This window comes from Giraffa tippelskirchi, chromosome 2 (assembly GCF_054371585.1).
Source record: "Giraffa tippelskirchi isolate mGirTip1 chromosome 2, T2T-mGirTip1v1.2.pri, whole genome shotgun sequence".
Taxonomy (NCBI): Eukaryota; Metazoa; Chordata; class Mammalia; order Artiodactyla; family Giraffidae; genus Giraffa; species Giraffa tippelskirchi.
The window spans coordinates 67,262,034-67,789,192 of record NC_137276.1 but is presented as its reverse complement, the minus strand read 5'-3'; the positions used below and the strand labels follow the sequence as shown (position 1 = coordinate 67,789,192).

The 527,159-nt window shown below is 38.7% G+C and overlaps 7 protein-coding genes, 2 long non-coding RNA genes, 3 other non-coding genes and 2 pseudogenes across 46 annotated transcripts; 10 read left to right on the top strand and 4 right to left on the bottom strand.

The window, feature by feature from the left end:
• Window positions 1–3,720: 3,720 nt before the first annotated feature.
• SLC25A16 (solute carrier family 25 member 16) lies at window positions 3,721–32,970 on the bottom strand. Of its 3 annotated transcripts, none has more exons than XM_081568821.1 (9): window positions 32,741–32,970; window positions 26,678–26,770; window positions 21,623–21,756; window positions 20,561–20,624; window positions 15,696–15,817; window positions 15,384–15,450; window positions 10,936–11,098; window positions 6,801–6,869; window positions 3,721–5,332 (listed from the first exon to the last, which is right to left on the bottom strand). In XM_081568821.1, the coding sequence occupies exons 1-9, from the start codon at window positions 32,865–32,867 to the stop codon at window positions 5,227–5,229; spliced, it is 945 nt and encodes a 314-aa protein (XP_081424947.1). In that variant the 5' UTR covers window positions 32,868–32,970; the 3' UTR covers window positions 3,721–5,226. The 3 variants fall into 3 exon arrangements, with proteins under 3 accessions (XP_081424947.1, XP_081424946.1, XP_081424948.1); XM_081568820.1 differs by having other exon boundaries at window positions 3,721–5,304; XM_081568822.1 differs by lacking the exon at window positions 21,623–21,756 and having other exon boundaries at window positions 3,721–5,304.
• A 9,057-nt stretch (window positions 32,971–42,027) lies between these two features.
• On the bottom strand, window positions 42,028–44,369 carry LOC145539544 (protein-cysteine N-palmitoyltransferase HHAT-like protein pseudogene; annotated as a pseudogene).
• Window positions 44,370–54,137: 9,768 nt separating this feature from the next.
• On the top strand, window positions 54,138–183,819 carry TET1 (tet methylcytosine dioxygenase 1). Of its 2 annotated transcripts, XM_081568768.1 has the most exons (13): window positions 54,138–54,581; window positions 64,754–66,780; window positions 96,844–96,897; window positions 137,295–139,617; window positions 142,603–142,693; window positions 143,239–143,332; window positions 162,783–162,994; window positions 166,420–166,570; window positions 166,929–167,015; window positions 170,335–170,424; window positions 172,315–172,452; window positions 175,427–175,775; window positions 178,736–183,819. In XM_081568768.1, the coding sequence occupies exons 2-13, from the start codon at window positions 64,876–64,878 to the stop codon at window positions 179,746–179,748; spliced, it is 6,507 nt and encodes a 2,168-aa protein (XP_081424894.1). In that variant the 5' UTR covers window positions 54,138–54,581; window positions 64,754–64,875; the 3' UTR covers window positions 179,749–183,819. The 2 variants fall into 2 exon arrangements, with proteins under 2 accessions (XP_081424894.1, XP_081424903.1); XM_081568777.1 differs by lacking the exons at window positions 54,138–54,581; window positions 64,754–66,780; window positions 137,295–139,617 and adding an exon at window positions 96,328–96,623.
• On the top strand, window positions 90,837–90,970 carry LOC145540039 (small nucleolar RNA SNORA36 family). The gene has a single exon (XR_014078165.1). It is a non-coding gene; the product is annotated as a small nucleolar RNA SNORA36 family (small nucleolar RNA).
• Window positions 131,898–133,299, top strand: LOC145537894 (cyclin-A2-like; annotated as a pseudogene).
• On the top strand, window positions 147,446–154,496 carry LOC145539127 (uncharacterized). The gene is made up of 2 exons (XR_014077585.1): window positions 147,446–148,961; window positions 153,912–154,496. It is a non-coding gene; the product is annotated as an uncharacterized LOC145539127 (long non-coding RNA).
• Window positions 183,820–190,293: 6,474 nt separating the features above from the next.
• CCAR1 (cell division cycle and apoptosis regulator 1) lies at window positions 190,294–234,513 on the top strand. Of its 19 annotated transcripts, none has more exons than XM_081568792.1 (25): window positions 190,294–190,413; window positions 192,130–192,253; window positions 202,090–202,262; window positions 202,667–202,711; window positions 204,688–204,720; window positions 207,132–207,325; window positions 208,383–208,497; window positions 208,600–208,792; window positions 210,764–210,893; window positions 211,168–211,329; window positions 213,637–213,862; window positions 214,456–214,569; window positions 215,100–215,266; window positions 216,007–216,217; window positions 217,036–217,119; window positions 218,565–218,750; window positions 223,098–223,289; window positions 225,057–225,296; window positions 225,654–225,765; window positions 230,641–230,720; window positions 231,312–231,458; window positions 232,128–232,248; window positions 232,487–232,672; window positions 233,383–233,588; window positions 234,167–234,513. In XM_081568792.1, exons 1-25 carry the CDS (start codon window positions 190,393–190,395, stop codon window positions 234,224–234,226), a joined length of 3,522 nt encoding a protein of 1,173 aa, XP_081424918.1. In that variant the 5' UTR covers window positions 190,294–190,392; the 3' UTR covers window positions 234,227–234,513. The 19 variants fall into 19 exon arrangements, with proteins under 19 accessions (XP_081424918.1, XP_081424938.1, XP_081424933.1 ...); XM_081568812.1 differs by lacking the exon at window positions 190,294–190,413 and adding an exon at window positions 190,648–190,792; XM_081568807.1 differs by lacking the exon at window positions 190,294–190,413 and adding an exon at window positions 190,883–190,926.
• Window positions 190,883–194,483, bottom strand: LOC145537895 (uncharacterized). Its single transcript, XR_014076474.1, has 2 exons — window positions 193,995–194,483; window positions 190,883–193,876 (listed from the first exon to the last, which is right to left on the bottom strand). It is a non-coding gene; the product is annotated as an uncharacterized LOC145537895 (long non-coding RNA).
• LOC145540070 (small nucleolar RNA SNORD98) lies at window positions 214,904–214,968 on the top strand. The gene has a single exon (XR_014078197.1). It is a non-coding gene; the product is annotated as a small nucleolar RNA SNORD98 (small nucleolar RNA).
• Window positions 234,514–252,607: 18,094 nt separating the features above from the next.
• On the top strand, window positions 252,608–304,474 carry STOX1 (storkhead box 1). 3 transcript variants are annotated; one of them, XM_081568676.1, is made up of 4 exons: window positions 252,608–252,982; window positions 297,060–297,212; window positions 299,280–301,626; window positions 304,100–304,474. In XM_081568676.1, exons 1-4 carry the CDS (start codon window positions 252,673–252,675, stop codon window positions 304,245–304,247), a joined length of 2,958 nt encoding a protein of 985 aa, XP_081424802.1. In that variant the 5' UTR covers window positions 252,608–252,672; the 3' UTR covers window positions 304,248–304,474. The 3 variants fall into 3 exon arrangements, with proteins under 3 accessions (XP_081424802.1, XP_081424809.1, XP_081424815.1); XM_081568683.1 differs by having other exon boundaries at window positions 252,610–252,982; window positions 299,280–299,476; window positions 304,100–304,197; XM_081568689.1 differs by lacking the exon at window positions 299,280–301,626 and having other exon boundaries at window positions 252,610–252,982; window positions 304,100–304,219.
• Window positions 304,475–311,059: 6,585 nt separating this feature from the next.
• Window positions 311,060–345,896, top strand: DDX50 (DExD-box helicase 50). 7 transcript variants are annotated; one of them, XM_081568719.1, is made up of 16 exons: window positions 311,060–311,277; window positions 314,375–314,486; window positions 314,833–315,129; window positions 317,891–317,966; window positions 318,333–318,511; window positions 320,753–320,870; window positions 320,992–321,177; window positions 321,658–321,803; window positions 326,633–326,782; window positions 331,460–331,621; window positions 332,871–332,990; window positions 333,700–333,773; window positions 333,996–334,155; window positions 336,389–336,523; window positions 337,581–337,625; window positions 345,402–345,896. In XM_081568719.1, exons 3-16 carry the CDS (start codon window positions 314,941–314,943, stop codon window positions 345,678–345,680), a joined length of 2,019 nt encoding a protein of 672 aa, XP_081424845.1. In that variant the 5' UTR covers window positions 311,060–311,277; window positions 314,375–314,486; window positions 314,833–314,940; the 3' UTR covers window positions 345,681–345,896. The 7 variants fall into 7 exon arrangements, with proteins under 7 accessions (XP_081424845.1, XP_081424861.1, XP_081424878.1 ...); XM_081568735.1 differs by having other exon boundaries at window positions 311,060–311,722; XM_081568752.1 differs by having other exon boundaries at window positions 311,060–313,187; window positions 314,433–314,486.
• An 8,819-nt stretch (window positions 345,897–354,715) lies between these two features.
• Window positions 354,716–379,418, top strand: DDX21 (DExD-box helicase 21). 5 transcript variants are annotated; one of them, XM_081568611.1, is made up of 15 exons: window positions 354,716–354,886; window positions 356,817–357,260; window positions 358,740–358,815; window positions 359,567–359,745; window positions 360,848–360,965; window positions 365,060–365,245; window positions 366,258–366,403; window positions 367,116–367,265; window positions 367,717–367,878; window positions 369,096–369,215; window positions 370,358–370,431; window positions 372,955–373,114; window positions 373,863–373,997; window positions 376,079–376,123; window positions 376,661–379,418. In XM_081568611.1, the coding sequence occupies exons 2-15, from the start codon at window positions 356,880–356,882 to the stop codon at window positions 376,928–376,930; spliced, it is 2,202 nt and encodes a 733-aa protein (XP_081424737.1). In that variant the 5' UTR covers window positions 354,716–354,886; window positions 356,817–356,879; the 3' UTR covers window positions 376,931–379,418. The 5 variants fall into 5 exon arrangements, with proteins under 5 accessions (XP_081424737.1, XP_081424727.1, XP_081424748.1 ...); XM_081568601.1 differs by having other exon boundaries at window positions 354,716–354,894; XM_081568622.1 differs by lacking the exon at window positions 367,717–367,878 and having other exon boundaries at window positions 354,716–354,894.
• A 5,612-nt stretch (window positions 379,419–385,030) lies between these two features.
• On the top strand, window positions 385,031–439,600 carry KIFBP (kinesin family binding protein). Of its 2 annotated transcripts, XM_081568653.1 has the most exons (8): window positions 385,031–385,504; window positions 390,910–391,008; window positions 422,215–422,294; window positions 422,562–422,745; window positions 425,327–425,411; window positions 433,749–433,864; window positions 437,434–437,577; window positions 438,174–439,600. In XM_081568653.1, exons 1-8 carry the CDS (start codon window positions 385,079–385,081, stop codon window positions 439,047–439,049), a joined length of 2,010 nt encoding a protein of 669 aa, XP_081424779.1. In that variant the 5' UTR covers window positions 385,031–385,078; the 3' UTR covers window positions 439,050–439,600. The 2 variants fall into 2 exon arrangements, with proteins under 2 accessions (XP_081424779.1, XP_081424790.1); XM_081568664.1 differs by lacking the exon at window positions 437,434–437,577.
• Window positions 439,601–508,102: 68,502 nt separating this feature from the next.
• Window positions 508,103–508,206, bottom strand: LOC145539989 (U6 spliceosomal RNA). Its single transcript, XR_014078126.1, has one exon. It is a non-coding gene; the product is annotated as a U6 spliceosomal RNA (small nuclear RNA).
• Between the last annotated feature and the right edge of the window lie 18,953 nt (window positions 508,207–527,159).

The window sequence follows — 527,159 nt, the reverse complement described above, 5'->3', positions numbered from 1 at the left end:
TAATCTATATCAAGACTGATTTATTCAGTTTTCATCTATGCTTTTCATTTTCTGTGACCTAAGAAATCTTTGCCAACTCCTAGGGAGTAAAGATATTCTCCTTTGTTTTCTTCTTGAAATTCACCATTTTATTCATTTAGGTCTATGATCCATCCCAAATTAATTTTTGTGTGTGGTATGAGGTAGAGAATGAGTCTTGTTTCTCCCCCATTCCACTTCCCCCCAACCATGTGCATATCCAGTTTTCCCAGTAGCACCTGCTGAAAAGACTTCTCATTGCCCACTGGACTGTTCTGGCACCTTGTTGAAGAAAAAAATCAAATTAACTGCAGGTCCATTTTTGGCTCTCAATTCTGTTCTTCTGATGTTTGTCAATCCTTGTGTCTGCACCTCATTGTCATGATTACTACAGGTGTATAGTAAGTCATACAGACAGGTACTTTGTTCTTTTAAAGATTGCTTTGGACATTCTAGGTCCTTTAAATTTTTATACAGACTTTAGAATGAGTTTGTATAAAAACTGAATTGTACAAAAATTTGTACACAGTTTGTATAAAAATTGTGAATTTCTACAAAGAGCCTATTGGAAGTATGATTGAGATTGCATTAGACTTAAAAATCAATTTGAGAATTCATTTCTTTAAAATACGGAGACCTCTAACTCATAAACCTGGTTTATCTCTCCATTTATATAGATTTTCTTTAATGTCTCTCAGCTACATCTTGTAATTATCAATGTAAAACTCTTGTATATTAATATTTTATTAAATTTAAATATTTTATATTTTTATGCTATTTTAAATGAGATTGTTTTTCAATTGCTTCCTACTAGTATATAAAAATACAGTTTTTAAAATTTACCTTATATCCTGAGACCTTGCTAGTCATTGCGAGAAGTTGATAGTAGTAGATTCATTAAGACTTTCTATGTAAATAATCATGTCATCTACAAATAGAGGAAGTTCTACTTCTTCCTCTGATCTTTCTTTCTAACTTCCTTTACTTAAGTGAAATGAAGTGCTCAGTCGTGTCCAACTCTTTGCAACCCCATGGACTGTAGTCTACCCAGGCTCCTGAGTCCATGGAACTTTCCAGGCAAGAATACTGGAGTGGGTTGCCATTTCCTTCTCCATCATTTACTTAAGTTCACTGGTTAAACAGAAGTTCTGACACTGGGCATCTTTGCCTTCTATTGATCTCAGGGAGAAAACATTTAATATTTCACCATTAAATATGATGCTAGCTGTAGGTTTTCCATGAATACCTGCTATGATTATCTATATAAAAAAATCATTTTTAAAATTTATTTAATCTTTTGCCCAAGCCATGCAGCATGTGGGATCTTGGGTCCCCAACCAGGGATGGAACTCATGCCCCCTGCATTGGCAGCATGGAGTCTTAACCACTGAACCGCCAAATGACCATTTTTTTAGCATATGAATTTTCATTTTGGGCAGGATTTTGTGAGGAAAGCTTTTCTTTGTCCATGAAGCATCATCAGGAAGCTGAGCGATCAACTTTGAAGAGGCCTTACTCAAATGGCTGGCAAGTTGAGGCTAGCCTCTACGTGGACTGCCTAGCTTCCTCACAACATGCTGTGAGTAGCAGCAAACAGGGTTGGAGTAGACACAAGGCAGATGGATTTATTTAGGGCTGTATAAGATATGGTAATGATTTTGTCTTCTATTCTAAATGCAATGGGAAGCCCTGGAAGGTTTTCAGCAGGGGAATAAAATTGCCTGATTATGGGTTTTTGTTGTTGTTGTTGTTTTAAGGGATTTATGTTTATTTCTTTATGGAGGCTCTGAATCTTCATTGCTGCACACAGGCTTTCTATAGTTGCGGCAAGCGGAGGATACTCTCTAGTTGCGGTGCATGGGCTTCTCATTGCAGTGGCTTCTCTTGTTGCAGAGCACGAGCTCGAGGTGCTCAAGGAATTTCAGTAGTTGCAGCTCATGGGCTCACAGTTGTGGCTCACAGGCCCCAGAGCACAGGCTCAGTTACTTGTGGCTTAGTTGTCCCATGGCATGTGGGATCCTCCTGGACCAGGACTGAACCCACGTCCCATGAAATGGCGGGCAGGCTCTTCACCACTGAGCTACCAGGGAAGCCCCCGCCTGATTATATTTTTACAAAGATCACTCTACTTTATCAGCAATTATTTGTACTTAGAAACAGAAATTAACAAAATAAAAAACAGACAATGGAGAAAATTCAAAAGATTGATAAGACTCCAGCTAAACCAATAACTAAAAAGAACATAAATCACCAATCTCAAGAATGGGGAAAACAACAAAGGCACTTTCCAAAAACTGTAATCATTCTATTAGTTGATTTGTATTTCTTGACATATTAGAGTTTTACCTGAATAGGAAGGATACTGGTGTGTTGAAGGATACTAGCATCATGTCTAGTAGACTAAGCTGCAGATTCAGACTGGCTGAATCTGAATTGTAGATCCACCACTTATTGTGTGAACCTGGACAAGTTACTTGATCTCCCTGGGTCTCAATCATCCCAACTGTAAAAAAGGAGTATTTAATAGTACCGTTCTTATCAGTATTGTTGCAGAAACAGAGTTAAGGCATCAGAAGTGCTTAAAATAAGGAACGGAACACAGTAAATCCTCAGGTAATACACATGACTCATTATTTGTCATTGATTCCTAGTGCCTAACAGTGTCTGATATTCAAAGAATTGATCTGAGGAAGTGTTTAAGTATATCGTTGCTATATAAGTATGTCAGATATCATCGGCCCAATTCTGCAAGGTAATGAATTACTCATATAATATAGGTTTTATTATTTGCCATTTATCCTGGCTCAAATTAGCACCAAGACATCTCTGTGGGGAAAAAAATAAAAAGCTTTCTAAATTGTTCTTTCTCTACACTAGTAGTGCCTCATTTCTTCCTACTAGAACATTTTCTCCAAAAATAGGGACCAAACCTTCATTTAGCTCATCAGGAAACATCACTGAACAACTATTATGGTGCCATACACCGTGCTCCTTAAAAGGAGATGAAGGGATGACTCTGCCCATGAGAGAACCAACTAGGAGAACACATAAGTAAACATGCAGTAACCAAAAAGTGTGGTACATACCCTGCCAGTGTAATACCCAGAGACAGATGCTATTGGGAATCCAAACCAGACTGTAAGGACAGCTGAGAGATGTCTCAAGGCATGCTCACAAAATGCTGACATAATCCCTGGCACACAATGGGTGCTGAATAAATGAATGTGGAGTACCCTGGGGAAAATGGGATAAGACATTACTATATATATATATGTGTGTGTGTGTGTGTGTACATATATATATATATATCTCACCACTAAACTTTCAATCTCCACACAGGCCACCATTAAGAGCTAGGAAGGGTACATCACTCATCAATCCCTAGACAAAAATCACTGTCCCATTCCATAGACCAGAGGGCTGTACCCATCAAAAGGCAAGAAAAGAATTACAATGGCAATCAAAACAGACATAGTCGATCTTCAAATGCAAGATAATCTATCAAGATTCACTTTGAGTTATCAATCTTAAATAAATTAGATATAAATACTGTCATTATTTTAACTATCCTTCCATTCTGACTGCTTATGTTTATTTATGCTTCAATAGTGTGAATAGTTAAAAGAGAGGAGTAATTGTTAAAATATGAATAAAATTTATTTTTAATAACCTAGGTACTCTGTAACAGACATAGAATGCAAATTTTTATTTAAAAAAATATTTGCAATCCTCCTTTATTGATAACATAACTGAGATACTTATTTTATACATTTAAATTATCTTGAGATTTGATAGCAATATTCAGCTACAGTGTAGCCCACAAATGAAAATATACAAAATAGTTTTAGGAACACATGTACACCTGTGGGTATACTTATAAATCATACAAAGATAAACATTTATTGTAAAATAAAGACTCTGAAAATGAAACCAGTTCATATAATTTCACCAAGATATGACAAATCTTTATGCAAAAAAATAAAAATTGAAACAGAAATAACACTTTCAACTTAGTTTTCTAATGCCTTAAAAATCATATTAATTCTACAAGTTGCTATTTTGGAGGACAGAACTATAAGTGTTCCTCTCTCATTTTTTGCCATGCTTACAATAAAACATAAAAAAAGTACTCTGAACATAATAAATGGAATTCTTACATTTTAAACCATTTTACTATAAAGGATAGCAATTCAGATCATGTTTACATTTCTACTTAAGTTTATATTGCACTAAAATTATTTTATGTGGAAGAACTAGTTGATGTGTCATAACATAATACCTTGGAAACATTCTTCAACATTCACATCTATATTAATGGATATTTCACAGTCCACTTAAATAAATTTTCTAACATACACCAAATCATCTAACAAAAACAAATCTATAATGCTAATTTGTTTTGAGAGCAAATATATTCAATATTTATTATTACTGCCTTTGGGAAATACAGTGAAATTTAAAAACATACTTAAATCACTCAGAAACTGGTAATAACATTTGAGCAAGACCTGAAAATTCTTGACTTACTGATGAGTGTCTACATGGCTACTTTTTGAATACAATATTTATCAAAAATGCAGAGAAAAAGTGTTTGTCCTTTTATCCAGTGGAGCAGAATTATGAGAAGAGACATATTATGAATAATACTTCAATGCTGGCTTCTAACCTATGTTTCATATAACTTAAAGTTTCAGTTCTCATCATTCTGCTGTAATATAACCAAGCCTGTTTATCATAATAACAAAAACCAATGTTACAGTCTTTGAAAATCATGATTACAATTAAAAGCTTGGAATAGCATAATAAAACTAATGGCAACCTCTTGAATTCATTTCAAGTTAGTTCTACTTTCAAATAACACTTTAAAATGGTTTCCAATAACCTTACTGATTAACCAGCATCAGCTTAGGAACTTTTTTTTTTGCAATGTTCTAAAATATAACTACTGGCATCAAAAAGTATAGTAAGCACTTTTGATTTGTGATGAATAGAAAAATCAAGTACTAAAATACCAGTGGTTCCTGCGACAGGGTAAATATCCCCTTTCAAGTAATGTTCTCCCCCAAATTAAATTAACATTTTATTTTTCCCTCTGAGAGTTTATTAAGGAAAAGAAATCATGATTTTTTTTAATTGAGGTGAAAAAACTGCTTCATAAGTTCATATGTTGTAAAAGCCACTGCCTGAGAAGGAACGCAGCGAATGTAATTAAGAGATAAACCACGATATAATCCTTTTCGAATTCCATGGTGTCCATAGACATACTTCATAGTCTCCCGCATGGTACTGAAAGAGAACGATAAAATGATGACACCTTTATGCCCAGTCACGAAGAGACAACCTCAGAATCATAACAGCATTTTTTTAAAAGAAGCTAAAATTCCATCTTGAGTAACTTTTGGAAAGCAAGTGTTAAAACAAGCTAAAAATTCACAATAAAACAGCAATTCATTCCGAACAAGTGCAAAGCATTAAGCATAGAATTTTGGGGTTCATTAATACAATATATTTTGTTTGTATTATGTCTGTGACATTTACTAGCAACACAATTTCATAATAATATTTGAAATACTGACATAGTCTTTTTAAAGGATATATGAATAGTTGCTCTTTAAGCTCTCATTTCTGCTCAAGTTGTATGCTATAATGAGCATACGTTATAGAACTAAAGCTTGAAGGACCGTCTTTCAGATTTCAGCAATAAAGACTTTCTTGTTTCAGTGTTCTTTCCTTTCAAACCAACATTTTGGGCTTTGTTTTTCTCTTTCAATATGCAATGTGGACTGAAATCTTCAAAACAATCTTTTGGGTGAATAAAGGCAACTCAAGTTCCTGAATAAATATTCTGTTCTTTCCCTGAGGGACAACACATCACCAAACAGAATGATTTGAAAGTTATAAATTATAGAAAATTCTATAGTGCTATGCTACACAATAGTGTTAGCCACTAGACATATGTGGCTACTGAGAACATGAAACTCAGTGGTAAATCCAAAACTGCGATGTGCCGTGAGTGTAAGATACCCCTTGGATTTCAAATATGTAGTATTTTTTTAAGGGATTAAAAATATAAATAAATAAATAAAAAGGATGTAAAATAAGATGACAAAGTGATCAATTTTAGATATATTGGTTTAAATGAAATATTTTAAAACAATTTCATCTGTTTCTTTTTATACTTTTTAAATGTAGTTACCAAAAAAATTTAAATTACATATGAGATTCACATTATATTTCTATTTAACAGAGCTGCTCTAAAATGATTTTTTTTTTAGCTTCATGCCTTTCTGGATTTTAGTTCCCCAATCAGGGGTTGAACCTAGGCCCCCACAGTGAAACTCTGAGTCCTAACCACTGGACTGCTAGGGAATTCCCTAAAATAAAATTTTAATAGGAGGATTGAAAGTGAAAGTGTTAGTTGCTCAGTCATGTCCTATCTTTGCGACCCCATGGACTGTAGCCTGCCAGGCTTCTCTGTCCATGGAATTCTCCAGGCAAGAATACTGGAGTGGTAGCCATTTCTGTCTCCAGAGGATTTTCCCAACCCAGGGACTGAACCCGAGTCTCCTGCATTGCAGGCAAATTCTTTACCATCTGAGCCACCAGGGAAACCCAATAGGAGGATGAGGACCTGATTAAATTCTTATAAAGTTAACCAAAGTACACTATGGGAGATAAAATTAAATCTCTAGACTACTTGTGAGATCACAGTCCTATCTCCCTACTTATTTTACACATTACATTTCCTAAAGAAATTGAACAATGATAAATGCAGAACTTACAGGCACTTTTCAAATTCTGGAAGAACAGTTCCTAACTGCATTCGCCGACGTGTTACATCAAATGGATAGCTACAAGAAGAAAAAGACAGAAGGACTTAAAAACGATTTTTAATTTTCTACTCAGCAATTATTGAATACAAAGTCCTATGTATGCTAGGAAATAATGTGTTCCTATTCTCTGATTGTTTTGTCTAACCTGGGAGTCAGGATATAGGCACATGAATAAAACCAAATAACAAAACCGAAGTCTCTTTGCCCTTTGCAGAAGTGGTTCTCTTGGGTTTGGTGATTCTTCTCTTTCATCACCCAATGTCAAGTTCTATTTACTCCCCAAAGCAAAATGAAATGCCACTTCCTGAAGAAATAAACTGAGTACTTTCCGTTGTTGTAACCCTAAGACAGTGTTTCTTAATTTTGTCACTATTGCCATTTGGGTTGGATAATTCTTAGTTGTGGGGGCTGTCTTGTGCAGTAGGATGTGTAGGTACATCTCTGGCTTCTGCCCAACAGCTGCCAGTAGCACACCCCCAACTGTAACAACCAAAAATGTCTCCAGACATTACTAAACACACACTAGAGGCAAAACCACCCCTATTTAAGAATCACTACCCTAGGAGTATTCAGCAAGCGCCATTGTATACAGTAGGCCAACAAAAATTCTCCTTAAGGGCTAAAATTAACAATACAGATAATTGTATTTAGAGGACAGAGGTAATGTTATGTGGAAAGATTGCCTGGTTCTGTAACTCTGTATGGTGGGACAAATGTTAACTAGACTTACTGTCATGATCATTTTGCCATATACACAAATATCAAATCATTATATTATATACCAGAAAGTAATATAATATGTCAATTATACTTCAACTTACAAATTTTTAGATTGTCTAAAATGAAATATACAAAAGTAATCTCTTTGGAGTAGGACCCAGATGATTTTATTTTTTATATTTTTAGGGCTAATATTGACTACTTAGGTCCTGTGCTAAGCAAGGTAAAGTATATTATCTCATCCCATCTTTACATAATTGCGTGAGGTAGGTACTCTTATCTCAATGTTCAGAAAATTGAGTCTTAGAGACATTTTCCCTGCCATAAAACTGCTTTCTACTTTCCTATTCAAAGCTCTCATTCACATATACATATAAAAGTGAAAGTTGCTCAGTCATGTCCAACTCTTTGCGATCCCATGGACTATACACTCCATGGAATTCTCTAGGCCAGAATATTGGAGGGGGTAGCCTTTCCCTTCTCCAGGGGATCTTCCCAACCCAGGGATCGAGCCCAGGTCTCCCATATTGCAGGTGGATTCTTTACCAGCTGAGCCACACATGTTATAAATACATATATAATATATACATAGTGATATATGACAAAAATAAGTATATATTTCTATACACATTTAAATTTACTATGCAACAGTCATAATTAAAAAACCACCTACATATCAACCAAACAGCTTAAGAAATAACATTAGTAATAGATGAAGTGCTCTATACATCTCAATAGCAGCTCCATGAATTACCAATCTTTTTTTTTTTTGACCCTGCCTCAAGGCTTGCAGGATCTTGGTTTCCCAACCAGGGAACAAACCTGTGCCCCCTGCAGTGAAAGTGCAGACTTCTAACTACTGGATCCCCAGGGAATTCCCCTCCATGAATTATCTTTAAAAAAAAAAAATTATTTATTTATTTGGCTGTGCCGGATCTTAGTTGCAGCACGTGGGATCTTCAATCTTTGTTGCAGGATCTTTAGTTGGGACACGCGAACTCTCAGTTGCAGCACATGGGATCTAGTTTCCTGATCATAGATCAAACCTGGGCACCTTCCAGAGCAGTCCCACGAACTATCTTTTAATGGGAGGTGGAGATATGAAAAAATTTTGTGGGGAATAAAGGGACCAAAACCTCAACCCGAACAATTCAGTCTCTAAGCAGAAAAAGATGTGTCTGGGTAGAAGAAATTGATTAATAGGGAGAAAGTAAGAAGACAGTGTACAAGGATCAGAATGAGGGAAGTAACAATGGGAAAGAAAGAAAACAGCATTCCAGGCAATGTTCTTATGTAAAAAAATTGCAAAACTGTTTGGATATGTACAATGTGAAAAATGATTTCAAGGTATTATCAGGACTATAAGATTAATGGTTATCAATAACAATAGGAAAGTTGGGGGTTAAGGACAGACACGAAAAAGAAAACAAGAAAGTAGTATATGAATTATGGAGTTTGCACTGATGACATAAGTCCAGGTAGAAACATCCAAGAGGTTACCAGAAGGAACCGGTATGAAGATTTCAATAGAATTAGTTATCTGTACAGAGGTGACTTTTGAATCCTTAAAGATAGATGAGCTACTCTAGATATTTACCGGAGAAGGCAATGGCACCCCACTCCAGTACTCTTGCCTGGAAAATCCCACGGATGGAGAAGCCTGGTAGGCTGCAGTCCATGGGGTAGCTAAGAGTCGGACACGACTGAGCGACTTCACTTTCACTTTTCACTTTCATGCATTGGAGAAGGAAATGGCAACCCACTCCAGTGTTCTTGCCTGGAGAATCCCAGGGACGGGGGAGCCTGGTGGGCTGCCGTCTATGGGGTCGCACAGAGTCGGACACGACTGAGGTGACTTAGCAGCTTAGCAGATATTTACAGGAAGAGCAAGGGACTAAAGTCTGACAAGGCCCTAACAGTGTCAGCACAGATAGGTAGGAGGAGGAAAACAGGAATCAGCAAGAGACCTGAAAAGGGAAAGGTGGGAGGATGATGGCCAAGAGAGGGCACTGTTTACAAAAACCAAGGAAACAGAACAATTAGAAAGAGGATAAAGGAACTGAGAAGAGCCACTGGATCTTTAAGAGTCAATGCGTGTAGAATACAAAGAGAAGGGGAAAAGAGAAGAAAGATTTTAAGGCTCTAAATTGGAAGTAAATAATAAAGAAAAGGGCAGTAAAACCAAGAAGAGAACACAGAATAGCTAGAGGTGAGCGAAATGAACAAAGTTCCACAGCTACATTTCTAAAAGTAGAACTTTTTTCTTTACCTTCAACCTAGTCTGCTTCTACAAAGTATACTGAATCTGCCTTCACAAAAGTAATCCTTAATTGTAAAATTCAATGAACACCTTACCTTTCAGTACTTGTCTTACTTTGACTTTTCTTTTTTCCATTGGATACTATTTTTTTTGTATGACTCTAGTACTTCCTGTTGTCTTTCTGTTTTTCAGGATACTCCTCCATCACAGAAATCTTTCCTTCTCCCTGTGTCTGAAATGTTCCTGCCTCATAGTATTCTAACCTCATTTTATTTTATCTATCCAATCTCTCTTGGTCTACAGAGATTCTTCAAAGCCTCCTTTCCATTACACTTCCCACCTAATTTATCTATGTCCCTAACTGGTTATTGTTTAGTCGCTAAGCCATGTCTGACTCTTTTGTGACCCATGGACTGTAACCCGTCAGGCTTCTCTGTCCATGGGATTTCCCAGGCAAGAATACTGGAGTAGGTTGCCATTTCTTTCTCCAGGGGACCTTCCTGACCCAGGGATGGAACCTGCATCTCCTGCTTGGCATTCTTTACCACTGAGCTCCCTGGGAAGTCCCATGTCCCTAATACAACTTATATTAATATAGAATTCCCTTGATTGCTACTGTCTCAATAAGAGTATAAGCTTCTTGAGGCAACAATTTTGTTATTACATCAGTGAAAATCCCAATGCTTAGCATAGTTTCTGGCACAAAGCAGGTCTTTAAGATTTACTGCAAGAAAAGTTGTGCCTACACACACACATATGGACACATACACGATAAATGGCTCAAATTTCAGCAACCTCATATGGGCAAATTCATAAGAAAACATGGCTGAAGACTATACTCAGTGTTTCTTTCTAGTTTTCCTTTCCCTTTCTTTTAAAATCCACAGAAATTGAGTAGGTTCAAACCAATTTGGTCAATTTGGCACAAAGTTATTTATAATAGGCTTTAAGGGCAGGCACATTGGAAAGATGTATTAAATTAATATTTATATTTTTCAAGGGATCCTGTTTTTAATAATCTATTAGAAAAAAATAAAATAACTAACCAATGCTAAAAATCAGGCTTGGATAAACGTATTTGACTTAAGTTGATTAGAAACTTACGATATTGTCTGTGCTATTGCTCCAGCAACACCACCACAAAGTAAGTTTATGTGAGTTTTCAAAACTAAGACATTAGGATTGTCTGATGAAGGTCTGCCAAGAAGGGTGGGAGCATAGGAAAGCCCAACACTCTTTAAGGTACCAAAAGTAAAAAATGAAACACCTGAAAGACAAAATATAAATTCACCATGATGCTTAACAGAATGTAAGCTGTGAGAAGACACCATTCTTACATAATAGCCAATTAACTCAAGGAACTAACTATGCATTTCCTGATTTCCAATATTTGGCTTAATCTAAGATGAAAAGATTTAATTAATGTTTATAAATAACCTAAAGACAACAAAATTACCACCTATAAAAAATTATAGCATTGGTTTTTCACACACTAGTATAATGTTCAATTCACTGAATAAAGGTAGTAGTTGAGTATAATGCCACCTTATACATGAATAGAATTAAACAGTTTTACAAGATTTCACAGAAGTAAAAGTTAAATTAATGATTAGTAATTTTAAGTAAATATAACATATTTATAATAATGATGATAATGTAAGGAAGAGGCAACAAATTTAGAAGTGATAAAGCATTATTTCATTCAGTGTTTAATTTTGTCTTCAAGGAATAGCTATGACAATAAGTGACTCAGAAGACATATGGAATCTAATTAATACTGAGTTAAGTTATTGATAATGTGCAATTGGTACTGACTGAATATGTACATGATTTATTTTATAATAGAAACGTTAAAAGTCATGTTAAAAAAATAAAAAGCAAAATTCAAGCATTCCTATCAACTAAACATTACTCAAGATATCTTGATAGCCACTAAATTTTAAAAACATATTTAAAAAGGTACTTAATGCTTAAGAACAAATAAGCCCTAACAAAAATTCAGTCTAGGATAATAATTCAATATATGCATTTATTCTTTATATAAAATTCTTAGAACTTGTAGTATTTAATAATGATATACAAATTTAGAATACTCATACACTTTTATATTTGGGAAATCTATTCGCCAAACTTAAACACAGGTATCTTAACTACAAAATAAGGTCACAACAAGGAAATTCATAGCAAATTAAACACAAGTAGGAAAAAAATTGAAATACCTAAATTATGTAGAATGGTATTCAGTGAAATATGACAAAATTTTTTTAAATGTGAATAGTACTCAGAAATATGAAAAAGACTTGGGAAACTGGAAAAATTAAGAAACAAAATTATGTAATACAATAACTATGTAAAAAATGTTTCAAAAATAAAACTAAGAACAAAAAATTAGAAAGAGAAGAAAATATAGTAAAAAAACTAAAGCGTTCTGATTCCAGCATAATGGCAATGAAGGTATTCCAAGAGTCTTCATCATTACAGAACAACTATATCCATTGCTGGGCTTACAGAAAGGGATTCCTAGTTTCTAGGAATCCCTAGCAGCACCACCTTCCAAAACATAATCTGAGGTCCTCTTGGGAGTTGTGGCCCATGACAGAAGTGGAGTGACTCTACATTTTGATACCAACAGTCAAGCCATTGAGACAGATCCTGCTGCTGGGCCTTGAGAAGATGGAATCACTGGGTCAGAAACTCAAATTAAGATCAAGTAACATGTTGGACTTCCCTGGTGGTCCAGTGGTGAAGACTCCGCACTTCCAGTGCAGAGGCCATGGGTTCAATCCCTGGGTGGGGAACTAAGATCCCACATGCCATGTGATGTAGCCAAAAAAAACAAAGGTAATAGAAACTCATAGCTAAAGACCACCCGAGAAAAAAAAACCCACAGGAAATAACAAACTAAATAAACAAAGACCACCAAGCATAGGAGGAGGCAAATAAACTTCTATATTTATAAAAATTTGGGGAGTAAGGATTCAGGAAAATAAGCAAACAAGATAAGAAAGGAATAAAAAGAAACATAAAAAGAAAAACAACAAGTGGAAATCAATAGCAAGGTAAAGAAACAAGTCCAAATATATCAATAATCACAATAACCATTAAGTAGACTAACTGGCAATTAAAGATTTTAGTGACTAGATTAAAAAAAGAATTCAGCTATATGATGATTACAAAATAAATACCTAAAACAAAAACATGCAAAAGTAGAAAATGAAAGGATGAAGAAAGATAACTCAGGCAAATATTAACTTGGATCTAGGTGAAAAAATTATGAATTCAGGGAATTTGAACAATGACAATATACTAGATAACATTAAGAAAGTTTCATAATGGTAAGACAAATACCATATGATAGCACTTCTATGTGGAATCTAAAATATGACATAAATGAACCTATCTAAGAAACAAAATCAGAGACACAGAGACTGGTGATTGCCAAGGGAGAGGGGGTTGGGGGAAGGAAGGCTGGGGTTAGCAATTTCAAGCTTTTATATATAGAACGGATAAACAAGGTCCTACTGTATAGTACAGAGAACTATATTCAATTCCTATGATAACCCACAATGGAAAAGAATATATTTTTAAAAAAGAATGTAAAAAAATGTTTCATAATAATCTGTGGTTATACTTATTAAAAAAAAAAGCATAGAGCTGAATACTGGAAATATTGTGGGTTCCAGAGGATGGAAATGAGGAAATATTCTTCAACTCATTCTATGAGACCTATGTAACCACGATACCCAAACCACACAAGGATGTTACAAGAAGAGAAAATTACAAGTGAATTTGCTTTAAAAAAATTTGAGGGTAAAAGGTGAAGAGAGTAAGGAACCTGAATAGATGAAAAAAGATATATCATCAGGTGACCACTATGAAGCTAGATGGGTACATGGTGGTTCATTATACTATTGCCAGTTTTTGATTATGTTTGAAATTTTCCAATTTTAAGTAAAAACAAATGAATAAAATAACAAACTCAAAGGATGAAACTAAAGCAGGTAGTTAAGGGGAAAAAAATCCAAAGGCCAAAAATTAATGAAGTAAGCACACAATTGAAGAATAAATCCAAGAGAAAAGAGATAATGCATGAACAAGAATCCATGAAATTGAAAATAAAGAGAGACTAGATAAGAGAAAGAAAGCCAAAATTGATTCTTTATAAAATCCGGTAACTGATAAAAGAAATAAAAAAAAAACATAACTACAGATAGAGCAGATGTGAAAAAAATATGAAGAAATAGGGAAAACCTTTTGCCAAGAAAGTTGAAAACAAACACAAAACAGTCAAGTTCAAAATGGTAAAGAAAGGTATGAATTACCAAAAATCACTCACAGAGACAGAAAACCTAAATGGTCATATAACCTATACAGTCATATAACCATTCAAGAAATTAAACCAGTGTTTAAAAATCATTTCACAATAAAAACTTTCAAGAAACAGATAATTCTAATTATTTCATACAAATTGTTCTTGAGGATGGAAATGAGGAAATACTCTTCAACTCATTCTATGAGACCTATGTAACCATGATACCCAAACCACACAAGGATGTTACAAGAGAAAATTACAAACTAATCTCACATCTCACTCATAAATATAGATGTAAAACTTCTAAAAACAATTAGTGAATGGAATCCAATAGGATATAAAAAGATCACTGTATCATAACCAATTTGGGCTGACATTAGAACATCTATTAAAGTCATTCATCAAATTAATAGATTAAATGAAAAAACATCACTTCAGTAAATGCAGAAAAGGGTGTCTGATAAGATTCAACACCAGTTCAGATAAAAATTCTTACCATACTACCTCAACCTCATAAATAGTACATTAGGCTAAATAAATACTAGAAACATTTCCTTTAAAATTCAGTAATGAGCCAAAATGCCAACTATCACCCCTTTTATTCACTGTAGATCCTTAGCTAGTACAGCAAGATAAACATAAATAGACAAATAATGATTTGAATTGAAGTGAGAAAAATGATGTTATTTGCACAGGATGTGGTGGTCCACACAGGAAATCCAAAGCACTTACAAGTAACATGGTAACTGGCTATAATACCAACAAGTAGAATGGCTAGCTGTAAAATCATATAAAAATTAAATCAAGCAATAAACTGAAAACATAATGTTTCTAAAAGACACAACAAAGCTTATAAGGTGTCTATAAATATATCTAACAAAAAATGTCCAAGCTCTGTATGCAATTTCATTCAGAATTCCAACAAAGACTTTTGTACAACATCAAAAAATGATTCTAAAATACATGTGGAATAGCAAGATATCCAGTCCTTATGTTACTCAGAAAAAAGAAACATAAGGTTAAGGAACTTGTCCTACCAAATATAAGGATTTATTATAAAACTACACTCTATTATTGTTTTAAGAAGTAACATTTCCGATCACTGGGAAAAGAAAAAATTCCTTAGAAAGGAAAAAAAGCAATTCTGGACAGATTAGGGGCTTAAATAATAAATGCTCAACTTTAAAATCATTCCTACAACAAAATGAAAAACCAAGATATTGCCAAATTTAAAACATACCTGCATATGGAGCCATTCCTAATATAGTAGGCATCAAGCCTCTGTAAAATCCAAGGAAACCACCTTCCTTTTGCATGAAGAAAAATTAGAAGTAAAATTACATTGAGCTCATTATGATAAATGCAAAAGAACAAAAGCATACATTATAACGGAAATATTACCCTGGACTCACACTAAAACACAGATATGTTTTCTTAATTATTATTAATATTAATAATTATAAGTAAAACAAAAACTACTTAGATAACATTAAAAATAATTGCTTAAGTATAAAAGGGCATGTTATAGATAAGAAAAGTAAAAAAGAAATACCTTTGCATAAATTGTTTTGAATGCATGGATAATTCCTGTATAAGTGTGTTCCCCTTTCACCTGGAATGCTAGGCGTACTCTAACCATGTCAAGAGGGTAAGTACAGATAACTGCTGTCATACCTGAAAAGAAAGTAGAAACTTAAAATGTGTAAGAATCATTTTATATATATATATATATATATATCTTTCCTATCATTAGTAATGTCTCAAATTATATAGTAATGATGAAAAACCAATGAAATCAAACGTAATATTACTGACGGAATTATATAATAATATCATCAGTTGAAAAACATCTTTTCAAATTCTTCCCACTGTGAAGTTAAAATGTTAGCACCAAAAGAGTACAGTGTTAGTGGATCATGAGTATTTTAAAAATTCTATTCCTTGTCAGGTAAGATATCAGAAAAGAAAGACTGACTATCTCCATAGCAGTAGGCAGGACATTTGACTTTTTACTTATTTTTTCTAATCCTAAAATGGAGAGATGCTTAACTTACCTAAAGAATTCTTTCAAAAACAAAATAAGGGCACTTTCTTAAAAAACTTCAAAGCATAATCAGTATCTTCTTTTTAAAATTTAAGTAAGGGGAAATCCCTGGTGGTCCAGTGGTTAGGACTCCATGCTCTCACTGCCAAGGGCCTGGATTCAATCCCTGATCAGTGAACTAAGATACCCTGTGGCATGACAGGAAAAAAAAAATCTGAAAAATAAATAATATTTAGATAAATTTGTTACTGACTAAACATAATAAGGGGCTTCCCTGATAGCTCAGCTGGTAAAGAATTCGCCTGCAATGTGGCAGACCTGGGTTCAATCCCTAGGTTGGGAAGATCCCCTGGAGAAGGGAAAGGCTACCCACTCCAGTATTCTGGCCTGGAGAATTCCATGGACTGTAGTAAGACATGACTGAGTGACCTTCACTTTAAACATAATAAAAATATAATATCCAAGGTAATAGAAACAATTTGTTTTAGGGGTAAAATCTCTTGATAAGCTAATTTAGTTATTAAGTCCTAGATTTTTATCAACATATGATTTATAAAAAATTCCACAAACTAACAAGCTGAGTTTTTATTTTTATTTTTTATTGCAGTATAGTCAATGTATGAGTTACTTTTTAAATTAAAAATAGTCTTCTATTTTTGTAAAGCACCAAAGACTTGACCAAATCCACACAGTTTCTGTATCACAGAAAAGACTTTGAGACTAAATTTTCTGGTTCATATCACAACATATATTGCCTTCCCTATAATTACGTTTTCTCAAACATTTACTTAATAATTTCTAACATTTAAATTTTTAGTTCAGAAATTCAAGCAGTCAGGGCTTCTCTGGTGGCTTAGTGGTAAAGAAGCCGCCAGAATGCAGGAGACACAGGTTTGATCCCTGATCCAGGAAAATTCCCACATGCTATGAAGCGACGAAGCCTGTGCCCCACAACTACTGACCCCAGACTCTAGAGCCCACACTCCATAACAAGAGAATCCACCGCAACTAAAGAGTAGCCCCTATTCGCAGTAACTAGAGAAAAACTCCTGCAGCAACGAAGACCCAGAACAGCCATAAATAAAATTATTTTTAAAAAAAGAAGAATTCCAGCAGTCCAGTTGTTGGAAATGTCAATCCTTCATTTCAGTCAATTTGATTTTAAGCTCTCCATCTGAGCTGTTTGTTTTCAAGCTATTCATTTCCCAACTATTTAATTTGTTTTTTTTCATCTATTGGTATTCAAACTAGTCATATCTGGCAGTCCAGGCAGTGACTTTTCTAAATGGCCTCTTTTAAGCCTGAGTCTAAACTAATACAGTGCAAATGTGATGTTCCCAAAACAAGGTTTGGCAGTAATACCACGTTTAATTCACAGCAAATATCTTATTATCCATATATTTAAAAAAACTACATATTTTGCAGTATGGCTTAATTTTTTGCAGCTTGTGCTAAATATTTTGCAAGGGAAATTTTTCAAAATAAAATGAAGAGAGATTTTTTATAAACAAGTTTTATGTTTATCGAAATGGTTCATATTAAGGAGTTTAACAACTATAGAAAAGAATCAAAAAACTGACCATTTTTTAAGGCTTGATCATGGTGACACAATTTGGTTAAACATCAGATTTTGCTAGGATTTATTTATCCAAATCATCACTATTCATTTTATTTTTTAAACTTCTGTAAACTTTTACAACTCCTGTATTTTTTTTCTGCTTCCTATCTGGATCACTTCTGTCTTGCCTCTCACATTTGCTCTCCCAGACTCCATTTATTTCTTCTTTCCTCTTATACGCCCCAAGCCCATTGTCTTCTTACTGGTTTCAAGTGGCTTAACATGAAATAAATGGATTAACAAAGTGACCGAAATAGTAAACTCTGTAGAAAATGAGGTCATCCAGAAATTTGTAAAGGTAAAGGAGGTATTAGCTTAAAAGCTATGACTATAAGTCAGGCTGAGGAACTGCCATAACATAACTGTACCTCAGAGAATGGTAAAAACAATGCCTATGATTACTATAATACTCAACTGATGATCTAGTTTTACAATTTTTCAGCCAGTTGATTTCAGCATGTTTTTATATGGTGTGTTTCTTTTGAATTTTAGCAATTAATCAAATCTTCCTAAAGAAAAACAAAATCTTTTAGCCAGGATGTTTAAAAATTACAAAATTTTTTTTTGGTGGGGGGTAGTGTGCAGGGGTTGTTGTCTGATATTTCTAAAAGCAACTCAATGATTTAAATGTAATTTTAAACTTTAGAATTTAGCAAGAAAATTTTTAGTAATTTTGTACTCTGATAAATCTTGAAAATTCCTGAAGATTTTAAATGTTTATTTATCCTTGGAATAAGTGGGAGGTGAGAACTATTCTTCTGATAATCATATTTTTCCCTTCACTCTAAGTATAAAATTATGAAGCCCTAAATAGAGAAAAGATATGACATCTTACATTGTTCAAACAAAAAACAATACTGCGCTGTAAAGTAAGTTTGAGGTTATTCAACTAAGTTCTGATTCACTTCATGATGACTATGTCAATGCTTTTTTAAAATACCACGTTGGACTTCAGTGGTGGTCCAGTGGTAAAGACTATCCACTTCCACTGCAGGGGGTGAGGGATCCATCCCTGGTCAGGGATCTAAGACTCCACATGCCCTGGAACAGCCAAAATAATAACAATAATAAATTAGAATTAAAACATAATTGAGGGGCTTTCTTGGTGGCTCACGGGTAAAGAATCCACCTGCCAATGCAACAGACATGGGTTCAATCCCCAGCCTGGGAAGACTGCACATGCTGCGAAGCAACTAAGCCCATGCATGCACCACAACTCCTGAGCCCTCTTGCCCTACAGCCCATGCTCCACAACAAGAGAAGCCACCACAATCAGAAGCCTGCACACCACAACTAGAGAAAAGACTGTGCAGCAACAAAGACCTAGCACAGCCAAAAATAAATAAATAAAATTATTTTAAATAATTTATAACTGAAGTTCCTTTGGTTTATTATTACTTTCAGTATATAATGAAATTTTGACGTTAAGATGCCTTTCATTTCAGAAAAATGAAGCTGAAAACACCAAATGAACATGCTATTCAATCAATAATCAAGTGTCATGAAAAGAAAATGATACAAATCTTCAGGATTTAACTCATAATCCTACTTCATCTTTCCTACAACCCTGAAAGAAAGAATTTGACCAGTCACTAATAAAATTTAAGAGACAAAAAATTTTAAAAGTGATGCAAGAAATGATAAATTTTAAGATTTGAAAACTTTATTAAAATTTTCCTTCTGTAAAATGAAAGATAATCATAGCACTTTCTTCATAGTATTGTTCTTTGAACTACATGTCAAGTGCCCAAAGATTACAAGTCAAGTGCAAGTACTCAAGTCCGTGACCAGTACAAAGAAAGTGTACATTTTAGCACTGTCATGCCAGTGTGAAATACCAGTTGACAGACAGCTGTTGCTCCAGCTCCCAAGATCTCCCCCCATCATGCCTGTGATAGTCCTCTCCCATAACCAGAACTCCCACCACCACCACATACCATTTCCTGATCCAGTCATGAAAATGTTAATTGGAGGCTTTCAAAACCCGTCCTATTTTTTAGCATCTCTACAGTTGTTTTGCTGAACATTTTGAATACTACTCCTGGTTATTTTTTTCTACTTACTGATCTTGGGTCAGCCTATTAGAAGTAAAAAAGAGCTAAGTAAACATTGGATAAGGCAAAACTATGGATAAGGTAGGTCAGGTTGCACACTATAAATCTAGGTCCAAAAAAATCAAAATCCTATAAACCTTGTGAAATCCCCCAAAATTTAAGATTTTGATATATCACCTTCCTATGGTCTTAAATAATGGCACATTCTTACCTTAAAATACAATACAGTTATTTAGAAAAGTAAGAAAGATCTATGTACTGATACAGGAAAGAGTCTTGAAATAATTGTAAAAGAAAAGTTCTAATCCTATATAATAGTATTGGAAAAAAGCATAACATAAGAAACTGCTATTAATAATATGACTGCTTCCAGGGAGTAGAACTATTTTCATTGTATAGGAATATGTATTACTATAGCCATTATAATTTTAAAAAAATTTCTGAAAGAAAAAAATACACATTTCCAGAAGTAGATCTGTCAAAGGGAACATATGTTTCACATAGTTTTAAGTGTAGACTACTCCTTACCATCTCCTACTGTAAAAGCCTCTGAGTTGGGATATAAATGATTTCTGGCATAATTGAGCATAGGAAGATAACAAATGTGTACTACGTGATCAATGTCACACATACCACCTAAAGCAAATTTAGTATTTAAATAGGAAATTAATTTGAAGAAATAAAATATCCCCACTCCTTACCTGCCATGGATCCAGCCATTAATCTGTGCACATGACCGGAAACTCCCAGTTTTGTAGTAATTAGCTAGAAACCAAAAGCAACAGATTAAATGCGATATTTCTTAAATGCTGCCAACTTCACTGTTTAATGATAAAGACTGTTTTCAAAAGGGTTATAGAACTAGCTTTAAAAAAAAAAAGGAAATTAGTACTGAATGTGAGTGAAATGAGCACAATTATATAAAGCTGAGCAGTGTTATATCACATCAAAAGGAGGTCAGTTATTTCCTCTGTCACAACCTCTGTCGCAAGAGTTGGACACGACTTAGCAACTAAACAACAATTTCCTCTGTAGCATCTGGTCTGATTATGCACTTTTACAGAAACAATATTGCCAAATATACTATACTACACACTGATGACCACAAATACTTAAAGTGTGAATGGGAGTAGTAGGAATAAAATGTAAATGAAGCATTTATTGAAGTCTTGATATAATAGCATTGACTCTATCTGTCTGACTAGGTTAGAATGTTGTTCCCAATCTCTACTGCTTACTTTTCATTTTAAGATACCCTGTGATATGTAATGCATTTAATCCCTTTCTACATTAAGATGTTTGAGAGGATAAACTTTCAGTCAGGCAGAGAAGAGAAACTTAGTGAGTACGATGGGAAAAGGTGTTAACTTTTAATGTCACTTAAAAACAGACTTTCACAATATGGTTTCACTATTTTATTTATTAGGAAAATCCAAAATCTCAATATTCCTCTCCTACAACTGAGAAACGAAAAGCACAAAAAGCTATTAATATTTTATGGATTTACTGTTATCCATTTGGCTCTTCTTCATAAGTCTGAACATAAACAATCTAGTCAAAAATGACTAACAATTCTGGAGCAGATAACTCCAAATTCAAGTTATATTTAAAAATTTCAATTATCAGAAGTCTTATTCCTTCAAAAAGGCATTACTTTACCCATTCATCCAAAGTAACGTTAAAGGCCAAAGCAAATGCCTTGACAACTAAGTATGCTATTCAAAGATATAAAAGAGGAAAAAAAAAGATAAAAGTTCAAGTACCGTTTTATATTGCTCAAATGCCATAAACTGGATTGCACCATAGGGAAAAATTCGAATCATCATTGCACCATTCCCTTTATACAATCCAAGGTATCCCTCCTTTTTGGGAACAGCACGCAATGTAGAAAATACTCCTATTTTTAGAAAGATTTTTAGAAGAAAAATACTATTACAACAGAGAAAACTACCTAAATCCAAATTTTCATGACAATCACAGATAAAAATTACTATGCCATCATTCATGATATAATTTTGCTTGACAAATTACATGAATAGTAATTTCTGTATAACACTTAAAGCTACTTGAAATACATCATATGTCCAAATAATACAAACATTCCTCATGTAAACATGTCGAACACAACTGAATGACTAAGCACAGCATGTAAACATGTCAAACATAGCAAGAACAGCTACAAGTTATAGTAAACTATTAATTAAATTTATAATAACCAAAAAAATTAATAGAAATTATATTCAAAGTCCAGATATTGCAATGCAGATGACCAGTTATCTAGAAGGATGAAGGAAGGTTTCCTAGACTAACCTGGATACAAGCAAGCAGGAAACTGCTAATAAAAGAAACAAAAAAAACCTACCAATTAAAAAACTATTTACACAAGTACACAGCATCACCTATGATATATTCTTACCATAAATAAAAAATGAACCTATATTCAATCAAAGTCTAGATTTAACCATCACTTTACAGAAAATACAGGTGATATAAGAAGACACCAAATAATATGGGACACTGATGGTCCAGTGGTTAGTTAATTCATTAGTTAATTAATTAATTTTTAAAAAATAACATGGGACATAGTCAACCAAATTCAGAATATGGAAGATTCTATAGGACAAATAACCCAGCTTTCTTTCCCCATAAATAAACAGGAAAAAAGTAAAGAAGTATAGGAAAATGTTATAGGCCACAAGTAATATATCAACCAATTTTAACACTGTAACATATTGATGTCATATGAATCTTCATTAAACACACAAACTATAAAAACAAAAAGAAAATTGACAAGACTTTCATGGAAATCTGAATATTTAATGAAAATTATATAATATTAATAAATTATTATTATTAGTTTGGGGGTAGTCTTTCTAGTCTAGAGATGTATGCTGAGACAATTATGAATGGAATAATATCTGGAGCTTAACTTAAAATATGTCAGTGGGGAGAGGGAATGGTATAAGAAATGAAATTGATCATTGCTAATTGTTGCTAATTGTTGAAGCAGAGCGATGGGAACCTGCGTCTCATTATATCATTCTCTCTACTTCTGTATGTTTGAAAGTTTCCATAATAAAAAGTAAAAAAAAACAAAAAAAAACTATATTCAGGGCAAATTTTTATCAATAGTATACTTCAATTAGGAGTACAAATAAACAAAAGACTAAGTTCTGGTCTGACATATTATTATTCCAATAATACCAATCATTAATCCTATTTGTAGTACAGACTTCTACATTCCATTATTAAACTATTTAAATTATATCATTAAACTATTTAAGTTCAACTTTCTTTCTGAATTTTCCAAACAAAAATTTTATAAAATATGAAGGTAAATCACTGGGCTGATTTCAAAGTTTAGAATTCAAGAAACCTTTTGATGTCTTCCCAGAAATTAAAACTGGTAGGTACTTATTAACATCCAAGAAAAGATAAACCCAAAAGCATTTTTAATAAACAGATATCTAAGTGGACTGATTATTAAAAAAATTCTATTTATATATATAAACATATATACATATAATACATAAAGTTCTTCCAAAATATATGAATAATAAAACTAAATATATTCAGACACCACCCCTAAGTTCTATCAAAAACACCTTTTTGCTGGAAGACAAGACTAACATTAAGCTCAGTTTAATGATACTCAAATGTGTTTTTAACAATTTAGGGTAATTAAATTTAGAACAATGGCCACAGAGCAGGAACAGGAAGGCTGACAATCAGGGTGAAGTATGGAGGAGGTTTCAGCTGTATTGATAATGATTACTTCTGAAGTTCTGTGTGGCTCCAAATATGTTTATTAAATTATTCTCTAAAACTCTTTGTTACAAATATTTAAAGAGAAATAATTAGTAGAAGTGAAATAGATAAAGTACTTTCAAAAAAAGGAAACCAGGAGACAAAGAGCAAGGGAGGGAGGCTGGGGAGGACACAAGAAAAGCACAATGAACAGAAAACATAAATCTATAATTGAAAAGAAATCTAAATTATATAAATTCTTCTGTTAAAAGCCAAAGACTCTCAAATTCTGTTAAAAGGCCAAGTTTAGCCATATGCTTTTCACAAAAATCTCACCTAGGGAAAAAAAAAAACACCAGATGTTGAATGTTTTCAAAAGGCATTTAAATATCCCTTGAGATAATTACACTGTTTTTTCTCCTTCAACCTATAGTCTGTACTATTATTACTTTGGGAAATTGAGATTTTTCTTTATGGTATAACACTGAACCAATTTTTTGCATGTGTTGTAAGAATATTTGGAAAGAGTATATATTCTCTGTAGGGTGCAAAGTCTTCTGTGTCTATGTTATATCAAGCTTGTGTGTTATTTAGATCCTTTTCTGTATTCTTCTTATTTTTATCAAGCTAGAATTGCAAGGAACATTTGGTAAAATATAAGCATAGACTTGTGTGTATACACATAAGCTCTGAAGGGAAATGGAAGAAAATTGTAAAAATGCTTAATTCTAATGAAGAGATAAAGAGGGAGAAAGATGTTTGCTTTTATACTTAATGAATTATACACTTGTGAAATATTATACATCAAAAAATAAAAATAAAATGTAAAGATAACAAAATTAAGAGGATTTTTAAATAAGCCTATTATGATTCAACTCCCTATTTTTATATCACATTGGTTATAAAAAGTTAAATGGAGGTCAAAGATTTTCAATATGTTACAGGAAAAAAATTCCTTACACTCATTGCAAATTGGGGAGAAGAAATTCTAATTACAACTCTTGTTTTTCATTTGGTCAGAATAATTTTGATTCAAAATTAAAAGTAGTTTTTGATGCCTTGGAAGTGATGCTATACACTTTTTAAAAGAAGCTAAAGTGTAAGTGTTATTCAATAGCATATCTTTTCCATCTTTGTGAAAAATCATGTTTGCTTTTAAATTTAAGCAAAGCTTAAAAACTACCTTATGCATGTAAAAAGGGAGGCATCTAGAATAAAATGCCCAACATTTTTCAAATAAATTAAAAAGCCACTAATACTTTTTTTGGGGGGGTTGTATATTTCAAAGATACATGAAAGTACACCAATATGTTCATTGCTGCATGCCAGGAATTCTATTTCAAATTTTGAATGCCTTGTAGGGTACACCGCAACCCATGGCATGCAACCCTGTAGAGCGTGAAATCTAATGTGAATATGTAACCTAATGATTACAAATCAGGAAACAAAACAACATACATCAGCATGGGGAGAAGTTTAAAGGAATAAAACAATACTGCTCAGACATTCATATGTTGGGTCATTGTTAAAGACCACCAGATACTGAGTGATATAACTCCTTTCATCCTCAATTTAGACAACAAAAGAAAATCATTTCCTTCCTTTCCAGTTTTATATATAGTCTCTCAATAATTTCAAAGATCTGATTCTTTCTATACCCGAGTGAGCAGTACACTGTAAAGATAATAAATTCATTTCTGGACACAGAGATATTAGCAATTTTTTTCTTTCAATTTAAAGAGCAGATTTACTTACTGACAATAAAATGAGCCACAATAAGTAAAAATAAAATCACATTTTAAAAACCAAATTGTTAAAATAACTGAATTATTCACTCTGTTAAATATCCTTCTTATAAAATGATGAATAGATCATGCAGAGCATACATCATTGAAGCATAAAACTGTAAAAGCAATGGAGTGTCATGAGTTAGTTGCCTTGACTTAACTTTTTTCCTCGTGTCTGTCCACATTAATTGTTTTGTTTTAAATCTTTTGCCCTCTAATTTAAAAGTTAATATATGTTCAATATGTATTACAAATAAGCTTAGAGGAAAAAAAATCACCTATAATCTCACCATTGAAAATTAAGCATTTAATGTTCATATTTCTCCTTCTAGCATTTTTCTCTAAACACACATTTACTTAGATAAAATGCAATGTCATTAAATCATTTGCAATATTTTTTCATTTAACTATTACGAACATCCTTCCTAGTCAGTTAATATTCTTTTATAATTTTTATGATTGCAAAAGAGTCTATAATATGGACTTATTTATTTAAATAATACTTATTATTTAACTTAACCAATTCTCTATTATTAAACATTTTGGTTGGCTCTTATTTTTTAAACCAACAGAAATAATACTTTGATTCTTGTATAATACCTCTTTGAGCATATTTCTGATTACTTTCTTAATACAACTTCCTAGAACTAGAATTGCAAAGCCAAAGAGTACCTATCTTTTCAAGACTTTGATGCATATTATCAAAATGCCCTCCAAAAAAACCTATAAAAAATTCTTATTCCCACCAATGATATGTTATTAGAGTGTCCAAGTTAATTATAATAGCTGATTTTTATTATAAAAAATAAATCAGTTGAGTTGTAAGGAACAACTAAGGACTTGATATTTCTTTAACAATGCAAGTTTATCAATATATGCTAACTGCACTGGATTCTGTTTGTCCTAAGGTATCTACAACACACACTTAAGCGTTCAAAGGAACAATCTAATCTGTATCACTAACTGTATTTTTTTTTTAATCAAGCGAAGCTGTTACGTGTGTCAGTTAAGGACGTGATTTGTTAATCTCAATAAACAAATATGTAGTATTTACTTCAATGATTCATAGATTTTAATTCAGAGTACATTAGTACCCTAAAATGATAACTAAATAACCACTATCACAAATGAAAATATTAAAATGGTAACAGCTACATCCCCTGTAAATTTGCCTCCAAACTTGAGCTCCCTTTTGTGTCCTCTTTCTACTATAATTCACAACTAGAAACCAAGCCAGCAAATGGACAACATTTTCATTTTTATCTTCAGCATCTGTCAACTCACCCAAGTGTCTGTAATGGTGGTTGTGAGCTTGTAACAAAACCTTTACTCGATCCAAGGGAGCAACTGTTGTTTTGGCACAGCATCCAGCAATACCTATAAAATTTGAAAAGATCAGGAAGACATGGCATACCATTTCTTTCCAAATAGAAATCATGATTAAATTTATTTGGCTAATAAACAAATAATAAATAAATAAATTCGGCTAATAAATAAAAAATAAATTAATTCGGACACAACTGAACTGATGCGAAGAACTGACTCATTGAAGAGTCTGATGCTGGGAAAGATTGAAGGCTGGAGGACAAGGGGAAGACAGAGGATGAGATGGTTGGATGGCATCACCGACTCAATGGACATGAGTTTGAGTAAACTCTGGGAGTTGGTGATGGACAGGGAAGCCTGGTGTGCTGCAGTCCATGGGGTCGCAAAGAGTCGGGCACGACTGAGCAACTGAACTGAACTGATTCAGCTAGCCAACTCGTTAATCTCTCATTTGATCTCCACAAGTAGAACTGCCCAGAAGCAGAGACATGAAGATGATTGGCTCCCATTCTCTATAACTTAATAATTGAGCATGTCAGGCTTGAAAATAAGTTTAAAGAGTGTAAATCTGCCCCCTAATTGCTGATGAACACTGGAATCTTGTTAAATGTGGAGACGGGACAGACACTTGGAGGTATTTACACAGCTACAAGACTCTGTTTGAAACAACGTCTTCTTCTGGATGACTTCTCATTGAAATAACCAAATTTTACCCATAAAATTCAGTTATCCATTACAGCACAAGAAGTTTATTCTTACAATTTACCCAGATTATAGTACTTTTGTTACAGAAGCATGAACAGACTAAGACATTTTTGTGAAGTACCTTACATGTAATAAGCACTCAACCAAATGAGTTATTACTATTATAAAAAGGTAGACAAAAAAGTCCTTGGTGTCTTTTCTATGATCATGTTCAGCTCTTCATCACTGCATATTTGTTAAGAAAGATGCGAGAGTACTGCAACTTTGTGGGTCCTTTCACTACTGCATTCAGTCATCCAGCAATTATGTATTTTGTCCCTACCACATGCCACTGTGTAGACATGTGGATGACAGTAAAGTACATACTTGGGCTTTAACATAAATCAGAATCCAGTTCAGCCCTACTAGCTTGGCATGCTTTTAAGGTGATAATACATAAAGACTTTTTGCTGTATACAGTTTGTGTTCCCTGAAATTCCAAATCGAGAAAGGAGAACATCAAGGGTGTATATTGTCACCCTGCTTATTTAACTTATATGCAGAGTACATTATGCATAATGCCAGGCTGGATGAAGCACAAGCTGGAATCAAGATTGCCAGGAGAAATATCAATAACCTCAGATACGCAGATGACACCACCCTTATGGCAGAAAGTGAAGAAGAACTAAAGAGCCTTTGATGAAAGTGAAAGAGGAGAGTGAAAAAGTTGGCTTAAAACTCAACACTCAGAAAACGAAGATCATGGTATCCGGCCCCATCACTTCATGGCAAATAGATGGGAAACAATGGGAACAGTGAGAGTCTTTATTTTGGGGAGCTCCAAAATCACTGCAGATGGTGACTGCAGCCATGAAATTAAAAGATGCTTGAACCTTGGAAGAAAAGTTATGGCCAAACTAGACAGCATATTAAAAAGCAGAGATATTACTTTGGCGACAAAGTCCGTCTAGTCAAAGCTATGGTTTTTCAAGTTGTCATGTATGGATGTGAGAGTTGGACTATAAAGCAAGCTGAGTGCCAAAGAATTGATGCTTTAGAACTGTGGTGTTGGAGAAGACTCTTGAGAGTCCCTTGGACTGCAAGGAAATCCAACCAATCAATCCTAAAGGAAGCCAGTCCTGAATGTTCATTGGAAGGACTGATGCTAAAGCTGAAACTCCAATACTTTGGCCACCTGATGCAAAGAACCGACTCATTTGAAAAGACCCTGATGCTGGGAAAGATTGAGGGTGGGAGGAGAAGGGAACAACAGAAGATGAGATGGTTGGATGGAATCACCAATATGATGAACATGAGTTTGAGTAGGTTCTGGGAGTTGATGATGGACAGGGAAGCCTGGTGTGCTGCAATCCATGGGGTCACAAAGAGTCAGACATGAATGAGCGACTAAACTGAACTGAACTGAAAATTAGTATGTTGAAAACTAATTCCTAGTGATGGTATTTAGAGGTGGGAGGTGGTATTAGAGGAGGTAATTAGGACACTCATGAATGGAATTAATGCCCTTATAACAGAGGCCCCAAAGAGACTTCCCTGGTGATCCAGTGGTTAAGGCTCTGTGCTCCCTCTAAGAGAAGCAGAGGTTCCATCCCAGGTCAAGGAACTAGGATCCCACATGAACCATCCCCCCAAAAAAGAGGCCTCAGAGATATCGTTGGCCCATTGCACCATGTAAAAACACAATGAGAAGGTGACAGCTATGAAGAAGCAGGGTCCCCCAGATAGCTGCTGGCACCATGACCTTGGAATTCCTGGTTTCAAGAACTTGGAGAAAGAAGTTTATTCTTATGAGTTACCCAGATTATAGTATATTTGTTATAGAAGCCTGAACAGACTAAGACACTTTTGTGAAGTACCTTATATGTAGCAAGCACTCAACCAAATTCGTTTTTACTATTATAAAAAGGTGGACAAAAAAGTCCTTGGTGTCTTTTCTATGATTATGTTCATCATCGCATATTTGTTAAGAAAGATAAAAGAGTACTGGAACTTCGTGAGTTGCTTCACTACTACATCCCCAGAGACTAGTTCAGGGGCTGGCATTCAACAGGTATTCAATACCCATTTACTCAGCGAATGAATGAATGCAGTCTTACTTTACAAAATGTTTTAAAATGTAAGACAAAATCATTTAAAATCCACACACATTTACTTAATAGCTCAGCATGTAACTGGTGCTAAAATCCATATTCTGAGATATCCAGAAATAAGTTGCCTATTTGTACTCAAATATTAAAATCCACAGGTAAGTTTCTATATCAAGCTTCTCTTATCTGAACTAATGGAAATAACAGTCATGGTCACTCAAAACTGAGGATAAACTAAAAATAATTTGCATTGGGGTATATTTGGTTTCAGAATAGTTTGTTATCTTCCCAGTCATTATGAATTAACCATACAAAAATTATTTAGAATCTGCTGAATAAGTAGTTTCTTCTATAATATCTTGCTCATCATATTACTTTATGGCTCGATTAATCATTACAAAAATCCACTGAGTTAGGTCAAGTAGCCTTTATCTTTATTTTAAGCAACTAAACTTGAGATATTTGCCAAAGACCATTGCTAATCATCACTAAAAAAAACAAGTATGCTTTCCTTTGTACGAGTTACTAGGTTAAGAGATTCAACTGCAGGCACTGTGCCTAGGCTTTTACAGGTACTTTTTATTTAATCATTACAATTACATTCTGAGGTAAGTACTCCTTTTTTAATATTTATTTATTTGGCTGTCCCACACAGGGGATCTTCATTGCAGCATGCGAACTCTCAGTCCCAGTACATGGATCTTAGTTCCATGATCCACAGAAAGGTCACCCAAATCAAAAAAATGGAACATTACCAGTCTTCCGAAGGTCCCTCTCTGATACTCAAATCACTATTTGTTGCTTCTCAGAGACAACCAATTGTCCTCTGAGTTCCAACAATATGGATTTAGCTTTGGCTGTTTCTGAGCTTTATACAAATAAAATCACACAGTATGTAGTGCGTGTATCTGGCTTCCTCCTGTTCACTATTACACTTGTGAGATTCATACACATTGTTGGTGTGGCAGGAATTTACTCATTTTCAGTGTTATTAGTATTTCACTCTATGCTGCTGCTGCTGCTGCTGCGAAATCGCTTCAGTCATGTCCAACTCTGTGCGACCCCATAGACGGCAGCCCACCAGGCTCCCTCATCCCTGGGATTCTCCAGGCAAGAACACTGGAGTGGTTTGCCATTTCCTTCTCCAATGTGTGAAAGTGAAGTCACTCAGTCGTGTCCGACTCTTAGCAACCCCACGGACTGCAGCCTACCAGGCTCCTCTGTCCATGGGATTTTCCAGGCAAGAGTACTCTATGATAATACCATATTTCAGTTACATATTCTAACACTGATGGACATTTGGATTGCTTCTGCTTTAGGGATATTATGAATATCAAAGATAAGAACATAAATACATATGTTGGGTATATACCTCAGAGTGGAACTGTTGGATCGTAGCTGGATCAACTGCGGGTATACAAATGTTCATAGATAACCATACAGCCAGTTCTCCAAAGTGACTGTACCAATTTGCAATACCATCAGTAGCATATGAGAGTCCTAGTTGCTAACCTGGCCTACATGTTACCAAGACTCTACTCCAGTGTCAACATCACAAAATATAACATGTCCAAAACTGAATTCCTGATCTTCCCCCATGACCATCATGAAAGCTGTTCCAACAAGGGGCTTCCTGTTTCAACTTCATCCTTTCAGGTGTTCAGACCAAAATAAGTCCCCCTTGACTTCTCTTCTTTACCCTATCTCTAACCTGTCAGAAAACCATTTATTCTTTTCATATTCAGATTATCATAATTTTTCACCACCTCCCCTGCTACTAACCTGATTCAAGCACCCATCATCTAACATCTGAATTATTGCAATAACCACCAAACTGGCCCCCATCTCCTGTATTTACATCCCTACAGTTATTCTCCACAGAGCAGCCAAAGTGATCCTTTGGAAACATGTCATATCATGTCACTTCTCTACTACAGACCTGTAATGGCTCCTTACTTCACTCCAGTAAAAGTCAGAATCTTTACAATGGTTTGCAAGACCCTTCACTTCCTGTCCCCTTTAACTTTCTAACCTCCTTCCCTCACCAATACCACTTGGCTCCAGTTGCACAGGTCTCACTGCTGTTCTTTGAATAAGGCCCTCCTTGACTTCGAAGATTTTGCTTTAGCTTTTCTCTCCACCTGGAATGCTCCACCTTAGCAATCAACTTGCTAAATTCCTTCCCCTTTTCAACTTTGCTTGTGTCATTCTCCACAAATTATCCTATTTAATACTGTACTAGTTAGCTTCTCCATTTCTTTGCCCCATTATCCTTTTTACTTCTTCCCATTTCATTCGTCATTTCTAATATACCATACAACTTATTTTTTCATGTTGTTCATTGTCTTTCTCACCACAAGTCCCCAGCCAATGTAAACTGTAGGATATTTATTTTGTTCCCTGATGTACACTGAGCCTGTAACAGAAACAGAGCAGGCACTCAAATATTTCCTTGTATAATGACCTTTTTATCAGCAGAACAAAATAATTCTTAATACTACTGCAATGTACACATATCTTTCTACAAGTGCTTATAATGCGGAATTTTAAAAAGTCCCAGCCTTAAATAATTAAGTGATGACAACCCAGTCAATTAAGAGAGGATAGAGACTGAAACATCTCTTTATGGGAAAGTAGAAGAAATTTCTGAGAGATAACATGAAAACTTCCGGCCCCAGAGTCACACCAACAGTAGGGTTGCACCAGCTACATGTCAAGTAGCTCTTGCACAGTTTGCTAGAACCACCGGAACCAGTTTTGGTTGTAGACAGTTTTACACAATTTCCCTGTCATTCTTAAACAGCTGTCTTCCAGTATTTGCTTTTTTTTTTTTTTTTTTGCTTTCTTTTAAGCAAACAGCAAAATCCAATTCTACACTCTATCGTGCGTAGTCTCTATAAAAGAAAGGAGTGCCCAGCATGTTTTACTGAAACCCTGGGGTCCTTTACGGGGCTCCCGTCTTTTCCCTGCTATCCAACCTTGAAGAATGGGTGCCTGGTTATGCCCTTCCACATCCCCAGCCTATCCTCGAGGCCGTTTCTCCCCAGAATCCTGCTGTCACTAGTCCAGTGATTATTAGAAAGAGATTACAGCAGGTCGGGCGAACACCTGGCTGGGCTTTGGAGCAGCCAGAGTCCAAGAATGTCATCTCGGCCGCTTACACCCGATCTGTTCCGGATCCCGCCCTGGCCACTCCGCGCGCGGCCAGGTCCCCCAGGGGGACACCCACCTCCAGCCAGGAAGGAGCGCAGCCAGTAGAAGTCTCGGCGGGCGGCGGGCCCTCCGGCTCCTGCCGCCTGCGGCATCGCGGGAGGTGGCTCGGCTGCTGCCAGGGTCGCCGCCGCCGCCGCCGCCATGAGAACCAGGGCCGCGTCGGGAGCTTTGGTCGTCAATTTACAACCCAAGGGCCCTAGCCCTGGACGGAGCAGGGAGTGACAGGGCACCGACCGCCGCGCGGGCGGGGCGGAATACCACGGGCAGCACCGCGCGGCGCGGGCTGATGGCGTATACCAGGGGCGGGGCCTGGGTCAGGGCCCACTGCGGGAGTCGCCTCGGCAGGACGCCTCCCCTTCACCCAGCTTCACCCCACATCCCTACTTCTAGCTTCGCTTTTCAGGCCTCTTCTGTTACAGACAGAAGAAGGGAAGCATGTCCAGGGGAGAAGATCCTTTCCAAACCCGCCGCCTCAGAAAGCTCTCTCCCGTCCTGTAACCATCCACCGGGCTGCCTTCTGACCTCCCTAAAATGAACCTTTTTCAGAACCAAATTTTAGTTCTTCACGCCTTCCAGGAACTTATGAAATTGTACTCACATTGCACACTCTTTCTCATCAAATCAGTTCTGCTTTCTCTGAACTTTTTAATGAGCCTCAGTTTCTGCCTCCCTAACCCCCTACTAAGCTTCAATTCCATTCCCATCAGCTCTGCCAAAGAAATAATTGCTAAAGCAAGATCTTCTTTCTTTGGGGCCTAGGAATTACACAAATACTTCTGCTTTGCCAGGACTTTCTGAATCTGTGCTTTCTGCTTAGCTCTGGATTTCCGCCCTTTTCCTCACCAACTGCTAAACTCCCAGGAACTTCCAAGTTTTTTCTCCCTGGTCCCACTGCATTATAGACTGTCTTTTTAAACCACTCCTTACCCGCACTATTCTCTTGCTGAGCATCCCTCATCAACTCCAAGTTGACCAAAATTTATTCCTATTAACTGTGACCAAAGTTGTTCTGAACTTTTATCCTCTCAGAAATTATCTATTAAGATATTTGTTAGTATCTATGCCAACCTTTCCTATTTTTGACACTGGTCCCCCATTTCTCTTTCCATGGATATGCCTCTGCAGTCTTTCTAGCCAACGTTTATCACTAATGAAGAGTTCAGATTTCAAACTTGTTTTTTCTCATCTTCCTAATACTCAATTTCCACCAGAAAATACTATCATTATTTATAATTTGCCTATCTAATGTGAAGAATTTAAAGTCCCTGAAAGTGTGGATGAAGTTGCAGAACATTGTGATTGTAATTAATGATATTGAATTGTACACTTAAAAATGGTTAAAATGGTAAATTTTTTGTGAAGTATGTTTTATTACAATTAAAATGTACAAGAAAAACTTCCATAGGATTTTTTTATACATCAAAAAAGAGAAAGGTCTATGCTTTCTTATTAAATAACTAGCAAAATTGTCTGGTTCCTAGTCCTAACATGTATTTTTTTCCCGTCCTGTAAGCTGTACTGGTATCTCTTATCATTTATTTCCATTTCAAATGAAATGTACCTTATAGATTTAAATTATCACATAACGGCCTTCAACTCCAAAACTGAGTCCAGGTCCAAGATGGAAAGTTTATACACACGGTAACTGACAAGTCTAGTGACTTTAAATAGCCAATTATTTCTTCTCTACTCAGCTGGCTACTCTGTTAAACTACTCAACCTACAGGTGTTACTACGAACAACTCTCAGAGATCTTACCCAACCTTAGAGTTTTAAATTATTCTTGCCTGGAAAATCCCATGGACAGAGGAGCCTGGTGGACTAGTCCATGAGATCTCAAGAGTTGGACACTACTTAGTGACTAACCTACCACCATAAGAGTTTTAAATAGCATTTATAGGTTGATGGGGCTTCCCTTGTGATTCAGCTGGTAAAGAATCCACCTGCAATGTGGGACACCTGGGTTCAATCCCCGGGTTGGGAAGATACCTGGAGAAGGAAATGGCAACCCACTCCTGTACTTTTGCCTGGAGAAATCCATGGACAGAGGAGCGGGACAGGCTGTAGTCCACGGAATCACAAAGAGTCGGGCATGACTGTGTAACTAACTTTCACTTTTCATAGGTTGATGACTCCTAATCTCCAGCCCTTCCCACTCACTCTCCAACTGTATTGAGTCATATTTCCCATTTCACCACTTGTTTATATAATTGGCATCTATTTGCCATTGGTGGTGGTTTAACACTAAGTCATGTCCAACTCTTGCGACCCCATGGACTGTAGCCCGCCAGGCTCCTCTGTCTATGGGATTTCCCAGGCTAGAATACTGATGTGTGTTGCCCTTTCCTTCTCCAGGGGATCTTCCTGACCCAGGGATCCAACCCAGGTCTTCTGCATTGTAGGTGATCTCTTGCATTGCAGGCAGGTTCTTTACTGGCTGAGCCACCAGGGAAGCCCATCTATTTGCCATATCTAAAACTAAATTCCTCATCTTTCTTTGCAAACATGCTACACCTGCAACCTTTCCTCATTTCATTAAATCACAACTCCATCGTCAGTCCACAAAGCTTGACTAATTTCCTAATTAATCTCCCTACTTTCTCTTGCTTCCTACTGTCTATTCCCAAGATGGCAATCAAATCAGTTTTTTAAAACCTAAAGCAAATCTTGTCACATCTTATCCCAAAACACTTTGATGGCTTCCTATATCACTTTGGGAATTCCTACAATGGTTTACTGTTATATCTCTGACCTCAATGCCTAGTACTTCCTTCAGTTACACTGGCTTCTTTGTTCCTCATAAATACCTGGCATGCTTCTCCCAGGGCTTTGCACAACCTGTTCTTTCTACCTGTACTTCTTTTCCCCTAGATATTCCATGTAACTTCCTCCAATCTCCTGCTTCAGATTTTACACATATGTAAGCTTGTCAAGCTCCAGGTCTTGTTTTTGCTGACTGTATACAGCTTCTCCATCTTTGGCTACCTCTGTTTCATCCACTATGCTGAAGCCTTTGACTGTGTGGGTCATAACAAACTGTAGAAAGTTTTTAAAGAGATAGAAATACCAGACCATCTTACCTGTCTTCTGAGAAAATGTGTGCCAGTGTTGGAGAAGACTCTTGAGAGTCCCTTAGACTGCAAGGAGATCCAACCAGTCCATCCTAAGGGAGATCAGTCCTGGGTGTTCATTGGAAGGACTGATATTGAAGCCGAAACTCCAATACTTTGGCCCCCTCATGCGAACAGCTGACTCATTGGAAAAGACCCTGATGCTGGGAAAGATTGAGGGCAGGAGAAGAAGGGGACGACAGAGGATGAGATGGTTGGATGGCATCACCGACTCAATGGACATGGGTTTGGGTGGACTCTAGGAGTTGGTGATGGACAGGGAGGTCTGACGTGCTGCCCGGTTCATGGGGTCGCAAAGAGTCGGACACGACTGAGCGACTAAACTGAACTGAACAAGAAGCAACAGTTAGAACCCTGTATGGAAATGATCGGTTGAGGATTGAGAAAGAAGTATGACAGGGCTGTCTGTTGTCACCCTGTTTATTTAACCTATACGCTGAGCACATCATAAGAAACACCAGGCTGAATGAGTTGCAAAGGGGAAATTAAGACAGGCATGAGAAACATCAGCAACCTCAGAAATGCAGATGATACCACTCCAAAGGCAGAAAGTGAAGAGAAACTAAAGAACCTCTCCATGAGGGTGAGGGAGGAGAGTGGAAAATTCAGCTTAAAACTAACTATTAGTAAGACTAAGATTATGACATCTGGCCCCATTACGTCATGGCAAATTGAAGGGGAAAGGTGGAAGCAGTAACAGATTTTCTCTTCTTGGACTCTAAAATCACTGCAGATGGTGACTGCATGATGACCATGAAGTCAGAAGACAATTGCTTCTTGGCAGGAAAGCTATGACAAACCTATACAGTGTGTTGAAAAGCAGAGACATCACTCTCCCAACAAAACTGCATATAGTCAAGGCAATGGTCTTCCCAGTAGTCAGGTACAGTTGTGAGAGATGGACAGTAAAGAAGGCAGAGCACCAAAGAATTGATGCCTTCAAATTGTGATGCTGGAGAAGCCTCCTGAGAATCCCTTGGACAGCAAGGAGATAAACCAGTCAATCTTAAAGGAAATTGACCCTGAATATTCATTGGAAGGACTGGTGTTGAAGCTAAGTAAGTAAGTGAAGTCGCTCAGTTGTGTCCGACTCTTTGGGACCCTATGGACTGTAGCCTACCAGGCTCCTCTGTCCATGGGATTTTCCAGGCAAGAGTACTGGAATGGGTTGCCATTTCCTTCTCCAGAGGATCTTCCCGACCCAGGGATTGAACCTGGGTCTCCCGCATTGTAGGCAGAGGCTTTACTATCTGAGCCACCAAGGAAGTTGGAAGACTGATGCTGAAGCTAAAGCTCCAGTATTTGGTTGCCTGATGCAAACAGCCAACTCATTGGAAAAGTCCATAATTCTGGGGAAAATTGAGGGCAGAAGGAAAAGAGGGCATCAGAGCATGAGATGGCTGAATGGCATCACTGATGCAATGGACATGAACTTGGGCAAACTCTGGGAGATGGTGAGGGACAGAGAGGCCTGGTGTGCTGCAGTCCATTGGGTCTCAAAGAGTTGGACATGACTGGGAGACTGAACAGCAAGCTTCTCAAGGAGGCTTTTCCTGACTGTAATATTTAAAATTACTACCCACTTCACCCTCACCTCTACCCAAACTCATTCTCTCTCTCTCTCTCTCTTTTCTTTTTTAAGAGGAAAAGGAAAGAGTGGCATTATTACTTTTCCAAGTAAAGGGGGAACATAGTAGGCTAGTGCCTCAAGAACTGTGCCCCCATCCCTGGTGAGAATATGCATCAGTTGCTCAGTCATGTCCAACTCTTAGTGACCCTATGCTGTAGCCTGCCAGGCTCCTTTGTCCATGGGGATTCTCCAGGCAAGAATACTGGAGTGGGTTGCTATGCCCTTCTCAAGGGGACCTTCCCAGCCCAGGGATCAAACCAGGGTCTCCTATATTGCAGGAGGATCCTTTAGTTTTTGAGCCACCATGGAAGCCTAGGTAGAGGTTATATAGTGAGGCAAGGGTACATGATAATGATCAAGGCAGTAACAGTCTTCATTCCTTCTTCTGCAAAGTTTCAAAAGGGTGAGGTTGCTGACAAGATTAGGGTGTGTGCCGTAGTGGTTGGATCTCCTTAATCTTGATGAGCCTCTCTGGTCCCTTTCATCTTGTCTCAGGTGGTTTCCTGGCTGCTTCTCCTTTGATTCCCAACTGTTCTGCCCTTAGGTACTCAGAGAAGGTCATGGAGGCTGGAGTCTTGCTCTGGGGTGATCAAAGAGAGTTCGCTGGGTACAGGCAGCCCATTGGAGCAGGGGTGATGGAAAACTGCAGGATGAGGGGCTCTTGAGGGTCCTTGAAAGCCTTCTTCAAAGCTGTGCTGCTTCCCTGAGGTGTGGGGGAGTGGAGCGTGCAGAGGTCACTATGGTGGTAACCCAGTGACTTCTGGAAGGTAGGTGCCTGGGCTGGAAGCCCAGCTCTGTGGCTTATTTGATAAATATACCCTCCTCCCCTGAGCTTGAAGCCCCTTCATAACCTGAGGCAGTTCTCCCCTCCCATGCCCATCACCCCAGGAGTAAGATATGCTCTGTGGGCCTCAGCAAGGCAGCACCAGGAACTCGGTCTTAGGTGCTCACCCTGAGGCCAGGAGCCAAAAGCCAAGAACCAAGTCTCCTGGGGCCTGAGAGGGAGACAGAAGGGGCAGGGAGGAGATAGGGAGAGAACCAGTGACTCTTGTACCTGTTTTACAGGTGAGGACACTGGGCCCTGAGGGGCAGTGATCCAGCAGGGCTGCCCCAGGACCAAGGTGACTAGATATTTTCAAGCACTGAGTATCTGCACATGGCCTTCTTGCTAAATTGAATCACTGATGTGGCCCTCCTGCTTTAGAACTGATCCTCCCAGTTTGGGGTCCTTCAGCCTGGTCAGTGGCCTGAAGGTGGCACTGAACCCTGGGGGTCTGATCTCATGACCAGGGCCCCTGTGCAGAGAAAGGAGGAGGGGGAGAGAAAAGAGGGAGGGAGGAGGAAAACGGAAGAAGAGAAGGGAACAGAAGCTCATTGTCTCTTTTGTCTTCTTTTTTCTCTCCTTTAGTTTTTTTTCATGGTACCTATCAGTGCTTATTAAATATATATATATATTGGATTCCCCTCTTAACTCAGCTGGTAAAGAATTGCCTGCAATACAGGAGACCCCAGTTCAATTCTTAGGTCAGGAAGATCCCCTGGAGAAGGGAATGGCAACCCATTCCAGTATTCTTGCCTGGAGAATCCCTTGGATAGAGGAGCCTGGCAGGCTACAGTCCATGGAGTTGCAAAGAGTCAGACATGACTGAGCGACTAACACTTTCACTTTCTTCCAGAGCACTGCTGGTTTTTCCAGCAGTCATGTAAGGATGTGAGAGTTGAGCCATAAAAAAGGCTGATCTCCCAAAAACTGATACTTTCAAACTGCGGTGCTGGAGAAGACTCTTGAGAGTCCCTTGAACAGCAAGGAAATCAAACCAGTCGACCCTAAAGGAAATCATCCCTGAATATTCATTGGAAGGACTGATTCTGAAGCTAAAGCTCCAATACTTTGGCCACCTGATGCGAAGAGCCAATTCACTGGAAAAGACCCTGATGCTGGGAAAGATTGAGGGCAAGAGGAGAAGGAAGCAACAGAGGATAAGATGGTTGGATGGTATCTCTGACTCAATGGACATGAGTTTGAGCTAACTCAGGGAGATAGTGAAATACAGGGAAGCCTGGCGTGCTGTAGTTCATGGGGTCTCAGAGAGCCGGACACGACTTTGCAACCGAACAACAATAAGAGCCCAGGCACAGTAATTGTGGTGCATGGGCTTAGCTACTCTGCAACATGTAGGATCTTCCTGGACCAGGGATTAAACCTGTGTCTGCTACACTGAGCTATTAGGGACTTCCCTGGTGGCTCAGACTGTAAAAGCGTCTGCCTACAATGCAGGAGATCCAGGTTCAATCCCTGGGTCGGGAAGATTCCCTGGAGAAGGAAATGACAACCCACTCCCATACTCTTGCCTGGAAAATCCCATGGACCAAGGATCCTGGTAGGCTACAGTCCATGGGGTCGCAAAGAGTCAGACACAACTGAACAACTTAACTTCACTTCCGCTAATTTGGCAAGTGAATTCTTTACCACTGAGCCACCAGGGAAGCCTGTAAAATGTTTTTATTATCAGTCTCCCCCCACTAGCATGTGAGCTCCATGAAGGTAGGAATTATCTGTTTTGTTTGGTTGCTATGTCTTTTGACACTGAATAGATAGTAAATAATGGCGGCTCTACTTAAAGACCAACCTTTTCTATGACTTTCACTTCTAGAATATCTAGCATCTAGTGGCCAGAGGCTAAAGAAATGGAGAAAAACTAATCCTTTCCCTAGATTAATGTGCTATTTCATGGGATGAATATGAACCTAATAGTAAAATAAATATACACAAATAAAAAGTAAGGATAAAGAAGAAAGACCGATCATATTTGTCACAGGTCACCCAGGAAGGATATGCAGATGACGCCACCCTTATGGCAGAAAGCAAAGAAGAACTAAAGAACCTCCTGATGAAAGTGAAAGAGGAGAGTGAAAAAGTTGGCTTAAAACTCAACATTCAGAAAACGAAGATCATGGCATCTGGTCCCATCACTTCATGGCAAATAGATGGGGAAACAGTCGAAACAGTGACAGACTTTATTTGGGGGGGCTCCAAAATCACTGCAGATGGTGACTGCAGCCATGAAATAAAAAGACGCTTACTCCTTAGAAGAAAAGTTATAACCAACCTAGACAGCATATTAAAAAACAGAGACATTACTTTGCCAACAAAGGTCTGTCTAGTCAAAGCTATGGTTTTTCCAGTAGTCATGTATGGATGTGAGAGTTGGACTATAAAGAAAGCTGAGCGCCAAAGAATTGATGCTTTTGAACTGTGGTGTTGGAGAAGACTCTTGAGAGTCTCTTGGACTGCAAGGAGATCCAACCAGTCCATCATAAAGGAAATCAGTCCTGAATATTCATTGGAAGGACTGATGCTGAAACTCCAATACTTTGGCCACCTGATGCGAAGAACTGACTCATTTGAAAAGACCCTGATACTGGGAAAGATTGAAGGCAGGAGGAGAAGGGGACGACAGAAGATGAGATGGTTGGATAGCATCACCGACTTAATGGGCATGAGTTTGAGTGGACTCTGAGAGTTGGTGATGGAGAGGGAGGCCTGGTGTGCTGCAGCCCATGGTGTCGCAAAGAGTTGGACAAGACTGAGTGACAGAACTGAACTGAACCTGGGAAGGAGGTAATTGAACTAACTGTCCTTTGACACAGCTAAACATCGGCCAGGGCAAACACACACACCTATATAAACACAGGTTGTATACACACACACATAAGGAAGCTCAACTTGTTCAAAAAACAAATAATTATCCAGTTTTCCTGCTTTAAGATCCTTCACCCCTTCTCCATGACTCCCCAACATTTGTATGGCAGACCACTGACCAACAACGTTAGAGAAATAAGTCAAAGTTATATCACGAACAGTTTCAATCTTGGGCTAAAAAGTTTAGACTTAATTCAGTGGTTAATGAGAAACTGATAACAACTATGTTTTAGAAGAATTAATCTGGAAAAGATGAACATGATGATTGGGAAGACAGACACTGACAGATACGACAGTAAAAAAGTGAGATAGGAAGCCTTTGCAATCATCCAGACAAGAGAGTTGGTGAGAGCATGAAAACACGATCAGAAAGAAAATAAATGGAAGACATAGAACCTTTTGAGCTTGCCAAGAAATTAGATATGGAAGGCAAGGCATAGGATAAGTCAAAACTGCTTCAGGTTTTGCTAGGGAGGTTAAGAGACTTGATGGAGAATTAACAGAAGAGGGAAAACAGAAAGAGGGACAGGTTTAAGGCACAGAAAGGGAATAGGAATTATGGCACAAACAGTAAAGATGAAAGTATACAAAATACCAAAGGCCAAATGTTTGGCAAAGGTTTTTTTAAAAATATGGATAATACGTGAATATCATATAGAGTGAATATAGCAATAACTACCTAAAAAGTCTTCTTTGAAAGCTTCACTCAACCCCACATATACCCCAACATTTCATGAAAGAGGGAGAAATCAATGTTCCATTTTTTTCTTTATTTTTTTAGAGATGGAAAAGTCTTATATTCTATCAGTCAGGCCCATTGACCGAGCCTGGACCTGGAATCAGGAATAGCTGAGCAGGACCTCTCCTTCTTCCCCTCCCTCTTCCTCTGGCTTCTCTTTGTCCTTCTTATGCTCCTCCTCCTGTGCCAGGGTTTGTTCTGGCTCCTTCCCCAGTTGGACACCACAGTAGGTGACAAATAGGACAGCTAGCATGATCTTTGGGAACCCTGTGGGTAGCAGGCACTGGGCGACCAGCTCTGTGAACTCAAGATTCTTCAGGCTTACATGGTTGTGCATGATGATGGCTCAGAAGTGCATGGCCCCAAAGATAGCTTGGAGCCTGCAGAACATCCACTCTAAAAGTGAGGCTTCGGTTCAGATTAGAGGCCCCTACTCTGCCAGCTTCTGTACCCAGAGTTCAAAGATGAGGCCAAAGCAGTTAAGGCATGACCACAGGTAGACAATATCATAAGACAGAGCCACAGAGTGGTGATGGCAAATGTGCCCACAGTGGCTGCCAGCTCTGGGATCACTGCAGAGTGCTCCCCACCAATGTGGTCATATACATACTTGCAGAGCCAGTCATTGATGCCAAGGTCAAAGTGCATCTCCTCAAAAATGTAGAGCACTGTGATATGCTGGGGAGGCTGGCGGGGGTTCAAGGGGTCGAGGTGCACCATGGTGTTGACAGCGCTGAAGAGGATGGCCACCTTCACCCAGTCATACACCAAATTTGAGTAGGTTAAGCCAGCTGCGGACAGGGGGTCATCCCTGCCCACTCCCCACCCCAACCCAAGCTTCCCAAAATCCAAGAGAGACCCCTATTTTTTTTGGCTGCGCTGGGTCTTCCTTGTGGGGCACAGGCTCTTCCTTGCTGCAGGGGGAGCTTTCTCTAGTTGTGGTGAGCAGGGTTACTCTCTAGCTGCAGTGCGCAAGCTTCTCATTGAAGTAGCTTCTCTTGTTGTGGAGCATGGGGTCTAAAGCTTCCAGAGGAGGCCCCATTTTAACAAACATTGTCATGAACCTTAGCTGTCTTTTTAAGTCTTCCGTTAAGTAGTCTCTTTAGACCATAGATCATTAACTTTTATTTAGTTATTTTTACCAGGTATAAGCATCATATATCAGAGATGCCTTATAACTTAAATAACTTTGGAGTCATATATAATTTATCCATGGATAAGATAGTTGGATAGCATCACTGACTCAAAGGACATGAGTTTGAGCAAACTCCAGGAGATAGTGAAGGACAGGGAAGCCTGATGTGCTGTAGTCCACGGAGTCACAAATGACTTAGCGACTGAACTGTATAATTTATCCATATATAACATATAATCTGGGCTTCCCTGGTGTCTTAGCAGTAAAGAATTCGCCTGCAATGCAGGAGCCAAAGGAGATCTGGGTTCTATCCCTGGGTCGGAAAGATACCCTGGAAGAGGGCGTGGCAACCCACTCCAGTATTCTTGCCTGAAAAATACCATGGACAGAGTAGACTGGTGGGCTCCAGTCCAAAGGGTCGCGAAGAGTTAGACATGACTGAAGCGACTTGGCACTCATGCAACATGATCTTTGCGTGATTACTAGAATGTATCCATAAACAAAATTTAAAATATTTTAGATGCTATACAACTTCACATGAAATTAAACATCCACATTTTCTTTTATTGTATATAAAGTATAGCATTTTAGTATATTAGAAGGAATACCATAATAATTTCTGAAAGGATACACGAGAAATTGTCAGCAGAGATTACCTCTGTAGAGTGGAATGCATGAAGGATGGGGGGGTTACACCTTTCATTTCATTGTACAATATTTTATATGGTTTGATTTTTTTGTTTTCTTTTGGCCGCTCCTCGTGACAAGTGGGATCTTATTTCACCAACCAGGGATAGACCAGGGATTGAATCCATGCCCTCTGCAGTGGAAGCACAGAGTCTTAACCACTGGACCACCAGGGACCTGAAAGCAGGAATTTTAGGAAACAGTGTCTTTTTTTAAATTATGGCATTAGTGATCAGATATTCAAAAAATGATAAGTAACATTTTCTAATTGCCTTTGTCTACAGCCCACCAAAGCTGTACATTAAATTTCTAACACAGTATAGTGAAAACAAACAGAAACATGACTGTCTGCTTCTCTACTTAACAGGTAAATGATCTTAAAGGCAATAAAAGCCTGAGCTTCAGTTTTTAATCTATAAAATATGAGTGATACTTCCCCTGAGATATGATGTCAATATCAAATAAGATCATTTCAGCAAAGGACCTACCACAGTGCTCAGCACTTAGTATGCGCTATATTCCTTTCATTTCCTTAGTATGTGCACCCCTAGACCTGCAGAACAGATCATTATTCATCCAACCAATGCATACTTACTGTCCACCTACTGTATGCCAGCCATTATGTTAGGTGGTCAAGCTATAAAAATAAGATAAAATTCCTACAAAGACTTTTGTAAGAGAGCAAGCAGTTCCAAAAAAAGTATATACAAAAAGTATAATTTGTCAGTATCTATCCAATATTAGGGATGTGCAAGAAGTACTATAAGGTACAAAGAGGAGAGAGGCCAGGTCTATTGGGATGGGGTGGTGGGAGGAACATTAGAAAAATCTAGAGACTTGAACTGAGCCTTGAAAAATGAGTAAGAATTTTCTGAGTATTTCAGAAGACAAACTACATTATCTCAATGTAGTTACAATTAGATATAGCAACGAACTAGAAATTAAAGAACTGACCTCATTTATTTTTATTGTTGTCAACAGGTATTTCTTATACAGGTGCTAGGAGTCAGAGATACAACAGTAAATAAAAACTTGGTCCCTACACTTCAGGGAGTTTATATTCTAGTGGGAAAGGGAGAGCTTAATCAAAAAACCAGAGAAATTTATGTAAAATTGAAACTGGGATAAGTACTTCTGAGAAAAGGCTTAGTGCATGATGATATAAGAGCATAAAAGGAGGAATGACCTAAACAAGTTTAGAGAAGCCTTCTTTAAGGAAGTAATGATTGAACCCAAACTTTCTGTCCCATAATTGAGGACCTAAGATCATGCATGCCCCATGGCATGGCCAAAAAACAGGCGTTCCAGAAAAAAGAATCAGAGCTAATGGTAGAAGAGTTTGGGGTCTTCAAGGGTCTAATCACAACTTCAAAGGCATTACCATACTATGCCCCTCCAGGGTTCAGGCAGGTCACTTATATTGACAAATGTGTAAGATAATAGCTGCTGCTGCTGCTAAGTCACCTCAGTCATGTCCGACTCTGTACGACCCCATAGACAGCAGCTCCCCCGTCCCTAGGATTCTCCAGACAAGAACACTGGAGTGGGTTGCCATTTCCTTCTCCAATGCACGAAAGTGAAAAGTGAAAGTGAAGTCGCTCAGTCATGCCCAACTCCTAGCGACCCCATGGACTGCAGCCTACCAGGCTCCTCCGTCCATGGGATTTTCCAGGCAAGAGTACTGGAATGGGTTGCCATTTCCTTCTCCGGTAAGATAATAGAGGGAGCTGCTAAACTGAAGAACTGTAAAGTGCTTGCTTTGCCTAAAATAAAACATATCTGCAAATGAAATTCACTGGTTTACAAGAACAGAATTATTGGTTTGCAGTTGTAGAATAAAGCCATTGAGGCTGGAGTAGGAAAAACTAGGATATTTGTGATATAAGATGAGGTAGAGAAATAGGTCAAGTCTTATAGCCACTGGCAGCCTTGTAGCCACTTTAGGAGTCTTGGCATTATCCCTAAAGCAACATGAAGCCAGTGTTAAGCTGTGTTTAACATGGTGAGGTATATTTCAAAATGGTCATTCTGCCTGTGGCTTAGATAATGAAATAGGACAAAAGTGGGTGTGAGTACACTATTGCAAAACATGGCAATTGGTCTAGAGTAAAGGCTATGGGAATGGACAGAAGTGGATGAATTTGAGACATACTGAAGTGATGAAAGGGATAGAACTTGGTGATGGATTCAGTAAAAGGGAGGAAAGGGAGATGTCAAAGCTAATTCCTAGGTTACTGGTTACATGACTGGATGGATTCACTGAGGCAAGGATCACTGGAAGAGGATCAGTTTGCTGTTGCTCTAGGGCAAAGTGAAAGGACAGGGGAGAGAATGAGTTGCTTGGTAGCAACATATTGAGTATGCAGAGGCCTCAGAGACCTCCAAGAGGAGATACTGAAGAGGTGAATATATGGAGCAGCCTGGGCTGAAAATATAATATTAGTTAAGTCTAAGCTAAAGAGAGAGAGAACCTAGAACTCAGCCTTGTGCGTGTCCACGCATGCTAAGTCACTTCAGTCGTGTCTGACTCTTTGCAACCCTATGGACTGTAGCCCTCCAGGTTCCTCTGTCCCTGGGATTCTCCAAAGAATACTGCAGTGGTTTGCCATTCTCTCCTCCAGGGGATCTTCCCAACCCAGGGATCAAACCCAGATATCCTGCATTGCAGGCAGTTCTTTACTGTCTGAGCCACCAAGGATGCCCCAGCCTTGAGTAACTGCAATACCTAATGGCCAGTTGGAAAATGATGAGCTGGTAAAGAAGATGGAGGAGTAGCTAGATACACGGTAGAGGCAGGGTAGGGTGGGGGTTGGAAGTGTGTATAGAAGTCAGTGGTAAGGAGTGTTTTAAGAATAATGTAATATTGGAAATGTTGAGTGTAAAAAGTCTGTGAAGGATCTAAGTCAAAATTGTCTGGAGCTCAAAAATGGGATTCAGGCTAGAGAGAGAAACTTGGAAGTCTGGGGCATTTACGTGGCAACTTAAAGCCATGTTTGTTTAGAAAGTATAGTATAATGTGTAAAGATGATATTCAATCAACAGTAGCAATTATATTATTCACACACTGGAGCAATATAATAACACTGATGGATTTACTTAGTGTTTTTCACTGAGAAGATAACATGGGATATATTATCCAGTTGCTTCTGTCAGTCAATATTTGGCCTGTCAGGAATATTTATTGAGGGTATTATAGTATCAGTTTCTCTAAAGAGATAAGACACAAAAGAAATAGAAAATATGAGTCTACTCTGAAGCTTTCACATAGTTGGGGAAACTAAATGTGGACATACATAATACTAATGAACAGTGTCAAAATCACATTATCTGTGAGTATAAATTAATGAAGTTCAACACTATTCTTTATGAATGCTGAGGAGGGGAGGTAATTCAGAGGTTATGTATATTTGATAGGGTTATTTCTTGTTTAATTTTTTTAATTTTAATTTTTAATCTAATTTAATTTTTTGGCCAGGCCACTCACAGATTGTAGGATCTTAGTTCCCTCGTCAGGGATCCAACCCAGGCCCCAACAGTGAGAGCACAGAGTTATAACCACTGGACCACCAGGGAATTCCCTAGTAGGATTGTTCAAGAACAGTTTTCTAGGGTTTTTGGTGGCCTAGTGGCTAAAACTCTGTGCTCCCAATATATGGGGCCTATGTTCCATCCCTGATCAGGGAACTAGATCCCACATACCGCAACTAAGAGTTCACATGCCACAACCCAAACAAACAAAGAAAAAAAGCCACAACAAAGGTCCAAGATCCTGCATGCCACAAGTAAGACTCAGCTCATTCAAATAAACTGATTAATTAATCAATTTTTTAAAAAGAATAATTTTCTAGAGGAACAGAGTTGTCAGTGGATTTAAAATAATAGAAGTCTACAGATGGTGAAGGCTTTAGAAAGCTTTAAGGCAATGATAGATATTTTTGAAATGCATCTTGTATCTAAGAAGAGGGGATGGGAAAGGGACCTACAGAGTCCCTGTTTTGTGTGAGCCTGTGGCAAGCACTTTACATTTTCTGTCATGTGTAAGGTATTGTTACAATGTGAAGATTACCAAGAAATTAGCCTCATTTGTGCAAACATATAGAATTATATGGGCTTCCCAGGTGGCACTAGTGGTAAAAAACCTGCTTGCCAATGCAGGAGACACAAAGACTCAGATTCGATCCCTGGATCGGGAAGATCTCGTGGAGGAGGGTATGGTAATCCACTCCCATGTTCTTACCTGGAGAATCCCTTGGGTAGAGGCTATAGTCCATAGGGTTGCAAAGAGTCTGATACAACTGAAATGACTTAGCACGCACACATGGAATTACATAATTCCAGTCACAGAGTTTAGATAGTTTAGATAGGACCTCTGAGAGTCATTTAACAAATATTGGATGTCTGCTTTGTTTTACATCCTAAATCACTATGTTGTGGACCAGGAACTAGCATTGGATATAGAAAAGGAAGAGAAGTCCTTTGAGAGGTGTACAGTTTAGTAACTGGGGTGGCATGAGTGAGAAGTACTATGACAGATATGGGACTGTTGCAGAAGCAGTGTCGAGAGAGCCCCGAAGCTCCTAATTCTGCCTGTTATTATGTGAGGTTTCACAGACAAGGGGCTCTGTGAGCTGGGTTTTGAGGGATGAAGGTAAGTGTTGCAGCCTGGCAAGAATGAGAGTAATATAGAGGAAAGAGAGGAGAGAACAGGAGGGAGAAGGACATTCCAGGCAGACCTGTATCTGTCCCAACTTTTCTGTCCCCTCTATTCACAATGCTAGAAAAAGTACTTTTGTTTAGAAGAGACTTGCCAAATTATCGACAGCTTTAAGTGAATTCTCAGAAGGGAGGAAGAAAACATTTGGAAATAATTCAGTCAGGTGGCTTTAATGTGCCTGCTAGGTAGAAGTCACCACGTGTGATGTAATGAGGAACAAGTATCAGAACAGAGCAGGTCCCAGCATGTCTCAGGTGAAAATGCAAAGAAAGAGATGAGGAACACAGCACATGGCTTCAGGGGCTAGAGATAATGGACTGCAGCCACAGAGCAAAACATTTAAGGGCTGGAGAGTCAGCTTTGGAAGTCGGCTAGACCAGGAGATCCAAAGTGTTTGCAATGCCAAGAGAGCTCTGAAGAAGGAAGTATCCAGAGGAAGAAGATGGTGAAGGCATTTTGGTCGGACTTCTAGGAGAAGAACCAGGATGGCCTATAGGTGTCACAAAATTCCAGGGATGAGAAATTTCAAAATGTAGGGTGGTGGCAGGGGTGGGGGTGGGGGGATGAAAAAAGGGAATGAAGCTGTGTTGTGAATGTAATTTCAGGAGAGTAACTCATTGGACTCAGAAACAAGTAGCTGTTATAGGAACAGGAAACAGCATGAAATAGAATTTGTCATGGAGAGAAATAGAGCTAAAGATAGACGGGAGGGCAAGACCAAGCAAAAGCATGTCCTAAGTATGATAAACATGGAAGATCTCTGGACGGTAGACAAGAAGGTACAGTGAAGAAGAGCCTGAAGACACTAAAAAGAAGGGCTCATTAATGTAGTAATGCTCCAATAAAGTAGCATGGAGACTAGGCTGAAGGGCACAAGAAAATGGACAGCCATGTAACACGGAAAAAACTTCAGGTAAGGAAGGAAACAGCACTGTTCAGGAAGGGAGGGAGAGGTAATTAAGAAATCGATTGTAGAGCTTCCCTGGTGGCTCAGTGGTGAAGAATCTGCCTGCCAATGCAGTAGACAAAGGTTTGATCCCTGGTCAGGGAAGATCCTACATGCTATGGAGCAACTAAGCCCCCACGCCACAACTATCAAGCCTGTGCTTTAGAGTCCAGGAGCCACAACTACTGAGCTCCTGCACTGCAACTACTGAAGCCTGCATGCTCTAGAGCCTGAGCTTCACAACAAGAGAAGCTACCACAGTGAGAAGCCCATGCACCACAACTAGAGAGTAGCTCCCACTTGCCACAATTAGAGAAAAGCCCATGCAACAATGAAGACCCATCACAGCCAAATAAATAATTAAAATGATATATATATGAAAAAGAAATCTATTGTGGTTATCATTTTGTAATAGATAGAAATATTGAATCACTGTGTTGTGGACCAGAAACTAACAGACTGTTGTAGATCAATTACACTTCAAAAATAAATAAGCAAACAAAGATACTCATATAAAAAAAGATCAGATTTATGGCTAGCAGAGGCAGAGAGTGGGGGGAAATGGAATTGGATGAAGATAGTCAAAAGGTACAAAAACTTCCAATTATAAAATAAATAAGCACTAGGGATATAATGTACAACACAATGTAACACTGCTATATGTCATATGTAAAGTTTCAGAGAGTAAATTGTAAGAGTTTTCATCACAAGGAAAAAAATTTTCTTTCATTTTGTATCTACATGAGATAAAGCTTATTCACTAAATTTATCGTGGTAATCATTTCATGATGTATATAAATCAAACCATTATGTTGTACACCTTAAAGGTATACAGTGCTATATGTCATATCTCAATAAAACTGGAAGAAGTAAAAAAGAAATCAAGAGCCTCTCTTGACAGCCTGGGCTGTGGACAGCTTTGGAGGTTAAGAAATTAAAGGCTTAGAACAGGTATCATGGCAGCAAGAGACTCAAAAGCTCCCAAAATAGTGATTGCTGATAAATAAAGATCTAATGCAGATTTAGGTCTTACGATGTCAAAGCTGGCTAAGGCTCTCACAGGATTCTGCTATTTGCAAACAGTAGAGAAAATGGATGATGTGGATGCAGAAGTCAAATCAGGATCCTTCCAGGAGAGGTTAAGTTCTGGAGAGGTTAAGAGGATGAATGAATTAGAGGGTTGGAAAGTTTATTGTTAAAGTTGCTGGACAAGGCATAAATGGGGGAAATGGCTGAATTTTGTCATAGAAGTAGGGAAGGAGTTTTTACCAAAACAGACTGAGCTTGACCATACTCAGATAGTTTTTGATTTGGGATTTTTGTTTTTAATTAAAAAAAAATTTTTTGGGCCACGACTCACGGTATGTAGGATCTTTGTTCCCCAACCCAGGATAGAACCAGCGCCCCCTGTAATAGGAGCTCAGAGTTTTAATTATTGTATTGTCAGGAAAGTCCAAAGGATATGGTTCTTTTGGAAGCTGACTATATTATAAAAGATCTTGTTTCATTATCGTAACTAGAATATATCTTCATTCTCTATAGTTACTGTGAAGGAATGCTAATTTTTCCACTTCCTTCCAAAACAAATTTGGCAAACCTAAATTTTTCTCTCCCTCAGAATATCAATTTGATTTCCTCTACCACCTTCTCAACTGAGGTGTCTTTTGGTTTGTACCTACCACATGTTATATGTACCCTATGTTTTCTTGACAATCTTTGATACAGTTTAGAAACTTGAGTGAGAATAAGGTTTTAGGTCTGCATCTGCCAGTAAACTGACAAGTAAATGCCAATTCCTATAGACCTGCTCCATGAAAATTCTCTGAGAATTCCCTTGGGTCTTTTCAACTCTAGATTTTCCTTGCTTTCTTGGACTTCTAGCAGAATTGACAGCGTTACATCTTTTTCGATGCTGAGCTATTAGCATAGGTTTATCTTGCCCATCCTCCCCTGCTTTTCCAGGACCTCTAGGACTGTAGTTAGTGTCCCACACCACCAAGGGACTATTAACTCTTTCCTAGCTACTATTATATCATTATATCATTTATCTATCAATCCATCCACCCCTGTTCTCCTTATAGAGAATAGTAAGTCTGTCTTTCTCAGTTGTTTGCACAATTTTTACTTTTATGGATGTATGAGTTCTCCATCAGCAGTTAGTTCTGCCAAATTTAAAAAAATTGCCAATAGAAAAAAAAAACCTTTTTTTTTTTTTTGCCAATAGAGGACATTGCTGAAGTTAGTCAGTAAGCAGGGCAACTAAGCTGAAATTACAGTTATGTATTTAGGAAGTTACATCACCAAAGTCCAAATACATACCTTATTCTCACTTCTCTCTCCTAGAGAAGTTTTTGGAAATAAGACTGGAATTCTTGCTTTGTTACTAAGAATGGGTAAGGATAGTAGGAAATTGCTTGAACATTTATTCTTTGATATTGAGGTCTGTAAAGAATTGTACTTTCTTTTCTTCTCCTTGGGTAGATACTTCATGTTATTGTTTACTTTCCCACAATTTACTCAACCTTTTAATTTCTGTTATAATTATCAGATCCCTTTTCTAACAGATTCAAATGAACCAGATGTTGCTAGGGCTGTTTTAAGTCTCAGATACCAAGGTGACTTTCATTGTCATCTACATGCTGATAACTTTCAAATTTGTTTTTCCAAGCTAAACCTCTTTTCCAAACTCAAAATTGTCTCAGACTTGGTCATTGGGAGCTATCTATCTGGTTTTTTCCTTTGTTTTTAATGGACTCTTACTCAGTTTCTGATTTTTTAATTTAATTTAATTTTTTGGACATGGCATGTGGAATTTTAGTTCCCTGACCAGGGATCAAATGTGCATTCCCTGCAGTGGAGTCTTAACCACTGGACCACCAGGGAAGTTCCAGTTTCCAATTTTCTACCATTGTGAAATACAGTGAAATTATTTTGTCACCACAGATACAAACCCACCTTCAGGGCCTTTGCATTTGCTCCTTCCTAAGCATACAATCTCCCCCAGCTTCCTCCCCAGTCTCTTTCAGATCTATTCCATGAGCTGATTGCTGGATTTAAAATTTCAGCTTTCCCCAGGCTTCAGTATCCCCTACCCTCCTTCTCCCCCCTACCCCCCACTATGTGTATTCTACTTTCTAGCTTTTATTCTCCTTGCCCCCACTGCATTAAATGCAAGCAGCACTGGAGAAGAAGTTTCAGTTTGCTTCCTGAGGTTTCCCCAAAGTATGAAACTGTGCCTGGCACATAGTATGGACTCAAATAATGTTTATGAAATGAAGAGAATAAGCATTGCCTTGGACATTTCTCTGTATCTTTGTGTGATTTTTCCATTTCAATAGCTTTTTTTCTTTTTCTTTTTTTAATAATTTATTTGGCTGCAACATGTGGGATATTTGATCTTTGTAGTAGCACAGGGAATCTAGTTCCCTGACCAGGGATCGAACCCTAGCCCCCTGCAATGGGAGCTCGGAGTCTTAGCCACTGGACCAGCAGGGAAGCCCCTCAATACCTTTTTAAGTAAATCATTTCAATTAATTGACAAAAGCCAGGATATTGCTAGTTCATGATAGCCTTTCTCCCTTCGTTCTTTAAGAAAATTAAGTTTTGAGTCAAACTCTCCCAACATTCTTTTCATTTCGGTCCTAGGAGATTGTTTCTGACAAGATACTGACAATTAGGCTTTCAGAAACACTGAGAAGAGTGGGATTTTTGCAAATAAGTTTTATTTTGAAAACCACGTTTCTTTCTCCAATCAAGGTATTTATCTGACTGTAGCCCTGAAAATACTGCAGTGGAGCCATTAGTTTGTTCTGCTTGCAAACCTGAAATGTGTGTTCCTCCTGAGTAGGAAGCAAATTGCATTAAACTCTGTATGCCCAGCTCCTAGCTCAAGAATAAATTTGAATGAATCAATCAGTGAGAAAGGTTGAAAGTTTAGGAATCTTTCTCAAAAGAACAATCTGGTTATGTTTATTAAAGCAGGTATAACAAAGAATAAAAATTATGTGCAGGATAAGGACAGAATGGTGTGGAAGGCAACAGAAGTCGTCTTTTTCCTTCCATTGAAATTTGACTTGGGAGGAATGATTTCTATGTTCCTTACCATTGTGACTCCATTAAAGATCTAGATTCCCATGTCTGTTTAGTAACTGTCTGCTGGAAGAAGCAACAGCCCATTAGACACTTAGGGAGAAATTCCAATGCCCCAGTCTTAGTTTTGGTATATTGCCACTGGTTATTCCTCCTAATGATGAAAACTTATTTATTCCTGTGTCTTCATTTCTTCATCCATAAAGTGAATACCGCCAACGTACAAAGGCAAATAACTAACAAAAATGTTATGATGACCCTTGTAGACATCAAGCTCCGAGTCAAGGGAACACAGCCCTTCTCTGGCTTCTCTCTAAGGTGCTGAGGGCAGTTTTCCATTGCTTGCGACCCAGATATTGCTCAATGGTGGCATCTCTGACCTTGTATCCGCGTTAATGTATCTATAAACATTCAATTCATAGACCCCAAAACTTTTCTCTCAGCCCGAGAGTACCTCGTAAAAAAAAAAAATGTCATGAAGAAGATCTTGATAACGTTTTCCCTCTCCAATACTCTCCTTTGACCTTTAAAAATAAAAAAGGTTGGGAGAGAAGAGGGCCAAGGGGAGGGGTAAGGGTCCAGAGAGGAATCCAGCTCCATTTTGGGAAAATCCAGCTCGCGTTTTGCCTCTCGCTCAGCAGAGCAGGGTCCAGGGAAGGCAGAGCCCCAGCTTCACTCCCTGAGGTCTGTCCTGGGGAGACAGTGCTGCTCCGGGGGGCTGACCTGGCGGGGAGTGGCAGCGCAGTCCGCTCCCGCGCCGCTTTGTGCGCGCAGCCGCTGGGCCCTCTGCTCCCGGGTCTGCCCCCCCGGACGCCCCCCTGCCCCGCCCCAGTCATGCAACTCTACCTGCCTCTGCGCTGTGGACCTTTGGGAAGCAGTCGCCCACCCCGGGGGCTCGGGCCCTGACCCTGCCAAGCAGCCGGTAGGTGTCCTCCCGGGGCCCTCCCGCGCCCCTCGCGCCCGCCGGGGCCCCTGACTCCGAAGTTGTGGGGACGATCCCAAGTTAGAAAGTTTCCCCGAGGGCTGGTGCAGGCTTGGAGCCGGGGGAACGCGCGCAGTCTTCGGAGCCTGAGGGGGCCAGTGGTGAGTTGGGAGAGGGGCAGAGGGCAGGGGTCTAGGGAGCCACACGCGGAGGCCGGAAGGGGTTGCGAGGGGCAGTGCATGGCTGGGGCTGGACGTGGGCCGGGATTCCGTGTCCGCGGGGCCGCGGGGTCGCAGGGATGGGCCCGCTCCCCGCGGCGACCCCCCACCCAAGGCCGCTTGGGGCGCTTTTGTTGCGGGTGGTAAACAATGCCCCCGGCCGGAGGATGCGGCCGCCGGCCCCGAGGCCGGGCTGGGACGCCGGGTGGGAAGAGCCGAGCACCTTGGGCTATGACACCGGGCTCCGCTCGAAACGGGAGGATTGGGGGAGGGCAAGTGTGGCTTCGGGAGCCGGGGGAATCCCCGACTGTGCCCGTGATTGATGCCCCTCAGAGGAGAAACGGAGGTCCGAGCGCCTCGGGCTGAGAAGAGCGAAGAGTTAAGGCAAGTTTCGGGTGTGGAACCCGGGCTGTCCCACGCTCAACGGTACCCTCAAAAGAAGTTTTCTTCCTCCCCCATGCTAATACAGGGGACCAGTTCGTTGGGAGAATATTTGGCACTTGCCTTCCCTGAGCTTTTCGGGGAGGAGGCTTCAGGGAGGAAACTTTTGGAGTGGAGGTAGTAGAAGGGGCTTGCCAGAGGTTGACCCGGAGTTCTGCGGATCGGGGAGGAAGGGAGTAGGAAATAGAATAGTGTTCTGTCAAAATGGCCTTCTAAAAACCCTTACGGGCGCCACTCGGTCGCCGAAAGCTCCGGCTTGCCGTCGCATCACTAGCACGGAATTATGGAGTGGGGCCCTAGGGTGGGAGATGCGTGGAGCTGGGTGCCGGGACACTTCGGACAGCACGTGAGGGGCCAGGTCTGGGGGTGCCAGGGACCGCCGCCACTTCACGTGTCGGGAAGAGACTGGGCTAGGTCTCTCTCCCTCTCCTCCTCATCCCCTCTCCTCTCTTCCTTCCCTCCCTCTCACCCACACTCCCAAAGCGATTCAGCTACTAAGGGCTGTGCGCAGTCTCTACAAAAAGCGGTCGGGAAGTTGCTGGCCGGTCACAGTACACCTCCCACTGTATTGAGGGACACAAATTGGGCATTTCTGACCCAATAAAAATTAATGTATCAACGAGAGAATAGATATTACTTGAACTGGGAGTCTTTCCCCAGCCCCAACTCGCCCATTGCTTCTTCCTCTACTCCCCAGCTCCACTCTTGAGCACAAAATGAGCTGCATAATACAGTAGTGATCAGTTTATAAATACATGTTTGAAAAGTGTTTCAAGACTTTGAGCGAGGAGTCGATTAGGTGCACAGTCTAGTGCCGGCGGAGTGCGCTGAGCGCTGCACCCAGACGTGTTAAGGCGGCGCTACAAGGCAGCAACCTCAGGTCCGCCCTGAACTGAAAAGTGCCCATCCTTTCCACCTCCCCCTCTCCTCAATGTTATAAAGTAAAATAAAAATGTCAGCCTCTTTAGGCCTCATTCAGGATGCCAAAATGAATTTGGAAAATGTGCTTGTGAACCGGTTAGGGCGAGAGCTTTTTAAGACATATTAGGAATTTATGCGTACAATTAAACAAGGCGGGTATGCAGATAAGGAGAGGTTTGGGGATTAGTCAGCGTTGTTTCTAAGAACTAACCTCAGGTAACGTTAATTTTGAGAGGATTTCCTGATTTTACTGGTTTGCGTTGGTAACACAGGTTGAAACCGAAGTGCCTTCACTCCCCAGTTAAGAGATCTTAATTAGCTCGGTTGTCAATGTACGACAGTGTTTAAAACTACGTTATGATTTCAATTAAACTTCAGAGTCAAGTATGAGAGTTACTTGTATCCACTGCCCCTATCTCTTCGCAAAGACTAGTAGCTCATATTAAGAACTCCTGGATCACTGCTTACCATTTAACTGAGGGTTAACTATGGCTCCCAGCTCTGATCTTCTAGAATTGATGGCTTGGAGGTTTGGATCACCTCTGTCCCTGCCCTTTGTTTCTCTTCCTCCTCCAGTCTTCTTTATCTTGTTTGTCCTTCCCCTCCCCCACCTTCTTCTTTGCCTCTATTTTTTCCTTCCCTGTACTCTTTAAGTTTCTCTTTTCCCACCCCTCCATCTTTCTAACTTTAGTCTTGTGTTTTGATCCAGTTGTCGTTTTATATTCTAGCTTTATTGCTACATGTTTCTTCCCCCTTCCTCTAGTTTTTTGCTTTTTTTTTTTTTTTTTGCATTTTCTTCCTTTTGCATTTTCCTCTTCTTCTCAACATGTTTTATGCTTTCTTGTTATTGGCGGGGTCATTCTCTTTCCATTTTAACTTATCCCTTCCCTTTCTGTGGCCCTTTTCGGCTTTTTTTTCCCCCTTGCTCTCTGCAGGGCAGCAAGGGTGTTTTACATATGGAAGGAGCTTTTGACTAAATCTGCTGGCATTCTGGTGAGTTTCCCTCCACAGTCTTTCCATGTGCGGAGAGCTCTCACACTTCCTGTGGTAGAAAACTATCTAGGAACTACAAGCAGCCCGCCCACCTTCTCTTCCTTCAGAACTTAGTTACTGGAGGAAACTAAGGGAGGTGGTGCCCTTTAAAAAGAAACGCTTTTTTTTAAGTCTTGTATTTCTCAGTCAAGTGCAGTAGCCTTTAAATTCTAAGAAGCTGAATGGAGTGACTATGAAATCAGTTTCTTTCGAAACTAGCTCTATGTATGCAAATCCTCACCACTTTTTTGGCCACTGCTGATGCTGGGAAGGATTGCAGCATAATTTTAAATTGACATGTGGGCTGGATGGTTACATCAGTTCAGCCACTTCCTGCCCAGGGGACTGGGAGATCTAGAAGGAGGAGGGATGTAGGTGGGAGAAGATTTTTCTATCACAGTACAGTCAATATTGTCCTTTACAGACAACTGATGCAGTTTAGGAAGACAGCTTTTAAGTTTTTAGGCAAGGTGATTGCATCAGAAATTGTTTTTGCCCCCCCTCCCCCTTTTTAAGGCTCTTTAGATAAAGACTACTTAGTAAACTCAAATAATACTGAGGCAGAAGTCTAATCCTGTTTATTGACCAATTTGGTTAGCTATGTTTAAATTATGTGTGAATAATTAGCAGATACATACATAGGCCCTGGGACCTGATCTAGCCTCTTCTCCACTTTCTCTGTAACCTTCGATTTTCTATTTTGGGCTAGAATCTCTTTTCATGTTTCAAATTAGAAGTTGGCCCTTATCTCCTGGGCAGTAATGTTTAGATCTCATGTACTACTCCAGTCCCTTATGTCACAAGGACACTTTAGAGGGGAAAAATTATTATGGGTTGGGGATCTTGATGCCCTCTGGTGAAAATACTAGTTAACCAAGTGATGCTTTGCATCCCACAGTTGTTGGAAATTTTGCTTGTTTGTTTCACTTTGCTTTGTTTTCTCCTCCAGGAAAATAAGAGCTCACCAGATAGTATCAATCAATTGTATGTAGGCCCCCTCTGGGACCTACTATATATGTTTGATAACAAGGACATTATTCTCTTATTTTCTATTCCAATCATGTTATCCTGTAGCTACCTCCATGCACTCAGACTATTGAATATACTTTAGAGTAAAATAAAACTGATTTTTGAGAAATACTGAAATGTCAGTTTTCATCAGAAATGAAAAATGGAAGTGGAATTAGTATTCAATTGTAAATGTATTTTTTTATGACTTAAATACTTTATAAAAAATAAAGCACCCAAAAAAGGAAATAAAGTATTTAATAATATTTATAAATTAATCAGGAAAATAAGATGTGTAGAAAATTCCATATTTAAATATGAATCTATATAATAGAATGGGTTCCCTCCCTTCCCCCCACCCTTCAAATTTCAGAAAAAGCTTATTGCCTCTCCTCTCAGAGTTCAGCCCTGGGGATAATTTAGTTTATCACAAAAGGGGGTTACATTTCATCAGTGGAGCCAAGGGTGATAAAATTAAGATCTTGTGGGAGTCCTTATTTTGTTTCTGATTGTTTCTTTGGCTGAGTGGTACCCAGTGGTTTCTTTCCTACAGTTGGGTTTTTAGGGGTCATTGGCCTCTTTCAGGATGTCATGAAAAGGCTGTTAGCATTTAAAGAGGCCACATCTTTCCAATCCATGTTGCTCATACCTTTTCCATTTCCTTGACAGGCTCTTTTTCAGGAGATAAGGTTTGAATGGTAAACATTATCTTAATTACAAGTCTGAATTTCTAAAGCACTTCCATTAAAAAATATAAAAGAATATATGAGACAGAGATCAAGTTATAAACTACTTTCAAAAGCAGATCCCATGACACCCTCTGGCATATCCAGATTACTTGCCTCAGTATAAAAATTTTAATTTTTATGACTGATTGCAGTACTTAGATTATATGCTCCTAATAATTTTTAGCCATGTAATCCTAATATAAGACATAAAGCATGCTTATACTGATATTGTTGAATTTCTAGTGAATGGTATGGGTTGCTTTTTGTTATCTGAAAAAACATCCTTATAAAGATTGCCGACTTTCTGGAGATTAGAATTGGAATGTCTTTGTTTTCTAAAAATGGTGGTGTGAAAACCAGTGGTCTTTGGAGAAAATATCCTACAGCTTTTCACAGCAAAAGAGCTAGTGTAGCCAAACTTTTTTTTTTTTTTTAAAAGAGGAAAAGCAGTAAGCTTAGATACCAAGAATTCAAGTGGATTTGTATTTAGCCTAGTATTTGTATTTAGCACAGATTTATCAAAATGCTGTTTTTCTTGTGGTTAATGTTATCACTAATGTCTATTTTAAAAATCTTTCTTAAAGGCTCAATGCTTTGACTCTAAATGTTGTGGTCTGAGATCTTTGTTATAGTGTGTGGCCTACAATATGTTAGGTGAAGACAGAACAAAAGAATTAGGTTTTGTTTTACAGGATATGGCAGACTAAGGATTAAATTGGTTCTATAATAATGATAACTACTATTAAACTTATTCCCCCCTCCTTTTTTGTATGTTGGAGCATAGGCAGACTTTTTTTTAAGCTCTCATTTATAAAACATTTATTATATGCCAGCTCTGTGCTAAACCTTTACATATATCATCTCATTTTACTCTCGTAGTAACCCAGTAAAGTCAGTACTATTATGCTTTTGTTTCCTCCTATACCCCAAGGTATGTGGAATCTTATTTTCCTGACCAGGAATCAAACCCATGACCCCTGCATTGAAAGTGTGCAGTCTTAACCACTGGACCACTAGGAAAGTTCTTATTATGCTTCTTATTCTAATATACGTAAGTAAACTGAAGAATAGAGAGACCAAGGAATTTGTCAAAATCACGTGGCTGATAATGTTTCTGATATAGAAATTGAACCCACATCTATTTTCAAAGTCTTTGTTCTTACCTCAGATATCAAAAGGATGAAACCATTACCACTAGGTTTTCCCCAGAGAAGCCCATTGGTCCCCCAAAACAACCTCGTTTCAAACACAGGAAACTTGACTCCTGTTAAATAGTTTGCTGAAGGACACAGCTGGTGATCACAGCTTGAAATTGAAGGTTTTCTAATGCAACACCATCTCTAGCTACAAAACCAAATAGTGTATCCCAGGATTACCTGGATCAAAAAAGTACAACCAAAACAAAACCAAAATTTGAGGATGGTAGAGGACTGTCAAATTTTTACTGTACCAAGTAATAATTTTAAAAGAAAAGAAAAAGCCCATCTCCACCTTTTCACAAGAAAAGGACTTTTATTACTTTAAAAAATTTTTATTTTGGCCATGCAACCAGCAGAATCTTCTCTCCCAGACTAGGGATGCAACCTCTTCCCTTTGCAATGGAAGTACATAGTCCTAACCACTGGACCACCAGGGAATTCTCTACTTTTTAAATAAATTTTATTTATTTAAGAATGTGCTGGGTCTTCATTGCTGTTTGGCCTTTTCTCTAGTTGTAGGAAGGGGGACTACTCTCTAGCTGTGGTGCTGGGGCTTCTCCTTGTTGTGGCTTCTCTTGTCAGGGAGCCCAGGCTCTAGAGTGAGCAGTCTTCAGTAGCTGCTGCTCATGGGTTCAGTAGTTGTGGCTCTTGGGCCCTAGATCACAGGCTCAATAGGCATGTGGGATCCTAACAGACCAGGATCAAACCCGTGTCTCCTGCATTGGCAGGCAGACTCTCCACCACTGAGATACCAGGGAAGCACTCTATATATTTAGGAAGGAAACTGTAATGAGAGAAAAAGGAAGACATTAATTAAATTAATTCAGACTGATGAAAAACTTTACATGCCTTTTTTTACTTCTTTATTTTTAAAATTGAAGTATAGTTGATTTGGGTTTCCCTGGTGGCTTAGATAGGAAAGAATCTGCCTGCAATGCATGAGACCCGGGTTCAGTCCTTGGGTGGGGGAAGATCCCCTGGAGAAGGAAATGGCAACCCACTCAAGTATTATTGCCTGCAGAATTCCATGGACAGAGGAGCCTGGTAGGCTACAGTCCATAGGGTCACAGAGTCGGGACACGACGAAGAGACCAACACTTTCACTTTTTCACTGGTTGATTTACAATGTTGTGTTAGTTTCAGCTGTACTCAGCCTCTTTTTTTTTTCTTATTTTGCCACAGACTGATGATCACTTGGTTCAGTTCAGTTCAGTCACTCAGTCATGTCCGACTTTTTGCGACCCCATGAACCGCAGCACACCAGGCCTCCCTGTTCATCACCAACTCCCGGAATTTACCCAAATTCAGGTCCACTGAGTCGGTGATACGATCCAACCATCTCATCCTCTGTCTGGGGATCCTCTGTTGTCCCCTTCTCCTCCCGCCCTCAATCTTTCCCAGCATCAGGGTCTTTTCTAATGAGTCAGCTCTTTGCATCAGGTGGCCAAAGTATTGGAGTTTCAGCTTCAGCATCAGTCCTTCCAATGAACACCCAGGCCTGGATTTCCTTTAGGATGGACTGGTTGAATCTCCTTGCAGTGCAAGGGACTCTCAACAGTCTTCTCCAACACCACAGTTCAAAAGCATCAATTCTTTGGTGCTCAGCCTTCTTTATAGTCCAACTCTCACATCCATACATGACTACTGGAAAAACCATAGCCTTGACTAGATGGACCTTTGTTGACAAAGTAATGTCTCTGCTTTTTAATATGTTGTCTAGGTTGGTCATAACTTTCCTTCCAAATAGTAAGCGTCTTTTAATTTCATGGCTGCAATCACCATCTGCAGTGATTTTGGAGCCCCCAAAAATAAAGTCAGCCACTGATTCCACTGTTTCCCCATCTATTTGCCATGAAGTGATGGGATCGCTTGGTTACAGACCACCTTTTGATAACTATTCTCCTACACCATATTTTCTTGCAAATCCATCAATCCAACTGCTAAAGAATCCTCACCCAGTTTGTTGTCACACTTTTGATTCCATGACTGAGATTGATATATTATTGATATAATTAATAATTATTTAATATTATTGATACAATATTTGTTATGGTGAGCTTTGTTCTTCCTCATAGCTTGGTCTTATTTGGGGTCAGGGTTAGGCCATTTGAGGAGACAAAAGTGCAGTTTGATTATGGCTCTTGGCCAGTCCCCTTTCATTTTCACCTCTTTTCTGAACTTTCAAATAATAGTTGCTTGTTTTATTGTTCTTTATTGTTTGCATTATCTCTTTTTCTCTTTATTTCCAATTTCCTTGCTTAGATATTTGGCATGAAAATTTTGGGACCCTTGGTAGAAGGGCTTTAGAACCAGCAATCTTTGTTTCTTTGGATTTTTAATATTTATCTCCTTATTTGGCTGCACCGGGTCTTAGTTGCAGCATGTGGGATCTAGCTCTCTGACCAGGGATCAAATGTTGGTCCCCTTGCATTGACAGTGCAGAGTCTTAGCTACTGGACCACCAAGGAGAACCTAGAACCATCAGTCTTTGGATTAAGTTGGATGAAGGAGGAAAGAGGGGCATCATTTCTGGGTGTGGACAGTCTCCAGGACAATGCCTTCTTTACACTGAGGAGGTACTCAGATATTTGTGGACCCATGAGTTTTATTTGTAACCTAATCTGGTGATACCAACTCCCCAGATTTTATGCTGTTTTTGTGTGCATGTATAAAACTCAAAATTTGTAGATTCTTTAAATTAAATTTATTTATTTTTAAATGAATATTTTTAATGATAAAAAGTACAATTCACAAAGATAAATGTCATAAACCATTAGACACTTAACAAAGAAACAAAGATAAATAAAGCAAAAATCAGAAGAAAAACAAGGGAAAATAAATATATATATAATCATAGTGAGACATATTAACATTTCTCTGAGAATATTTTTATCAAGTGTAGAAAAAATAAGAAGAGGAGCATCTTGAACGATATCGTTAATAATTTAAGTATAATAGATTTCTATTTGTATTAATCTTATATCCTACACAAGTATATTTAAAATTTTGTATCTCATATGTTGCTGTTAGATGTCCATAGAACATTTAGAAAAACTGGCAAAAATATAAACATTACTAAATTTCAAAAAGTAGAATTCTTTTTTCATGGTTCAGTTATATGTATACACATATTATTTTTGAAGTTATTTTCTATTACAGATTATTATATGATACTGGCTATAGTTCCCTATGCCTATACAGTAAACTTTTGTTGCTTGCTGCATGTCTATTCTTTTAAATTAGAAATCTAGCATTCTATTTATACTAAGTCAAAAAACTGGACTCAAAATGTTATAAATTTTTTAGTTCGGCAAAAATTCATAAGTTTTCTAAAAGATATATATTATATATATGATTTATATATATATTTATACAAGAGCTTTTCTACTATACTTGATAAAGGATTGAAAAAGAATATTAAAAAAAAAGGAGAGATGGAGAAATTGGAAAACATAAACCAAGTGAAATGGGAGCTGCTGCTGCTTGTGCTGCTAAGTCACTTCAGTCATGTCCGACTCTGTGCGACCCCATAGACGGCAGCCCACCAGGCTCCCCCATCCCTGGGATTCTCCAGGGAAGAACGCTGGAGTGGGTTGCGATTGCCTTCTCCAATGCATGAAAGTGAAAAGTGAAAGTGAAGTCGCTCAGTCGTGTCCGACTCTTTGCGACCCCATGGACTGCAGCCTACCAGACTTCCCCGTCCATGGATTTTCCAGGCAAGAGTACTGGAGTGGGTTGCCATTGGAGCACTGAATATGAAATAGAAAAAGTGAAACAAACTAGATAAAAGATCCTCATATAGTCAATTTGTTTTTTAAACATGGCTGCTTATTAGAAACATATCTGAAAAATTTAGGTTGTTAATTGAAATATGTTATTAATACTCTTGGATCTCCAAGGAGTAGGGTTTCTTGGATAATGGAAGCCTCTTCTTCCTCTGGCTTTAGCAGCTTTACTGTCCAACAGATAATACCCTGCTTGGGTAGTGATGGGCTGAGAAAAGGGTGTAAGAGATAACTTTTGGGGAATTCCCTGGTGGTCCAGTAGTTAGGATTTCATGCTTTCACTGCTGTGGCCCTGGTTCCTTCCCTTGCCACCTGGTTGAGGAACTAAGAGAGAGAGAGGTAACTTTTAAGTATTCACATCTGTAAAGATTAGGTTTGAGCTTTAAACTACTTGTAACTACAATAGTTGTGGCTTCTAATTTAAAGAAACCCCCATGCTGAGCTTATTCAAAGAATTTCATTAACTTAATTGTCACAGAAATTAAAGGAGCTTTATTTGTGAATCCAAGGTTTAAAGGGTACTTTAATATGTTTTTGTCTATTATACTTTTGTTTTGTAGTAAATATTCTCAGTTCCTTAATTTTAATTAATAATTGCTAGTGAATATTCCATTTCTTTTTTAAACATGTTTTTGGTTGTTCTGGGTCTTTGTTGCTACTCACAAGCTCTCTCTAGTTTCAGCAAGCAGGGGCTACTCTTCTTGAAGTGCACAGACTTCTCATTGTGGTGGCTTCTTTTATTTTGGGTCATGGGCTCTAGGCACATGGGCTCAATAGATGCAGAATCAATAGGATTCTAGAATTCAGGCTCAGGAGTTGTGGTACATGGGATTAGTTGCTCCAAAGCATGTGGAATCTTACCAGACCAGGGATCAAACCTGTGTCACCTGCATTGGCAACCAGATTCTTATCCACTGTACCACCAGGGAAGTTCCAATATTCTATTTCAAATGAGAGAATGCATAGAAAAAAGACTCATTGCCAATGTTTTTTTATTTCAGACCAAAACCTCGTGCAACTGGGCACAACCATGGTGCATGCAGATTCTCCTCTGAAGTGAGACTTTCCAAAGGACCAATGACTCTGTCCCTCGTGCCCTTTCAGATTTTCCTACTTCGTAGCTATGTCTCGATCTCGCCACGCAAGACCTTCCAAATTAGTCAGGAGGGAAGATCTAAACAAAAAGAAAAACAACCAACTGAAGAAGGGATCTAAGCCAGCCAACAAAAATGTGGAGACTGTCAAGACTGTGAGCCCTGGAAAATTGAAGCAATTCGTGCAAGAAAGAGATGTTAAGAAAAAAACAGAACCCAAACTGACTGTGCCAGTCAGAAGCCTTCTGACAAGAGCTGGAGCAGCACGAATGAATTTGGATAGGACCGAGGTTCTTTTTCAGAACCCAGAGTCCTTAACTTGCAATGGGTTTACAATGGCTCTGCGAAGCACCTCTCTTAGCAGACGACTCTCCCAACCCCCAGTGGTCATAGCCAGACCCAAGAAAGTTCCACCACCTAAGAATATAGGAAAGCAACATGAGTGTGATTATAAGGTACTTACAGACATGGAAGTAAAGCACTCAGAAAATGATTCAGTCCCAATGCAAGACCCCCCAATCCCCCCTGATATAGAGAAGCTAATTGGTATACAAAATGCCTCTTTCATTAAAGATGAGAGCCAAGAGACAACCCAGTCTTGGTCCCAAGGTGTTGAGGATTCCAAAATAATTTGCTCTACTCCTAGTGACCCTGCAGCAGAGATTCTTTCTGGGTCACTGGAAGGGACATGTGGTGGAGAAGGACTATTCTCTAGAGAGACATTGAATGATATCAGTGATTCCCCTAGAACATTTGCTCAGGACACTGTCTGTGTTCCTTTGCTCCAAAGAGCAGCCCTCAAGGTTACCTCTGAAGGAAGCCCCAGCATTCAGTTAGAAGATTTGGGTTCACGAGTAGAATCTCTTAAGCTGTCTGATTCTTACCTGGATCCCATCAAAAGTGAACATGATTGCTGCCCCACCTCCAGCTTTAATAAGGTTGTACCTGCATTGGACCTTAGAAACTGTTTGTCTATTGGTGGGTCGATATATCCTACCTCATTAATAAAACTCCTCTTGGCAGGTTCAGAACAAGAAACCCTTGGTGCTAAACCAGATCATCAAGAGGTACTCAAATCTACCCCAGATCAACAGGAAATTCCTGATACCACCCCAGTCCTAGGAAAGGCCTTTAGTGCTGTCCCACATCAATGGGAAGTTCCTGGTGCTAACCCAGTTCATGGAGAGCCTTTGGTTGAGACCCCAGATGCACCAGAGATTCCTGGTGCTATTCCAGTCCAAGGAGAGGTCTTTGGTGCTATCTTAAATCAGCAAGTCCTTGGTATGGGTGGTGGTACTGCCTCAGACCCACCTATCTTTCTTCCTGCCCCTCTTAACCCAGTTGCTACCTGTAATGCTCTCCCAACATGGCCCGAGCCCCAGGGCACTGTTTCATCTGGGCTTGAGGTCCCGGGCACTATACAGATTTTGCCTTCGGGCTCAGGTCATACTCCTCAACCATCATCAAACTCAGAGATAATTTTGGTACCTCCTGTAATACCTATGAACAATATAGAAAATGAGAAGAAGGTTCATATAAGCTTTCTACCAGCTCACACTCAGGGGTTCACATTGGTCCCTGAGAGAGGACTCCAGCCGGCTCCACAGGGCATTGCCCAACTCTCCCTGGTGAGTCTCAGCACATTGGGAGGAGGGAGCTCCCAGATCAGCGCCACCAGCATGGTTGACGTCAACACCACAGTGGTGTCTAGGCCAGTGCCACTTGCTAGTACCTCTTCTCCTTCCTACACAACTCTGCTACCTACCTTGGAAAAGAAGAAACGAAAGCGATGTGGGGTCTGTGAGCCCTGCCAGCAGAAGACCAACTGTGGTGAATGTACTTACTGTAAGAATAGAAAGAACAGCCATCAGATCTGTAAGAAGAGGAAATGTGAGGAACTGAAAAAGAAACCATCCGTCATTGTGTCTTTGGAGGTAAGCAAATTCCCAAAGGGCTGGGGACACCTGTGAGACTTGGTAGAGTGATCTGTGGAGACTATTTTTTAAAATAAAAAAAAAAATTTTAATTTATTCTGTTTTGTTGTGCTGGGTATTCGTTGCCACATGCAGGCTTTTTCTAGTTGCTGTGAGCAGGGACTCTAGAGTGCACCAGCTTCAGCAGTTGTGGTGCTTAGCCTTAATTGCTGCATGGCATGTGGAGTCTTCCCAGACCAGGGATCAAACCCTTGTCACCTCCACTGGCAAGTGGATTCTCAACCACTGGACCACCAGGGAAATCCATGTGGAGATAGTTTGCTTCAGTATTACATTCTTTTGCTTTGGTAAAATGTTGGTTTAAGTTATCTATAGGAATTTGAGGACCAACGTGAAGCATGTCTTGCACACTGAGTGATACATTAGCTTATTTTTAGAATTTGTCTCAGAAAGCTAGAACATAAAGTTTTTCCATCATAGGTTTTGATGGAGAATAGGGAAATTGTATGAAGTGTGGTTTTGGAAAGATTTCCACTGTGCCTTATTTTAGTGTGTCTTATTTTGAAAGCTACATTTTTAAAAACTAGGAGTGGAACAAAGTCACTAAATGCCTTGCATCCTGAGGAACCAGAGGAAATAAACTTCTTTTCTTTTGAGAGAATAAAAATGTCTCTATTATCTTGAAACTTTGCCTTGTAGGTATAACAATAATAGAGTTTTTGCTTCAACTTTTGGCAGGTGATTTCCTCTTGGTCTACATATCTCACAGGATTGTTGGGATTCAATGGTAATCAAAAATTGAAAATGGTTTGTAAAGTCCAAAGTGATATATACATAAAAACACTCAGTATACAGTTATGAAACTAAGGTAGTCGAAGTATTCATTGCCTTAGACTTTGTTTAAAGGAATTTTATGGAGCTTGGTTAATACTCAAACTTGCTTAAATTAAAATACCTGTCAACTATGGTGTTTTATGATTTTTAGATTACTCACTTGAAATTTTTTGAGTCTACTATGAATACAGGTATAGTAGAATAGATTAAAATATTATGAACTTTAATTCAGTCAACATTTTCTATTTCATTCCGGACTTAAATTATCTGTTCAAAAATGCAGACTTCCTGTTTGACTAAGTAATTATAAACAAGAGATCAGACATTTAAACCCTTGTGTATCAATGAAATTTAAAGTGTTTTGTTTTAAATGTTTATTTATTTATTATTTATTTGGCTGTGATGGGTCTTAGTTGTGGCAAGCAGCATCTTTAGCTGCAGCATGCAAACACTTAGTTATGTCAGGTGAGATCTAGTTCTCTGACCAGAGATCGAACCTGGACCCCCTGTATTGAGAGTGAGGAGTCTTAGCTACTGGACCACCAGGGAAGTCCCACATTTAAGGTGTTTTTTAAATACTTTGTTATTACAAACCTTACTGCAATGAATGATCTTTACTCCTCACTTCACACATGTGGGAGCAGATCAAAATGTAGCCAGTAACTTAATAACTTACAAACTTATCTCTAAAACACTTAGTAGCAATATTTTTGTAACAGAAGGATCTCACTGGTAAGCTCCTGATTTGTAACATTGCCAAATGACATTGTTGCCAAAGGTACTCTATCTTTAATAGGTGTAAACACATTTGCTCTTTTCTAAACTTGCTCCTCTTCTGCCATTACACATTTGGTTCAATGGTTTACCATCTACATGGTCATTCCAAATGGAAAATTCGATCATCCCTAATGGCCTTTCCCTCATTCTTCTAGTTATCTCTTGTCTACAAGATATGAGCACTCCTGTCTCTCCATTTTCTTTGCTCCAGCTGTTGAGGCATTTGTCTCTTACTGGGACAATTTCAGCTTTCTCTTTATTATTGGCAAGTTTTTATGGCACTTCTATTCTGGGATGAGCATACCAGCCAGCTGGGAAGTCAGGATGTTGAACAACAAGCTCTCCTTAGGTACAACTCAAGGTTTCTTTCTATAACCCTGTTTCTCCTAGATAAATCCAATTAGTGCTTTTCTGTATATAGGATTCATCTTACCCAAAACAATGGAAAATAGGTGAAGCCTACATTCCTTAGCATGGAATATGAGATCTTTAGGGTCTTGACATGACTGACCTCTTTTGTCTTGTTTGCTTGTTTGATGTCACTTCTTACATTATACTTGAACTCGCAGCTGTATCCAGAAGCAGAGCTTCCCCAAGCTCACTGTGCATGGTCCAGTCCCCATGTTCATGCTCATGGTACATATTCTTCCTTTTCCCTGCCTGACAAGACTCCACCCCTTCACTCATCCTTCCCTGTGCAGCACCTGTATCTGTGCAGGGAAAAGTTCCAGGGAACTTTGTTTTTCTTGTGCATTCTAGCCTAGTTACAGTGATAGGTGCTAAGTAAATACTTGTTAATTGAATGAAAAAAATATATTTGTAACTCAAATAATCAGGTTTAGAAATTTAGATGGTGTGTGGTTTATTTCTGTAAACTTGCTCTGGCAAGCAAGTGTGGCCAGTATGGTCAAGGTCTGTCAGGGTGGGAAATACTGGTATTTGTTAAGGAGTGAATGTATATATTGGCTATTGCTCACACTCTCCTAAGCACCACATTCTTTATTTCTAAAAAACATAAAAAACTTTTCAGTTCAGTCACTCAGTCGTGTCCGACTCTTTGCGACCCCATGGACTGCAGCACGCCAGGCCTCCCTGTCCATCACAAACTCCCAGAGCTTGCTTAAACTCATGTGCATTGAGTCAGTGATGCCATCCAACCATCTCATCCTCTGTCATCCCCTTCTCCTGCCTTCAGTCTTTCCCAGGGTTTTTTCCAATGAGTCAGTTCTTTGCATCAGGTGGTCCAATATTGGAGCTTCAGCTTCAGCATCAGTCTTTCCAGTGACTATTCAAGACTGATTTCCTTTAGGATTGACTGGTTTGATTTCCTTGCAGTCCAAAGGATTCTCAAGAGTCTTCTCCATACCATAGTTCAAAAGCATCAGTTCTTCGGTGCTCAGCTTTCTTTACAGTCCAACTCTCACATCCATACATGACTACTGGAAAAACCATAGCTTTGACTATACAGGCCTTTGTTGGCAAAGTAATGTCTCTGCTTTGTGACATGCTGTCTAGCTTTGTCATAGCTTTTCTTCCAAGGAGCAAGCATCTTATAATTTCGTGGCTGCAGGCACCATCTGCAGTGATTTTGGAGCCCAAGAAAAGAAAGTCTGTCACTGTTTCCATTTCCACTGTTTTCCCATCTATTTGCCATGAAGTAATGGGACCGGATGCCATGATCTTAGTGTTTTGAATGCTGTTTTAAGCCAACTATTTGCCAATAAAATTGACTTTGGCAGTATTTTCTCACAAATCATTAACAATGCTATTTTGCTCCCACAATCAAACCTCTCTCTTTCCCACTCGAGTGCTCTTTCCGACTACTGGCCTTTAGCAGGTCCGTAGCATGAATGGCAGGATGTTTTATGTGACCCACGCAGCAAGCGGTAAGACACCTTTCAAGAGAAGATGAGGGACTATGAACTTGAAAATCTATGAAAAAGGCAGCTCTTGCTAAAGCTACGCATCACCAAAATCTCATTATTATCCGACCAGTAGTTTCAGCTAACTTCTCAAAACAGATTTTGTACCTTTGCTTCATAAAGAAGCCACCCATGAAAGCACAGCACTCTCTCTCCTTGGAATTTAGGCTCGTGGTCCTGCTTCAGAGTCATTTATAAGTGATTCACCGCTGCCTCCTCCTTCTCCCCCAACTACCTAGACACCACCAACTCTATATCCTGGGTAGGATTTGCTAGCACCTGCAGACCACCCAGCACTACAACCCATGCAACCGCTGGTCCAGCTGAGGGCTGCCCACCCATGATCTTCATTTTTTGAATGTTGAGTTTTAAGCCAGCTTTTTCACTTTCCTTGTTCACTTTCATCAAAAGGCTCTTTAGTTCTTCTTCACTTTCTGCCATAAGGGTGGTGTCATCTGCGTATCTGAGGTTATTGATATTTCTCCTGGCAATCTTGATTCCAGCTTGTGCTTCATCCAGCCCGGCATTTTGCATGATGTACTCTGCATATAAGTTAAATAAGCAGGGTGACAGTATACAGCCTTGATGTACTCCTTTCCCAATTTGGAACCAGTCCATTGTTCCATGTGCGGTTCTATTGCTTCTTGACCTGCATAAAAAACTTTAACTTTGCATAATTCAGATTTATAGAAATATGTTTATAGAAATATTACAGTACTGAACATTTAGTTTATCTTTCAGCCAAATGATAACATTTTCTGAAACTGGAGGATGACAGCTTTACAGTGTTGTGTGGTTTCTGCTGTGCATCAACCTGAATCAGCTATAAATAAACATCTATTTCCTCCCTCTTGAGCCTCTCTAACACCCACCTGTTATTACACCCCTCTAGGACATCACAGAGAGCACTGAGCTGAGCTCCCTGTGTTGTACAGCAGCTTCCCACTAGCTATCTGTTTTACACATTTTATTGTTTTAGCACTTTATTATATTACTTTAATTTTTTTAAAAAATAATTTTTATTGGAGTATAGTTGATTTAAAATGTTGTGTTAGTTTCTGGTGTATAGTAAAGTGAATCAGGTATACATCTCTCTACCCTTTTTTTTTTTTAACTTTTTAAAAATTTAATTAATTTTTTGGCTTGCCCCACGTAGCATGTGAGTTCTCATTTCCCCAAACAGGGATCCAACCCATCTGTTTTGCAGTGAAAGCACAGTCTCAACTACTGGGCCACCAGGGAAGTCCTTCCATTCTTTTTTAGATTCTTTTCCCATTTAGGTCATTAAAGAGTACTGAAAAGAGTTCCCGTGCTCTCTCTTTTTGTCTCCTCCATGGTGGTGGTTTAGTCGCTAAGTCATGTCCGACTCCTGTGACCCCATGTACTGTAGCCTGCCAGGCTCCTCTATCCATGGGATTCTCTAGGCAAGAACACGGAGTGGGTTGCCATTTCGTTCTCTAGGGGATCTTCCTGACCCAGGAATCAAACCTAGGTCTCCTGCATTGTAGACAAATGATTTACCAACTGAGCTATGAGGGAAGCCCTGTCTCTTCCAGATATGTCTCCTCCATATATAAAAATAGTTTTTCTGAATTAATTGAGACTAAGTTTTTCATAGACATTATATTCCTTTATCCTGACATACTAGAGAATAGATTTCCTGAAAACAAGTATATTCTCAGGTATTATTACCAAAATTATGAAATTAACTATGAACCATTGTTATTATCTAACCCACAGACTTTATTTGGCCTATAAGAAAATATCCTTTTGGCCTCTGTTAATTTGTAGTAATTCCTTAGACTTATAAAACAACTTTACTGAGGTATAATTGACATATAATAAACTGCACATATTCAAAGTATACAATTTGATAAGTATGATGTATATACATTGTGTGACCATTACCACAGTCAAAATCCATCACTCCCCAAAATTCCTTCATAGTCTCTACACCCCTACCTGCACCCCTTTTCCTCAGGCAAACATCTTTCCATCATTATACATTTGTTTGTATTTTCCAGGGTTTGATATAAATGGAATAATATAAAACAATGTTTTGGGGGGGAGTTAGAATATTTTTTTGCAATATTTTATGATATTGCTACTTTTACAAAGTGCAGATTACTTATTTTGTCCCTCACTTTGGTTTTGTCTAATGCTTCCTCATGATTTCATCTGGATTATGCATTTTTGTCTGAATACCTTCTTATAAAAGGGGCATGATGTCCTTTGTCCCACTATTTATGATCTTAATTTTTATCACTTAGTTAAAGGTAGTGTCTCCATGGTATAATCAGTATTTTTCACTTTGTATTTAATAAATATCTTGCAGGGACATTGAGGCTTGTAAATATAGAGCTATCCCTCAAACTTTCACTCTTCAGTTTTAGCACTTACTGCTGATTTTTGCCTGATAGTTGTCAAAAGTTGATTCTGTTTCCATCATTTCTTCTAAATCTATTAATTAACTTTAAACTCCAAGGAAGAGCTTTATCTTCTTATTTATATATTTATTGCAGTGTGAACTTGTAGATTTTTGTTATATTCAGTAGATTATACTTCTTTATTATCATTACTTATTTTGATGCTCAAATTTCCCCAAATATGGCCAGGGAGCAACTTCAACCATTGTTTGAATAATTATTTTCTGGCACAAATGTTCCAAGATTTTCTATTTAATATCCTGCCCCAGATGAAATGACAGCTATCCAAGAAAACTTGGTTCTTTTTGGTAGAGAATGGTAATTAGAAACCAAGATCTTGGTGACAGAAATGATTGCTGTTACTGAAATGTCAGTGGTATGTTCAAAAGTTAGACTATGCATTTGTTGAATTAGTTTTGTTCAATTAGTGTTTCTTTCTCTCACACACACTACCTTCACCTTTCAACATGGTTATATTGTTCCTTTTGAAATACAATTTTAATTAATTTATTTCTGTTCATATCTTATTTCAAAGTTTCCCTATATTAGATGATATTCACATATCATCTCTTGCTTTACATATCATACTCACATATCATCACTTGTTCTCTCTTGGTTCTCCCCTTCCCCAAAATATCACCTTTTTCCAGACAAAGCTGATTCTGAAGATGTATTGTGTTGTCCTTATACTGAACTCTCACACTAAGATAGGCCTACTCATCCAACAGTGTATGGAGAGGCAGAGAAGAAAATAGGAAACACTTCTCTGAGGGAAGTTCATTCTAACAGAGCAAGGAACAGTTGTACACTCTTGTTTATGGTCTCCTTTTCTTAATATTATGTTTATGAGACTCATCAATAGTCTTGCTTATAGTTATTCATCCTCATTGTAGTGTTGTTTTCCATTGTATGTATATATCACAATACAGAAATTCTGTGGTTAATATCATGTATTAACAATATATTCTATTATTTTGTCATATGTCATACTGCCTATCCATTCTATTGTTGATGGGCAGTGGAATGTTACAGTATAGAACCGAACAAGAGATCAAACATTGTAATGCTACTATGGACATTTTTTTTTATGTTATTTATTTTTGGCAATGCCAGGTCTTTGTTGCAGTGCACTGGCTTCTCTTTGCAGTGGTTTTTCTTGTTGCAGAGCACAGGCTCTAGGGCGCTTGGGCTTCAGTAGTTATGACGCATGGGCTTAGTTACTCCATGGCATGTGGGGATCTTCCTGGATCAGGGCTCAAACCCATGTCCCCTGCATTGGCAGGCGGATTCTTTACCACTGAGCCACCAGGGAAGCCCCTACTATGGACATTTTTATGAAAGTCTTTTGGTGAATATATGGATGCATTCTATTGACTACATTCCTAGGAGTGGAATTGCTTTGTCATAAAATATGCATATGTTTAACTTTCATCGATACTACCAAACTGCTGTGGTTAATCCAATTAAGACTCCTTACAGTAGTGTAGGAGAGTTCCACTTGCTCCTTATCCAACAGTTGGTATTTTCTGTCTTATTTTGTTTTAATAATTTCATTGGCTATATAGTGGCATCACTACACAGCATTTCCTCAATGACTAATGAAATCGAGCTCTTTTTTTTTTTTTATTGCCTCGCTGTGCAGTTTGCAGGACCTTAGTTCCCCGACCCTACCCCCTGCAGTGGAAACATGGAGTCTTAACCACTGGAATACCAGGAAAGTCCTACTTTTATTCATTTTTAAACTGGCTTTTTATACTAATTCATTAGTTTATTATATTTCGTTGAAACAAATTCTTTGTTGAATAAATAATTGCAGATATCTTTATCTATTTTATGACAATGTTTCACTTAATTGTGCTTCTTATTTTTTGGCCACACTTCAAGACTTGCAGGACCTTAGTTCCCCAACCAGGGATCCAACCCAGGCTGGCAGTCAAAGCCCAGAGTCTCAACCATTGGACCACAAGGGAACTCCTTGTGCTTTTTAACGAACAGAGATTCTTTTCTTTTTTTCTAAAAACTATTTATATATTTGGTTGCACCAGGTCTGAGTTGCAGCATGTGGATTCTAGCTCCCTGTTGTTCAGTCACTCAGTCGTGTCCAACTCTTTGCAACCCCATGGGCTGCAGCACACCAGGCTTCCCTGTCTTTCACCATCTCCTGGAGCTTGCTCAAACTCATGTCCATTGAGTCGGTGATGCCATTCTCATCCTCTGTCTTCCCCTTCTCCTCCTGCCTTCAAACTTTCCCAGCATCAGGGTCTTGTCTAATGAGTCGGTTCTTTGCATCAAGTGGCCAAAGTATTGGAACTTCCTTTTCAGTATCAGGCCTTCCAATGAATATTTAGGATTGATATCCATTAGGATTGATTAGTTTAATTTGCTTGCTAGTTCCCTGACTGGGAATCAAACCTGGGCCCCCTGAATTCAGAGCTTGGAGTCTTAGCCACTGGACCACCAGGGAAGTCCTGAATGAACAGAAATTCTTATCTTTAATGTAGTCCAGTTTACCAATCTTCTCCTTTATGGTAACTTTTTAATAACTTTTTATTTCCTGTTTAAGAAAATTTCATCTATTTTTTGCAAATTCCAAGGTCATGAAGTTGTTCTCTTTTGTTTTCTTCTTTAAAAGCTACTTTTTTAAACCATTCACATTTAGCTGTATGAAGATATGGAATTGCCTTTTGCATAGTGTGTGAGAGATAGGAGTCAAGATACATTCTTCTTCAACTGGGTATCTACTTGACCAGCACCATTACTGAAATGACTGTACTTTCCCCACTACAGCATCAACTTTGTCACAAATCAGGTGATTGGTTAGTTCTGAATCTGTTTATAGACTGTTTTCATTGGCCTTTTTTTCTATCTTTGTATCTAAACTTGCATCATTATTAGGCTTGACTGCTAGTCTTGCTGACTGGTAATATAAGTCCTTCAGTATTGTTTTTTCAATATTTATTTAGGCTATTTTGTTGTTGTTCTTTCATGACTTTTTTTTCTTTTTGGAGGACCGGGCACGGTGGGCTTGTTGGATCTTAATTCCCAGACCAGAAATCCAACCTGCCCTCGGCAGTGAGAGTTCAGAGTTCTAATCACTGGACCACCAGGGAATATCCAAATTTTTGAATCCACTTGTAAATTTCCACCAAAAGCCACGCTGAAATTTTTATTGTGTTTTTGTTGAATCTATATATCAGTTTGGAGAGACTGACATTTTTTACAATATTGAATCTTCCAGTTCATGACCATAGTATATTTATGTCTTACTTTATTTCAATATTTTATAGTTTCCAATATAGAGCTATTTAATTTGTTTTATTTTTAACCATTTGATACCAGACTTTTGATACTTTACATGCTTATCAGTGATTGAAGCCCATTTACTTTGATAGCTAAAAATATTGTTAAGCAAATATATTTCATATGTTTGTTTGTTCCTCACATCAGAATTATTTTACTTATTATTGAGGTTTGGAGTGAGAGAGAGAAAATACATTTATAGTTTTTAAATATTAATATCTTTATTAGTGCTTATATGAAATAAATATGCATTTTAAAAACAGAATTATATTTTCTTCTAAAATATACTTAACCCTCAAAGGTATATACCAGTTCTCAAGACGTTAACTAATAATGTCTGGGAGAAATAAAAGCAATTTTGATTTACTTTTTTTGATCAGAAATTGCATTTTTGCCTCACAATGATTTATTTTAATTATACAACAAGGTGACTAGATAGTCTTCCCAGTGATATCTTTGGCCAAGAGATAAAGTGTTATTCTTCTACCTAATTTTGTTCAGTCTACTGTTCTCCATATTAAGAAATACGGATAATTAAAACCACTAACTTTGTAACTCATAGTTATCTAGGAATTTGCCCTTGGCTAGGTATTCCTTATATGTATTTGTGATTTAGCATATTGACACATATGCATTATTCTATTTATTGAATAGTGAAAGAAGTTTACAAGTAGCAGCGTGCTTTTTAGTATCAGACCTTTATTGTTCAGTTGCTAAGTTGTGTCTGAAGCTTTGTGACTCCATGGACTGCAGCATGCCAGGCTTCTCTGTCCTTCACTGTCTTCCAGAGTTTGCTCGAGTTCATGTCTGTTGAGTTGGTGATGTTATCTCAGCCTTTGTTGCCCTCTTCTCCTCCTATCTTCAATTTCCCCCAGTATCAGGGTCTTTTCCAATGAGTCTGCTCTTCCTATCAGGTTGCCAAAGTACTGGATCTTCAGCTTCAGCCTCAGTCCTTCCAGTGACTATTCTGGGTTGATGTCCTTTAGGATTGACTGGTTTGATCTTGCTGTCCAAGAGACTCTCAAGTGTCTTCTCCAGCACCACAATTTGAAAGCATTAATTCTTCTGCACTCAGCCTTCTTTATGATCCAGCTCTCATATCCGTATGTGACTATTGGAAAAACCATAGCTTTGACTATACAGACCTTTGTCGGCAAAGCAATGTCTCTGCTTTTTAATATGCTGTCTAGGTTGGTCATAACTTTTCTTCCAAGGAGCAAGCAACTTTTAGTTTCATGGCTGCAGTTACCATCCACAGTGATTTTGGAGCCCAAGAAAAGAAAATCTATCACTATTTGCCAAATCCATCTATTTGCCGTGAGGTAATGGGACTGGATGCCATGATCTTCATTTTTTGAATGTTGAGTTTTAAGCCAGCTTTTTCACTCTCCTCTTTCACTTTCATCAAGAGGCTCTTTAGTTCTTCACTTTCTGCCATAAGGATGGTGTCATCTGCATAGCTGAGGTTATTGATATTTCTCCTGGCAATATTGATTCCAGCTTGTGCTTCATTCAGCCAGCATTTCACATGATGTACTCTGCATAGAAGTTAAATAAGCAGGGTGACAGTATACAGCCTTGACATACTCCTTTCCCAACTTTGTACTGGTCCATTTTTCCATGTCTGGTTCTAACCATTGCTTCTTGACCTGCATACAGGTTTCTCAGGAGGCAGGTAAGGTGGTATTGTATTACCATCTCTTTAAGAATTTTACATAGTTTGTCGTGATCCACACAGTCAAAGGCTTTAGTGTAGTCAATGAAGCAGAGATAGATGTTTTTCTGGAATTCACTTGCTTTCTCTCTGATCCAGTGGATGCTGGCAATTTAATCTCTGGTTCTCTGCCTTTTCTAAATCCAGCTTGAACATCTGGAAGTTCTCAGTTCACATACTGCTGAAGCCTAGCTTGAAAGATTTTGAGCATTACCTTCTTACCATGTGAAGTGAGCACATTTGTATGGTAGTTTGAACATTCTTTGGCATTGTCTTTCTTTGGGATTGGAATGAAAACTGACCTTTTAATTACATGAATTGAATAATTGAATGACTAAGCACTTTGTGAATTGGTTGCCAAGGTGAAATAGTCTCAATATTTATTCCAGTTTTTTTGGGGTGGTTTTGTGTGTGTGTTTGTGTGTGTGCATGGTTGTTGTTTTTTTTGCCACACCAGGCAGCTTGTGGGATCTTCGTTCCCAGACCAGGGATTGAACCCTGGCTACCATGGTGAAAGCTCTATGTTTTAACCACTGGACTGCCAGGAATTCCCTACTCCAGTTAATATTGATTTCCCCCCCAAATATTAAAGGGTTATTATATGCTTGGTTAGATTAATAGCTACTAGATAACACCATGAATGTGCTATTTGTTACCATGCCACCTTCTTAGCTAACAGAAAGTACACCTGGAAAAATAGCAATACCTATATGGGTTGTACTTGAAAAGCTAAAAGTTAATAGTATTATATGACGCAAATGGAACAGGTAACTGTTCACTATCCAATGGATAGTGTGCTAATAGTCTGGTTCTGGAGATGTCTCTTCGGAATTGGTTGACATACTTGTTTAATTTTATTTTATCCATGTTAGTAGGAGTGGATTGGGACAGGCCTCTCCTGGCCTCTGCTTTTCTTACTGTTTTCAAACAGCCGGATTTCATTTTGGCATGTGTTATATATGGCATATGGAACAAATTTTTGCTACCAAGTTTTGCAATTGAGGGCAGATGTTATATGTCCTTAAATATGCCTTTAAGGAATCTCTTTGGATCACTGCTGAGTCTTCAGTAGCGTACCTCACCACAGAGCTGACTATAGGAAAAGGAGCCTTTGGTGTTTAGGAACCTTGCATGTTTAGAATCTGTATGTATACACATAATCTGAATCACTCTGCTGTACACCAGAAACTAACACTACATTGTATATCAAGTATACTTCAGTTAAAAAAAAAAAAGCATGTCAACAAAACCATGCTGATCCTGACTGATTCAGATCAGTGTATGCTAATTTCTGGTATCTTGTCAATATGGTTCAAATCTTATCTTGCCATTTTGTATAGACCATCTTATCCAGAAAAAAAATGTGAAACTGACTCAACACCTTCATCTAATATCCATATTATCCAAGTTATACTATCACTTCCTAGTGAGCATTGTAGTTTGTTACGTTTATTTTGCTATAGAGCTTGTCTCCTCAGCTCCTTCTGGTCAGCTTCTTGATTTTTTTTTTTTTTTTTATTCCAGAGTAGTTTGTCTCAAGAGTTGATTGTTTCAAAGCTTCAAAAGTCATTCTCTTTATAAAGCAGGCTGTCATTGTGATACTATAATTGATGTGGCACAAGTAAAACCAGGAATCACATATTTTTACATTGTGTGCGTGTGTGCTAAGTGGCTTCAGTCATGTCCAACTCTTCGCGACCCCATGAACTGTAGCCTGCCAGGCTCCTCTGTCCATGATTCTCCAGGCAAGAATACTGGAGTGGATTGCTCTGCACTCCTCCACAGTATCTTCCTGACACAGGGACTGAACTAGCATCTCTTGTATCTCATGTATTGGCAGACGGGTTCTTTACCACTAAGTGACACCTGGGAATCAAATATTTTTGCATTAACTTCATATTAAAATAAAACACAACTAACAAATGAATCAAATTAATCTAAGCAATTCAAATCATTACCATGAAAATGAGACTAGGTGCTCAAGTCATGATTATCCAGAAAGTCTCTGCTAATTAGCATCAGCTCATGTCTGCAACAAGAGTAAGCAATAAGAGAAATCTTGTTCTTTTCTGATTTATTTATGTCCCATTAATACTGATTGAACCCAGATCTCCCACATTGCTGTGGTTTCTTTACCATCTGAGCCATCAGGGAAGCCCAAGAATACTGGAGTGGGTAGCCCATCCCTTCTCTAGGGGATCTTCCTGACACAAGAATCGAACTGGGATTTTCTGCATTGCAGGAGGATTCTTTACCAGCTTAGCTACCAGGGAAGCTTTAAAAAGAAGGGGATCATGAGAAAGCAATGATTAGAGGTGAGATGTTTGCTTCTAAAGCCAAAGCCCAGGCTAGGAAAGGTGCCAACACATAATAGGTGCTCAACAAATGTTTGTTGAACAAATGATTCAATGAATGAATGAAATCTCATAAAAAATGTAAGATTCAGCCTATGTCACATACTAGTGTCTCAAAAAACAAGTGCACTGTAAACCATCATATTCCATATATACTTAATATATCATCTTAACAACTAGTACTCCAAAATATTTTGGGGTTTATCCTATATATGTCATTTTCAAGTACCAAAGATATTAGGATCATGGCATATCTATAATAGAAATTTAAAAAGAAGACTTGAGAAAAACGTTTTAGGAAAGTAAACAGTGCTTTAAAAATATGTTTAAAAAAGCAGCTGCTTGTGTTGTTTAAAATTACAGCCATGTCCATTTGTAGTTTGAGTTATACGAAGATGCAAAGTTTAGACAACTCAAAATTCTAAAGGAAAAAAGACCATGAAAACTCAAAATTACGTTTTTCTAATTGTAAATGGAATTTCGGAAAACAATTCTAGAAGGATACATACCAACCAAACCAAATGTTGGAACCATTTATCTCTGAAGACTGGATTTTTTGGATGTAGGAGGGATGTATTAAAAAATATGTGACTTTAAATTTTTGACTAAATTTTTCTAAAATGGTTTGAGTTTCTACATAAAGAACTTATGTTTTATTTAAAAAGGAATAAAACATACTAAATCAAAGTGATGTAATTTGCGTTTAGAAGAGGCAGTCCAGTGGTTAGAACTAATGATTTCACTGCGGAGGGTGCAGTTTCAGCCCCTGGTTCTGGGAACTAAGATCCTACCAGCCATGCAGCAAAAAAGAAAGAAGAAAGAAACAAATATGAAAAGATAAACTTTAATTCTATTATTTAGAGGCAACCGCTATGAGTATATAGTATTTTTTCTACATTTGAAAAATACCATTGTTTTAAAATTTTTTTCTTTTTGTTTCACTGGAAAGGAAAGATGATGCTCAGTTTGAAATGTTAAAGGTATACAGATTGCTTTGTTACAATAAAGCTAAATATGTACACACACACAGAAAAAATAAATAACATCGTTAAAGTTGATTGGGGCAAAATTTTTTCTCCTTTTTGTTTTTACTTGGTACATCATCAGCATTTCCCTTGTAAGTAAAAATCTGTAAAGGTTTTAAAAATATGTGTATAATATTTCTTTGGGATAATGAACATAACCCACTAAATCATTTTTCATTACTGGATGAATTATTTTATATTTAGTGAACTTTTTTATCTTGGTTCCCGCTTCAAATTGTATTCTTGACACTGGAATCTACTAGTCCTTTACATCAAGCTAGAAGTATTAGCGTAACTGAAATTTTGGTATTTTGTTAATGATTTATGATTTATTATTGCCTAAATAGAGAAACCTTTTGGGGCTTCCCTGGTGACTCAGATGGTAAAGAATCTGCTTGCAATGTGGGAGACCTGGGTTCAATCCCTGAGTTGGGAAGATCCCCTGGAGAAGGAAATGGCAATCCACTCCAATATTCTTGCCTGATGAATCCCAAGGACAGAGGAGCCTGGCAAGCTAAAGTCCATGGGGTGGCAAAGAGTCTGACACAACTGAGCGACTAACGTACACACACAACAGTTTCTTAAACCTTTATCACCTTTGGAAACCTGAAATTTGTAGTACAGGGGGTTTTTTTGTTTGTTTGTTTTTGGAAAATCAAGTCCATTTCCTGCTCAAAAAATGAGAAACTAAAGTTTCTGTTACATTCTTTTTGGTAAATACATCTTCATGCCCTCTCAAAGATGGAGCTTGAGCCAGCATTTCAGCATACCTCCCAACTAATGACTGGATACTAGCCAGATCAGATTAGGTACTTGGTGTATTTTTAGCTAAACAAAATTTTAAAATTTATTATTATATTATTGCTTTAGTCCTGCTAAACTTTCCACATGTTTTTGGTTACTAGACAAGAATTCCTAAGACTGATTTGATCCTAATTAATGATCACAACACTTGTCTTTCATATAATGTTTCAAAAATGATAAAGTTAGAACTACAGCAGAGGTTTTTAATCTGGATGGACTTCAGTGCTCTGTGATTCCATCCCCTCAAAATTATATGCTTTCTACGTGTTTTTCTGGAAAGATGATCTTTAACTTTCTTTAGATTTCACAGAAATGTAAATCATGTTTCCTACCCCCAAAATAAAAACAAGTAAGAGAATCACACTAATCTTTTAAGGCTTGGAAGGAATGAAATTGACAACTGTTACTACGATTAAATTATTCTAAGAGTTCTGATGTTCCTCCATTGTGAGAATGGATCTATTTGTAACATTGTGATAGTCAGATCGTGAAGCAGGAATGTCCTGAGGAGCATAGCTGAGGTCTGCAAAGGGTCTGGAAGAGTCCCTGCTACATATGGATGCTTAAACGTGGTGGTTATTGTTTTATCCTTGTGGAGATTTGCCTATTAATGTCATTACTTTCACCCATTTCCCTCTTGCTGTTTGACTCAGGTTTTTTAGAGGAAAGTAGCTAAAGTCTGCAGAAGTAGCCAGTACATGCCATTTCACAGTATCTGCAAATGCATTTTTCCTGCTAGAAGATTAAGATGCATTATGAATGAATTGATTTCACCATTCCCATGTGATACAGAATTATAGTTATGGTTTCCAGCAAGACAATGATGCCACAGTTATTTTCTTGTCCTTGTATAATGAAAGGGTTTTGGTGTTTCTGCTGTATTCTAGACATTCACACTACACAGCTTATTTTCATATCATATTTCATATGGAACACCATTTTGTGGTGAGTTTTCTGTTAAAGTGCAAAAGTAGTTTCAAGGCAGGAGGAAGTAGGAGGTTAAGACAGTGGAAGCCCACAGTTGATTCAAGTCATGGACTTTTTTTTTTTTTGGAGTATAGTTGCTTTACATTGCTATGTCAATTTCTGCTGTGTAGCAAAGTAATCAGCCATATGTAAATATATGTCTGCTCTTTTTGGAATTTCCTTCCCATATAGGTCACCACAGAGCATTGAATAGAGTTCCCTGTGACATACAGTAGGTTCTCATTACTTACCTGTTTTATACATAGTGGTGCATATATATCAGTCTGAATCTCTCAATTCACCCCCCACCCCTGACTCCTTTCCCCCACTTGGTGTCTATATGTTTTTCTCTATGTCTATGTCTTTATTTCTGTTTTGCAAATAAGATCTTCTGTACCATTGTTCTAGTTTCCACATATATATGTGAATATGTATTTGTTTTTCTCTTTCTGACCTACTACATTCTGTGTGACACTCTCTAGGTCCACCCACCTCACACCATTTTGTTCCTTTTTATAGCTGAGTAATATTCCCTTATACATATGTACCACATCTTCTTTACCCCTTCCTCTATTGGTGGACATTTAGGTTGCTTCCATGCAAGCCATAGACTTTTGGAGGGAGCTCATCCAGTTTAGGTTTAGAGAGAAAAGTGTGTGTGTGTTTGTGTGTGTGTGTGTGTTAGTTTCCTCCGTTCTTGACAGAGTATGTAACTTGTTTAGGAGTTGATACAGAATTGCAGGGAGATTTGTCTACTAGGCAACATAAAATTAAATTACATTCTTTATTCACCTAATTTCATTTTCTAGGGACATTTCTGGTGTTATATATATATATTTAAATATATATTTATTTATATAATATTTTGTATTTTTTATCTATTTTTGGCCACATGAGTTTCAAGATCTTAGTTCCCCAACCAGAAATTGAACCCATCCCCTCTGCCATGGAAGTTTGGTGTCCTAACCACTGGACCACCAAGGAATTCCTGGTCTTTAGTATATTTACAAGATTGTGCAACCATTACCACAATCTGTTTCTTGAATGTGTTCATCACCCCAAAAAAGAAACCCAGTATAATTAAGCAATGACTCCTCCTTCTTCCTCTGTCAGCTCCTGGTAACCACTAATCTGCTTTTTGTCTTTATGAATTTGTCTATTCTGGGTATTTCATATAAATGGAATCATACAATATTTGGTCTTTTGTATCTGGCTTCTTTCACTTTAGCCTAATGTTTTCAAGTTTTCTCCTTGTCATTGCATTTATCAGTACTTTCATGGCTGAATATTTTTTTATTGCATGAATAAGCCACATTTTGTATAAACATTCATCAGTTGATGGACTTCTGGGTTGTTTCTACTTTTTAGCTATTATGAATAATGTATTTATGAACAAATGTGTACAGGTTTTTGTGTGAACATATTTTTCACACAAAAATATGTGTGGAAAGGCTAGGAAAATCTCTGAGTTGAAGAGGCTAGGGATCTCTGTGGAGCTGTGTATATTCTGAGGAGTGTAACTGTTGGGTCCTATGGCAACTCTTTATTGCCAAACTGTTTTCCAAAGCAGCCATATCATTTTAGATTCAACCAGCAATGTATGAGGGTTCTAATTTCTCCACATCCTCATCAAAGCTTATTATCTGACTTTTTTGTTATTGCTTTTCTAGTGGGTGTGAAGTGATACTCCAGGATGGTTTTGGTTTGCATTTCTCTCATTAATGATGTCAAGCATCCTTTCTTGTGTTTATTGACCACTTGTGTATCTTTGGAGAAGTGTCTATTTCAAGTCTGTCCATTTGGGCTGCTACAACAAAATACTGCAGCCTGGGTGGCTTATAAACAACAGAAATGTATTGCTCATAGCTCTGGTGAAGGCCCACTTCCTGGTTTATAACTGCTGCCTTCTCACTGTGTCCTCACTTGGTGAAAGAGGCTGGGGACCTCTCTGGAGCTTCCTTTAGAATGTGATAATCTCATTCAATTCAACTGGCATAACTTAAGTGTCTTCCAAAGGCCCAACTTTCGAATTCATTCCATTAGGCATTAGGATTAAAACAAATTAATTTGGGGGGGCACAAAAATTGCGTGGTGCTTGTCGTTTGATACGCATCGAGCAAATGTTCGTCGAATTGAATGATACTAGTCACGATTGTGAAACTGGTGTGGAGTAAAGTTGACATCCAAAGGGGTTAATAAAAACTATTATGTATTGAGTACATACTAAGTGCCTGGAACTGTATTAAGAACTGAAATGCTCGTTGTCTCATTTCATCTTTACAATAGTCCGATGAAATGTACGTTCTTCCCCCAATGTATCAAATAAGACAATGAGGCTTAGATAGGCCAAGTAACTTGTCTAAGACTACACAGTTGATCTTGGATTAGAGCCCTTGGCTCATATCCTAAGGGTTCATTTTAACCACCACGTCCTTGAGCAAGGGCAACAACCAAAATGTGAAGAACCTGGAGGGTCCAGAGAAGTGGGACCAAAATGTGGACTGGTTGAAGATAGTCATGCTAAGTTTATTGCTGCTATCTTAGACTTGTGAAACTTCGAAAGAGATGTTGTATAAGAATCTTATAGGATCATTTTAACAAGGAGCTACTGTATAGCACAGGGAATTATATTCAATATCATGTGATAGCCTATAATGAAAAAGAAAAAATATATATAAAAAACTGAATCACTTTGATATATACCAGGAACTAGCACAACATTGTAAGTCGACTATACTTCAATAAAAATTTGAACAAAAGAATTTTATAAGCTCATTTTACAAAAATATAATTTTTTGACAGGAATCAAATATTTAAACCCTTTGAGTTTGCCAATCCCACTGCTTCTGTATTTTAATTTCAAGGTTACAGTCTTTTTAACCATCTTTCTAGCTCTTTTTTTTCCATTTTTAGTTTCTGCTTAAGAAACTTTTACCCTCCCTGGACCTCATTCCCTTCTAAATCCTGGTCTATTAATTAATTCTACACTATCATGATAATTTTTCACTCTTCTATGCCTCCATGCAAATGTTTTTATGTTTTGTGTGTTTTTTCTTTGTCTTAAGCAGTTGTTCCAAATTACCGGTTCTGTTATAACTGGAAGTGACAGTTGCACATTCTCTTCCCCACCACCCACCACCCCAGCACAGAATCTTAGTGTCCTGAGCAAGGATTGATCCCAGGCCACAGCGGTGAAAATACGCCAAATCCCAACCACTTGACTGCCAGGGGACTCTCTCATTTTCTTTTAAACTAATAAATGTAAGATTAGGTTATATTCTATGGTGAAATTAGCATGCCCTAACTCTATCAGAAATCTTGTTAGTATTAGACTTATCTGGGAGAGGTTCCAATGTCCTGAAATACTGTTTGCTTGAATATCTCCATTTTTATATTAAATGAGTTTTTATTGCTCAATACCTTGTTTATTTGTACTTGTTTTCTTAATTAATGACAGACATTGTTCTCTGTTGCTGCAGTGGAACACCTGGAAGTCAGCTGCCATACCACAAGCTTTTTCATAGCCATTATAGCATTTAACCCTAATGTCAGCTTTGTCCCTCATGGGGACAAAGTCTATGGGAGGCTGACTTGCTCAAGGTCACACAGTTTATAAGCATCATTGGGATCTGGATCCCACTGGAGGATGAGATGGTTAGATAGTATCACTGACTCAATGGACATGTATTTGAGCAAACTCTGGGAGATGGTGAAGGACAGGGGAGTCTGGCGTGCTGCAGTCCATGTGGTCGCAGAGTTGGACACAACTGAGCAAATTATATTACATAAAATAAATTATATTTTATGTGTAATATAACATCTTAAGGTGAACAGGGGGCCTGAAGGAAAGAATACTTTTGTTTCAAAAAAATCTAAAGTAATTTCTTTCATCACATGCATAGCTACAATTAGGGAATTTTAGGTATACTGGTCATCCCCCCCACCAAGTCACTAAGGCTTCATTATGATTATTAGCAAAAGTTGCCCTATAAAAATATGGGTATATATTTCATAAAGTTAGAAATAATCACAGCATTGGCGAATGCAGTTTGACTTACTCTCAAGTGATGTGCATGAAAGAATTGTTGTTATGAGCAAGGAAAATATCAATTCACAGCTTATAAATATCTAGCAAAAACATCAAGGACCATTTATTTTAAACAGCAAGATCTACTGTGCCTTTTGAATAAGTATTTTGAAATCAGATTAATCAAACAAATTTGGGGGGAAATTGCATTTTCTCAACTGGTTATTAAGAGTATCTATGGAAACGCCATTATAATCAGTTAGGTTAAAACATTCCTGATAATCATAGGCAAGTTTTTCATTTAAACTTGCACAGTTAACACAGGTAGAGGTTTGTGATCCATACCTGTTATCTAAGGTGCACTGTAGTGAAAACTAACCTTTTTGTTTTCCTGTTATGACAAATATGTCTCCTTCTGATCCCACAAGGTATTCCTGAAGGGCTTTACGTTGCAAAAGCTCAAAAGGATCTCCTCAGACAGTGAAATGGTACTCGCAATTAGAAGAAATATCTCTATTAAGAATATTGAGAATCATTTATTTTAAACAAGACCTGATGTGTCCAATGAATAAGTATTTGGCTATCAAGAAAGTCAAACAAACTTCAGAAAAAGATTAATTTTAGGCATTCTATAACTGTAGATATTATGGGCTCCATGGCAAGTTTTCTGTGTTTTCTCTCTACCTGAGTTAAGTTCAATGGAAAAGTTATTCATTGAGTCAGAGATTCCACAGGTGTTAAGTAGTGCCTCTAATATAGTTGGTGTTCTCTGTTCTATTTCTGGAATGAACAAAGGAAGGACTTCCCTTTCTCCAACCTTTAGAAGCATCTGTCTAGTACAACCAGTTACCCAGCTGAAAGAGTGACATTTCTAGGCAGACAAATCTTTCTTCTCCACATATTGTGTGGAACTATAGTCAATTAGATAAAAAACTAAAGACATTAACCCTTCTGGAGTAACTGGCCTCATCTCAACAAAAACCTACATACACTTATTTTCAAAATATTGCTTTTCTTTGATTAGGAGACTTAGTTATATGTGGGAATTTTAAACAGGTAAAATACAAGGGTTTCAGATCTGGGGTAAACCAGTCATTTCTCCTTGTGCATCCTCAGCCACTCAGTTGTGTCCACCTCTTTGTAACCCCTTGAACTGTAGCCCAACAGGGTCCTCTGTCTACAGAATTTTCCAGGCAAATACGGGAGTGGGTTGCCATTTTCTCCTCCAGGGATCTTGCCCACTTAGGGCTTGAACTCATGTCTCCTGAATTGACAGGGGTATTCTTTATCACTGAGCCACCTGAGAAGCCCTTAGTTCTCTTGAAAAGGTAGCTGATATTTGTGATGAACAACTAACAGGAGTATCATTGTTGGCTTTTGAAGGGACCAATAATGGAAAGTTGAAGGTTGAAATAGAAACATTTCAAACCCAAATGGTATAGAATTAAAGGTTGATTACATCTCTTCATATGTATGCTTAATGACCAGCCGAAGATGGAGAAGCTCTAAACAGTCAGCAAAATCAAGACTGGGAGACTCAGATCAGGAACTCCTTATTGCAAAATTCAGACTTAAATTAAAGAATGTAGGGAAAACCACTAGGCCATTCAGGTATGACCTAAATCAAATCCCTTACGATTATACAGTAGAAGTGACAAATAGATTCAAGGGATTTATTTTATTTTTTTTTTAAATGGGGAAAATATTGTATTAGCAAGATATGTGACAAATGTTCAGCATGTTCAATAATAAGCCTATAGAAATTAACAATAAAAAACAAAAAAACAAGTATCTATGAAATGCTTAATACCTTTTTCTGAAATGTTCTGAAATTAAAAGTCATGACAGAGTACATAATGTACATAATGTCTATGTCATAGCAAGTTGATTAGATAATACTAATACATTATTTATCAGCACACATTAGGCATGTGTGCTCAGTCATGTCCAACTCTTTGCGAACACATGGACTGTAGCCAGCCAGGCTCCTCTGTCCATGGAATTTTCCAGACAAGGATACTGGAGTGGGTTGCCATTTCTTTCTCCAGGGGATCTTCCTGACCCAGGGATCTAACCCACATCTCTTGTGCTTCCTGCACTGGCAGGCAGATTCTTTACCAGCTGAGCCACCAGGGAAGCCCAGCATACATTAAAGATAGATGCATTAAGGAACAATAGAACTCACTTTCATTGAGCTCATGATTTTTTTGTTTTTGCTATTACTTAATTTTTTAAATTGAAGTATAATCCTTTTACAATGTTGTATTCATTTCTGCTGTACAATGAAGTGAACCCACTATACCTACACAAATATCCCCTCCCTCTTGGACCTTCCTCCACTCCACCCCCATCCCACCCATCTAGGTCATCACAGAGCACTGAGCTGAGCCTCCTGTGCTTTATAGCAGGTTCCCACTAGCTATCTATTTTACACATGGTAGTGTATATATGTCAAGGAACAAAACTGGGTCATTTATAGAGATGTGGATGGACGTAGAGTCTCTACAGAGTGAAGAAAGTCAGAAAGAAAAAAACAAATATTGTATATTAACACATATATGCAAAATCTAGAAGATTAGTAGAGATGAGCTCATTATTTCTGTCAAACAGGCTGAGTGATGTATGGAAACTATCAAATTTAATGTAGAGAATTTTCCTTGCTTGGATTTTGTTTTAATAAAATATGGTTTGCAAAATGGTACATTATTTGTTTACAGTAAGTTTAGCTTATTGCAAGAAGGATGATCTAGAATAAGTGGTCGTGCTGGTTTCCTATGTAATCCAATTCATGTTATAAATAGACCACTGTGTAAAAAAAGAATTAATAGGTGAAGGGTATAAACTTTTACTTAGGAGATGAATATGGAATTGCTGCTGCTGCTGCTGCTAAGTCGCTTCAGTCGTGTCCGACTCTGTGTGACCCCATAGACGGCAGCCCATCAGGCTCCGCCGTCCCTGGGATTCTCCAGGCAAGAATACTGGAGTGGGTTGCCATTTCCTTCTCCAGTGCATGAAAGGGAAAAGTGAAAGTGAAGTCGCTCAGCCATGTCCGACTCTTAGCGACCCCATGGACTGTAGCCTACCAGGCCCCTCGGTCCATGGGCTTTTCCAGGCAAGAGTACTGGAGTGGGGTGCCATTGCCTTCTCCAGATTCAAGGGATTTAGATCTGATAAACAGAGTGCCTAAAGAACTGTGGACGGGGTTTCGTAACATTGTACAGGAGAGTTGGATGCGATCGAGCAACTGAACAACAACAAAGATGCCCAAATAGTAGTGTATCTATTTACATACATTTCTCCCCATACTGTGACTGTCAATAGCCACAGTGCTCCCAGTGTCCTTGAACATGTTGTTACCTTCATCTGGGGCACACACCTTTCTTCTCTCCTTCTATGTTTAACCAACTTCTTACCTATCCTTTGGTCTCAGTGGAAATAAATGTCACTTCCTCTGGGGAGACTTCTCTAGTCTTGTATAACTTTCTGGGCTCATCTCCATTCTATACTACTTTATAATTATCTATTTATGTCTCTCCTGAGATGGTACATTCTGAGGGGCTGGAGGGCAAGCCCAGAACATGTCTACATATTGAGAGTGCCCAACAGTTGTTTTAAAAACAACACTATTCTATGGGGAAATTTCCTTGTAAAAACATGAATTAACAAACGAGCTTGATTTTCCTAAATTTAGGAGACACCTAGTTCTGACTTTTAAAAAAAAACAAGTTGTATGTGTGTAAATGCTTTGAGCTTTTCAGTGAAACAAAATATTTTTAAGATTTTTCTGTTATATAAAAAACTGAGGGTACAATGCTCTCTCGAGTCAACTTTCAGCTCTCTTGCATGATGTAGGGAAGGAGCCCAAAGGTACAGAACTTCCTTTAAAAACAAAGAAACAAAAAAAGATTTCCAGAGTGTTGAGTTCAGTTCAGGGCAGCTTCCCTGTTCTGTTAATTAAACTTCGGGACATTGAAACACAGGCTAGGAGGGATGAGTGGATGGAAAGCATTATTCTATTCATATACCGGCTAGCCTACAGATACACTGCAAAAAACAAATAAATAAATAATATTAATTATAAAATATAGGACAGACTAGCAATAATAAGAAGGAAACTTCAACATATCATCATTCACAAAGGGGGAAATTTTTTTCTAAATCACAGCATCTTTTGTGATTTGATTTCGACAAAAAAAGAACATATGGATCTAGACTGTAATAGAGAGAGTAGGATTGTCAGTTTTAAGTTAGTATGAAGAATTGTTGGGAAGAAATTGGGGCAAGGTGATATTTCAGCCCCACTTAGTCTCGGGCATTATGGTTCACCTCATTGTCAACTGCCCTTGCTTGGCAACTGCAGAAGATCATTTTTTGTTCACTTGTTCCTTAGTTCTAGCTATTGAAGAGCAGTTATTTTTACCAGCACTAAGCAGGACTGCTAGAGAGAATGGGATTGGATACTAGGCAGACCTGGCCCCTTAGAGAAGAAAAGGGCTACTGTAGATAAGCCTCAGAGAAGGAACTAGGGGAGGAAAGCACAGGGAAAGACTGTGCCAGGGGATTGACTCAATAATCCAGGAAGATCTCCAGTGTTAGCTGTTCAGGTTCTTCTATTGCACATGAAATAAAATCAAACTGATTTTAAGATCTCCATTAGAATTGTTAAATATGAGCTGCTCTTTTTTTATTCTTGTTGATTGAAAATTTACAAAAGATGGTACTTGGAACATCTTACCAAGGTTTTGCTGCAAAAGCCATGAGTCTCCAACAGTACATAAGAAATATAAAATGATTTCATGGGAGATGAGACAATGGCTTATATTAGAAGGATTTTGTGCTGCACAAGTGTCAATGTTGAGGAACAGTGAATAACTCTTGAGATTAATTTAGAAGACTCCTCCTAGGCAGTATTTGTATGTCTAGTTTCTTGTGGGTGCAGAATTGCTTATGTTTAGAAATAGACATAGGATTTTGAAATTATTCATAGATTTATCTCTGAGGGCACAAAATACATTTTTAAAAAGTACACCTGATGTAATGTTAATTTAAAATACTAATTAATATTTTTTTAATTATTTAATTTATTTGTTTAGCTACGCTGGGTCTTCATTGCTGTGTGGGCTTTTCTCTACTTGCCATGCACAGGCTTCTCATTGAAGTGGCTTCTCCTGTTGTGGAGCAGGAGCTCTAGGGCACAAGGGCTTCAGTACTTGCAGCTCCCAGGCTCTGGAGCACAAGCTCAGTAGTTGAGGCACATGGGCTTAGTTGCTCCATGGCATGTGGGATCCTCCTGGACTAGGGATTGAACCTGTGTCTCCTGCATTGGCAGGAGGGTTCTTTACCACTGAGCCCACCAGGGAAGCCCCTAAAATACTAACCTTCTTGAGCTGCTGTTCTATGCTAGAAATGATGCATCTGAGGGTTCTTTTTTTTTTTAATATGATTGATTTTAAAAAATAGTTTATTTACAGTATTAGTTTCAGGTGTACAACATAATGATTCAATATTCTTGCACTGAAGGTTATAGTTTCAAAGACAGTTCCTTTAAGGTTATTTTGAGATATTTATAAATGTCTATTGTTGAGTACTGAAAATGAGAAGTTATAGAGAGAGCTGTGTAAGATGGTTAGATTCAGGCTCAAGTTCTAACTTGCTATGTAACCTGAATCAAGCAATTTCACTTCTCTGGGTCTTACCTCTTAGATTTACCTATGACCTAAATTTTCTCTGATTTTGTTTATTTATTTGGCTGTGTTGAGTCTTAGTTGCTGTATATGTGGTCTTCACTGAGGCGCACACGGCCTCTTTAGTTGTGGTGCACAGGCTTAGCTCCCCCCTGGCATGTGGGAACCTGTGTCCTCTGCATTGCAAGGCAGATGCTTAACCACTGGACCACCGTGAAAGTCCCTGATATTCTTTTTTTGTCTCTGTAATCATGTGATTTTTGGGGGGTGGGGGAGAGGGGTTTAAATATTTATTATTTGGCTGCTCCAGGCCTTAATTGCAGCATACAAGATCTAGTTCCCAGACCAGAGATTGAATCCAGGCACCCGGCATTGAGAGCACAGAGTTTTATCCACTGGACTACAAGGGAAGTTCCAATTATGTGATTTTTTTTAAGAGAAAAGAGATAGAACTATTTTGTAATATTTGAGAGAACCTAGTACACTTGAGTTAATTACAAAATTAAATATCAACTCATGCAAAGAGTTCCTTGTGATTAGGGTTAGGTTGGAATAAACAAATATACTTAAGTAACAAAAATAAGTTCTGAATAAGTAGGACTACCACATCATGTTTCTTAGTTTCTGAATTTATCATTCAATAAGATCTAGTTGTATGCATTTTGCTCTGAATAATAAGAGAGTGGAAATGGCTCTCTTGACTTCCACTTTCTCTGCTAGTAATTTCTGATTATTTTCTCCACCAAAGCTCACTATCACCTAAGCCTTGAGCTGAGATGGATAAATCGCTAAGTGTAGGATTTAGAACAGATGGTCACAATCAATAGAGGCTACCAATGTATTCTGTATTTAAACAAGTACAGATTTTCATGGTGTAGTATCTATTGGATATTAGCTGTGATCGCTCCCATTAACACTCATTAGCTGGGATGAAATTTGGCTTTATTTATTAATTCATTTTACAGAACACTGCACATAGACCTTCGATGTTTGTTTTGCTTAGGTTACCAAGTGCAGTATTATGCAGTTTCATGAGTATCCCATGCAGAGAAAATGCCTGCCCATGGGGCTTTTAAAGAAAAATGAACTTCTCACCAGTGCAAATATTTAGTAGACCTAACACCCTGATCCTGATTTTATTTTATTTTCTTGAGGCAAAGATAAAGGTTCACACAGGTAATGAAATTATTTAAAATATATAATTATGGGAATTCCCTGGTAACACAGTGGTTAGGACTCTGTGTTTTCACTGCCCAGGTTCAATCCCTGGTCAGGGAACTAAGATCCCATAAGCCATATATATGGTGAGGGAAAAAAAAAAATACATATATATATATATATATATATATATACCTTAATATATCATGGCCACTTTACTAAACAGTGAGCAATCAACCTGGGAAAATGTTCATGCTTTTAAAAATTTTTATTCAGGTATTCAAGGGGTGAGACATAATCTTTAATTGAAATGGAAAACACTTTAAGGAACGTAGGGCTATCCTTGCATGTATTGTTGATGGGAATGTAACATGGCAAAAAAAAAAAAAAAAGTGGCTTGGCTGCAGAAAATAGTTTGGTGTTTCCTCACCCAAAAATTAATCAAAATTTTCATATGATCCACCATTTCTACTCCTAGATATATACTCAAAAGAACTGAGAGCAGGGACTCAAACAGATACTTGCATACCCAGTGGTATTCACAACAGAACAAATATTGCTTGATACTCCTTATATGAGGTACCTAGAGCAGGCAAATGTATAGAGACAAAGTAGAACAGAAAGTTAACAGAAGTTAGGGAGTGGGGAGTAACTTCATGTGTACAGAGTTTCTGCTTGGGATGATGAAAAAGTTCTGGAAATGGAAAGTGGTGATACTTGCATAATATTGTGAATATACTTAATGCTACTAAATTATACACTTTAAAACGGTAAAAATGTAAATTTTTTTGTTTTCTATATTTTACCACACACACACAAGCCTCCAAAGAGAAAGAAACATAGGGCTAAAAGGTTTTGCACCCATTTTCAGATCCTGTTGTATTTGGTCCTGTTTTTGACCCATTTCATGTTTGCTTCATTCCCCACAGAGAGCTTTCTAGTGTGGGCTCAGTGTGCTTGAAGTTGCCGTGGTGAACGGGGTTAGGTTACAAGCCACTGGTTTTGCTTGCTTCTTACATTTGTTAAAATTTTTGAGGGTGGATGGGTCGGGGAGAGGTAGTTTAAAGAGGGAAAACAATGCATGTTGGATTTCCCATTCCAACAAGAAAAGCATGCTTTTGTGGCAAACCAAAAGGCTAGGAATCAAGGGTGATGAAATACAGGCTTTCCGGCCCTCACTCTGTTCCTGATTTCTGGTTGTGGGAATCTGTTCTGAATCCAACTGCAAGTGGAAAACCCATCTTTGGCTGAGCAGCCAGAGAGGCCCTCCTGCCAATCCCCCAAATGTGCTGCTGAGACTTTGGCCCTGTGAGGATGGAGCTGAAGCTGTCTTCCCAAGATCTGTGCAGCTGTCAAGGTGGCTGTGATGGCACTGTGACTGGCCTCTGCAGTGAATTTTGGCAGTGACCTTGAGACCTGCCAGCTCAAACAGCTGTCCTGGTTCTTTGTCTATTGCCATTATTACTTGTCCAGGGGGCTGAAGGGAGGGGCTAGACTCCTCTGGCTCTGTCATTCCCAGAGTCTGGCAAGTTCCAACTGTGGTGCCTTGCTCTCCCAGTGCCTGCCACCCTGGAGGGGTGGGGGTGGGCCGAGGGCGGGGGGAGTCCAGGTGTGCTGAGTGTGGGTGGATGCTTGTGCTGAGTGTGGGTGGATGCTTGTGCTGAGTGTGGGTGGATGCTTGTTCCACCTCTGGCTCAGCTCCCAGTCCCTGGAAACCAAGTGGCCGTGTCTGATCATCAGCCTGTGCACAGACAGGCTCCACGTGGGGACCTGCTTGGCAGCTTTGCGGAGAGATGCTCGGTGACAGTTGAAGATCTTGGAAGGTAGAGGAGCCAAAGGTGCTTCTTACGTCCCAAAAGTATGAGTCCACTTTCTGGAAGCGACGAATTTCTTGGGGGAAATGAAGGTCATCAGAAACGTCCAGAGCAAGAGAGAGAAAGCTTTTTGAAATCGCCAGCCACTCAGAGTGGCAAGTGTATTCTGAAAACTCCTCCCCCTTTCCTTGTCCTCATCCTGTCCTTTTCCTTTTAAGCGGCTTTATTATTATTTTTTAATCTGCCTTTGTCATTGGACATTTATTGACAGAAATCAAATTGCTGTGTTTCTGGGCAAAGCGCCGGCTGCAGAGAGGTGTGGTTCCCGAGGAATGAGACACGCAGCCCAACAGCTGAGCCTACAGTGTCCTCACATAACCTCTCTGCCTTAAATATCGCCAATATTTAGCCTTGCCTTATAAAGTAAAAATGCACAATACCTTCCAGAGTTTCAGCAAGCCCAAATGCCCCCCTCAGCTCAGTTATATCTCCTGTATATTGGAGGCAGGGCCATGCACCCCACCCCCTAACCCCCCCGCGCAGACCTGCCCTCGGAGCCGCCAAGAGGTTACTAATCAGGGAGACTCCGCCATCGATCCGATGGTGGAGACCTGGGAGATTTGTGTGCATTGTTTTTGCTGAAGCCTCCTGTGATTTCGGCGCGACCAGATCCTCTGCAGCGAACTCCATGTCGCAGCTTGTGGCTGCCTGTGTCCTGTGGTGAGAGCGGAGCCGCACAGGAGATCCTTTGTCTAGGAAGGCTAGGCAGAGAAGATCACTTTGGAGTTGCTAAGCTCTGCATTGCCATTGGCTGCACTCTTTGTGGGGCTGTTTTTGCAAAAGGCATGCCCAGCACGTCTACAGTGCTGGCAGGCCAGGGCTGCCTTTAAACACCATGATAATAATACCAAAAAGCAGTTTGCAGAACTGTTCCACTGTAGAGGCTTCCTCTGCAGAAGCAAGCAAGATGGCTACCTCGTGGGCTTCGCTGTGAAGAATGCAGAGGCTAATTAAGACAGACTTTAAGGGGAAAAAAGGGTATTTCCCTACTTCATCTTTATGCAAGGCTTTTTTTCAGTGACTTTTAAAGTATACATTTTACATAAGCTCTTTAGGTTCTGCCTAGCAAACATGTTGATGATTTTAGATGGGATAAGTAGTTTTATAGAGAAATAGCCAAAAAAATTTGGGGGGGGGTGGGAGCTAATTTTTTTTTTCTCTTAAACGGAGGCTCATTTTGCAATTTGATTTTTTTTAGGTTGTAAAGGAAAACAAGAGGCCCCAGAGGGAAAAGAAGCCCAAAGTTTTAAAGGTAATCAGCTATTGATTAAATCATTTATTTTTTTCCATTTCATATAGTATTTTTCTGTCACTGAGGGGTAAATTTGGAATACAGTGGATGTGAGTTCTCCCAGATTTTCAGTAGATAAATGAATTTTCACTCAACTAAAGTGTTTTCTCTCTCTTTCTCTTTCTTTCTCTCTTTTTATATGCTACATAATATGCATATTAGCATCCTTTATTTTCAACTCCACACAAGTCTGCAGAAGGAAAACTTTATATGCAAAGTGTAGTAAATAAAATTTGTGGCTTTTTTTGTAGCTCTCTTTGTAGCATCTGCATTTGTGGTGTTGCACCAGTGTGTAAACTTAAGCTCTTAAGGAGAAAGACACTATTTAAAGTTGACAGCTATGATCCATTGTAGTTTTAATAGACCTTCCATTAGACACTATTTTAAAATATGTGATTTTTCTAAAGGAAAAGATGCTTAGCGATTTTATTTCAATTTAAAATGTGTAAGCCATTGAGATTTTACAGCCAAATTACAATTGCTTAATCCCAATTTCTCATTATATCATCTTTAATTTTGGCATTCATGAAGCTGTAGGAATGAGTATGTTTCCTTTATTTTCTGTAATTTGCCTAATGAGTATTTAGTAGTTACCTAATTCAGTTATAAGCTAACAGTCTGTGTTATGAGCTTTGTCTGGTATTTAGCAGGGTTAATTTAAAATCATATACATTACTAAAAGTTCAAGGCTAGCTTTAGTCTAGCAAATAGGTGCTTATGTGTTAAAGGTTTCAGGTAGTATGTTGCTATTCTGAATGTAAGTATCTTGAGCAGCCTTTTTAATTCAAGAAGCTATATTAAGCAATAAAATCACTGGTCTTTAAAATTATATTGTGTATATATAATTAAAAATATCTTATCCTAATCTTAGTTTTTCTTTTGCAAATAAAGTGTTGGCACTCAAAGAGGAAGAACATGTTTGAACTATGGATGTGACACATTTTTTTTCTCATCTGTTTCCTCAGTTGTGTACCTTGAAAATGCTATTGACATGCAGAACCAAACCTTGCGTTGCTCTCTAATTTGTCTGACCACTTCAAGTTTCTGTTTCCTGTGTGTACACAGCATTGCCATGTACATTTTTCATCAACCAACAAGTATTTATTTAATATTTACCACACAGTCAGTTGTGTGCTAGGCACTGTGAAATGAATGAAATTTCTTGGCACAAATTCTCACTGGGCTTAGACAAATAGAATACTGGTTATTTTCAAGGTAAATTAAACCTTTCTCTGTTTTTCTTCTGCATATTGATCCACCTGCCTCCTTTTAATTTTTTCTCCCCCCCAAATTATTAGAGGAATATCATTAAAATCCCTAAATGTATATCTTATTCTCTTTTCACACTTGCTGTATTGGGTATATCCATCTTAGGTATTTTGTCTTAAAATCCTCAAGTGAGAAATAGTTTTAGTCTTGCTGTTATAAATGGCTCTCAGATTTGTGTGTGTGTGGGGGGGTGAGGTGGGGAGGCAGGTTGAGGGTGGGTGGGAAGGGGGCATAGAAGAAAAGGAAGGAAACTGCATGGGCAAACTAATATGGTCTAACCCTGGTAGCTAAGTCATTACCTCCCTTTGCTATGAGGTAGAACTGGGCCTTGGGAATACTCCTGAATTCTGTTTATTTTGTTAGTCTGTGGGTGTCCTGTTACCTGAAATAAATTTCAGAAGTAAATATACTGTGTATTGCTTTTTTGAATCGTGGTAATGAACTCTGACTTTTAAAAAGAAATAAGTGCCTGTGCGTGGCTGATATTCATGTGCCACAACAAGCAGAACCAAATTGTTGCTCACTTCCTCTGTAGTTATCAGTTGTTGTACAAGAATAAGGAAATGCTCTAAAAAGAAAAAATTTATGATTTTCTGATGTTGACATTTTAAAATGTTTTCTTTAATTTTCTGTTAGGCATACTTTTTTGTTCTTCTCCAAAGAAAGCTTTGTTTCTCTGCACCACAGAAGAATTGCTAAGATACTTTCAGATATCAGCTTGATATGTGTAAAATACAGTTGAGCAAGTGTAGAATTTTGGTTTGTTTTTTTTTTGTAATGGCAAATTTTTTAATGTCTGTAAGTGTGCCTCACCCTCCCATTCCTGTTTTGATTTGATAGCCTCTCCAAATTGGATGTACCAGAGAAAACATGACACTTTTTCCCAGCAGAGTTCGAAAGCCTTTAAGGCCCTGGTCCACTGGACTCAGAAATGATTGCAGGTGCAGTCTTTCCACAGCAGGCCTTGGGCCTCTCTGCTCAAGGTAAAAAGCCAGCCCATTCTACAGGGCTCCCAAGGTATTCTGTTCTTCTGCGGCCTGGCGCTGGGAGCTGTGCCACTAGAAATAGTGGTAGGCTTGGACACTGCAGAAGCAGCCCCCGTATACACTGAGGACCATCATGGAGGTGAAGAAGGTCTTGCAGCCAATGTCAGTTGCTTAGCAGTTGACATGTTGTTCCCTGGATGCTGCCGCTCCCTCCTGTCCAACTGAGGCCTCCAGCCTACCTCGACCTCCTAGCGCAGCTGGAAGCAGCACCCAGACTGGACCAGTTCAAGCGTAGAATATTATGTAACACTAAAGGAGATGTTAAGAAAACTAAATCTGCATTTTGGGAGGGAGAGTGGAGTAAAAGTAAAACTTTCCATTTAGGATTTTATGGGTGAGGACTTACCATTACAGTTAGCTGCTACTCGGGGATCAGTGATGGGAGTCTTCAGGTTACAGTTTTGCTTTTGGCCTTATGCCTGAGTTCTACTCTTCTTCCTTGGACTCTGGCCTCTAGAGTCTTCACATCTCTGCAGTCCCTTGTTCTTGGTCAGGGTGGCTGCTACCTATAAATATCCTGACTGATTTTCATCCTCATAATCTATTAGGAAGTAGTTGGATAAATGAAGAGTCTGACTAAGGAAACCAGGAAGATTGTCTCATCCTACGGTGAACCTGCTAACTAAATTCTGAATCCAGTTATGGGTTAAAATTGCCTGTTGCATCTCACACCTCTCATCTTTAAACAATCTATTTGAATTGGTAATCTGTATTCATGCTGTTATAATCCAATATTTAGAATTATAAATAGTGGTCTTACATTCCTGACTAAAGAGAGCATTTTCCTCTAGCTGAAAGCACAGTTTCTGTCCAAAATACTCTCATGGCCAGAATGGGTATCAAATGACTGGGGGGTGAGGTTGGGGTGCTCAGCACAAACTCCTTCCCTACTGGTACTGGAGGGCCACATTTCAGCCTTAACTCACTGGAGTTACTTTTATATATGATAGCTTATTAGCTGTGCTTTAATTGTTCACTTGATTCTTGAGAAAGGTAAATGTATGAGATGATTTCAGGCTGTGTTTCATGAATGTGTACTTATGAGTGGCATGGTTTGGAACTCTTCTTGGCAGAAACCTTTATGTAAATAATCATTACTTTATGTTTTGGGATAGAAGGATATATACCCTTAGAGAAAGTCAATTCAAGGTAACATCACTTTGGTTAGGTTGTCAGTCATTGTCTCTGGAGAAAATCAGATTGCACAGTTGGAAATATTGGGGAGAATTTAAGAAAGGGATTTTTTTTTTTTTAAAGAGTTAGGGCAGGATTCAGAAAAAATCTAGGGATGACAAAGTGTCCTAGGTCTAAGGACAGCAGACACATTGCCACTCCTAGGCCTGAAGGGATAAGGGCTTGGGAGCAGAAAGTCAGGTAGAATAGCTGTCTCTAAATAGAACAGGACTATTCTATTGTGTGGCCTATGGTAATGGGATCTTTCTTCAGCAAGAAAGTCATGGGGAGGTGGGTATGGAAATAAATACTCTGCCCTCCAGTTTCTTACTGCTTTCATTGGTTTATCCCAACCAGAACCCAAAAGGAGAAAGGGAGCCTACTAATGAGATATATCTTGGTCAGCCTCCTGTGTCATATAAGAGGGTGTAGAAGATGGAGTGGGGACCTGAAGGGACAAACAAAACATATTCAGCATCACTAAATGACCACAGGGACAGTATGGTAGGGTCAAAAGAGAACCATGATTATGTAAGGAAGTAACACTGACAGGTTTGGGTAAAGTTTATATAAGAACTCTATACTATTTTTGCAACTTATCTGAAAATCTAAAATCATGTCAGCATAAAAAGTGTGGGTATCCCTGAGAGTGAACTGCATTTATACATTCTGTAATTTCTTGACTGGTAAGAAACATTTTCTAGCTATTTGGTTACAAAATACCATCAAAGTATTATATTTTGAACAAATACAAAGAAATATCAGGGGATATTAAACCAGGAAATTGTCTACAAATGATTTAGAAAAGAAGAAAAAAAAGAAAGCTAAGTGATCTTCCTGCCCGCTACTGTGCTGGCAGCCCTGCTCTTCACTGTTTCCTTCCTTCCTTGATGATGCTGATAAAAGAAGTGGTTGGGGGGGTAGGGGGGTATGGAATGAGGGGAAATAAGACACTTCTCACTAAGAGAAGGACAAGATAATGACATGTAGCTATACTGATTAGTCTTTTTGAAACATGTTTTAAAAGGAGAATCAAATCATAAATGAATCACGTTTCATATGTGATCTTGATTTACATGACAGTGATATTCAAAATATTTAGTACCATCATTGCCTGGCACACAGTTAATTCTCAATGAGTCTTCTTTCTTGAAAAACAGTATTATTAACATTCAGTCAATACTTTTTTAGCCCACACTAAATGCTGGGCTACAATGGTGTCTAAGTCTAAAGTGATCTCTGCCCTCAAGGAGATTGAGAGCAAAAAAAAAAAAAAAAGACAAATTAATAAATTACCAATTGTGGTATATACTTTGAGGGAAAAAAACAAACCAAAAAAATTTCCAAAATAGAGCAAAACACCCCCTAGGGAAATTTACTTGGTACCTTTGAAAACTATTTCCTTCATTTGTAAATTGTTACATACACTAGGGAGGGTTCAAAAGTACCAAATTAGATACAATTGAGTTACCTTGTTTATCTTAAAAACTCATTAAGCTACTAGAAATGAAAGATAACAGGGTTACTAAAGATTTGTCTCTGCACACTTATCTACAACTTTGTTTCAGTTGGTTAAATCGTTGGTAAAGTGATAAACTTTTCTTAAGCCTAGTTATAAAGTAACTTTCCATGACTTATAGCAGCAACATGCTGCAAATTTTAGTGACATCCTATAATGATCTTGATGGTTACTGGGGGCAGGGGGAGGCATAGTGATAGTTTTTTTGTGTTTTGTTTTTGTTTTAAATCTTTTGGCCACACCACATGGCATGTGAAATCTTAGTTCTCTGACCGGGGAACTGAACCCTTACCCTGTGCAGTTGAAGCTCAGAATTCTAACTACTAGACCACTGGGAAGTCCTATGATAGTCTTACATAGTCCCAGGTAAGGAATCCCAGACGTCTGAATATAACAGACCATCACAGGGAGAAAATTCAGAGTGAGTGGTAAGAGTATCCACAAAGGGATATCAGCTTTAAAAACAACAACAAAAGAAAACCCCACAAACATATATATTGGAAGAAGATAATCTTAGCATATAAGGTGATCATATGAAACTTAAGAATGTAGCTTTTATGATTCAACAACACATGGTCCTTATTTTCCTCCTTATGTCATGTGCTGGCAAAAACTATCAAAGACGTGTGCTCATTCATCAATGTTTATTCACACGCTCAAAAGCACACATGGGGCTTCTGGTTTGCATATCCAGAAATTGTAACATAGCATTTTGCCCAAGAATGATGAGACTGATTTCAGGGCTGAATTCTCACTAAGCCAGCTCACACACAGTCAAATCATTCATTTATCACTGGAACATGAACATTTCCAGTGATTCAAGACTCATGTCCATTTTGTAATTTCTAGGAATGATCCCAAACAGAATGAGAGTGAATAGAAGCCAAGTAGGGTAAATAGGCTTGAAGAAAATTTCATTCAGGCTACAAAAAAAGTCTGTTGAATTTTTCTGAGCTCAGAAAAGAACATATGCTTTGTGTCTTGAATCCTTATGTTCATCTGATAATGTGTTTGTGTTTTGATAGTGCTAGATTCATACTGTTTTCTGATGTCTGCATTCTTTACTGTGTAGCTCTCCATGTATTGGCTAGAATATCATCTCAACAGATAGGTAAAAAGTGCCAAAATAGGAACTGTTAGTTAAAATTTTGCTAAAACCTTACTAGTGTCTGAAATCATCTTCAAGTTGTGATTAATTTGATAATGGAATGTCATTCAGTATGTCATAAAGTGTGTCATAAAGATATGTTTTTAAAGATGTGATGGCAAGATTTGCCCACCATAGTGGCTTATTCAAGAGAAAGAAGATTACAGTGTCATTCTTTAACCTGTTCTTGTGCTTCATAGTTTTAAATACTAACTTTTATTCCTTTTTGAACTAAAAACAGGACTTTGTGCACTTGAAAAATTTTAAGGGAAGAGATGGTACAGTTTTATTATGTCTATAATTTAGTGATATATGAATTTGATTAAAGCATAGGTTCTTTTCATGGTTTTAGAGAACCAGATGTTAAATAATAAACTTATTTTAGGAAATTAGTCATTTTTAAGTAACAAACCTATTTATTTTAAACATTATATTGTGTGTTGTTTAATTTTAAATTTAGTACACAAAAATACACATAGGATCATAAGATTGTTACAGACATAAGCAAATTATTTAATACATGTTACATTGCTTAGGATAGCTGGTCACATAGAAATTTCTCAATTAGTGGTATTATTATTAAATCTAAAACTATAATTTATCCTACTAAAAATATTAAGTGAGCCTTCAAGAAAATGTGTATTTTTTTTACCAATGTATTCACTTTCTTTATATCCCCCAAAGCCTTTCCTTTCTTTTTGAAAATGTCATTTCTGCTTTTTGTAATGAGAAGTATCAGAAAGAAGACTTTAAACCTTGAAAATATGAAATTTATCTTACCCCTTTTTTATGTGTATATATTTTATAGAATCAATAATTCTATAATAAAGACTAGACTATCGTCAGTATGAAAAATAATCTCACAGTTGATTAGTTTCTATTATAGAATTCAGCTGCACAATGGAGATAAACATAGAGAATAGACTTATAGACACGGTGTGGGTGGGGGGAGACGGAGGGATGTATGGAGAGAGTAACATGGAAACATACATTATCATCTGTAATACAGCCAGTGGGAATTTGCCCTATGACTCAGGGAAGGTTCTGTAACAATTTAAAGGGGTGGGATGGGGAGGGAGGTGGTGAGAGGTTCAAGAGGGAGGGCACATATATATACTTATGATTGATTTATGTTGATGTTTGGCAGAAGCCAACACAATACTGTAAAGCAATTATCCATCAATTAAAAATAAATAAATTAAAAAAAACTCAGCTGCAAAGAAAAATGTGGACTAGGATGAGCACTTGAAACAGGATATAAATTATAGTGTTGTTTGCAAGTTATGTACCTGAAGCATGATTTCTTCTAGATAAGAATCACATGAGAACATTCTCACACAATTATTACAAAGTTTAAATATCTTAAATATCTGAATATAATTTTTTTTTGGAAAAATATTTTTATTCATACTTATCTTGTGTATTCATTCTACTTTAGAAAGGAGGAGAATCTATTAACTGTTTATTCCACTTCTTGAAATAAGTTTAACTAATGTTATTTTAGATGTAACTTCTCTGATAATAGAAAACACAAATCTGAAATTTTCTTGAGTATTTATTTTTTTATTTTTTGCCACTTGGCTTCTGGGATCTCAGTTCCACTACTAAGATGTATTAGTTCCACTACTACAGTACAGTTCTACTACAGTAGTTCCACTACTAAGGATGGAACCTGTGCTCCCTGCATTGGAAGCATGGAGATGTAACCACTGGACTTCCAGAGAAGTCCCTGAGTATTTAAATTTTGATATGATAAGTTATTTAGTGCTTTTGATTACCTTTCATTTTAAAATTTAAACTGTGTGTTTTTTTGTGGTATCAGCCGTACCCAAAGGAAGGTGGTTGACTGAGGAAAAGTTAATTGAACTCTCTGAGAACTGCTTTCATTATCTTTAAAGGGGGAGCAATAACTAATCCACAGCATTGTTTAGCAGATTACATTATTTTAATTTTACTAAATTTATCCCATACAGAGTGGATGTTCATTAAATGATAGCTATCAACATCATGACTGTTTTTGTTATGACTGTTAATATAAAATAAAATCCTTTATAGAATATTGATGTGTTTAGATTTTTAGTTGCTTTTATTATTTTTTAAGCTAGATTGTAAACCTCTTAAGTTTAGAGCAGCATTCAACTTTGTGTTCTGCAGTCTTAGTGTAATATCTTCTACCTACAATTCAGTAAGTGTTGGTTTAATGAATGATTGAATTAATGCATTTTATGGCCTAACTTTATTCAGTTAGGTCTGAACTGCTGAAATTATTATAGTGACATCTAAGCATGTAAGGGAAACTACTTTCTGAAATCATCAGGTCAGTCTTGGATAGTATTGATAATGAATTGCTATGGAAATCAGGATATATATATATATTTTTTTAATTTGATTAATTCTTGAAATTTTATTTGGAAAAAATCGAACCTGCAAAAAAGATGAAAGAATAACACATTGTGCGTCAGTACTCTTTCTTTCTTTTTTTTGCTGAACCATGTGACATTTTACCTAAATACTGCAACATGCCTTGCCTTAACAACAATACACTGATCATACTGAAGACCTTTAATGGTTCAGAAGATACTGTCCCTTTAAAAATCTTCTCAATTGTTCTTCCCCTCCTCCCAAATCCTTTTTAGCTGTTTACTCCTGATCCAGCCTGTAATCTTAGATCATGTCTTGGATTTGGTTGTCTCGCCTCTTTGCACTCCTTTATCTCCACTTCCTACCATTGTGTGTGTGTGTGTTTCTTCATTGGTGATTTTGAACACTACTTCTCTTTCTTTATATTTTTGTAAAATGTTTTGATTTGAAGATCAAGTCATCTGGGTAAATTACAATAAATTTCAAGTTTCAGATAGGTTATCCAATCTACATTAACTATTGAGGCCTTTGTTGGAGATTGTCCAATGCTTCCTGGATTGGATCCTAAATTCTTAATTAGAGGAGATTAGCAGATTGGAAAATTAAATGTGGTTGGCTAAACTCAGAGATTAAATTGACTTGCCACATCTATACCAAGTGGTAGCAGGGAGTGGAAGAGAAGGGATTATTGGCTCACTGAAATAAAGACATGAAAAAAAAAAATGAAGTGGCAGTATATATAGAGCCATGGGGAAGCACTTGTAAAAGTACTATTATTGGCTTGAAGTCAGGGTATTGATGAAAGTTATAAAACTCTGAATGTTATTTGCAGATTAAAATAAAAGGAAGCTATTTCAAAACAATGATTTTTGTCACTCTACACATTTGAAATCTAGTTTATGTCTCACTTAATGGATAGTATAATATAGCTGCAGTGTAGGTTAGAACATTTCATCAGAAGTTTAATCTAGCTATCCAGGGTTTATTTAAAGCCTCTGATATTTGATCACTTCATTAAAACAAATTGGAACCATCAGAAAGCTGAGTTACCTGGGCCACATTTTCTAAGATACTGTGCATCATGACATACCATAGTTACATAAGGGACAGTCTAACTTCTGCTCAGTATAATTTCTAGTGAAAAATTGTCTGTCAAGACTAACTTATGTGGTGTCCATGGCCGGAATAAAAGACAATCTAAACAATGTATTTTCTATTTTGATTTTCAATGAAGAAAGTTCAGTAGTATTTGTTGGTCAAACCATGTAATATGCTCAATGCCAAAATGAGAAAGCATCTCATCTTCCTACCTCATTCTTGTTAGCTTCATTAAAATTTAAAAAATACCTTGACATAATTTCAAACAACAGAAAGCTGTAAGAATACTATAAAGTATTCTCATATACTATTCACCTAGTTTACTCATGTTAACATTTTATCTTATTTGCTTTATGTCTTCTCATGTAGATTTTCCCTCTTGAATTATTTGAGAGTAATTTCACATGTAAGGTCTCTTTACCCTAAATACTAAAGTGTGTATTTCTTATAAACAAGGACCTCTTCTTGCATAGCTTTAGTACAATGATCAAAATTGGGAATTAACATTGATACAATACTATTACCATCTGCTGATCAAAATTCACTGTCTGTCCTTAATGTAGTGCATATCAAAAGATAATTTCAGATTATGAATTACATTCAGTTGTTCTGTCTCTTTAGTCTTGTCAGTCTGATATTTTCAAAGAGTATACCTCAGTTAGAATGCCCCTTAATTTGGGTTTACTTGATGTTTGCTCAAATGCAGTACTTGGATGCAATCTCAAAAACAACAGAATGATCTCTGTTCATTTCCAAGGCAAACTATTCAATATCACAGTAATCCAAGTTTCTGCTCTGACCAGTAATGCTGAAGAAGTAGAAGTTGAAAAGTTCTATGAAGACCTACAAGACCTTTTAGAACTAACACCCCCCAAAAGATGTCTTTTCATTATAGGGGACGGAAGTGCAAAAGTAGGAAGTCAAGAAATACCTGGAGTAACAGGCAAATTTGGCCTTGGAGTACAGAATGAAGCAGGGCAAAGGCTAATACAGTTTTGCCAAGAGAATGCATTGGTCATAGCAAACATCCTCTTCCAACAACACAAGAGAAGATCCTACACATAGACATCACCAGATGGTCAACACCAAAATCAGATTGATTATATTCTTTGCAGCCAAAGATGGAGAAGCTGTACATAGTCAGCAAAAACAAGACTGGGAGCTGACTGTGGCTCAGATCATGAACTCCTTATTTGGCAATAGCCGAATTCACTTAAATTAAAGAAAGTAGGAAAACCACTAGACCATTCAGATATGACCTAAATCAAAGCCCTTATGATTATACAGTGGAAGTGACAAATAGATTCAAGGGATTAGATCTGATAGACAGAGTGCCTGAAGAACTATGGACAGAGGTTCATGACATTGTACAGGAGGCAGTGATCAAGACCATCCCCAAGAAAAAGACATGCAAAAAGGCAAACTGGTTGTCTGAGAAAGCCTTAAAATTAGCTGTGAAAAGAAGAGAAGAGAAAGGCAAAGGAGAAAAGGAAAGATATACCCATTTGAATGCAGAGTTCCAAAGAATAGTAAGGAGAGATAAGAAAGCCTTCCTCAGTGAGCAATACAAAGAAATAGAGGAAAACAATATAATGGGAAAGCCTAGAGAGCTCTTCAAGAAAATTAGAGATACTAAGCAAACATCTCATGCAAAGATGGGTACAATAAAGAACAGAAATGGTATGGACCTAACAGAAGCAGAAGATATTAAGAAGAGGTGACAAGAATACACAGAACTATACCAAAAAGATCTTCATGACTGAGATAACCATGATGGTGTGATCACTTAGCTAGAGCCACACATCCTGGAATGTGAAGTCAAGTGGGCCTTAGGAAGCAACACTACAAACAAAGCTAGTGGAGGTGATGGAATTCCAGTGGAGCTAAAAGATTATACTGTGAAAGTGCTGCACTCAATATACCAACAAGTTTGGAAAACTCAGCAGTGGCCACAGGACTGGAAAAGGTCCGTTTTCATTCCAATCCCAAAGAAAGGCAATGTAAAAGAATGCTCAAACTACTGCACAGTTGCACTCATCTCACACGCTAGCAAAGTAATGCTCAAAATTCTCCAGACCAGGCTTCAACAGTAAGTGAACTGTGAACTTCCAGAAGTTCAAGCTGTATTTAGAAAAGGCAGAGGAACCAGACATCAAATTGCCAACATCTGTTGGATCATCGAAAAAGCAAGAGAGTTCCAGAAAAACTTCTACTTCTGCTTTGTTGACTATGCCAAAGCCTTTGACTGTAGATCACAACAAACTGTGGAAAACTCTTAAAGAGATGGGCATACCAGACAATCTGACTTGCCTCCTGAGAAATCTGCATGCAGGTCAAGAAGCAACAGTTAGAATTGGACATGGAACAACTGATTGGTTCCAGATCAGGAAAGGAGTACGTCAAGGCTGTATATTGTCACCCTGCTTATGTAACTTATATGCAGAGTATGTCATGTAAAATTCTGGGCTGAATGAAGCACAAGCTGGAATCAAGATTGCTGGGAGAAATATCAATAACCTCAGCTATTCGGATGATACCACACTTATGGCAGAAAGTGAAGATGAACTAAAGAGCCTCTTGATGAAAGTGAAAGAGGAGAGTCAAAAAGTTGGCTTAAAGCTCAACATTCAGAGAACTAAGATCATGGCATCTGATCCTATCACTTCATAGCAAATAGATGGGGAATCAATGGAAACTGTGAAAGAGACTTTATTTTTGGGGGCTCCAAAATCACTGCAGATGGTGACTGCAGCCATGAGATTAAAAGACGCTTGCTCCTTGGAAGAAAAGTGATGACAAAGCTAGACAGCATATCACAAAGCAGAGACATCACTTTGCCAACAAAGGTCCATCTAGTTAAAGTTTTGTTTTTTTCCAATAGTCATGTATGGATGTGAGAGCTGGACTATAAAGAAAGCTGAGTGCCGAAGAATTAATGCTTTTGAACTGTGGTGTTGGAGAAGACTCTTGAGAGTCCCTTGGACAGCAAGGAGATCCAACCAGTCCATCCTAAAGGAAATCAGTCCTGAATATTCATTGGAAGGACTGATCCTGAAGCTGAAACTCCATTACTTTGGCCACTTGATGCAATGAACTAACTCATTGGAAAAGACCCTGATGCTGGGAAAGAGTGAAGGTGGGAGGAGAAGGGGACGACAGAGGATGAGATGGTTGGATGGCATCACCGACTCAATGGATGTGAGTTTGAGTAAGCTCCGGGAGTTGGTGATGAACAGGGAAACCTGGTGTACTGCAGTCCATGCGGTCGCAAAGAGTCGGACACGACTGAGTGACTGAACTGAACTGAACTGATGTTCGCTCATGATTAGATTCAGATTATGCATTTTTAAAAGAATGCCACAGAAGTGAGTTAGTGGTGTTTTGGTTTTTATTGTTGTTGTTGGTTGTTTTCGTTTTGTTTTTGTCTGTGCTGGGCCTTCATTGTGGTACATATATGGGCTCAGGCTCAAACCTGCATTCCCTGCATTGGAAGGCAGATTCTTTTTTTTTTTAATTTATTTATTTTTAATTGGAGCATAATTGCTTTACAATGTTGTGTTGATTTTTGCCATACATCAGCATGGAAGGCAGATTCTTAACCAGTGGAACACCAGCAAAGTTCTTTTTTTTCCTGTGTTTTTCAGTGAATCACATCTGGAAGCACATGATGTCAGTTTGTTCCATTACTGTGTTCTTAACATTGATCTCTTGGTTAAGGTGGCATCTGCCAGGTTTCTCCTAAATTACCCTTTTTCCTTTTGTAATAAATTTCTCCTGTAGAGATGCTTTAAGACTGTGTAAGCATTCTCTTACTTCTTGGTTTTTAGCATCCTTTCATGTTTCTTGTCTGATATAATTATGATGGACTTCATTTTAAGCTGAACATTTTATTTTGTATTTTGTTATCTTTAAGTCGTCTTAACTTTTCTTTGGACATAGAAATGGAACATATTTTAAGTTTTGGAGGTTACATGAAGGTAGCTTTTCAATAATAATGAAAAATGCCTGTGACTATTTAATGTCCTGTTGCACAGTGTAACCAAATGTTTCATTTTGGTTGAGAAAGTTGGATTCAGGTCACTATATGATCAAATGTGGGTATAGTAAGTATCTGGGATGTTGAAAAATGCAAGTGAGAAGATGATGAGGCTAACTATGCTTAGGGTTGGAAGAGAATGTGACTCAGACTTCATTCCTTCTTTATCTTGCCCTTTCCACTCTAATCTTCCACATAACCCTATCTTACAAAAAACTCAATACAAAAGAAAGAACTCAGAGGAACTCAGTGGAGACAAAGTAAAATAGAAGATAACCGGTCAATCAGTAACAGCTTACTCCCTCAATCTAGGACAAAGTAGCATTAAAGACCAAAAAAAAAAAAAAAAGATTTGTTTATGAGCTAGATAGGAAATAAATTACATTAATCATCTTTCAGGGTGTGTATAAATTACAAAACTTACAAAATTAACTCCAGGTGACATTTATATATTATCAGAATAGCAGCAAAAGTATTCTAGCACCCTAGGTACAATTAATGATCTGAGACAAATATTAAAGTGTAGTCAAAATTTTGTTGAGGAAGAAAATACAAACATCAGTATGATTTAAAAGGAAATCCAATGAACTCATTTAAACTAGTTTTAGATTACAAAAAAAAAGAATAATCTTGAAGGAAATTCAAACAAATGTATGAAGAAGCAGAGGACAGGCTCCCCTCAATCTGTGGGGGACCCAAGCAGAGGACAAGGTCTCCTCAGTCTGCGGGGGATGTGAGCAGAGAACAGGCCCCCCACAGACACGAGCAAAGGATAGGCCCCTTCAGTCTGTGGGGGACTCGAGCAGGGGACAGGCCCCCCTCAACCTGCCGGGAACGCAAGCAGAGGGCAGGCCCCCCGCAGACACCAACAGAGGACAGGCCCCCCTCAATCTGCGAGGGACTCTAGCAGAGGACAGGAACCCCTCAGTCTGCAGGGGACTCGAGCAGGGGACAGGCCCCCCTCAACCTGTGGGGAACATGAGCAGAGGACAGGCCCCCCAACAGTCTACAGGGAACTCTTATCAGAGGACAGGGCCCCCTCAATCTGCAGGGGACCTAAGCAGAGCACAGGCCTCTGGGTCCTGGGGCTGCATGCCAGGTCTGGTGCTCCATTCTACCCCTGTTTCTCAGCTACTGCCCCTACAGCTGAGAGACCACACCTTGCTTATGACGTGGTTGTGGGCATACAAGGTCTGTCACATGCTTTTCAACCATCTCCCTGGTTTCAGGACTCCGAGATACTAGAGACGCCCTGAAGTCCAGCCACACTACAGCTGTCATCTCTGCGTCCAGCTGACCCCACTTGGATGAGGTCTCTGGGCCCCTGGCCACCCCCTGGGACTTTATAGCCTGCCAGCAATCTCCAGCCTCTGCAGGTTCAAAGCCTCAGCCCTCTGGGTCCCTAGGCCCAGCATGGGCCATACTCACCTCCCATGCCGGGAGTGGCTGGGATCTCGTGAAACATCCTGCCGGTTCTGAGTCAGGTGACTGGAAGAGAGAGGCTGCAGCCACTAGAGGGGTGACCTGGGGAAGAGAACATACAACACAAGCTCTTAAAAAAAGCCCCAGCATGTCTTCGCACTGGAATAAATTTGGAGGAACAGAAAAAAAAAAAAAAAGAAATGTATGAAGACAATGAAAAATGTTCTTTACATTCATGGTCCCTCCCTTCTCTAATTCTCCTTACTCTCACATCTGAAGGGTAGATCCTCTTAGCAGTTTTGTGGGTATTAAATAACAGCCTTATTTATTTATTTGGCTGTGCCAGATCTTAGCTGCAGCATGTAGACTCTAGTTGTGGCATGCGGGATCTAGTTCCCTGACCAGGGATCAAACCCAGGCCTCCTGCATTGGGATCATGAGGTTTTAATCACTGGACCTCTAGCTTCCCTGGTAGCTCAGGTGGTAGAGAATCTGCCTGTAGTTCAGGAGACCCAGGTTCGATACCTGCATTGGGAAGATCCCCTGAGGAATGGAATGGCGACCCACTTCAGTATTCTTCCCTGGAGAATTCCATGGACTGAGAAGCCTGGCAGGCTACAGTTCATGGGATTGCATGAGTGAGGGAATAAAACTTTGACTTTCAGTGGGAAAGTCCCTAGCCTTATTTTTTGAAATGTATTTTATATACAGTAGAATAACTGGGTCTTAAAAATATTACTCAACCTGTTTTGATGAATGCACAGTAAGACATCCATCTTTTCTATCATCCTAGCACCTCTTCCTAGTCAATCTGCTCCCCCTCCAAGCAACTACTGGGTTTATTTCTATCACCGTAGGTTGATTTTGCCTCTTCTGTAATTTTTTCACATATGGAATTTTAACTTTATAAGTGGTTTCTTTCATTTAACATAATGCTTTCAAGATTCATCCATGTTGTAGCATGTACCCTTCCTCCTTTCCTGCATAATATTCCATGGTATGTATGCAGCACATTTTACTTAGCCAGTCACCAGCTGAGGTCCATTTGAGTTATTTACAGTTTTTGGCTCTTCTGAACAATGCTGATATGTGCATTCACTACAAGTTTGTGTGTAGACATGTTCTCATTTCTCATGGATACATACCTAGGAATTGAATTGCTCAGTCATGTTAATTCCATGTTTAACTCTTAGAGGAACTGCCAGTGTATGAGAGATCCAATTTCTCTACACTTAGGCCGATGCATTCTTATGCAAGGACTTTTTTTTAGGTGTGAACATATATTTTCATTTATATTGCATAAGTAGAATTTGAATTGATTGTAGGGTAGGTGTATGTTTAATATTTTAAGACTCTTCCACTGAAATTATGAGAAGATTAATTTGTCTGCATTTTCTCCAACATTTGGTGTGTCAGTTGTTTTATTTAGTCATTCTAGTTATAGCTATGTTCTTGTCAGTTGTTACCCATTAAATGGCTCTATAATAACTGCTTTAATTATAGCAATGTATTCATTTTAAACATTTTATTATTTATTTATTTTTGGTGCACTGGGTCTTTGTTGCTGCATTTGGGCTATTTTCTAGTTGTGGTTCAAGGGCTTCTCCTTTGTGGCTTCTTTTGTTGGGGAGAATGGGCTCTAGGTGCACGAGTTCAGTAGTTGCAGTGTGCAGGCTTAGTTGCCCCCCGAGGCATGTGGAATCTTCCTGGATCAGGGATTGAGCCTATGTCCCCTGCATTGGGAGGCAGATTCCTAGCCTCTGGACCACCAGGAAAGTCTTGCTGTAATTTATTTTTGAATAATAGTCTATATATTACCTAAAACAGTAGCATTATCAAATTACAATAGCATTTTCAGGAAAATATTATTGTTCAGGAGAAATAATTGGCTTCTGCTTTTTCATCATTATAATTATTGCTAAAGTAAACATATTTGATTGAACACAGATTTTTTAAGATGTTATATAATGTATGAACAGTTCATATAACATTAAGCCTATAATAGCAATATGAAAAAAATAAAGTTAAAGGTGACGTAAGTTTTTTTTGTAAGAGTTTGTGTTTAGTTTTGTTAACTGTAGAGAGGAGACAATTTATCCTGTAGCTTTGCTATTTATTGGCCTTTAATCTTTAGATTAAAACACAGATAGAACATAGAAAAGAGGAATTGAAGTTCAGGATGTTTCCTGAGAGCATAAAAACCTCATGCTTGGTCTAAAAAGAGTTCAAATTTCTAATTAAAGTAGATTACATCAGATAATACTGACATTAGTTGTAAATAAGAGCACTTACAAATAACATCAGTAAGATTAATGATGTTATGGGGAACAAAAGAGGTTCCTGGAAGTTTAAAATAAAGGAGAAAAAAATTTAGTAAGTTGTCAGCTTCACAAAGGAAGAAATATAAATGTTCAAGAAATAATTTTTAAATGGTCAGCTTCCATAGTAAGTTGAAAAGCATACATTATTCTATCTTTTTTTCTTTCCATATGAATTTGGAAAGCTAAAAGCACATGACTAGAAAATATGGAAAATTTGACTTAAAATGGGACAATCTAGGCACTCTGTGAGAAAATACATTGGTACTATCTTCCTTCTTCCCAGGTGCTGAAATGGTAAAGAATCCGCCGGCCAATGCAGGAGACGTGGGTTTGATCCTTCAGTTGGCAAGATCCCCTAGAGTAGGAAATGGCAAGCCACTTCAGTCTCCTTGCTTGGAAAATTCCATGGATAGAGAAGCCTGGCAGGCTACAGTCATGGGTTCTCAAAGAGTCAGACACTGAACCACTGAGCACTACCACTATCTTTCTGGAGAGCAATTTGGATAGTCTTGATAGTGTATGATAGAGCCTCTTGATGAAGGTGAAGGAGGAGAGTGAAAAAGTTGGCTTAAAGCTCAACGTTCAGAAAACTAACATCATGGCATCTGGTCCCATCACTCCATGGGAAATAGATGGGGAAACAGTGGAAACAGTGTCAGACTTTACTTTTTTGGGCTCCAGAATCACTGCTGATGGTGACTGCAGCCATGAAATTAAAAGACGCTTACTACTTGGAAGGAAGGTTATGGCCAACCTAGATAGCATGTTTAAAAGCAGAGACATTACTTTGCCAACAAAAGTCCGTCTAGTCAAGACTATGGTTTTTCCAGTGGTCATGTATGGATGTGAGAGTTGGACGGTGAAGAAAGCTGAGCGCTGCAGAATTGATGCTTTTGAACTGTGGTGTTGGAGAAGACTCTTGAGAGTCCCTTGGACTGCAAGGAGATCCAATCAATCCATCCTAAAAGAGATCAATCCTGGGTGTTCATTGGAAGGTCTGATGTTGAAGCTGAAGCTCCAATACTTTGGCCACCTCATGCGAAGGGTTGACTCATTGGAAAAGACCCTAATGCTGGGTAGGATTGGGGGCGGGAGGAGAAGGGGACGACAAAGGATGAGATGGTTGGATGGCATCACCAACTCGATGAACATGGGTTTGGGTAGACTCCGGGAGTTGGTGATGGACAGAGAGGCCTGGCGTGCTGCAATTCATGGGGTCGCAGAGAGTCGGACACGACTGAGCGACTGAACTGAACTGATAGTGTATGGCTACTTCAGTCTAAAGAAAGGGCTGATAGCCCTTTGTTTTATTCTATGGAGTATAATCCAACACTGATATATAACTGAAGGGTTAAGGGAGACTTGCCATATCAGGTTCCCAGGATAAAGTAGGACTGATGGATGAAGGGTGGGATGAAACAGCATACTGGACAGTTTCTTGTTACTGTGAGCACTTAAGCAGAGGTTGGTGGATTGCTTGATAGAGGTATTGCAGACAGTTCGTGCTTGGCCTCACTAGTTGGACTCCGTGCCCTTGAAAGTCTCTTCTAACCTTGAGATCCTCTCAGCAGCTTAAGCAGAAAACACAGATGGCCACTTCATAACTTACTTAGCCACTAAGCTTGTGTAGTAAGGGTTTTATATCAGAGCATGGTTAGCCTCTAGTGTATCTGTCCCATAATTAGTAAAACCCAGCCGGCACCGCAGGCAAAGGGTAAGATGTATAGAACTTCAATGTAAATAATCTAAAAATGCCAGACGTGAAAGATTCCACTATTTTTATGTTGCTGGGTTCTCACTTCTTAGATCTAAATATAATGATGTGTAAGTTTAGTTCAAGGTGAATTTTTCTTGGAATGTGTAAAGGAGATTATTGCATTTGCTGGTATCCTTGTGTTTCCTAGTACCAAGTATATTGTTTTATGATATGTTGCCTACTGCCACTGCAAATCCTTTTTTATCACTTCTTCAGAATTTCAGCTTTGGATTTATTCCTGCCAGACATTTCCATATTTTTCAGATTAATTCTACACTTGTCTTTATTTCCATGATAATTCCATGAAGCAATATAATGGTTTTAACAAACTTATTTTTCTTGTTTTCTGTTTATTTATTTTACTATACAAAAACATCAAACTTTATTTTTTTTAAAAATTGATTTTTTCCACCCTGCATTGAGATATAATTGACATATAACACTATGTAAGGTTAAGGTGTGTAATGTGATAATTTGATATATGTGTGTGTTGTGAAACAATTATCACACTTTTATGTTCTTTTGGAATCAGTGAAATTTTCTTCCCTTTTAGTAGTTTGTAGCATTAGTCTCATTTATTACTGGCTAAAATTTTGCTCTTTGCTGTGTTTTTAAATTAATTGTTAGTTAAAAGGTCTTAAATATCATTTGAATCTCTACTAGACAAGTATTGCTTGTCCCTGGCAAAAGTCCTTTGTTTACCATATTTAATCCAGTCTTTAGTCCTTCTGATTGCTCATCCCCAAGCTGATTTGTCTGAATCACTTTTGCAAGTAGAACACCAAGAGACCTTGTTGGAATTGCTTCATTATCAATGTCCAAATGTATAACATCTGCTGAGGTTTCTTCCTGCCTGGAGCCTTGTGTTCTCAAAACTCCCATTAGTTTCCATGGATGTCATCTCATTTGTTAGCAAGCATCAAATTGGTTTAAGAACAGACCACTAAAGGCTAGTGGGCAGCTTTCCAGAGAGGTAAATTTAGGGTCAGGCTGTGACTTTGTAATCCTTAAAAGAGAGGTGAGAAAAATTCAGCAGTAACAAAAAACCATCATTGTTCACAGACTAGGAAATCATTTTCTGGTGCCCTTTTTGTTTACTTTTATTAAAAGCCTTATATTTGGTTGTCACTCTTTACAACCATACTTAGTGGATGATATTAAAACTTAAGAATTTCCCATTTCATTGTGTAACACCAGTCTTTTGGAAACTGTAAAATTCAGAATCTTTTTTCTGATTTATGATTTTATTCCTGTGTTCCTTTTCCTTTAATTGATTTATATTCTATGTTTAAGATGTTTATGGGGATTTAAAAAGTAATGGAGTTGTAGATTTCAATTTGCCTGTTTATAATTGTTAAAGAAATACTTAAAAGGAAAGGGGAAAATGCAGTGCCTTCCTCTATATGATTAAATGACTTCTAAATTATTATTATTATGTTTTGTAATGTCTACATTTCCTTGTAATGCCTTCATTTTCATCTTCATTTTCATTTTTGTTTGCCCTATGAAGTACTTGAAACAATGCTGGCAGTGCCAGTGCTGATGTTTTATTTCAAATAATATATGTCCAAGCAGACCCTTAAGTATCTTGTCCTTTAATTGTAAATTTATTTGTTGTGGACTATGAGCTTCCTCCAACTTACCCAGATGGACAGTTTTAACATTTGTCTCATATTCTTTCAAATCACTTTTGTTACATATAAAAGCATACATATGTATGTATGCATAGAGTATGTATACATAGAGTATGTCCATATGTATGGATACATAGAGTATGTATGGACTAAGAGCCTCCTTCAACTTACCCAGATGTACAGCATTAACATTTGTCTCATATTCTTTCAAATCACTTTTGTTACATATAAAAGCATGTATATGTATGTATGCATAGAGTATGTATACATAGAGTATGTCCATATGTATGGATACATAGAGTATGTATGGACTAAGAGCCTCCTACAACTTACCCAGATGGACAGTATTAACATTTCTCTCATACTCTTTCAAGTCACTTTTGTTACATATAAAAGCATACATACAGAGAGTGGTATCATACTCTAACATTTTGCCATATGCTTTTTAAATTTCAGTTCTGAAATAATACATGCAGAGCTCATGTAAGACATTTGTTTAGTTCAGAATTATTACAAGAACAGTCAATCACCAGGCAAGTGGTTAAGAAATAGAATATTGCCAATACTGCAACCATCTGTGCATATCCTTCTACCATCTCATTATCTTCCCAACCCCCAAGAGGAAATTTCTTTCCTGCCCTTAGGATAATCATTTCTTTACTCGTCTATATAAAGTTTTGTCATTCCTGTATGCATCTTCAATACTATAGTTCTTAAGGGTAAATTTCTACAGGATAAATACCTAGGAGGGAGATGAGCATGTAGTTAAAAGAAAATTTTTTCTCTTGAATAAAATTATTTTTTTCTCACTACAAGAATGTTTCCCCAGTCACTAATTCCATAGCAAATAATAAACATTTAGTTTCTGTTCCTATAACTACACTAGCATTAATTATGATTTTATAAAAATTAGGTTGTATTATATTACTTCTTTGAGGCTTCATTCTTGTAAGATTAAATTTATGTACTTCTTGTTGGATCAGAGTAAGTAGATTTCTATCATGATTTTAATAAAATGAGAAATATGGATTAAGAGTACTATTTAAAGACATAAGGGGAATCAGTCATAAAATCAAAATAGTGTGTCTTTAAATTAATAGAGTAAAAGAAAAGAAAAATAACCCATTTAACAAATATAGACCCAACCTAAAAGAAATGCCACAGACTGAATAAATAAAACAAAATCTAAATGATCTATTGTTGACAAGACACAATCCTAAAAGCAATGTCAGTGGAAATGCAAAGGACGGGCAAAAGATTTTCCAGAAAAGTGTAAACAAAAATAATGTACTTCAGGTGTAAATTGAAATTTTTTGATAGTTATTTTCCTCTAAATTTAAACTTGAACCAAGAGCAACAAGTTTATTACCTCTAGATATTATCAGTCCTTATTCTTTATAGTCTGACATTTTTAGTGATTACATTGTTTTCATTTTTTAAATTATTACTGAGTTTTTTTTCATCCTTAATGAGGTATAATTGACAAATAAAAGGAATTTCCTGGCAGTCCAGTGGTTAGGACTCTGAGCTTTCACTGCTGAGGGCGTAGATTGAGTCCCTGGTCAGGAAACTAGTAAGATCCCACAGATTACCTAGTGTAGCTTCTCCCCCTCCACCACTACAAAAAATTTGACAAATAGATTTGCAAGCTATTTAAAGTGTACAATGTGAAGAGAATTCCCTCCATTGAGTTAATTAGCATGGAGTTATCTTTCCCTTTCTCATAGATTTACCTTTCCTTTTCATTTTTCTTACTGAAAACATGTAAATCCTACTCTCTTGTTGTTGTTCTTTTAATTACTAAGTCGTTCTGTTTCTTTTAAGACTCCATGGACCGTAGCCCACCAGGCTCATCTGTCCATGGGATTTCCTAGGCAAGAATACTGGAGTGGGTTGCCATTTCCTTCTCCAGGGGATCTTCCCAACCCAGGGATTGAACCCAAGTCTCCTGCATTGGCAGGCAGATTCTTTACCACTGAGCCACCTGGAAAGCCTTCTATTCTCTTAGCAAATTTCAGTTATATAATACAATGTTATCAACTCTAGTTACTAAATTATACATTAGGACCTCAGACCTTATTCATTGTATAACTGAAAACTTATACCCTTTTACCAACCTCTCTCTGTTTCTCTCATGCCCCAGCTCCTGGCAATCAATTTTTACTCTGTTTCTGTGAGTTTGATCTTTTATTTTTAGATTTCATATATATATATATATATATATATATATATATATATAAGTGATACCATGCAATATTTATCTTTCTCTGTGTAACATATTTCTCTTAGCATAATGCCCATTAGGTTCATCCATGTTGTTGCAAATGATAGGATTTCCTTCCTTTTAAAGGCAATAAAATCCCATTGTGTATATATACCATATTTTTTGCATGTATTACTCATTAATCAGTGGACAGACAGTTAGGTTGTTTCCTTACCTTGACTATTTTGAATAGTGCTACTACTTCATTTGAGGTACTATCTCACTGTGGTTTTGATTTGTATTTTTTTAACTGATGAATAATGATTAGCTTCTTTTCATGTACCTACTGGCCACCTGTTTGTCTTCTTGCGGAAAATATCCATTTAAGTCCTTAATTTTTATTTATTTATTATTAGGATGAAACAGTTTTTCATAGAAAGTTTATTGATACTGAAATTTCCTGGATGTGGTTTTCTGAATTTTTATTTCTATTTTTTATGTAATTAGAATTTTTACAACCTTTATTATAAAGGTAGCAGATGGTTGGAATCTACACTTACATAGATACTTCTCCCTAACCCTTTCCACGTACACACACAGAGGACTATATCATATGTAATTTTTCAGCTGCCCTTTTTAATGCTAGGTTTTGAAATTTTGTCATTGCAATACAGACTATTTTAGTGAATACCTAGAATTCCATTGCACAGACATATCATACCGTACTTTATTCACCCAGTCCTGTATCCTTCTGAAACATTTGTTGTTATGATGCGACTCAAACAAGCTTTACATAAATATTCTCCAAACTTTTTTTTTTCAATCTTTTTTCGGCCACACCACAGTGGGATCTTAATTCCCCACCTCTATTCGAGCCCATGCACCAAGCAGCAGAAGTGCAGGGTCTTAACTATTGGACCACTAGGAAAGTCTCACATAAATATTCTCATATTAGTAAAGAACTACTATTCAAACTGCTGCACAATTGTGCTCATTTCACTGCTAGCAAGGTAAGGCTCAAAATCCTCCAAGCTAGGCTTCAACAGTATGTGAACCAAGAAATCCCAGATGTACAAGCTTGATTTAGAAAAGGCAGAGGAACCAGAGATCAAATTGCCAACATCTGTTGGATCATAGTAAAAGCAAGAGAATTCCAGAAAAACATCTACTTTTGCTTCCTTGACTATGCTAAAGCCTCTGACTGTGGATCACAACTAACTGGAAAATTCTTAAAGAGGTGGGAGTACCAGACCACCTTACCTGCCTCCTGAGAAACTTGTATGCAGGTCAAGAAGCAACACTTAGAACCAGATCTGGAACAATGGTCCAAATCGGGAAAGGAGTACATCAGGGCTGTATATTGTCACTCTGCTTATTTAACTTATATGCAGAGTACATCATGTGAAATGCTGGGCTGGATGAAGCAAAAACTGGAATCAAGATTGCCGGGAGAAATATCAATAACCTCAGATATACTGATGACACCACTCTTATGGCAGAAAGCAAAGAAGTAAAGAGCCTCTTGATGAAAGTGAAAGAGGAGTGAAAAAGCTGGCTTTAAATTCAACATTCAAAAAACTAAGATCATGGCATACGATCCCATCACTTCATGGCAAATAGAAGGGGAAATAATGGAAACAGTGGCAGACTTTATTTTTTGGAGCTTCAAAATCACTGCAGATGGTGACTGCACCCATGAAATTAAAAGATGGTTGCTACTTGGAAGAAAAGCTATGACCAACCTAGACGGCATATTAAAAAGCACAGACATTATTTTGCTGACAAAGTTCTGTATGGTCAAAGTTATGGTTTTTCCAGTAGTCATGTATGGATGTGAGAGTTGGACCATAAAGAAGGCTGAGCACCAACAAATTGATGCTTTTAAACTGTGGTGTTGGAGAAGACTCTTGAGAGTCCCTTGGATTGCAAGGAGATCAAAGGAGCCAATGCTAAAGGAAATCAACCCTGAATATTCACTAGAAGGACTGTTGCTGAAGCTGAAGCTCCAATACTTTGGCCACCTGATTTGAAGAGCAGTCATTGGAAAAAGACCCTGATGCTGGGAAAGGTTGCAGGCAGGAGGAGAAGGGGACAACAGAGGATGAGATGGTTGGATGGGATCACCGACTCAGTGGACATGGTTGAGGAAACTCCAGGAGATAATGAAGGAGAGGGAAGCCTGTCTTGCTACAGTCCATGGGGTCTCAAAGAGTCAGACACGATGGAGTGACTGAACAGCAACAAAACAAATAAGTGCAATCAATTGATGTGTTAAACATGTGTGCAGAGATAGTAAAGAACGGAGTGTTCAGTTTTATCTGAGTGCATTAGTCCCTCAGTCATGTCCAACTCTTTGCAACCCCATGGACTGTACCCTGCCAGGCTCCTCTGTCCATGGGATTCTCCAGGCAAGAATACTGGCATGGGTTGCCGTTTCCTTCTCCAGGGGATCTTCCCAACTAGGGGTTGAACCTGGGTCTCCTGCATTGTACACAAATTCTTTACCATCTGAGCCACCAGGGAAGCCCCTTTTATCTGAGTGAGGCAGGAGGATAAGAAGTGATTGATTCAGAAAAAAAAAGAAATATTTGATCCGGGATTTCCTTGGCAGTCCAGTGGTTAATCTGGGCTTCCACTGCAGGGGGAAAGTGTTTCATCCCTGTCTGAGAGATCAGATCCCTCGTGACTTCTGATGTGGCCAAAATAAAAAATAAAAACACCACCATCAACAGCAACAAGAAAACATATAAAAAGCTGGGGAATTAAGAAAGACTTGATTCCATAGTGTCACATTTCCTCTAGTTCTTTATTAGAGGCAAATTGGAAGACCAAAGAGCTTTCTATGTTAAGTTGCTACTTGAAGATAGACAGGGCTGCTTAAAATAGCCTAGAGGAAGCAAGGCTGGGGGTTGGGCTGGGTTGGGATGTATTGTTGGTTTAAGAGACATTCTGTAAAATACGGCCCAAAGCTAGGAACTTGGAGGCCTTGTTTGCTGGACTGAAAAACGTGAATTTTGCTCTGGGGAATCTTGGTTCCTTCTTTCCTTTACCAACCTGTTCTTTGAGTCTTTATGGGCTTTTTAGCTTCAGATCTAAGGGAACCAGGCAGGGGTTAGTTTAGAATAGGTGGTTTCTAGAACCCCCTTGGGTGATGTTGTTGTTTAGCCCGGGTGCAGTGTGGAATACAGCCTAAAGCAATGAGATTTGCATTTCAAATGAATTCCATAAATAACTGCATTGTCTAATGATTTGAAATTTGGGTAGGACAACTGAGAAACCAATTTTTATTTTATTTTAATTTTAAAATTTAAAATACAACTTTATCTTGGTACCACTACATTTTCCTTCAGTCATTGAATATTTAGCATTGAATTGCGATTCATTAAGTATAAAATATACACTAAATTTCATAGGTTTTATGTAGAAAGGTAAACTATCTGACAATTTTCATATTAATTCCATGCTGAAATAATATGCTTGCTATGGTGACTTAAGTAGAAATATATTAAATTTTATTTTACCTGCTTCTTTTTACCTAAAGAAAATACCTCCTAAAAGCTTTGAAGTGATTTCTGTAGTTCACATTGCATTTACATTGGACAGTGCTTCCTTAGAACAGCATGAAGGTTTGGCAGTGTTATATTCTGCAAGCCAATTCAAATTCTGAGATTAATCCACTCAGGGTAGTTTAGGTTCTGACAATGTTTGCTATCTAACACTCATTAAAATGTGAGCTCCATAGGAACTGGTCCCTTTTCTCTACTTTTGATGGATACATGTCTTGTTATTAATCTTTATAAGCATTTTGAATGCATGTACTGAGGCAGAGAAGTAGGAATGGGGAACACAGGGATAAATGGAAAGGTCTACTCAACTTAATGGCTTCTCAGAAGACTCATGGGTCATTAGATGGATTTGGGGGTTAAAGCAGGCCCAAAGAATGAGGTAATTCCTTAAATTTTAGACATGAAAGTTTTAATCACTCAGTCCTGTCCGACACTCTGCGACCCCATTGACTGTAGCCCACCAAACTCCTATGTCCATGGAATTCTCCAGGCAATAACACTGGAGTTGCCAGCCATACCATTCTCCAGGGCATCTTCCTGACCAAGGGTTAGAATTTGTGTCTCCTATATTGCAGGCAAATTCCTTACCATCTGAGCCATCAGGGAAACCCTTTTAGACATGGTTCAGTTGTAATTGCCAGGTGAAGATGTCCAGTTAGTGGATAAATGAATTTCACATTCAGGAGAAATATCTTTTCTTGATGTGAGAATCAACAGCAGGCAATCATAGACTGAAGGGCAAGTGTGCCAATAAATGGGGCGAATGGAGAGGAGACAAAGGGAAACACTATCCTTAATATGTGGGCAAAGAAGCCAATCAGGGAGACTGAAATGATGGACTCAGAACTGAAAGGAAGATCTTAAGTGAGCAATTGGACTACAGTGGTGAATCTTAGATAGTTTCAATGGGGTAGTGGGAGCAGAAGCCTTATTATAATGGGTTGAAGGTACATGATAGGGTGATTGCAGTTTGGATGACATTCTTTGTGAACAGGGCAGTGAGGTAGGGTGGGAGCTAAACATTTCTGGAGGCTTTTGTTTTCTCAAGACAAAAGATTTCAGTTTGTCATAGGCTGTGGGGAAGAAGGTAGCTGGGAAAGATTTACAGATCTTTAATTCCAGAATGCTCTCTGATTTTTCTGTTAGGAATGTATAAATACCTCTGTGCATACCATCACCAGCTAAGTGCTGAATAAATAGTGAGTATTCTTGGAGATTATGGGATTATTCTTACAAAGTCTAGACTGAAATAGACATATTTTCTTCAAAGGAAAATGTTGGAGGAAGGAAGCAGAGACCCAAGGCATTTAGGCCATGAGTGTGAATGTGTGTGCATGGCTAGTTGTATCTGACTCTGGGACCCCAAAGAGTAGCCCGCCAGGCTCCTCTGTCCATGGCATTTTCCAGGCAAGAATACTGGAGTGGATTGCCATTTCCTTCTTCAGGGGATCTTCCTGACCCAGGGATTGAACCCGTGTCTCCTGCATTGGCAGCAGGGTTCTTTACCACTGTGCCACCACTGTGCACGCATGCACATGGGTGATGTGGAAAGCAGCAAAAACTAAAACCTTTCTTGCTTCCTCATAGGATCATGAATTAGCTAGTTATCTGATGGCCTTCTGGAGGGAGTTAGGTGAGGCAAGGTCTTTGAATATTATCTTTGATCATGAGGGAACATTCTAGGTGGAGTGACTTGACAGGGGTTAAACCCTAGTGGAAAACAGGGTTACTAATCTCCTGAAATCTTGAGGACAATTTAAGTGCCATTAACAAACAAACCCAAAAAAGTGCATGTAAACTGCATTTGGAAAAACTCGTGTGGTTGGATTAAATAATCTGCAACTTGCTTGTTCTTCTTTTGTTTTTAAAATTAATATGGCAATTCATATTATGGTATTACTTAATACCAAGAAGTTTTCACTGTATCTTTTTCTCCTAATTATATGAAACTAATAAATTTGAAGAAAAAGTTATACTAGAAAGTAAAACATACGAGGGTTATTCTGAAGAGGATTTATAGGCCAAGGAGTATTTGTGGGAGAAATAGACGGTGACCTCCAACTGCTTCCTTAAGAACTAGCCTCTAAATTGGGTCCCAGTTTCACTCCTTTCCTTAATAATTTGTGAGAACCCTGTGTGAAAAGTGAAAGTGTTAGTCTCTCAGTTTAACTAACTGTTTGACTCTTTGACTCCATGGACTGTAGCCTTCCAGGCTCCTCTGTCCATGGAATTCTCCAGGCAAGAATACTGGAGTGGATTGCTATTCCCTTCTCCAGGGGATGGATCTTCCTGGCCCAGGCACTGAACCCTGGTTTCCTGCAAAGCAGGCAGATTCTTGACTATCTGAGACACCAGGGAAGCCCTGTGTGAAACCTATGTGCATATACTGAATTTGGAGATTAAGTTATGATAGTTTATATAAAGAGCAATGCTGTTCTGCTACAACTCACAGACAGACGAATAGATGTAGTATGTACTGTGCTATACAGTAGTTATTTATCTTTTTTAAATTATTTTTTAAATCCTGAGAAATTATTGTTTTTTAATTTAAGTATAGTTGTTTTGAACTGTGAAGTTTGAGAATACTCTTGAGAGCCCTTTGGACTGCAAGGAGATCAAACCAGTCAATCCAAAAGGAAATCAATAGTGAATATTCATTGGAAGAACTGATGCTGAAACTGAAGCTTCAATACTTTGGCCACCTGATGCGAAGAGCTGACTCATTAGAAAAGACCCTGATTCTGGGAAAGAGTGAAGGCAGGAGGAGAAGGGGACGACAGAGGATGAGATGGTTGGATGGCATTACTGACTCAACAAACATGAGTTTGAGCAAGCTCCTGAATATGATGAAGGACAGGGAAGCCTGGTGTGCTGCAGTCCATGGGGTCGCAAAGAGCTGGACAACAACAACAATAGTTGATTTACAATATCATGTTAGTTTTAGATGCAATTCTTTTTTAGATTCTTTTCCCTTATAGGTTGTTATAAATTATTGAGTATAGTTCCCTGTGCTATACAATAGGTCCTTGTTGGTTATCTATTTTATATATAGTAGTGTGTATAAGTTGAGTTATTGTAAGCAAATTGAGGTGCAAAGGGGATCTATAGAGCTTTATGCCATGTGGTTGGTAAGCAATAGAAAGGGGAGTTAACAGTTTCATTCTGGGAAAGCTCACATTATTAAAAATATATGAAACAGTTAAGGTATGTAAAAAAGTGTACAGAATAATGCACTGAACATCAGAGTTGGTTTTTAATTTTAAGCTTGGATAGGGTTGCTCACGAAAAGTGTGAAGAACAAAAAGGCAGTGGATTTAGAATCTTCTAAGGAACAGGCTTAGAGGGGCACACCTACAGCCAGAGGACAGATATTTGAGAGTCAGGCTCCAGGGGAGACCTAGATTTTAGTTTCATTGGAGAATCCCCTTGGGGATCTACAAAACAGTAGAGTAGGTGTGTAATAGTTAAGGAATGTTTGGATTTGGCAGTTCAGAAGTCATTTATAACCTTGAGGGGTAACCGCTGAAGATACTTGAATGAGGAGGCAATTTAGTGGGTTGATAGCTTGAGGCAGATTTGGAGTCTGGGTTTTTGTTTTTTTTTTTTGTCTTTTGTTGTTTTCACATGAATTAACATATTTATTATATGCTTGCAATGTTACAAATGGTGGACCTTCCGTTACTTCAATCAAACTATAGCATGATGGAAGTGGTGCTGTAGGTTCGGCAATTACCTGCCACATTTTCAGGAACCACAGAACCAGATCCCCAAAGCTTGTCTCTTCATTTTGTTTTTGCCACCAGAAAAGCAAGTGTACTTGGTGGGCTGGCTGATTTCAATTTTCTTCATTATTTTCCTGAGGGAGGTACCATAATGGGCTCTTATTGACGGACAGTCCTGGCCTTGGTGCTTTTAGCCCTGCCACCAGAGAGGGGGGTTTTATCTTTCTTTTTTTTTTTCTGTCTTACATACTTTTTTTTTTTGCTATGCCTCCAGGCATGTGGAAACTTTGTTTCCTGACGAGGGGTTGAACTTGAGCCCTGTGGACTGCCAGGGAAGTTCTGGGGTTTTATCTTTTTGACTAGGAATAAATTATACTAGCTCTTAGCTTCTGAGGAGGTGGTCTAAGACAAGGTCATCTATGACTAGAGAAGTTTAGCTCTTAGGTTAGTTTTATACTTTTGGAACTCATTTGCAATTAACTTGGTTTTTGACTGAATAGAAGTTGTCCCTCCCTTTAGTTAAGTCTCCTTCTTTGCCCCACCCCCAAGTAAAGGATTTACTGTGAATTCTAAAACCCTGTGGCCAAATGAGGGTGGAGTTTTGGGGGGTAAGAATGAAAACTTTAGGAAAGCTTTTGAATCTGGCTTCTGGATCTGAAGGAGAGAATTGAGAAACATCTGTAGTTTCTTCCATGGCTCCTATTCGGCACAAGCTTGGAAAAACCATCAGGCCCTGTGGCACCAAGGTAGGACAGGTTGGGGTGTATATTCTCCAAGTCTCTATGCTCCCCCTCTTCTGGCTGACCCAGCCCTGCCTATCTGTGGCCTTTGAAACCCCTCACTGGGTAGCTGTAGGCAAATTGGAGAAACAGGTAAGAGGCAAAACTAAAAGAATGTTAGGGTTGCAAATCTTGGTAGGGCAGGTATTCCTTTTTTATGCCTAAAAAAGGAAAAGGGGAAATTAATGGCTGGGATTCTAGGGTAGATAATTTGACTGCTCTAGTAAAATAAAGTAGATCCCCTTTGAAGGAGGATATTTTTGATGTATGTGTGTGTGTTAAATGCTTATTTTAGAATTTCCTTAGGTGGATCTTTGGTGAGTCATTGGTTCATCTTTACTTTTGACTTAAATCTGATTTTGTTAGCAAGCCGCTGTGGTGAGCATTGTTTGGTGGTAGGTTGGAGAGCAGGGCTGACCTCTGTGTGTCTTTTTCATGCTGTATTTTAAAGGGAATGTGAGAGGGGAAAATACAGTATCAAGAATGATTGTGTCTTCTTAAAGTCAAAATTAATGGAGGCCTCAGCAGTTTTCCCTCAGATTTTTCTTCACATGCTCAGTTTTCAGGTTGAGAAAGCAGCTTTGGAAGATATCACTTCTGATTAGGGATAAATACACTGTGGCTGCTCCTGCTGCTCCACTTGTTACTTTTTTTTTTTTTTTTACACTTGTTACTTTTTAAAATTACTTTTTCCTCCAAGGGGGTGAAAAAAATTGGTTCTTGGTGAGGGAGGGGTTGAAAAAACTTAAGATATCACAATGAGGTCACCATATGTAAACAGATACACACTATATCTATGAATTTACGATCTTCTGGGGAGGTATTAAGATCTTCTGGGGAGGTATTAAGATCTTCTAGGGAGGAATATTAGGGAAAAAATGTTTTAAAAGACTTCTGCAGTAAGGGGTGGAAAAAAAAATGAAAAGTAGGTTAAGAAACAAACTGGTCTACCTGTATAGTAAAAGTCATAGTCTTGTTAGACCAAAGCTCTGAAAATGCTTTGAAAGTTTTTATTTTTTCATGTAGTCTGGGTACCTGGTTCTGGATGTAGGAGATGCAGCACGTATGGAATGTGAGCGTGTGTTGGGAGGGGCTACAATCAGATCCTGTTCAAAGGGCAGGGTCAGAATTTTCAGAATAGAAGGCCTCTTTCCTCAGTACGATTTGAGCTCCAGCAAGAGTGTCCTGAGGATAGGAATGTGGAAAAATGAGAACATGACAGTAGCTTGGGAACTATTGGATCCAGATCTCATCTAAGGAGTTCAACATTCCTGTTAGTTCAGAGTGTCTGCAACCTGTAATCTTGGGATGTGTATAGAATGGAAGACAGACAACTAGGGGACTTTGAAATCATTTACTGTCTTTTAAACTGTACCCTTGGGTCTTTTTGGAGTAGTAGAAGACAAGAATGGAACTGGGGGTGAGGGGCTGGGGTAGGAGGAGAAGAGATACAAACACAGGTAGGTAGTTATTTGGGTTTTGCTGTAACAGACAGCTTCCAAAAAACCCAAAGGAAATTTTTTGCCAACCCAATAATTTGCACTTCAAGATGGATGTTCAAGAAACACACTCTACTTAGGCAGACTAAGTGCCAATAAAATCATCATTAAAAAATTGTACCCACTGGGGCCTATTTCAAGTAGTTGGATTCACACTCTCAGTGATGTCATGGAAACAGCTCCTTCCAGCTTATTAGGTGTGTGCATTTCTTCCCAACTCTTGCTTAGTTGGTCACTTTGATAGTGAATTGGCCTCACAAAAATTGGCCAACCCTACAAAATAGGGCTTCCTCCCCACCACTTCCCAAGCTGATTATTAAATGTTTATCAAAATACCACTGAGTAGAATTTCTAAAAGACAAATGTTGACTGTTGTATGTAGCCTTCCTAAAATATCTTAAACAAGTATTATCAAAAAATATGTACTCTGCACTCTTCTTTATGCTCCAATTTGTTTGTAATTTGATACTACATAAACTATTCTGCATTTAGATTTATTTCACTTACTATACCTAGAAGTCTTTGCATAGAGTGTTTTGTCAATTTTGGTTTACTTTTAAGGGAAATATATTAAAAAGTCAAAATAGCTTTTAATCATATCTGGCCTAAATAAACCTTTACTGTTTCCTCACTATAAAGTATTGCTCCTAAACTCTTTCTATTCACCATTAGTTTCTTTTGTATTCTTCCAGAGTAACTTTATGCAAATATGAATGTGTATATTATTTCTTTTTATACAAAATGTATTTCACATATAATCTTTTCCTGTTAGCTATGGAATTTTTTAATCCTTTTTTATGGTTGCAAAGCATTATATAGCTATATCACAATTGAATTAGCCTGCTACAGATGGACATTAGAATCTTTTCAGCTGTTTGTTTAAATACACAAAGCTGTCAAAACATGTAGTTATATGCAAGTATAACTGGGATCAATTTCAAACTGCTGTATTAAAGTTGCACTCAATTTTGATAATTATTGCCAAATCGCCTTCCATAGGGATTGCACCATTTTGTACTTTCACCAGCAATATGTGAGTTTATTTCCCCACAGCTTGCCCAAGGGTCTAGGTGGTCAAACTTTTTGACTGCTATTCTAATAAATGAAAAATGTTGTCTGTCATTTTAATTTGCATTTCTTTTAATGTTGAGCATCTTTCCACAGTGCCTATGTCAGGGTTGTATGAAGATTAAATGAGTTATTGCAAGTAATGAGTATATTAGAATACAGCTAATGGCTTTTGAATTATAATGGTTGTGATGAAATTGTACTCTCTCTTAGTGATAGCTCATTGTCACTTTGCTCTTGAGTCAGTTATTATCTGACATAGTTATCTCACTAAATTACCATCACAATCATATATGATCTCTTAAAAAAAGAAAACTATAGTTTAGGTTAAGTAGCATATCCTGGGTTGTACAATTCCTAAGGATTGCTCTCTTTCCTTCCCCGTGTTAGTATTCAAGATTAAATAGTAAAGGCAAATAAGTTGGTTTCTTTTCAACACTTCTTTCTAAAAACAAACCTGTATATACTCTATTTAGATTTTATCTATTTAAATAAGTTGATTTTATGTATTTTTTAAATTGAGGAATAGTTTATTTAAAATAATAGTTTCAGGTATACGACATAAGATTCAAAATTTTTGTATAGATTATATACTTCATTTAAAGTTACTATAAAATATTGGTTACAAAAGAAGAAAAAAATACAAAAAATATTGGTTACATTCCCTCTGCTGTATACTAGGTCCTTTTAACTTATTTATTTTATACATAGTAATTGATACTTCTTAATTCTCTACCCCAACTTGACCTTCCCCCCATTCTTCTCCCCACTAGTAACCACTAGTTCTCTATATCTATGATTCTGTTTCTGTTTTGTTAAATTCATTCATTTTATCTTTTAGATTCCAGATATAAGTGATATCATATAGTATTTGTCTGTCTGACTTATTTCACTAAGCATAATATTCTCCAAGTTCATCCATGTTTTTGTAAATGGCAAAATTTCATCCCTTTTTATGGCTGAGTACCTTTCAGTTTATATAATAAACCAACATCTTTATCCATTTATCTGTTGATGGACATGCAGGTTATGTCTATATCTTGGCTATTTACATAATTTCTGCTATACATTTGAACTGCAAGAACGGGCTGCTTCAGCAGGCTGCTTGCTTCATTTCCGAGGCGTCCTTGTCCCTCCAGGCCTGGCAGTACTTGCCTCCGCCTTTAGCAACCTCGTTGGTCCTACACTGTCCCCCTGGGTGGGCGGGCAGGCTGGCTCAGGCTGGCTCAGGCTGGCTCAGGCTGCCATGGGCAGGTACGTTTGGAGAGTTCCTCAGGGGTTCTGCGGAATGCAGTGCAAGCTGCTTGGCGCAGGGCTGAACCACCGCGCCCCGGGAGCAGTGATGGTGGGCAGCTCCGCGCCCCGGCCTCTGGCCCGCTAGGCGGGCTCAGCGCTAACACTGCAGCGAATAGCGTTCCAGGAGGACGAGGAGACAATCAGCCCTGAGAAGGAGGTGCCCACCCAGCAGTCCCCGACCGGGTGGGCTGGTGGTGCCAAAGGCCGGAAACTCGCGGGATCCAGTACCCCAGAGGCCCAACACCTGACGGGTTGCACCTCTTAAGGATCTTCCTCTAAATGATGAGCATATCACTGTTTCTCCCTGCAAACTCAACAGTAAACAGCCTGCCTTTACCATTCATGTGGATGAAGCAGAAGAATGCAAAAGAGGCCAACTGAATCTAAAAAAGCAGAAAGTGAAGATGTCTTGGCTGTTACTTTACCAGGACCAAGAAAACCACTGGTACCTCTTGATTACCCAATGGATGATAGTTTGGAGTTACCACATACTATGGACACATCAATTGCATTGGAAGACGAAAAGCCAGGGAGTGTTAATGAAGTACCAGATTACCATGAGGACGTCCACACATACCTTAGGGAAATGGAGGTTAAATGTAAGCCTAACATGGGTTACATGGAGAAACAACCAGACGTTACTAACAGTATGAAGGCTATCTTCGCAGACTGGTTAGTTAAGGTAGGAGAAGAATATAAACTACAAAATGAGACCCTTCATTTGGCTGTGAACTACCTTGATAGGTTTCTTTCATCCATGTCTGTGTTGAGAGGAAACTTCAACTTGTAGGCACTGTTGCTATGCTGTTAGCCTCAAAGTTTGAAGAAGTAGACCCCCCAGAAGTAGCAGAATTTGTATACATTACAGATGACACTTATACCAAGAAACAAGTTCTGAGAATGGAGCACCTAGTCTTGAAAGTCCTTGCTTTTGACTTAGCTGTACCAACAATAAATCAGTTTCTTACCCAGTACTTTCGGCATCAGCAGCCTGCAAAAGGCAAAGTTGAAAGTTTAGCAGTGCTTTTGCAAGAGTGAAGTTTGATAGATGCTGCTGCTACTGCTGCTGCTAAGTCGCTGCAGTCGTGTCCGACTCTGTGCTACCCCATGGATGGCAGCCCACCAGGCTCTCCCGTCCCTGGGATTCTCCAGGCAAGAACACTGGAGTGGGTTTGATAGACGCTGACTCATATCTAAAATATTTGCCATCGGTTATCACTGCCGTGGTCTTTCATTTAGCAGTCTACACAGTCATGAGACAAAGCTGGCCTGAATCAGAATAAAAGACTGGACATTTGCTGCAAATTCCAAAGCCTTGTCTCATGGACTTCCACCAGACCTACCTCAGAGCACCACAGCATGCACAACAGTCAATAAGAGAAAAGTACAAAAATTCGAAGTTTCATGGTGTTTCTCTCCTCAACTCACCAGAGACACTAAATGTGTAACAGTGAAAGACTGCCTTTGTTTTCTAAGATGTAAAGCACTCAAAGTATATGGTATACAGATTTTATCTTAGATTTTAATTTTACAATCATTTCTGAATACAGAAGTTATGGTCAAGTACAAATTATGGTATTTATTACTTTTTAAATGGTTATTCTTTGTATATCTTTTGTGCATGTAATTATCTTAGATATTTGGCTAATTTTAAGTGGTTTCTATTAAAGTATTAATGATGCCAGCTGTCAGGATATAATAAATTGATTTGAAAAAAAATAATTCTACTATAAACATTGGGGGTGTATGTATCTTTTTGAATTACTGTCTTCATTTTCTTTAGATAAATACCTAGGAGTGGAATTGCTGGATCATGTGGTAATTCTATTTTTACTTTGTTGAGGAACCTCAATACTGTTCACAGTGGCTGCACCAATCAATATATACTCCTACCAACAATGTGTAAGGGTTCCCTTTTCTCCACGTCTTCACCAACAGTTCAGTTCCTATTTGTGGTCTTCTTGATGATAGCCATTCTGATGTGAAGTGATATCTCATTGTGGTTTTGATTTGCATTTCTCTGATTAGTGATGCTGAACATCTTTTGATGTGATATCTTTTAGCCATCTTTTATTTCTTCTTTCTGTCTGATTGCCATGTCTAGGACTACCAATACTATGGTGAATAAGAGTAGTAAGAGCGAGTATCCTTATCTTGTTCCTGATCTTACAGGATATGCTTTCAGCTTTTCACCGTTGTATATGATGTTAGCTGTGGGCTTATGGCTTATTATAATGGCCTTTATTATGTTGAGGTATGTTCCCTCTATATCCACTTTGTGATGAATACATTATTTGGAAGTACTTTTTGTTTTACCATGCCAGCAAAGCTTGTCAGATGTTAGTTCCCTGACCAGGGATTGAACCTGGGCCAAGGCAGTCAAAGTGCTGAGGCCTAAGCACTGGACTGCCAGGGAATTCCTGTTTGTATATTTTAAATTAAAAGAGATGTTTTGATTTATCACATGTTATCACATCACATGTTATCACATGTTATTTTGGGTTAATGATATATTATGAATATCTTACCATGCAATCACTAGATTGATACATAGAGTAATGACTGCACATTAATTCACAGTGTGAATATATGAGGGCTTATTTAATACTTTCTCTAAATGTTATATTGCATTATGATTTGGTTACATTTTATTTTTGCAATTTGAATTGCATTTATTTTCATTTTCTTCTAGTAAGAGGTTGGATAGATTTTGATCGTTTTGATTTCCACCTAAGTGAATTACTTATGCCTGTTCTTTCCTCAGTATTCTATTGAGTCATTTTCCATTTTAATTTCTCAGAAATATTTTTTTCATTAAGAATAGTAACTATATATCTTGTATTTTTCCAGTCTGTCACTTGATTTTTTTTTAATTGCAATATAAAAATTTTTCAATAAAATTTTCACTTTAATTTCGACAGTATTTCTCCTACCTTTGTAAGTAGCTATGCATATCAGGAAGTAAATACAGTTTACATCATTATTCAGTACATGGACACAAAACCATACATAAAAGATTTTTATGATAATACTTATCTTTACTAAACATAGTATACTTATTTCTCTTTAATATTCTATTAAAAAGCATTTGTTACAAAGCATGAAATTGGTATTGGGACTCAGGTTGTGATCAGTGATTTAAAAAGCATATTATGGTGTCTTTGTCTTTAAGAGTGTTAATATTATATGTAGTCAAAGGATTCTGTCTTTTTTATGGCTTGCCACTTCTTGCTCTTACTTTGGAAGATTTTTCCTACTTTCTAAATTTTCTTCTATTGAAATTATTAATATATCTGAAATTTTTGTTGCATATTATAAGGATCAAACTTCTTTCTTGTCATTATTAAGAAATTGATAATTTTCTCTGCTGCTTACAAATGCCAGCATTTTAACAATAATATTAAATATTATTGAACTTATTCTCTTAATTTGTTTATTTACCTGGAATGCTTAACTTATTATTCCTTTTAATATTAAACTTTTATATATTGCTTTTTAAAAAAATTGGCTATCTTATTTATTTTTACAAAGTTGTTATGTGTATGTAATACACTAATAGGATAATGTATATATGATACTGCATTTTTATTAATAAATTTTGACACATTAAACATAGCTTATGTAACCTATACCCTGACAGGAAATTAGATATGGCCCTTCTGAACTCTGAATCTTTTTTTCTTTTTAGTTAATACTCTTGGTTTTTCTATTAGAGTCAATTATATCATCATTTATTCAATACTTTTATATTTAGATTTTACTGTCTTTCAGGCATTGACTAAAATATCCAGCACCATGTTAAATATAAAGATTGTTTTCTGTTTGCTCCTGACAGAAATGTCCCCTCTTGTGTCATCCTGTGGCATAACTTTGGATGAGCACCATGCGACAGGAGGGATCTTAGTTTTCTGACCAGGGATCAAACGTGTGCCCCCTTGCATTGAGAGTGCAGAGTCTTAACCACTGGACTGCCAGGGAAATCCTTGTTTCAAGGTTTACAAAAAATAGGGATTAGAGAGGGAAATACTGATTCCTTAATGAGTTCAGTGTTTCTCTTAGAAGCAATGACAGTGTTTGGGAATTAGAGGTGATTGTTGCACAATATTGTGAATACAATCACAGAATTTTACAGAATTAAATGGTAAAATGATGAATTTTATCTTATGGGAAGTTCATCTCAAAAAAATTTTAAAAAGGGTTGTCACTACCCACTCACCAGAATGGTTAATGTGTTAAGACAGAAAATGCTAAGTTTTGATAAGAATGTGAACTAATTGTTAATAAAAATGGAAACATTAATTCTTGTGGGAGTATATATCGATAACCACTGTAGAAAATTCTTTGGCCTATCTCCTAAAGCTGAAGGTGCATGCACATATATTAATACACACACCAAATGATCAGCACTTCCCTCCACCTCATGTATATATAAGTTCACCAAAAGATAACAGTAATATGTTATAGTGTACTTTGTTGTAGCCAAAAACTAAAAATGAATGTCCATCTACAGTAGAACAGAAAAATACATTGTATATTCAGTCAATGAATTACTGTATAGCGGGAGGAATCAATGGATTACAATTATACTTTACAACATGGATGACTACTACAAATATAATTTTGAGTAAAAGAAAGTCAGTTGTATAAAGTATGGAAATAAGCAAAAGAAATCTAAGATGTTAAATCAGAGGTTACCCTTTGGTTTTGGAGTGATGATGATAAGTTTTTTAAAATGAATTTTTAAATTTTTAATCAAAATATAGTTGATTTGCAGTGTTATTGCTGTACAGCAAAGTGTTTGTTATATGTATATAAATTCTTTTTTATATTCTTTTCCATTATGGTTTATCATAGGATATTAAATATACTGTGTGTGGTAATGTAAGACTTGTTTATTAGATGTAAATTTCTAGGTGGGATTTGGGTACATGGCAGTTTTGTGAAAATTCAGCAAGCTATATAAGTGTTTATGATTTATATATTTTTTTAATTTGTTTATTTTAGTTGAAGGATAATTACTTTACAGTATTGTTTGTTTCTACCAAACATCAACATGAATCAGCCATAGATTTACCTATGATGATGTTTGATTTTTTTGTATGTGTTTGTCTCATTACAATTTGCATTAAAATAGTAGGTATTGCTCATTGAATGACATCAATTGTGAAAATATTTTACAATTTATTTTTAATTGTGAAAAATTTTTATTTTAGAAAAAATGAATATACCAAAATATTAACAGGCATGGGATTATGAAGGTTTCTACCTCTCTTTTTTCTTTTCCCCTTATTGATTTTTTATAACTTATTGGAAAATATAAAAAGTGAAAATAAAATATTTTCAGGGACTTCACATTTAGTTGCTTTTAAATTGTAAAGTTCTTAAGACTCTTCCTCAGATATTGGAGTAGATTATATTAGTAATTTCTGTGTTTATTTTATAGGCAGATTTTGACAACAAACTGGTAAATGGCCCCAAGTCAGAATCCATGGAATACAGTAGTTGTGGTCATGAGGAAGAACAGAGATTGGAATTGAATTCATGTTCCTTAGAAAATGTAACTAAAAATGAAGAAAGTATGACGGGTATTGAAGTGGAGAATTGGACACAAAACAAGAAATCACACTTAACTGATCATGTCAAAGGAGAATTTAGTACAATTAAAACAGAAGTTGAAAATTTGAAAAACTCTGAAGATGACAGGAAAAAAATTCTACTTACTGACCTCCTTGAACCTCAAAAATTGTTTGCACAAACTGTAAGAAATGGCATTAAAAATGTACACTATTTACCAAATGAAACTAATTTGTCTTTTAAAAAAATCAACATTGAAGAACTTGGCAAGGCATTTGAAAACAATCCTTATAAATTCCTGAAAGACACTGCAAACCATAACAATGTCATGAGCGCCATTGCTACTAGTGCGAGCTGTGATCATCTCAAGGGGAAGAGTAATGTTTTGGTTATTCAGAAGCCTGGCTTTAATTGTAAGTCTTTCCCAGATCCTGTGAACTGCAACTTAAATAGTCATACTAGTATACACAATGAAAGTGATCAACCAAAATCCCTAGAAATTATAGCAAATAGAGAACTAAAAGAAAGATCAACACTTCAACCAAGTCTCCTATCCCTAATGAAAGATAGGAGATTAACACTAGAACAAGTAGTGGCCATAGAAGCTCTCACACAACTTTCAGAAGCCCCATCAGAAAATTCCTCACCATCAAAGTCAGAGAAGGATGAAGAAACAGAACAGAGAACAGCTAGTTTGCTTAACAGCTGTAAAGCTCTTCTGTATTCTGTGAGAAAAGACCTCCAAGACCCAAACTTAAAAGGGGAGCCACAGAGCCTTCATCACTGTCCGTCGTTGGAAAAGCAAAACTCATGCAACACTGTAGTGTTCAATGGCCAAAATATCATTTCTAAGTCACACAACAGCTCACCTAGTGACCAAGCATCCACGAAGGCACAGGAAAATTCAACAGTCACAAATTCAATATCACTTTTTATACCAAATTCAAATTCATCTAAAACTGATACCAATAAAAATATTGCTCAAGGTAGGATTACTCTTGACAGTTCTAGGCATTTGCAGCAGTTGACCACAATAACTAACAAATCAGAGTATTGTAACCAGGCACTGGACAGCAGCATCAAGTTGGATTCAAAGGATGATTCATCATGTCAAGATTCAGTTCATAGTAAAATAGAAGAAGATGTTGCCACACAGTTAACACAACTTGCATCAATGATTAAATTCAATTATGTGAAACCAGAGGATAAAAAATTTGAAAGCACACCAACAAGCCTTGTTGCATATAATGTACAGCAAAAGTATAACCAGGAGATGGGCACAACACCACAGAAACCACCTTCCAGTGTACAAAATAATCAAGGCTCATCAGTAACAAAGCAAAAGAACACAATGCAGAAAAAGACAAAATCTACTCCATCAAGAGATAGACGGAAAAAAAAGCACATGGTCATAAGTTGTCAAGAAAATGACCGGAAAAAGCAGGAACAGTTGTCATATGAGTATAGTAAATTACATGACATTTGGATAGCATCTAAATTTCAAAGATTTGGTCAATTTGGTCCACATGATTTTCCCATTCTATTGGGAAAAATTCCTCCCCTAACTAAAGTATGGAAACCACTGACTCAAACAAGTTCAGCATTAGAACACAAAAAATTATTTCCTCCACTCACTCAGATCAAATTTGAGAGATATTATCCTGAATTAGCACAGGAAAAGATGAAGGTTGAACCCTTGGATTCTATCCCCATAATCCAGTTAAAAACAGAATCCAATGAGCAGGCGTTTACAGAAAATGCATATACTCAGGTACAGCCAACAGTGAATGTCAATCAGAAAGCTCATCCTTTACTCCAGCCAGCCTCTCCAACCAACCAGTGTGCTAATGTCCTGGATGGCAGTGACCAAAGACAGTTCCAAGAGGATGTTAAAGACCAACTCATGCATCAGAGACTGCCAACATTTCCTGGTATCTCTCATGAGACCCCTTTACCAGACCCAGCACAAATTCTCAGGAACCTAAATGTAGTGTGTTCAGGTGGAATTACAGTGGTTTCTACCAAAAGTGAAGAGGACGTCTGTTCATCTAGTGTTGGAACATCAGAATTTTCCCCAATAAACACTGCACAGAAAAGTTTTAATGATTATGCGATGAACTTCTTTACCAATCCTACAAAAACCCTGGTGTCCACAACGAAAGATTCTGAATTACCTACTTGCGACTGTGTTGGTAAGTGCATGCATGTGTGTTTCATTTTTTTCTTGCCTTAATTACCTCAAGTCATGATCAAATAAAGTTTGATTTATGTTTTTATATGCGACATTTTGGCCCCATTCATATTCTAGCTAGGATCGACAAAGTAATTCTATACCCATTTTTCTGTGGGACCTTTATTGATGCGGCTTAGATAAATGGGAAATGCAACTGGTAATTCAGAAACTTTCTTAAGTGGAAAATTTTATTTCGCTCAAGCTAGATGTCTCTCAAGTTGTTTATTGTGCACATCATAAGAATGAATTCCCTTAATACTTTATCACAGTTTATTCTTCCTATATTCAGAAAAATTTCAACCCTTAGGCCTTTTGTTTAAAAACATGTATTTTTAAATTGTACATTTTAAACATGTGTACAGAGAACATAAAATATATGTATAACTTAAATACCCATAAGAAAAGTATCTGTGTAATTGTTAACCCAATCAAGAAGAAAATGATTCATTAGTACATTCCAGAATGGGTAGTTAAAGGATTGATTGGAAGAATAAAGTAAGTATATCATTCTGATATACTTTTTTAACCACAATAGAAAAAATAGTGAAGTATAACAATTACTTTCAGTTCTTGATTATTCAAAGTGCATTTAATATTCTGAAATGAATCCTTCCATTTTGCTGCCCATCATTCAGCACTATTTTGACAGCCTACCTCATGCCAGGCACCAAAGATAAGCTTCTCTCAGAGTAAAGAGCCTTTTAGAAGGGTCTGACAGTCTGGAGGGGTGACAGTGCTGTCTAAGTTGGGTTGAATTGAGAAAGAGAGATTCTCAGACCAAGGACAGAAGAGTGTGGTAATGATAATGGCTCCAATTCCAAATCTTTTCCTGCAAGTCTCATAACTGCTGCATCCTCGACTTGTTAGGTTAACAAAAACCCACCAAAGGGAAGGCTCATTATCCCCATTTTACCAGTGAAGAGATTGAATCAGAGAAGTTCATAGCTAGTAAATGATTAAATTGGAATTCAAAGACAGGCAGTCCCAACTCCAGAGGCTGTATTTGTAACTTCCATCCTCTGTTGCATCAAAAATCTGAAAAAGAGACCTTTTTTTTTTTTTTCTTTAATAAGTCATTAAACATGGAAAAGAAGTCTTTAAAATGCCATAAATTTGTATAGACCTGAGCTAGTCCAATTTAACCCTATACATAGTTTTGATAAGATGATTAGCTAGTTTGAAAACTCTTTCCTTATACATACTATCTTGTAACATTGTAGGAACTGAGACAGCCAGGCTTTCAAAGTTTATTCAGTATCTGCAGTGGACCTGGAACTGGGAAATAATACATTGTCAGTTACATATTTTCCTATAATTGTTCCATTTGAGATTATTTTGTTCATTGTGTAGAGATGGGAATTTAAAAAGAAAAACAAAAGAGCAGACGCAGAAACCATCCCAAGTGAGGGTAAAGTATCCTAATCATATCCAAAGGTAAAGGATTTCTAAGTGTTATGTCCTAGCAAAACTAGAGTAGTTAGTGTTCCTCAAATTTATTGGCATTTTAGGTGGGGTAATTCTTTGCTATCTGTGTATTTGTTATCTGTTGCTTTATCTGTTGTAGGCTGTTTAGTGGCATCCCTGGCCTCTTCTCACCAGCTAGCAATAACACACACACATACATGCATACAGTTGTCACAACTCAAAATATTGCTAAATATCCCCTTTGGCAAAACCATCCCCGATTAAGAAACATTGTTCTAGATTGTTGTGTTGTTTAGTCGCTAAGTCATGTCCAACTCTTTTGCAACCCCATGGACTGTAGCCTGTTAAGCTCCTCTGTCCATGGGATTTCCCAGGCAAGAATACTGGAGTGGGTTGCTGCTTCCTTATTCAGGGGGTCTTCACGACCTAGGCATCGACCTAGGCATCAAACCCGTGTCTCCTCTATTGGCAGGCAGATTCTTTACTGCTGAGACACTTGGGAAGTCCTGCTCTAGATCACCAAAAATTAAAAATTATTCACTGCTATCTTTCTTAAGTAGCCACAAAATTAATCCGATGTTGTATTAGATATCCAATTAAAATGGTAAGTAATAACCTTTTGGTGTAGGTAGACATGCATTCCCCATTGATTCTAGTTAGACATGATTCTCAGAGGCCAAATTAAAAATAACATTTTCCAAGAAGTACTTAATTCATACTCAGAAAAACTCAAATGGTACAGAAATATGGTGCAAATATCTCTTTCTAGAGGAAAACAGCTGTTACAGTTTTTCTATTGAGTTAATATTATTAGTGATTTTAATTTTTACAAAATTTTTTTGTAAAAAAAATTTCACAAGTTTTACAAAATTTAAGGCTTTTAAAACATACTACTTTTGCAGCTTGCTTTTTAACTTGGATTTTTCAATGTCTGTAAATGCTATTGGAATATTGTATCATATTCCATTGTATAAATAGCCCCAAATTTAAATTATTACTTAATTGAAAGATTCGGTGTTTCTCTCTTTTGACATTACATATTATTGTAACAATGAAGATTCTTGTGTACACGTGCATTATAAATAACTATGCATGTGTGTAGTAAAATAAATTAGCAGTGCAATTGTTGGGCTCAATTTTTTTGAGGGGGGCTCAATTTTAATAGGATTCTGAGGCAAAGCTTTTAAGATGTATTGCTCTAGGATAACTTAATTTCATACCTCAATTTTTATAGATCTTTTTTTAAAGCAGAAGATTTGAGAATAAATGTTAACCACAACTTAAAATATGTTTTTTCCTCCTCTGATTCTTAGAGAAAGAATGGATTAATTAGGAGCAGAAAAAAGGGATAAGTTACACTCCAGGGCCTATTGTCCTAGTTTTTAATTACTAAAGCTTACCAAAATCTTGTCAAGATTCATTGTTCTGAATTAAAAAAAAAAAAAAGTAAAAATAGCTCTTCCGCGCCCCTGTGCAATTCTGTAAAGCTTTGGGTCTAATAATCTTGTTCCTTCCACAGATCGAGTTATACAAAAAGACAAAGGCCCATATTATACACACCTTGGGGCAGGACCCAGTGTTGCTGCTGTCAGGGAAATCATGGAGAATAGGTGAGGAAATATGCTTCCCTGTTAAAATCATTCATTATTGGGGACCTAACTCAATGCAGAGATATGATCTCCGGGAACAAACAGGAGGTGAATGGAAAACCTTCAGGAATATGAGTTGGATGTTTCTTAGGGCCCAGGAAAAGCCCAGTGTCCTGGTGTCCCTGCCAAGTCATTCATCACACGAGCCATTGGGAACTCAATAAAGACCCTCACGAAGCAAGGCTGTCTTTGTTAAATGCAGACATTCTTATTTTTATATTATTGTATAATCGTAGAAATAGTTAAAATTACCTTTGTCAACACTACACTCACATTGGTTTTGCTTGTCTTGGAGCCAGGCCATTTTTTTAAAAAGAGTGATGCTTAAGGATAAGTAAATAGAACTGGACAACAAAAATATCTGGCACACACAAGTAAATTTTTAACAAAGTTATTATTATGAGGAGTGTTTGATTTTTGTGCTTCTGTAAATCTTTAATCTTATACCCATGAAGATGTTAAAAGTTTATTTCAATGATTTTCCCTTCACTGTGTTTCATACTTAGGTATGGTCAAAAAGGAAATGCAATAAGGATAGAAATAGTAGTGTACACGGGGAAAGAAGGAAAAAGCTCTAATGGGTGTCCAGTTGCTAAGTGGGTAAGTATTTTGTACTTATACATTTTCCAAAATGGATTTATTCTACATAAAAACTAAGTCAGTTAATGTTTTCCATGAAAACATGAACTAGGAAAATACCCACCTCCCTTATTCTCAGGGAAATAAGGAAGCTTTCTGTCTTAGCCTGGGCTTTTTATGTTAATGAACAAAAGGGTATGGCATTCTCAGTCTGGATGTAGGGATCTAGAGTCATCCTTACCAGTTTTTTTTTTTATTTTTTTGTTATTGTTGTTACTGTTTAGAGAGTGTCGAGTGTGCTTATAATTAGACAGCATAAATAAATAGTAAATAAATATATATGTGTGTGTTTTACTTGCTCAGTCATGTCTGACTCATTGCAACCCCATGGACTGTAGCTTGCTAGGCTTCTCTGTCCATGGAAATCTCCGGGCAAGAATTCTGGAATGGGTTACCATTCCCTTTTCCAGGGGATCTTCCCAACCCAGGGACTGAACCCAGGTCTCCTGCATTGCAGGTGGATTCTTTACTATCTGAGCCACCAGGGAAGCCCAAGAACACTGGAGTGGGTAGCCTATCCCTTCTCCAGGGGATCTTCCCAACCCAGGAATCGAACCAGGGTCTCCTGCATTGCAGCCGGATTCTTTACCAGCTGAGCTACCAGGAAAGCCCATTTGTTTCATGGGCCACCTTAATGAAGGTCATGCAATATTGAAGGCAAAATCAAACATTTTACAACATATTTCCAAAATTATTTCTATAACTACTTTGAGTTTTCTAAAACTGTGGTGCTATCAGAGGTAAGAACTAGATTTAGCTTCTTTTGGAAGTTCTCAACAGAGAAACAGTATCATTACCTGCCTAGCCGAATGTATGTTTTCAGGAGGATGTACACATTCACAAGTATATTGACCAATTTCTTTGGAAATTTGCACTAAAGGATCATTTGAGATCCTGTCCTATCATTTGCAATGACAACTATCATGATGATAATAAATAATAACAGTAACCACTACCTTTCATTAAATATCAGGCACCATGTTAAGTACTTGACATACATTGCCTCATTAATCCCCACAGAGGGACTCGTAAGATTTTGGAAAAGGAAAAGTCATCATTTTTATGCCCATTTCAGAAGAAGAACAAAAAACATTAAAAAAAAAAAAAGAGGGTTTGAACCTGGCTACTCCTGAAGTAAGACAATTGGCGCACCTTCATCTATTCTAGCAAACTGTATGTCTATTTGTTTTGTTTTTGTTTTTGATCTGGCATGTGGGATCTTAGTTCCCTGACCAAGGATCGAACTTATGCTCCGTACAGTGGGAGCACAGGGAATCCTAACCAATGCACTGCCAAGGAAATCCCATCTTGGTTATTTTTCAACCAACTTCTGGAAGGTGACAGCAGTGATGAGCACAAGAACTGGGCATGAACACTAAATGTGTTAGAATACTTTCAGTTTCTTCAGTCTATTTGGAGTGCATAGTCTTGTCAAAATAGCAAGTGATTCTCCATACATAATAACACTAACCCAGACAGCGATGTAAATCTCTGTAGCACCCCTGAAGGCTCCCTTTGCCTGCTCCCCGTTGGTAACTCCATGTATAATAACCACTATTTTAACCTCCATGTCTATAAAGATCTTTTAGGTAATTTCTATATAATTAGAACCACACAGAATGTACTCTTTTGTATCTGTCTCCTTTCCCTCATCATCTAGAGAACATGGGTTCAATAGTTGGAGATACAGAAATCATGTGAAACTATGAATTGTCTTGATAATAGAAGATATGTGTTAGGATGGGGAGAAGACAGGAGCCTGCATCTCTGATACCAGTAGAACTGCTGTACGATCTAGTTTCCTGATCAGGGACTGAACCTGGGTCCCCTGTTTTGGGAGCTCGGAATCAGCCTCTGGGCCACCAGGGAAGTCCCATCCTCAGGCTTCTTAAACCTGGATTTCTCTAATATAAGAGAATTTTTTTTTCACTTCTTTAAAACCTGTTAGGAAGTTTTCTGGTTTGTGCAATATAATCGAGTCCCAAATAAGATACCTTCCTTTAATTTGCTCAGTGTGTGTGAATTTGGAAGATAAATAGAATTTTAGGATGAGAAAGGTAAGTGAAGGAACTTGTGTTTATTGAGAACTTTTCATTGGCAGGCTCTGAGCTAGATACTGGGAATACAAATGTGAATTAAAGTTTATCAGTCATTTCATTGTGTAGATGGGAAGAAACTGGCCCTGAGTCATATCAGCTATCACAAACACATTTTGGACTAAAGTTCGCTTACTCTGTAGTAACGTGAATGTTTCCTGGAGTCATCTTGCTTCTCAAGAACTAACATTTCCTGAAATGCACCCTAGAAGCGTAGAATTCTCCCTAAAGTTTCCTTCATGTTCGTTTTTGAGGTGACACTTGGAATGGGGTGGTGTCAGTGCTTGTGAAGTACTGTTTCCCAAGGATCAACTTCTTCTCTTGCTGTGTACACTCTTATCAGCTCAGCTGTGAAAGTTACGTGGTTTCTCAATTTCCACAACATAAACCCAAACAAGTCAATCACCACATGTAAGAGTTTTGGTGAAGATAAACTAAACACTGTTTAGTGATCTTTATTTTTATATTTTATTCACTCTTGAAAAAGTTGTTGTTTCAAAACATTTTAAAGTAAGGAATAATACACATTGTCCACTTTTTTCTATTGGGTTATTTGGCTTCTATTGATTTTTATAGAAGGTTCTTTAGAAAATTAACCATTTGTGATAAGTTGCAAATATATTTGTTGTTGTTTTTTAATTTTGGGTATCTTAGTTCCCCGATGAGCGATGAAACTCACGCCCCTTTCAGTGGAAGCATAGTCTTAACCACTGAACAGCCAAGGAAGTCCCTCTTTGTCATATTTTTTTAACATTCTGGTTTTTTAAATGAGATGACAATTCATCGAAAAAGCAAGAGAGTTCCAGAAAAACATCTATTTCTGCTTTATTGACTACGCCAAAGCCTTTGACTGTGTGGATCACAATAAACTGTGGAAAATTCTGAAAGAGATGGGAATACCAGGCCATCTGACCTGTCTCTTGAGAAACCTGTATGCAGGTCAGGAAGCAACAGTTAGACCTGGACATGGAACAACAGACTGGTTCCAAATAGGAAAAGGAGTACGTCAAGGCTGTATATTATCACCCTGCTTATTTAACTTATATGCAGAGTACATCATGAGAAACACTGGGCTGGAAGAAACACAAGCTGGAATCAAGATTGCCGGGAGAAATATCAATAACCTCAGATATGCGGATGACACCACCCTTATGGCAGAGAGTGAAGAAGAACTAAAGAGCCTCTTGATGAAGGTGAAGGAGGAGAGTGAAAAAGTTGGCTTAAAGCTCAACGTTCAGAAAACTAAGATCATGGCATCTGGTCCCATCACTCCATGGGAAATAGATGGGGAAACAGTGGAAACAGTGTCAGACTTTATTTTTTTGGGCTCCAGAATCACTGCTGATGGTGACTGCAGCCATGAAATTAAAAGACGCTTACTCCTTGGAAGGAAGGTTATGGCCAACCTAGATAGCATATTTAAAAGCAGAGACATTATTTTGCCAACAAAAGTCCGTCTAGTCAAGGCTATGGTTTTTCCAGTGGTCATGTATGGATGTGAGAGTTGGACGGTGAAGAAAGCTGAGCGCTGCAGAATTGATGCTTTTGAACTGTGGTGTTGGAGAAGACTCTTGAGAGTTCCTTGGACTGCAAGGAGATCCTATCAATCCATCCTAAAAGAGATCAATCCTGGGTGTTCATTGGAAGGTCTGATGTTGAAGCTGAAACTCCAATACTTTGGCCACCTCATGCGAAGGGTTGACTCATTGGAAAAGACCCTAATGCTGGGTAGGATTGGGGGCGGGAGGAGAAGGGGACGACAGAGGATGAGATGGTTGGATGGCATCACCGACTCAATGAACATGGGTTTGGGTAGACTCCGGGAGTTGGTGATGGACAGAGAGGCCTGGTATGCTGCAATTCATGGGGTCGCAGAGAGTCGGACACGACTGAGCGACTGAACTGAACTGAACTGAATTAGAAAATCTTTACAACTTCTAGCTTATAAATATTTTTCAAATTTTCTTTTTATAGTATTTGAATGGTTTCATTTTTCTTTTTTATTTCATTTTCATACACTTACCTATTTTATTCCTCTTGTATGTAAAATGTTAGCCACGACTTATATTTTTTCAACTGACTACCCAGTTAAACAACACTACTTACATAAATAATTGTTCATCTTCTTCCTATTGTTATATTTGTTCATATTTAGATTTTGTATTCTACCACATCGTTATATTTCTCCTGCATGATAATCAACTTACTCTGATTATTTGGGTTTAAAAATGTATTTTATATCTGATAGAGCTAATCCTTCAGCAATTTCCTGACTCCTGCCTTGTTTATTTTTCCATATGAGTTTATAATCACCAGTGTCTTTATAATAATAAATTTCTTTTGATATTTTGATTGAAATCACTGGAGAGAGAATTTGGAGAATTTACATTTTTGATGTTTAGTCTTCTTATCCTACATGCTATCCTTTTCTGTTTGTTGATGCCTTTCTTTGTCCTTCTGTATTGTTTTTTTCCCATAGTTTACATGTTTCCTGCTTTTCATTTTATTTCTCTTGTGTATCTCAGGTGTACAATCATATAATATATAATGACAAATTTATATTCCCCTTTAAAATTTAAACTAGTAAATTCTTTTTTTCATTTAATACAGTTATTCTAATAAAGTAATTCCAAATTTAAATTTCTTTAAATATGGTCTACTTATCTTTTTTCCTCTCTTTAGTAGAGACCTTCCAGAGTTTTCTCCTTAAGGGTCATCAGGGAAGGCCTCTTTTGGAGAGAACTTTTAAGTTGAGAACTGAGTGACAAGAAGGAGCCTTGTATGCAAAGAATACCGCTAAGAGCACAAGGAAGAACATTCCTAGGCAGAGAAAAAAAGCAAGTACAAAGGTCGAGGAAGAGAGTACATTTTTTAATAATCAGAAACCTAGTGAAGTAAAGGAGGTAGAGAATGGAAATTAGTGAATGTAAAATGTTGGCAGAAGCAAGAGCCTAAGTGGTTTTATTAGGATATCATGAGTTTTAGTCCATGAATATGAAATCTTTGAAGTATTTTAACTTGGGATATGTTAAAATCCCTATGACTTCCCTCATGTTTCAGTTTCAAGAATCTACCTGCAATGCAGGAGTTGCAGGAGACCTGGGTTTGATCCGTGAGTTGGGAAGATCCCCTGGTGGAGAGCATGGCAATGCAATCCAGTATTCTTTTTTTTTTAACTCTTTATTTATTTGGCCACGCCAAGTCTTAGTTGGGGCATCTGGGATCTAGTTCTCTAACCAGATACTGAACCCGAGCCCCCTGATTTGGGAGCACGGAGTCTTAGTCACTGGTCCACCAGGGAAGTCCCCACTCCAGTATTCTTGCCTGCAGAATCCCATGGCCAGAGGAGCCTGGTGGGCTACAAGTCCCTGGGATCGCAAAGAGTGGGACACAACTGAATAGACTGAGCATGCACGCGTACACACACACGTTATCTATATGGTTTATGTTTTGTAAAGAGCAATCTGAGGAGAAGGAAATGGCAACCCACTCCAGTATTCTTGCCTGGAGAATCCCATGGACAGAGGAGCCTGGTAGGCTACAGTCCACGGGGTCGAAAAGTCAGACACAACTTCACTTTCACTTTCACTTTTAAGCTTATTTAATTATTCTTGATGAGCTCTATTGTTGGTGCTTTACAGATTACTCAGATTTAGCAGCTTTGAACAACAAACATTTATTATCTCACCAATTTTTGTGAGTCAGAAATCTGTCTGTGGGTAACTTAGGAGGGTGCTTCCAGAAGAGGTCTTTATCATTTCAGAACTTGACTGGAGAGTCTACTTCCCATGTCATTTGCAGGAGACTTTAGTTACTTTTTTTATTTGGATATGTTGGGTCTTAGTTGTGGCACTTGGGATATTCATTTATGTGGAATATTTCGTTGGCAGCGCTCGGACTCTCTAGTTGTGGCACGAGGGCTTAGTTGTCCCATAGCATGTGGGATCTTAGTTCCCTGACCTTTGATGGAACCCAGGTCTCCTGTACTGCGAGGCGGATTCTTTTTTTTTTTCCCCCAAACTTTGAACTTTTTATTTTGTATTGGCATATAGCTGATTAACAATGTTGTGCTAGTTTCAGGTGAACAGTGAAGGGACTCAGCCATATCTATGTGTGTATTCATTCTCCCCCAAACCCCTCTCCCTTCTAGGCTGGCGCATGACATTGAGCAGAGTTCCATGTGTTATGCAATAGGTGGCTAGAGGATTCTTAACCTCTGGATTGCCAGGGAAGTCCCAAGACTCACTTTCTTATCATAGGACTTCTAAAGTGTTTTCTCAGTCATAACAGCTTATTTTTCCCCAGGGTAAGTCAATCAAAATATAACAAGGAAGCCACAGTGTCATTTATGACATTAACCTTGGAAGTTGCTACATAGCTGACCCTTATTTAGTGTAGGAGGGGACTATGCAGGGACCAAAATATTAGGTGGTGGTGATGACTGGGGGCATCTTGGAGACAGGCTATTCATAAAATTCAGTATCTCTTCTTCACTAAAAATACCAATATGGTAAGTGAAAGTGTTAGTTACTCACTTGTGTCTGACTCTTTGCAACCCCATCAACTGTAGCCCGCCAGGCTCCTCTGTTCATGGAATTCTCCAGGCAAGAATACTGGAGTGGATAACCATTCCCTTCTCCAGGGTATCTTCCCAACCCAGGAATAGAACCCAAGTCTCCCTCTTTGCAAGCAGATTCTTTATCTTCTGAGCTATCAGGGAAACCCGCATCAATATGTTAAAGATACTACATTGACATTGTAAAACGTAACTATCTTCCTTAGCTCTAGCTTCTCTAAAGGCAAAAAAACGTTAACTTGTAGATCTTAATTCACAAAATACTGCTGTTAAACATCAACATTCTTCATTATGGAATATTTCAAGAAAAAAAGTCATAAAGTTAGAGTTTACATATAATTATAAATTGAATACTCATCAAGCTACTACCTGGAGAAGGAAATGGCAAGCCATTTTCCAATATTCTTGTCTGAAAAATCCCGTGGACAGAGGAGCCTGGTGGGCTACAGTTCATAGGGTCGCAAAGAGTCGGACACAACTGAGCAACTGAGCACACAAGCTACTACCTAGGTGAAAAATACAACATTGCTAGGTTCTCAGAGACCCTAAGAACCACCTCCCCATCTTACATATTTCCTTTTGGTATGGTTACTGTTCTTTTGTGTTTTGCCCCTACATATTACCTTGCACATTTGTAGAAATAAGTGGTAGGGATTGGTTCCCAATATTTGACACTGATAATTTACATAGGTTTGTTAATCTTTATCTGTTTGATATTTCTGACTCTTTTACTCATTTGCCTTTAAGTAACAAAGCATGAGGAGGAGGAAATGGCAACCCACTCCAACTCTAGTATTATTGCTTGGGAAATCCCATGGACAGAGGAACCTGGTAGGCTACAGTCTATGGGATCTCAAGAGTCAGACAAGACTTAGCAACTAAACCACCACCACCAGCAAGGCGTGAATGTATACTAATGGCAGCTGGCTTCCCCTTGACTAAGTGATCCAAAAGAGCAAGGTGGCTGGGTTAAGTGGTAGGATTTTGAATGATTCTTCTTTCTTTCATACCTTCTCTGGCATAACAGTAATTACACTGATAGAATTTTTAGGTTGCATTGCAGAATTTAAATATTGTATTGTTTTAAACTTACTTTTCATCCTGCATAGTTTACATTTGTCCTGTATTTGATATTAAACATTAACCTAAATCAAGCATTTTGTGATTTGATGTATAATTCCTCATGTGTGTGTGCAGACTTATGTGTGGTAATATTGGTTGAATTCTTTTTTAGATATTTGTTTGTTTATTTTTTATTTGGTTTCACTGGTCTTAGTTGCAGCATGTGGCATCTAGTTCACCGACCAGGGATTCAACCCAGGCACCCTGCATTGGGGGCATGGAGTTTTAGCCACTGAATCACCAGGGAAGTCCTTAGTGGTTGAATTCTATCCTAGTTTTATCGTGCTGCATTTGCCTTCTCTTCTTGAAGGGAGTTCTTAGGGTTAGGTCACACACAGAAAGCCTAACAACATTCTAACTGGGCAGCAGAACTTTCTAAGCCAGTCTCACTATGTTTTGCCTTTGTTCTTAAAACAGTTTTAATCTTTTCTTCAAAATCTTTCTTCTTTACCAGGTGGTCTTTAACACTTTCCCATAATTGTTAATTTTTGACAGACATTTCTAACTCTTCCTGTTGTCATTTTGTGTCTTGGCAGGGAGTAGTTATATCTTGTTATCAGTAAATTGTGGTGGAAAGGGCGATATAGTTTCTTTAATAAACTAAGCTCTGTTACCTCCCTTTACTACAGATGACTCCAATGCTGAGAAATTCACACCAGGCCCAAGGTGATCGGTTGCCCTACTCAGGATTGTTATTAGTCTTTAGAGCACGTGTGACAATGTGTACAACTGAATGTTTTATTGCCTACTTGGGTGTGAAGTGACCAGAGTTTTTAGAGTGTTTTGTAAATGAAGTTGATGTATCTAAAGGTTTTAAAACCATCTTGCCTTGATTTATACACATATCTTAAAAGACTTCCCTTTTTATGAATTCCTTTCTTCTAAGATTTTGAGTCTTACCTGCCTTCATTGTCTTCAAGCTTCACCATAGTGTTGCTTATGTCTGTGCCCAGATCAGGCACTCTATGTGTATCACCATGTCACAATAATAAATGGGCAGTCATGGGCTGGCTACTTGTCTGCAAAATTTTGCTAATGTGAAAAAATCATTTAATACTTCAGTGATTAAAATTGGGCAAAAACCAGAGAGGTTGGTACTGACTTACCTTTTCACTGTTCTTCTTTTTTTGTTATAAAACATTTTTCTTCACTACTGATTACCAATGTACTATTAGAACTACTTTTATGTTTGCTTACTTGCTTATAGTAAGATCAAATTGCCAACGTCTGTTGGATCAAAGAAAAAGCAAGAGAGTTCCAGAAAAACATCTACTTCTGCTTTATTGACTTCGCCAAAGCCTTTGACTATGTGGATCACAACATACTGTGGAAAACTCTTAAAGAGATGTGAATACCAGACCACCATACCTGCTTCCTGAGAAATCTGTATGTAGGTCAAGAAGCAACAGTTAGAACCAGACCTGAAACAACGGACTGGTTCAAAATCGGGAAAGGAGTACGTCAAGGCTGTGTATTGTGACCCTGCTTATTTAATTTATATACAGAGTACATCATTCGAAATGCTTGGCTGAATGAAGCACAAGCTGGAATCAAGATTGCTGGGAGAAATATCAATAACCTCAGATACGTAGGTGACACCTCCCCTATGGCAGAAAGCAAAGAAGAAGTAAAGAGCCTTTTAATGAAAATGAAAAAGAGTGAAAAACTTGGCTTAAAACTCAACATGCAGAAAACTAAGATCATGTCACCTGGTCCCATCACTTCATGGCAGATAGATAGGGAAACAATGGAAACAGTGATTGACTTTATTTTGGGGGGCTCCAAAATTACTGCAGATGGTGACTGCAGCCATGAAATTAAAAGTTGGTTGCTCCTTGAAAGAAAAGCTATGATCAACCTAGACAGCATATTAAAAAGCAGAGACATTACTTTGGCAACAAAGTCCATCTAGTCAAAACTATGGTTTTTCCAGTAGTCATGTATGGATGTGAAAGTTGGACTGTAAAGAAAGCTGAGCACCAAAGAATTGATGCTTTTGAACTGTGGTGTTGGAGAAGACTCTTGAGAGTCCCTTGGACTGCAAGGAGACCAAACCAGTCTTTCCTAAAGGAAATCAGTCCTGAATATTCATTGGAAGAACTAATGTTGAATCTGAAACTCCAATACTTTGGCCACCTGATGTGAAGAATTGACTCATTTGAAAAGACCCTGAGGCTGGGAAAGATTAAAGGTGGGAGGGGAAGGGGACGACAGAGGATGAGATGGTTGGATGGCATCACTGACTCGATGGACGTGAGTTTGAGCAAGCTCTGGGAGTTGGTGATGGACAGGGAAGGCTGGCATGCTGCAGACCATGGGGTCACAAAGAGTGGGACATAGCTGAGTGACTGAACTGAACTAACTGAGTTGCTTATAGAGTTCATTTTTTAAGGAAAGTTTTTATTAAACTATAAAATACACAAAGAAAACTACACAAATCGTAAGTGTGCAGGCCACTGAAGTTTTACAAAGTCAAACCATCCAGATTTAGAAATAAATCATCACACCAACCCCATAACACCCCTCATGCATCCAGTTACCACCACCCCTCCAAAAATGGGGCTGGAGTTCATTAGCTATAATATATAGGACATATTTAAATTATTATTTTTTTTAACTTTTTATTTTGTGTTGGGGCTTCCCTGCTAGCTCAGACTTTAAAGAATCTGCCTGCAATGCAACAGACCTGGTTTCAATCCCTGGGTTGGGAAGATCCCTAGGAGAAGGGAATGGCAACCAACTCCAGTATTCTTGTCTGGAGAATTCCATGGACAGAGGAGTCTGGTGGGCTGCAGTCCATGGGATCACAAAGAGTAGAACACAACTGAGCAACTAAGCATAGCCCATAGCCAATTTACAATGTTGTGGTAGTTACAGATGAACAGCGAAGGGAAGGAAGCGAAGAAAGATTTAAATGATCTTAATCAGTGGATGGTTTTGGATTCTGAGAGGTAGGGGTGGCCTCCATCATTTTCTATTGAAAATTTAACTCTAATTTTCTCTCATGGTTACAGATAAACTCAAAAAGTGATCTCTCTTGGGTATTGTAAGCCACACTTGACATAAATGTTGCTCCTAGCTTTAACTATAGTCTATTCTTCTCTGGAGTGCAGATTTTTCTTGAAGCTAATGCAGGAACCTAGTTACCTTCGCATCTTTACTGCTACAGTTAATATTACAAGGACTGTTTAATTTCCTTTTTTTAAATTTTAAAATAAAAATAGGGGGACATATGTATTCTTATCGCTGATTCACATTGTTGTATGCTGGAAGCCAACATAATGTTGTAAGGCAATTATCCTCCAATTAAAATTTTTAAAAAATTTAAAAAGAACAATAAAATAAAAGTAAAATTCAATTCAATGTTAATTTGTATCCATGTAGAAAATTAAAACTCCATATTAAATTAAATTTCAAAACAATTTTAAATTTTAAAACACATCTTAGTTTTCCCCTTTAGAGATAATGATTTTTAGCAATTTTGAGTATACCCAAATGAAGAGTTAGGATGTTAAAAATTGGGTACCTGCTGAAGCATGTTAAGCAGAAGTGTGAAATCAATATATTAATAATTCTACAACTTCCTAAATTTGAAGAATGTTTGATTAAGTGAACATAGGATTTTTTTTTTTAGCAGAAACTCCTTATGAGATTTTGCTTCTCTGCATACTGAAATTGAATATATAGCTCAATTTTTCAGGAGTGGTTTGAAGTCACTATTAGAAATGATTTTTTTTTAAAAGGCATCAATGAACTTGTTTAATGTTAGAAAAGAATAGCTGGAAATGGATAAATTTTTCCCAATTTTTAAAAAAAATTTTAATTGGAGGATAATTGTTATACAAGGTTGTGTTGGTTTCCACCATCACCAAATTCTTAATTTATGATAAAGAATAAATATTTTTCTTATTGTTGAAAGATTTAAATAGAAAAAATATATTAATCTCCTGGTGAAAATCTATTTTGTCATTGTTAAATAGCAATTAAAAATATCTACCTTGACTAAATTTGCATTTTAACTAGTAAAATTAGGTTTCTTCATATGTTTATTAGCCATTTTTATTTCTTCTATGAATTCACTCTTCATAGCCTTTTCTTGTTGAGGTTATTTTTTGTATCTTTGTAAATAACACTTTATTATATATTTGCTGTTGTCTCATACTAGATTTTCTTTTAGCTTTAGTGATCTGACTGTTATCTTAGTATGAAAGTGAAAGTGCTAGCTGCTCAGTTATGTCCTATTCTTTTGGCCTGTAGTCTGCCCGGCTACTCTGTCCATGGAGTTCTTAGTTAAGAATGCTGGAGTGGTAGCCATTCACTTCTCCAGGGAATCTTCCCAACCCAGGGATCGAACCCAGGTCTCCTGCATTTCGGGCAGATTCTTCACCCTCTGAGCAACCAGGGAAGACCTATTTTATAGGTGCTTGAAATACTTAACAGGTCAAACTTACATCACTTAATATGTGCCTTAGATATTTTTCATCTTGCTGTGGAAACTTTTTCCACCCTAATACTATAAAAATAGTGTCTCCCGTATTCTTATAATTTTATGTATTGATTTAGCATTTGGTTTAAAAAAATTTTTTTTTTTTTTTTATTTGGTTGCACCTCACTGCGTGCAGAATCTTAGTTCCCAGACCAGAGATTGAACTTGTGTACTCTGCAGTGGAAACTTGGAGTCCTAACCAGTGGACCATCAGGGAACTTGCCCCAGTTTTCTGTTGTTGGTCATTGACCCGTTAGGGAAGACCATCCCTAGGCTGGTACTACGTTTTTTGCTATAGTTTTGCAGGAAAGTTTTAAATTTAAAAGGACGTTTATCTTTCATGTGTAAAAAGTCTTTCATGACTTAATGTTCATTTATTCTTTCATATGAACTTTTAGAAACTATATGTAGAATGGGGAATAGATTGGTGACTAAAATAAAATTTTCTAATGTCTGACCTTCCATCTAGGAACAACTTAATTAAGATTTACTTACATGTATTTCCCTTAAGAAAATCCTCACAGCTATATTTAATTTAATGTTTAATTTAAGCTGTAAATCAAATTTCTATTTGATTATTACTGGTATATATTAAACCTTTGAGTCTTCAAAATTTATAAGTAGCCACCTGTGTTATTCTCTTTAAAAATCCAGTAAAGTTTTACTTGTCTTGAGTTTTCTAGAAGGACTGAAATCTATAAAAAGTAATTGTCTCCCAATTATAAAACTTGTTTTTAAAGTATGTTTTAAAAATTACCTTTAATTCTAGTTTTCAGAAACAATAGTTTGATCAGCCTTTGTTCACACATCTTCAGGTACCAGTAAATGTAGTAATTCTGACCCAACAAACACAATGCTGTGTTTCCAAAAGAACAGTTATATAATTATTAGTCTATACTGTAAGATAAATTAATGATTATAATGGAAGATAATTAAATGCCAATGTACTATTCATCAACATTATGATTATTTTATTGTTTGTGAAAAGCAAGAGTATGTATATCTAGAATTCTCTGGATTTTGGAGTCAGAGGTATAAAAAACTACTTAAGTAATTCCATTACCCGTGTAAATGTACTATGGCTAGAAGTCAAGTTTGACTGCTATGTAGAAACTGCCCTCCATTTTTGAGATTCTTTCCATATTTCTTTTCTTCTGTGTCTTAAGAATATAAAAAAATTGTTACCTACAGCTGCTTCCTCATAACTTTGTTTCTCAGAACAGTCTTCTCTCTCCAGAGTGGCTTTAAACCCACTAGATGGTCAGAGGTTATTTAGAATATCTGAGATTATCATTCTTGATCATGGTCTATCATACCTCAAGAGTTCTCATTTTAGAATTTAAATAGGTCATCCCATCCAGACCAAGTTATCAGAAGTAATTTAGAATGTACATTTCAGAGCTGTACTTAGATAGGCTGTTGAAGCAGAACAATTGATAATCCAGAATAAGGGGACTCCATCATAGAAATGCTAGGAAATCTTTTCCTAATGAGCATCAGACTGATCTTTTATCGCCACTTTGGAGATATTCAGTACTATCCCAATGATTACTACTGATATTTAACTGCCAAAGAAAGTCTAGATGCTCAAAACCTTTCTGAAGCAGTTCAAACTATTGGTTCTACTCCCTCTTCTGGGAAGTTTCGCCTGGTTTCTAGGGGAAAAACAGGTTTCCCCCATCACTCTTCACCAACTCAAGTCAGGCTGTCGATATATAATATACCCTCTTAGGTGATCTTGTTCATGACTACATGTGGCATCATCTATGTGCTAGTTAATCCTCTATCACTTGCCTGCTTGAGAATGGCTTTTAGAGGGAGCAGAGAGGGAGGAAATCAAGAGCAACTTTTGGTGGGTACAGGAAGGACTTTAAAGAGCTGTTGATCTTTGAGCTACATCTTAAAAATTGAACAAGAAGTTATCTCAGAAATTGAACCAATTATGTATACTAATTTAATGAAGGGAGTTTTATAATCACAGGGTCCATTTGATATGGCTTAAGTGGCAGAATTCTTCCTTAAATAACACCTTTACTTTGTAGACTGGTTTTCCAAAAATCTTTGAATTGCCATTGTATTGGCTTGGTCAAAAAGTTCTTTCAGGTTTTTCCATGTGATCTTACAGATAAACCTGAGTGGTTTTTTTTTTTTTTTTCTTTTGGCCAATCCAATACTAGCTTATTTCTGGTGGCAAACTATTTTTTCAGTTTTTTTAGGAAGGGTAATATCCATGAGGGCTTTCCAGGTGGTGCAGTGGTAAAGAATCCGCCTGCCAATACAGGAGATTCAAGAGATGCTGGCTCGATCCCTGGGTCAGGAAGATCCCCTGGAGTAGGAAATGGCTACCACTGCAGTATTCAGTATGGGGTATGTTTTTAGCACAAGTATTAAAAGAATGTATGATGTTTCATAAGATATAACAATTGCATGTCTGTCATGTAATATAAGAATATTAAAAAGTGACAGGACAGTAGTCATGAACATTACATTAGTCAGATTTTGGACACATCATTTACCATCTAAAGTGATTCTGGGGACTCCCCTGGAGGTCCAGTCATTAAGATTCCATGCTTCCGGGACTCCCTGGTGGTCTAGTGGCTAAGACTCCAGGCTTCCAGTGCAGAGGCGCCTGGGTTCAATCCCTGGTCATGGAACTAGATCCCACATGCTACAACTAAGGCCTGGCACTGCCAAATAAATAAAAAAAAGAAGATTCCATGCTTCCAATGCAGGTGGCACAGGATTCCATCCCTAGGCGGGGAACTAAGATCCCACATGGTGCTTTGCCATGGTAAATAAACAAAATAAAATAAAAAAGTAAAGTGAATCTGTTGTGAGACCCTGGCTTCAACCACTTACCAATTAATATTTTGTTCCAGTTACCAAAAAATGTGATTTTTGCCAAATGTTTTAAAATTTGCACTGTTTGTATCACTTAAAATCTGTTTCTGAAATGAGAGTTTCTGTCTTATAAATAGCATAACTTGTTTTTGAAATTTTTATAAAATTCAACCACATTGGGTTTTTGTGGTTTTTAACCATTCGTTCAACAAATATTTAATGAGAGTCTTCCATGAGCTGAGTTCTGTTCTCAGGAGCCAAGTATGCATTAAAAAAGCAAAGAAACTTAGTGGCCAATATTTATTAGATCCTAGGTCTGTGCTACTATAGAAAGGTTAAGAAGCTTGCTACAGTGTCATGAGCCAGTAAGTGACTAAGCAGTTTCTGGTTTTTGTTTTAAATTTAGATTAAGGTACACTATTTTAGTATAACATACATGCAGAAGACTTCAGAAATTCTTTGATCACAAGTTTTCTAAAGTGGAGACACTTGTGTAACCAGCAGTCAATATTACTTGCTCCTCTGAATCACTCTCCTGCCCTCTACTGTTATTGACTAATCCTATCTAATTTGAACCTTATGTAAATGCAGTCTTACAGTATGTAGTCTAATGCATACGTTGGCTATCTCATAGCATTATAATTGTGAGACTAAGCAATGTTTTTTATAAATGTTGATCATTCTCGTCTCATAGAGCTGTTCTCTGGTGATTAATGTTTGGATTGTTATCAGTTTGAGGTAGTCATGAGTAGTGGTGCTGTCTTTGGGAAATACAAAAATATATTTCTGTTTGTTTTATACCTAGAAGTGGAATTGCTAGGAGATGGTGGGGGGTTGCATATGTGCAGCTTGGGTCAATACAGTTTCCCAAAATGGTTATCTGTTTTTGCATTCTCACGAATAATCTACAAGTTGCTCTACATCTTTCTCAACACGACATTTTCTTTTTCATTTCTTTCCTTCCTTTTTTAAACAAAAAAAATTGTGGTAAAATAGCAATAATAAAAAATTTACCATCTTAACCGTTTTTGAGTGTTGTATATTCACATTGTTTTGAAACAGATCTCCCGAACATTTTCTTGCTAATAAGAAATTTTATCCCCATTAAACAATTCTCTGTTTTTCTATCACTCTTGCCCTTAACACCATTCTAGTTTATGTTTCTATGAATTTGACTACTTAAATACTCATAAAATGTTTGTTTTTTCATGATGGTTTTATTTCATTTTGAATTATGTCCTCAAGGTTCATTCATTTGCAGTGTGTGACAAGATTTCCTTCCTTGTTGTGTCTATTCGTTTGTGTGCATATACAATATTTTGTCTATCCTTTCATCTATTGATGACCATTTGGGTCACTTTTACCTCAGGGCTCTTGTGAATAGTGATGAAATGGACATGGGAATGCAAAGATTTGTTTCAGGCTTTATTTTCATTTCTTTCTGGTATATATTCAGAAGTGGGATTATTGGGTCATATGATTGCTGGTTCTATTTTTAATTTTTTGAGGAACTTCATACTGTTTTGCATGGCAGTTAAACCATTTTAAAACCCCATTCACATATGTAGTGCTTTTGAATTCTTTTATTTTGCTAGATGACTAATAATGTTGAGCATATTTTCATATGCTCATCATCTGTTTGGATGTTGTCTTGTGTTTGTTCAACTTTCTTGGCCAATTTTCTGTTTTGCTTTTCTTACTCATTTGAGGAAGTTCTTTATATATTTTGGGTAAGACTAGTTTGTTGTCTGTATATATTGCAGATATGTCTCCCATTGTATTGATTGCTTTTATGCTTTCTTAATCTTTTATTAGTTAATATTTATGATAAACAGGAGTTCTTAATATATTCCAATTTCTTAACATTTTCCTTTAGAATTATTAAATTTGGTGATATGTTTTAAAATATTATACCCACTCCAAGGTCATGAAGGTATTTTCTTCTAAAAACTTAATGTTTTGTCTTTTACAGTTAGATCTACAGTATAATTTGTTACTAGTGTGAATTAGGCATCAAGATTCATTTTTCCCCCCATATGGATGTCTGTCCACTACAATTTATGGAAAAGATTACTTTTTGCATCAGACTGCAGTGTCATTTGTCATAGTCAAGTGACCACATATATATGGCTCTCCTGTATTCTGTTTTATTCCATTGATCTTATCTGTCATTGTACCAATACTAAACTGTCTTAATTATCGTATCTTTGCAATCAGTCTTATTACCTGATTAATCATTTTTTCTGTCTTTGTTCCTTTTTTTTCCACTTCTTGGTCCTTTGCATTTCCATATAAACTTTGCAAACCTTTGTCCATTTCCATGCCCAAACAAAACTAATTCTAGTAGGGCTTTGATTGGAATTGTATCAAATCTAGTAACAAACTTTGGGGAGATTAACGTCATTATAATAATCACTATTCCATAAAAATAGTATATCCATTTATTTAGGTCTTCTTTGATTTCTTTCAATAGTATTTCTATAATTTTCAAACGTCTCATACAAGTTTAATATTTGTCTTACTCTGATTAGACTACTATGAGAAAATATCAGAATGGATGGCTTATAAACAGCAAATTCATTTCTCACAGTTCTGTGGTTTTTAAGTTGAGGAGCAGGGTGCCAGCATGATTGGTGGGTCCTTTTTCTCCCTGTGTCTTCACATGGTAGAAGGAGCTAAAGAGACAAAGGAGTCTCTTTTATAAGAACAGTGATCCCATTAGTGAGGGCTTCCTTCTCATGACCTAGTCATCTCCATCTCCCAAAGGCTCTATTAATACCACTGTTTGGATTTATGATTCATTATATGAATTTTGGGTAAACATAAATATCCATAACATAGTGATACTTAAGCAGTTTATTGAAACTTTTAGAGACTCAATATGCTTAATTTTCTTTCATTCACTGAAAGAGCTATGGAAGATCTAGAAAAGGCACAAATACAATGAATAAATAGCATTTTAGCATTTCCTACACAAAGACTCTATAACTTTGTTGGTTTGAAAGCATGAAGATTATCTGCTGTGATTTTGTTTGATACAATATCATTTTGCATTTGAGCTTACTTGGAAGCAAATGTATTTTTTGGCTGTAAAAGGACATAAAAACATAGAAAAAAATTTTAATGTAAATAATTGTGTTTAGGGGGAAGGTCCTAAAGCCAACTCTACTCAAGGGATGCCTTGGTAGCAATGATTGTTAACCATCTGGAGTGACAGAAGAAAGTGATATTGGGTAACTAACATCTTAAGAAGTTTCATCTCAAGTTTTTGTAATATTATAGCAACAAAATTGGAATATTAATTATGCTATTGGGTGCTCTTTTGTCATCACAGGGGTGGGCAGTTTTATCATTTACTGATTACATACTGATTGATCTAATTAGTCTTTCTGTAATTTGTGATATATGGAAGGAGCTTTAAGCATAGTAATTAAATGTAATTAACAAAAATAAATACTAGGACCACTGGACAGTATTTTAAATACTTAGGAATCTTTTTAGCAACCCATGTATATGATGCAGTGTAAGATAAATGGTTAAATATTCAAAATTACTTATAATTTGCATTCTCTGTCAGCTGGAACATCTTAATCCTAAAATGGGTATGATAACTATCTGTGGCAGCATGGAAAAAAATTGCAGGAATATTGCTTTATGTATGTATGAATTGTTTTTTATATGGCAAAACTATTTGCCCAAGGCGAATGTCCATAATTTTTCTCAGATGCTAAATATCAGTGCTCAGAGTTTATTTTTAATGTTGGGAGTACTAGGTTATTTCCATTTAGCTAGATTTGTCCTGTTGTGGCAATTATGGAAGAGCAGATGAGTTAATTAGGCTCTTTTCCATGGGATTCTCTGTTGTCTGTTTTGCAATACTGTGTCAACAGTGAAATAAAACACAAACTGTTTGCACAGATTTCTGTTCAGCCTGTTGTTTGTTAGTCAAGTAACCTTGGAAACCCTGTGATGAGTTGTATGGAGCTGCTGCTGCTGCTAAGTCGCTTCAGTCGTGTCCGACTCTGTGCGACCCCATGGACTGAAGCCTACCAGGCTCCTCCGTCCATGGGATTTTCCAGGCAAGAATACTGGAGTGGGTTGCCATTGCCTTCTCCCAGTTGTATGGAGGCAGCTAGTCTAACAACTAAAGGCCTTATAGGCATCAATTCTTTAAGAAATAGTAAGTTTAAAAAACTAGAATGTAGTGATGAAGAACTTTAAAAACAATATCCACTGCATTTGACATTAGGTTTCTTATTTTCCATAAATGTATACATTCTGTTTTGGCAGGTTTTAAGAAGAAGCAGCGACGAAGAGAAAGTTCTTTGTCTGGTTCGACAACGTAGAGGCCACCACTGTCCAACAGCTGTGATGGTGGTGCTCATCATGGTATGGGATGGCATTCCTCTCCCAATGGCTGACAAATTGTACTCGCAGCTTACCGAGAGTCTCAAGTCATACAATGGTCATCCCACAGACCGAAGATGCACGCTCAATGAAAAGTAATCAAATCTGTTTTGTACTGTTTAACATCAGTTTTATATCTTGTTAAATTGACTACCAAATAATAGACATATATATATTATAGGTGAGGACAGAATTGTAGGTATTATGCAACTGAAAAGAATGAACATTGCTTAAAAGAGAGGCTATTTCATAGTGAATTAAGGCCATTTTAGGATATTCTCCTTAATTCTTTCCTTGTTTCCGCTTTTGATACCTGATCCTTCTCAGCCCTGGAGTCAGAAAGAGAGAGATTTTTCTATAAAGGATCAGCTCCTCCATAGGAATTGTACCATTTTCCATTTTCTCTAGCAATGTAAGAGAATATCCATTTTTCTATAGCTTTCGTTGTAGTCAAACTTGAATTTTGCCCATTTAATAGGGGATAAACGTCTTCAATTTCTTTTGATTTGCATTTTTCATATTATGACTGAATATTTTTTCATACGATTAAGAGCATCTGCCATTTGTTTTTTAGTTTTTTAATTTCATTGAAGTATGGTTGATTCACAGTATGTGTTAATTTCAACTGTACAGCAAATTTTCTTAGTTATCTATGTTCAGTTCAGTTCAGTCGCTCAGTCGTGTCCAACTCTTTGTAACACCATAGACTGCAGCATGCCAGTACCCCCTGTCTTTCACCAACTCCTGGAGTTTACTCAAAACTCATGTCCATTGAGTCGGTGATGCCATCCAACCATCTCATCCTCTGCTGTTCCCTTCTCCTCCCACCTTCAATCTTTCCCAGGATCAGAGTCTTTTCAAATGAGTCAGTTCTTCGCATGAGGTGGCCAAAGTATTGGAGTTTCAGCTTCAGCATCAGTCCTTCCAATGAATATTCAGGAATGATTTCCTTTAGGATTGACAGGTTAGATCTCCTTGCAGTCCCAGGGACTTTTTTTAATGTAACTTATTATATCTCTTTTCCCTTACTTTGTCTGAATTTTTAGTGATATTTAAGACCATTTTTCTTTCACACAAGCTCTAGAATAATTCACCCATGTTTTCTTTTATTTCTTGTTGAAATCAGAAATTTTTAGAACAGAAATCATTTAAGATTTATGCTGGACAGAAGTAAGAAGAGGAGATCCATTTCTATTCTTTTTCCCATTTATCACAACCCTACTTGCTAAAGAGTTCTTCTTTTCCCCTTGACTTGAAATACTAACTTTATACAAAAATCAAATCTTCTCTCTTATGAACTCTGTAAATTATAGAGGCATTATACATTTTAATATTTAGTAAGACTAGCTCACCATTCTTGTTTCTTCAAGGCTTTTTAAAACAGTTTCTGCTTTCAAATGAACTTCATAATCAATTTGTCTAGTTTTAAGATAAATCTAATGGTATTTTTAATGGGATTACATTAACTTAGAATAAACTGACATTATTCTGATGTTGAATCTTACAATCCCTTTAAAAGATTTTTCTTTTCCATTTGTTCAAGTGTTTGTGTTCTTCAACAGTGTTTTGTATAGTTTTCCTTAAAAAGTTCTTTTTTTAAAAAAAGAAATGTCATTATACAAAATATAAAATATCCCCTCTCTAACCTCCTCACAGGATTGTTTGTGTATCTTCCAGAGTATTTTTTTTATGCTTAAAATCATTTCATTATACTTTTTATTATTTGTCTAATGCCAATAAATATGTATACATAATTTTAATATCTCTATTTTATTATGTGGTTTCATAATAATAATAATAATACCTCTAATATAAAGAAACTGTTGTAAATTGTGTACATATAAGCTTATTTTTCCCAATAATTCATAAATAAGTTGTATACTATTTCATTCAATGTAGATCCAGCTATTTTTTTAAATTTATATATACAGAAATGATGCAAGAATACTTCAATGAACTCTTATATACCCCTTACCTTACCTATTTGTAGAATCACTATTTCTGATTCCATAAATAATCACACAATACACATAAGCTTACATGTCATTATCATTACTGCTTTTTTCTATATTTTCTTCTGGATAATTTGTGAAGTAGTTGCAAACTTTTACTTCTAAATAATATTTCAGAGAATGAGGACATTCCCAGTACAATTATCAAAACCAGGCTACTTCACTTGGATAAAATGCTATTTTCTAATTAAAATTTCATCTACTTTTCTATAATGTACTGCATACTAATTTTCTCCCACCCAGGATTTGATGGAATAAGTTATTTTGTCTTTTGTGTTCCTTAGTACTTTTATCTGTCTTTTTTCAGTGTTTCATAGCACTGTGTTTTGAAAGGGACAAGCTAATTTTGCAAACTGTTGCTCAATTTTTGATTGTCTTCCTGATTCAATTCAATTTAGGAATTATTGGCAAGAATACTACACTCAGTTCATAATATTAGGAGCTATTTTAAAGTCTTTTTGTCTCATCATCGGTGATGTTGACTAGTTAGGAGAAAATTTTAGTTCTCATAGTTAATAGCTAAACTACATTCTCAGTTCAGGAAGATCCCCTGAAGAAGAAATTTTAGGTCTCATAGTTAATAGCCAAACTACAGTCTCAGTTCTGGAAGATCCCCTGGAGAAGATCCCCAGGGAAGCCGGTATTCTTGTGCTTCCCTGGTGATTCAGACGGAAAGAATCCACCTGCAATGCAGGAGACCTGGGTTTGATCCCTGGGTTGGGACCATCTCCTGGAATAAAGCATGACAACCCACTCCAGTATTCTTGCCTAGAGAATCCTCATGGACAGGGGAGCCTGGTGGCCTGCAGTCCATGGGGTCACAAAGATTTGGGCATGACTAAGCGACTAAACACAGTACCTTTTTCTACTTTTTTGACTTCTTTGAAATTCTGCAATTTAAAGTTTCTCTTCTTTGATACTCTTTGCATCTTATTTTTCTTTTCAAGTAATTGTAATCCTTTGCCCCCTTTAAAGTATGTTTTATCTTAGTGAAAGTTAGAATAATTGAACTATTCCTCCTTCATATTTGGCATTTTCCTGACTTTCACAACTAAATATAGTTTTGATTTCAAAGTTCTACATTCTTTTATTTATTGTTTTTCAAAACTGTACTTTTTAATTGCTTGTATTTTTAAGTCCAATGAGGTGCTATAATTTTCAACTTCTGATAGGAAACTGATCTATGATTAAAATCCAGGCCCTTTATTTTCTTCCCTTGGATAGCTCTAAAGCAAACAAGGTTATATATATTTCAGATCTGTATGGTTTCTTGCCTTTTATTGGATTTACAATCTTGAACAAACATTTTAATTGAGGCTTTAGTTACATTCAAGTATTATTAGCCTTGTGTTGTTAACACTACCTTAGATAAAATAAGTAATGAAATAGGTGTGTTAAAATAATTTCATTATCCATCCATGCTTCTATATATATATGAACCTAAAATGTTCTGTTTGAGGTATTATCCTACTTTATCAGTTCATTCCCTTTCAATTATCATCTTACAGTCGTACCTGTACATGTCAAGGAATTGATCCAGAGACTTGTGGAGCATCCTTCTCTTTTGGCTGTTCATGGAGTATGTATTTCAATGGCTGCAAATTTGGTAGAAGCCCAAGTCCTAGAAGATTTAGAATTGATCCAAGTTCTCCCTTACACGTAAGTGTCCTTTTTACTTATGAATTACACTTATTAATATATAAGTACATTTCTTTAAAAAATTTTTAAATTGTAAAAAAATTAATATTAGAATGTAGTGACAAAATAGTAACTATATGTGTGTGTGTGTATATATATATATATATATATATAAGAAAATAGTTTAAAATTCTAAATAATGTAGGTAAAATCTTTAATTATCAACCCAAATTCCGATTGTCCCTGACTCCCTCCTTCCCTCACCCTAAAGAGAATCACTGTTAGAAAAAACCTAGAATTTTATACCCAGCCAAAGTAGGAACAATGAATAAAGCTATTTGCCAACATTTCAAAGACTCAGTAAGTTTACTACCCACAGCACTACTATGAAAGAATTACTAAAGGACGTAATCCAGAAAGAAGATATATGAAACCGGAACCAATCTGTCCGGAACACGAGGCCATGGTGAGCAAAGAAATTAGTCAACCTTATTGTTAAGTTTAAATTAAATAAGTTGAGTACTTACATTTTTTAATTGAAATAACAACTTATAAGTATAATTCAATATTCTTCTCAAATCAGGGGTGGGTAGGCAATGGGAGGGGGTGGGGCACCTATATAAATTAAGTGTGGCAATGTTTTATGATTTGTTTGGAGTGGGGAGAATTTAGATAGTGATTAACTCCAAGATCAGTGTTTTTCAAGCTTTGTGCTGTGATCAAGAGTATAAAAACATTTTATACTACAAGTAACTATTTGGAAAAATATATCTTCAAAGGAATAGGTAAAACTATCACAAAATAACATTTAGCTTTATTACATATAACCAAGATAATATTTAAATATTAAAAAGTTAATATCTGATAGTTATTGCTGAGGATCACTATGATGTGGCAAAACATTTTTTAAATAAAATTTCATTTCTTTAAATTCTACTTTTGACCTACCAACTGAATTCTTAGCCCACTAAAGAGTCATGACCCACAGCTTGGAAAATACTGCTCTAAATATTGTCAGAAAAACATATTTGAGAAGTGTATATTTAAAAATTTTTAGACGAATACAAATATAATTTATAACCTTTGAACTAGTTGTGGGAAAAAATCCATTCATCAGTCAGCAAGGTTAGTTTAAAAAATCTAACTGAGATATAAGATAATATCTAATTGAGATATAAGATAAATAGGAAACACACAAAAAAAGCAGCAGGAATTAATCTAATTGTATCTATAATACAAGGAATATAACATCTTTCAGGAAGCTCAGAATAAGTAAATAATCCCTTTAAAGAGTAATCAAAATTATTTGTTTTCTCTAGAGTTTCTATCTATTGTAATAAAAGAGGGAAATCACTCTAGAGAGTCTTTTGGCAATAAAATACCTTAGAAGAAATCTAACAAAAAGTTGATCAGAACTTTAGGGAGAAAACTGTACTAAAGGACATGTAAAATACCTGATAATGCGAAGGTAGCATGTTCAAAGGTCAGAATATTGGATAATGAGATGTGAATTCTTCCTTAAAATAAACCTTAAAATAAAAGTTAATTTTTTTCTAAATAATTATCTGATGAAGCTGCTATATTCTATAACACTCATATAATAAATGAATGATCAGTTTTTGCTTATGGTTATTATTAACAATGAGTAGTGTTTATGTAGTTTTTATAATACAGGAAGAAGCATTCCTCTTTTCAGGAACTGAGAAAAGACCAGTGTGAAGCTCAGCAGGCTAGGGAAAGTGAGGTGCATATAGTGGCCTTTAAGAATATGGGAAGGTCATTGAAGAATGTTAAAGCAGAGAGTAATATAATGATACCTTTTTTTTAAATGGGATGTCTCTGTCTGCTCTGTGGACTGGAGTTGGGCAAGAGTTCATTTAGCAAGATAGGCTAGCTATGAGAATAGTCCAAAGGGATAGTAGTGACTTAGAATATCGTTGTGAGAGAAGAAATGATAAATAGTAGTTCTGGACAGGTTATTAAAACTAGGTGCTGTTCCTTGACAAAGGGTGTGGTGAAACAAGACTAGGTTTATAGAAGACAGATTATCGATTCAGTTTGGATGCATTGACTTGGAGATTCTTAAGAGAAATCCAAATGAGGCTGTCTGGTCATTAATAAGAACCTCAGGGTTAATATGTGATCCAGGTGGTAGTTGTAGGCATTGATGTGGAGATGACAGCCCAAGAGATAAGGTGAGAAGGGTAGAGGGATGTAGGGCATGAGCCCCATTATATAAAGATCTAATAAGAGGTTTCCAATACACCCACTCATTCTAATGAAACAGTTAGAAAGTAAGGGTTTTTATAATATGGGTAAAGAACCTGCATTCACTAATAATCATCTATTTAAGTTTTAATTTTTTCTATTTACCTGCTTTATTTCATTTGTGTACAAGAAATGTTACTTCATAAGATAAAAAATTGCCCAATCTGACTAGTGGCACTGAATGATTCATAACATTCTTCTAGCAGTAAAACACAATTTACTCTACCCAATATCTCAAGTGTGATAAAATATAATAAAGTCTTTTAAATAGGCACTTAAATAGTAATTCTGAAGTTTTCCTCAAATTGTGTGTCAGTATAGCCAGGAAGGGTTTTTTTTTGTTGTTAGTGGTCTGACCTCCCTGACTATATTTATTAAGCTACATTGAATAACAGTTATATAAGTAGACAGATGAATAGAAGAGAGCAATTTAGATATAGAACCTAAGTATATGGAGTTTCTTTTCAATGAACACACCAACTGAAATAAGTAGGAAACTAAAAGGATTATCACTGGTGCTTTGCAGCTACCAAGACTGAGTCTTGTTATAAAGCACTCAAGAATTAACTTCCTATGTCTACATTGCTATGTGGCTTTGGTTTTTATAATAGTTTGCTGCATACCAGAGGTGAACTGATCCACAAGAAGGTTTTCCTTCCTGATCTACCAGATCACAAATGAGACAGAAACCTTCAAACCTCTGAAGTCCTTCATTGCTGTCAGTTCTTCATCTTGTCTTTTGTGACTGGTCATTTATCAATCTGATTTGATTTAGGATACAATCATCTCTGAAAAACTATCACAATGTTTTTCCAACTATTGTTACTAAAGGTTCCTTTCTTTCCTCCATACCTCATACTGTCATCAGTGGCATTTTTACTACTCTTCTCATGACAGTTTTCCTTTCAAAAAGTCTTATATTTTTCTACTATCATTAGATCCCAGAATCTTGATAAAGTGTTAAGGCTTCTCCACAGTTCTATCAAATCTTCCTCAGTTTGTAGACATTACTGTGTAGAAAAGAGAACACTGGATTTAGACAGCCTATTGCCTACTTATTATATTTGAAGCTCTTAGCACGGGGATCTGATACACAGTATGTGCCTTATATGTGTTGCTCTCCCATCTCTGTTATAGAAACTTGTTTCACTGTGAGAATTCTTCCCCATCTCCACTTGCCACCAGGAAAGTTGTCTTGATTTACTTCAAGTGCCCTCTACTATTGAATAAATATAAAATATGGTTCTTGTTTTGACATGAGCAGCTTAGTAACTTACCTCTAACACCAGTTAGATTTCTCATTAGCTGATAACATAGACTTCTAATTTCAAAAGACTAAATCAAAGCATAACAATGACTAATAATTTAGATTTTATGGTAGCAATCATGTCATTTTTTATGGTAGCTTATCAGGGTAAGTATCAACTGTGTACCAACAATGAACATATCAGCAATGAGGTATATTCATTTTCATATGTTATATAAATTCAACTTTTATGGACTGTCTTTTCCTATAGGAAAAAAACCTTGAAGATAATTTACAGAGTTTGGCTACAGAATTAGCTCCAATTTATAAGCAGTATGCTCCAGTTGCTTATCAAAACCAGGTATGTTTTGCGACCTTATGTAGAGCTTTTAAACATGGTTGAAATTTACGTCTAAACAATGTCCTTGTTAACAGAAATTGTTTTTCAAATTTTACCTCAAAGTAGATCTTTTATTGAGAGTTTTAAAAATTGTCCAGTGTTTTTTTAAAACAGTATTATGGCAATTGAGGACTTCCCTGATGACTCAGATGGTAAAGTGTCTACCTGCAAAGAAAGAGATCCGGGTTTGATCCATGGTTTGAGAAGATCCCTTGGAGAAGGAAATGGCAACCCACTCCAGTACTCTTGCCTAGAAAATCCCATGGCCAGAGGAATCTGGTAGGCTACGGTCCTTGGGGTCGCAAAGAATAGGAAAAGACTGAGGGACTTCACTTTCACTTTCTTTTCATGGCGACTGAATTAAATATCCACAATGAGATTTAATTCAATTGGAAAGTGGGGGAGACCAGGAGATATTGGCCAAGGGGTACAAACTCCCAGTAATAAGATAAATAAGACCTGGTGCACAGCTTGTTGGATATATTTAATAACATTGTATTATACTTAAAAGTTTTAATTATGTCTTAAATGTTACCTCTACCCACCAAAAAATTGTAATTATGTTTAATTAACCTTATTGTGGTAATCATTTTGTAACATATACATGTATCTAGTGATCACATTGTATACCTTAATCTTACATATGTTATGTATGTCAGTAATATCTCAATAAAACTGAGGTGGGAAAACACATTTTTTAAGGAAAAGAAAAAGATAACCATACATTGGGAGAAAATAATGGTAAATCATATAGCAAAGTAGAAAATAAGTGTAAAATACCTTTTAAACGTAACCAGGGAATTCCCTGGTGGTCCAGTGGTTAGGATTCCTCACTTTTAGTGCTGAGGGTGAAGGTTCTATCTCTGGTCAGGGAAATAAGATCCTGCAAACAGAGCAACTAGGCCAAAAACAAACAAAAATGAAAAACATAACCAGGGGTGCATATTTTTTAAATATATGATAAAAATTAAAATATGTATTTGTATTATCATGAATAACAAGGTCTCTGTTACATTCCACTTTATTTTTCATTTTATTTATTTATTGGCTTTTTTATTTATTTAACTAGGCCGGGTCCTGGTTGCAGCACATAGGATCTTCGTTCTTAGTTGTAGCATGTAGGATGTAGTTCCCTGACCAGGGATCAAACCTGGTCTCCCTGCACTGGTAGCCTAGAGTCTTAGCCACTGAACCACCAGGGTGTTTCTCTTTCATTTTAAACAGTTACAAATTGACTTTCTTGGTTTTTTTTTTTTTTCACTTTTTTTAAATTTTAAATTAGTTTATTTATCTATTTTTTAACTTGACAATATTGTATTTGTTTTGCCATACATTGACATGAATCCACCATGAGTGTACATGTTTTCCCCTTCCAGAACTCCCCTCCCACCTCCCTCCCCACCCCATCCCTCCGGGTCATCCCGGTGCACCAGCCCCAAGTGCCCTGTATCATGCATCGAACCTGGACTGGCGATTTGTTTCACGTATGATAATTTACATGCTTCAATACAAATTGACTTTCTATACTGGTTTTATAGACCTTGAAAACTGGGTGCATGATTAAAGCACTATATTAGTCTTTTCTCCTAATGAAATATTTCAGGCTACTCTTCTTATTTATCCACCACCAAGTATTAATGTCCTCCTATTGCCTTCAGTGATTGTCATTTTAATTCATGTAGTCTCAAATTCTTTACCCTGAATATTACTAAACTACACAATCACTATGATAATCTAAATCTCTGAAATTATAAGTGTAGTTAAGTTATAAACTTGTCATAAAGTGATTTTTATCTTTATTGAAGGTGATTCTTTTTGTCTCAAAACTGTGGGTAATTCATTACTCTTCAGGTGGCGCTTGAACATATTGCCCAAGAATGTCGGCTTGGGAAGAAAGAAGGTCGTCCTTTCTCTGGGGTCACTGCTTGCCTAGACTTCTGTGCCCATCCCCACAGGGACATTCACAACATGAATAATGGGAGCACAGTGGTATGTACCTGGTAGCTTTTAATTCTTAAGACTCCATCAACATATTCTCAAGCTGAGGTCCTGATATGAACAGTGCTCCTCAAAAGTTATAGGACCAGCCTGAAATATTTTGTTGAATGTCTCAAATTATATATTGTGGTAGGTTTGTTGGGATGGAGGACTACATGGTTATTTAAAGCTACCATTCTCTGCTATCAAACTGGTAGGTAGGAAGTTAAGCAATTTAATGTTTCTTTTTTTGCCATCTGTACTTTATGGGTTTTTTGGTTGTTTTGGCCCCACATCATGGGCTGAGGGATTTTAGTTCACTGAGCAGGAATGGGACCCCATCTCCCTTGCACTGGAAACGTGGAGTCTTAACCACTGGACCACCAGGGAATTCCCCTGTATTTCAGGGTTTTTGTGAGGGAACTGTGTGCCAAAATTTTAATGTTGGGTCTTAATACTAATTTGTAGGAATAATTAGAAGAAATATTTGCACATATATGTGCTTGTTATGTTTACAGCCATGGGAAACAATCACATGCTTATAGCGTGAAATCAATAAAAATATATTTAAAGTAAGGAGAAGACCTCAGGAAAGATTATGCAATAGTCCTTTTATAAGGGAAATGAGTTTGCTTCAAGTAGACATCTTCTTACCCAGTAAAACAAAGAGTGATTGCCTCTATTTCTGAACTATACCACTTTGGGCTCTGAAGACAGAGCTATGATTATTCCACTTTGATTGCAAGTGTACCGTCTGATCCATCAAAATGCAGTCCTCCTTCCTTGGTTGGTCTGTGTGGTCTATCAGCAACAGATTAAGGAGCAAAAATAACTTTTTTTTGCCTATCATGTCTTTTCACTGATGTTGACTCTGTTCTCTGAGACTAATGTTATTTTCAAATGTTTAAATTGTACAAATCCATCCAGATGAAGCTTAGCCGAAGAGTAATTCAACATCTTGCTTGGCTAGTACATTTTCCATGAGTTCCTTCATTAGAGATAATTATTAGTGATCAGGTTGGATTAGGTTGAGAATCAAACTAAGTTTTGGTTCCCCTTCTCTTATGTATTATTCAGTGCTTGTTCTTTGCACTCCTCTTATTGCTCATATATGCAATGAGGCGCATACCTAGAACTTGGCATGATGTTAGATTTCCCCATCTCTGAAAACGTGAACTCCTGAAAGTTTTCTGCCAGCTCTTCTTCCTTCTTGTTTCCCTGGTCTTTGTAATTATGCTCCTGCCTTGTCTTTGTCCCCTTCTTAGTCTCCCTGTGACCAAATAAATTGAAGTAAACATTTATAAGTGAAATATTCTAATTTTAAAGGTGATTGTTTTTAAATTATTAACAAATTACACTGAAAAGAGTTCAGTGTTTCAGGCCTTGATGGTAAATGTGACTGTAGATGTTTAGAAAGTAATGTGTCTTTAAAAACCTTTAACATATTTTATTATCTGTATCCATCAAGTTCTATCAACTTGGAGAAATCAAATCTTGCAGTTTCCAGTCTTACAACACCTTGATGTCTTAGAAAGAGATCTTAGTTGTGGAAAAAATGTTTTAATGAAAAATTACAAGATCATTGGATATATTTTTGATGGGTCTTTAATGACATTTGAAAATTAATTACCATTAAAATATTAATTTATGATAAATATAATTTTATGTGTCAAAGTCAGGAATTTCCTACATTTCTCTGTATTTTCATTTCTCTACAATGAATAGAAATAACTTAGAAAAAACTTTATTTTCAATTGGAGGATAATTGGTTTACAATATTGTATTGGTTTCTGCCATACAGCAACACGAATTAGCCATAAGTAAACATATGTCCTCTTCCTGTTGAACCTCCCTCCCACCTCAAAAATAACTTATAAAATAAAGAGAAGGCTGAGATTGGCTATATTCAAGACAAAATTTTCATTTTTTAAATGTATTGATTTTTAGCTGTGCTGGTCTTCGTTGCTTTGCGCTGACTTTCTCTAGTTATGGTGATTGGGGGCTACTATTGATTGCAGTGTGTGGGCTTCCCATTGCAGTGGCTTTTCTTGTTGTGGAGCACAGGCTGTAAGCACACAGGCTTACTTTCTGCTTGGCGTCTGGAATCTTCCTGAACCAGGGATCAAAGGTGGTGTCCTCTGCATTGGCAGGTGGCTTCTTATCCACTGCACCACTGGGGAAGTCCAAGACAAAATTTTCTTAAGAAGTCCTATATTACATCCAAGAAAAAGACAGACTTACTATTAAACTCCTAACTAAAAGCAAAATGGAGCAAAACAATTATTTATCCAGATAAAATATTTCAGCTAATTTTAAAAAGTATTGGGGTATATAAGTCCTGCTAGAAAATGAAATGTCCTGGGCTTCTTTTGCTTCATTAATATCTGTCAATTTTTTTAATGAAGAAGAGAAAAGTCACCTTACAAACAGGGCAGGGTAAAATATGTATAGATAAGTTTCACTTACAAGCAGAAGTGAAAAAATCTTAGAGGAAATCACAGCAAGTTAGAAAATTCCTCATGATTTAGCCACCTCTAACCAAGGAATGTGACATTATTCAAATAGTAAAAAATAGTGTGGTTTTTAGCCTGAAGTAATATCTTTTATTCGTTGCTCTTTAATATGATGATAGTGAACAATTCAGTAACTATTAACTGTGGGACAAGACGGAATATAACAAAGAAGCCTTAATATTGAAAATATTATAAAATGTATAAACATGTATAATATGTACTTAGAAGATCAACTCAAAATTACACTGGTCTGCTTAAAAACAATTGATAAGTTACTCATATTGAATAGCATTGAGTAACTTGATATATAAAATACTTTTCCAAAATGAATTAACATATCACAGTAACCAATTGAAAATAGTTCCCTTTCACAATGGCAATAATAAATAGGTAGGAATAACTAAGAAGGTAGGAATAACTTTTGATGAATGTGCAGGATCTCTAGTTCCCATTTCATGTTTTCTTCCTATCAGGTCTGCACTTTAACACGAGAAGATAACCGCTCATTTGGTGTCATTCCTCAAGATGAGCAGCTGCATGTGCTTCCTCTTTATAAACTTTCAGACACAGATGAGTTTGGATCAAGGGAAGGAATGGAAGCCAAGATCAAATCTGGGGCCATCATGGTCCTTGCACCCCGCCAGAGAAAAAGAATGCGATTTACTCAACCCGTTCCTCGTTCTGGGAAGAAGAGAGCAGCGATGATGACAGAGGTTCTGGCGCATAAGATAAGGGCTGTGGAAAAGAAATTTATTCCTCGAATAAAGCGGAAGAATAATTCAATGACAAACAACAGTAGGGCTTCATCACTGCCCCTTTTAGGTAAGATTTATGGACTCTGATAATTTTCTCTGCACAACTTTCATTGGCAGTGGGTTTGCACTTGGTCTTTGCATCTTCATCTTTGCTACTCTTTTGAGAGTGAGGCATTATGAGAAGAAAACTTTAGATCAGATACCAGTCAATCCAATTAGCTAATTATTTTTATATAGTTCATTTAGAATTCAAAGGAAGATACAGTATATTTCCATATTCTTGCCATAATTATAAGTCAACCAGAAAGTGACCTATCAGTATTTCTTGGTATTTTTTTTCCCTCTATTCATACTTTTAAAAAAAAGTGCAAAACCAAAGCATGTTCTTATTGTTTGTTCCCCAGCTATTGTGAATACAGATAAAATGACATCACTTCCTCGAAGTCTTACTTCGTCAGCTTCAGCATCAGTTTAAGTAGTTCATTCAATAAATATTACTAAGCACTACTTTGGACTGTTCTAGGTACTGTAGCAGTGAATAAGAGGGGAGATAGTGCTCTGAAAGAATTCCATTTGAACAGGGTTGTCATAAAAGGATTGACTGAGGAATTTGTATAAAGTCCTAAAGGATATGAGAATCAGCAAAGTTTTTATTTGGAGAAATAGCAGGTAGCAGAAGTGGCAACTTCAAAGTTTAGGAGAGAGGAATTTACCTTGAATACTTGATATAAGCAAAAAAAGCCAGTATGATTGGAGTATAGAGGGCTTCCCAGGTAGCACAGTGGTAAGAAATCCACCTGCCAATGCAGGAGACTCAACAGATGTGGTTCAGTCCCTGGTGTAGGAAGATCCCCTGGAATAGGCAATGGCAACCTGCTCCAGTATTCTTTTTTGGAAAATTCCATTGGCAGAAGAGCCTGGCAGGATACAGTCTGTGAGGATGCAAAGAGTCAGACACAACTGAGCACATGTCTGGTTGGAGAAGGGTGTGAAATGGGTAGAATAGTAGGATATGAGATCAGAGAGGTAAGAGGGACATCTGAGCTGTTCACCTTGGGCTTTCCAAATTGCTGTAAAACTTTGGCCTGTATTGTGAGGGAGAGGAAGGTTTCTGGATATTTCATCATAGAGAGGGGCTATGATCCGATTCAAAAATAACATTCCAGTTACTGGATTGTAGATAGAGTCAGACGGGGCATAGAAATATTAAGGTGTTGATAAACAAGCTATCCTAACAACTTAAGAAAGAGACAATGAGGCTTGGATCAAAGTGGCTAATGAGGAGGACATGAGAAATGTCTAATTCTAGATGTTTTGAGGTAGAGTCAATGGGATTTCTGATAGATTTAAATCTGGAGTGTGAACCAAAATAGTGTAAAGGTTTACCCTGATGAAATCTGAAGCTCACTTTTGGACATGGTAAAAGTTCAAGATACCTGTCAGACATTGAAGTTGAGGTGTTAGGAAAGCAGTTGAATAAGAGTATAATTCAGAGAAGATGATTCTTTTGTCATGACCCTGATTGTCTTTGATAACTTCCTTAATTTTCTGTGCTGACAAGATGTTCCAGGCTCCTCTTATATAATCCTGCCCCATATCCAAAATCAGCCATTCCTCTAGGGAGCCTAAAAAAATACTATGAATTTAAACTGATACTTAAAGTCGGAGCTACAAGGTATTCTTTAACTTCTTTGATTTTTGTATTTTTAAGAAAAGTTGTTTGTTTTAAGATGAGAGAACTGATAGTGCAGACTTTGTATAACACTGGGAAAGATTTATCAGAGTTAGGGAAGAGGTGAGGAAGAATTATCCTTCTTTTATGCTTGTAGCTCCACTTTACAGATACTTAGGTTTATTTTAAGATTCACATATCTGGTTCCGTGCTGCTTGTTTATGATAACCATAACATTTTCATCTTTGTATCATTTCCCAGTTGCATCTTTACATGTTATTCTTTTAAAATACATACTCTATTAGTAGCCAGATGCACAATATTTGCCCTATAACTTCTTGTTCTTTTGTAATACTATCCATGAGAGCTTTTTCTTCTTCTTTTTTTATTGTTTTAAAACAAAACCATTTTACTTTTGCTATTTTTTGATTCTTAAGATCTACTGCTTTTGCCTTTCAAACATTTTTTTTTCCTTTTGCGACCCCATGAACTATAGCCCACCAGGCTCCTCTGTCCATGGGATTTCCCAGGCCAGAATACTGGAGTGGGTTTCCATTTCTTTCTCCAGGGGATCTTCCTGACCCATGGATTGGAACAGGCAGGTTCTTTACCACTGAGCCACCAGGGAAGCCCCACCTTTCAAGCATTTTGCTAGAACTTCTGAAAGAGAGAATGTCCTCAAGAAAAATGTTTCCATTTGATGTGAAATTTGCATGGATATGTCAGAGTGGATGGCACATATTTTGGCCAATATCATAATAATAATATATTGCTACCTACTTCGTGAGAAAGAAATGCAGCTTAAATATACTTGTTTTGAGGTTAAAAATAGCTTATTTATGTTACTTCCCTTGCCTAATAATAAACTTTGCCAGTTATGATGCTTTTGCTATCCAGAAATCTTTATCAATTGTTACTTACTTTAACTTTTTCAAAAATTTGATCATGCAATATCTCAAATGTATCTAAACAGTTCTTTGGGTAGTGAAATGCTGCTGTCCCCATATTATTATCTGATGTATGGTTTTAATATTTACTTCGTAGCCAATTAGGGTCATTTCTAGTATCGTACCACTTTAGACAATGGACATCCTACTAAATTTGTGAACTTTTTAGATGATTATTTCCAAAGTCATAAATTCTAAGTAAAAATGTATTGAATGAAAAAGCATACCCAAACCACCTACAATTTTTAATATGTGCATATGTCAGGCTTAAAGTAAATGGAACAAAACTGGCCATCATTGCCATCATCTGGTTTTGTTCTATTCATCTTTGTACTTCTCTTTAAAAGACAACAACTACCAAATTAGTTTATGTTTATCTTTACATTTGGTGTCCTTTTCTCCTTTTAGGGAATAAAACAGAGAGTGCGCAACCTGAAATAAAAAGTGAAACTGAACCCCATCTTATCTTCAAAGATTCGGACAACACTAAAAGCTACTCACCAACCCCGTCCATTTCTCACCCAGTGAAAGAGGCAAACTTAGCTCCAGCCTTCTCCTGGTCCTCTAAGACTGCTTTGGTCACAACAGCTCCTTTTAAGAATGATGCATCACTTTTGTACGGGTTTTCAGAAAGAGGTAGCAATCCCCACTGCACAATGCCTTCTGCAAGACACAGTGGTGCTAATGTAGCTGCTGGGGAATGCTCTGAAATTGCACAGCCTGGTGAAATGCTTCCTCTTCCCACCTTGTCTACTCCCATGACAAATTCCCTGGGTTATTCTGAGCCTCCCATTGGCCCATCTGAGCAGCTAACTTCCAATCAGCCAAACCAGCAGCCTCCATTCATCACTTCTCCTCATGAGCTTATTTCCTCTCTGGTGGAAGAAGATGAGCAGCCTTCTGAAGCAGATGAGCCTCCATCAGACGACCCCCTGTCAGATGACCCTTTGTCACCTATTGAGGAGAAACTGCCCCACATTGTTGAGTATTGGTCAGACAGTGAGCACATCTTCCTGGATGCCAATGTTGGTGGCGTGGCCATAGCGCCTTCCCACGGCTCGGTTCTGATCGAGTGCGCCCGGCGAGAGCTTCACGCCACGACTCCTGTCGAACACCCCAACCGAAATCACCCGACGCGCCTCTCTCTTGTCTTCTACCAGCACAAAAACCTGAATAAGCCCCAACACGGTTTCGAACTAAACAAGATTAAGTTTGAGGCGAAAGAATCTAAGAATAAGAAAACTAAAGCCTCCGAACAGAAAGACCAGGCAGCTAACGAGGGTATTCAACTGTCCACAGAAGTTAATGAATTTAGCCAGATTCCTTCTCACAAAGCGTTAACATTAACCCATGACAATGTTGTCACTGTGTCCCCTTATGCTCTCACACATGTTGCGGGGCCCTATAACCATTGGGTCTGAAGGCTTTTCTCCCCTTCTTAATGCCTTTGCGAGTGCAGTGTATTTTTTCAAGGTGCTCTTAAAAGAAAGTCATGTTGTCGTTTACTATAGCTTCATCTCACCCATTTGAAGGCTGAGGTTAAAAAAAAAATGGGGGTGGGTATTTCTTAACTGTGACTATATTTTGACAATTGGTAGAAGGTGCACATTTTAAGCAAAAATTAAAGTTTTATAGTTTTAAATACATAAAGAAATGTTTTGGTTAGGTGTTAACCTTGATAGAATCACTCAGTTTGGTGCTTTAAATTGTTTACTATGAAACGAGTCATTTTTAGAGGATTTTAACAGGTTCATGTGCTATGATGTAAAATTAAGACACACAGTGTTAACTCTACACAGCTCCTGGTGCTTAACCACATCGACACAAAAATAAGCTGATTTATTATTTCATGGTGCCATTGTTCCAACATCTTCCAATCATTGCTAGGAAATCGGCATATTCCTTTGAAATAAACCAATGAAGTGTTTTCTCTCTTAAAATATTTCTCCTGTATAAAATAATTCATTATTGTTAGTAATGGTTGGAGGCTGTTCATAAATTGTAAATATATATTTTAAAAGCACTTTCTATTTTTAAAAGTAACTTGAAATAGTATAGTATAAGAATCCTATTGTCTATTGTTTGTGCATACTTGCATACAAGAGAAATCATTTATTCTTGCTGTGTAGAGTTCCATCTTGTTAACTGCAATGTGTATCCTAATCATGTACATGGTTTGTGTTTTTTAAATGTGTCCTTTCTCGTTCAAAGGTTAGCTACTTATATAAAATAGTTAAATCATGCAAAAATTGTTAATTCTCTGTAAAATTGAAATTAGGAAGCATATCACCAATATTGATTAACTTTTCTTTGGAACTAAATAAGAGTGGTCTCTTCTGATTGAGCAACAATGGCCCTGATTTACTTTCACCCCAGCTTTTGCAATATAATCCATAAAAGATGTTTCCAAAAGGAGATGAGATATAAGATGATTCTAAAGAGTCAAATGCTTCTAAAGTTTCATGGTGATAAAATTAAAAAATTAAGTGGCAAGAACCTTATCCACCCCTTATTCATTCTGAAAGTCATTCTGGCTCAGAAGACAAATAAAATTCCTGTAGAAATTTTTTTGATAGTAAATTTCCTGTCATCATCACACACCGCCCCTCTCACACACACATACACTCTAAATAAACAGTAGGGATGGTATTCTAAACATGGTTTGTCCATTAACAGCTAATCCAAAGTAGTTTATCTAATTATATTGTTTTGGGGAAATGTTAACTCATCTTTTTCTAGGTAACAGGAGGATAGGCATTCCAGTTATTTTAGCCCTCCCATTATTTTTCCCATTGCTTTATTGACACAATTTATAGCAAAGCAAAAGTGACTTCCCAATCAAAATGTTTAGAACAAGAAGAAATTTCAATGAAATACTTGATTCTGTTAAAATGCAGAGGTGCTATAACATTCAAAGTGTCAGATTCCTTGGGAGTATGGAAAACCTACTGGTGCTTCTCCCTTGGAAATGCCATAGGAAGCTCACAACCGCTAACACTCACATTTCTGGTGCAAAAGCAAACAGTTCCAACAAGCTCTCTAAAGGAAAACTCATTGTAACTTATATTAAAATAATATGTGGTGCAAAGTATCAGTTTCAAGCTTTTGACTAATTTTGACTAAAGGAATATGAAGGGATTGTAAATAACAAAATGTCTGTTGATAGACCATCATCTTGTCAAGTAGATTTCTGCTTCTTGAATATGTAAAATAGAGTAAATCATTGACTTGTTTTAGTATTTTGTGTGCCTTAGATTTCTGTTTTAAAACATGTATATTTTTGTGAGCCTAAGGTTTCTTATACATATGAGTATATAAATAAGTGATTTTTTATTGTTTCCGCTGCTTCAATAAGATATTACTAGTATTAGACTATCAGGAATACACCCATGTGATATTTTGTTTTAGACTTTAGGCCTTAGCTCCCACTAGAAATTATTTCCTCAACAGATTAAATGGATAAAGTTATAAGAACCTTTATCCATCCATCCATCTATCCATTCTCTATTCAGTTCTCATTGAATGTCTGCCAAATTTAAGTATTAGCTTTTGTTTTTCTTTAAGTCACCACTCTAACATAGTATACTTGAAGAATTAAAATCCCAAAAGGTACTGTTTTTTCCAAAACAGCAAATTTCCTTCAAAACAACCCGCTGTAATACATCTGCAGCTATTCAAATCAGTTTGTCACTAAGTTTGAATAAATTCCTTAACAATCTGAACTTGAAACACCATTGTCGACTTAGAGGAACATTCAGATCTGTGAAGTTAGTTGCAATTTACCAAAACGAATACATGAAAATATCCTATCTCAACTAAAATATTTCCATTCTCTTAATGTAAATAGGACCATGAATGGCTTGCCTCAACCGATAACCGCTTGGTGGGAACCATATATGATTCCTACCTTGTTGAACTCGTTATTTCCCAAGTTTCACAGTGTACCATCCCATTGTGTGCCCTGTGATTTTTTTTTTCAAAGCTCATGCTTATTATATGTCCTGCAGCATTGTGATTGTATGCTGTCTCTACTGTTTTTAGAATGCTCTTTATCATGAAGCAAGGAAATAAATTTGTTTGAAATGACATTTTCACTCAGAAAACTGGTCATCTAACATTATTTCTACACTTGTTATGTTTTACTGTAAAACTTTTTGTTTTACCTCTTTTATAGCCTTATGTTTAATCTTCTGCCTTTGTTCATGGTATGATAATTGAATTTATTTATACTTGGCCCTTAAGTTAGCCCAACCTGTTCATCATAGTTAAAAAGTTACCAATTATAATGAGAGAATAACTCCTACTTGTAGAATCCTACAAAATGTCATGTTGCCCTTCAGTGTCTCTTTAATGGCTCTCAGGCCATTGATGAAAACAGTTTTCTCTTGTGCCTGTCAGCCTCATCTTCATCTTTCCAATTCATCCACAAAGTACCAAATACATCATATCATAAACCTGATTGAAACATATTCTTATTGAAAATTGAGGCTAGCTGAAAATGTATAGCTATAGGTAAAGTTTTGCAAAATGTTTGCATCTTAAATATCCTTCCACATCCTTATTATGCAATCTGCATGTGGATGAAATAATTTCATTTGTTAAATATAGAATTTCAACTAGATGAGATTCATAAGCAATTTACTTAAGACATAACCCCAATACATAGTTAATTGAATGCATACCCCTGTGTAAATGAGGTACCGAATTCATATGAAGTAACCTACTTTCTAATGTTACTACTTCAGTGGATTCCTACGGATTATCATTTATTTCATGACAGCATGTATGAAAATAACCCCAATCTATTTAAGTTTAGTATTCTTAAAACAAATTATATCTTTTATCTCGTACGAACTTTTGACATTGCATGACAACTTCCACCAATAATGGGCACAGCATTTCCTTTGAATGTGCCCAGTGAATCAGTAGCTGTATGTGACCTTTAATATATAGCTACCTTCTATTTCACAACTTCCTGATGCATGGAAATCCTTTTTGTCTAGATTTACTACAACTGGGAATTTTGATCTTTTGTAGAAATTTATGATGAGAATTGTGAAATAAGGTAATATAGTGGCCTCTCCCAGCCCTGGAAGATACCTTAGAAGTCATACAGTCCAGTCACTGGAGCCCAGACAGATGTCAGTGTCGGTGTTCAGTTACATATGGAAATAAAATTTAAACAGTCAAATGAAGGCCACTTTTTGGTTAGGAGGACTGTAGGAAAACTTGATCTGCTCATCCACAGGGGATTTATCACTGTAAAGTAATCTTATTTTTGGTACAAGTCAAAATAAAATGGCTTTTGGGTTCTTTTTCTGAGCAATTCAGGGTAAGAAGTGAAATTAAATCAAGATTTCCCTGCCTGTAGAGTTTTGTGGGCCTTTTGTGGGAAATCTAGCTGACTTTTACCTGTGAAGCTGTCCTGTTAATTCATCTCACAAAATGTGGCAATTGTTCTCTTTGCTGTTTCAATAAATGAAAATCAAGTACTGATAGAGTACAGGTTTTTATTTCCCCTGGAACAAGTGTTTGGCATATAAAGGGAGTTATAAAAGACTGAATGGTTGGAACAATTGGGGAAAGTATATTTCCACTGTATATATTCCCTAGCCATAGTTGTACAGTCTATTCACATTCTTGCATAGTTGGCCTCACAACTGAGTCCTAGACTAGTTATTGTGATGGGACTGTCTATGTGTGTTAGAATAATGTGATTTCTGAAGAAGTCTGGCTTTATTTAAACCAAATTAGGCTCCATGTTGAGCTTTTTTCTAATAGTTTACAAAATGATGCCAGGAGCTGTCCCTCAGAACTATCTGAGAAGCTGCCTCCTGGGCTTGAAGTCCTTAGAAATTTCGCTGAATAAAACATAATTCTCAACTTGGCAAGCGAAAAAAAAAGATACCATCCATGGCTCTGAAATACAGTTTGGAAAGAATCAGTATGTTCTTTATCAGAAGTGGAATCTGTGTATTTTCTTGGAATATATTGAGAATCATTGGAATCTGCTTTTCTTTAGTGTATCAAATAAGAGTGTGAGTTCTTATGTTAATTTTGGAGATGGTGGAGCTGGTTTTAACGCAGTACATCACTCTTCTTGTCCACAATGAACTCGACAAACTAATATTCTGCATTCCAGTATCTGGACAACTTTCCTTCAATGCCTGTTTCTTCTCACTATCGAATTAAATACCATTGTTCGCTTCAAAGGGCATGTGTAGTCCAAGCGTATTTGTCACTGCTTGTTTTCCTTTCTGTGAGGGTCTCACTTTGTGTTTCTCTTTTGCTAGTATGCACTGTTTAATATCTCTAGCTGTAAAAGTCTAACATTAATCTTTTCTCTGTTGGTTGTATTCCTTTCCCAACCCTACTTTTATGTTCATGATCTTCCTTGGGTCATAAATTTTATTCTAGTTTGCTCAGCCATAGATGTCCCTTAAATTAAAATAAATCTCAGTCTAAGGTAAATGTTATATATAAGCGGATTTAACCCCTTTATGTTTGAGTGCAACTTTGGAAACCCTTGGTTAAGAGTATAAACCTAGTTTTCCTAAAAACAAAAAAAGTTCTAGTAGCTGTTACGAAAGGCATTCTCTCAATCACCAGGAAAAAAAAATACCAAAAAAGAAACCTCAACTCTCAGAAACATTTTCATTTTTGGAGAAATAATATTGGAAAGTAATTTGGTTTCTTCTCCATCTGGCTAGGTATAAACTTACATCTTTGACCAGAAGCTCTGGTATTATTTTTCTGATTTTACTGAAGCTACATTGTCACTAAGTGTACTTTCATTCTTTTTACAGTTTTTAATCCTTTCCTCTGATTTTCTTCAAGACTCTATTGCTTCCACCCTCTCTGTTCTATCTTCATTCCCCCATGTACGTCCCTTACACAAATATACATGGTTCATTTTAAGAATAGCAGTGAACTTGATCAGTTGTCTTTTCCTGTCTTTTAAAATCACTTCATCAATCCTTTTTGGGATAATACCAAAAAGAATTAAAAGTTTTTAGTCAGCCCTTTTGGTTAGAGGCAAATTCAGTTTTTAGGAACCCCAGGTTAGCATCAAGTGCTCTTACCTATCCCAGTGATGTTTGACCCTCAATTCATTTGTTAGTGTTTGAATGTTTTACAAAAAGTTTTATGAGAAGTTATATATTCTAGCACTCCAGCTTTGCTATTTCTGTATAACACATCATACTAATTATCAATTTTCTGACCAGTGACTTTGAATTATTGGGTGTGATCTATAGACTAGATAGTATTTTCTTTTTTTTGCCTGTTTTCTTCCTTATTTCCCAGCTCAATTTTGTGGATGGTTTCTCTTTTCTAAGGTAGATTTATTCCTTTGAAATTTGGTTGTTGGCAATAATAGGAACTGTTTTATAACCTAAATGAGAAAAGTTTTTTTTAAATGGACTGAAAGTAATCTGAAGAGTTCTTAATTCAGTCATCAGAAGTGCTTTCTTCTGAGCACAGGTGGAGGAAGTTAAGGGGAAGAAAGTAAGAATTGTGTTCCTATAAGCAGCCTGTGGGTTCACCTACCAGCTCAAAACCACATTATAATGTTTCTACTCCTCACTCCATATCAGTTTCTTTCCAAAAAATTGCAACTCAAAAGGAGGAACCCCTTTGAAAGAAAATATGGAAATAAGAATTATAATACTTGTACTTTATAATGTTTTAGGCTACCAAACTCTTTCCTATCTGCCACTTTTTTCTCCATAATGCTGATGGTTGGACAGAGAACAATGTTCCCTTCTTATTGGTGATAAAGCTGCAGATTGGCAAGAAAAGCAAATGACTTTCTCCAAATCACAAAGCAAGTCAACTCATTTGAGACTAAGGTAATAATTGCAGACTGCTGAACAGATTTCTTTGCCATAAACTATGACTTAGAGAGTGTTACTGCGTGGATGTTTTGTCGTATCTAATCTAAGAATAATACAGTCTACTTATTGTACAGAAAATATGTTTCTGAAGTATTTTGTTTCCACTATTTATTTTAGCCAGCTATTTTCTTATGCATATATTGGAAGGTCTGGTCAGATTCATAGGACTTCTTTCTGTATTAGGGCTTAGATTAATGAAGCTTTATTTTTACCCCTGTAAAAAATTTTTTGTTGTTTTTGTTTAAAGAATGTCCCCATACTACTGAAACAAAGGGAAACAAGGTCAACAACTCATAATCAAAATTTAATGGTTTTGTAATTTGAAATGCTTGAAGGGAATGTGCTGGGTAAACTGATTATTTTAGTTCCCAGGCACTCATGGTAAACATGTAAAATTTTTGACATCTCTAAGAGATAGCTCTGTCTCCCATTTATTTGAATTTGTTTTTGTTCCACTTTTCCAGCCGTGTAAAATCTGTGTCAAAGGTTAAATATACCTTTGTTCAGAGAGTTAAGAAAAATAATAAGATGTATTAGTTTTTAGTAAGCTCTTTATAAAGAGGAAAGTTGGGCTACTTCATCAGTATATTATGGGCTACTAACAAAATCATAGTCCAGACTTCTCTAAAAATAGTCAAATAACATTTTTGGTGATTCAGTTCAATAACTGCCTACCCTAATGCTTCTCTGTGATATTGCAAAATAAATGCCTGATGACATAAGACTTTACAAAAAGAGCTCTTTAAAAAAAAACAGATATACGGTCTTTTTTTTTTTTAACTTTTATGAGCTAACATTGTGATAGGTGCTTTAAGAGAAATATTTTTCCAGAATGATTTTGTAGTAAAAACAAAGGGCAGCTTTTGTATTGTGAAGTCTGGGTGGATAGTCATTTTTTGGTTACTAAGAAATCATGAAGTGTTCCCTAAAGAGAAGCTCAAAAATCTGCTCAGCAGAAAGAAAAGTATTGATTACCTGTTTCTTCATTTTCTTTTATGCTATGCGGTGACCTACCAAATAGATTCACAGGTGTATCAATATCTGTTTGAAGGAGACCAATTATGCTTATCATTAGTGGGAACAAAATATTCAGATTCTTCACCATGGTGAAGTAGAGTAGTACTAAATTCCCAATAGAGAATTATCAATTTTACAAAATAATATTTATGTCTCCAGCTGACTTTTTCCTCTCTTTGGGGTGTATTTACTATTTATTTTGTATCTTTGATTTTTTTCTTTGGAAGATTTTACCTATTGCCGTCCTACTGTATTAAATATCCCATACAATGAAATAGGTTAGTAAAGATTTCAAAACCCCACAAATATCCATTTTTGGTTCTTAACACATGGGGGTAACAGTTTTTATAAAAGCACTTCAACATGTAGAAGGGAAAGAATCTTAATTATGATGATTTCAATTCAGGATCAATAGGTAGTGGCTCTGCAAACAAGGGAACACTTACTAGCAGTACTTGAAGACTTGTGAGTTGGAATTGCATGTTACTTGAAAGACCTAATTAAGCTAAATTTTGGTGCACAGCAGTTGTACATGATTTCATGTTTATGTAGCAAAATGCTTTGAAATGTACTAGTTTTGAAAAATACATGTAAAAATAGTTGTGAAAATTGTCTATTATATTTTCCTGTGTGTCTCATTTATTTAGAGCATAAAGTTTCTTTTTTAGTTGTTCTAACTGAATAAGGCTAAATGAATACTGTAATTGAAATTATATTTTAAATCTTTGTCATGAGTTTTTAAAAAAAAAAAAACTATTGCAAATTGTATCATTCCTGATTACACAGAACTTTGTGGGTGGTTTTAAATAAATTTTATACTTCTATTTTGCACCTGGTGGTCTAATTTTTCTTTCCTCTTCAAAATCATATTTTTTACATTTAATATCCAATAAAATTCACACATTTTTAACTACAAAGGATTATAAAGTTTATTTGGAGATGACCAAATATATGCATTGGGTTCAAAACCAAATCAAGATGGCTGTAGCAGAACCCTTGCGTTTTAAACTATTTAATCCCACAGTGATGCTATTACGTAAGGGCTCTTACCAACCCCACTTTACAGATCAATGCAGGAACTTAAAGTGGTTAAGCTCACACCCCTAGTAATTAGCAAAGCTGTTAATCAATTTTGTTCTGTATTGACTCATGCCCTCCCTTGGATTTATCATTATTTTAATAAAACTTAATCCTGAACACAGAATGCTAACATTATTTTAAATTTGACATCATTAAAAGTTAGTAGCTCAGTCATGTCTGACTCTCTGCAACCCATGGACTGTAGCCTGCCGCTCCTCTATCCATGGAATTCTCCAAGCAAGAATACTGGCGTAGGTAGCCATTTTCTTTTCCAGGCGATCTTCCTGACCCAGGGAAGGAACCTGGGTCCCCCTCATTGCAGGCAGCTTCTCTACCATCTGAAATGAAAAAAACAAGACAAAACAAAACAAAACAAATAGGTTTTTAGTGATATTCCAGCAAATGTTATAGGAAAATAAGTTACTTTAAATTCATCTAGTTTGAAACCTATCTCTCTGTAGCATACCAGTAGTCTTCCTTCTAGTGATAGAAACTACTCCACTGGCCCCACCGCCCCTTCCCCACCTCCTCTCCAGGTTTAGCTGGGCAGCTAGAGACTACTTTTTTTACCTCCTTCTTGACTGGTTAAAAGGGAGACATTAGCGATGCTGAACGTACAAACAGACCTGAGCAACACTCTAGGGCATGGGAGAATAAATAGCTCAACTAATATCCTAACTCGACAGGTACCCTACAAGACAACTGCCAGGTTTTTTGAGTCTTCTGTAGGCCACATAGACACTTCCTTCACTATTCCTTTAGTGAAACGGTTTCTGGATCTTTCATCTTAGTTCCCTGACCAGTGACCAGGGATTGAAACCTGGGCGGTGAAAGCACTAACTCCTAACCACTGGACTGCCAGAGAATGCCCTACTTTATCTTTATTGATGCTCTTTTAGACAACAACCTGAATAATCCTTTAAAACAGTTATCTTTTAATAACAGATCTTGTGGGTAACTCATTGACGGTCCAGTTTTAGGGTTCCATACTTCCACATCAGGGTTCATGGGTTTGATTCCTGGTGGGGGAACAGATCCCATAAGCTGCACAGCGCGGCCAGAAAACAGAAAACAAACAACAAAACACAGATCTTGGGTCATGAGGTTCCTCAGCCTAAAACATCCCAGTGACTTCCCTCTGTGCTTAGTATGAAACCACACTCCTTATTTCGTCATTTACAATAGTGTGAAGAACAATGAAATAGTTGGTGAATAACTTTATATTTACTCAAGGAGATGCAAGGGAATTTCCTGGTTGTCCAGTGGTTAGTACTCTTATGCCTCCACCGCTGGTTATCTCTGGTTGGGGAACTAAGCTCCGTCAAGCTGCAGAGTGCAGTTAAAAAAGGGGGAAAAAGTGTGAGAAACTGAATTGTGATATCTGTAATAGATGCTGAAAGAAGACCTAAATAATTGGAAAGATATTTCATATTCATAGAATGGATACTTAATGTTAACTGTGGGAATGTAAACTCGTGTAGTCATTGTGAAAACAAGTTCGCAATTCCTCAACAAGCTAAGCATAGAATTTACCAGATAACCCAGAATCGCAGTACTAGGTATAATCTAAGAGAATTGAAAACAGGAGTTTAAACAAACACTCGTATATGAATGTTCACAGCAGCATTATTCATAGTAGACCCAAAGTGGAGGCAGCCCCAAAGATCAACTGACAAATAGATAAACAAAATATGGTATTATTCAAGTAATCGTTTTAGCTATAAAATGAAGTACAAGAGGAACCTTGGACACCACACAGTAATCACACAAAAAGCCTGTATGTTGTATAATTTTTTTTTTTTTTTAAATATTTGGTTGTGCTGGGTCTTACTTCTGGCGTGTAAGCTCTATTTCTCTCACCTGGGATCGAACCCCGGGACCCCAGCATGGATATCTCGGAATGTCAGCCACTGAACCACCAGGCAAGTCCCAGTATGATTCTATTAACAGGAAATGTCTAGGAGAGGCTAATCCATAGAAAGAAAGCTGATTGGTAGTTGCCTGGAGCTGGAGGGCGCAGGGATTAAGGAGGGACTGCGTAACGGGTAGAAGTTCCTTTCAAGGGTTGGAGGCATGGTGGTTGCAGAGCTTTATGTAAGTGCTAAAAGCCTCTGAATTGTACAATAAAATACTTAAACGATGGAATTATATGTTAAATGAATTTCATCTCAATTTTTTCAAAAAGTTAGGAAGATGTCACTGGATATAGTCATTCTCCCACGTACCTGAACTACAAAAAAAAAAGGGGGCAACCCCCCCAAAATGGCGGCGGGCTCACGGATCACATGACTCCCGATTCTTTCCTTCCCACACTCAGCGAAGCCTTTTTCTTTGAGCTTGCGCAGAGATACAGACAGTTGGCTCATTGTTATACAAGGGGCAAGGTAACCCGTCTTTGGCAAGCTTCGATTCCAGCTGCGTAGTGAAAGGGGTGAGCGCATTGACGGCTACCTCGGGAGCGCGCACGTAGAACGTAAACCCTTAAGCGCCGTTCCTCGGAGAGATTGGGGAGGGGGCAGAGGCGCGGAGGAAGAGGGGGAGGTTGACGCATGCGCTTAAGCTTGATGGGTTTGAAATGGCTTCGGTGTTAACTGGGACTGGATTCAGGTGAAGGTTTGGTCCTCGCGGTTGGAGCGGCGGGCGGCCGAGCCGGGGTTCCTAACGTCTTATCGGATCCGCCGAAGCGCCGGGAGCGGCCGTTTTGGTAGCACGACGTCCGTAGGCCGGCGACGGTGGGGCTCTCGTGGGACTGGGACGGGAGGGATACAGTCCCTTTTGTGCGGGTCGGAGCAGGCCCGTCGCGGCCGGCCCCTCCCCCACCGCCTGTTTTGTTTTTTTTTTTTTTTCGGCGGCCCCTCCGGTGCCCCCGGCAACCCTCGGCCTCAGCCTCTGCTTGGCAGGCTCGAAGAGGCTGCGGGCCGCCGTCCCTCGCTCTCCAGCCGCTGAGGCTTTAGCCTCCTGGCTTCGGGTCGGGGACGTCAGAGCCTTGCACGGTGGCCCGGGTTTTGGGGAATGGAGGCCTCTCCGCACCGCTGGGGGCTTAAGGGTACCGGAGCTCTCGGTATCCCCTTCTTTGCATTTCGCCTAGTCTCCGGGACGGAGGATTCTCCCTCCCCTGGTCTGCGGCCCGCGAGGAGCTGGGGCTGGAGGAAGATGGATGGCAGAGCCTTGGCTCCTCCGAGGTGTGGGGGGAAGGGAGTGCGCGGGCTGAGATCTTCGCCTCTTCTGGCTGGATTTTGGGGGGAGGGGTCTTCGCGATGGTTCTTTAAGGGGCATCCGTTGTTTCAACTGTCTTTCCTCTGGAGGAAGGGGAGAGAAAAGGAGCCCCCAGTTTCTTTCCTAGTCTGGAAAGTAAGGAGATGTTCGTTATTTAAACGATATTCTTGAATACCTTTCTTCGATGTCTCGTCCCACTTTCCGTTATTGGTTTTTCCACTTTCAGCCCCCAGCCCATTGCCAAAAGAAACAAGCAGGCTATTTTTCTGTTGAATGTAAAGCTGTGTATTTTTTATTGTTAAGAATTGGGTAGAAAACGGCAGATGGTCTTCTGTTTAAATGTGACAGTTGGTAGTCGATGAAGGAAGTGCGTTTCTTGTAAGTCGACCTCTAATGTCATGTATTGAAATTGGCTACTTTTGTGAACTGTTTGATGTAAAATGTTTTTGCTGCATATCGGACATTCACGTGCGCCTTGTTATTTATAGTTGATCTACGAAGATGTCCTTGACAAATGAAACATTTCTTTAAAATAAGACTTTTGTGATGGTTGTAGTTTGGTTAAACTTTCAACTGTGAATCCTTTCTTAATAGATCGCTGCTGTAGAAGACAAACAAGCGAAGGTCCCCTCTTCTCCTTTTGTCATGGCTCAGTTTGGAGGACAGAAGAATCCGCCATGGGCTACTCAGTTTACAGCCACTGCGGTATCTCAGCCAGGTCAGGCTTCCTCTGAACACATGTGCTATAGATGCCCGGTTGGGGATATGTTTTAACTGTGTGCATTAATCTATGCATAATATTGTTAATATAAATTTGCAAATTAGCCTATGCATAATATTGTGAATATAACTTTGCAAATGATGTATCTTTTAAGATTATCTGTGAAGCTTCTTTTAAAAATTCATGGACCAGCTAGCGAAATACCTGCTTTACACAGGAGTTTGGACAGTTATATGTAGTCTTTTAAGCGTTAAATTGGTTTAGTTAGGTTAGAGGTTAGCAGCCACTCATTCATCCTAGTTTACCTCATTTGGCATGTTAAGGTGTCAGTATTCATAAGTTATATTTAAAATTAAGTGTATTCATACTTTATGAAAAATTATAAGACTGGTTTTCAGGTATTTGAATTTAAAGTGGAAAAACCAACTTAAAGAATTTATGAAGCAAAGGAAAAAAGTAAATAGATGTAAAGGAAAGGAGCAAATATTTACGTATTCAAAATAAAGCCTGCAAAGTGTCATTTTCAAACTAAAGTAACAAAATATGTCATTAAAAGTGTTTTTTTCAGCATTTCTTCCTATTGCCTTTGGGAAGACTTTTTTTTTTTTGCCATTTCTTGACTTACAGTTTGAATCTTAAAACAAGTTTACCAGGGAGTTTAGAAAATGACATTCTGAGTTTCTCTGAGTACCCAGAAAAGTTGCAGCTTATTCTGTTAATTTGAATATATTTTATTTGTGATATACTTGATACTAGTTTTTTGCTGCTTTTTACTTAAATTTTTGTTATTTGAGGTCAGTTGCAGAGACACTGATCTTTAACTCTGATGTTGTAAATTTGACAGACATGATTATCTTGTTATTTAGGTGACCTTTCTCTTTAAGGAAATGAATACATTAGGGGTTTTATTTTAGTTACTTTTGATTTGAGGTATTAAATGAGCAACAGTTGATTGATTTGAGATTAAATGAGCAACTGAATATAATATGAAATAATAGTTATAATTCGTATTCAAGTATTTCTTCTCTGTGTTAAATAGTGGGGAACCTGATAATGACTTAATTTTGATAAAACAGGAATTATTAGCAAATACTGTGTGTCCAGAAACAAGTGATGTGTACTGGTGTTTTGGTAAAGAACATGTTTACCTGATTTTCTGTGTACAATTTGCTTTAATTTCTTATCTGTATTGTTCCAATAGAATAGCTGTTACGGTGAAATTCTATTGTCTATAGATCTTAACATCTATATTGTAATTACTTAAATAGGCACTGTGCTTTTGTTTTTGTTTTGAAACTGAGCAACGGAGACACTATAAAGGTTTTAAAACTTGTCAATGTCAGTAGTAAATACAGACCTCTTTTTCCATGTTGACAATAGAGATTCCAAATGTAAATAATGGGATTTGTAAGAAATTACGGATTTTTCTGGAACCTGTCATTAATCATAGTTTTTCAAAGTCTGATATTTTATTGATGCATCATGACTTCAGTAACTAGGCAAGTATTTTGTTAGCATCTATGCTTAGTTTTCCTACAAAAATCCTGGAGTAGGTTCTCTAGTGAGTGTTTTTATCAAACTATTGAAATTTTTATGTTCTATAGTTGGTAAAGAATCTGCCTGCAATGTGGGAGACCCCGGTTCAACTCCTGGGTTGGGAAGATCCCCTGGAGAGGGGATAGGCTACCTACTCCAGTGTTCTTGGCCTTCCCTTGTGGCTCAGTTGTAAAGAATCCACCTGCAATGCAGGAGACCTGGGTTCTATCTCTGGGTTGGGAAGATCCCCTGGAGAAGGGAAAAGCTACCTACTCCAGTATTCTGGTGTGGAGAATTCCATGGACAGTCCATGAGGTTGCAAAGAGTCGTACATGACTGAGTGACTTTCACTTTCATATTTTGAGCTGTTTCCTGAAAGCTTGATATTTTCTAGCCTTCATTTTCAAGCCTTTGTGACTAATCATTATCTTATTAGAATTGATTCTCAGAGCCAAGCTAATTTCTGTCAAAGGTGAATTTTTTTCAACTATAAGACAATTATAGTTTGTTTTATTTACACCTCATTTCAATGGAGAATTTCAGCCTAGTGTATATATATATAAGGCTTTACATTTTCTCCTGTAAGCTTCAAATGCAGTTTGATAAAAGAATTTCAGCAGAGGGCATCAGAAGAACTTAATCAGGATAGTAGTGTAGGTGCCTGTTTTATTCTAGTGGAAAAAAAAAAAATGCATGCATTGAAATATGCCAGATACATTAGTATCAGAGGTCAATGTCAATCAAATGGTGGTCACACAACAGAAAAAGGTTAACTGAAAATTCAGTTCAAATGAAAATATTTTGATCTTTGTGCCTGTGTATCTGACTCATTTTCTCCTGAAAGCAATATAAAAAATTACTGCTATTTCCTTTTAGTATATGACTTAAGGTTATGTTCAGTTAATGGCTTTGCCATTCCATTTTCTAGCAAGATTGTCTTGCATTTGTACTTAACTCTGGAATCAGCTAACAGTGATTTGAACATTTCAGTGCATTCACACAGATGACATATGTAAGATTAAAAACTTCAGTAAAAGTATGTACACTACCACTTAATTGCTGAAATCTGTCATAAAGTCAAAGATCAGTATTTGAATTACTTCTGATTAATTTTAATGCTGTTTTTCAATTGTGTCTGTCCTATTCGCTCAATCGTGTATGACTGTTTGCAACCCCATGGACTGTAGCCCACTCCTCTGTCCATGAGATTTCCTAGGCAAGAATACTGGAGTGGATTGCCATTCCCTTCTCCCGTGGATCTTCCTAACTCTGGAATTGAACCCTGGTCTCCTGCATTGCAGGCAGATTCTTTACCATCTGAGCCACCTGGGAAGCTGTTCAGTTAAGGAGTTCAATTAAGTCTGTTAAGTTAAGGAGTTAATAATTTCGAGTTTGTCATCTTTAATTTTCTTTTCCTTTATTCCCCATGTTCAAACATGTATCAAACTTTGACTTTCTTCTCCTTTGAAAATGCCTCAAATGTATTCCTCTCTTTTACATTTAGGCCCTCTGTACTTCACATTTGGATGACTGCATCCATAACAGCTTTCTGTTGCTTACATAAGCTATGCCAAAGTCTCCTAACTTTCAGGCTCTTTCATACCCTTCCCCAAACTTTATACCCTAATCTGTAATGTGGGGTTCCCAGGTGGCACTAGTGGTAAAGAACCTGCCTGCCAATATAGGAGACATAAGAGATGCAGGTTTGATCCCTGGGTTGGGAAGATCCTCTGAAGAAGGAAATGGCTATCCACTCCAGTGTTCTTACCTGTAGAATCTCATGAATGGAAGAGTCTGGAGGGCCCCTGTCCATAGGGTCTCAAAGAGTCAGATACGACTGAGTGACTAAGACATGATTTACCATAACATTCACTTAAGTCGGAGAAGGCAATGGCACCCCACTCCAGTACTCTTGCCTGGAAAATCCCACGGACGGAGGAGCCTGGTAGGCTACAGTCCATGGGGTCGCTAAGAGTCGGATACGTCTGAGCGACTTCACTTTCACTTTTCCCTTTCATGCACTGGAGAAGGAAATGGCAACCCACTCCAGTATTCTTGCCTGGAGAATCCCAGGGACGGTGGAGCCTGGTGGGCTGCCGTCTATGGGGTCGCACAGAGTCGGACACGACTGAAGCAACTTAGCAGTTAGCAGTCACTTAAGTCAGGATGCTCTTTTCCCCATCTGTCATTTGGTCATACTTCATATTTATTATTCTTCATTAAGTTCTAACTGCTTTAATTTGCTTTCCTCTTTTACTAGATATGCTACTTACCATTTCCCCCCTACCTCCAATGTGTCTGTCAGATGTGATAATTATTCCTAAAGCGTGATTTCTTTCTAAATTACAGAATTTTCCAAAGCTGAATGGGCCCTGAACTAGATTCTGTCTCAGCTTCTTTCTCTAACAAATGAAGAATTTGAGGTGCAGAAAAGTGATGAAGTTTATCAAGAGAAAGTCACAGAAGAGTCTGTTAGGACCTCAGAATTGTGGTTCATTGCTTCTTCCATAAATCTGTTCTTTTATTCATCCTCAAGAACTTTAGAATACAGTTCAAACTACTTGAGATGGTATCTAGGGTTTGTATTTCCAGCCTCGTTTGTATATTTCCTATAGTGCAATACTTGGTTTTTTAATATTTACCCTTGTCTTTAAAATTTACCCTATTTTTCTAGCTGAAGTGCTGTGTTACATATTCAGTGACAGTTATAACTGGGACCAGAGCTTTTAGGTTTGAAAGTTTAACAATTTCTGTTGTGTAAAGGGACATTGAGAGTTATAGCTGGCAAATCACTGACTGAATCTTTAAATATCCCTTAGATAAATTATAGTGATACAGGAGTATCTTCAGTATATTTGACTCAAAATATTTGCATGTGTATATGTATGTAATTGCAACAGTGTTAAGATGTTTGGGTGGATTTAGCCAATTCCAGGACATATTTTCTCACCCATTTGTTTGACCATTTTTACGGTGATGACATTTTGGCTATAGACAAAAAAATGAAATAGTTCAGGAGTTAAAGTCATAGTGATTATGTGATGCTCTAACAAGTGAAGCTAATATAGTTGTTTTAAATGTGACTTCATTTAAACACATTTTTTTTATACAAACTATTTATGCTGTGCCACACAGCTTGTGGGATCTTAGTTCCCCAACCTGGGATTGAACCCATGCATTGGAATCATGAGTCTTAACCACTGGACCCCCAGGAAGTCCCCCCTATACAAATTTTATTAAGATCACACTCCGTTTAAAGTTACTCCAAAATACTGACTTTATTTCTTGTGCTGTAGTGTGTTAGCTTATCTTACACCCAGTAGTTTGTATCTCCCACTCCCCTACCCTGTCTTGCCCCTCCCTCTCTCTCAGAACTAAATACTAGTTCTCTGTTTCTGTGAATCTGCTTTTTTGTTACATTCACTAGTTTGTTTTATTTTTTAGATTCCACATATATGTGATATACAGTATTTTTTCTTCTGCCTTTTTTTCACTTAGCATAATACCTTTCAAGTCCATCCATATTGCTGAAATGGCAAAAAAAAATTTTTAATGGCTAAGTAATATTCTATTGTGTATATATATGTACCACACATCTTTATCCATTCATCTGTTAATAAACACTTAGGATGCTGTCATAAATATGACCTCATTTTTTCTTCCTTTTTATCTGGCCCAATGGTTGTCTTAAAATCCCCATCTCTTGAGTTAGGAGCTCATATTGTTAAATTGTAAGATTCATGGTCTTTTTCAAACAAATAATGGCTGATGTGCTATGTATACTTACATTAGTTATCTCGATAGAGTTGAATATATCCAACTCATTTGGTAGAAATCAAAGATTGGAGGAATTCCCTGGCTGTCCAATGGTTAGAACTCAGTGATTTCACTTCCCGGCTCTCCGGTGTGATACCTAACTGAGGAACTAAGATTCTACAAGCCAGCATGCCTTTCCCCCACCCCCTGAAAAAAAAGGGAAGATTGCTGCTGGTGTGGGCTAGCCCTTTTTAAACATGGCTAATGCTGTGTAATAAGAAATTGTCTCTAAAACATTATTTTAAGAGTAAAAAAAAAATGAACGTATAATCTTACACTCATTAGTATGTATTTTTTCCTTAGTCTCTGAGTATGACTTGTGCTCTCATCCAGTGAATGTTTTTACTAACATACTGTAAACTACACACCAGTGAGTACTCCATCTTTCTATCCTAAATTGAGTGGGCAACTCATGTTTATGCATTAGTGACTTCCCTTGAACTATTTGTTTTATGATCTGGGAAATAATTTTGGTCTCTTACAGCCGAAAATGTTTTGGAAGTGTCTTTGAAAGTTTGAGTACTAACTTTGGATAATACAAAACTCATTGAAAGAAATGGAGTTGAAAACTAAATTTCAGAATCATTCAAGGATGGAAGAAATCATGTGACATTACAGATAGTGTCTTTAACTTCCTGAGAGGGTTGACCAACAATTAGTTGAGTAGTAGCTAAAAGAGACTGTGGCCAGGATCATTAAGCATCACTTCATGGGACTTCAAGAGAGTGAAGAGCTGTTGTCTGCTAGAGTATTAATCTTCATAGAGACTCCAAGAACCCCATATAACACTGACTTATTTAAGGGTTTTACCTCTTCCTTGTAGAACAGCTTTTTTCACTAAGTATAACTTTCTGTGATGATGGATATATTCTATGTCTTCGTTATCGAATATGGTGGCCACTAGCCAGTGTTCTTGCCTGGAGAATCCCAGGGACGGGGGAGCCTGGTGGGCTGCTGTCTGTGGGGTCGCACAGAGTCAGACACGACTGAAGCGACTTAGCAGCAGCAGCCACATGTAGCTGTTGAGCCCTTGCTGCTTGAAATGTGGTTAATGTGACTGAGAGACTGAATTTCTCATTTTCTTTAATTTTCACTAATTTAAATGAAATAGACATGTATAGCTGGTGGCTGGTGTATTGAAAATGTGATTAGTATAGAAGATTACAACATTTAGAATATGTTATATTTAAAATACTATTTTATGCCTCAGTGTTTTAAATATGCTCATGGCTAATTTAAAACTGAAAGTTTGTACCTTTCACTGTCTTAATTTCTTATTCTTAATGCCTTCTAATTCTTAAAAGATAATGAAGGGGAAAAAAGGTAATGAATATTTCCAGTTACTTGGCGTACGTTATGGGCTTAGAATAGAGTCTCAAAAGCAACAGCAATACATCGACCAATGAGTATCTGCAAGGAGGCATCAAAAAGGTTTTTGATTTCTGTGAGGATCACTTCTTAGGAAGGATGTTGAGTTGAAGATGACATTTAGCAGACTTGTTCACTTGATTTAAAATTTGGGTTTATATTGTTTTAGTAAATCCACAGATTATAAGGAGAATCTTCCATGTCTTCTCCCACATTGCTTTTTCTCTCCATAAGGTGTAAGATCGCTTTTGAACATATATTGATATATGGAAATTTCGAAGGATAAAGCATTGCTTGACCAGTGCCTTAAATAATTCTGCAGAAGGTGAAAGAAAATGAAGTTTCTTGGATCAGTTTGAAGTTTTTTGTTTGTTTCTTTAATGCAATTTAATGAGTTTTGGGTTTTTTTTGCCTAAGGTTACTTCTAAGTTATTTAATTGACATGTAGTTAATATACAGTGTTGTATTTGTTTCAGATGTACAGTCAAGTGGTTCTGTTATGTGTATATTTATATATGAAGTTTTGAACTTTATTATTTTGGAAGGGTGACTCATCTTAGTAAAGATAGGTATAAAGATAATAAGAATTTTTAAATTTGTGAGTTTGATAAGATAAAGGGACAGCATATGGGACAGGTTTCTCTTCCATGTTTTAATGATGTGTTCCCTGATATTCAATATATGATAACTACTGATATGTCATAAAATGAATACTTCAGTCATATGAAACTGATTTTACAGTTTAAAAAATAATATATTTTACATTTGTCCTTGTTGTTAACCTCTGGTAACCTTTGGTCATTTAGGGCTTATTTCATAGGTCTGTCTGTGGAAGTATTGATACATGGTTATAAGTGTATCTGTTTCAGATGTATCATGAAACCTTCAACAATCTTATTAAATCAGGTACAGATAAATGAACAGACTGTTCCAGTGTGGATAATTGGAAAAAATCTCCAACTAGTCAAGATTCATACCTTTTTTCTTTGCAGGTTATTGCAGAATATTGATTTTATTCAGTTCAGAAGAGTAGAGAATGCTATATAAAAATATTTAAGGATAGCTTCTTAGATCTAGCTACAAAAAAGGAGGAGCATTAATAAATTTTAATGAAATATACTTTATTGAGCTTAAAATCTCAAACCATTTTAAAAAGAGCTATATTATATAGACATATAAAAGCCACAACCTATGCACAATGATTTCACAAAGTTTGAATTAACTAGCTAGTAGTGTGGAGCAACTACTAGAATGTAAATTTCCTTCCCATTAATTTCTCCTAGCATTTGAACCTTTCAGTACCTGTCAGTCGGCTTTGCAGTTTCTAATTCATCACATTGTCAACAGTGGAAAAGAGATTACAAATATTAGCTATCATCCCACCTACTTAATGCTGGGCTGCTATATGTTGTCAGAGTCTAGAACACCTAGAAAAGCTGTAGGAAAAAGCTATTTGTGAGATACTGGCCGTGAGCCCTTCTACTGTTGACAGCTTTAGAAGGTACTTTCCAGTGTTGATACTTTCCAGTGTTCTGGAAATTGGTACTAGCAGAGTGAAACAGCAGATCAGAGGTCAGAGCTCACTTGGGGGAAGGAGATGCTGGCATGATTTGAATCACAAGAGATTACTTTTGTCAAATGCAGAACATCCAATTGAATTTTAAATGGTTAGTAATTTTTCCTCAGTTCTTGACCTGTCTTGTGTTTACATGAGAATTTTGCTTCTGTTATCCTAGAAAAGTGATTCTAAGCTTGTTGGGGTTTCTTACCCTTTTGAAAATCTGATGAAAGCTTTAAACTTTCTTATCTGTAATTTCATGTACAGTTTCATAAGTCAGTCTTGGTTTCTCCTTTTTACCCATCTGTGGCATCTGACTTACCTTAAAAACAAAGAGAATAAGATATTAATGTTGTAAGTGTTTAGGATTGTGTATTCAGGACATCCAGTAGGTTTTTTCCCCCACCTTAGATTCTTTTTTTTCTCCTCATTCTTTTTTAATTTTTAAAAATCATGTTTTATCAGGGAGTAATTTGTAATTTAAATAAATTCCAAACATGATTTCTGGGATTTGCTTGTTTTTGCCTCACTTTTGTTGTTTTTGCCAACAAAGGTTGTTCGTTTGCTTTATTTTTAAGTAGAATTAATCTGGACTCTTAAACAAGATTGATGATGAATTTCACATTTCTAAAGATTCTCTGGTAGATTCTAAACTAGGTGCTTTGGTTAATTCATAAATGGTCTCTGTTCTGTCCTGTAAGACACAGTATTGTTCTTTCTGTACGGTTATTAACTAATAGCTGTTGAGCAGCATTTTTTCAGGTTACTCTAAGATACAAGCAAGATGCTTTGGAAAAGGGAGTGTTACATGAGCAAATACTGTTTTATGGTGAGATTTGAGATTCACAGTGCTTAGTGGCATATTAAATGTTCTGAGGATTCTTGCAGTAAAAATATATACTTAATTTGCTGTTGCATTAACTTTTAAAACCTTGGACCCCTTTTTTCCAAACTTTAATGTCCTGGGGAGCTAGTCATCATTCTAGGAGATACAGTTTTGGGAAGTGCAGTGCTAGACTGAAGTTTAGCTTTGTATTTAAACTGTTCCTATCGTCTGTTTGCTAGTTTTACAGTTTTTTAATACAGAGTAGAAGTACAAGAAATACATGAAAACATCCTTGATAGCAGGATGTTTTAAGGGTGGATCATTTCCAGCAACACTGTCCTTAATGTATGATTCTAATCTGCTTGAAGGTAAAACAATACATTCTAGATGGGTAAAATAAGATAATGTATTTTCTGCTCTTCCTGAAAATATTTCTTGAGGGTACTTTAGCCTCTTGGTCTAGCTGAGGTTGGTTGGGTTCATTCTGTAGTTTAATTTTATAGATTAATGTTTTCTTATATTTATCATGACTTGAACAAATATTTAAAGCCATTGAAATCTGAGGTGAGGTATTACTGAAATTTTTCTTTAGTTTTTTTTTTTTTTTCTTCCTTCATTAAGCAGTGGCAGACTATAGTGCATAACTAAGCACTCATTGAAAATTCCTGGAAAGGTTTCAAATAATCTTGATTTTTTTTTTCCTCCCCCCCCTTCTTAATCTCATTTTAGCTGCATTGGGTGTTCAGCAGCCATCTCTCCTTGGAGCATCTCCTACCATTTATACACAGCAAACTGCGTTGGCAGCAGCAGGCCTTACTACGCAAACCCCAGCAAACTATCAGTTAACTCAAACTGCAGCATTGCAGCAACAAGCCGCAGCTGCAGCAGCTGCGTTGCAACAGGTGAATGTTTAGGTTTTAATATGTGACAGAAAACTTTCAAATCTGAGTAGCCAAGGGTAGGTACCTGTGCATTTTAAGGAATGAATAATTGTGGAGTTGTATTATGCTTATTTTTTTCTGGTGATAAGAATTATTTATGCCCAGGACATAACAGAAGTGTAGCTGCAGAGTCAAAATTTTTAAAGTCCTTTTATCTTAGTTATTTGAAAAAAATTTCATTCTTGACGAATCCCAAAGTATAAATAGTCACTATTTTGTTTATTTTACATGAAGTGTAAGCTGTTTAGAAAATTCCTTTTTAGTGTAATGCTGGTTATGTATTTGAATGTATATGTGTGTATATTGCTTTTTGAGAATGACTAAAACTAATATCCATTTTTTTCTTTAAAAAATCTTTTTTCCAGCAATATTCACAACCTCAGCAGGCCTTGTATAGTGTGCAGCAACAGGTTAGTTTATATTTTCCATGTTAAAAACTGATTTTTAAAAAGTCATTTGTTCCAACTAAACTTATACAGATTTTAGTTCCCCTCGGTAACCTTAATGTGTGATCTGAATTCTTCTGGAGTGGAAGAAATGTGGTAGGTATAAAGAAATGTCTCCAAGGGAGAGGAAAATAGGAGAGACGTCCTGAAAACTCAAATCCTCAACCACCAGCCAGTCTTTGTCACATGTTTTTATGAAAGCATGTAGAAGATCATCTGGAAAGAATCACTCTTAATGAATCTTTGGCCCAATACTCCTGTTTGAAACCTTTAGGCCTTCTGTCCTGTCCTGTACTAGACTACATGTGAAAATGAAAATCTCCTTTTTCCCATTTGAAGCCTAAACCCTAGACAGACCACTGACTTTCAGCCTTTATTTATTTAAAGCAATGGAGCCCTACATTTTTTTCTCCCCCCAGTGAAATTGTATGTTGAAATCCAGTATGTAAAGTATAAAAATAGTGTTGAAAATGGGAGAAAGCCTCCCGTTGTAGTTCGCCTACTCCCAGGGCACAGTTGAACAATTTGAAAGCTCCTTACTTGGACTGAAATAAGTTTCTTTGGCTCCTTTTCCCCAAGCTCATACTCTAATCATCATCTTCAAGGTTTTTTATATCTGTGATGGGTAAGAAAAACAGAACCCAAGGAGAAACATATGAAGCAAAGTAGAAAGTCTGCCTTTAGACTTATTTTAGTACTGTTAGGAAATACATTATCAAAGCCTGTGTGTTTTGAACCACATCAAAATGGCAATACTCAAATATTTTTGCCCTAAAAACTGCCATTACTCATCCATTCTTAACTTTCAGAAAAAGAAATTTGGTAGATTTAACGTTTATACTGTTTTGAGTTAAAATGTCATATAGATTGTTTTATCCTAGCTTTTTTTTTTTTAAGTGTAGTAAGGATTTATTGGGAAGTTTATTAGTCACAGTGAATAAAAAGTCATGAACAGAAGAACTGAGATCTTCAGATTCTACCATTGGGCTTAAAACACTAGTTAGAAGCTAATAAACATTAATGATGTCCCAAGAGAAATCTTACTTAAGCCCAAATCTTACCCTGATGAGGATATCCACAACTCAGAAATGATGCCCATGCCTTCCTCAGACTGCTTACCTAGCCAGTAGGAAAAAAGACCTTTCCCTCAAGCTATTAAGCATCATCAGGAGATGCCTGCTCTTCTAGCTATATACTCTTGAGTACTGTTGGGTCACTAGTGCTTGATGAGACAACTCCAGCCTGGGCAGCTTATTAAGAATGTTGAAAAATGACAGGGAGAAGGAGCACCAAGGATAAGTATTTCTTTGGAGACCCTCCTGATGGTTAATAAAAAACACAGTGCTGAGAAGTAATAAAGTTACTTCTCTTCCACAGAAGAAAAATTTAAAATTTCTCCCTTCCCACCAATTCCTTTTGCTTTCTGGTAATGTTATACTTTGTTATTGCCGTCAAAACTCTATGTCAGAATGTGTGGTCCTTTATGATTCCCATGCCTTTGTCAAATCTGACTGTGAGGAGGTGCTTTTCATTTTATGGAGATATATATGTTAGACATATTTTTGGTACAGATAGCATACTGGTGATATTGAATCATTTCTGTAGCATAGTAATTAATGTGAGGCAGAACCGGAAGTTTTCCCCACTAGGGACTTGTGGGATTTTTTCTGGATGTTATTCCTATGAAATAGCAAAAATAATGTCTTGATCCTCATTGAATGAGTTAGTTATATTTAAGGTCTTCTGCAGTTGTTACAAATACTTGTAGGAAACCTTACCCTAATGACTTCAGTTACTTTTCATCTCTTTCTTAGTTAGAAATAAAGTAATCATTTAACAGAAATTTTTCCTTTTGTAAAGCATCTGTGAAACAGCAATTCCGATTGATCCTTATCTTTTTTTCTTTCCTGTTTTTGTTTGGTTTTTTGTTTTATTTTTAGTTACAGCAACCTCAGCAGACCCTTTTAACACAGGTTAGTTTGGCATTACTTTATTTCTTTTGAATTATCTGAATGCAGAGTAGACTAAAGTTTTATTCCTATTCTGGGTTTTCTTTCAGGGTTTAAAAACAAATATTTGTTGATTCACATAATAGTTTAGGAATATAATGTTCAATAAAACATGTTTTTGCTTTTTCTTTTATGCTGTTTGATTGCTGATCCTACTGTGATCTATTTGAATAAATATGAGGCCTTATTTTAAATTTAATACTGATTATATGGCTTTTACATTTTGTTTGTAGCTAATATTTTTAGGGATTTTTTTTTGTACATGTTATATCTTTTCATTTGACTTTAGTATAGGAAACTTATTGTGATGCATTATCAACTTAATTTTTCAGCAGCATTAAAAATTTTGTGAATTTTTGATACATAATGCTACTTTAGGCTTTGTCGACTACTTACAGTCTATGTTGCATATTTTTTTCCTTTTATATAATTCTTTTAAAGTACAAAAACCAGGAATTCCCTTTGTCCAGTGGTTAGGACTCCATGCTTTCACTGTTGAGAGCTCAGGTTTTGATCTGTGTTCGAGGAACTACAATTCCACAAGCTGCACGGTGCAGTTTTGAAAGAAATAAAAAATGTAAAAACCATCTTTGGCTAGTAAGTTGTATAAAAATCACAAGCTATGGGCTGGATTTGGTCCATGAATTGCAGTTCAGTGGCCCCTGGTGTTTGCAGCTGTTAAGAAAGCAGAACCTATAATAGTAACTGAGGACAGTGATAGCCCCATGGATAGGGAACTAGATGGCAAAGGAATGGGAATAGAGAAGCTTTCTTACTCTATAAACTTTTGTACCTTTCACATGTTGAATCTGATACTTTTAGGAAAGTACACTTCGATTGAGAAATCTGCCTCATTTGTTTTTATAAAGAAGCTAAAATTGGAACTTCCCTGGTGGTCCAGTGGTTAAGCTGAGCTTCTACTTCAGAGGTCACGAGTTTGATCCCTGGTCTGGGAACTAAGATTCCACATGCCCTGCAGTGCAGTCAAAAAAAGAAAAAATACAGCTAAAATTGATTATCATCTACGTCCTATTTTCAGTCTTCAATAGTAGGATTTCCAGACTAAATAGAAAAGGTGTAAAAGTTAGCCTTTTCTTAGAATGCTGTGCTTACTTGCTCAGTTGTGTCTGACTCTGTGACCCCAGGGATTGTAGCCCACCAGTCTCCTCTGTCCGTGGGGATTCTCTAGGCAAGAATACTGGAGTAGGTTGTCATGCCCTTCTCCGGGGATCTTCCCGACCCAGTGATCAAACCCAGGTCTCCAGCACTGCAGGCGGATTCTTTACTGTCTGAGCCACCAGGGATGCCCTTCCTTAGAATAGCATTTCCCAAAGTGTACCCATAAAGCATTAGTTGTCTTAGGATGTTAAAGAAACTTCATGAGAATTTTGTGGCTGTAGTTTTAAGAGATGCTGAGTTCCTTTACTAATTACAGGACTGGACTCACCTTTTATTATTTTAATTGTAGAACATTGAGACTTGCTTTATTGGGAAAGTGTAAAACAAATTATGGAATTTGAGTTGAATCATGATTATTCCTTTCTTTTTAATGATTTTATTTCTGTTTATATACAGAAATTTTAATAATGTTGTTACTCATGCTTGATTATGCCAGAAAAGACCAATAAAACTGTTACCTTTTCCCTCAAGTTTTATTGAGTTATAATTGACATATGACATTGTATTAGTGTAAGGAGTACAGCATGATTTAATATATATATGTATAGTGAGATGATCTTCACCAGTTAACATGTATCACCTCACATAAGTGAATTTTTCTTGTGATGAGAACTTTCAAAATCTACTGTCTTAACAAGTTTCAAATGTATGATACAGTATTGTTAACCATAGTTACCATTCTATACATCTCCAGAACTTATGTTTAACTGGAAGGTCGTATTATTGATCACTACCACTCGTTTCCCCAGCAGACTCGCCTCTGGCAGCTACCAATCTGTTTTCTGTTTTTATGAGTTCTTTGGTTTTTCTAGATTCCATGTATAAAAGTGAGATCATACATAATTGTATTTCTCTCTCTGCCTCATTTCACTTATCTAGGACTTTCCTGAGTCTTTGTTATGCTATTATGGATTTTGAATTTCTAAGAGGGGGCTAGAATATGCAGTGTTTTTTAAAACTCATTACACTACAGTGGCTTTTTTCCCCTGAAACTTCCCTGTAAAAGCATTCATCTGAGGGAACTTAATCATGAAATTGATTTAAAAAAATTTTTTTTTCAGACTTGAGTTGCGTCTTCAAGGTGTACCTATGTATTAAATTGTTTTTAGAATTTTGAGTTGGTTTTAAGTAGTCTGTTTTTATTTCTAGACTACTTGTAATCCTTACCTTAATTTGATGTTGATTTTGTTTTATAGCCAGCTGTTGGACTGCCTACAAGCCTTAGCTTGTCAACTCCTCAACCTGCAGCTCAGATAACTGTATCATATCCAACACCAAGGTCCAGTCAGCAACAAACACAACCTCAGAAACAGCGTGTTTTTACAGGGATGGTCACAAAACTACACGATACATTTGGATTTGTGGATGAAGATGTATTCTTTCAGCTTAGGTAAACTTAATTAGTTGTTGGCAGATGGCTGCTTGTATTTAGCATTAAGTATTTAGATAAGATACCTGCTTAACTGTGGCATGGAATTGTGGTTTAGCTATAATTTTCTGCTTTAATAATTCAACCTGTACCTGTGACGTTTTTTGATGGAGAATGTGATGGAAGATATCTTTCGATTATTGAACACTCTAGTCATTGTGAATTCTTTATAAATGTTTTATAGGGGTGAGTTTACATTTCTAGCTGTTCATGAGCAGACTTACAGTAAGGTTTAAGGTTAAAATAGTCATATACTTTTTAAAATTTAATCTTCTGTTTGACATACCTAGCTAAAGCTAAGTCGCTTCAGTCGTGTCTGACTCTGTGCGACCCCGTGGACAGCAGCCCACCAGGCTCCTCTGTCCACGGGGTTCTCCAGGCAAGAATACTGGAGTGGGTTGCCATTTCCTTATAATATATATGTAAAATGTTTTAGCTTCCCTGGTGGCTCAGATGGTAAAGCGTCTGCCTGCAATGCAGGAGGCCCGGGCTCGATCCCTGGGTTGGGAAGATCCCCTGGAGAAGAAAGTGGCAACCCACTCCAGTATTCTTGTCTGGAAAATCCCATTCGATGGAGGAGCCTGGTGGGCTACAGTCCATGGGGTCGCAAAGAGTCAGCAAAGACTGAGCGAATTCACTTTCACTTCACTGAGTTGAAAAAAATAATAGGATTAAATGATAGATAAACTAATGTATTTGAAATAATATTTTTGTTCATGTAGTGGTGGTTGCAGGAAATATGTATTTCCTTTGATATTTCAAATGTATTTCTAATGAACTTCCTTAGAAGTACTTTGAAATACTAAATTTAATTACTATGTAAGATTTTTCTGTTTAAGTGGGTCTCCTGTTTTCTATATTTTCTGCTTAAATTTCAGAGGTTTATCTACTTTTTAAAAAAGAGATTTTCAGGCTTCCTATTTCTGGTGTAGTTTACAATGTTTAGTATTAACATATAAATCTTTTTTGGAAGAATTTCTTCTAACAGTGTTTGTATTTAACTTAATTTTTTTTTCAGTGCTGTTAAAGGGAAAACCCCCCAAGTGGGTGACAGAGTACTGGTTGAAGCTACATATAACCCCAATATGCCTTTTAAATGGAATGCACAAAGAATTCAAACACTACCAAATCAGGTATATAAAATAGTATCAGGTATTATAAAAACTTGGTGATTGAGTCTTCCAATTTACAGAGATTTTTCTTTGTCTTTTAAAATGTTATTTCTTTTTGTTAAGAATCAATCCCAAACTCAACCTTTACTGAAGACTCCTCCTGCCGTACTTCAGCCAATTGCACCACAGACAACATTTGGTGTTCAGACTCAGCCCCAGCCCCAGTCACTGCTGCAGGCACAGATTTCAGCAGCTTCTATTACACCATTATTGCAGACTCAGCCACAGCCTTTATTACAGCAGCCACAGCAGAAAGGTATTACAGACTAAAACATAACTGTTCAGTTATTAAAATAATGAGAGTATGCTATTAATTACGAAAAAATGCAGGGACTTGTAGAATACCTGAAAAGAAAGTTAAATATCTTGTGTAGAGAATTTCTACTTGTATAGCGATCAGGAAGTGTTTTTATTTTTAGAGAAAAATGTATTGAGACTTCTTATGAACATGACATTGTATATGTATGGAGAGTCTGGTGGCAGCACCTCACTCATTGAACTGTAGTGCATCAAATAAATGAACTGTTTTAAATTTTCTTCAGCAAATTGATAATTTGTAACTCTGTATACAGTTTTCTTATCCAAAAATACTAAAAATGATAGCCTTAACTTTTGCAGAAGTCTACTTAATTGATATATTTTTAAATGTAATTGTGGCATTTTCTGCTTTATCGTAAATTGGCACAAACATAACATTTATAAAACAGATTGTGGTTAATTATTATTAAATAAACACCCATGTAATCATTACTTGGGTAAAAAAGTACATTATTACTTGGGTAAAAAAGTTAACTCCTTTTCTTTTTTAATAGTTTTACTCCAAGTACATATGCTCATAATATACTTCAGCTTTGCCTGTTTTTGAATTTTACATAATATGTGATTCTGTCTATATAATCTTTTATAAGAATTTTGTTCATTATATTTTAAAGTTTTTCACACTTAGTTTTTTCATGTGGCTCCAGTTTCTTTGTTTTCATTATTGCATAATGTTCCATTGTATGAATATTGTACAACTTATGTTTTTCTTTGGTAAATGTACTGTTCTAGTTTTTGTTTTCTGAAAACATTTCAGTGAATGTTCATGATGTAGGCATTTTGACATTTCACCCATTAATGTAAGTAGTGCCTTTCCTTAAAGAGAATCTTTTCCTATCATTACCACAATCTATTGTCACTTCTAAGAAAAAGCATTTAAGTACTTCATTTATATTTAGACACCCCCAGTTGTCTCCCAGATGTCTTTTAAAAAGGTGATTTTTTGTTTCCTGAGCAAAAAGGTAGTCAAGTTTCATTTGTTGTATATGGTTATGTTACTTTGGGCTTCCCAGGTGGCTTAGTAATTAAAGAATCCTCCTGCAATGCAGGAGACAAGAGGGTTCAATCCCTGAATTGGGAAGATTCCCTAGAGAAGGAAATGGCAACCCACTCCAGTATTCTAGCCTGGAAAATCCCATGGATAAAGGAGCCTGGCAGGCTATAATCCATGGGGTTGCAAAAGAGTAACTAAACAATAGCAACAACAGTGTTTCTCTAGTCTTTTTATTCCAAAATAGTTTTCCATTTTTTCTTTCTTCCTTTATAGCATTGACTTTTTAAAATATTGGTCTGGTTGACTTGTAAATTCTTTTGTAATGTTATATTCTGGATTGTGTGGATTCCTTGTATTTTTACCTTGCTCCTCTTTCTGCCATATAAACTATAAAGTCAAGTTAAGTCTAAAGGCTTTTGGCAAATTTTAGGTGATGTTTACTAATTCGTATTGCATCATACTAGGAGGCACATGTTGTCAGATTCTTCCAGTATTATAGGTGGTAGATTACTTGGTCAAAGTGATGGCCATAGATCTCTTTATAAAGGTTTTTCTCTGTGTAGAAAATGTCTGGATGATACTCTGGTGCTGTGAGAATGTCTTGTTGTGTAGCCAACAACAAGGGTTTGTTGTTTTTTAATGTCTTTGGTTTAATATCTGTAGGTCAGAGATTGGCATATCGTAGCTCTAGGATTTGGTCTGTGGCCTGGTTTTGTGTGGTCCCTGAGCTAAAAATGGTTTTTACATTTTTAAATGATTGTTTAAAAATATACAAATATGCAAATCGTCCCTGACATTTACCATTTATAGGTCACAAAACCTAAAACCCAAATTTTTCTATATGAAATTTAACCGAGTAATGCTTTTAAACTTCATTTAAACAAGTAAAAATGTGTTTTTCTGTATCTTTTAAAGCTGGTTTATTGCAGCCTCCTGTCCGTATAGTTTCACAGCCACAACCAGCACGAAGGTTAGATCCACCATCCAGATTTTCAGGAAGAAATGACAGAGGGGATCAAGTGCCCAACAGAAAAGATGACCGAAGGTATGTTTTTAGAAATATACTTTTGATGGTGGTGATGTTTGTACAGTGTGAATGAATACACTTAATGCCACTGAACTGTAAACCTCAAAATGGTTAAAATAGTAAGATTATTATATTATGTGTATTTTACCACAGTGTTCAAGAAGTTATTTAAAAATGTACGCTGTGAAATGTTGCTTATATTTATATATATGCTTATACATACTAAATTTACTTCATTAAAGAACTCTTTGATAATGCTAGAAAAAGTAATTTTAGAAAAATCTGCTTTAAGTCGTGAAAGAGAGAGAGAAAGACGTAGATCCAGAGAAAGATCTCCTCAGAGAAAACGTTCCCGAGAGAGATCTCCTCGGAGAGAGAGAGAACGGTCACCTCGGAGAGTCCGACGTGTTGTCCCACGTTACACAGTTCAGTTTTCAAAGTTTTCTTTAGATTGGTAAGTTCTTTTTTTTCCCCATTGTTTTCTTAAATTACTGATTTTGTACTTTTTGTAATTTGGAGGAATGTGTTACATTTAGAGAATTTTTTGGTTACAATTTTGATTTCATAACATTTAGTTCTTAGTTATAGAAGAGCAGAAACGCAATTTGAATTAGCATTTATGTTCTTTGCAAGATTGTATTATTTTCATATACTCATTAAAGGTACTAGCTATTGAAAAAGGCAGCCCCTCTGTAATGAAGTTGTTCCTTGAAAGTAAAATTATTTAAGATTCTAGTTTATTGATGACTTTATTAAGGTCATGCATAGTTCATTGTGTATGATGAAGTGATGATACAGTAGTGACCAGTTATTTCAAGTTCTCTGTGGCTGTGTAGTATAATAGAAACATAGTTCTATGTATGTACTTAACAGACATACAACATATACACATATGTGTGTATACATATATATATATTAGCTTTTGAAATCAGAAATAACTGGAAAGTTACCAAGAATTTTTGAGCTTCACTTGTGAAATGGAAATTATATTAACTATCAGAATTAATTGTGAGGTTGAGTTGATTTCATATAAGTAAAGTACTTAATCCAGTGTATGGCAGTTGTAGATAGTGATGGTTGGGTAGATAGTGATGGTTGGGATTTGGTGGCCAGCTAGGTAACAGGTGCAAAATTGTAATTCATAAAGAAGCAAATTGATAAATGATTAATTTACTCTAAAGGAAAGGAAGAATCATCTAAAAGCCTTGGAACTGGTAGTTGTGTATAAGATAAATTAACAGGTGGTAAAAGCAAATTTACAGTAAAATAAGAAAAATGAATCAGTGAAATTGTTTAAAACTGTTTGACATAGGAACAAATAACTATGCAGTTTGCATGTGGTAAAATCACTAGTGGTTCTTAATTTTTATTAGTTTTGTTACTCCTGTTTACTTGCATATTTAAAAAATATCTGTCTGCATATTTCAGAGGAATTCATTTGAAACAAAACCACTTCTCCAGATATTAATTAGAGCAACTCTGCTTTTAAACTCATCTGTTCCTAGTCTTGAATGCTATTCTGGGAGGAATTGATACTTAGGATGTAATTTGAGCAGCTGTTCTTTATCCTTTCAAGTTAAATCTTCACAGTATCACTTCATCACTTTGAAGTAAATTCCCCGATATCAGAGGAATACATTACAAATAAAAGTTATTTTAAAGTTTCCATATTTCTCATCAGTAGTTGTGGAAATCAAGATTTTCTTGTAGTAATGTGATTATAATATGGAATATATGCCAAGAAGTGGTGATGTTTCATTCATTTATAGATTTTATTCCTATAGGATAAAACATGACTTCAAAAATTCTAGTGATGCAAAACTAAAACTATTACATTTTTTGTTTATAACACTTCTTTTAAAAAACAATGACACTCAAATAACTTCACATTTTTGATATTTTGACAGCAAAATTTTATCCAAATATGTCAGCAACTGTAATGACAAGTATATAATTCTATATTTTAGGTTTCAGATGAAAAGACATCCCTGTGGATACATAGAGCTCACATTTTGTACTTTTTGTTTTTTAAAAGAACAGTGTAGTTAATGTTTTTATCTTACATTCTATTGGTGTTTTCCACTTTTCATTATGCTTTTAACATATCTCTCAGCCTTTTTGCTAGATTGATTTACTTTTGAGTGTCTCTCCTTTAAATGTTCTGTTTCTTAGGAAAAAGGAAATCATCCTCTAAAAATAAATTCAGTATGTCACATTTAAAAGACAAGAAACTTATCCTCTCTTTACATAATCAGGTATGGATCTTAATCATTAAATAGAGAGGTATAGAGATGCGAAGAAATAAAGGTTTTTTTTTCTTCTACACTGTATAAGCCTGATGGAGGAGCTGTCATACTCATTGGTACTATTCTTATTCCTTCTTTGTATTCATTCTGTATGAACCATAATTTTCTCAAAAATACAGCTTCAACTGAAGCAGAATTGATTTTGTTCAGATCTTCTCTGGAACTTGATTTGAAGTTATTTCAAAGGGTCTTCTCTAAGTGAATTTTAAGCTACACACAAATAATAAAGAAGGTAACGCGTAGGTACTGTTTATTCAAAACTGTAAATAAACATTTGAAAACGACATTTTCATATGCTTCTATGTAAATGTAAAGCTCGTTAATAGTTAGACTATTCATTTTCAGCTGGCTTTTAACTGTGCCAGATTATATATTTATAGCTTTAGAATTGAGTGAATCTTTGCATAATCTTTGGTGTTAAGGCACTTTATTCACTACTTATGTCTGTTTTTCAGTCCTAGTTGTGACATGATGGAACTAAGGCGCCGTTATCAGAATTTATATATACCTAGTGACTTTTTTGATGCTCAATTTACATGGGTGGATGCTTTCCCTTTGTCAAGACCATTTCAGCTGGGAAATTACTGCAATTTCTATGTAATGCACAGAGAAGTAGAGTCCTTAGAAAAAAATATGGCCATTCTTGATCCACCAGATGCTGATCATTTATACAGTGCAAAGGTTTGTATTCTGTGATACATAGCTAAAATTTCTGAGCAGTTATTTGTATTAAGAGTGTTTGCAAAGTTAATCTTCAGAAAGTATTTATTATGTTTAAGACCTGAAAGCCTGTGTTTTCTTCTTGTCTGCCTGATTCTGTTTGGTTGTCAAAGTAATTTAACCTTTTTTTTTGCCTTAATTCTTGAGCTATAAAACTGTGATACTGCTTCAACATTTTGAACCTTATAAAACGTGAAGATGAAGTTCATTTTATTGAGCTTTTTGAAATGTTCTATGGCTTCTGATAGATCCAGATAAAATGTTTTGTTGGGTAAATGCACCATATTTTAGTCTTCAGGATAACATTGAGTATATTGCTTATGGTCAGTAGTTTCCTGCTATTTGATAAACATAGATCAAAATTCATTTCTTCCAAAGTTAAAACTATATAATTATAAGGTATCCAATACCATTTCTGCTGTAGCATTTTCCATTTTTACCAAAAAAAAAAAAAAAACTTCAGATAACTGTTATGGAAGGATAATCAGTAGTGCTTCTCACTTTTTTACATTACTTTAGACTTTTGACAGGATTGAATTATTTGACTATAATAGGTAATGCTGATGGCTAGCCCTAGTATGGAAGATTTGTATCATAAGTCATGTGCTCTTGCTGAAGACCCACAAGAACTTCGAGATGGATTTCAGCATCCTGCTAGACTCGTTAAGGTAAACTGAAAGATTTATTTTAACTTTAGGTGTATATTTACTTGGCTTAGTTCTGTCTATATATAAAATTTAAAAATACTACATTTTAAATTTTGTCGATTTGTTTTATAACTTATTTTAATATAGTTACGGCAGTGATGTAGGTGTTTTTCTCATTGCACATTATGGCTGTATCTTATTTGTATGTCACTAGTTCAGCTGTCGTTTTGATGCTATATATTTGAAGCATAATAAAATCTTAGTGGATTTAGTGTATCTGGATGCTCTTAAAGTTTGAATTATAGCTTGTTTCTTTAAAAGAACTTTTTATCTGAGGAAATACTTTTAGAAGGATGAGTTATGATGTGTAAATCCTATTCCATTGCTGAAATGCAGTGTGGAACACGATGAACTGAACTCTTCCTTGACTGACAGATACCAGAGGTAGTAAAAATGGTATTGGAAAGGTTTGTTCCTTTCCTTTTCAAGTATTTAATTTGTAATTTGACGGGTTACATAATACATGTAAATGATTCTTTGTTTTAAATTAGTTTTTAGTGGGCATGAAAGGCAAGGATGAAGCCATGGCCATTGGAGGCCATTGGTCTCCTTCGTTGGATGGACCAGACCCAGAAAAAGACCCCTTTGTGTTGATTAAGACTGCTATTCGTTGTTGTAAGGCTCTGACAGGCATTGATCTAAGTGTATGCACACAATGGTAAGTACTAATTCATTTCTTGATTAGCAATATTTTTCTAATAGTTGATGTAGATGTTCTTGTCCATCAGCCTTCTCCCACCCCCACCACCTGTACTTTAGCAATCTTGATCATGCAGATAATCTCAAAGGAAAATGCTCATTTGTAGCAAAAGTTTATTTGGTGCCAAAAATGTTTGGGGGAAAAGGATTAAGAACTAATCGAAATAAACTGAAAATATTAATGTTTTGTTACGCTGTACTTTGGAAGTTGGATGTATGTTGAAAATATTTTTCATTTCATGCATAGCTGGAGAAGATCGTCAAGAGAGAACTTCATTTCATTATAATTCTTTTGTTATAAAATGATGTAGTTGCTGATTATTTTTGTTCAGCCATATTTTCTCTTGAGGCTTATTTGTCTTGTGTATTTTAGTGTATTTCTTGTGATTTAATTGAGAACATTCTTTTTTTAGCACATGAAATCTGAACAGCTATCCAGCTTCTTCAGGTATTCTCTAAAATATGGGTAGCTCTGTAATCAAACTTGACAATGCCTTGGGGAACATATTCTTCTTTTAACCATAAAATATTGTACAAATGTACCAAAAGAGGAACTATGGCTTCTATAATTTTTTTTTCTTTAGACCAACCTCAAGTTCTTGCAGCAAAATTTCTTTACTTGATGTGCTACAAGTGAACTAGGGTCTTTAAAATGTATTTTAGAATTTTTTTTCCAACATGCTTCTTCCCTTGCAACAGGTACCGTTTTGCAGAGATTCGCTACCATCGCCCTGAGGAGACCCACAAGGGGCGTACAGTTCCAGCTCATGTGGAGACAGTGGTTTTATTTTTCCCGGATGTTTGGCATTGCCTTCCCACCCGCTCAGAGTGGGAAACCCTCTCCCGAGGATACAAGCAGCAGCTGGTCGAGAAGCTTCAGGGTGAACGCAAGGAGGCTGATGGAGAACAGGCACTGAACGCTAATCCCTTTTTCTATTTCCGCTTCTCACAGGCACAGGAACACAGGCACAAATGCACACCACACACTACATAACAAACACACATGGAGGAACATAACTGGGAACAGCGACTGGTAATCCAGCTTTCAGCAGTATAGTTGTATGTTCTTTTGTCTTAAAAAAAATTTGTCTATTATGCTAACTTTAAGAGTGCTGAGACCTCAAAGGAAAATAAGTTGTGCTTAAATTGCACAGAATTTTGTTTTTATCATAGGTCTAGTTGCTGGAATCTGGGACCAGTTGTTGAGCAAGATTCAGTATTAAGCCATTTTAAACATTTTGCCATTTTCTAAAATTTAAAAAATTTTCTCTTTCACGGTCATCATTTCTAGTCATGGATATTTGAAATTGGACAACCACAAGTCTGAGAGATTTGAAATTTCAGGCTATGTGGCGGCATCTTTGGTACATTTGAAAGGTCTGACTAAATCAGTCTTAACTTTGGGTGGTTTGAAAATTGGGGCAAGATCACACACTGTGTGGTTAGTGGAGAACCGGCAGTGTTTGTGCATCCCTGATATCCTTTGTGTTGTAATTTATCACCCTTTTGTGTTTCACAGATCTGGCTTTGATTGGCTGATGAGTGTCTTTGTGATCAGTTAAAAGTGGTAGAATGTATGTACGTGGATTTGCCTAAATAATAACTTTAGGAGAAGACAATCTGAAACATTTGTGACCTTGCACAGATCAGCAACAGACTTGTAAAAATAAATTAACCTTTATTTTAAGGTTTCAGAATAGTAATTCTGTTCTTAACTTTGTATATCAGGATGAAGAAGAGAAGGATGATGGTGAAGCTAAAGAAATCTCCACTCCTACCCATTGGTCTAAACTTGACCCAAAGACAATGAAGGTAACTTTGAAAGTAATGATATTTAATTAGAAATCTATGAACAGGAATAGAGGATATTGTAGACAATAGTTTTTCAGATATAAGTCATTAAAAATGAAGTCCGCTGGTTATATATAAAATTCTGTGTTGTATTTGTGTGTGCAAAAATTAAATAGTTCAGCCAATATCTGTTGAATGTAATATACATATGTGTATGGTGTGAGCAATGTTGTTTTCTGATTTGGGAACTGACCAAGAGTTGGAATTTCTGCACTTAATTAACTTAAATTCCAGGAGAAGGAATGAAACATAGAAAAAGATTATCCAGTTTTTAATTGAATTTAAAAGTAAACTGTGGATTCATAATACATCTGAACTAGGAAGAAGGTAATTTAAGACCCTGTTTTGAAAATCTTTGATTAATACTTACTAGTTTTTCTTTGCTTCCCAAGGTCTTTGGACCTGTTATCTTTTGATGGTGTTGCATCTCTGGGTCTATACTGTGAATGTAGATCTAGAGAGTCACATACATAAATTCTACGTAGATCAGAAACTTGCTTGCTTTTGCAGCTTTCTGTTTATTAACACATAAAAGCTGACCTTTTGGTTAACTTCTGTCCTCAGCAAAATCACAATTTTTCTTATGAAACTATAGTTTTTAAGCCAACATTGGTTTTTAGTAAGTAGAGAATGTATATCATAATTTTTGACACTCTTGCACTACTCCTCAACATCAGTTTTCCTCAACATCAGGTTTAATGTAGAATCCTATAGATTCAGAAGATTAGATTAAGCCTGCAGCCTCAAGAAATTTTTGTCTAACTGATGGCTTCTCTATTGATTCTTAGTTTAAAACTTGTATTTCTTTTGACTATAAATATTATGCATGCTTATTTTAAAAATTAGTGTAACATAAAATATTGAAGAAAAAATGACTCAAGCCCATCACTCAAACAGAGCAACCTTTCTTAAAAATTAGATGTATTATCTTCTGTTATTTTTTCTGGGTATAAAGTAGTTGGTTGGTTGGTTCTAAACATGTTGTATGAAAAAGTTGCCATCTCATCCTTTTCAATTAATAATAGTGTTTCCCATGTAATTTATTTTTAAATGTTTTACACTGTTCCATTCAAATGATGTACTGTTTTTTCCTTAGGTATTAATATTACTCTTTTATTGGATATTTTGATTCTTCACAGTTTTGGATAGCGGGATAATGACAAAGAATGTATAAAAAGGTTTTTTTTCTTGTGTATAAGTTATTTCCTTAGGGTAAATTCTCAGAGACTAGAATTTCTAGGTCAAAGAGCATTAACTTCTTTGAAAGCATTTTTACAAATATTTTATGAGCTGTACAAGGGTCCCTTTCACCAAAACTTAAAAAAATCATACAGAAGATCATTGCATGATTCCTTATTTCATGATCCTGTTTCCATTTTCTGTGTTTTTATGCTGCGTATATTTAGGTAAATGATCTCCGAAAAGAATTAGAAAGTCGAGCTCTTAGTTCCAAAGGCTTAAAATCCCAGTTAATAGCCCGACTAACAAAACAGCTTAAAGTAGAAGAGCAAAAAGAAGAACAAAAGGAATTAGAGAAATCTGAGAAAGAAGAGGAAGAGGAGGATGATAGGAAATCTGAAGATGATAAAGAGGTATATACTAAATAATTTTAATACTATTAAACTTAATATTGGTTTATAGGGTTCTTCAAATATGTATGTGTATATACTTCTATTAAGATATAAGTTACATAATAGTAAAATTCATCCTTTCAGTGAACAGTTGTGCAAGTCTTGACACATACATATGGCCGTTTAACCACCACCACTGTCATATATAAAAAAGGTCTGTCATCCCCTAAAAATAGCTTATATTAATACCTCTGTGTAAGCATTTTTTTCTCCTACCTGGTTAGCCTCTGGAAGCCACTGACCTGTTTTCCTAAAGTTTTGCCTTTTCAAGTATATCATGTAAATTGAATTATATAACCTTTTGAGTCTGATCTCTTTAACTTAACAAAATGCATTAGAGATTCACCCATTTTTATTGTGTGTTTCTGTACTTTTTAGTTGCTAAATAATATTCCACAGCATCAATGTATCGGTGTTTATTCATTCTTCACTTGAGAGACATTTGAATGATTTCTGTAAGTCAGGTGTTTTCAGTCCTTCTTCTTAAAAATGAATAATAATGTTTTAGATATTAAAAAATCAGAGAAGATTTGCTTGACAGAGCTATTAAGTTCAGAGATTGAGTTCTAGTGAAGTGCTTGGCTGAGAATTTTGCTGCTTTAAAGCTATGTGCTTGATTGCATCTCAGTTCTTAAGACTCAGAGGCCGTTCATTCAGTCTTGTTTGTGCCTCAGTCTTACATGTGCAGAAGAATAACTCCTGGGTGTTTTCTGAATTTGAAACATGGGGATGTCAGAAGTGTGTTACACCAACAGTAATTGGATAAACCGACATTATGTGTGTAGTAATGGAATGTATTGTGAAAGTAACACATCATTATTTATTAAGCCTTCCTACCAAAAATGTTTTACCTTAATCGTAAGAAAACAGATTTAGAATGTATGTAATTTTACAAAGCAGCTTGTCTTAACTTTTTATAAATGTTCATGTGATGAAAGTAGAAAAATGGTTTAAAGAAGGTTAATAATGACAACTGAATGCGTTGAGTGAAACTCGACTGGACCCTGGATCAGGTTGGGGAGGGGCGGGGAAGCCATTAACAGTATTTTTGAGATAATTGGAGAAATTTGATTATGGATGTAATGGTAGATTTGATAGTGAAATTATCTCAGAGTTGGCCAGCAAGAGGCATTTCAAGTTGACTTCTCTGTTCTTGGAAATAGCCCTATGTCATCTTTTGAGAACTTTGCTTATTTTGCATTGTGATACAAAGCGTTTTAGTCTCATTGATTGCTATCCCTGCCCTGTTTCTGAAATCACCCATTTCCCCAGGAAGCCTTGGTACCTTTTAGTGAAGAATGGCACATTGTATTTACTGTGGTATGTACATTGAAAGCGATGAGCTTACACTAATAACTCTAGTTCTACTCCAACATTCACAGACTTCATTCTGGTTTTCTCTTTCCATGTATCTTAACACCTTTCCCCAATAACGAGAAACATACCTTCTATTATACTTAATGGATTTGCTTACTTCCTCAGTTATACATCACACTCCCTCTCCAATCTGTATATCCTCCTTATTCCACTTTAGTCTTATTTCCTGTCCTGTACTTTCTCTGTATGGATGCCCTCCTTGCTTCATTTGGATATCAGTGCCTGATAACTGGGCAGCTCTTCTACTCTGGGCCACTGTAGCTCTAAACTTTTTTCACCAACCTCAATCCCGTGTAGACACCTGCTTTGCTTGTAGGAATTGCTTTAGAATTGAATTGTTGAGAACAGCAACAGAAGAAAGCAGATTTTCACTTTTTGATGTTAGTGGGTAGTGGTCCTCAAATCCTAAATCCATTGATTTATTAAGGTTAAAAATGGTGGTATTATAATTCTTACTTTGTTTTCACATATTCCTCTCATCTGCTGTTTTGGTTACACAGTGGTACAGGTTTGCCTTTTGGTAAATTCATGTAGAAGAAGGCAGGATCAATACTTGATTGTTCTCTTTCTTTTTAAAATACAGAATGTTGGGATTTCTCTGGTGGTTCAGAGGTTAAGATTCTGCGCTTCCACTGCACAGGGCAAGGGTTCAATCCCTAGTTGGGGAACTAAGATCCCAAATATGGCACAGTCTGCTTGTATATTTTGGAGATTAATTCTTCGTCAGTTGCTTCGTTTGCTATTATTTTCTCCCATCTGAGGGCTGTATTTTCACCTTGCTTATCGTTTCCTTCTTTGTGCAAAAGCTTTTAAGTTTAATTAGGTCCCATTTGTTTATTTTTGTTTTTATTTCCATTACTCTGAGAGGAAGATCATAGAGGATCTTCTGATTTATGTCAGAGAGTGTTCTGCCTACGTTTTCCTCTAAGCGTTTTATAGTTTCTTGTCTTACATTTAGATCTTTAATCCATTTTGAGTTTATTTTTGTGTATGATGTTAGAAAATATTCTAGTGTCATTCTTACAGGTGGTTGACCAGTTTTCCCAGCACTACTTGTTAAAGAGATTGTCTTTTTTCCATGTATATTTGAGGGGTTTTTTTTTTGTTTTTCCATACAAATTGTGAAATTATTTGTTCTAGTTCTGTGCAAAATACCATTGGTAGCTTGATAGGGATTGCGTTGAATCTGTAGTTTTCTTTGGGTAGTATACTCATTTTCACTATATTGATTCTTCCAATTCTGGAACATGATACTATTTCTCCATCTGTTTGTGTCATTTTGATTTCTTTCATCAGTGTTTTATAGTTTTCTACATATAGGTCTTTTGTTTCTTTAGATAAGTATATTCCTAAGTGTTTTATTCTTTCTGTTGAAATGGGATTGTTTCCTTAATTTCTTTTTCTGTTTTCTCATTGTTAGTGTATAGGAATGCAAGGGATTTCTGTGTATTGATTTTATATCCTGAAACTTTACTATATTCATTGATTAGCTCTAGTAATTTTCTGATGGTGTCTTTGGGGTTTTTTATATAGAGGACCATGTCATCTTCTAACAGAGTTTTACTTCTTTTCCAGTCTGGATTCATTTTATTTCTTCTCTAATTGCTGTGGCTAGGACTTCCAGAACTGTGTTGAATAGTGTGAAAGTGGGCACCCTTGTCTTGTTCCTGATTTTAGAGGAAATAAAGCATTACCTGTTGAGTTTATTTGCTTTTTTATTCCTTTATTCTAAATTTCTGGAACTATCTTTTCTGATTGTTCCCTAAATTCTGTTGCCTCATTTTCTACTTTTAAAATATTTACTCATGTTGTTCTTTCATATCTTGTAACATTTTCTTTATGGCTTTTAGCACATTTTAAAATAGTAAGTTAAGGTTTTTCTATCTGTCTTTTGGCTATGTCTTCTGGTTCACTTTCATTGTCTGCCAGAGATGTGATTCTGCTCCTTATTCTCTCTCCCCGCTTTTTTTTTTTTCCAATAATAACTTTGCATGGAATTTGACCAAAGTACCTTTCTGTTGCTGATTTTTATGTGAATGTGGTTTTTCTAAAGTTTGTTAGAAGGAGGTTGCTTCAGATAGCTTGTCTGACTTTATAGAGCTCTATGTTCTGTTATTTTCTTGTTCTGCCAAAAAATATGGTGGCTTGCTGAGATTTCTATCTTTATTGCCATCTGTCACTTTTTATCTGGACCTTCTCCTCCCACGTCTCTATTCTCTCTGTAATTCCTGCCCTATTCACTATTGATTCTACTCCCAGAAGTTTCTCCTCAGTTTGGCCTGTGCTGAAAGGATGCCCTGGTAAGTCAGCTTTGCAAGTTCATAGGTAGGCCTAGAACGCCTTGGCCATTTTAGATCTTAACACTGACCCCTTGTACTCACTCACCTTTTCCTAGTTTCAGCTACTATTTTTAAATTTATCTGCTGTGCTTTCCATCGCCTGTTTTATGGTTTTCCCATTCTTAGATTCAGCAGGTAACCTCATTGCTTCCTTCTGCTTCCCCTGTACACAGATGTCAGTAACACATAGATGTTTTAGATCTTGTGACTTTCTCCCTCCTACTTGGGGATTTGTGGAAATACCTTGTCATATCATTTTGTTGTGAATATACATGGATTTTGGTTTTGGTATCTAGATTATACTGTCTCTTTTTTAAATGTGGGGATTGCCCCATTTTCCCAGAATATCCTGATTTATATGATGGTAATAGAGGTTTGTGGGGTCTTTTCCCTCTTTAGAAGGCAGCAGCTTACCCTGGAAAATTAGAGAATTGGGAGCCATAAAAGTGGCTATCTTCTTTAGTAAATTTAAACTTTGTTCTCTTCTTAGCCCTTAAAGTTGATTTTATTATTGTTAGAAATTCACCCTTTTTCTTTTGGTATGATACATAATGTATGTGGAAGTTTAACCATTAAAATTTCAAATATGTAGGAAGAAGAAAGAAAACGTCAAGAGGAACTGGAACGCCAGCGTCGGGAAAGAAGATATATTTTGCCTGATGAGCCAGCTATCGTTGTACATCCAAACTGGGCTGCAAAAAGTGGCAAGTTTGATTGTAGCATCATGTCTTTGAGTGTGCTTTTGGATTACAGATTAGAGGATAATAAAGAACATTCATTTGAGGTAATGTTTTACGTTTGAATTGGGGTCCAAATAAGGCTCACATATTTTGATTGGTCAGTATATCTCAAATCTCTTTTGAGTGCCTCCTTCATTGTTTCTGTTTTTAAAATTTTCCTTACAGTGTATTTTTTTATGGGAACAACCAGGTGATGTTTCCTACAAACTCACTTTTGTTGATTGCATTCCTGTGATATGGTTTAAATGTTTGGCTTTTCTTTTTCCCATAAATTGATAGTTGGATCTAAAGTCTTAGTCCAGTTCAGGTGCAGTCATTGTTTTTCTTCGACTGCTTCACAAGTAGTGGTGGGTTTTTTGTTTTTTATCAGGATATCAGGAGTTATAATACAATAATGTCTAATTGCCGCTCTTGGGAATGTAGCAGCACTTTATTATTTACTGTAGAATTAAAATACCATTTAGTGGGATTGAAACTGTTACATCTGACTGATTCAGGTGTAAGATAAAATAATTGATGTTTATCTTTTCCGCATGAATCTATTTCTTTGTATCATTACTTAGGAGCAGCTTTACAACATAATTGGTCATTTTTCAAAATAGTTGAAATGCAGTTCTCTTTCTATGTAAGTGAATGGTTCATTCTTTAAACAAAACGGTATAAGATATGAGTTTTGTAAATAGCCTTATGAAATTATAATTGTATACAATTATTGTATCTTACCAATATATTTCACATTGTTTCATTTGAAAATTATATTGTAAAAATCAGTCATACCTACTTGACCCAGAAGGTCATTCACTGTCCACCAGATGGTAAGATAAAAGTGATGTTTGCAAACAAATACAGAGGGCTACTGAGCTTATTAAACATGAAGTGCATGCTTATTCATCTTGATGCAAAGTATGTTACAAATATTAAGTGTTTACAGTTTTTGAAAAATTGAAAATTCCAGTAAATCAGTGTCCTTAAACATCATATGCTATATGATTTTATTTTTATTACCAGTTGCTATAAATTTAACTCTTAATAGTGCCTCTCATGCAGTAGTCATTTAAGAAATAAATTAATGAAAAAAATAGTCTTTGATAGCTCTACTTATAATGTATATACTGTATCTCTAATGGATATTGTTAGAGGATCTCAAATTAATGGCATACAGTGGAAAACAGTGATTTGAGAAACAGACATCTGCTCGCAAAATGTTCCTTTATTTTATTCTTCTCCATATAACATATCCGCTTAGTTAATTTCCTTTTAATCTATCATTAGAATGTAAGTCATTTTTGTATATGAATTTAACATCACTTTTCAAATGTCACTTGATCAGAAAGGCCATCTCTGGCTGTACTCTTATTACTCTCTATGCTCTTACCCTGCTTGTTTTTATTATAATTTGATACTGATTTTGTTATTCCATATTTTGACCCCCTAGATTAGTTATTTTATGAGAGTTGGGATTTTTATCTGCTTTCTTCACTTCTGTGTCCACATTGTTGAGAACAGTCCTGGTAAATAGTAAGCATTTCATAAAAACTTGGAGAGTACATCTTGTTGATACACATGATAAAGTCATGCAGTTATTTTTTAAACTGTTTGGTCAAAAGTATACTAAACACAGTATTTATATCTTCAGAAGAGTTTTTGAGGATTTTGAGGCTTCTTGGCATCATTGACATCAATTATTAAAATTTATTGTTAGTGCACATTAATTGTTGGATGTGACAGATCGTTGTATGATAAATTACTGATTTGCTGGATTGCTCAGTTTCTGTCTAAGTTGGCTGGATTACTGTTTGTCTTTTTTGTAGGTTTCATTATTTGCAGAGCTTTTCAATGAAATGCTTCAAAGAGATTTTGGTGTCAGAATATACAAATCATTATTGTCTCTTCCTGAAAAAGAGGATAAAAAAGAAAAGGAAAAGAAAAGCAAAAAAGATGAGAGAAAAGATAAAAAAGAAGAAAGAGATGATGAAATTGATGAGCCAAAACCCAAACGGAGAAAATCAGGCGATGATAAAGATAAAAAAGAAGATAGGGATGAAAGGAAGGTCTGTAATTATTTCTATGACCAGCAGCTTGATTTAGTTTTCTAATTAGTCTTCTGTAGTGTAGCATAGAACAATAAATTTCATCGGAATAGTGAAATATAAAAGTCAAACTAAAAAGTTTTAGTGTATTATTAGAAATTTAAGTCTTTTGAATTAAACCTATATAAGCATGTATAACTAGTTTTGTTTATTCTATTTTTAAGTTTGAGATATATAGCATGATGGCTTATGTATGTTGTGAATGATAAATGTATATTATTGTTATAAGATATTTGTAATGTGATACTATTTCAAGTAAATTTGGTGAATTTAATTTTTTTGAGATCTTGCTTAATTTTAAGAGATTTTAAATTACAGAAAGAAGACAAAAGAAAAGATGATTCTAAAGATGATGATGAAACTGAAGAAGATAATAATCAAGATGAATATGATCCAATGGAAGCAGAAGAAGCTGAGGATGAAGAAGATGGTATGATTCATTTATTTCCCCTTAGGATGAAAACTACAATTTTTGCTTGGTGACTTCATATCACTGAAATGTATAATTATAATAATTTTTAGAATAGGAAAGGTAAAATATTCTCTGGTGAAAATATGTTATATTAAGTACTGTTAATATATTAAGTACTATTTTACTAATTTTTAGGTGAGAGGATTGTTTTAAGAAATCTTTAGTTTTGACTGTCATATATTCCACATATAATTAATGCTTATTCAACTTGAGTGGAAGAATTTTCCCTAAAAACAGTGTTAAAGTGTGTCATGAAAAGGTTATAATCTTCCTTAGAAAACTAAAGTATGTTTTTAAATTTTGAAGGCTGTCATCTAAGCAAAAGAGTATATCTAACATTCAGATTGAATTTAAAGACTAATAATAAACACTTGCATATCTATCACCCAAGTTTTAAATAATAGACTTTTACCAGTAGTAATGATACTCAAAATGCTTTATAGTAGATGTCTTGACTACTCATATATGCCAGCTCTATAGTACATATGGAGTACCACTGAATATTCGTTTCCATGTAGATTTGGGACTTTTAAAAAAAAAAAAATTTTTAGATGAGAAAAGCTAAGTTTTCTTTGTAATACCTATCTCTGAGAATTACTACTGCTTAAGGTATTTTTGGTTTGCCTCTCCATTTTTTTCTTTATACCCTAGCATTTTAATTTTCTTCTAATTGATGAAAATATTCAAACATACAAGAAGCTGAAAGAATGGAACACAAACGAAGTTGAACACCTTATACCCAACAGTTGATTCATTAGTTAATATTTTATCTTATTTATGTTCTTTGTGTTTATATGTGTTTCTGATCCATTTTAAAGTAGAAATTCTTCAGGTTGCCTAAGAAAAGACATTCAACTCAGTAGCTGCTGCTGCTAAGTTGCTTCAGTCTTGTCCAACTCTGTGCGACCCCATAGACGGCAGCCCACCAGGCTCCCCTGTCCCTGGGATTCTCCAGACATGAACACTGGAGTAGGTTGCCATTTCCTTCTCCAATGCATGAAAGTGAAAAGTGAAAGTGAAGTTGCTCTGTCGTGTCCGACTCTCAGCGACCCCATGGACTGCAGCCTACCAGGCTCCTCCGTTCATGGGATTTTCCAGGCGAGAGTACCGGAGTGGGTTGCCATTGCCTTCTCCATCAACTCAGTAGCAGTGATATAATATACATATATCACTATTTCTTTTATCTTCATTACCTGCTTTGCTCAATGAAGATTAGCCCTTTTTACAATGCCATTTTTTTCTCCCCCATTCTCCCAGTATTGTTTTAATCACTGCTTTAGTTAAATTACTGAACACTGTTCTCATTTTGTTTTATGTCAGAATGTGCTGGCTTTCATCTTTTAATTGTTCTTTATTCCTTTTCTACTGTGTAACTCCCTTAGTGGTATTCTTTTCCATTCTCCTGACTTTAAATACTATGTACCTGTATTGACAGTTCTCAAATTTATCTCTCAAATCAGGCTTCCCTTATTCTTTCATGTCAACTGCCTATTTGTCATCTCCACTTACCTGACATTTCAAAATAAACATGTCTAATACTGAACTTCTGCTTTTCCTCTTCACCATAAAGAAAACATACAAATCCTCTGACTCTTGATGGCAATCTCATCCTTATAGTTACTTGAGCTAAAATCTAGGAGTCATCCTTGGGTTTTTTTTTGTTTGTTTTCGTCATATTCCATTTCCATTCTATCAGGAGGTCAAATTGCCTCTGTCTTCAAAATATACCCAGAATCAGACCATTTGTCACCAACTTTATGGGCTTCCCTGATGAATCAGATGGTAAAGAAGCCCATCTGCAATGCAGGAGGAGGCCTGAGTTTGATCCCTGAATTGGGAAGATCCCCTGGAGAAAGGAATGGCTACCCACTCCAGTATTCTTGCCTGGAGAATTCCATGGACAGAGGAGCCTAGTGGGCTACAGTCATTGGGGTCACAAAGAGTCGTACATGACTGAGTAACAAACATTGTCACTTTCACTTCTGTTTTTTTCACTAGTGTAGCCCTAAGGCAACCCATGCCTGGATTATTTTAATAGCCCCCTACCTGGTTTCCCTCCCTATACCCTTCCTCTAAAGTCTCTTTTCAGTACAGTTGCTAGAATAACCTTTGTGTAAAACAATAGGGATTTATTTAAATGCATTTTGACATAGACATGCAGTTAAATTCTGGGCAGTCATTGAAAAAGTAGGTAGGGGATAGTGATGTGGAAACGATTACCAAATAGGTTTTATACACAGCATGTTCTAAGATTTGAGCAGTGATTACTTGGAATTTTTAAAAATGTTTTAAAATTAGGTTTCTGGAGAGATGGTTTTGAAAGTGACACCTTTCAAGTTAAACAGTCAATGGGTCATGTTTGTAAAATGTGAATAATGAAAGAGAATACTTAACCATTTCATAATTGAGGAAACTGCAGCTCTTAGCAGTAAATTAATTTATCCATGGTAATAAAGAAGCAGTTGAACCACTCTGTGCTTTATATGAAATAATTAGGTTCAAAACACATGGTCTTTCTCTTTCTTAATACTGCTTATTACTGTTCTAATATATATCACAAACTCACGCATTTTAAATGTATGTAATTTAGTTTAATAATTTAACAATATAATAATTCCTAATAACTTTATAGAATTGTGAAACCATCACCACAATCCAGTAGTTTTAGAACATTTGTCTGTTTCTCTTTATTTATTTATTTTTTGACTGTGGTGGGTTTTTATTGCTACACATGGGCTTTGTCTAGTGGTGAGCAGTGTGCGGTCTTATGGTGGTGGCTTCTCTTGTTGTGGAGCACAGGGTCTTTGCACACAGACTTTAGTAGTTGCAGTGTGTCAGGTTAGTAGTTGTGGCTCACTGGCCTAATTGCTCCACAGAACATCGAATCTTCCTTGGACCAGGTATTGAACTGGTGTCCCTGTATTGCAAGACGAATTCTTAACCACTAGACCACCAGAGAAGCCCACTGTTTTCTTTTTTTTAATAACAACTTGAGATGTAATTCATGTATCAATCATTTCACCCACTTACAAACATGTAACTCACTGGTTTTTAATATATCCACAATTTTAGACAACATTTTGTATAAATAGAATCATGCAATATGTGAAATTTTTTTTTTTTTTGGTGACTGGCTTCTTTTCACTTAGCATAATGTTATCAAGGTTCGTGTGTGTTTTAGCATGTATATTCTATTTAATACAAAGTTTTCTCTACATTACTACTGTTTGCATACAACTTCTCACTTAAGACAGTCCTTCCCAGAGTGTTCCAAAATATTAACTGGCATCAAGCTTAGTAAAATATTCTAGGGTCAAATAAATTTGGGAAACTTGGGCCAAAAGCAAAGGTTTACATGTTTTACTACAGAATTTCTTAGCTGCTTATTTATATTGTGTATGTTCAAGAAGAATATAGCATGAATTATTTATGAATATATGCTCTGTAATATTGCAAAGACTACTCAACTCCTTATGTTTACTGTATCTTGTATTTTACCAACAAACCCTTTGTTACTCTGAGCTTTCTCATGGAGATCCATTTGAAAGATCCAGAAACCTCTAGAACTAAAATTTCTTTTAAAATTGTTGATCATTAAATATCTGCAAAAAAACTCTTTAGTTTTGAAGGCTAAATCTAAGATGAAAGAGTTGGCTGGGTTGGTTTCTTCCAAGGGCTGTGAGGAAAGGTTCTATTCCAGGCAACTCTGATCAGCTTGTAGATGGCTATCTTTTCCCCATATTCTCATATTGTCTTCTGTCTGCATGTGTCTGCATACAAATTTCTCCTTTCTGTAAGGACACCAGTCATTGAATTAGAGCCCTCTCTGATAATCTCATTTTAACTCAGTTTTATCTCTGCATAGGCCATTTTTCCAAATAAGGCAACATTCTGAAGTATTAGGGGCTTAGGACTTCAACTTAGGCATTTTAGGAGGTAAGAACTGAATCTATAAGCCGATTTACTCTTTAATATTAGCTGAATATCAAGCTGGTAATGGTGTTTACCTGAGGGTGGTGGCTAAGGTCTTCAAAAACTGGGTAGCCTATGGATAGGTAAGAGAAAGGAGTTTACTTTTTTGTCAGTTTTGTTTATTTATTTATTAAGAATAATTTATCCAATTTCCTGGGCTTCCGTGGTAGCTCAGATGGTAAAGAATCTGCCTGCAATGTGGAGACCAGGTTTGATCCCTGGGTGAGGAAGATCCCCTGAAGAAAGAAGGGAATTGCAACCCTCTCCAGTGTTTTTGCCTGGAGAATTCCATGGACAGAGGAGCCTGGCGGGCTACATCCATGGGGTGATAAAGAGTTGGATACAACTGAGCTTTAACTTTCATCCCATTTCCTATCTTTTATCATGCAAATCTGGATATTAGCATTGTTAGGTCTTCTTAATTATCAAAAAAGTTTCAATCTCACATACATTTTTATTTTGCAATAATGCATCTGCAGTTAGAGTTCCTATATTGGCTGTTTCTCCTTTAAGAAAATATATGTGCTCTTTTTTGAAAAAAATTGAAGTTTCAATCTTTTTGTATAAAATCTTTCATTTTTGGAAACTAATTCCCCCAAATACTTATTGAATTAAGTCCTTCTATTTAAATCAGTAAAAGTCCACTTTCTCCTTCCCTCTAATCTCCTTAAAAATTTCTTCCTGTTCAAGGCTATTTTATAATTGTTTCTTATAAAATCCAAACTATTTTTATTCATATATTTCTTCACTGTTGTATTTTATGAAAACTGATTAGTAATAGAAAAGTATTTTCAATCTGTGTGGTAGTTGGAAATTTATCTAGTAAATGAGTCTTTTGCTCCTGTTGTATTTACTGTATAGATCGAGATGAGGAAGAAAACAAACGAGATGACAAAAGAGATATTAATAGGTACTGCAAGGAGAGGCCCTCTAAAGATAAGGTATGTATTAAATACTGAAGTATGTTTGACATACATTATTAGTTTCTTATGTACAACACAATAATTTCCATTTCTTACGTAAAACATATTTATTATTAAACATAACACAGTGATGAACTTTATTGATCCTTGTATATCTATATAATACCACTCAGCAGACTTCAGTCAGTTGTATTTTGGTATTAGTGGTTATGTCAGATAATCAGTGGGCTTCCTAGTTGGCTCAGTGGTAAAGAATCTGCCTGCCAATGCAGGAGATGTGGGTTTGATCCCTGGGTTGGGAAGATTCCCTGGAGAAGGAAATGGCAGCCCATTCCAGTATTTTTGCCTGGGAAATCCCATGGAGAGAGGAGACTGGTGGGTTATAGTCCTTGGGATAACAAAAAAGTCACACACAACTTAGCGAGTAAACGGCAACAACAGATAATAAATATGGTTTTTTTATTTCTTCATACACGTAACCAGATCAACTCAATTTAGCTAAGATGAGACAAAGGTCTTTTCATGTTTTTGGTATATTATGGACACTGTCTAATTTTGACACTTTTCAGGGGTTAAAATTATGTACTACATCTTCTGCATTTTCTTTAGGAAAAAGAGAAGACTCAGATGATCACGATTAACAGAGATCTATTAATGGCATTTGTGTATTTTGATCAAAGCCATTGTGGTTACCTTCTTGAAAAGGATTTGGAAGAAATATTTTATACTCTTGGACTACATCTTTCTCGGGCTCAGGTAATCTTATCTTATAAATATTTGAAATGAAAAGCATTTTTAAATAACTCTTTTTAGTACCTTTGACTTTTTGAAATATAAAAGCAAATACAGGCCCAGTTAAACAATATTGAAATAAAGTGTAAGAAGTTAAAAGTCTCTTTCTCTAATTCTACTCCCTTGCCCTAGTATATAAACTTCTAGATCTTTTTGTAAGCAACTCATATGAGTTTATATATGATATTTCCAGTTTTATAAACAATACATGAAATCATTCTGGCGATATCTGAGACTTATTTTCATCTAATAATGTATCATCAGCATTCTGCCATGAAAATAGAGACCCATTTTGTTCTTTTTATTACTGCATAGTATTCCATGGTATAGGTGTACCTTTATTGCCTAAACTAGGCCCCAGTTGCTGAATGGCTGTCATTTTTTAGAACCACAAACTATGCTATAATATGTGTGTTTGTACATAAACTTTAATGTATGTGTTAGTGTTTCTTTCGATGTTGCTTTTTTTTTTTTAGAAATTTTTTTCAAGTGGTAATTTGAAATATAATTAGAGCATTTAGTTTTTAATTGTCTTCTCTAGAAACCTGAATTTCAAATTACCACTTGAAAAAAAATTTCTAAAAAAAAATCTTATTTTCGTCTTTTTAATTTGTTTACTTTCTTGCATAACAGGTAAAGAAGCTTCTTAATAAAGTAGTACTCCGTGAATCTTGCTTTTACCGGAAATTAACAGACACCTCAAAAGATGAAGAAAACCATGAAGAATCTGAAGCATTGCAGGAAGATATGCTAGGTTTGAGTATATTATTTTAAGATCATGCCCTTTTATAACTGTATTATTAATTTAAAAAGAAAATAACAGAATAAACTATGGTATCTTTTTTTTTTTTAAGTATGGTATCTTTTAGGGATTTCTTGGAGGTCTGGTGGTTGGCACTTCATGCTTCCACTGCAGGGGGTATGGTTTCAATCCCTGGTCAGAGAACTATGATCCCACATGCTGTAAAATAAAAGTATCTTTTATATTACAGGAAACAGATTGTTACTTCCAACACCAATAGTAAAACAGGAGTCAAAGGACGTAGAAGAAAATGTCGGCCTTATTGTGTACAATGGTGCAATGGTTGATGTAGGAAGCCTCTTGCAAAAATTGGAAAAGAGTGAAAAAGTACGAGCTGAAGTGGAACAGAAGCTGCAGTTACTAGAAGAAAAGACAGGTAAGGAAAAGCATTGGTATGTTGGTACTTTTAACACTCTACTGTTGTATATATATGTGCACACATTTATACATACCTGTACACATGCATATCCATACTTTATAGTGTAGATACATAATGTAACTTTACATTTGACTATTTCTGTTAAAGGTGGTAAAATTGCTTAATGAGAATTAATATTAGATCTTTATGTGTATTCTCAGGTTTGATTGTTTTATATCCTTTAATTCCTCCCGTAGTTCTGCTTAGTTTTCACCAGTTCGTGCTACTTTCTCTAGTCTGTGTAATCATCTAAAAAATGGAACTTGGTTTTAGAAGTAATACTTAGGTAAAGCTTAATTTAACTGAGTATTGTGAGTGAAAGTGAAAGTTGCTCAGTCGTGTCTCACTCTTTGTGACCCCATGGAGTATACAGTCCATGGAATTCTCCAGGCAAGAATACTGGAGTGGGTAGCCATTCCTTTCACCAGGGGATCTTCCCAACCCAGGGATCGAACCCAGGTCTCCTACACTGCAGCCGGATTCTTTACAAAGAAGCATTGCAGTGTGCTTTTTAACTGTTGAAATTGACACTTGTGGCCAGTTTAAGGAATTATATACACTTATTAGTCTCCTAACTTAAATATTTTTAACCTCAAGGTTAAATTGGAAATTTTAAGTGGTAAGATGGTGAATTTTGAATTTGATTTCTTTTTTTTTTCTTTTGACAGATAAAGATGAAAAAACCATATTAAATTTGGAGATTTCTAACAAAAACCTCTCTGGTGAACTTAGAGAAGTTAAAAAGGACCTTAGTCAGTTACAAGAAAACTTAAAGATTTCAGAAAACATGAATTTGCAATTTGAAAACCAACTGAATAAGACAATCAGAAACTTATCCACAGTAATGGATGAAATCCACACTGTTCTTAAGAAGGTTAGCTGTTTTTTACCTTCAACATTTTCATAGTTTATTCTTTTTCAGAAAAGCCTATCTATCTATGGAGTATTTAGTATTATTAAGCTCTTAGTGGCTTTTCTAACAGAAACTAGTGGTAGCATTCTGTCCTTTTCTCCAAATATAGTATTTTCCTAGAGCTTACTTCAGATGTCAACATGATTTACGTTCACAGACTTCTTTATAAACAAGATTTACTCATCTAGTAACTTAGTGCTGTTGTAAACTAACTGCAGTAATTGAGAGACCTTCTTTAGCCTGGGTCTCACTCAGAGAACAAGAAAAAAAAATCTCCACTTCAAGGACTGTATTATTGTTGTTAGTAATATATTTCTAAGAACCTCTGATTTCTTAGGACTTATATGGCTTTCTCAAATACTAAAAATCATTCTGCACAGAACTGAGAGATTTCTTTCAAATACTTGCCCAAGGGTTCACTTTTCCACAGATGGTGAAATGGGCTATCTGGAGTATCTCTGTTTATTGATGGCATTATTTTTTAAAGTTACATCTAAGAGAATCAAATAAAATATACTTTTTCTTTGTATATTTTATAGGATAATGGGAAGAATGAAGATAAAGATCAGAAATCTAAGGAGAATGGTGCAAGTGTATGATAAAATATGTGTAGCGACAAAGAATGGTGATAAATAATGTAATATATAAAATCATGATACAAGAATGAAAGTGATGCACGTTTGATTCTAGTAGTATAAATATCTGTTAGTTCAAATGATGTATAAAGTTTTATGAATGTGAGTCTTGCTTTTGAAAATTGCTTGTAATTCCTGGCATCCAAATTATTAAACACTCCTTGAGTGAGATAATTTTGCATTGCAAAATGTTTTAGGATGAACTTTGTTATAGTTTTAACCCCAATAAAGTTCATCAGTTTAATTGACAATAGTATTTAATTACAGATGTCATTTATTAAAAATCTGGAAAGTTGTGATTTTATTTATAGCATTATCATTACTAGTTTTTAAGAAAGATATATTAGCCTTTTAAAACCTCAATATAAATCATAAAACAGCATGCCACTTAAATTTTGCAAGTTTTTTGGAACACACATGTTTTTTTTTTCACTTGTTCTAAAATCCTAACTAGTCTCTAAAAACATTTATTAAAAATTTAATTCATCCAAAAGAGAGTACATCAAAAACTAAGAAAATAATAATCAGTGTTATTATATATGTTAGACTTTACATAAAACATAGTTTTGATGTTAATGTTAACTGTTTTAGTTTCCCAGAATAGCATGTATATTACTTTTAATTTTGAGGGCCTTTTTTTTTTTTAATGCAGTATATGTCACATGTACAGTTTAGTACCAAGCCAGTGGATGTCAGTATGATACCTTAAGTCTTATTTAATTAAAAATATTATTTTTATTAGTCTGTGTATCTCCTTCAGGATTTTAGATACATAAGAGTTTATTAACTAATTCAGTGAAAAGGTAGGAAATGTGGTGATACACTCTAAAGCAATGGTACTCAACAGGGTGTTAATTTACCCCCAAAAGACATTTAGCTATGTCTGGAGACATTTGTACCTGGCCCAGCTGGGTGAGTGCTGCTGGCATCTACTTGTTAGAGGCCAAGGACTTTGATGAATATCCTACTTTGCATATCATGCCCACCACTGCTGCCCGCCCGCCCCTACCCCTTCCCACGCACACACATAGCAAAGACTATTATCCAGCCCAAAATGACAGTAGTTGAAAAACTCTGGTCTAAAGGAATGTAGGGATAAATTCTGGTCTTTTGCTTGGAAGAGGGCATGCCATACAGCATGTGGGATCTTAGTTCCCTGAACAGGGATCAAACCCTTTGCCCCTGCATTGGGAGTGCGGAGTCTTAACCATTGGACCACCAGGGAAGTCCCCAAAATGACATGTCTTTGCAGTAACACTGAAAGCTGAATTGCAACTTAAGCAAAGAATCAGTTTATTTGTATATGAATAACCCTTCCTGGAATGTTTCACTGGCATAGAAATATATATTATACTAGAGTTCTTATGTTTTTTTGCTAGAATAATGATTTGGTGTTCTTGCAGTTTAATAAGAGAATGTAAGTGCCTTGTTACATACATATTAAGCTAAATGTAATCCACATAGCTCTTACTAAAATAGATTAAAATACCTGAAATTCTTTCAAACCAGTTTTTTTTAACCATAAATTACTTTTTCTGCTCTTAATGGTTTGTTGAACTTCTATGAAGTTGAACCACTGGTTGATCTGTAACTGTTCAGTTATTCTATAAGTGTTTCTGTTTCTTTACAGTAAGATAAATCATTATAGGATAGTTAGAAAGTTTTTCTCAGGTGGAAATCTTGGAGATAATTTTTAACTAAAAGACAGTGAAGAATATAGTTCTTTCATACAGTATGATTTTGAAAGAAAAACCATAAAGTCTACTTACCACACTCATTTTTGCAGAGATAGTTAAATGAGAATAATGGAGAATGGAGAAAAAAATATAAATCTTTCCATTATATTATTGCTTAAAGGTAAATTGGAAGTGGAAAGTGAGAAATTGTCTTTAGTGAAAATGAGGTAAAGGGAACTTGTTTGTGTCTTTCTAAACTCTTGGGTTTTTATTCAGAAGGAAACATGCAATCTATTCTTAAATTCTACCAACCGACATTGACCAAACCAAAAAAATTAATCAGGTAACAAAATAAGTCTGTGATAACATTTAATTTTGTTTTCCCATATTTTTTATGTTCTGGGTACCTGTTTTTACATTTGTAATGCTTGGTTCAGTCATTTTAAGACACTGAAATTTTAAGATTTTAATATTTTTTTCTGCATTTTTCCAAAGTCCTAGAAATTACTTCTCAAAATGTAACAGCACAAAAAATCCTTTTTAAAGATAATTATAGCAATAGTTAAACTTTATATGTATACACTTCTCACTCTCAAAAGAAACATGTAAAGACCCTGAACTGGGTAGGCTGGAGTAGGTGGGACAGATTAGCTGACGCCCTTTTTATCTGCCCATGCTGTGTACCCTATGGGGTTCTCTGTAGCATTTTACCTGTTACCATACATCTGAACCTCACCCCTTGTACAAGTATATGACTTGCAAAGAACAGTTCATCAATTATGTACCTCTGGGCAATTCATCCTCTCTTAAAACCCCAAGAGTGGCCAGGATATGGTGTTGTACCTTTGCTAAGGGACCAAGCTTTGGGGACTTGGGTCAAAAGTAGACTCAGGAGGAAAGACACTTGAAGATGCTTTTATATTTCTGGTAAATCTGTTTTCAGCACCAGTGAAGACGTGAACTTTTACACAGGAGCAAAGACCATGACAATCCGAAGAGTCTTAGCTCTTGGGTACCTTGCCTATGCTTCAGGTGAGAGGAAAATATTAGGTGCCTTTGTCTTATGAGCCACAGGTTCTTAGCTGAGAAAAGGAGGAAAAACTGATTTCTGCCACAGTGACAGTTGTGTTCTGCTGTAATACAGAGGCAGTCACTTCTTTCTGGTCAGAAAAGCAGCATTTGTTTAGAGGGCACAATAAAAAGTTTGGAAATTTCTAATTTTCTGCTAAAGGAAGCCATTTGAAATACATTAAAACATGGATGAGCTTGCTTATTAAAATATGGGTGAAATTTATTGTAACTGTATTAGGGAATTTACCTGTGGATATCTGTTCTCACAAGGCATTAAAGAATTTGGTGGAAACAGATAATGTTAATTGTACATAGCAAATAATAAAGACATTTTGTTCAGGTACCTAAATAGAATAGCTGACAATTCCAACAGAAAAGCTATATCTTCAGTGATTGGAAGACCCGAGGCTAATCTTAGTGAGTTCTCTTTCATCCAGGTGATAATTGACCCTTGAGAGGCTACTAAGCCTGAATTTTCTTAGCTGCTTAGATCTGTAAGTGGTGACTAGAATTCATCAAAACTATTACTGTGGAAACTATAGGGGTTGACATAATACTGAAGGGCTTTCAGAACATTCTGCTACTCATATTAATAGTGTAGAAGGGGCACTTGTTCTTGCTTCCTCCTATATGGCCCTTGTTCAGTTCAGTTCAGTCGCTGAATCGTGTCCGACTCTGCGACCCCATGAATCGCAGCACGCCAGGCCTCTCTGTCCATCACCAACTCCCGGAGTCTACCCAAACCCATGTCCATCGAGTCAGTGATGCCATCCAACCATCTCATCCTCTGTCGTCGCCTTCTCCTCCTGCCCCCAATCCTACCCAGCATTAGGGTCTTTTCCAATGAGTCAACTCTTCACATGAGGTGGCCAAAGTATTGGAGTTTCAGCTTCAACATCAGTCCTTCCAATGAACACCCAGGATTGATCTCCTTTAGGATGGATTGATTGGATCTCATTGCAGTCCAAGGGACTCTCAAGAGTCCAACACCACAGTTCAAAAGCATCAGTTCTGCGGCACTTAGCTTTCTTCACTGTCCAACTCTCACATCCATACATGACCACTGGAAAAACCATAGTCTTGACTAGACGGACTTTTGTTGGCAAAGTAATGTCTCTGCTTTTAAATATGCTATCTAGGTTGGCCATAACCTTCCTTCCAAGGAGTAAGCATCTTAATTTCATGGCTGCAATCAACCATCAGCAGTGATTTTGGAGCCCCAAAAAATTAAGTCTGACACTGTTTCCACTGTTTCCCCATCTATTTCCCATGAAGTGATGGGACCAGATGCCATGATCTTAGTTTTCTGAACGTTGAGCTTTAAGCCAACTTTTTCACTCTCCTCTTTCACTTTCATCAAGAGGCTCTTTAGTTCTTCACTTTCTGCCATAAGGGTGGTGTCATCTGCATATCTGAGGTTATTGATATTTCTCCTGGCAATCTTGATTCCAGCTTGTGTTTCTTCCAGCCCAGCGTTTCTCATGATGTACTCTGCATATAAGTTAAATAAGCAGGGTGACAATATACAGCCTTGATGTACTCCTTTTCCTATTTGGAACCAGTCTGTTGTTCCATGTCCAGTTCTAACTGTTGCTTCCTGACCTGCATACAGGTTTCTCAAGAGACAGGTCAGATGGTCTGGTATTCCCATCTCTTTCAGAATTTTCTACAGTTTATTGTGATCCACACAGTCAAAGGCTTTGGCATAGTCAATAAAGCAGAAATAGATGTTTTTCTGGAACTCTCTTGCTTTTTCGATGATCCAGCGGATGTTGGCAATTTGATCTCTGGTTCCTCTGCCTTTTCTAAAACCAGCTTGAACATCTGGAAGTTCACGGTTCACGTATTGCTGAAGCCTGGCTTGGAGAATTTTGAGCATTACTTTACTAGCATGTGAGATAAGTGCGAATATGGCCCTTGTAGCCCAGCATATTCTCCACATCAGACCTTTGCAAGTCCACAAGTTAATGCTGGGATGGCATTGAATGAATCTTTTTGCGGGTCTAAGATAGCCTGAAGTTGTTTTCATTGGTAGAAGCCATGTAGGTTTGTTCCCAGTGATGTGAAGTCAAAGTAGGTACAAAAAGTAAGTCTTGATTTTAGGCAAAAGATTGAAGTGAGCATCGTTAACTAGAGGCACCAATAAAGGCCCCTCCCTAGGACATGTAATGGGCAGCAAATGTCCCAGTGTAAATTGCACTGCAGTTGCTGTGTCTGTGGGTTCTAGGAAAGAAATTTGTTCCACTGTAGTTTTGTATTTGGATTTTTGGAAGTTAATAAAAACTAAGAATATCTTTACAAATTGTTTTTGTCTAATGAAGCTTACTGGAATGATGAGAACTTTTTAGGTATCATTATTAACACATTTTACTGCCTCTGTGTTTTATTAACATTCTGTCACTAAGAATAGGTGATACTTAGACCCTGAACTGGGAACCTTTTGAGAGAAGAGCAGAGCGCCAAGAAAAATTATTAATGTATCAAGACAACGTGTAAACCAGTCTAAGACAAACTGTTAACTTATTTATTATTCACCTTATGGGTAAAATTGGCCTGCTTTTAGTGTTCACTAGTTTTGGGGGTTTTTTGTTTTGTTTTGGCCACAGCTTGTGGGATCTTACTTCCCCAACCAGACATTGAACCTGGGCTCCCCTGTAGTGGAAGCACAGAGTCCTAACCACTGGACTGCCAAGGAATTCCTTGGTGCTTACTAGTTTTACAACAAACCTCAGGCTTATACATAAATGAAGGTTAAGTCCTCAAATACTTTTGACCATAAATTAATACACTTGGTTTTTCCTTTTGTAGAGAGGACATATTACGTCGGGTACTCAGAATAGAGTACTACTTAAGCCATTGAGTCACCTCTTTGTTTAGTCCTATTAAGGATGGAATCTGAATGTGATCACTGGGCCTAAACTAAGGCAGTGGTTCTAAAACTAGTAAGTATCAGAATCACCTGGGATTCTTGTTAAAACAGATGGCTGAGTCCCATTCCCAGAATTTCTAATTGAGACAGTCGGGTAGGCCTCAAGAATTTGCATTTCTAACAAGTTCCCTGGGTTAGTGCTGCAGCTTTTCTAGGTTAACATGCTTGGAAAACCTCTAATCCAAAGTATACACAGCAGTTTTTTCTACCGATACGTGATTTTTAAAACTCTAAGAAAAGCAGCAGTTGTTGTGGAGATATTATCTCCGAGCATTTTGGTCTTCTTGTAGGGGTAAATTATTTCTACATTGGATATAGCAGACACTGAAATATTTGTTGAATTAGTGGATGCAGGTCTAGTAACCTGCAGGGTAGTCACTTTGAGAAGCTACTTTGAAAAAAATAGTTTATGGGAATGGTCACAACTGCTTACACAACTGAATCTTTATCATTTTAGTTTTTAGTCTTTATTACTACATTAGTCTTTACATTAGTCTTCATCATTTTACTTTTTTCTTTTCCACTTCTCATCCTCAAGCTGACGTGATGGTAATTCCTTTGTGAGCTATCAAATACTGAACGTAATCTAACTAATGTGGAATGACTGACTTAATTGTCCAAAGGTCTGGTGGGTAGAAAGAATAAATAGGGTGAAAAGATGATAATATTTTAGGCTGTGTTAGTATTACTAAAAACCAGGCAGATTATAATCTTAGTTCAAGGGAAATTGATCAGTTAGAATTAGACCTCAACCAGTGTCAAGCTCATGAAGACAGAGCTTGTTCATCCAGCCCTGAAAGAGATTTTGCAGACTCTCAGGGTCCCAACCAACCACAGAGGCAGGATTCAGCGGGGGGCCCGGGTTCAGCAAACGAAGTGGAAGCCAGGAAACATCTACACAGATTTTAATTGAAGACGAGTTTTGTGAGGGTGGTGGTATTTGCATTCACACTGTATTTACGGACAATCAAGGTAATAAAGCCTACCTAGTGGTGTTATTAATCAAAAATAAGCATTTTCATATATTTAATATATTTTGTTAGTGTGAACCATCCTAATTTCAAATTGAGTGGAATCAAATCCAAGGTAAATCTCGATTTGAAATGAAAAAAGAACCTTTCTAAAGCTTAGCCTTCAGCTCCACAGTTAATTTTTCTGTTTCAGAACTTGATCATGTTTAGCTCTTTGTTGCCCGGGACCCCTAGCAGTCTGCAAATAAAGATCACCTTAGGAAACGCTTTATTCCCTGGTGGCTCAGAGGTTAAAGCGTCTGCCTGCAATGGACTGGGGTTCGATCCCTGGGTCGGGAAGATCCCCTGGAGAAGGAAATGGCAACCCACTCCAGTATTCTTGCCTGGAGAATCCCATGGACGGAGGAGCCTGGTGGGCTACAGTCCACAGGGTCACAAAGAGTCGAGCAACTAAGTGTGAGCAACTAAGCTTCACTTCACTTCACTTAGGAAACAAGCCTCTGGAGATAAAAGCTCTGAACCACAAATTTCTTGCTATCCCAGGCTTTCAGCATTGCTCCAGCAGTACTCTTGCTTTAAAGGTAAATTCAAGATCAGAAGCAAAACCAGTGCTTTTAAAGAGATGCTGAGTTGTTGTGAAACGATGTATGAAGAGATTTTGTGCATGTAAAGTGTATAAAATCAGGAGAACTTAAGTAGATATTTTAAAACATCTATGTTTCTAAGTTATTTAAACTTTAAAAATATTTTGAAGTCTAGGTCTAGATATTTCAGTCACCTTTTAAATATTTGGATCTTGGCATTGTTTTACAGTGTCTTGAGCGTAGGTGGCATTCCAGTTCACCAGTTTTAGAACCCATGTGCCCTGGACCTAACATCAAAGAATGCCATATAATCACTTTAATTTTTCTCCTTTATTGTAATACTGCAGTTTCATTGTTAACATGTGGTTAAGATGGTATCTCTTTATATGAAGTTTGTTCTAGATTCTCAAATTTGGATTGATTTAACTTCAGAATTGAACTTTTTCAAACATTTCTTTTAAAATTAGCGTTTATTTGTGTTCATAGCCTTTGCCCTAAAAATTCTCTGGGGCTACTAATCAGGTGCAAGTTTTACCTTTGGTCCAACAACAGTTGATACTTTGCTGTTGCTGTAGCAATTCAGGCAAATGAAGCATCATAAAGAGCAGGGAACAATTTTAAATGTGATCTTTAGGAAGCCATTATATAGAGGTTATTACAACACTGATCAAAACTTTCTCACATCTAAAGAGACAAAATATGAGGACTTTGCATGCTGTGTGGTTCATGATCATCCTAAATTTTCAGACTCAAGATAAACTAAAAACAAACTTGGCTTGGGTTTAGTTTGCTAGGATAGATTCTCCTTTGCAAGGGTCATATAAGGGTTTGAAAAGTTGATAACAGCAGTTATTAGCCTGTGAAAGTGTTAGTCGTTCAGTCGTGTACAACTCTTTGTGACCCAATGGACTGTAGCCTGCCAGGTTCCTCTGTCCATGGAATCCTCCAGGCAAGAATAAATATTATATTATCTGGCCTCAGTAAAACCCTCATGTTCACTTAAATTGAACCTAGCCTGTTAGTATTTCCAAATGCAGCTCACTGGTTATCTTTAGCCTTTTTATCTTCCTTCAGGCAGGGAAAGAACAGAGTCTACTTCCAACATACAAATATTTAATGTTGATTCATTTTCTTTCTTAGCTAGATAGGCCTTTTGAAAGCCAGTCCCTAATTACACAAAGGCCACTTGCTGTTTCTGGCTATAACATAAATATTTAATTAAAACCTACTTTGAACCATTCTTCCTTAAGGTATAAATCAAGTACACTAGCCTTGGGCTGCACTTCTGCACTTCTTTCCCAAATCCACCTATTATTTAATCCCAGGGTTTTTACCAGCTTTGCAAGTTCAGGAGGCATTCACCTGGCTGTTGGGAATGTTTCTAGGAGATGAATTTTTAACCTTTCAGCTAGTGTTTTCAAAATAGAACCAGTCAGTCTGGCTGTTATGAATAATGCTACCATGAACATTGATGTAACAAGTTTTTGATATATCTCAGGTATACACCTGGGAGTAGAATTGCTGGGTCATCCATTGAGGTTTTTTTTCCCTGTTAATATATATATTTAAAAATTTGCCCCCAGTTCTATTAACATGATGTACACCACTGTATTTAAGGTGTACAGCATAATGACTTACATGTATTGTGAAATGATTACCAAAATTATTTTTATTAATTTTAAATTTTTGACTGTACTGTGTGGCATGCGGGATTTTAGTCCCCTGACTGAACCCATGTCCTCTGCAGTGGAAGGAGAGAGTGTTAACTACTGGATTGCCAGGAAAGTCCCATCTCAATAATTTCAGTTAAGTCTTCATCTCCTATCGATACAAAAAGAAAAAGATTTTTCCTTGTGACAAGAACTCTTTTTAACAACTTTCCTACTGTTAGAACTAATAAAGATAATGTGATTAATGTGGAGGTTGAAGATATCCCCCAAGGTCTAATAGTTATTATTAAATGGGAAGAATACAGAAAAGTTTGTCTATTCCATCTTCTTGATACTAATATTTTTAATTTAAAATGTGATATATAGTATGATTCCATTTTTCTAAACTTGTTTCTTTCTGTCTGTATTTACCCAAAACAATGTTCACCCTGTTGTTAAAGATGATCATTTCTGGATGGTAGAATTTCAGTTAATGTTTTCCTTTTTGTACTTTAAATTTTTAATTGTGAGGTATGTCATTTTTCAGAAATAATAGAGGCATTCTTTAAAAAATAAAATATGTGATTTGGAGGAATATTGGGAGATATTAATGTCCCCAAAGAAATGTCTGCAACCTAGTGTGTGTGTGTGTATGTTAGTCACTCAGTCATGTCCTACTCTTTGCGACCCCATGGATTGTAGCCCACCAAGCTCCTCTCTCCATGGAATTTTCCAGGCAAGAATACTGGGGTGGGTTGCCATCCCCTTCTCCAGGGGATCTTCCCAACCCAGGGATCAAACCCTAGAAAACCTAGTAAATCTCCTTTCTGAGTGGTTGTAATCAGTTTAAAAAATTTTTTCTTTTTCTCTTATCCTCTACTGTGATTTACCTCTCTTCACCGTTTGGCAATTTGAATGTCCAAGAAGGACAGTTTATTGGTTTAAAAAACAATTGGCTTCAAATTCATTTGAGGAACATGGACAGTATGGGTGTATGTGTCTTCTCTACAGTCAAAATATTAATATAATAGTATTGTAAATATAAAAGGCTTACATTGACATAAGAAACCATGACATTGTAAATGTAGTGATTGCCACTGAATTGTTCATTTTAAAATAAACAATCTTATTTAGAATAAACAATTTATATTATGTGAATAGCATATCACTTTTTGAAAATTAGGAATTCTTTCGAATAACAAACTGCAGTCTCCAGAAACAAGTTGTTTTTTTTTAATGAAGTGATCCATCAAAAGGTTTTAAGAAGTGAGCTCTGCTCATCTTATTAAAATATTACAATGCACACATAAAAATTTATTTACAGTAAAGTTTTAGGCAATCTAGTACAAAACAAAGTTGCCTATAAAAGAATGTTTTCACTTGTAAAAAATGCATTTTGAAAACTCACTGGCCTTGGAGGTGGGTCAAGTGGAAAACCTAATGCTGTTGAATTCCAAGGAAGCTGATCACTACACATGGCTCTAATAAAGTTTTGCCATAAACATCTGTGGGAAATCTTGAGAGTAATCTTGTGGAGGGATATTAAATTTGCAGGGCCTGTTGGCTGTTAACCCTTGTAGTGTTAGGTCCCTTTGTGGTAAATAGGTAAATTCTTGGACACTTTTTCCTAAGGAGTCTAGAGAGATCTAGGGCTTTGTAAGAAAGGCTGCCTTTCACTTTTTAAGCCCTGGTTTGACTCTAACCAGGTTAACCTTGTGACCTTGAATTGTTTGTGTGAAATGAGGTGGAGATCTCAGTTCTGCCTTAAGGAAATGCCTTTCACATTGAAATTGGCACTAACTGGTCTCCCTGTTGACAGGGTTACCTGAGAAGCTCATGATTAGATGGGCAGTGAGAACAGAAACTAAATCCCCTCACCTCAGCTCAGCATGTCGGCTGGAGGACAAGCTGGGGCAGCTACCAATTCTCCCCTCTTCCGGCAGCATCCAACATGCAGAGCAACTGGGTTGAACCAGGAGGCCTACCATTTGTGCAATAAGAATACTTTTCCATATGTCTGGCCCTGTTCTGTGAAGCAATCTAGACATGAATAGAGCTCTAAACCAGGATTCTGCAGTCTTATGTAAAGGGCCGGAGAGGAAATATTTTAGGTCTTGCAGACCATACAGTCTGTTGCAACCACTTAACTCTGCTGACAAGAGCAGCCATAGAGAATGCATATATGAAAGAGTGTGCTGGTGTTCCAGTAAAACATAGTGGACAACATGACATTGTAAGTCAACTATACTCCAGTAAAATTTAACTTAAAAAAACGTAATGGCCATAAATTTGAATTTCATTTAATTTTCCTGTCAAAAAATATTATTTTTCTTTTGATTTTTTTTCTTCAACTATTTAAAAATATAAGTTTCAGTCTTAGCTTGCAGGCCATACTAAAAGAAACAGTAGGCTAGATTTGACCCACCATACATAGTTTGCCCATCTCTGCTCTAGACTTGAGTGTCGAAGATCTCTCTCACTTTTTCTCTTGGCTCAAACACTAACTAGCTATGGACTCTGTGCAACTGTTTAACTTCCTTAGTCCTCCCTCAGATTATGAAGTGTTTTGACAGAACAGATGAAACAAAATTCCTTTTAGCTATATTATTAGATTTCCTGATTCCATTACAGGAAAAGTCAACCAAGCAAGGTTATTTTATGTATGTGGAATGTAAATTAGTTTACTTAAAGGAAACAAATCTTAATATATCCTCAGTGTGAATCTTTGTCCTAATATGAGGAACAATGTCACAGCTCTGATAGTAAGATCAAAATTTGTAGCTTCCTAACTCTATACAAAGAGGCTCATTCATACCACTTCTATTTTTCCAGTGCTATTCTTTCCTGTTGTTGTTTTTTTGGTTTGTTTGTTTGTAGTGAGTGAAGAGAACACAATGCCAGAGATTATTAGAAAGCAGACATTTTTCTCCTTTAAAGATGTTACTTAAAAATATTAATTTTTTTGGTCTTACTGGCAACTATATTTTACAAGCACTCAGCTACCTAGATGTACTTTGTTGTTAGAGGTGATGACTGAGGGTTAGTAATCATTTTTACTGAAGAGCAGAAAAGAAAATCACCAACTTATTCAACGAATTGACATACATATTTAAAGGTAAAGATATTTTAAGAGCATATTTTGTTTCTTCATAAATCACATTTCATGTGTCCCTTCGTTTGTCCTTTTGTTCTTCATATCAAACATCGAGACAGTGTCTGTACCTCATGTTTCACATTCAATTTGTTCAAAGTGTTCAGTAACCCAAATAAGTAACCCAAATAAGGCCCACACTTTGTTGCTTTGGTTGGCATGTCTCTTAAATCTTTTTTTTTTTAGTGGGGGAGGGCTTGCCACATGGTATGTGGGATGGGATTGAACACATCCCCTCTGCACTGGGAGCATGGAGTCTTAACCACTGGACTGCCAGGGAAGTCCTTTTAGCCTCTCAAGTTACATTCTCTCCTCCCCTGCTTTGTTTTTCTTGTCATGAAGAGAAAAACATTAGATTGTAAACTACTTGAAATAATGAAAATGCATCCTTTATGATTGTATCCTCCTCTTTATTACCCAAGGCAGTGCCTGGGATTCAGCAGGCTCAATAAGTATTTGTTCTTGTATTACAGATGCTGCTATAAAGCTTCATGTTTTATTCAGTTCCTCTGTAGAATGTTCAGTGAGTTACATCTATTTAGGCCTAAAGCTGGGTTGATTGGTACCAACTTGAACTAGTTCTCTGGTACCACACTTTTGTTCTTTATCATCTTGTTCAGGGATCTGTTTCCTTGATTTGAGCAGGGCTGTGGGGGCATTCTAGAGGATACATAGATGAATAAAAGGTAATCCTAGATTCCTGCTTAAACAACCGGTAACAGGTAGACAGACTGTCAGAACGGGGAAAGCAACACTTTGTTTCACAATCCATGACGATTTCAGTGTGAGGGAAGTTAGCATCCTTCTTCCCCATAAGAAAGCAGAGAAGAGAGACTTGTACCTGGAAGGCAGGGGCCTCACTGGAAACAGAGTTCGTCTGAGATCTGGGCACCAAGAGTGAGGACAACTCATTTTTGATCAGATCTGCATGTAAATAGTAGGATACCCAGGCGGCACAGTGGTAAAGAATCTGCCTGCCAAGCAGGAGACATGGGTTTGATCCCTGGGTTGGGAAGATTCCCCTGGAGAAGGAAATAGCAACCTGCAAAATTTCATGGACAGAGGAGCCTGGCGGGCTACCATCCATGGGGCCACAAAGAGTCAGATACGACTGAGTGCACACACAGGCAGGCTCCTTTAAAATGCCTGAAACTGAATTTGGCATCTTGCCTTAGGCCTCCATACTTTATTTTTTGGTGTCAGGGAAATAATCTGATTTTCTATGTTTCAAGTAAGAGGAATTTTGCTGACTGGCTTTGGCTGCAGGGCACTTAGGTGCTATGCCTTTTTGATAGATTGCTGCTCCAGCTTTCTTTCCAGAAGTAATATTTTCCAGGTCTGAGACTTGCCCTCTGACCCTAAGTTTAACGGGGAGGTGGAGTGATGGAGTCGGCTCATTTTGGTTAGAAAAAACTTATTGGCTTTAATGGATCCAGTGCAGAAGAGCCAGCTGCCTTTACTTCCTTTTACTCAAAAATTATTGGGGCCTCTTTTTAACTGTAGAATTTTTTGAAAGTATAGAGAAGCTCATAGAAAAATTGCTTGTAATCTGTCTACAAATAATTTTTGTTAACATAATGATAATTATTTCAGTTGTCCCCTCCCCAACAAAAATGGGATTATGGGGTGTTTAAAATGCTTTATGGATATTAATTTCTTTAATGAAGTAGGGAGGGGCAGAGTGATGGAAAGCTTTGTACTGGCTCCTGACAAAGATGTTCCTTGACCAAAGTATACAGTCAGCTCTTTATGGGCCCTGTTTTTAAATTTTTATTTATTTATAGTATTTTTTAAAATTTTTATTGAAGTATAGTTGATTGATAATGTTGGGTTAGTTTTGGGTATACAGCATAGTGATTCAATTGTACATCCGCATATATATTTTTCTCCAGATTCTTTCCCATTATAGGTACTATAAGATACTGGATAAAAGTTCTCTGTGCTATACAGTAGGTTTTTGTTGTTTTTTTTCTGAGTCCTCTTTTCGACTAGGCCCCAAATTGGGCCTCATCTTAATCTTCTGCCTGCCCTGCCCAAGAATACTGCTAAATCAGGTTAGTACAAATCCTTTAACTGATCAAGTTCTGCACCTCCCACCCCACTGTATAAATTCTCGACGTTTAGCAAGGATCCCCCATCCTTGATGTCTCCTATCAGTAATTTTCTATCCACTGACTTCCTCACTCTGCTCCTCGGCAAAAATCCCCAGCTTCTTTGCTGTCTTTGCTTCATAGCTATCTTTGCTATCTAGACTTTGTGATAGCCTTGGGCAAAATTTTCCTTACCATTTTAACAAGGATCAGAATAGTTTTTGGTTTTTTTTTTTAATCATTTCTCACATCAGAATTATGGAGTTTCTGGTATTCTTAGCCTCTTAGTGTTCCAGGCTTTTTCTCCAATGTTTATTTCTTTTTTTGACCTCTTGCCATTGAGAAGATAAAGAAGTGAAATGTTTAAAGGCAGGCTTCCCTGGTCGGTAAGTGATAAAGAATCCACCTGCCAATGCAGGAGACATGAGTTTGATCCCTGATCTGGGAATATTCCCCGCCTGAGCGCCACAACACTTGAGCCTGTGCTCTAGAGTCTGGGAGCCACAACTGCTGAGCCTACACGCCCTAGAGCCCATGTTCCACAACAAGGGAAGCCACCACAATGAGAAGCTAAAGCACACCACAACTAGAGAGTAGATCCTGCTCCCCACAGCTAGAGAAAAGCCTCCACAGGAACAAAGACCCAGAGCAGCCAAAAACACATAAATAAAAAAAAATAAAAAATAAATGTTTAAAGGCAAATCTGAATCAACTTGGGGATATCTGACCCTCAAGCTCTTTTTCATCTCTTAGGACCTCATTAGGCTCAATGATTACCGAAAATGCATTAGGGTTTCTACTGTTGGGAGTGAAGGTGAAGCTGAAAGGGACTCTAAGAAATCTCTCAGGTCAGTCAAGTGTTCTTACTCTCAGTTTACAGACAAAGCTACTGTGGCCCAGAGTCTTGTTACTGTGGCCTAGAGTCTTGCCTAAATAAAACAGCTAGAATAAAGGTAATGTTTTTTCTTTAAAAAGAAATGGCATTAAATGTCCTTCCCCTGCTCCCACTTCCTTTTTCTGTCCTTGAGTCATCACAGTTGCTTAGGAAAGCCTCACATTTCCCTTTGGGAAATAGAAACAAAAGTCTGTATGGCTTTTTTTTCCCTCTGATAAAGGAAAGAAATGTCCTGTATAAGCAGAAATGGTCATAATAAAGTGAACCCAGATATAAAATGCTCTCTAAATCAGCCTAAAGTGTCAAGGCTTGATTTTCTGACTTAAGGAGAAGGAACTTCCACTTGATGAATTTTAGTGTGAAAAAAATTTTGAGGTAATTAATACTGAGTATAACATATGTGTCATAAAATGACTCCAGAGAAACTGAACTGCAGATGCCTGGATGTGTGGGACCTGGGTGCATGTTCCTTGAGGCTTTGACCTCGGCATTGACTGTTGGACACCAAGGTCTTCCTGTGATTCACCCTCAAAACAGAATGCTTCTGTGTATGGTGGTGACACCAGGCTAGCAAGAAAGCAAGAGAAACAGGGTTGTCCTGGATCAAGCACTAGTTAAATTAGATTTGATTCAGATGGAACAAATCTATGGCCCAGGTACTTGGCTATATGATGGGTCACAGAGATGAATCAGACAGAAGCCTCGCCCTCCAAGAATCTCAAGTTGCCTGACGAGACAGGTAAGTAAATGTTATAACTTTTAACACACAGGTATTATGAGAGGTTTAACAAAGCTCTAAGTACAGATTTAATTTTCCTGGATGTGTCACAGGCTTTATGAGCTGGCCTTTGTAGTATATCACCTGATGGAAAGGGGAGAGGCTTTCTAGGCAGAGCAAATAGTGTGAGCAAAGATATGGAAGCATATTTGGGAAGGTGTGTAATTTTGAGTAGCTTGGAGGAGGAAGGCAAGGATGGAAATGGAAGACAGGCTGGATAAGACAGGCTGGAATCAGGGTGTGAAGAGCACTGAATCAGGATTATTGAACTGGATCATCTGTCCTAAGATAGGACAGACACCAGGCAGGTGTGAGCATCAAGTGACCCAGTTCATCTTTTCTAGCAATTATAGGGTAGCAAGAATGAATCTGTTACCCTTCAGTTTTCTAAACCAAATAAGCTCACAAGTTCCATTTGCCAGAGTTGGCCATGTCTTGACCATGTTTCGGGAAGTCTGCTCCTTGGAACTGTCACACACAAAACAACTTGGGGGTTTACATGATACCCAGAAAATGAGGAAAACAGGGCGTGATATTTTTCCTGGGGTGCTCATTACAGTTGCCTCAGCACCTGCTGACACACAGTACTGACGTCAGTGTTACTTGCACTCACCACCAAGTTTGTTCAGAGAGGCCCCAGCAATGGTCTTGACTGCATTGCCTCAGAGAGCTTGTCACTGTGGTTCTCAAGGCTGATGCCTCAGAGTGTAGTCTCTACAAATATCTGCAAGCGTCCCTCCATATGGGGTGCCCCCATAGTGCCACTCCCTCAATTCAATCAAAGGCACTAGCTTCCTGTTCCCCTCTCTCTAGGATAAGCCATCTCAATCTTCCTGATGGTCTTGAAGCCCAAAACCTCTTTACTGATCCTATGGTCCTGTCCCATGAAATGCTACTGTATTTTTGTAGACATTAGCAAATTAGATGACCTAAATCTTTACGAAAAGTAAAAATGGGAGACACAATGAATGTGCTTTGAGACTCTGGAGACATAGTCTTTCTAAGGTGGGATTGTACTGGCAGGAATTTCAGACCTGATAAGGTAGGCAAGAGAGAGATCATCTGGAAATAGGAGAGGGGAAAAGTGAAATACATTGTTGGCAGTTATTTGCTCTGGAGGGAAGATGGGGCTCAATAATTTTACCCCCTTTCAGATGGTTAATTCTGAGAATAAAATTACACATGTCAAATTCTCAATACAGTTCTAGGTGGAGTGAGCTTAGTGTAAACGGAAACTATCATTATCATGTCATAGATACTAGAAATATAGAGATATCATAGACACTGTCATAGATGCTAAATATAAAGATTAAAGTCCTAGTGTCCCAGGTTGGGGAACACAGTAATGTCATCTCTCACGACAGGAGGAGCTTGGCTATACAGACATTTAGTTCATTTGGGCTCTGTGCTGTATTCATCAACATGGAGTTGTGAAATTAAGGCCTCCAGCATACAGTGTTCAATATATGTTAGCTCTAGCTATCAACAATATCCCCTATCATTTACTGTGATAATGACTCACTAGAAGCAAGGTGAAGATTATCTCAAATTATTGTAGTTACTGATAACTGATAAGCTGAGGGAGTGGGAATCTGGACTGACTCCCAAGTCTCCTCAAGCCCCTCTGCTTCCCTCTTAAAGTGCTGATTATAGACTGCCCTTCCATTCCTTTATGTTCTTACCCCCAGTGCAACAGTCGGTATTCCAGCCTTTTTTCCCCTCAGCATCTGAACTGTGCCCCATGCTGCGAGGCACTGGCTAGAGTCTGCTGTGACAGATCGATCACAAGTTTCTTTCCGTACACTCCTAGCGATTCTTGTCTGAATCCCCATCCCAACCGAGGCCTGAATCCCACGGATTTCACCACAGCACCTCGCCAGCCGATCGAGATGGGAGCCTTTGGATCATTTTTTTGTTCCTTAACACTTCAAGTGAATGGGATAACCCAGGAGCGGGACCAGACAATAGAACCTCAGAAAGTCACGAAAAAGGTTCTTAGAATTGATTCCCAACTCCTTATTTTACTAGAGAGTCAACGGAGGTCACAGAGGGAAAGTAACTTACGCAAACTGATGAGAAGCAGACGGAGACCTAACTCCTGACCCAAGGGAGTCCACCCCTCGTGGCGTCTTCTTGGGGGCGATCCCAAAGCCAGGGCCAAGGCGGTCATCCTAGTCCTCCGGGCTCTGCGGAACCCCGGCCTGCCGTTCGCGCCGCAGTTGGAGGCAGCTTGGTTTCTCAGGAGCTGCGGGCGTCCCCCGCCCACCGGTCGGGTAAAGCCCCAGTGACAGCCTATGGGGGAAGAGGAGCTCCGGGTTGCTGGGAAGCAGGGAAGTGAGGAGTCCCCCGGAGTGGGAGTTGGGGGATTGGGTTGGGGTATGGACAATGACCTGGGAATTCGGCACTTGGAAACCCCTATTGGCCGCCTCTCGGGTGAGAGCAGCGGCCGTGCCCATGCTGCACGTCCCGCCCCATCCCCTGCCCGGCGCTCAAATCGACCCCGCCCCCTGGAGCCCCGTTCCCCCGGCAGCCGGCGCCGCGCACAGTAAGCCGATCCCTCCAGCAGACCGCGGCCACCAGCGCACCGAAGCTGCTGGCCCTGGCCGCCGAGGCAGCATGGCCCGGCCCGTGCAACTGGCTCCTAGTTCCTTGGCGCTGGTGCTGTGCAGGCTGGAGGCGCAGGAGGAGGCGGAGGGTGCGGAGGAGCCTGGCGGGCGCGCTGTGTTCCGCGCCTTCCGAAGAGCCAACGCGGGCTGCTTCTGGAACTCGCGGCTGGCGCGCGCCGCCTCGCGGCTGGCCTTCCAGGGCTGGCTGCGGCGCGCGGTGCTGCTGGTGCACGCGCCTCCCGCCAGCCTGCAGGTGCTGCGCGACGCCTGGTGTCGCCGGGCCCTGCGCCCGCCGCGGGGCTTTCGCATCCTGGCGGTGGGTGAGTGTGGGGCCGGGAGGGGAGAGCGTCCGGCGCGAGCTGCGGGACCGAGCCCTGGCCTTTGGGGCGGGAACTGGCGGTGGAGGGTGCGGGTTTGGGGGCGCAGACAGAGTGGCTGGAGAAGGACTGTCCTGAGACGTTCCTTCTTGCTGGGAACACAAGAGCTTCCACCTTCAACAAGACATAACTGGACGCTGCCCTGGGCCAACTTTAAGTGTCTCCATTCCTCAACTCTGTGCAGTGAAGTGCACAGGTTCCTAATCGAAGGAACTTTCAATCTGGAAAAGTGATGTTTTAGGGAGAGGTTTAGGACCCACGGAGCCCGCGAGCTGTGCGGTCAGGAGACAGGGGCCTCAGCCCTGGCTTCATGGGTGGGGGTGCTTAGGAAATGTACACCAGGAGCTGACCAGAATCTACCGATTGTGAACTGGCTGCTGTTTTGTTTGTTTTGTTTCAAATTACACTCTTGGAGCGGACAACAGGCTGTGGTTTTCATGCTCTGCCGTACTGGGTGGTGTGGTGTGGTGGTCTTGGAACAGAGCCTAGTGGAGGGTTTGGGGTCGTTAACTGCTAGGGAAAAAGAAATGACAAATGGCTTTCTGGACACATCCCAACCCATTAGCTAAATAGGGAGAATTCCTCCTTTCCAGTCTTTTCAGAGTCCATTTGTTAGGAGACAGCAGCTTTTTGCTTGTGTAAAATAGCTTCTCATTAAGAACATAAGCCACCGCATCACTGAGTGGTCTCTCTTACCCACTAAACTCATGTGGGTGTCAGCTCCCTGTAACAGCCTGGTTCTGTCTGCATTTATGTGGGACTGTGAGTACCATTTGATGGTGTGCTATTGACAAGTCACCAGTTGTTCCAGCCCTCAATTTTGACTCCTAGGGAAGAACCCCTCTCTGTCTCAGACCATAAATCATCCTTGGAGGAGGAGGAGAACAAGGAGCAGCAAATAAAATACATTTGTTTTAGTCCCCAGGTGTAAGGGAGCAGGATAGCATGAGGTACTTGATGTTGTGTATCATCTGCTCAGAGGTGATGTCTCTACATCCTAGGCCAGTGAGGTTGAACCTTGGCTTCTCACCTCCATGCATCCAATTCTGTGTGGTACCTCTACCTACCCCCACTTTTATTCCCTAAAGAGCTCATTTTCAAAGCCACATACACACATTTCATCTCCTTTTACTTGCAGGAATGAGTGAAGAAAATAGGTTTCTGGCTTTGATAGCGGTGAACCAAGTAGCCAAGCCCAAATTCTCAAAGGCGAAGGGGTCTTTCAGACAGGCTGGATGAAAAGCTCTTTTCAGTCCTGTGTCCTTGGTTTTTCTGGTTTGAATTAGCAGCTGCATTCTCTGGTTCCCCCAACCCCCTTTCAAAGGGTGAGCACAGAACATATTGCAGAGAGGGAGTGGTGGGAGTTGGGGTCTGGACCTGAGGGTGAAATAGAGAGAGCTTATGCTAAGCCAGAGGCAGCTGTGATGCTGCCACCTGGGGTGTAGGCAGCGGTGGTGAATGCCATGGTGAATGCCGGTTCCTGGATTGACCCTGTTTGCTGCCATCTGAAAGATGCATTGGACAAAGTGAACATATCACCAGGTACTCTTAATTCTCCACCCCCTAGATAGTGCTGCCTCACTGCACAGTTCAGGATATGATGGACACTGTATTCTATGGAGTGTGCAGTGCAGTGGTCTTTGCTCTGGGTCATCTCTCCTGATGGGGGGCTCTTGGAAGGAATAGTTTTGTGATTATTTAACAGAATATTGATAAGACTTTGAACACTTAGCCATAATTTGTACAAAACCACCTACTGGGATATTTTGAGGAGTAAAATGGGGAAGATCTTATTTGATGATGGTCAGTGGATACACATGGGGAGAGAGGTTTGTTTTAAATGTATTTGCTAATTACTAGTCTAATTTGGGGGTCCTTGGTCAGATTGCAGGAGAGGAGGCATCAAGGCAGGTCTCGGGCCACCTCAAGAGTCCCAGAAGGTGGTGAGAGGAGGAGGAGTGGATTTCTGTCAAAGATATTTTAAATTTCAGTCCACTTGCTTTCTCAAATCTGGCAGGTCTGGCTTCCAGAAGCTAAAATGGACTTCCAGGAAGGCAAGGAAGAGCAGCTGAGAGCTGACGCAGGTTTTCACTACACTCTCACTACCTTGTGGGAAAGAGCAAAATGTTAGAAAAAGACACAAAGAATCAATTTGGTCAGATCAGTTTGATCTCTTTGGTATAGATTTGTCATTGTTGTTTTGTTTTTTGAGGCTCCTGTACTCCTGTATAAGGGGTTCCCTGGTGGCTTAGCGGTAAAGAATCTGCCTGCCAATGCAGGCAACGTGGGTTTAATCCCTGGGTCGGGAAGATCCCTTGGAGAAGGAGTCCCATGGACACAGGGACCTGGCGGGCTACAGTCTATGAGGTCACAAAGAGTTGGACATGACTTAGCAACTAAACAACACCTCCTATATAAGAGCATTTGGGCTTAGGAAGTGTTGCTGACCAGCTCAGACAAAATGCAGGGAGGAAAGGAGGAATGGCCATCAGTTTTATAAACCCACTGTGCTCCATGGGTCCTACTCCTAAGCTTCCAAACCTGGGGCTCATGGTGGCCTTGTAAGATTTGAGGAAGGATTGCTGTGGCCAAGCAGATAGGAGTGACCTGAACCGCAGAGACAGATTTGAATTTATGGCCTGCAGGAGTTTGTTTCTCCCAAGTTTTTGCATCTTCTTTCCCTCTTCACTTTCTCTACCCCAGCTTTACTCTGGTGAGAAAAATAGTTTCCAGGCTGACAGTATTTCCCTAAGGGACTGAAGGGTCTTTAGCAGGATAACCAGGAGCTAACTCTTCTTTTGTGCTCTAGTCCTCAAGTGTTTTCTGTTTCTGTTCTTTTTTTTAAAAAATTAGCAAATGACCTTAACAACTGATGGGTTGAGCTTTGGAAGCTTCCCAAACTGCAGGTGGTGGAGGTGGGGGACACCTGTGTTTGTTTGGATGAATCAGTTCTTACTCGAGGACCACACCCACTGGGGAGTTGAAAGGTTAATGATGGCCTCCTGGGGTAAGAAGGGGAGGCCACTTGGCCAAACCAGTTTGTTTTCCGAAATTTATAGTTGAGGTATCCCAACTCTTTCACACCCAGTGTGGCCTTTCATCTTTTTCATTGAATGAGAATGAAAATAAGAATGCCTGTGGGGGGTTCCTTGGTGACCCAGTGGTTAGGATTCTGGGCTTTCACTCCTGTGGCCAGGGTTCAATCCCAGAAACCGAGATCCTGCAAGCTGTGCGGCACTGCCATAAAAACAAAACAAAAAATGCCTGTGGCTTTTTCAGAATACTTGCTTCATTAATGTATTCATATGCTAGGTACTGTTCTAGTTTTTGTTTTTTTTTTCTTAGTGTACCTTTCACTCAGAGTTGAGTGTGTTCAAGGAGAGAATGGAGTCAGCCTGTGTACTTAATATTTAGTTCAAAAGGGGAGAGCTGAGTGGGAGCCTGTGTTCTGGAAGCTGGCTGGTTCACACATAGTCGTCTGCATCCCACAGTGACAGATGTGGGCACTGCAAGACCTGATTCTTGCAAGTCTCTGATTCAGCTGGACAGGAGTACCCTGGTGTGTGCTTTGAAGGGTACTAAAGATCAGGCTGTCAGGTTGGTGAAGGGGAGGTGATGGGAGGATTTTCCCACCTCTCCTCATGTCTCTCTTACCTGCTCCTTGAAACATCTCTGAGCACAGAGGTATCAAGGTGAAATGACAAGGGCTCCTTCTGAGTAGAGTCCAGCCAGTAATTTATGCTAGATGTAAATTTCAAGCTCTGTTCTGGGATCTTATTTGGGGGAACAGTTCAAGGAAACATAGGCCCTGATGGTACAAGGGTTGGGCAAACATCAGAAATGTTCTGACTTACTTTATCTGATTTTGGGAATGCCTGGAGGGGTAGGGTATGGAGAGATGGTGAGGAGAGGGAATGGTTCAACTATTCTTCCTTGTTGCTGGAGTCCTGTCGTGAATTGGCAGTAGGGTCTTTGTTGGGTTTAGTAGCTAATGGAATTTTTAGATGAAATTAACACTTAGTGAAATTCACAAATCATAAATGTAGCATTTCATGCATTTTTAATATAATATACATGAGTATAACCCAAATTTTCAACAGAGTTTGAGAAATTACCATTACCCTAGAAAGTTCCCTCTACCCCTTCCCAGTCAGCTCTGCCCCCACCCTCAGAAGTAACCACTTTTCTGTGTAAACCATAAATTAAGTTTGCTTGTTCAAGAGCTTCACATAAGTGAAATCATAGACTATATACTCTTTTGTGTGAGGATTCTTCATTCAGCCCAATGTTTCTGAGATTTATCTCTGTTTACTAATGTCAATATATCACGGTTTATTCATTTATCCTTAGATGGACTTCTGGGACATTTCCAGTTTATGGCTAATATGAAAAACTTTTATGAATATTTCTGTACACTTTTTTTATGCTTTTATTTCTTCTGGGTCCTTAGGAGAAGAATTGCTGACTCCTTAAGTAGTTTATGTTTAGTTTTTTTTTTTTTTTTGAATTGAATTTTTTATTAGAAAAAATGCCATTATGGCACCTTTTCCCAAAGTGGTTGTACCATTTTACACTCATTTTATATTCCCCAAAGATTTTCTCCAGTGTTTTCTACTAGAAGTTTTATAGTTTTATGGTTTTACATTCAGGTCTATGAGGTGTATTATTTATGTGAGTTCCCTAGTGGCTCAGTTGGTAAAGAATCCGTCTGCAATGCAGGAGACCTGGGTTTGATCCCTGGGTTGGGACGATCCCCTGGAGGAGGCCATGACAACCCCTTCCAGTAGCCTTGCCTGGAGAATCCCCATGGACAGAGGAACCTAGAGGGCTGCAGTCCATGGGGTCACAAAGAGTCCACACGACTGAGCGACTAAGTATAGCACACAGCACATGAATGGAATGAGGTGTAGTTTGAAGGTGTTTTTTTTTTTCTTTTTGCATATGGGTGTCCAGTTGTTCATGACAATTTGTTGAAAAGACTAGCCTTTCTCATTGAATTCCATTTGCAACTTTGTGGAAAATCAATTGAGTATATATGTAAGGGGCTATTTCCATTCATCTTGAGTCTGTCCTTTCACCAATACCATACTTATTGTACTTTATAGTAAGACTTGAAATAAGATGTTGTGAGTCCTCCAACTTTGTTCTTCCTCAAAATTGTTTTGACTACTCTAGGTTCTTTGTTCTTACACATAAATTTTAGAATCAGTTTGTCAATGTCTTTTTAAAAAAATACACCTGGAATTTTAATTGGGATTGTATTGAAACAATAGATTAATTTGAAGTTAGATGAGAAATTAATCCTGGTTTTCCTCAAACTGCTCTGGTTTTAGAAATGATAGTCTTGCATCTTGGGAACCCCCTCTATCCCAGGCAGATTGGGATGCTTGGTCACCCTTATTTGGGGAGAATTGACATCTTAACAATTCATGAGTATGGTATATCTCTGAGTGGTCTTAATTTTTCTTGGCAGTGATTTGTACTTCTAAGTGTTTAAGTCCTAAGTATCTTTTGTTAATTTATGTCCTTGAGAACAATTTTGGATTCTATTATAAATAGAATTACTTTAAAATAAACTTGTTATTTTGGAAAAATTTTAGATTTACAGAAAAGTTGCAGAGGTAGTACAGAGTTTCATATTCATTACCCAGTTTCACATAATGTTTTACCTTACTTTAAAGGAAGTTGAGATATAATTCCGATAACATAAAATTAACCATTTTAAGGTGTACAATTCAGTGGGTTTTAATATATTTACAATTGTACAATCATTCCTGTTATCTAATTATAGAACATTTTCATCACCTCCAAAGAAACTCTGTACCCACTAGCAATTTCTCCCCATTCTCCCCTTACCCAAGCCTCTGCCAACCAGTAATCTACCTTCTACCTTTATGAATTTGCCTATTCTAGACATTTCATGTAAATGGAATCCACACAATATGTGGTATTTTATGTCTGGTACATTTTACTTAGCATAATGTTTTCAAGGTTCCTTCATGTTATATATTATGTACTTCATTTTTATGGCTGAATAATATTCCACTGTCTGGATATACCACATTTTGCTTATCTATTCATCTGTGGATGGTTATTTGAGTTAGTTCTACTTTTTGGCCACTATGAAGAATGTTATGAACATTTCTATGCAAGTTTGTGTGTAGACATATGTTTTTATTTTTGGGTAGATCCCATTTAGTTATTTTTTTAAAATAATGGATGGGAAATTGTTTTATTATTTGATTATTTATTTTTTGGTTGTGTTGTGAGACTTGTGGGATCTCAGATCCCCAGACCAGGGAGTGAACATTCGTCCTTGGCAGTGAGAGAGCGAGGTCCCTAACCACTGGACAACCAGGGAATTCCCCGTTTGATTTTTTTTTTTTTTTAATAATTTGTTTCTCTAATGAGATTTCTAATCTGTTCATTACAAGTATGTTTTCTTTTTTTTTTTTTTAATCTTTCAGAATAACTATACCATCTTCTTTAAAAATCCTTGTATCCCCATATGGGCCACCAAAAAAAAAAAATCCTTGTAATTCTACCATCTCAGTCATCTCAGGATCAATCTCATTTGTTGCCTTTTCTTTGGAATGGCTCACTTTGTTTGTATTGTCTAGACATAGATTGTATCTCTGACATTATGGATTGTCATTATGCTTTTATGTATCTCTGACATTATGAGTCATATGTTGTAGAGACTCTGGATTATTATTTTCCTCAGTAGAGTTTTTTTGTTTATCAAGCAATTAGTTTGCCTGTGCTCAAATCTCTGAACTCTCTCCCCTGCAGTAAATAGCAGGTTGAAATCTCTTAAGGTAGGCTGCTTGTGCCCTCCGCATGCATAGTTCATAGTCCAGTCATGAGTTTATATTTAGAATTTGGGGTTCCACCTCCATGGCTCACTCCTTTTCAGCATCACTTTCTTGCTGTTGTAGCTGCTCCAAAGTGGCCTTAATCCAGTAAGACCGGCTTTTGGATTTCTACCATAGTTTAAGTCTCCTGGGCTGGCTCCTAATGTAGCTTGCCTTTAGGTGAAGGGCTATAAAAAATGAGAAACTTATGTATTGCCATTTCCCTCTGAGAGGACTTGCCCTTCCAGTTTCTACTGATTTTGGTTGCTTTTCAGTACTTTCAGGTTAAAGTTTTTATATTTTGTCCAAAGTTTATGGTGGTTTTTTTGCAAGAGGGTTGGTCTAATAGTATCTTGTCCACCATTATTAGAAACAAAACCTCATTAATGGGTGTTTTTAAGTCCTGCCTTTTTCTCTTTTAAAACGTCATGACCACAGAGAAATGGTTATGACAAGATCATTTAGTGTTCGTCGCTCAGTTTTGTCCAACTCTTTGTGACCCATGGACTGTAGCCTGCCAGGCTCTATCCTTGGAATTCACCAGATCAGAATACTGGAGTATTCCCTTCTTCGGGGGATCTTTCCAATCCAGGGATCGAAACAGGGTCTCCTGTGTTGCAGACAGATTATTTAGCCAGTCATCAAAACAAATGCCTCTGTTCCATCTCTTCTTTCTCTCAAACAGACCTTGGTATCCAGTCTTTTATAGCTTGATTATCCTTTTTCTTCTATTTAGTAGTAACCTGAAATAACCCTATTTTGCAGACAGGAAATGGAATGAATCAAGCCTGTGATGTGGCTGGTATTGTTTGGGCTTCTTGAGTCTCTTACCTTCCTCTCTATTCACCACCAGTTCTTCCAGGGTTCCTGTGAAGACTCTGGCAATTTTCACCAGCCAGTGCCCTGGCACTCACTCTCCCCGTGAACCTGTCAGATTCCTACCAGGCCTTTGGTTCACTCCAAGGTCTGGGAAATGGCAGAAACAGCTGCTCTGACCCTGCCTTTGCTCTCACCTCCCTCCTTTCTACCCGGGATCTTTCCAGCCATGTTTTTCTGGCTTTGTTCTGCCAGATGTTGCCTTTTTCCTTGTTCTGGGCAGGGCAGCTGAAGGGTTTAGTTTGAAAGAGCCAAAGGGCTCACAACAGGGTGTCTTGTAGACATATTGCTGTTATCGAGCTGGATGATCTGAATGTTGCATGTGGGTAGTTAAGGAGTGTCCTTGGCTTCATGGGCAACTGGTGGATGAGAGGCGGCACCTCTAGTTGCCACCATGAATGTTGAGGTCCAGTGGGATGAAAAGCGCAGTCAACTTGAAAATCAACTTGGATTCCTCTTCCTTCTGCCTCATCCCCAGCCAGTATGTCACCAAGTTCCATGTGGCCTACTCCTTGGTGTCTCTCAAAGCCGCCCCTTTCTCACCATTTCCACTGCTATGGCTTTATCCAACCAAGATCCAGCATCTCCTACCTGAATTATGGCTCCGGCTTCCTCCCTTTTTTTGGTGCTGCCTCCTGGCTGGTCCTGGACACTCCAGTTCATTCCCATCCTCCAGGTGGACAGACTCTCAGCATCTAAACTGCAGATATGATTCTGCTCTTTATCTGCTAGAGTCCCTTCTGCTTTTCTCCTAATCTTTTCAGGAAAAGTCCAGAGCCTTTAACATGTGCTGCAAGGCTCTCTAATCCAAGTCTAGCCTGAACTCCCCCTCCACCCCATCTGCCCATCTTCTGAGAGGTGCCTTTCTTTATCAGTCAGGGATCAGTCAGAGAAAAAGAACCACTGTGAAATAAATATTAAGAGATTTATTACAAGGAACTTGCTTTGCATGATTGTGAGGGCTGGCAAGGCAAGTCTAAAATCCATTGGTCTGGCCATCATGAAAGGCAGGCTGGAACTCTCAGGCACATGCCCAGGCTGCTCTGCATAAGTGGAGTTTCTTCTTTTGAGGAGCCTCAGTTCTGCACGTAAGCCCTTTCAACTGATAGAAGCCTAAATTGTCAAGGATCATCTCTCTTATTGAAGTTTTATTGACTTTAATCACATCTATAGTTTCAAAGTGAAGCCTAGATTAGCATTTGATTGAATAACAGTGTCTATAGTCTAGCCAGCTGACATATAAGACTAATCATCACTTCCCTTCAGCCAGACCTGGGTACTGTGTTCTCAACATACTGGGCTCTCACATAGGCTGTCTTTGCATGCTGTTCCCCCTGGGGTGCCTGAGATGGATGTTCTTTGTTGTTCAGTCACTAAGTTGTGTCCGACTCTTTGCAACCCCATGGACAGCAACACGCCAGGCTTCTCTGTCCTTCATTATCTCCCAGAGTTTGCTCAAACTCATGTCCATTGAGTCAGTGATGTCATCCAGTCATTTCATCCTCTGTCATCCCCTGCTCCTCTTGCCCTTCATCTTTCCCTGCATCGGAGTCTTTTCCAATGAGTCGGCTCTTTGCATCAGGTGGCCAAAGTATTGGAGCTTCAACTTCAGAATCAGTCCTTCCAGTGGGTACTCAGGGTTGATTTCCTTTAGGATTGACTGGTTTGATATCCTAGCTGTCCAAGGGACTCACAAGAGTCTTCTCTGGCACCACAATTTGAATGCATCAGTTCTTTGGTGCTCACCCTTCTTTTTGGTTCAACTCTCACATCCATACATGACTACTAGAAAAACCATAGCTTTGACTATATGGACCTTTGTTGGCAAAGTGATGTCTCTGCTCTTTTAATATGCTGTCTGAGTTTGTCATAGCTTTTCTTCCAAGGAGCAGACGTCTTAATTTCATGGCTGCAGTCACTCTCTGCAGTGATTTTGGAGCCCAAGAAAATAAAGTCTCTCACTGTTTCCATTGTTTCCCCATCTGTATGACATGAAGTGATGGGAACGGATGCCATGATCTTAGTTTTTTGAATGTTAGGTTTAAGCTAGCTTTTCCACTCTCTTTCACTCTCATCAAGAGACTCTTTAGTTCCTCTTCCCTTTGTGCCATTAGAGTGGTATAATCTGCATATATGAGATTGTTGGTATTTCTCCCGGCAGTCTTGATTCCAGCTTGTGCTTCATCCAGCCAAGCATTTCTCTTGATGTACTCTGCAAAGAAGTTAAATAAGCAGGCTGACAATGTACAGCCTTGACGTACTCCTTTCCCAATTTTGAACCAGTCCATTGTTCCATGTCTGGTTCTAACTGTTGCTTCTTGACCCACATACAAGTTTCTAAGGAGGCAGGTAAGGTGGTCTTGTATTCCTATCACTTTAAGAATTTTCCATAGTTTGTTGTGATCCACACAGTCAAAGGCTTTAGCATAGTCAATGAAACAGAAGTAGATGTTTTTCTGGAAATCCCTTGCTTTCAGTATGATCCAACGAATGTTGGCAATTTGATCTCTGGTTCTTCTGCCTTTTCTAATGCCAGCATGTCCATCTGGAAGTTCTCAGTTCACGTACTGCTGAAGCCTAGCTTGAAGGATTTTGAACATTACCTTGCTAGCATGTGAAATGAGCTCAATTGTATAACAGTTTGAACATTCTTTGGCATTGCTCTTCTTTGGGATTAGAGTGAAAACTGACTTTTCCAGTCCTGTGGCCACTGCTGTTTTCCAAATTTGCTGGCATATTGAGTACAGCACTTTCACAGTATCATCTTTTAGGATTTTAAATAGCTCAGCTGGAATGCCATCACCTTCACTAGTTTTGTTCGTAGTAATGCTTCCTAAGGCTCACTTGACTTCAGACTCCAAGATATCTAGCTCTAGGTGAGTAACCATACGACTGTGGTTATCCAGGTCATCAAGACATGTTTTCTATAGCTCTTCTGTGTATTCTTGCCACCTCTTCTTAATGTCTTCTGGTTCTATTAGGTCCTTGCCATTTCTCTCTTTTATTGTGCCCATCCTTGAATGAAATATTCCCTTGGTATCTCCAGTTTTCTTGAAGAGCTCTCTAGTCTTTCCCATTCTATTGTTTTCCTCTATTTCTTTGCATTATCCACATAAGAAGGCTTTCTTATCACTCCTTGCTATTCTCTGAAACTCTGCATTCAGTTGGGTGTTTCTTTTCCTTTCTCCTTTGACTTTCGCTTCTCTTCTCAGTTATTTGTAAGTTCTCCTCAGACAACCACTTTGCCTTCTTGAATTTCTTTTTCTTTGGGATGATTTTGGTCACCACTTCCAATACAATGTTACAAACCTCCTTCCATAGTTCTTCAGGCACTCTACCAGATCTAATCTCCCTTAAATCTATTTGTCACCTCCACTGTATAATCCTAAGGGATTAGATTTAGGTCATACCTACCTGGTCTAGTGGTTTTCCCTACTTTCTTCAATTTAAGCCTGAATTTTGCAATAAGGAACTGATGATCTGAGCCACAGTCGGCTCCAATTCTTGCTTTTGTTGACTGTATACAGCATCACCACTTTGGCTGAAAAGAATATAATCAGTCTGATTTCACTTTTGATCATCTGGTGACGTTCATATGTAGAGTTGTCTCCTGTGTTGTTGGAAGAGGGTGTTTGCTATGACCAGTGTGTTCTCTTGGCAAAACTCTGTTAGCCTTTTCCCTGCTTCATTTTGTACTCAAAGGCCAAACTTACCTGTTAATCAAGGTATCTCTTGACTTGCTACTTTTGCATTCCAATCCCCTGTGATGAAAAGAACATCTCTTGTGTGTGGTAGTTCTAGAAGGTCTTGTAGGTCTCCACAGAACCGATCAACTTCAGCTTCATCAGTATTAGTGGTTTGTCATAGGCTTGGATTATTGTGATATTGAATGGTTTGCCTTAGAAATGAACTGAGATCATCTTGTTGTGTTTGGAATTGTATACAAATACTGCATTTCAGACTCTTTTGTTGGCTATGAGGGTTACTCCATTTCTTCTAAGTGATTCTTGCAGAATCACTTGCAGAATTCTTACAGAATTAGACATAACGGTCATCTGAATTAAATTTGCCCATTCCCGTCCATTTTAGTTCACTGATTCCTAAAATGTCGATGTTCCTTCTCGCCATCTCCTATTTGACCACTTCCAATTTGCCTTGATTCATGGGCTTAACTTTCCAAGTTCTTATGTAGTATTGTTCTTTACAGCAGTGGACTTTACTTTCACCACCAGACACATCCACAACTGGGCGTCATTTACGCTTTGGCCCAGCTCTCTTTCTGGAGCTATTTCTCCATGCTTCCCCAGTAAGCATATTGGACACCCACTGATCTGGGGGGGCTCATCTTCCAGTGTCATATCTTTTTGCCTTTTCACACTGCTCATGGGCTTCTTGAGGCAAGAATACTAGAGTGGTTTGCCATTCCCTTCTCTAGTGGACCATGTTTTGTCATCGCTTCACTGAGTCATGCAAGCCCCTTTACTGTGACAAAGCTGTGATCCATGTGATCATTTTGGTTAGCTTTCTGTGATTGTGGTTTTCATTCTGGAGTCTGTGGAATTGTACTTCTTCCTTCTGTCTGCCCCATGATGGATGAGAATAAGAGGCTTATGCAAGCTTCCTGATGGGAGGGACTGGCTGTGGGGAAAACCAGGTCTTGTTCTGGTAGGCAGAACCATACTCAGTTCAGTTGCTCAGTCATATCTGACTCTTTGCAACCCCATGGACTGCAGCATGCCAGACTTCCCTGTCTATCACCAACTCCCAGACCCTGCTCAAATTCATATCCATCGATTTGGTGATGCCATCTAATCTTCTCATTCTTTGTTGGTCCCCTTCTCTTCCTGCCTTCAATCTTTCCCAGCATCAGGGTCTTTTCAAATGAGTCAACTCTTCAACACCTGGCATCAGGTGGCCAAAGTATTGGAGCTTCAGCATCAGTCCTTCCAATGAATATTCAGGACTGATTTCCTTTAGGATTGACTGTCTTGATCTCCTTGCTATCCAAGGTACTCTCAAGAATCTTCTCCAACACCATAGTTCAAAAGCATCAATTCTTCGGTGCTTAGCTTTCTTTATGGTCCAACTCTCATATCCATACATGACTACTAGAAAAACCATAGCTTTGACTAGACAGACCTTTGTCTGCAAAGTAATGTCGCTGCTTTTTAATCTGCTGTCTAAGTTGGTCGCAGCTTTTCTTCCAAGAAGCAAGCATCTTTTAATTTCATGGCTGCAGGCACCATCTGCAGTGATTTTGGAGCCCAAGAAAATAAAGTCTGTCACTCTTTCCATTGTTTCCTCATTTATTTGTCATGAAGTGATGGGGCCTGATGCCCTGATCTTTGTTTTTTGAATGTTGAGTTTTAAGCCAGCTTTTTCACTCTCCTCTTTCACTTTCAAGAGGCTCTTTAGTTCCTCTTTGCTTTCTGCCATATGAGTGGTATCATCTGCATATCTGAGATAATTGATATTTCTCCCAGCAGTCTTAATTCCAGCTTGTGATTCATCCAGCCCAGCATTTCTCTTGATGTATTCTGCATAGAAGTTAAATAAGCAGGGTGAAAGCATACAGCCTTGACGTACTCCTTTCCTGATTTGGAACCAGTCTGTTGTTCTATGTTCAGTTCTAACTGTTGCTTCTTGACCTGCATACAGATTTCTCAAGAGGCAGGTCAGGTGGTCTGGTATTCCCATCTCTTTAAGAATTTTCCACAGTTTGTTGTGATCCACACAGTCAAAGGCTTTGGCATAGTCAATAAAACAGAAATAGATGTTTTTCTGGAACTCTCTTGCTTTTTCGATGATCCAGCAGATGTTGGCAATTTGATCTCTGGTTCCTCTGCCTTTTCTAAATCCAGATTGAACATCTGGAAGTTCACATTATTGCTGAAGCCTGGCTTGGAGAATTTTGAGCATTACTTTACTAGCATGTGAGATGAGTGCAATTGTGTGGTAGTTTGAGCATTCTTTGGCGTTGCCTTTCTTAGGGATTGGAATGAACACTGACCTTTTCCAGTCCTGTGGCCACTGCTGAGTTTTCCAAATTTGCTGGCATATTGAGTGCAGCACTTTCACAGCATCATCTTTTAGGATTTGAAATAGCTCAACTGGAATTCCATCACCTCTACTAACTTTGTTGGTAGTGATACTTCCTAAGGCCCACTTGACTTTGCATTCCAGGATGTCTGGCTCTAAGTGAGTGATCACATCATTGTGATTATCTGGGTTGTGAAGATCTTTTTTGTACAGTTCTTCTGTGTATTGTTGCCACCTCTTCTTAATATCTTCTGCTTCTGTTAGGTCCATATCATTTCTGTCCTTTATTGAGCCCATCTTGCATGAAATATTCCCTTGGTATCTCTAATTTTCTTGAAGAGATCTCTAGTCTTTCCCATGCTATTATTTTCCTCTATTTCTTTGCACTGATCACTGAGGAAGGCTTTCTTATCTCTCCTTGCTATTCTTTGGAACTCTGCATTCAAATGGGTATATCTTTCCTTTTCTCCTTTACCTTTTCAGTTCAGTCACTCAGTTGTGTCCGACTCTTTGCAACCCCATGAACCAAAGCACGCCAGGCCTCCCTGTCCGTCACCGACTCCCTGAGTCCACCCAAACCCATGTCCATCGAGTCAGTGATGCCATCCAGCCATCTCATTCTCTGTCGTCCCCTTCTCCTCCTGCCCTCAATCTTTCCCAGCATCAGGGTCTTTTCCTACTTCTCTTCTTTTCATAGCTATTTGTAAGGCCTCCTCAGACAACCATTTTGCCCTTTTGCATTTCTTTTTCTTGGGGATGGTCTTGATCACTGTCTCCTGAATAATATCACAAACCTCCACTCATGGTTCATCAGGCACTCTGTCTATCAGATCTAATCTCTTGAATCTATTTGTCACTTCCACTGTATAATCGTAAGGAATTTGATTAATCTTGCATAAGTGCAATTACTTATAAATTGTATTTTACTAGTGAAATATTTGCCTTCTTTTCTGGGGGTTTACTGAGGTATAATTTATGTACAGAAAAACTGATCCTTGGACTTGTTCAATGGTTAGGAATCTGCTTGCCATTGCAGGGAACACAAGTTCCAATCCCTAGTCTGGGAAGATTCCACGTGTGCCACCAACTACTGAGGCCCAAGCACCCTAGAGTCCAAGCTCCACAAGAGAAGCCACTGCAATGAGAAGCCTGCACACCACAATTGGAGTGTAGCCTCTGCTTGCCATAACTAGAGAAAGCCTGTGCACTTTCTGTCATAAGGACATCATACAGTGTGTAGCTTTTTGTCTGGCTTCTTGCACTTTGGATAATGCTTTTGAGATTCGTCAATGTGTATATCATTAATTCATCCCTTTTTGTTGCCAAGCAGTATTCCATCACATAGATGTTCCACAACATGTTCATCCGTTCACCTAGTTGAATGATGTTTAGGTTCGTTTCCAGATTTTAGTGATTATGAATAAAGCTGCAACAAACATTTGCTAACAGGTCTTGGTGTGGATGTATGTTTTCATTTTTCTTAGGTAAATACCTTGGCATGGGATTAGAGAGCTGTTTTGAAACCAAAGTGTACCATTTTTGTATTCTTAACAGCAATGTATGTGTATTCTATTTCAGTTTTGATATTGTATTTGATTTGATTATTTTTGGCTATTCTAATAGGTAGGTAGTGGTATTTCTTTGTGGTTTTGCTTTGTATTTCATTAATGCATCTTTTTAATAGCTTATTTGCCGTTTATATCTTCCTTGAGGAAGTAACTGTTCAAATCTTTTGCCCATTTAAATTGTTTTATTTTTCCATTATAGGAGTTCTTAATACATTTTGATATGTCTTTTATGAGACACATGTTTTCTCCCAATCTGTAGCTTGTCTTTTTATTATTATTATTATTATTATTTTTTATCAGAATCTTGGGAAGGAACTGAAGTGTTTAAATGAAATATATCAGTTTTTAAAAATCGTATTTATTGTGACCTAAGAAACCTTCGCTGAACTGAAATCACGAAGATTTGTATCCTTTTAGAAATTTTATACTTTTAGGTTTATGTTTAGATCTGTGATGTGTTTCATAAAATTTTTGTATATGGTGTGAGTTATTGGTCAGAGCTCATTTTTTTTCTTTTTTCATTGATATGTCCAGTTTTTCAAGAATCATTTACTGAATGATCCTTTCTCCATTGAATAATCTTGGCCCTTTGTCACACGTTAGTTGGCCACATGTGTTGGTCTATTTCTGGATTGTATACTGTTCTTTGGATCTAGATGCCTATTCTGTCACCAGTCCTATACTGTCTACATTACTGTCGTTATGTAGGAAACCTTGAAATCAAAGTTGTCAAGACTTCCAACTTTGTTTCTTGTTGTTTTTGCCGTTTTAGGTCCTTTGCTTTTCTACGTAAACTTTAGAATCAACTTGTCAATTTTTACAAAAAAATTCTACTTGAACTTTTTAGGATTGTATTAGCTCTATGGATCAATTTGAGGAGAATTCACATCTTAACAAATTGAATCTTCTGATGTATGGACACAGTATGTCTCTCTGTTAGATCTTCTCTGTTTCTGACTGTGTGTTACAAATATAAAATTTGACCTTTGACTTCTGGAGTCTTTGAAAGCCTTCTGTGAAACCAAATGCCTTCCAGGTGCCAAAGAGTAAGCAATGCAGGTGCACGCTTGTGTGTGTGCTAAGTTGCTTCAGTTGTGTCTGACTCTTTGAAACCCTATGGACTGAAGCCTGCCTGGCTCCTCTGTCCATGGGATTCTCCAGGCAAGAATACTGAGGTAGGTAGAAAATGGAAACCCCAGAAGATCCATTTAAATTCTCAAGAGACACAAAGGCACTGAGGATCAAAGAGGGACAAATCCCTTGGGAAGAATTAGCAAATTCATACCAACTGAGAGGAAACATATTTTGAAAGGTGACAAAAGATGACCCTTGTTTAAGGTTTAAGAGCATTAGCAGATAAATGTTGGTTGGGATGGCTTGGGTTGTTAGGGAGTGCATTGTGTCAGGTCTGGGGTGGATCTGGGCGTTGGAGGGCAGACATATTCTCAAGTCTTCTCGTCTGCCTACATCCTCCCTGGAATCAATTGAGGCTTTTCCTTTAGTTGTTGATTAAGAGCCATGCTAGGCCAGCTTCAACATGGGTGCCAGGTAGGGCAGAGTGAGGGGTGATGACTCTCCTTGCCCTGTGCATAGGCTGAGCACCATTTTCTGCACTGGAAAACATGTCTGTCATTTTTCTACTTATATCTTCTTTAGGGCAGAAGCAAGGAACCTGCCCCTAGTCCCTGCTAATTATCCATAATTGAAAGGTGCTAGTTCCAGCCAGACTTCTGCCAGGTCAGGCAACACCTAGCTTCACTGCCGACTTTCACCTAAGTCCAAGTGGAAGGATCAGACTGAAGAGAACCAGGACATTCACGGCGTGTCCCTGACATTGTCTTTGGATGGGTGAATCCTCTCCCATCTGAGTGGGGTATAAATGGAAAGGGAAAGCTAGTCAGGGTGGAAGCTTAGCGGGATGAGGTATGTGTGTTTGCCTAGAATCTGTTTCATGATTGTTCTTTCATCCTTGTTCTCCAGATTTTGGTTCCTGTTGAAATACAGCTTAAAAAATTACCTGCATGGAGCAGCTTTGGTGTTTGCTTTATTTTGTATGTTTGTTTTTGTCGCAGCCTGTGCCAGAATCTGTTTCTCTTAAACTTTCTATCAGCTGACTCTTCACAATCCTAAGAGAAGAGAATAAAGAAATGGTATACCCTTTCAGTGGTAACTGTGGATCACATAAAATGGTCCATCTCTGGAGAGCAGTATAGCATTTGGTGATGGTGCCTTTCAGAAATCCCAGGGGCCGTGCTTTGTATTTAAACTGAACTTAATTGTCTAGCCCTGTAGTGGCCTGTAGTTATATTTGCTGGTTGAGAGTCCTGGTAATAAAAAGAACATTTTTTTTTAGCATAGTGTTCTAACTGGATCAAAGTGCTATAGAGGTTAGTGGCTACTTGTGCACTTCATAAAGAAAGCGATAACAGTCTTCTCAAGAGGAAGCCTGGTTCTCTAACACAGGGCACTTCCCAAGGACAGTGCCTTCTGTTTTTGGTCTTTCTCTTTCATCCCGCACAGTGGATTATGGCATAATTTTAGGGCATTTCCCAAAGTGTGGCATGTACAGCATTGGTAGTGGTAATACAACTTGATTTAGACATACATTTAAACATTCTCTTACTGAACTAAGGTATACCTTGTATTTAACAAATGGCACTGATTTTCTGCTTACAGTAGGGACATCAAGTTTTCTCAGTAATTATTTTAATAAAGTGGATTTGGAGATAAATATTACATATGCGGATAGGTCCCAAATCTCAAACGTGGCCCAAATGATTGATATTTAGGAAACAGTGGACTAGGGTTTCTAAGACATTAACTTTTCAACTTCTCGAAACTGCCAGGAAACCCTTGGTAGCTTTTGTGTTGCAAAAGCTCCCTTGGAGTTCAATTCTGTGTTACATCCTCATTTTAAAGTTGACACTTTTGTCAGTAGCTGAGATTCCAGGACATCTTGTTTGTTTATACTTTAGTGTGTCTGTTTGGCCTCTTGCCTATGGCGCCCATTGGGAAAGGCTGTAGGACCTACTGACTGGGACTGGCAGCTCCAGTTACACAGATTGGAGGCATAGAGAATGAGGGTTGAAAGCAGGAAGGGTGAGAAGTGTTTTTTCCTTCTGACACCTAATTCTCTGATTCTCTGACAACTGGGTGTTGCACAATTAGCTCTGGGTAATTAGTGTCAGATTCCATAGGCTTCAGGGTTCAGTCCCACAAGACTGTCCTCCCTTCAGATGTAGGTTGAAAGTATTACGTCCCTAGGTTATCAGACTTGTACTTGCTTACAAAATCAAGAGTTCTCACAACCACTCTCCCCAGGTTTAAGAATTTTCTTGAACAACTCAAACTTAGAAAAGTGCTTTATTTACTGTTACCACTTTATTGGTGCTTCCCAGTTGGCTCAGTGGTAAAGAATCTGCCAACCAATACAGGAGATGTAAGAGGCGTGGGTTTAGTCCCTGGGTGGAGAGGATCCCCTGGACTAGGAAATGGCAACCCACTCTAGTATTCTTGCCTGGAAGATTCCATGGACAGAGGAGCCTGTCAGGCTATAGTCCACGGGGTAAGAAAGACTTGGACACGACTGAGTGACTGAAGACCAGTTTATTATAAAGGACACAACTCAGGAAGAGCAACGAAAGAGTTGCACAGGACAAGGTGTAAGGAGAGAGGTTAAAGGTTTCATGGCCTCTCCAACACCTGATGTATTCACCAACCTGGAAGCTCTCCTAACTCTATTGTTTAGGGAGTTTTTATGGAGGTTTCATTACATATACATGATTTATTAAGTTATTGGCCACTGGTGATCAGTGCAGTTTCCAGCCCCTTACCCATCCCTATAAGTTGGAGAGTAGGCTGAAAGTTCCAAGCTTCTAATCAAGGCATGGTCTTCCTGGCATCCAACCCCCATCCTGAGGCTCTCTAGGCGCCTGCCAATTACCTTTATCACTCACAAAATTCCACGGGTTTTAGGAGCTCTGTGCCAGGAACTGGAGACAAAGACCAATGTGATATGCTAAGAGGGAACAGGTTTCCACACCAAGTCAAATGCAACTCCATCCTTGCAAAAAGATGGAAAAGGGAGTCTCTACATTTTAGGACTTTTGAACACACCATGAGTAAACTTAATCATCTGGGTCTTAACTCACTTTCTAATATTGTTGTTCTCCAACTGTGGCAGTAAAAAGTCATTTAATTTTAAAATATTTTGATTAGAGCACTATTGGTTTTTTATTTTTTGATATAGTTATTTGGCTGTACCGGGTCTTAGTTGTGACATGCGGATCTAGTTCCCTGACCAGGAATTGAACCCAGACCCCTGCATTGGGAACACGGACCTCTGGACCACCAGGGAAATCCTGCATAATTGGTTTTTCTTTTCTTTTCTTTTTTTTTTTTAAAGATGTTTATTTATTTGGCTGCATCGGATCTTCTTTGTGGCATGTGGGATCTAATTCCCTGACTGGGGCTTGAACCCTGCATTGAGAGGCTGGAGTCTTAGACACTGGACCACCGGGGAAGTTCTTGTTGGTTTTTTAATATCCATCTTTATTAATTTTATCTAGAATTCACACATGACAGTATTCTGGGTAAAAGATTATTCTTTCATCACTTTAAATATGTTATCACACTGCTTTCTAGGGTACATTGTTTCTAGTGAGGCGTCAACTGTTAGATCTATTTGGGGCTCCCTTATATGTGATGGGTAATTTCTTAGTTCTTTCAAGATTTTATTTTTCGCTTTGACTTTCAGTTTTCTTTCTGATGTGTCTGTGTGTATCATTATCCTACTTGAAGGTTTTGAGCTTCTTGGATGTATAGATTGTTTCTCAGCAAATTTGGCAAGATTTTACAGCTATCAAAATTTTTTTTCCTGCCCCTCTCTCTTTCCTCCTTACGCATAGACTGATGACTTTAAAGGAGTCTTACAATCCTCTGAGGCTCTGGTTCATTTTTCTTAATTTGTTTTCTGTTTTTGGAAAGTCAATGTAATCTATTGATCTAATAATTTCAGGTTCACTGATTCTTCTACCAGTTCAAATATATTAGCCCCTCTAATGAATTTTAAATTTTCGTTATTGTACTTTTCAGCTCCAGGATTTTCATGTAGTTTTTTATAGTTTATCTTTGTCAATACTCTCTATTTGGCAAGACATTGTCTTCATACTTTATTTCTGTAAACACAGTTTCCTTTAGTTCTTAGAACATAAAATGGCTACTTTGAAGACTAGGCTGTATTAGTGACGTCTAATTCCCCTGCAGCATGAAGCCTTTGATATCACTCCTTCGAGTTTGTAGCCTTGGTCACACACAGAGTCTCCCTGGGATGACAGTGGTTTTCGCAGGGCTCTCTTTTCCTGATCTCTTAGTTATGATGTCTATCTCATTGGTATTATACCGCTTTTGTTTTTGTCATGCTCCATGGTATGTGGGATCTTCAGTTCAGTCGTGTCCAATTCTTTGTGACCCCATGGACTGCAACACACCAGGCTTCCTTGTCCCCATCACTAACTCCTGGAACTTGCTCAAACTGATGTCCATCAAGTCAGTGATGCCATCCAACCATCTCATCCTCTGTCATCCCCTTCTCCTCCTGCCTTCAGTCTTCCCCAGCATGAGGGTCTTTTCCAGTGAGGTAGATCAGCTCTCTACAGACAAGGAACTAATAACCTTCTGGGGAGACAGATAATAGTGAAAAATTACAGAAAAGATGGGGCTTCCCTTGTGGCTCAGTTGATAAAGAATTCTGCTGCAATGCAGGAGACTCGGATTTGATCCCTAGGTCAGGAAGATCCCCTGGAGAAGGAAATGGCAACCCACTCCAGTATTCTTGCCTGGAGAATTCCATGGACAGAGGAGCCTGGCAGGTTACCGTCCATGGGGTTGTAAGAGTCGGACATGACTTAGCAACTAAACCACCACCACCACAGATATCAGTATAAAGGAGAGAGAAGCTCCTGGGTCTGAAGTCGGATGGCCAGGATTGGAATTCCAAGTCTGCCACTAGTTTTGAGCCAGTTACTTAGTCTCTGTGGAGCTCAGATTCCTCATCTATAAGATAGAAACTGTAGAAGTAGCAACATCTTGGAATGATTTTGAGTTAAAAATCAATGCACACAAAACACTCAGTGCAAGGCTCATCATTTGTTGTTGTTCAGTCACTCAGTCATGTCCAATTTTTTGCAACCCCATGGACTGCAGCACTCTAGGCTTCGCTGTCCTTCACTCTCTGAGTTTGCTCAAACTCATGTCCATTGAGTTGATGATGCCATCCAGCCATCTCATCCTCTGTCACCCCCTTCTGTTGCCCTCAATCTTGCCTAGAATCAGGGTCTTTTCCAAGGAGTCGCTCTTCGCATAAGGTGGTGCAAATATTGGAACTTCAGCATCAGTCCTTCCAATGGATATTCAGGGTTGATTTTTTTTAGCATGGACTGGTTTGATCTCCTTGCCGTCCAACGGACTCTTAAGAGTCTTCTCCAGCACCACAGTTTGAAAGCACCAGTTCTTTGGTGCTCAGCCTTCTTTATGGTCCAACTCTCACATCCATACATGACTACTGGAAAAACCATAGCTTTGAATAGACGGAACTTTGTTGGCAAAGTAATGTCTCTACTTTTTAATATGCTATCTAGGTTGGTCATAACTTTTCTTCCAAGGAGTAAGCATCTTAATTTCATGGCTGCAGTCACCATTTGCAGTGATTTTGGAGCCCAAGAAAATAAAGTCTCTCACTGTTTCCACTGTTCCCCCATCTATTTGCCATGAAGTGATGGGACTGGATGCCATGATCTTAGTTTTTTGAATGTTGAGTTTTAAGCCAACTTTCTCACCTCTCATCTTTCACTTTCATCAAGAGGCTCTTTAGTTCTTCTTTGCTTCCTGTCATAACGGTGATATCATTTGCATATCTGAGGTTATTGATATTTCTCCTGGCAGTCTTGATTCCAGATTGTGCTTCATCCAGCCCTGCATTTCACATGATGTACTCTGCATATGGACTTCCCTGGTGGCTCAGACGATAAAGCGTCTGCCTACAATGCAGGAGACCCAGGTTCGATATCTGAGTTGGGAAGATCCTCTGTAGAAGGAAATGGCAACCCACTCCAGTACTCTTGCCTGGAAAATCCCATGGACGGAGGAGCATGGTAGGCTGCAGTCCATGGGGTCAAAAAGAGTTGGACACGACTGAGTGACTTAACTTTCACTTTTCTACTCTGCATATGAGTTAAATAAGCAGGGTGACAATACACAGCCTTGACGTACTCCTTTCCCAATTTGGAATCAGTCTGCAGTTCCATGTCTGGTTCTAACTGATGCTTCTTGGACTGTATACAGATTGCTCAGGAGGCAGGTTAGGTCGTCTGGTATTCCTATCTCTTTAAGAATTTTTCACAGTTTGTTGTGATCCAAATAAAGACTTTGGCGTAGTCAATAAAGCAGAGGTCGATGTTTTTCTGGAACTATCTTGCTTTTTCTATGATCCAGCAGATGTTGGCAATTTGATGTCTGGTTTCTCTGCCTTTTCTAAATCCAGCTTGAACATCTGGAAGTTCACGATTCAGGTATTACTGAAGCCTGGCTTGGAGAATTTTGAGCATTACTTTGCTAGTGTGTGAAATGAGTACAAATGTGCAGTAGTTTGAACATTCTTTGGCTCCCCAGTAAGGGGAACCTGTGCCCCCTGCAGTTGGAAGTGTGGAGTCTGAACCACTGGGAATTCCCACCAGGGAATTCCCTTACACCATTCTTATTAGGCCCTAATTACCAGCTGATTTTTCTAGCAGTCATTTATGGATGTGAGACTTGGACCATAAAGAAGGCTGAGTGTGGAAGAATTGATACTTTCAAACTGTGGTGCTCACAGAGACGACCCCTGAGAGTCCTCCTTGGGCAGCAAGGAAACCTGTCAATCCTAAAGGAAATTAACCCTGAATATTCATTGGAAGGATCGATGCTGAGGCTGAAGCTCCAATACTTGGGCCACCTGATTCGAAGAGCTGACTCATTGGAAAAGACCCTGATGCTGGGAAAGATTGAGGGCCAAGAGGAGAAGGGGGCGACAGAGGATGAGATGGTGGGATGGCATCACTGACTCAATGGACATGAGTTTGAGCAAACTCAGGGAGATAGTGAAGGACAGGGAAGCCTGGCGTGCTGTACTTCATGTGGTTTCAAAGAGTCAGACACCACTTAGGGACTGAACAACAACAACCAGCTGATTGCTGTGTTGATTTCAACAATACTAAGGAGCAAATATGCTCACCAGTCTGGTCCAGTTAAATTCTGGCAGGGATTGTTTTTTGCGGTCAGTCTTGAGGTTTTTTCCTGACCCCAGGGGGACTCTTCTTAGCTGAGCTGTCTTCATGAGTACCTTTAGGCTTGAACTTTCCTAAACACTTTTCAAATAAAGCCCGTTCCTTTGGGGAGTGCTTTGGAGCTTTTTCTTTTGGACCCCCTCTGCACTCTGGGCAACCTGAGCCACTGCTTTGGCTGCTGGACACAAGTTGAAGGCCAGCTTGCTCTCTCAGGTCGGAACTTACGAGTGAGGTGCGGTAAAGGTGGTTGGAGTCTTAGTATTCTTGGACTGTGGCTCCTGGGATAGAGCCAGGAGTGGGTGGGTAGAGGCTGTGGAGAGGAAGGGAACCCCAAATATCTCAGCCACACTCACCAAGAATTTAAATTTAGCGTCTTTGGCTTGGAGTTGGAGGGGATGGAAAATTCTGGCAGCTTGCCCCTCCCAGCAAGATATAGTAAACCTTGATTGGGAGCTGAGGAGAGGGAGCCCTGACTTCTTGGCCGTATTTGCCTGAAGTGGGACTTTCGTCAAACTGAGCTGAAATGGAGGGACACGCTGGGGAGGGAGAAGGCAGTGGTTCAATTCCCACAGAATCTCATGGCTCTTAACGAGTTGTACAAGATTTTCCTGAATAAATGTTTCCTTGTTTGGTGTATACTGTTAGAAAAATTTCCAGAGACCTGGAATAGTTGTTCTTATAGTTTCCACCAGCTTTGTTTTGCTAGGAAGTGGTTCACAGAGTTCTTCACACTGACATCCCGAAGTGGAACCAGGTTGATTATTTCTTACCAAACAACAACATCAGTCCTGGGGTGACTCCATGAGAATTGGTTAGAGAAACCTCCCACACCAGTGGCTGGACATTCCATTGGTGTAGGAGAGAAACACTGATTTTTCTCTGCTTTTACACAGGAGAAAGCCAATTGCCCTTCCTTCATTTCCTGAAAGGAGAAAAAACCTTTGCTTTTGTTCTTTGGAGACAGGATGAGAAGCACTCTGGTTCTCTAACTTTTTGCTGTGCAAACACATCTCTCTAGGGGTCAGATAAGCTCCAGCTTTTTGACTTAGAAATATCTCCAAGGTCCTGGATCTCATTTTCCTTTGAAATATAAACACATACCTCCAGGGCTGGGCGAATCTGGAGTTCACTATCTATATAGTTGCGGATTCATTTCCTAAGACTTGCTCTTAGCCCCGGATCCCAAGTTTTCAGATTTTTAAAAACAAACAAAAGCCCCAGCTCTGCAGAAACACAAAACTATTCTCTCTAGCCCGCATTTCCACTTCTTGTGTTTCTCCATGGTTGGCACCTGGTAAATTTTCCCATAATATGCCTCTCTATTGGTCATTTTGTTTTAGTCAGACCAGTGGGAGCTAGGACCAAATCCATTGGGTTTGTTTTAAACAGCACTTACCCAGCAGGACTCCCAAGGGCAGGATAAGGTCAGTCCCACTTTATTGGTCTTAGTCCCTGCCTCCAAGACTCCTCCTGGTTTTAGTCAGTTGAACTAATCTCATTTACTGTGAAGTCTATCGGGCTTTCCTGGTAGCTCAGATGGTAAAGAATCTGCCCTCACAGGAGACTCGGGTTCAATCCCTGGCCCAGGAAGATCCTCTGGAAAGGGGATCCCACTCCAGTATTCTTGCCTGGAGAATCCTTTGGACAGAGAAGCCTGATGAGTTACAGTATTCTTGCCTGGAAAATCCCTTGGACAGAGGAGCCTGATGAACTACAGTATTCTTGCCTGGAAAATCCCTTGGACAGAGGAGCCTGATGAACTACAGTATTCTTGCCTGGAAAATCCCTTGGACAGAGGAGCCTGGCGAGCTACAGTCCATGGGGTCGCAAAGAGTTGGACATGACTGAGCGACTAACACACACAAAGTCTACCAGGTGGCGCTAGTGATAAAGAACCCTCCTGCCAATGCAGGAGACGTAAGAGATGCAAGTTCTATCCCTGGATTGGGAAGATCCCCTGAAGGATACTGGCAACCCACTCCAGTATTCTTGCCTGGAGAATCCCATGGACAGAGGATCCTGGCAGGCTACAGTCCATGGGGTTGCAAAGAGTTGGGCGTAACTGAAGCGACTTAGCACACACTCTACCTTGGACTGCCTGGTGGCTTCCTCAGGTTTCTGCACTAACCTTGCCTACCTGGGACTGAGGTACACACCCAGGTAAAGCTGGATATATTAATACTTTGCACAGACTTTGCCATGACCTTCAAGAAGGAAATCTATGGCAAATTCTATCACGCATATAACTGGCCTCAGTGAGTGGAAGCTGCCATGAATGCCTTTGAGGATGAGGCAGGGTTATGAATCACATCAGTTAAAGTCAGGATAAATTTCATACCATTTTTCTATTTTTTTTTAATACCATTTTTCTAATGGAAGCGCTCCCATCGTAGGTAAGCTTCCCATAGAGTACCTGTCTATCTGGGTATTTCCTTAAACCCTTGAAACTTTCTGATAACCACCTGCAGATGTAAGTAAGTGTTTTTACCAGAGATAAATTAATGCCTGCCTTTCATACATCCAGCTGCAGAGGGCACACAGGGCACCCCTGAAAACAAGGAGTTGCCAATTATGAGGGGCCCCAAATTGAGCTGTACATCATTTAGGCAGCACAAGTGGGCAGGATCCCTACTGGAGCCTCTGACCTCCCACCAGTGGATGTATCGGAGGACTCTGCACTTCAGCCCAAATAATTCAGGTCAGTTCAGTTCTTGTTTTCAGTGTAGTTTCAAGCAGTCCTGCTTGCTCATGCCATCAGTTCATCTGTCCCTGCAGTGTGGAAGACATTTGGAGGTATTCTGCATGGAAACGCCTGTCTGGTCAGTGTCAGGCAGCAGTCAGTTTGAATTTGGGAGTATTCACAATAGTACAGAGGGCAGGGAGGAGAGGGGACGCAGGGCTGCTAGTCAGGAGAACCCAGAGGTGTGGCTTTGCCCTGGGAGGGGGGCTTCAGGAGCAGATTCTGAAAAACAGAGATCATTAATCTCCCCCCACCCCTCTATCTTCCCAGGCCTCAAGTTTTCCCTTGCCTGGAGCCTTGCTTTTTGCTTTCCCTCCATTCTTATAAAACCAGTGTTTCTCATCACTGCAACTTCACATGTTTCTTCCCCCATCCTCCTGTCTCACCCAGACCTTTCCTCCAGGAGGGTGGGTGCAAGAGAGGCAGAAAGCCTCCTCACAGAACATTTTCATACAGTTCAAACAGACTTAACTATTAATTCTAAATCTCCTAGGACCCTTTTGAAGCACACCAACCTGAGATTGTTGTTAGGAAACAGAAAGGAAGCTACTTTATGTCCAGGACAATGGTCAGTGCAGAATTTTGAATTAAAAATTTTTTTGAAATAGATCTGTATGGCCCTCACCCTTGTCATCCTAGAATGATCCAGTGGAAAGATTCAAAAGTGGATCTGAAACTGTTTACCTCATATTGGGATTCAAACCCAGCCAAAACCCAGTTTGGGACTTAAACCCACATGGCTGGGACTCAAACCCAGCCAAAACCTGCTTGAAACTTGAGCCCACTTGGCTGGGACTTGAACCCAGCCAAACCCCATAGTACCTGGTTTCAGGACCTCGTGAAGCTCAGGTTCTTGATATCTCATCACAGAAAGAATTCAGAGAGAGAAAGTGACAGGTAAGAAGTGGATTTATTTAGATACAGAGAGAAGCACACTCCACAGACAGAGTGTGTGTGGACCATCGCAGAGGGTGAATGTGGCCACGAAATTTGGTGTGGTTAGTTTTTATAGGCTGGGTAATTTCATTAGCTATGGGAGGATTATTCCAACTATTTTTGGGAAGGGGTGGAGATTTCCAGGATTTGGGCCACCACCCGCTCCGTGGTCTTTTAACAGTGCCCTAGAACTGTCATGGCACCTCTGGGCGTGTCATTTCACTTGCTGACTGAGGATTAAGGTCTACTCTTGTCTGCCATCTTGGTCCCATTTGATTCTAATTGGTTTATGTTGTGTCCTTGGGCTATGCCATTCTTTCAAAAGTTGTGCCCTGCCCCTTTCCCTCCTGTTAACAGATCAGCCCTCTTGGTGAAGGCTGCATTGAATGACCAAGCTGCCTCAGGAGGTGTAAGGTGAAAGGGGAGTCAGACCAGCAGCTGATTGGTAGTGACCTCAGCCTGAACCAGAAAAGGCACACATTGCCCTGACAGCAAAAATCAGAAAGGCCAAGCCCCAAATGCCAACATCAGTAACACCTTCCCTAGCGAGTGGATGGGCCATGCTTCTCTTGATTGGACCAACTCCCAGCTTCCCTAGGAACCCTGCCGAGCAAGAGTCAGGCTTTCCCGATGGGCAGTGACCTCTTCAGAAAACAGGCCTTTCCACAGGCTTCTGTGTTAATGCCGACAAGTCCATCAGCATTCATGATCTGTCTTCCACAGCTCATGGCCCCACAAAAGGGTGTCTTTCAACAGTTTCAGAGTCCAAGTTATGCTCACGGAGCTGGGAGACCACATTTGTTTTTAGTTTAGCAAAGCTTGAAGCCACAACAGGCATCAGGTGAGCCTGACCCAGGAAATTGAGGGAAACCTTGTGAATCTGTGATTCCCTCTGCCTAGTGAGTCAACAAATCAGCAGCTTTTCCTTGCTTGGGGCAGCAGAGGGGATAGCTGCCACTTTCTTGGGCAAGGCTGAAATGCTACCTGGCTAGTAGGACTTTTCTTGCAAGGATTTTTTTCTAAAGCTCCTTTCACCTGTCTGTCATATGAATTGACTCACAACTTCATGATATACAAGTGGGCGATCTGATTTGTGCAGGAGCTCCTCAGCAAGCTTAAAAGCCACTTTTCAAAAGGGCATGTGTCTAATAACCATGTCAGAAACTTCTAAAGTGTACCTTAATCTGGAAACAGCCTTCCTTCTCCTGCTCTCTTGGCTTACTACTCCACCTTTCCTGAGGCAAACCTTTAGCCAAAATCCAGTACAGGGACTTGTTCTGTCTCCTACACCTAGAGTCCATGAAGACTGCAGGCCTCCAATTTGATGGTAAGAAGCCAGCAGCTTTCTCCTCAGGGTTAAGGCATCCATTTCAGCTACAAGTGGCAAAAAGCAAGGGAATCCCATGAACGCTTCTTTTTGCATCTTTCTCTGATCGAGAGAGGATCCCTCTTAAGCACTCATGACAAGCATATAACATCCAAATCAATTTCTGCCATACATTCAGATGCAGTAGCCCAGAAAACCATGCAAAGCCTTTTTTAAACTCCTCTTTTTTGACACTGCAAACTTTTGCACAAACTTCTAGCAGTTAAAGTCAGCATTTACAGGGATAAAAGTCACAGCTGCAAGGAGAAGCCGTTTTGCTCACTGCCAGTGGGGAACGCAGAAGGGAGGCAAACTGCAAGCATTTAGAACAGCCCAGATTTTACCCTCTGGCCTGTGTGAGGAGACTCTGGCACTGATGTGCTCACTCACTGAGGTTTTGCTCAGTCTTCCTCAGTATCTTCATTTACCCTCTGTCCTGTGTCCCCTTCTCCACATGGCTACATGGTGCTGGCGTCCAATAGAGCTCCCAGCATTCCAATCTTGGACGATCATTTCTGGGGTAGGAAAGGATCAGAGGGGAGCAGAGAAGTGTCTTCAAGACTGTGATGCAGACTCCGTCCCTGCAGTTCTGGGCAGCGTAGCTCTGCAGTTCTCCTTCACTTGCTCTGGCCGTGGAGCTAATTAACTGCCCTTTCCTACTTGAAGGCCACCTTTAAGAATTTCAGGGTCCAGCCGGAGGAGAGAGCTAAATCCAAAAGTGCCATTAGGCTGCCATTTTCCAAGCCAGACTCCTGATAGCTGGGCTATCAGGATCTTCTTCAACTCCTGCTAACCAGCCTCAGGGCTCTAATTTATCTCCCAGCATGCCACAGGATCCCATCATTCTTGCCACCAGAGCTGTCAAGCTTTTAATATTCATCTCTATTCATTTTATTTTTAATGCACATAGGTATTTTGATTAGAGACAGGTTAGTTATTATGCAGTAACTTAAAAGTAATATTATTATGTAAGTAATTATACCTGCATCAAGACCCCTTGCCTCAGTGCTTACCGCTGTGGCAATACGATGAAAGCCAGTTGGAAGAATCTCCAATAGGGGTGGTCAGACACTCCATAGGTGAGGGGTGGAAAAAAGTGAATTTTCTTTGCTTATGTACGGGAGAAAGAGACAACAGCTTCCTTCTCTCCCAGAAAGAGGGGGAAAGAACCTTTGTTGTATGGAGACAGGATGGAAGGATCCTGGGTTCTCCCTCTAAACTTTTGGAATATAAATACTTCTCTGAAGCAGCCCAATCAACCCTGGTGACTCAAGTTTTTAGTGACTTAGAGCTGACTCTGAGTCTTGAGCCTCATTTTCCCCTTGAAATCTAAGTTCTCTAGCATCCTCTCACTAGCTAGCTGTCAGTTAAGCTCGCTGAGGATTCCAAGCTTTCAGCGTCAGTTATCCAGAAAGCCCCGGCTCTTGAGAGTCAGAGAGCAAGGTTCTCTTGCTAACAGTTTGCTCCATTGGGCCATGCTGGGAGCAGGATGGATGCATGACCCCCGAGCCCCAGCGGTCTATGCTGCTGCCACAGGTAACCCCACAAGAATTGGCTTCGCTCTCTTGCATCTGAGCTTTGGCACCATACTTTGGGCTGCCAGGCTAAGGGGGGAGGTGGCAGCGAGAAAGGGAGGAGCTGGCTTTGGCAAGAGGGTTGGTGAGTGAGTAGGAGTTGAGAAAACCTTTTGCGTGTGGGTAGTGGGAGTACTCGTGTGTGGGTAGTGGGAATACTTTGTGTGCAGCGCTCGGGAGAGGAATATTTCATGAGTAAATGGAGAATGTTAGTCTTAGACTCCTAAAAGGAAGAGGAGGGGCCTAGGGACGTAGCAAGCTAGGAAGCAAGTGTATTTAAGAGATGTGTTGGAACCCCTTTTCTGGCTGAAACTCAAGAGATGGAGGAAGAGAAAGCATGGGCATTTGTTCTGTGTGGGGTTGGGGGGCCCTGTCTGTGTGGAAAGCAAAGGAGGGGTCAGGTAACCTCTGCAGATGGACCCTAGAGGCTTCTGCCTGGACAGCCTCACCACACAATGTGCACAAATCCATGTTCTTTCTCCCAGAATGTAATCTGAGAAAAACCATCTGGCTGCCTTGGGTCAAAGGTGCAGTAATTGTTGATTTAGTGTGAAGTAGGTGGTCAGCTCCTAGAAGCAGTGACCAGATGACCCTCCCATGTAAAGATCAGAGTCACTGGTAGTGAGCCAGACCTTCAGCCTTTTTTAAGATTTCTCAGGATGTTAAAAAAAAAAAGTAAAAAAAAAAAAAAAAAGATTTCTCAGGATGGTGAACTTTACATTTTCATTCCTAAGGCAATGACCTTGTAGAAATACACTGAAGTCCCCGTGGAGGTGCAGTCACATTTGCCCAGATGTAAGATGAAGCCTTCTGTGCTGAAGAAAAGGAAATTCACAATCTTAAAATCAAAACATTTATGCCTTTTAAAGGTTCTAACAGCTGAGAAGTGCTTCTTAGTAAAAATACATTTATGTGAATTGTATCCCCAGAGTGGCTTTTATCTTTTTTTTTTTTTTAAGGGTAAATGCATATGTACTGTTGCAAGTTCTTGCTAACTTCTCTGGTTCTCTTAGACTGTTTTTCTCTTCCCAATAGTCATGCAAGAGAGAACCTATTTCCCCTAAATCTTTTATTTTTAAATATTTATTTATCTATTTGCCTGCGTTGGGTCTTAGTTGCAACACGCGGGATCTCTGTTGCCTCATGTGGGATCTTTCCTTGGGACTCTCTGGTTGTGGTGGGATTAGTTGCTGCATGGCATGTGGGATCTTAGTTCCCCAACCAGAGATAGAACCTGCATCCCCAGCATTGCAAGGCGGATTCTTAACCACTGGGCCACCAGGGAGTCCCTGGCTTTTATCTTTTAAAAAGTTAGTATTTTAAGAGGCCAGAAGAGTCTGTAATCAACTTGAAAGCAGCTGGAGCACAGCAAACAGTCTTGGAGAAGTGAAAGAGACTGTTGATGCAGAAACTCAGTGATGCTTTCCAGATTTGGTGGGAGAACAGCCTGCTGGGGGGCCTGGGGAAACACCTGTGGACACTGATAAGCCTCCCTGCATTCTGGGCAGATCCTGTTCATTATTCTGAGTCACCCAACCCCCACCACTTTCCATAGGAGAAGAGTAGGCAAGGCTGCAATGTTTGTGATGTTTTTTGGTAAAGTGTGGGGGAGGGCGCGGGGGGAGGGGGGCAGTGGTAAAAGGCAGCTCTGTGTGTGTTACATACAGAGTAGAACCCTCTCCCGGCTCCCTTCACACCACAGAACCCAGCCCTCTCTTCAGCAGGCGGCCTCTGCCGGGGTTAGTCCACCACCTTGCAGACCCAGGGCCTGTGTGGATCTATGACCAGAGACAGATTTCTTCAACAAAGACAGAGATCACTCACCCCTCAAGTCTAAGTGAGGTTCTTTATTATTTGCCTCTTTAAATCCTGAGTTAATTTTACATTGATGTTAATGGTGATATTGACTTACTGGCTCTATTTCACAAGACTTCCTTTCAGGAGAGATTAAAAGGCACTCCGTTCTCAGGGCTGTAACTGTAGATACCCATATTTTGAGATCAAGGTGTATCAACTGTGACATTTCTTATCTTCCCCTCTGTGATTTCTCCATATAATAAGGATAGCCTTTTTCATCTAGAGTAGAGAGCCCATTGTAACCTTTCTAAGTACAGTTAAAAATGAGTGAAACTCACTAAAACTTCTGTGTCTCTTCTCATGGCATGTTTGACTTGACATGATAGGGGGAAAGCAGCAGGAGCCCTGACACCTTTTCTGTAAATACCCACCAGTGTGGCCTTCTAGCTTCACAGCAGTTAAGGTGTTGAGGTAAAAACATCCGACTGGTATAAAACCCAGAAGCTTACGTAAGCCCTCAACAAGACAAAGTAGAAAATATGAGGAGGTAAATGTCAGATGCCCTTGACTACGTATTGGTTAGAGATGTGTTTTGTTGTAGATTATAGAAAATCTTATAAGAATGGCATGAACAAATAAGGAGTAGATTTGTCTCATCATAAGAAGTTTGGAGGAAGGCAGCCCCCTGGGCCAGCACAGTGGCTCAGCAAGGCTGTCAGACACCAGGGCTCACTGTTTCTACTTTGTCTTCCTTAGCGGGTGAGGGTTTTTGACATCATGCTTGTCACCTCATGGTCACAAAGTGACTGCAATCTCTTCAGGATGCAGGCTGGAAGAATGAGACAAGAATGGAAAGGTAAAAGATGAGAGAAAGACCTTTTCTCTATGAGGGCTTTTCTCCTGGCACTGGTAGCTGGCTGCCTTTATCTTGCTGACCACCATGATGTCACATATCCACTAGTTTTAAGTGAGGCTGGGAAACTGGGTATGTAATATGCTTTTCCTGCCTCCATAGTAGAGAAAGGTGATTCGGAATGTGGGTTGAATGAGCCAGCCTACAATGTCTGCCACAAGGGGTCACAAATAAAGTGTTAGTGAATAGAAGAAAGCAGGGCTAGCAGTAGACTTTACCTACATAAATTGCTTTCTCCTAGGTAGGGCTTCCCTGGTGGTTCAGACAAAGCAATGCGGGAGACCCGGGTTTGATCCCTGGGTCAGGAAGATCCCCTGGAGAAGGAAATGGCAACCCATTCTAGTACTCTTGCCTGGAAAATCCCATGGATGGAGGAGCCTGGTTGGCTACAGTCCATAGGGTCCCAAAGAGTTGGACACGACTTAGTGACTTCACTTTCACTTTTCACTTTCAAGTAGGGAGAAGGTCATGGTCAAGACTGGTGTGTGATCAAATTGGCTCTGGAAGTTAGGAAAAGAAAAGTCAGGATTGGCTAAGTAATTTATCCATGTGTAGAACCAGTGCCCTCCAAGAAGCCTTCAAAGTAATAGTAATAACATGGAATAGCTAAAGCTAAGTCGCTTCAGTCATGTCCAACTCTGCGTGACCCCATAGACGGCAGCCCACCAGACTCCCCCGTCCCTGGGATTCTCCAGGCAAGAATACTGAAGCGGGTTGCCATTTCCTTCTCCAATAACATGGAATAAGGGATGATCAATTTAATATCCCTAATTTGCAAAGAGAAGTTAAAGAGTGCTAATATTGGTAGAACTGATGTGTATCAAATCTTATTCCAGGTACTTTTGGATGTTTTTCCACAATAACATCTGAACCAAATACTGTTGGTTGAACAGTAATTTCTTGAAGAGGGCACTCAGTAAGTGGAAGTGGAGGATCTGAGCCCAGGTCTGCCTGACCATTTACAGGACTCTCTTTCTTACTCCAAGCTGTCTTACGTAACCCAAGGCAACATAGGGACAGGTCTGACTCATCTTCCTTATGATGGTCATGTCCAGGCTCCACAAACTTCGGAGAATGGCATTCAGGAGTAGAACCCAGGACTACTGAGTCCCATTCCTCCCAATTATAGCCCTCATGTTGGGTTATGATTACCTCTAACCACTGCTCTTCCACTAGAATGGGAGCCCTCTGGGGGTGAAGACTGTCGTGTTCACTATCGTGTCCTCATTAACTGGCATATGGTAAGTACTCAATAAATATTTGCTGGACAAGGAATGATTGAAGGACTGTGCTGTCATAACATCAGCGTGTTTGGCATGCTGGATACCAAACCATGGTAGCTACTGGTTAGGTATTTCTTAAGTGGTCCATGTAGGAAGGAGACTGTATTTCCAACTGATGGAATTAGAGAACAGTTCATGGGAGAGTTAGTGTTTGAGCCAGTCTTTGTGGCAGGATTTTGAAACACTGAGGTGTGAGGAAAGAGTCCTTTAGGTGGAGGAAATGGGGACAAAGTCATGGTGATGAGAAAATACAGACTATTCAGAGAGAGGCCAATTGGAATGGAGAGAAGTCATAGCTGAAGGGTGGTAATAAGTACTGGAGTAAAAACTGTTACCAAATATGATTGGAAAACATTGAGTTAAACAAGCTAGGTTTTATGTTACTGTTCTCGGAACCATTAAAAAATGTCCCTGGGACTCGGGGGTTTCTCAAACATTGGCCTTTAGGACCCTTTTCCTGCAGAGCATTTCATGGAATGAATTTTCCATAGAACGCATTTTGGAAAATGCTGATCTAGTTCAGCTCCACACTTATAGACAAAGAAACTGAGGCCCAGAGAAGAGAGGTGGCTTATTCAGAGCCACATAGCAAACTTGTGTTAGAACCCACATCTGATGGCTTGCCTCCAGTGTAATGCTCATTAGTAATGTGAAGACTATGTGCATATTAAAAGGCTGCTTCTTCATTACAGGTAACTTTTATTTATCTGTTATTCAAACAACAACCTTGGTGCTAAAATTTCCCCCAGTTTTGCACAGTGGTATTTTATATCCATCACCATGATGCTGAGCAAAGATGAGAATTGCTATCATTGCCTGTGCAGCTTCTAGACTCTTGGGAAGAAGGTTCATCTTAAATTAGCCCCAGGTTTGCCTGGAGGGCAAAGAAAGGATGTTTTTCTGCACACCCATTTTTAAGAAGATAGAAGACTGTGGAAGTTTACAACCTTGCTCTACTCAGCTTATTGTTGTTCCCAACCCTTATACCTGCTGTGGTGGGCAGAATGGGCCCCCCAAAGATGTCCACATCTGAATCCCTGGAACCTGTGAATATGTTGCCTAACATGGCATAAGGGACTTTGCAGATGTAATTAGGTTATGGACTTTAGGGAGATTATCCTCGATTATATGGGGAGGCCCAATCTAATCACATGAACCCTTAAAAGCAGAGAAATTCCTCTGGCTGAAAGCAGAAGCAAAGCAACAGAAGGGCACATGAGAGATAATGGAAGAGTAGAGAAGACCCCATGTGGTCTTTGAAGCTGAAGAGGGCAACATAACAAGGAGCCCAAGTGGCTTTAAGTTGCTGAGAAGGGCTCCCATCTGACAGCCATTGGGGGAATGGGACCTCAGTCCTACAACCACAAGGAACTGAATTCTGCCAAAAACCTGGATGAGCATGGAAGCAGATTCTCCCCCAGAGCCTCCAGTCAGAGCCCAGGCCATGAGTCCTAGAGCAGAGGAACCAGTGGAACCCACCAGACTTCTGACCTATAGACTGTGAGATAATAAATTTGCAGTGTTTTAAGCCACTCATTTATTTAGAAAACTAACTCACCTGGGTAAAGTCATTAACATATCCCAAGTGGAATCTGGGAAGGGAATAGAGGTTAGGGAAGGGTACCACCATGCCTGAGGGCTTTGGGGCTGAGTGTGAATTAGTTTTAGCATTTTTTAAAAAAAGATCAGCTGATTTCAGTCATTCACATCCTTCCCTCCCAGCCAGGCATGCCTATATCTCTATAGAGGAAGGCTGCTGGAGACTCAAAGGGATCCCTGATAGGGCCAACTGTGTGTCTTTTCAAGCATATCCATGTGCTGTGACAACCAGATTCTGAGGTCTCCATCATAAATGGCCCAAGACCTTTGCAACTCCACTGCTGCTTAGTATCAGTGGACACGTCACTTGAAAAGAAAGTGCCTTCTCATTTACTAATCCTGACAGGTTGAAGTGCCATTAGTAAAGATAGCACTAAGGATTCCTGCTGTTGAACAGCCCAGCCTTCTTCTCAGGGAAGCCTGTAGCTTTTCAACAGAGGGCATTTCCCAGAAGGGGGGCCATTTGTCTGGGACTCCAAAATAAACATCACTGAGCTGGAAAAGGACTTTCAGCTTCCAGGGTAGATAACTTGACTACTCTTAGCCAGTTTCTGAGTCATGGCCCTCTTTTGTTTCTAACTGTGGAGGAAAGTGTCTGCGTTCTTTCATTTTTGTAAAATAAAAGGGAGACATGGAGAGGGGCTTGGTTTTGCTGGCTTGAAACCTTTCTTCTTTTTGTTGCCGTTTTGTTTGATTTTCTGAACCTATTTAAGTGTTTTAACTCAGTAGATCTAATTACTGAAAGTCATGGAAATTTTTGCACAGCATCTAATCTTGGCTGAGGCACTTTGTTACAGGTTACTTTCATTTTTTTTTAAAGTTCAGGATTAATTTTATTAAAGAAATTTGGAAATTCCATACTGGATAAAAGCATAGTTTAAAATCAGGGAAGCTTCTTGGATTACTTAGGACAAAACATCCTTTTTTGTTAAACTTGAGTGTATTTGCAGGCTGTTTTTTTTCACGCTCTATTGTCATCTCTAATGCATGTAGAAGATATTTTTCCCACAGTGTCATTCAATACAAGCTCCCAAAAAGATGCTCTCAGATTTCATGTGTCCAGGTAATTAGCTGAGTTTGAGTGGCTCAGTTAAACCGTTTGAAGGTCAATAATGCATGAATTTCTGGCAGACTGCCTAGTATGGAGTCCATAAACACACTTGTATAGGGACTAAACATGTTTATAGTAGAGAAAACTTTGTATTTTAAACATGAAATAATGTTAGGATTAGTTTTGCCTAGAATTTAATTTTGTGGCCAATTCATGTTTTAGTGTTACCCAGAAAAGTTCTAATGGGAAATGCTTTCCAAATTTCCAAAGAAATATTTCCTCTCTTTTGCATGTTTGGTAGCAACATCTTCTTATGCCCAATGTCAGAGCATAAAATGTCAGAGCTTAGATTCCACAAGGAGGCCCTCATGGAATTTGTGTAGGTGCCTTAATTAAAAGCACAAGATAAATGTAAATATTGTATGGTACTTTTCTTCCCCTAAAGGGAACATTTTTATGGAAAACTAATTTTGTCCCTGAAATCTAACTAGAGCATTCAGATATCAAAATAAACACATTCAACTTTGATAAAGATGCTTTTACTTCCAGTGGACAAAGCAAATTCAAGTTTGGGATAGGCAGTTTGTAACTTGATTTTGGTTCTGCCTTTCTCACTTGGAGAGTACAAAGTTTAGGCTTGTACTTTACTAAAACTTCCAACTGATTGTCTATACTGACAGATTTGGGAGTCTTGTGTTCCTGGGTTGACCATTTCTCCACTACCACAGCTCCGTGGAGGTGGCGGGGTGGGGAGGTTAGCTTGGTCTACTCCAGCTGCCTTCTGTGGGTCTGGTGAAAGGCAATCTTGCTGTGTCCATATTTGTCATGAATGTGCCTCTTATGTTTTTCACTGGGGCATGAATATTCACGCCGTATGAATTGTTCAGGAAGTAGCTCTCTCAGCCACTTTTCTTTACTGTTAGAAAACAGCAAGAAGAGGGTTTTCTTCTAGAGGACTTCCGACTGAGGCATATAGAGGAGGCCTTTGTGTTCCAACATAAAGAAACCACCTCCTTTTTCCTCAGGATTTTGATGAGGTCTTTGATTGCAGCAGATTATTGGTGAGTGATTATCACCAACTCCAGGAACAAGCCACACTTCCAGGGTTCTGCTCCTATTGGCCAGGGGCTTCCTAGACCACTATCATTAGGCACCAGAGAGCAGGAATTGATTGTCTGAGTCTAGAATTCATGTCCATCACACAGGAAGCTGCTTCTAGTCACAGTTTTAGGACCACAAGCCCCAAAGAGCCTGGCTCTGGACTTTACTGGATGTCTATCTGCTTTTGATAGTTTAGAGCTTCAATTTTCATTTTATCTACATGCTACATACATTTAATTTGCCTTGCATTGTTTCTTTGTTCCCTGAAAAAGTAGACTTTGAAAGAATAATCTTTTTAAAACTCATATAATTTGCCTCATTGTTATAACTTGGATTTTTTTTTTTTAATTTATATACAAACTAAATCCTTTGAGAATACAGCAAGGTAAAAAGAAAAATGTCCTGTGCAGAAAAGGTGGCATTAAATGTAGCAGGCACTAATCTATATGGTTCTACTTTTTTGGTAGTTTTTCTGAAACCAGCCTTTTGGCATAATACTTCTCCCATTTCCGTGGCACCCAAGAGTACCAGACTGTGTAAACAGAGAGAACATTGTTGTGAACTGTTTACTCTGGCCCACAAGCTCTCCTAGCCTTCTGATCCCTGCTCCAGCTCAAGGGTCAGAGGTCCATAGCAGGCCTGGACTAAAGATGCTCTTCAATTACTCCAGCTGAGAATAAAGACAAAGGGCTGACCTTCTTTTACTGTGAAATCTAATTAATCTGAAAGAGGAATCCTCTGCACAGAACGTTAAGTTTTGGCACAAAACTCTAAGGGTCATTGCATTCCAAAAATCCAAGTGCAAAAGTAACTGAAACAAATTATGGCTGCAGCTGGAAAATGATCCCTACATCTATCACAAATGTTTCCGTGTCAGGGTTCACTCTGCTTTCCTGCACAAAAAACTCTTGATGATTTATGCACCTGAAGACGTATCTTAGCAACAGCTGTGAAAGGAATGTACTGAGACACTTTCTTTAGGGTTTGTCTAGACGGAGCTCCAAAGCAGAGGATACATGCAATTCAACATGTTTTCCAAAAGACAGTTGACATATAACTGTAATAATTAAAAAAAAAAAAGGCATTTGTCTTTCTAGTGGGTAGTGGATTTGTTTACTCTTTTAAAATATACATCCCCACACTATGGTAGGAATTACGAATGAAATTTCCAAAAGTATCTTTGGATTTGGCAAGCAGTGTTGAGATTAAGAAAAAATTGCTTGGGTTTTTAAAAGTGTATGAGAAACATTCTGTTTCTCATACACTTCTTGTTAACGAAAAGTAGTACTTTCTGAAAAATCTTTTTTTTAACTTTTGTTTGGAAGTAGTTATATACAGGAGATTGCAGACAAATGTACAGGGACATCGCATGCACACCTGCCCCCAGGCCCATAAAAAATCCATTTTGACTATTCATTTTCCTATGAAAAGAGGAAACAAGCTTAAGGGTTGAACTAGAAAATGGGCTGCTTCAGGTCTAACCCCTTTCCTGGACCCTAGTACAGCTTTCTTGTTTCATGTGTACAGAAATGGGCAGTCACTGGCAGGGGGCACAGCAGGGGCATCAAACACAAACTGACTTTCTAGCCACTCATCTCTAGCCTTCCCTTCCCTCCCCCTCCCCCCTGTCTCAAAGTTCAGAGTGACTGGATTTAGGCCAGGGGTGAGGTGAGGTTTGAGTGTGTATTGTGCGGTTGAGCAAATTCTTTTCAGGTTTTGCCCTCTACTTCTCCAACACTCTAGCCCATATCTTTCTAGCAGAGAAGAACTTGTCCCTCCTTTTTTGGATTAAGGACTTCTAAGTCCACATGAAGTGGGGTTAGGGTTAGGGTTAGGGTTAGGGTCACTAAGAGTGACTTGGAATATGGGGAAGAAAGTTATATAAGTTTGTTTTAAATTAAACATACAAAGTTATGTTTAAGAAGCATAAAAATATGTGAAATTGTACTTTAATTCAATATTTTGTCCAGTTGAGGAGGGAGATGAAAGAGAAGAAAGTAAGTCTCACATGCGGAGAGTAAAAAACAAAGCAAAGAGGGAATGAAGATAGGGAGAAAGGCTTATTACCCTTAGCTCAGAGGTAGAGTTTCTAGAATTTTGAGTTTTAGGTCAGTTAACCTTCTACTTGGGCAGTCAGTTTCATACCATCATCTCTTATCACCACCCTTTGAAATGCTAACTGATTAGCCATTCATCCTAGCTTCTCAGAATGCTATAGGTATCTTAGCATCACCCAATGAAACAACACCTAGGAGGCCAAGAGGAGATCCTTCCCTCTGCTGCCAAAGCAGACAGCAATTCTGCCCTGTGTTGTGACCTTCCAAGGTCAAAGATGCCCCAGCCTGCCAAATAGAGAAGCTGAAGTAAACAAGGAAACAGACCAATGTGATCTTTAACAGCAAACTGCTTATCAGTTTCCTGATGGAAGAGGTCCTTTATCTTTCATGCAGATACAGTGACTACTATGAGCCACTTACCAACTTTGGCTACAACCCTTTGCCCCTGGCCAGTCCTCATCACTTTCTTTCCTCCTCAACAAACACTGCAATATATTGGCTTCCTCACTGACACTAGGAGAGTCAAATGCAGGGTTATAGCCAGGTTTTCTAAATTCTTTGGCTTCTCTTTGGCTAGAGTGGACTCCCATGCTGCCCTGGGGCCATGTTTGTTTGTTGACCGGTTAACTACTTTAACACCCTAACCCTCTACCACTCTAAAGAGCGGTCCTCAGAATTGCAACATGAAACATCACCTGGGAGGTTGTTAGAAATGCAGAATCATAGGCTCAGTTTCAGATCTTCTGAATCACACAGAATCTGTACCCTAGCACAATCACCCAGTGATTCTCACATGCACATTCAAGTTTTAGAAACTAGTAGCCTCCCTGACTCCCATCCTTTTTGATTTCAGATTGCTTCATCTGTCAGAAACCACACTTAGGAGACTCAGAGCTCCTTCATAATCTTTGTGCTCATTTTTAAATTTCCTAATGTACCCTGAGAATAACTCCCCAAACTCCCTCCTTCCTTCTCTTCACCTCCTCAGTCCCATTTTCTCTCCTCCCATCTCTATTTTCTTTCTCCCTTTCTCACTTTACAGAGATCAGATGACTTTGTTGTACTAATATGTTTTTTTTTTCCTTCCATGCCTCAGAGTATTTCTGGTCATGTGCCATCTTATATTTTCTCCAGTTTCAGATGAAGTACAAGCTTTCTCATTTCTAAGATAGTTCTTCTTTTACCTGTGCCTTTTAGGTGCTTTCCTTTTCCCCTCCTTTGGGATCTTGTTGTCTTACTGCTCTTCTCTCTCATGGAATAATGTTCATCATTGCCACTAAGTCCTTCTTTTTGGCATCCAAACGTGCAAAGAAAATCACAACCTACACAGTCACATTCATTTGATCCTAATTTTTCCTGGTTTGTGTTCTATTTCTACTCTTTCACAATTGGATTTTTCCAACAAATGGTCTAGAACAGTGGTTTACAACTGAGATACTTTTGACCCCCAACCCCTTCCTTTCAGGGACATTTGGCAGTATCTGGAGACATTTTTGGATGCTGCAACTGTGGGAGATGCTCCTGGCATTGAAAGGCCAAGTGAAAGTGAAAGAAAGTGAAGTCGCTCAGTTGTGTCCGACTCTTTGCGACCCCATGGACTGTAGCCTACCAGGCTCCTCCATCCATGGAGTTTTCTAGGCAAGAGTACTGGAGTGGTTGCCATTTCCTTCTCCAGGGGATCTTCCCGACTCAGGGATCGAACCCAGGTCTCCCGCATTGCAGGCAGATGCTTTACCGTCTGAGCCAAGGATGCTACAACAACCTACCATGATCAAGAGAGCTCTCCACAACAAATAATTCTCTGTCTATGGTGACCAACCATTCCAGTTTGCTTTCAACTTTCTGGTTATAGCACTGAAAATCCTGAGTCCCAGGAAACCCCTCAGTCCTTGTCACCCTTGTCATCTGGCCCCATTTGACATCTGTCATCATTTGTCAAAAGTGCCAAAGATGAGAAACCCTGCTCCAGAAGGAAGACTCATTAACTTCACTTTTTCCTCACCAACTCCCTTCCTTCAATCTGACTTTTTTTGTTTGTTTTGGCTGTGTATTACGTGGCGTGTGTTTTCAGATTCTTAGTTTGCTGGTCTATACCCTCAGCAGTGAATCCTAGTTACTGGACCACCAGGGAATAAATACCCCAATCTGACTTTTTTTTTTTAAATGTGGCAATGGCTTTATTTATTTGCCTGCACCACATGCCACGTGGGACCAGGGATTGAACCTGAGCCCCCTGCAGTGGAAGGTTAAGGAAGTCTTAACCACTGGATACCACTAGAGAATTCCTCATACTAATTGTTTCAATTAGGAAATGGTGGAATGACCAAAATATTGGATTGGGAGTCAGAAGACTGATTTCTGTCCCTTTACTTGCTTTTAGAAAAGGCAGAGGAATCAGAGATCAAATTGCCAACATTCGTTGGATCACAGAAAAAGCAAGGGAATTCCAGAAAAACATCTACTTCTGCTTCATTGACTATGCTAAAGCCTCTGACTGGGTGCATCACAACAAACTGTGAAAAATTCTTAAGAAATGGGAATACCAGACCATCTTACCTGCCTCCTGAGAAACCTATATGCAGGTCAAGAAGCAACAGTTAGAACAAGACATGAAACAACAGACTGGTTTGAAATTGGGAATTGAGTATGTCAAAGCTGTATATTGTCACCCTGCTTATTTAACCTATATACAGAATACATCATGCAAAATGCTGGGCTGGATGAATCACAAGCTGGAATCAAGATTGTTAGAGGAAATATTAACAACCTGACATATGCAGATGATACCACCCTAATGGTAGAAACTGAAGAGGAACTAAAGAGCCTCTTGATGAAGGTGAAAGAGGAGAGTGAAAAAGCTGCCTTAAAGCTCAACATTTAAAAACTAAGATCATGGCATCCAGTCCCATCACTTCATGGCAAATAGATGGGGAAACAATGGAAACAGTTAGAGACTATTTTCTTGGGCTCCAAAATCACTGCAGATGGTGACTGTAGCCATGAAATTAAAAGATGCTTGCTCCTTGGAAGGAAAGCTATGACAAACCTAGACAGTGTATTAAAAAACAGAGATATCACTTTGCTGACAAAGGTCCATCTAGTCAAAGCTATGGTTTTTCCAGAAGTCATTTACGGATATGAGAGTTGGACCATAAAGAAGGCTGAGTGAGCACTGAAGAATTGATGCTTTCAAATTGTGGTACTAGAGAAGACTCTTGAGTGTCCTTTGGACAGCAAGGAGATCAAACCAGTCAACCTTAAAGGAAATCAACCCTGAATATTCATTGGAAGGACTTATGCTGAAGCTGAAGCTCCAAAACTTTGGCCACTTGATGCGAAGAGCTGCCTCACTGGAAAAACCCTGAGAAGGAGGCAACAGAGGATGAGATGGTTGGATGTCATGTCCACCTACTCAATGGACATGAGTTTGAGCAACCTCTGGAAGATAGTGAAGATCAGGGAAGCCTGGTGTGCTACAGTTCATGGGGTCTCAAATAGTCAGACACAACTTGGCAACTGAACAACAACTTTTGGCACAACTACTGAGCTTTTTATGGCTATATATATTTTAAATAAAGAAATACTTCCATCTGTGCTTATCTCTGGTAACTAATATGAAAAAATGCTTTGAAAGATGTGCATTGCCATGTAAGCATTGTCTGACCTGAACTCCAGTAGCACTGAGCTTTCTTATGGAAACTTATTATCTCTTGCTTATAAAGTAGAGACAAATATCACAGACTTCTTAAAAGTAGAGATCATAAAGTAAGCCTTTTTTCCTGTGGTTTTTATCATTATGTATATAATGTTAACAGACTGAGTAAAGACTGATGAAAGAATAGCAGTTCCACCTGATATTCAGTCTTTAATCTTGATTAACTAATTTCAAATATTTTATATGCTGTATCAAATTTATCACTTTCTTTTTTCAAATCTCCAATTTAGGTGATGTCTTTCCAGTGCAAATGAATCCAATAGCTCAATCTCAGTTTATACCTTTGGCTGAAGTTCTCTGCTGCGCTATATCTGATATGAATGCTGATCAGATTGTAGTAACACAAGAATCACTGTTGGAACATTTGATGAAACATTACCCAGGTAGAGTAACAAGTTTTTCTCTATTAGTTCATTGCCTGTGTTTGGTTTCTATTTATAAATCATCTTAAACACATAGACTGGGCAATATACAATTTTTTTCTTTTAAGGATTTTTTTTTTTATTAATTTTTGGCTGTGCTGAGTCTTTGTTGCTATGCTCGGGCTTTCTCTAGTTGCAGAAAGCAGAGGCTTCTACTCTTTGTTGTGGTGTGTGGGCTTCTAATTTTGATGGCTTCTCTTGTTTCAGAGCACAGGCTCCAGGTGCTCCGGCTTCAGTAGTTGCAGCACATGGGCTCAAGTAGTTGCCACTCACGGGCTTAGTTGCTCCAAGGCATGTGGAATCTTCCTGGACCTCCCCTTCATCGGAAGACGGATTCTTATCCACTGTACCAGCAGGGAATTCCCTTTTTATTTTTCTATTATTGAAACTTATATTAGAGCCCTGTCAGAAAAAGGTCTGCATCAGCAAATTTATGAGTATTTCTTTTATCTTCCAGATGAACTTTTTCAAAAATAATGTTTACGGTAGTAATTTAATTAAGTCAGATTCTGTAGAAAGGAAGGCAAAGCAAAAAATGAAAGATTCATCTTCTCCCCATGCCTATTTTTTTTTTTTGACTGTGCTCTGCAGTATGTGGGATCTTAGTTCCTCAACCAGGGATTGAACCTATGCCCCTTGCAGTGGAATTGTAGTCTTAAACACTGTACCTACCACAGAGGTCCCTGCCTATTCTTAAATTGCCACTTACTTCCCAGTGGTGACAAATTCTCTCATTTGTAGTTTCTCATGGACTCTTCATATATTGTATTTGAATATATGTATCCTTTTAAAGCAACAAATTGGATCATTCTATACTTTCTTTCTGGGCTTCCCAGGTAGCACAGTGGTAAAGAATCCGTGGGCCAGCCCAGGAGATGCAAGATGCGGGATTCAATCCCTGAGGTCGGGAAGATCCCCTGGAGAAAGGAAATGGCTACCCACTCCAGTATTCTTGCCTGGAAAATCCCATAGACAGAAGAGCCTGGTGGGCTACAGTCCATGGGTTCACCAAGAATTGGACACCGCTGAGCATGCACATATACACATTCTTTGTACACCTTTCCTTTTTAACGTTAAAGACAGATTTTTGATGTCTTTCTGTTGAAGCATATATCAATCTCATTATTTTCATAGCTGCATGATATCCTAAATGCATGGTTACACAAGAGTATTTTTCATTTTCCCATTTTAAAATATGCATATTGTAGAAAAGTCCAGAAAATATAGAAAGGTAATCACTTATAGTACCACTGCTCAAACAAAGGGCTTCCCAGGTGGTGCTAGTAGTAAAGAATTCTCCTGCCAATACAGGAGACGTAAGAGATGCAGTTTCGATTCCTGGGTTGGGAAGATCACCTGGAGAAAGAGGGCATGGGAATCCATTCCAGTATTCTTGCCTGGATTATCCCATATACAGAGGAGTCTGCCAGGCCATAGTCCATAGCGTCATAAGGAGTCGGACACGACTGAAGGGACTAGGAACACACTTGAAGGAAACCAATATTAACATACTGATGTATTTTCTTCCAGTGTTACACTTTTAAACATTGCGTTCACAATCTAAATGTAATTTTGACCCCTGCTATTTGGAAAAGGAATTTCTTTAAAATTGTTACCTTCCTTGTTTGAAAAACTACCATAATCCAGATGTTACGTAGTTTGCCCTTACCCAAGCACAGACCGATTTTCTTTTTTACTTTGGATTCTTACTAAGATTTAAGCTATGACACTGTGATTTTCAAAAACTATGTTTGCTCTCAAGAAGGCTTTCCTTAATCAAAATTTAAATTTGTAATGAGATCGTTTAACTTGGGGTTTGTGTTTGAGTGAACTCATTTTTTTTCCTCTACTTAACTGGTAACCTATCCATATATCTTTGTGTAGACCAAATTATATTCCTATTATTCAATTGAACTATCATTATTTTTAATGCTTTTTTGACATTTTAATTACATATATTAATTGGTTCACTCATTAAAAAAATTTCTTATTCAGAATCTATCAGGGTAAAATTCTTGTTTGTTTTAGGCATTACAGTTCCATCTCAAGATATTCTTTATGCCACTCTGGGAACTCTCATTAAAGAAAGGAAGATTTATCATACTGGAGAAGGATACTTCATAGTTACTCCTCAGACTTACTTCATCACAAATACAAACCCCCAAGAAAATAAGAGAGTTCTATCAGATGAAAATTCCCAGATGCCAACTTCCATTACATATCTGGTGAACGTGGAGAGCTGTGCAGAGTTAGCCAAAGAAAATGTGGCCTTCATTTCCCATTGTCATTCTTGCCGGTGTTTCCACGATGTGTGCACTCAGGATTTACAGGAACCACCAGCTGCTATAGAAGTGACTAGCAAAGGGCAGAAAGGTCTTGTGGAATCCAAATCTTTGGTACACAATCAAGCAGTTTCAGTGTCTGAGGAGAATCACGTCTGTGAGAGTATCAAACCTTTACCACACACAAGAGACAGAGACAAAGCCAAGAAGTTTGGCTTTAACCTCTTCTGGCGCAATATATCCAGAAAGGAGAAGTCCAGAATAGAGCACAGCAGTTTCTCTGCCCAGTTCCCACCGGAAGAATGGCCCGTCCGAGATGAAGATAACATGGACAATATCCCTCGAGATGTTGAACATGAGATAATCAAACGAATTAATCCCATTCTGACTGTTGACAACTTAATCAAACATACTGTCCTAATGCAAAAGTATGAAGAACAAAAAAAATATAATAGCCAGGGTACATCCACTGATATACTGACACTCAGACATAAGTATCCTTCAAAAGTGGGAGTGAAGAAAAGACAGGGCTGGTCTGTAAAGCCTCGAAGGCAGGGCCATTCGCATAGGGACAGACACAAAGCCAGGAGTCAGGGAAGTGGGCCTCCGCCGGGAAATGTTAGACTGGAGAAACACCCCAAGCTCCCTGCTACACAGCCTACCTCCCGTATTAAAAGCCCAAATGAAGCAGTACTTCAGAAACCACTTGGTGAGAATCCATCAGCGCTAGGTCCCCATTTGATTTACAAAAAGCGAATCAGTAATCCTTTCCAGGGTTTGGCTCCCCGAGGGAGCCCAATAACCAAAGGGCACAACATCCAGAAGACCAGTGATTTGGAACCCAGTCAGACTGGACCAAAGGGAAAGCCTTTCGAAAGGTCAAGGTCTTTGGTTTCCTCAAGAATCTTTGAGAGTGAAGCCAAACAGCTATATGGCGAACAACGTAATGATATACTGAGAGAAGAATCCACTTATGTGAATCACCCTACTGTCAAATCTATCAGCGATGATTTTAGAGACCACCTCTTAAATTACTCTCAATGTAATGTTTTGCAAAATGATAGTAAATGCTGTTCCTTCAGGGAAAGCATGTTGAGATGTGATGTGTATGGTGGAGAAAATGAGGCAATCCCTGAAGTCTCAAGGAAGAGTTATTCTCATTTTGACACATTGGAAGAGACAGAAGAAACACAGCATGTCCTGCCATCTGGAGGGTCCTCTTCTTTAGACCAAGCATCCTCTGCTTGTAGATTAGTTGACAATACGATACACCGGTTCCAAAATCTTGGTCTTTTGGATTACCCAGTTGGTACAAAACATTTGAGACAAACTGAGAGACAAGACCGAGACTCTAAAGAAACTCTGATGGGAAAGGCATGTGTTCAAGAAGCACAGACTGTGTGTCTAGAAAACGAAGGGCTTTCTGATGATGACCAGGCCTTGTATCAGAATGAAGTGGAAGATGAAGATGGGGCCTGCAGTTCACTCTATCTGGATGAGGATGACTTTTCTGAGAATGATGACTTAATTCAAATGCTGCCTGACAACATTCAGTTTTCCTTTCCAGAGGGAAACAAGTGGAATCATTTAGGAAAACAGAAGGTGACTGAAAGGTCTCTGACTGAGTACGACAGCAACATACAGAGGTTTGAGCCTCAGGTGCTTAAAGGAAATGAACATTACAAGCTCACTAACCCTGGTGAAAGCCAAAAACCCAACCTTTCTGCTGAAAACTGCATCCTCAATTTAGGGAACCAGTCTGGTTTTAACTATGAGGAAGAACCCAGTGAGGCTAAATGTATACAGGCCTCAGCACCTGACGATGGAAGTATATTTGATTACTACAGCACAGGGAAAGCCACTTCTGAGGCCGAAGCCCTACAAGGCTCCGTTGGTGACACAGGAAAGAAACCAGTTAGCTGGAGTCGAAGTATTCAGAGTCAGGAAATGAGAAAACAGTTCACGCACAAGTTGGAACTCTTCAACACTTCACATATGCCAGTGTTGGCTCAGGATGTCCAACCTGAACACAGTCACTTGGAAGGAACAGAAAATCAGAGCCTGACGGGAGATAGTGGAATAGATTCTCCACGGTAAGTGCACATATAAGTGACTAGCCACTAAGCCACAGGAATTATTAAAATCAAGGGCATAATGAGTTATCTAGTGGGAGGCTCCTGCATAAACTTTTTATAATAATGCAGTTCTGCCAGCCTTTACTGAATCAATTATATGAAGTTATAATGAAACTCTTACACAATAGGATAGAGTTCATTTTTAATGTGAACCAAGATTTGACTGTTCCACTGTTCCACTACTAAAATCTTGAGTTATTTCTAAAGATAGGAAGGAACTACCATAAACCAAGTACTTCCTGAAGTGAAGGTTGGAAATTTTCACTTACATTCCTGGTCCTATACAATATGAGATAGAGATGTAGCTATTTTCCACTAATCTTTTTCAAACCAATTTGTTTAAATAACATTGCTCAGAGTATAAATATAAAAGTAATTTGGTCCTAATAGAATATTTGAGAAATACTGAAAAGTATTTTTTTTTTCTTTCTTTGTGGTCTTGTCATGGAGAATGTGTGATCTTAGCTCTCTGATCAGTAATTGAACCGGCATTGAACAGGAATAGACCTCTAGGGAAGGCCTTGAAATTATTTTTAAAAGACACGTATAATCACTCTAACATCTAGATATTTTAAAAATCCTTTTTATATTTGGTGTATTTATAACACTTCTGTCTGAACGTATTGATCTGCATATTTTGTCTATTGAACTCATACTATAGTTACTATTTTGCATGTTGCTTTTTCAACAGAATATAATGAACATTTCCATGTTATTAGTTTTCTAAAAAGTCATCTTAAAATTTGGTATATATATATATATATATTAGCTTTATTATTAAATAAAATTGTGTACCTCCTTTTGAAACAGTAAAGTAATACAGAAAAGTAAAACTAGAAGTCCCTATTTCCCAGCCTTTTCCATTCCTATTATAAGGAGGTGACCCAAATATTCTTAGCAGTTTGGCAAATATCTTTCAGACTTTTTCCCATGCATTTATAACTATAATTATTTTCTAACAACAGTTTGTACAGAGCTGTGGCTTTCTTTTTTCACCTAACTTATCATGAATATTTTGCAATCAATACATATATATCCAACTCATTTTAAAAAATGGCTACTTAGTATTATATTATGTGGACTCTTGTTATTTATATAACCATTATTTTCCTTCTTTTGACATTTCAATTATTCCCAATTTTTTGCTTTAATAACTCAATCTGTAGTAAATTGTTGTTATATAAATGTTTGCAGACATTCTTGATTATGACTTAGGCTAAATTCCTGGGAGTCTGCATTTTTTAAACATATCTACTTTATTGGGGAACAAGGTCCAGGATCTTTCTGCTTGAAATAGTAGTTTATATTGTCATTAAAGCATCAAAACATGCTGTCTTTGAGGTAAAAACAATGGTGGTGTGAACCAGTAAACCCATGGGTTCCCTTTTTTTTCTCTCTCTGGCAAAAGCAAACACAAAACCAAAAACAAACCCAAAACAGAGAGGAGAAATTGACAGGCAATTGAGAATTTTTTTGCACAGGATATTAGTTCCCCTACCAGGGATCTAACTCATGCCCCCTGCTGCAGAAGCGTGGAGTCTCAACTCCTGGACCACCAAGGAAGTCTCTGAGAAACTGAATTTTTTAAAAATTGCTTATAGTGTGGTTTTCTGGAAAGACTTATTATAACTATAATCATTAAAGACACTTATAGAAAAAGAGAGGGGAAATAACATTTGGACATCAACTATGTGCTATAATTGTTATGAGGATTAGGGAGACAAAGATGAACAAGATGTTGTTGCTGCCTGTAGGAAGGAAGCTTACAACTTAGTCGAAAAGACCAACAAATGAACAAACACCAAAGTGCAAACTCTTCATAACTGCCAAAGAGATGTGGAATTAAGAGTGATGTGTGGGAAGGACACATTTTTGAGACATCTCGATGTAATAGACAAGAGAGGGAGAGGAGGCAAGGTGAGAGAAGGGACTGTCAAAAGCAAAATGCCAAACCAATAATGTGAGTTGTCTGAAGCAAGGCAGGTATGTTGAATAAGTGAATAACATATCATACAACTCTTAGGAAAGAATCATTGTCAATATGAAAAATATTATAGCTGGCTTTTCTCTACCATATGACTTTTCAAAAAAGAAACAAATTACATAAGAAGATATTGGTCACTGCAGTTGTATAGAAGAGTTTTTCAGGGAACTTACTATTTCTGACTACAATATACTTGATACTAGGTCTAAGAACAGATGTTTGGAAAATGTGAACTTCTTAGAAAGCAGCTGTCAAATAATTGAATTGCTTTTGGAAATCCTTTAAAATGTAAAAGAGCACTTTAGAGTTTTAAAAGTTAACTTCCTTGAAAAGTTAATTCCTGTTAGTAAATGTACTGCTTCAAAGAGTAACAAATGAAGATATATATAATGCCTTGGTTAGAAATCCTTTTAAAGGCAATAATTCTGTTATTTCTTATATCTTTAGGACACAGAGTCTGGCATCTAATAATTCAGTCATTTTAGATGGACTAAAAAGAAGACAAAATTTACTGCAGAACTTTGAAGGCACAAAGAGCAGTCAAACACTTACATCCAGCTCCTTACTGCAACTAACTCCAGTGATAAATGTTTAATTCTTATTTTTTTTTGAAACTCTTGTAAAAATATACAGCATTAATATAGAGTGTTTTAATCAACTGAGTTTATAAGAATTCTCTAAAGCCAAACATATATGTTATTAATCTCATTACATATTTTGTTGTAGTTAACTGGCTTTTTTCCTTTTTTGACATTGATTTTTCTGAAGCTTATTATAAATGTATTGGGGATATATAGATTGTTTACAATAAAAAACATGGAATAATTGCTCTCCTAATTAAATGTAATTAACTTGACTATCAGACAGACATTTATTAGTTTTTCAAATACACAAGATGCTAATTTACTACCCTGTAGTGAATTTCTGTACTCACATCAATGCCGAGTATTTACGGTAAGCAGATCTCACCAGATTTCAACACATAACTCTAGAAAATAGTGTTTTAGGTGCATAGATACTTTGTTTGCAACTAAAGTCTTTTATCATCAGAAAGAATTTATATAGATGTACTGGGTACTGGGTTGCAACAAGAATTCCTTCTATCCAATCATTGCTGCCAAGGATATTCTTTGTGATCAGCTTTAACATGAGGAAATGGCTCTATACTGTAATTGAATGACAATATCCAAAATACCTGTGGCAGTAGGCATATGGCTCAACTGTTTCTCTGGCTTCTCCCCATGTTTGAGGCTATCCATAAAATGGCTTTGAGAAGTCAGGATGTTCTTAGTGGTGGAGATAGAAGGGAAGCAGGATGGCTTGTGAGTAAAAGGGAGGTTCTGGATTAAGAGGTTTAGAGAAAAGATGGAAGATGGCTGATAGATAATTTTCTACATTTGATCCTTTTTGTTCATCATAAGACCTACATAGCCTCGCCAGAATTTCTTCTGTCAGGTCTTTTCAGACCATGTAGTAGAATGGTCAGTTCTTATGGGTTTAGGAAACACATGGAGCAGTCAAGACTGGTTTCAGCATGTTGGGTAGATGGTAATGCTGACTTAACAGGTGAGGGGATGTTTCTTCTAAGAGGTTTCTAAGGATTATCAAAAGCCTTAGAGCTCAAGGATGATTGAATAGAGAATACTTTGCAGCTCTCACCATCCAGGTAACAGTGAAGGCCAGAATGATGAATCTTAGCACTGTGGCGAGCTGCCTCCAGGCCCTGTGAGAGTGCAGAGGACCTGAGATCAGATGTTCCCGTTTCACCGTGGTTGGACCACTCACTCCTGACATTTGGTTTTTGTGGCTCTGACCAATCTACCATGGCATTCCAAGATTAACTGTGGTCACTGGGATATTAAAAAAAACCCTGGGCAAAGTACCAAGGGTTATCTGGATAGAAAAGCCCAGTAGGGGAGGCAAAGATTTAGGGGGTCTTACAGCTTGGAGTCAGCACCAGTGAATGGAAGTTAAGAGAAAAAAAAAATTCAGCTCATTATGAAGAACTTATTAGATAAAACTATCTGAAGATGAAGTAGGTGACTCTGTAAACAAATGAACTTCCCACCATTTAGGGCATTCAAGCAGAGGCTTGGTAATCCCTTGATGGGTATGTTGTAGAGGTATTTCCAGTACTTTTCTTAAAGGTATGACAGAATTAGACGATTTTGAAGATTGTTTCCAACAGTAGAGTGAAGGTTATATAAAAATATATCCAATTTTTTAAAAAAGGGGGGAAAAAGATTCACTGAGGATCTTGTGAAATACTGAACTCACTCAAAATTCCCAAGTACTGCTTCCAGGTCTCCATGTCTGCACTTTCCCTACCAATCCTTGATAAAAGGAATACCGACTACTCTTCTTTGATCTTGGACCTGGACAATTTTCTTAATACAGTGGGGAATCCAAAGTCTTTCATGACTCTGGGCACATCTAGGGACCAATCTATCTAGTTTTGTCAGATACATTTGATACTCTCTAAATGTATTAAATGAAGCCCATTATGAAACCAGTAAACCTCCCTTCTGTAAAACACAACATAAGACCACAGATATTAGATGAGTGTACATGTTCTCAAATTCTTGTTTGGGAGATTATTCTCTACAATGGGTGACTTGAATTTTTTTCCCATTATTAATTTTTGTGTGTGGAAATTTTGCTTAATGATCTTCTTTCCCACTTCTGTCTGTTTGCTGAGAGAAAACTGTTCTCTTGAAACAGAATTTGTGACCTGAGTTTAGGAGTCAGATAAGTTTAAATCGTAATTCCAATCCTTTATAGCTGTATGATGGAGAAAGTTACCAAAGATTCTCTAATTCATTTATTCTCATCTGTAAAGGAAGATCGTAACGATATATACCTTATTAAGAATTGTTGTAAGATTTGAGAATAATCTATTTAAAGTGCCCAAAGCAGGAGGGCACCTAATATTGTTACAAATATATGTGTATTTTTGTATATTTATTCGCAAAACTCATCTATACATGGCCTACTATAGAGGTCTCTTGTTTTTGCCAGGTTGTCTGGAAATCCTCCATTTAGAGATTCAGTCCTTTAAGATTATAGAAAAGCAAGATTAACCAAAATCCAGATATTCCTGGGGGAGGTATTATGCTTTTGGCTAACAAGTTTTCAGTTAATTCCTTATGCTATAGTTAGGAATAAAATATGCAAAGCATGGGCTTATTGTGGCTTGTCATATAATGTGAGATCATGTTCTTCCTCCTCTTTCATCTGGGAACGCAGACCGCTTGGAATCCTCAGAGTAGCTGGCTTCTGTAAACAATTTTCAATATTTAAATAATCCTAACAGAAACCGTACATACCTTTTGCCCAACTCCTTGCTAACTGAAATATCAGTTTCTTAGCCAGTGGCTAAAATTACACCTGGTCAGTAATGCAACCCTATCACATGCTGGTGTGATAAGCATTGTTAAGCTTCATTTGTACCTTATTCTTATATTAGAATAATCATGAATCAATTATTACTAAATCCAATTTAGCAGATAGAATGTTTCACAATGTCAGCTCCATGAGGAAGAGTAGAAAGAGCTGTAGCAGGGAAAAAACTGGGATCAACTGCATTTTGAGTATCTATCCTACAGTTACCTGAGAAAGCTTTTAACGAAGGGGGAAGACAGACTAATGCCTAAAAGGAGTGTGGGAGAGACATGAGAGTCATGAAACAAGAATGGCCAAAGGATACATCAAAAAGAATCTCATGGTGGATTCATGTCAATGTATGGCAAAACAAACACAATATTGTAAAGCTAAAAAAATAGAAAATAAACTCATTAAAAAAAAAAAGAAAGAAACTCATGACTATCTTGCTGGCCTCTACAGATCCTGTCTCACTTGAAATCTTAGAAATTTGTTCCCTTTGCAGCAGTGAAAGTTGCTCAGTCGTGCTTTGTGACCCCATGGCCTATACAGTCCATGGAACTCTCCAGGCCATAATACTGGAGTGGGTAACCATTCCCTTCTCCGGGGGATCTTCCCAACCCAGGGGTTGAACCCAGGTCTCCCCGCTTTGCGGGCGGATTCTTTACCAGCTGAGCCACCAGGGAAGCCTGAGAATACTGGAGTGGGTAGCCTATCCCTCCTCCAGCGGATCTTCCTGACCCAGGAATTGAACCATGGTCTCCAGCATTGCAGTGGGTTAGCAGTAGCTATTCCATTTCTTGGGGAATGGTGCCCTCTTCTGAAGAAACTGACTCCTCAGTTTGATTGAAAGTTTGATTCAAAGCTTCTACAAAGTAATTGACTAAAGAAACAGACCTTCTTCCAAAGGTTAAACCTTTAAAAAGCTTTCCCAAATAATTTGAATTATGAGCTAGATACATATATAAGTATACATGTGCTAAATAAATATGTTCAAAGCTGTCTCCTTGCCAACACTGTCAAAACCTGAAGCTAAAAGAAACAGAAGTACCTCTGTACATCATCTCTGTTGTATTGTTATATCAGAGGATCCTCCCAATTCCTTGAACTATCAGCAGGAAAGGCATTTTGCCCCTACTTTACTAACAAAAAACCAGGTTTTACAGTTGGCCAAGGTCATGTGGCTAGCAATGGTAGAAACCACCTTTTCCGTTTCCTCTTTCATTTTCTTACTTCTTAGTACTCTCCTCAACCTCTGCCTTCAACATCTCTTGATCCATTTGTAGCTGCCCCTTAAACTATTTCCATGTACTAACATTTTAAAATGGTGGTTCAATTCCTCACATAATCTTGACATGAAGATGGCAAAGTGGTTCTTTTACCTTCTACTTTCTAACTATGAAATAAAAATAAAAATCTAGCCCACGAAGGTTTGAGAAAGACCAGAGAGAGAGAGGCAAGTTTATAAATAATCATCTTGTTTTTGTAGAGTTTAATGAGCCAAAACCAAGGCAAGGAAAATCTTATGGAATGTTACAACAGAGCAACAGATGAGGCACTCCAACTCTCAAATTTTGAGAAATTGTATCAGGAACTCTGGCAAAATATTTGGAAAACAAAGATGTTCTAGTAATACTACGTTTTGAGTTACTTGTACATTTTATTCATTCTACCTCCTTTGTGTTCCCCCCAATAAACTTCATCATCTGTATAAATCTTTTGAGACTTACAGGGACCAAATATGAAAAAAAGAATTATCCATTCTGTCATCTCCATTCCCAGCATTTTCATTTGATGCCCACTGAGAACACATATGTAGTGGTACTCCAATTTTTTTCAGCTAAGCCACACTTTGGTCAAGTTATTTATGACTCAGTTTAATTACCCCACAGTCGCCCTCTCCACCTGATATAGACAGCAGTCAGAGTTTTGATTCAATGAATTTGGTGCTTAGAATGGTAGGGTTTGTAGAGTGTCCCAAATCATAGAAGGTTATTCTAAAAAATACTAATATTAGTCTCTTGCCTAGGGAGTCTCAAACAGTCTACTCCTTTTTCAGACCTGTTGTATGACCTCCAACATAACAATGAATACCAAATATAGTTGAGGCACTAATTTACTTTATCTGTATTTGATTTTCAACCATAATAACAGCTATTCCTATGATTATCCCAATTTTGTACATGTGACATTCTTAGCCACATCCACTCCTGTGTTTCTATGCACATCATACCCTGCTGTAGGGCTACAAAGACTTCACAGTGGTAGAATTGGGAGTGGGTGTGAGAGTGGGACATAAAGGTTTTAGAAAAGCACCAATCTAGAGATGCATAGCTATTATGATTTAGGAAGAGAGAAGCACTTTTTCACCATCAGCTGAACACCCCATTTGTTCACAGTACTGAATCCATAAGATCACCTGAGATAAACATATAGCCCCTGATTTCAGGCCAACCCATAATTATACAGAAGACCTGTAGCAATCACAGATTTATCTTTGGGGTTTCAGCTATTCAGGACGAATAATCAAACTCTAGGACGTGTCAGTTCAGATGCTCAGTTGTGTCCAACTCTTTGCGGACATGTAGCAAACTGAAATGTTGCGAAGACTTAAGTTTGATACTCATGTTACAAAGCTGGTGTGCTAGTCATTGTTAAGACGTTTTTGAGTGCCCCTGCACCTACATCTCAATTTGTTTCTTCGCCACTCAAGAGTAGCTAGGTTGATGACATCATGAAGAGATAAAAAGAAAGGGGCTATGAAAAGAAAGTAAAAAACAAGCTAGCACTAGTAATGTAAGAAAAGGCATATGCCAAAGAGTTAGCCCTTTGTATTATCAAAAGGTTTCCAGTTTTGTTCAAGGTTGTAACTCACGGTCAGTTAACCCCCATAAGTAAAATCCTTTTATCCATTGCAAATACATAAATTGTCAAAGGCATTTTAGGCTTGTTTCTTTCCTAGATTTCTCCAGATTTCCCCTATTATTCATTCTATGTTTCATGGAAACATCTTTCCCAAAACGTTTTGGTAAACTCAAAGCTTTCAGGTTGGTGTGGCAGAGAAAGCAATCATCTGGGATTCAGGAGATGAGCTCTCTAGTCCTCACTGTGCCACTGATAGTGTGACTTAAGCCAAATTAATCCCTCTTAGGGGGTTGTGTGCTTAGTCGTTCTGTCCTGTCCCACTCTTTGCCGACACATGGACTGCTGGCCGCCGGGCTCCTCTGTCCATTGGTATTCTCCAAGCAAGAATACTGGAGTGGGTTGTCATGCCCTCCTCCAAGGGGACCTTCCCAACCCAGGAATCGAATCCGGGTCTCCCGCATTGCTGACGGATTCTTGACCGACCGAACCACCAGGGAAGCCCCTTTAGGGGGTTAGTTTCCTCTAATGTCAAATGGGTAGGGTGGGAAGGACCTAAAATGAACAAAGGGTTAACTTCACAACCAAAACCTTGCGGGAAGGTTGCTCGGACCTGGCCTTCACCCCAAGCCCACCCACCCCGTTGCAGACCCCACGACGCCCCTTCGCACCAAAGCTAGGTGGCTGGCTTCGCGCGTAGCCGTTAGACGTTAACGCCTCACCCCGCAATGGGCGGGGCGGAGGCCTGCAGCTTCCGGCGGCGAAAAGGTACGCGACGCGTGGCGTTCGCTTAGCTCTCGCACGGGCATGTCCTCCTTCCAGCCAGTCGCGCCTGTGAGCCACGCTCCACCACCGTTGGGGTTCTCCCCAACGCCTGCACTGCACGCTGGGAAGCTCCAAATCATCTCCGCTTTGTTGCGGAGAACTGTTCGGAATGGGGGAGGGGGAGAGAAAGCGAAAAAAAAAAAAGCCGAACATTCTATGCTAACCAGTTTGCGTATCCTTTATGGAGATTGGCCAGGGTTTTACTCTAGAAGCCAATCATTTCAGAATAAGGGTGGGTCAGTCGAGACTCTTCGCATTGATTGGCTGGGAGCCGGCGTCGCAAGGAAGGAATTTAAACTGGGAGTATCCGGGATTATTTTCCCCCGCCGTGCGGTGCGTGTTCCGGAAGTGACGCACGGCCTTAGCCGGGAGGCCGTCCAGCCCCCGCTTCCTTTCACGCTGTCGCTTCTCGTAGGTGGTTGTGGCCACCGTGCCCAGAGGGAGGCGGCAGCAAGCGGTGGAGGCAAATGATGCCTGGGAAACTCCTCTGCGGGGACATTATGGAGCTGGAGGCACCCTTGGAGGAGACCGAGAGCCAAAGGAAGGAGAGGCAAAAGGTGCGCTGAGGATGGGCCGCGCCTCCTGGGCAGCGCCGGCTTGGGCGGGGAGGGAAGTCTCCCTGATGGTCTGTCACCAACCGGGCCGGAGCATCCGAGGGCCTCTCCTCGCGCCGGCCTCGTTCCTGGGAGGTCGCTCTGGAGCCATTCCAACCTCCACATCCCCAGCCGGAGAAGGGCAGCACTGGGCTTTGGCCCAGCCTCCCGTGGTCCCCCAGTCCTTCCCGTCGGCGCCTAAAGAGATGGGCAGACTCAAGTTCTCATCGCGGAATCAATTCTTTACTCTTCTTAAGCAGCGAGGCCTGTCGTTTGGTTCTCGTTGGCCGTCTTAGAAGATGATTTCAGAAAAACGATTGCCTTGAATATGTGTAACTTCTCCGTCATCCTGTCCTGTGTGCGAGAATCTTGGGGAAAGCGATCTTAGCTTTACAAACCTCGATAACGGGTCAGTAGAGGATTGAGGAAAAGTGTTACAGCCAACATTGCCAGGATTTGGCTGATGGAGATCATGTGGGTTATTATTATTACTGTTGTTGTTATTACTATTATTATTAATAGGCTTTTCTCTTAGTGTTCTCATTCAATTCACAAATATTTATTGAGCCTAATTTATACCAGACTCTTTGCTGGGCACCAAGAAGGTCCCTGCCCTCAAGGAGTCTGTTAGAAAAGTTGCAGAGACTTCCCGCCCCACTTCTCAAGAGACTTAGAGAAAAGGAAACAGAGCTTTGGAGGGAAAGGAAGCAGTATTTGAAGCCTGACACTTGACCAAAGAATGAAAATTTTCTGCATAGCTCCAGAGAGCCGAACCTACCCTTCTGACCTTGTCAACAAGGTAGACTTGCCATTCCAGCCAAGCAATTATTTATTTATTTTTTTTATTGTGGTAAAATACACGTACCAAAAAGTTTACATTTACTTTTTAAAATTAATTAATTTTTTTGGCTGCCCTGGCATGTGGGATCTAGTTTCCCAACCAGGAGTTGAACCAAGACCCCTTGTGTTGAGAGCATTGAGTATTAGCAACTGGACCACCAGGGAAATCCCTAGTTGTTTTAAAGTATATAGTTTTGTAGCAGTAAGTACAGTCACATTTGTTTGCAGACATCATCTTCATTGATCTCCAAAACTTTTCATTCTCCCAAACTGAAGCTCTGTGCCCATTAAGCATCAACCTCAGTTGCCCTGTCTCCCCAACCTTTGGCATCTACCATTCTCCTCTCTATCTCTGTGCATTTGACTACTCTAGATAACTCCTGTAAGTGAAATCATCAAGCAGTTATTTTAGTTTTTGCTCCCCCAAAAATACTTGTCCCTCCTTTTGCATCCATATCCTGTCTATCTGTCAAAGTTTAGTTTGTGTCTGTTACAACCACTCCAGTATACACATACAGTAATCTCATTCCCCCTTAAAGTCTTGTTCCAGTGTTGGCTTTATAATTTGATCAGCATTTATTATGCACTTCCTTGTAAAGTTAGCTCATTCTTTCTGTGTGTATCCTTCCCCCAAATTTCCCAAAGATTCTTGAGGGAAATTATATCTTTGCCCATGCTTGTATTTCACTTTATCTTTGTAAATTGGTAGCTTTCACATTGAGGTTTCTCCAGATGTGCCCGTTGATTTTCCTTTAATTATGAAAGATAACGAAAGATTTGGAAACAGATTAGGGTACCAGCTAATAGAAATAGAGCATTCAAATAGTGGTCTGGCATTGAGATGAAGGTAACTGGGTTTGGATGTGTTGAGATACAGAGCTGGGCCTTAGGTTCTCAGAATTGGAGTGCAGGTTAGGAAGGAAGCCTGGAAATGTATGTTGAAGCCATGAAAATGGTATGAAAGTGTACACAAAGAACACAGACTTAAGCATCCACAAAAGGAGAAAGGAGAGGAAACATCGAAGAAGATAGAGGTAAGAGAGTAAAGAGGGGATATTGTGTGTCTTGGAAGCCAAGAAAGTGGAGAATGTTGAGCACTGTGGATCTGATACGGAACAATGTATTTCATCACCTTGGGATATTGCTGGGCTTGGACCTACAGGTCTCATTTTACCTTGCTTCATCTCCCTGAAGTGCAGGACCCAGGAGCAATTCAAACCCCAAGGCTGGGTCTATAAATAATCTTGTTTTTCTATAGAACCTATTGGTTTGATGAGATGTGGGCTAGTTCAGTTAAGTAAAGTTTAAATGATGTAACATATAACTGTATAGCTGTTATTAATGTAAAGCTCTAACGTTTACAAAGCATTTTCATATATGTTATTATTTTTCATAGCAACTTTTATTTTATGGATGAGAAACTTGTATGTGAAAGTATTCTGTATAAACTGTGTAAATCATGGTAATATTTTGGTGGTGGTAGTTTTAGCAAGACTAGTCATTACTATGTAATTTATTTTGAATGTTTGACCAAGTAATTTTGAAGTGCTAAATTTCCAAAACATTTCTTGCTGTCTGCCAGTATTAAAACACTGGCCACTAGCTTGGCATTTCAAAACTAAAGTTGCAGAAAGCCACCTCCTTTCCCTCTTATTAAGTCCTGTTAACCAAATTTTTTTTTCTGTTATCCAAATTTTAAAAACTTTAAAAAAATTTCTGGGATTACTAATACGGTTGTTCTTCCATAGGAGTATTAACAGTCATGGTTTTATATAAATTACATACTTTGGTTTCTATTTATCAGAGTTCAGAGAGGAAGCATGATGTGAAAAGACAATGGGCTTTCAAGTCAAATAGTACTTTCACTTGCAGGAAATCCCATATGTGGGTCTTTGGCAAGTTACTTATATCTGAGAACTTGTTTCCTCATCTAAAATGGCAAAGCTAATACAGGTTCCCTATCCCTTATCCAAAATCCTTGAGGCTAGTTTTGGAATTCAAAACTCGGGCTTTTTAAAAGGGTAACACCTCGGTAGAGTTTGGGGCCCCCAACCTATAATCAAACACTTTAATGTTAAATATGAATATTCATACTGAATGGAATAAATAAAGATTATAAATAGTTTTACATTTTTTTGAAGTCAAATTTTGCCGCAAAATGATTTGAGGTCAGGTAAGGTTTTGTCTCCAAATAAGTTACAAAAAAACTTTCGGTTTTCAGAGCATTATGGATATCGGAATTTCGGATAAGGGATTATGGACCTGTACTTCCCTTATAGGGTTGTTATGAAGATTTAAACAAGATAAGCTGAAAACATTTTACACAGTGCTGGGTAGGTACTCAATAAATCTTAACTTCTTTCTTGAAGATATTAGAAATTTTTGCTTTTTAATTTATAGTCTTGAGTTCTCATTCTTTTACTGAAAAGGAACTATTTCAGTTTCCCTTAAATGTTATAATGGGATTAGAGAGGGACTAGAGGCCAAGTCTTAGGAGTGCAAGAGTTGGGATGAGAAAGAAAACAATAGATAGCAACTAGTCTAGAATTCTACGAGCTAACTTTTTAAGATTGCGATAAATTGAGCTTTGCTTGTTGGGGGGGTCATACTCTAACTTCTCTAGAGTCTTAAAAGCAGACCTTGTGACCCTCCTGTCACTGCTTCTTTTTTTTTCCACAGAGTGATAGAAGGAAGTCAAGGCACCATTATGACTTAGATGAGAAATCAGAAACAAGAGAAAATGGTGTTACAGATGACTTGGATGCTCCCAAACCCAAAAAAGCTAAAATGAAAGAGAAGCTAAATGGTGACACCGAGGAAGGATGTGATAGACTTTCAGATGAATTTTCTAAATCTCATAAGCCAAGAAGAAAAGATCTATCAAATGGAGATATTGATGAACATGAAAAAAAATCAAAGCGAGTGTCATCTTTAAATAGTTCTACTCATAAATCAAGTGATAATAAACTAGAAGAGGTATGGATATTTTTTGTTTTGCATTTGACATTATCCTTGAAATACATGATAATTTGATTTTTATAGACTAATTAGAATTGATTCTATAATATTTCCTGCTTAGTGTCCAATACTTTCAGTTGGACTGGGGAATCTATAGAGCTGAAACCTGAGCCTTTTTTCCTTTGTCCCTTGTTTTTTTCACTATGTTGCCTTTTTCTTGGTGCAGATGTTGGTGGAGAGGAGTGGTGGTCAAATTTAAACCTTTCCTGTACATTGGGTTCCTAAATAGATTTTCCAAATTGCTAATTGATGGTCACCTACTTGTATTCTTGTGGTTACTTCAGTCCTTACCAGTACTCATTAATTAAATTTTGACTTTTCTGAAAACAGGGTACATAAAGTCTTCTTGATATTGTATATTTTGCCTTCTGCTTTTTGTACTTCTGTAACAATAGCAACTTTAAATGATATTTAGGTCTTATTGTAATTCAGTCTTAAAGCTGTTTGCTTTTTTTAAGCAGAAATGACACATATACAAATGATCTGAAGATCTTTGTTCTCTGGGTATTAATTTTGGGGGGAGGTATAGAAAACATGCTTAGTTTAGAATCTTCATTCCTGGGTCACTGCTTTTATCAGTATCTGTTAGTGTAGGTATTTTCTTGCACTGAATTTATTCAATTTGTTTTTGCATCTTCCTCTAGCAGAGTTCATAGGTTTATCTAAGCATAATAAATTGTCAGTAAGTTATTCAGATCTTCAGAAAGAAACAACTTTGAGATTCTTAATAACTCTTGGTGTTTAGTAATTCTTTATATTTAAAAAATCTGATAGTTGCTATTAATTTAGATACATTTAAACTGAATGTGCTATCTTTGGGAAGCTTTGAGAGAAGATGTTGAATCTTTGCTTTACAGTGTGGTGCAGTTTGTGAGTTTGGTATTTGTCAGGAAGCACATGAGATGGTTGGATGGCATCACTGACTCAATGGACATGGGTTTAGGTGGACTCCAGGAGTTGGTGATGGACAGGGAGGCCTGGTGTGCTGTGGTTCATGGGGTCGCAAAGAGTTGGACACGACTGAGCGACTGAACTGACTGACTGACATCTGTTAGTAAGTTGATCTAAAGAAGGCCCTGCAAATCTGAGTTGCTCAGTAGTGGAATGTACTTCCTGCTGTGTTAGGATTTTTACCTGCTATATTGCTCTCTATTGTAATAGGCTTGCTGCTACTGCTAAGTCGCTTCAGTCGTGTCCGACTCTGTGCGACCCCATAGACGGCAGCCCACCAGGCTTCGCCGTCCCTAGGATTCTCCAGGCAAGAATACTGGAGTGGGCTGCCATTTCCTTCTCCGTTGCATGAAAGGGAAAAGTGAAAGTGAAGTCGCTCAGTCGTGTCCGACTCTTAGCGACCCCATGGACTGTAGCCTACCAGGCTCCTCTGTCCATGGGATTTTCCAGGCAAGAGTACTGGAGTGGGGTGCCATTGCCTTCTCCGTAATAGGCTTAACTGTTTACTATTTTGTTTAGATTATGTTAGACTTCAAGAATTCTGCTTTTAGGCGTTTTCTTCCTAAAGACCTAATCATGAGGTGTGCAGAGTAGTATGAATCAGTATCTTATCACGGTGGTGTTGATAATAGCAAAAAATTTAAACATCTTAAATGTCTGATAGTAGGCAAATCGGTTTAATAAAATGTTGCTATATTCATGCAATAGAATGCATTGATTCTAAAGAGCATAAGTATGTTAAAAAGATACTCAGTCTATCTTATTAAATGCAAAAAAAAGATTACAAAATAGTATATACAGTATGATTTTATTTAATTTAAAAATGTATATATGCCTAGAGTGAGGATTGGACAAGTATGTGTTTCAAATGTGGTTTTAGCTGGCTAGATTGTAGATAACTTTAAAATGTCTTTCTGTTAATATATGGTTTCTAAAATTTCTGCAATGAAAATGTATTACTTTTGTAATAAAATTTTTTTCTTTTAATCTTAAAAAAATAACAGCATTTAGGTTTGCTTAAATGGATTACATTTGCATTTGATATTATGTCTTTTATTTGGTTCTTGGTTTGAAAATTGCTATTGTGTATGTTTTTGTAATTACTTTCTTTAAACAACCAATAATAAAGTTCGTAAGTAGATATATTGTCTTTGTTCTATATACGTGTTGACTATTACGCAAAGTTTTCAATAGATGTTAAATTATAATATATATATGTGTATAACCTGTATATATATGTTAGAGAAATTTTCAAGCTAACAGGAACTTTTCCTTGTATGAGTGAACTAAAATATGCTTTTTAGATTCATAGAACAACTTACTTAACTTTTAGAAACAATTTACTTTCCTCGTTGCTTAGTTTCTTTTGAGGCTGGTTTATAGTCTGATGTTAACCTTGTAATTAATACTATCTATATCTGTGAATATGGCATTACTGAATAACTCTTCTGTAATATCTTAGTCAAGTGGAATTATATTTTGATTTATGTAGTAAATGTATGTCTAAAGGAAGTTTTATGGGTGCGTTAATCATTTTTAAATGTTTTATGGGAAAATGTATTAAATAAGCTTGCTGTTTAAAGGGATACTTTTGAGATTAAAAGAGTTTCCTATTAATTTATCTTGTAAGTTACACAGTTTTTGCAAGTACTAACTAAAAATTGATTTGCTAGCTCCTTTAGTAAAACTAAAAGCAGTAAATGCATGAAAGATTCTAAATAACCAGTTGGGTATGAACTATATTAGAACTTTGATTTCATTTTGACAGACCCTAACACGTGAACAGAAAGAAGGAGCCTTCTCCAATTTCCCTATTTCTGAAGAGACTATAAAGCTTCTGAAAGGTACAATGAATTTTAATGCATATGCAATTGAAAATCTAAAACTAGATTGTAGAAAACTCTTGTACATTTTCTGACCCAGAGGTAAATGTACAAAACATAGAGAAATAGCTTTTATAATTGCAAATATTTCTACATCATTTTTTGGGTATTCTGATCAGTTTTTAACTTTAAAAAATTAAATGTATTTGTTAAAAGTTGAGACCAATTTTTAAATAATTCCTCTTTGGGGTAGGAATAGCTGTAGATGTTGCTAGGTGGTGTATCTTTAGGCAGATGTTGATGAATCAGAAATATTAATTTCAAATAAATTTATTTTTTCCTAATGCTAGTGTTAAGTAAATATTTCAATGAAATCTCGTTTTACAGGTCGAGGGGTAACATATCTCTTTCCTATTCAAGTTAAGACTTTTGGTCCTGTATATGAAGGAAAAGATTTAATTGCTCAAGCGCGGACAGGAACAGGAAAGACATTCTCTTTTGCCATCCCCTTGATTGAAAGACTCCAAAGAAATCAAGAGACAATTAAAAAAAGCCGCTCACCAAAGGTAACTATTATAGGGAGTAAAAGGTTTAAACATTACTCTAATGGAAAGAGAAAGAAAGAATATACTGGTCTTGGAAATTTCTTGGTGGTCCAGTGGTTAGGACTTGGTGCTTCTATTGCCATGGCCCTGGTTCAGTCCTTGGTCAGGGAACTAAGATCCTGCGAGCTGCATGGCATGGCCCAAAAAAAAGAGAAAGAAACAGTATACTGGTCTTAAGTTCAAGTGCCCCAAAGATAGAAAAGTTACTCCTGGGGCATAAAGTAAAAATCTGGGGCCTAAATCAAAAGTTTGATTTTTAAGATAAATCTCAAGTGAAGCTAAAGTGAGTTATTGCATATGAATGTAATGTTTGTGGATCCATAGATGTCTTTGGTAACTGTATATTATGAAGCCAGCATATCTAATTTCTTCTTTTTTCAGTCCTAATGTTTGCTTTTTTTCCCCCCCTAACCTTTGCTTTTAAACAGTGATTTTGCTAGAGCTATTGATTTATTTGGTCATTCAGTAGATAATATTTATTTTATTGATTGACTCGAAGAATATTATAGAAATGATACTGAAGATCTGTCTTAATAATATCAGTAGTAAAGAACAGAGAGGACCTAGTGAAATTTTGGCCTAAACTTTGACCTTTTTAGAACCTGTGTTCACTTTCAGGTTCATAAAAGTAGAGAAGAAAAAAACAGTATTGGGACTTCCCTGGCCATCTAGTGGCTAAGACTCCAGGCTTCCACTGCAGGGGGCACAGTTTCAGTCCCTGGTCAGCCACCTGGGGATCCCCAAATAGTGTGAAAGTAAATTCACATATATGACTATAATTAATGGTCTTGGAACAGGACAAATCTGTTTTAGGGAGTTCTGTTTCTTAGGTGAAATTAGGAAGACTGAAAGTAATAGAAATAGGACACAATCCCAACACTATCTTTAAAACTTTTATGCTAGAAGGATATTACTGGAGATTCCAGCTCTGTCACTTCTACCTATTTGATCTTGGGTGAGACTCAACTTCTCTAAGACTCATGTTCCTCATTTGTAAAATTGGGAAGATAATACCACATCATAGGTTTTTTTGTATGCGGATTAAATTAAATCGTGTTAAGCACTGTTTGCATAATTATAATTGACCCTGTACATAGAAAGGTTATGGCTACCTTTTGTTAAATCTGCAGTTTCAAAATATAAAAAAAGGGAAATGAAGTGTAAATGAATTTCTGTATAACCTGTTTGAAGCATGAGTTTTATTTGCTTAATAAAACTAGTAAGTCTCTTGGAATCCTGTGTAGAAGAAGCTTCTCTCATTAAACACCAAACAGTTAAGTCCATTCTCTGGTGTGTGCGTGCTAAGTCACTTCAGTTGTGTCTGACTCTTTGAGACCCTATGGACTGTAGCCCACCAGGTTCATCTATCCAAGGGATTCTCCAGGCAAGAATACTGGAGTGGGCTGCCATGTCCTTCTCCAGGGGCTCTTACCTACCCAGGGGTCAAACTTACATCTCTGTACAACTCTTGCATTGGCAGGCGGGCTCTTTACTGCTAGCAGCACCTGGGAAGCCCTCCATTCTCTGGTGCTAGCTACAAATTCAATTTTATGTGCTACTTGCAATTTAAATAAATTGAACTATTTCTTTTTAAAAAATGGCACATGTTGGACATTCATTCATTCAACAAATATTTTTTGAGTATCTTGTTTTGTGCCAGGCACTGTTTGAAGTCCAGGAAATATAGTAGCTCATACTGACATAAATCCCTGCCTTCATGGAGCTTATATTTTAGTGGGCAAGGTAGACAGTGAGCAAATATGTAGAATATAAATATTTTATATGGTATAAGTGTTAAGAAGAAATGGTTAATCAGGGTTGGGAAGATATGAAAATAAGGTTAGGAATCTTTTTGAGAAAGTGACTTTTGAAAAGAGATCTGAAGGAAGTAATGGTGGTTTTCAGTCCCTAAGTTGTGTCCAGCTTTTGTGACCCTCATGGACTATATAGCCTGCCAGGCTTCCCTATCCATGGAATTTTCCAGGCAAGAATACTGGAGTGGGTTGCCATTTCCTTCTCCAGAAGGAAATAAAGGAGGATATAATAAACATAAGCCATCCTTGTTGTTGTTTGTGCTCTGTCTTTAAATACTATGACATTAATGATGAGATTTCTAGTTTTAAATGCATCTTTAAAAAGTCTCAGTTTGAATTTAGAGGTCTATAGAAATTTATCTTTTTGTTTTATAAACCTTTTGCTCAGGTACTTGTTTTGGCTCCTACAAGAGAACTGGCAAACCAAGTAGCCAAAGACTTCAAAGATATAACTAGGAAACTCAGTGTGGCATGTTTTTATGGTGGAACATCATATCAAAGCCAAAGTGAGTAACTATATATGATGGTAGCACAAAGATCTATTTGCTACTGAAATCTAAAAAAGAGTATGATGTGAAAATCTATATTTGAATTTTATATATTACTGATATTTCTCTCCTCTCACAGTTAATCATATTCGAAATGGTATTGACATCTTGGTTGGGACCCCAGGTCGTATCAAAGACCATCTGCAGAGCGGCCGATTAGATCTTTCTAAACTGCGCCATGTTGTGCTTGATGAAGTGGATCAAATGTTAGATTTAGGTTTTGCTGAACAAGTTGAAGACATTCTCCATGAGTCTTACAAAACTGGTATATACTAATTCAAAATAAGCACATTTAGCAATTATTCTGTTATCTAAAAGCTTATGAATTGTTTATTTTATAATTTTTAATATTAATATATGTCCCCAGTGTTCTAACAAAACTAAAAGTATTTGGTATCTCTTTTTCCTGAACAAGAATGTTTAGTAGTATACATTAACCATTTTCTTCGCTTTCCATGTTTTCTTATGTGTATTATTTTATAGAAGTAGTTTTACTAACTTATTTTACTGATTTTGTTGCTCATTCTTCTTTCTTAAATTTGCATCTTCCTCTTCGGTTCAGTTTTCTTCATATTTTCCCTCAGTTTTGAAAGTTGAAAGTTTTAATAACTGCAGTGAAGTTCAAAATTCACCCCAAGTTTTGAATTTCTCATTATTTCTTTGAAGTTTGGGGGGATTTTTAAGAGCTGACTATCTTGTGGGATATTAAGAAATAAAGCGTTTGAATTCTTTTTGTTTATTTAAGATTCTGAAGACAATCCTCAGACTTTACTTTTTTCTGCAACTTGCCCACAGTGGGTATACAAAGTTGCGAAAAAATACATGAAATCCAGATATGAACAGGTTGACCTTGTTGGGAAAATGACTCAAAAGGCTGCAACAACTGTGGAAGTAAGTAGCTTTCCATTGTGATAGATTTTAGCTTTTAGTTGGTGTTTTGAAATTTGTTGAAGCTAAACGTATGTTTTGGGTACCAATTCAGGCCAAATCTTTTGACTTTGGTCCTTAGTCAGTAAGATGCCTGGGTATTTCTGTAGTCGAAGACTCAGGAGCAGAGTAAAATAGGGGAAAAAGTTTGCCAAGAGGCAAGTCCCAACAGGAGAGAGATACAAATATCCATAGGGACAGATTTAAAGTATGTAGAATGTGAAAAGTGAGGTGATTGATCACAGTTTGCTGGTGTTAGGATAAAACACCTAACACCTTTTTATTAAAGCTTATGGAATAAAGATCCATAATAAATGGAATAAAGATCCTCATTTCATATCCTGTACCAACAGTATTCACCAATATTTAAAAAAGTTAAGCCATAAAATAATTTACAGCAGTTTGTAGATCATTATTTGATTTTAGGGAGGGAAGGCTTTTCTAGACATAAAGATAGAAGACACCATAAAGGAAAAGCTTTATAATTTTGACTCTGTGAAAATTTAAACTTGTAGTATGTTTTTTTAAAAGAATTAAGGTAATGTTTGCATTATTTTTGACAAGCATGTATCACATATGTCACCTTTACATTTGATAGATGTACATATATGTGTACGTAGATAAAAATAGTCCAGATGAACAAGAGTATGATCTATAAACACAACATAATGGCTAAAAAGAATGAATTTGAGTGATAAAAACCAGATTACAAAATTCTAAGTACAGAGTCATACTATTTTAAAAGATACACAAATAATCCTAAATAGATTCTTTAGATATTTATAGGTGGATAGGTGGGAAGGGTAAGCATCAAACTAATAATAATGATTACTTCTGGTTAAGAAGAGCTCTTTAAAAACAAAAAAACCCACAAAGTTACCATCACAGTTGAAAAAACCAGTTCTTTAAAATATCTTTAAATACCTAGTGTTCACATTACCCTAGTTGTCCTTTTTTTGGTAAGTAGTTCTTTTGAATATGGATTCACATAAGATCCTTATATTGCTACTGGTCTATATGTATCTTAATTCTTTTTTTATTCTTGTGTTGAATGTTTATTCACTGTATCTTTTTCTTTTTTAAAATTGAAATATAGTTGATGTGCAATATTATGTTAGTTTCAGGTGTACTAAATAGTGATCTGATATTTGCATATGTTATGAAATAATCACCACAATAAATCTGATAACCGTCTGTTCCCATACTAAGTTGTTGCAATATTTTTGACGATATTCCTTATGCTGTATATTGCATCCCTGTGGCTTATTTATTTTATAACTAGAAGTTTTTACCTGTCAATTCCTGTCACCTGTTTCAAGTCCCCCCCCCCCGCCACTTTGGCACTTCAAAACAGTACCACTGTGTTGTATTTTGTATCTGTGTTTCTGTTTTCATTTTTTTTTGCTTTGTTTTATAGGATTCCACATATAAGTGAGATCATACAGTAGTTGTCTTTCTCTGTCTGACATTTTCTAGATTCATCCATGTAGTTGAAAATGGAAAGGTTTCATTTTCTTGTTTATCACTGAGTAATATTCCATCGTATATATCTTCTTTATCCATTCATCTGTTAAATCTTTTAAATATAGATTCCTCTGTCCCTTCTTTTCTTTGCAGTTTTTAATTGAATAAAAGATTGATTGTCTTTCAAGTTTCCCATAGTTTCAGTTTTGCTGATTTGCAGCTCGGGTGTTAGTTAACATGTTCCTCTGCTTTAATTTTCCTGTGAGTTGACGGTTAGATTGTCAGGCTTAATCAGATTCAGGATCTTTTTTTTTTTATTTATTTGTTAGGTTGGTGCAGATGTAATTACGGTTTGGGACTGTGAATTTTAAATCAATACAACTAGGTTCAAACACATCTTTATTAATCACAATAAGAACCATTACAATCAACACATTTTTGCCAACAAGAAATAAGTTTGCTTATTCTTGTAGCGTAAAAATCCATGCTTTGGGATTCGACAGACTCTTGGAAAGCATTTTCTTCATCCTGCTGATTATGGAAGCGTTTTCCCTACAAAAAGTTGTCAAGATGCTTGAAGAAGTGGTAATCGGTGGCAAGAGGTTAGGTGAATGTGGCAGATGAGGCAAAACTTCATAGTTCAACTTTGAAGTGTTGGTCATGCAATGTGCAGGTGGGTGTTGTCATGGAGAAGAATTGGACCCCTTGTTTTGACCAATGCTGGTGGCAGGCGTTGCAGTTTTCAGTGCTTCTCATCGATTTGTTGAGCATACTTCTCAGGTGTAATGATTTCGCCAAGATTCAGAAAGCTATAGTGGATAAGATGGGCAGCAGACACCAAACAATGACCGTGATCTTTTGGTGCAAGTTTGGCTTTGGGAAGTGCTCTGGAGCTTCTTCTCAGTCCAGCTACCAAGCTGATTGTCACTGGTTGTTGTATAAAATCCACTTTTCATTGCACGTCATAATCCGATCGAGAAATGGTTCGTTGTTTGTTCCATAGAGTTAGAGAAGACAACATTTCAAAATGACGATTTTTTAAAAATTTTTGGTCAGCTCATGAGGCATCCAGTTATCAAGCTTTATCACCTTTCCAGTTTATTTCAAATGCCAAACAACTATAGAATGGTCAACTTTTGAGTTCTTCGGCAACTTCTCATGCAGTTGTAAGAGAATCAGCTTTGATAATCCTCTCAATTGGTTGTTGCCAACTTCTGATGGCCAGCCACTGTGCTCCTCATCTTCAGGGCTCTTGTCTCCTTTGCAAAACTACTTGAACCACTACTGCACTGTATGTATGCTCATTAGCAGTTCCTGAGCCAAGTGTGTTGTTGATGTTGTGAGTTGTCTCTGCTGTTTTATGACCCATTTTGAACTCAAATAAGAAAATTGCTCGAATTTGCTTTTTTTGTGTAACATTTCCATAGTCTAAAATAAGTATAAAATAAGTAATAAGTTATTAGGAAAAAAACCCATAAAGTGAGAAATGCACAGTAAAATGATGTGTAAGATAACCTCATTTAGAATGTATTCCAATATCAAATAGCAAATTTCAACAATGCAAAAACCATTATTACTTTTGCACCAACCTGATATTTAAAAATTTTACTTACAGCTGTGCTGGGTCATCGTTGCTGCATGGGTTTTTCTCTAGTTGCAGCAAGTGGGGGCTTCTCTCTAGTTGTGGTATGCGGCTTCTCATTGTGTTGGCTTCTCGTTGCAGAACTCTGGCACTAGGGCATGCAAGGTTCCATAGTCGTGGCACGTGAGCTCTGTAGTTATGGCTCTGGGGCTCTAGAGCACAAGCTCAATAGTTGTGGTGCACTCGATTGGGATCTTCCTGGATCAGGGATTGAACCCTAGTGTCCTGCATTGGCAGGCATGTTTTTTTACTACTGAACCACCAGGGAAGCCCTGCTTTTTTATTTTTACTTTTGAGAGGTGGAGAGGAAGAAGCAAGACTTTGATTTACCTGGTACAGATGATTCTTAATTTTCTTCTTTGTGCTTGTCTATGTTTTCCATGTGTTCAATAATTAATTGTTTTAAACAATTTTATTGAGACATAGTATGTTAAAATGTGTAGACATAAAATGTTACAGTAGATTTTTCCTCAACATTTTATCATGAAGGTTTTCAAACACTGAAAGCTGAGAGAATTTTATAGTGAACACCCATGTACCCATCAGCTAGATTCTGCCAGTAATATTTTGCTGTATTTGCTTATTGCCTGTCTACTCATCCCTTATATCTATCTGATTTTTTAATTTACTTCAAATTGCAGAAATTGTATACTTCCCTGTAAGTTGTTTTTGTTTTTTGGCTATACTGTGCCACTTGCAGGATCTTAATTCAGGGATTGAACCCTTGCCCTCAGCAATGAAAGCTTGGAGTTCTAACCACTGAACTGACATTGAATTCCCTCCCCATAAGTATTTTAGTGTGCATATCTTTAGCTAGATTTCAATATTCACAATTTTTTTAATTGAGGTAAAGTTCTCATAGCTAAAATTAAACACTTTGAAGTGTGCAATTCAGAGTCATTTAGAACATTCACAGTATTATACAACCATTGCTTCTATTTACTTCCAAAACACTTCATTACCTGAAAAGGAAATCCTGTAGCTGTTAAGCAGTCACTGTCCATTCCCACCTTATCCTAGCCCCAGGCAGCCACCAATCTTCTTTCTCTCTCTATGGATTTACCTCTTTTGAATATTTCATATAAATGTAATCATTACAACGTGTGGCATTTTTGTGTTGGACTTCTTTGACTTAGGATAATGTTTCTGAGGTTTATCTGCCTAATATTTACAGTTTTTAAGACAAGATTTACATACAACAAAATGCAAGATTTTAAGCATACATTTGCTTCATTTTGGTAGATTCATGCATGTGTGCAACCCAAACCCCTATCAAAACAAAGAATACTATACCAATCATCACAGAAAGTTCCCCCTGCCCCTGCCCAGTTCCCTTGCATAGATTAGTTTTGCCTGTTCTAAAACTTCATATAAATGGAATCGTATTGTGTGTACTCTTTTTCTGTAAGGTTTCGTTCACCTAGGATGTGTCTTGAGATTCATCTATATTGTTGTATAGATCAGTAGTTGGTTCCTTTTAACTGCTGAATAGTATTCCACTGTATAAGTGTACTACAATTTGCCTATCCTTTCACTTGTTGATGGCTGTTTTAAAATGGCATCAGGGAGTATCACTGTCTTATTGTCTTCCAGGAAGACCAATTCTTGAACAAATAGAAATGAGTAGAAAAGAAATCTTTTCAATAATTTGAATGAAGCAGATATTTGATATTTTCTTTCCTCAAAGCATTTGGCCATCCAGTGCCACTGGTCTCAGAGGCCAGCAGTTATTGGAGATGTCCTTCAAGTCTACAGTGGGTCTGAAGGGAGGGCTATTATCTTCTGTGAGACCAAAAAGAATGTAACTGAAATGGCCATGAATCCACACATAAAACAGGTAAGTCTTTTTTCATGCTTTCTTTAATTGAGAGTATAGATTATGAATCACTGAGTAAAAAAGTCATGTCCTTTGTAGTCTAGGTTTGATTGTCATTCTTAGAGTTGAGTCTAATTCAGAAAGACGTTAGAGCCAGCCTCTCATGATCTGTTAAGTCAGGATAGAATTCTGTCTTTTTTTTTTTTTTTTAATATATGATTTCTAAATTCTCTTGCAACTCTTTATTTATTTGGCTATGTTGGATCTTAGTTGCGGCATGTGAGATCTTTAGTTTGCAGCATATGGGATCTAGTTCTCTGCCCAGAGATTGAACCCACCCCCCTGCATTGGGCATGTGGAGTCTTAGCTGCTTGACCACCGGGAAAATCCTGAATTCTATCCATTTTCATCAGAAGTTTTCTTAAGACTTTGCAAATGTGATTTTGAAAACACAAAAGAGTGAAACGATGAGTTTCTATGGATAAGAGTGGGTAATGTTGTAGAGTTGTGTATAAGTTGAAACACAAATATTTACTGAATGAATGGGTCAGAACACTAAATCCTTATGTCTTCTTTAAGTTTTTATAGTAGAAAATTTCAAACTTATCTAAGACATATACAGAAGTTGACAGTATAATGAGCCCCTGTGTATTCGTTTTTCAGCTGTAACAATTATTTTATCCAAATGTCCCCTCACTTCTTGTTCCTGAATTATTCTGATGCAAATACTAGATAACATGTTATTATGCCCAGAAATATTTGGGTATGTATTTCTAAAATAAAAGGGTTATTTTTTTAAAAACTCACAATACTGTTGATGACATGTAAAAAATTAATAGTAATTAATATCTTCAAATATCAGTCTTCAAATTATCAATTGCCTCATGCATACATGCTTTGTTTTTTCTTTTATGGCTTGTTTTTTTTTTTAATCTGAATCCAAATAAGTGATTTCATTAAATCTCTTCAATACATGGATTCCTCTATTTCTTCTTATAGCTTTTTAAATTATTATTTTAAGAAACCAAGTTTTCATGAGTGATAGCATTTAACAGAAAACAGTATGCTTCTGTTTTCTGTATTTCCTATAAATTCAGGTAGGTTTGTTTGTGCAAACTTATTTCATAGATGATATTCTTCCATCAGGAGATATATAATATCTAGTTCTTTTCCCTTTTTTATGATATTAACATCCATTGATAACACCACCATTGGCCTTTGTGTCAATGTCTCTTCAGTCATTTTTGCTGTCACTTAGTATTTAGAAGATTCCCAAGGAAAGGCTCATGAAAATAATACTGCCTATTGATGATAGCTTGCTTGTAACTTTAAAATCATTTTGGATGGATTTAAAATTCTTGGTTTACCTTTTCCTTCAGTATCTTAAATATCTTTTCCATTGGAATAAAGCATACTATAAAAAGTCTGATGCCAGTCTGAGTTTTTCCTGTTATAAGTGATTGATTTAGCTTTTTTGCCTGAATACAAAAATATTTTTTCCTTTTTCTTTAAGAATCAGTAGTTACACTAGAATATATTTCAGTGTTGTTCACTTTTTATGGGTGCTCAGTGCACACAATTTATAGTTTCAAAGATATGTATTTTTAAATGTCAGCAAAATTTCTTGAATTCTAATTTTTCTGGTATTTGGTTTGTCTGATTGCTTTGGTTTTTTTCTTCAAGGACTCCTATTATACATATGTTGGCTCTTTTTTCCTCTCTCCGTTATCACTTGATAACAAATTTTTTTAATCTTTATTTAAATTTTCAAACTTTTCAAAATTAAGGCATCATTTGTTGTGTTTAATCAGTCTTGTATTCTTTCCAGTGTAGTCTTCATTTGTGAAAAGTCTTTGCCTTTTATTTCTACTTCTTTGAGTCATTTCATCCCATATTTTACTTTATTTCATTCTGATTTTCCTTGTTCTCTCCTATATCATATATTTAAAAATTTTCTTTTAGCTCATGCAGAAATATAATGTATACTCTTTATCTGTTTTGCAGGCATGCCTTTCTAGAGCTCTTTTGTTGTTTTGGTGAATATTTTTATTTGTCCCCTTATAATTACTTTCTATAGTATTTAACCATAACCTGTTCTGTTGCTCATTTTTAGATGGAATTTTTTCAAACTTTTGATGGGGAGCTGTGGGTCAGAATAGTTTTCTCACTTCACAGGTCTAGAGCTGCCTCTTTTATTTTTGATAGTATTTAAGAATACAGTCTAAAAAGTATATCTCAATAAAGCTGTTTGAAAAACGTCTCCCACTTTTTGAGCTCTGGTTGCTTTTCCCTTCCCTTTCATCTGAGTCATCTCTTTCCTTTGCTTCTGGGATCCCTGTCATCCTCAGTTTGAATTTTAGGTCCAATAATTTCTGCTTAGTGCAGGGCTTTGTCCCTGCAAGGAAGCATTGGTTTGTTAGTTTGAAAGTTCATTTGGGCCCAGACTGTTTCAGGCTTTTTCAGCAAAATTTCTTGAATTCTAATTTTTTTGGTATTTGGTTTCACACTTTACCTCTGGCTCCTCACAATCACCCTTAAATGTGAGAATTCTACCAGTTTCAGCTGACTTTCTCAAATTGGCCCATTGTGCTTTCTAGGGAGTATCTGTTCTTAGGACTAGCAAAACCACTCTCCCTCAGTACGTTTTTGTCTCTACCTGCTTATGTTTGGAACGGAGAAGGCAATGGCACCCCACTCCAGTACTCTTGCCTGGAAAATCCCATGGACAGGAGCCTGGTGGGCTGCAGTCCATGGGGTCGCAAAGAGTCGGACATGACTGAGTGACTTCACTTTCACTTTTCACTTTCATGCATTGGAGAAGGAAATGGCAACCCACTCCAGTGTTCTTGCCTGGAGAATCCCAGGGATGGGGGAGCCTTGTGGGCTGCCGTCTATGGGGTCGCACAGAATCGGACACGACTGAAGCAACTTGGCAGCAGCAGCAGCAGCTTATGTTTGGAAACCATGAAAATACCTTAGCACTAAATTTTGTCATAGATGTTTGTGGGAAAATATATTTGCTTTTGACTTTAAAAAAGTATCTTTTCTTGAAACAGTTCTCCTTACTTGGGTTCCGTGATATCACACAGATTTTCTTCCTTCTTTCCTTGCTAATCTTTCCCAACTTTGTTGAAGTCTTTTTGTATTCTTACTTGCACTTTAAATACTGGCATTCCTCACAGTTCTACTTCTGTAATTGTTCACACTTACTAACATGTTCTTTCTGTGTATAGTGATTAGTTGTACTTTGGAGTCAGAACAGGATTTAAATTCCATTTGTGTTATTTCCTGGCTCTGTAACCTGGGGCAAATCACTTCATATTTCACTGCCCATGTTCCCATTTTAAAAAGTGGTATTAGGGGGACGTCGTGGGGAAAAAATAAAAAAGTGGTATTAATTTTTTTTTTATACTTTTAAGACAAAATAAGGTGTTTATTACAGTGCTTTTCTTACAAGCAGTCAATAAGTATAGAAATATAGAAGTATGGCTGTGGAATTCCCTGGTGGTCTAGTGGTTAGGAGTAAGTAGTATTATGTGTATAGATAAATATAACTAATCACTCCTATGGCTCCAGTCATATGTGTATATGCTATTTGTTTACAAACTTCTTCTTATAATACAGTTTTACAGTAGCTATTAAAATGTTAAATGTTTATAATTTTTGACCTAGGAATTCAACTGCTAGATATGTAAGCTACTGAAATATACATATACTGAGGGATCTGGAGATACAGTACAAGGTTATTCACTATAGCATTGTTTCTAAAGGTGAAAGTTGGATCCTACCCAAATGTTCATTAGTAGGGTATTGCTAAAATAAATGATACTGGGAATTTCCTGGCAGTCCAGTGGTTAGGACTCAGAGCTTTCACTGCTGGGGCTGGGCTGAGTCCCTGGTGGGGAAACTAAGATTGCATGGGTCGCAGCCAGAAAGAGAAGAAGATACTGTAGCCATATGAACAAATCACATGTAGTTTTAAAAAGTTAAGTAGATTTGTATCTATGGCTGAGATATAACAAATTTAGAAAGTAGGTTGTAAAACCATACATATATAGTATAATCTCTTTTTCTAAAAAAAGTTATTTATTTGGCTGCACTAGGTCTTCGTTGCAGCATGTGGGATGTTTAGTGTGGCTTGTGAACTCTTAGTTGTAGCATGTGGGATCTAGTTCCCTGAGGAGTCAAACCTAGGCCACATACATTGAGAGTGCAGAGTGTTAGCCACTGGACCAGCAGGGAAGTCCCAGTATAATCCCATCCTTATAAGTAAATTCATAAAATTATATACTAGGATTTGTGAGGTGTGTGTATTTAAAAAATAGCGTGTGGAGGAATATTTACTGAACTGTTAGCAGTTACTTATTGGGAGACTGATATTAAGGAAAGCTTTTGCATTTTATGCTAAACGTTTTTCTGCATTGTTTGATTTTTAAAAACAATAAGCATGTATTTTTATAAATACCAGATTTAGAAACAGCAACGGAAGGACTTCCCTGGTGGTCCAGTGGTTAAGACTCCACACTTGCATTCCAGGGGTGCGGGTTCAATCCCTGGTGGAGAACTAAGATCCCACCTGCTGCACGGTGTGGCCAAATAAATAACAACAACAACAGGAAGAGCAAAGACTTAATAGTATTTGGATGCTGTCACTGCAAGTATGTGCTATATACTTACTTTTCCTTTTTTTTCAAATAGAATGCCCAGTGTTTACATGGGGACATCGCTCAGTCACAAAGAGAAATTACACTGAAAGGCTTCAGAGAGGGTAGTTTTAAAGTTTTGGTGGCAACCAATGTGGCTGCCCGTGGTTTGGACATTCCTGAGGTTGACCTGGTGATTCAGAGTTCACCTCCACAGGTAGGAAATGAGGTTTTTTTTTCCACCAATTTTATTGAAAAATAATTCACATACATCACTGTATAAGTTTAATCCATAACAGCACTATGCATTGATTTATATATGTTGTGAATTGATGCCCACAATAGGTTTAACTACCATCCATCTTCTCATGTAGGTATAAAAGAAGAAAGGAATTATCTTTTAACTAAAAGTTTATATCTTTTGACCACCTTCCTTCATTTCTTCATTCCCCCACCCTCTGCTTCTGGTAACCACAAGTCTGATCTCTCTTTCTGTGAGTTTAGTTTTTTTATTTGTTGTTGTTGTTTTTTAGATTCCATATATGAGTGAGATCATACAGTATTTGTCTTTCTCTGACTTATTTCACTTAGCATATTGCCTTTAAGGTTCATCCATGTTGTCACAAATGGTAGGATTTCCTTTTTTTATGGCTGAATAATGTTCCATATAAACCTTTTTATTCATTCATCTCTTGATGGACACTTACGTTGGTTCTGTGTCTTGACTATTGTAAATAATGCTGCTATGAACATAGGGGTGTGGATATCTTTTTGAATTAGTGTTTTCCTATCCATTGGATATACTCTTGGAAATGTAATACTGGATCATGCGGTCATTCTATTTTTAACTTTTGAGGATCCACCATACTGTTTTCCAACAGTGCATAAAGTTACCTTTTTTCCACTTCCACATCAGCATTAAAAAATGTTAATCTGTTCTCTTTTGTCTTTTTGGTGATGGCCATTCTAATAGGTGTTAAGTTGATATCTCGTTGGGTTTTTACTTTGCAAGGAAATGAGATTTGATTTGGAGAAAATAAGAGTAGCTATATAAATTGCCTTTTATTTACAAGACTTTGCTTAGATTAAAAAAATATATATTACCTATTCTTGCTCTTAGCCAGTTTTTGTTAGTGTAGTGTTAAATCGTTCAGAATCTGGTACCTTTGCAAATAATTAACTTCTTTATTTACATTTGAAGTATGGAATCATGCAAGAAAAGTATAAAAAGTTGCCATATAAAGAACCTTGGAAGAGGCTGGATAAAAAGATTTTAAATCTCATCCCTATTACTGCAGAATTCAAGCATAAACATTCTCTGGGATATTGAAAAGAGCAACAGGATTGAAATAAAAATGTTATTATTGATAGTAGTAGTTTTGTTGCTTCTAGTATTACTATTTGGTTGCAGGAATGACTGTTTAATTTGCCAGATTTTTAAGAAGAGTTACCTCTTTTATTTTTAGGATGTTGAGTCCTATATTCATCGCTCTGGACGCACAGGTCGAGCTGGCCGGACAGGGATATGCATATGTTTTTATCAACCGAGAGAAAGAGGTCAATTACGATATGTGGAACAAAAAGCAGTAAGTAGAGTTAAATTATTTCAGGCTTATTATCTAAATGGTGCCTTAGAAATTTGTTCTCACAAATAGATTTTATGACTTCTCATTTAAGCTGCATTTGGATGTGAAGCATGTGGAGAGCTAAATTTATATTAGCTGCAAGACTTTGTTTTAATACAGCTTTTATTATGAAGACAGAAGAGCTGACTTTCTCCCTTTTCCCTTGAATTTCTCCCTTGACTAAAATCAGAAGTGCATTGTGATTTCAGTACCTCTTAGTCTGATATTGTAAATGGATGATTGTGACATTATCTTAGTGTAATAGTCAAGATTATAGTAAGTAATGTTACAATAGCCAGTTTCTATAAGAAATTACACATTTTTTGTGGTCTTGAGTTTTTGTAGTATTTTTCCTGTTTTTATGATGTGTATTTTCATACATTATTTCACATACTTTGTACGATGAAGATAATAAGAAAAAATTTATTGTAAACAGCATCTTTTTAAAAAAAATCAGCTGTTTTGTAACTAATTCCATGATTTATAACTAAGATACAATTGGAAAAAATTTTTTTTTTCTTTCTAGAATTTGTTATTGATGATTTATTAGGAAATCTTGATCTGCTAGGGCTTGGAAATCTTTAAGTCCAAGAAATGGAAATTCTAGATTAATTTAGGAATTAATTGTAAAGACTTCCATTTTTCTTTAATGTAATTCTTTCATTTTCAGGGAATTACTTTTAAACGTGTAGGTGTTCCTTCTACAATGGATTTAGTTAAATCTAAAAGCATGGATGCCATCAGGTATGCTTTCTGACCTTGCTGAATGATTTTTTCTTTTGTATTAGGCTATACATCTTTAAGCTCTCCTAGTTGACATATCAGAAAATTTAATCACCAGTTTTACCAACAGACATTTAATTATATTAAAATACGAAAACATTGCTCTCTTTTCCCATTCATTCTTTTATCTTTACTCTTTCCCCTTTGTCTTGACCAAGAAAATTTACTGTTTTTAAACCGTAGGTCTTTGGCTTCTGTTTCTTACGCTGCTGTTGATTTTTTCCGACCATCAGCCCAGAGACTGATAGAAGAGAAAGGGGCAGTGGATGCACTGGCTGCAGCATTAGCCCACATCTCTGGCGCATCAAGTTTTGAACCACGATCTTTGATCACCTCTGATAAGGTAGAAATCTGTGAGAAAATTGTATGTGGTTGAGAAAGATTAAAATTGAACCATAGATATCTATCTGGAGAGAAATATAGGACATCTTTACTTTGCACAGTACTGTGTTAACTGAGACTTATATACCAGAACCTGTTCCTCGTTTGTTTTTTTGTTTTGTCATGGAGCCATGCAAATCGAGAAATAGACTCTGCAGCTAACATAATCCCATGCAAAGTAAGGATTGCCTGTATATGTGGAGAGTGTGTGTGTGTATAAAACACCATCTTGGCTGTCCCCCTGCCAGGTCAGTATCAGATGTCAAACCATACCAGAGCCATATATTCCCATTATAAAAAGTATATTTTACTCTGTAATTAGTAAGAAATCCATGGGGTGTTATTTTAGCACTGCAAATATTTTATCCCTAATAACCCACCAGATACTTCTCAAGAAAACTTAAACCACATTTCTTAAGGAAACATTAAGGTACACTTTTTAAGTCATCAGATTTATTGGCATAAAACTATTCATAATATTTCATCATTACCATTGTAATATCTTTTTTTTACTTTAAAAAATTATTTTTAATTGAAGGATAATAGCTTTATAGTATTTGTTTCATATCTGCCATACATCAACATAAGGTAGACTTTTAAACCTAAGAAATATCTAAGAGGTCATCTAATCCCAACCTTTATCTAATAAAAGAATCCCTCTTTGGCAGATGGATCCTCTAACCTCTGCTTAAATATCTTAGCAACAGGGTGTTAGTGATTTTATATTTCTTTTATAGGTTAAATCAAAATCCAAAGTCTTACGAGGAATGTGCTGTAGGGTCTTCCCTTGCTACCTCTTTGGCCTCATCTCCTATCACTCTCCCCTTGCTTGTTTCAACTATCACAACCTACTTGCTGATACTCAAACATAAACTTAAGCCTACACAAGGCCTTTGTGCTTATTATTATTATGAATGTTCTTTTACTAATCTTGGCTCCCTGCTTCACTTCATTCAGCTTTCTATCAGGTATCACTGTATCAGAGAAGTCTTTCCCCATCACCCTGTCTAAAATAGCTTATTCCTACCTTTACTCTCTATTTTTATTTTCTTCCCCTGCTTTATTATTTTTTTTTTTTCCATGATTCTTATTACTGTCTGACATTATATATATTTACTTGTTTACTGTCTCTCTCCCACCATTGAACTTCGCTGGTGTCTCAGTGGTAAAGAATCCACCTGCCAAGCAGGAGACTTGGGTTTGATCCCCGGGGTCAGGAAGATTTCCTGCAAAAGGAAATGGCAACTCACTTCAGTATTCGTGCCTGGGAAATCGCATGGACAGAGGAGCCTGGTGGGCTACAAAAGAGTAGCAAAAGAGTTGGACACAACTTAGTGACTAAACAGCAACAACTCCCATCATTATTCACTGCCCCCACCCCAGGCCCTTGCTACATGTACACTATAAGGTAACTCCATGAGACAAAGGACTATTTACTGCTAAATCTCTAGCACCTAGTACAGTCTCTGGCATATAAGTAGGGGGCACTTAACTATTTGTTACATCAGTGCCTCCCTATATCTTCTTCATGTTGACCGTTTTGTTGTCCAGTGAACTTTTACAGAGCAAGTCATTTTTGCTCAAGTGTAGTCCTTCAAATGTTTAAAGAAGTTTATGTCCTCTTGTTTTTCTCCTCAAAGCTAACCTTGAGTCCTTCAGCATTTCCTTAATTCTTCACTACCTTATCTTATCCCTGATGCTGTAGTTTGTTTAATTTCCTCTTGAAGCATTATGTTTAGAATTAAATGTAGTCTTTACATTAATGTATAGAAGAATGGTACTTTCAATGATCTATAAGCATTAGTCTTATATTAATATAGTTTAAAATAAGTTATTTTTTTAGTGGTCATGTTCTACTGGTCATGTTGGCATATAAGAAGTGCACGCATGCATGCTGAGTCGCTTCAGTTATGTCCAACTCTTTGCTACCCATTGAACTGTAGCACTCAGGCTTCTCTGTCCGTGGGATTCTCCAGGCAAAAATACCGGAGTGGGTTGCCATGCCCTCCTCCAAAGGATGTTCCTGACCCAGGGATTGAACCCTTGTCTTTTGCATCTCCTGCATTGTTAGGCGGGTTCTTTACCACTAGTGGCACCTGGGACGCCGTAAGTCAAGGAAGGCTGTCAAGTTAGAATGTTGCTGTCCTACTGCTGCTGCTTTTCTCTCAAACACAGTGTGACTTTTATTCCTTAAGGGGTTTGTGACCATGACTCTGGAAAGCCCAGAAGAAATACAGGATGTCAGCTGTGCTTGGAAAGAACTTAACAGAAAGCTGAGTAGTAATGCTGTGTCCCAAATTACCAGAATGTGCCTCCTGAAAGGAAATATGGTAGGATTTTCTAGACAACTGCTGTATATGTTTATAAAGACTAGTAGATTTTGTTCATTGTTTTTTTGAAGTCTAATGGGATGAATAATACTATTTTATCCATGTGTTAGTGTGTTTCCAGTTGGAAATTTGGGGAGTTATGTAAGTAACCCATTCCTCTAGAAAGCTGTAAGTCATTCTGCTTAATTTGTAATATTCAAGTTATCTAAGTTTCTGCCTTTGAATGCATATGTGGTTGTGTGTGTTTATTTTTTACAATTGAGTAACATAATTGCAACAGCTAAATAGTTCTTTTTTTTAAGAGAATGCACAATATTGGTTTTTAAGTGGCCTGCTATTGGTTGTTAATGAGGATAACTAAATTAAGTATTTTCATACAGTTATGAAATAGCGAAGTTAAAGCCATTTGTAATCTTAGGGACTGATTTCTTCTAATGGTTTTGTGAAAAGATGTTATATTTATTCATCTCACCTGACTATATAAGTTCATTCTAATCTAGAATTTATTAACTTGTTTATTGGAAAGTTATCTTTCTCAAAGTTTAATATTACCTTCAAAAAAGATCTGTGGCAAGTAAGACAACTACATACATTCAGAAAAAATGTGGAGGGGGAGGGAAAATATACCTAGATCCTTAGGCCAAACCATTTGCTATACTTGGATATTAATTAACTTTCAGTGTACTGGCAGCCAAGATCAAAGAGGAAACATCTTAGGTTATCTCCTGGCACTAAATTTTTAAATGAATTTATTAGATGGGTTATTTTCCAAGGGACATGGAACATTATAGTGTCTACAAAAACTTTTCTAGAGAATACTCTAGATGCTCATTAGTAGTCAGTTCTTATTAGATACTGGTTTACTTTTAGATTTAAGAAGTATAATTAGCAGCCATTCTGTGTCATGCATTATTATGTATTAGCTGGTTTAATCCTATAAGCAGTCATGGGACCCACTTACTCTTTTCTTTTTTTAGTTTATATAGAATTATAAGAAGGTATTTTAAAAAATCAACTCATGTGCATCTAAATAAAAACTTTTTCATTTTGCTTTTAGGGTGTTTGCTTTGATGTTCCCACAACTGAATCAGAAAGGTTACAGGTATATAAAAATTTTTATCTGTTAAATAGTTGAATATGTTTCTCTAAAAGATAGGGATTAAAAAAACATATAATATCTTTATCATGTGTAAATCAGTTAAAAATTCCTTAATAAACTAATAAATTATAAATATCCGGTTTGTCAAATGTGAAAAAATAGAATCGCATACCAAATCCTCATGTACTCATCACCCAGCTTCAGCAGTTATCAACTTATGGTCAGTTGTGTTTCATGTCTACTTCCATCCACTTATACTGTATTCTTTTTCTTTTTTCTTAAAATTTTATTTATGGCTGTGCTGGGTCTTCCTTGCTGTATGGGCTTTTCTTTTCCTTAGTTGCAGAGTGGGGGCTACTCTCTAGTTCCAGTGCATGGGCTTCTCATTGCAGTGGCTTCTCCTGTTGCGAAGCATGGGCTATAGCGCTCACAGGCTTCAGTAGTTGGGGCACATGGGCTCTATAGTTGCAGCTCCCAGGCTCTAGAGCACAGGCTTAATATTTGTGGTACCCAGGCTTAGTTGCTCCATGGCATGTGGGATCTTCCTGGATCAGGGATCAAACTGCCCATGTTTTCCTGCATTGGCAGGTGCATTCTTTACCACTGGGCTACCAGGGAAGCCTCTCCTGTATTCTTTTGAAACAAATTCTAGGAAGTCTTTCATTTCAACCATAAATACTTTTATATAGCTAAAATATTAAAAACACTTTCAAAAAACATAATACCATTATTAAACCCCCCAAAATAGTAATTCATCAGTATTATCCAATTTTGTGTTTACATTTTCCCCCGTCTCCTGAATATTTTTAAATATAAGAAGGTTTGCAAAGTTCATTCTGTATAATTTGATTTTGTCTCTTTTACTCTGTAGGTTCTCCAATCCTTTTTCTCTTTCTTAAAAAAAATTTTCCTTGTGTTTTACCTGAAGAAGAAAGAGATTGTCCACTAAATTCCTAGACTGTGAAATTTCTCTATTTGTGTCCCTGTGCATATTTATATACATATTTTGACAGAAGAATGGGATTATTTGGTTTTCAAAGTCCTTTTTAAAATTCAGAATATATTGTAAACAAATTTCTTTATCAACTATACAGTTACTTACTTTTATTGGCTCCCTGGCATTTGGCCACATGGGTGACCAACTTAACCAATGTCCTATTTTCTGACATTTAAATTATTTCCAATACTAATACTCAGTTATAAACAGATTTGCACTGGTGGCTCAGATGGTAAAGAATCTGCCTGCAGTGTTTCATCCCTGGGTTGGGAAGATCCCCTGGAGAAGGAAATGGCAACCCACTCCAGTATTCTTGCTTGGAGAATTCCATGAACAGAGGAGCCTGGCAGGCTGTAGTCCATGGGGTCACAAAGAGTCGGACATGACTGAGCAACTCACATGCGTTATAAACATGTTGGCCTTAAATGTTGGCATAGCTAATTCTTTATGCATTGCCAAGTTTATTTCTTTAAGAGAAACTTTTTAAGATGTCTGCTTGGCCAAAAACTGTGTGTATTTTTAAGGCTTTGGTCATATATTGCCACCAGCTGTGTGTGTGGCTGTTTGTCTCTGCTCATTCTGACATGTCAGGTATTTTATTTTATTTTAATTTATTTTATTTATTTATTTTAATTGGAGGCTAATTACTTTACAATATTATAGTCGTTTTTGCCATACATTGACATGAATTAGCCATGGGTGTACATGCGTTCCCCATTCTGAACCCCCATCCCACCTCTCTGCCCATCCCATCCCTCTGGGTCATCCCAGTGCACCAGCCCTGAGCACCCTGTACCATGCATTGAACCTGGACTGGTGATCTCTTTCACATATGATAATATACATGTTTCATTGGTATTCTCTCAAATCATCCCACCCTTGCCTTCTCCCACGGAGTCCAGTAGACTGTTCTATACATCTGTGTCTCTTGCTGTCTTGCATATAGGGTCATCGTTACCATCTTTATAAATTCCATATATGTGCGTTAGTATACTGTATTGGTGTTTTTCTTTCTGACTTACTTCACTCTGTATAACAGGCTCCAGTTTCATCCACCTCATTAGAACTGATTCAAATGTATTTTTAATGGCTGAGTAATATTCCATTGTGTATATGTACCATGACTTTCTTATCCATTTGTCTGCTGATGGACATCTAGGTTGCTTCCATGTCCTGGTGCTATTATAAACAGTGCTGTGATGAACATTGGGGTACACGTGTCTCTTTCAATTCTGGTTTCCTCAGTGTGTATGCCCAGCAGCGGGATTGCTGGGTCATATGGCAGTTCTAGTTCCAGTTTTTTAAGGAATCTCCACACTGTTTTCCATAGTGGCTGTACTAGTTTGCATTCCCACCAACAGTGTAAGAGGGTTCCCTTTTCTCTACACCCTCTCCAGCATTTACTGTTTGTAGACTTTTGGATAGCAGCCATTCTGACTGGCGTGAGATGGTACCTTATTATGGTTTTGATTCGCATTTCTCTGATAATGAGTGATGTTGAGCATCTTTTCATGTGTTTGTTAGCCATCTGTATGTCTTCTTTGGAGAAATGTCTGTTTAGTTCTTTGGCCCATTTTTTGATTGGGTCATTTATTTTTCTGGAATTGAGCTGCAGGAGCTGCTTGTATATTTTTGAGATTAGTTGTTTTTCTGTTGCTTCATTTGCTATTATTTTCTCCCATTCTGAAGGCTTTCTTTTCACCTTGCTTATAGTTTCCTTTGTTGTGCAAAAGCTTTTAAGTTTAATTAGGTCCCATTTGTTTATTTTTGCTTTTATTTCCATTACTCTGGGAGATGGGTCATAGAGGATCCTGCTGTGATTTATGTCGGAGAGTGTTTTGCCTATGGTTTCCTCTAGGAGTTTTATACTTTCTGGTCTCTACGTTTATATCTTTAATCCATTTTGAGTTTATTTTTGTGTATGGTGTTAGAAACTGTTCTAGTTTCATTTTTTTACAGGTGGTTGACCACTTTTCCCAGTGCCACTTGTTAAAGAGATTGTCTTTTCTCCATTGTATATTCTTGCCTCCTTTGTCAAAGATAAGGTGTCCATAGGTGCGTGGATTTTTCTCTGGGCTTTCTATTTTGTTCCATTCATCTATATTTCTGTCTTTGTGCCAGTACCATACTGTCTTGATGACTATAGCTTTGTAGTAGAGCCTGAAGTCAGGCAGGTTGATTCCTCCAGCTCCATCCTTCTTTCTCAAGATTGCTTTGGCTATTCGAGGCTTTTTTTATATCCATACAAATTGTGAAATTATTTGTTCTAGTTCTATGAAAAATACCATTGGTAGCTTGATAGGGATTGCATTGAATCTATAGATTGCTTTGGGTAGTATACTCATTTTCACTATATTGATTTTTCCAATCCATGAACATGGTATATTTCTCCATCTATTTGTGTCCTCTTTGATTTCTTTTATCAGTGTTTTATAGTTTTCTTTATATAGGTCTTTTGTTTCTTTAGATATATTCCTAAGTATTTTATTCTTTTCATTGCAGTGGTGAATGAAATTGTTTCCTTAATTTCTCTTTCTGTTTTCTCATTAGTGTATAGGAATGCAAGGGATTTCCATGTGTTAATTTTATATCCTGCAACTTTACTACATTCATTGATTAGCGCTAGTAATTTTCTGGTGGAGTCTTCAGGGTTTTCTATGCAGAGGATCATGTCATCTTCAAACAGTGAAAGTTTTACTTCTTCTTTTCGAATCTGGATTCCTCTTATTTCTTTTTCTGCTCTGATTGCTGTGGCCAAAACTTCCAAAACTATGTTGAATAGTAGTGGTGAGAATGGGCACCCTTGTCTTGTCCCTGACTTTAGGGGAAATGCTTTCAGTTTTTCACCATTGAGGATAATGTTTGCTGTGGGTTTGTAATATATAGCTTTTATTATGTTGAGATATGTTTCTTCTATTCCTGCTTTCTGGAGGGTTTTTATCATAAATGGATGTTGAATTTTGTCAAAGGCTTTCTCTGCATCTATTGAGATAATCATATGGTTTTTATCTTTCAATTTGTTAATGTGGTGTATTACATTTATTGATTTGCAGATATTAAAGAATCCTTGCATCCCTGGGATGAAGCCCACTTGGTCATGATGTATGATCTTTTTAATATGTTGTTGGATTCTGTTTGCTAGAATTTTGTTAAGGATTTTTGCATCTATGTTCATCAGTGATATTGGCCTGTAGTTTTCCCTTTTTTGTGGCATCTTTATCTGGTTTTGGTATTAGGGTGATGGTGGCCTCATAGATTGAGTTTGGAAGTTTACCTTCCTCTGCAGTTTTCTGGAAGAGTTTGAGTAGGATAGGTGTTAGTTTTTCTCTAAATTTTTGGTAGAATTGAGCTGTGAAGCCGTCTGGTCCTGGGCTTTTGTTTGCTGGAAGATTTCTGATTACAGTTTCGATTTCCGTGCTTGTGATGGGTCTGTTAAGATTTTCTATTTCTTCCTGGTTCAGTTTTGGAAAGTTGTACTTTTCTAAGAATTTGTCCATTTCTTCCAAGTTGTCTATTTTATTGGCATATAGTTGCTGATAGTAGTCTCTTACGAGCCTTTGTATTTCTGTGTTGTCTGTTGTGATTTCTCCATTTTCATTTCTAATTTTGTTGATTTGATTCTTCTCCCTTTGTTTCTTGATGAGTCTGGCTAATGGTTTGTCAATTTTATTTATCTTCTCAAAGAACCAGCTTTTAGCTTTGTTGATTTTAGCTATGGTCTCTTTTGTTCCTTTTGCATTTATTTCTGCCATAATTTTTAAGATTTCTTTCCTTCTACTAACCCTGGGTGTTGTGTTCCTTTGATGGACTGGAACCTGGCGGTCCAGAGTTGATGATAAGAAAGTAAAAGAGAGAAAGAGGCTGATATTCCCTGGTTTACGCAAAAAACCAATAAAGCCTTTGACACAGGGCTTGTACCACTCATGAAGGCTCAGGGTGTCCTCTCGAGGAGGTCTTGAAAGCCCAGGCAAGAAAGTGAGTTCGGTGAGCTTCCACGCTCCGGAGAACTAGCCTGAGGGAGAGAGAGAAAGAAAGACATGGGGACCCAAGCTCTGATGGAACAAGGGTCCTTTATTTGCAGAAATGCAGGTTTTCATATCTTCATACAAGGCAGCTTTAGGCAGTAAAAAAAAAAAATTGAGCAAAAACAAAGCCAAGGAAATAACAAATACAAAAAGGGTCAGAAAACATCCCATATCCTGAGTAAGTGGGGCATAACTGAATAGATTTCATTTAACTAGGGTCATTGAAGGGAGTCACTAAAAGGCATCCATGCAGGTGTCCTCTCTCATGATCTTATTCCTGAGAGCTGCTTGCAGTTCTGCTCGTCCTTGGACTGATAAGGAATAGAGAATCCTTGAGAACCAGCACACAGAATAACATTTTGGATCCCTTAAACCTGAACATCCCCCCAACACCTGGGGTTCTTCATTTCTTCCTTTTCTAGTTGCTTTAGGTGTAGAGTTAGGTTATTTATTTGACTTTTTTCTTGTTTCTTGATGTAAGCCTGTATTGCTATGAACCTTCCCCTTAGCACTGCTTTTACAGTGTCCCATAGGTTTTGGGTTGTTGTGTTTTCATTTTCATTCATTTCTATGCATTTTTTGATTTCTTCTGTGATTTGTTGGTTATTCAGAAGCGTGTTGTTTAGCCTCCATATGTTGGAATTTTTAATAGTTTTTTTCCTGTAATTGACATCTAATCTTACTGCATTGTGGTCAGAAAAGGTGCTTGGAATGATTTCAATTTTTTAAAATTTACCAAGGCTAGATTTATGGCCCAGAATGTGATCTATCCTGGAGAAGGTTCCGTGTGCACTTGACAAAAAGGTGAAATTCATTGTTTTGGGGTGAAATGTCCTATAGATATCAATTAGGTCTAACCGGTCTATTGTATCATTTAAAGTTTGTGTTTCCTTGTTAATTTTCTATTTAGTTGATCTATCCATAGGTGTGAGTGGGGTATTAAAGTTTCCCAGTATTATTGTGTTATTGCTAATTTCCCCTTTCATACTTCTTAGCATTTGCCTTACATATTGTGGTGCTCCTATGTTGGGTGCAAATATAATTGTTGTATCTTCTTTTTGGATTGATCCTTTGATCATTATGTAGTGTCCTTCTTTGTCTCTTTTCACAGCCTTTATTTTAAAGTCTATTTTATCTAATATGGGTATTGCTACTCCTGCTTTCTTTCGGTCTCCATTTGCGTGAAATACCTTTTTCCAGACCTTCACTTTCAGTCTGTATGTATTTTAATATTAACTTGCCTTGGCAACTCATGATCACAGTGAAAAACAGTTGAGCAAGATATGGCATAATGATGCTCCTAAGGGCTGCTGATTTTTATATTTTGTTTACCTTGACACCAAAGTGTTTCCAATAGTGACATTTTTAGTCCTTGTTGACAGATTTTTAATCTGCATTATCAGCTCTCAGACCTTGTTTCTGTCAGTATATCTTCTGAAAGCAATGACCACTTACTAGTGGCCTATTTGTTTTGTGCTGAGAAACTGGTGGGCTCTTTTGGAATGTATAAACCAAGTAGGAATTTAGAGTCCCAAAATTGGCCTGAAAACTTCTCCTTGGACTAATACTTAGCTTTTAGAAACTTTTTGGGGCAAGGAGGATCCAAGCTTTATACTGTTACATTAAATTTGAGATTTAAGTTTTAACAGGATTTTTTTCATTTTTAATGACATTTATTGTTTTTTTGGTAATTTTACAAGCAGTACATGTTCATTTCAGACAACTAGAAACACGTAAAAGTATAAGGTAATAGTCACCTGGAGAAGGGAATAGCTGCCCGCTCCAGTATTCTTGTCTGGAAAATCCCATGGACAGAGGAGCCTGGTGGGCTACACTCCATGGGGTTGCAAAGATTCGGACACGACTGAGCGATTAACAAAAAAAAGTAACAATCATACATAAATTCCCATCCCCCAGAGATGACCACTATTAGCATTTTGAGGCATTTCCTCCCAGTGTCTACATTTTTAAAAAAATTTTAAAAAGTATAATTGACCTACAACTGTGTTAGTTCCAGGTATACGATATAGTGATTTGATATTTATATTACAAAATGATCACTACAATAAGTCTTGCTGCTGCTGCTAAGTTGCGTCAGTTGTGTGACTCTGTGCAACCCCATAGACGGCAGCCCACCAGGCTCCGCTGTCCCTGGGATTCTCCAGGCAAGAATACTGGAGTGGGTTGCCATTTCCTTCTCCAGTGCGTGGAAGTGAAAAGAGAAAGTGAAGTCTCTCAGTCGTGTCTGACTCTTTGCGACCCCATGGACTGTAGCCTACCAGGCTCCTCTGTCCATGGGATTTTCCAGGCAAGAGTACTGGAGTGGGTTGCCACTGCCTTTTCCATAAGTCTTGCTACTTCCATCATTCAAAAATATTACAGTACAATTAACTATATTCCCCAAGCTGTACATTTCATCCTTGTGATTAATTTGTTTTGTAACTGGAAGTTTCTGTCTCTTGATCTCCTTTATCTGATTCACTCATTCCCCCATCTCTCTCTTCTCTGGCAACCACCTGTTTGTTCTCTGTGTCTGAGTCTGTTTCTATTTTGTTTGTAAAATTTAGGATCTTAAGTTCCTATGTTTTAGCTTTGAATATGTTTTTGCTTTCTGGTTTTTAGTTTTATTCCAGATACTCTGGACTTAATGGATCAATGACATTTAGCTAATAGATATGCGAAGAGTCTCTTGTACTCATGTGCTTGCTTATGGTTTCTATTTTGCATTTGTATTAATCCTGTAAATTACCCCAACAGGCAGAGTGGCATGATTCAGACTGGATACTCTCAGTGCCAGCCAAGTTACCTGAAATTGAAGAATATTATGATGGAAACACATCTTCTAATTCCAGACAGAGGGGTGGTTGGTCAAGTGGCCGGTCGGGCCGCTCGGGCCGGTCAGGTGGTCGATCTGGTGGCCGGTCAGGTAGACAGAATCGCCTGGGGAGTCGGTCAGGAAGTCGACAAGATGGTAGAAGACGAAATGGGAATAGGAATCGATCAAGAAGTGGGGGCCACAAACGGAGTTTTGACTGAGATAGTTAATCTACCAGTGTGAGCTTGCCTGTTTCTGCATAATCATGTACATTATCAACCAAAAATTAGGTCATCATAGCTGAGGTCTGTGTCTGCTATTTGGAAAGAAGTTGGTTGTATTTTTTTAAAATGTATTTCACAAGAATGGTTGTAAACAAATCTACTTATCCAGTTATACCTTTGAATAAAAAAACCTCCTTTTATTGTCTCTTTTCACTGTGTGTTAAGAATTTTCTCAATGTAATTTTTAAAATTTCTTCTAAAATGTGGCAGTTAAGTCAGTCTTAACGTTACTTGCATAATACAAAATATGGTGTGTCTGTATTCAGATCATTCCTTCCATATAATAATATGGTAGAAAATAAGAAATGCCTTCTGCATTAAAGGGCTGTAAAGACTGGTGACATGATTGGTTAGATGTAACATTTTAAATTTTAGATAAAGTTAATTAAAAGGTGTGCAAGCAGTGCATCCTCAATGATTTATTCCACAGTTAAAGTTACTTGTTGAGTGTCTACTCTGTGTCCATCACTGTCCTAGTCCCTAAGAGTATAGTGGTGAATAAGGCGTGGTTACCATCATCAAGGAATTTATAGTTTAAAGCAGCAATTCTGGTTGAGATTAACACCTGATGTTTAGGATGAAAGTAGCTATAGAATGTGAAGGATCTAATTGCTGCTGCTGCTGCTTCTAAGTCGTGTCAGTCGTGTCCGGCTCTGTGCAGCCCCATAGACGGCAGCCCACCAGGCTCTGCCGTCCCTGGGATTCTCCAGGCAAGAATACTGGAGTGGGTTGCCATTTCCTTCTCCAGTGCATGAAAGGGAAAAGTGAAAGTGAAGTCGCTCAGTCGTGTCCGAATCGTAGCGACCCCGTGGACTGTAGCCTACCAGGCTCCTCTGTCTATGGGATTCTCCAGGCAAGAATACTGGAGTGGGTTGCCATTTCCTTCTCCAGTGCATGAAAGGGAAAAGTGAAAGTGAAGTCGCTCAGTCGTGTCCGACTCGTAGCGACCCCATGGACTGTAGCCTACCAGGCTCCTACCAGGCTCCTCTGTCTATGGGATTTTCTAGGCAAGAGCACTGGAGTGGGGTGCCATTGCCTTCTCTGGAAGGATATAATTGGGGTGTGCCTAATTAGTCTTAGGAGTCAGGCTGTTTTAGATGAAGTGATAGAAGTAAAGCAGAACTACAAGTTGATCTAGCCAGTTTAGAAGGGAGAGGGTTTGTAGTCAGAACAGTACAGGCCTACCTTGTTTTGTTGCACTTCACAGATACTGTATATTTTAGAAATGGAAGGTTTATGGCAGTCCTGTGTTGAACAAGGCTGTTAGTCCCATTTTTTTCTGACACTGTTTTTGAATTAAGGTATGTACACTATTTTAGACATAAAGCTGTTATACACTTTAGACTGTTGCATAGTGTAAACATAACTTTTATATGTACTATGAAACCAGACATCCTGGAATGTGAAGTCAAGTGGGCCTTAGAAAGCATCACTACAAACAAAGCTAGTGAAGGTGATGGAATTCCAGTTGAGCTATTTCAAATCCTCAAAGGAGATGCTGTGAAAGTGCTGCACTCGATACGCCAGCAAATTTGGAAAACTCAGCAGTAGCCAAAGGACTGGAAGAGGTCAGTCTTCATTCCAATCCCAAAGAAAGGCAATGCCAAAGAATGCTCAAACTACCACACAATTGCACTCATCTCACATGCTAGTAAAGTAATGCTCAAAATTCTCCAAGCCAGGCTTCAGCAATACGTGAACCGTGAACTCCCAGATGTTAAAGCTGGTTTTAGAAAAGGCAGAGGAACCAGACATCAAATTGCCAACATCCGCTGGATCACTGAAAAAGCAAGAGAGTTCCAGAAAAACATCTATTTCTGCTTTATTGACTATACCAAAGCCTTTGACTGTGTGGATCACAATAAACTGTGGAAAATTCTGAAAGAGATGGGAATACCAGACCATCTGACCTGTCTCTTGAGAAACCTGTATGCAGGTCAGGAAGCAACAGTTAGAACTGGACATGGAACAACAGACTGGCTCCAAATAGGAAAAGGAGTACGTCAAGGCTGTATATTGTCACCCTGCTTATTTAACTTATATACAGAGTACATCATGAGAAACGCTGGGCTGGAAGAAACACAAGCTGGAATCGAGACTGCCGGGAGAAATATCAATAACCTCAGATATGCGGATGACACCACCGTTATGGCAGAAAGTGAAGAAGAACTAAAGAGCCTCTTGATGAAAGTGAAAGAGGAGAGTGAAAAAGTTGGCTTAAAGCTCAACGTTCAGAAAACTAAGATCATGGCATCTGGTCCCATCACTTCATGGGAAATAGATGGGGAAACAGTGGAAACAGTGTCAGACTTTATTTTCTGGGGCTCCAAAATCACTGCTGATGGTGATTGCAGCCATGAAATTAAAAGACGCTTACTCCTTGGAAGGAAGGTTATGGCCAACCTAGATAGCATATTTAAAAGCAGAGACATTACTTTGCCAACAAAAGTCCGTCTAGTCAAGGCTATGGTTTTTCCAGTGGTCGTGTATAGATGTGAGAGTTGGATGGTGAAGAAAGCTGAGCACCGCAGAATTGATGCTTTTGAACTGTGGTGTTGGAGAAGACTTTTGAGAGTCCCTTGGACTGCAAGGAGATCCAATCAATCCATCCTAAAGGAGATCATTCCTGGGTGTTCATTGGAAGGACTGATGTTGAAGCTGAAACTCCAATACTTTGGGCACCTCATGCGAAGAGTTGACTCATTGGAAAAGACCCTAATGCTGGGTAGGATTGAGGGCAGGAGGAGAAGGGGACGACAAAGGATGAGATGGTTGGATGGCATCACCGACTCAATGGACATGGGTTTGGGTAGACTCCGGGAGTTGGTGATGGACAGAGAGGCCTGGCGTGCTGCAATTCATGGGGTCGCAGAGAGTCGGACACGACTGAGCGACTGAACTGAACTGATGGAACCAAAAAATTTGTGTGACTCACTTTATTGCTGTATTTGCTTTAATGTGGTGGTCTGGAACTGAACCCGCAATATTTCCTAGGGATGCTTGTATGTGCGGCAACCCAGAGGGAGAGAATAGCACGGTAAATCTGAAGGCCTCCACATGGTTCAGTATGGCTTACATGTAATAGACAGAGGACAGTAATAGAAAGATAAGGATTTAGGAACCAGATTTTAAAAGTCCTATGTGCATTTTTAAGGAATTGAAATACTGTATCACAGAACTCTTTTCTTTTTCCTTTTTTGGCCACGTGGCATACAGGATCTTAGTTCTCAGACCAGGGATTGAACCTGCAACCCCTGCAGTAGAAGCATGGAGTCTTAACCACTGGACCACCAGAGAGGTCCCAGGAGTTGAAATATTTTCTTGAAGACAAGGGAGAATCATTAAAGAGTTTACAGTAAGAAGTGACATGATGAGGTTTGTGTTTTAGAAAGGTTACTGACTACACTGAGGAGACTGAATTGCAGAAGGGCCAGACTGGGCAGTATGAGCCCTCTTAAGATGTTAGAGTAATCCCAGGTAGAGGTGATGGTGGGCTGCACTAATAAATGATAGGTAACATATTTTGAGTGATAAGAACTGAGGTACTTGAGAGGTTATTGCTTATTTAGAATCACTCAGCTGGATAATGTATAGTGGAGTGATGATTTAAACCAAGTCTAGCTTCTGAACCAACATTCTTAACTACTATGCTAAATAGTGGCAGTGGACTTTTTGAGAAACATGGATAGATTTCAGAGGTTTTTAGGATATGGAATTGTTAGGACTTGGTGTTTTGAACTGGAAGATAAAAGAGGCAGAAGAATTAAACCTATATTTGTCACTGAGATAGGTAGTAGAACAAAGAGCAAGAAAAGTTATGTGGGGGAGAGAGGGAACATGACTAGTTCAGGATTAGATATATTTTAATATTGAGTAGTCCATATGTCAGGAAATAAACAGTAGGCTGTTGAATTTATATGAAGGAGAGAGGCTGTTCAAAAGATTTGGCAATAAGAAACAAAAAATGGTAATTGTAGTTAAGTCAGTAGATGAGATGATCCAAGGAAGGTATAGTAAGGAAAAAGGTCTGAAAACGGAACCCAAAGGCACACCAGTGTACTTACTGCATAGCAGAGGAAAGGGGATACCACTGAGAAGGGATGACAAGAAGAGGGCCCAAAGCCCAGACATATGGGGCTTCCAGAGGCACCAGAGGAGAAAATTGAAATGGCCTTTGGATTTGGCAAGCAGACATTGATGTGGGGAGCAGCCATATTAATACAATATTGAGAGTAGAAGCTATTTAGCCGTGGCTTCAGCAGGATAAGGGAGGTAAAGAAGTAGGGACAACAAACAATGAACATGTCTTCCAGAAACTTGGCTAGGAATAGGGAAGAATAAGCTAAAACTGGACGTAGAAGAAAGGACGTGAGATTGCAGTGAGAATTTTGTGTTGGTTGGGTAGGGAGATGAGGAAAATTTGAGCATGCTGAAATACTAATATGGGAGGGAGTGGGACAGGAGGGAGGAGGAGAAAGAATGAATATATGATGGATCAAAATCCCTATGAGGATCCAAACAAATGAGGTCAAGCACATTCTGGAGATTTTAGCCTTAGACAGTAGAAAAGTGAAAAATGAAAGGGTTAGTCACTCAGTCGTGTCCGACTCTGTGACCCCATGGGCTGTAGTCTGCCAGGCTCCTCTGTCCATGGAATTCTCCAGGCAAGAATACTGGAGTGGGTTGCCATTTCCTTCTCCAGGAGATCTTCCTGACCCAAGGATCAACCCAGAGATCAAATCTGAGTCTCCTGCAATGCAGGCGGATTCTTTATCGTCTGAGTCACCAGGGAAGCCCATCTCTAACGTTGAGGAAGGTATTATGATTATCATGGAGGTGAGTTTGCAGGTGTTAAGGTAAAATGTTGAGAGATTATCTGCCTAATGTCTTCCTATTTTTTTCCTGTGGTAGTTTTGCATGGTCAGCCACTGAAGGTGAAAAGGGAAGTAGTAGGCTAGGAAATTTGAGGAAAGTGGAGAAATGATGAGGTATTGAGTAGAGAACATGATGAAGAACTCACCAGGCAAACAGGGTCACAGACATCCAGTCATGATGAGAGACTGAATTTGTAGTGGCATTAGTGATTGAGTGATTTCCTATGACAACACTCAGCATTGTGCTGGAGGAGTGGAGGTGGGAGACAGCTGATGGATGACAAGGTGAAGATGTTAAGGATTCAGCATAAGTGATGAGAGGAACAATCCAAGGAGCCTAGAGTGCTTAGGAATTGAAGTGGAGATGGGGTTGACAGTAGGAAAGACGTAGAAGGGGCACAGGATTGAGGACTGAGTCTGAGGATTCAGGAGAGCAGCTGTTGAGAAGACAATTGCAGAGCAGGCCTGCTGGGGGCAGAGGTTATTTCAGTTTAGGTGGTCAAAGAAACAAGAAGCCAGATGTTACGTGGATGGTTTCCATGGGTAATGAAGACAAATGAGAATGAAGACAAATGAGAACTGGGGAGGGAGTGGAAGACTAATCCAGGTGCCAAAATACCATGAGTGGTGGAGGTTGGCAAATTACTCGAATTAGGAGTGGGAAAAGGGTGAGATTATCACATTTCCAAAGGGACAAGTGCATTTACATGAAAATCAAGGAGTAACTCTGAGGAAAAGAGGAAGACACGGACACCAGTATACACTGGATGTGAAGGAATAAGCAACATATGTGTGAGGAAGCAGCAGGGGAGCACTGTCCAGGAGGAGCCAGGTTACAGCTAGCTCAAGAGGGAAGAAGGACTGTTGGTGCTGGATTGGGGAGTTTTGATGATGGGCAGTGGGATTCCAAATAGCTAATGACTTGGGGGAGGGAAATGTAGATGGCTCTGTCTGCATTTGTGTAAGTGTGAGCTCTGTATTGATACCCAAAATGGAATAAGGGCTGCATTCCTACTGAGGTGTTTGGTACCTCAGAACAAGTTTTATTAATATAAAAGTTAATAAGGAGTGCCCAGTCTCTGCCCTTGATAGCTCAGAATATAGTGACATAGATGGACACATAAACCTAGGTCCATGGCAATGACGAAGTGATTGGCAAACTCTGTACCAGAACACCAAGCACAGCCCAGGAACCTGGGGTGGGAGGTTCAGAGAAAGCGTTTTGGCCATGATGATTGTGAATTAAGTGAGGTAAAAGAAACAGGCACAGAGTAGTAGCTAATACAACATGGTCTAAGTATGGCAAACGGTAAGTAGCTCTTGTTGCCAGGATCTTGACTGTGAGGAAAGTGGTGGTGAGAACACGACAAGAATCATATACTGGAAGGCTTCATAGACCTTGTTTTAGAAGAGCCATTGGAAGGTAAGGGAGCAGAGTGAAAAAGATATGCATGCAGGTAAATGCCAAGGGGGAGGATGGATTTAAGGGGTTCCCTTGCTAAAGGCTGGCTTCCTTATTAGCAAGGAAAGGGGCAGACCCTAAGAAAATAAAACAATGGCTTTCTCTGTCTTCTGGAAGGAGGCAGGGCAGGGCAAATTCCTTACCAAATTCTGGGCTTTGGGCTGCATTCCACCTCTGATCTTTGCTTCTTCATAGAGCTCAGCGTCTTCATGGCTCCAACTTTTGGCTATTCAGAGCCTTCTGTATGATGCTCTGTACCCTAGTGTTGTGGTCCCCTAATATCTACTTGAACTTGAATCTATTACCTTGATCTTCAGCTTTTGAATTTGTAAATTTTATTTACAAATTTGTAAATTTTAAATTTAAATTTGTAAATTTGTAAATTTTATTCCTTTCAGCATTAGAAATTTGATAATAAGTTCACACTTTGGTGTGAATAAATGAAAGCCTCTCATTTTTGTATAATTTGGGAGTTATGCTTAATAGTTATTTTTTAAAAACTATATTCCTTTAAAAAATATTAGTAATGTATGTTCATTGTTGGAAATTCGAAAAAAAAATAGAGAAGCAAATGGAAGAAGATTGAAACCACCTATAATTACCTCTCTCAGAGATCATTACTGCTTATATTTTGTTGTATAGATTTTGAATTTACTGTGTATACATACTTTTTGAAATAGAAAATTCTCCCAATTTTATGAAAACATATTACATTATCTACATCAGAGGAGACTGGCTTGGCAGAATTCAAGAAGTACTTCCAATTCCCTATCGAATGGATGTAAGACCCATTTCTTCCACTTGCTACTGAATTTTGTACAGACGGATTAGATTAAATATAGTAATCTGGCTACCTTTGAGCCAAAAAGGGCCATTTGCACATTTCCTCTTGGACTTTTGGCCTTGTGCCTACCTGCAGGTATGTTAAAAAAGAATTTATATACTGTATGAGCCTTGACAAAAATTTCCCATTTAGTAGCATTCTGGGCTTATTCTGTTGTTGAATGAACACCTATTGGTATTAAAAATGTCCCTGTACTGTGTACAGCCATATCATAAACAGCAGCATCATGTAATTTTGTGGTTTATTGACTAGACTGCAACTTCCTAATTGCTTTCCTGCCTGGACATATAACTAAAATTTATTTCAAAGGGTTCCTTCCTTACCCCACTACTAGTGGTAGGCTGATGTGTGCCAGGAACTGTCCAAAATCTTAAGGATACAAAGATGGATAAATCAAAGCTCCTGGCTCAAGGATATCACAGGGTGTTAAGTGAAAGCATTGTACATTTACATAAATTTATCTGTTAAAAAATTGACACTGTGAAACATAGTATGTGAAACATGAACAATTTCCTTTGAACTGTCAGGTTAAAGAATGTGCAGTAAAAACTAATCTTATGAAATACAGAAATAAAACTCCTAGTACTTCCCTTAGTCACAAAGTGATTACATTTTGAGTTCTTTCTAAAAACCCTGACATACCTATGAGGCTTTTTTTTTCCATGTTTTTATTTTTTAATTGAAGTATAGTTGATTTACAATGTGAGTTTAGGTTAGTGATTCAGTTATACTGATACACATATATCTATTTTTTTCAGATTATTTTATCATAGGTTATTACAAAATGTTGGGTATAGTTCCCCCATGTGTTTAGCTCTTATTTATTGTGTTGTGTGCCAGACAATGCTAACCCTTTTTCATTCATTATCTTAATTTTGTCAACTGATGAAGTAGGTTTTGTTATCCCCATTATGCATGAGAAACTCAGATTCAGATTAAGAAATATGGCCAAAATCACAGAGCAAACGGTTCAGTTTTTCAAAGACAGGAAGGATTTCAACCCATTTTAAAAAGTGATTTTATGATGAAGTAATTCCCAATTCTTTGCCTCACTAGTTCTTCACAGGAAGTTCAGCGATATTGTCATACGTCATTCAATGGACCACTTTCCCTCAACCGCTTCAAGTAGTTTATGTCCAAATTCTGCAAGACTAAGACCCCCGACATTTTCTAGTAGAGGTCTACATGGTTTTGGGACCCTTTCTACAGGTCCCAAGGCTGGTTTAAGTGCCTATTTATGCCTTCAAAACAACTGACACTTCTCCATTTCCCCCCAGTCTACAAAGCTTATTGAAGACAGACTTCTGTGCCGAACTCCAACCTTGTTTCTCACACCTGATACCGTGAATGCTCAGCGGATATATGTTGAGCGCAGGCATGAATGCATGACGAGACCCGCTTGACATCTAGTTCTTATGCAGGCTTGTGAGTCTGGGCGTCTCCTTTCAAGGGTCGACGTCTGCACAAGATGATTACACATCTCGCGCATCTGCGCGTGAAAGGACCTTACAAACGCGAGGAATCTAATACAAAGCATTGAAGAGGCGCCACTCAAAAGCAACTTCAAATCATCATTTTTCAGGCCGGGGCTACCAAGGATCTGGGCAGTGTTTGAACGAGAATAAAATCAACCTTTGTGATTCCTACCCTTCTATAGATGCCTTCTAGTCCAGGGGCCATAAGCAGCTAATTCAGAGTCTTCCGGTAATTAGAAGCAGCTACTTCGATACTACCACTACCACCGACGCCCTCGCCTCCCCGTATCTTCCGCTTCCGCTTTGCTATAGGAAGTGACGAAAGCTGGGTGGGCTGCAGGAGCAGCGTTTTCTCTTCCTCTCCACGCGGTAGACGAGACTGGTCGGCCTACACAGCTTGTGCTGCGTGATGCCGGGGAAACTTCTTAGTGACGCGGATTTGGTATCAGACGCAGCCGTGGCAAAAGTGGAGATGCCGCGAAAACAAAGTGAGAAGGTATCACTGAGGGTCGAGGGACTTGGGACCAGGCAGGACGAGGGGCCGGGGAACAAGGCGCGCGGCGCGGACCCTGCCCGGCCGGAGACCCGCATGGGTTTTGACCAGTGGGTTTCGGGAATGGTCGGTGCTCTCCACGGGCGGTGTGCGCGTTGCCGAGAAGTCCGGGCAGATGGGAACTAGTGAGCCGGCCGGTGTCCCACGTGGTCCCCGCGTCTGGACGTCTGGCACCCGGTCACCGTTAGGCCCCACATTTTGGCCCAGACTCGGACTTCCCGGCGTGAGAGTGAGCGGAGGGAATTGTAAGTCAAAAGAGGGACCAGCACTTCCTCCTGAAGTGGCCCAACCAGAAACCCATCTGCACACGTGGGTGCCATGCGTCGTGACATTTTTTACCTTAGTGGTGGAAGTACAGTTTTCCGGAAAGCGGCCCTTAGACGAAGAAGTAGTTCAGTTCCTGTTAATGTTTGTTGGCCAGATTTCCCGTGGAAATGTAGACGTGTCGTGCTGACTGCACACCGTATTTTTTTTTTTTTTTTTTTATATAGGCCAGCAGTGTGCAGTAGTCTTAAGTTACCTCGATAGTTGTCTGCTTCCTTGCTGTTACTTCCTTAGAAAGCGATTTAACTTGTGATTGATTCTCTGTTCTGAGGTAAGGTCAGAGAACAAAGATTGTCCCTAGGAACTTGTGTTGTTCATGACTTAGAATTTCTTTCCTGGTGTTTCTGTGTCTTTTTAATGAGAGAGTTTCTCCAGCAGCAATATTTTGGTGTTGTAGGAAGCAGAGGTAGCAGAGACTTGTCCCTAAGGGGAGGAAGTAGTCCTGGTTTCCTTGCCTTGCATTGGCCAGCCTATTCAGTTGTGGGATGCTGAAGTTAAAAAGGACATGACCAGCAAACTCCACTGCATTCCAAAGCAGTCCACAGGGACTGAAAATCCGGTCTCATTGGTGGAACAAAGGGATAATAGAATTGAAGCCTTAAGATGGAGTGGGCCAGATTGTTTTTCAGATGTCTGAAGGATAGGTCATATGAGAGAGATTGCCGTTCATCCACGATTTAAGAAGAGCAGAGGCCAAGCCTGAAGTTTTATGGAGGCAGATTTCAGCTCAATGAAATAGTCCCCATATTTCTTGCCTTGGCCTGAGGCTCTGCCACAGAGGTTTTAAGAGAAGGTAAAACACATTTTCACTAATACTAAGTTTTCAGAAATATGAAAAGTTGGAGGTGGTCAGACATTTCAAGTAGGAACTGTAATGTAGTTTGGTTTTGAGGTTTCCCTTGTTCCATTTTGTTGTGACTTTGTGCTCTCTGTTTTTCCCTTTAAGTTAGGTATATCTTTTTTATACATGAGGTGATAGATTGGGTTTTTACAACTTTTTGGTTCTTAAAGTGTCTATATGTAAATTTCTTTGCATTTGTGAGAAAAACAAGGCAGAGATTATGAATCCCTTTTTTACCTGTAGAGGGATTCAAGCAGAGAAAGAAATCTGCTTAATATCATCTGTCTGTGGACATACATGGTGGTATTAACTTAATCAAGTTAAATTAAGTTAAATTGTTCTTGATCACTTCCTGTAGTTTGTGGTTTAGGACATGTTGGAGAATCTTGTGAGCCATTCCAAGTCCCTTGTAAAAATTGGTCTGTACAGCTTGTACAATTGAATAGTTACCAAGAAGCATTCTCTTCCAGGCTAATGAAGTTATCGGTATATTATTCTCTCCATGTTAACCAAGAAACAGTATTAAAAAACATACTGTTTGATTTTTGCCTTAGTGCAAGGTGGAAGTACACATGTTGAAAAATGCCTCCAAATTGTATTTTCCATGATTATGTGATCTTGAAATAATACATAATTGATAAATTATGCAACTGTATCAGTGCTTTACTCAGCATTTGCATTGTCTTTATTTATTTTTTAGAAAGGTAAAAAAGAGAAGCCCAAATCTAGTAAGACTGAAGAGGCAGCGGAAGAAAAGGAAGAAATGATTTCTCCCAAAGCTAAAAAGGTTAAAAAGAAAGCAGAGCTTTCTGAGGTTGACGTGAATGCTCCTAAATCTCAAAAGGCAAAAAAGAAAGAGGAGCCATCTCAAGATGACATTATGTCTCCTAAAACCAAAAGTTTGAAAAAATCAAAGGAGCCCTGTGAAAAGACAGTTTCTCCTAAAACCAAAAAAGTTATAAAAAATGAAGAGCCTTCTGAGGAAGAATTGGGTGCACCTAAGCCCAAAAAGATGAAGAAAGAAAAAGAAATAAATGGAGAAATTCAAGAGAAAAGCCCCAACCTCAAGAATGGATTCCCTGACTCTGGACCTGACTCCAACTCCAAGGAAGCTGCCAGTGAAGAAAACAGTGAGTTAGAGCAGGTAAAGTTGCATTTTAATATGTAGAATGTATCTTTTGATGTTGATTCAGGTAAATAAGTGTATAATTGTTACACATACTGTTTACTAATAGGAAATTGGATGTGTCAGCACTTCATAGCACCTCTCTTGAGGTGCAGGGTGAGTCTTTATTTTAAAAACTACAGTGTCAAAATGCCTCCTTTGCAACTAAGCAAGGTTTAAGTTTAGAGAATGTCTTCTCTCCACACTTGATCTGCTTATTTTCAAGTCAGAAATCAACAGGAGGGATATAGTTATGCATATGTGCTCCAGCATCCCTCTGAGGGTTTCATCTGGTAAATCATGATTAAGTGGAACCACTGAAAAGGTGCTTGCTTGATTGCACAAGTCTTTTTGTTTAGGTCATTAATTAACTTTAGTTGAATACGATGCTTAAATGTCCCTTTGGAAGCTAATACTGTTATCTTTCAGAAGCTCAGTCATCAAAGAAAAATGCTAAATCTAGTAAATTTCTCTTTGCCGTAGGGTTGTAATCAACATTAAAAAACTTTTCCTGATTATAAAAAACATATACAACTATTTTTTGTCAGATTATAATTCAGTATTGTATCTTGCCTTTTCCTAGCTTACCTATATTTTTATTTTTTAAATAATTTTATTTATTTATGACTGTGCTGAGTCTTTGTTGCTCCATGGACTACTCTTGAATGGCGTACCTGGGCTTCTCATTGTGGTGGCTTCTCTAGTTGGGGAGCACGAGCTTTAAGGCTCGCGGGTTTCAGTAGTTATGGCACTTGGGCTCAGTAGTTGCAGCTCCCAGGCTCTAGAGCACAGGCTCAATAGTTGCGGTGCACAGGTTTAGTTGCTCCGTGGCATGTAGGATCTTTCCTGACTGGGGATTGAATTTACATCTCCTGCATTGGCAAGTGGATCGTTTACCACTAAGCCACCAGGGAAGCCCATTGTGTATATTTTTATATAGGCATTTTCGTTACTTTTAAATATTAAATATTTTTAGTGGTTATGTAATCCATCATAGAGATGTTTAGAAGTTCACTTAATTATTCAATTGTTGGACATTCAGGTTTTTTACTATCACATAGTGCCAGTGTGATCATTTGTCATAAATGCTTATCCCTTATATTCTGTGGATATATGTATGAAAGATGTTGCTATGGGAAGTGGTTAATAACCTGTTCACCAGTGTATTGTTGATTTGGAATAACTGGAAAAGTTCTTAGTTGAGACTGAATCTGCTTTCAGTAGCCATATGTGGTATATCTGTGCTATATATATTTGCCACAAAATTTTCTTCTGTTAGGGTTTTATAGATTACTATCATCTTTATCCTTTTCAGATCTTGATTTACTTACCAGAGTGTTTGTGTCTTTTTGGTTAATTTAGAAGAAATGTTTTAAAAGTAATTTCTTAGAAAGCTTTCTGTATTTAACCTGTAGGGATAAAGTTACTGATTTCTTTCTGTGGCCCTTTATTTGATAGGAAATGACTGTGGAGCAAAAAGAAGGAGCTTTCTCTAATTTTCCCATATCTGAAGAGACTATTAAACTTCTTAAAGGTAATATTCTTGGAAATATTGTCTAATGTTAGAACACGTTATTTGGAAGCACTCTACTGGTTTTGTTGAGATAAACTGGGACATGTTCTTATTGGAGGATGCAGCCATATAATGAAGTAGGTCTGTATATTTGGTAAAGGACTAAACTAGTGATGGCCTTTACTGCCTCTTAAATGAATGATTAAAATTTATTCAATATATTATATTCAAAAAAATAAAAAATACATTATGTATATTCAGAGCTATAATGACTGATAGTACTGGTGCAATTAAATAGTTGATGCCATGTTGGTATTTTCTTTTTTACCCTCTTGTACTTCTTGAGGCATCTCTATGTTAATGATACTAGCCTGACTCAGAACTCATGTTAGTATTGTGCCTATGAACCAAGTAGGAAGTCAACAGATGCTCAACTTATGTGTTTTCTGAGTCAGGTGTGGTGCAGTCAAGACAGCAAAACACCTGATTTTTGGGCTTATATTGGCCTGTGGATGAGATTTTGTGACAAGGGGCTTCATCTCTTAAGCTAATAAGTATTTACTGTACTTTAGTGCTTTAAAGTTTACTGATATTTTTTGGTCAAGAAGATGCTTCATTGCCAGAATATATTTGAACTTAACTTTGTAGATGTGACCAGAATGTAAAATTCTAGAATTCTGCAGGATCAGAAGCCTGGCTATGCTTTCATCCTCCAGTATGACTGGGGCTTTAAAAACTGCACAGTCAGGTAACATGGCTCATTTGTTCACAGCCCGTGGGGTGACCTTCCTGTTTCCTATACAAGCAAAGACATTTCACCATGTCTATAGTGGGAAGGATTTGATTGCACAGGCGCGGACAGGAACTGGGAAGACATTCTCCTTTGCTATCCCTTTGGTTGAGAAACTTCTTGGAGAACTGCAAGACCGGAAGAGAGGGCGTGCCCCTCAGGTAAGTATCTTTAAAACAGTCTTTAGAGTTTACAGCTTCCAAGTCCTCACAAGAAAGAGACATTGCTTGGACATCGCTACAGCTTCCAAGTCCTCACAAGAAAGAGACATTGCTTGGACATCGCTTATATATCCCTTTGTTTCGTTTTGAGTTCTTAAGGCCTTTTTCTTAAGATCTTTTTTTACTAGAGATCTTTATCTGAAGGTATAAATCAGGATAATTCTTTTAAGACTGTTGACTGCAAACCTTATGTATTTAAATATTGTAATTTGTTCCATGGTAATGATCACCTCTATTATTAATGCTGATATATTTCTGTAAGACTCTTAGATGTCCCTGAGGCTCAAGGGTTTTGTCTAGTGTCTCCATTTTTGCCTAAAATGGGGAAAGCATTTTTAATAGAGATGCCTGAATAAGAAGGAGTATTAGATGTGAAGAAACCAAGCCCTCTGATGAGGATGGTGCTTATTGAGCTCGCTTCTAAAGAACTTGGCATTTGCCAAACCTTGACCTCCCTGAAATGCCTGTGTTGTCACCTTGGCTTTGGGCTGTTGTACCTGACTTTTTGGCCTCACCTTCACTGGCTTTCCAGTATCCATGCCCCCTCCTCATTAATTCATTTGTTTACTGTTATTTGTATGCAATTTCAGCAGCTGTAACAATAAATTATTCTAGCACCTGGAATAGTGCCTGGTACATAGTGGATGTTCAGTAAATAACTGTTGAATGGATGTTCTTAAATCACATTTGTTTTCATGCTGTTACCCTATTTGAGGGTCTGTTGTGATCGTCTTTTGTGTTTCCTGTTATGATTCAAAGCCCTTCACCGTATTGGTCCGCTCTTACTCTTCTGACTTCCATTCTACTTCCATTTCACTGGAGTGTGGAGATTTCAGACTATAGATTTTGTATCCTGGCTACCTGAATTTAAATCTAGGCTCTACCTTTTGGTTTTAGAAATCTGTTGTGTGTTATTATAGGTATTGTTATAGATATTTTGAAAGTAATTGTTAGGATGAATTGAACCTCCTGGTGCATTGGAAGTTTGTTAAACAATTATTGCATAATACTTTGGATTCCATTATTAGTTTTTTTTTTTCAGGTACTGGTTCTTGCACCCACAAGGGAGTTGGCAAGTCAAGTAAGCAGAGACTTCAGCGACATCACAAAAAAGCTGGCAGTGGCTTGTTTTTATGGTGGAACTCCCTATGGAGGACAAAGTAAGTTAATCTACAAGTGAGGAAAGGAAAATGGCATCTACTTTTAAGATGACCTGATTGAATTTCTTCTGACTTTGACATTTGTCTTTTCCTACCTGATTTAGTCATTTATGGTGGTTTTCTTTTGTCTTTTTTTTTCTTCTTTTACTTTTTGGTCATGTTGTGTGGCTTGCAGGATGTCAGTTCCCCAACCAGGGATTGACCCTGGGCCATGGCAGTGAAAGTGCTTAATCCTAACCACTGGACCACCAGGGAACTCCCTCTTTTGCCATTATTGTTTAAAGATGGTCAGGCACACGGTCCTGCATGATGATGTGTCAAATCTGTATATGGATCTTAAGACTTTTGTTATTATTTATCTGTGTTTACCTAAAGGCTGCAGTAATACCTTACTGAGCCTAAGAGGACAGAGTCCAGGAACTAGAAAGTCAGAATTCAAGGTTATTCTTTTTATCTGTCAGGGACCTTGGGTCTTTGCCTCTTTTTACTGTAGGCAGCCTTTTCTTTTTCTGGTGCCAAGGGCCATATGTATCCCCTCCTATAATATTCCATTATTTCCCAATTTAAGACCTAGAAACTTTGTTTTGTAGGTCAGATACATAATTCAGGAAGGGGCTTAAGCATTTTGAAAGTCTTCGTATTGGACAGATGAATGAGTAAAGATGTGGTCATATATACGATGAAATACTACTCAGCCATAAAAAGAATGAAATAATGTCAGTTGCAGCAAGATGGATGAATCTAGAGATTATCATACTAAACTCAGGCAGAGAAAGACAAATATATGATATCACTTATATATGGAATCTAAAAAAATGAAACATATGAACGTATTTACAAAACAGAAACAGACTCTCAGACTTAGAAAACTAACTCATATTTGTGAATTCCCTGGTGGTCCAATGGTTGGGACTCAGTGCTTTCACTGCCAGGGCCCCAGTTTGGTCCCTGATCAGGAAACTAAGATCCTGCAAGCCACACAGCCCAATCCACCCCAGCCTCCATCCCCTGGAACCCAAAAAGGAAGAAAACAAACTTATGTTATCAAAAGGGAAAGGTGGCAGGGGTGGTGGGTGGGAAATAAGTTAGGAGATTGGGATTAACATCTGCACGCTTCTATATATAAAACATAATCAACAAAGTGCTCCAGTATAGTACAGGAAACTCAGTACTTGGTGATAACCTATATACGGAAAGAATCTGAAAAAGAATAGATATATGTATATGTATAACTGTATCACATTGCTATCTATCTGATACAAAAACAACATTGTAAATCAGCTGTGGTTGTTCAGTTGCTAAGTTGTGTCTGACTCTCTGTGACCTTGTGGACTATAGCCCGCTAGTCTCCTCTGTCCATGGGGTTTTCCAGGCAAGAATACTGGAGTAGCTTGCTATTTCCTTCTCCAGGTGATCTTCCCAACACAGAGATGGAATCCGTTGGCAGATGGATCTCCTGCATTGGCAGGTAGATCCTTTACTGCTGAGCCACCAGAGAAGCCCTTAATATGTATATCAATAAGGAAAAGATTAAAGATGAAACAGAGAGCATTAATATTTCACATTATAAGAAAGTGGATTGTGGGACTTCTCTGGTGGTCCAATGGTTAAGAATCTGCCTTCCAGTGCAGTGGACATGGGTTCAATCCCTGGTCGGGGAACTAAGCCCATGCACCACAACTTCTGAGCCTGCGAGGCACATAGAAAGAAGCTGGCTTACCAGTGAGGATCCCACATGCCAAAACTAAGACCTGACCCAGCCAAATAAATAAATAAGTATTTAAAAAAAACAAAAAAAAGAAAGTGGATTGTAATATATGAAATAAAATTCAGTTTCATTCACAATTAGAGATTAAATTAAAACTATAATGAGTATTTTACCTGTTAGACTATCAAAGGATAAAAGATAGTTTGATAATTCCTTGAATGAGAAAACAGGCATATTCTTTTCACTACTAGAGAATTAAACCACCTCTTTAAATTGAAATACATGTACCCTTTTACTCAATAATTCTGCTTATAGGAATTTACCCTACCAATATGATACCCATGTAGCCAAAGAGCTACTTAAGGTCCCTGATAGCTACTTAAGGTCCCTGAGTTAAGATGAGTTGACTTAAGAGTTCTTGACTTTACAGTGATACAAAAGTGATACATATTCAGTAGCAACTATACTTTGAATTTCTATCTTTTCCGGGGCTAGTGAAATGCAGTATGATATTCTCTCAGGATGCTGGGCAGTGGCAGCATACTCCAATATAAAATAAAAATTTACAAATAATATAAAAAATGACAAAAGAACGCTTAGTATTGGCACACAAGGCTTGTGATTATCTCTTTTTGGCTTTGGTGGAACTAACATAGGCTTTGGCATCAGAACGGCCTGGGTTTGCCTCTAACCTCTGCTCACAGAGTACCTGAGTGATTTTTCAGTTTAAGTTGCTTGATTTTTTTGCACTTTAGTTTGTTCATGTAGGATTGCTAAACTCACCCTGCAGTGTTGCGAGGATGAAATTGGGTAAGTATGTCAGGTACCTAACAGTAGATTCTTCAACTACAGTAACAACTTGATAGAAAGTTACATCTAGATAACTAATAAGAACCTATTGTATAGCACAGGGAACACTTTGCTGTGCACCTGAAACTAACACAACATTGTAAATCAACTATACAGCAATAAAAATTAATTTAAAAAAGGGTAGAAAAAGAGTTGTATCATTACCATCTCACCCCAGTTACATTGAACCTCACTTTTCTGAACATCTCTGCACTTTCTTGTAATACTTGCCCATCTATCCTGTCATTCTTCCTATACCTGCTTGCCTATGTTGTTGTTCAGTTGCTCAGTTGTATCTGATTCTGCGACCCATGGACTGCAGCATGCCAGGCTTCCCTATCCTTCACCATCTTCCGGAGCTTGCTCAAACTCATGTCCATCGAGTCCGTGATGCCATCCAGCCATCTTATTCTCTGTCATCCCCTTCTCCTGCCTTCAGTCTTTCCCAGCATCAGCAAGTGAGTTGGCTCTTCATGACAGGTGGCCAAAGTATTGGAGCTTCAGCATCAGTCATTCCAATGAATATTCAGGACTGGCTTCACATAGGATTGACTCATTTGATCTCCTTGCAGTCCAAGGGACTCGCAAGAGTCTTCTCCAACACCACAGTTCAAAAGCATCATTTCTTCAGTGCTCAGCCTTCTTTATGGCCCAGCTCTCACATCCATACACGACTACTGGAAAAGCCATAGCTTTGACTAGTCGGACCTTTGTCAGCAAAGTAATATCTCTGTTTTTTAATATACTGTCTAGGTTTGTCATAGCTTTTCTTCCAAGGAGCAAGCTTCTTTTAATTTCATGGCTGCAGTCACCATCTGCAGTGAGTTTAGAGCCCAAGAAAAAGTGTTACTGTTTCCATGGTTTCCTTATCTGTCTGCCATGAAATGATGGAACCGGATGCTGTGATGTTAGTGTTTTGAATGTTGAGTTTTAAGCCAGCTTCTTCACTTTCCTCTTTCACCTTCATCAAGAGGCTCTTTAGTTCCTTTTCGCTTTCTGCCGTAAGTGTGGTGTCATCTGTATATCTGAGGTTATTGATACTTCTCCTGGCATTCTTACCTATAGGAAGTTACTATTTTTTAAGATACTTATTTCACTTTGTGAAATATTGACACCTTCCACCAGTAAAGGAAATAATCTCTTTCCTGGTGCTACTATCCCTCATTGGTGCATTTTTTTTGTTATGTCATGTAGTACACTGGACTGCCACTCTATTTTTTTCCATCCCACTAACACTGTTCGGTATGTGGGATCTTAAGTTCCCCAACCAAGGATTGAACCCATGACCCCTGCATTGGGAGTCTGGAGTCTTAACCACTGGACTGCAAGGGAAGTCTTTGGACTGTCATTTCTTACATATTTCCCCAGAAGGTCAAGGAGTGCTTCAAGTGTCTCGATCTAAAGTACTTAGCATAGTACCTTGTATTAATACTTGTATCTAATAAATATTTTAGAATAAAAATATATCAAATTGGTGTTCTAGATTAATAAAAGGACTTAAAAATCCAGCATATCTCATCATTGGTGTTCTTTACAGTTGAACGCATGAGGAATGGGATTGATATCCTGGTTGGGACACCAGGTCGTATCAAAGACCACCTGCAGAATGGCAAGCTAGATCTCACCAAACTTAAGCATGTTGTCTTGGATGAAGTTGACCAGATGTTGGATATGGGCTTTGCTGATCAAGTGGAAGAGATTTTATGTGTAGCATACAAGAAAGGTAAATTCCACATTCAAGAACTGGCATAAGGGATCGGAGGAAGGGTAGTGATTAAGTATTCTTCTGAAAGTTAAATGAATCCTTAGGAAGTTGGCAGGAAATTTCCATGATTTGCACATAATTACAATAGGGAAAATTTGGGAAAATAAGAGAAGCCAGCTTGGTATACTTTTTTTTGGTTTATTCCTGATTTGTGCTATTGTGTGTGTATGTTAACTGTAATCATACTGTACATGTAAAACTCCATGAACTATTTGTGCCATGATAATCTGTCTATATATTTTAATTTTTACATAATATAAATCTGCGTGCAGACATTTTTATGTAGACAGCTTACTTCAAACAACGATATTCAAAATTAGTTCTTAAGGATAGATTTCCACAAAGGAGATCTGATTTGAAAGGTATAAATAGTTCATGGTCCTCAATATACACTGTCAGGTTGCTCTCAGAAGGGTTCTGTCAGTTATGCTACCATTTGAAACATGGGAAAATGCAGTGGTATTCTAAGAGCAAACTTAAAAAAATTGAGGTTGGGGAGTTATTTTTAGTGTCTGACCTCAAAAAATGAATAAACTAGAATTCCAACCTCCAAATGTTGAGGAAATGCTTGGGAGAATGGATGAGTACAGAATCTGTTATGTTGATTACAGGTTATTTAGTGACTTAAATTCATTGGTTATTGGACCTGTTTAATTGGTGTTATCCACTTGGTAGGTCTCATTAGAAAGGACAGATTTCCCTCATGGTTCATAAGGGCCAATGGTTAGAAAGCAAAATAACTTTAAGATTCTCTGCGTATTTCAAGAATCCTTTACTTAAATTATTAAGGCAATATTTCTTTGCCCACTGGGGACCTTGGTGTCTTAATTTTTATGTCCTCAATGCCTGGCTTGGTGTCAAAAGTGTTTCTTGTAGAATGTTGGATGGACCCTGGAAAAGTTGGGTGAAGTGGAATTCTGTCTGTGTAGGCTATTTTGAATTATTCATACTTTTTTTTTCCCCCTCAAAGATTCAGAAGACAATCCCCAAACATTGCTTTTTTCTGCAACTTGCCCCTATTGGGTGTTTAATGTTGCTAAGAAATACATGAAATCTACATATGAACAAGTGGACCTGATTGGTAAAAAGACACAGAAAACGGCAATAACTGTAGAGGTAAATGATTCATTCAGTTGTTGACATTAGTTGCAAATAATATATAATGTTTTTCCCTGTCTGATCGTATTTAGACTGCAAATACAAACTCCTTTTCCAGAAAAGTACTAAATCTATGTGAAAAACCAAGTAAAGTTATGTTTCTAATTGAGTGGTATATGGTATCTGTGTTTTCTAAATGTCATCATCTGGTAGCCAGATTGAAGAATCTTTTAGAACTTAAATCTATGTAAATTAGTAAGCGGAGTGACATTACACCTTGAGTTTATACATTACAGGGCAACAGAGTCCTAGTATTGGTGTTGAAGCTGTTTTTCCTTAGGGTCCGGTACCTAGTGGAATTTATTGCATCCAAGCAACAGACCTGTGCGGAAACTGACTACTGATTGCATGTTTAAGTGGATGAAAGAACAGAACACACAGAGGCTTTCCTGCTGTCTGTTATTTGGTTTCTTGTGGGAATTTAGGAACAGCATTTCTTTTCTTACATTTTCCAGGTTAGATCAGAAAATGGATAAAGAAGCCGGGTACTCTTTGGTGAAAGGAAAGGCTCTTTGCTTTAGTTGTTTAGTTTTTTTTCCCCCAAACAGTGATGGTGGACGTTTTCTCTAGTCAGGCTTAAACAATTGCTTTTAGTATCATTAGAGTTGGGCAGATGATTTTAGATTCTAGCGAGGCTTTACTGAATAATCTTTTTCCCCTCTTTCCTAAGCATCTGGCTATCAAGTGCCACTGGACTCAGAGGGCAGCAGTCATTGGAGACGTGATCCGAGTGTACAGTGGTTTTCAAGGGCGCACTATCATATTTTGTGAAACGAAGAAAGAAGCCCAGGAGTTGTCACAGAATGTGGCTATAAGACAGGTTGGTCTTTACCCTCTCTTCCCATAAAGAGACAGCATCTTTCAATTAATAGAGTATACACCTTAGAGTTCATCTGATTTGCCCATCTTATCTCACAGATGAAGAAAGCGTGGCTCAAACCCAAGGTTACCCTGACAAATATTTGATCACTCATATTTGGTGTAGTTGAATAGTAGAGGACAGGGAAGCCTGGCATGCTACAGTTCATGGGGTTGCAAAGAGTTGGACACAACTTAGTGACTGAATGATAAACAAATATTTGAATACAGTTGATTTAATGAGCACCATTGAAAATTTGAGGCTTGTCCATGGAAGGCATATTTTCCCCTTTGTATTATTTTCAGCAGAGGTGTCACCAAAATGTGAATGTCTTTATAGGCCTAATTGGTGATTTTAAAAGTACCTGCATTGTATGATCTGGTATTCTTAAGTGACCTTGTTTCTTTGGCAGGATGCCCAGTCGTTACACGGAGACATTCCACAGAAGCAAAGGGAAATCACCCTGAAAGGTTTTAGAAATGGTGATTTTGGAGTTTTGGTTGCAACCAATGTTGCTGCACGTGGGTTAGACATCCCCGAGGTTGATCTGGTTGTTCAGAGTTCTCCACCAAAGGTAAGGGTTTTACAGTTAGATTTTTTTCCCCCAATTAGTAATTCACCTCGGATAAACATCATTGGCTACGATACTTCTACTGTGCAAAGTTACACTTAGGTTTTATTTTGTTGTTTCTTTTGGGTGCTAAAACAAATTGAAAGTTGTATCGCTTCTTTTCAGATGATTAGTGATAGCTTTCTTTGGGGTGTTAGGTTGCTAAGGGTGATTTTAAAATGAACCTGTCATATGTCCCCACCTCTCTCAGAACTGATAGTGTGGTGAGTAGGCAGAGGTTGGAAAGATAGTTTCTGGTCAGAGCATTGTCCCGAAAGATTGCTGGATGGGGGTAGTGCAATTTTGAACTGGACTTTGAAGTTGGTAAGGCTTAGATGGGGTGGTGGTAGGGTAGGTAAACTTGAGAGCTAGAGAATAGAGAAGCGAGAAAGGCCTGTAGTTAACAACCTCTGGTTAAAACTGCTTGGGTGATGGGAACTTCCCAAAGAGGTCCTTGATGAATAGTTTATATGGTGTGGACACTTACATTAAAGTTAGTCTGAAGGAGCTTGTTCCCATCACTTCAAGCATGAAGACCCCATTACCCCCAAATTTGGTAAATCCCTCAGGATTAATGTTCACAGTGATGGAAAAATACATTACTACAAAGTTACCATTTCTTACACAGGATGTCCCCTAAGTGTGTAACATAGACATTATTTAAATAAGCCTGTATACCTGTGCTATCTAGTATGAGCACCACAGGCACGTGGAGCTGTTCAGTACTTGAAATGCAACTAGTCTTAATTGACTTGTATGTGCTGTAAGTATGAAACACACATTGGATTTTTAAAAAATTTAAACTTTCTATTATGCACAGTAGTATTGAAAGACTTGTGTGAAAAGAATGTATAATATCTCATTAATATCTCATTGGTAACATGTTTTGTAGAAATAGCATACTGAAATGGTAAACTTTTGGATATAGTGGGTTAAATAAAATAATGCTTTTTAAAAAAAAAGCAATGCTTTTTGCAGATTTACCCACAGCATAGGGACAGACCACTGTTCTAGAGGTTTTAAAGTTTTTCCAGTTCTTAAAGTTGGAATGCTTAGATGCCTCCTCCCTTACACCATCCCCTCTCGGTCCAGGTCTGTCACCACCACACTTGGCTCTGCAGAGGCTCTCAGGACTGTCTTTCTTCATCATTTAGTATCATTGACGTATTTTACTTCCATAGGATGTTGAATCCTACATTCATCGTTCTGGGCGAACAGGTAGAGCTGGGAGAACCGGGGTTTGCATCTGCTTTTACCAGCATAAAGAAGAATACCAGTTAGTCCAAGTGGAGCAAAAAGCGGTAAAACTTTTTTCTTAGCCTTCATTCAGCTATTGTTGAGTTCCAAAGTCAGTCTTTGTCTCTTTATTTAGTTTTTATTAACTTTAAGTTTTATTTCTAAGCACGTGGCCATGACTGAAAGCTTGTTGTTAAATATGTTTTATATATTGTCCTATGATTTAAAGCCTGTTTTGAATAACTTTGCATTTGAAAGCAGTGGTTTTGTCTTAATATTTATGATGAGAAGGGGTCTTTTTTTACTGAGATGTTTGAAAGGCAGTTTTCAGACAGTGATGCACAATGAACACATCAGAAATATTTCAAGTGTAGGTTTAGGAGGTTACTTGAAGTTTGGAGAATTGCTTAAAAACCTTTGAGACTGTCAAAAGGAGAAATTTTTTAATGGGAAAGAAGACACTTTTCCTTGCAGAAGAATTTTATACTTTCTCTTTCTTGTGATAGGTGGAGCTTTAATCACCTTCAGTGGATTTCACTTAGTTACTAGCTTATAAAGAGCAGAGTGGGATTGGGGGTGAGGACTTTATCCCCTGGGGAGGAGCACCACCTGGCCAGGTGATCATGGTCAACATCAGTGATGGGCATGTACCCTTGATATGATGTACTGAGATAGGCATTTACCTCTGGTCATCTTCCCCTAAACCCATAACCCTAGTCTAACCCCTGTGTGAAAAAACGATGTTCTCAAATTGAGGGACATTCTACAAAGTACTGACTAGCACACCTTAAAACTGTCAAGGTCATGAAAAACAGGAAAGACAAATTGTCACAGATCAGAGAAGACTAAGAAGACATTGTTAACTTAATGTAATATGGTGTCCTTGGTCAGATATCAACAGAAGAAAGGATGTTAGAAAAACTAGTGAAATTTGAATGAAACCTGGGATTCAGTTAATAGTAATGTAGCAATGTTGGTTTCTTAGCTCTGACAAATGTACCAAAGTAATAGGTGCAGGTAGATAGGAACTCTGTGTACTATCTTTGCAACTTTTCTGTAAATCTAAAAACCTTTGTAAGATAAAAGGTTTGTTTTAAATATTTACCAAATATGTTTGGTAAGTATTAGAAAATTGGGAGACTACTGGTCTCAATAGAAATAATTGATGGCCATGTTGTACATTAAATTATGGTTCATTTCCTTGTAGGGAATTAAATTTAAACGAATAGGTGTTCCTTCTGCAACAGAGATAATAAAAGCTTCTAGCAAAGATGCCATCAGGTATGTTCTCTACCACTGCTGTGGTTTGTTTTATGCTTGCTCTATTTATTACGTGTTTTTGTGCATTAATGAAGTTTAGATTAAAATGTATTTATTTAGTATTTTAAAAAATTTATAACCTGCTTGTTAAAAAAATAGACTGTGCTGAAGTAAAATTGTATAAAATAAAAATTCTCATTTCTACACATTGTGCCCAATCCTGTTCACCAGAGGAAACCGTTATTAATAGTTTGGTTGTGTTGGGCATTTTAACTATATCTTACATATGATGTAGCTAAAAGTTATGGAAGATATCTAGATGGTAAGGATTAGATTAACAGTATCATTGGAGGTGCTACTTGCATAAGGGTAAGAACATTCTTCATTGTGTGCAGTTGTCCTACAAATTGAAGAATACTTAATTTTTTGTTGTTGAGCTATAGTTGATTTAGTGTATTGTATTAGTTTTAGACTCCTAATTTATCCCTTCTATCCCACCACTCTATTCCCCTTTAGTAACCATAAGTTTGTGAGTCTGTTTCCTTTTTGTAGATAGTTTCATTTGCATTGTTTTTTTAGATTCCACGTGAGTCATAGCATATGATATTTGTCTTTCTCTGATTTCATTTATTAAGATAATCTCTGGGTCATCCATGTTGTTGGAAATAGCAATATTTAATTCTTTTTTATAGCTGAGTAGTATTCCCTTGTATATATGTACCACATTTTTTTTTTTTTAATTTATTTATTTTAGTTGGAGGCTAATTAGTTTACAATATTGTAGTGGTTTTTGCCATACATTGACATGAATCAGCCATGGGTTTACATGTGTTCCCCATCCTGAACCCCCCTCCCACCTCCCTCCCCATCCCATCCCTCTGGGTCATCCTGTTGCACCAGTCCTGAGCACTTGTCTTATGCATCTTTATCCATTCATTGGTTGATGGACATTTAGGTTGCTTCCTGTCTTAGCAATTGTGACTAGTGCTGCTATGAAATTTTTTTAAATTAGCAGTCTCATTTTCTTTGGATATATACTTAGGAGTGCAATTGTAAGATCACATGCTAATTTATTTTTTAGTTTTTTGAGGAACCTCCATACTGTTGCCTATAGTGGCTGCACCAATTTACATTCCCATTAACAGTGTACAAGAGCTCCCTTTTTTCTACATCCTCTCCAACATTTATTTGTGATCTTTTTGATAATAGCCATTCTGACAGCTGTGGGGTGATGGTCATTGTAGTTTTTTTTTCCATTTTTCTGATGATTAGTGATGTTGAGCATTTTTTCATGTGCTGGTTGGCCATGCATATGTCTTTGGAGAAGTGTCTGTTTGGGTCTTCTGCCCATTTTTTTGATTGGCAAGGATACTTAGCTGTTTAGCATCCCTGGCTGTGCAGTATATTCCTGAGGTTGAGTGAGGTGGCACCAAAAAGGTCCCAGTCATTTTTCAGATGTTTCCAAGCAGTGAGCTACATCCCCTGCTTAACAACCAGAGTCTGAGCAACATTTTTACAGTATTTTTCATAGTTACTGTTATAAATGTGTGAGAAACTTAGTTTAAAAAAAAAAGTTAATGATCAGAAGAAATGTTAAATATTAGCATATTAATAGCTCAGGAAAGTTTTGCAAATGAAAAGAATTTAACTCAGCATTTTTCAAATTTATTTTAGCATGGCATGCTTTTCTTGCCTGGAGAATCCCAGGGATGGCAGAGCCTGGTGGGCTGCTGTCTATGGGGTCTCACAGAGTCGGACACGACTGAAGCGACTTAGCAGCAGCAGCAGCAGCTTTTCTTTATCTTGCAGACAGGGTTTCCTGTGATGCCAGTTAAGGAAATTTGGGGTTAGGTGGCCAGAAAGTTGAAAAGAGACCAAGATGCTAGTGGTACATGAGAAAGCCTCTAGAGCGGCAGCCTTGCCGAAAGAAACTGCTTCATGTCACCTTGTTCCTCCTTGTCTTGGGTGATCTCTTTCAATTTTGAGATGTGACATTTATTTCTTATCACCAAGATAATAGTCATTTCCTAACAAATGTATAGTCTCATAAAGGTCTGATTTATCTTGATTTGAGAGTTCTTTTATTTCAGAATGAGACTAGCTATAGTATTTTCTAATTCTAAAAGTAACACATACTTAATTGTAAAAGTTTGTCATTTATTGATACATTTTTAATGGCAGTATGGTATGTCACTGTATCTGTTTCATGGTTTACTTAGCCAGTCCATATTGGTGCACATTTTAAAATTATTTATACTCTTTCTGTAACAGTGTAATGAACGTCTTAATACTTGTCTTATTTATTATTTTCTTGGATAAATTTTTCTTGGTTAGATGGTAAATTAGAATTAGACACAATCAAAGGAGTGGATTTATTGCTACAGAAATGTGATAATTTTATACACGACATCAAAATGATGTTACACATATGCAAGATTTGGTTTGAAAGGTTGATTTATCTCAAGATTGTGCTGTCTTGAAAATGAAATCTGTCCACTTTGACTGTCCTTTTTCCTAACAAATCTACTTTCCATCAAACCACAGGCTCTTGGACTCAGTGCCTCCCACTGCAATCGGTCACTTCAAGCAATCAGCCGAGAAGCTGATTGAGGAGAAGGGAGCTGTGGAAGCCCTGGCAGCAGCCCTGGCCCACATTTCTGGTGCCACGTCGGTAGACCAGCGCTCCTTGATCAACTCAGAAGCGGTAGGGGTCCCTGTCAAATTTCTGACACTTAAAGTGTCCCATTGAAACTTCCCAATTGTTTTAACTTTTTCCTGAAGGTTGATACATATTAACAAATCCATAGAGACAGAAGGTTAGTGGTTGCAGTGTCTTACTGGAGGAGGGCAATGGCAGTGATTGCTAAAGGGAATGTGGGTTTTGGTGGGGTAAAGGGATACTGACATATTCTGGAATTTTAAATACTGGTGATGATTGTAGATCTTGTGAAAATACTAAAACCCCCTGAATTGTATACTTTAAAATGCCAGATTTTATGGTATGTGCATCATACGTCAATTTTTCTTAATCCTAAAAAAAAAAGAACCTAGTCATATAAACAATGTAAGTGCATATGATTCCTTTAGCCAGCATACCTAGAAACTTAAAAAGGTAATGCTTTTCTTTCTTTTTTTTTTAAGTTGAAATTTTTGAGATAATTGTAGGTTCTAGTGAAATTGTAAGAGTTAACTCAGAGAGATTCCTTGTACACTTTACCAGTTTCCCGCGTGGTAACATTTTACAAAAGTGTAATATCACGATCTGGATACCAACACTAGCACAATGCACCAGTCTTATTCAGAGCTTCTCCGTTGACTTGTACTAAAGTGGCAGGGTGGGAGGGGTATGTTTTTAGAAAGAACTTTCTCATAAATATTTTAGAAACATGAGGACATGTGTTTATATCACTTACGTTTGTTTTTGAGACTTTAACTTTTTTCCCCTTCCATAGGGCTTTGTGACCATGATCTTGCGGTGCTCAATTGAAATGCCAAACATTAGTTATGCTTGGAAAGAACTTAAAGAGCAGCTGGGTGAGGATATTGATTCCAAAGTGAAGGGAATGGTCTTTCTCAAAGGAAAGCAGGTAAGGCTGAGGCCTCTGTTGTAACCTCACCTTGGTTCAGTAGCTTCATGCTGACAGTGAAACACTGTGTTGTAGCTTTTCCCTGTTCTGCCGGGATGCTGCATGTTTTCATTCTGTAGATAGTCTTCTCTGGGCAGTGTCTTCCATGACTCTTAGTTGCCACTTAGTCATTGACAACTGCCCCATGTGTCTCTAACCTGAACTATCTGCATAGAGTGCCTGACTTGAAGACCCATCTACTTCCCTGACATCCCCACCCAGATGGGGTTTATTAAGTAACTTAATGCAGAAATATTAAAAATTGAATTAAAAATCTAAAATCTTGCCTTTTGAACCTAGTGTTCATTCTTCTGACTCCTGCCCTCAGTTAATGGCATAAACTATCATAGCAGTTCTCAAGTATTTTGCTCTAATGACCTTTTAACATTCTTAATAAATTGTTGGGGACACCAAAATGCTTTTGTTTATGTGGGTTATACCTATTGATATTTATGTATTAGAAATTAAGACTGAAATTCTAATAAAGTGTAAGAATATCATGTTCTGTTAATTGTCAGACAGCAATATCAACTATATTGTGTCTTGAAAACCTTCTACCGTTAAGAGAATGAAGAGGACAGAGAACATTGTAGTATTATAAAAATATGTTTACTTGGTAGAATGCCTCAAAGATCTCAGGGTTCCAGTGGTACATGGACTATACTTGGAGAACTACTGACCTTGTAAACCAAATCAGGTTTATCTTCAACTCATTGCTTATCTGACCATGTTGTTTACCTCCTTAAGCAACTCCACGTTATCTGTGGGATAGAGTCCCAACTTTCACATGGGGATTCTTCATTAGCTGGCTCCTGTCCTCATTAGCAACTTCCTTTCTATCTCCTCACCACCAGCGCCCTCCAGTCCAACAATGCCAAGTACATCTTGCTTTCTTTCATCCTAGTGTATGCACAGTCCACTGTTTACATAGTATTTCTTATCTCCATGGTATTTTTTATGACTCGGCTTAGCCTTAAGTCTTTTTGAAACTTCCCCTGGCCAAATGGCAGAGTTGGGGGTACCTCTATGTATACTTGAGCATTCTTAGGGTTTATTCATGTAAATTTTGCCTTGCTGTGCTTGCATACTGATTGAGAGTCTCAAGAACACTATGGCTGATTCAAGGGCCAAAACTGTTTTCTGGATGTCTCTATACTGCAGTGAGTGCCTGGTATTGAATGGTTAGTTAATATGTGAATGAAGATTCCCACAGATGGCAAAATCCAGCAGTACCTGATGCTATCTGTGGTTATAATTGGGTCAATTGTTGGTGAAATGGATGTTCCTCAAAATTTTGCAATTAAAGACAGCCGGGGGAGAGGAGTGTCTGTGTCGCTTACGAGGGGAATTTGATTATTTTGTGGATACTGGGAAACAGGAGGACTTTTTTCTTCTTCTTTTTTTTTTCTTGACTGCATCCAGTGGCTTATGGGATCTTAGTTCCTTGACCAGGGATTGAGGACTTCTTAATTGGAAATGATGGCACTGCTTGTTAACGAAGATACTGTCCTGTATAGTATTTAATTTTTAAATACTTTTCATTGGAGCTTGAATTATAGAAACTAGAAAATAAACAACATAATTTATTTTTCTGCTTTTAGTTAGGTCATCCTGATTACAGGAAGGCAGTGTATTTTAATGGTTGTAAACCATAGGTTTTATTTTAGAGCTAAGCTTACCAGGTTTTAAAACTGCTCTTACCCGCTGTGGGACCTTAGACAAGTGAGTTAGCTTCATCAAGCCTTTGTCTTCTCAGCTATAAAATGTAGCTGAGTGCTTCGTGAGCACAGTGTAATAGCCAAGAATGATCTCTAGTCAATTCTAGGTAGTCTTGAGTCCTTTCATAAGTACCCCTGGCTTTTTGCTTTTGTTCTTTGGGGATGTATTGTGTTGGGCTTGGTCTAAAGTTTATCTAAAAATGGGTTTTTTTGATCTTGTTGTTTGTCTTTTACATATTACCTGGTCTTTTGGAGTATCGATTAATGTGCATTTTATAATTCTTGTCAAAATCTGGATTAACTTGCATTTGTTTTGATTTCTAGGGTGTTTGCTTTGATATCCCTACTGCATCAGTAACAGAAGTACAGGTATTCTTTTCTCAGATTTTGAAGTTAATGTGTATCTAAACTGTAAAATGTTTGTTATTTAAAGCACAGAATAAAAGGGAAACGACAGCTCTAGTCTCTTTACTAAAGACCATTAAGAAGTAAATTTTACTACTTTTTCTGCTATTCTTTTTATACTGATGCTTTTCTTTATTCAGCCTTCTTGTTTTCCTGTTTTTGTTTACAACATTGTAAACAATATCCAGCTTTTTTCTCCATGGATTTTACAGGGGGGTTATATAGACATTTTAAATTGCTATATCGTTATTCAGTACTTTCAGAAATATGTTTATATATGGTATATTTATATGTTTTACTACCTGACAGCTGTGGATACCCTGTAGTTACTAGATTGGATAAATGATGAGGGTATCCATAGTGATACTTTATTTTTGACCAGTGACCTTTTAAGCACTTAGGTTATCAATCTGGTTTTTCTTTAGAAAAAGTGTAAAAATATTGTCTTTCTCAAATTCAGTAGAAATCACAGCAGGTAAAAATAGTACCTTCTCTCAACAGGAAAAGTGGCATGATTCACGGCGCTGGCAGCTTTCTGTGGCCACAGAGCAACCAGAGCTAGAAGGTCCACGGGAAGGATATCGCAACTTCAGAGGACAGCGGGAAGGCAATCGAGGCTTCAGGGGGCAGCGTGAGGGTAACCGAGGCCCCAGGGGACAGCGGGAAAGAAGTAGGAGCTCCAGAGGACAGCGAGCAGGAGGCGGCAACAAAAGTAACAGATTCCAAAACAAAGGCCAGAAGCGGAGTTTTAATAAAGCATTTGGACAGTAACTTGAAGTAGAGGATTTATTTGGCAAAAACAGAACTGTGTTCTGTTTGTGAAACTGAACATTATTTTTCATACAAAGTTAAAAGCACATTGTATTTCCTTCCAGACCACTTGCCTAGTCCCTATCTCTTCGAGAGAGAGAAGCTTCATCTAAATTATTTCATCTGATTGATGACTGTCATTTATAACTTTATTGCTACTTCTGTCTTGGGTATTCCTTTGGAAAAGGTGTATGGATTCATTACATATTCTCATGTATTGTTTATAGATTATAAGATAAAGTCAAGCATGTATCTGCTGATACTTTTTAAGTTGACCTGTCTTTATACTTAGAAATGTCTCTTAATAGTAGGCTTCCCTGGTGGCTCAGATGGTAAAGACTCTTCTGCAATGCAGGATCCCTGGGTCGGGAAGATCCCCTGGAGAAGGAAATGGCAACCCACTCCAGTAATCTTGCCTGGAGAATTCCATGAACAGAGGGGCCTGGCAGGCTACAGTCCATGGGGTTGCAACGAGTGAGGCATGACAGCAACTATCCCTCACACTCATTCTTAATAGTGCCCTTCCTAAATACCATGGGGAATGCAACAGTTTCTAGAGCAGCACTTTGAGCACTCAAAGCTTTGTTTTCTAACCGGTATTCCTCAGCCACTTGGCTACCGATTATTCCTATGGTATATCTTCTGAGAGTTAATAGTGAGCAGTGTTTTGAAGCAAGGTTTCACACTTAACTGTGATTAATACAGTTTATGCCTGCTTATGCTCTAGATTTGGAGGATGGTGAGACATTTGATAGGAGATGGTATTTAGATTAGCCATTGTTTTGTGCATTTTGATACATTTTTAGCTTCTCAATAAAAGGTGATTTCATGCTTCAGTGAGTTCCTCATAGATTTTAAAAATAATGTGTATGTGTAAATACAAGTATTTTACTAGAAAGCAAGTATCTTTAAGGAATTCCAGGTGTATAACAAGGCCCCATAACTTTCTTCGTAAGTAAGGAGGCTAGATAAATGGTGCTTGATGATAATGTGCTCCACTTCCTATTGGAAAATTAACATTATTTACCAAGAAGGAACTCGGGGAATAGGGGGCAGAGATTTCCATTGCTGAAGAGTCAAAAAACCACTGAAAATATTTCCTACATGCAAGAAGGAAACATGTATATTGAGAGCAAAGAGAAGAACAAGTGAAGGTGCATGATAAAGCTTTTTTTTAAATGATGAAAACTTAATGGTTCATTACTGTTTCTAGAGTTTAACTTCTAACGGGCAAGCTGGGGATTTCAGGTACAACGATCCAGTTTAGTTTCTCAAAGCCTAGCTGCTATAGCCACAGTATAGGATCTCTTCCTATTAGACTGTTACTCCATTGAAAGCTTGCAGCTACCTATAGTTCTTTTTAAGAACAAACTATGGTTATTTTTAAGTTGTTGCTTTGAGGAAACAGAAGAACCTAATACAGCCCCTGGCCAGTATTGCTCCGAGGTCTCAAGCGTTATTTCTCTGGGAAACTTTGCACATGGTACAGGAGCTTAAGAGTAGCATTGTCTTCTTGCCTTAATTTCTAGAAATTCTGTACTGGGAATTTCAGGAAATAAACTATGATATGAGGAATTCAAACACATGGCCTGTCTTACTTTCATTTAATTATTTTGAACAATTGAAATCTTGCTAGACACTGGTTTCTCTGACTGGGTCTTTATAGCCAACTGCTTCTTACTCAGACACCTTTTCAGTAAGGGGCTCTCAGATAACCAACTCAACTCCTTGGTTCTTGAGACAGCATTCTTTTTCTATTTAGATTTCAGTTCTGTCTTTGAATCCTGACTGGATGTCTCTCTGTTCTCACATTCTCTTGGCTTTTCTTCTTTGATCCACTTGTCAGTTTTATCACTTGACCTCCTCATGGTTTCCCATTCAAACCAGAGGAGTTAGGTAGTTGATGACCAACAACTCCTGCCTTGTGGATCACATTTTATTAAACTCTGGTTTTGCTGAGATACTGAGCATACTTAAATAACAACGCAAACATTTAAGTTTGGATAGGAATAGGTTGGTTTATCAAGTAGGACAGTGTACTAGTCCTTTAGGAAGAAATACTCAAGAGAGTAAGGGAGAAGATGAATGGGAATTTCACTTTACACGGTTTAGGACAACATGACTGTCTCAATAAATGAAGCTAAAGTTTCTCCTGGATCCCATGATTCAAACCATATTTATAAATGTATAATTCAACTACTGTATGGTTTAAATGGGCTTGTTGGGCTAGCCTGGGAAATAATACCATTTTTACCATTTTCTACAGAGAAAGTATTTTCCAATTTATGTATTAGACAACTCAATGAACTTTTAAAAAACAACCAGTTTTTATGTTGGAACTATCTGTGCAGCTGTTTCTTTACAGTTGTACATAAAGTGTTTTTACTGTAAAATTGAGTTAATGTATACAAATAGATCTTTATGCCATAATAAAGTTACTAGTACTTGACTATTTATGTTTGTGGTGACTTTTTTCCGTAAAACTGAAGCTTGGAATTTTTATTTTAAAAATAATAACTGATGGGTATAAATATCCAAACAGAAAAGCAAGTAAGTTACCATATAGCCAACATATTTGTGAACATCTCTTCCAGGAATTCATTTACAAAGTTGGGATCGTTCCATCAGTTTTGTGAATTGCTTTTCCTTCTATGTGCATCTTTTTCTGTGTCTTTTTTTTTTTAATTCTCCAACCAGGGATGGAACCCACACCCCCTGCAGTAGAAGTGTGGAGTCTTAACCACTGGACCACCAGGTAAGCCCTGTGCCATTTTTGATAACTATGCCATCTTACAGTATAAATATGCTACAATAAGACGGTCATGTTGGTTATTCTGTAAACGCCTTAAAATGAATGTTCTTGTTTTAATCTTGGTGTACTTACCTGATTTATCACTGTATGATAAATCCTATAAAAGAATCGCAGGGTCAAAGTGAATTAATTTTAAATTTTGGTGCAAGTTGCTCTCCAAAGCAGTTCTAGTTTATGGTCCTACCCTCCACTCTAGGAGAGAAACCTGTTTCCCCACAGCAGTAACACTAGGTGTTGGCTGCTTTTTGTCACTTTGCTAGGTGCATTACATGGATTTATTTATGTCTTTTAATTGAGTGAGGATTAACATCTTAAGTTTCTTGGTCACTTGAATTTCTTGAAAAGACTTTATTTTGAACTAATTTTGTACTTAGATAAATGTTTCAAAAATAGAACAAAGTTTGTGTATACTCTCCACTCAGTTTCCACCAGTGTTAATAAATGTTTTCCATTATCATAGCACAATGAATGAAACCAGTCTATTAACATGAAGGGTACCATCCTATAGATGCTTCCTTGAACCTAGTTTTTTTTTTTCTTATCAGTATAGCCTGGAAATCACATCAGTTCAAAGAAATCTTTTGTTTTTACAACTGCATCATACTCCATTGTGTGGGTACACCATAGTTTATTCAACCCTCTTCTTATTATGATTGGGCACATAGGTTGTTTCCAGTATTTTTCAATTACAAATAGTGCTGCAGTGAGAAACCTTGTTATATGTGTATTTATGTACTTTCAGAGGGGTACCTTCAGAGTAGATTCCTAGGAGTGGGATAGCTGAGTCAGAAAGAAGGTAAGTGCATATGTAGTTTTTGTTCTTTATTATCATGTATTGGCAAGGGGAATTCTAGAAGGGCAATTTTTTTCTTGGAATTTATTTTTTGAAGAAGCCAGGCCATTTGTTCTGTAGATTTTACCACATTCTGAATTCTGCTGAGGCATCTCCCATCTGTCACTTAAGCTCCTTTTCTTCCTGTATCAATCTAACACATTGGTAATTAGATTGCGAAGTGTACCCAGTGTCCAGTTGTCCCTCTTTTGATGCTAAGAGCAAGAAGTGATCGTTGCCTAAATCTCAGGTCACTGTTCTGGTGATCTGTACTCTGCCACTCACTGGACAACTTCCACAGGGACTGCTCCCCTGGCAGCCAGAACTCTCCTGTCTCAAGTTTTCTAGTCCCATGTCTTTGTGTTTCTCAGGTATGTCTGTCTAAGGATTTATCAAAATTCTTTTGTTTTCATCTGTGCATGCTTCTTGCAAGGTCTTTAGAAGTTCGTACCAAGTGTCATGGTGGTTTGTTGAGCTCCTATTGCAAGATAGTATTGCATAATGATCAAAAGTATGGGCTCTTAAGCAAAACTGCCTTACTGTATGTGACCTTTGGTAAATTATTAATCTCTCTAGACTTCAATTTCTAATCTGCAGAATGGGAATAATAATATCTCAGTTGTTCTGAGGATTAGGTGATTTTAATATATAGAATGTTATCTGACTCGTAGTAATGAGATACCAAATTAACCATGTGCGAATCACTTTCCTAGTCACAGATGTATACTGAGCACCTACTATGGTGATTACAGTAGTTTCCTTACGAGTCTTCCCGCTTTTTCCCTTCAGTTTGTTTTCTAAATAATCCTGTTAAATTATAACTTGTCACTCCTTCAAAACCATCCCATCTCACACAGACTATCCAAACTCACTATAGTGGCCTTATAAATGCTGGATAATCAGGTCCACACTACTCTGACTTCGTCTTCTATGGCTCTCTACATTCTACTCCAGCCAAGAAGTCTCTTTTCCTTGAACACATCAGACGGTCTCTTGTGTCAAAGCCTGTGTGTTTGCTGTTCGGCTGTCTGGGATATCCTTCCCCTAATGTCTTCATGGCTCAATCCCGCACCTTCAGATCTTTACTCAAATTACGACTTTTCAGGAAGGTCTTTCCTGACCACCATGTTTAAAAAGAGCAACCTTGCCTCATTGGCTAACAGTCCTTATCACCTTTGTTTCCATAACAACTTATATTACTATGTGTACATGTGCTCAGTTGTGTCCAGCTCTTTGCAACCCCATGGACTGTAGCCTACCAGGCTCCTCTGTTCATGGAATTTTCCAGGCAAGAGTACTGGAGTGGGTTGCCATTTCCTACTCCAGTGGATCTTCCCAACCCAGGGATTGAATTGCATCTCTTGAGTCTCCTGCATTGTCAGGTGAATTCTTTACTGTTGGGCCACCTGGATAGTTTAATGTCTTTCCCTATACTAGGGCAGAAAGCTTTTTAATTGCTGAATTCCCAGATCCTAGAACAGTACCTGGCAAATTAACACACATTTAATATAAATATTTATCGCATGAACAAATTAGTCATTTGAAGTGTTGTGGAAAAGGCACTAGTAGGATGCTAAAGTGGCAGCAAGAGTACCTATTAAAATAAGTCAAAAGATGATGGTCTAAACTACTAGAGATGAAAAGTAGACCAATGTAAGAGCTTTATAGAAGGTGAACTGGAGGTGGCTAGTGCTTGGTTTTACATTTAAGGATGAGAGAAGAAAGGAAAGTGAATGCAGGAAATCCGCTTGGTGTATAGTGGTGTCACTCACTGAGATTCAAAACAGGAGAACATTTTGGTGTGGGTGGGGAATGTGAAGAGGAAACTTGGGTTCCAATTTGAACATAATGATATACAGGAGTCAGTTGAACATCCAGGAGTGGTTGTTCCAGTTGGGAGATGAATATTACAGTCTGTATCTGCAGAGAGCCACCTGGCCTGGAGACCAAGTTTTGGAAGTGAGCAGCCCATGCAACAGAAATCTTGGAAGTTTGTAAGATCTCCCCAGGACAGAGTTTAGGAAAGAATCCTAAAGAATCCAGCATTTATAAAGGATAGAATCTGTAGAGATAAGATAATATTATCACTTATGTTTTGCTTCAGAAAGATGAAGCTTAAAAAATTTGAAGCTAATCAATTTGAAGCAGATCTGAGATTCAAACTTTGTGTCTATGAGCTTCCAGAATCAGTGCTCCTTTGTGTATCTCAAAGTGCTGAATATACCCAGGTCTTATAAAACTTTCTCAGGAGGCAGGTCAGGTGGTCTGGTATTCCCATCTCTTTCAGAATTTTCCACAGTTTATAGTGATCCACACAGTCAAAGGCTTTGGCATAGTCAATAAAGCAGAAATAGATGTTTTTCTGGAACTCTCTTGCTTTTTCGATGATCAGTGGATGTTGTCAATTTGATCTCTGGTTCCTCTGCCTTTTCTAAATCCAGCTTGAACATCTGGTATTTCACAGTTCATGTATTGTTGAAGCCTGGCTTGGAAAATTTTTAGCATTACTTTACTAATGTGTGAGATGAGTGCAATTGTGCAGTAGTTTGAGAATTCTTTGGCATTGCCGTTCTTAGGGACTGGAATGAAAACTGACCTTTTCCAGTCCTGTGGCCACTGCTGAGTTTTCCAAATTTGCTGGCATATTGACTGCAGCACTTTCACAGCATCATCTTTTAGAATTTGAAATAGCTCAACTGGAATTCCATCACCTCTACTAGCTTTGTTCGTACTGATGCTTCCTAAGGCCCACATGACTTCACATTCCAGGATGTCTGGCCCTAGGTGAGTGATCACACCATCGTGATTATCTGGGTCATGAAGAAATCTGTATGCAAGTCAGGAAGCAATGGTTAGAACTGGACATGGAACAACAGACTGGTTCCAAATAGGGAAAGGAGTACGTCAAGGCTGTGTATTGTCACTCTGCTTATTTAACTTATATGCAGAGTACGTCATGAGAAACCCTGGGCTGGATGAAGCACAAGCTGGAATCAAGATTGCCAGGAGAAGTATCAATAATCTCAGATATGCAGATGACACCATCCTTATGGCAGAAAGTGAAGAGGAACTAAAGAGCCTCTTGATGAAAGTGAAAGAGGGGAGTGAAAAAGTTGGCTTAAGGCTCAACATTCAGAAAACCAAGATCATGGCATCCAGTCCTACCACTTCATGGCAAATAGATGGGGAAACAGTGAAAACAGTGGCTGACTTTATTTTCTTGGGCTCCAAAATCACTGCAGATGGTGATTGCAGCCATGAAATTAAAAGACGCTTACTCCTTGGAAGGAAAGCTATGACCAACCTAGACAGCATATTAAAAAGCAGAGATGTTACTTTGCCAAGAAAAGTCTGTCTAGTCAAGGCTATGGTTTTTCCAGTAGTCATGTATGGATGTGAGAGTTGGACTATAAAGAAAGCTGAGCACTGAAAAATTGATGCTTTTGAACTGTGGTGCTGGAGAAGTCCCTTGGACTGCAAGGAGATCCAACCCGTCCATCCTAAAGGAGATCAGTCCTGAGTGTTCATTGGAAGGACTGATGTTGAAGCTGAAAGTCCAATACTTTGGCCACCTGATGCGAAGAGTTGACTCATTTGAAAAGACCCTGATGCTGGGAAAGATTGAAGGCAGGAGGAGAAGGGGACGACAGAGGATGAGATGGTTGGATGGCATCACTGACTCAATGGACATGAGTCTGGGTAAATTTCGAGAGTTGGTGATGGACAGGGAGGCCTGGCATGCTGCGGTCCATGGGGTTGCAAAGAGTTGGACATAACTTAGCGATTGAACTGAACTGATAAAACTTTCTGGGGCCAGGCCCCCGCCCCTCCTATTTGACTTGGTAATTTTGGAAGGTTATGTAATGGGAAAAGCCTTGCTTGAGTTGTCTTGTCACAGCTCTGAAGCTTAACTCCTGTATTACTTTGAGAAGCTGTACATAGCCCTACAACCTGTATTTCAGAGTTGAAATGACAATATTTGTCAATCACTCAGTGCTTTTTACGTTCAAAGAGGCTATACATTAATAACAATACACAGATCCTTGTTACATTTTTATCCACTGATGGGCTGGGTTATATACTAATGTCAAAACGTTTCTGGCTTTCAGCTTATAGCAATTAACGAGAGTAGTTACCTAGCTATGTTTGTAAACAACATTTCCTTGTGATCTGTTAGTCAACCGATATCACCAGGTAAGCAAGAGAGACTCCCCACCGCAGAGGGCGGGGCTGGTCTGGAAATGGTAACGCCTTCGAACTGCTTCCTTTCCATGACAACGGTTGCTGTGGTGACGACTACAGCTTCCCATTGGTCACTGCCAAGCATACTGCGGTTCCCCGGGAGTACGTCACTGGCTAGCGTTCCTCAATGCGCAGGCGCAGGGCTGTCGAGGCCGTAAGTGAAGCGTCGCAAAACAGAAGGAAGGCGGGAGTCCCAATTGAAACCAAGGCTGACCAGGCCGCTATGGCGGATGCTACGTGGGCCGAGATTCGTGAGAAATTCCAGACTGCGCTGGCCTTATCACGGGTGGAGCTGCATAAAAACCCGGAGAAGGAACCGTACAAGTCGAAATACAGCGCCCGGGCGCTGCTGGAAGAGGTTAAGGCGCTACTGGGACCCGCTCCTGAGGACGAGGATGAGCGACTGCAGGCCGACGATAGCTTGGGCGCGGGAGAACACGCTTTGGGGCTGCCGGCTGAATTGGTGGAGGCCGAGGGGCCCGTCGCCCAGGGGGCAGTGAGACTAGCGGTTATTGAGTTCCATCTCGGGGTGAACCACATTGACACCGAGGAGTTGTCGGCGGGGGAGGAGCATCTGGTAAAATGCCTGCGGCTACTGCGCAAGTACCGACTGTCGCACGACTGCGTCTCCCTCTACATCCAGGCGCAGGTGAGAAAGATCCGGGCCCGCTGCTGTTGGCTGGAGGCCAATGGGTGGAGACGGGCCTCAACTATTGCCGAGACCAAAGGCAAACGTAATAAGGCACAATTTGTCCCCACGTTTTCAGACCTCTGTGGTAAGCGGCTTCCAAACTCCCTCTCCATCCTCTTCGCTTACTCCTCCTTCATCACATTGCTTCACTTAGTCGTAGTCAATGCATCGGTTACCTAAGACCCTCCTACATTGTAAATGCTCTTTCCAACTCTCCACGTTTCCAAATCTAGTTCATTCTATTTGGAAAAACCCAAAGTAATTTGTTTCTTAATTTCAGGTCTCAAAGAAATTGTAAAGAATAATCAGAGTACATTCTTAATTTGAAATAAGATGTCTATCTTGCCATAGTCATTCGTTTGCTTCCCGGGGAATTCCTGCCCATTCTTCAAGATTCACTTCATAGTTTTAGTAACTTTCTTTGGATCATTGTATTCTGAACAGACTTCCTCCTAGTACGTTTGATTTCTTGTAATACTTACTGTTTCGTATTTCTGTGGTGCTTGGTTTATTAAGAAATAAATCGGACATTCTCGTTGGGAACGTAACAGTTCAGGATACAAATATGTATGAACTTTTGTGTCACGTATTTTGCTTAAGTTAGGTCACAAACCCTTACTTTCAGTAGTTCCAGTTACTAGTATATGTGATCCAGGGAACATTTACCACAATTGATCTTAGGGTAAGTAGGTCTCAAAGTTAAAAAGGACATTGTATAGGACATATTCTGTTATCATGGCCCAATTAAATTAAAAGCTACATAATAACAGGAACTATATCTCTTTTTTGCTCATTATTTATAATCTCTGTCCCTGGCACATAATAGACCATTCTAAATCATATGTTTGTTGAGTGGATGGATGATCTAGTGAAATCCATAAGATGTTGAATTCAAACAGAATCTCAATTATTTGAAATTTCCTTCAACCATTTGGCTTCCTAAGATCTTAATGAACATTTAGAAAATGCCTGCGATATCTCAGAAATAGAAACCTTCCTTAATGTAATATAGGTCTCTAGTATTTACTGTACTTTTGTGACTTGTAATGTGCATGTTCTTAAATATATTAATATCTCTGAAATCAGGATCCATCTTACAGCTGATTGATTTTATGTCAAAATTTACTTGGAAGTGTTTTCTTGTTGATACATAAAATAATTGTGTCTTAAAAATTGTAACATCTTACATTCAATGATTTACAGTATTTTGAACAGCCAGCTTTTTCTGAAGGGTGAATTATTAGAGATAGTTTTACTAAAACCAGGAACAAAATCTTGATTAGAAGTTCTGGCCATTGCAGTAATATAGAAAGCAAAAAAAAACAGTATCAGTCTTTTAAAATAAAAATCATTTTTTTTTAATGAGACTTATGTATATCTAAAAAAACCTAAAGTCGTCAACTATAGAAATCTTAGAACTGTTTGATAAAGCAGGAGGTTAACAAAACAAAACCAAGAGGTTATATGGTAAATATATAATATCAATAGTATTCTGTATATAAGCAATAATTTGTTAAAAGTGTTATTTTTAGAAATTGCATTTACAAAGGGCAGGATAATAGAACTGATAGTCTTTAAAAGGAATGATACACCATGTTCCTCGGCGGCAAGATTATTTAGATTAGGCTTATGCTAGTCTGTTTCTGAAGTCTGCTGCTCAGCTGATTTGTTTATTACAGGGGCCTTTTATTACATTTAATATTTGCTTTGATGAGAGATTTGACCTTACTAATAATAAAGCAAAGTGAAAGGATGGGATAGGCTAATTGTATCACATTGGCAGAGATTGTTAAAGATATTGATTGCACTCATTGTTGGAGAATGAGGAGATGGATACTGTCCATTAGCATAATTGTTGGTGGAAGTATAAATCCATAGAACTTTCTGGAGATCAGTAGGAATCTGAGTCAAGACTTTGACTTAAAAATTTCCCGTCAGTATTCTAAAATAATATTGAGACAGGTATGCAAAGGTCTGTTAACATGGATGTTTGTCATATCATTGTTAATTAAAAAAAGAAAAGAATAAAGTAACCATTAGTGAGTAGCTCTGTAGTTAAATAAGTACTGGTACATCCATATAGAAGAGCAGTATGCAGCCTTTAGAAATGATTTATGTTTGTTCACCAAAATATCGATACTAAGAGGAGAGAGAAGGCTCAGGCATGCTTGGAATTACGTAGAGTGATTCCATTTTGGTAGAAGACTACCTGTGTGTTTGTGTTTGTATAAGAAAAAGTTTGAAAGTATCAGTTCATGGGAATTTATGTGATTCTGACTGCTTTGTTCCAATCTGGTGTCTGCTTCCTGGGAAATTATTGATATACAGGACCTGGACTCATTAGATTATCAAGAGAGGCTGTCCCCCTTCTACTTTCTCCAGAAGAATGTGTTTTTTTCCGGTTAGGTATCAGAAATACACATTTGCCTTATCATGCTGAGCAAAATTTAACTTGACAAATCAGTAGGTTGTTCTCCTCACTGCCAGGACATATATGTATAAGGAGGACCTCAGCTTTACTGAGGTACAGCTGACATATAGTAAACAGCACGTGTCTAAGTATACAATTTGATGAATTTCAACATCTCTGTATTCCCATGAGTCACGGCAGTCACGGTAATGATCATATCCATCACCACTAAAAGTTTCTTGGTGCACGTGCATTTGTAATCCCTCACTCACTCCTATATTCTCTTTCCCTTCTTGCCCTCCTCCCCCACATTTTCTAGAATTTCATAATGGACTTATATGGTGTATACTCTTCTTTTGTCTGACTTCTTTCACTCATCATCATCATTTCATTGCTGCAGTGGAGATAATCTTTTTTTTTTCTTTTGTCTGTTAATATGGTGAATTACACTGATTGATTTTTATAATGTTAAGCCAACCTTTCTTTCCTGTGATAAACTCCACTTGGAGTTTTTGCCAAGCCAAACTTGGGTCAGGTATTACCCTTTTTATGTATTGTTGGACGGAATTTGCTAAAATTTTGTTAGTATTTTTTGTATCTTTGTTCATGAAGGATATCAGTCTGTAATTTCTTGTTATGTCTACTTGGTATAGAGGAACTATTCTTTTCCTGTTTGTTTTTCTGGATGAATTTGTGTAGACTTGGTATTATTTTTTCCTTATGTGTTTGGTAGAATTCACTAATAGTACTTTTTTTTTTTAGCAGTTTTTGATTCAGTTTTTTCTCTTACCTATTCTGTTATCCCAAGGGCAAGAACATGGTGATGCTCTGTGAATGATACAGTACTTTCTGATGTATTATGGGATTTATATTGTAAAAATAATTAGCACATCAAAAAAAGTTACTCTGTGGAGGAAACACTGAAACAAAACATTAACACTATTTTGAAAAGTCAGGTCAGTTTTAAATCCCTTGCATGGTCCTTAACTTCAGGACCTCAGTAAGTTATGGTTCAGAAGAAAAACCTGTGTCATTTCTAGACACACTCTAGGTCTCTACTTGGCTTCAGATTTATCACACACCAGAGTTGGTGCTTTCTGTGGCAGAGCCTACCCTGGATCTAGCAGTCTAAATGCATCACCGTCCCATCTAAATAGAGTAAATGTGGCTAACCAGTTCCTGGTAGTAGGTACTTCTCTAGTTAGGTTCAGTCTGCTGGGTTTGGGCTTACTGGTGTCATGGCCAAACACCATGTGTCTCAGACGAAAAATGAATTGACCTAGGGAGTGAGAAAAGGTGACTTGTGGATTCATTTCTAAATTCAAGAAATGAGCTTTAAGGGAGATTATATTCTCTTGAAGCTGGATGGGCAGAATAATCATTAAATTAGTACTGAGTCTTTAAGCTTCCCTAGGGTACTGCAAAGAAATATAGAGGAGAGAATTGCCCAATCTCAGTAATTTATCACTATAACCTACCTGCAGCTCTAGACACTGAGAACTGATCAAGTCACTTAAAAAAACCCCCAAAAACTGTAGAATAGGTATACTATGTAAAACCATAGGACCAGAGGTCTGTGTTCCAGGGCAGCGATCATATTACCTTTAAACTGTAGGATTTCGAAACATTTTTTTGTGTTTGCCACATGCCCCTTTTGCAGTCGACTGAAGGCTGTATTTCATGAAACAGAATAATGATTTTAAGTGTATAAAATAAAATGTAGAGGGTTGCAAAAGAAACCAGTAATACTGAAGTTATCAAAATATTTTTTAAAACAAATGTATAATATAGTGATATATAAAGTTCCTTATGAGTCCATTAAATAGCATCTATTTTTAAATATAATTTTAAAGTATTATTGAATATTAATGATGGTTTAAGATATCTATGAGCTATAATACGAAGATTTTTTTCACTTATATAAACCACAAAATCCCAGGTACTGTAACATTGTTGCATTTTGTTTCCTGCCTTCATAACTGAAAAAAAAAATGCTAAATTTTAAGAGGATATAGTGAAAATGACTTTGTAATGTTTCCCCATCCACATTCATAGACTCTGAATTCTCTTCCTGGGTAACTTATGGGTTCTTGGGCCAAGGTTAAGAATTTGCTTTAAAAATATTATTTCCTTATCCTGTTCCCTTCCCTGGGAAAGTAAGCAAAAGATGGTAGAAGCCCAGCCTCAGAAGAATCCCTGTGCCTGAAAGACTGTCCTGAGGGTTGAGAGGCTGACTAACCCCATTGTCTAAGCAGGAGCTAGTCTTCAGCACAGGCCTGATTTGCCCTATGATAAAAAGAGTTGTGTAGCAGGGGGAAAACCTTTTTAAAATGTAACATTGTACCCCCAAATTTAGCAGCTTGAAACTTAATTACTGAAATAACATGAATCCAGGCTGGCTTGCCTCTAGCTCAAGGTCTGTCATCAGATTATTGGCCTGCTGGAGCGGCACTGGAAGGTTCAACTAGAGAATCCAAGCTCACTTGTGTGGTTCTTGGCAAGATTCATACAGGCTGTTGGTCTGAGGCCCTGACTGTTGACTTCCCTTAGTTCCTTGACACCATAATGTGGCTCAAAATATGGCATTTGACTTCCCTCAGAGAGAACAGCAAGAGGGAACACCCAAAATGGAACCACAATGTTTTGTAATTTGATGTTGGAGGGGACCATCCGTCACTGTTGCCATGTTCTGTTTGTTAGAAGCAAGTCACTAAATCTAGCCCAGACTTAAAGGGAAGAGATTGTACAAGGGCATGAACACCAGAAGGCAGGAATCATTGGGGAACCCAATTTAGTGACTGCCTCCTGTGACATAAGGGCAATAGTATTATGAATAATTAATTCATTGTTAATCAGACACTAGTACTCTTTAGGTAAGCATTGACTTTGAAACTATGAAAACTACTTTATTGGAAGATTTATGTTGTCATTTTTTTCTCTTTTTATTTTCCAGAATAACCTGGGTATCTTGTGGTCTGAAAGAGAAGAAATTGAAACTGCACAAGCTTATCTAGAATCATCAGAAGCTCTATATAATCAGTATATGAAAGAGGTATGTTGCATGTCAGATAAATTTTAATCTTTGATTGAAACTACTCAAGAATTGATGTTAAGAATTCCTCATTCATAATGTTACAATATGACTTTTCAGTGTGCTTTGGGATGTCTTTATACAACTGTCTATGTGGTCACCTAATAGCTAAAATTATTTAATATTTTTTATTAAAGACTTTAGCATTCTTAAAAATAATGACAGCCTTAATCCAAGTATAACTGTATAAGAAATATTATTCTATTTTTTTCTTTTTTTTCCCTCCCCCAGAAATATTATTCTAATATCCTGAAATACTGATATTTGCAAAATTTCTATTTTGATTTCTACTGAGGATAGCAGTGCTTAAAGCAAACAGCTATCAGTACTTAAGCAAAATATATGAAATTTTGGAGGCACTGGTTCTCAAATTTCAGCATGTATCAGAATCACCTGGAGAACTTGTTAAAATACAGCGCTCACCCCCAGACTCTGAGTGAGTAGGTCTGGATTGGGACCTTTTTAACCAGGTGCCAGGTGCTACTGCTGCTACTGGTTTGGCTACTGCACTTTGAGAAGCACTGATTAAGGGCAGTGATTTTCAATGACTTTTTTTTTTTTGAATTGTAAAACCCTTCTGAAATACAGTATGTAAAAATTGATAGAGCTACTCTGGTTAAACAGGTCAGAAGAACCCTGAGCCCAATCCACTACAGATAGCTTCTTCCCTCCCTGCTGTGGTAGCACAAGAGGTGCTGCAGAACTAGTTCTAGGGCTCTAGACAGCCACGGTTGAAAACTTTTGCTTTAGAGGCTCACCGTCGTACAGAGGTGAACTTGGTAACACCTCTGTGTTGCCATTTATTTCTGTAATAAATTTTACATGCCCCTTGGCATTCTAGAGGAGGCCGTACATGTTTGGGGGCAGGGAGGTCAATAGGAAATCTCTGTACCTTCTACTCAGCTTTACTGTGAACCTAACACTGCTCTAAAAAGTGAAGTCTATTACAAAAAAATATTGGCAGTCTTCTGAAATTAAAATGGATTTAGTTAATTTTGTTCTGAGGCTATGTGTAGCAGTTTTTGAAATAACCAGGTATTTTGAGGTTTTTAAAACTCAAGGTTAAGAATCAATGTTTTACCAGTTTCACTAGTGATTCATATATTGCTAAATTTAGTAGTAAATTCTTAGTCTTCCTCTTATTTGAGCATTTGGCATAGTTATTCAATCTGGTTTCTGGCTCAGTTGAGTAGTCTCTCTTCCTTGACATACTTCTTTTTTTCTTTTATACCAAGTTCTATTTTTATTTCTTTATTTTTGGCTGTGCTGGGGCTGGGTCTTCGTTGCTGCCCGAGGGCTTTCTCTAGTTGCAGTGCATAAGTGTCTCATTGTGGTGGCTTCTGTTGTTGCAGAGCGGGGGCTCCAGGGTGTGGGCTCAGTAGTTGTGGCACACAGGCTCAGTTGCTCTGCAGCGTCTTCCCAGACTAGGGATTGAACCCATGTCTTCTGCATTGACAGGTAGATTCTTAACCACTGGACCACCAGGGAAGTCCGACATACTTCTTTTATTTAGCTTCCACGTGTTTGTTTTTCCTTCTTCTCAGTTCTTGTTGCTTCATCTTTATATCCCCAACCTCTAAACAGTGGGGTACCCAGAGTTCAGTGTGTTTGGGTGTCTCTTTCCCTCTACATTCACTTCTTTGTTCTAAATACCATCTCTATACTGATGACTCCCAAATTACATCCCTAGTCTGTACCTCTCTAATTCCAAACTTGTCTGTCCAACCACTGATTTGATACTTGCACTTTTTATGAGGTAGGTAGGTATCTCTAAAACTACTGTCTAACATTGAGCTTCTAATACCTTCCCCACCCTACCTTGCTTGCTATGAACACCAATTTCTTTCATGAATTGTTGAGGCCTGAAACCTTGGAGACTTCTCTCCTACTCACAGTCTCAGCAGATTCTCTTGGCTTTACTTTTATTTTTTAATATTTATTTATTTATTTGGCTGTGCTGGGTCTTAGTTGTGGCACTTGGGATCTTAGATCTTTGTTGTGGCATGTGGAATCTTTTGTTGTGGGATGCGAATCTAATTCTCCAACCAGGGACCTAATCCAAGCCTCCTGCGTTGGGAGCGTGGAGTCTTAGCCACTGGATCACCGGGGAAGTCCCTTTGGCTTTACTTTTAAATTAGGTCTAGAATCAGTCAGTTGAGTTGCTCAGTTGTGTCCGACTCTTTGTGACCACATGGACTGCAGCACGCCAGGCTTCTCTGTCCATCACCAACTCCTGGAGCTTGCTCAGACTCATGTCCGTCGAGTCAGTGATGCCATCAAACCATCTCATCCTCTGTTGTTTCCTTCTCCTCCTGCCTTCAATTGTTCCCAGCATCAGGGTCTTTTCCAATGAGTAAGCTCTTCGCATCAGGTGGCCATCAAAGTATTGGAGCTTCAGCTTCATCATCAGTCCTTCCAATGAATATTCAGGAGTGATTTTCTTTAGGATGGACTGGTTGGATCTCCTTGCAGTCCACGGGACTCTCAAGAGTCTTCTCCAACACCGTAGTTCAAAAGCCTCAATTCTTCGGTGCTCAGCTTTCTTTACAGTTCAACTCTCATATCCATACATGACCACTGGAAAAACCATAGCTTTGACTAGACGGACCTTTGTTGGCAAAGTAATGTCTAGAATCAGACCACTGCTATCGCCATCATCTCTTGCTGTAACCTTCTTGTTGGTCTTCCTGCTTTCTTATACCCCCTTCAGTCTGTTCTCAGCCCTGTTCAAAGGTAAATTAGATCACATCACTCTTTTCTTCAGATTTTTCAGTGGTTTTCCCATCCTACTCAGTAGACTCTGAAGACCCATGAAAACCGGCAAGTTCATTATCTGATCTGGCTACAGTTACTTCTCTAATTTCATCTACTATTCTCCCCTGTCTCATTCTGTTCTAGCTACACTGGCCTTGCTGTTCCTAAATCATACCAGATAAGCTCCCAACTCAGGACCCCTGCACTTCTCTGTTTCCTCTGCTAATCCTGCTCTTCCCCCAGATATCTGTCTGATATCTGTCTGGGTTACTCCCTCATTTTCTTTGGATCTTGACTCACATGTCTCCCATCCAATGAGGACTCACTGGCTACTCACCTCACACTGCAAACCAACCCTCCCTAACACTTCCTACTCTGCCCCCGCTTTCCTGCTTTTTTTGCTTTGCACTTGTCACTAACATATTATTCATTTTAATATTTTATCTATCACCCATCTTCAGTACTAGAATGTACGCTCCAGGATGACAGGGATATTTTTGCTATTGTAGTCACTGCAGTATCTAGAACAATATCTATTTCTTGATAACCAGTGAGTGATATTTTACCTTGTTCATCCAGATCAACCAAAAAAGAAATAGTGTTACTACTGTGTGAATGTTTGAATGAATTTAATGGATAGTTTCAGTTTAAAAATGTATAAGCTAGTGTTTAGTTGGAGAAGTTTGATTGCTTATATGTTTTTCTACTTGTTTAGTATCAATCAGTAATTAATAATTTTGAATAAAATACTTCATAAATTATTGACCTAATAGTGGCAGGTTAGAATGCCATTTTTTAAAATCTATGCATACAAAATATAGTTCTAGATAATGGAGAGATCTAAACAAAGTGAGTAATCATTGAATTTGAAGATAGGAAACAGTAAAGCAGATAATAAAGTAGTTAATGCAGAGTCACTGAAAATATGCTGTATACATCCAGTGATTGCAGAATGGTTAAATTATGATACTCTCTTAGCAAGGCAATATAATGTAACCATTAAAATGATAGAAGTATTTGGATCATCAGTATATGGAAAATGTGTTTAACATGTACACCATGATTACAACTATATTAACATTTTTTCTTGTAAGGCCTTGTAAAGATGAACTAGATGATACAACTAATAAAACTAATGTTTTAGTTTTAGAAGATGCAGCTAATAAAGACTAATATTTATTGAGTGCTTAAGCGGGCTACCTTTTATTCTCATAACAACACTAAGAAAGAAATACTGTTATTCCCATTTATAAGTAAGGAATTTGTGATTCAGTGAGATTAGCATATACCGAGTGACACAATCAGAATTTAAGTGTGGTTTGCCTGATCCCAAACTCTTGTTCTTTGTCACGCTGCTTTCCAAGGTGATATAGTTAGTTACTGTATTAAAATAAAGGGATTCTTTTTCTCCATAAAATTGCTCAAATATAGAATAATAAAAAAGAAAATGCATTCTGTAGTTGTGAAGAGTTATTTATTAGCGGGTTTTGGGTTGTGGTGGTTGAAGAGACACAGTCTTATAAGCCAGAAGGTTTTTATTTTATTATTCCTGATTTTGAACATTACCATACATTTCAGTTTTTTTCTTTTGGCTGCACTGGATCTTTGCTGCAGCATGTGGGGTCTTTGTTGCAGTGTATGGGGGCTTCTCTAGTTGTGGCTAGTATGGGCTCAGTGGTCCCACGTTACATGGGATCTTAGTTCCCCGACCAGGGATCCAGCCTGCATCCCTTGCATTGAAAGGCAGATTCTTAACCACTGGACCACCAGGGGAGGTCCTGCAGGGGAATTTTAAACATTCATTCATTGATTTATTTCCAGATTTGAGATACAATTGACATATAATTTGTGTAAGTATAAGATTCACAGTGTGATGATTTGATTCACAGATATATTGCAAATGATTACCATAACAGGATTGATTGACCTCTCCATCACCTCATAAAGTTACCTTTCTTTTTATTTGTTTCTGTGGTGAGAATATTTAAGGTTTACCATCTTAGCAACTTTCGAGTATACAGTACAGTATTATTAACTATAGTCAACATGCTCTTGCCTGGAAAATCCCATGGACGGAGGAGCCTGGTAGGCTACAGTCCATGGGGTCTCTAAGGGTCGGACATGACTGAGCGATTTCACTTTCACTTTTCCCTTTCATGCACTGGGGAAGGAAATGGCAACCCACTCCAGTATTCTTGCCTGGAGAATCCCATGGATAGGGGAGCCTGGTGGGCTGCCGTCTATGGGGTCGCACAGAGTTGGACACGACTGAAGTGACTTAGCAGCAGCAGCAGCAGCAACATGCTATACATTAGATCCCCAGAACTTTCTTATAACTTGAAGTTTGTACCCTTTGCCAAACATTTCCCCATTTCTCCCACCACCTCAGCCCCTGGCAACCACCATTCTATTCTGTTCCTAGGATTTCACTCTTTTATTTAAGATTCCACATATCAGTGATGCTATACAGTATTTGGAAGATGACCATTTTATAAGCATGTCAGTCATTATAAAATTGCTACAAAAAGTCTCCCGATGTATTCTTACACCACTGGTGTATGAGAGTTCTGATCTCCTTCGCATATTTTCCTTACATAGATTAAAAAAAATTCTTTGCTAATATTGGCAAAATGTCTCATTTTAACTTGAATTTCCTGATTAAAATGATAATTTAAAAATATTATTTTCATTTTTGTATTTTCTCTTTTGAAAGTGTGCATACTTTTTACACTTATTTACTCAACTTTTGTGTTTTCTTGCTAATTTGTTTGCTCTTTTATGGTAAAGCTGTTTGAGTTATCATTGACATATAATGTTATTTGAAGGTGTACAACATAATGATTCAATATATATATATATTATGAAATGATCATAGTAAGCCTGATTAGTATTCATCACCACACATTTTTAGAATTTTTTTCTTGTGATGAGAATTTTAAGATCTACTCTCTTAGCAACTTTCAGATATATAACACAGAATTAAAAATTTTTATTGGAGTATAGTATATTTATATGTTGTGTTGGTTTCAGGTATACACCAAAGTAAATCAGTTATACATATACATATATCCACATGTTCTTAGATTCTTTCCCATATAGGCCATTGCAGACTATTTAGTAGTGTTCCCTGTGCTGTACAGTAGATTTTCAGCTTGCTGTTTTGGGAAATGGCCACAGGGTGGCTGAATTTCTTCACACCCAGCTCTTGTCATTGCAGTGACTAGAGCCTTAGGGGAGTTCCTTTTGCCGGGTTGTAAATTAGAGTGAAATGTGCCAGAATAAACACCTAAGAGTTTGTGTCTCAAAACTCCCTGTTTTTTTTTTAAATTTAATATATATTTCTTAGTGATGTAAGGAGAAGAAAATGGCAACCCACTATAGTATTCTTGCCTGGAGAATCCCAGGGACAGAGGAGCCTGGTGGGCTGCCGTCTGTGGGGTTGCACAGAGTCAGACACGACTGACTCGACGTAGCAGCAGCAGCAGCAGTGATGTAAACTTGATTCACAATGTGGTATTCTAGGTTTACAGAGTGTTCTTCAGTTAAATATACATTTATATATTCATCTTCATTTTTGTTTCACACACAGATGATTAAAGACTGCTTAGTACACCCCTCTTGCTATATAGTAAACCTTTGGTGACTGTCTGTTTCATATGGATTAGTGTGTATAGGTTAATCCAAACCTTGTAATATATCCTATCCACCACCTTTCTTCTTGGTAACTGTTAAGTTTGTTTTTGAAGTTTGAATGTCTGTTTCACTTTTGCAAATTAGTATATTGGTGTCATTTTTTTTTTTTTTTACCTATTCCACCTACAAATAATATCATATCTTTCTCTGAATTACTTCACTTACTAAAATTATGTACAAGTCCATGCTGCTGCTGCTGCTAAGTCGCTTCAGTCGTGTCTGACTCTGTGCGACCCCATAGATGGCAGCCCACCAGGCTCCTCCGTCGTTGGGATTCTCCTGGCAAGAACACTGGAGTGGGTTGCCATTTCCTTCTCCAATGCATGAAAGTGAAAAGTGAAAGTGAAGTCGCTCAGTCGTGTCCGACTCTTCGCGACCCCATGGACCGCAGCCCTCCAGGCTCCTCCGTCCATGGGATTTTCCAGGCAAGAGTACTGGAGTGGGTTGCCATTTCCTTCTCCAGTACAAGTCCATAGGTTACTGCAAATAGCATCATTTTGTATGTTTTTTCATGGCTGAGTTAGATTTGATTCTGTGCACATGTCAGTTCTTTATCCATTCATCTGTCTGTGGGCATTTCGGTGGCCTCCATGACTTGGCTATTGTAAATAGTGCTGTAGTATACATTTGGGTGCATGAGTCTCTTCAGAGTCTGGTTTGCTGCTCACATACTCTTTAAGAGTGTGATTGCCAGATCATAGGGTAGCTGTGTTTTTACCTTTGAAAGGCACTATTATAGTGTACTCTCTAGTAGCTGTTAGCATCAGAGGGTCCCCTTTTCTTAACTCTGTTGTAGCCGTTATTGTCTGTGGACTTATTGATTGTGACCATTTTGATTGATGTGAGGGGATACCTTGTTGTACTTCTGATTTGCATGTCTCTAATAATTCATCATATTGCTCCTGTTTCTGGGTGCTTTTTTTTTAAACACTGAGTTGGACTTCTCTGTTAAAATTGTCTTCTTGAAAGTGTGCCCTGTGTTTAATTCTTTTTGCTTGCTTGTGTATGTGTGTATGTGTGTTAGTTGCTTAGTCGTGTCTGACTCTTTGCAACCCCATAGACTGTAGCCCACCAGGCCCCTCCGTCCATGGGATTCTTCAGGCAAGAACACTTGAGTGGGTTGCCATTTCCTTCTCCAAAAGGAACTATAGAAAGAAAGAAAGTGAAGTCGCTTAGTCGTGTCCGACTCATTGTGACCCCATAGACTGTAGCCTACCAGGCTCCTCCATCCATGGAATTTTCCGGGCAAGAGTACTAGAGTGAGTTGCCATTTCCTTCTCCATTTTGCTTGCTTGCTCTTGGAAATTTTGGAGGGCAGGTATGAGAGTTGGACTATAAAGAAAGCTGAGTGCTGAAGAATTGAGGCTTTTGAACTGTGGTGTTGGAGAAGACTCTTGAGAGTCCCTTGAACTGCAAGGAGATCAAACCAGTCAGTCCTGAAGAAGATCAGTCCTGGGTGTTCATTGGAAGGGCTGATGCTGAAGCTGAAACTCCAATACTTTGGCCACCTGATGCAAAGAACTGACTCATTGGAAAAGACCCTGATGCTGGGAAAGATTGAAAGCAGGAGGAGAAGGGGACAGCAGAGGATGAGATGGCTTGATGGAATCACCGACTTGATGCACATGAGTTTGAGCAAGCTCCGGGAGTTGGTGATGGACAGGGAAGCCTGGCGTGCTGCAGTCCATGGGGTCTCAGAGTCGGACACGACTGAGCCACTGAACTGAACTGACAATATACAGGTCACCAGTGCTTGCGAATGTTCTTTTCTCCTAGGCCGTAGATTTCAGGTTGCTGTTGTGGGAAGTGTCCACAAGGCGGCAGCATGTTTTCATGCCCAGCTCCGGTTACCCAGGCTTGCCAAGAGAGCCTTAGTGCAAGTCCGGCTTTGGGGTTGTAAGTTAGAGTGCAGTGAGCTAGAAGAAGCACCCCAAAATTTATCTCTCATTATGTCTTTTATTTTTTTTGGTGTAACTTGGAAATACATGTTGTGTGTGTTGTAGTGTATAGAATCATTTCCTATTACACATGCACATTTATCTACACGTGTTTGGATTCTTTACGATACAGGTTAATACAGAGTGTTGAGTAGTCTGCCCTTGGTAGATACTGTTCTTTGTTGATTGTTTTGTAGGTAATAAATTGTATTTGTTCATCCCAAGCCTCTAAATTATTCCTTCCATGCTTCTTTCTTCTTTGGTAAGAAGATGTGCATGGCTGTGCATGTGTAAATTGCACCTGTAAGTGACGTGTGATATTTGCCTTTCAGATTCGGACTTACTTCACTTAGTAGGATTATCTCTAGGTTCAGCTGTGATCCAGCAATTGGGATGGTTACATTCCTTTTCATGCCAGGTCAGATGGCATCGTGACCGTTTCACTTCTTCATCAACTGTCAGTGGACATTTTGGTGCTTCTGTGTGCTGGCTGTTGTAGAAGGTGCTGCAGTGTGCGTGTCTTTTCGAAGTCTGGATCGTGGCAGTTAGTCTTTGGAGTGACAATGCAGGATATACGGCAGCTGCGGTTTTCCTGTTAAAGGCACTTTTATACTGTTCTGTCTGGTGGCTGTTTCCGTTGACGTTTCAGCAGCACATAGGAGGGTACCCTTAACCCCATTGTAACAGTTATTGTCTATAGAGTTGATTATGGCCAATTTGACTGGTGTGAGGGGATACCTTGTCGTACTTTTGATTTGCATGTCTAATAATTCACCATATTGTACATGTTTGTGGGTGCTTTTTTAAAAATACCATGAGTTGTACTTCTTTGTTGAAATTGTCTTGTTGAAAGTATGCCCCGTGTTTACTTACTCATTTCACTTAATCACCTCTGGAAATTTTGAAGGGCAGGTATTGCATACAGCCCACCAGTGCTTGTGAATATTAAGTTCCCATAGCAATAGCTTTCAGGTTGTTGTTGTGGGAAATGGTCTCAAGGTGGAACTATTTCTTCATCGCACCTCTGGTTACGCCAGCTAGCCAGCAGAGGCTTAGAGTAAGTCCTGCTTTGGGGTTGTGAGTTAGAGTGCAGTGTGCAGGAAGAAGCACCCCAAAGCTTGTGTCTCATTGCCTCTCTTTTGTATTAAGTTTTTTTCTTTTGAGTTTTTTGTTTTGTGTTGGGATATAGCCGATTAACAATGTTATGAGAGTTTCAGGTGAACAGCAAAGGGACTCAGCCATACATGTACGCGTATCCATTCTCCCCAAACTTCCCTGCCATCCAGCCTGCCACATAACATTGAACAGAGTTCCTTGTGCTATACAATAGGTCCTTATTGGTTAGCAATTTTAAATACAGCGTGGTGAACATGTCCATTCCAAACTCCCTAACTATCCCTTTCCCCTCTCCACCCCCAGCAACTGTAAGTTAGTTTTATAAGTCTGTGAGTCCCTTTGTTTTGTAAGGAAGTTCATTTGTATCATTTTATAGATTCCACATATATAAGAGATGTCATACAATATTTCTCCTTCTCTTCCTGACTTACTTCACTCACTATGACATTCTGTAGGTCCATCCATGTTGCTGCAAATGGCACTGTTTCATTCTTTCTCATGGCTGAAAAATATTCTATTGTATGTATGTACCACGTCTTCTTTATCCAATCCAGTGTCAGTGGAGATTGAGGTTTTTTTTTTTTTTTTTGAGTAACATGAAATACATGTTGTGTGTGTTGTAGGTGTACAGGATTGTTGCCTGTTACACATATACCTATATAATGAGCGTGTTTGGATTCTTTCCCCATATAGCTTGATACAGAGTGGTGGACAGACCTCTCTTGGTAGATATTGCTCCTTTGCCGGAGTCCAGCTCCAGCAGGTCCAGGGGTTCCCTCAGGATGGACGGCGTCGGCGATACGAATGAGAAGACACAGCGAGTCTCGGTGTTTCCAAGTGTCTCCCCACTTTATTATTTTTAAGACAGCTTTTATATTTTTTGTGGTATATAGAAACAAATGTAAAGCATAGAGTCATACCAATTCAGCTTAGTGGGCATGCTAATTTAGCTTAATGGGCATATGAATTCAGCTTAATGGGTCTATCAATTCAGCTTAATAGGCCAGCAGTTTTGACCTTCATCGAAACCGTTTGCATGTTTTTAGTTACCAAAAGCCTCATTTTGTTTACATCATCTTCTGGCCTGGGGGCCTGCTAACACCCTGTGACTCTCCATTGATAAAGGTTGATCAATCAGAATACTTTTGTATCAGGCACAGCAGGAAAGAATTCATCAGTAGAAAGTTTCAAGGTAAAACCTGTTTTCGGTAATTTACTCTTCGCCTTGAGCTTAACAGAAAAGAATGTGGTTTCATAAAATTATAGAAGAGCAAGCTGAAGGTCAGCTCTAAGTAAGAATCATCAGTTAAATCTACAATTGTCTTATTATTTGTATTAAAGCCAAACTTTTATAAATTTTTAACTATTATGCTTTCATTATATAGGCTAAATACGTTAAGAGTAAAAACATAGTGAGTAAATATAGACTAAGTAACAGTTTCATAAAGCAATATTTCTTATATTTCCTAACAAGCCTTTTTTCCTGCGAAGGGTTTTGTGCCCATAGGGGCTTGCTGTGCGGAGGCTCTCAATACTGTTTTATTATTAAGGAGCAGTCATGTATATTAGCTCTAAAGGCACAGGCTTATTTATTAAACAAACGAGTATGTTAGCAAAAGGAATTTAGATCAGCATACTCTATATCCCAGATAATTTTATTTAGGGTGCTACCATTCAGGGGCCTTGTTGATTTGAGGTTTCAGAATGATCTATTTTAGAAGGGAATCGGGAAAGGCCTTTTGCCTAAGTCATAGAAAATAAGAAGAGGTTTATTATAGTAAACATCAGAAAGATATCTTTAAGGTGAGCGCTGAGGCAGCCTTCCGAGAATCCCTGAGGCCTGAGAAGCCGTGCTCAATCATTCCTCTTTCCCATGACTCTGTCATGGGTGGGATCTTGTGGGCTGGCTCCCAGCACTCCTTGTTAATTATCTGCTTTGTAGGTAATTGTTTTTGTTCATCCCATCCTCCTAATTTATCCCTTCCAGACTACCTACCCCTGTGGTAACCATAAATTTGGTTTTCAGGTATCTGAGTCCATTTATGTTTTCCAGTTAGTGCATGAGTGTGCCTGGTAAACTGCACCTATAAGGGCTATTGTATGATTTTTGCCTTTCTCATTCTGACTTACTTCACTCAGTAGGATTATCTCTAGTTTTAGATAGGTTCTGGATGTTGGTATGATTATATTCTTTTTCAGGCCTGAATCAGTGCATTGTGAACATGTTTCATTTCTTCTTTATCCATTTGTCTGTGAGAAATTTGTCTTCCATGTTGTCTTTGTTACTGTAAAAGGTGCTAGAGTGCAAATTTGGTTGCCTGTGTCTTTTCAAAGTCTGTTTTTTTTGTACGGAGACTGTTAAGAGTGGAACTAACATCATTTGGCAGCTGTGGTTTTACTGCTCAAGACACTCTTATACTGTTCTCTCAGGTGGCTGTTACCATTGACAGTTTGGTCACACCACAGGAGAGTCCCCTTTTCTTAACCCCATTGTAGCTGTTATGTCTGTAGACTTATTGGTAATGGCCATTTGACCCTTATGAGGGGATACCTTGTGGCAGTTCTGAGTTGCATGTCTCTAAATCGCCATAGATCTCATGTTTTTGAGTGCTTTATTCTTTTTTAAACCCTATGAGTTGCACTTCCCTGTTGAAATTGTCTTCTTGAAAGTGTGCCCCATATTTAATTGTTTTCACTCACAGCTGTTTGACTTTTTGGACGACAGGTACCGTACAGCCCACCAGTGCTAGTGAATATTCTGATCCTCTAGGCAATAGTTTTCAGGCTGCTTTTGCTAGTTGGCCACAAGGCAGCAGCATTTCTTCATTCCCAGCTCTGGTTACCAGGGCAAGCGGACAGAGCCTTATAGCAAGTCCTACTTTGGGGTTGCAAATTACAATGCAGTGTGCCAGAAGAAGCACCCAACACCTTATGTCATTACCTCTTTTGTGTTTTAATTAATTTTTTTTTTATTGAAGTAAGATAGAAAAACATGTTGTGTGTTTTGTAGGTGTACAGAATTTTTTGTTTACACACATACATATATCTGTATGTTCAGATTCTTCTCCCAGTTAGGTTATTACAGAGTGTTAATTAGACCTCACTTGGTAGATATTGCTCCTTATTAACTGTTTTGTAGAAATAGATTGTATTGGTCATCCCAAACTCCCAATATATTCCTTCCCTGCCTTTTTCCCTTGTTATAACCATAAGTTGATAGTCAAGTCTTTCACTCTGTTTTCCCAGTTAGTTCATGGATGTGCACATGTAAATTGCAGTGGTAAGTGATTTTATACGATTTTTGTCTTTCTGATTCTTGCTTACTTCCCTCATTAGGATTGTATCTAGTGTCAGGTAGGTTCTGGAAATTGGCATGATTACTCTTTTTAATGCCTGAATCAGATTGCATTGTGAACATGTTGCAGTTCTTTATGCATTCATTTGTTGATGGAAATTTTATTGGGTTTCCGTGTGTTGTTTATTGTAATAGGTGCTACTGTGCGTGTTTGAGTTGTCTTTTTGAGTTCTAGTTTGCTGTGCACATATGACTAAGTGTGGGACTACGGGATCATTTGGCAGCTGTGGTTTTAATTATCGTGGTTTTTACCATTGACATTCAGCTGTACCGCAGGAAGGTCCCCTCTTCTTAGCTCCGTTGTAGCAGTTACTGTCTGTAGATTCTTGATCATGGCCATTTTGACCATTGTGAGGAGATCAGTTCAGTTCAGTTCACTCGCTCAGTCGTGTCTGACTCTTTGTGACCCCATGGACTGCAGCATGCCAGACTTCCCTGTCCATCACCAACTCCTGGAGTTTACTCATACTCATGCCCATTGAGTCAGTGATGCCATCCAACCATCTCATCCTCTGTCATCCCCTTCTCCTCCCGCCTTCAATCTTGCCCAGCATCAGGGTCTTTTCAGATGAGTCAGTTCTTTGCATCCGGTGGCCAAAGTAATGGAGTTTCAGCTTCAGCATCAGTCCTTCCAATGAACACCCAGGACTGATCTCCTTTTGGATGGACTGGTTGGATCTCCTTGCTCTCCAAGGGACTTTCAAGAGTCTTCTCCAACACCACAGTTCAGAAGCACCTCGTTGCAGTTCTGAGTTGCATGTCTCTAAATCACCATAATTCACATGTTTGTGGGTGCTTCATTCTTCTTTAAATACTGTGAGTTGCACTTCCCTGTTGAAATTGTCTTTGTGATAGTGTGCCCATGTTTCATTTTTTTCACTTAATTACTGAAGTGAAGGTGCCAAGGTCAGGTGCCATGTGTAGCATACCTGTGTTTGTTCCCCTAGGCAATAGTTTTCAGGTTGCTGTTGTGGGAAGTGGCCACAAGGCGGCAGCATTTCTTCATTCCCAACTCTGGTTACCTGCTCTAAGGTGGATAGAGCCTTAGAACAGTCCTTCTTTGGCTTTGCAAATTATAGTACAGTGTGCCAGAAGAAGCACTCAACAGCTTGTGTTTCACCTTTTTTTGTTTTGAATTGTTATTTTTCATTGAGTAAAATTGAAATACATGTTGTAGGTGTACAAAATTTTTCGTGTTACACATAAGCATATATCTGTGTATGTTCAGATTCTTTTCCAACTAGGTTGTTACAGGGTTTTGATTAGACCTCCCTCGGTAGATATTGCTTCTTATTGATTATCTGTTTTGTAGATAGTATATTGGGTTTGTCCATCCCAAGCTCTTAGTTTATCCCTTCCCCACTCTTTCCTTTTGACAACCATAAATTTGATATTCAAGTCTCTTATTCCATTTGTTTTCCCAGTTAGTTCATGGGTGTGCATGTAAAGTAATATCATTGCACATGTAAGTAATATCATATAATTTTTGCCTTTCTTTTTACTTCCCTTAGGATTATCTCTAATTTCAGGTAGATTCCAGAAATTGGCATGATGATGTCTTTTTCATGCATTAATCAGATTGCATTGTGAACGTGTTACAGTTCTTGTTTATCTGTTAGATTGTCGATGGAAAATTTTTTTGGCTTCCATGTCTTGGTTATTGTAAAAGGTGCTATAGTGCACTTTTGCGTGCCTTTGTGTTTCGAATTCTGGTTTGCTGTGCACATACTCTTAAGAGTGGGAGTATGGGATCATTTGGCAGCTGTGGTTTGATTGTTTATGACACTTTTATCCTGTTCTCTCTAGGGGCTGTTACCATTGACATTTCAGCAGAACCATAAGAGGGTCCCCTTTTCTAAACCCCATTGTAGCAGTTATTGTCTTTAGACTTGTTGATCATGGCCATTTTGACCAGTGGGAGTAGTTACATCTTTGTAGTTCTCAGTTGCATGTCTCTAAATAACCATATTCACATGTTTGTGAGTGCTTTATTCCCTTTTAAACTGAGTTGTACCTTCTTTTAAAATTGTCTTCTTCAAAGTGTGTCCCGTGTTTCATAGTTTTTACTCACTTACTCTGGGAAATTATGGAGGGCAGGTACTATATACAGCCCACCAGTGCTTATGAATATTCTGTTCTCCTGCTAAGACATTTCAGTCATGTCCAACTCTTTGCGACCCTATGGACTATAGCTGGCCAGGCTTCTCTGTCCATGGGATGCTCCAGGCAAGAATACTGGAGTGGGTTGTCATTTCCTTCTCCAGGGGACCTTCCCAACCCAGGGATCAAACCCATGTCTCCTGCATTGGCAGGCAGATTCTTTACCCCTGAGCCACCAGGGAAGCCCATTCTCTTCCCCTAGGCAGTGTTTTTCAGGTCGCTGTTGTGGAAAATGGCCACAGGGTGAAAGCATTTGTTCGTTCCCAGCTCTGGTTGCCCTGGCGAGCTGATGGAGCCTTAGAGCACGTCCTGCTCTGGGGCTGGAAATTACAGTGCAGTGTGCCAGAAGAAGCCCCCAGCGGCTTGTATTATCACCTCTTCTGTGTATTAAAGTAACTTGTGTTTCTTATTGGAGTATGATTGTGTGTGTTTAGGTGTACAAAATTTTTAATGTTACACATATACATATATATCTACGTATGTTCAGATTCTTTTCCCAATTAGGTTATTACAGAGTGTTAATTAAACCTCTATTCATAGATACTGCTCCTGATTGATTATCTGTTGTGTGGAAATAGATTGTAAGCTCCTAATTTATCCCTTCCCCATTACTTTCTCCTGTGCTAACTGAAAGTTTGATTTTCATGTCTCTGACTCTTGTCTCCCAGCTGGTTGGTTCAAGGCTGTGCATGTGTAAATCGCACCAGTAAGTGATCTCTTAGGATTTTTGCCTTTCTGATTCTTCGTGACATCACTTAGTAGCATTATCTCTAGTTTCAGGTAGCTTCCGGAAATTGGCATGATTACATTCTTTCTGATGCCTGAATCAGATTGCATTGTAAACATATTGCAGTTCTTCTTTATCCATTCGTTTGTCGATGGATAATTTTTTTCGTTTCCATGTCTTGGTTATTATAAACGGTGGTGTAGTGCACGTTGGGTGCCCATGTCCTTTGAATTCTGGTTTGCTGTGCACATGCTCTTAAGAGTGGGATTACTGGATCATTTGGCAGCTGTTACTGCTAAGGGCACTTTTATACTGAGCTCTGTAGTTCAGTTCAGTTCAGTCGCTCAGTTGTGTCTGACTCTTTGTGACCCCATGAACCGCAGCACGCCAGGCCTCCCTGCCCATCACCAACTCCCAGAGTTTACCCAAACCCATGTCCATTGAGCCAGTGATGCCATCCAACCATCTCATCCTCTGTCGTCCCCTTCTCCTCCTGCCCTCAATCTTTCCCAGCATCAGGGTCTTTTCAAATGAGTCAGCTCTTCGCATCAGGTGGCCAGTGCTCTCTAGTGGCTGTTACCATTGACATTTCATCCACACCAGAGGAGGGTCCCCTTTTCATAACCCCGTTGTAGCAGTTACTGTCTGTAGACTTCTTGATCATGGCCATTTTGACTGGTGTGAGTGGATACCTCCTTGCAGTTCTGAGTTGCTTGTCTTTAAATCACCATATTTCACACATTTTGGGGTGCTTTATTCTTTTTTCAACATTGTGAGTTGTACTTCCCTGTTGAAATTGTCTTCTTGAAAGTGTGTGTTCTGTTGAACTGTTTTCACTTAACCTACTGCTGGATATTTTGGAGGGCAGTTACCGTAGAATCTCACCAGTGCGCGTGAATGTTCTGTTACCCCGGGGAAGAGTCTTAGGTGGTTGTTGTGAGAAGTGGCCACACGGCGGCAGCATTTCCTTATTCCCAGCTGTAGTTACCTGAAAAAGGATGGAGCCTTAGAGCAAGTCCTGCTTTGGGGTTTCAAATTACAGTGCAGTGTGCCAGAAGAAGCACCCAGCAGCTGGCATTGTTACCTCTGTTGTATTAAATTCATTTTATTTTTTTTGGAGTAAGATTGAAATACATGTATATGTATAGGTGAGGAGAATTTTTTGTGTTATAGATATACATATATCTACATATGTTTAGATTCTTTTTGCTATTAGTTCAAGTGTTAATTCGACCTCCCTTTGTGGATATCACTCCTTATTGATTATGTGTTTTGTAGGTAATGGATTGTATCTGTTTATCCCAAGGTGCTAATTTATCCCTTCCCCCGCTTCTTTCTCCTGTGGTAACCATAACTTTGATTTTCAAGTCTCTGACTGTTTATGTTTTACCCACAGTTCATGGGTGTGCTTGTCTAAAGGGCACCTATAAATGATACCATATGATTTTTGCCTTTCTTATTCTTGCTTACTTCACTTAATAGGAGTATCTCTAGGTTCAGGTATGTTCTGGAAACTGACATGATTGCATTCTTTTTCATCTGTGAATCAGATTGCATTTTAAAGATGTTGCAGTTCTTCTTTATCCATTCATTTGTCAATAGACAATTTGTTGGTCCATGTCTTGGTTATTGTACATGGGGCTGCAGTGCACACTGGGTGCCGTGCACGTCGGGTGCTGTTTCTTTTCGAAGTCCGGTTTGCTGTGCACTCACTCTTCAGAATGGACTACTGGATCGTTGGCCAGCTGTGGTCTTACTGTTGAAGGCACCTTTATACTGTTCTCTCTAGTGGCTGTTGCCATTGACATTCTGCCGCACCATGGGAGGATCCCCTTGTCTTAACCCCATTGTAGCAGTTCTTGTCCATTGAATTCTTGATTATGGCCATGTTGACCGCTGCGTGGGGATGCCTTGTGGCAGTTCTGAGTTGCGTGTCTCTGAATCACCATGTTTTGCATGTTTGTGGGTGCTCTATTCTGTTTTTAACACTGTGAGTTGTACTTCCCTTTTGATATTGTCTTCTTGATAGTGTACTCCACATTTGTTTTCACTTACTTATCCCTGGGAATTTTGGAGGTCTGGTACCTTACACAGTCCAACAGAGGCTGTTCTCCGAGGCAGCAGTTTTCAGGTTGCTGTTGTGGGAAATGGCCACAAGGTGGCAGCATTCCTTCATGCCCAGCTCTGGTTACCCCACAAGCCAACAGAGCATTAGAACCGTCCTGCGTTGGTGTTGTGAATTACAGTGCAGTGTGCCAGAAAAAGCACACAGTAGCTAACTTTGTTCCCTTTTTTTGGTTTTAAACTATTGTTTCATAGAGTAAGATTGAAATATATGTTGTGTGTGTTGTAGGTGCACAGAATTTTTCACATTACACATATACGTATATCTGCATATGTTCAGATTCTTTTCCCAATTAGGTTGCTACAGAGTTTTGATTAGACCTCCGTTAGTAGATACCGCTTTTTATCTCTTTCGTCGGTAATAGATTGTATATGTTCATCCCAAGCTCCTAATTTATACCTTCCCTGCTTCTTTCCCCTGTGATAACCATAAGTTTGATATTGAAGTCTGTTACTCCGTTTATGTTTTCTCAGACACTTCATGGTTGTGCATGTGTAAATTGCCCCTGTAAGTGATATCATATAATTTTTGCCTTTCTGATTCTTGCTTAGTTCACTTAGTAGTACTAACTCTAGTTTCAGATAGCTTCCGGAAATTGGCATGATTACATTCTTTTACATGTGTGAATCAGATTGCACTGTGAACATGTTGCTGTTCTTCTGTATCCATTTGTTTGTCGATGGAAAAGTTTTTTCAGTTCCGTGTCTTGGTTATTGTAAAAGGTGCTATAGTGTACTTTTGCTTGCCAAAGTTTGTCACATTCTGGTTTGCTGTGCCATACTCTTAAGGATGGGACTACTGGATTATTTGGCAGATGTGGTTTTTACTGGTTAAGGCACTTTTTTACTGTTCTCTATAGTGGCTGTTGCTATTGACATTTCAGCCACACCGTGGGAGGGTTCTCTTTTCTAAACTCTAGTGTAGCAGTTATTGTTTGTAGACTTCTTGATCATGGCCATTTTGACCAGTGAGAGTGGATTCCTCATCGTCAATTGCCAGTCTGTAAATCACCATATCTCATGTTTCCTGGTACTTTATTCTTTTTTAAAAACCGTGAGTTGTACTTCCCCGTTGAAATTGTCTTCTTCAAAGTGTGCCCTGTGTTTCATTATTTTCACTTACTTTCTCCTGGAAATTTTGGAGGGCAGGTACCATATACAGCCCACCAGTGCTTCTGAATTCTGTTCCCCTCGCCAATATTTTTTAGGTTGCTGTTGTGGGAAGTGGCCACAAGGAGGCAGCCTTTGTTAATTCCCAGCCTGGTGGCAGGGCCTTAGAGCAAGTGCTGCTTGGGGCTGGAGTCACAGTGCCGTGTGCCAGAAGCAGCGGCCCGCAGCGTGTACTGTTACCTCTTTTCTGTATTAAAGTAACTTATCTTTTATCAGAGTACGCTTGGAGTACAAGTTGTGTGTGTTTAGGTGTATGAACTTTTTTGTGTTAGACCTATACATATATCTTCATATGTTCAGATTCTTTTCCCAGTTAGGTTATTAAAGAGTGTTGATTAGACCTCCTTTGGTAGATATCCCTTCTTATTGATTCATATCTGTTCTGTAGAAATAGATTGTATTTTTTCATCCCAAGCTCCTTATTTATCCCTTCCCTGCTTCTTTCTCCTGTGGTAACCGAAAGTTTGATTTTCAAGTCTCTGACTCCATTTGTTTTCCCAGGTAGTTCAAGGTTGTGCATGTGTAAATTGCACCTATATGTAATATCATATGACTTTCACTTAGTAGGATTATCTCTAAGTAGGTTCTGAAAATTGGCATGATTATATTCTTTTCCATGCCTGAGTTAGATTGCATTGTGAATATGTCACGGTTCTTCTTTATCAATATGTTTGTTGATAGAAAATTCATTTGACTCATGTCTTGGTTATTGTAAAAGGTGCTGCAGTGCCCATTTAGGTACCCGTGTCTTTTTGAATTCCAGTTTTCTGTTCATATATGACTACGCATGGACTACCAGATCATTTGGCAGCTGTGGTTTTACTGTTGAAGCCAATATATACTGTTCTGTCTGGTTGCTGTCACTGTTGACATTCAACCGCACTGTAGGAGGATCTCCTTTTCTTAACCCCATTGACTTCCTGAGCATGGCCATTTTCACTGTTTTGAGAGGATACTTTGTTGCACTTCTGAGTTGCGTGTCTTTAAATCACCATATTTTACATGTTTGTGGGTGCTTTATTCTTTTTTAAACACTATGAGTTGTATTTCCCTTTTGAAATTGTCTTCTTGACAGTATGCCCCATGTTTAATTCACTTACCCCTGGAAATTTTGGAGGGCAGATGCCATTTACAGGCCCCAGTGCTTGTGAATAGGATGTTTCCCTCGGCAGTGTTTCAGTTTGCTGTTCTGTGAAGAGGCCACAAGGCGGCAGCATCTCTTCATGCCCAGCTCTGAAAGTGAAGTCGCTCAGTCGTGTCCAACTCTTTGCGACCCCATAGACTGTAGCCTACCAGGCTCCGCCGTCCATGCGATTTTCCAGGCAAGAGCACTGGAGTGGGTTGCCATTTCCTTCTCCAACCCCAAAAGTGGACATAGCCTTAGAGCAGTCCTGCTTTGGTGTTACAAATTACAGTGCAGTGTGCACACCAAACAACTTGTGTTGTTATTTCCGTTTGTATTAAATTCATTTTTATCTTTTACTGGAGTATGACTGAAATACACATTGTGTGTGTTGTATGTGTAGAGATTTTCATGTCAGACACATCCATATGTTTACATATGTTCAGATTCTTTTCCCAATTAGGTTGTTACAGAGTTTTGATTAGACCTCCCGTGGTAGGTATCATTTCTTATTTATTATCTGTTCCGTAGGTAATAGATTGTATTTGTTCATTCCAAGCTCCTAATTTATTCCTTCCCTGCTTTTTTCCCTTGTGGTAACTATATGTTTGCTTATCAGGCCTCTGACTCCATTTATGTTTTTCCAGATAGTTCATCATGTGTAAACTGCACCTGTAAGTGATATGTGATTTTTGCCTTTCTGTTTCTTTTTCCTGTATTTAGTAGGATTATCTCTTATTTTCAGGTGGGTTCCAGAAATTGGCATGATTACATTCTTTTTCATCCCTGAATCAGATTGCGTTGTGAACATGTTTCAGTTCTTCCTCATCAGTTCGTTTGTCAGTGGAGTGTTTTTTGGCTTCCAGATCTTGGTTTTTGCAAACAGTTCTATAGTGTACTTTGGGTGCCCATGTCTTTCATATTCTGGCTTGCTGTGCGCATACGCTTAAGAGTGGGATTACCGTATCATTTGGCAGCTGTGGTTTGAGTGTTTAAGGGAATTTTATACTGTTCTCTCTAGTGACTGTTACTACTGACATTTCAGATGCACCATAGGGAGGGTACCTTTTTCTTAAATCCCAACTGTAGCAGTTATTCTTCTTGGTCATGTCCATTTTGAAAAGTGTGAGTGGATAACCTTTTAGTTCTTGGTTGCATGTCTCTAAATCACCATATTTCACATGTTTGTGGGGCTTTGTTCTTTTTTAAGAACTGTGAGTTGTACTTCCCTGTTGAAATTGTCTTCTTCAAAATGTGCCCTCTGTTGCATCGTTTTCACTTACTTCTGGAAATTTTGGAGGGCAGGCACCACATACAGCCCACCAGTGCTTCTGAATTCTGTTCTCCTCGGCAATATTTTTCAGGTTGCCGTTGTGGGAAGTGGCCACAAGGAGGCAGCCTTTGTTAATTCCCAGCCTGGTGGCAGGGCCTTAGAGCAAGTGCTGCTTGGGGCTGGAGTCACAGTGCCGTGTGCCAGAAGCAGCGGCCCGCAGCGTGTATTGTTAACCTCTTTTGTGTATTGAAGTCACTTTTATTTTTTACCATAGTACATTGGAATGCAGTGTTTTGTGTTTGGGTGTACAGAATTTTTCGTGTGAGACATACACTTATATGTGTGTATGTTCAGAGTCTTTTCCCAATTAGGTTATTACATAGTGTTGATTAGACTTCCCTTGGTAAGTATTTCTCCTTAGTGATTATCTGTTTTGTAGAAATAGATTGTATCTTTTCATTCCAGGCTCCTATTTTATCCCTTCCCTCCTGATTTCTCCTGTGGTAACCAAAAGTTTGATTTTCAAGTCTCTGAGTCCGTTTATGTTTTCCCAGTTATTTCAAGGATGTGCATATTTACATTGTACCTCTGAGTGATATCATAATATATTTTCCTTTCTGATTCTTGCTTACTTCAGTTAGTAAGATTATCACTAGTTTCAGGTAATTTCTGGAAATTGACATATACATTCTTTTTGGTGCCTGAATCAAACTGCATTGTGAAATGTTGCAGTTCTTGATCCATTGGTTTGTTGATGGAAACTTCTTTTGGCTTCCATCTCTTGTTTATTAAATGTGCTACAGTGCATTGGATACCTGTGTCTTCTTGAAGTCTGGTTTGCTGTGCACATCATCTTTAAGAGTGGGACTGATGATCACTTGTCAGCTTGGGTTTTACTTCTCAAGGCACTTTATACTGTCCTTTCTAATGGCTTTTACCATTGACATTCAGTCGCACCATAGGAGAGTCTCTTTTTCCTAACCCCTTTGTAGTGGTTATTGTAGTAGATGCTTGATCATGGCCATTTTGACTGGTGTGAGGTGATACTTTGTTGCAGTTCTGAATTGCATGTCTTTAAATAACATATTTTGCACTTTTTGGGGGTGCTCTATTCTTGTTTAAACACTTATGAGCTGTATTTATCTGTTTCAGTTGTCTTTCTCAAAGTTTGTTTTTGCTTACTTTACTGGAGATTTTGGGTGGCAGTTACCATATACAGCCCACCTGTGCTTGTGAGTATTCTGTACCTCCAGGGAATAGTTTTCAGGTCGCTGTTGTGGAAAGTGGCCACAAGGTGGCAGCATTTCTTCATTCCCAGCTCTGGTTACCCCAACAAGAGGACAGAGCCTTAGAGCAAGTCCTGCTTTGAGGTTGTAAATTACAATGCGGTGTGCCAGAAGAAGTACCCAACAGCTTGTGTTCTTACTTCTTTTTTGTATTAAATTCATTTTTGTTTTTTATTGGAGTAAGATTGAAATACACTTTGTGTTGTTGGTGTAGAATTTTTTGTGTTACAGATACATATATATCTACGTATGTTCAGATTCTTTTCCCAAATAGAATATGAGTGTTGGTTAACCCTCCTTTGGTAGATCACTCCTTATTGATTATCTATTTTGTAGAAATAGATTGTATTTTTCATCCTGAGCTCCTGATTTATGCCTTCCCTGTTTCTTTCCTCTGTGGTAACCATAAATTTGATTGTCAAGTCTCTGACTCCGTTTGTTTTCCCAGTTGGTTCATGGGTGTGCATGTGTAAATTGCACATATAAGTGGTATCATATGATTTTTGACTTTCTGATTTTGCTTACTTCACATGAGGAATATTATCTCTATTTGCAAGTAGGTTCTGGAAATTAGCATGATTACATTCTTTTCATGTCTGAATCAGATTGCATTGTGAATGTGTTGCAGTTCTTTATCCATTCGTTTGTTGATGGAAAATTTGTTTGGCTTCCATGTCTTTTTGAAGTCTTGTTTGCTGTGGCCATAACACTTAAGAGTAGGGCTACCGGATCATTGTCAGCCATGTTTTTACTTTTCAAGGCACTTTTATACGGTCCCCTCTAGTGGCTGTTACCTTTGACATTTCAGCTGCTCTGTAAAAGCATCCCCTTTTCTTAACCCCATTGTAGCAGCTATTGCCTGTAGACTTCTTGATCATGGCCATTTTGACTTGTGCAAAAGTCAAAACTCATTGCAGTTCTGAGTTGCATATCTCTAAATCACTGTATTCTGAGTTGCATATCTCTGAATCACTGTATTCTGAGTTGCATCTCTCTGAATCACCGTATTCTGAGTTGCATCTCTCTGAATCACCGTATTCTGAGTTGCATCTCTCTGAATCACCGTATTCTGAGTTGCGTGTCTCTGAATCAGTCACTGTATTCTGAGTTGCATATCTCTGAAGCACCGTATTCTGAGTTGCATATCTCTAAATCACCATATTTTGCCTGTTTATGTGTGGTTTATTCTTTTTTTAACAGTGAGTTGTACTTCCCTGTTAAAATTGAATTAAAATTCCTGAAAGTGTGCCCCGTGTTTAATTGTTTTCACTTACTTACTCCTGGAAATTTAGGAGGGAGGGTACCATATACAGCCCACCAGTGCTTGTTAATATTCTGTTCCCCCAAGCAATAGTTTCCAGGTTGCTGTTGCGGATGTGACCACAAGGTGGCAGCATTTCTTAATTCCCAGCCTTGGTTCCTCCTACAAGTGGACAGTCTCACAGCAAGACCTGCTTTGGGGTTGCCAATTACAGTGCACTGTGCTAGGAGAAGCACTCAACAGCTTGGGTCGTTACCTCTTTTTTGTATTAATTTTTATTTTTTATTGGAGTAAGATTTAAATGTTTTGTGTGTTGCATGTGAACAGAATTTTTCGTGTTACGCATATACATATATATGTCTGTATGTTCAGGTTCTTTTCCCAATTAGGTTATTACACAGTGTTGATTAGACCTTCTATGGTAGATATCACTCCTTATTATCTATTTTTTAAAAATAGATTTTGTTCATCCCAAGTCCCTAATTTATCCCTTCCCCACTGATTTTCAAGTTTCTGACTCCTTTATGTTTTCCCAGTTAGTGTATAGGTGTGTATGTGTAAATTGCACTTGTAATTGATGTCTTATGATTTTTCCCTTCCTGGATCTTGCTGAACTTCACTTAGTAGGATTATTTCTAGTTTCAGGTAGGTTCCAGAAATTGACATCATCACATTCTTTTTCATGCCTGAATCAGATTGCATTGTGAACATTTGCATTTCTTCTTTATCCATTCATTTGTCGATGGAAAATTTTTTTGGCTTCTATGTGTTGGTTTTTTGTAAAAGGTGCTAAAGAGCACTTTCGAGTTCCCATGGTTTTCGAATTTTGGTTTACTGTGCACCGACTCCTGTGAGTGGGACTACCAGATCATTGTCGGCTGTGGTTTTACTGGTCAAGCACTCTTACACTGTTCTATTCTCTCTAGTGGCTTCCACCATTGACATTTCAGCAGCAAGATGGGAAGATCTCCTGTTTTTAACCCCATTGTAGCAGTTATTGTGTGTAAACTTCTTTATTATGGCCAGTTGGAACAATGCAAAGGTATACCTGGTTTTAGTTTTGAGTCTCATGTCTTTAATAATGTACCATAGTGTGTATGTTTGCGGGTGCTTTTTTTTTTTTTTAAACACTTCGAGTTGTATTTCCCTGTTGAAATTGACTTCTTGAAAGTGTTCCCTGGGCTTAATTGTTTTCACTTACTTAACTCCTGGAAAGTATGGGGTGTGTACTATATATATAAAACCCACCAGTACTTGTGAATATTCTTTCTTTTCCTTTAGACAATAGGTTTCAGGTTGCTGATGTGGGAATTGGCCACAAGGCGGCAGCCTTTCTTCTTCCTCCGCTCTGGTTACCCTGGCAAGCTGACAGCCTTAGAGCAAGTCCTGGATTGGGTTTTTAAATTATGATGCAGTGTGCCAGAAGTATCACCCAGAAACTTGTACCTTGTTACCTCTTTTTTGTATTATTTTTTTCTGAGTAACATCGAAATACATGTTTTGTGTATTTTAGGTGTATAGGATCTTTTCCTGTTGCATATATACATCAGTTCATTTTAGTCGCTCAGTCGTGTCCGACTCTTTGCGACCCCATGGACGGCAGCACGCCAGGCTTCCCTGTCCATCACCAACTCCCAGAGTTTGCTCAGTCATGTCCATTGAGTCGGTGATGCCATCCAACCATCTCATCCTCTGTCGTCCCCTTCCCCTCCTGCCTTCAATCTTTCCCAGCATCAGGATGAGTCAGTTCTTTGCATCAGGTGGCCAAAGTATTGCAGCTTCAGATTCAGCATCAGTCCCTTCAATGAATACTCAGGACTGATTTCCTTTAGGATTGACTGGTTTGATCTTGCAGTCCAGGGGACTCTCAAGAGTTTTCTCCAACACCACAGTTCAAAAGCATCAATTCTTCAGCACTCAGCTTTCTTTATAGTCTAACTCTCGCATCCATACATGACTACTGGAAAAACTGTAGCTTTAACTATACTGACCTTTGTCAGCAAGGTAATGTCTCTGCTTTTTAATGTGACGTCTAAGTTGGTCATAGCTTTCGTTCCAAGGACCAAGCATCTTTTCATTTCATGGCTGCAGTCACCATCTGCAGTGATATTGGAGCTCAAGAAAGTAAAGTCTGTCACGTTTCCATTGTTTCCCCGTCTGTTTGTCATGAAGTGATGGGACTGGATGCCATGATCCTTGTTTTTTGAATGTTGCGCTTTAAGCCAACTTTTTCACTCTCACTTTCATCAAGATGCTCTTTAGTTCCTCTTCACTTTCTGCCATAAGGGTGGTGTCATCTGCATATCTGAGGTTATTGCTGTTTCTCCCAATAGTCTTGATTCCAGCTTGTGCTTCATGCAACCTGGCATTTTGCATGATGTACTCTACATATAAGTTAAATAAGCAGGGTGACAATATACAGCCTTGATGTACTCCTTTCCCATTTTGGAACCAGTCTGTTGTTCCATGTCTGGTTCTAACTGTTGCTTCTTGACCTGCATCCAGATTTCTCAGGAGGCAGGTAAGGTGGTCTGGTGTTCTCATCTCTTGAAGAATGTTTCCATACATATGTATACTTGTTCGGATTCTTTTCCCAGATAGGTTAATATAGAGTGTTGAGTAGACCTCCCTTGGTTGATATTCTTTTGTTTTTTTGATCATGTGCTTTGTAGGTAATGATTTGTATTTGTTCATCCCATCCTCCTAATTTATCCCTTCCCCACTTTTTTCCCCTGTGGTTACCATAAATGTAGTTTTCAAGTCTCTCCAGTCTTTTTATGCTTTCCAGTTAGTTCATGGGTATACTTGTTTAAATTGCACTTATAAGTGATAGCATATGATTTTTGCCTTTCCAATTCTGACTTACTTCACCTTGTAGGATTATCTCTAGGTTCAGCTGTGTTTTAGCAATTGGTATGTACAGTTTTTATGCCTTATTCAGATTGCATTGTATGTTCCTCTTCCTTATCGATTCTTCTGGTGATGTATATTTTGGTGCTTCCATGTCTTGACTATTGTAAGTGGTGCTGTAGTGCATGTTTGGGTGCCTGTCTTTTCAAGGTCTGGTTTGTGGTTCACATACTCTGAAGAGTAGGACCAAATATTTGGCAGCTGTACTCTTACTGTTGTTAAAGGTACTTTTCACTGTTCTCTCTGGTGGCTGTTACCGTTGACATTTCAGCAGCACATAGGAGGGTCCCCTTATCTTAGCCCCATTGTAGCTTTTATTGTCTGGAGATGTCTTGATTATGGCTAGTTAGCCCATTAAGAAGAGGATACCTTTCTTGATTGTGATTTGCATGTCCCTAATAATTCACTATGTCTTGTATGTTTGCAAGTGCTTTATTTTTTTTTTTAAACACTGAGTTGTACTTACCTGTTGAAATTGTCTTCCTGGAAGTGTGTCTCATGTTTATTTCTTTGTGCTTAATCTTGGAAATATTGGAGAACAGGTACCATACACAGCCCGAAAGTGCTTGTGAATATTCTGTTGTTCCCCTAGGACAAATACATTCAAGGGATTAGCTCTGACAGAGGGCCTGATGAACTACGGATGGAGGTTTGTGACATTGAACAGGAGGCAGGGATCAAGACCATCCCCAAGGAAAAGAAATGCAAAAAGGCAAAATGGTTGTCTGAGGAGGCCTTATAAATGGCTGTGAATAGAAGAGAAGCGAAAGGCAAAGGAGAAGAGGAAAGATATACCCATTTGAATGCAGAGTTCCAAAGAATAGCAAGGAGAGATAAGAAAGCCTTCCTCAGTGATCAGTGCAAAGAAATAGAGGAAAACAGTAGAATGGGAAAGTCTAGAGATCTCTTCAAGAAAATTAGAGATACCAAGGGAACATTTCATGCAAAGATGGGCAAAATAAAGGACAGAAATGGTATGGACCTAACAGAAGCAGAAGCTATTAAGAAGAGGTGGCACGAATACACAGAAGAACTATACAAAAAAGATCTTCACAACCCAGATAATCACGACGGTGTGATCTTCAACCTAGAGCCAGACATCCTGGAATGAGAAATCAAGTGGTTCTTAGGAAGCATCACTGCGAACAAAGCTAGTGGAGGTGATGGAATCCCTATTTCAACAGTTGAGCTATTTCAAATCCTAAAAGATGATGCTATGGAAGTGCTGCACTCCGTATGCCAGCAAATTTGGAAAACTTAGCAGTGACGAAAGGACTGAAAAAGATCAGTTTTCATTCCAATCCCAAAGAAAGGCAGTGCCAAAGAATGCTCAGACTACTGTACAGTTGCACTCATCTCACATGCTAGCAAAGCAATGATAAAAATTCTCCACGCCAGGCTTAAACAGTACGTGCACCGTGAACTTCCAGATGTTCAAGCTGGTTTTAGAAAAGGCAGAGGAACCAGAGATCAAATTGCCAACATCCGTTGGATCATTGAAAAAGCAAGAGAGTTCCAGAAAAACATGTACTTCTACTTTATTGACTGTGCCAAAGCCTTTGACTGTGTGGATCACAACAAACTCTGGAAAATTCTTAAAGAGATGGGAACACCAGATCACCTGACCTGCCTTCTGAGAAATCGGTATGCAGGTCAGGAAGCAACAGTTAAAACTGGACATGGAACAACAGACTGGTTCCAAATGGGAAAAGGAGTATGACAAGGCTGTATATTGTCACCCTGCTTATTTAACTTATATGCAGAGTACATCATGAGAAATGCTGGGCTGAAAGAAACACAAGCTGGAATCAAGAGTGCCGAAATATCAATAACCTCAGATATGCAGATGATACCACCCTTATGGCAGAAAGTGAAGAAGAACTAAAGAGCCTCTTGATGAAAGTGAAAGAGGCGAGTGAAAAAGTTCTCTTAAAGCTCAACATTCAGAAAACTAAGATCATGGCATCTGGTCCCATCACTTCATGACAAATAGATGGGTAAACAATGAAAACAGTGGCTGACTTTATTTTGGGGGGGCTCCAGAATCACTGTTGATGGTGATTGTAGCCATGAAATTAAAAGACGTTTACTCTTTGGAAGGAAAGTTATGACCAACTTAGACAGCATATTAAAAAGCAGAGACATTACTTTTTGTCAACAAAGGTCCGGCTAGTCAAGGCTATGGTTTTTCCAGTGGTCATGTATGGATGTGAGAGTTGGGCTATAGACTATAAAGAAAGTTGAGCACTGAAGAATTGATGCTTTTGAACTGTGGTGTTGGAGAAGACTCTTGAGAGTCCCTTGGACTGCAAGGAGATCCAACCAGTCCATCCTAAAGGAGATCAGTCCTGGGTGTTCATTGGAAGGACCGATGCTGAAGCTGAAACTCCAATATTTTGGCCTCCTGATGTGAAGAGCTGACTCATTTGAAAAGACCCTGATGTTGGGAAAGATTGAGGGCAGGAGGAGAAGGGGACGACAGAGGATGAGATGGTTAGATGGCATCACTGACTCAATGGACATGAGTTTGAGTAAACCCCAGGTGATGGATGGGAGGCCTGGCGTGCTGCATTTCATGGGGTTGCAAAGAGTCAGACACGACTGAGCAACTGAACTAACGGTGTAGAGGTGTTCTTTTTTCTGTACACCCTCTTTAGCTTTTATTGTTTGTAGAAATTTTGATGATGGGTTTTCTGAGTGGTTTGAGATGTCTCATTTTTAATTCTGAGTTGAATTTTTCTAATATTAGAAAACAGTTTTGAGCATGTTTTCATTTGCCTCTTAGCTGTGTGTTTTTCTTTTCAGAAAATGTTTTTTTTAGGTTTTCTGTTTTTGATTAGTTTTAATGTACATTTTGACTGTGCATTTTTAGACCATTAATACTTTTTCTGAGGAATATATCACCAAATTGAATTTTATAAGCTGTGGTTCTACCTTAGTTTTTAAAATTTCCTCATAAAGTGCTAAGGGCAGAGCCTCACAAAGCCAGATTGATTTGTTTGTTGCCTTTATGAGTTTAGGATCATAGTCTTACACATGACATTGTTAGTTTAAAATGTGAAGATTGTATTTCATTAAACCCTAGTATTAATTAGCATTTAATGTAATTAAGTATTTTATTTAATACTATTATTACCTATATTTCATTAAATACTAGTATTAATATAAAAACATAAAACACATAGCAGAATTCTTTATTCTTAATTGTACCTCTTTTTTATTTAAGAGACTGATTTGACTCGAAGACTGGTTTGACTGTGTTATGGTATGAAGTGTGATATAGTATGTACATAAAAAATACATTAATTCCTCTCGTCAGAACAGGGCTAAGCATTCAAAACAGCCCTCAAAGTTGTTAAGGAGGTTTCTGAAGAATATTTTGTTTGCCTTAGGCCTTGCTTCCTGTCTTAGCCATTTTTACTTTTTGTGAATTCTAGGAACAGAAGTTGTGATCCTTTTAATGTTTGCATCCAGAATATAAGATCACTTTTTTTTTTTTTTAACGGAAACCATGGTTGCTATTTGAAGTTTAGTGAATTCAGTTTAAAGCAAACGAGCCTGTCCTCCCGGAAGTAGAATGAGGCAGTGGTTAAGTAGTTCTGCTTTTTTTGAAAGACCTCAGATGAGATTATATGTTTTTCATACGTATTAACTCAGTGAATCCTCATAACTACTTTTTGAGGTAGATGTTTATTATCCTTACTTTATAGATGAGGAAACATAACAAGAGATGGGGTGACTTGCCCAAGGTAACAAACGATGGAATAACTGACTTTAATTTCCCTGTGTTGAAAGGGGGGTAATCTGTGTATGCTTTCCTTGTTCCCCTGACAATATTAGAATAAATATTGGAAACTTTGATTTTTACTGATGGTCAGCTTAGAACAATATTGCTCTGAGGATGTATATACATTTTGTTATACGTCATGCTTATGTAAGTTTTCAGAAGAGCTTTTGTTTACCAGAGAAGATTAAGACTTAAGATAACCTATAGAATTATACATCTCTAAAAATGAAAAATTTTTAAGTGTATTTGAAGTTCTTGTGAGCAGCAATTAAAGTATTGTTAAATGTGAGCTTGTATGTATTCTCTTTTTATTTGTTTGACTCTAAGATTATTGTTAAGAAGTTACTTCTTGGATAGTATATGAACATGAACTAGTTAAAAGTGAAGTAAAAATTTAAAAAAATAAAATAAAATTTGATTTCTCAAGTTCCTCCAGAGGAGGGCGCTTGGTGTTTACAGTAAAAATTTAGTTTCTTTTTCTTTGATTGCAGATTGGGAGTCCTCCTCTTGACCCTACTGAGCATTTTCTTCCTGAAGAAGAGAAACTTCCTGAACAGGAGAGATCAAAAAGGTGAGCAGGTCTAGAAATCAGCCCTCACAGGTATTTCCACATAGTGTATTTGAGATGATTGCTCAGTATTTTCTCTTTCAAGGCAAAGGTTATAGAATGTGGATTCTGACGTGGATTAAAACCTTCATTTGCCACTTCCTAGATGCGTTACCCTGTTTATATCTGGGGGTTATCTATCAAACAGATATAGTCATATGAACTGGAGGGTCAAGATAAAAAGTTCCTTATAAATTATACACTGTTACAGAGATATTTTTTCCTTTATAGATTTGAGAAGGTTTACACTCATAATCTGTATTACCTGGCTCAAGTCTACCAGCATATGGAAATGTTCGAGAAGGCTGCCCATTATTGCCACAGTACCCTAAAACGCCAGCTTGAGCACAGCGCCTACCATCCTATGGAGTGGGCTATTAATGCTGCTACCTTGTCACAATTTTACATCAATAAGGTAAGCTTTCTCAGAGTAGTTACCTACCAGAGTTACCAATAGTGTGTATAAAAATAGAACCGAAAGAAAGTACCTTGAAAGTGTCATCTTTTAAAAACAGATAGCTTGTAGTTTATGATGTAAACTAAATAGAAAAATGCAGACCAGTTTGCCAGTGTACTAAAGTTTGTAGCTTTTTGTTGCAGTAATCCTTTTGAGTCTTAAAATAATCTTATCATGTCCTACATGTTGCTTAAGACTAATTCTTTTTTGATACAGGCAGCTATCTCTTTTTCAGTGAAATGTTACCTTAAATTGCAGATTATATCTTGTAGATTTAACTTTATCTTTATGCATTGGTAATCTGGCAAGTGTGAGAATTTGTCTGAGGAAGTTGACTGTTAAATGTGGGCTTTGATAGAAGCATGTGATGCTTTCAGTTATTCTTTAGAATTAACTCCTTTGTGAAACTTGCTCTATGTTGGAAATGTCTTGTTCAGTTCCAGAGTTCTAGGTTGTTATATTTTTTCCTAGAGTATTACTCAAGGACAAATTTGAACTTCTTCATTGCCTTCAGAATTATTCTGAATTATGTGGATATATTTTTTTAATGTAGATATATTCTTAATTAACCTTTTAAATATTTTAGCCCTTAAAAGAATTTTTAATGCTAAAACACTTGAAAGCCTCCTTTCCCAGCCAGATTTTATATTAATTCTCAATGTCTCAATAATAGAAATAACTTTTCTCTGTATTTTGAATTCACATGCCTCTAAAACTTTGGTAATTCTTTGCTTATCAGAGTTCCTCCTTAGATCTCTGTTTATCTCTGCTGTATCCTTACTGGGCCTATATCCTTTCCAAGTGTTTTGTTAGTGCTGGTTCTATAAATGCGCCCTGTGTTTAAAGTGTTGTCCCACAGAATTTCATTCAGAAAAGCTATTAGCAGGAGAGAAAGGGCTGTGGTGACTACAGCATCGCTTCTAGGACTTTGGTCTAAGATCAAGCGTGTAAGTAACGCTACTGCGTGTATCAGAGCATTCAGTTAAATCTAAATCTCATGAATTCATTTCATTGTGATCATCAAAACTTACCTGGTGCTTCTGCTTGTGGCACTTTTTTTTTTTTAATAGTTCCCAGAGGCCTCTTGTTTTGTTCAGCAACTTTAAAATTATTCACTGTAATTGTTCTAAGATATCCAGATATTAAAGTGTAATTAAAAGTTTAAAGTTGTTAAGCATTGCGTATGTAGAGCATGCAGTAAATTTCACGAGTACCTGCCCCACCCTGTGCTTTTATTTTTTCTTTTTTTACCAAAGTGTTTTGTAAGTTTTGTTCCAACTAGCTAAGTTATAATGTGAAGAGAGATTTGAGCCATTTTTTTTTTTAATACAATTGTCATTTATATCACTGTCATTTCATCTGGTTCCATGAGGTTTTGCTACGCAGTGAGTCCCTACCTTGCAGGTGCTAAAGTCCCACATTTACCAGCCACGTGGAGGACACCATGCACACTCACTGTTAGTTCTAACAGTGGCTACTTTCAGATACCCAGTCTGGACAGTGCTGGAGTGATAATGAATAAGAAGTTATAGAGCAACATTAAAACTTCTTTATGTAAACTGTAACTTTCTTTTGGTTTTTGAGGTTTAACACCAATATTTTGATCTGTAGATACTGCTGGGCTAGTAATACACATGGTACCCAGCTGTTCTCAAGATGGCTTCTGAATTTACCATAATGGGGAGATACATTGAGTGCTGAGATTTTAAAGTCATAGTCAACTGTTAGAAACAACCTTAGCAAAATCAGTGTTACTAATATGAAGTAGACATCTTTAACAAGGGTGGCTTCCAAATAAAATTTGGACTTTTAACTTGGTGCTTATTGAGTATTCCTGTGACTTACATGACACATGTAAAGTAAGTAAGTAACAAGGAGATCTTCTCCAAGGGTTTGAGAAGCTTACCATGCCCAGGTTTGAATTGTGAAGTCTTCAACTGTGTTGGTAAAGCAGTTCCATAGAGTTCGTCTATGGAAATCTGTTGACTTCAGAACTTGGTGGGAAGCCTCATTATATGTAAAACTGGAAAGATTTCAGAAGACAGGAATCTCTTATCAAAATTTATCCTGTTTGCCTTTGAATGATTGGATTTAAAAGGGATCTCTAAACCTGAGAAAGATGAAATCTTCCAGTCCTTTGACAGAATGTAAATGGTCTAAAAATTGATCATGCAGGGAACTAGGCTATTTAGACTGAGGCTTAAAGGATGTGGAGGCATGGTAGGACACTAGGATGATAGCCATTTTTTTCTGCTGATTGATTACTGGAGGGGAGCTAATTTTCAATCAGCAAGTATTTTTCCAGGTAGTTTGGGTTATTAAGAGTTTGAGGGTATTGTTATTTTAATCTTTAAGATAGTTTTTTAACTAAATAATATTCAGACATGTCTTATATACTTTCTTGTTTAGTTACCATACAGGTCTCCTTGGTAGTGTTTTTTACCTGAATTTATAGCTTTTCCCATATTAAGGGACTATGCAAGTATCTGTTGCAAATAAGGTTTTGTGATAATTGAATTTATTCTTATTTCTGCAACAGCAATGCTTTATGGAGGCCAGACACTGTTTATCAGCTGCTAATGTCATTTTTGGTCACATTGGAAAGATCCGAACCACAGAGGACAGTAAGTTTATGTGTACATGTTTCATTATATAACTTTTTAAAAAATTTTTTTATTTTGAAATCCTGTTAATTTAGAAAATTCAAGAACAGAACAAAGAATTTCCGTAGGCCCATCTAAATTCACCAAGTTTTTACATTTGCCTCATTTGCAGATATGTTTAGGCTCCATTACCCCTTAATACTTCAATGAGTTTTTCCTAAAAATATTTTCTTACATAATCATAGAACAGAAAATGTAACATTGATAGAGTTCTTTTATCTATAATTCATATTTAGCAGCTGTCTCCATGATGTCCTTTGTAGCAGTTTCTCTATAGTACTAGTTTTTCTAGTACTTTAAAAAATTTTTATTGATGTATAGTTGATTTATAGTGTTGATAGTTTCTGTTGTACATCAAAGTGAATCAGCTTTACATATACATATATCCACTCTTTAGATTCTTTTCCCAGGGGCTACCCTGGTGGCTTAGATGGTAAAGATTCATTCCCCATATAGGTCATTACAGAATATTGAGAAGAGTTCCCTGTGGTATACAGTAGGTCCTTATTAGTTATTTGTTTTATATATAGTAGTGTGTATATGTCAGTCCCAATCTCCCAGTTTATCCCTCCCTGCCCTGCTTTCCTCCCTGGTATTCATAAGTTTGTTTTCTACATTTGGGACTTTATTTCTATTTTATAAATAGGTTCATTTGTACCATTTTTTAAGATTTCATATATAAGTGATATCATATGATATTTGTCTTTCTCTGACTTAACTTCACTCAGATCTCTAGGTCCCTCCATGTTGCTGCAAATGGCATTATTTCCTTTTTTTTTTAATATCTGAGCAATGATCCATTGTATATATGTACCAGATCTTGATCCATTGTTCTGTTTATGGACATTCAGGTTGCTTCCATTTCCTGGGTATTGTAAATAGTGCTGCAGTGAATATTGGGGTGCAAATATCATTTTGAATTATGATTTTCTTTGGATAAATGCCCAGGAGTGGGATTGCAGGATCATAGGGTAGGTCTATTTTCAGTTTTTTAGGGAACCTGCATACTGTTTTCCATAGTAGTTGTCAAATCTCTTTAGTTGTCTTTAATCTGGACCAGTTCCTCAGCTTGTCTTTCCTTTCATCAGGCATTTTTGAAAAAATATAAACCTCTTATTTCATAGATTTTCTACCAATTGGTGATTGTTTCCCTACACTAAGATTCAGATTATACATTTTTGGTTGGAATACTATATATGTGATGTGTCCAAATATCTAGTTTAATTATAGTGTTTCAGTTAGTTTTATAAATCACAGCACAGTCAGCATGTGTATTTGAGCCAATCAGAACCAAAACAAGCTATCACTTCACATCTATTAATTGGCCGTTATCAAGAAGACAAGAAATAACAAGTGTTGGTGAAGATGTAGAAAAGGGGACCCATGTGCACTATGATGGGATTGTAAATTGGTGTAGCCACCATGAAAAACTGTATGGAAGCTCTTCAAGAAATTAAAAATAGAGCTATATATGATCCAGCAATTCTTGGGTGCAGTTACCCCTTGGTGTCCACAGGAGATTGGTTCCAGGACCCCTCCCAAGATAACAAACACCTATGGATGCTCCAGTCATAATGCATATAACCAACACACATCCTCTCTTGTGTACATTAAATCATCTTTAGAGTATTTACAATACTAAATACAGTGTAAATGCTATATAAGTAACGGACAACACGTGGCAAATTCAAGTTTTCCTTTTGGAACTTTCTAGAATTACTTAAAAATTTTTTGTTTTATTTTGGAGTATAGTTAATTAACAGTGTTATGTTTCAGGAAAACAGCAAAGTTCCCTGTGCTTTATAGTAGGTCCTTGTAGGTAACCTATTTTAAATATAGCAGTGTATTTTTAATGGCCGAGTAATATTCCACTGTGTATACATGTATCACACCTTCTTTATTTAATCTCTCAGTGGACATTTAGGTTGTTTCTATGACTGGCTACTGTCAACAGTGCTACGATGAACATTGAGGTGCATTTATCCTCCTGAACCGTGATTTTCTCCAGATATATGCCCAGGAGTGGGATTGCTAGATCATATGGTAGTTCTATTTTTCATTTCTTAAGGATCTTCCATACTGCTCTCCATAGTGGCTGTACAAAATTACATTCCTACTAACAATGTGGGAGAGTTCCCTTTTCTCTACACCCTCTCCAGCGTTTATCATTAGTAGACTTTTTGATGATGGCCATTCTGACTGGTGTGGGGTTATACCTCATTTCTCTAATAAGTAGCAATGTTGAGCACTTTTTCATATGCCTCTTGGTGATCTAAATGTCTTTGGAGAAATGTCTATTCAGGTCTTCTGCCCATTTTTTGATTAGGTTGTTTTGTTGTTGAACTATGTGAGCTATTTTTAAATTTTGGAGATTAATCCATTGTCCATCACATCATGTACAAATATTTTCTCCCATTCTTTGGGTTGTCTTTTCAATGGAATATTACTCAGCCATTAAATAGAATGAAATAGTGCTGTTTGTAGCAACATGGATGGACCTGGAGATTATCATACTAAGTGAAGTAAGAGAAAAAAACAAATATCATATGATATCACTTATAAGTGGAATCTAAAAAAGATGATACAAATGAACTTCTTTACAAACGAGAAATAGACTCCCCAATTTGGAGAATAAATTTATGGTTACCAGGGGGGGAAATTGGGAGAAGGGTTAGATTGGGAATTTGGGATTGACATGTACACATTGCCGTATTTAAAATAGGTTACCGGCAAGCACCTGCTGCATAGCACAGGGAACTCTGCTCAATATGCTGTAATAACCTAAATGGAAAAAGAATTTGAAAAATGATACGTGTATATGTATAACTGAATTACTCTGTTGTATGCTAACACAACATTGTTGACACACCATTGTTAGTTAACTATAATATTAAAAAACAAAATAGTAATATGCCCACATAGGACCTCTGAGCATGTTTTAGTAAGGTATCAGTCCAGTAACTTTTGCTTCCATACCTTAAGGAAGTTGGTTACTCAGATCCATAAGCTATAATCCATAAACTATGTCTAAAAAGGAAAGATCAAGGGCTTCATATCTTTGAATTTGCCTACTTGCTACAATCTACTTATAACCCCAAGATTATTACTCGAGGCCCTTCTGTGGTCATTTGCAGAGAGCCAGAGGGTTTTGAGACACCTGAGGTGCACATTACCAGCTGAGGTTGAACAAGGTAATGCTCTGCCTTCTCATTTCAAGCCCTCATACTATAAGCAAGTATCCTTTTTGTGGTCTATTTAGTTCTACATTTTTCAGATTGTTCTGCATTTTTTTGTTTAAAATGGCCCCCAGCTGTAGTGCTGAGGTGGTATCTAGTGTTCGTAAGCACATGAAGGCTGTGATGCACCTTCTGGAGAAAATACAGTGTTAGATAAGCTTCATTCAGGCACAAGCGACAATGCTGTTGGCCATGAGTTCATTGTTAATGAGTCAATAGTTATACATGAAATAAGGTGTCTTTAAACAGAAGTGCATGTAAAATAAGGTTATATATTGATCAGTTGATGAAAATATTGTGTCCAGAAGCTTAGAACTTAACTCTGTGTTTCCCCTAGGTGTGATATTTTAGCATTTCCTAATTTATTATTCACAGTGAGTTTATAGAACATAAATACCATGAATGATGAGAATCAGCTGTGTATTGTTTCCTTAGAATCCAGGTAGAAAAGTTTTACTGTTGGGATTAAAAAATCACCTTTTCTACGGAAGCAAACATTCATATGAAGGAGATGATCCAGCTGATCAGTGACTTACAACACTGCTGGGAGATGAGCAACTTGCTTCTCTCCATGTAGAGCCACTGTCCTGATCTCTGCTCTCTGAAATTGGTTGGGGGGGGCTCTGCAACCTTTCGAAGGCTCAGGACAGATAAAAATCAAACCTACAGTGTTTGGGAACAAGTTTTTCCAAACTTGTTCTGTACAACAGGCTGAACATGATGATAATGGGCTTTGGTTTGTAACAAGATACTTAAAATACCTAAAGTGTGTGTTCTTACCTAGGGGTGAAAATTTTTTTTGGAAAGTGAAAAGTAAAGCTTAGCTATTACAATGGTATGTAGAAAAATAGAGAAAAAGAAAAGGAAAGAGAAAAAGAGAGAAGAAATCTTGCCATTTTTGACAACATGAATGGACCTTAGGGCATCATACTAAGTGAAATCAGAAAATGGCACACACTGTATGATTTCACTTATATGTGGAATCCAAGAAAACAAAACCCAAAAAACAACTCCTAGGTACAGAGAACACATTAGTGGTTGCCAGAGGTGTATGTGGGTGAATGTGTGAAGGGGGTCATAAAATTAATAAGTCATGGGGATGTAAGGTACAGCATGGTGTGTGTTATAATGTATTGATTGCATATTTGAAATTTGCTAACAGAGTAGATCTTAAAAGTTCTCATCCCAAGAAAAAACATTTAACTATGTATAGTGACAGAGTCTAGCTAGACTTACTGTTGTGATCATTTTACAGTATTTAAAAATATCAAGTCATTATGTTGTACACCTGGAACTAATATAATGTTATATGTCAGTTATCTCAGTTTAAAAACTGTGTTAGTCACCTAACAAGTTTTATAATAAAGTAACAATGTATCATTAAGGATCAGAAGAATACAGAGGCTGAGTTAGAGGAATGTACATTATAAAATTAAATTTTTTTTCTCTTATTACATTCAATTAATCATAGATTGGTTGAAGTCTAAAAAGTATTTGTCCAAAAAAAGAAATAGTTAATGAGAACTAAACCTCCAGTTTAGTTTAGGGGAATGAGATGTTTTGTTTTTACTCTTCAAAGTAGAAAGCTAAAACATTGGCTATGTTCAATGTTTTTAAAATGACTTTATTGAGCAGCCTTATGTGTTGTTAGAGTATTTGTTGAAAATAATTTAGCAGTGTGCGTCAAGAACATTTTAAATGGTGTAAACTCTGACCCGGTAAATTTCACATCTAGGAATCTATCTTAAGGAAATGAAAATCCAGACAAATCTATGCACAGAGATCTTCCTGTTTAGAGTTGTTTATAGTAGAGGAATTGGAAACAATGGCCAGTATTAGAAGAAGGACTAAAGTATAGAAATACATCTGATTGTACATGATGCTATGCTTAAAAATGACGTTAAAGAGTTGATAATGATAAGTATGTTGTGTTAGTCGCTGAGTCATGTCCGACTCTTTGTGACCCCATAGACTGTAACCCACCAGGCTCTTCTGTCCATGGAATTCTCCAGGCAAGATTCCTGGTTTGGGTTGCCATGCCCTGCTCCAGGGTATCTTCCTGATCCAGGGATCAAACCTGGGTCTCCCGCACTGGGAGCAGATTCTTTACCATCTGAGCCATCAGGGAAGCCCTCATTTTATTACATTTCACTGAATTTTTTTTAAAAAAGTTTTGTGGCAACTCTGGAACAATTGGTCAATACTGTTTTTCTAACAGCATTTGCTCAATTCATGTCTCTGTCACATTTTGGTAATTCCTGTATTTCACACTTTTTCATTGTTACTATCGGAGAAGGCAATGGCACCCCACTCCAGTACTCTTGCCTGGAAAATCCCATGGACAGAGGAGCCTGGTAGGCTACAGTCCATGGGGTCGCTAAGAGTCGGACTTGGCTGAGCGACTTCACTTTCACTTTTCCCTTTCAGGCACTGGAGAAGGAAATGGCAACCCACTCCAGTATTCTTGCCTGGAGAATCCCAGGGATGGCGGAGCCTGATGGGCTGCCGTCTATGGGGTCGCACAGAGTCGGACACGACTGAAGCGACTTAGCAGCAGCAGCAGCATTGTTACTATGATGGTCTGTGATCAGTGATCTTTTACTTTTGAAATTGTTTTGGGGTGCCACTAACTGTGTCCATATAAGATGGTAAAGTTTTAATTGGTAAATGTGTTCTGACTGCTCCACTGACTGGCTGTTGTCTTGTGTCTCCCTCCCTCTCCTTGGGCCTCTCTATTTCATGAAGACACAGCATTACTAAAATTAGATCAGTAAATAACCCTACAGTGACCTTGAAGTGAAAGGAAGAGTTGCACATCTCACACTTTAAGCTAAAAGCTGGGAATGATTAAATTTAGTGAGGAACGCATGTCAAAATGGGCCAGAAGACACTCCCTCCTGTGCAAGTTAGCCAGGTTATGAATGCAAAGAAAAAGTTGCTGAAGGAAGTTAAAAGTGCTACTCCAGTGAACACACAAATGATAAGAAAGCAAAACAGCCTTCCTGCTGATATGGAGAAAGTTTTAGTGGTCTGGATAGAAGATTAAACCAGCCACAACATTCCCTTAAGCCAAAGGCTAATCCAGAGCAAGGCCCTAATTTTCTTCAATTCTGTGGAGGCTGAGAGAGGTGAGGAAGCTGCAGAAGAAAAGTTTGAAGTTGAATTTTAAGGAAGGAAGCTGTCTCCATAACATAAAAGGGCAAGGTAAAGTAGCGAGTCATCCAGAAGATCTAGCTAAGATCATCCATGAAGGTGGCTACACCACACAGACTTTCAGTGTGGCCGAAACAGCCTTCTGTTGGAAGAAGAGGCCATCTAGGACTTTTCATAGCTGGAGAGAAGTCAGTGCCTGGCTTCAAAGGACAGGCTGCTGACTCTCTTGTTAGGGGCTAGTGCAGCTGGTGATTTTACCATTCTGAAAATCTAGTGTCCTTAAAAATTATGCTGATTATGCTTTATGGCAGTTATGCTACCTGTGATATGTAAATGGAACAACAAAACCTGGATGACAACACATGGTTTACTGAATATTTTAAGCCCATCGTTGAGATCTGCTGTCCAAAAAAAAAAATTCCTTTCAAAAATATTATTGCTCATTGACAGTGTACCTGGGTCATCCAAGAGCTCTTATGGAGATGTACTTATGATTAATGTTGTTTGCTAACACAACATTCATTCTGTAACCCATAGATCAAGGAGTCATTTCGACTTTCAGGTCTTACTATTTGAAGAAAAAAATCATGAGGCTATCACTGCCGTAGATGTGACTCCTCTGATATATCTGGGTAAAGTAAATGAAAATCTGCTGGAAAGGATTCACCATTCTAGATATCATTAAGAACATTTGTAATTCATGGGAAGAGGTCAAAATATCAACATTAACAGCAGTTTGGAAGTTGACCAGACCCTCAGGGATGATTTTGAGGGTTGTAAGACTTCAGTGGAGGAAGTAACTGCAGATATAGTAGAAACAGCATGAGAACTAAAATTAAAAGTTGAACCTAGGGGACTTCCCCGGTGGTCCAGTGGCTAATACTCCGTGCTCTCAATGCAGGGGACCGACATTTGATCCCTTGTATGGTAATTAGATTCTACATGCCACAACTAAAGCTCTCATGTGTCACAACTAAGACCCAGCGCAGCTGAATAAATAGGTAAATAAATATTTTTAAAATGTTGAACCTGAAGATCTGTTTGAGTTGCTGCAATCTCATGCTAAATTTTGACAGCTGAGGACTTGATTCTTAGGGATGAGCAAAGAAAGTGGTTTCTTGAGATGGTGTCTACTCCAGGTGAAGATACTGTGAAAATTGTTGAAATGACAACAAAGGAGTTAGAATATTACATAAACTTGATAAAATAGTGGAAGGGTTTGAGAGGATTGACTAATTTTGAGAGAAGTTCTACTGTGGTTAAAATGCTATCAAACAGCATTGCATGCTACAGAAGACATTGTTCCTGAAAGAAAGAGTCCATCAATGCAGCAAACTTCTCTGTTGTCTTATTTTAAGGAAGTGCCACAGCTTCCCTGCCCCAGCCTTCAGTAACCAGTACCCTGATCAGTCAGTAGCCATCAGTGTTGAGGCAAGATCCTCTAACTAGCAAAAGGATTATGACTCTCTGAAGCCTTAAATGATGTTTAGCATTTTTTTTAAGCAATAAAGTATTTTTTAATGAAAATATGTACATTTTAAAGACAATGCTATTGCACACTTAATAGACTACACTATAGCACAAACCTAACTTTTATAAGCCACAGAAAACCAAAAATTCACGTGATTCATTTTATTGCAGTGACCTGGAACCAATCCTGCAATATCTGAGATGCTTGTACTCAAAATTTAATATATGTGGTGACCTTAGTTTTTACCTGTAGGTAATACAAAAGGGAAAAACTAGAAAGAAGCTCTGAGTGATAGGAATTTTGGGTGTGTTTCTTCCCACTGCTTCAATTAGGACTTGTTATTTTTATAATCAAGAGTGATATAAAGAAGAATGCTGTACACAATGAAACTTACAGTTGTGACCACTGGCTTACACAAGTCATGTTGTATCCTTTTAGCTACGGAGGCTGAAGGAGATGTGCCAGAGCTTTATCACCAAAGGAAAGGGGAAATAGCAAGATGCTGGATCAAGTACTGTTTGACTCTCATGCAGAATGCCCAACTTTCCATGCAGGTAATACAGTCAAAAGTGATCTTTTCTGTCTTAAGCAGCAGGATGTAAGTAAAAGCTTAAAATGGGAAGTATGCCCATTGGTCTCACTGCATGTGTATTATTCATGGCATGCAGAAGGCTTATTTCTTGCTTTCCCTGTCTCAGCCTGTTCAAATCTTACTCATCCATTAAGGCTGTCTCAAACAGCACCTCTTCCTTCAAGACTTGCCATTGGATAGGGCATAAGCCCCACCAGAGGGGGGTCTTCATCATATTCATACTGTGTACCGATGTCTAGACATAACAGGTGCTCAAAAACTGTTGAATGTATATACGATTCTTAAACCCTACAGATCTCTTCTCCCTCCTTTAAGAACCCTTCCTAAGTCACTTGACTTTGTATTATCCTTATTCATATTCTTATCTTATTCCTTTACCTCTTCTTAGACTGTAAGCAACCTGATGGCAGGAAATCTTACTAATCTTTGTATACTTTAGACAGTAAATATATATATTGATAAAAATATAAGTATAAATGTGTCTGGAAACAGCCCTGCTAGTTTGTGGCTGTGTCTCCATGGCTGTTAACTTCTCTGTGTCTCAGTTTCCTCGCAAGTAAGATGGAGATAATAATGGTACTTAATAGTGTTCCTGTGAGTTAAATATTTATAAAGGGCTCAGAAAAGTGTCCAAGACGTAACTAAGTCCTCAATCAATGTTAACTATCATTGTTGATAACATTATTACTAATCCATACTTAACGGATTCTAGTTCCTAATCACAGCTCTGATGGCTCAGACAGTAAAGAATCTGCTTGCAATGTAGGAGACCCAGGTTCAATCCCTGGGTCAGGAAGATTCTCCTGGAGAAGGAAATGGCAACCCATTCCAGTATTCTTGTCTAGAGAATTCCATGGACAGAGAAGCCTGGAGGGCTACAGTCCCTGGGGTCACAAAGAGTCAGACACAGCTAAGAGACTAACACTACAGAGGAAAATAAATCATTTGGATGCATATTCTCAAATACATTGGAGACTTTCCTGGAGGAGTTGTTATGCCTCTTTTCTGTTTACATGCATTAAAGTATAACCATTTTTACTAGTAAGTATAGAACCTTATGAAACTACTATACAAAATAAAAGCAGACAAACCACAAAACCCCAGAAGCAGTAGTGTTTAAAAGGTGAGAGCGCTTTGGAGGTAGAGGGTAAAGATGAGGCATATTTGGAAAAGGAAGGAAGTGGGGAGAAGAACTAGGGAGTTTTATGTCTAGAGAAATTGCAGCCCGGAAAATCTGTCAGCATTTTTCTGCTCAGAAAGCAGTCTAAAAAGTGTGTAAATAAACACACCGCCAGGAAGCACGGTAAGTAAACAAGAATGAGAGACTTAGGCCTGCATTTGAAGTAATTGTGTCGAGCAAAGCACCCCGTGGTGTACTCTTACCATTCCTTTAGTCCATGCTTTCCAGACTGGGCACTGGAATTTACACCTGCTTGTTTTAAACTCAAATAGTGACCATACTGCTAAATTACTCAGATTTCCTTTAATCTCTCTTTGTTACCTTAGCTTCATCCTTTGATCATCTGCTTACCTGAAAAGCCTTCAATTCAAGTTTTAATAACATATACAAATTTAAGTATTTATTTCTGACAGGTTTGTAGTAGTCATTGTACTATGATGAACAAAAATAGACCTGTTTTTTTACGTCATACGAAAGTGCAACTTTAGTACGTTCCGCAAAGGAGAGACACAAGATATAAGAAGTCACGATGGGAGGAAGTAACATCTGAAGGAAGCTCTGGGAATGGGTAGGAATTTCTAGACGGGAGAAAAAGCACAGCATTCCAAGGAGCTGAAGCAGCATGTTGAAAAGTTCCGTGGTGTAGGGAGCATGGTGGGGAGCGTGGTGGTGGAAATGATGGAGCAAGGCCTGTGAGGCTGGAGCAGAGAGAGCATGTGTGATAGCAGACCTGGTTAGAAAGGGGCTGGAACATGCCGGGCCTTCCATAACTGGAAGCCTTGGCGGGGGTGGGGTGGGGCAGGAGGGTTTGGACTGATCGCTTAGGTGCCAGAATGGAGGATAGAGGGAAGGCAAGAGGGGATGAGGGAGATTACTTAGATCACTGGAACAGTGGGGGTGAGATGCGAAGGGAGCTTGGGCTAAGATGGTGGCAGAAGAGATGGTGGAAAAGAGTGGGTGCAAGAGGTTATTTAGGGGGCAGGACAGAAAGGATTTGATGATAGATATGAAGTGTGGGCTAAGAGAGGAGAGAGACATCAAGGATGATTCTCCTGTATTGGCTGGCTGTCCAGATTGAGGGAGTGACCTTCACTAAAATAAGAGTAGAATGGGAACCTGTTTGTGGAGGAGGGAGAGTTCCATTGTGGACATATTGAGGATGAGGGGTCCTAGTCTTCTGAGAGGAGGAGATGCGTGAGGAGCTTTAGTTATGGGTCTGGAGCCTGATAAGAGCCCGGGTGTACCTGAAGATTTGTGGGTCCTCCTCCTGTGGATGGCAGTTGCAACCATGGGCACAGATGGAGACACCTGTGTAGAGCTGTGCTGTGCAATAGAAACAGAAAACCAGCTACATATATCACTAAGTTTTTAGTGGCTACACTGTGCTTGGTGCTAAGTCGCTTCAGTCATGTCCAACTCTTTGTGACCCCGTGAACTGTAGCCTGCCAGGCTCCTCTGTCCTTGGGATTCTCCAGGCAAGAATATTGGAATAGGTTGCCATGCCCTGCTCCAGGGGATCTTCCCGACCCAGGGAATGAACCCATGTCCTTATGTCTCCTGCATTGGCAAGTGGGTTCTTTACCACTAGCACCACCTGGGAAGTGGCTACATTAGATGAAGAAAAAAGCAGGTGAAATTAATTTTAACTTGTATTTCTTCCACCTAGAATATATAAAGAAATATTCATTTCTATTTGTCATTAATACTAAAAAGTTGTTGCACTATTTTATAATTTGTACTAAGTCTTGGAAATTGGGTGTATATTATTTTACACTGATCACATCTCAGTTTGGACATTTCAAATGCTCAGTAGTCATCCACACGCAGCACATGACTATGTTCTGAACAATGCAAATCTAGAGAGAGGACTTCAGATGAAGAGAAGAGCTGGCCTTGGGGCTGACCACTGGTTATCTGATGTTTAATTTTATCGTCCAGGAAGAAGAGAATGAACTGACTACTTTTCAGCCATCTTAGTTCCTTCCTCTTTTTTTTTTTTGCCCCAGGAGGTAGGGGAGATAACTTTAACTATAATGGTAGATTTAACACTGTCTTTATTTTAGTATCTTTGAGAGGCCTAGAACATTTCTCTGTAGTATATTTTATTAAATAACTTAGCATAAACATCATGCTGTTAATGGAATTTCTTTGCAGTATTTTTAAGACCAATTTCAGCCTTACTCTAATGTTAAAATATCAACAGTAACAATGTATTACATATATATAATATTTCATAGGTCTTACAGTTTTCATATGCATTTACGTTATCTGAAGGAGTAACTATAAATGAGTTAGTTCCCCGAAGAGGAAAGTGATAAACAGTTTAGTTGTGTTATTTACTTTTTTCCTAGTTTCTTTCATTTTTAATTACTTGGAATATAACTAGAAAGAAGTCAGGATTTCCTGGTGGTCCAGTGGCTAAGACTCCACGCTCCCAATGCAGGAGGCCTGAGTACTATCCCTGGGTCACGGAACTAGATCCCGAATGCCTGCAAGTAAGAATTTGCCTGCCACAAACTAAAAAATCCCACATGCCGCAGTTAAGAGCTGCATCAGTCAAATTAAAAAAAAATAGATAAATATTTAAAAAATCTAGGAGTTTTAAAAAGATATGGGCTTCCCTGGTGGCTCAGATGATAAAGAATCTGCCTGCAATGTGGGAGATCTAGGTTCGATCCCTGGGCTGAGAAGATCTCCTGGAGAAGGGAATGGCAACCCACTCTAGTAATCTTGCCTGGGAAAACCCATGGACAGAGGAGCCTAGCAGGCTACAGTCCATATGGTCACAAAGAGTTGGACACAACTGAGTGACTAAAAGATGTGATTATAATACTTCCCTCCACCAGGTTGGGAAGTAAGAGGGTTTTCTTGTCTTTACTCTTGTGTGTTAGTTGCTCAGTTATGTCTGACTCTTTGCAACCCCATGGACTGTAGCCTGCCAGGCTCCTCTGCCCATGGACTTCTCCAGGCAAGAATACTGGAGTGGGTAGCCATTCCCTTCTCCAGGGGATATTAAATTTGCTTTAGTACTGACAGCAGGAGACAAGTCAGTGTCTGTCTTCCTTAACCATAATTTATTTTTTTCTTTCAGGACAACATAGGAGAGCTTGATCTTGATAAACAATCTGAACTTAGAGCTTTAAGGAAAAAAGAACTAGATGAGGAAGAAAGCGTTAGGAAAAAAGCTGTGCAGTTTGGAACCGGTGAACTGTGTGATGCCATCTCTGCAGTGGAAGAGAAAGTGAGCTATCTGAGACCTTTAGATTTTGAAGAAGCCAGAGAGCTTTTCTTAACGGGTCAGCACTATGTCTTTGAGGCAAAAGAGTTCTTTCAGATTGATGGTTATGTCACTGACCATATTGAAGTTGTCCAAGACCACAGCGCTCTGTTTAAGGTGCTTGCATTCTTTGAAACTGACATGGAGAGACGGTGCAAGATGCATAAACGCAGAATAGCTATGCTAGAGCCCCTGATCGTGGATCTCAATCCACAGTATTACCTGTTGGTCAACAGACAGATTCAGTTTGAAATTGCACATGCTTACTATGATATGATGGATCTGAAGGTTGCCATAGCCGACAAGCTGAGGGATCCTGATTCACACATTGTGAAAAAAATCAATAATCTGAATAAGTCAGCACTAAAGTACTATCAACTCTTCTTAGACTCTCTGAGAGACCCAAATAAAGTCTTTCCTGAGCATATAGGGGAAGATGTTCTTCGCCCTGCCATGTTAGCTAAGTTTCGAGTTGCCCGCCTCTATGGCAAAATCATCACTGCAGATCCCAAGAAAGAGCTAGAAAATTTGGCAACATCATTGGAACATTACAAATTTATTGTTGATTACTGTGAGAAGCACCCCGAAGCTGCCCAGGAAATAGAAGTTGAGCTAGAGCTTAGTAAAGAAATGGTAAGTCTTCTTCCAACAAAAATGGAGAGATTCAGAACCAAGATGGCCCTGACTTAATGATCCTTGTTTCTAATGACAGAAGATGTGCAATATTGAGGAGATTTTTTCCCCCTTAGTTAAACAGACCCAGTTCCATTGTGATGTTTAATTTAATAGCCGGGTGAGTGCTGTTTGAACTTGAGACACAGTCAGACCAATTGAGTCTTTGCTAGGACCTTAATCAGCATAATTAATAATTTATACCTAATTATGTAAATACCTTGCCTTGTTAAAGTGACATGTGATTGGTATTTTAGATCGCGCATTTCCTATTTAAATATAAGCTTTTTCTGCCTCACTTTCTAAAAGTAGGTTTTTTTGTTGGCTAATATTTACTTGATTTAAGGGAAAAAATGCTGGTAGTATACCTGGGGGGCAAGCTATTACTGTATTAAAATTGAAAAAGTAACTTCTTGTAGTTATTCTTTCCATAATATTTACTTTCTTAAAAAAGTTTCCTTTCTGAGATATTAAAAAACTAAGTTATGTTGTAAAATAGTATGTTTCATTATCGAGAAAAAAAAGGCCTTGTTGGAAATGTAATAAATTGACTTGTTTCACTAACAAAAGCTTCCATTTATTCTTTTGTCTTCTTGTAAAAATTGGTTTATTTTTGATACTTCAAAAGTATTACCTTATTTGAAGCCAGAGAAGAATATTTCTTTGGTAATGTTGTACAGAGAGAACACATAAAAACTTACTGAGTATGCTTACTGAAAAACTACCATGTACCAGAAAAGTTCTACTGGATTCAGTTTCTCAGAGGATCCTAGTATATTGGTGAACCTTAAAGCATTGTTGAAAAAAGATATGTACATAATAACATTGTTAATATATGTTATTTTAAGTAGATGCAGAATTGAAATGGAGCTCCTATTCAGATAGTGCAAAAGTCAAGATCAGTTGTAAAATTTGATACAGAGAATAGCACTGTATGTTAACCTAGTACTAAGCTTTCTGAAGCCAAGCCTAAGATTCTGTAATGTTTATGTATGTGTGGTAAATACCTTGCTTTTCCTTTGAGGTGAGTTTGCCGGGGGCGGTGGGTGGGGAATCTTTGTAACAGCAATGTGTGATTCACTGAATATTTAATACTTATTAAATGTCTACTGTGGGTCAGACACTGTTCTTGCTTTTCTGAGCTTAGAGGATACAATAATGAAGAAGATCAACGAGGTCCTATTCTCATGGAGCAAGTAAATAATAGAGAAGCAAGAAGATTTCAGGTCATGAATGCTATTAAAAAAGAAACCAGAGGGACTTCCTAATGGCCCAGTGGCTAAGACTCCCCACTTCCACTGCAGAGGGCCCAGGTTTGATCCCTGGTCAAGGAACTAGATCCCACATTCTGCATCTAGAGATCCTGTATGCTGCAACTGAAAGAGCCTGCATGCCACAGCTAAGACCAGCACAGCCATATAAAACAAATATTTTTTAAAAAAGGAACCAGAATGCTAGGTTGACATCTAATGGGAAGTGGAGCTAGTTTAGCTTAAATGACCTGAAACGCTGCTGAAAAGGTGGGAAGTGACGCTGAGATAAGAATTTAATGGGCTAAAAGGGCAGAATCACTGCAGATGGTGACTGCAGCCATGAAATTAAAAGACACTTGCTCCTTGGACTAAAAGCTATGACAAACCAGACAGTATATTAAAAAGCAGAGACATTACTTTGCTGACAAAGGTCCATCTAGTCAAAGCTGTCGTTTTTCTAGTAGTCACATACGGATGTGAGAGCTGGACCATGAAGAAAGCTGAGTGCCAAAGAATTGATGGTTTTGAACTGTGGTGTTGGAGAAGACTCTTGAGAGTCCCTTGGACTGCGAGGAGATCAAACCAGTCAATCCTAAAGGAAATCCGTCTCGAATATTCATTGGAATGACTGATGCTGAAGCTCCAATACTTCACCACCTGATGTGAAGAACTGACTCATTTGAAAAGACCCTGATGCTGGGAAAGATTGAAGGCAGGAGGAGAGGGGACGACAAGAAGATGAGATGGTTTGATGGCATCACTGACTTAATGGACACGAGTTTGAGCAAGCTCTGGGACTTGGTGATGGACTGGGAAGCCTGGCGTGCTGCAGTCCATGTGGTTGCAAAGAGTCGAACACGACTGAGCGACTGAACTGAACTGACTGAAAAGAGCAGCAAAATCAATATTCTTTGGGAGAGTATTCCAGAGAATGTGAGGCCCTCAGGCTGGACTGAACTTAGGAAGGAGTTTTGCATTTGAGAAGATAGGAAAGGCCTGTGTGACTGCAGCAGAGGAGGTGGGAGCCAGATGGGGTGGGGCAGGTGTGGGAGAAGACTTTATAGATGAGGGTAAGGAGTTAGCATTTTATTCTAGGCTTAGTGGGAACATTTGTGGATTTTCTGATTGGCATATTAAAGAAAAACTGATCTGGATCCTGGGGGGAGAATAGATTGTAGGAAGAGGGAAGCGCCAAAAGAGAAGCAGGGAGACAAGCCACATTCCATTAGGATTAATCCAGGTGGTTTGGACAAGGGTGATCGAGTAGGGTTGGAGAGAAGTGGATAAATTTAGAATGTGCTTTGGAAGTAGAATCACAGGACCTGCTAGCGGGGTATGTGGAAGGCCCGAGGGGGAAAGGAGTCAAGAACCGTATTAGGTTAAGTGTGCAGGAGAAGCACATGTCTCTGAGGGAGATGTGGTGTTAGAGTTCTGTTTAGGTCGTAGTGAGTTTAGGATATTAAGATGCTCCAGTTGGAATGATTGCTAACAGCCTCCTTTAATCAGACTTGAAAGTGAAGGGATCAAGAGGAGGCAAAGAGGGGAGGGAGGCTGACTGGGGATGTGAGATGGCTCTGCATCTCAGGTCCGCTCATTTCTTCAACCCTCTTGAGAACTGACTCTAGAACAAGTCCCCCTGTTATAAGCCTTTCTTGATATAGCCGTTTTGTTCTCAACATTATTCAGTCTCATAACTTCCTTTTATAGCCATTCAGGTGTTTCCTTAACTTACTGAACTCTTTCTGTGTGCTAGTTGTGCTAAACTCTAGAACATGATCTGTAAGGCACAGCCTCTTAAACCCTGATAGCTTTCCCTCCTCTCAACTGTTACTCGAGTTCAAAAGGTAAAATTCAAGTGTAACAGGCACTGGTCTTAAACCAGTCTTTATCCTTGTAACCATCAACATACTTTGCTATTTACTATTTGCTGTCTAGTGACTTTTCATATGTTAAGACTTTGTCTTTAATTATCAGCAGAAAATCTGGCTGCTTCATGGCCTGCATTGTTCACAGAGCCTGTTCCACCGTACTGCTTTCCTGAGAACAGGGTCCCCGAGACAGCTGTTCTCTGAGACTTTGTTATTTCCCTGGATTAGTAGTTCTCAAACTTTTTGGTCTCAAGGCCCCTTTGCACTGAAAATGGAAGATGCCAGAGAGCTTTTGCTTTATGTTGGTTATAAGGTTATACCTTTCTGTGTTTACCCTATTTGAAATCTAATTTTGGGCAACTTTAATAATTTAATGTTAATAAACCCATTGGATTTTATATATATATATTTTGGCCGCACCCTGTGGCATGTGGGATCTTAGTTCACTGACCAGGGATCAAACCCACAGCTTGTGAAGTGGAATTGCAGAGTATTAACCACTGGGCCACCAGGGAAATCCCTGAATATAAACAATTTTATGAAAAAGTGGAAAACTTTACATTTACTTCAGAAAAAGTGGCATACTTTACATTTTTGAAACATACTTAATGTCTGACTGAATAAGAAACAGGTTGATTCTCATAACTGATGTGAGGTAACGTCGTGTAGCCTTTAGAAAACTACATTTGTGATGGTGTGAGTGAACAAAGTAATGTCATATTATTATGAAAGTAGTTTCATGGGACATCATGCTCCAGTCCGAGGTTCCCTAGGCCCTACCTTAAGAAATGCTGCCCTACTTTATCTCCAAAATAAACAACTCCTAAAACTCAACGACAACAACAAAAAACAACCCAATCAAAAAATGGTCTGAAGACCTAAAGACATTTCTCAAAGAAGAGACACAGTCAGCCACAGGCACATGAAAAGATGCTCAGCATCACTAATTATTAGAGAAATGGCAAGTCAAAACTACAATAAGGTACCACTTCACAGCAGTCAGAATGGCTGTCACTGGCCATTTGTTACAAATAACAAATGCTGTAGGAGGGTATGGGAAAAGGGACCGCTCCTACACTGTTGGTGAGAATGGACATAAGTTGCCACTATCAGAAACAGTATGAAGGCACTCAGAAAAGTAAAAATAGAATTACCATGTAATCCAAGAATCCCACTCCTAGGCATATATCTGTACAAACTATAATTCAAAACGATACTTGCATCCCTATGTTCATAGTAGCACTGTTCACAGCAGTCAGAACTTGGAAACAACCTAAATGTCCGTCAACAGATGAGTGGATAAAGATGTGGTAGACACACACAATGGAATACCACTCAGCCATGAAAAAGAATGAAACAATGCCATTTGCAACACCATGAATGCAAATAGATCCTATCATACTAAGTGAAATAAGTCAGAAGAAAGACATACCAGATGATATGACTTATATGTAGAATCTAAAATATGGCACACATGAACCTATCTATAAAATAGACTCACAAATAGAACAGACTTGTGGTTGCCATTGGGGGAGAGAGAGGGAGGGACTGGTAGTTTGGGGTGAGTAGGTGCAAACTATGACATTGAGATTGGATACACAACAAGGTCCTACTTTATAGCACAGGGAAGTATATCCAATCTCCCAGGATAAATCATAATGGAAAAAAATATGAAAAAGTATGTATATATGTGTATAATTGAGTCACTTGACAGCAGAAATTAAAATAACATTGTAAATCAACCATACCTCAATTAAAAAAGAACAGCTTCCCTAGCCTGTTCTTTGTTGGACAAGGTACAGAATGGATGTTGAGACTTGGTTTAATGCGGCTGCAGTTGCATGTCTAATCCTCCCATGAAAAAAAAATAATCTCTATTTCCACGTTGGTTTTGGTTGAGTGTTTAGTCATGGCAATGTCATGTCCTAATTATTATCTTATCACGAATGTATTGGTTGTCTTGGCAATGCTGGGTTCTTTCATCCTGTTTTGTCTGCTTCAACTCTGTTAAAGCTGTTCCATTGTCATTTTCATCCCTATTAGCGTGGAGTTGCTGAAGGGTAATAGTGGTTCCCCCTTACAAAGATGGTTCATGGTTCTGGGATTGTTTTGCAAAATCTTCCATGAAATACATATGCCCAGAACTCTTAGGTGTGTTGGCAGCATGACAGAACTTGGGCCAGAGGCAGTGACCTATCAGAGCCACAGAGCCTTGTGTTCTTTCTCTCACCCCTTCAACTGATTACTGGGGCAGAGACTGTATGCTGCTGCTGCTGCTGCTAAGTCGCTTCAGTCGTGTCCGACCCTCTGCGACCCCATAGACGGCAGCCCACCAGGCTCTGCCGTCCCTGGGATTCTCCAGGCAAGAACACTGGAGTGGGTTGCCATTTCTTTCTCCAATGCATGAAAGTGAAAAGTGAAAGTGAAGTCGCTCAGTCATGTCCCGACTCTTAACGACCCCATGGACTGCAGCCCACCAGGCTCCTCCGTCCATGGGATTTTCCAGGCAAGAGTACTGGAGTGGGGTGCCATTGCCTTCTCCCAAAGACTATACTGAGGTAATAAAAAGTGGGCTTTTTTTCAGGGAGCAAGCAAGGGAACCTGTTTGTCCTTACTCTCCTCTGCTTCAGCAAAGGCCCCAATTAAGCCTTTTCTGAACTTCTAGTCTGACTTCTGATCAATTTCTATTGATGAAATAGACCAACAATCCTGGTTGGTAACAATTTGTGGCGCCCAAAGTGGGGATCGACCCCTACTGAGGAAAGGATCTGGGCACCTCTGGGACAGCTAATACAGTTTCCACGTGGGTGACAAGAGTCTGAACAACTTGCTTCAGAGTCACCCTAGTTTGTTAACTCTTGGCCCCTGGGGTCTCAGTCCCCTCACTCAGGCAACGCTTTCCCCTCGCCTTTGTTGCTTTTCCTCCATCACCATTTCCTCTTTCCCTCTCCTGAAATCTCTCTACTTTTCTCAGTCCTCTCCTTTTGAAAGAATGGACTGAGCAGCTATACCATCACTCCTCTCAGATTGTGAGACCTGCTCCCTCTGGCCGGCAATGGCTCACCTTGATGGGTGACAAGCAGAGGTGGGAGAGGCTCACCTCATACCCTGCAGACCTTGGTCCAGGGGCTCCCCACTAACTGGAGATTTATGACAGTGATACAGGTTCAAACCTCATATCCTGTAGTGACTGGAAGTCTGATCCTCCTAATATTCTAACCTTTATTTTCAGGCTGCCAAGAGAAGTCCCACAGGGGACGGGCCTGAAGCAGCAGTCTTCTATACACTGTTGTACGTGAGAGGCCCACTTGTGGGTTGCTGTCCCACACAGGATGGACAGTTGGCTGGTCCAGGTCTTTCACCCCAATGGGCAGGAGATAGGGTGCTCCCTCCTTCACTAGCCCTTTCTGGAAGTGTGTGGCTGGGTGTCTGAATAGACGCCCGCAGGGGATGGGTTGAAATGGTAATCTCTCTCTGTGTGTCTCTTTTTTTCAGTGTTTTCTGTCCCTCCTCCCTTTACCTCTCCCTCAGTCCTCAACCCATACTCCTATCCCCTTTATCCTAAAAACTTCTGTGTTATTAAGTATTATCATTGGTATCTTTGTGAAGTAGTTTTATCTGTCCAACAGCTCCTGCAAGTCTTTGCTGACATTGTGGTCACGGTGGAGCACTGAAGCCTTGAAATACAAACAAGTCTGCTTTGCCTTGGACTCGGCCTTGTAGGGGTATTTAGTGGGATTTTAAAAAACAAAAGACAAGACAGGAGCTTGCATTTTCCCCTCCTCTGCTCTTGCCATGGGCTTGTAATTCTTTAACTCTTGTAACTCTTCTGCCTGGGGTCTCAGGAAATACTTGCTTCATCTGTAGTCCCCCAGACTGAGGAGGGGTGGAAAGAGACACTTTAAATACAAGTGGGATAACTATGCCCCACTCCAGTACTCTTGCCTGGGAAACCCCATGGACGGAAGAGCCTGGTAGGCTGCAGCCCATGGGGTCGCGAAGAGTTGGACACGACTGAGCAACTTCACTTTCACTTTTCACTTTCATGCACTGGAGGAGGAAATGGCAACCCACTCCAGTGTTTTTGCCTGGAGAATCCCAGGGACGGGGGAGCCTGGTGGGCTGCCGTCTGTGGGGTCGCACAGAGTCTGGCACGACTGACGCGATTTAGCAGCAGTAGCAGCAGCAGGGATAACTATGAGATCTCTGGTTCTGTAGAAATTAACTTGTCTAGCTTACACCTATGGCTTTAATTAATAGACTTTTTAAGAGTTATCAATATTAAGGATAATACTTGCACTGTACCCAGAGTTACATGAAGTCAGTAAGTGCATGTTGTTTCTATTATAAATCCTATCAACAGGGGAAAATAATCTGATATTAAATTTTTAAGTAAATGTAACTTGGATAAGAAGTTTTTGGTAAACTATAGGAATAATTATGTTTTGGAAATGTTCATCTAAAAGAGTCCTCCAAATTTTGATAAATTTGAAACTAAAGGAGAGTAATTGAATATTCACACCATTTCAAATAAGATAAAATATTGGAACATTAATTGCTAAACTGGACTTCCCTGGTGGCTCAGAGGTTAAAAGCGTCTGCCTCCAATGCAGGAGACCTGGGTTCGATCCCTGGGTCGGGAAGATCCCCTGGAGAAGGAAATGGCAACCCACTGCAGTATTCTTGCCTGGAGAATCCCATGGACGGAGGAGCCTGGTAGGCTACAGTCCATGGGGTCGCAAAGAGTCGGACACGACTGAGTGACTTCACTTTCACTTTCAATTGCTAAACAGGTCTACTTTCGTCTTCTTGTGAGACAAACTAAAGATGTTTGGTGCTACCTTACATGTTCTCTAGCAGTGAATGGAAAGGTAGTGTAAAGTAGGATGTGTGTTTTCAGAAAAGAAGGTATGAAGACTGGAAATATATTTTTTGAAAGGAAAATGGGTGATTTTTTCCTAGAGCTGGCAATTTTTGAGTGGGGAAAGAATAAGGGACAAACTTTGGCTACAGAAAGTTTTAGAAGATTTGCAGAAGAGAAACATTGAGAAAAGAGTTTGTATGTGGTCAGGATTTCTAAGGTTGGGTTAAATTTCATTAGGTAATTGGATTTTTTTTTAAGTAGGTTGATACAGGACTGGGTATGGTTCTTCTCTCTCATAAGAGAGTAAAATTGTCCTGGATGCTGCTTTTGAGAACAGATCATGTGAGTTCCTGTGCTTTTAACTGATGTACATTTACTTTTGATTTTTTTCCCCAACTTAGCCCAAGGAATAAGTATTGTTTCACAGAAACCTGTGATCCCGTATAACCGAGTATTATAAAACTTCTACAGATTTTAGTCAGACTTCCCAAATATCAAATTCTAATTGAAATTCTCTGGACTTCCAGTTAACTTTGGGGTGCTTCAAGGGTCCCCTTTGTACATGTAGGTGCGTGTTGTGTCCGACTATTTGTGACCCTGTCGCACTCTAGACTGCCTGTTGTTGTTCAGCTGCTAAGTTGTGTCTGACTCTTTGTGACCCCATGGACTGCAACATGCAAAGCTTCCCTTTCCTTCACTGTCTCCAGGAGTTTTCTCAAATGCTTGGAAGATCCCAAAGAGAGATCCTAAACTAATTGGGTTAATCTGTAAGGAGAGGTTTGGCAGGTTCTCAGAGAGCCCTGACAAGTTCAGGGATGAATTTGTCAGTCTGGGGTTGGCAGTCTCTCTCACCTGGCAGGACATCACTGTATTTCAGGCCCACTGTTGCATCTGGGATGAAACGGAGCATATACCGATAAAGGCCGGGGAACATGCAGATGGCTTCCTGCCACCCATCCACAACAAGTTTACCAAGTGGAGGAGAGGCAATCTCAGAACATGACCCACACCTGGGCTATGAAGATTGTGTAAGCCAGGCTAGGATGAGACAAATGTCTCAGATCCACCTTGTCTATCAGAAGGAATGAAAAAGTGTATGGTGAAGCCTGTAAATTATGATAAAGTCAGAGAGATTACACAGGGAAAAAGATGAAAACTCAGCAGTCTTCCTGGGCCAGGTGATAGAGGCATTCAGAGAGGACTCCAGTACAGACCCTGAGTCCATAGAAGGGAGGACACTACTGGGCATGCATTTTATCACCCAGGCTACTCCTGACATCCAGAGAAAACCACAAAGGCTTGAGGCTAGGCTTGAAACCCCATTGTCAACTTGACAGAGGAGGCCTTCAAGGTCCTTAACAACCAAGACTTAACAGAGGAGACCAGTAAGGATAAGAGGCAAATGAAGAAAAAGCAGCTTTTGGCTGCTCTAATTCACCTGTCATGTTTGGGGAACCTAGAGGGGTGAGAAGACCCAACAAACAGCCAAGAAGCCACCTGGGCTGAAACCAGTGTGCCTTTTTTCTGAGGAGGGACACTGGAAGGGGGAATGTCCTGAGCACCCTGCAGTGGGACATTCGAGAGGTACCCCTGACCAGCCTCAGTTTCTTGATTATTTCTCAAATGAGATTCCTGTACACTCTCTGGCGGGCCCAAGTGCCTGCCTGGCTCCAGATCCTACTTGACCATCCTCAGGACTCCAGCAGAGTCTTAGGTCACCCTAGACATGGCAGGTAGGAAAACTGAATTTCTCTGGACACCTGAGCCCCTTGCTCTGTTCAGACTTGACCAGCCGGCCCCCTCTCCAGCCATGACTGTACTGTGATGGGAGATGATGGACAGCCGAAAGGAAGGTGGTCTGTGTCTTCCCTTGCCTGTGGACTCAGGTCCATTAGCACTACTCACTGCTTTCTATATATGCCAGAATGCCCTGTCCCCCTCCTCGGGAGAGGTTTGCTTAATAAATTAAGAGCCATGTAGTCTTAGGTGAAATGCAGGGAGGAAAGAATTCAAACAGAAGATGCATCTATTGGTAGTGATAGCCCCAGATGACCCACCTGCTGGTCATCAAAATATTTCCCAGGACATCCTCTAAGAAATTAGAGAACAGGTGGATCTTGTACTTTGGGATAACTTGGTTCCAGGAAAGGCAAAATTCCTTCCCCTATAAGAATAAGATTAAGGCCTGGGGCACAGCAATCCTACTACTGGGCATGTACTGCTGAGAAAATCATAATTCAGAAAGAAACGTGTACCCCAGTGTTCACAGCAGCACTGTTTGCAATATGCAGGACATGGAAGCAACCTAAAGGTCCACTTACAAATGAAGGGATAAAGAAAATATGGTACAGGTATACAATGGAATATTACTCAGCCATCAAAAAGAATGAAATTGGGTTATTTTAGTGATGTGGAGGGACCTAGAGTCTGTCATACAGAGTGAAGTAGCTCAGAGAGAGAGAAACAAATATCAGATATTAACAAATATATGAAGAATAATGAGCCCCAACACACCAGAACACTGCTCAACCTGTTTCATTTCCTTCCTTCCCACTTCCACCTGCAGAGGTCCTAAATTTGGTATTTATGCATACTGTATAATTTATCAGTTAGAAGTTACATATGCAGGGCAGTCCAGTGGTTAGGTCTCTGCTCTGCCATTGCATGGGCTGCAAATTTGATCCCTGGTCAAGTAGGAAACAATGGAAACAGTGACAGACTTTATTATCTTGGGCTCCATCACTGCAGTTGGTGACTGCAGCCATGAAATGAAAAGACACTTGCTCCTTGGAAGAAAAGCTGTGACCAACCTAGACAGCATATTAAAAAACAGAGACATTACCTTGCTGACAAAGGCCAGTATAGTCAAAGCTATGGTTTTTCCAGTAGTCATGTATGGATGTGAGAGTTCAACTATAAAGAAAGTTGAGTACCGAAGAATTGATGCTTCTGAACTGTGGTGTTGGAAAAGACTCTTGAGAGTCCCTTGGACTGCAGGGAGACCAAAGCAGTCAATGCTAAAGGAAATCAGTCCTAAATATTCATTGGAAGGACTGATGCTGAAGCTGAAGCTCCAACACTTTGGCCACCTGATGGGAAGAACTGACTCATTAGAAAAGACCCTGATGCTGGGAAAGGTTGAAGGCAGGAGGAGAACGGGATGACAGAGGACAGGATGGATGGCATCACCAACTCAATGTACATGAGTTTGAGGAAGCTCCAGGAGACAGTGAAGGACAGGGAAGCCTGACATGCTGCAGTCCATGGGGTCGAAAAGAGTCAGACACGACTGATTGACTGAACAACAACAACAAGATGCAAACTATTGTATTTAGAATAACAGCAAGGTTCTACTATACAGCACAAGGAACTATTTCCAATCTCCCAGGATATAACGGAAAAGAATATTTTAAAAAGTGTATTTTATGGAAAAACTGAGTCACTTTGCTGAACAGTAGAGATTAACACACACTATAAAAGAACTACACTTCAGTTTAAGAAAAACAAAACAAAGTCAATACATGAAACAAGAACAAAAACATCGAACACTGCCAATTTTTTTCTGATAGAGTTAAAAAAAAAAAAAAGATTAAGACCTTGGGACAGATACCACTGAAAGAGACAATATCTTTTAAAGCCTGAAGCCCTGAAGGGGATCCAACCACTGGTCAGAAAATTCCTAAAACACGGACTCTTTAGGCCCCACCAGTCCTCTTGCAACAGCCCCATCCTCCCCATTCAGAAACCTAATGGGGAGTAACTGTTTGTGCAAGACTTTGGAGCTGTGAGTGAGGCAGTCATCCCTGTCCACCCACTGGTGCCAAATGCAAACCCTCCTCACCCCAGTGCCAGGAGCACCCAGTATTTCTCTGTTATGAACCTCAAAGACTCTTTTTCTGTATCCATCTACATTCAAACTCTTAATACCATTTTGCCTTTGAATGGAGGAGCCCTGACACCTTGACAGTATTTCTGCAGGGTTTGGGGGACAGCTGCCAACCTTTGGAAATGAATCAGCAAGGCAACTGAGGGAACTGAGCCTTGAGACGGGAACTCTTCTACCACGTGTTGGTGATCATTGCTTAAGTAGTGGGACCAAGCAAGATTCACATCAGAACACTGCTAGGGTCCTAAATTTTCTGGCAAAGGGGCTATAAAGCCTCTCTAACAAAGGTACAGATTTCACAGCAATGGATTCAATATTTAGGATTTCTTTTGACCCCAGCGGCACAAGCCCCGATCATAGATCAAAAATGAACAATTAGTGTATTACCGTCTCCAACCAAAAAGAGGCAACTTCGAGGCTTCTCAAAATGGCTGGCTTCTGTTACATCTGGATTCTAAAGTATGGCCTTACAGCAAAACCCCTACTTGAGGCTTTACAGGGAGGAGAAAGGGAACCCCTTCAATTGAATAAGAATCACTAGCAGGTCTTTGAGACTCTAAAGACTGAGTCAAGCAGGGCACCAGCGCGGGGGCTTCCAAATTTGGACACAAGCCATTTACCCTGTATGTTCACAAGAGGTCAGAGATAACGCTAGGGGTCCTGACCCCAAAACTTGGACTGACTCAGAGAGTACTGGCTTCCTTTCAAAACAGCTGGACTCAGTGGCCCTGGGATAGCTAAGTTGCCTGTGTGCAGGAGCAGCCACAGCCCTGTTGGTCAATGAGGCTTCCAAGCTCACCCTGGGACCACACTTAGTTGTGTTGACCTCTCATCAGGTACAATAGGTGCTGGAGGTCAAAGGACATCATTTTTGACTGAAGGAAGGTTAGCAAGATATCAGGCCCCTTTTCAAGGACACCCCTGACATTACACCTTGAAGGTGTGCCAAACCCTGAACCCAGCAACTCTGCTTTCAGTGGTTAAGAGTGGAGACTTAATGCAGAATGTATAGAGACCCTAGAATAAACTTACGCCAGCAGGTCTGATCTTCCAGATGAGCCTCTTGACAGCCCTGAGGTCGAATGACTTAATGATGGGAGCAGTTTTGAAGAAGTGAGAACCCAGTAGGCTGGCTATGCCTTGGTTAGTCTGGATGAAATCACAGAAGCCAGAGTCCTGCCATCCCTGACTTTAGCCCAGAAGGCTGAACTAATGGCATTAGTGAGAGTATTGCAACTAGCAAAGGATAAGATATTAAATATTTTTACTGACTCTAAATATGGGTTCCATGTGCTAAATGCTCACGTTGTCATTTGGAAAGAAAGAAGAATGTTAACCACTGTAAATTCCCACATAAAACAAAGATTTCATTCTGGCTCTTTTAGAAGCAGTGCAGCTCCTGACCTGGGTGGCAGTAATCCACTGTAGAGGCCATCAGAGAGATGGATCTTCTGTGAGCCAAGAAAACAGCAAAGCGGATCAAATTGCAAAGCAGGAGCTCAACTGCAAGAAGCCAAACAAGTTATGGCTCTAGTGATTGTCCCCCTGAACTCTCTAGCCTTTCCCAGTATTCCCCACAGGAAGAAGAAAATGCTGAGAAATGGGGCTCTGAGGAAAAAAAGCACGGGCTGGCATGAAAAGGAAGAAAAAGTTCTAACCCTTGAGGCCCAACAATGGAAATTCATGAAGAGCTTACTGATGCCACCTGCTATGGGAGGGATGCAATATGGGCAGGAGGCTTTTGCAGGAAGGCGGTAAAGAGAACAGTAAAACAAGTAATGCTTGCCTGTGACTTATGTGCCCATAATAACCCACATACCAATCCAATCCCTCTTTGCTGCTCAGATCGATTAGATGCTGAGGGACATATGCAGGGGAAGACTGGCAGTTAGATTTCACCCAAATGTCCTCATGATCAGGACATAAATATCTTCTGAAGTTTGTTGATATTTTCACAGGATGGGTTGAAGCCTTCCCTACCCAATCTGAAAAGGCTGTAGAAGTCTGTAAGTCCCTTTCAAAAGAAATAATTCCTCAGTTTGGACTTCCAAAGTCCCTCCTGAGTGATAACAGGCCCTCTCTATAGCCAGAATCACATAGGGGCTCACAACGGCCCTAGGAATAGACTACAAGCTACATACCCTTGGCACCCCCGGTCTTCGGGTAAGGTAGAGAAGTGAACCATACTTTAAGGAAAACCTTAGCAAAGCTCTGGCAAGAAACTCAGGAACCCTGGACCAGCTTACTTCCTATTGCAGTCCTCAAGGTCTGTGTACCCCCAGGAGTGATCTGAGACGTAGCCCATTTGAAATGACCTATAGGAGACCTTTTCTTACTACTGACATTCATGAGGACGTGAACCAGGCCTTGAGATATATTATTTACCTAGGACAAGTTCAGTAGCAATCCAGGACTGTCCCCACAAGGCACTGCCAGCTCCCCCTAAAAATACACAGGAAGGAGCAGTTCCTTCACAAAGAAGCCCCGGGGACCAAGTTCTTTTTAAAACCCAGAAAGGGGTTCCCCCAACCAACCACTGCCCAAAGGGAAAGCCCCCTATAGTAGTTTAAACCATCCTCACTGCTGTCAAACTGAAAGAGAATGGGTATGCTTGTCCAGACTAAAGATTTTACCTCCAGAAACCTCAACACAAGAGAACAGTACACCTGTGAGCCAGTGGAAGATCTGAGATACCTGGTCAAAAGACAAGCGCCATCAATAGGTAGGTAAAAGGATGTAGTGGGTTGGATCCTATTTGAAGCCCTTATGGACTTGGGACCACTACTGTTTCCTTGGCTGGTGTGGTTCTTGCCAGTTGTCTGGCCCTTGAGTACCTTCTGATAGAACAAGGTAGAATTTGTGGGATAACTAATACTTCCTGCTGCACTCAGATCAATGCGATGGGACACATAAAAGTTAATATTAAGGAAATATAAGCCCAGGCCGACTTGGCTTCATAATTTTGGTAGGGGATTTAGCACCTCCCTTATCTGCTCAACATCTTAGGAAGACCAAAGTTAACCTGGCTCCTTCCCTTTCTAGGCCTTTCAATGGCTATTGTTGTCATTCTCCTTTTTAGCCCTGTTTATCTAACCTTTTGGTTAAGTTTGTGTGTTTAGGCTCTGAAAGTTTGAAATAAGACTCATGATGGTGCAGGGAATGCAGTCCATTTCAGTGGAGAGTGGCCTAGGTTCCTACAGGTCCTTGCAACAGTCAGTGAGGGACTTCTCCACCTCTCGGGTGGGCTAAGCTCAGCAGTCTGTCCAGCAGGAAGCAGTTTCAGAACAAGAGACCGTCAGCCCCTTTCCCCTTTAGAATAAGGGTGTAGAGTCTTTTGGGGGGAACGAGACAGGCTGGGAGCTGGGATTTTTGCTGAAGTGCTGCAATGGTTGTACCTGAACACACCTCTCCTCAAGCAACAAAATACCAAGAAACTGTATGGGACTAAACCGTCTAGTCAAGGCTACGGTTTTTCCAGTAGTCATGTAAGGATGTGAGAGTTGGACTGTAAAGAAAGCTGAGCACCAAAGAATTGATGCTTTTGAACTGTGGTGTTGGAGAAGACTCTTGACAGTCCCTTGGATGGCAAGGAGATCCAACCAGTCTATCCTAAAGGAGATCAGACCTGGGTGTTCATTGGAACGACTGATGTTGAAGCTGAAACCCCAATACTGGCCACCTGATGTGAAGAGCTGACTCATTTGAAAAGACCCTCATGCTGGGAAAGATTGAGGGCAGGAAGAGAAGGGGACGATAGAGGATGAGATGGTTGGATGGCATCACCGACTCAATGGACATGGGTTTGGGTGGACTCCGGGAGTTGGTGATGGACAGGGAGGCTTGGTGTGCTGCTGTGCATGGGGTCGCAAAGAGTTGGACACGACTGAGCGACTGAACTGAACTGATGAACAGTGAGGGCAAGTTTTGGAGAAAAGATGCAAAGAGGCCCAAAACCCTGCCTCTTTTGAAGCCTTGAATCAAAAGAGGATTGTCCAGAGCAGAAGCAGGGTACCTCCCCCTGCACACACCAGCACCTAAGGGGTGGGCAAAACACCTCAGCCACCCTCTGGCTTGAGCCATGGACACACTCTACCCTCACCCCATGTAAGAAACAGCTGGGGCCCACCCTCTCAGAGAGTGAGCAAGCAAGCAAGGGAATTTGTTGTTTGTTCTTGCTCCCCCTGCTGCAGCAGGGGCCCTAATAAATCTTTGCCTGAAAAAAAAAAGTGAGATTTTTTAATGCAAAAGTCCTTTGCCATTTTCTATTCAATCTTGCTAGATTTGCATATACATATAATAGAACATTGTATTCCATTATAGTTGCTACTCAGGGAATTCCCTACAGGCCTTTCCCTCCTCTAGGGGATCTTCCCTGACAGACCCAGGGACTAAACTTGTATCTCTTGTGTCTCCTGCCCTTGCAGGCGGATTCTTTACCAGTGGAATATTACTCAGCCATTAAATGAATGAAATAATGCCATTTGCAGCAATATGGATGGACCTAGAGATTATCATACTAAGTTATATGAAGTAAGTGATTTGAAGTAAGTCAAAGACAAACATTATATGATACCACTTATATGGGGAATCTAAAAAGATGATACAAATGAACTTATTTACCAAACAGAAACAGACTCAAGACTTGGAAATACAATTTGTAGTCATGTATGGATGTGAAAGTTGGACCACAAATAAAGCTGAGCACCGAAGAATTGATGCTTTTGAACTGTGGTGTTGGAGAAGGCTCTTGATAGTCCCTTGGACTGCAAGGAGATCAAATCAGTCCATCCTAAAGGAAATCAGTCCTGAATATTCATTGGAAAGACTGATGCTGAAGCTGAAACTCCTATACTTTGATCACCTGATGCGAAGAACTGACTACTTGGAAAAGACCCTGATGCTGGGAAAGATTGAAGGCAGGAAGAGAAGGGGAAGACAGCAGATGAGATGGTTGGACGGCATCACTGACTCGATGGACATGAATTTGAACAAGCTCCGTGAATTGGACAGGGAAGCCTGGCATGCTGCAGTTCATGGGGTCGCAAAGAGTTGGACACGACTGAGTGACTGAACTGAAAGGAGAAGAATGTAGGGGAGGGAAAAATTCGGAGCTTGGGATTAACATATACACACCCCTATATACAAAATATATAATCAAAGAAATCTCTGATGGTCCAGTAGTTAGGTCTCTGTACTCTCACTGTCAGGGGTGGGGCTCAATCCCTGGTCAGGGAACTCAGATCCCACAAGCCATGCAGCATGGCCATCAATAAACAAATAAGGACTTCCCTGGTGGTCCAGTTGTTAAGAATCTGCCTGCCAATGCAGGGGGAGCGGGTTCAATCCCTGGTCTGGGAAGATTCCACATGCTGTGGGGAAAGTAAGCCTGTGCACCAAAATTACTAGCTCATACTCTAGAGCCCAGTGAGTTGCAACTGTTGAGCCCAAGTTCCACAATTACGGAAGCCAGCGTGCCTAGGAGCCCGTGCCCTGCAAGGGGAGAAGTCACTGCAATGAGAAGTCTGAACACTGCAACTAGAGAGTAACTCCCACTCGCCACAACTAGAGAAGCCATGCAGCAACAAAGACCCAGCACAGCCAAAAAAAAATTTTTTTTAATTAAAAAATAGGTTTAAGAATAAAATAGATAATCAACAAAGACCTACTGTATAATCCAAGGAACTCTATTCAAAATTCTGTGATAACCTATATGGAAAAAGAATCTGAGAAAGAATGCAGTTTACCCAAACCCATGTCCATCAAGTCGGTGATGCCATCCAACCATCTCATCCTCTGTCGTCCCTTTCTCCTCCTGCCCTCAATCTTTCCCAGCATCAGGGTCCTTTCAAATGAGTCAGTTCTTCGCATCAGGTGGCCAAAGTATTGGAGTTTCAGCTTCAGCATCAGTCCTTCCAATGAACACTCAGGACTGATCTCCTTTAGGATGGATTGTTTGGATCTCCTTGCAGTCCAAGGGACTCTCAAGAGTCTTCTCCAAAACCACAGTTCAGAAGCATCAATTCTTCGGCGCTCAGCTTTCTTTATAGTCCAACTCTCACATCCATACATGACAACTGTAAAAACCATAGCTTTGACTATTCGGACCTTTGTTGGCAAAGTAATGTCTCTGCTTTTTAATATGCTGTCTAGGTTGGTCATAGCTTTCCTTCCAAGGAGTAAGTGTCTTTTAATTTCATGGCTGCAGCCACTATCTGCAGTGATTTTGGAGCCCAAGAAAATAAAGTCTGTCACTGTTTCCATTGTTTCCCCATCTGTTTGCCATGAAGTGATGGGACCGGATGCCATGATGTTAGTGTTTTGAATGTTGAGTTTTAAGCCAGCTTTTTCACTCTTCTCTTTCATGTTCATCAAGAGACTCTTTAGTTCCTCTTCACTGTCTGCCATTGGGGTGGTATCATCTGCATATCTGAGGTTTTTGATATTTCTCCTAGCAATCTTGATTCCAGCTTGTGCTTCCTCCAGCCCAGGATTTCTCATGATGTACTCTGGGTATAAGTTAAATAAGCAGGGTGACAATATATAGCCTTGACGTACTCCTTTTCCTATTTGGAACTAGTCTGTTGTTCCATGTCCAGTTCTAACTGTTGCTTCCTGACCTGCATACAGATTTCTCAAATGGCAGGTCAGGTGATCTGGTATTCTCATCGCTTTCAGAATTTTCCACAGTTTATTGTGATCTGCACAGTCAAAGGCTTTGGTATAGTCAATAAAACTGGTTTACTTTTGAAATTTCTTTATACCTTGTATATAAAATGTACTTATAAAAGCTAATGTTATTGAGCACTACCTAGTCTATTCCAGGTACTCTGCTAAGCACTTTATATGCATTATTTCATATAATTGTCTCAAACTTTGACATGGATACTGTCATCCTCCTTTACAGAATGTGCAACTGAGGCTTAGAGAGCTTCAGTGACTTGCTTAAGTTCAAAGAGGTTCACAGAGCTATTATTTAAACTAAGGTCAATATGAGTATCTTTTAGAAAGTCAGCAAGCTGCTGGTTCTATTCATTTTAGTTTAAATGGACTATAAGAAAAGACCAACATCCATTGACAGATAAATGAATAAAGAAGATGTGTAATATACACACAATAGAATATTCCTCAGCCATAAGAAAAGGATGAAATTTTGCTACTTGCAACAGCATGGATGGACCCAGAGGGTATTGTGCTAAGTGAAGTAAGAGAAAGACAATATCCTATGATTTCACTTTCGTGTGGAATCTAAAAAACTAAATAAATGAATAAACAAAATAGAAACTGACTCACAGATACAGAGGAAAACCTGGGGTTTTCAGATGAGAGAAGAGGGTGAGAGGTTGGGCAAAACAGGTGAAGGAGATCAGGAGGTACACACAGTTATAAGTCAAGTCACAGGGATGTAATGTACACAACAGTCAACAATGGATGTAATGTATAGTCAATAGTATTACTTATACACATAATATTATTGTACAGAAATTTTGTATGGTGGCTGATGGTTACTAGACTTATTGGGGTGACAATTTTGCTATGTACATAAATGTCAAATCTTGTTGTACACTTGAAACTAACACTGTATATCACCTGTGCTGTGCTTAGTCAATCAGTTGTGTCTGACTCTTTGTGACACCATGGACTGTAGCTTGCTAGACTCCTCTGTCCATGGGGTTTCTCCAGGCAAGAATACTGGAGTGCGTTACCATGGGAATCTTCCCAACCCAGGGATCAAACCCAGGTCTCGCATTGCAGGTGGATTCTTTACTGTCTGAGCCACCAGGGAAGCCCGTTTATCACCAAGACATCAATAAATTTTTTTTAAAGTGACAACTACACATCAAGTAAAATTGCTGACAAGCCATTGAGCCAAGCTGAAGTTATATATCTATATACAGATACATAGATACTAAAAATAGTCCTTTTTGTAGCTAAGTAGCTAAGCTGTTGGAGTACTTCTAAACTTTTCATAGCTACCTGCATTGCAGGTCTGTTTTTGATTATCACAATCAGTTACCAATTGTGAGATAGGAAGAAAAACTCAAATACCTTAGGGGAATGATATTTTTTTTAATGGCTCTGTCTATGCAGAATACTTGCATTAATAGGGTGTCAGTGGGCTTCCCTGGTGGCTCAGTGGGAAAGAATCCACCAGACAAAGGCAGGAGACACAAGATCAATCCCTGATCTGGAAAAGTCCCACATGCAATGGAGCAACTAAGCCCGTGCACCCCAGCTATTGCGCCTCTACTCTAGAGCCCGGGAGCCACAACTCCTGAGCCTAGGTGCCCCGCTCACCCTAGAGCCTATGCTCCACAACAGAAGCCACTGCAGTGAGAAGCCCGCACTACAACTAGAGAAAAGCCCGCACTGCAGAGAAGATCCAGCAGAGCCAAGATAAATAAATAAAATTATTTGAAAAGACAGGATGCCAGTACAAACTGGGCCTTTTACTCATTTTGGACTTCAGAGAGATGTGATCTTTTTGGGAAAAAAATCAATTGGTGGTCATAATATCCATTCAAGTTGACTTTATCAATACTTATTATTTTGGGATTTTGGAAAAACGTAAAATAGGAAACAATTTCAAGAAAACGAGGAACGATTTGTCAAGGAGAAGTCCCACAGAAAGTACAGCTCTCATAAAAAACACCCATCCCACCCAGGTAGACACTTTAAGTCAGAAACTTCTCAGTGATGGCGTTGGGATGGAGAGAAGTAGATAAATTCGGAATGTGCTTTGGAAGTAGAATCACAGGACATGTAGAGGATTACGTGGGACGCGTGAGGAGAAAAGGGGTCAAGAACCATGTTAAGTTAACGTGTGCAGGAGAAGTACATTTCTCTGAGGGAGATGTGGGGTTAGAATGAAGACTTGTATTTAGATCAGGTGAATTTAGGATATTAAGATGCTTGAGATGGAATGATTGCTAAGAGTTCCCTTTAATCAGACTTTAAAGGAAAGTGAAGGGGATCAAGAGGAGGCCAAGAGGGGAGAGAGGTTTACTGGTGATATGAGATGGCTCTGCATCTCAGCTCCTCTCCTTTCTTCAACTCTCTTGAGAACTGACTCTAGAACAAGTCTTCCTGTTATAAGCCTTTCTTGATATGGCCAATTTGTTCTCCACCTTATTCAGTCTCATAACTTCCTTTTACAAGCATTCATGCATTTGCTTAACATATGCTTACTGAGCTCTCTGTGCTAGTCTTTGTGCTAAACTCTAGAACTTGATCTGTAAGTCACAGCCTCTTAAATCCTGATAGGTTTTCCTCCTCTCATCTGTGTTATTCAACTTGAGTTCAAAAGGTAAAATTGAATTTGAGGCACTGGTCTTAAAACCAGTCATTATCCTAAAAACCATCAACATACTTTGCCATTTACCATTTGCTATCTATAGTGACTTTTCATATTTTAAGAGTTTATCTTTAGGTATCAGCAGAAAATCTCACTGGCTGCTTTGTGGCCTGCACTCTGTTCACACAGCCTGTTCCACAGACTGCTTTCCCTGAGCACAGGGCCCCAGAGACAGGTGTTCTCCCAGACTTGCTTGTTTCTCTAGATCAGCAGTTCTCAAACTCTTTGGTCTCAAGGCCCCTTCGCACTGAAAATGGAGGATGCCAGAGAGCTTCTCTTTATGTAGGTTATATCTTTCTACGTTTACCCTATTTAATAGTCAACTTAAGGAAACGTTAATAATTTATGTTAATAATAACACACTGGATTTTTCTTTTTCTGGCTGTACCCTGTGGCATGTGGAATCTTAGATTCCCAGCGAGAGCCCGAATGTACAGCCCCTGCCGTGGAAACATGGAGTCCTCACCACTGGACAGCTAGGTCCCTAGATTTAAACAACTTTGTGAAACAGTTATTTTCCAGAAAAAGTGGCATGTTTCACATTTTTGCAAACATCTTTCATCTGGATTAATAGGAAAAAGGTTGATTCTTATAACTGGTGTGATGTAAACTGTCATGTAACCCTTGAAAAACTCCACTGTACATTTGTGAGTGTGTGTGAACAAAATAATGTCTTATTATTATGAAAATGAGTTCATGGGTCTGGTTCCCTGGCCCCCAATTTCAGAACTGCTGCCCTTCTTAATCTGCAAATTATATGAACAGCTCATACAACTCAGCAACAACAAATAACAAAATGGAAAAAACAAGAAGACTAAACATGCATTTCTCAAAGACATACAGTTGGCCATAGGCATATAGAAAGATGCTCAACATCACTCATTATTAGAGAAATGCAAATCAAAATCACAGTGAAGTGCCAACTCACACCAGGCAGAATAGCCCTCATTAAAAAGTCTACAAAAAACAAGTCCTGGAGAGGATGTGGAGAAATAGGCACCCTCCTACACTATTGGTGGGAACCTAAGTTGCCACTATGGGGAACAGTATGAAGGTTCTTCAGAAACTAGAATTACTATATGATCCAACAACTGCACTCCTGGGCATACATCAGACAAAACTATAATTCAAAAAGGTACATGCACCTCTATGTTCATAGCAGCACTGTTTACAATGGCTAAGACATGGAAACAACCTAAATGGTCATCGACAGATGAGTGTATAAAGAAGGTGTGGTACATACATACTATTCAGCCATAAAAAAAATAGAATAATGCCATTTGCAGTAACATGGATGCAACTGGTGATTATTGTACTAAGGGAAATAAGTCTGAGAAAGACAAATACTAAATCATATCACTGACATATGGAATCTAAAATATGCATACGTGAAACTGTCTACTAAACAGAAAGAGACTCCAAACATAAAGAACAGACTTGTGGTTGTCAAGGGACTGGTGGAGAGGGAGGAATGGACTGTGAGTTTGGGGTTGCTACATGCAAACTATTACATTTAGAATGGATAAAAAGTAAGATCCACTGTATATCACAGGGAACTATATCCAATCTCCTTTGTGCAATGAACTATATCCTTCTCCATTGTGGAATAAACCACAATGGAAAGAATATAAAAAAGTGTACATATATATAACTGAATCATTTTGCTGTACAGAAAAAATTACCATAACTGTAAATCAATTATACTTCAATTAAAAAAAAGAACTTCTGCCCTAGCTTGTTCTGTGTAGGGCAAGGTGCAGGGTAGATGTTGAGAGTTGTCTGGGGACACTAGCGTGGCTGCGGTGGCTGGTCTAGGCCTTCTGTTTAAAGAAAATATAGACTCATCTCTTATTTATTTAGTCCACATTTGTTTGGTTGAGTCTAGAGTCATGGCAATATCATGTCTTTATTATTTTATCATGGAATATATTGGGTGTCTTGGCAATGCTGAGTTCTTTAACACTGTTTTGTCTGCTTGAACTCTGTCTGAGCTGTTTCATTGTTGTTTTCATCCTATTACTGCGGAGTCACTGAAGGGTACTAGGAGTTCTCCCTTACGTAGACAGTTGGTTCATGGTTCTGGAATAGTGCTGCAAAATCTTCCATGAAACGCATATGCCCAGAACCCTTAGATGTGTTGGCAGCATGACAGAATTAGGGCCAGAGCCAGTTACCTATCAGAGACATATAGTTATTTCAAAGAGCCTTGTGTTCTTTTCCTGAACTCTAAAAACTAGTTATTGAGGCAAAGACTATACGAAAGTGAAAGTTGCCCAGTTGTGTCTGACTCTTTGTGACCCTATGGACTGTAGCCTGCCAGGCTCCTCTGTCCATGAAATTCTCCAGGCAAGAACACTGGAGTGAGTTGTCCTTCCCTTTTTCAGGGGATCTTCCCAACCCAGGGATTGAACCCAGGTCTCCTGTTTTGCAGGCAGATTCTTTACTGTCTGAGCTACTAGGGAAGCCCAAAAGACTACATACTGAGCTACTAAGAAGTGAGATTTTGTTTGCATGAGCAAGCAAGGCAATCTGTTGTTTGTTCTTGGTCTCCACTGCTATCTCTTTGTCCCCGATAAAGCCTTGCCTGAATTTCTAGTCTTGGCCTCTGATCAATTTCTATTGATTAAGGAGGGCAAGAACTCTGCTTGGTAGCATATTTTGTGGCACCCAAATGTGGGGCTTGTCTCCTTCTGGAGAGAGTTTCTGGGACCTCCAGGACCACCAATCGCACCTTCCCTGTGGGTGACAAGTGGCCACCTTATCCTCTTGTTTCAGCCTCACCATGTTTGTTAAGTCTGCTTCCAGGCCCCTGGGGTCTCAGTCCCCTCACTCAGGCAATGCTTCCCTTTCCCTTTCCCTCTCCTGAAATCTATTTCTCTCTGTCCTCTCTTACTTCTATCCTATCCTTGCATGAGTGTGGACAATGGGCAGCTACAGCATCACTCCTCTCAGCTTCTGAGACCTGCCTCCTCTGGCCGGCAAAGGCTCACCTTGATGGGTGATGAGCAGAGGTGGGAGAGGCTCACTTCATATGGTATAAATCTAGTTCCAGCGGGATCTGCCTGACGGGAGATTAATGACAATGATACATGTTCAAACCTCATATCATGTAGTGGCTGGAAGTCCAATCGTCCCAATAGTCTCCCTTTTATTTTCCTGTTTCCAAGAGAAGTCTAGTTGGGAACAGGCTGAGGATTTCTATGTACTGATGTACTGTGTGGTTGCAGGCCCACACAAGATGGACAACTGCCTGGTTTCTGGGCTTGATCACCCTAGTAGGCAGTGGACAGGGTGTTCCCTCCTTCACAGCCCTTTCTGGAAGAGTGCAGGTTGGTGCCGGAGAGACACCCTCAGGGGCTGTGTGGAAATGGCCATCTTTCTCTCTCTTTCAGTCTTTTCTGTCCCTCCTCTCCTTTGGTCCTCACCCCTATACTCCAGTCCTCTTTGTCCTGAAAACTTCTTGTTTGTGTCTTTAAGTTTTATCATTGGTATCTTTGTGATGTAGTTTTGTCTGTCCAACTGCTCTTGCAAGACTCTGTTGACATTGCGGGCATGGCAGAGCACTGAAGCCTTGAAATACAAACAGCCCATATTTCCTGGGACTCCTTCTTTGGATTACTTAGTGGGACTTTAAAAAACAAAGGAAAAGACAGGTGCTTGCACTTTCCCCTCCTCTGTACTTGCAATCTAACTATTCTGCCTGGGCTCTCAGGAAATATTAGTACCTCATTTATTTGATCTCCTAGATTGAGGGGGAAAAAAAAAGCACCATTATAAATCTAAGGAGGAAAACTATGAACTCACTGGTTCTATAGAAATTAACTTGTCTAGCTTAAACCTGTGGCTTTAATTAATATAGACCTTTCAGACTTATTAAGTATTATCCTTATTAATATTAAGGATAATACTTTCACTGTACCTAGAGTTATAGGAAATCATTAAGTACATATTGTTTCTGTTACAAAACCTCTCAACAGGGAAAAATAACCTGATGATTAAATTTTTAAGTAAATGTAACTTGGACAAGAAGTTTTTGATAACCTATAGGAATAATTATGTTTTGGAAACATCCGTCTAAAATAGTTTCTCCAGATTTTGATAAATTTGAAACTAAATTAAGTCTCAGAGAACTCAAACAGGGCCTCTGTATCAACCTAGAGGAGTAGGATGGGGAGGGAGACGGGAGGGAGGTTCAAGGGGGAGGGTGCATATGTATACCTATGGCTGATACATGTTGATATTTGACAGAAAACAACAAAATTCTGTAAAGCAATTATCCTCAATTAAAAAAATAAATTAATAAAAAATAAATTTAAATGAGAGGAATTAATTGGATATTCATACCATTTCAAATGAGATAAAATATTGGAACACTAATTACTAAATGGGGCTAAGTTCATATACTTTTGTCTTCTTGTGAGACAGAAGCTAAAGATGTTTGGTGCCACCTTGACATGTTCTCTACCAGTGAATGGAAAGGTAATGTAAAGGACAGTTCAGGGTTGCTTAAGTAGGATGTGTGTGTTCAGAAAAGAAGGTATGAGGAGTGGAAATATATTTTTTGAAAGGAAATTGGGTGATTTTGCCCTAGAGCTGGCTATTTCTGCATATGAAAAGAATAAGAGACAAAATTTGGCCACAGAGTTTTAGAAGATTTGCAGAAGAGAAGATTGAGAAAAGAATTTTGTACGTGGTTAGGATTTCTAAGGTTGGATTAAATTTCATTAGGTAAGCGGGTTTTTTAAAAAGTAGACTGATGCAGGACTGGATTTGCTTTTTCTCTCTCTCTCTCAAGAAAAAAATTGTCCTGGATGCTGCTTTTGAGAACAGATCACATGAGTTCCTATGCCTTTAAGTGATCTCTATTTACTTTTGATTTTTTCCCCCAACTTAGTGCAAGGAATAATTATTGTTTCACAGAAACCTATGATCCTATCTGACCAGGTGTTTTAAAACTTTTACAAATTTTTGACAGACTTCACAAATATTAAATTCTAATTGAAATTCTCTTGATTTCCAGTTAATTTTGGGGTGCTTCAAGGGTCCCCTGTGTGCACGTATGTGCGTGCTTTGTCGTGTCCGACTGTTTGCGACCCTGTGGACTTTGTTGTTGTTCAGTCACCAAGTCGTGTCGACTCTTTGTGATACCATGGACTGCAGCACGCCAGGCTTCCCTGTCCTTCCCTACCTCCTGGAGTTTGCTCAAATGCCTGGAAGATCCCAAAGAGAGATCCTAGACTAACCGGGTTAATCCGTAAGGATAAGTTAGGCAGGATCTCAGAGAACCCTGACAAGTTTAGGGATGAATTTATCAGTCTGGGGTTGGCAGTCTCTCTCACCTGGCAGGACATCATGGTTATTCTGGCCCATTGTTGCACCAAGGGTGAAAAGAAGTGTATGCTGAGAAAGTTGGGGAACACGCAGATGACCTACTGGCCACCCATCCACACCAAATTTACCAAGTGGGTGGGCATGCAATCCTAGATCATGACTCTACCCTGGGACTATGAAGATCGTGTAGGCTTGGCTAGGATAAGACATATTACTTGTCTATCAGAAGGAATGAAAAGGGGTATGGTGAAGCCTGTAAATTATGATAAAGTCAGAGAGATTACACAGGAAGAAGATAAAAACCAGACAGTCTTCCTGGGCCAGGTGACAGAGGCATTCAGAGAGGACACCAGTACAGACCCTGAGTCCATAGAAGGGAGGACAGTACTGGCCATGCATTTTATCACCCAGGCTACTCCTGACATCCAGAGAAAATTACAGAAGCTTGAGGCTGGGTCCCAAACCCCACTGTAAACTTTGGTAGAGGAGGCCTTCAAGGTTTATAACAACTAAGACATAACAGAGGAGGCCAATAGGGTAAGAGGCTAACAAAGGAAACTCAACTTTCATCTGCTCTAATTCACCTGCCATGTTGAGGGGACCCTAGCAGGGTAAGAAGACCCAATAGACAGCCAAGAAGCCACATGGCCCAAAACCAGTGTACTTTTTGTCTAAGGAGGGACACTGGAAGGGCTAATGTCCTGAGCACCCTGCAGTGTGATGCCTGAGCAATACCTCTGACCAATCTCAGTTTCTTGATAATTTCTCAAATGAGATTCCTGTACACTCTTTCGTGGGCTCAAGTGCCTGCCTGGCTCCAGATCCTACTTGACCATCCTCAGGACTGCAGCAGAGCCTCAGGTCACCCTAGATGTGGCAGGTAGGAGAACTGAATTTCTTAGAGACATATGAGCCACTGCTCCGTTCTGACTTGACCAGCTGGCTCCCTCTCCTGCCTTGACTGTACTGTGATGGGAGTTGATGGACAGACAAAGGGAATGTGGTATATGTCTCTCCTTTCCTATGGACTTGGGTCCATTATCACTATTCACTCCTTTCAGTATATGCCAGAATGCCCTGTCCCCCTCTTTGGGAGAGATTTGATAAATAAATTAGCAACAGTGTAGTCTAGGGTGGGTAAAAATCAAAGGACGTAAAGAATTCAACGAGAAAATGCATCTATTGGTAGTGAATACCCTCCTACTTGTCATCAAAATATACCCCAGGACATCCTCTAAGAAATTGGAAGACAAGTGGATCATGCAGTTTGTGATAACTTGGTTCCAGGAAGGGTGAAATGATAAAAGTAAGATTAAGGCCTGGGGCACAGCAATCCCACTACTGGGCTTACACCTTGAGAAGACCATAATTCAAAAAGACACATGGACCCCAATGTTCATGTAGCACTACTTACAATAGCCAGACATGGAAGTCACCTAAATGTCTATTGACAGATGAATGGATAAAGAAGATGTGGTACATATATAAGATGAAATATTGTGTGTGTTAGTTGCTCAGTCATGCCCGACTCTGCGATCCCATGGCCATAAAAAAAAAAGTCATTTGTAGTGACGTGGATAAACCTCAAGTCTACAGAGTGAAGCAAGTCATATAGAGTGAAGTAGATCAGGGAGAGAGAAACAAATATTACATATTAATGCATATGTGTGGAATCTGGAAAAATGGCACTGATGAACCTATTTGCAGGTTAGGAATAGAGATGCAGGCATAGAAAACAGACATACAGACAATGTGGGGGTGGGGAAACAAGAAGGTCAAAGGCATTGGAGAGCAGCATTGACATATATACACTACATGTGTGAAATAGCTAGCTAGTGCAAACCTGCTATAGGGCACAAGAAGCTTAGGTCAGTGCTCTGTGATGACCTAGATAGATAGGATGGGGGGTGGGGTAGAAGGAAGTCTCAAGAGGGATGTCTGTATGCGAGTATGCTAAGCTGCTTCAGTTGTGTCCAACTCTTTGGGACCCCATGGACTATAGGCTGCCAGGCTCCTCTGTCCACGGGATTCTTCAAGCAAGAATACTGGAGTGGGTTGTCATGCCCTCCTCCATAGGATCTTCCTGATGCAGGGATTAAGTCTGTCTTTTACATAGCCTGCATTGGCAGGCAGATTCTTTACCACTAGTACCACCTAGGAAGCCTGGGCTACTTGCTATTGTTCAGTCGCTAAGTCGTGTCCAACTCTTTGTGACCCCATGGACTGCAGCACACCAGGCTTCCCCGTCCTTCACTATCTCCCGGAGTTTGCTCAAACTCATGTTCATTGAATCTGTTGTGCCATCCAACAGATGGCACACCCCCTGATGGGGGTGATCCTCTTTCACCCTCTTCTCCTGCTCTAAATCTTTCCCAGCATCAGGGTCTTTGCCAGTGAGTTGGCTCTTCCCATAATGTGGCCAAAGTATTAGAGCTTCAGCATCAGTCCTTCCAATGAATGTTCAGGGTTGATTTCCTATATGACTGACTGTTTTGAAAGCCCAGATATATGTATACATATAACTGATTCATGTTGTTTTGCACATCAGAAAAAAACCCCACAAAAATGTAAAGCAATTATATTCAAATAAATATACTGCAAGGATACACTGTTCAGCACGGGAATATAGCCAATATTTTAGAACTTAAAATGAAGTATAATTTATAAAAATTTCAACTTACTATGTGGTACACATAAAACTAATATTGTAAATCAAATATGCTTCAGTTTAAAAAATAGAATGAAATATTTCAGACTTATGAAAAGATAAAAATAATGAGCACCCACATACCCAGAACACTGCTTATAACCCTGTTTCATTTCCTTCCTTCCCACTTCATCCCCCAGAGGTCCTAAGTTCAGTTTTTATGTACACTATATAATATATCGGAGAAGGCAATGGCACCCCACTCCAGTACTCTTGCCTGGAAAATCCAATGGATGGAGGAGCCTGGTAGGCTGCAGTCCATGGGGTCGCTAAGAGTCGGACACGACTGAGCAACTTCACTTTCACTTTTCGTTTTCATGCACTGGAGAAGGAAATAGCAACCCACTCCAGTGTTCTTGCCTGGAGAATCCCAGGGACGGCGGAGCCTGGTGGGCTGCCGTCTATGGGGTGGCACAGAGTCGGACATGACTGAAGCGACTTAGTAGTAGCAGCATATACTATATTAGTTAGAATTTACACATTCAGAGGACTTCCTGGCAGTTCAGGCATTAGGACTCTGCTCTACTAATGCATGGGTGAGAATTTGGTCCCTGGTTAAGGATTTAAGATTTCATATTTAAGATCCCATAGGCCAAGCAGCACAGACAAAGAAAGGATAAACAAATTAAATAATAAAGACTAAGGCCTGGGGCATATACTGGGACAAAACTGTAATTCAGAGGGATACATGTGGACTTCCCTGATGGTCTAGTGGTTAGGAATCCACCTGCCAATGCAGGGGACATGGGTTCGATCCCTGGTCCAGGAAGATTCCACGTGCCATGAGGAAACTAAGCCCGTGTGCCACAATTACTGAGCCTGAACTTTAGAGCCGGAGCTTCGCAACAAGAGAAGCCACTGCAGTGAGGAGCCCAAGCACTGCAAAGAAGAGTAGCCCCCACTTGCCACAATCAGAGAAAGCATGTGTGCAGCAAGGAAGACCAAGCACAGCCAAAATAAAAAAATACAAGTGAAAAGGATACATCCACCCCTAAGTTCATAGCAGCACTGTTCACAATAGCCAAGACATGGAAACAACCTGAATGTCCCTAGACAGATGAATGCATAAGAAGTAGTAGTACATATATACAATGATATACTGTTCAGCTGTAAAAAGAACAAAATAAAACCATTTGCAGCAGCATGGATGCAACTGGAGATTATCAAATTAAGTGAAATACAGAAAGAGAAAGAAAAATATCAAGTGATATCACTTATATGTGGGATTTAAAATATGACACAAATGAACATGTCTACAAAACAGAAACAGACTCACAGACAACAGAACAGGCTTGTGGTTCACAAGGTACAGGGGAGCAGAAGAGGGATGAACTGGGAATTTGGGGTGAGTAGATTCAAGCTATTGCTATCAGAATGCATAGACAAGGTTCTACTGTATATCACAAGGAACTATATCCAATCTCCTGGGATAAACTATGATGGAAAAGAATATTTAAAAAAGAATGTATGTATGTTTAAAACTGAGTCACTTTGCTGTACAGCAAAGATTGACACACACTGTAAAAGAACTACAATTTTTAAGAAGTAACAAAAAGAATATCAATACACGAAACAAAAACAAAACAAATTAAACACGGTCAATTTTTTTTCTGATAGAGTTAAAAAAAAAGAAAGATTAAGAACTGGGGAAATATACCGCTGAAAGAGACAAATATCTTTTAAGCCTGAGGCTCTGAGGGGGATCCAACCACTGGTCAGAAAATTCCTAAAACACAGACTCTTTAGGCGCTGCTAATCCCCTTGCAGCAGCCCTGTTCTCCCAGTTCAGAAGTCTAGTGGGGAGTGTTGGTTTGTGCAGACTTTGGCTACCGGATGCAAAGAACTGACTCATTGGAAAAGACCCTGATGCTGGGAAAGATTGAAGGTGGGAGGAGCAGGGGACAACAAAGGATGAGATGGTTGGATGCTTCACTGACACAATGGACATGAGTTTGAGTAGGCTCCGGGGTTGGTGATAGACAGGGAAGCCTGGCGTGCTGCAGTTCATGAGGTCGCAAATATTCGGACACAACTGAGCAACTGAACTGAACTGAGGAGCAGTGAATGAGGCAGTCATTCCTGTTCTCCCACTGGGGTCAAACCCATACACCCTCCTCTTCCCAGTGCCAGGAGCACCCAGTATTTCTCTGTTTTGGACCTGAAAGATGCATTTTTCTGTATTCCCCTTTAATCAAATTCTTAATCCTGTTTTGCCTTTGAATGGAGGAACCCAGACAACCTGAAGGATACCCAATATACATGACAATATTTATGAAGGGTTTTGGGGACAACCTCCATCTTTTTAGAACTGCATTAGCAAGGGAACTGAGGAACTGAACCTTGAGAAGGGAATTTGCTACAATATGTTGATGATTTATTTATAAGTAGTGACATCAAAAAAAGATTCAGATCAAAATACAGTTAGGATACTAAATTTTCTGGCAAAAAGGGGATATAAAGCTGCTCTAACTAAGGCACAGATTTCACAGCAATGGATTCAATATTTAGGATTTGTTTTAACTCCAGGTGCATGAGCCCTGGCCATAGACCAAAAAATAGCATTTAGTGCATTATCATTTCCAACCAGAAAGAGGCAACCCTGAGGATTTCTCATAATGGCTGGGTTCTGTCTTAACTGATTTTCAAATTATGGCCTTATAGCAACCCCTCTACTTGAGACACTAAAGGGAGGAGAAGGGGAACCCCTTCAACTGAATAAGAACCACCAGCAGGCCTATGAGACTCTAAAGACTGAGTAGAGCCCTAGCTCTGGGGTTTCCAAATTTGGATAAGATTTAACCCATATGTTCTCAGCTTTAACTGTATATGTTCACAGAAGGTCAGGCATAGCACTAGGAGTCCTGACCCCAAAGCTGGGAACAGATCAGAGAGCACGGGCTTACTTTTCAAAACAATAGGACTCAGTGACCCTGGATGGCCACGCTGCCTGTAGGCAGTAGCAGTCACAGTCCTGGGTTGGTTAATGAAGCTTTCAAGCTCACCCAGGATAATACTTAGTTGTGTTGATCTCTCATCAGGTACAATCTGTGCTTATAGTCACAGGATATCACTGGTTGACTGGAGGAAGTTTCACAAGATATCAGGCCCTTCTAGCGGACACCCCGGACATTACCAAGAAGATGTGCCAAACCCTGAACCCAGCAACTCTGCTTCCAGTGGTTGAAAGTGGAGATTTATTGCTTCAGTGTATAGAAACCCTAGAACAAATTCACTTCATCAGGTCTGATCTTCTAGATGAGCTGAGGTCGAATAATTTACTGATGGGAAGCAGTTTTGTAGAAATAAGGACCCAACAGGCATGGTATGCTATAGTTAGTCTAGATGAAGTCACAGAAGCCAAGGCCCTGCCGTCTCAGACGTCAGCCGAGAAGGCTGAATTAATTGCATTAATGAGAGCTTTGTAATTAGGGAAGGATAAGAGATTAAGTATTTTTAGAAACTCTAAATATGGGTTCCATGTGCTACATGATCATACTGCCATTTGGAAGGAAAGAAAAATATTAACTGCTAGAAATTCCCCTATGAAACATAAAGATTCCATTCTGGCTCATTTAGAAGCAGTATAGCTCACCACCCGGGTAGCAGTAATTCACTGTAGGGGCTGTCAGAGGGAAGGGTCTTTTGTAAACCAAGGAAACAGCAAAGATGATCAAATTGCAATACAGGCAGCTGGAACCTGAACAAGTTATGGCTCTAGTGATTGGCTCCCCCAAATTCCCTAGCCTTCCCCAGTATTCCCTACAGGAACATGAAAATACTGAGAAGTGGGGCTATGAGAAGGGAAGCACAGACTGATATGAAAATGAGGCCTAAGGTTCTAATCCTTGAAGTCCAACAGTGGAAACTCACTAAGAGCTTACGTGATGCCACCCACTATGGGAGGGATGAACTATGAAACTTGATGCCAAAGTGTTTTTCAGGGAAGGGGTTAAGTTAAAAGAACAGTAAATCAAGTAATGCTTACCTGTGATTTATGCGCCTGTGATTTTTGCACCCGTGATAACCCACAGACTCATCAAACACCCCCTTCCTTAGTCAGGCCAGTCCAACACCAAGGGACATACCCAGGAGAAGACTGGAAGTTAGATTTCACTCAGATGCTCCTAGGACCAGGATATAACATCTTCTGATATTTGTTGATACTTTCACAGGATGGGTTGAAATTTTCCACACCCTATCTTAAAAGGTGATGGAAGTCTGTATGTCCCTTTTAAAAGAAATAATCACTTGGTTTGGACATCCTAAGTCCTTCCAGAGAGTTAACAGGTCGTCACTTATAGACAAAAACACACAGGGCCTCACAATGGCCTTCGAAATAGACTAGAACCTAGATACCTCTTGGTACCCCTAGTCTTCAGAGAACGTAGAGAAAATGAACCATATTTTAAAGAAAACCTTAGCAAAGCTGTGCCAAGAAACTCAGGAACTCTGAACCAACTTGCTTCCTATTGAAGTCCTCAGGGTTTTTGAAGCCCCCAGGAGTGGTCTGAGATTTAGACCATTGAAAAGACCTATAGCGGTCCTTTTCTTACTACTGACATTCACTGATGAGGAAGTGAACCAGGCTCTGACATATATTATTAATCTCGGACAAGTTTAGAAAGCGATCCAGGATTATTCCTACAAGGCAGTGCCAGCTCCCACTGAAAACTACAGGAATGGAGCTGTACCTTCACAAAGAAACCAAATCCTTCTTAAAACTAGAAAGAGAAGTCCCCCCAAGACCAACTATTGCCAAAATGGGGGGATGCCTGTAAAGTATTTTAACTACCTCCACCACTGTCAAATTTCAAGGGACATCTATCTGGGTTCATTTGTCCAGATTATAGCTTTTACCTCCAAAAACCCTGCAGGTCGCAAAAGAGGAACAGTATACCTGTGAGTCAGTGGAAGATCTGAAATAGTCAAAGGACAGGCATCAGGCTTTTCTGGTGGTCAAGTGGTTAAAAATCCGCCTTTCAATGCAACGGACAGCAGTTTGATCCCTGGTCCGGGAAGATCCCACATGCTGCAGAGCTAAGCCCATGTGCCTCAACTACTGAGGCCATAAGCCTAGAGCCTGTGCTCCACAACAAGAGAAGCCACTGCCTCAAGGAGTTTGCACACCACAACTAGAGAGTACCCCCTTGCTAGCCACAACTAGAGAAAAACCTGCACGCAGCAGCACAGACCCAGCCTGGCAAAAAATAAAAATAAATAATTTTTAAAGTGCTTTAAAAAAAGACAGGCACCATCAACAAATAAGTGAAATGATGCAGTGGGTTGGCTCCTATTTGAAGCCTTCGTGGGACTTGGGACCTCTCTTGTTTCCTTGACAGCCTTCTGGTCCTTGAGTACCTTCTGGCAGAACAAGGTAGAGTTTGTACGATAACGAATACTTCCTGTTGCACTTGGATCAATGAGACAGGACATGTAAAAGTTACTATTAAGGAAATATAAACCCAAGGAGTGTGACTTCATAATTTTGGTAGGGGCAGTATTGCCTTCCTTGTCTGGTCACCAGCTAAGCAAGCCCAAAGTTGCCCTGGTTCCTTCCCTTTCTTGGCCCTTAATGGCCATTGCTTTTCCTCTCCTAGCCATTGTTTGTTGACCCTTTTGTTTACATTTGTGTGTTTAGCTTACAACAGTTAGAAGTAAGGCTCATGATGGCTCAAATAATTCAGTCAATTCCAGTGGAGAATGGAATTGGATCCTTGGAACAGTCACAAGGGACTTCTGTACCTCTTGGGTGGGCTAGGGTCTGCAGTCCCTGTCCAGGAGGAAGAAGTTTCAGAAGAAGAGACCTTCGGTCCCTTACTCCTCCCTTAGAATAAGGGTGTAGTATCTTGGGGAGAATTAGACAGGCTGGGACCTAGGACCCTTTGCTGAAGAGCAAAATGCTTGCACCTGAACACACCTCAAAATACCAAGAAACTGTATGGGAGTAAAAATAACAGCTTGTATGCACAGTTAGGGCAAATTATGGACAAAAGATACAAATGAAAAAACCCAAATGCCATTTTGAAGAGCCTGTAGCAAAAGCAGGGTAGTGCACTTGCCCCCTGCACATGCCATCACCTAAGCGGTGGGCAGAACACCTAAGCCACCCTAGGCCTGACCACCAGACACATCCCTACCTTCCCCCCATATAAGGAACAAGTTGGCCTGCCTTAGGGAATGAGTAAGTTAGGGAACCTATCGTTTGTTCTTGCTCCCCTCTGCTTTAGCAAGGGCCTTAATAAAGCCTTGAAGACTTCCCTGGTGGCTCATACGGTAAAGCGTCTGCCTCCAACGCGGGAGACCTGGGTTCAATCCCTGGGTTGGGAAGATCTCCTGGAGAAGGAAATGGCAACCCACTCCAGTATTCTTGCCTGGAAAATCCCATGGACAGAGGAGCCTGGCAGGCTACACCCCTTGGGGTCGCAAAGAGTCGGACACGACTGAGCAACTTCACTTCACTAATAAAGCCTTACCACAAAAAGTGGGATTTTTTTTATACAAAAGTCCTTTGCCTTTCAATCTTTCTAGATTTATATATATATGTGTGTGTGTGTGTGTGTGTGTGTGTGTGTGTGTGTGTGCGCGCGCACACACACACACATACGCAGTGGAACATTATTAAAAGCTGTAAAGAATGAAATAATGCCATTTGCAGCAATATGGATGAACCTAGAGATTATCATACTAGGTGAAGGCAGACAAAAAAAAATACATCACTTATACATGGAATCTAAAAAGATACAAATGAACTTATTTACAAAAGAGAAACAGACTCACAAAAACAAATGGTATGGTTGCTAGAGGTGAAAGGTTAGGGGGAGTGATGAATTAGGAGCTGGGTGTTAACATATACACACTGCTATATATAAAATAGATAATGAGGGATTTCCTGGTGGCCCAGTGCTTAGGACTCCAAGGTCTCCCTGCTGAGGGCCCAGGACAATCCTTTGTTGGCAACTGAGATCTTGCAAGGCGTGCAGTGTGGCCATAAATAAATGAATAAATAGGTTTAAAAATAAACTAGATAATCAACAGGCTTCCCTGATTGCACAGTGGTACAAATTCACCTGCAAAGTCTTTGCAGGAGACAAAGGAGGTGTGGGTTTGTTCTCTGGGTAAGGAAGATCCCCTGGGGGAGATCCCTGGAGGAGAGGGATCTGGAGGCAATCCACTCCAGTATGCTTGCCTGGAAAATCCCATGGACAGAGGATCCTGGTGGGCTATAGTCCATAGGGTCACAAAGAGTTGGACATGACTGAGCACAGGAGCATTAGGACCTACTGTACACAAGGACCTACTGTGTAGCACAGAGAACTCCACTCCATTAATAACCTATATGGGTACATTACCATATATAAAATAGATAACCAGTGGGAATTTGCTGTATGAAGCAGGGAATCTAAAGCCAGTGGTCTGTGCCAATCTAGAGAGGTGGGATGGGGAGGGAAGTGGGAGGGTGGCATAAGAGGGAGGGAATATCTGTATATCTATGGCTGATTCATGTTGATATACGGCAGAATGATCACAATATTGTGAAGCAATTATCCTCCCATAAAAATAAAATAAAATGAATAACCTATATGGGAAAAAAATCCGAAGAAGAATAAATCTATGTACATATACAACTGAACCACTTTGCTGTACATCTGAAACAAATATTATAATTCAACTATACCTCAATATAAAAATTAAATTAAAAAGAGAACAATTTAGGTAGAGACCAGGAAAAGTCTGTGAAAATTAAAGTATATAATTTAAGTAAAAGTTCAGGATAAGGAGTAAGAAATACCCCAGTGTACTGACTGCTTTAACTGCTAGACAAATGACCACACACACATAGCTTCTGACTAGTGAGAACTGAATAGGTGTTAAAAAGGCGTGGAATTAATAACACGGCTCTTCATGATGTATGAAAGCTGTTGAGAGTAAATCCAAGAGTTCTCATCACAAGGAAAAATAAATTTTTGCTTCTATATCTGTATGAGATGATGGATGTTCACAAAACTTGCTGTGGTCATTTCATGATGTATGTAAGTCAAATCAATACTCTGTACAATTTAAACCTAAGCAATGCTTAAGTTTCAATAAAATTAGAAGAAAAAAGATTTCAAAAAAATCTTGCTATTTTTAGGGGACTAATAGCTAAAGGGAAAATTCCTTCATTCATTCACTTATTTGTCAAGTGAACCTAGAATCAGAAGACTGCATTTTACCTGGCAATTGTGAGGAGTTATCTGAGAAAAACACTGAAATTTGTCTATAAACTTTAGGGTCTTGCAGATAGTGCAGGCTATCTCTGGGGGAGAAAACTGATTATTAAGGACAGGTTTGTTTATATGCTATTCTCATTTCTGCTGTTAATTCTCAGGAGCCCACACTGGATGCAGGACTTTTCTTCTCCCCTTGCAGTTGCCCTGGGGAAAGTTTTTGCAGTTGCCTGTAGTTCAGTGGAGTTTTCTGGGTTATCTACATCTTGCTCATCTCTGCTCTTCAAGTCAGTTTGAGTCAGTGCTATTAGTTTCTCCCCAAATCATGTGAAAGAGAGGGCTTTGATAGATTTTTGTTTTTGTCTAGAAAATAGCCACACTCACATTTCAAATGTATTTGAAATTTTCTTTTGGCCAATTAAGTTTATTACTTGTATTTGGGGGTTGGCAACTCTCTGTAAAAGGTCAGATGGTGAAAGTTTTAGACTTTTCAGGCACATGGACTAGTGCAGATATTTACTGCTGCTGTGAAAAATCATACATAAATGAAGAAATGTGGCTGTGTTACAGTAAAAATTTACTTGTGACAATAGGTGGCAGGCTGGATTTGGCCTGGGGGTGTGGTTTACTCCTTTTACTGGGGTAAATTCTTGCTTTTACTGGTTTACTCTTGGAATTGGTTTGTGTTTCTATATAAAATGTACTAATAAAAACTAATATTATTGAGCACTACCTAGTCTATTCCAGATACTCTGCTAGCACTTTATATGCATTACTTCATATAATTGTCTCAAACTTTGACATGGATACTGTCATCCTCCTTTTACAGAATGTGCATCTGAGGCTCAGAGAGCTTCAGTGACATGCTCAAGGTCATACAGGCAGGAAGTGGCATAACTATTATTTGAAACAAGGTCAATATGAGTATCTTTTACCAAGTTAGCAAGCTGCTAGTTCTATTAATTTTAGTTTAAACGGACTATATAAAGATATAACCATCCAGTGATGAATGGATAAAGAAGATGTGGTATATATACACAATAGAATATTCCTCAGCCATAAGAAAAGGATGACATCTTGCCACTTGCAACAACATGGATGGACACAGAGGGTATTATGCTAAGTGAAGTCAGTAAGAGAAAGGCAATACTACATGATTTCACTTACATGTAGAATAAAAAAAAAAGAATAAACAAAACAGTAACAGACTGAAGGTTACAGAGAACAAACTGGGGTTGCCAGATGAGAGGAGAGGGGTAAGAGGTTGGGCAAAATATGTGAAGGAAATCAGGAGGTACACTCTTACAGTTGTAAAGTCACAGGGATGTAATGTACAGCACAGTCAACTATGTAATGTATAGTCAATAATATTAATTATAGACGTCATATTACCATACAGTAAATTTGTATGTTGGCAAATGATTACTAGACTTATCAGGGTGACCATATCACAGTATATATAAATGTGAAATCATCTTGTATCCTTAAAACTAATATTGTATATCAGCTTTACATCAATTTAAAAAAATTTAAAGGGACAGTACACTCAAACTTTGACATGTATACTGTCATCCTCCTTCTACAGAATGTGCATCTGAGGCTTAGAGAGCTTCAGTGATTCGCTCAAGTTCACACTGGATAAAGCACAAGCTGGAATCAAGATTGCCAGAAGAAATAGGAATCAAAATTGTCGGAAGAACTATCAGTAATCTCAGATACACAGATGACACCACCCTTATGGCAGAAAGTGAAGAGGAACTAAAGAGCCTCTTGGTGAAAGTGTACAGGAGAGTGAAAAAGCTGGCTTAAAACTCAACATTCAGAAAACTAAGATCATGGCATCCGGTCCCATCACTTCATGGCAAATAGATGGGGAAACAATGGAAACAGTGACAGACTTTATTTTCTTGGGCTCCAAAATCACTTTAGATGGTGGCTGCAGCCATGAAATGAAAAGACACTTGCTCCTTGGAAGAAGAGCTATGACCAACCTAGACAGCATATTAAAAAGCAGAGACATTACTTTGCCAACAAAAGTCTGTCTAGTCAAAGCTATAGTTTTTCCAGTAATCATGTATAGATATGATAGCTGGACTATAAAGAAAGCTGAGCACCAAAGACTTGTTGCTTTCAAACTGTGGTGTTGGAGAAGACTCTTGTGAGTCCCCTGGACTGCAAGGAGATCCAACCAGTCCATCCTAAAGGAAATCAGTCCTGAGTATTCATTGGAAGGACTGATTCTGAATCCGAAGCTCCAATACTTTGGCCACATGATGCGAAGAACTGACTCATTGGAAAAGACCCCGATGCTAGGAAGGATTGAAGGCAGGAGGAGAAGGAGACGACAGAGGATGAGATGGTTGAATGGCATCGCTGACTCGATGGACATGTGTTTGAGTAAGCTCTGGGAATTGGTGATGGACAGGGAAGCCTGGTGTGCTACAGTCCATGGGGTCACAAAGAGTCGGACACGACTGACCTGAACTGTCAGGACACAACTGGGGCTTTTACTCATTTTGCAATTCAGAGAGACATGATCACTTGAGGGAAAAAAATTAGAGGTTGTAATATTCATTCAAGATTTTTTTTTTATTACTTACCATATACAGACTTTGAAAAAACCTAAAATATGAAAAAAAAATTCAAGAAAGCAACCAAAAACTGAGTGTCAAGGAGAAATCCCAGAGATAGTTCATCTCTCATAGAACATCTCACCCATACAACTCTTTAAGCCAGAAACTTCTCAGGGATTAAATAGGAATGGAGAGAAGTGGATAAATTCAGAATGTGCTTTGGAAGTAAATCACTAGTGCAGACATGCTAGAGGATTACATGGAACGCATGAGGGGGAAAGGAGTTAAGAACCATATTAAGTTGAAGTGTGCAGGAGAAGCACATTTCTATGAGGGAAACGTGGGGTTAAAATGAAGACTTCTGTTTAGGTCATAGTGAGTCTAGGATATTAAGATGCTTGAGATGGAATGATTGCTAACAGCCCCCTTTAATCAGAAAGGGGAAAGTGAAGGGGATCAAGATGAGGCAAAGAGGAAAGGAAGGTTTACTGGGGATGTGAGATGGCTCTGCATTTCAGCTTCTCTCAGTTCCTCAACCCTCTTGAGAACTGACTTTAGAACAAGTCCCCCTGTTACAAGCTTTTCTTGATATGGCCATTTTGTTCTCAATGTTATTCAGTCTTGTAACTTCATTTTACAATAAATCTGTGTTTGCTTAACAAATACTTACTGAACTCTTTCTGTGTGCTAGTCTCTGCATTAAACTCTAGAATATGATTTATAAGGCATAGACTCTTAAATCCTGATAGCTTTTTCCTCTTCTCAACTGTGTTATTCAACCTGAACTCAAAAAGTAAAATTTACGTGTAACAGGCACTGCTATTAAAACCAGTCTTTACCCTCATAGCCATCAACATACCTTGCTATTTGCCATTTTCTGTCTATAGTGACTTTTCATATTTTAAGAGTTTGTCTTCAGTTATTAGCAGAAAATCTCAATGGCTGCTTTGTAGCCTGCACTCTGTTCCCATAGCCTGTTCCACAACCGCTCTCCCTGAGCTCAGAGTCTCAGAGACAGCTGTTCTCCAGGTTGTTTCTCTAGCTTATTAGTTCTCCAAATGACCAACCTAGATAGCATATTAAAAAGCAGAGACATTACTTTGCCAACAAAAGTCTGTCTAGTCAAAGCTATAGTTTTTCCAGTAATCATGTATAGATATGAGAGCTGGACTATAAAGAAAGCTGAGCACCAAAGACTTGTTGCTTTCAAATTGTGGTGTTGGAGAAGACTCTTGTGAGTCCCCTGGACTGCAAGGAGATCCAACCAGTATCTCACCCATCTCAGGCCAAAGTATTGGAGCTTCAGATTCAGAATCAGTCCTTCCTAGCTTATTAGATCAAACTTTTTGGTCTCAAGGGCCTTTTGCATTGAAAATGAACGATGCGAGAGAGCTTTTTTTCCTGTGGTTCTATCTATGTTTACCCAATTTTGAAATTTAATGCATGGAAACTTTAACAATTTATGTACTAATACACCCAATGTATTTTTTTCTTTTTCAGCAAGCCCAGCAGCATGTGGGATCTTATTTCCTCAACAATGGGTGGAACCCATGCCCCCTGCAAAGGAAGCATGGAGTCTTAACCACTGGACAGCTAGAGAATTGATTTAAACAATTTTTTAAAGAAATTATTTTCCAGAAAAAGTGGTATATTTTACATTTTTGCAAACATCTTTAATGTCTGATGTAACAGGAAATAAGCTGATTCTCATAATTGGGGTGATGTAACATGTCATGGAGCCTTTGGAAAACTCCACTGTACATTTGTGAGCATGTAAGTAAAAAAAAAAACTATTATGAAAACAGTTTCATGGGGTCTCTTGCCCCAGTCTAGGTTCCCTGGACCTCACTTTAAGAACTTCTGTCCTCCTTAATCTACAAAATACACAAGCAGCTCATACTCAGCAACAAAAACAATCCAATCGAAAAATGGGTAGAAGACCTAAACAGACGTTTCTCAAAGAAGACATTTAGTTGGCCATAGGCGTATGAAAAGATGCTCAACATCACCAATTATTAGAGAAATGCAAATTAAAACTACGCATCTCACACCAGTCAGAATGGCCATCATTGGGACTTTTCTGATGGTTCAGTGGCTGAGACTCTGCAATCCCAATACAGGGGGCCTGGGTTTGATCCTTGGGCTACTTCCGTGGTGTCTCAGACAGTAAAGTGTCTGCTTATAATGCAGGAGACCCGGGTTCAATCCCTGGGTTGGGAAGATCTCCTGGAGAAGGAAATGGCAACTTACTCCAGTATTCTTGCCTGGAAAATCCCATGGGCAGAGGAGCCTGGTAGCTACAGTCCATGGGGTCACAAAGGGTCAGACACGACTGAGTGATTTCACTTTCACTTTCACTGGGAACTAGATCCTGCATGCAAATAAGAGTTTACATGTCGAGTGAAGAGTGAGAACCTCCGTGCTGTAACTAAAACCCAGCACAGCCAAAACACTTTCTAACACCATACACAAAAATAAGCTCAAAATGGATTAAAGATCTAAATGTAAGACCAGAAACTATAAAACTCCTAGAGGAAAACATAGGCAAAACACTCTCCTACATAAATCACAGCAGGATCCTCCATGACCCACCTCCCAGAATATTGGAAATAAAAGCAAAAATAAACAAATGGGACCTAATTAAAATTAAAAGCTTTTGCACAACAAAGGAAACTATAAGCAAGGTGAAAAGACAGCCTTCAGAATGGGAGAAAATAATAGCAAATGAAGCAACAGACAAACAATTAATCTCAAAAATATACAAGCAACTCCTGCAGCTGAATTCCAGAAAAATAAACGACCCAATCAAAAAATGGGCCAAAGAACTAAACAGATTTCTCCAAAGAAGACATACAGATGGCTAACAAACACACGAAAAGATGCTCAACATCACTCATCATTAGAGAAATGCAAATCAAAACCACAATAAGGTACCATTTCACACCAGTCAGAATGGCTGCTATCCAAAAGTCTACAAGCAATAAATGCTGGAGAGGGTGTGGAGAAAAGGGAACCCTCTTACACTGTTGGTGGGAATGCAAACTAGTACAGCCACTATGGAGAACAGTGTGGAGATTCCTTAAAAAACTGGGAATAGAACTGCCATATGACCCAGCAATCCCACTGCTGGGCATACACACCGAGGAAACCAGAATTGAAAGAGACGCGTGTACCCTAATGTTCATCGCAGCACTGTTTACAATAGCCAGGACATGGAAGCAACCTAGATGTCCATCAGCAGATGAATGGATAAGGAAGCTGTGGTACATATACACAATGGAATATTACTCAGCCATTAAAAAAATACATTTGAATCGGTTCTATTGTGGTGGATGAAACTGGAGCCCACTATACAGAGTGAAGTAAGCCAGAAAGAAAAACACCAATATAGTATACTAATGCATATATATGGAATTTGAAAGATGGTAACGATAACCCTATATGCAAGACAGAATAAGAGACACAGATGCATAGAACAGTCTTATGGACTCTGAGGGAGAAGGTGAGGGTGGGACGTTCTGAGAGAACAGCATTGAAACATGTATATTATCATATGTGAAACTGAACACCATTCCATGTTCGATGCATGAGACAAATGCTCAGGGCTGGGGCAATGGGATGGCCCAGAGGGATGGGATGGGGAGGGAGGTGGGAGGGGGGTTCGGGATGGGGAACACATGTAAACCCATGGCTGATTCATGTCAATGTATGGCAAAAACCACTACAATATTGTAAAGTAGTTAGCACCCAACTAAAATAAATAAATTTATTTAAACAAAAACAAAACAACAAAAAAAAGAATAATAGCTATCATTAAAAAGTCTACAAATAACAAATAACCTTTTCACACTGTTGGTGGGAATGTAAGTTGCCACTGTGGAAAACACTGTGAAGTTTCCTCAGATTTTACCATATGATCCAACAATCCCAATCCTGGGCATATACCTGTACAAAACTATAATTCAAAAAAGTTCATGTCCTCCTATGTTCATAGCACTGTTCACAACAATCAAGATATGGAAACAACCTAAAAGTCCCTCCAAGGTGAGTGGAAAAAGGTGCGGTACATACATACTACTCAGCGATAAAAGAGAATGAAATAATGCCATTTGCAGCAACATGGATGCAACTGGAGATTATCATGATAAGTGAAGTAAGTCAGAGAAAGACAAATACCAAATGATACCACTTATATGTGGAATTTAAATATGACACCAATGAACATATCTACAAAACAGAAATACACTCACATAGAAGACAGACTTGTGGTTGCTGGGGGGAAGAGGGGAGAGAGAGGGATGGACTGGGAGTTTGGGGTGGGTAGATGCAAACTATTATATTTAGAATGGATAAACAACAAGGTCTTATTGTAAAGCCCACAAAACTGTATCCAGTCTCCTGTGATAAATCATAATGGGAAAGAATATGAAAAAGAATGTCTATATGTGTATAACTGAGTCACTTTGGTGTACAGCAGAGATTAACATAACATTGTAAACCAACTATGCTTCAACTGGAAAAAAAAAAAAGTACTGCTCCCTTAGCCTGTTCTATGTTGGGCAAGGTGCAGAGTGGATGTTGAGGGTTAGTTGAGAAAACTAATGTGGCTGTAGTGGCTGATCTAGGTCTCCCATTTAAAAAAGATACAGACGCCTCTCTTATTTAGTCCACATTGGTTTTGGTTGCATCTAGAGTCATGGCAGTGTAACATCTTTACTATTTTATCATAGTAGGTACTAGAGCTCTTGGCAATGCTGGGTTTTTTCATTCTGTTTTATCTGCTTCAACTCTGTCAAAGCTGTTCATTGTTGTTTTCATCCCTAGTACTGAATGAGTCACTGAAGGATAATAGGAGTCTCCCCTTACTTAGACAATTGGTTCACAGTTCTGGAGTAGTTTTGCAAAATCGTCCATGAAATACATATGCCCAGAACCTTAGAATTGTTAGCAGCATGATAGAATTTGGTCCAGAGCCAATGACCTGTCAGAGCAATTGAGTTATTTCAAATAGCCTTGTGTTCTTTTGCTCACCCTTACAGCTAGTGACTGAAGGAAGACTACATGCTGAGCTACCAGAAAATGGGACTTTTGAGTGAGCAAGCAGGGGAAACTGTTGTTTGTTCTCCCTCCTGTTGTAGCAGGGGCCTCAATAAAATCTTGCCTGAATTTCTAGTCTTAAGCCCTGATCAATTTCTATTGATTAAGGAGGCTGAGAACTCTGCTTGGTAACATATTTTGTGGTGCCCAGTGTGGGGCTTGTCCCCTTCTGGGGAGAGGACCTGGCACCTCCAAGACCACCAAACACAGCTTGCCCATGTGTGACAAGCGGCCACGTGAGCCTCCCTGTTTCAGCATCACCGTGTTTGGTAACTCTGCCTTCCTGGCCCCTGAGGCCTCGTTCAGGCACTGTGTCCCCCTCCCCCTCCCCTTTGTCCCCTTCTCTCTCCTGAAGTCTCTCTACTTCTCTCTTTGAACTCTCCTCTCTCTGTGTGTCCTCTCTTACTTCTGTCCTTGCAAGAGTGCCGACATCAGGCAACTGCAGCATCACTCCCCTCGGCTTGTGAGACCTGCTCCCTCTGGCTGACAGCGTCCCACCCTGATGGATGATAAGCAGAGGTGGGGAAGTTCACCTCATACAGTGCATTCCTTGGTCCAGGGAGCTGTCTCTGATTGGAGATTTATGAGAGGGATACAGGATCAAACCTCATTACACGTAGAGGCTGGAAATCCGATCATCCTATAATTCTCACCTTTATTTTCCTGCCACCAAGAGAAGCGTAGTTGGGGACAGTGCAGATTTCTATATACTGGTGTATGCGTGGGTGAGACTCACACAGAAAAGTACACGTGTCTGGTTTCCAGACTTGATCACCCTGGTGAGCAGTGGGCAGGGTGCTTCCCCCTTTACTGGCCCTTTCTAGAAACATGCAGGTTGGTGCCTGAATGAACACCTGCAGGAGGTGGGTGGAAATGGCATTTGTCACTTTTTCCTTCTTTTCTGGCCCTCCTCCCTTTACCTCTCCCTTGGTCCTCAACTCTATACTCCAGTCCCTTTACCCTGAGAACTTGTTTGTATCTTTAAGTTTATCATCGATATCTTTGTATGTGATGTAGTTTTGTCTGTCCAACTGCTTCTGCAAGTCTCTATTGACATTGTGGGCATGGTGGAGCACTTTAGCCTGAAATACAAACACAGCCCACATTGCCTGAGACTCCAGCATTGGATTACTTAGTGGGATTGTAAAGAACAAAAAGAAAACACAAGAGCCCGCATTTTCCCCTCCTCTGCTTTTGCAATGTGATTATTCTGCCTGGGCTCTCGGGAACTATTAATACCTGATTTAGCTGTGGTCTTCAAGACTGAGGTGAGAAAAAAAAAAGGAGCACCATTTTAAATTCAAGGAAGAAAGCCATGAGCTCTCTGTAGAAATTAACTTGTCTAGAGACTTGCCTGGTGGTCCAGTGGTTAAGAATCTGTGCTCCCAGTGCAAGGCCCTGTGATTTGATCCCTGGTCAGAAAACTAGATCCCCTATGCTACAACTAAAGATCTGACATTCTACAACAAAGATCAAAGATTCCAAGTGCTACAACTAAGACTTGGCACAGTCAAATTGTTTAAAAAATAGATATTAAATGATAGGAATTAGTTGAATATTCAAGCCTTTTCAAATAAGATAAAATGTTGGGCCATTAACTGCTAAACAGGTCTAAATTTGCCTACTTTCGTCTTCACTTGAGAGAGCAACTAAAGATGTTTGGTGCCACCTTGACATGTTCTCTACCAGTTTATGGAATGCTACTGTAAAAGGCAGTTCAGGATTGCTTAAGGAAAGTATATGCGTGTTTTCAGAAAAGAAGGTATGAGGAACGGAAATATATTTTTGTTGAAAGGATAAAGGGTGATGTTGTCTTAGAGCTGGTTATTTCTGAATGGGGAGAGAATAAAGGACAAAGTATGGCTCCAGAAAGTTATAGAAGGTTTGCAGAAGAGGAACACTGAGAAAAGAATTTTCTCAGTGGTCAGGATTTTCTAAGGTTGGATAAAATTTAATTAGGTGAGTGGAGTTTATTAGAGAGTAGACTGATGCAGGATGGGATTTGGTTCTCTCACTCATAAGAGAACAATGTTGTCCTGGAGGCTGCTTTTGATAGCAGTTGGAGTGAGTGCCTGTGTCTTTACGTGATCTATACTTGACTTCTTTTTCCCACTTAGCTCAAGAAATAAGTATTGTTTCATGGAAACCTATGATCCCATCAGACTGGGTGTTTAAAAATGATATTTGACAGACTTCCCAAATATCAAATCCTGATTGAAATTCTCTTGACTACCATTTAACTTTGGGGTTAACTTTGGGGTGCCCCAAGGGGCCACAGAAACATCCTAAAGTGAGATCCTAATCTAACTGGGTTAGAAGGGGTTTGGCAGATTCTCAGAGAACCCTGACAAGTTTAGGGATGAATTTGTCAGGCTGGGGTTGGCAGTCTCTCTCACTTGGCAGGATATCATAGTTATTCTGGCCCACAGTTGCACAAAGAATGAAAAGGAGTGTATACTGCAAAAGGCCAGGGAACACACAGATGGCCTACTGGCCGCTCAGCCACACCAAATTCATCAGGTAGGTGGGGATGCAATCCCAGAACATGATCCAAACAGTGACTATGAAGATCGTGCAGGCCAGGCTAGGATGAGACATTACTGGTCTATCAGAAGAAATGAAAAGGTGTATGTTGAAGCCTGTAAATTATGATGAAGTCTGAAGGTTACACAGGAAAAAGATGAAAACTCAGCAGTCTTCCTGAGCCTGGTGACGGAGGCATTCAGGATGTACACAAATATAGACCCTGAGTCCACAGAAGGAAGGTCGCTACCAGCTGTGCATTTTATCATCTAGTCTGTTCCCGATATCAGGAGAAAACTACAAAAGCTGGTAGCTGGGTCCCAAAGCCCAGTGACAACCTTGGTAGAAAAGGTCTTCAAGGTCTGTAACAACTGAGATGTAACAGAGAACGCCAATAGGGATAAGAGGCTAGTAAAGAAAGCTCAGCTTGGCTGCTGTAATCTACCTGCCACATTGAGTGGACACTAGCGGGCTGAGAAGACTCAACAGACAGCCAAGAAGCCACCTGGGCCAAAACCAGTGTACCTTTTGTCTGAGGGACACTGAAGGGGCAATATCCCAAGCACCCTCGTATGGGATACCTGAGAGACAACTCTGATCCACCCCAGTTTCTGGATAATCTCTAGAATGGGATTCCCACACACTAGCTGATGGGGTCAAGTACCTGCCTGTCTCTAGATCCTACTTGATCATTTTCATGACTCCAGCAGAGCTTCAGGTCACCCTAGACATGGAAGGTAGGAAAACTGAATTACTTTTGACACCTGAGCCACCTGCTCTGTTCTGACTTGACCAGCCAGCCCTCTCTCCAGCCTTGACTGCACTGTGATGGGAGTTGATGGATAGCCCAAGAGAAGGTGGTTTACGTCTCCCTTTGCCTATGGACTCAGGTCCATTATCACTACTCACTCCTTTCTGTATATGCCAGAACGCCCTGTCCCCCTCCTTGGGAGAGATTTGCTAAATAAACTAGGAGCCATGTAGTCTTAGGATAGGTGAAATTCAAGGAGGTAAAGAATTCAACAGAAAATGAGTCTATTGGTAGCGGTAGTCCCAGATGACCTACTGTTGGTCATCAGAATGTATCCCAAGACATTCTCTAAGAAATTAGATAACAGGTGGATCCTGTAATTTGGGATAACTTGGTGCCGGGAAGGGCAAATTCCTTCCTTTGATAAAAATAAGTTAAGATTAAGGCCTGCTGCTACTGCTGCTAAGTCGCTTCAGTCGTGTCCGACTCTGTGCGACCCCAGAGACGGCAGCCCACCAGGCTCCGCCATCCCTGGGATTCTCCAGGCAAGAATACTGGAGTGGGTTGCCATTGCCTTCTCCAGTGCATGAAAGGGAAAAGTGAAAGTGAAGTCGCTCAGTCGTGTCCGACTCTCAGCGACCCCATGGACTGCAGCCTACCAGGCTCCTCCGTCCATGGGATTTTCCAGGCAAGAGTACTGGAGTGGGGTGCCATTGCCTTCTCCAAGATTAAGGCCTAGGACACAGCAATCCCACTACTGGGCATATACCCTGAGAAGACCATAATTCAAAAAGACACATGGGTCCCAATGTTCACGCCAGCACTATTTACAATAGCCAGACATGTGGTACATTTATACAATGGAATATTACTCAGCCATTAAAAAGAACGAAATTGGGTCATTTGTAGTGATGTGGATTAACCTAGAATCTTGTCATGCAAAGTGAAGGAGTTCAGAAAGAGAAAAACAAATATAGTATATTAATGCGTACATAAGAAATGGTACAGACGAGCCTATTTGCAGGTCAGTAGTAAAGGTGCAGGCATAGAGAATGGACATATGGACACCAGAGGTGGGTAAGGGGAGACGAGATGAATTCTGAGAGTAGCATCGATATATATACACTACCATGTGTAAAAGAGACAACTAGTGGGAAGCTGCTGTATAGCACAGGGAGCTCAGCTTGGTGCTCTGTGGTGACCTACATGGGTGGGATGGTGGTGTGGGTGGTAGGTTCAAGAGAGAGGGAAAATATATATGCATATAGCTGATTCATGTCATTGTAAAGCAGAAACTAACACAACAATGTAAAGCAATATACTTCAATAAATAAATAAATAAACTACAAGGATGTACTGTTCAGTACTGGGAATATAGCCAATATTTTACAATAAACTTAAAATGAAGTATAGTGTATTAAAATTTTGAAATGCTATGAGGTACACATAAAACTAATATTGTAAATAAACTGTGCTTCAATTTAAAAAAGGAAAGGAAACAAATATTTCAGACTTATGAAAAGATGTAAAGAATAATGAGCACCAATATACCCAGAACACTGCTTAACCCCTTCCTGTTTCATTTCCTTCCTTCCCACTTCATCCCCCAGAGGTCCTAAATTTGGTGTTTATGCATACTATGTGATATATTAGTTAGAAGTTACATACTCAGGGGACTTCCCTGGCTTTACAGTGGTTAGGACTCTGCTCAGCAATTGCCTGGGGCACAAGTTTGATTCCTGGTTGGGGAACTAAGGCCTCACATGCTACGTGGCATGGCCAAAGGATAAATAAACAGATTTGAAGAAAGAAGATTAAGGCTTGGGGTATATATCTGGACAAAATTGTAATCCAAAAGGATACATGAGACTTCCTTGGTGGTCTAATGGTTAAGAATTCACCTGCCAATGCAGGAGATAGGGTTTGATCCCAGGTCTGGAAAGATTCCATATGCCATGAGACAACAAAGCCCGTGTGTCCCAGCTACTGAAGCCTGCATGCCTAGAGACTGTGCTCAACAAGAGAAGCCACCCCAGTTAGAGACTCGCTCCTGCAACAGAGAGCAGCCCCCACTCACAGCAACTAGAGAAAGCCTGCATGTGGCAATGAAGACTCATCACAGACCAAAAAATTAAAAAACATACACACACCCCTATGTTCACAGCAGCACTATTTACAAGAGCCAAAACATGGAAACAGTCTAAATGCCCATTGATAGATGAATGGATAAAGAAGATGTGGAACATATAAGTGATGGCATCCTACTCAGCCATAAAAAACAAAATAATGCCATTTGCAGCAACATGGATGCAACTGGAGATTATCAGTTCAGTTCAGTTGTTCAGTCATGTCCGACTCTTTGCGACCCCATGAATTGCAGCACGCCAGGCCTCCCTGTCCATCACCAACTCCCAGAGTCTACCCAAACCCATGTCCATCAAGTTGGTGATGCCATCCAGCCATCTCATCCTCTGTCGTCCCCTTCTCCTCCTGCCCCCAATTCTTCCCAGCAACAGGGTCTTTTCCAATGAGTCAACTCTTCGCATGAGGTGGCCAAAGTATTGGAGTTTCAGCTTCAGCATCAGTCCTTCCAGTGAACACCCAGGACTGATCTCCTTTAGGATGGACTGGTTAGATCTTCTTGCAGTCCAAAGGACCCTCAAGAGTCTTCTCCAACACCACAGTTCAAAAGCATCAATTCTTCGGCGCTCAGCTTTCTTCATTGTCCAACTCTCACATCCATACATGACTACTAGAAAAACCATAGCCTTGACTAGATGGACCTTTGTTGGGAAAGTAATGTCTCTGCTTTTAAATATGCTATCTAGTTTGGCCATAACCTTCCTTCCAAGGAGTAAGTGTCTTTTAATTTCATGGCTGCAATCACCATCAGCAGTGATTTTGGAGCCCAGAAAAATCAAGTCTGACACTGTTTCCACTGTTTCCCCATCTATTTGCCATGAAGTGATGGGACCAGATGCCATGATCTTCGTTTTCTGAACGTTGAGCTTTAAGTCAATGTTTTCACTTTCCTCTTTCACTTTCATCAAGAGGCTCTTTAGTTCTTCTTCACTTTCTGCCATAAGGGTGGTGTCATCTGCATATATGAGGTTATTGATATTTCTCCCGGCAATCTTGATTCCAGCTTGTGTTTCTTCCAGCCCAGCGTTTCTCATGATGTACTCTGCATATAAGTTAAATAAGCAGGGTGACAATATACAGCCTTGACGAACTCCTTTTCCTATTTGGAACCAGTCTGTTGTTCCATGTCCAGTTCTAACTGTTGCTTCCTGACCTGCATACAGGTTTCTCAAGAGACAGGTCAGATGGTCTGGTATTCCCATCTCTTTCAGAATTTTCCATAGTTTATTGTGATCCACACAGTCAAAGGTTTTGGGATAGTCAATAAAGCAGAAATAGATGTTTTTCTGGAACTCTCCTGCTTTTTCAAGATCCGCTTTTTCAGCGGATGTTGGCAATTTGATCTCTGGTTCCTCTGCCTTTTCTAAAACCAGCTTTAACATCTGGAAGTTCATGGTTCACGTATTGCTGAAGCCTGGCTTGGAGAATTTTAAGCATTACTTTACTAGCGTGTGAGATGAGTGTAATTGTGCAGTAGTTCGAGCATTCTTTGGCATTGCCTTTCTATTAGGACGTTTTCCAGTCCTGTGGCCACTGCTGAGTTTTCCAGATTTGCTGGCATATCGAGTGCAGCACTTTCACAGCATCATCTTTCAGGATTTGAAATAGCTCAACTGGAGTTCCATCACCTCCACTAGCTTATGCCAAAACCATACACCCTCCTCATCAAGGGCCAGGAAGACCCAGTATTTTTCTGTTTTGAACCTCAAAGATGCATTTTTCTGCATTCATCCAGACTCTCAATACCATTTTACCTTTTTGTCTTTGAATGGAGTGGCTCTGACACTCTGGAGGCTACCCAATATGCGTGGATAGTGCTCCCACAGGATTTTGGGGAGAGCCCCCATCTTTTTATAAATGCATTAGCAAGGGAAATGAGGGACCTGAACCTTGAGAAGGGAACTCTGCTTACAGTTTGCTTATGATTTATTGATAAGTATTGTGACCAAAAAAAGATTCAGATCAAAATATCTCAAACTGCTTGAAATATCTAGTTGGGTACATTTGTCCAGACTAAAGCTTTTACCTCCTAAAATCCCTCAAGTCACAAGAGAGGAACAGAACACCTGTAAGTGGAAGATCTGGCTAGAAACCTATTCAAAGTACAGATACCATCAACAGATAAGTAAAAGGATGTAGTGGTTTGGCTCCAACTTGAAGCATTTATGGACTTGGGACCTCTACTTTTTCCTTGGCACATGTGGTTCTTGACAATTGTCTGGCTCTTGAGTACCTTCTGATTGAACAAGGTAGAGTTTGTGTGATAATTAATACTTCCTGCCGTACTTGGAGCAATGTGACAGAACATGTAAAATTACTATTAAGGAAATGTCTGTCCAGGCAGATTTTGCTTCATAATTTTAGTAGGGGAGATAGCACCTCCCTTGTCTGGGAGCAGCTAAAGAAGCTGGAAAGAAGCTAAAGAAGCTGGAAATCAACTGGGTTGCTTCCTTTCTAGGTCCTTTAATGGCAATTGTTGTTGTTCTCCTTTTTAGCCCTTGTTTAACATTTTGGTTAAGTTCATGTGTTTAGGCTCCAACAGTTTGAAGTAAGGCTTATGATGGCTCAAGGAATTCAGCCCATTCTAGAGGAGAATGGCCCAGGTTCCTATCAGTCCTTGAAACAGTCATTGAGGAACTTCTACACCTCTCAGGTGGGCTAAGTCCTGTGGCCCTTGTCTAGCAGGAAATTTCAGAAGAAGAGACCTTTGGTCCCTTACCCCTTTAGAATAAGGATGTAGATTCCTTTAGGGGGAACAAGACAGGCAGGACCTGAAACTCTTTGCTGCAGTGTTGCAATTCTTGCAGCTGAACACACCTTGAGCAACAAAATACAAGGAAACTGTATGGGACTAAAAATCACCGCATGCACGGTCAGGGCAAATTTTGGAGCAAATATACAAAGAGACCAAAAACCCAACTGTCACTTTTGAAGAGCCTGGTGCAAAAGCGGGGTACTGGGGATGCACCTGCATGCAACACCACCTAAGGGGTGGGCAAAACACCTAAGCAACCCCTCTGGTCTGACCCCTGGACACACTGTATCTTCACTCCATATAAGAAGCTCAGCACCTCCCCTTCAGGTAGTGAGCAAGCAAGGGAATTTTTTGCTTAGTCTTGCTCCTCTTGCTGCAGCTGCTGCTAAATCACTTCAGTCGTGTCCAACTCTGTGCGACCCCCATAGACGGCAGCCCACCAGGCTCCCCCGTCCCTGGGATTCTCCAGGCAAGAACACTGGAGTGGGTTGCCATTTCCTTCTCCAATATATGAAAGTGAAAAGGGAAAGTGAAGTCGCTCAGTCGTTTCCGACTCTTAGCGACCCCATGGTCTGAGCCTACCAGGCTCCTCTGTCCATGGGATTTTCCAGGCAAGAGTACTGGAGTGGGGTGCCATCGCCTTCTCCTAAGGCCCCAATTTTTTATTTTTTTGATAAAAACATCAAAAGTGAGTTTTTTATACAAAAGTGTTTTGCTATTTTCTAGTCAATCTTGCTAGATTTATGTGTGTGTGTGTGTGTGTGTGTGTGTGTGTGTGTGTGTGTGTGTGTATAATGAAATATTATAATCCATTATATTCCCTACTCAGGGAATTCCCTATAGGCGATTCCCTACTCCAGGAGATCTTTCTGACCCAGGGATTGAACCCACATGTCTTGGGTCTCCTGCATTGGCAGATGGATTCTTTACCACTAGCACCACCTGGGAAGCCCCAGTGGACTATTACTCAGTTGTAAAATGAATGAAATAATACCATTTGCAGCAATATAGATGGACCTGGGGATTATCATACTAAGTAAGTCAAAGATAAATATTATTTGATATCACTTATATGTGGATTTTAAAAGATGATACAAATGAACTTATTTACGAAACAAACAGACTCACAGACTTGGAAATCAAATTTATGGTTACCAAAGGGGAAGAAGTAGGAGCGGGATAAAGTAGGAGTTTGGGATTAATGTACACACACGTCTATATACAAAATGTATAATCAGGGAAATCTCTGGTGGTCAAGTAGTTAGGTCTCCATGTTCTCAGTGCCAGAGCTGGGGGGAGCTAAGATCCCACAATCTGTGTGGCGTGGCCATTAGTAAATAAGAACTTCTCTGGTGGTCCAGTTGTTAAGAATCTGCCTGCCAGTGTAGGGGGAACAGGTTTAATCCCTGGTCTGGGATTAAATTCCACATGCTGGGGAGCAACTAAGCCCATGCGCCAAAACTACTGAGCTTACACTCGAGAGCCCAGTGAGTGGCAACTGCTGATCCCGAGCACCACAACTGAGGCCAGTGCGCCCTAGATCATGTGCTCTGCAGGGAGAGAAGCCACCACCATGAGAAGCCTGAGCACTGCAACTAGGGAGTAGCTGGTTTGCCACCACTAGCGAAGCTGCATGCAAAAACGAAGACTTGGCACAGACAAAAATAAGTTAAAAAAAAAATAAGGTTATAAATAAAATGGATAATCAACAAGGACCTACTGTATAGCACAAGGAACTCTATTCAGTATTCTGTAATAACCTATATGGGAAAAGAATCTGAAAAGAATGGATCTATATATAACTGAACCACTTTGCTGTACACATGAAAATAACACGACATTGAAAATCAACTATATCCCAATATAAAAATTAAAAAAAGAACAATCTAGGCAGAGACCAAGAAAATCCATGAATATTAAATAGAAGTATCTAATTTAAATAACAGTTCAGGGGAAAGAGTAAGAAATATCTCAGAGTATTGAAAGCTTTAACTGCTAGACAAATAACACAGACATAACTTCTGGACCTGAATAGGCATAGAAAACAATGGAGGGACTTCCCTGGTGGTCCAGTGGTTAAGACTTGGAGCTCCCACAGCAGTGGCACAGGTTCAATCCCTGGTTCCAGAACTAAGATCCCACATGCCACTTGGTGGGGCCTGCCATCCCCCAAAAAGCAATAGAATAACACTGCTGTATGTGAAAGTTGTTAAGAGAGTAAATCCTAAGAATTCTCATCACAAGGAAAAAATCTTTTTTTCTTTTGTTTTCTACTTGCATGAAATGATGGATGTTCACCAAACTTATTGTAGTCATCATTTCATGATGTAAGTAAAGAAACTCATTATGCTCTACACCTTAAATTTATACAGTGCCGTATGGCATTATATCTCAATAAAGCTGGAGGAAAAAAGATCTCAAAAAAATTTTTTGCTACACAGCTAATAGGCTAAAGGTGTCATTCCTTCACTCATTCACTTATTCAACAAGTGAATGCCTTCTATCAGAAGACTGCATTTACCTGTCAATTCTGAGAAGTTATCTGGGAAAAAAGTTGAAAATTGTCTATGAATTTTAGTGTCTTTCAGATGGGTTAATATATGATAAGGGGGAAAACCTGATTATTAACGATAGGTTTGTTTACATGCTATTCTCATCTCTTTGCTCTTATTCTCAGGGGACTACACTGGGTGTAGGAGAGACTTTCCTTCTCCCCTTGCAATTGCCTTGGGGAAAGTTCCTGCAGTTGCCTGTAGTTCAGTGGAGTTTTCTGGGTTATCTACTTCTTGCTCATCTTTGTTCCTCAGATCAGTTTGAGTCAGTGCTGTGGGTTTCTCCCCAAATCAGGTGAAAAGGAGCGTTTGATAGATTTTGTGTTTTTCTTTTTTGTTGTTTTGACTAGAAAATAGCCACATCCACATTTCAAAACTTACTTATGTTTCAGCCAATTTCAGTTTCTTCTCCATGTACCCGGGGGTTGCCAAACTCTGTGTAAAAAGCCGTATGGTAAAAATTTTAGACTATTCAGGCCATGCAGTCTATTGCAGCTATCAACTCTGCTGTGAAAGAAACTGAACAATACATAAATGAAGGAATGTGGCTGTGGTACAATAAAATTTACTTGTGACAATAGGTGGCAGGCCAGATTTGACTTGGGGGCATGGTTTACCAACTCTTGCTTTTACTGGTTTACTTCTAGAATTTCTTTATACATTATGTATGTAACATACTTATAAAAACCAATATTATTGAGCGCTACCTAGTCTATTTCAGGTACTCTGCCAAGCATTTTATATGCATTATTTTATATAATTGTCTCAAACTTTGACATGGATACTGTCATCCTGTCTTTTATAAAATGTGCATCTGAGGCTTAGAGAGTTTCATTGATATGCTCAAGGTCACACAGGCAGGAAGCAGCAGAGCTATATTTGAACCAAGGTCAGTATGAGTATCTTTTATCAAGTTAGCAAGCTGCTGTTTCTATTAATTTTAGTTTAGATGAACTATAGGAAAAGACAACCATCTTCTGATAGATGAGTGGAAAAAGAAGATTTAATTTATATGGACAATACTCCTTAGCCATAAGAAAAGGATGACATCTTGCCACTTGCAACAACATGGATGGACCCAGAGAGTATTATGCTAAGTGAAGTCAAAGAGAGAAAGACAATACCCCGTGATTTCACTTACACGTGGAATCTAAAAAACTAAATAAATGAATAAACAAAATAGAAACTGACTCACAGATACAGAGAAAAAACTGGGGTTTTCAGATGACAGAAGGGGGTGAGAGGTTAGACAAAATAGGTGAAGGAGATCAAGAGGTAGACACAATTATAAGTCAAGTCACAGGGATGTAATGTACACGATAGTCAATGATGAATGTAATGTGCAGTCAATAATGTTACTTATACACGTGATATTACCATACAGGAATTTTGTATGGCGGCTGGTGGTTACTAGCTTTATTAGGGTGACCATTTTGTTATCTATGTAAATGTTAACTCATGTTGTACACTTGAAACTAACATTGTATATCAACTAGACATCAATATGAAAATTTCTTTAAAATGACAAATCTGAGGTAAAATTGCTGACAAGCCACTGAACCAAGCTGAAGTTATAATAAGTGAAGATTAACCTAAAATCATTTTGTCCAAAGTATAATTAGAGCTATATCTATATACAGATAGATAGATGTTAAAAATTATCCATTTTTTAGCTAAGTTGCTAAGCTGTGACAGTATATCTAAGCTTTTCATAGTTACCTGCATTGCAGGTCTATTTTTGATTATCACAATCAGTTGCCAACCATGACATATGAAGAGAAACTCCAATACATTAGGGGAGTGATGTTGCTTTTAGTAGCCCTGTGTATGTAGAATAGATGCATTAAAAGGGCATCAGAGGGTTTCCCTGGTGGCTCAGTAGGAAAGAATCCACCAGCCAATGTACGAGTTCAACCCCCGATCTAGGAGATTCCCACATGTAGTGGAGCAGCTAAGCCGGTGCATCACAACTATTGAGCCTGTGCTCTAGAGCCCGGCAGAGCAACTGCCTAGACCACCTGCTGCAGCTACTGAAGCCCACTCACCTTGAGCCCATGCTCTGCAACAAGAGAAGCCACCACAATGAGAAGGTTGCACCACAGCTAGAGAAAAGCCCTCACAGTAATGAAGACCCAGCAGAGTTAATAATAAATAAAAGTATTTAAAAAATAGGATATCAGTACAAACTAGGGCTTTTACTCATTTTGCACTTTAGAGACATGTGATCATTTGGGAAAAAACTGGGGTCATAATATCCATTCAAGTTGTTCTTCTGATTACTGATTATTTTTGGACTTTGAGGAAACCTAAAACTGGAAAAAAAATTTCAAGAAAGTAAGGAACAATTTGTCAAAGAGAAATCCCAGAAAAAGTACAGCTCTCATAGGAAATCTCACACATACAACCCAATCAGACACTTTAAGCCAACAAATTCTCAGAGATCAAGTCAGGATAGAGAGTAATAAATTCAGTATGTGCTTTGGAAGTAAAATCACAAGACATGCTAGAGGATTATGTGGAAGACGTGAGGGGGAAAGGAGTCGAGAACCACATTATGCGGAGGTGTACAGGAGAAGCATGTTTCTTTGAGGGAGATGTGGGGTTAGACTGAAAATTTCTGTTTAGGTCAGTGAGTCTAGGATATTAAGATGCTTGAGATGGAATGACTGCTAACAGCCCCCTTTAATCAGACTTTAAAGGAAAGTGAAGGGGATCAAGAGGAGGCAAAGAAGGGAGAGAGTTTGACTGGGGATGTGAGATGGCTCTGCATCTCAGCTCCTCTCATTTCTTCAACCCTCTTGAGAAATGACTGTAGAACAAGTGCCTCTGTTATAAGCCTGTCTTGGTATGGCCATTTAGTTCTCAACCTTATTCAATCTCATAATTTCATTTTATAATCATTCATGCGTTTGCTTAACATATATTTTCTGAGTGCCTTCTGTGTGCTAGTCTGTGCTAAACTCTAGAACATGATCTGTAAGGCACTACCCCTTAAACCCTGATAGTTTTTCCTCCTCTCATCTGTTATGCAACTTGTGTTCAAAAGATAAACTTCATGTTAAGAGGCACTGGTCTTAAAATCAGTTATTATCCTTGAAACCATCAACATACTTTGCTGTTTACCATTTGCTGTCTATAGTGACTTACCATATTTTAAGAGGTTGTCTTTAGTTATCTGCAAAAAATCTCCCTGGCTGCTTTGTGGCCTGCACTCTGTTCACATAGCCTATTCCACAGACCATTTTCCCTGAGCAAAGGTGCCCAGGGACCGGTGTTCTCCCAGACTTTCTTGTTTCTCTGGATTCAGTTCAGTTCAGTTGCTCAGTCGTGTCCGACTCTTTGCGATCCCATGAATTGCAGCACACCAGGCCTCCCTGTCCATCACCAACTCCCCGAGTTTACCCAAACCCATGTCCATTGAGTCGGCGTTGCCATCCAACCATCTCATCCTCTGTTGTCCCCTTCTCCTCCTGCCCTCAATCTTTCCCAGCCTCAGGGTCTTTTCAAATGAGTCAGCACTCCACATCAGGTGGCCAAAATCCTGGAGTTTCAGCTTCAACATCAGTCCTTCCATTGAATACCCAGGACTGATCTCCTTTAGGATGGACTGGTTGGATCTCCTTGCAGTCCAAGGGACTCTCAAGAGTCTTCTCCAACACCACAGTTCAAAAGCATCAATTCTTCTGTGCTCAGCTTTCTTTATAGTCCAACTCTTACATCCATACATGACTACTGGAAAAACCTCCTAATATTCTCACCTTTATTTTCCTGCTGCCTAGAGAAGTCTAGTTGGGAACAGGCTGAGGATTTCTATGTACTGGTGTATGAGTGGGTGAGAGGCCCATCTGTGGGTTGTTGTCCCACACAGGACATACTACAGTCTGGTTTTCTGACTTGATCACCCTGGTGGGCAGTGGACAGGGTACTCTGTTCTTCACTGGCCCTTTCTGGAAGCATGCAGTCTTGTGTCTAAATAGACACCTGCAGGTGGCAGGTGGAAACAGCAATCTCTCTCTTATTTTCAAGGCTTTCTGTCCCCCCTCCCTATACCTCTCCCTTGGTCCTCACCTCTATACTCCCATCCCCTTTATCCTGAAAACTTCTTGTTTGTGTCTTTAAGTTCTGTCATTGGTATCTTTGTGATTTAGTTTTGTCTGTCCAACTGCTCCTGCAAGTCTCTGCTGACATTGTGGACACAGTGGATCACTGAAGCCTTGAAATACAAACAAGCCCTCATTGCCTTGGACTTAGCCTTGTTGGGGGTACTTAGTGGGATTTTAAAGAACGAAAAGACAAGACAAGACATGAGCTTGCTTAAGAAAAGTAGGATGATATTCAGGAAAGAAGGTATGAGGAATGGAAATATATTTTATTGAAAGGTAAAAGGATGATGTTGTCTTAGAGCTGGCTATTTCTAAGTGGAGGAAAGAATAAGGGACAATGTATGGCTGCAGGAAGTTGTAGAAGTCTTAAGGAAGGTGAACACTGAGAATTTTGTATGTAGTCAGCATCTTTTAAGGTGGATTAAATTTAATTAGGTGAGTGGATTTTATTAAGAATAGGCTGATGCAGGATTGGGTTTGTTTTTCTCTCTCATAAGAGAACAAAGTTGTCCTGGATGCTGCTTTTGAAAACAGATTGTGTGAGTTCCGGTGCCTTTAACTGATCTATATTTACTTTTGATTTTTTTTTTTCCCTACCATAGATCAAAGAATAAGCATTTTTTCACAAAAACCTATGATCTTATCTGACCGGATGTTTTAAAACTTTAAAAAAATTTTGACAGACTTCCCAAATATCAAATTCTAATTGAAATTCTTCTAACTTCCAGTTAACTTTGGGGTGCTTCAAGGGGCCCCTGGAACATCCCAAAGAGAGATCCTAAGCTAATTGGGTTAATCTGTAAGGAGAGGTTTGGCAGGTTCTCAGAGAACCCTGACAAGTTTAGGGATAAATTTGTCAGGCTGGGGTTGGCAATCTCTCTCACCTGGCAGGACAGCATGGTTATTCTGGCCCACTGTTGCACCCAGGATGAAACGGAGCATATACTGAGAAAGTCCAGGGAACATACAGCAGGCCTATGGGCCAACAATCCACACCACTACACTTACCAGGTGGGTGGGGATGCAATTATAGATCATGACCCACACTGGGACTATGAAGATTGAGTAGGCCAGGCAAGGATGAGATATTATATTACCTGTCTATCAGAAGAAATGAAAAGGTGTATGATGAAGCCTGTAAATTATAAGGTCTGAAAGGTTACACAGGAAAAAGATGAAAGCCAGGCAGTATTCCTGAGCTGGGTAACAGAGGCTTTTAGGAAGGACACCAATACAGACCCAGAGTCCACAGAAGGGAGGACATACTGGCCATGCATTTTATCACCCAGGCTACTCCTGACATCCAGAGAAAATTACAGAAGCTTGAGGCTGGGCCTCCACTGTAAACCTTGGTAGAGGAGGCCTTCAAGGTTATAACAACCAAGACATATAGAGGAGGCCAATAAGGATAAGAGGCTAATGGAAAAAACACCGCTTTTGGCTATTCTCACTCACCCACCACCTGAGGGGACCCTAGAGGGCCAGGAAGACTGGACAGACCACCAAGGAGCCACCTGAGTGGAACCAGTGTGCCTTTTGTCAGAAAGAGGGGCTCCGGAATGGGGAATGTCCTGAGCTCCCACTGGTGTGATGACTGAAGGGCAACCGTGACCAGCCCCAGTTATTGTGAATTTCTCAGAAGAGAATCTGCACACCAGCTGATGGGGCCCAAGCATCTGTGTGGCTCCAGATCCCACTTGATCCATCCCCAACACTTGTGCAGAGCTCTGGGTCACCCTCGATGCAACAGGTAGGTGAACTGAATTTCTTGTAAACACTATTTTGACTTGGCCAGCCAATCCCCCTCTTCAACCATGACTGTAGTTACAGGAGTTGATGGACAGCCAAAGCTAAGGAATTTATGTCTCCCCTTGCCAATAATAACCAGATCCGTTATTATTACTCACTCCTTTTTGTATATGCCAGAATGCACTGTCCACCTCCCAGGAGAGATTTGTTAAATAAGTTAGGAGCTAGTATATTCTTAGGATGGGGTTAAGTCCAAGGAGGTAAAGAATCTGAAGAGAATGCATCTGCTAGTTGTCCCAGATGACCCACCTGTTGGGCATCAAAATATTCCCCAAGACCAAGAAATTTGAGAACAAGTAGATCCTGCAGCTGAGATCCCTTGGTGCCAGGAAATGCAGAACATGTTCCCCCAATAAAAATAAGGCCTGGGGAAAACACCCCTGGAAGAGACAATATCCTTTAAAGTCTGAGGCCCTGAGGGGAATCTAACCACTGTTCAGGTAATTTCTAAAACACAGACTCTTTAAGCTCTGCTGATCCCCTTGCAACACCCTGGCCTCCCTACTCAGAAGTCTAGCAGGGAGAATCAGTTTGTGCAAGACTAAGGAGCAGAGAATGAGGTCTCTGTTCACCCCTGGCGCCAAAACCGTGCTCCCTTCCCAAGCAACTGCCAGCGAAGGCTGAGTATTACTTTGTTTTGGATCTCCAAGATGCATTTTTCTGTATTCCCCTCCATCCAGACTCTCAATACCTTTTTGCCTTTGAAAGGAGGGGCCCTGACACCCTGGTGCTGCTGCTGCTGCTAAGTCGCTTCAGTTGTGTCCAACTCTGTGCGACCCCACAGACGGCAGCCCACCAGGCTCCACCCTGGAGGCTACCCAATATACATGGACAGTGTTTACACAGGGTTTTCAGGTTAGCCCCCACTTTTTTGAGAAATGCATTAGCAAAGGAATTGAGGGAACTGAGTCTTGAGAACTCTGCTACAATTATGTTGGTAATTATTGATAAACAGTGAGACCAAACAAGATTCAAATCAAAATACTGTTAGGGTCTAAATTTTTGGGCAAAAAGGGGGTATAAAGCCTCTTTAACCAAGGCACAGATCTCAGCAATGAATTCAATATTTTGAATTTGTTTTGGCTCCAGGGGCATGAGCCCTGGCCATAGATCAAAAACCAGCAATTAGAGCATTACCATCTCCAATCAGAAAGAGGTAACTCCAAGCTTTCTTGGGATGGCTGGGTTCTATCTGGATTTCAAATTATGGCCTCATAGCAAAACCCCATATAAGGGTCTAAAGGGAGGGGAAGGGTGCCCCTTCAATGGAATAAGACCACCAGCAGGGCTTGGAGACTCTAATGATTGAGCTGAACAGAGCACCAGCTCTGGGGCTTCCAAATCTGGACAAGTCCTTTACTCTATATGGTCACAGAAGGTCAAGGATAGCACTAGAAGTCCTGACTCCAAAGCTGGGACTGGATCAGAGAGCAGTGGCTTACTTTTCAAAGCAATTGGACTCAGTGGCCCTGGGAATGCCAAGCTATTGTGGGCAGTAGCAGTCACAGCCATGTTGGTTAATGAGGCTTCCAAGCTCACCCTGGGACTTAGATGTGTTAACCCCCCATCAGGTACTATCTGTGCTGGAAGTTAGAGGACATCATTGGTTGAGTGGAGGAAAGTTAGTAAGATATCAGGCCCTTCTAATGGACATCCTTGACATTACCTTAAAGGTGTGCCAAACCCTGAACCTAGTAACTCTGCTTTCACTGGTTGAGAGTGGAGACTTATTGCCTCAACGTATAGAGACCCAAGAACAAACTTATTCTCATGGGTCTGATCTTCTAGATGAGCCTCTTGACAGCCCTGAGGTTGAATGGTTTACTGATGGGAGCAGTTTTGTAGGAATGGGAACCCAGCAGGCAGTGTATGCCACAGCTAGTCTAGGTGAAGTCATAAAAGCCAAGGCTCTGCCACTCCAGATATTAGCCCAAATGACTGAACTAATTGCATTAATGAGAGCTTTGCAAATAGGGGAGAATACAAAATTAAATATTTTCACTGACTCTAAATGTGGGTTCCACCTGCCATATGCTCGTGCTACCATTTGTAAAGAAAGAGGAAGATTAACTGCTAGAAATTCTCCCATAAAACATAAGATTTGGTTCTGGCTCTTTTAGAAGCAGTGTAGTTCTCAATCTGAGTAGCAGTAATCCACTATAGAGGCCATCTGAGGGAAGGATCTACTGTCAGCAAAGTGAACAGCAAAGATGATCAACTTGCAAAACAGGCAGCTAGAATGCAGGAACCTGGGCTTCCCAGGTGGCTCAGTTGTAAAGAATCCTCCTGCCAAAGCAGGAGACGCGGGTTCGATATCTAGGTCAGGAAGATACCTTGGAGGAAGAAATGGCAGCCCTCTCTGGTATTCTTGCCTGGGAAATTCCATGGACAGAGGAGCCTGGAGGGCTGTAGTTCATGGGGTCCCAAAGATTGGACACGACTGAGAGACTGAGCACACATGAACAAATTATGGCTCTAGTGATTCAGTTCAGTCCCTCAGTTGTGTCTGACTCTTTGCGATGCTGTGGACTGCAGCATGCCAGGCTTCCCTGTCCATCACCAACTCCCAGAGCTTGCTCAAACTCATGTCCATCGCGTCAGTGATGCCATCCAACCATCTCATCCTCTAGTGATTGGCCCCCCGAACTTCCTAGCCTTCCCCAGTATTCCCCAGAGGAACACAAATACTGAAAAATAGGGCTATGAGAAGGGAAGCACAGGCCAGTATAACAAGGAATATAAGGTTTTGATCCCTGGGGCCCCAAAATGGAAACTCACTAAGAGTTTACATGATTCCATTCACTATTGGAGGGAAGAGGCTCAAAAGAACAGTAAAACAAGTCATGCTGCCCTATGATTTGTGTGCCCACAATAACCTACACACCCATCCAACCCCCGTTTCATTACTCAGGTTGATTCAACCCCGAGGGACATATCCCAGGGGAGACTGACAGTTAGATTTCAACCAAATGTACTCATTATCAGGACATAAATATCTTCTGGTGTTCCTTGATACTTTCACAGGATGGTCTGAAGCCTTCCCTACCTGATCTGAAAAGGCTATGGAAGTCTGTAAGTCCCTTTTAAAAGAAATAATTCCTCAGTTTGGACTTCCAAAGTGCCTCTATAGTGATAACAGGCTCTCTCTTTTAGCCCAAATCACATGGGGGCTCCCCTGCCAGGGACAGGCTACAAGTGACACACCCCTTGGCAATCTAGTCTTCAAGTAAGGTAGAGAAAATGAACCATACATTATAGAAAACCTTAGCAAAGCTCTGCCAAGAAACTCAGAAACCCTGGACAACTTGCCTCCTATTGCAGGCCTCCGGGTCCGTGTAGCCCCCAGGAGTGGTTTGAGACATAGCACATTGAAATGACCTGTGGGAGGACTTTTCTTACTACTGACATTCACTTATGAGGAAGTGAACCAGGCTCTGACATATATCACTAATCTAGGACAAGTTCAGAAGGCGATCCAGGATTATGCCCACAAGGCACTGCCAGATCCCACTGAAAACTACAGTAATGGAGCAGTTCCTTAACAAACAAACCAAATCCTTCTTAAGGAAAGAGGGGTCTCCCCAGGACCAACAATTGCCAAAATGGAAGGATACCTATAAGGTAATGTTAACCAGCTCCACTGCTGTCAAACTGCAAGGGATATGTAGTTGGGTACATTTGTCCAGAGTAAAGCTTTTACTTTCAGCAATCCCACAGGTCACTGGAGAGGAACAGTAAAGCTGTGAGCCAGTGGAAGATCTGAGATACCTAGTCAAAAGGCAGATACCAGTCTTCCCCGGTGGTCGAGTGGTTAAGAATCTGCCTTGCAGTGCAGGGGACACCAGTTGAATCCTTGGTCCGGGAAGACCCCACATGTTAAGGGCCAACTAAGTCCATGTGCCACAACTACTGGAGCCTAGAGCCTGTGCTGCTCAAAAAGAGAAGCCACCACAAATCGAAGCCTACACACTGAAACTAGAGAATAGCCCCTGCTTGCCACAACTAGGGAAACACCCACACACAGCAACAAACACCCAGAACAGACAAAAAGAAGTAAATAAACATTTTTTTAAATGCTTAAAAAAAAAAAGACAGGCACCATCAACAGATAAGTAAAATGATGTAGTGGGTTGGCTTCTATCTGAATGCTTAACAGGACTCGGGACCTCTCATTTCCTTGGCTGGTGTGGTTCTTGCCAGTAGTCTGACACTTGAGTACCTTCTGGAGGAACAAGGTAGAGTTTGTGTGATAACTAATACTTTCTGCTGCACTTGGATCAATGGGATAGGACATGTAAAAGTTAATATTAAGGAAATATAAGCCCAGGAAGAGTGGCTTCATAATTTTTGTAGGGGCAATTTCACCTCCCTTGTCTGGTCAACAGCTAAGAAAGCCCAAAGTTAACCTGGTTCCTTGGCCTTCTAGGCCTTTTAAAGGCTGTTGTTGTTGTTTTCCTTTTTACTATTAGCCCTTGTTCATTGAAACTGTTGGTTAAGTGTGTGTTTTTTAGGCTCCAGCAGTTTGAAATAAGGCTCATGATGGCTCAAGGAATTCAGCCCATTCCAGTAGAGTGGCCCTGGTCCCTGTAGGTGCTTGGAACAGTCAGCAAAGGACTTCTACACCTCTTGGGCAGGCTAGAGTCTGCAGCCTCTGTCCAGGAGGAAGAAGTTTCAGAAGAGAACTTTGGCCCCTTACCCCTTTAGAATAGGGTGTTGAGTCTTTTGTGGGAAATGAGACAGGCTGGGACTGGGACCCTTTGCTGAAGTGCACAATGCTTGCACCTGAATACATCTCTCCTCGAGCAACAAAATACAGAAAAAAAAAAAAAAAAAAAAAAAAACAACTGTATGGGACTGAAAATAACTGCCTACATAGGCAGTTAGGGCAATTTCTGGACCTGAGATACAAAGACAGCAAAACCCCCCAACCTCCACTTTTGAGGAGCCTGGAGCATAAGCAGATGGTTGGGAGCAAAAGTAGGGTACTGTGTATGGCCCTGCACACGCCACCACCTAACGGGTGGGCAAATACCTAAGCCACCCCTCCAGTCGGACGCTAGTCACAGCCCTACCCTCACCCCATATAAGGAACAAACTTTCTTCCCCGTCAGGGAGAGAGCAAGCAAGGGAAACTTGTTTGGTCTCACTCCCCTCTGCTATATCAGGAGCCCTAGTAAAACCTTGCTTGAAAAAAGAAAGTGAGATTTTTTGGTACAAAAGTCCTTGCTTGCCATTTTCTTTTCAATGGCACTAGCTACATATATATATAATGGGATGTTATTCAACCATAAAGAAGAATGAAATAATGCCATCTGCAACAACTTGGATGGACCTAGAGATTATCATGCTAAGTGAAGTAAGTCAGACAAAAATATATGGTATCACTTACATGTGGAATCTAAAAAGATGATGCAAACGAACTTATTTACAAAACAAAAACAGACTCACAGACTTGGAAAACAAATTTAGAGTTACCAAAGGGAAAGATATTGGGGGGAGTGATAAATTTGGAGTTCGAGATTGACATATACACATGCCTATATACAAAATATATAACCAGGGAATTCCCTGGTGTTCCAGTGGTTAGGATTTCGTGCTCTCACTGCCTAGTGCTGGAGTTCAGTCCCTGGTCGGGGAGCTTAAATCCCACAAGCTGGGCGGCATGGCCATAAATAAATAAATAAAGACTTCCCTAGTGGTCCAGTTGTTAAGAGTCTGCCTGCCAATCAGGGGAAATGGGTTCAGTCCCTGGTCCAGGAAAATCCTACATGCCTCGGGGCAACTAAGCCCATGAGCCACAACTTCTGAAGCCGGCACTCTAGAGCCTGAGAGATGCAAATACTGGGCCTGAGTGCCACAACTACTGAAGTCACTGTGCCCAAGAGCCCATGCTCTGGAAGAAGAGAGGCTACCACAATGAGAAGCACGTGCAACACAACCAGAGAGGATCTGAGTCCAGCACCAAAGACCCAACACAGCCAAAGATAAATTAAATTTTTTTTAAGTTTAAAAATAATCAAAAAGCGCTTACTGTATAACACAGGGAACTCCACTCAATATTCTGTAATAACCTATATGGGAAAAGAATCTGAAAAAGAATGGATATATGTATAACAGAACCACTTTGCTGTATAACTGAAACTAACACATCATTGTAAAACAACCATATCCAAATATAAAGATTAAAATAAAAAAAAAAGAACTAACAATCTAGGTAGAGACCTGGCAAAAGTCCGTAAAAATTAAAGTACATAATTTAAATAACAGTTCCGGGAAAAGAGTAAGAAATATCTCGGGGTATTGAATGCTTTAACTGCTAGACAAATGACAACACACATTTGGAACTGAACAGGCATTAGGAAACAATGTAGGGACCTCCCTGGCAGTCCAGTGGTTAAAGCTCAGTGTTCCCACTGCAGGGGCATGGGTTCAATTCCTGGTCTGGGAATTAAGATCCTGCATGCCACCTGGCAGGGCAAAAAAAGAAAAGCGATGGAATTAACAACACTGCTTTAAGTTATATATGAAAGTTGTTAAGAGCAAATTCTAAGAGTTCTCATCACAAGGAAAAAATACTTATTAAAAATTTTTCTACCTGCATGACACGATGGATTGTCACTAAACTTATTGTGATCATCGTTTCATTATGTATGTAAATAAAATCATTATGCTGTACACCTTAAATTTATACAATGCTATATGTCAATTATATATAAATAAAACTGGAAGAAAAAAGATCTCAAAAAATACGGCTAGATTTAGACAACTAATAGGCTGAAAGCATCATTCCTTTATTCATTCACTTATTCAACAAGTGAGTGACTACTATCAGAAGACTGCACTTACTTGTCAGTTCTGAGCAGTCATCTGAGAAAAACACTGAAAACTGCCTGTGAATTTTAGGGTCTTTCAGATGGTGTAGGCTATCTTTGGGGGAAAAGCTTGGTTATTAAGGACAATTTTGCTTAAATGCCATTCTCATTTTTTTGCTGTGTGTCTCAGGGTGTAGGAGAGACTTCTTCTCTTACCATTGCTGTGGGGAAAGTTTTAGCAATTGCCTGTAGTTCAGTGGAGTTTTCTTGGTTGTCTGCATCTTGTTCGTCTGGATTATCTACTTTGCTCCTCAGATCAGTCTGAGCCAGTGCTGTTAGTTTTTCCCCAAATCATGTGAGAGGGAGAGTGCTTGATAGATTTTGTGGGTTTTTTTCATTTTTAAAAAATTTTATTTTTAATTGGAGGATAATTACAATATTGTGATGATTTTAGCCATACATCAACGTGAATCAGCCATAGGTAATAAAAATTTGGAACTTTTCAAGAATATGCGTGTTGTCCTTTTGCAGGGGCCATGATAATCTCTGTATTATTCCAATTTTAGTATATGTGCTGCCAAAGCAAGCACTTATTTTTGTTTTTGACTAGAAAATAGCCACATGCATATTTCAAATGCTATTTTTTTAGCCAATTAGTTTTCTTCTCCACGTACCTGGGGCCTGGCAAACTCTGTAAAGGGCCAGATGGTAAATATTTTAGACTTTTCAGGCCAAGCAGTCTACTGCAGCTATTCAGTGCTGCTGTGAAAGCACATGAAGACAATACATAAATGAAGGAATGTGGCTGCGTTACAAAAAAAATATTTATTTGTGAAAATATGTGGCAGGCTGGCTTTGGCCTGGAGGCATTATTTACCAACTCTTGCTTTTACTGGTTTACTTTTAGATTTTCTTTATACATTATGTAAAAAATGTACTTATAAAAGCTAACATTACTGAGCAATACCTAGTCTATTCCAGATGCACTACTAAGCACTTTATATGCATTATTTCTTATAACTGTCTCAAACTTTGACATGGATACTATCATCCTCCTTTTACAGAATGTTCAGCTGAGGCTTAGAGAGATTCAGTGACGTGCTCAAAGTCATACAGGTAGCCACTGGCAGAACTATTATTTGAACCAAGGCCAATATGAGTACTTTTACCAAGTTAATAAGTTGCTAGTTCTATTAATTTCAGTTTAAATGGACTATAAGAAAATACAACCATCCACTGATGGATGAATGGATAAAGAAAATGTGGTATGTATATACAATAGAATATTACTTGGCCATAAGAAAACTATGAAGTCTTGCTACTTGCAACAAGATGAATGGACACAAAAGATATTCTGCTCTGTGAAGTAAATCAGACAGAGAAAGACAATACCCCATGATTTCACTTACATGTGGAATCTGAAAAACAATAAATGAATTAACAAAACAGAAAACAAACTCATGGATACAGAGAACAAATGGGGTTGCCAGATGAGGAGAGGAAGTGAGAGGTTGGGCAAAACAGATGAAAGAGATCAGGAGGTACACACTCACAATTATAAGTCATGGGGATGTAATGTATAGTATAATCTGTAATTAACGTAATGTATAGTCAGGCTCCTCTGTCCATGGGGATTCTCCAGGCAAGAATACTGGAGTGAGTTACCATGCCCTCCTCCAGGGGAGTGAGTTACCATGCCCTCTTCCAGGGGATCTTCCCAACTCAGGGATCGAACTGGGGTCTCCTGCATTGCAAGAGGATTCTTTACCAGTTGAGCCACTAGGGAATCTCACTGTTTATATAGGTTGCATATTTTATGTTTATTTGAAATTCAATTTAAGGAAATTTCAGTAATTTGTGTTAATAATAAACTCATTGAAATTTTTTTTGGCTGCACTTCAAGGTACATGGGATCTCAGTCCATTGACCAGATGTTGAACCCGGGCCTCCTGCAGTGGAAGTGCAGAGGCTTAACAATCTGACTACCAGGGATGGCCCTAGAATTAAACAATTTTATGTAAAAATTGTTTCCTAGAAAAAGTGGTATATTTTACAGTTGTGCAAACATCTTTAATGTCTGACAATGGGAAACAAATTGATTCTCATAACGGGTGTGATGTAATGTCATGTAGCCTTTGGAAAATTCCACCATACATTTGTGAGAGCATGAGTGAACAAAGTAATGTCTTATTATTATGATAACGGTTTCATGGGCTCTCCTGCCCCAGCCTGAGTTTCCCTGGCCACCAATTTCAGCACTGCTGCAATTGTTGATCTACAAAATATAGAAACAGCTCATACAACTCAACAACAACAAACAACCAAATGGAAAAAAATGGGCAGAAGACTAAACAGACATTTCTCAAAGAAGACATACAGTTGGCCATAGGCATATGGAAAGATGCTCAACATCACTAATTATTAGAGAATCACTAGTCATTAGAGAAATGCAAATCAAAACTATAGTGAAGTACCAACTCACACCAGTCAGAACAGCCCTCATTAAGAAGTCTACAAATAACAAATGCTGGAGAAGATGTGGAGGAAAGGGAACCCTCCTACGCTGTTGGTGGGAATGTAAGTTGAAACTATGGAAAACAGTATGAAGGTTCCTCAGAAACTAGAATTACCATATGATCCAACAATTGCACTCCTGGGCATACATCAGACAAAATGATAATTCAATAAGATACATGTACCCCTATGTTCATAGCAGTACTGTTCACAATAGCCAAGACATGGAAACAACCTAAATGTCCATCAACAGGTAAGTGGATAAAGAACGTGTGGTACACATACAGTGGAATATTATTTAGCCATAAAAGAATGAAATAATGTCATTTGCAGCAACATGGATGCAACTAGAGATTTTCATACTAAGTGAAATAAATCAGAGAAAGACAAATATCACATGATATCATATCACTTTTGTGTGGAATATATGGCACAAGTGAACCTATCTACAAAACAGAAATAGATTCACAGAGAATAGACTTGCAGTTGCCAAGAGGGTTGTGGGGGACAGGGATGGATGGACTAGAAGTTTGGGGTGCATAGATGCAAACTATTACATTTAGAATGGACAAAGAAAAGGTCTTACTGTATAGCACAGGGGACTATATCCAATCTATTGAGATAAATCATAATGGAAAAGAATATGAAAAATAATCAGTTCAGTTTAATCACTCAGTCCTGTCTGACTCTTTGTGACCCCATGGACTGCAGCATGCCAGACCTTCCTGTCCACCACCAACTCCTGGAGCCTACTCAAATTCAAGTCCACTGAGTCGGTGATGCCATCCAACCACCTCATCCTTTGTCGTCCCCTTCTCCTCCCACCCCCTCAATCTTTCCCAGCAACAGGGTCTTTTGAAATGAGTCAGTTCTTCACATCAGGTGGCCAAAGTATTGGAGTTTCAGTTTCAGCATCAGTCCTTCCAATGAACACTCAGGACTAATCTCCTTTAGGATGGACTGGTTGGATCTTCTTGCAGTCCAAGGGACTCTCAAGAGTCTTCTCCAATACCACAGTTCAAAATCATCAATTCTTCGGTGCTCAGCTTTCTTTATAGTCCAACTCTCACATCCATACATGAGTGCTTGAAAAACCATAGCCTTGCCTAGACGGACCTTTGTTGGCAAAGTAATGTCTCTACTTTTTAATATGCTATCTAGGTTGGTCATAACTTTCCTTCTAAGAAGTAAGCATCTTTTAATTTTGTGGCTGCAGTCACCATCTGCAGTGATTTTGGAGCCCAAAAAAATAAAATCTGTCACTGTTTCCACTGTTTCCCCATCTATTTGCCATGAAGTGATGGGACCAGATGCCATGATCTTAGTTTTCTGAATGTTGAGCTTTAAGCCAACTTTTTCACTCTCCTCTTTCAACTTCATCAAGAGGCTCTTTAGTTCTTAACTTTCTGCCATAAGGGTGGTACCATCTGCATATATGAGGTTATTGATATTTCTCCCAGCAATCTTGATTTCAGCTTGTGCTTCATCCAGCCCAGCATTTCTCATGATGTACTCTGCATATAAATTAAATAAGGAGGGTGACAATATACAGGCTTGACATACTCCTTTCCCTATTTGGAACCAGTCTATTGTTTCATGTCCAGTTCTAACTGTTGCTTTCTGACCTGCATACAGATTTCTCAAGAGGCAGGTCAGGTGGTCTGGTATGCCCATCTCTTTCAGAATTTTCCAGTTTGTTTCCACACAGTCAAAGGCTTTGGCATAGTCAATAAAGCAGAAATGCATATGTATATAACTGACTCACTTTGATATACAGCATAAGTTAATACAACATTGTAAATCAATCATGCTTCAATTTAAAAAAAAAGAACTGCTGGCGGTCCTAAGATGGTGGAGGAATAGGACGGGGAGACCACTTTCTCCCCCACAAATTCATCAAAAGAACATTTGAACACTGAGCAAATTCCACAAAACAACTACTGAATGCTGGCAGAGGACATCAGGCACCCAGAAAGGCAGCCCATTGTCTTCAAAAGGAGATGGAGAAGTCTTGAGGCTACTGTAAGAATAAGACTGAAAACCAGAGGCAGGAGGCTTAAGTCCAAAACCTGAGAACACCAGAGAACTGCTGACTCCAGGGAACATTAATCGATAAGAGCTCATCAAAAGCCTCCATACCTACACTGAAACCAAGCACCACCCAAGAGCCAACAAGTTCCAGAGCAAGACATACCATGCAGATTCTCCAGCAACACAGGAACATAGCCCTGAGCTTCAATATACAGGCTGCCCAAAGTCACACCAAACCCATTGACATCTCAAAACTCATTACTGGACACTTCATTGCACTCCAGAGAGAAGAAATCCAGCTCTACCCATCAGAACATTGACACAAGTTTCCCTAACCAGGAAACCTTGACAAGCCACCCATCCAACCCCACCCATAGCGAGGAAACTCCACAATAAAGAGGAACCACAAACTGCCAGAATACGGAAAGGCCACCCCAAACACAGAAATATCAATAAGATGAAAAGGCAGAGAAATACTCAGCAGGTAAAGGAACAGGATAAATGCCCACCAAACCAAACCAAAGAGGAAGAGATAGGGAATCTACCTGACAAAGAATTCAGAATAATGATTATGAAAATGATCCAAAATCTTGAAAACAAAAATGGAGTTACAGATAAATAGCCTGGAGACAAGGATTGAGAAGATGCAAGAAATGTTTAACAAGGACCTAGAAGAAATAAAAAAGAGTCAATATATAATGAATAATGCAATAAATGAGATCAAAAACACTCTGGAGGGAACCAACAGTAGAATAACGGAGGCAGAAGATAGGATAAGTGAGGTAGAAGATAGAATGGTAGAAATAAATGAAGCAGAGAGGAAAAAAGAAAAAAGAATTAAAAGAAATGAGGACAACCTCAGAGACCTCTGGGACAATGTTAAAAGCCCCAACATTCGAATCACAGGAATCCCAGAAGAAGAAGACAAAAAGAAAGGCCATGAGAAAATACTTGAGGAGATCATAGTTGAAAACTTCCCTAAAATGGGGAAGCAAACAGTCACCCAAGTCCAAGAAACCCAGAGAGTCTGAAACAGGATAAACCCAAGGCAAAACACTCCAAGACACATGTTAATCAAATTAACAAAGATCAAACACAAAGAATAAATATTAAAAGCAGTAAAACAACAAATAACACACAAGGGGATTCCCATAAGGATAACAGCTGATTTTTAAATAGAAACTCTTCAGACCAGAAGGGAATGGCAGGACATATTTAAAGTGATGAAAGAGAAAAACCTACAACCAAGATTACTGTACCCAGCAGGGATCTCATTCAAATATGAAGGAGAAATCAAAAGCTTTACAGACAAGAAAAAGCTGAGAGAACTCAGCACCACCAAACCAGCTCTCCAACAAATGCTAAAGGATCTTCTCTAGACAGGAAACACAGAAAGGATGTATAAACTCAAACCCAAAACAACAAAGTAAATGTCAGCGGGATCATACTTATCAATAATTACCTTAAATGTAAATGGGTTGAATGCCCCAACCAAAAGACAAAGATTGGCTGAATGAATACAAAACAAGACCCCTATATATGTTGTCTACAAGAGACCCACCTCAAAACAAGGGACACATACAGACTGAAAGTGAAGGGGTGGAAAAAGATATTCCACGCAAATAGAGACCAAAGGAAAGCAGGAGTAGCAATACTCATATCAGATAAAATAGACTTTAAAATAAAGGCTGTGGAAAGAGACAAAGAAGGACACTACATGATGATCAAGGATCAATCCAACAAGAAGATATAACAATTATAAATACATATGCACCCAACATAGGAGCACCACAATATGTAAGGCAAATGCTAACAAGTATGAAAGGGGAAATTAACAATAACACAATAATAGTGGGAGACTTTAATACCCCACTCACACCTATGGATAGATCAACTAAACAGAAAATTAACAAGGAAACACAAACTTTAAATGATACAATAGACCAGTTAGATCTAATTGATATCTATAGGACATTTCATCCCCAAACAATGAACTTCACCCTTTTCTCGAGTGCACACGGAACCTTCTCCAGAATAGATCACATCCTGGGCCATAAATCTAGCCTTGGTAAATCAAAAAAAATTTAAATCATTCCAAGCATATTTTCTGACTACAATGCAGTAAGATTAGATGTCAATTACAGAAGAAAAACTATTAAAAATTCCAACATATGGAGGCTGAACAACATGCTGCTGAATAACCAACAAATCACAGATGAAATAAAAAAAAAAGAAATCAAAATATGCATAGAAACGAATGAAAATGAAAACACAACAACCCGAAACCTATGGGACACTGTAAAAGCAGTGCTAAGGGAAAGGTTCATAGCAATACAGGCTTACCTCAAGAAACAAGAAAAAAGTCAAATAAATAACCTAACTCTACACCTAAAGCAACTAGAAAAGGAAGAAATGAAGAACCCCAGGGTTAGTAGAAGGAAAGAAATCTTAAAAATTAGGGCAGAAATAAATGCAAAAGAAACAAAGAGACCATAGCAAAAATCAACAAAGCCAAAAGCTGGTTCTTTGAGAAGATAAATAAAATTGACAAACTGTTAGCCAGATTCATCAAGAAACAAAGGGAGAAGAATCAAATCAACAAAATTAGAAATGAAAATGGAGAAATCACAACAGATAACACAGAAATACAAGGATCATAAGAGACTACTATCATTAACTATATGCCAATAAAATGGACAACTTGGAAGAAATGGACAAATTCTTAGAAAAATACAACTTTCCAAAACTGAACCAGGAGGAAATAGAAAATCTTAACAGACTCATCACTAGCATGGAAATTGAAACTGTAATAATAAATCTTCCAACAAACAAAAGCCCAGGACCAGACGGCTTCACAGCTGAATTCTACCAAAACTATAGGGAAGAGCTAACACTTATCCTACTCAAACTCGTCCAGAAAATTGCAGAGGAAGGTAAACTTCCAAACTCATTCTATGAGGCCACCATCACCCTAATACCAAAACCAGACAAAGATGCCACAAAAAACGAAAACTACAGGCCAATATCACTGATGAACATAGATGCAAAAATCCTTAACAAAATTCTAGCAAACAGAATCCAACAACATATTAAAAAGATCATACATCATGACCAGGTGGGCTTTATCCCAGGGATGCAAGGATTCTTCAATATCCGCAAATCAATCAACGTAATACACCACATTAACAAATTGAAAGGCAGAGAAAGCCTGGGACGAAATTCAACATCCATTTATGATAAAAACCCTCCAGAAAGCAGGAATAGAAGAAACATACCTCAACATAATAAAAGCTATTTATGACAAACCCACAGCAAACATTATCCACAATGGTGAAAAATTGAAAGCATTTCCCCTAAAGTCAGGAACAAGACAAGGGTGCCCACTCTCACCACTACTATTCAACATAGTTTTGGAAGTTTTGGCCACAGCAATCACAGCATAAAAAGGAATGAAAGGAATCCACGTTGGAAAAGAAGAAGTAAAACTCTCACTGTTTGAAGATGACATGATCCTCTACATAGAAAACCCTAAAGACTCCACCAGAAAATTACTAGAGCTAATCAATGAATATAGTAAAGTTGCAGGATATAAAATTAACACACAGAAATCCCTTGCATTCCTATACACTAACAATGAGAAAACAGAAAGAGAAATTAAGGAAACAATTCCATTCACCATTGCAACGAAAAGAATAAAATATTTAGGAATATATCTACCTAAAGAAACAAAAGACCTATATATAGAAAACTATAAAACACTGATGAAAGAACTCAAAGACAACACAAATAGATGGAGAAATATACCATGTTCATTCACCGGAAGAATCAATATAGTGATAATGCATATACTACCCAAAGCAATCTATAGATTCAATGCAATCCCTATCAAGCTACCAATGGTATTTTTCACAGAACTAGAACAAATAATTCCACAATTTGTATGGAAATACAAAAAACCTTGAATAGCCAAAGCAATCTTGAGAAAGAAGAATGGAGCTGGAGGAATCAACCTGCCTGACTTCAGGCTCTACTACAAAGCCACAGTCATCAAGGCAGTATGGTACTGGCACAAAGACAGAAATATAGATCAATGGAACAAAATAGAAAGCCCAGAGATAAATCCACGCACCTATGGACACCTTATCTTCGACAAAGGAGGCAAGAATATACAATGGAGAAAAGACAATCTCTTTAACAAGTGGTACTGGGAAAACTGGTCAACCGCTTGTAAAAGAATGAAACTAGAACACTTCCTAACACTATACACAAAAATAAACTCAAAATGGATTAAAGATCTAAATGGAAGACCAGAAACTATAAACCTCCTAGAGGAAAACATAGGCAAAACACTCCCCAACATAAATCAAAGCAGAATCCTCTATGACCCACATCCCAGAATATTGGAAATACAAGCAAAAATAAACAAATGGGACCTAATTAAAATTAAAAGCTTTTGCACAACAAAGGAAACTATAAGCAAAGTGAAAAAACAGCCTTCAGAATGGGAAAAAATAATAGCAAATGAAGCAACTGACAAAGAATTAATCTCAAAAATATACAAGCAACTCCTGCAGCTCAATTCCAGAAAAATAAACGACCCAATCAAAAAATGGGCCAAAGAACTAAACAGACATTTCTCCAAAGAAGACATACAGATGGCTAACAAACACCTGAAAAGATGCTCCACATCACTCACTATCAGAGAAATGCAAATCAAAACCACAATGAGGTACCATTTCATGCTAGTCAGAATGGCTGCTATCCAAAAGTCTACAAGCAATAAATGCTGGAGAGGGTGTGGAGAAAAGGGAACCCTCTTACACTGTTGGTGGGAATGCAAACTAGTACAGCCACTATGGAGAACAGTGTGGAGATTCCTTAAAAAACTGGGAATAGAACTGCCATATGACCCAGCAATCCCGCTGCTGGGCATACACACCGAGGAAACCAGAATTGAAAGAGACACGTGTACCCCAATGTTCATCACAGCACTGTTTATAATAGCCAAGACATGGAAGCAACCTAGATGTCCATCAGCAGACAAATGAATAAGAAAGTCATGGTACATATACACAATGGAATATTACTCAGCCATTAAAAAGAATACATTTGAATCAGTTCTAATGAGGTGGATAAAACTGGAGCCTGTTATACAGAGTGAAGTAAGCCAGAAAGAAAAACACCAATACAGTATACTAACGCATATATATGGAATTTGGAAAGGTGGTAATGATAACCCCACATGCGAGATAGCAAAAGAGACACAGATGTATAGAACAGACGTTTGGTCTCTGTGGGAGAGGGCGAGGGTGGGATGATTTGGGAGAATGGCATTTAAACATGTGCATTATCATAAGTGAAACAGATCACCAGTCCAGGTTTGATGCATTAGACAGGGTGCTCGGGGCTGGTGCACTGGGATGACCCAGGGGGATGGGATGGGGAGGGAGGTGGGAGGGGGATTCAGGATGGGGAACACATGTACACCCATGGTGGATCCATGTCAATGTATGGCAAAACCACTACAATATTGTAAAGTAATTAGCCTCCAATTAAAATAAATAAATTTATATTAAAAAAAAACAAAACAAACAAAAAAAGAACTGCTGCCCTAGCCTGTTCTGTGTTGGGCAAGGTACAGAGTGGATGTTGAGAGTTAGAGTTTAGGAAAGTAATGTGGCGTCTCTAGATCTCCCATATTTGAAGAAAATATAGCCTCCTCTCTTATTTAGTCCACATTTTTATCACAGTATGTATTGGGGCTCATGGCAATTCTGGGTTCTTTCATACTGTTTTGGCTGCTTCAACTCTGTCAGAGCTGTTCCACTGTTGTTTTCATTCCTATTACTGTAGAGTCACTGAAGGGTACTAGGGGTTCCCCCTTACCTAGGTAATTGGTCAGAATTCTGGGATAGTTTTGCAAAATCTTCCATGGAACACATACTAAATTTTAGAGGAGTCTATATTTTCTTTAAGTGGAAGACTTAGACCAGTCTAATGTCACTGCAGCCACATTAGTTTTCTGAACTAACTCTTAACACGCTCAGAACCTTAGAAGTATTGGCAGCATGATAGGATCTGGACCAGAGTCAGTGACTTATTGAGCCATCGAGTTACTTCAGTGTTACTTCAATAGTCTTGTGTTCTTTTTCTTACTCCTAAAACTAATTGTTGGGAGAAAGACTACATTCTGAGCTACTAAAAAGTGGGAGTTTTTGAGTGAGCAAGCAAAGGAACCTGTTGTTTGTTCTTTCTTCCCCCTACTGCAAGCAGGGACCCCAGTAAGGCCTTGCCTAAAAATATAGTGAGGTTTTTTTTGTTGTTGCAACAGTCTTTTGCTATTTTCTTTTCAATCTTTCTAGATTTACATATAAACAGTGGAATATTATTCATCCATAAAGAAGAATGAAATAATGCCATTTGCAGCAATATGGATAGATCTAGAGATTCTCATACTATTAATAAGTCAGGCAGAAAAGAAACATATATGGTATCAGTTACATGTTGAATCTAAAAAGATGATAAAAATGAACTTATTACAAAACAGAAACAGACTCACAGACTTTGAAAATAAACTTATGGTTACCAGAGGTAAAAGGTAGTGGGGAGGGATAAGTCAGGATAGGGACAAACATATACACACTGCTACATATAATATTGATAATCAGGGAATTTGCTGGTGGTCCAGTGGTTAAGATGTCACAGTCTTCCTGCCAAGGACCTGAGGAACTATCTCTGCTCGGGGAACTAAGATCCTGCAAGCCAAGCAGTGTGGTCATAAATAAAAAAATAAAGAAAATAAAATAGATAACCAGATAACCACAAGGACCTACTGTATAGCACAGGGAACTCTCCTCAATATTCTATAATAATTTATATGGGAACAGAATCTGAAAAAGCATGGATATATGTATAACTGAACCACATCACTGTACATCTGAAACTAACACAGTATTATAAATCAACTATATCCCAATGTAAAGATTAAATTAAAAAACTATTTAGGTAGAGATCAGGCAGAAGTCTAAAAATCAAATAAAGAATATGATTTAAATAACAGTTCAGAGAAAGAAATAAGCAATACCCCAGAGTATTGAATGCTTTAACTGTTAGACAAATGACAACACAGCCATAACCTCTGGCTAGTTAGAACCTAAATAGGCATCAGAAAACAGTAGAATTAATACCACTGATGCTTGTGATATATGAAAGTTGTTGAGCGTAAATCCTGTATTCTTATCACAAGGACAAAGTATTTCTTTCTTTTGTTTTATATCAGCATGAGATAATCAGTCAGTTCAGTTGCTCAGTCATGTCCAACTTTTTGCGACCCCAAGGACTGCAGCACTCCAGGCTTCCCTGTCCATTGTCAACTCCCAGAGTTTACTCAAACTCATGTCCACTGAGTAGGTGATGCCATCCAACCATCTCATCCTTTGTCGTCCCCTTCTCCTCCCACCTTCAATCTTTCCCAGCATCAGGGTCTTTTGAAATGAGTCAGTTCTTTGCATCAAGTGGCCAATGTATTGGAGTTTCAGCTTCAGCATCAGACCTTCCAATGAATATTCAGGACTGATTTCCTTTAGGATGGACTGGTTGGATCTCCTTGCAGTCCAAGGGACTCCCAAGAGTCTTCTCCAATACCACAGTTCAAAAGCATCAATTCTTCAGTGCTCAGCTTTCTTTATACTCCAACTCTCACATCCATACATGACTACTGGAAAAATCATAGCTTTGACCAGACGGACCTTTGTTGGCAAAGTAACGTCTCTGCTTTTTAATATGCTGTCTAGGTTGGTCATAGCTTTTTTTCCAAATTTCATGGCTGCAGTCACCATCTGCAGTGATTTCGGAGCCCCCAAAAAGAAAATCTGTCACTGTTTCCCCATCTATTTGCCATGAATTGATGGGACCAGATGCCATGATGAGCTTTAAATGAACTTTTTCACTCTCCTCTTTCACTTTCATCAAGAGGCTCTTTAGTTCTTCTTCGCTTTCTGCCATAAGGGTGGTGTCATCTGCATATCTGAGGTTATTGATATTTCTCCTGGCAATCTTGACTCCAGCTTGTTCTTCATTCAGCCTGGCATTTCTCATGATATACTCTGCATGTAAGTTAAATAAACAGGGTGACAACATACAGCCTTGATGTACTCCTTTCCTGATTTGGAACCAGTCTATTGTTCCATGTCCAGTTCTAACTGTTGCTTCTTGACATGCATACAAATTTCTCCGGAGGCAGGTTAGGTGGTCTGGTATTCCTATCTCTTTAAGAATTTTCTACAGTTTGTTGTGATCCACGCAGTCAAAGGATTTGGCATAGTCAATAAAACAGAAGTAGATGTTTTTCTGGAACTCTCTTGCTTTTTCGATGATCCAACGGATGTTGGCAATTTGATCTCTGGTTCCTCTGCCTTTTCTAAATTCAGCTTGAACATCTGGAAGTTCATGGTTCATGTACTGTTGAAGCCTGGCTTGAAGAATTTTGAATATTACTTTGCTAGTGTGTGAGATGAATGCAATTGTGTGGTAGTTTGAGCATTCTTTGGCATTGCTTTTCTTTGGGATTGGAATGAAAACTGTCCTGTGGCCACTGCTGAGTTTTCCAAATTTGCTGGCATATTGAGTGCAGCACTTTGACAGCATCATCTTTTAGAATTTGAAATAGCTCAACTGGAATTCCATCACCTCCATGAGTTTTGTTCATAGTGATGTTTCCTAATGTCCACTTGCCTTCGCATTCCAGGATGTCTAGCTCTAGATGAGTGATCACACCATTACGGTTATCTGGGCCATGAAGATCTTTTTCGTATTGTTCTTCTGTGTGTTCTTGCCACCTCTTCTTAATATCTTCTGCTTCTGTTAGATCCATACCATTTCTGTCCTTTATTGTGCCCATCTTTGCATGAAAAGTTCCCTTGGTATCTCTAATTTTCTTGAAGAGATCTCTAGTCTTTCCCATTCTATTATTTCCACTATTTCTTTCCATTGATCACTGTGGAAGACTTTCTTATCTCTTCTTGCTATTCTTTGGAGCTCTGCATTCAAATTGGTATATCTCCTTTTATCATTTGCCTTTAGCTTTTCTTCTTTTGATAGCTATTTGTACGGCCTCCTCAGACAACCATTTTGCCTTTTTGCATTTCTTTTTGCATGATATGCTAGATGTTCACTAAACTTATTATTGTCATCATTTCATGATGTATGTAAATAAAATCATTATGCTGTACACCTTAAATTTATACAGTGCTGTATGTCAATTATATCTCAATAAAACTGGAAGAAAAAAAATCTCAAACTTTGTTTTGCTAGATTTAGACAATTATTAGGCTAACGGCATCATCCCTTCATTCATTCACTTATTCAACAAATGAACGCCTTCAATCAGAAGATTGCATTTACCTGTCAATTGTGAGGAGTTATCTGAGAAAAATATTGAAATTTGTTGTGAATTTTAGGGGACTCTCAAGAGTCTTCTCCAACACCACAGTTCAAAAACATCAATTCTTCGGCGCTCAGCCTTCTTATGGTCCAACTCTCACATCCATACATGACTGCTGGAAAAACCATAGCTTTGTCTAGATAGACCTTTGTCGGCAAAGTAATGTCTGCTTTTTAATATGCTGTCTAGGTTGTTTTCATAGCTTTTCTTCCAAGGAGCGAGTGTCTTTTAATTTCATGGCTGCAGTCACAATCTGCAGTGATTTTGGAGCCCCCCAAATAAAGTCTGTCACTGTTTCCATTATTTCCCCATCTATTTGCCATGAAGTGATGAGACCAGATGCCATGATCCTAGTTTTCTGAGTGTTGAGTTTTAAGCCAACTTTTTCACTCTCCTCTTTCACTTTCATCAAGAGGCTCTTTAGTTCTTCTTCCGTTTCTGCTGTAAGGGTGGTGTCATCTGCATATCTGAGGTTATTGATATTTCTCCTGGCAATCTTGATTCCAGCTTGTGTTTCTTCCAGCCCAGCGTTTCTCATGATGTACTCTGCATAGAAGTTAAATAAGCAGGGTGACAATATACAGCCTTGACGTACTCCTTTCCCTATTTAGAAACAGTCTGTTGTTCCATGTCCAGTTCTAACTGCAGTTCTAACTTCTTGACCTGCATACAGATTTCTCAGGAGGCAGGTCAGGTGGTCCAGTATTCCTATCTCTTTAAGAATTTTCCATAGTTTGTTGTGATCCACACAGTCAAAGGCTTTGGCGTAGCCAATAAAGCAGAAGTGGATGTTTTTCTGGTATTCTCTTGCTTTTTCATTGATCCAACAGATGTTGGCAATAGGATATTACTCAGCTATAAGAAAAGGATGAAATCGCACCTCTTGCAACTACATGGCTAAACCCAGAAGGTATTTTGCTAAGTGAAGTCAGTCAGACAAAGAAAGAGAAATACCACATAATTTCACTACATGTGTAATCCAAAATATAAAATAATGAACAGAAACAGAGTCATGGATACAGAGAAAAAATTGATGGTTGCCAGATGAGAGAAGTGTTTGGGCAAAATATGTGAAAGAGATTGAGATACACAGTTATAAATCACAACAATGTCATATCCAGCATAGGGAATATAGTCAATATTATTACTTATAGACATAATATTACCATACAGTAAGTTTGTATGGTGGTAGATGGTTACTAGATTTCAGGTGACCATTTCATAATGTATATAAATGTCAAAACATGTTATATACTTGAAACTAACATTGTATATCAACAATGCATCAATAAAATTTTTTTTAAAGGAACAACTACACCTGAAGTAAAATTAATTACAAGCCACTGAACCAGGCTGAAGCTATATTAAGGGAAGATTAACCTAAAATCAGATTATCCAAATCATAATTATAGCTATATGTGTATACACACACACACATAGATGTTTAAAAAATTCTCTACTTTGTAGCCTAGTAGCTATTGCAGTATTTCTAAATTTTTCATAGGTACCTGCATTGCAGGTCTGTTTTTGATTATCACAATCAGTTACCAATCATGAGATATGGAGAGAGAAAACTCAAATACGTTAGGGCACCAATCTATTTTTTAAGTGGCTCAATGTATGTAGATGCATTAATCAGGTAAGTGTCAGTACACAACTGGGCCTTTTAGTCTTTTAGTGGACTCTTAAGCAGTGGACCATTTCAGAGAGATGTGATTGTTTTAGGGGGGGAATCAATTGGGGGTCATAATATTCATTCAAGTTTTATCATTACTTATTACTTTGAGATTTTGAAAAAACCTAAAATAGAGGAAAAATTTCAACAAAGCAACCAGGAACTATGTGTCAAAGAGAAATCCCAGAGAACGTATAGCTCTCACAGGGGGAAAAAAAATGTCACTCATACAACCCAGTCAGATTCTTTAAGTCAGTAACTTCTCAGGGAGGTCATGACCCAATATTAATTTTTCATCTACAGGAAGTGACAAGAAAGCCTTATACATGCTTTGTATAAAAACTGGGTTCAAAAATATAGTTAAGAAAAACCAACCAGAGAACCTGCTGGATGATAATGAGCTTCTGAATCTGACATGACCTGCAGCAGCCACTTACCACCTATCAATACGGAGCTCTTTACCCCCATTTCCTTCTGCATTACTCTTCCGCCACTGGTTATCTTAATCACTTTGGCTTTCCTGTTATCACCCTAAGTCAGGTTTTGTTATTAGGGGACTAATCATTCTCCAGAGTCATCTGTGACCTCCTTTGGATGACTTTTTTGCTTTTAATTTTCACCCCACAGCTATTGCTTGGACACTAAGAAAATGGTACAATCACATCAGAAATTATAAAAATGAATACAGAATAATTGCCAATCTACTGTACTGAGCTGATCATGCAAAACTATAGAATGACTTTGGTAACAACTTATTGTCCTTTTAGACTGGAGTTTTGAACTTTGCTTCTGAATATTTAAACTTCTGTTTGTTTTTCTTTGCCTGGAGCCCACAAAATCTAATTATATTCCACTTAAAAATAAGGGGAAATGATTCCAAAGCTCTTCTGGAAGAATACCTTAAGTTTCACTTGTTGAGGATGTGCCAGTGTGTTCCAGGTTGTAATTTAATTCAATTCCACAGGGATGCTTTCACTTTTAAAAGAATTTATTTTTTAAATTGGAATATAACTGGTTCAAAATTGAGAAACGAGTACATCAAGGCTGTATGTTGTCACCCTGCTTATTTAACTTATATGCAGAGTACATCATGAGAAATGCCAGGCCAGATGAAGCTCAAGCTGGAATCAAGATTGCTGGGAGAAATATCAATAACCTCAGATATGCAGATGTCACCACACTTATGGCAGAAAGTGAAGAAGAACTAAAGAGCCTCTTGATGAAAGTGAAAGAGGAGAGTGAAAAAGTTGGCTTAAAGCTCAACATTCAAAAAACGAAGATCATGGCATCCGGCCCCATCACTTCATAGCAAATAGATGGGGAAAAAGTGAAAACAGTGACAGACTATTTTCTTGGGCTCCAAAATCACTGTGGACAGTGACTGTAGCCATGAAACTGAAAGATGCTTGTTCTTCAGAAAAAAAAACTATGACAAATCTAGACAGCATATTAAAAATTCACAGACATCACTTTGTCGACAAAGGTCCATACAGTCAAAGCTATGGTTTTTCCAGTAGTCATGTATAGATATGAGAGCTGGACTATAAAGAAGGCTGAACACAGAAGAATTGATGCTTTTGAACTGTGGTGTTGGAGAAGACTCTTCAGAGTCCCATGGACATCAAGGAGATCAAACCAATTAATCCTGAAGGAAATCAACCCTGAATATTCATTGGAAGGACTGATGCTGAAGCTCTAATACTTCGGCTACCTGACACAAAGGGCTGACTCATTGAAAAAGACCCTGATGCTGGAAAGATTGAAGGCAGGAGGAGAAAGGGGAGACAGAGGATGAGATGGTTGAATGACATCACTGACTCAGTGGACACGAGTTTCAGCAAACTCCAAGAAGTAGTGAAGGACAGGGAAGGCTGGTATGCTGCAGTCCATAGGGTTGCAAAGAGTCGGACATGACTGAGCGACTGAACAATAACATAATTGCTTTACAATATTGTTGTTTTTACCTTCTCAATTTGAATATATATCTTATCACACAAACTTAATAAAACTTATATATAAAATGCAGTGGGTACGTTTGCAATGATCAGACTTGATATATGATTATACATTAGAAATGAAAGTCACTTTGAGATTACTTGGGGTGCTTACAGAAATTGGCAGACCCCTTCCAGAGGAGATGATATTAGAGGCTTGGATGACCACTGTTCAGCAGAGATGGCATTAAGCTGCCAGAGATAGAACACAAATACCTTTCAAATATAATCTCCAAATTTAAGTCCTGACTGCTAATTAAGCTGCTTCTCATGTGGGCGACTCCGTTGTTCCAGGGTCAGCAGCAGGAATTTGTTTATATATTTAATGATAGTTAATGACTATTGAATAATTTGGATAATTAAGATATTTTTAATAGGTTGTACAGGGCATTGTTTGCTTGAGTCAAGTCCCAGGATCCACTTGCGTCAGAATCATTTCAAGGCACTTAAAATGCAGGTTCCCAGGCTCCAGCCCCAAAATAATCAGCGACTTGGGGTGGGAACTAGGTATCTACATTCTAGTAGAACCCCATTTGATTCTTACATACATTAAGTGCAAGAAGTTCTGTTGTTCAAATTCAGAGAAGGAAGCTAGAGTGTATTAGAGTAGCTTCTATAGGGAGAATCACCCTGAACCACAAAGCTTCTCTGCGCCTTTGGTTCCCAAGGAGCACCAAGCCTGGGGACAGAGTGTTCCCAGCAGCTGTAGGCAGCCGAGGAGCTGCAACCCTCTCCTAGTTCTCATAAGGCCCTCCTCCTGGATGAGGGGGAGCATTCTTTTGGGAGCATGCAAGTGAGGGGCTGAGACTGGTAACCACAACACTAGGTCTTTCAGGGCTCAAGAAGAGGCCTCCTACATGAAAGCTAAGGATTCCCTGGTGAACTCTTAAGAATCTTTTAGAATGCCTCAAGGGAGGCAAGGAAAAAGAAAGAGGTTGTTAGGCAAGGAACACAGACTAGGCAAGCAGCAAGTCTTGGAGGATAAAAGGAAATGCTCAGTGGTTGTCCCAGGGGTGTGGTATTAAATATACTATGCATGTAAAGCCAGGACCATCTCTCAGGAGCTAGAAAAGTTTGAGGTGGAGCAAATAGTTAAGATTCTTCCACTTTCACATTCCAAGAAAGGGTATATTCTGGTGACATTCTGCTCAAAAAGAACAAGTGCCTGCTTGTGGGGATGCCATCATTTCTCTGTTTGTAGAGCATCTCTTCCCTAGGGAAATGCCCTAATTATAGACTGGAGACACGTTTGTAACTTGGACCTGCCATTAACACTCTTCCTTTGGAGGGGATTAGAGTTACATGCCACCTGGAACTCCGTATGAGAAAAATGTACTCCTTCCCTCATATTTCTGTAGTAAGGCAGTCCAAGACACCAACACAGCAAATACAGTGCATATGGTCCAATATACCAAGGGATGTACACTGTACACACGGAATATGGAGGACTTAGTCACTGGCCAGAAGTCCAGAGACCTCCATGCTGATCAGCCCAACAGGAACTTTTCAGTTCTCATTCATTCATTTGTGACCCTCCCCCATTTAAACCCTTTTAACAACATTAATATTTCTTAAAAGTTAGCATGTACGTAACAGGAAATCAAAAAACACAAGAAGCAAAAACAAATCACAAAATCATCCATAATCACAAGCAGCTTACCTTTTGATATGTCCTTCTAGGTCCATTTATGTATTTATGTCCTTCTAGATCCGTTTATGTATTCATACAACTAAGCATCCATTTTTACATAATTAAGATCATACAGTTATGTACCATGCTTTTTAACAGGGCATGAATATTTACCATTTCAGGGTCCCAAAGCCGTATTTTGATAACTAAGAATACACACCAACTCAATTTGGAGGGAAACAAAAAAAATGTAATCC

Coding starts and splice junctions, on each gene's coding strand:
- SLC25A16 (XM_081568820.1), bottom strand. CDS start 32,867: ATGGCGGCGGCGGCGGCGGCGACCCTGGCAGCAGCCGAGCCACCTCCC. Junction 26,771..32,740: donor GCGCTCCTTCCTGGCTGGAG/GTGGGTGTCCCC, acceptor CAAATTTTATAG/GTATTGCTGGATGCTGTGCC. Junction 21,757..26,677: donor CCACCATTACAGACACTTGG/GTGAGTTGACAG, acceptor TTCTAAAAATAG/GAGTATTTTCTACATTGCGT.
- TET1 (XM_081568768.1), top strand. CDS start 64,876: ATGTCTCGATCTCGCCACGCAAGACCTTCCAAATTAGTCAGGAGGGAA. Junction 142,694..143,238: donor AGGGAAATCATGGAGAATAG/GTGAGGAAATAT, acceptor TTTCATACTTAG/GTATGGTCAAAAAGGAAATG. Junction 166,571..166,928: donor ATCCAAGTTCTCCCTTACAC/GTAAGTGTCCTT, acceptor TACTACCCACAG/CACTACTATGAAAGAATTAC.
- CCAR1 (XM_081568792.1), top strand. CDS start 190,393: ATGGTGGTTGCAGAGCTTTAT. Junction 210,894..211,167: donor AACAGAAAAGATGACCGAAG/GTATGTTTTTAG, acceptor ATCTGCTTTAAG/TCGTGAAAGAGAGAGAGAAA. Junction 232,673..233,382: donor GTTACTAGAAGAAAAGACAG/GTAAGGAAAAGC, acceptor TTCTTTTGACAG/ATAAAGATGAAAAAACCATA.
- STOX1 (XM_081568676.1), top strand. CDS start 252,673: ATGGCCCGGCCCGTGCAACTGGCTCCTAGTTCCTTGGCGCTGGTGCTG. Junction 252,983..297,059: donor CTTTCGCATCCTGGCGGTGG/GTGAGTGTGGGG, acceptor TCTCCAATTTAG/GTGATGTCTTTCCAGTGCAA. Junction 301,627..304,099: donor AGTGGAATAGATTCTCCACG/GTAAGTGCACAT, acceptor TTATATCTTTAG/GACACAGAGTCTGGCATCTA.
- DDX50 (XM_081568704.1), top strand. CDS start 311,188: ATGATGCCTGGGAAACTCCTCTGCGGGGACATTATGGAGCTGGAGGCA. Junction 336,524..337,580: donor GCCTCCTGAAAGGAAATATG/GTAGGATTTTCT, acceptor TTTTGCTTTTAG/GGTGTTTGCTTTGATGTTCC. Junction 337,626..345,401: donor CTGAATCAGAAAGGTTACAG/GTATATAAAAAT, acceptor TTACCCCAACAG/GCAGAGTGGCATGATTCAGA.
- DDX21 (XM_081568601.1), top strand. CDS start 354,808: ATGCCGGGGAAACTTCTTAGTGACGCGGATTTGGTATCAGACGCAGCC. Junction 358,816..359,566: donor GACTATTAAACTTCTTAAAG/GTAATATTCTTG, acceptor ATTTGTTCACAG/CCCGTGGGGTGACCTTCCTG. Junction 373,115..373,862: donor CCTTGATCAACTCAGAAGCG/GTAGGGGTCCCT, acceptor CCCCTTCCATAG/GGCTTTGTGACCATGATCTT.
- KIFBP (XM_081568653.1), top strand. CDS start 385,079: ATGGCGGATGCTACGTGGGCCGAGATTCGTGAGAAATTCCAGACTGCG. Junction 422,295..422,561: donor GAACAGGAGAGATCAAAAAG/GTGAGCAGGTCT, acceptor TTTCCTTTATAG/ATTTGAGAAGGTTTACACTC. Junction 422,746..425,326: donor CACAATTTTACATCAATAAG/GTAAGCTTTCTC, acceptor TTTCTGCAACAG/CAATGCTTTATGGAGGCCAG.